Source organism: Rhinatrema bivittatum, chromosome 5, assembly GCF_901001135.1.
Source record: "Rhinatrema bivittatum chromosome 5, aRhiBiv1.1, whole genome shotgun sequence".
In the NCBI taxonomy this organism is placed as follows: domain Eukaryota; kingdom Metazoa; phylum Chordata; class Amphibia; order Gymnophiona; family Rhinatrematidae; genus Rhinatrema; species Rhinatrema bivittatum.
The window spans coordinates 128,350,293-128,879,674 of NC_042619.1; the positions used below are offsets into that span (position 1 = coordinate 128,350,293).

The following is a 529,382-nucleotide window of genomic DNA, read 5'->3' on the forward strand; positions in this document are numbered from 1 at the left end:
CAGCATTATAGCAATTCAACAAATTAAGATGCAAATTGAAGCCCAGCAGTGAGATAGGGCTATCCAGACTTTAGTACCGAATGCCACATGTATGATCATCTAAAAATAATCATTCATAATGGCCAGGGCTACGCTCTCCCAAGGTGGTGAAGTATCCTCCTCACTGCCATGGGAGAACAAAACAAAAAAGCCCTTTAGGAAGAGTTGTGAGTGTAGGGAAGTCTGATTCCAGCCTACACACTAAACCCATCCCCAGAGATGCCAAGGGTGGACCATCCCAATGAGTGAGATTGAAGGCTAAAGAGTGAGATTTTTCAGGCATTGTGCCTAGGGTATAAATCTGGACTCTCGTGAACCCTCTGTGAGTTGCTCCCTGTATCATGGGAGGCAGATGGTGTTTACCCTATCATAAGACAATAAATGCAGTCAGACTGCTATACTCAACAATTTGGAGACTATATCACTGTTCCCCTTCCCAGCTCTCAGTCTCCTGCTGTCTTGGTTTCCTCTCTCTGCCTTTGTGTGGCTCTGGACACTGCTTTGGTCTCCTCTTTTTCTCCATATGTGCTTTTTTGTATGTGGTTCCCAAACAGGAATGGTACAAGGTATTGGGCATCCCAGGTGAAACTTACAGCCTTGAGGCTCCCACAATCCTCTCTCACACACACATGGCCCTCTCCACACACAATTAAAAATGATGAATTTATAACAGATTTTACATAAAGGACATTCAAAGTAACTCTTCTGAAGTAAAAATATCACTTTAAATAACATGTATATTATATTTACATACACAGCTGTGGTGCCAATCAAACCTCACAAAAAAAAAAAAAAAGACATTCAGAATCCAAATGGTATTAAGCTTATGATAAATTGGGTTGGGTGTAGGCTTGGCCCTCAGAAAGCCATGAGTAAGCAATTTCATTTACAATGTAATAAATCTCCCATAGCAATACAGTATTAACTGCAAGCCTTCAAACTCAAACCCTACCTATGAAAAGGCAACACTGCACATATGACAGCAGTTTTTAAAACACCAATATATCTCCTATCAGGAAAACAGAATAAACCAGGCTGCTATAGATCTCTACACAGAAACTACATGCTAGCAGAACACAGACACATCACAGACAGACCCTCATCAAATGTAGAATAAAGAGACCATAAAGCATAAATAGAAACATGCAGACAAAAATTGAACTGGAAACCAAAAACACCAAACCCTATATGCAGAGTAAACATAGAAAACTCAATCACCATTCCTCATAAAACATCAAACAATAATGAAATATAAAACATTGATCATAATTATTAAACTATATATTTCAAAACATCTGACAAATAGAATAACATCCAATAATTAAGAACTCATACTTTTTTTTTTTTAAAAACTCAACCAAACACTAATAAAATATTTCAAACCAGCAGACACAAACACCACCCAATAATTAAAACTAATAAGGCTTTTAAAAATCCCACACTCTCCATATCTGTAGCTTTTGATTTCCACTCACCCTGAGATTGTTGTAGATTAGTGGGGGGAGGGAAGAGCATACAAACTTTCTTCTCTGTCATATAAGCACACCTCTACCCATGCCGTCACTCTCTCTCTGGCTTACATACACACACCCATGCACGCTCTCTCACATACACAAACTCAGTCCGGGCCCCCCTCTTCTTTGGGTCGCAAGCAGGATGGGGTCCACTGAAGGCCCCCGCAGAGCCATTCTCTTTCTTCTGGTTGACAGTCCTGCCAGCGCCAGGCCTCTCTTTTTCTTAGGGTGCCGGCAGGATGGGGAGCACTGAAGGGCCTCTCATTTGCTGAAACCCAACAGGCTGTCCTTTGTTTAGGGCTGACGGGCTTGTGGGGCCTCTCCACTTCTTCGGGTCATCGAGATGGGGGTCTGCTGATGGCTTTCTCTTTCTTTTGGCCATCAGCAGGCCTCTTGTTCTTCAAGCTGCCGGGGCTTCTTTTTATTTCGGGCCAACAGCCTTGTCAGCGCTAGGCCTCTTTTTTTTTTTGCTTTGCTCTGACAGCGCTGAGGGGGCCTTTCCTTTTCCTTTGGCTGATGGCCAGTCAAATGCACCAGCAACCAGAGCATACCTGCAGCAAGAAAAAGAAGCCTCGGGCACAAAAAGCAGAGAGAATGCAGGAATGAACTACTCTGCCACCTTCTCCCCCACCAGTCCTGACGTGAAGCTCCTTCTACTGTCAGGGAAGACCAGACAGCGCTTCACCACCTCTCCCATCAACTGGGGGGGGGGGGGGGGGGTGACCCACAGCAGATAACAAAATTAATACATTTCAGAGGACTAAAATCTGGACTATTTCCAGACATTTTAGCCCTCCTTTTGTCTTCTGGACGTGAAAACAAAAATCCGTATAGTCCGGAAGAAATTTGGACAACTGGCAATCTTACTGATGAGCAGAGATGGTGTCGACCTATCAAAGAAAGGATGACATGTTTTCTAGAACAAAATGGCAAACCTACTGAGGAGGGCTTTAAAATAAGATCTTCAGGGATGAGTCAAAAAAAATCCCTCAGGTAAACACTTGTAAAGAAATGGGGAAAAAAGGGCAACATCTGGAAAGTTATGTATGTGTCTGTGTCACAACTTGGTCCGCTGAATGAGATCACTTGCAGCAGGATACTCTCACAGTGCTCAGTCAAACACAGATTGTGCCTAGCCAGATAGTTCTTCTCTGTCAAAACAACTTCCAGCACAAACAGGTAAATTCTTCGAGCCCAGGCTTATCTCGAATACATGGGCCTGGTTTTCTCAGTTCAATCAAGCAAAATGCACAGTTCATAAATCTGAAAGAAAAAAAATAAACAAAGTAGCTTTCTTAGCTCAAGCGGGTATCGTTCATATTTCATAAGCTTATAAAAAATAAGGAAGCTTTCTCAGCACAAATAAATACTCAGTGTTCAGGTCTGCCTCAAACATACAGGCCTGGCTTTCTCAGCATAAGTCAGAAAGATTCCCCGTTTATCAGTGTGAGAAAAATAAAATCACATTCACAGCCCACAAGCTGGGGTAAGTTTTTAATACCTCCTAACTGCAGTTGAGCTTGTGTAATTATCAGCCAACTAAGTTCAGCCACAACCACCCACCACAAATAGCTACTTTTATGAGTTCATTGGCTTGTGTTCTACCAGTATTTTATTGTCTGGGAATCCATTCTTTCTCTTCTTCCTTCTTCACATGGCTTCATCTCATTCCATGGGTTCCTACCACTACTTAATATTTCTATAGCACTATATGACATACACAGCATACAATCTAATAAGACAAACATACAGGACAAAAGACTTGGGACATTTCATAAAGCAAGACAATGGTTAAAAAGAAAAGATAAAGAGAGTCAAGATGGCATCTTGAGAGAAGGACATGGTGCTTGCAGTTCTGTTCTCTGCTTATACAATCTCTTTGAGAATTGCTTCTTATGCTGCATATTAAGAGAAAAGGATGGATAAGGGAAGTTTCCTTGGCTTCCCCCTGACCTGGATCCGTTCAGCAGCGTATAGAGGACTTCTTCACCCCCAACGGATCGTTAACCTCCGGGTAGGTCCGCTGTGGTTGCTGGTGAAGAGCGCTCACCAGCACTGCTGGACATGCAAACCGCCTTGCGGCCCGGAGCACCTATAGCTCCCTCTCCTCCTTTACATGACCTGACTTTGGGTCCGGGGCCGCTGACGTGATGGAAGGCATCGGAATTGCTGATGGCTGCTGGGGCGGATCCCATTGCTGGTGCCGTGTATGCTGAATCTGGCGGCTTTGCAGATATTTCAATGACTCCACTGGAAGAGCTAATGAGACATATGCCTGAACAGAAAACCAACATGGAGAAGGAAATCCCCAGAAGCCTCTGCTTTTCTTTAGCCTGCCTAGGTTGAATGGACTCTGAGTGACTTTCTGAGCATGACTTACAGAATGTCCCTGGATATCTGTAGAGGCAGGCAAGCTAGCACCAGACAGGTGATGCCTATTCATAGGGTCACAAAGAAGAAACCACAGGGGAGCTTCAGTCACTATTCTCAGGAGTTTGTAATCAACACAGCTACAGACGTGTTGATTGTCTTCACCAGTAAGATTTTAACAGAACAAAGAACTATCTCGACAGCCATGGTAAATGGGCTACAAGTCCTGGGTAAACTAATTGGGGGTAGTTAGGGATGATGTTATCATGCAGTTGACATTACAACTTATGTAAATGATCCTTTGGGCAGTCACGCAAATCTCTAGAACCTTCTATCTTTTTCCAGTATTGAATGCTATCTATAAAAGAAGGGTCACTTCCTATATACGAGGAGATGCTGGTCAGTTTGTCAGACAAAGGGCATCCAGTACCCAGCATCTCCCGAGAATACTTATACTGATTAATAAAAAGGAATTATACTTTCTACTGAGTCTAAGTGTTCTTGTGTCCCTGGCTATAAGCGTAGAGTGCGCTTTACATTACACTAATTTCGGCGGAAGAAGCAAATCACCCAGGCCATTCAGTCCTGGCTTCTATTCCGGTTGGTCAAGAGGAACTGGCTGGGTCCCATGAAGTTATGGCGATTCCCCACTGGGAAAGTTTGGTAAGCGCTATCTTAAGTCAAACTTGGTCAAGCTATCAATTATTACTTTGGATTCTGTTTGGACTGCTTAATTTCATTAGAAAATTCTATTTCTTCTTTAACTTTAGTAATGACTGACACACAACACACTATACATACAATCAGGGCTGGCAGAAGCACTAGGCGAGTTTGGCCTGGGCATAGGGCACGACCATTAGGGGGCACGAGCGGCAGCAGCAAAAAGGAGTGGGGATTCGAATCTCCACTCTTCTTTGCCACCACTGTTCGTGCGAGGTAGGAGTCGGGGCTGTGACTGGGGGCGGTGTTGGCGCAACCAGCGCTGCATACAATGGACCCCTTAATTTCTTCTCATACCTCAAAGATCAACGATTAGAATCAGCGGATTAATCAAATTCAGTCAATCCAAAACAGACAGTTACAAACAGATGTGATTAATGAAAAAGGTTGGAGAATATGGAAAATTCTCTTCGATATTTAAATCTGAGAGTGCTGAATTTTCCTCGTATAAATTTAGTATTTCCACATGAACAATTAAAAAATATCTTCAATACGTTTTGAAAATCTCAGCTGACCCATTTCCACTTATTTCCAGGATTTATTATACTTCTTTTAAGAAGAAAGAAAATACTTCCATGGGAAACCAAATGCCGGCTACTGCTATCACTGATCTCTCTCTCTTTTTTTTTTTTTTTTTGAAACATCTGGAGATGACCATGTTGAATTTCGTGGGACTTTACTTGTCAGTTTTGTTTTTCCATCTGATCATGAATAATTTTAAGGCTTTTTGTATGATATGGAGATAAGCCATACTATGGCCAAAAGATATAGATTTACTCTGATATCACTAGGTCTACTCAACAGCTTAGGAAGAGGTTCTTAGTAATGTGTCAAGAGGCTCGTCAGCTGGGAGCCCAGATAATAATCCTTGTAAATGTATTGTAAAATTTAATAATGCCAGATATGTTTTCTTTGAACCATCTCAATTGAGGCTTTTCCTTGATTTGCATACTCCATCTGATTTGGTTATGGTATAAAATAGGAAATCCTGTTGTTCCTTCTCTAGATATTGCTTTTTTTCTTTATTGCCTAAATTTGCACAAAATGAGCCTTGGTTCTTCCCTATTTCCTTGTATTTGGGTCTATGGTTTTTATTTGATGATTTTGTTGTAAATGTATCTCTTTATAATGTAATTTTCTCTATTCCATATGACCCTGATTTCAGTGAAAAGCTTGTTTGCTGTTTAGTTTTGTTAAAATTCAATAAAAAGAAAAGAAAAAGAAAGTTAGTTAATGAGGGATCATGATGCCTGAGTTCAGGAAGACTATTCCAAGCACACAGCGTAGCAAGATGGAAAGCATGGAGTCAGGAATTTGCTGTAGAAGAGAAAGGCACAGATAGACGTGAGTAGTCTATGGGTACACTGTCAATCAAACTGATTGACAGGTGAGATAAGGATGACGTCAGCCAATCTAAGCCCCACCCATGCCCTGCCCACTCCCACAGAAGTGAATGGGGTGTAGCTCCACCCCCTCCTGCCCCTGGCCATACCATCAGCTCCGCCCTTGGCCCGCCCATGCTCCTCTCCCAATAGAAGTGAATAGAATGGCCCCTCCCACACCCTGCCCCCAAACCAATCCCCCTATTGCATCCCTGGTTGCCCCTCCCACACCACACCCCAAGCCAAAACCCCCTATGATGTCACAGGTATGCCATCACCAGAAGTCCAACCCCCTCACCACCACCCCTAAAAACTGCCCCCTAGAACGTCATCAGAAAGGGCGCTGTTGCTTTTAAATGACAACAGATTTAATGGACGCTGGCTGTTTTTGATGATCTCACCGGAAGTACAATACAAAACCCAACCCAACCTCCCAAAAATGCGTCCCCTAGAACATCAACAAAAATGTCCCTGTTCCTTTTTAATGATAACAGAGCCAGAAGCATGCTTTTTCTAGCCCCTCTGTTTTAAAAGTTACTAGCTGTGAGGTGGCAGGAAGCTGTGTCTCATTCTGTACACAGAGACAGGAAGAATCTCCCCCCTTCCCTCACTGTAGATACGCATGCCCCAACCGCCCCTATCTTGGCAGAGTAAAATCTGAGCAGAGGATAATTAACAGCAGGGTGTTGTGTGTTGGAAGTTATGGGACTTCAAAAGTGAATAAAACAAGGATTTAATTTTCCTTTAAAAAAATAGGCCTCTGTGTTTACAGCCATACAAAAGAGCCTTGCACCAGCAAATCTTAAATAAAATTTATTATGAGCCAGGCACTGTAGATAGTTTTGCCGGAATAAATCTTCTCTTTCAGGCTGCTAAAACATGTAATCAGACAGTGACCAAAAAACAAGTGACTGATTGGCTTGCAGATCAAGATGCTTATTCGCTACACAGACCTGCTAGGATGCATTTTAAAAGAAACAAAAGGTGATGAGCTGCATTCAATGTAATTTGCATGGGCATGCCCAAACTTATATTAGCGGTCACGTGAGAATATAATCTCCAGACAGAAGAGCTGTAGCTGTTCGTGAAAAGCTTTAGCTTTGTGAGCCTGAAAATAAAATAATGGATATGTATGGGATTCCTAAATGGCTGGAAATGGAAAGCGAGCAGCAGCCAAAACTAAAAAGAGGAGGCATAAGCAAAGAGGCCTTCTGAAAGATGTTGAAACAGAAGTTGATATTCTAGTGCACAAATCGTACTCTTGCAGGAAGAGACGCACAGATGAAATGACAAAAGCCAGAATTTGATGAACTTCTGTTGGGACAAAAGATTTTTGATTCACAGGATCCTCTCTCTCAATGAAAATGCTATGGACTCTGCAGATATAGAACTGCACCAAGATGCATTAGATGATGAAGCAAATTATTTGCTGGAAAACCTTGAGTGTAAGGTAAGAAAATCTCTTTCAGTCGGGCCGATACAGTACAGTGCGCTCCGACAGAGCGCACTGTTAAACTGACATTGGATGTGCGTTTTCTCTTACCCAGTAAGGGGCCGAAAACGCGCATCCAACCCGCCGAACCTAATAGCGCCCTCAACATGCAAATGCATGTTGAGGGCCCTATTAGGTATTCCCGCGGGATTCAGAAAACAAAATGTGCAGCCAAGCCGCATATTTTGCTTTCAGAAATTAGCGCCTACCCAAAGGTAGGCGCCAATTTCTTCGGCCACCGGGAAAGTGCACAGAAAAGCAGTAAAAACTGCTTTTCTGTGCACCCTCCAACTTAATATCATGGTGATATTAAGTCGGAGGTCCCGAAGGGTAAAAAAAGTAATAAATAAATAAATAAATACATTTTGAAGTCGGCCCACGGCTGTCGGGTTGAAAACCGGATGCTCAATTTTGCCAGCGTCCAGTTTCCGAGTCCGTGGCTGTCAGCGGGCTTGAGAACCGATGCCGGCAAAATTGAGCGTCGGCTGTCAAACCCGCTGACAGCCGCCGCTCCTGTCAAAAAGGAGGCGCTAGGGTCGCGATAGTGTCCCTAGCGTCTCCTTTTGCCTGTTTCTACCGCCGGGCCTCATTTAAATACTGAATCGCGTGCTGGGAGAGTGGGTGTTCGCCCGCTCTCCCACGGACTTTACTGAATCGGCCTGAGTGTAATTAAGCATTTTAGGAGGTTGAGCGCTATCTATAATAGATACCTTGTTTAGAAGTGGTTTTTAATTTAATGTTTACATTACGTTTTATAGAAAAATGAAGGATCTTCACAAACAGAAGAATATGGTGACACACCAGATATCAACATGACCTGTTTACGCTGTTTTTGCCCAAACATCAAAGAACCAGCAGACGCAGAAGGAAATTAAAAAAAAAAAAAAAAAATTCAAACCTGAAGACGTGCACGATTTCAGCTGGTGGAGGTGTATAGGATTTTCAAAACCCCCGCCGGTACATGACCTTTTTCGAAAAACAACATTTAGATCAATCATAAGGGTGGCCGTGTACAGCATTCTTACAAAGAAGAGAAGAGGCACGCATGCCTATGCAGGAGCCCAGGGAGAGGAGAGGCAGAATCAGTGGCATGCCTGCCACAAGGAGAAATGGCGGCGGCACTCGGGCCGCGAAGAGTGAAGAAACAGCGGCGGCTCTCCTGCTGCGAAGAGAGGCAGATGACAGCGGCTTCCATGCTGCGAAGGGTGAAGACTGTGGCGGCGCCTCCTGTCATGCATAGCGGCGTCGAGCCACGTGGGAGCGACAAGTGGTGGCGGTCCAGAGCGGCATCGGGCCACATCAGGAGCAGGAAACCAGCGGCGTCAGCCCAGATGTGGTCCAGGAAGGTGAAGGAGCTCCTCGCAGGCCTGTCCCCTGGCAGCGAGCGCAACAAAGCTAATTCTTTGCAAATGCATAGGGAGTTTTTAAAAAGTGGATTGCCTGTAAAATGTGCATTTGGCACAGGCCGAATCTCCATTTTAACTTGGGAAAAGGGTGGTGGTAGGGGTTGTCCCTTGACAGGCAGATCGAACTCAAGCTAACAAGCATCAGCAGTAAGCTTTACCTGCACAAAATGTGCACTGAAGTGAGGGTAAAACTGTGTGGAAGTCTCAACGCACTTTACTGCATCGGCCTGTGGTGAAGGGCCAGGAGTAGGACCACAGAAAATGGACAAAAGTAGGACTGGTAAATCTCAAATGATTTTCAGAAGACCATGATTGTGAGGAACTAACTAAACTAAAAATAGATGCAACCAAGGGGATTAAAGGATACAAACAAGGATACCAAGGAAACTTAAAAGACATTCTAGGAGCAATTCTGGCTGATCTTTTCAATGCTTCTTTAGAGTAGGAGGACTGTAAGCAGGCAGAGGTGGTTCCTCTGTAAAAAAAAAAGAGGAAGTAAGGAGGAGGCTGGGAACCACAGGGGTTAGGCTGACCTCTGCTGCGAGTAAATTAATGGAATAGCTGTTAAAACAGAGAATATTTTGTGTAGTCCATGGACTAGACCTTTCCAATATTCTTTAATTAGAGAAGTGGTTATCTGTTCACAAATATTGTCCAAAGCAGGGTAATATAATTGTGTGTGATAATCAGACTGGCTGCTGAGCCAGAAGTTTCCATTCGTGACCCGAAGTTTCCATTCGTGTCAGGCCAGTTGGTGTCTTCTGTATACATTTAGGAAACAAATTTATTTCTAATCTAGAAATATTTTCTTCATAGGTTGCCTCAATTTTTGTCCATAATCCATTCCAGGATACTTCACCGTGACAGTATTTAAGTTCTTCTTGTTGCGCCCGTTGGCCGCAGGCGGCTGCGACCTCTGCTGCTCACCTCCTTTCTCTCCACTGTTCCGAGTCTGGGGAAGAAAGCCTTCTCCGCTCCTCTACGCCGATCCTCATGGCGTTCCCGGGACGACGTGGGTGCTCCTGGCAGCCATCTTACATCCGGGGTAACCTCGGTTATGCGTGCATGCACCTGGCTCCTTTTTGAGCACGTCATGGTGGGAACCTCGGGGGCGTCCCCACCGCATGACGTCACCTGCTTTCACTACTTAAGCTCAGCTGACTTTCAGTACAACGAGTTAGTGTTATAATTAGTGAGGTTTGGGTGGACCCTTGGACACTGTGGCAGCTGACCACGCCCACGGGAGGAAGTCCCGTGAGGGGCCACAGGTCAGGCTCAGCTTAGGACACACAAACACAGAGTTTGATCTTTTATTAGACAATGTGATGAAGCCACCAGAGGTGGCAGTAGTGAGCAGCAGAAGTAGCCTGGCTGGGCTAGTATCCCTCAGGCACTGGAACAGCGACTCCTCTGGTAGCAGTGCTGTAGTGGAAAGAACTGAGAATAATGAGTACAGTGGAATATGCACAAAGCCCCAGTATGGAGAACCCCAGGATAGGGAAAGCAGGCCCTCAAGGAGCGAGTACCTGATCCCTGAGAGCTGAGAGGCTTGAAGGTAATGTACTCACACAGCGGCTCCATGTAGGAGATGGCACTAGGGCTGGAACGGAGGCAGGCCCTCGAGGAGCGAGTACCTGGTTCCAGGGAATAGCTCTGTGGTGAAGATGGTAGTACTCACTGGTGTTGAAGATAGTGAATCCTTCCAGGCAGAAGAGAAGGTAGGTGCAGACAGCGAGTCAGGGAACATGGGCCCTTGAGGAGCGAGTACTGGTTTCCTGATAGTCACCTGAAAAGCAAGTGAGGCCCCCGAGGAGCGGGTACCCCGTTAGTGTTAAGAGTCCAATGGAAATTGGAGAGGCAGAGTAGCTGGGTACGGAGAGCGAATCCCATCCGAAAGAACACCCTTGCTAACTCAAAGGCTAGCAAACATTGTAGGCTTTAAATATCCAGGCAGCATGACGTCATTACAGGGGGACGCCCCTGAGGTTGGCGCCAAGTAGGAAATAAGAGTGAGGGCCGCTCGGCGTGCGCGTCCTAAGGTACCAGCGGAGCATGGCGGAAGGCAGCGCCCAAGCCGGTCTGGGGACACCGGAGAGGACGGCAGGCAGACGCCACGGCAGCCAGGCATCCATCCATAGCAAGAGGAGGTGCAAAGAAAGAAAGGTAGGCGGAGTGAAGCCGTCGAGAAGGGACAGTTGCAACAGTTAGCAAGGATTCCTGTCCTGCTTAATTCCGCCATTCTGCGACTTCAGTTGCTGTCCCTGTCTGAGTGTTCTAGGTACCCGCTCCACGGGGGCCTCGTTCACACTCAGGGTTATCTGCTCCTCGGAGGGCCATTCTCACTGCCTCTGCTCTCTTTCAGTGAGTCTTGCATCGATCCTTGGACGACCTGTCTCTGCTCCATTCCAGGTCTTCTTGGTGCCTGCACTTCAATCTGCTACTTCAGTGCCGTGTGAGTACAGTGCCTGCTCTCCACCTTCCTCTACCTTCACTGTGTGGATTCTCGGGTTATCCCACTCTGCGGACCACTACCGGATCCATACCATCTTGTGCAACTTGCCACCAGCGTCTGGCCTACCCCGCGTTGCAGACCACTACCAGATATCGCCTGCACAGACACCAACAAGAGAAGATATTCTTCAGCCGGTGGTAGCCTGTGTTGCGGGCTACCACCGGCTCTCTACTACCTTGTGTACATCCATCTTCTATCTCTAGCCTATCCAGCACTGTGGGCCTCTACTAGAGATAGCTTACACAAGTACCATTGTGAGGAAGTATTTCCAGGACCACCCCGCACTGTGGGTTATCATCGGAAAAGACTTGCTTGCAGGTCCTACATCTTGGACTGAGTTTATTAACCTGCTCCTCGGGTTACCATTGCAGTATAATAAAGTTGTTTCTCTGTTGTCCATCATCACAGACTCCGCCTGTCATGGTGAGTCCCCACAGGGCTCCTCCCTGTGTGTGGAGTCAGCCCTTACCACGAACCAGGGGCCCTCTGTCTAACTCTAGACACACAGAACAGAACACTTCTCTGACAGAGGCAATTAAGAGAAAACCACATGCAAGGTCAACTTTAAGAGGCTGCAACATGTCTGGCAGAATCTTGATATGGGCCAAGATATTTTCAAGCGTCATGAATTCAACTGAAAAATCCAGTTCAACTGAATGTAATATACCATTTACTATAACTGCACTTGACTTACAGCCCATTCTACAAAGTTCCACAAGAGTATGAAGGATTGTAGGAAATGTAAGCAGCAGTGATCCACAAGATGCATGCTGGCAAGCTGATCTTGTACTTTTCAATCTTTTCAGTTTAATTTTTTATTCCCCATGTCTTTAATGTTACCTGATTGTTCAGAAATAGTTTATGTGCAACTAAATAAGGCTTGAAAACATTTTTTCAAGAAGAAAAAAAATGGTTCACTACATTTATTGACTTTAAACCATTTACAGTAACTAAGTTTAAGTAATAATTGAAACAGTTGAATGGCCACTCATTATTGAAGCACCATCATAGCACTGAGAGGTGCACTTAGTAATGTCAATATTGCACTGGCTGACAGTTTCACAAATTGACTTTGTTAAAGCCTTTACATCTAGCTGATCAGGTTCAATAAACTCCTACTGAATTTATTTATTTGCTCCTCCAACACAGGTTCTGAGCAAGAACATAACATGAACATAAAAACAATATATAAAAACCTAACAACACATAACTAAAGAAAAAAAAGCCTACACAATAATAAAATACAAATCTAAAATAAAAACAAAAACAAAAGTATAAAACCATTTCATACTTCAAACAAAGGGCAAGATTCATTAAAGCTTTTCTCCCATTTTACGTCTATGGGAAAAACTTTTAGTGAATCATGTACAAAAGCAGCAGAGGCCAAAATTCTTCTCAGCCAAAACTAGACGTAGCTCCTTGAGCAGTGAGAGAAATGGACCTAGGTGTGAGAAGGCCTTGAATCTAGTAACCCTTAAATTAAATTCTGGTTGAACAATATTGCAACATTTAATCCACGAGATACTTACAGGATAATTATAAAAGGAACGTGCATGTATCTATAAATGCATGTATCGGCATGCAAGCAGAGATCCGCTGCAAATTTAAATCATGCGGTTGGAGTCATTTTTTGTTACTTTTTACTGAGGATGTATATAGAGGCTAGGCCATATGGATTCAGAGTTTTCACCCAGACACAAACTAGTTTGAAGGCCACAGACCAACCTCTGAGTGAACTTCCGTTTAGTGTCTTGCATTGTGAAATGTTTACAAACAGGCAAGAGTCTGTTTACTTAGTTATACACTAAGTCTATGATGAGAAAACTAGCAATTAACTTATACTAAAGTATGAGAGAGAGAATGAAAGCCGCACAGCTGTGTCTGAAATTTGATAAGAAGTCAGAGGTATTGTAGTGTATAAGGAGAGTATAAGGGGAGACAGCGAGAATGAGAGGGGAGAGAGAGCCCTGGACATGATGCTATGGAAATGTAAGCTTATTATTTCTATGTCGCAATTGTTATTATCTACCATTACTTCTTCTATACGATCTGATTTTATTTGTTCTAGCCTCCTATTGTTCAAATAAACTTACTTTCTTACTTGGAACCATGATGTACTGAATCAAAATTTGTGTGTGGCTCTTTGTGTAGGGGATAAGCTCCTGGGTTCAAGCCCCCAGGTATAATCCCAGTAATTGCGTGTGATTATCTGTGTAGGGGATAAGCCCCTGGGTTCAAGCCCCCAGGTATAATCCCAGTGTTGTGCCCATTGGTCGCAGACGGCTGCGACCTCTCATGCTCACCTGATCAATACTTTTTCTGAAATGAATATGGTTTTTGAAATCTTGTCAGTTTATAAAAGCTTTTGTTAAGAAAACCCCTTTGTTCATCTTCTAAGAAACCTCCATTCCTAGCAGTTGATCTTTTCCAGTGCCTGAACTACAGTACATTTTTACCTGGTGGAGGAAAATGAGAACAACAAAAGCACAACAGTGCGCTGCATCTTTAGTGACTAAGGGGTCAAGGAGGGTTTGTCTGCCTAAATTTGAACTAAATTGTGGGATTTAAAATATCCTGCCATTCTGACTGCCCCTGACATAGCTGGATCATTTTTTACCTGATTTGCAGGGGTTCTGGGGAAGAGCACCATTTTCTGGTTAAGTTAGCCAGATAATATTGATTTTTAGCATGTCCAGATAACTTTAGGGTTGCTGGAGCAAAAACTCAACTGGAAACTGCAACAAGCTGGACTCTGTATGCAATGCAACAATGGGAAAACAGAAGCATCACTTTTCCTCATAAAACATCAAACAACAAAATCAAGAAGTATTTATTTTATTTATCAAAAAAATTGTAGCTGATTAATTTAACAGCCAATATTTAAAAACTCATACAAAAATGTTTAAACATTTCCCAAACACCAAAAAAAAATATTTTAAAACAGCAGACACATCAAATAACACCTAATAATTAAAACTGATAAATGATTTTTTTTAAAAAATGTCCTGCTCTCCATATCTAGGAACTTTTTATTCCAGTTACCCTGAGTCTGTTGTGGATTAGTCAGGGGTAGGGGGATGTGCAAAAACCTTCCCCTCTCTCTCTCTCATATATTCACACACTTTCTCATACATATTCTCTCATAGGCTTACTCATAAACAATCCCTGACTCCCACACTCTCTCATGCTCACAAATATGCTGACTTAAGCTCTCTCTCACCCCACATGCACCCACTGACTCACACTCGCTTTCTCATGCTCACACACATTCATTCTCACACACGTGCTTACTAACTCATGTGCTCTTTCATCCTCACACTCACTCACACTGATTCACATGCTTTCTCATGCTCACACACATGTACACTGACTTACATGCTGTGTCATGCTCACATATATGTTTATTGACTTATGTGCTGTCTCTCACCCTCACATGTGCCCACTGACTCATGCTCACACAGGCCTGACGCTACCAGGTGTGCATACCGTGCAATCACATAGGGCAGCACACCCGGGGGGATAGCAGAAGGAGGCCTACAAGACAGCTGGTAGATCCCCTCCCACCAGCGGCCGAGAAGAAGCAGAGGCCTGTGAGGCTGCCAGTAGACCCCCCTCCCACTGCCAGCCCAGAAGAAGAAGAGGCCTGTGAGACCACCGGTGGACACCATCCCATTGGCAGCTGAAGAAAGAAGAAGGAGCCCGTTCTCCTGCTCCTTCACAGATCTGGCGTCTGCTATCCAAAACATGTGCAGTTAGCACATGCTCTATGCTGATCTCATGATGCTCAAGATCAGCATAGAGGAAGTGCTGACCCAACAAAATTTGATTAATGCAGGGGCTGGCACACAAGGAGGAGCAGCAGAATGGCTGAGAATGAGAGTTTGACTGGGGTGTGTGAATGTGAATTTGAATGTGATTAGGAGCCTGACTGGGGAGTATATGTGTGTGTGAATGGGAGCCTGACTGGGGTGTGTGTGTGCATGGGAACCTGACAGAGGTATGTCTATAGGAACCTGACTGGAGTGTGTGTAAATGGGAACTCGCTGGGGGGAGGGGTTGTGAATGGGAACCTGCCTAGGCTGGGGGGTGTGTGTGTTGTGTATGTGTGTGTGAATGGGAACCTATCTGGTATGTGTGTTTGTGAATGGGAACTTGTCTGAGGAGGATGAGTGAATATGTGTGAGAATGGGAGTCTGCCTGCCTGGGGTATGTGTGTGTGTGTGTGTGTGAATGGGAACCTGTCTGGTATGTGTGTGTGTGTGTATGGGAACTTGTCTGAGGAGGATGAGTGAATGTGTGTGTGAATGGGAGTCTGCCTGCCTGGGGTATATATGTGTGTGTGTGTGTGTGTGTGTGTGTGTGTGTGTGTGTGTGTGTGTGTGTGAGCCTGCCTTGGTGAGCTTAGAATGATCTGAATCCAGATTAGACTCAAAATCTTCTCTGGACGCCTGGGTGAGTGACTAAGCTGGAGAGCCAGAGTCTTTCATTTCCGATCTGGCCCTTTTGGGAGGAGGAACCCTCTACTCTGAGTTCTTTAGAGAGTCCAGGCTGGGGGGAAAGGGCACATTCCCAGCCTCTGAAAGGCTGAGAAAGCATGATACATGAAGATGACAAACTCTGGTTGGACTGCTCCAATGGCTCCTTCAGCAGGGTCCCCAACCCCTAACATGGATTTCCCATTGTGCTTCCTGTTAAGGAAGCCTGAGGCAGGAGGATATCCTAGTAGCAAGACCAGTGGGGTTCAAAGGCCCTCCAGATCTGACATCCCACCCCTTCCGGTTTTAGCTGCACTCCCCAACAGGACTCCGCCTGCTCTTATCTTTCCTGGGTGGGAGAGGTCAATGCCACCTGTGGGGCTGCTTCATCTCACAGTCACATACCTGGCATAATGAGCCTGCTACTGTTGGCACCTTTTTAGTGCCACAAACCACACACTTCCGGCTTCTCATCATGGGCTTTTATGCTTACTCACTTTCTTTTGTTTTTCTTTTAAGGATATCAATCACAACGGCGGTCTACGTTGGGATCGCGGCTACAACAGCAGAAGGATTGAATGTAGCTATTGAACTCTTCTTACCGATTTTTTGTCACAGAAAAAAGATGGAAATGTTTATCCCCTGAAGCAGGACCTCAAGAGAGGGGGTCCGAAACGCGATCGCGTTGGGTGATGCAGATAAGTACTCTTGCAGAATACAGCGTTTTCTGAAACTAAGTTAAAGTGACAATTTTCATATTGGACTGTGGTTTGAAGGTTTCATCAGTTTCTTGATAAAAATTCAGCAAAAGTAAGAGCTTTCTAAGATGGCGTCCTGAACGGTCGCAGCGTTTTTGAGCTCCCGACGAATTACCACGAAAATTTCCACTATGCCCCACACAAAGCGTAAGGCTCGGGTGAGGGTTGGAGAAAGCTCCTCCACACCCCTCGAAGCCTTGCAACCTCGGATCGGAAGCTTTTTTCCTGCTGTGTCTCCTCAAACGCCGGATGGAAAGGTCGCTGGGGATTGTGCTCTGGAGCGTGAGCCAACGTCCCCGACCGAAATATCTCTAAGCCCCGGCTCACCGGAAAGGCCGGCACCACCATCGGGCCCACGAGAAGAAAGCAGCCTGCAGGGTGAAAAAAGCGCCCCGGAGATGATCCGAGGAGAGGCTGAGGCACCCAGACAGACGCAGGAGGAGGAAGGACTTACTATACTTGAGCACCGAGACAAGGTACTACCTGGTGGTGTTGAGGGTGGAGTGGGACCCGGTCTCGAAGCAGGGATGAGATCTACACGCCCGGGGAGTGGAGCCAGTGCAGCAGCATGTGGGGGCACAGAAAAAATCCAGGCTGCTCCAACACAGATAATTTCCATAAAAGAACCCGAGATTTCACTAAATACCATCTGGAAAGCTCTCCAATCTTTGGAAAAAGCTATTCTGGGTTTAACTAAAGAAGTTATGGAAACCAAACAACAAGTAAAAGAAAATGCAACGGAGATAAAAACACAGAAAAATAGAATAGACAAAATGGAAGAAAAAGTCAAAGTAGTGGAAAATGTGAACTCAACTATAATTCAAAAAGAAATGGAGGTCGATAAAAGATTAGAGAAAATAGAAAATGTGTTGAGAGCCCACAATTTAAGATTTCTGAACTTTCCAGTTCTTAAAAATATTTCTCCAGTTGAACCTTTCAAGTTGTATGTCTCTCAAACATTAAAGATACCAGAGGAATTGAAACCAATGATATCAAAAGCATATTACCTCCCTACAAGTGCAAGAGTAGAAGCTGAGCACCAAGAACCACCAGAATTGTCTAATTTATTGGACTCATCTCAGGATTTGCATGTGGTAACTCGTAGATCACTACTAGTTACATTTACATTTCTAATGGACAAAAATAATGTTTTTAAGTACTATTTTAGAAATAGTCAAATGTTATTTTTTGGCCAAAAGGTCTGGTGTTACCAAGACCTGGTAAAACAGACCCAATTGAGAAGAAAAACTTTCTTGGGTATGAGAGGAGAGGCAATTCAGAAAGGAATCACATTTAGACTTCAATTTCCATGTAAATGTTGCCTAACATATCAAGATCAACGCTATATCTTTTTTGACCCTGTTCAGTTGCGGGCATTCCTGGATTCACATTCTGGCCCCATATAAGCATGCTGTCAGGTGTATTGTTAATTTGAGGAGAATCGTCCAGGCCACCACTATTTACTTATATGTATAATATGTTTTCTCTGTTTGACGCTCTATTGTAAGCTCTCCCCCATTTCTTATATTTTTGGCCTTAAGCATAGCATGTATTATGTTGCTACTGTTTAATAAGTATAATTTGATATTTTTATTTCTATATCCTGTGCGGTAGGATAGTCTAACACAAGTTGATGCTTGTAATGATTATAAAATTGATAAATTAAAAATTAAAAAAAAAAAAAATTCAGCAAAAGTTTGATAACAGTTTTTAATGGTGAAAGTGTGGTGATATAAATGATAAAAATATCCAAAAAAATAAAAAGTAAAATGGACCAAAGACCACAAGTAAGAGTCTGGTAAAAATACCATGACCCTGTGAGGAGAGGTCCCACAAAAATATATAGTAGCTAATCTTCAATTAATTTAAAATAGACGAATAGGTGTACCTATTATTTAATATTTTCTTTTAAGGATGCCATGGATCACCCAACATTCAGGTTCTGCCTTATTGCATCTCTCTTTCCTTCACTTTTTTTTTTTTTACTAGCACAGCGTGTGGTGCAGGGGAGCAAACAAAATACAGTTGCTAATCAATATGGCGATGAAGCCTTGGCATCCTGGAGCTCTCCCTGGCCTGCCCCAGACTTTGCCATGCCTCTAAAACTCCTGCTGCAAATGCTACCACTCTTCTGCAGCTCACATAAAACAGCTGTGCTGCTCAATTACTCAGCTTCTCTCCCTTTCCCATGGGTCCCAAGGGGGCCTAAACAGGTATACTTACTCCTACTCTACTGTGATGCCGGCAGCCATTGCTCTTTGCACCAGGCATTGAAGATTTCCTTCATTGCTTGCTTTTTTTCTTCTCTCTTTTAGCTTTATTCAAGCCCTTTTGCCTGTTGCACCCAGAGCAGAATGGAGTGAGAGAATGTATACAGAGACAGCAAAGATAACAGAGAAGGGGGGGAAGGGGGGGGGAGAGGAGCAATCCACAGCCCTGCCATGTGCCCTGGGTTCCCAATTCTCTGTGATAGAGAAGAAGGAACCCCTCCCTCTGCCAGGATACTCACAGACCTTGTAATGTAACTGTGAGGGAACCAGAGGGCGCTCAACTGGTTGGGAGGTTTTTTTTGGCTACCCAAAAACAGACTTCTACCAGGAGGAGCAGCCCTATAGAACTACTGCCCCAAGAATCAAAAAGGGCTCAACCAGGCCAAAGGAGAAACCAAGACTCTGGAAGCTTGAAACCTGTCTACCCATCATGGCTGCTATTTGCTTTATCACAATAGCATATAAAATAGCAGTACATAATTTAATACATTTCATATTATTTACTGCATAATGCCATTATAACAATCATGCATAAGTCAAGTACTGTGATAGTAAGAAACTAAACAACCACCTGCATTCAGCTCACAAGAAAAATTTAAATTACATGGTATCAGGGCATCAGAGCCTTTTGAGTTTATAATTTACACCTTCAGACTGATGTTAGGTCTACCAATAAAGTATTTCATAGTACTTAAAATAAGACTGCCACTCAGTTTTTGTTTTCTAATCCCTTTCCCTCCACGAGGAACAACTTTCTACTCTAGTCCAATACTGGCAAGTTTATTTACCAGTGAAACAGTGTCAAAAATCTTCCTGAAGTCTCATTAGGCTACATCCCTGCTTAGGGATGTAATCAAGGAAAGGCCTGAGGTGGCTTGTGCTCCTCACCCTCCATTTAGTTCTAGTGCCACCCCATTCATTTTCAGCTTGAATATTAATGTGACACTGTCACCTCAGCATAACACAGAAGGTCCCCGACAGTCACAGTGCCAGGGAGAATGGTGTTAAGAGTGATGCAAAGGTTCTCCTGTGAACCTGAAATAACTTGGACACAATGAAGAAAAGGTTCTACCACCTTTCTCTACAATCCCACTGCGTTGCAGGGTAACCCCATCCTGCCGTCTCCCTCAGGGAGAGAGGAAGGTAGGATGCATGTTTCTACTCAAGAAACAGACACTAAAATAAATACAACACAATTCTATTTCACACTGGCTGAAGCTGGAAAAATGAAGTTGGTTAATAAAAAGAAGGAAGAGCTCAAACAACTAAAAGTTAAATGATTTTTTTAGCTTCTCACTTGGTCGCACTTTACAGCAGTTCTATTGAAACTATTTTCCTTTTTACAGTTTAGATTGGACCTAGATAGCAGGCAAGTAATCAAATTTTAAACCACCCTAATCCCCAATTATATGTACATTTATATATTTATTAACCTTATTCCAAGAACCACAGAATATGGTACACAGTATCAGATAACTATTGCACACAAAACCTTTTCAATTTTTTTTTTTTTGTAATTTTCTTTTTATTGCAATCTTTTCAATTTAACAGAATTTGCTGTCCATAAGTTCTGATTCTTTTCCCTGACTCTGTCTTTATGTCTTTCAAATGATTCAACATAGGATTCACAAAATAGGTATGTGCTAGCATCTTAAGGTACCTAAGAATTTACAATATGTATACCAGACCACTGGATTTGAGTTTGAAAAGTCAAGTAAACTCTGATGTGTGATGCAGTATGATGATTTGTGAGCTCATGCTTTTTTCAGATAGGCCCACGCAGGTTGTGGTAGTCTTCTCTGTTGCATTCTCACAGATGGTAGTCGTCCTCCAGCCTTGTGACTCTCGTCACTGAAGATCAGTGAAGTACCGTAATCTATTTCCCCATTCTCAAATATAATCAATAAAAAAAAACCCTGTCTACACTCTTGATTCCTTCTGCAGGGATCTAGAGAAAGAATGTTCTCTCTCTTGAAAGGATACTTTAGTAAAACTGTTTTATAACTAAGAAAAGAAACAGAACAGATTATTTCCCTGTCTTGAATTTTCCCAGAAAATGTTAACTAACCTTCGGAGGCACACTTTCCTTTATTTGGTTTAGCATACTCTCAGCCTCTGTGCATAATTTAGAAATATATTCCTGCCAGCACTGGGAGCTTAACCCAGCTTGAAAACAAAAGTTTTCATATAATAGCTTCAGAGTAGTAAATTTTCTCTGCCAGTCTCCCCATCACATTTATTGTTGTATTCTCTGTCCAGATTCACAGACATATGCTCACAGAACAATGTCTTTTTATCATTTAACTCTTTCCAAATTTTCTCACTCTTCTGCTTCCACTTAAAAGTATGCAAAGCGATTACACTTTCACTGCGCTTGCTGTCACACACAGAGAGAATTCACTATTCTTGGTTTAACAGGTATCAGGACTTAAATTACTTCTATATTCTCTTGTTTGTCAAGGAATTTCAAAACAGTTTTTCCATCTTAAATTATCTGAGATTATCACACACTGTTTTAACTCTCATTAACACAGATTATATTACACAAGAAAATCTCCCACTCCTTAAAAGATTGTACTGTATCCCCAGGTATTTTTCTTCAGCAGCTCCTTTAAAATAGAGCTGTTGTCCCCCTCTTAAAAGCTGCCTCTGTCTCTTTTTCCCCACCAGACTATCAGCATATGTCTTCTGGGCTCCTTTCATAATGGCACCTGCTTTTTCCCTTGCACCTGGGCTCTGACTCGGCCCCAACTGTTGGGTTTTTTCCCCTCCTGCTCTGAGTGCTCCTTTGTTTACTGTTCTCCCACTTCAGCTGAAGGGCACCATAGTTCCTGCCTCATTTCCTCTCAGGGCCCATTTACTGTCACACCAGCCCCCTCTCAGGTAGCCCAAACAGCTTCTGTTTTAAACATCAGCAAAAGATGCCACACTGGGGGAGGAGATCAAGTAATTAGTAGCTTCAGGCTAAAATAAGGAATACAGGTTGCTGCAATCCCAAAAGAAGCATTAGCCTGTAGGCTGGGTGGGCTCAGCAGCATAGCAAGCTGCACAGTGGTAGTTACACTGTAGCTCCCATAAGAGAAATAGGACAAGGAAATATTGGGCAGAGGGTGAGAGAATGAGATATTAGATCCTGATCAGGGAAGAGAGAAATGTCCTGGGGGATGGGGAAGAAAGGAGGTGGAGCTTGGTTTGGTTGAGCCTCCCAACAAAATGGCATTCCATTGCCCCTGTCATCCCCAACCTCATTCATCCTCCCCCCCCCAAATCCAGCATCACCCATGCTCCCCTTGCCCAGCCTCACTCATCCTCCCCTGTGCTCTCCCCCAGCCCCAATAATCCTTTTTCAGTGCTTCTTCCCCCCACCCCCAAGCGGGATGTGGCTGATAATATGTATCTCAGAGCTGTTGAAGCAACTTGTGCATTCATGCTCACTATCCCAATGGTTGCCCTGCCGCTTCCATGTCCTCTACTTGCAGTGCCTGTGTCAGCTTTCAAAAGCTGGCCCTGCAAATACAGGCAACAGCAGGACTGCCTCAGGGACAGTGAGTGCATGCACATGTGCTGCACCAGTAGCCCTTGGAATGCTTATTATTGGCTGGGTCCCACTGTCACCCCTCCAAACTTATGACTGCATTTGTTGAGCCCTGTGTTGGACACCAAGGCTTGCTAATTTGGAGGTACTGTCAAATAGAACCATGAAATGGTCCCCATGTGCACAAGCTTAGCAATAACCCTGCACAGAAAGGTGTGGTTTTCTCCATTTGCTCTTTTATTGTTATCTATAGTTCCTTACCACCCTTCAGATCCTTGATTCCTGACAAGGATTCCTCTACATGGTCGCTCCTTATTTTTTAGTCAGCTTTTCTGAAGTCCCTTGTCCTAACATTATTTTTCTGTTCAAAGTCTAATATTGAAGCAAACTGTACAGTGATCACTGGGCCCAACATTTTCTGTTACCATGAGCTCAGTGACCCTGTATCCATTTATACCAAAGCTTCCTCTCAGTCTTCTGACAGCTTTCACATTTTGTGCTGAATTACATTAATAAATCTTTTTCACCTTAGGCAAGAGAATTACAAGTCCACATAGCAGGAAACCACAAGCAGGAAACCACAAGCCATTCACCCGTAGTCTTTTTTTTCCCATAGAAACAGTTTCTCACCATGGGTTCCAGCCAGGTAGTGAGGGCAAACGGTTGTCAGCTTCATATTTGTAGTGCATTGTGCAACTACACTTCCTTTATGCTGCATTTTATGCATGGTACATGAACTGCCAATATTAAGAAAAATCAATTAGTTATGCATTGCTGTCTCTGCTTCTAGCCGTGTTTTACATTTTAATTAGCAATCCAGAACTAGGCAAATATGAATGTATACAACACCATAAAGAAAGGACACAAACCTAGAGAGTGACTGAGGGATACAGTGGCAGGATGGACAGGCTGATCCAGTCCTGGTTTTGCCAAATTGCATGCATGGAGTTGTAGTTTGTCCCATTGATGTTCCCTTAGATAATCCAATGAGAACTACAACACCATGCATAAAGTGGGGAAAAATCAGGACTGGGCCCCTATACAGTGGACAAACCAGTCTAGTACATGTGGCTGTATGTATATAGAGCAGTGGCGTAGCCAGAATTGATTTTTTGGGTGGGCACAAGGTTAACATGGGTGGACTGTAGGCATGCAGGTCTACTAGTTGTTTTTTTACTGATAAATAATGCCAAATTATGCAGCATAGCATTCACATCTACGCCTAAGTATGAGGTTTACTTAATGATACAAACATAATTCACGGTGATTTGTGGTACTTTAGCCTTCTTATTATTACGATTTTATACACGGCTCCTACCTGTCCATAAATTTTGAGAGAGCGGTTGTGTTGCTTATATTTAAATTGCTAACATCTCAAAATATAGCTATATATTTTTACCTTTGTTGTCTGATCTTTGTATTTTTCTAATCAGTTGGTCCTGGTCTCTTTTTCCCATTTTTTCCCTTATAGCTCATTTCCTAATTCCTTTTCAGTGTCTTTCTTCTATTACTGTCTTCTTCCCTTCCACACACACACACACACATACACGCTTTCTCTCACAGACTCCCTCTCACACACTCAAGCTGTCACTCTCATATGCTCTCCCCCCCCCCCCCCACAAGCTCACATTCAAGTTCTCACTTTCTCACCCCTTCCCAGGCTTATATTCTTATGCACACACAGGCGCACATCCAGGCACCCATTCTCACCCACACACATAAACCCAGACTCCCATTCTCACCCACAAACCCATGCTCCCAGTCTCACCCACACATATTCAAGCTCCCATTCTCATCCATACATATACACATTTAAGGTACTATTCTCACCCACACATACACACATTCAAGCACCCATTCTTATCCACATATTCAAGCTTCCATTCTCACCCACCCACACAAACCCAGGCTCTCATTCTCACCCATATATACACACATTCAAGCTCCCATTCTCACCCACCCACAAACCCAGGCTCCCATTCTCAACCACACATACACACATTCGAGCTCCCATTCACCCACATATTCAAGCTTCCATTCTCACCCACATACACACCCAGGCTCCAGTTTTCACCCACACACACTCCCATTCTCATCCACACATACACATTCAAGCACGTGCACAGCTTCCGCTTTCTCCCCCAGAGCAGGAAGATCAGCTGCCTCTCCTGCTGCCACCGGCCTCCTGCTATCTTCGGGCGTCGGGCCCTACTGCCCGCCGAACTTCCTGTCGGGGGGGGGGGAGCGGAAGCGCAGTGCACAACGTCCGCTTCCTCCCTCCCCCCCCAAGCAGGAAGATCGGCGGGCAGTACGGCCCGACACCCGAAGATAGCAGGAGGCCGTGGCAGCAGGAGAGGCAGCTGATCTTCCTGCATTGGGGGGAGGAAGCGGAAGCTGCGCGCGGCGCTTCCGCTCCCCCCCCGAACAGGAAGACCGGTTGGCCATACGGCCGCAGCAGCGCTTCCCCATGTGCGCCGTGATGGCGCGCGAGGCGTGGGTTCTCTTGTTCGCTGTCGCGGGGATGGGATCCCGCGACAGCCTTGCAGTTCCGGTGCCAGTTGGGTGGGCCTGGGTCTAAGTTGGGTGGGCACCTGCCCACCCGTGGCTACGCCACTGATATAGAGATGTTTTATTTTTGAGTTAAAGGCAGTGCAAGACTCTCCTGAAAGTCTAAGAGGGCAGCTTTCAAACTGTGCACAGAAACTTTTACTGGCAGACTTTTCATCGGTTTTCAAAGAAGAAACTCTCCCTTTGAAAACCTGGGTTGAGGAAAGTAGGCACAGATTTGCATCTGCTATTTGTGAGGGTACTATTTCCTGGCAAAATATTATGGGGGTGCCCCATAAGTACTAACCCCACCACCCAGGAGCTTCTCCTCTCTGCACCTAAAGGTGCAAGTGCACAAAAATCACAGCCCCCCCCTCCCCCCCCCCCCCCCCCCCCCACACACAAGCTTTACTCTGCACCTGAGAATGAAAAAGGCAGAGAGATTTTGCAAGCAGCAGCCGCCACTGTGGGTGCAGGGCGGATACCTATGACTGCAGCAGAACATGACATCAAAATACCTCCTTACGCCCTTCCCCCTATTCGATTACAAATGCGCAAGCTATCTTGGCTGTAAAATGTAATAGATTTCACATTTTAGATTTACAATGAAACTCCTACTCGTTTGCACTTGCCAGCTGGTACCGGCGCTCACAAATTATAACTCATCGTAGAACAGTATTTCAGAGATTCACAATATCAATCAAATGCATGTCCCAAAATACAGATTGGGTCATCTGTCTATAATGGTTTGCAGCTACCTATTTATTTTAATAAAGGGTGGTTGGGAAGGGGGGAGGGGAGGCAGTGGAGAACATTGCAGGTATAAAAGAGACATCAGCTGGGCATTTCAGATTCTTCTTCAATCCTGATATGACAATCTGTTGCATAATATCCATGGAAACAAAGCACATAGCTCACACATGTGTAAGGCATCTTTCAAGATAGCCACATAATGGCGTACAACTTGTGTGTGCGCATTTCTGCTACTCAGAACCAACTTCAGAACTCTCAGATGGATTCATTGGGCCTGGAACCACCAAAGCGTTTGCTGTCAGAAAATCATTGAAACGAAACGTGTCTAAGGAAAAACAATATGACCGAATGGGCAGTGTTTCTTCACAAAATAAGCCTTGCTCATGGGCATACCTGGGAACTTTTGAGTTCTGCTTACCCTGAGATTATTAGGGGCAGGGAGGTTGGCTGTACAGACCTTTTCCTCCACCTCTCCACCCTTCTCACCGCCTGCCCCCCCACTGGAACAATTTCATTTATAATTTATATTCTCTCTCATTTATCTTACTCTCTGTCCTTATCGCTATTCTTTTCTCCATTTTCCATCTCTCTGGTGTCCGCCTTCATTTGTCTTTTCTGTGTCAGATCTCTCTCTTCCTTTTTTCTTTATCTCTTTCCGGCAGCAGCAAATACTTTAATACTTTCTCTTCCTTCTCTCCCCTTCTCCTGCTCTTTTCCTTCTTTTTCCTCTTCCTATTCATCCTACCTTCTCTGCTTTCACAGTTCTTCCTTCTGCACTCTTTCTTCCATTCCTCATCCCGTTCCTTCTCCATTATCACCCTGGGGTCCTCTCCTGACCTCCCTTTCTCTTCCTCTACCGCATTCCCCACCTTTTCTCTCCCTGCCCTCTCACCACTGTTGTCCTGCTTCCACAGCAGCCTCTTTCTGTTGCTAATGCTATGCTCATTCTTTTATTCTGCATAATTTCTTGACTGTTATAGGGTGAACTCGTGGTCAGCCTGCATGTTTGCAGCTTCTGCTGTACTCTGAAGCTGGCGCTGAAGGATTAACCCCTGATTTAGAAGCGGTGGATCCTGAATGTTTTCCAACATGTGTTTTTTCAGTCAGTTTTGGTCAGCTCTATTCTGGCCAACCCTGCAGAACAATCTTCATTTTACCACTCTATTTTTGTGGTCCAGACTGCACTGGTTATTATTTTCACTTTATTCCTAATAAGAAGCTGTTAATTGTTTTACCTATTAATAAAGTTTGAAGTTGAAGAAGCAGCCTCTTCTGTCTGTGAGCAAAGAGAGGGTTAAGCCATCTGTTTAAGTTGTACATAGGAAATGAGTAGCATAATTCTCTCTTCTCCTTGTATTGCTTTCTCCCTCCCCCCATCTTGCTTTCCCATTCTCTCTTTCTCCACATTATTGTTCTCCCCTTTCTCTCTCTTCCCCGGCTCTTTCTCTGTCACTATCCTTGCTTGCACCCTCACTCTTACTCACATGCATACTCTTTCCTCTCACTGCCCCTCCCAGCACTAACGCTACTCTCTTCTTTCATTGCCTCATCCCACTCATGCTTACTCTCTCCTCTCACTGCCACCAGCACCCCCCTCCCCTCAGAGATCCTGGGTGATCTCCTGGAGACCCAAAGAAAGGGCTCTAAACCTTGAGTCTCCAAGTCAAATCTGGAGAGTTCCCGCGTTGCTCATGCGTAAAGCACTGTTGGTTTTTATGCTCTCTATCCTGGCCCCACCACAGTATCTATGATCATATCTTGGCAGAATACTGCAGGAATTTGCTGTTACCTTCTGCACATGGTCTTCTCTGGTGGTCCCCTACCTGGGTACAGGTACTAGCCAGGCCTGATCCTGCTCAATTGCTAAAATGTAATTCAAACCCCCCCCCCCCCCCCAAAAAAACCCAAAAAAACAAAGACTCTCCCAGGTATATAAACCTGAAAAATGCTCTACTCTTCTTATCATATCTTCCTTGTCACTACTCACAAAAAGTAATATTGCTGAGGCACGTTACATTAGGGACCACTTCGAACATGATTAAAGAATTTGCGTGTAGCACATGCTCATACCAGCCACAAGGGTTTTAAAGCACTTCAGGCTCTCTGGTGTTGTCAGCAGTACAATAAGGATAGGCAGGCAGGGGAGTAAATCATGCCTTGTAACTTATTTCTTCTCTCTAGTGCTAGGGCTGATTTGGAGAACCTGGTGTTTGACAGTTGTTTCAAATCAGCTGCTCTCAAAAGAAGAGATAAAGAAACCAAAAATCAATCCCAAGCCAAGGGTCGAGTTCACTGGTGAAGCTCAACTGATCTTACAACCTTGCTCTGAAGGATGAGACGGTGACAAACTGGTAACTAATTACTTGAAGCTTTAGAATGGAATTATTGTGCTTTACTTAAGAGAACGGCAGCTTGAGAGAGCCCAGTTGCTGGAGGACTTTCTTGTTGCAAGCTTTTCCATTTCTCTGTGGTCGTTTAATAAATTATGCAGCATGCATTTTTTCACAGTTATAGCAAAGCATCCTTGCATCCATCCTGACTCTGGGCCACATCACAGCTACTTTTGATCCTTTTGACAGCATAATTCAATTCAAGCATTTTTGTGGCCTAGACTTAATAAGCTGTGTGTGTCCCATGAGCTCTATTGCATGAGAGCTCCTGCAGTCTAGGATGACAAGGCTGCTGCATTAAGTCTTCAGCTTCACACAGCCTGAAGGCTTTAGATAGCATAATAGTGACTCATGGGCCATTTTGTTTATTTACTAAAAAGCATGATGCAGATAATATTTTTAGCATCTTTTTTGCGCTCCTTTTTCAAGAAAGAAGACAGGTTTGGTGGCACTTCAGTATCATTCCCACTCCCACTGACTGCTGCTGTGTCTCTCCACACCCCAATCCACCCTTGAAAAGAACATTTAGGGAGCTTGAAGAATGATAGCCTAGCGTGGTGGTGGGAGGAAGAAGCACAGTATACATAATACAGAGGATGTCTATAATGCACTTTCACTGTTCCTAGCCAAGGCATATTCAGAAACTTCGACCTCATAACAAATGCCGAAATTGAAGCTATTCTAAAGAAGATGAAACCAGCATCCCACCTCCTAGACACCATTCCTTCAAAAACTCTCCTCGCTATTCCATCCACCATTGCAAAATTCATTGCTGAACTCATCAACTGCTCTATCACACATGGTAGCATCCCAGACCCACTCAAACTTGCTGTAGTAAGACCCCTCCTTAAAAAACCAAACCTTGACCCATCAGACCTAGCTAACTACAGACCCATTTCCAACCTGCCTTTCATTTAAAACATTTTGGAAAGAGTCGTTAACAAACAACTCTCCGATTTCCTAGAAGACTACAACATCCTCCACCCCTCACAATTTGGATTCCGTAAAGCCCGCAATACAGAAACCCTACTACTATCAATGACAGATACCATCCTCAAAGGTATGGACCATGGAACCTCATACCTGCTCGCCCTCCTAGACATCTCGGCAGCATTCGACTCGGTCAATCATCAAATCCTAATGACCCGCCTGGCAGAAATAGGCATTGCTGACACTGCTCTTTCATGGTTCTCCTCTTATCTTAACCACAGAGAATACGTAGTAAAAATTGACAGACACCAATCCTCACACATCCCAATCACACAAGGTGTCCCCCAAGGTTCATCTTTATCATCAACCCTATTCAATATATACCTCTTACCCCTCTGCCAATTACTAGCTGACTTAGGCCTCAAATTTTTCCTTTATGCAGACGATGTGCAGATTCTCATCCCAATCCAAAATCCATTAAGGAATCCATGCATTTCTGGAAATCTTGCCTCACCTCAATAACATCAAAACTATCCAACCTACACCTAGCTCTAAACACAGCAAAAACAGAACTACTCTTCATTTCCACCCATCCTGACTGCTCTCCCCACAACACACCACAAAACACAACTGCTCCACAACACAAATTACAGGCTGTAAGAGACCTGGGCGTCTTTATCGATCATCAACTAAACTTTAAACCTTACATCAAATCCCTCATAAAGGGAGGCTTCTACAAATTAAATGTCCTCAGGAAACTCAAACCTCTGCTCCACACCAACGATTTCCTAACTGTAGTCCAGACTACTATGCTTTCGAAACTGGACTACTGTAATGCCCTCCTACTCAGCCTTCCTGCTTCCACAATCAAGCCACTACAGATCCTCCAAAACTCCATGGCCAGAATCATAACAAACACTCGCAAAACAGAACACATTACTCCAATTTTAAAAGACCTGCACTGGCTGCCTATCTCCTTCCGATCACAATACAAAACACTGACCATTCTTCACTGCTCATTATACAAACTCAATCAAACCTGGCTGGAAGAAATGCCTCGCTTCCGCACTTCCAACCGCCCCACAAGAAGTGCTCATGCAGGTACCCTACACATTCCTTCCTTGAAGGATGCGCATCTGTCCCTCACCAGAGAAAGGGCCTTCTCCATAGCTAGCACCTACCTCTGGAACTCCCTTCCCCCCTCCCTCCGAATAGAACCATCACTCAACAAATTCAAAAAAGGAGTCAAAACATGGCTCTTTAAGCAGGCATACCCAGACTCAATTACCACATAGTCCTCTCCTGAATGGACCTTTCTAAGACTTTACACTGCCAGCCCTCCCCCCTCCTCCCCTTTCCTCCTGTCCCCTCACCCCCTTCCTCTCCTCCACTTTCCATCAGTGCCCTTTCCCCTCTCCCCCTGGAATATTCTGCACATTTTTAACCCCTTTAGTACGTTATCAATGATAAAGATAAAATTGTTTTTAGTTTATACAATGTTATTCTCCTTCTTTCTACCTTTTCCACCCTACCTATCAGTTCTTTTATGTTATTATATATAATCATATGTTTTTTACTTTGCTCAAAGTTTACACCTTTTTGCATTAACTTTGATATGTTACTCTGTTCATTGTATTTTTCCTCCTTTACAGTTCAATGTAAGCCGGCATGATGTGCCTTACGAATGTCGGCAAAGAAAAGCCTATAAATAAATAAATAAATAAATATTCTAATGCCTGAGGGTCATGGAGTTCCCTTCCACCAGCCTTTAGGTAGAAATCTAAGGACAATATCTTGGTACTTCCAGCCTTGAAGGGATCAAAGACCAAGATCCAAGCTTGTGATCTAAACCTGAGTTTTCTATCTGGCACAGGCCAGCATCCAAAATCTGAATCTTGTTACTTTTTTCCTGGGAAGTGAAACCTTCCACTTCCCTCCCACCAACACATCTGAAGTAATATATAGTTGGTTGAGAGGTCATTGGGGTGCAAGCTAGGATGTTTACTGGAACCAGAAGAGATACCATAGTGTATGCTTACAAGTGTCTCTGCTTGCGTGGAGTCTGAATAGGGCAATACTAAAGTGACCATTGCAGCTGCACTGAAGCCTGATCAAGGTAATCTTTAGGATGGTAAGAATGGTCCAACCACACAGGGTCCCAGTGGAGGAGCTCCATGGTGTCCGCTAGATTAAGGAATTATACCATCATTGCTTCTTGAGACTTGGGGCTTGAAGATAGAAGATAAAAATATTTAGAAGATAAGTGCATCAAACAGTTACAATACGAGGATTACAATAAGAACACGTTTGGGAGAGTATTTGATTATTTACATTTATATATATCAAACCAAGAATACGTTTGGGAAAGTATTTGATAATTGTCATTTATATATATATCAAATCAGCACTTGGAGCAGAGTTAATAATTGATATCATATTTATATATATATTTAAAAAAATACCTAAAAATTGAACACTTTACCGATGATTATAAGTAAGGCTGAGTCTTAAAGTTTTCACTATACAATGAAGCCTACTATGATGGTCATATATATTTGCGATCACTATTAAATTTTAGAATTTATGCGTCTGGAGATTGAGTGAGATAACAGTAGATTGAGTTGGGTTTAATAACATTATGAGTGAATTTCCAACGATCCCATTATTAATTGGTCAGCATATGAGCGATTAGATAGTGATTGACAGTTCTTTTATTTAACATAATTTTGACTCTCTGCTACACAGAATTTTTCTTATGTGGTAGAGACTATAAAAACCGTTATAAAATATTTCCTAATGTATCTATAGACAGATATAGATAGAAAGATACAGATGTGTGTACACACTGTTTTCAGGAAGTGGGGTAGCCAATCCAGGCAGACACAGAGCAGGATGGTGTGAAGGCCCCCATCTTGCTGGTGCAATTGATTCCTATGAGGATGAGATGGAGGAGAAGGGCAGGGGAGCCTTTACAAGGATGACTTAGGCAATGAAGAATCTTCATGCCAATGCTGTCTCAATAAAACTCAGTGTGTTTCATAGCTTGAAGAGGACAGGGGACTTGTTTCTTTGGGGGTTGAGAGGAAAGGCAGGGAGAGGATTCTCTCCTGCTACAGAAAAAAAAAATCTGTCTGAAAAAGAAATCCATGATACACTTCCTGTGAAACTGTGCAGCCTACGTGCTTTAGCTGTTGGAGGCTACAGGGTTGGGAGAGGTAGGGAGGGAGAGGAATTCTGTTTATAGGCTGTGACTGCATGGTGGGAAGCTGAGAAGTGCTGTGCCTAAAGGTTATGGATAGATGCTGGTGACGAGGGAGAGAGGCAGATTACAAGGGTGCAGCAGTGCTAGCAAAAGAAGGGGCAAGGTTCACATCTGATTCCTGCTCTCTTGTAAGGCAGACATATGAGCGGTCCTGACTATCTGACCATGGGGTAGAAGAGTGGAGGACATGAGCCCTAGAAAGGCAAGACTGGGAGTGAAGTTGGGGGGCAGGTAAGAGCAGAGGGCCCTGAACCAGAGAAACCAGGGTTCAAATCCTCTTGCTGCTCCTTGTGATCTTGGGCAAGTCACTTTACCCTCCATTGCCTCAGCTACAGCCTTAGGGCTTGATTTACTAAGCATTTTTCTCATAGACACAAAATGGGAGAAAACCTTTTGTAAATAAGTCCCTTACAGGCCGATTCAGTAAAGTCTGCGGGAGAGCAGACAAATGCCCGCTCTCCCGGCGCGCGATTCTGTATTTAAATTAGGTGACGCGGTAAAAACGGGGAAAAGGAGGCGCTAGGGACACTAGCGCGTCCCTAGCGCCTCCTTTTTGACAGGAGGGGCGGCTGTCAGCGGGTTTGACAGCCGATGCTCAATTTTGCCGGCGTCGGTTCTCAAACCCGCTGACAGCCACGGGCTCGGAAACCGGACACCGGCAAAATTGAGCGTCCGGTTTTTGGCCCGACAGCCGCGGGCCGAATTCAAATTTTTTTTTTTTACTTTTTTTACTTTTCGGGACCTCCGACTTAATATCATAGTGATATTAAGTCGGAGGGTGCACAGAAAAGCAGTTTTTACTGCTTTTCTGTGCACTTTCCCGGCGCCTGAAGAAATTAGCGCCGACCCAATTTCTGAAAGTAAAATGTGCGGCTTGGCTGCACATTTTACTTTCTGTATCTAGTGCACATACCTAATAGGACCATCAACATGCATTTGCATGTTGAGGGCGCTATTAGGTGCCGTGGGTTAGACACGCATTTTCCTCCTCTTACTGAATAAGGGGTAAGGGAAAACGTGCGTCCAATAGCAGGCTAACAGTGCGCTCCGTTGAGCGCACTGTACTGTATCGACCTGTTAGATTGTAAGCTCTCTAGGGATCTGGAAATACCTGCTGTACCTGAATGTAATCTGCTTTGAAAGTATCTGAAAAGCAGAATTAAATCAAATAAATAAATATAGGATGTCCTTATCTGATCACGAGATGAGAGTGGCAGGGTGAGGGATGGAGGTATAGGAAGTGCCTACCTGATCACAGGGTGCAGGAGGCCCCTTTACTGTTTCTTCACGAGATGCAGGATGTGATTGGCGTCATACTCTCCCAATTTGACCTGAAGACTCAGGGTTTAGAAACCTGATTCTCACTCTCCAAGATAGCACCCAAGGTCATAGAAATCACTCCTTTTCTCAGCTGCAGTCTCTTTTCTCTGTCTGTTGAGGAAATAGCAGGCACTAGGATGGAGTCAGAAGCAGGAGGAAGCTCCGCCACCAATTCTGTAACTCTGGCTGCTTTTTACCAACAGGAAAGCACTTTTTTTTATCACCAGTCCTGCATAGCTCAAGATAAAGGAGAGAAAGTGTGCATGCAGTATGTGAGATAGCGGGAGGGGAAGAAGAGAAACATTGTGTGGGGGATGGGGCATCTGTGAGAGGAGAGTGCATATGTGCTGGGAAGGAACAGTAAGCAGAGAGCAGTGTATGTTCGGAGGGAACAGTGAGAGAAGAGAACACGAGAGTGGGTTTGGGAGTGTGTGTGTGTGAGAGGAGTTGGGGGAGCAAGAATATGGGGGGAGCCAGAAGGGAGAGTAAGGATGGAAAAGAAAGGGGCAAGCAAGGGGAGGGAAAGAATGTGGTAAGAGGAAACAGCCTACTAAAGATTATAAATTATCCTCTAAAATGTTTAGAGTTAGATAAGTGGAATTTCTCTATAGATTAATTAGTCAACCTTCATACGATACCAAATAAAAATGGTTCTCATGCAGATAAGCTCTTATAATTCAAGAGCTTTGTAAATCATTAGGTGACTAAATATTGTGCAATTTCAGTCCAGGAAATTTAATCCTTGGATTGCGATTTCAGTCCAGGAAAAATAATCCTTGGAATGTGGTACTCATGATACTTATCTTTAAATCCACTTTCAGTGATGATTATCGCCGTCTGACATCGTGAGGTTTTGGGCTGAATAACCCCTTCTTCAAGGACACAGCGGTGGATGAAGTGGTCAGTGGATGTAAAGTATGCAGTAATCGTGGTGTCTGTTTACTGACAGCCACGAAGAGGCGATGCAAAAAAGCTATGAGTTTTAGATTTCAAGTACCTGCACAATATAAAAGAGGGAGAGAAATCCTTTGACAGTTGTATTAAACAACTGTAATAATGCAGCTACTGTGACTTAGGGAAGACACATACTTATGAGAGTCATGGTGTATGGGACAAGATCGTCTTCTGACAACCACAGAAAAGCGATGCAAATAGCTAGCACTTTTAAATTTCGAGTGCCAGACCGGCTAACGGCGTTGTGCAAAAGTGGGATCCCGTTCTAGCTAGGCTAGACTAGAACGGGATCCCACTAGACTAGAACAGGATTCAGATTCAGACTCAGGAACTTGGACTAGGAACTCAGACTCAGGAACTCGGAACTCAGACCCAGGAACTAGGAAGGACTTCCGAAGACTTGACCTAGCAACGAAGACTCTGAAGGCTCTAGACAGGATGAAGGCTGGAACCAGGAACAAGGCGAAGGCTTGGATTCAGGAACGAGACAAAGACTTGGATTCAGGGACAAGTTGAAGTGACCACAGAAACCAGGAACATGAAACAAGGAGCATCTTGAAAACACTAATAGACTTTTCCAAAGGCCAGGAACAAAGAATGACGAGCCCTTTTATTGGGCTGCAGGAAGGACATCATCAGGAAGGGCCGCAGGTCTTCTCCTGCCGTGGTCCCTTTAAATTCTAAACAGAGGCATGCACGCATCTAGGAGAACGCCTGCGTGCAGGAGCAAGGATGGAGGTCGGCAGCCCACAGGTTGCAAAATTCATTGCTGCATCGGCTGCAGGAATGAATCAGGAGGGGCTGAGGGCTTCTCCCACAGCGGTCCCTTTAAATTCTCAACAGAACTGCTCATGTTTGCCTTGGAGAAGGCCAGTGTGCAGGAGCAGGGATGGAGGTCAGTGGTCCACAGGTCACAAAAATCATGGCAGCGCTGGTGGTGCTCCTCCGCTGTATGGATGGCAGAGGCGGTGTCCAGCTGGCATCAGGAGCCGGTGGCATCTCTCCCGCTTGTGAGTGTGTCATCGTCGAGTGAAGCGGTGCTCCAGGCCACGTAGAAGCAAGTGCAGTGGCAGCATCAGGAGGTGAGTGAGCCGCTTGCGTGGCCCTCCCTCGAGCAGAATCCACAACAGCAGCTAAATGCACTCAAAATATGCAAGCAGAATTATTTACAGTTGGCATGAATTATTCCTGGAGTATTTTGTGTAACTCAAATATGTGCTTTAACTTTTACTTCTGTCCTGACCCAGGCGTTAAAAAATCTGTGAAAAAAAACAGGCACTAACAGTTCTCCCTGCTAATGCGGCTCTCTACATTACCTATTAATTTCTTCATTTACATGCCATTTGCATGGGCCTGCGGTCAACCAACTATGTGTTTTTACTCTGATTTTTGCGTGGTTTTTTCCAGCACTAAAACCTACATTACATACATGAGTAGGGTTATTGCCAAAAAACCGGTGCAAAAATCGGAATAAAAACAGATTAATGACTTAATGCAGCTTATTAAATCTGCCCTTGAGTGAGCAGAACTCAGAAGCTCCCAGGGATGGTGACTACCTGACCCAGGAGAGCTCATCTTTCTAAACCAACCATAATGAAGGAAATTGCCTGGCTCACAGGTGGATTTAGCTCTTGAAAGAATTGCCTTATCAGCTTACCCAGAAATGGTAAATTAGCCATCTGTATGAGCCACTATGTGTTAATGCACATCATGAATGTTGGCAGCGGAGATACTGAAATGCCATCGTGTGCCACATCCAATGGCGGCATGAGAACAAAGTTTTGCTGCCTCCCTCACCCAGAACCGTGCCATTCCTGTGCCTAGATTGCCTTTTTCTTTTTGTTTGGAACCATTTGAGGCTGGAGTCACCAAGGAATGGACTGTGGAGGGGGTGCAATATCACACTTAGTACTCTGTGTTGGCATGATTTTGTGCACACAGCAGCTAATTGTTCCATGCACCTGTGTGACTTGTTGGTCTGTGACCTCCTTACAACTCTAGGGGTTAAGGCTCGGGCAGTCAGAGCTTGCTAGCTGTGATAACCTTTTACCTCAGCTGCATGCAGCACCCTCTTTGAAAAGCGTGAAACTTGCAAAACCTCTTCCTTTTCCTCCCCAAGTAGCAGGAAAAGGAGCCCTGTTTGTGAAAAGAAGAGTCAGGTGTAGTCAAGGGGGTGGGCGAGGCAGTGTAAGAGCTGAGCAGGGTTGCCACTCTGTGAGCATGGGCTGCAAGGTGAAGGATCTCAGGATGCTGGCTGTTCTGTCTCTGCTGGTCCTTATCTGCACGAAGACTAGTAAGTTTATTTTCCTTTTCCTCCCCTCTCTAAAAGGACCCTGTATCTATCCCTCTCAGCCTGGAAAAGTCTAAAAGTCCCAGGTCTCAATTTATGGGACAAAGCTGTGTGCTTCTCCCTCTCCCTCCTCGCTCAGTAGGGAGGGATTAGATGTGCCTTAACTGCTCTCCTGGTTTTTTTTTTCTGGTCACAACTGCCCCAGAGCATGCAGTGCTGAGAAACAAGAACTGCTTTTGCAGGAGAGGAGTCTGTGTGCTTATTTATAACATGCACATGGATAGAGGGCTGTAATATCACAAGGGGCTGGTGCATATGTGTTGTGCTGTAATTACATGGAGTCCATGCACAGACACACAGGTAGAGCTGGGGAGCTTGCTGCTGGCCTCACTCATTGTTAATCACCCCCTTCCTCCTTCCCCATGCCCTGCCTGAAACAATTCTGAACTATAATCAGCCAATGCTAATTAGTTGCTGGATGGAAGTTTTAAGACAAGGCTGGTGTGCAGCAGAGGGCTGCAGAGACTCTGCCACTGATTTAGGCTCACGGTTTAAAACCTGACATGATATGATGCAAGGGATAACCCTGTGCTGGGATTGATGTGAGAGAGCTGCGGTTGCAGGCAGAGGGCAACATGATGGGAAGACGTCTGAGCTGGACTGTGCTAACCTCTGGGCACCTGAGAACTGGAAGTTCTGCAGTTTAAAGCTCTGGGCAGGGCCGGCGCAACATATTGTGCAAGCCGTGCACTCGCAGAGGGCGGCTGCTCCGAGGAGGCGGCAGCCTGGTTCCACCAGTGGCCGAGATGGAGTGGAGGCTGTGGTGCTGCCTGGAGGACTCCATCCCACGGGCAGCCGAAGTGAAAAAAAAAAAAGCTGTAGGACACATAACAGGCTAGCCAACTCCTGCCTGATCCGATGTAGGGGGAAAAAAAAGAAAATCCTCTGCGCAAGCCAGCAGCGGAAGCAGTAGCAGCGTTTGGGTGGCATCGTCTCCTGCTGCTGCGGGATCAGTCTCATGAGAGGAGCAGCGAGATTTCACAGCTCCTACCGCGAGACTGGCTCTGCAGCGGTGGGGGGTGGCGTCACTCAGGTGCTGCCCCTGCTCCTGCTACTGGCTCGTGCGGGATGAGGGAGAAGCCTGACACTAGTAGACTGTGTTGGGGAGGCCCTGCACTTGGAGTGGGAGGAGGAAGGTGATAAAAGCATAGGAAGGGGAGGAAAGGGCAAGAGATGGAGGGAAGGAGGGAGAGGGAAAAGGGGGAGGAAGCTGAGGTAATGAGGAAATAAGGTGAGAAAGGGGAATCATAAGAACATAAGAAAATGCCATACTGGGTCAGACCAAGAGCCCACCAAGCCCAGCATCCCGTTTCCAACAGTGGCCAATCCAGGCCATAAGAACCTGGCAAGTACCCAAAAACTAAGTCTATTCCATGTAACCATTGCTAATGGCAGTGGCTATTCTCTAGGTGAACTTAATAGCAGGTAATGGACTTCTCCTCCAAGAACTTATCCAATCCTTTTTTAAACACAGCTATACTAACTGCACTAACCACATCCTCTGGCAACAAATTCCAGAGTTTAATTGTGCGTTGAGTAAAAAATAACTTTCTCCGGTTAGTCTTAAATGTGCCACATGCTAACTTCATGGAATGCCCCCTAGTCTTTCTATTATCCGAAAGAGTAAATAACCGATTCACATCTACCCGTTCTAGACCTCTCATGATTTTAAACACCTCTATCATATCCCCACTCAGTCATCTCTTCTCCAAGCTGAAAAGTCCTAACCTCTTTAGTCTTTCCTCATAGGGGAGTTGTTCCATTCCCCTTATCATTTTGGTAGCCCTTCTCTGTACTTTCTCCATCGCAATTATATCTTTTTTGAGATGCGGCGACCAGAATTGTACACAGTATTCAAGCTGCAGTCTCACCATGGAGCGATACAGAGGCATTATGATATTTTCCGTTTTATTCACCATTCCCTTTCTAATAATTCCCAATATTCTGTTTGCTTTTTTGAATGCCGCAGCACACTGAACCGACGATTTCAATGTGTTATCCACTCTGACACCTAGATCTCTTTCTTGGGTTGTAGCATCTAATATGGAACCTAACATTGTGTAACTATAGCATGGGTTATTTTTCCCTATATGCATCACCTTGCACTTATCCACATTAAATTTCATCTGCCATTTGGATGCCCAATGTTCCAGTCTCACAAGGTCTTCCTGCAATTTATCACAATCTGCTTGTGATTTAACTACTCTGAACAATTTTGTGTCATCTGCAAATTTGATTATCTCACTCGTCATATTTCTTTCCAGATCATTTATAAATATATTGAAAAGTAAGGGTCCCAATACAGATCCCTGAGGCACTCCACTGCCCACTCCCAATCATCAGATAGTAGAAGGTGAGAGGGAGGGGAGTGGGGAAGGAGCTGAGGTAGTGTGAGAAGGGGAGGCGAGAGGAACCTCTGGAGTGAAAGAGAGAGTGGGAGAAGGAGGAGGGGAGATGGGAGAGAGGGGAGAGGGGAGAGGGGAGGAGAACCTGGGTTGGTGGGGTAGGGGGATGAGAGGTGGGGAAAGGAGCCGAGGTAGTGAGGCCATGGTCTGCCTGGTGGACACCGTCCATCCACTGATGGCATAAGAGAAGAAGAGGCTTTGGGCTGCTGGACTGCATCCCTCCAGCTACTCAAATGGAGTGGAGGCCACCTTGTGATCCCGACCCAATAGAGGCCAAAGTAAAGAGACAGGCCCAGAGTTCCCAAGGGAGGAATTGGAAGAAAAGAAAAGATGAAGCCTGCGTATGTGAGACAGTATGTGTGTGTGCGTGTGTGTGTGTGTGCACATGCATGTGGGAGAGAGGGAGTGTGTGGGTCTGAGAGAGGAAGCATGATTATGTGTGGGAGAGGGAGAGTGTGTGCGTGTGCATATGTGAGAGAGAGAAGGGAGAGGGTTTGTGTACCCTCCCTCCATCACTAATCCCCAGGTATGGAGAGTGGGATTTTTTTTTTTGATCCTTTTTGGTTTTGGTTGTTGGGTGTTTGAAGTGTCTGCTGTTTTGAGGTATTTTGCTGATTTTGGGATATTAAAAAAAAGACAATTTGAATGAGTTTTGAAATATTGGATGTTTATTCTTTTCATTATTGGTATGGTTTTACAATTTTTTATAGTTTTATATTTCTTGATATTGTTTTTTGATGTTTTGTGGGGAATGGTGATGTTTCTGTTTTTGCATTGTTGCACTCTGGACAGGGTCTGGCTTGTTGCGATGTCCAGTTCGGTTTTTATCTGCACATTTCTATTTCTACTTTGTGGACACTTTGTTCTGTATTTGGTGGGGGTCTGTGAGTATTTTGCATGTGTGGCAGAAGTGAAGAGTTTTGCTGGTGTGTGGCTTCTGTGTGGGGTTGCGTGGCAGTCTGGCTTGTTTTGTTTTCCTGGTGGGAGGTGTATTAGTATTTTGGGAGCTGGTGTTGTATTTGCAGTGTTACTTTTTCATAGGCAGGATTGTTGTTGTTTGAATGCTGGCAGTTGGTGCTGTTTTGGCATGGGAGGTTTGCTGTGTTATAGTTTTCTCATGGATTTCTGGGGATTGGGCCTACATTCAACATACGTTGCGGTGGGCCTGGTGGCGTTAGCATGTTTTTGCAGGGTTTTCTGGTTGGTACCTCAGCCGTGGATGTAGTGTATAAGTTGTTGTGGGGAAGACTGTACTCTGAATGTTATTTAAATGCAAAATCTATTATAGATGCATAATTTGTAATTGTGTGTTTGTAGAGGGCCGGAGTGGGGGAGGGGTGCTAGGGCATCTAGTGCTCTTGCATTGGCCATGGGTTCTGGAGGAGAGGGGGGGTGGACCCAGGTGGGGAGGAATGTCAGATTTTAGGGTTTGGATTGCTGGGTGGCGCAGGGTGGCGGCAGCATGCTACTTTTTTGCACGGGGCAGCAAAAAAGCTAGCACTGGTTCTGGGAAATGTTTCCATGAAAAGACAGAGTGTGAGGACCCAGTCACAGCTCTCAGAGGCATTGTCTGTGCACCTACATCTCTGCAGGGTTGGGACAGACTAAGAGAAATTCTCCCATTTATTGTAGGAGATTCAGGGCATGGCTGACTCTTTCTTCCTTCCCTTGGATTTGGTGTATGGGAAGGAAGAGGAGGGAAGAGCGTCAAGTCTGGTGTCTATGTTACCTAAAAACATGGAACAAGACAGGTGGCAAAGACCAAAAGGCTCTTCTAGTCTCTTCCCAATTAACTTCGCTAAATGCTACACTGCAGAACCCGCTTGATCTCTGGCTCTCTCTTCACTCCCTCACAGCTAAGGATTCTCTTTGTCGCTATCAGGCCTGACCCCTTAACTTCCCCACAGTTAAGTTCCTCTATGCTTTTTGCAGGCTTTACCCCTCACTCTCCTCCCACCCCCGTGCTTTTCCCACACAAAGTTAGGGATCCTCTGTGTTTCTCCTAGGCTTTATCCCTCACTCATCTCACAGCAAAGGATCATCTGCGCTTTATCCCAGGCTTTATATCCCTTTCCCCACACATCCAAGGATCCTCTGTGCTTATCCCAGGCTTTATATCCCTCTCCCCACACCTCCAAGGATCCTCTGTGCTTATCCCAGGCTTTATATCCTTCTCCCCACACCTCCAAGGATCCTCTGTGCTTATCCCAGGCTTTATATCCCTCTCCCCACACCTCCAAGGATCCTCTGTGCTTATCCCAGGCTTTATATCCCTCTCCCCACACCTCCAAGGATCCTCTGTGCTTATCCCAGGCTTTATATCATTCTCCCCACACCTCCAAGGATCTTCTGTGCTTATCCCAGGCTTTATATCCCTCTCCCCACACCTCCAAGGATCCTCTGTGCTTATCCCAGGCTTTATATCCCTCTCTCCACACCTCCAAGGATCCTCTGTGCTTATCCCAGGCTTTATATCCCTCTCCCCACACCTCCAAGGATCCTCTGTGCTTATCCCAGATTTTACTCCTGACTCCTCCCACAGCTTAGGTTCCTAACACTTTGCTGGCTGGAAGTTTTCAGACAAGGCTGGTGTGCAGCAGAGTACTGCAGAGTCTCCTAGTTAAAACCTGATGTAACCGGAAGCAGGGGAAGCTTATCATAGAAACATGATGGCAGAAAAAGACCATATGGCTATCTAATTTTTCCTTCTACATCAACTGCTAAGCTATACAGTCCCTACCATTCCTTCAAAGATCCCCTGTGGTTGTCCTATGCTTTATTGAATCCAAATACTGCCCTTGCCTCTACTAGCTCTACTAGGAGGCTGTTCTATGCATCTATTACCCTTTCTAAAAAATTTTCCTTAAGATTATATTCTCTTTCACCCTGATCCCATGACCTCCAGATCCTCCTTTCCATTAAAGAGGCCCACTTCCTGTGCATTGATACTTTGGAAGTATTTAAAATGTTTCTATCATTTTTCCCCCCATCTCACCTTTACTCTAGGGTATACATGTTTAGATCTTTATGTTTGCCCCCCCCCCCTACTCTTTAGAAAGAAGACCAGAGACCTCCGGCCTCTGGACTGACTCCATCTGCTTTATATTCCTTTGAAGGTGCAGCCTCCAGAATTGTACCTGGTATTCTGTAACACTTTTTTTTCATGAAGTTGTACTGGTTCCAAGGGCACCCAAAATAATTTCTCTCTGAGGCTGTCTTCGATACCAATCTCTCCCCTCCACTGGTCCCCACGGGGTGGGTTCTTTCTGTGGGGGTGAAGGCGGACCTTCTTGGCCTAGGTGGTGGTGGGAGTTTGCCTATGAGTGTGTGTATTACTGTCACTCTTTTGGTGTCCTGAGATGCTGTGCTGCAGGGACAGACAGGCTGGACACAGATGTAGGTGTTCAAAATAAATTTACTAATTCTTCAAATTAAATAAATGCCCAAACAATTTGTATACTGTCCTTTATACAATCTGTGCTTTATCTGGGGAAATTACCCTTGGAACTTTGTATCTTCTTCCTCTGTGTAGTTGACCTTTACCTCAAACTCTGGGAATTCATTAGCCACTCCCGTGCTGAGAGTGTAAGTTGTCCCACTCGTGCAGTGAACTCCAATCATGGAAAAATCCTACCTTAGATCCAAATGTCCATATTTTTCTTCTCAACCTGTGCCCTGTTTCCTGAGTGTGGAGATCCAGTTGTGTGCCTCCCAGATCGGTTCCTTCTTCTCTCCCAAACTCCTGCAGTGACCTCCCTGAGGGAAAGGTCTGATAATTGAGAACAACAACCTGGCTCCTGCTGAGTTGGACCCACTAGCCTAACCTGGTATTTCTGTTTAGAGGAGAATCCTTATTAGTGCACTCCCTGCCTGAGAGGGTCTGCCTTATTTTTGGAAGAGAGACTTTGCTGAGCTTTTGACCATTTAGAAGTGTTTTTTGACTGGGTTGAAACCCTGGACACTTTAGTGAGGGACAAGTCCCCAAATCCAGAGGCTGGGAGCTGAAGAGCTGTTAATCTCATCCCCCCCCCCCCCCCCCCCCCCCACACACACACATGGAGAGGTAACAGAGATAACATTCATCTCAAAGGATATTTTTGGGACACTTGAAGTGTGTTATCCTCTTTTGGTTGGTGAGGAGGTTTTATCTGCCCTTCCTCACATTGGAGGAAGGGCAGAGCTGCCAGAACTTCTCCGAGTTAAGAACATAAGAACATGCCATACTGGGTCAAACCAAGGGTCCATCAAGCCCAGCATCCTATTTCCAACAGTGACCAATCCAGGCCATAAGAAACCTGGCAAGTACCCAAAGAGTTCCCTTAATACGCTCAGATGTATCCTGTCTGGCCTCATCACTTTCTCTACTTTTAGTTTAGCTAGCTCCTTACAAACACAGTCTTCTGAAAATCACTTGAAGTTTACCTTTCTTCCAATCCTATTTATGTCTGTTTTCTGTGGTCCTACTCCTGTCCCTTCCTCAGTGAAACCTCAAACAGAAATATTTGTTAAGTAATTCTGCTGTTTCCTTGTCAGCCTGTACATAATCCTCCCCTTCACCTCTGAGTCTCATAATACCACTTTTGCACTTCCTACTATCACTAACATATCTTAAAAAAAAAAAAAAAAGGTTCTCCTCCCCCCATTTTATTGTACTTGCTGTTTTTTTCTTCTGATTGCATCTTGGCTGTCCTAACTATTTATCCCAGGCTTTATCCCTTCCTTCCTTCTCCCACTGCTAAGGATCCTCTGCTTATCCTAGGCTTGCGGGTATTCTTTCCTACGTCCCCTTTCAGAAGCTGTTTCATGCACCCCTCACCCTTTCACATTGCAGGAGGAAGAGTCCGCTCTGGGATTATCGGTGGGCAGGAAGCGAAACCACACTCCAGGCCATACATGGTGTCCATACGGGTCGGAGGGATGCACTCCTGCGGTGGGACCCTCGTCCAGAAGCAGTGGGTGCTAACAGCTGCTCACTGTTTCCCTAATTTGTGAGTAGCAGTGGACATAGCGTCCGACTATTGCAGCACCTGTGCCCCGGGCAGGGAGATGACCGGAGTGACCCCCTTCCCACAGAGCAGCAGCTGCTGAAGTGAAAGGGATGCCTGCCACGGGCACGTGCTGTCACTGGGAAGGCTGGCATGGCTGTTGCCATCACTTCAGTTTGTGAGAGGCTTTGTTATAGAACTCAGTGGCCAAAGAGAGATTCTCTTTGCAGAGCGATGTCGATGACAATTTAATCTCATATCTTTCCCCGGTGCTGTCTTAGGTGGGGAGGGGAGTTTCCCTTAGTCCGTCCCCTCCCTAACAGGCCGATACAGTAAAACCCGCGGGAGAGCCGGTGCTCCAAGGCGAGCGCCCGCTCTCCCGACGCGCGCCCAGGCCCCTCTCCTGGGCGCGCGATCAAGTATTTAAATGAGGGCCTGCGGTAAAAGGAGGCGCTAGGGACACTAGCGCGTCCCCAGCGACTCCTTTTTGACAGAAGCGGCGGCTGTCAGCGGGTTTGACAGCCGAAGCTCAATTTTACTGGCGTCGGTTCTCAAACCCTCTGAAAGCCACGGGCTCGGAAAACGGACACCGGCTAAATTGAGCGTCCGTCTTCTGACTCGCGGGCCAATTTTTAATTTTTTTTTACTTTTGGGGCCTCCGACTTAATATCGCTATGATATTAAGTCAGAGAGTGTACAGAAAAGCAGTTTTTACTGCTTTTCTGTACACTTTCCCGGTGCCGGCAGAAATTAAAAAGTGCGGCTTGGCTGCACATTTTACATTCTGAATTGTGCGGGAATAACTAATAGGCCCATTAACATGCATTTGCATGTTGCGGGCGCTATTAGTTTCGGGGGGGGGGGGGGGGGGGGGGGGGCCACGCATTTTTTAAGCGCTATTATCCCTTACTGTATAAGGAATCATATAAGGGGTAAAAATAGCGCGTCGAAAACATGCGGCCAAACCGGGGCTAAAGGTGCGCTCGGCTGAGTGCACCATACTGTATCTGCCTGCTTATAAGAAAGGGATGGATGCTTCCAGCGCTTTCCGCAGCAGGAAGGGCTGAGGGTTACTGGGCGAGCACTGGCGGAGCTCTGTCCCTGCTGGCACTGAGAAGGTTTTGCCCAATTATTTTTTTTTATGCACGCAGAGCCAAGGGTGCAGTAACAGCTGTTCTAGGGATTCACAAGCTGTCTGCTAAACTCCTTCCTGGGCAGAAATTCTCCATCAAGGGCTATTTTCCTCATCCCAATTATAATACTACTACAAAGGAGAATGACATTATGCTGCTTCAGGTGAGCGCTTTTCCCAGGATGGGACAAAAATTATATTGGATAAGGAGCGATATCCTACAAGCTGGCCAGTGGCTAGAATTATCTTTGTAGTGTGAAATAGGAATAACTGGGCAGACTGGATAGACTGCGTGGTCTTTTTCCGCCATTATTTACTTTTTAGTAATTGGGCAGCCGGGATCCTGTTACCGGGCAGGAGGGCCCTGTTGTAGGGCAGGAGAGATGGAGGGGGCGGACTGAACCCTGGCATTGGATGACGTGCAAGAGAGAGGATGGGGCAGGCTGGGTATTGGCAATAGGTGGGGGGGGGGGGGGGGGGGGGCGGGGGAGGTAGCCTGGTGCTAGGTGGGTAGAAGCCTAGCGGTGATGGGGGGAGGGCTGCATGGTCCCTGTTACTGGGCAGGGACGGGCAGCATGGACCCTTCTGCTAGGCAGAAGAGAGGGAAGAGCAGTCTGGGTCCTAGTGTTGGGTCGGGGGGCAGTCTGGGTCCTAGTTCTGGAAACTTGATGTGGCTCCACAGCTCTGTTTCAAGTTCTTTAACTTTGCTTTTCCTTCTCCCTACAGCTGTCCCGGAAGGTGACCCTGAATGCAATTATGAATGTAGTGAAACTTCCCAAGAAAGAGCAGGCCATACCCCTCAGAACAGAGTGCAGTGTGGCTGGCTGGGGGCGTTACCAAGAAAGAAGTCCACCCTCAGACGCTCTGCAGGAGCTCCATGTTGAAATCATGGACAGCAGGATGTGCAATAATAGCCGCTTCTGGGATGGAGAAATCTTCGAATCCATGATATGTATCCAAAGCCAGAAAAGGAACTCGGCCCCATGTCAGGTAAGAGGTTAGTGGCACACGGGCTAGGGCCCCGTGGCAGGTGAGATGGAGATTGATGCAGAGGCTGCGGCCTCATGTCATGTGAAATAGGGAGCGACGTTGGGGCTCTATGACAAATGAAGGGGGGGGGGGGGGGGGGGGGGTAGTGCAGGGGCTGGAACTCCACATCAGGTGAAAGGGGGTGGATCAGGGGCTGGAGCGCCACATCAGCTGAATGAAGAGCAATGGAAAGGGGTTGGTGAGGGAGAAGTGACCTGCGCCCCTTGGAGTAGTAAAGTGCAACGGCCTTACGTAAGGTGGTGGAGGAAGTGGGATCTGTGGAAGGAAAGAGGAAGAAGCAAGCTAGTGCCCCTTGTAATGAGGGGGAAGTGGGTTGATCTATCCTACCAGGTGTGAGAGAGCAGCCTGGTCCTTTGGCACTGTTAGAGGGGAGAGGGAGCCTTTGGGAGCTGGAATAGGAAAGGATAAAGGTGGGAGTTTAAGGCCTTCCTTACTGGTGATTCTTGTATGTTGTGTTCTTATGTTCTGTTCTTATGTTGTGATTGCAGGGTGATTCTGGGGGTCCCCTGGTGTGCGGAAAGGGCATGCTAGTAGGAGTTATTTCCTTTAGCTCTAAAATATGCACCAACAAATTCAAGCCTTCAGTAGTCACAGCGGTGCCCAAATTCATCACATGGATGAAAAGGACTATGGCCTGACAGGCCCCTGCGCAGGAGGAATGAACTACCTGCGTGCCCAGAAATCCTCTGCAGAATGTGCTCTTGATCCCCACCATGGCCCTTTCCTCCTCCTGCGACTGATATCTACTTTGCCCAGTTGGCCCCTGAGTAGTCGGGCTGCATTTTGTATCTTATTTGTGCTTTGTAAGTGGTCTCATTCATGGGAGTAGAAGTTTCTTGGGATAACACAGAGGGTGCTAGCTCGATGCAGGGATATGCCCCTTGGGTCCTGTTTTACCTTAGAAACTCCTAACTCCCAACTCGAAACATCGTGGGATTTCATGTTGCACTAAGAAGCTTGCAAACCTCAGACCGTTTTAGGGAAGGAATGAAAAAGCAGATAGCTCTGGGTCAGGTCTCTTATTGTAGGGGTTACAAGCTGTTTCCAAACTCCATTCACTGGGCAAGCTGTGCTTCTGTCTCCTTCTCCTCCGTCGCTAGCTCTCTCTCATGCATAGTCACTGTGAATATCCAGAGAATCTGACTAGCTAAGGTGGGCCCTAGGATGGGTCTCACCCACCCCAGTTCTGCTTTTCTTGTATAGATTGTTAGGGGCACAGAGGTCTAATTCCTGAAGCTTTAACCAATTATAGTAGATAAAACATTTTGGGAAGGACTTACGAGTTCTACCCTAAGAGGCCAGGTCCATGCAAATTAACTCAATTAAAGTTGCCACTTTCTCAGCAAATCCCACCTACAGATCCACCTGGTTTAGTTTTTCCCAATCATGGCCTCACTATTTTAACTCATTGGGTTTTTTTTTGCCTGATGTCTTGTCTGTTCATCTTGACCAGATTGTAAGCTCGAAGTAGCAAGGGACTGTTGTTTCTGTGTTTTCTAAACTGCTGCATATGCTTGATAGTTGTCGCAATGAAAACACCTCAGACCGGTCTTCAGGGTGAAGCGTGCTCTTCCCGGCTTTTGGGAAGGCTGCTCTTTTATTATAAAATGATCACATAGCATTTCCTATGATACATACGTCACATATTTTCCTGCTACAATGTTTTCCACCATCAGTGTTTATGCTGACCTTTTACTACGTGGGTGCAAGTGGGCAGTAGGTGCAAGCGGTCAGTCTTCAGGCAGGGAGGGAGGAGGTCATTAGCTGGTCATTTGTTCTAAACTATCTAGGTGTGAAAAGCAAGTAGGTCATGAGCTATTCTGGGGCTGCAGAAAAGCTTGCACGATGTTTCCTGCTGACTTCCTGTTTCATATGCTGCGGTCGGAGCAAACATTTTCTTTATACTAAGAGTAGGTGTTAAGGAAAAACCAGTTTAGAGATGGCAATGGAGTTTCCCCTTTCCATGACGTGGTTTTCCAACGAGCCTGGAAAGCAGAACTCCTATCCCACATCTCGTCTTTCCTTTTTTATTTTTAGGCAGCATACAGAACGTCTCTGTATCCAGGCCGAGATTGGGGTTTTAGAATGGATACGAGATGGGGTATGCACTGAAGGCAGCAAGCCAAACAAAGAAGGAAACCTATTATCAAGAATACAACAGGAATGAGTCGTGTGATACCACCGATATTGGGAAGCCAGGACTATAGCCAGTCCCAGGAGGGTATCAGTGTGGTCTCCTTTGAGAGCGGTGCCTCAGCAATCATGGTCTCCATCTGCTCTATGGTATGTGTGAGATTTGCTTTATAATCTGATATGTATATATACAGCAATGAGAATAGTCTTTCTAAGACTTGGAGCCAGGAGATATTGTGAAATTGTGCATGTGTTCAGTGATGGTTTAAGGAAGGAGTATTTTCTAGACATGATGTGGTGCAGAATGAATGTTTGATTGCAATATGGGTATTTCCCTAGCCTGAGCCCTGTGATACTGTCATTATTTTATTCCAACAAAAACAGCATTAATTTGTACCCTACTATTCAAATACATTACTGTGTAATTGACTGGTGAATTTATAAAAGACCCTTGTGTAAGTCCATCCTGATAGGTTAGAAAGAACTGCATGCATCAATAGTCCTTCTCTGGAATGGGTTGGCATGTGTATGCAAACCCAGCAATCTGTTTGTTCAATAGTTGTGATAAAGTCTGTGCATCGGTAATGTACATATTGGATTGTCAATAGTTCTTGTTCAGACATCGCAATGGCAGGAGAGATGAAGCTAAATATGAGTATACAGAACACAATTGTTAATGAGTTGGCATTCAGGCAAGAAAAGGCAGCTAATAAGAAGTTCTCTGGAGTTTTCTCAAAGCCTTGCTGTTCCAAGAGTTGTGCAGATTGGCGGGATAGGGCTTTGATCTATCTCCAGGTCATCAGGGGCTGCTTTTTGCGGGGAGTCCGGTCTCTGACCGTCTCTGGGTTGTGGAGGCTCAGGGAGAAGTTTGGGATCGGGTTTTGTGGATCCGGACACCTTTCCATCTTTCCACGGCTTCATACAATGGTTTGGCACCCAAATTGGACCTGTGAAAGAAAGCACAGTAGCATGCCCGGGAACGGGACCATGCCAGACAGTATTAGGCAATACAAAACTGACGGTTGTGGGTGACTAACTTTAGTCCCATAATGATTATCCGCGACTGTGGTCTGATTTGAAGTTGATATATTTAGATGATTTAAAGTGTTTTGGGGGGAAAACCAATGGCAAAGTCCAATGGCATGGCATTTCCCGCTTTCTGTTTGTTTGTGTTTATGCTCCAGGAAGAGAAGAAGCAACAGTACAAACATACTGGCTATCAGAAATAATGTTTAAAGTAGCAGTGATAAAAATTGCAAGGGTAGAATGACTGCAGCTAGTTCTGCTTTTTGCGCTGACTGCTGCAGCAAGATTAATAAAATTTAATGATGTCATAGTCAATCTTACAGCAAGGTGTATCAATTTTTCATTCATCAAGGCTTAAATTGTGATATGTGTTTCTTGTAGCGTCGGTTACCTAATATAGGGAAAAAACTGAAATTCAGATTAATTAATGACATTTCATTATGGCTATAATTCTACTATTACTAATCTTATATAATGTTTTTCCACTTTATGAGTAAAAACAATGAAGCATCAGCTTAAGTGTCATAGCAAGATGTAACAGAAATAAATTAGATCAAAGATCAAAAATCAAAAGGATGTGTAAGACATGTTTGAAAAAATTGTTAAAAGAAGCTGCAAAGTAAAGCGTTCATCTTCACATGTCTCATGACAGGAAGACTGTCAATCTGGAAAATATTAAAATCTAGCACTCAGCAAAAAATTATTAAGGCAATGATTAAAGTGAAATTGTTACATTTTGAACCTTGGAGAATTAATTCTATTATACCATTTAATAAAATCAATTTGGATTTGCAAGAAAAGACTTGGGAGGGATTGGTTTAGATGTAGCAACCTCCATGAGTAAAAAATAAAAGTTCAGAATTCTGAATAAAATTTAGAAAAAGAAAATAAAACTGAAGTTTCCTGAAATAAAACTAGTATTCAAAGAGTTATTAAGATAACAAAAAAACAATATGGTATATCTGGTAGTAACACTTGGTAGAATAACACAGTGCCTCCTAGTGGATGCACTATCATCACTTTATAGATGTTAACCTAGAATAAATTTAAGCAATAAGATTCTGAGCTGAAGTATAATGTGCAATACTAAGTAATTAGAATAATTAGAACTTAAACATCAGTTAATTATCAAATGAGTAGAGCTTGAATATGCTCCATTTAAACAAAAGTAACCGTTTTTTTCTTATTTCCGTTCGCCGCACAAGTTACTGACAAGAATACTTCTATAAGCAGTGCTGTGCCTGTCACCACAAAACGTACTTCCTCTTTGTCTTTTTTTTTTTTCTTTGCTCAGCACTGAACTGACAGAAACAGTTTCCTAGAACAGTGCTTTTACGGTAAAGCAACTTTTGCTTCCCTAAGAGACAGTTTAACTCTGTGGTTAAAATGTCCTTTCAGATTGTCAGTAACCTCAATTCAGTATTAACACAGTTTGAAAGCATTAAAAAGTTTTAGTTTTGAAGCTTGAGGGAAAATAGATTTGGATCAGCAGAAGATCTGAGCTTCAGCGCACAGTTAAAGAAATGTATCAGATATATACAAATACAAAATTAGAGAGATAAACTGCAGTACTAAGTTCAGTTTTTTATTTTCAAAAGTTCTCCCTCCCCCACACGAGTTAACAACAGAAAGACAGTGTGTGGGAGGAACAGTGTTTCTCAAGAGAAAAAGAAACAGAGGAAAAAACTCCATTCAATGAATCAATAGTCAGATTTTATCCTAATCTACTTTATTCTAAAAACTAATTCTGTGCACTATTAATGTGATCAATAGCTATGAAATATAAGGTTCAGAATCACGAGGTCATTTTAAATTTTGGTCCGATTTAACTTTGTGAAAAGGAAAATATTTCACATGAAATTTACAGTGTCTTGGCCAAATTTCAACACAGTTGTAACATACATTGAATCTTTTTTGATGTGCGAGGGGCCCCTATCATTTCCTGTAGGGAAATGTGCTTTAAATACGTATGTTTTGTTTATTCTGGTTTCCAATAGAGCATTGTACTGTCTTATTAAATCATTTCTCTCACGTTGGAACCGTTCTTGCTTATATCGCTGCTGCGATATTAGGAGTACCTGGCCCAAGTACCTGGCTAATTTCTTGGAAGACCTGGGAGCATTTTTACTGCGTACGGCACTCCGGGCGGTGTTCAATTCAATTGTTGTCAGAGATCCTTCCAGAGGACAAACTCTTTTTTGTGGGCTTAAGGCAAGCGTCCATCCATGAAATGAATCAACCCAAATGGTGACATAAAAAAATGAACGTTCTAATTTGGCAACTTGTGCTGCTGGAGGACCAGCGACAGGCGAAGGTACAATGACTATTTCCATTTCCTCATTACTCTCCGTGCCTTCCTCACTATTCTCAAGGAAAATAGGCATGGATTGGAGGCAAGGGTTAGGTGACAGGTTAGGAGGTGAAAGAGCTTTAGGGTAAGGCGGAGAGAGACTAGCTTCTCTGATTTCAGTGTCTTTAGTTTCCTGAGGTTTTTTCTCTGAGATGAACGCAGAGGAAACCACGGGAGCCGTGGTTGGGGACTGTGTCTTGTGAGTGTGTGTTCCCAGATGTTCTATGGATTCATATTCTGTCCTTCCTAGTTCATTGGTCCTTTCTCTACTGAGAAAGACTTGAAGTCCTTCTAATAATTCTTCTCCTGTAAGATTTTCTTTGCAAACTGGACCACACTGGCCAGGTTGTGGTTCAATTGTGCCTAGGAGCTGTTTTTCTGAATCAAACTGGGAAGTCTGAATGGACTGCGTCATGGGTTCTGGCATGGGAAGCTGAGGATACAGCGAAGTTGCTGTTCCTGAGGGTTTTTGCAAATCTGGTAAGGGATGAGTGTGTGTACTAGCTGTGCTGACGGACAGTCTGTCTGTTTCTTTACTGTCTGTGTCTAAGGACGCATGAACTAAAAGTGGTGGCTTGAGATTTTTAGTCCTGATGTGTTCTAAAGTCTCTGTACATTTTTTCCAGAGCAATAACTGCTTTAAAGGAGCTCGTGGATATGTATGCAGACTATTACCTATCTGGATCCAATCTTCTACATTTAGAGTTCCTGATTCGGGGTACCAGGGACAACGACAAACTATTTCTTTCATCAATTTTTCCATGTCCCCCAATTTGATATGTACCCTTTCTCCCTTGGTGACTAAATAATGATTCTTCACTAATATTTTCAATTCTTCCACATGACTTCTATGCTGAATTGAAATGCTATCTCCCATACTCACGAATGTTTGGGAACAAACTCGCTGAATAAATACTTACGACGGGTCTGTTGTAGGGAGCAAACTCGCTGAGAAAAAAATACTTACGTTTGCAGGAGCGAGTTTTGCTGTTTTACGATGCGCATCTAGGCTTTCTGTCCAGCCGAATGAGCAGGGAGTTGTCACGTCTCGGGTCACTCCTTGGATCAAGATTTACATCACGTCGGGCTCACCACATGTCGCAATGAAAACACCTCAGACCGGTCTTCAGGGTGAAGCGTGCTCTTCCCGGCTTTTGGGAAGGCTGCTCTTTTATTATAAAATGATCACATAGCATTTCCTATGATACATACGTCACATATTTTCCTGCTACAATGTTTTCCACCATCAGTGTTTATGCTGACCTTTTACTACGTGGGTGCAAGTGGGCAGTAGGTGCAAGCGGTCAGTCTTCAGGCAGGGAGGGAGGAGGTCATTAGCTGGTCATTTGTTCTAAACTATCTAGGTGTGAAAAGCAAGTAGGTCATGAGCTATTCTGGGGCTGCAGAAAAGCTTGCACGATGTTTCCTGCTGACTTCCTGTTTCATATGCTGCGGTCGGAGCAAACATTTTCTTTATACTAAGAGTAGGTGTTAAGGAAAAACCAGTTTAGAGATGGCAATGGAGTTTCCCCTTTCCATGACGTGGTTTTCCAACGAGCCTGGAAAGCAGAACTCCTATCCCACAGATAGTGCTATACAACAGATAATAATAATAATCTCTCTATCTCAATATATATGTGTGTATGTGTATGTGTGGTCCCCACATTTAATTACCGCACCCGACTCTGCTCCAGCTTACAGATGGCTCTGAGCCTGCTCTTTATCATAGCACTCCCACTCTGCAAAGATAAAAATGGGACAATAGCATAAGTAGTCAGTACATGTGATTGTACATATGGATAGGTTGTTCCCTCAGACTGGATATGAAGCTTAATTAAAGCATTCAGCTCCATTTCTTTGTCTTCATGCTCTCCTTATTTAGTTGAAGATGTGTGCTCTTACAGTTCTTCAGTCCTGTCACTGGAGCCCTAACCCCCCCGTGAGCATTCCCGCAGCGTTATCTCCGAACAGAACTGGAGAAGGGCTATTTTCTGCAGGGATGAGCTGCACGTTTCAGTGGTGCGCTGAAGGACAGGGATACGTTTGCAGCAGCCTAGCAGGCTAAGGAGCGGGGATGTGAGTCAGCTGTTACCCTGCCCTCAGCAGAGAACCAAAAGGCAAGATTCAGGCAGCAGCTGAAAGCTTCTAGAAACTGAATTTTAAAAATGAGTCTGTCACCCAAATTTTTATGTATATTTGGGATGCGCATTATGTATAGTCCCTATAAAATATTCTCCTGAAGCACTGTGCCAGGAAAATGTACAGATCTTCAAGGATACTGTATAAAAACTAATTGTTTGGGGTTTTAATTTACCATTGACAATTTAATTTTGCCGAGCCCCATTTGTACAGCAGAAGATAAAAATGATTCATGTACGTTTAAAAAAAAACAAACAAAAAATTAAACAGTAATCATGTTCCATATCAGAAAATATCAAGACTTCCATAGAAGCGAAATATTATGTACCCAAGAATCCACAGAAAATCCCCAAATAAATCACATTTTTAAAATGGGCATCATTTTCTGTTTCAGTCACACATTTAAGTTATTTTTTAATTTTCTGATCGCTTTGTCTTCCTTTGGAGATTTGTATGAGAGAACACTCAGATTTCACTGATGGGTTTTTTCCTCACTACTCACCTACTTTTGATATCCGACAGAAGGGAATCATGGTGAAAACAGCAATAGTAGCAACATTTTTTCATAGTGTACCGTAACATGAGCCACAATAAAAGTGACAAACTGATGTCACTGGCATTCAAAATGCATTCTGGTTGGCTAACTGGAAAATGTAGCTGAGAGCCATCTATAACATGGGAAATGCCGCTTTCTGAACTACAGCTCCCATTATGACTTAGCATTCTTCCCATAAACACAAAATGGGGAAAACCCTTTAGTACATCTGGCCCAGAGTCTGTTATCGTGGCAGAGGTGATATTTTCTACCGAACCTCCATTGCTCTTCTAATTGTCGTTATGTGAATGGGGCCACTTCTTCCCTGATGGATAAAAGTACTGTTAGCATTGGGGCTGGGACATAGAAAACTCTTTTACCCCAACATCTGATAGTGCTGTAAAGCCCAGGATAACCAAACTTGTTCTGGATGGAGCTGCCAAGAGAAATCAGTGAAACCAAATTTTTGCTGCTGTGATATCTGGATGTACCAGGCAAATTAAAGAGCTCAAAACATTTCTACCCTAATTGGTAAATATACTTTGGGGACTGAGAATGCCCTCATTTCTCTAGTGATGGATTGATACCAAGCCGTGGAGGCAACAAGTTGAAAATTAGAAGCCAAAATGTCCAATCTTTGGATTCTTTATTATAAAAATGAGTTTCTTTAAAAAGCCCGACTCTGGCCGAGAAAAGTGCTACTGGATCAAGAATGCAAGAAAAAGAATGGCAAAGAGATATTTTGGTATTAGGTGAGGGAGTACGGAAGATTGGGGATTGTTAAAGGGAGAGAACGAGAGGTGAGGGAAGGAGAAGGGTGGGAGTTTTAAACTGAAAGAGCATGATTAAGAGAAAAGCCATGAGGGAGAGGCTGGGAGGGAAATGGAGAAGGTTGGCCAGAGAAGCAGAGGCAGTGAGATGTTGCCATGGAAAGAAGGAGAAATGCAGGAAGTAGGGAGATATTGGTTGAGGAAAAATAAAGAAGCGAAGGAAAGAGGCAGCTTATTCATCCACCTCTTAATTTGTGCGACATAATACCTTGGCACCCTGGATCTCTTTTATTTACAATCCAACATGCTCTTTAAGGCTGTCCATTACAGATCTTCTTGAGGTTTCCTCGCTTTGTTAAGCACATCTTGGCAAGACTCGCGACCTGACTTTTTCGGTTGGCGATCCCATACTCTGGAATTCCTTGCCTGAACAAGTATATATTGTGTCTAGCTCTGATGTCCTTAAAAAAAAAGCCTTGAACATATGGCTTTTCAGGCAAGCCTTTGACAGCAGTGGTGGTTGAGCACATTTTGCATGTTAATGATCTCAGCTGCAGTATAGAAATCCGGATGGAATTTGTTATGTCTCAGTCTTTTTTGCCCATAATCTATTTAGATTTTGTTTGTTATGGTTTTTAGGTATATGGTGTTTTTGATATTTACTGGTCATGGTTTTACTTTGTAATGATTACTTTTATTCTGATTTATGTATGTTTAATTGTACCCCTCCACGAGCATTGGAATGGCAGGATATTAATAATTTTAAATGAATAAATAAATAAGTGCACAATGGGTTGGCTATTCATTGGCCTTTGCCTGTCCTGAACCTATCATGTCATGTTAATTCAAAGCCAGAAAGTTGAAGACAAGGAACTTGTTTGTGATTTCCCATGATAACCATTCCTTGATCCAAAGAGTATCTGCAGACAGATTGATCAAGGGGGTTTCTCTATAAGGGGCATTGGGAGGAAACCTAGGTTTTAGGTGGGTTAAACAAGTCATTGATGTGGTAGGTATGGTACAGCACAAATGGTTTCAACCAGCTAATGGATCATCATTATGCATTGGGTGTGTGTGGTGGGGGAAGGGCAGTGGAGGGGGATAATATTTGCATAACAGGAAACCAGAGGAAGAGATTTATATGCACTGTTAAGATTCTACTGTTCAGTTATCTCCCCTTTCCAGATCCAAGTTAATTCTCCCTGTTTTATTGTAACTCTCTCACATCCATGCTATTGTTTACTGTGTTTGAATTTTGAATATTGATTACTATGTTACTCTCTGCCTTATTCACATTGTTAATTGTAAACCGTGTTGATGTGATTCTTGTCATGAAAGTCGGTATAACAAAATAATAAATAAATAAATAAATAAAATAAATATGAAGCAGTCCAGTTATGATACACATGATTGTTTTCAGCTGGGTGTCAATAAGATATGTATGTGATGCCCTGTGCCAGATAGGTGTGCAGTAATCTGCTGCCAAATATGATAGAGCAAAAGCTGAAGTGTTATAGCTACAGTTTCCCATGTTGAACCAGCAAGCATGGGTAGCAGGTAGAGGCATTCACGGAGCGGGATGCCAGTGGCCAGTAGTTATTGTTCCACCTTCACGGAGCGGAAGGATGGAGGGCTGCTATCTCCAAAAAAAATAAAAAAAACAAACAAAAAATAATAACAGGGGTGGGTAAGAGTATGGGGCAAGGGTGTGGCCTGCTTGTTACAGCAGTTGCTACCCCTAATTGAGCTGGATGTCACTTGGATGCAGATACGGCGCTGCTCTCTACATTGGTGGTGGGGTGGAGGGGACTTAGGGCTGGAGGGTACTGGAAGCCAATAGTAACAGGTGGGAGAGAGAAAAAGGGAAATAAAAATGGATAAAGTGCGTAGCTTGCTGGGCAGACTGGATGGGCCGTTTGGTCTTCTTCTGCCGTCATTTCTATGTTTCTATGTTCTGGAATTTTATCTTTACTGCTTTGCTTTTTGGTGCTCCTGAAAGGTTCTGTCTAAAGTCACTACTACATTTTTTGGACAAGGATCATGCCTTTGGCCACCCATGTAGATATTAATGTCAGGTTACTGCTACCACTCTCCCCTTCCAGGCACATCACCGTTCTCCTCTATGACTTGAATGGAAGGGTTTTATTTACAAGTGGTGCTGAACCCAGTCCAGTCGTCCATTACACACTGTGAATGTTGAATCCAGGTCTTGTCCTACGAGCTTGCTTCGCCAGTATTCCATTCCAGAGTCCAGGCGCACTCTGCAGCGACAGTTTCACACTCCAGCTCCACTAGGCAGCCCTCAGCTGTTAAATTGCTAAAACACTGGGCCTTTCCCAGCAGCTCCTTTTTGACCCCCCTCCCCCCCAAAGGTCCAATCCATGTCCTTCGGATGGGTAAGCTAACACTGGCCTGAGGCCATCAGTTACAGTCACACTGTGCCCTCACTAGTAAGGCACCAGCCTCTAACCCCAGTGCACTGCCTCCATAACATGCACATTTTCTCTCATGCATATTCATTGTGGATATCCTAACAGGAAAAAAGAAAAAAGAGACCACATTTCAGGAACACTGGCTGAACTACACTGGCTACCAATCGAACAAAGAATACAATATAAAGCACTGTGCATAATTCATAAAACTAATCCACGATGAAAAGGCAGACTGGCTAAACACAGCACTTCGGGTACACGTACCACAGAGAAATCTAAGATCAGCTAATAAGGCGCTATTAACGGACGGTTCCAGCTGTGAAATCAGCACGTCTCACCCAAGTAAGGGAGCGAGCGCTGTCTCTGGCCGGTCCAGTACTGTGGAATTCAATGCCACTCGAAATAAGACTGCAAAGAAGTCTGAAACCATTCAAAGTAAGTCTAAAAATATGGCTTTTTAGACAGGCTTTTTATAAGGAGAACGAAGAAAAACAAATGAACGCAAAGTAAGCACCAAGAAATCAGTTTTTAATTTCTTTTTACTATCTCCAAACACATTTTGTAGTGTTAAATTTAGACGTGAACCATGCAGAAGTTTTCCAACCAACTAAATTCAACTTGGAGTTTTTATTAGAACAAATCTGTTACAGTCCAATGATGGCACACCTATGTTATGTTAGCTACACTAATCAATTTTTACTTCTATTTGTGTCTTTTTGGAAACCATTGTGATGGTGATCTAACTTAATGAAGGTATAGAAAAGTTTTTAAATAAATAAATATCCTGAAAACCCGACTGGCTGGGGGGGTCCCCAGGATACAGTTGGGAACCACTGCTCTAAACAGTGCAGACTATGGTTCAAGACCTACCAGTCATCTTTAAACCCAGACAGTTAAGTTATTTTTTTGGCTCTGGCATCACGTTGGTTCTTTATTAAAAAAGGACTCTTGCTGCTTATGTCGCAACACCAGAGGCATGCTCACAGATTTCCAGTTTGAGGTAATCCACCACTGAACAAATTCATTAAGATCCTCCACTTTTATTCTGATCCTCACTTTATTCCTGAGAAGATAATTGATTAATGTTTTAGGCTTTTGATTACTCTTTCTCCTTAGCCACTCCCACTGTTATCAATTCAGGGAGCTTTGTGTGCTGCTGGTAAGATGCACACTCAGAAACCTGAAAAGGGAATAAAGTAAGACTATGGTAAAAAAAAAAAAAAAAAAAAATTGAATGGAGATTATTTTTAATTGTAGGGATTTGTGGTCATAATAAACAAAAAGATGCATATCTAATTTGAAAACAGGATGCCAAAGTCAACATTTATTAGCAGTTATTCATAAATTGAGAGTGTACACCTTGAATCCCTACAATAAGAACATAAGAACATGCCATACTGGGTCAGACCAAGGGTCCATCAAGCCCAGCATCCTGTTTCCAACAGTGGCCAATCCAGGCCATAAGAACCTGGCTTGTTGTCTTGGGTCAGAAATGCATTTGGTTTTTAAATCAGGCAAGAGTCTCAGATATAAAGTCAGCAACATCTACATCAGTGGCTCTCACCCCATTTCTCTGGATACACCCAGCCAGTCTGGTTTTTGCGTATCTGCAATGAATAAGTAAGATACAGATTTGCTTGTGCTGCCTCTATTGAATGCAAATCAGTCTCATGCATAATCATTGTAAATCCTGAAAACCAGACTGGATGAGCGTGTCCTGAGGACTGGGTAGAGAACCCCACTCTAGATACAGGCATCTGAGCCTAAAATAATCCAGGCCATGACATAGCCAGGGGCCCCTGCTCTCCCATAATTCTGTGGCCACAGTAAGAGCTGCAAAATTCAGCCCTTGCCATGGAATTGGACAGTCCTCCTGGCCTTATTACCGTGGGAGACCAGGGCCGGGTTCTTAGAAGAAGAGAAGGGCATTGGTGGCAGGCAGGATGGCACATTCCTCTGCCCCCTTTGCCTGGTGGCAGGTGGGATGGCAAAGTACTTCTCTCCTGGCACTCTCCTCCCTTGCTGCCATGATACCCTCACGTGGTTCAAAGCTTGACTCAGGCTCCAGCACTGGAGAAGGGAGACACGGCTTGAGGAGCTGCAAGATCACGGTCCTTCTTTCTCTTTCCCGACATGAAGGGTGAGTGAGGGGATCGTGGCAGGGGAAGGGAAGTAATGTGCCATCCTACCTGCCGCCAATGAGGCTTCTCTTCTTGTGGGGGAGGAGTTTGCGTTCCCACTGATGCCAATGAATGAGCGGGGGGGGGGGGGGGGAGTGAGTGAAGGAGGATGAGAGGAGATCATGGAGGGGAAAAGGAGTGAAAGAGGCTGAGTTGGGATTATGGTGGAGGAATGAAGGAGGGAAAGTGGGGGGAGGGTGTGAAGGAGGTGAGCAGAGAGAGTGGAAGAGAGTGGGAATGAGCGAGGGGGGGAGGGGCAAGGGGGGGGGAGTGAACAAGGGAAAATTACAGGATTAGAGGAAAGGAAAGGAAATTAAACCCGGGAAGGCGAACAATCAGGGGGAGGGAAAGTGAATAATGGACAGTGAGGGAACTGAACAAGGGAGAGCAAGGGAAGGGCAGTGAATGAGAGACGGTGAGGGAATGCAGAGTGGGGGGAAGGGGAGGGAATAAGGGGAGAGTGCCAAGAGAAAATAAATGAGGAATAGTGAGTAAGGGGATCTTGGGGCTGGGTGGACTGAGGAATCACGAAGGTGGGGAGAGTGAGAGAAGAAAGTGACTGAAGGATTAGGGGGGATGAGAAAGAGTACCATTGTGAAAGAGAGGGAGGAAATGGAAAAGAGAGTGAGTGTGGAGAGTCAATGAGGGGATAATCATGGGTGCAAGTTGAGTGAGGACATAGGAAGGGAAGTAAGATGTGAATGAGAAAATTGGAGGGGGGATGTGATTGGGGGCTGTGGCCTCCTTCTCCACCCCATCCTCATTTTCTCTCCTTCTCCTCCACCCCCTCCCCAAGTCTCCTTTCTTCCACTCCCCTCCCCAGTTCTTCTCTTCTTCGTCCTGATCTTCCATCCCCATCCTCAATACTCCTCTCCATTCCTGATTCTTCTCTCCTCTCTTCCCTTTTCTTATCCTCCCACTTCCCTCATCCTCTCCTCCCTCAGTGCCTCTGTCCTTCTCTAACCCTTATTTCTCTGTCCCTTCTGCCTAAGATTCCATTTCCCTCCTCTAAAACCCTATTCCCTTTGCGATCTCTCACCATTCCCTTCCTACTCAATTCTAATAACTAAGGTCCCTTTTCCTCTAATAAAAAACAAAATAAATGAATTGAAGTAATAAAAATTAAATTGCAAATATATGCAAAATTTTGCAAATTTGCCATAGAATTAGTTACGTCTTACCTCAGAATCTTGAAAAATATGCCACAGGAAACTGGGGGCTCTGCTCATAGCCTTCCTTTCCTTGTTAAGGAGCTCAAATCTAATCTGAATTGATTTAGTCCTACCTAACAGACAGCGGGTTTTCTCAGATAAGCAGTTAAGAAAAGAGAAGCAACAAAAAGTGCAAATAGCTCTCTGCAGCTCCTGCGAAGAGTAAGCAGTTAAAATCACAGCTTTTCTATGGGCGGTGAACAGGCAGTAAACTCATGTGATAATGAGGAATCAAGGTATGGCAAAAGCTTTGCATGGGTTTTAATGTCTTGCTTTCTGATAACTGGAAAAAATGTTTTACATTTAATTAATATACTCAGGGGTTCTTCATTTTCGGGGATTATTTTCTATAAAAAGTGATAGGAATTTTTTGTTTAAACTATAAAAGTGTGATGCAAATAGCCCTGGTCTGCACTGAGTTTCTGCTCTGTTTTCAGTCCCACGATCAGGCAAGCTGGAGCAGCTGCTGGCTTGGAGATGCTGTCTGTCAGAGGGTGCGTAACCTGCACGCTGCTAGCAATCAAGAAGCTGATGCTGACATTGACACCAGCAGCAGGAGCTGCTTTCTAATTAGTTTGATGTTATTATTCAACATCTGACAATACAACACAACTAAATATCCCAGCTTACTGGATTTGTGTAAGGATATATATATATATATTAATATATTTAATATTTCAGAAAATAATATACTGCTTAACAACTGGCAAAGAGGCCAAGGCAAAGCCCTTGGAGTATATGGTAGGAGACAAGAGAGCTAAATTCAGCAGCATCTTGGAGTCACAGTCAAATGTTATTTTCATTTTAAGCTTTCAGCGTCAGTGACTTCTGACAAGGACATGATGAGAGAAAAATATGTCATGTAAAAAAAAAAAAGGTTAAATCCTGTAATATAAAAGGCACGCCTATGGCTTTGGGGCCTCCAGTTTATTTTTGTTTTATGCTGGTTAGATTTGTGGATATTAATTTTATTTTACATGATATTTGGAGAGTTCCTTGTGAAAGCATGAGATATGATGCACAGAGGATCCTTAGCTGTGGGGAAGCAAAGGTAAAACCAGAGATCAAGTATGATCTGTTGAAAAATAGGCAGGCCGGATGGGGTGGGTAGTTTTTATTTGCTGCCATAGTCTATGTTTAGTGGAAGTAATCAAGCATGCTACTGTGGTTTTGGCATCAAACTCTGCACGACGTTTGGCTCTACTCTAAGATTCTGATAAGAGTTACATATAGGTAAGTTACAAAGAATGTTTAAAATACAAATCCTGCTTTCTTTTTGAGATAGGATATTTATGAGCCTGCCAGTTTCCTCTTGCTCCTGTCAGCTTCCAGAAATATTGGAACTGACCAAACTACCCAGGACTTTTTTTTCTCCAATTCTTATAGCCTCTCCCTTCTCAGCACAGCCACAGCCCCTGGTCAGGGGCCACAAACTACAACTTTCTCTGGAAACCTGCTTAATGTGGACCCTAATTCTGGCCAATAGGTGTCACTGTTGAGTGAAGACTGAGATTCCCTCTCCCCCACAGGGGCTGTGAATGCTGCTTTCACAGCATTCCCAAACCCTGGTTGGCCCCGGGGAGCAAAAGTCTGACTCAGCAATTGAACCCATGTCTTCTGCATGGCAGTACACATTTGGCCCCTTAGCCAGGGTATTTTGCCTGCTGGATCATGTTTGTTTTGGGTTTTTTTTTAATCAATTGGTCTTAGAGATGGTGAGGAGGACCTCAAATGCTCTTCTTTCTGTTAAGGATCATTTCTGTCTATGACATCATTATGCACTAGTACAGTGAGATTCAGCACAGCACCTCAAGCTTCCTGAGGTCCAGACTCTTATACATGATGCACAGAAACACAGTAGTTCATAGGCAGCAGAAAAGTGAACGTGACTCTTTCAATACAGATTATTTTTTAGATGATCTGATAGCATCTTGCAAAGGCTACTGCATCTCCAGGAAACTAATTCTCTTCATTTTTGCTCAATGATGAATTGTTCAATGCCCATTATTACACAGAGGAGCCACCGTCTCACTCCCAAGATACTGCAGTCCAGTCTCCAGTCTGGAGGATCAAGTCAGGTTTGATGTCAGGGGCCTTCTTGGAACTTAAAGGTGCTCTACAGCTGCCTGGATTCTCTGGGCAGGCATCCTCACAGAGAGCCACTGCACATACCCATATGCTTCAACTCTCTGCATGGATCACGCTGGCTGCCACAACATATACCTGGCTTTGACCATTATTGGCCTCTGCACAGGGTGATTGGAACAAACCAGTTTAATCAGTAACAGCAAGGGGGTGGAGGGACAGCGTGTTATGTGCAACCTTACCAATAAGCCACCCCGCAGCCCTTGAGGAGTTTAATTTAAATTCTTTACAAAAAAGATTAAAGTTATTGTGCATTAGGATTAAAAAGTGTACAACTAACTGCTTACCACAACCAGGCTCGGAAGCATAGTGGTATTTGGAATAGATTCATGGGACTTAGGCATGCCGCATATGCTTCACTCAAGGGCAGCTCAAGGCAATCTGTTGCCTGAGGCGAGGGATGAGATGACACCCAAATCAACAATAAAGCAAAGAGAAGAGTATTGCCTTGAAGTCTGGCCCTTTGGTGATTTGAAATGCTGGGGAAGAGGGGGAAATGGGAGTCAGAGTTCCCAAGGAAGTGGCAGATAGATTGTCAATAATGATATTTCTAGGAAGCTGGCAACACTACCACATTCTCAGGAACCCTACCACCTATCTCCTGTGCTTCCCCAGCATCTGCTCCCTGGAGAAGTGAGAAATGGGTGAATGGTGGGGGTCTATGAATGGCACACTCACAGGCCGATGCAATAAGACGCCCATTAAAACAGGTGCTCGCATTGAGCACCCTTTTTCCTAACACACGATGCAGGTAAAAAGGTTGCACTAGGGAAGAATTGTGCGTCCCTAGCGCTCAAATGTATCGGGCACCCACAATTGCGCTCAATGGGGCAGATTTTCAAAGGGTTACGCGTGTAACATACGTGCATAACCCCCGAAAAGCTGCTCCAACCAGAGGCAGGCGTAAATCTCAAATAAAAGTAGGGGGGGGGATTTAGGTAGGGCTGGGGGGTGGGTTAGATAGGGGAAGGGAGGGGAAGGTGGGGGGAGGCGGTAGGAAAGTTCCCGCTGAGGCCGCTCCGATTTCGGAGCGGCCTCGGAGGGAACAGAGGCAGGCTGCGTGGCTTGGCGCACGCAAGTTGCACAATTGTGCACACCCTTGCACGCGCCAACCCTGGATTTTATAACATGCGCGTGGCAGCGCGCACCTGTTATAAAATCAGGTGTAGATTTGTTCACGCCAGGTTGCGCAAACAAATCTACGCCTGCACATAGATTGTAAAATCAGCCCCAATATGAGCTTCTGTTTCATCCTGCTTCAGGTCAGTTTTGCCCAATATACATATACAATAGCAAGGGGCGAAATCAGCTTGGTATGTGTATATTATATTGTGCATCCAAACTTTTTTTTTACATCAAGAATTTACACTACAGATCTTTATTCTTCAACACTGCAAGCAGTAGATTTAAGTTTTGCAACGAAACTAAGTAGGAGGAACCACATAGAACTATATTTTTTAAATTTCTCCTGTGCCCTTGACTCATGGATTGTCTTAATGCCACCTCCGGGGCCTGAGTTACATTTGCCGCATTAAAACGTGTGCGTTGGGCACTCAGCAATTTTCTACATCTTTTTTACATCTTATCTACATGGAATTTACATGTGATGAGCGCTATCGGCTACGAATTTGTTTGGGCATGCATTTTAGACATGCTAATCTCCTTATTGCATCCAGTGCATCCCAAACACGTGGCCAACCTGTGTGCTAGGCTGGGCACACTTTACTGCAACAGCTCCTCAGGGCTGGTGCAAGGATATAAGGAATACTAGGCTAGCCTTACTGACTTGTTCCTTCCTCCCCAAAGCCCTTCCTACACACAATTAAAAATTATGCATTAATAATAGAATTTGTATGAAAACAATTTTCAGTCTTTTGAGGTAAAACTATCACAACAAAATGTATGTTTATATTTAGATGCAGATTATGCACTGCTATGGTGCCAACCTGTAAAAAAGATAGTTGGAGCCAATATGGTATTATAGTGTGTGTTGGATGTGGGCTTTCCCTCAGAAACCCATGAGTAAACTGAATTACAATTATAATATAGTAAACCCCCTATACCAAAACAGAACTAACTGCCAGCACTTAAAACAGTAACAAACCTACCTATGAAAAGGAAACATTATAAATATTAAATCAGGCCTTAACACACTTGCTATTAGGTTCATTCCTTTTTGCTTTTTATTTTATTTTTCCAAGGAATTTCAATGTTATAACAAAAAATATTCTGTGAAAAAATTACCTTTATAACACACAGGTGAAAAATCAGTAGAAAAGTAGTTTTTTTACTAATTTTTCTTCTGTGTGTTATAACAAAGTCAGTTTTCCAAAGATTCTTCTTTTGTTATATCATTGAAATTACCAGGAAAAATAAAATAAAAACAGAAAATAAAGATCCCTAGCTATTAAGAAAACAGAACAAGTCAAGCTGCTATAGATTCTGTGACATGCTGCCAACCATAGGGTGTTACATTGCAGTTGGCATACTGTACCTCATTTTTTCAGGCTTGGCACACTGCTGGACCTCCTATCATTGCTCCCAACATCCTGCTCCTTTGCTGCATCCTGCTGCTCTGAATAAGGACCCGTAGAAACTTATCAGCTTTATAGACAATGCACCCAAGATTTCCTGACGCGCAGACTGATGACATCATCACTGCTCTAACATAAAAGAAAGCTCACTCCTCTGGGCAGGTGCCTGAGCAACAGGCCCTGATTCTTTGTTCCTCTGCATCTGGCTGTTCCTGGTTCTGACAACCAATTGAGGCCTGGCCTGGTTCCTGACCTTGCTTCTGTCTGCTGCCTACCCTATTCCTTACTTGTCTCCTGCTTCTGAATGGACTCCACCTTCCTTGATATTGCCTACCTATCCAAGTCTCTGTCTCACAAATCTGTACTGTGCCTTGGCCTTGTCATTCAGTGGTCCCAGGGAGTTTCTGGAAGCCAAATTTAGGCTTTTAGATAGAAAGCTAAAATCCAGAACCTCCAGGGTAGGATTCTCAAAAATGCTCCATGTTCCATGTGCAGGATCCCAGAGGCAAGCAGAGCCCCAAAGCCTCTGATGAGGCAATGGTGCAAGGAAGAGGCTTTTAGATTTGTTAGGAATTGGGTTTCATTTTGGGGAAGGGGGGCCTTTTCCAGAAGGATGGGCTCCACCTTAACCAGAGTAGAATCTGGCTGCTGGCACTAACCTTTAAAAAGGAGGTAGTGCTATTTTTAATCTAGATGATGGGGGAAAGCCGATAGACGCTAGGAAGCGCATGGTTTGGAATGATATATCTTTGAAGGATACTAAGAGAACAGAGAAAATAAGGCTTCCCAGTAGAGAGGTTGCAAATAAATGCCATTTTACTTAAAAGGCACTTAAAAGTGCCTTTTAAGTAAAATGCAGAAAGATTCCAAATTACCCCTGTCAACTGATCAGCAAGTTGTTAATACAAACAAGAAACATACTTTGAAATGTCTGCATACAAATGCTAGAAGTCTAAAAAATAAGATGGGAGAATTAGAGTGTATAGCACTGGATGAAGAGGTAGATATAATTGGCATCTCAGAGACCTGGTGGAAGAAAGATAACTAATGGGACACTTGATACCAGGGTACACATTATATCGAAATGATAGGATAGATCAAATTGGTGGAGGGGTGGCACTATATGTTAAAGAGTGTATAGAGTCAAACAGGATAAAAGTTCTGCAGGAAACAAAATGCAATGTTGAATCTTTATGGATAGAAATTCCAGATGAAAAAGGGAATAAAATAATAGTAGTAATGGCCAGAATGAACTAACAGACAATGAATTGCTAAAAGAAATTAGGGAAGGTAACTAAATCAGCAGCACAGTAATAATGAGTGATTTCAATTACCCCAGAACTGACTGGGTGAATGTCACATCAGGACATTCTAGAGAAGTAAAATTCCTCGAAGAAATAAATAACTGCCTCATGGAGCAGCTGGTACAAGAACCAACAAGAGGGGAAACTATTTTAGACCCAGTCCTTAGTGGAACACAGCATTTGGTGTGAGACATAACAGTGCTGGAGCCACTTGGCAATAGTGATCACAACATTTTCAAATTTGACTTAATAAATATATTCCTCCTAGTACACATGAACATCAAATAAATAACCCTTGTGGAATTACAGTTAGTATGTGAATTTAACAAAATCGTGCGATTCAATCCCAGATGTTGCCGTTGAGAGCCTACCATAGCTTGAGCGCACATATCACACGAGTGCACATATCACACGTGCCACATATCACACGAGTGCACATATCACACGAGTGCACATATCACACGTGCCACATATCACACGAGTGCACATATCACACGTGCCACATGGTTAGCTGCCTTTGGTGGAATCATTTGTATCTTTATTAGAAACTCATGCAAAAGTGGAAATACTTGTGTTCAGTTCTAGACATCACATCACAAGAAAGAATTAGAAAAGGTACAGAGAAGGGTGACCAAGATGATAAAGGGGAAAGAACAATTCCCTTATGAAGAAAGGCTAAAGAAGTTAGGACTCTTCAGCTTGGAGAAGAGATGGCTGAGGGGAGAAATGTTTAATCTTTCAAAAAGTATAAAGACTAGGGGACACAATGAAGTAACTGGGTAATACATTTAAAACTTATAAGAGAAAATATTTTTTTTACACAACGCATAATTAAGCTCTGGAATTAGTTGCCAAGGTATGTGATGAAAACTGTTAGTATAGCTGTGTTTAAAAAAAGGTTTGGACAAATTCCTGGAGAAAAAGTCCATTAACCATTATTAAGGTACAGTTGCAGAAATCCACTGCTTATTTCTGGGATAAGCAGCTTGGAATCCATCTACCCCTTGGGATTCGGCCAGGTAATTGTGACCTTGATTGGCCACTGTTGGAAACAGGATGCTGGGCTTTATGGACCTTTGGTCTGACCCAGTATGGCATGTTCTTATGTTCTTATATTCTCCCTCCAGTTATCAAATCAAATTTGATCATGTTATGATCACTATTGCCACATGGCCATAACAGCATTACCAAGTGGCCCTAACAGCATTTCCACTATGGATTAAATCTAAAATAGCTCCCCTCCTTGTTGATTCTTATACCAGCTGCTCCATGAAGCAAACACATCAAACACACCACTCAACAATCAAAACTAAAAAAATATTCCCCACTTTCCATACTTGGGAAATTTTGGTTTCCAGTCACCCTGAGATTGTAATGGACTTGTGAGGAAGAGAGAGAGGGGGATACACAAACGTTCCCCTTTTTCTCATGTATACACACTGTAACACACAGATGCTTTCTCACTCACTCACATGCATGCTCCCTCACACATGCTTCCTCCCTCTCTCTCCTATTCACACACATGCTTTAGCTCACAAGCTCCCTCCTTTTACTATCTCACACACTCCTTCCCTCCTTTTCACACTCTCCCTTCCTCTCTCTCCTACTCACATACATGCTCATCACACACACTGCTTCCCTCTCTCTCTCACTCACACACACATGCTGACTCACATTCTCACTAACACCAGGGCCTCTTTTCCACCTTCCTTTTTTCACCATCAGCTGGATGGGCTTGTTGTTTCTTTAGCCACTGGCCCTCTCTCTGCTTTTTTTCTTTTGGCTGCGTCAGCCTCACTAACGGGCCAATACAGTAAAAACGCGGGAGAGCGGGCGAGCACCCGCTCTCCCGGCATGCACACAGGCCACTCTCCTGTGCGCGCAATTCAGTATTTTAATTTATGAAAATTAGGCCTGGTGGTAAAAAGAGGTGCTAGGGACACTACTGCATCCCTAGCGCCTCTTTTTTGATGGAAGCAGCGGCTGTAGGCGGGTTTGACAGCCGACGCTCAATTTTGCTGGCGTCAGTTCTCGAGCCTGCTGACAGCCACGAATTCGGAAACCGGACGCCAGCAAAATTGAGCGTCCGGTTTTCGACCCGCCAGCCGCGGGCCCATTTAAAGTTTTTTGTTTTTTTTTAGTTTTTTTAACTTTCAGGACCTCTGACTTAATATCACCATGATATTAAGTCGGAGGGTGCAGAAAAAAGCAGTTTTTACTGCTTTTCTGTGCAATTTCCCGGTGCCCGGAGGCGCCTACCTTTGGGTAGGTGCTAATTTCTGAAAGCAAAATGTGTGGCTTGGCTGCACATTTTCCTTTCTGAATTGCGCAGGAATACCTTATAGGGCCATCAACATGCATTTGCATGTTGCGGGCGCTATTAGGTTCCGGGGGGTTGGACGTGCGTTTTTGACACGCTATTACCCCTTACTGAATAAGGCCTGAAAGTCTCTCTCTCTCTTCTGCTGCCCACTGCGTCCAAATGCCGGCTAACAGTGCGCTCCATCGGAGCGCTCCATCGGAGCGCACTGTACTGAATCGGCCTGAAAGTCTCTCTCTCTCTTCTGCTGCCCACTGGGTCTCTCTCTCTCTTCTGCTGCCCACTGGGTCTGCTATCCCATTCAATTGCATGGCTTTCACACCCGGTAATTCCAGGCCAGGCTCCACATTCCCATCCCTAACACTCAACCATACCCTCCTTCCCTTTCCTTTCATTCATTCCGCCCTCCCCCCTTTGTAATTACACTCTAAATCTTCCTCATACCCGGCATTTTCTTCTTTCTAGTAGTACATTAGGATACCTCTCTAGGTTGTCCTTCAACTGGTAAAGTGAGAACCCAGCTGGTGCACAGGTATTCCTTCTATCCCCTCCTTTCTCTCACTCACCCCTTATATTCATTCCCTTCCCTCTCATCCTTCTCTCCTCTTCTTCTCAGCCCAGTTCCCACATTTCCCTCTCATTTTGCCTTCTACCTTCATTCACCTCATATTCCATCCCTTCCTTCTCACTTACACTTCTGGTCTCCTACCCCTTTCTTTATTCAGCCCACACCACACCCTTCTCAACCTCTCCTCTCCATTTATTCGCCCCCTTTCATTCACTGGTTGAAATAAGATCAGAGGCCTGTCAAGTTCAGCTTTATTCTCTCTACTGTTATTACATGTACAATACAGAGCCTGATACTGGTTTCTATTAGCAACCCTATAAATAGATATGAAAAAAACACCACAAAAATTAATGATTTCACCAAAGTTTGGCAGGAACAGAGTGCAACTATAACTGAAGTGGTAAATTAATTTAATTTTCACTCTCTTATCCCAAAGTTACTTTCATTAAGTCTTATTTTAACTATATGCTGTGAAGACATTTTCCCTGAAAGATGCAAACATAAGTATTTTACAGTATACAAAATAAGCATTTTTATAGTTAATTTGAAAATGTCCCTTTATTTAAAAAAAAATAAAATAATAATAATAATAAAGTAACTTGCAACAGAGTACCAAACTCTGGCTGTTTCTTCCTGCCACTGACTTCAAAACACAAGGGTCCACTGTTTAGAAAGTGACTTTGATCTGGGCAGTGAATAACGCACTTAAAACGTGATGCACATTGACTATGTAATAAACCCGTGTCAGAGCAGCATAGAGTTGATGCATTATTTTCTCCATTAGAATGCAGTTGATTGTTGCCATTTAAGAGAACTAGGATTGTTTATGCTTGCTTTTAGCTAATTTTATTTTGCTTTTATTTTTTATTGGATCAAGGTATTCTGCTGGATGTTTACTGCCACATACGATGGTTGATTTCATATGAACTGTTATGGTTCCTAAGAGCTGGGTACACCACCCCAGTAGCTGTGCGGGAGTGCAAGGCAGGACATGAGCTGGTCTTCCACCTAATCAGCTCCCTCCCCTGCAGGTTGAGCCCTTGGAGTCTGGGGGCCAGTAGGTTGTTGCTGCGGCAGTACATCATGGTGAGTCCTGGATAAACCTGAAACGAGGTAGAGCAGACTGGATCAAGGCTGGACGAGGCACGGCTTGGACAGGATGGAGTAGTTACTGGAGCAGGATACTGAATTGGAACTGAACACAAACAGGAACAAGGCAAGGTACTGGGCATGGACTGGAAAAGACATAGGCAAGGCAGGATTCAGGACAGGAACTGAAACTAGATACTGGCTTAAGCAGGACAAGGTACGGACAAGACAGGGACACGAACAGGACAGGGCTGGCCATGGCCAGACCAAATAGAGACAGGACAAGACAAGGCAGATTAGGACAGAACCAGACTAGGACTTGACAAGATAACATAAAACAAAGAACAGAGAAGCCTGAAGGCAGCAAGGCTAGAGGCCCGAAGGCTACTAGGCTATGGAGAAGCCTGGATTGGCCACAAGGTAGGATGCACAAGTAGAGCAGGCTCAGAGGCCACAAGGCAAGGTAAGGTCTAGAGTAGGTCACAAGGCAAGAAGCAAGGAACAAAAAGGCCCAGAGACCACAAGGCAAGGAGGCCACAAGGCAAGGTACAAGAGTAGAGTGACCAGGTCAGAGAGCCAAGGCTGACTCCATGAAGAGGCAACTTGGGTTTTGCAAGGCAGGGTAAAATGAGTTTGCAGCTTGAGTGTGGTGCGAGCACCAAGGAGGAGCTTGGGAAGACTGGAGGTTAAAGTTGTTGAGGACTCCGATGGAGCAGAGGCTGTACAACAGGCTGGATTAGGTAGCCAGTGAGAGGATGGCTCGGAGAATTAGGAGCAGAGCTCACTAGAGACCTCTGCTGGTGGGGAGGTATCGTAACAGGCCAAATCAGGGCACAGTGAGGCTGCACGGCAAGTGAAACTATGACATGAACATTTTCTATTTAGATCATGTGGTTGATGTTTTGATTTTGATATTTATTATAGGGTGTTTATGTTTTTGTTATTACTTGCTGTATTATAAGTTGCTGTAACTAAATCGTAAGTTGAATGAATAAAGAAACAGTAAGACAGCTGCATTATTCTGTGCTGCCAAATGTGAGATGGGAGGTGAGAGTACTTTTGATGCCATCAGCTTCTTGGTCTCAGGCTGGAGGAATTCAGGCATTTCATGAGAAAATAAAAATATTGAACATGATGGCAGATAAAGACCATAGGGTTCTGCCACATCTCCCACTCAGCACTATAGTACCTTTCTCTCCCTCACAGATCCTCTGTGCTTCTCCCATGCTATTTTGACTTCTGACCTTGCTCTCATCTCTGTCACCTCCATAGAGAAGCTGTTCCATGTGTCCACCACCTTGTCTGAAAAGAAATAGTTTCATAGATTACTCATGAGTCTACCCCCTTTCACTCTCATCCCATGATCCCTTTGTTTCAGAGCCTTTTTCCTGTTGAAGGAAGCCTACTTCCTGTGCATATACCTCCTGAAGCATTTAAATGTCTTTATCATCTCTTTCTCTTTTTCCTCCTCCAGGGTATGCATGCTTACATCTTTACTTCTGTTCCCATATGCTTTATTATGAAGACTGTTGAGCAATTTAGTAACTGGTTTATATCCTTTTGAAGGTGCATTCTCCAGAATTGTACACTGTATACCAAATAAGATGTCACCAGAGACTTATGCAGATGTGGCAGACCCTCCCGATCTGGCTAACAGATGTCACTGTCTCTGTCATTAGTATACACTTTCGGGCCGATACAGGACGCACGTTTTGAGTGCATAAGACGGACGCACGATTCAATATCGGCTTTTACGCATCCTTAGCCTTGCTGAAAAAGACGCGTATCCATTACCACCCGCCGCATGTATATGATATGTTAATGATTGGATTAGCTATTCCCCCCGATACAGTAAAGTGCGCCCAAATTATCGCCTTTTTAACCAGCTTATTTACCGCGTCTTTAACCTCAATATTTACTGCCTACCCTGACCCTGGCATTAGTGTGGTGTTCAGTCAGCTTCGTACCGGACAGCGCCATGGACAACATGCATATATTGGCTCTGGCGATATTTTTCATTCGGTTGAGAAGCAGAATGAGAAATGCTCGAATGAGAAATGCTCGAAATGCTCAGCAGATTGGAGAGGCCAACAGGGGAGCCCAGCAGCAAGGAGAACCCAGCAGCAAGATCGGAGAACCCAGCAGCAAGACTGGAGAACCCAGCAGCAAGACGAGAGGAGGTATGTGTTCTGTTTGGGTTCAACTGTACCATCCATCTCTTGGCGTCTCTAAGGCTCTGGACATGGATGCCTCTATGGATACCAGAGAGATGGGAGCCACGCCAGGCCAGGGTTCAACTGTACCATCCATCCCTGGGTGTCTCTGAGGCTCCGGACATGGACGCCTCTACGGACGCCGGAGAGATGGGAGCCACGCCAGGCCTTCATCCGGCATCTGCTAGGCATCTGAAGCTCAAGGGGGGGGGGGGGGGGGAAGGGACAGCGAACGCCTATATTGTTGCGGCTCCGGGTCGGTCCCGGCCGCTCCTCCTACCTCCGCGGACTTCCGGGGCTTCTCGGGCTTCCTCGGGTCTCCGGGGGCTCCCACCACGGCTCTCTCCGCGCCTCCACGCAGCGCTCGGGCCTGCCCCTGCTCCCACCACGCGGCTCCTGCATCGCCGGAGCAGCCGGCGTCTCGCCGCGGCTAGCTCCGCCCCCTAGGGGCACGCGCGCGTCTCGGCCCGATTCTTAAAGGGCCAGGCGCGGGAAATCTGCCTGCATCCTCCCGGTGACGTCAGACGCTGCAGGGCTACTTAAGCCCTGCAGTCCCTCTCCTCAGGGCCTTGCAACGAGGTTCCCAGGGTTGTTCCTGTCTTCAGTTGCTGCGTTCTGCTTGGTGTTCTTCCTTGGCTCCTGACTCGGATCGGCTGACGTCTCTACTTGGCTTCTGACCCCGGACTGGCATTGGTATCTTCTGGCTTCTGACCTCGGACCGGCTTACGTTGACCTCCTGGCTTCTGACCTCGGACCGGCTTTCGTTGACCCTCTGGCTTCTGACCTCGGACTAGCTGACGGCGATCCACTGGTTCCTGACTCTGGTACGGCGAGCAACAACCCTTCGGCTTTCGACCTTGGACTACCGCTGACCAGGCCCCTGCGGGCCCTCCTAAGTCCCAGCGGCCGGGTTCCTACGGGCTCCTCCTGGGGGGACTCCGGCTTCCAGGGTGAATCTCCTAAGTCCCAGCGGCTGAACTCCTACGAGCTCCTCTCGGGGGAGGATCGGCTTCCAGGGCGAAGGTTTCCTCTTCACCGAGCCAGCGCTACCATCACCTCCATCCTCGCCGGGGCCCTTGGTCGCATAGGGCCTCCAGAGTCCCGTCTACGACCTGCCATCAACCTGTCCCTGCCGCCTCCCGGTCGGGGTCGCTGCTTCTACCACCTACAGCAGCTCTTCCTACGGCTCCGATCGGCCCAAGGGTCCACAAATCCTACATATATGGACGCCTATACGGACGCCTATACGGAGCATTCCTCCTATGTCTAGAATTAGGCATCCCTGAGGCTGCTGATTGTAGTAAACGCTTAAATAAGAACGCATAGCTCATTTCTGAATAGTAAAAGCTTAAAAGCTTATAGTTAAGAACACATAGCTCATTTAAGAATACAAACATGAGAATCCACAGTGTTGCAGATCTATGTATGTACTCTTAAATAATTTATATATGCTGCTAGTAAAACTATGTACACCAGAGAATCCACAGTTTGCATATGCATATATGTACTGGGAAACATTTTCTATTTGCCCTGCTAGTAAATCTATCCATGTATGTGCTGTTAAACGATTTATATGTGTTCATCAATTAATTTGAATTTCTTCTGTTTGCCTCTGTTGTATTCCATTGGACGTCCGGCCAGGCGCTCAAGGCAGTGGCCATGGACATTGGAAGGCAGCGGGGCCTCCGATCATGGACGCTCGGATAGAGGTGGGAAGATCCATGAACAGAAGCCCTGACCTTGGATGTCCGTCCAGGCGCTCAAGGCAGTGGCCATGGACGTTGGAAGGCAGCGTGGGGCCTCCGATCATGGACGCCCGGATAGAGGCAGGAAGGTCCATGAACGGAAGCCCTGACCTTGGATGTCCGTCCGGGCGCTCAAGGCAGCAGCTATGGACATTGGAAGGCAGCGGGGCCTCCGATCATGAACTTAAGCCTTGACCTTGGACGTCTGGACGTGGACATCTGGACATCCAGGGACGTGGACTTCCGGAGTCTGTAGAAAAGAACCATCCACTTACCTTTGAAATGACATTTGAAATGACAGGTACCAGCGCACCCTGGATACTGTATAGGCGCTGTATACTGCTCTACACAGTAAAATGGATTGCGAATGCCTACCGCTTCATTGCCACGCTTTGGACTCTCATTTGCCGCCGCTTGGATTTGCGTCTAATTTGAATACTGAATCGAGAGGCTTGTGAAGCAAAATGTGCGCGCGTCAAATGAGTGGGCGCCCGGCACTGCCGCGCTTTTTCTTACACGTCCTTACTGTATCGGCCCGTTTGTAAGGAGCCAGCCATACCCCTCAGTCCCTCCCAGCTGGAGAGTCTAGAATGGATGCCTGAAGATTATGTAGCCCAGGATGTTAATACACCTGGGGGTTTGAGGAAGCAGTCAAGGAATAAAGATGTATTTTTTTCACACTCTGGTAGGGCCTCCCAACTTCACTCAAAGGAGTTTGTTTTAGAAGAGACACCTCCCAGTGCATTCTGTGCCTGAGAGTCCTTCTTATAATTTACAGAGAGATAGACCTTTAAGCATGAGATATCCTTTAGGGGCAAAAGTGCTCTCATCAGGGGCACAAACACCTGTGAGCCCACTCTATACCCTAGATAGGCAAGGACCAGGGATGGATCCTGCTGCAAGAGACAGTGAAAGCAGAAGCGATATTCAATTTAAGCTTTAAAGTATTTTTTGAACTTAAGAAGAGTGGGGAAGTTTTTTGGATCCCCCTTCTCCATTTGGATTTCGGAGTAGAAAATGTGCCCGATCCCAGTAACCTTTCCTCCAAGAGAAGTTCCCCAGAAAGATCAGACAATAAGGATGAAAGAATCTTTAAAGAAGGAAGAATAGAGCAGGAGACCCCAACCAGATCTCTACAACTACAGGACCAGGTTAGGCTGGGTGTCCGAGAAGATGTTCAAAGGTAGGATTTTTCAGTAAAGCCAGGGACACCTCCACTAGGATTCCCGCACAACTGCTGGATGAGTTTGTACAATTAAGATTACCATGGGCTCTAACCAGAGGTCTGGTAAAAGGACACCTACTTACCCAGAATTATACCTGTACCATCAGTCAGATGTATATTCACACTTCTGGATAATGGACTTTAATTTATGAGTATTAATCAGTAAACTTTATTTTAATACCCAGGCCTCAAGATGAGGTTGCACCATGGAGCACTACAGAGGCATTATGTTATTCTCTTTTTTATTCTCCATTCATTTCCTAATAATCCCTAGCATTCTATTTGCTTTCTTGGCTGCTGCTGCACACTGAGCAGAAGATTTCAAAGTATTTTCAATGACCTGGTCCTGTCTGAATTATTACAGCCTCTCACCTCATGGGAAGTACCAAATGACTATACACACACTGAGAGGCTTTTTGTTCTCATTGTCTGGGCCACAAGCGAGAGCGTCCACCCATAAAAAGATTCCCCCAAAGGAATTGAGAGTGTGGGGTGGAATGATTAGCCGGAGCAGCCCCTGAAGAAATAAGTTACTTATGTGTTCTAAGGAGCCACAATCCTCCAAAAAAAGGGGTTGCACAGATATCACCTCCTTTTTCCTGCTGGCTATTCCTCTTCCTACGCACCCAAATATACTTCTGGCTCTTCCTGTTGCCTTTGCTGTTTGGCCAACTTGAAATCATCAGATATGATCCGCCCTAGATCTTTCCCCTTACTGGCCCCAGGATATGGCTTCCAGATGACACAAGCTGGACCAAGGACATTTAACTGACAAAAACTAGGATATGTAAGTAAAAATTAAGAGCAAACCATTTTGAACACAAATTCAATTTATTTACCTCCTCCTTTGCCAGTGACAGCCTGACCCATGCAACCTTTGATTACTTTCATTTCTTTTACAAAACAGAAGACAAGACCCCAAGAAAAAAAAAGGGGGGGTTCATATAGTGACACTTCCTGGTATCATATCACGTGCACAACAGCCATCTTATATGGCTACAACATTATTTCTTTATTTCTTTATTTATCTATTTATTTATTTATTTATTTAAAAGGATTTTTTTAACCGTGCCCTCCAATGTTTGGGGAGGTTTACAAAAGAACAAACATAACATTTTAAAAGAAAAACATAAAATCATACAGATTAAAAGAAATCAAAACAATCAGGATATTAAAAATGGACTAGAAAGACATAATTAAAACTTATGATTCACAGTAATCTTTAAAAGCTTGCTTAAATAAATAATTTTTTTAAAAGTTTCTTAAAAGTCTTTTTTGTTAGATATAGCTGTTGATCATATACCAATATTCTTTTGTTTTCATTGCATGTAAAACACAATCTTCAAGCAGCTTAGCAAAATGGTAGTTTATCAAAACTGGTAGAAGTTAAAATATTCACCAACTGTAATCAAAGCTCCCAAAGTCAAATACATAAAGAGAAGATACTCGTACAATTCTCTGCAATGTACAGGAAGTGTTGTAAAACTTCACTTAAACTTAAGATCCCCACACTGACTTGATCCACTACAATACTCTTAGCGATAACAGCACTGTGGGAGCACTTGCCAGACACTGACAGTGTTTCAACATCAATACCTTCTGCTTCAGAGGCCATTTGGATAACCTTGAATGACAGTTTCCAGTTGGACAATGTCTGTGCAGAATAAAACAAATTGTATCGATCATTCTTAAAACCAGAAAGAATCAAAAAGTAGAACACTTATTAACAAACCCCAGTTTCTTCACTTAACAGAACATGGCAACTTGGGTTATATATATGTCAAAGCATCTGATGTTTGCCATTTGTCCTTTAATAGGGACATCCTCTCTTTCCCCCAACACTTCCCATACACTTTGTGGCAATATTCTACATGCAAGTCTGTAGGAGTTGTTTGTGTCATCTGGTACCCATTTATGCTTCAAGTAAGACTATTCTGACAGTGAGTGTCCATATTGAAGAACATCTATGCTATATTTGCCGGAAGTATCTCGATGCATCATTAGTCACACATTGGCAAACAGTTCCATATACCCTGGACGATTTAAGGTTTTCTGTTTTATCTCAACCTTATCCAAATAGAGGAGGAGATCATAGCAAAGTTTTGATGCAACAAGAACAGCATTTTATTTTTAATTGGGATACAGTGATACCCCATGGACCCGAAGAAATTGAGTGAACTGTTGTAATGGGCCAGGCCTTGGGGTGGTGTGATCACATCTTTGGAGGAGAAGTCTAGTGGTTAGACAGCAGGCTATGAATCAGAAAAACCAGGGTTTAAATCCCATTGCTGCTCCTTGCGACCTTAAGGAAGTCACTTTATTCTCCGTTGCCTCAGGTACAAATTTAAGATTATAAACCCTTTGGGGTTAGGGAAATACCTATAGTACCTGAATGTAATCTGCTTTGAAGTGTCAAAAAGCATAATATAAATCCAAAAATAAATAAAAACTCTGTGGGCCAATCTTGGAAGTCAAGCCTGGCAATTTCACACTCTAGTATCCTATGATTTTAAAGAAGTAGAGTGCTTCTTAGGTCAGTGAGTTTCTAATGTCCACACTTTTCCCTTCTCTTGTATTCTAATGCTCTAATATTTGAGTTAGGAGGCTATACGAAGCTAATATTTACCCTCACAAGGAAGCTCTAATTAATACAAGTCACTCTCTGGCTTACTATGGAGTATATTTGGGGCACAAGATACTTAGCCCACTTCCTTAGCTTACTTCTTCTTTATGTGTGGTGCAACTAAAACTTCTCTGAGTCCGCAACTAATTATGTCCCTAGGGAGCAGACAAATCCAAGGCTCCACTCTATCTAACCTTTTGGTACCAGTCCAGGGATTTCTCCCTTTTATAAAACCTGCAACTGACTTTCTATCCCTCAGTATTGCTTCTTATAATATTATCACAGTTTCTCCCTTAGCTCTGTTCCCTCAGCTCCCAATAGTAACTCATGAAACCTCAATTCAGTTATTAAATCTTTTTTATTCAATGATTGTCACGTAGCTTTCATTCGTAACAGTGACACCAGATTTAACACCTGCATTAAGACTACTTAAGAAATAGCTCCACCTTTGGTGTTTTTCCCCTTACGTAAATGTCTTACATAACTTAGAATCGTCACAGTACCATAGTCTTCAAAGCACAAAGCAAAACAGATCATTAAGGCTTCTAACTCTGGGTTTCAATGTACAGCTGGAGGAGATTTCATACCAGAGTTTCCAAAGCACCAGCGAGAACTAATTAGGAACAAGTCAAGCTCTATATTCTTAATGTATCATTTCAGCAGTTATAGCATTCCAGGTCCGAAATCACTATTGAAGGCTAATTAGTCAAAAATGCAAACTTTAAGTTCTAAATACATAACTTCAGTATTATCAATTCCAAAGTTACAAGTTAAGGCTGATTATTAGCACTGCACCCTCTGGGTTGTTATGCACAGTCTCTTTCAGCTTTCAGACACTTCTGTAATCCAGTTTCTAAAGCATTAGTTCATTCTAATTACTAACACTGCAGCTCTCTGATTTAAATACAAACTCTGTTAAACTGAAGCAACATCAGTAACATTTCTTCCAAAGCACTTAAGTTAATTGGTAACTATTCAGGATGCTGGACTTAGCTGCATCAGTTCAGCAGTAGCAGTGCTACCACTTCTCAATAAAAACTCAATTATCCGGTTAAACATTCAAATAGCAACACCATCTAGGACAGCTTCCAATTCTTATGTGTGTGTTTTATTGCTCAGTCCTTAATGTTAACTATTACTAATAATAAAAAAAAACTAATTAGCCTTGACTATCTGCTTAACTGAAGGTCAATGCTACTCGAGAATGCTAGCTCTAATCTATTCCTTGGTGTTTCTCTATTTCTTACATAGAAACTAAATGACAGCAGAAAAGGACTAAATGATCCATTCAGTCTGCCTAGCAAGTAACCGCCCTATCAGCAAGTTATTCCCATGCTTATTTGTTTTCCCAGACTGTGCAATTCAATGTCGTTATTGGTTGCTGTCTGAATCTAATTCCCCTTTTTCCTATTTTTCCCCTGCCATTGAAGCAGAGAGCAATGATGGAGTTGCATCAACAGCATAAAGGCTTATTGGATAAGGGTAGTAATAGCCACACTAGCAAGTTACCCCCATGTACTCTTTTCTTCATTCCCATCCTCTAGCCTTAAGGGATCCACAGTGTTTATCCCATGCCCCTTTGAAATCTTTTACTGTTTTTGTATTCACCACCTCTTCTGGAAGGGCATTCCAGGCATCAACCACCCTTTCTGTGAAGAAATATTTCCTGACATTGGTTCTGAGTGTTGCGTCCGTCGGTCTCAGACGGCTTCGCCCCGTATGCCTCAATTTGTTCTCGGCTCCTCCCGTTTACCTTGGAAAAATGGCTATCGCCGCGTCTGCTAGCCGCCCTCTCCGGCATCCCCGGAATGGCTATGGCGTTGCCTCCCGCCCTGTTCCTCCCAAGGGCCTACTAGGATGCGTGCGCGTGTGCTACTCACATCTTTATTCTGACTATGGTGCAAACCTCGGGGGTGTCCCCCTCGAGTGACGTCACAACATCCAGGTATTTAGCTTGCCCACATTTGCTAGCTAATCGAGTTAGCAAGGACTGGATTTTGGATTGGACTCAACCGGTCTACGCTGCTCTGCCGCTTCTGTGCAGCCGCTGGAAGCTCTTTCTCTGCCCTTCGGGGTAACTACTAACCTGGGTACCCGCTTCTCGGGGGCCCTTCTTCTTCTTCTTTCAGGTGCCTTACTGGGATCAGGTACTCGCTCCTCGAGGGCCTGCTCTCCCTGCCTCAGTGCTTGTGACCATCTACTTCTGCCTGGTGGAATCGCCAACCTTACAGCTACCATCTAGTGAGTAATCTAATTCTCAGTCTATCTCATCTACAGCGTTGCCGTGCTGGGAATCTTACACTGGAACCTCCCTATACCAACTTGGTATAGGGAGGTTCCTGGACTGCTACTTCAGAACCTGCTCACTACTGCCACCTCTGGTGGCTTACATCTGCTGTATAAATAAAGAAAATTCAGTGTTTGTGCGTCCTGAGTCTAGCCCAGTACTGTGGCCCACCCCTGTGGGCGTGGTCATCTGCCACAGTACCTAAGAATCCACCCAAACACCTCAAAACCCTAACACTGAGTCATCCACCATGGAGTTTCATTTCGTGACCCCTAGTTCTTCTGATTTCTTTCCAACGGAAAAGGTTTGTCATCAATTGTGCTTCACTGAAACCTTTCAGGTATCTGAAGGTCTGTATCATATTTCCCCTGCACCTCCTCTCCTCCAGGGTATACATATTTAGGACCTTCAACCTCTCTTCATAAGTCATTTGATGGAGACCCCCACCATTTTGGTTGCCCTTCTCTGGACCGTCTCCATCCTGTCTCTGTCCCTTTTAAGAATCGGTCTCCAGAACTGAACACAGTATTCCAGGTGAGGCCTCACCAAGGACCTGTACAAGGGGATTATCACCTTCTTTTTCTTACTGGTTATTCATCTCTCAATGCAGCCCAGCATTCTTCTGGCTTTTGCTATTGCCTTGTCACATTGCTTTGCCATCTTCAGATTGCTAGACACTATCACCCCAAGGTCTCTCTCTTGTTCCATGCACAACAGCCCTTCACCCCCCATCACATACAGATCTTTTGGATTACCACAGCCCAGATGCATGACTCTGCACTTCTTGGCACTGAATCCCAGCTGCCATTAGAGATGTGAATCGTGTCCTCGATCGTCTTAACGATCGATTTCGGCTGGGAGGGGGAGGGAATCGTATTGTTGCCGTTTGGGTGTGTAAAGTATCGTGAAAATCGTTAAAATCGTGAGCTGGCACACTAAAACCCCCTAAAACCCACCCCCGACCCTTTAAATTAAATCCCCCACCCTCCCGAACCCCCCCCCCAAATGCCTTAAATTACCTGGGGGTCCAGCGGCACACTAAAACACGGCACACTAAAACCCACCCCGACCCTTTAAATTAAATCCCCCACCCTCCCGAACCCCCCCCCCAATGCCTTAAATTACCTGGGGGTCCGAAGCCTTAAATTACCTCCGTAGCGGCGGTCCGTAGCTAAATCGGGGGAAGGGGGAGAGCAGGAAAAGCGGCACACTAAATCGTGTAGTCTTCAGCCGGCGCCATTTTGCAAAATGGCCGCCGCAAAATGGCGGCGGCCATAGACCAAAACGATTCGACGCAGGAGGTCGTTCTGGACCCCCGCTGGACTTTTGGCAAGTCTTGTGGGGTCAGGAGGCCCCCCCAAGCTGGCCAAAAGTTCCTGGGGGTCCAGCGGGGGCCCGGGAGCGATTTCCTGCCGCGAATCGTTTTCCGTACGGAAAATGGCGCCGGCAGGAGATCGACTGCAGGAGGTCGACTGCAGGAGCAGTCGATCTCCTGCCAGCGCCATTTTCCGTACGGAAAACGATTCGCGGCAGGAAATCGCTCCCGGACCCCCGCTGGACCCCCAGGAACTTTTGGCCAGCTTGGGGGGGCCTCCTGACCCCCACAAGACTTGCCAAAAGTCCAGCGGGGGTCCGGAACGACCTCCTGCGTCGAATCGTTTTGGTCTATGGCCGCCGCCATTTTGCGGCGGCCATTTTGCAAAATGGCGCCGGCTGAAGACTACACGATTTAGTGTACCGCTTTTCCTGCTCTCCCCTTCCCCCGATTTAGCTACGGACCGCCGCTACGGAGGTAATTTAAGGCTATGGACCCCCAGGTAATTTAAGGCATTGGGGGGGGGGGTTCGGGAGGGTGGGGGATTTAATTTAAAGGGTCGGGGTGGGTTTTAGTGTGCCGTGTTTTAGTGTGCCGTGTTTTAGTGTGCCGCTGGACCCCCAGGTAATTTAAGGCATTTGGGGGGGTTCGGGAGGGTGGGGGATTTAATTTAAAGGGTCGGGGGTGGGTTTTAGGGTGTTTTAGTGTGCCGGTTTTCCTGCCCTCCCCCTTCCCCCGATTTACGATTTTTTGATGATAAATCGGGGGAATTGGTATTGTATCGTGGCCCTAACGATTTTTGACGATTTAAAATATATCGGAAGATATTTTAAATCGTCAAAAAACGATTCACATCCCTAGCTGCCATATCTTTGAGTACCTTTCAAGCTTCCTTAAATCATGTCTCGTGCTCTCTACTCCTTCTGCTGTGTCCACTCTGTTGCAGATCTTAGTATCATTTGCAAATAGACAAACTTTAGCTTCTATCCCTTCCACAATGTCGCTCACAAAGATATTGAACAGAATCTGTCCCAACACCGATCTCTGTGGGACTCCACTTAACACTGTTTTCTCTTCAGAGCAGGTTTCATTTACCATCACACTCTATTTTCTATCTGTCAACCTGTTTGCAATCCATACCACCACTTTGGCGCTCACTCTCAAGCTTCTCATTTTATTCATGAGGCTTCTATGTGGGACCATATCAAAAGCTTTACTAAAATCCAAATAAATCACATTCAGGCCGATACAGTACAGTGCGCTCCACTGGAGTGCACTGTTAGCCCAGGTTTGGATGCACGTTTTCGATGCGCTAGCTTTACCCCTTATACCGAAAACGCGTATCCAACCCGCCCCCCCCCCCCCCCCCCGAAACTAATAGCGCCCGCAACATGCAAATGCATGTTGATGGCCCTATTAGTTATTCCCGCAAGATACAGAAAGTAAAATGTGCAGCCAAGCCGCACATTTCACTTTCAGAAATTAACGCCTGCCCAAAGGCTGGCGTTAATTTCGGCCGGCACCGGGGAAGTGTACAGAAAAGCAGAAAAAACTGCTTTTCTGTACACCCTTCGACTTAATATCATAGCGATATTAAATCGGAGGCCCCAAAAGTAAAAAAAAAAAGTAAAATTAAAAAAAAAAATTAAAAATCAGCCCGCGGCCCGCAGGTTGGAAGACGGACGCTCAATTATACCAGCGTCCATTTTCCGAACCTATGGCTATCAGTGGGTTTGAGAACTGACGCCGGAAAAATTGAGCATCGGCTGTCAAACCCGCTGACAGCCGCTGCTCCTTTAACCGCGGGCCCTAATTTGCATAGGCCACCCTCTTGAATCGCATGCCCAGGAGAGTGGCTTGTGTGCTTGCCTGCTCTCCCGCGTGTTTTTCTGTATCGGCCTGATTGAGTGCTCTTCCCTGATCCAATTTTCTAATCTCCCAATCAAAAAAAATCAATCAGATTCGTCTGTCAGGACCTTCCCCTGATGAATCCATGCTGTCTCTGAGCGAGCAACCCACTGGATTGTAGATAGTTCACTGTCCTTTCCTTCAGCAGAGTCTCCATTAATTTTCCCACCATCAAGGTTAGGCTAACTGGCCTGTAGCTTCCAGCCTCCTCTCTGCTCCCACTCTTGTGAGGCAGGACCACCACCACTCTTCTCCAATCACTTGGCACCACTCCTGTTTCCAAGGATCTATTGAACAGGTCACACAGTGGACCCGCCAGCACATCTCTGATCTCCCTCAGTATCCTGGGATGAACCTCATCAGGCCCCATGGCATTGTCCACTTTCAGTTTTCCTATACATTCTCTTCTGTAAACCAAGTTTCATCTACTCCACCTCCTTCCACAGTCTTGTTAATTAGCGATGGTCCTTCTCCCGGGTCTTCTTTAATGAACACTGAACTGAAGTATTTGTTTAATATTTTCACTATTTCTTCATCTCTCTCCACACATTGATCCTGGACACCTTTCAATTTCATTGTACCTCTTTGGACCTTTCTCCTTTCTCTGATGTATCTGAAGAATGTTTTGTGACCTCACTTTACCTCTTTGGCAATCCTTCCTTCTGCCAGACTTTTTGCTTTCTTGATTGCTTTCTTCGTCTCCCTAAGTTTTCTTCTATGAGCTATGCTGTGATCATTTCAGCCTTCCCAAGTGCCCGCTTGAAGTTCTCATAGTTTTTCAAAATATTCCATTCCCTAAACATAGTTCTTCCAAATCTTCAGTATTGCAACCTTTCCTCCTTAATATTTTAGAAGAGGGACTTCTGGTCTTCTCTCTTCCTCCTCAGTATCAAACTCCATGAGTGAGCTGTATACTCTTCCTTCTCTCCACCTCCTCTAATTATTGTTCTCCTATGGCTCTTTTTATGCAAGATGGCAGCCTATTGCTATAATTCTCCCTACTATCTACAGAGGAAGCTGGGAGATGTAGTTCCCCTAGGACAGCCATCTTAATTCAGCTTTAAAACTGTTCCTGCCTTATACCTTAAAAATCCTGTTTTTTGCTTACAGTTACTAGTAGATAAGAACATAAGATTTGCCATACTGGGTCAGACCAAAGGTCCATCAAGCTCAGTATCCTGTTTCCAGCAGTGGCCAATCTAGGTCATAAGTAACTGGCAGGATCTCAAGGGGTAGACAGATTCTAAGCTGCTTATCCCAGTGGATTTCTGCAACTTAATAATGGTTTATGGAATTTTCCTCCCAGAACTTGTCCAAATCTTATTTAAATATAGCTACACTAATAGCTTTCAGCACATCCTCTGGCAATAAATCCCAGAGCTTAATTATAGTTATGGTTAATGGTGTTTGGGTGGATCCTTGGACACTGTGGCAGCTGACCACGCCCATGGGGGGCAGTCCCGTGAGGGACCACGGTGTCAGGCTAGACTCCAGACAAACACAGATTTGAATCTTTTATTAAACAGTTTGAGTAGCCACCAGAGGTGGCAATAGTGAGTAGTGGTTGTAGAGCCCGGCTGGGCACGTCTCACACAGAACGCTGGAAGAGCGGATCCTCGGCAAGGCAGTGCTGTAGTGGAAAGAGACTGAGAGTTATGAGCACACAATAAGATTAGCATTCAGAGTCTCAATGTAGAAATAGGAGAAGCTCTGAGACAGGGAGAGCAGGACCTCGAGGAGCGAGTACCTGATCCCTTAGAGCAGAGAGACTCAGTAGCGTTGTACTCACTTAGCAGCAACAGAGCTTCCACTAGACGAGAGGTCTGGCACCGGAGCAGAGAGCAGGCCCTCGAGGAGCGAGTACCTGATTCCAGTGAAGCAGTACTGTGGAGAGAGATGGTTTCTGTACTCACTGATGATAACTATAAGTTAGTTCTTCTAAGTAGAAGGGTAGAGGTTGCAGGCAGCGGCACAGGGAACATGGGCTTTCAAGGAGCGAGTACCAGTTTCCTGTTAGCACCTGAAAGAAGCAGAGAGGCCCCCGAGGAGCGGGTACCCTGTTAGAAGCCCCGAAGGGTAGTAAGAGTTCCAGATAGCGCTGGAGTGGCAGAGTAGCTTAGGAACGGAGAGCGAATCCCATCCGTCTGAATCCTGTTGCTAACTCGACAAGCTAGCAAATACTGTAGGCAGATATACCCGGATGTCGCGCCAATGTGGAGTTAAAGATAAGGGTGGCGTGCGTGCACGCGCGCCCTAGAGGTACCTTGAAGGAGAATGGCGGGAGGCAGCACCAAAACTGGTCCGGGGACGCCGGAGAGAACGGCAAGCAGACGCCGCGGCGGCCATCAGTCCAAGGTGAGCGGGAGGAACCAAGAGTAGAGAGAGGTAGGCGGGGCGAAGCCGTCGAAGACCGACGGACGCAACAGTACCCCCCTTCAAAGGGCGGCCTCCGGCCCTTTTACCAGGTTTTGGTTTGTGTGGATGCATATGATGAAACTGAAGAAGCCTCTCCTTACCTAGGTTATTTGCCATCGGCTCCTAAGAATTTTCCTCAGGGCTGTAACCTTCCCAAGACAGAAGGTATTCCCAAGTTTTGCCACATCTTCTTACATCCAGAAGAGATTCAACCTTATATTCAAGGTCTTCTTCTGTGGTAATAGAAGTTGGTTCTGGAGACTTGGATGAGAACTCACTGAGAATGAGTGGTTTTAAAAGTGAAACGTGGAATGCGTTGTGGATTTCCAATCCAGATGGTAGCTTCAGACTGTATGTAATGCTGCCAAAATGTCAGAGAATTGGAAATGGTCCAACGTAGCGTGGAGCAAATTGAGTAGAAGGTAACTTTAGTCTCAAGTGCTTAGTTGACAGCCAGACTTTGTCACCAGGTTGAAATACAGGTGCTTTAGAATGATGAGCGTCGTATGATTTCTTTGCTCGTTCACCCGCTTTGATTAGCATGTCTTTAGTCTGAATCCATAATTGATGGTTATCATCAGCAGTGGATTGAGCTGCTGGGGACGACCCTGAGAAAGTCAGTGGAAGCGGCGGTAAAGGTAGTCGTCCATAAACCACTTTGAATGGTGTTGATCCAGTGGATGATGCTGGATGTGAGTTAATGGCAAATTCTGCCCATGGCAACAGTTCGGCCCAGTTATTCTGATGGTAACTCACATAGGCACAAATGAACTGTTTTAGGGTCCTATTCATCCTCTCAGTTTGGCCATTAGATTGAGGATGATAGGCAGATGTATAATCCAGAGAGATGTCAAATAGCTTGCACAATGCCTTCCAGAAGTTTGCCGTGAATTGAGATCCTCTATCAGAGACAATGTGCTTCAGTAGGCCATGTAGGCAAAAGATGTATACGATGAAGAGCTTAGCAAGCTCCAAGGCTGAGGGTAAGCCAGGCAGTGCCACGAAATGGGCCATCTTACTGAAACGGTCAACCGTCACCCAGTTAGTATTCATTCCTCCAGAAAGAGGCAGATCAACTGGCAACGGTTGCAGCAATCCCCAGGGCTTACCAGGAGTAGGCTTAAGTTTAGCACAGCTGGAACATGATGCTACATAGGAGTATGTATTTTCCTTGATTGTAGGCCACCAATAATACTTTTGTAATTTCAGCAGGGTACGGCGTTGACCAGGATGGCCAGCCAGCTTGGAATCGTGAGCCCAGTGTAGTAGTTTCTTTCTGAGGTTCTTCGGTACAATCATTTTACAGGCAGGCACAGAATGGGTAGCCGCCATGATGACTTTCTTTGGGACGATGATATGCTGAGGTTCTTCAGGAACATCCTCAGAGAGGAAAGAGAGAGACAGGGTATCTGCTCTGGTATTCTTGTCTCTGGGACGGTATTTGAGCATGAAGTCAAAGCGAGTAAAAAACAAGAACCATCTGGCTTGTCTGTGGTTAAGACGTTGCGCATGACGGAGATACTCTAGATTATTGTGGTCCGAGAATACGGTAATTTGATGTTGGGTGCCTTCGAGCCAAGGCCGCCATTCCTCAAATGCCATCTTAATAGCCAGGAGCTCTTTATCTCCAATCCCATAGTTCTTCTCTGCAGGAGAAAAGCGCCGCGAGAAAAAGGAGTAGGGATGTAAGGCTTTAGAATCTCCAGTTTGGCTCAACATAGCTCCTACTCTAACATCTGAAGTGTCAACCTCCACGATGAAGGGTCTCTTGTGGTCCGGGTGACACAGACATGACTCAGTGGAAAAGGCAGTCTTTAATTTCTCAAATGCGGAAATGGCCTCCGTAGACCACTTTGAAGCATTAGCCCCTTTCCGTGTCATAGCAGTTAAGGGCACTGTCAAAGAAGAATAGTTCTTTATGAACCTTCTATAGTAGTTTGTGAACCCCAAAAATCATCTCAGGGCCTTCAGACTAGTAGGTTGAGACCAATTCTTGATACTCTCTAATTTTTGGGGATCCATCTGGAAGCCTTGTTTTGATACGATATAGCCAAGAAAAGGCACAGATTCTTTGTGAAACTCGCATTTCGACAATTTGGCATAGAGACGGTGTTCTCGAAGTCTCAGTAATACTTGTTTGACATCTGCTAGATGAGTAGACATATCTTGTGAAAAGATCAAGATGTCATCTAGGTAGACAACGACTCATTTGTATAGAAGGTCCCACAGAATGTCGTTCATCATGTTCTGAAACACGGCGGGGGCGTTGCACAGGCCAAAGGGCATCACCAAATATTCAAAATGGCCGTCTCGAGTGTTGAAAGCTGTTTTCCACTCGTCGCCTTCGCAGATGCGAACCAAGTTATAGGCTCCCTTTAGGTCAAGTTTTGAGAATATCTTGGCTTCTTGAAGTCGATCAAAAAGCTCCAAGATCAGAGGTAAGGGGTATTGGTCTTCAATCGTGATCTCGTTCAGACCTTGATAGTCAATACAAGGATGCAGTGTGCCGTCCTTCTTCCCCACAAAGAAGAAGCCTGTGCCCGCAGGAGACTTAGATGGTCTAATGAAACCCTTTTGCAAATTTCCATCAATGTACTTAGACATGGCTTTGTTCTCCACCACCGACAGTGGGTAGACACGTCCTCTAGGAGGTTCAGCATTAGGTTTCAGTCTTATGGCACAGTCATAAGTTCTATGTGGCGGAAGGATGTCAGCAGCTTCTTTGGAGAAAACATCATGAAATGATGCATACTGAGGCGGCAGTCCTGGCATCACTGGAGTTGTAGGCATATAGAGAATAGGAGTGACCTCCTTTAGGCATTTGCCATGGCATTCTGGGCCCCAATGGGAGAGTACCAATGTGGCCCAGTTAAATTGTGGCATATGCAGCTGTAACCAGGGTAACCCCAGAATGATAGGGTGCATGGCTTTCTCCAAAACAAAGAAGGAAATTAATTCCATATGGAGAGCTCCGGTGCAGAGGGATACCGGTTCGGTAGAACAGGTAACAGCACCTGGTAAAGGCTCCCCATGTATAGATGATAAGAGTAGTGGAGTCTTCATAGTGGTGAGGGGAATCCTCAAATGTTCTACTAGACATTGAAGAATAAAATTACCTCCTACCCCTGAGTCCACCAGGGCAAGGGTCTGAAATTCCAGAGGTCTGCAAATCAGAGAGACAGGGAGAGAGAGCGGAGGAGAGGGCATAGTGGGGCCTAAGAAGAGTCCTCCCGCAGGACTTAGGCCCGTCCGTTTCCCAGATATATCGGGCATGTTTGGACTGCATGACCAGCTTGTCCACAGTACATGCACAATCCATTCCTCTTCCAAAGCCTTCTCTCTTTGGATGTCAAGTGACTGCGACCAAGTTGCATCGGTTCCTCCCCACTGGCAACAGAAGTCAAAGGAACCATCCTGAGTGCAGGTTTAGCATGGACTTCCTTCTGAACAGGTCCTTTACAAGGCTTGAGTTCTTGCACCTTATTATGAAGCCGGTGATCAATTCTAGTAGCTAAGGCCACTAGCCCATCCAGTGAGTCAGGTGTTTCACGAGCAGCCAGCTCGTCCTTCAAGCAGGAATCCAAACCTTTGAAGAAGAGAGTTTTCAGGCATCTAGGGTCCCAGTGTAATTCAGTCGCAAGAGTCTTGAACTCTATAGCAAAATCAGCCAGTGGTCGGTTGCCTTGCTTCAGGTCCACCAAAGTAGAACCAGCGACAGTATACCGGGCAGGATCATCAAAAACGGACTTAAACAAGTCCATAAATCTGTCAATATCCTGAAGTATGGGGTCTTTGCATTCCCACAGTGTGGAAGCCCAAGTCAAAGCCCTTCCATCCAGATAGGATAGAATATAAATAGTCTTGGCGTAAGGCTGTGGGGAAGTGAGTGGGTTGCAATGCAAAATGCATACAACACTGGTTTAAGAAGCCTCTAGTTCTCTGAATCTCCCCAGAAAAACGTACTGGAGCAGCAAGAGGCACCATAGTCTTTATAGTTACTTCAGGTAACTGACCTTCATTACTGAATGTAGAACCTTGAATTCTTCTGTGCGTGCAGCTGATGAAACGCAGTAGTCAATTTCTCCATTGCATCTTGTTGTCCAGCAATGCGCAAGGCCAGGCCTGGAATGGCCTGCAAGGTGTTGAGCTGAGCCGGATCCATGGAGTTAGCAATCTGTTATGGTTAATGGTGTTTGGGTGGATCCTTGGACACTGTGGCAGCTAACCACGCCCATGGGGGGCAGTCCTGTGAGGGACCACGGTGTCAGGCTAGACTCCAGACAGACAAACACAGATTTGAATCTTTTATTAAACAGCTTGAGTAGCCACCAGAGGTGGCAATAGTGAGTAGTGATTGAGCCCGGCTGGGCGCGTCTCACACAGAACGGTGGAAGAGCGGATCCTTGGCAAGGCAGTGCTGTGGTGGAAAGAGACTGAGAGTTATGAGCACACAATAAGATTAGCATTCGGAGTCCCATTGTAGAAACAGGAGAAGCTCTGAGACAGGGAGAGCAGGCCCTCGAGGAGCGAGTACCTGATCCCTTAGAGCAGAGAGACTCAGCAGCGAGTACCTGTTTCCAGTGAAGCAGTACTGTGGAGAGAGTTGGTTTCTGTACTCACTGATAGTAACTGTAAGATGGGTAGAAGAGTAGAGGTTGCAGGCAGCGACACAGGGAACATCTTACAGTTACTGATAGTAACTGTAAGATGTAAGTAGAAGGGTAGAGGTTGCAGGCAGCGACACAGGGAACATCTTACAGTTACTGATAGTAATTGTAAGATGTAAGTAGAAGGGTAGAGATTGCAGGCAGCGACACAGGGAACATGGGCCCTCGAGGAGCGAGTACCAGGTTCCTGACAGCAGCTGAAAGAAGCAGAGAAGCCCCGAGGAGCGGGTACTCCGTTAGAGGCCCCGAAGGGTAGAAAGATTTCCAGATAGCGCTGGAGTGGCAGAGTAGCTTAGGAACAAACAGCGAATCTCATCCGTTTGAATCCTGTTGCTAACTCGACGAGCTAGCAAATACTGTAGGCAGATATACCCAGAAATCGTGAAGTCAGAACAGGGGGACGCCCCTGAGGTTCGCGCCAACATGGAGTTAAAGATGAAGGCGGCGTGCGCGCGTGCGCGCTCTAGAGGTACCTTGAAGGAGAATGGTGGGAGGCAGCACCTAAGCCGGTCCGGGGACGCCGGAGAGAACGACAAGCAGATGCCGCGGCGGCCATCAGTCCAAGGTGAGCAGGAGGAGCTTAGAGTGGAGAGAGGTAGGCGGGGCGAAGCCGTCGAAGACCAACGGACGTAACAATTATGTGTTGATTAAAATAATTCTCTCTTATTAGTTTTGATTGTTTTACCTAGTAACTTAATTGTGTGTCCCTTTGTATTCTTTGAAAGCGTAAACAACTAATTAACATTTACTTGTTACATTCCACTCATTATTTTATAGACCTCTATCATATCTCTCCTCAGCCATCTCTTCTCCAAACTGAGCATATTGCACGCCCCGTCTGCGTCCGGCCCGCGTATGGGCCTGCTCACCTCTCTGGCTCCTCTGCAGGTTCCGGGTCGGCCTCCCCAGCAGCAGCCACAAGCTCCTCCAGGCTTCGGCTGTGGTTGCCGGGCCTTCCACTGCACACCAGGCCTCACACCAGAGTTCGGCGTTTTCCGTGGCATTGGCCACGCCCCTACGTGCACGCACGCAGACCGCCCGGCCTTTTGTAGGGCCAGGGGCGGGTCTTAGCTCTGCTGCGCGTCCTGATTGAAGGAACTACTTAAGGAAGTCGCTGCCTGCACTTCCTCGCCTTGGCAATTGGGTCGGCATTGTATTGTGAGCTAGATTGTCACTGCGTACTAAGCCTTGTTCCAGGATCCTACTGTTCCAGCCTTGTTCCTGCATCCTACTGTTCCAGCGTCCCTCTGTGTTGCGTCCGTCGCTGCTTGACGCCCTCACTTTGCCCTCCTTTCCACTGTGGCGACTCCCTCCAGGCCTGATGGACGGTTGCTACCGCGGCATCTTCTTGCCGTCTTCCTCTGGCATCCCCAGAGCGGCACGATGCTGTGGATCTGCCATGTTCCTGATGACGTAGGGTGCACGCTCCGAAATATGTACCAGCAAGGACGCGAACCTCGGGAGCATCCCCCTGAACTGACGTCATCCGCTTCCAATATAAAAGGTCTAGCAAGGTCTAGTTAGCAAGGATTCGTCCAAGCTACTCTGCCTCCTCGGACTTACCAGGGGTACCCGCTCCTCGGGGGCCTCACTCTCTTTTCTCTATTTCAGATTGCCGATAGGAACCGGTACTCGCTCCTCGAGGGCCCATGTTCCTGAACACTCTGAAGATTCTCTACTGCCTGGAAGCTATCACAGATACAGACAATTGTGAGTTACCATCGCTCTCTCAGAGCTCTTCCTGGAACCAGGTAGTCGCTCCTCGAGGGCCTAACCCTTTTCAGCTACTGAGCTTTCTAAAGACCTTATGTAAGATCTGTCATCCAGTTCTGGCTATGAACAGCATACCCTGTCTACACACTATCTATAGTTTCTCTACAGCTCAGCAACCCTGGGATCGCTGTTCCAGTACCTGAAGGACTTCAGCCCTGCCAGGCATATCAGCTCACTACTGCCACCTCTGGTGGTTCTACTAACCTGTCTAATAAAAGAATTATCTGTGTCTGTCTCCATACTCAAGCCTAGCCAGTGGTCCCTCTCAGGATATCCTCCTGGGGGTGCAGTCATCTGCCATCGGCCCAAGGATTCAGCTATCTACATTCCTCTACAGCTGAGTATTCTTTCCAAACACTCCGCTGGTAACAGATGGCTACTACTTCCCCTCCAGGAGTCTTCAGCAACAGATTCATTACAGTTTGTTACTACTCCCTCTACAGGAGCTGAGCATATCAGTATACTAACTTCTCCTTCCTCAGGAATAGATTATAACAGATTGCTACTCCGTACGGAGATTCATAACAGATTGTTAACTCCTCCCTCTTGAGCTGTCATTCACAACCAGCTTGTTCACTTCTCCCCTGCATAGGAGTTTAACCATCACAGAGAGCTAGCTCCTCCCTCAAGAGGAGCTCGCTCATAACAAAGATTGCTAACTCCTCCTACCACAGGAGCAGATTCCTAACAGAATGCTAACTCCCTAGCAGGTCCTCAAAACTCTGTTCCTGAGCCTGTCCGTCTGTCTCTCAGGTAGTACCCTCGGACTTTCTTTCTGGTACTGACCTCGGCCTGTTCCTTGACCTCTCTGTCTGCTGCCTGCCTCCTGACCTCTGCCTGCCTTGTGACCTCGTCTGACCTCCGGAACCTGACCTCTGTCTCGTTGACTACTCCTCGGACTGACTCCCAGATTCTGACCTCTGCCTGATCATCATTTTTTGCGCGAAAATTCAGCAACCAATCAGAAGAAGATTCTATAGACCAGACGTGAAAGAACACTAAGACAGCAAAGTGAAACAGCAAAGTGAAAGCAAAAGGAGGACCTAAAAGTAAACTAAGCCAGATAGCGCCATCCAAAGGATAGGTTGTTAGGTGTACATATTGTAAATCATGAAAACAATGTTGAAGTTAAATGGCCACCAGTTACATGTTAGCGTTGCACTCCCAGTGACACTGAATGTTGAATTGAACACAGGTATGTCTTAAAGTGTTTTTACAATCTTAAAAAATGCCATCACCATTTTCTTTGTTGTCCACCCCCTCTTAATTGCTGGCTTCTAATGTAATTTATGTTTTACATTTTAGAACAACTAAAGTTTTGTCTGTCCCTCCCGACGCAGCCTCGCAGCGAAACATGGGTCCATGTTGGGGGACCCACTTTGCACTCAAACTTGCTATAACACTGTGGAGTTGCCATTTTGAATGAATATACTTTATCATTGAACTATGTGTGACATTGAATTTATTCTGCACATTCTTTTGGATGATTTGATATTTAAACAATGTCCATGCCTGATCTAAACTCTTAACCTTTGCAGTTGCTCCATTCACTTTTCTAATAACCATTTTCCTCGTTTTATCATAGTGTATTTTTTTAAAGTTAAATGGTGTCGCAATAGATTTCTTTAATGCCCTCCCTCCAATTATTAAATCCAATTTGATCATGTTGGGATTACTATTTGCAATTGGTTCCTACATTGTTACCTCTTGCACCAAATCCTGTGTTCCACTAAGGGCTAGGTCTAAAATAGTTTCTCCTTTTGTTGGTTCATGTACCAGTTGCTCCATGAAGCAGTCATTTATTTCATCTAAGAACTTTACCTTTCTAGAATATCCTGATGTGACATTCACCCAGTCAATACTGGGGTAATTCAAATATACTATTATTACTGGGCTGCTGATTTTGTTAGCTTCCCTAATTTCTTTTAGCATTTCATTATCTGTTTGTATATTCTGGCTAAGTGGATGGTAATTGACCCCCACTACTATTTTATTCCACTTTTCATCAGAAATTTCTATGCATAAAGATTCAACATTGCATTTTGTTTCCTGAAGATTTTTTATCCTGCTTGACTCAATGCTTTCTTTCATATACAGTGCCACCCCTCCACCAATTTGATCCATCCTATCATTTTGTTATAATTTGTACTCTAGTATCACAGTGTCCTATTGGTTATCCTCCTTCTACCAGGTCTCTGAGATGCCAATTATATCTACCTCTTCATGTAGTGCTATATACTCTAACTCTCCCATCTTATTTTTTTAGACTTCTAGCATTTGAATATAGACATTTCAAAGTATGTTTCTTTGTTTATATTAACAACCTGCTCATCAGTTGACAAGGGTAATTTGTAATCTTTCTGTACTTTACTTAAAGTCACGTGGTCCACTTTGGCATTTATTGCCCTTCTGAACGACTGTCGGCTTTCCCCCATCTTCTAGTTTAAAAGCTGTGCTATCTCCTTTTTAAAGGTTAGTGCCAGCAGCCTGGTTCCCCTCTGGTTTAGGTGGAGCTCAATCTTTCGGAAAAGGCCTACCTTTCCCAAAATAATACCCAGTTCCTAACAAACCTGAAAACCCTCTTCCGTGCACCATCGTCTCATCTACCCATTGAAACTCTGGAGCTCTCTCTGCCTGCCTCTGGGGTCCTACATGTGGAATGGGGAGCACGTCTGAGAACGCTACCCTAGAGGTTCTAGATTTCAACTTTCTACCTAAAATCCTAAATTTGGCTTCCAGAACCTCCCTCCTACACTTTCCTATGTCAGTGGTACCAGGGCTGGCATGTCCATTAGGTGAAGTAGGCGGTTGCCTATGGCGCCGACCCTTAGGGGTGCTGCAAGCAGAATTTTCTCTTTAAGTATTAGACTTTAGGAGCTTTGATCACAGTTGCTGGATATTTTCACTTTTGAAATTAAGTAAACAAACTTTTTGCTAAGCTGCTTGAAGGCTGAATTTTACATGCAATGAAAAACAAAAGAACACTGGTAAGTGATTAGCTGAACAGTGCTGTAGCCATGTAAGATGGCTGCTGTGCATGTGATATGATACCAGGAAGTGCCTCTTCTTTCTTGCCTGTACCTCAGTCCCTGAGCTGGCAGGAGATGAAGTCTGTGATTTAGAGGCAGGGAACCTGAGCCAAGAAGAACCAAACAGGAGCTGATTGAAATTAATTGGCAAAGAAATAAGAACATAAAATCTTCACTATAATTAAATTCTTCAGCTTTTGGATCTGTGGTTTGATTAAAGACCCTGAGCATTTTCAGTTTTTGTTTTCCCTGAGCATTTCAATGTTATAACAAAAAAATAAAAAAAAATCAGTGGAAAAAATTACTTTTCCACTGATTTTTCTTCTGTATCTTATAACAAAGTTATTTTTCCACAGATTTCTTTTCCCAGGGAAAATAAAATAAAATTGAAAATGAATATCCCTAGGTTTAATTTACCCTGTCTCTACTTGTTCTCTTTCTTTTCTTGGTCTTTTTGTTCTGCTTCCTTATGCCTTCTCTTTTCAAACTGTTCTCATTTTCCTGTCTTCCTTTTTTTTCAGCATTTGTCCATTTGCCTCCATGTTTATGTGCTTCTCTATCCAAAATCTGTCTCTTTACCTTGTATTCTCTTCTTCACACATCCAGACCGTTACCTTTCGTCACCTCCTTCTCAATTGCTCTCTCATACCGCTTCCTTCTTCTCTCTCCTTTTCATGCCACTTCTATTTCCTCTACCTGCCCATGTTTTTTCTTTCCTTATCTTTTCACTCCAAAGTCCTGCCCCCATTTTCTCTCACTCCCCCTTTCACCCTCTCCTCTCCACCCTATCTCTTCTCCTCCTCTCCTTCTACTTCATTTCCTTCTCTCCCCACTCATTTGTATCCTTCTCTGCCCCTTGCCTCGCCTCTTCCTTTTCTCCTTCCTTCCCTGTTACCCTTCTCCTTTCTCGCTGCTCCTCTCCTATGCCAGGATTCTAGGAGGGTGGTGGTGTCTCCTCTGGGCCATTATTCAGTAGCAGACCAGATTTCAGACCACTAATGCAGCAAATCCCAAAAGCAGCATCCAGGAAGGAAGAAGATTCCTTCTAGGCTCCCAACTCTGTGACTATAGAGAGTGTCAGACCGGGAAAGAGGGGGGTACAGTATTGGGAAATCACTGCTTCCTCTTCGCTCTGTTTATCCAGGCAAGAGCCTGGAAGGAAAGAAAAAAAAAAGAGAGGGAAACGAATGTTTAGGTTGCTGCTCCCATGGCCTACTGGCTAAACTTCCCTTTCCCAGCCAATAGGCAGTGGGATGAGGCAGTAGAAGGTGGCAAAAGTAGTTCGGGGTGCTTTTAAAAATATGGTCCGCGCCTGAGCAGTTCTTCACGCATCCCCTGATTGCTGCATGTTGCAGGCTTTTGAAATTCACCTTTAAGGAAGCAACCCACAACTATGAGTGTGTTTGTTCTTTCAGAAACTTTTCTTATTAAACTGAGGCCTGGAAGGCATATCATACTCTTAAGCATTTAATTATACGTGAAACTTTTAGAAAAAACTTCCTCCAATCTTTCACTTGAAGTGGCAGAAATGTATCTCTTTTCCTGAGTAATCTTGCAAAAGTCTGGATGAACCCTGACCTTCTGATTGAAAATAACTCATCCTTATTAGCAATAGGAACTGGACGTTTAGATCTTTCTATCTGGCTCTTGTTATGCTTTAACTTGGTTTGTGGACCCTTGAGTCATGGAGAGAGCTGACTCCACCCATAGGGAGGAGCCCTGTGGGGACTCTCCACAACAGGCGGGGTCTCAGTAGTGATGGACACAGGAGTCAGAGAATATTTATTAAACAGCAAAGAGAAACCCGAGGAGCGGGTTGTAAACTCACTCTTTCCCCCCACAAATTTGAAATGAAGTTGGCCATAGAGGCAAAAATTCATAATAAAAACTTTAAAAAATATATCCGAAGCAAGAAACCTCTGAGGGATTCAGTTGGACCATTAGATGACTGAGGGGTTAAAGGGGCTCTTAGGGAAGATAAGACCATTGCAGAAAGACTAAATGAATTCTTTGCTTCTGTGTTTACTAATGAGGATATGGGGGAGATACCAGTTCCGGAGATGGCTTTCAAAGGTGATGAGTCAGACGAACTAAACCAAATCACTGAGAACCGGGAAGATGTAGTAGGCCAGATTGACAAACTAAAGAATAGCAAATCACCTAGACCAGGTGATATGCATCCTAGGGTACTAAAGGAACTAAAAAATGAAATTTCTGATCTATTAGTTAAAATTTGTAACCTATCATTAAAATCATCCATTGTACCTGAAGACTGGAGCGTGGCCAATGTAACCCCAATATTTAAAAAGGGCTCCCGGGATGATCCAGGTAACTATAGACCAGAGAGCCTGACTTCAGTGCCGGGAAAAATAGTGGAAACTATTCTAAAAATCTAAACCATGTCTTTCTATATGCCCGTAGAGCATATAGAAAGACATGGTTTAATGGAACACAGTCAACATGGATTTACCCAAGGGAAGTCTTGCCTAACAAATCTGCTTCATTTTTTTGAAGGGGTTAATAAACATGTGGATAAAGGTGAACTGGTAGATGTAGTGTATTTGGATTTTCAGAAGACATTTGACAAAGTCCCTCATGAGAGGGTTCTAAGAAAACTAAAAAGTTATGGGATAGGAGGCGATGTCCTATCGTGGATTACAAACTGATTAAAGGACAGGAAACAGAGAGTAGGATTAAATGGTCAATTTTCCAAGTGGAAAAGGCTAAACAGTGGAGTGCCTCAGGGACCTGTACTTGGACCGGTGCTTTTCAATAGATATATAAATGATCTGGAAAAGAATACGACGAGTGAGGTTATCAAATTTATGGACGATACAAAATTTTTCAGAGTAGTTAAATCACAAGCGGATTCTGATACATTACAGGAGGACCTTGCAAGACTGGAAGATTGGGCATCCAAATGGCAGATGAAATTTAATGTGGACAAGTGCAAGGTGTTGCATATAGGGAAAAATAACCCTTGCTGTAGTTACATGATGTTAGGTTCCATATTAGGAGCTACCACCCAGGAAAAAGGTTTAGGCATCATAGTGGATAATACTTTAAAATCGTTGGCTCAGTGTGCTGCAAAAGTCAATAAAGCAAACAGAATGTTAGGAATTAGTAGGAAGGGATGGAAAATTTCAGGATATCCCTAATGAATATGCGTGAGAAATATTTGTATCCACAGGAAGTAGGCAATGCAAATACATCCCATGTATATTCATTAGGGATATCCTGAAACCCGACAGGCTGGGGGAGCCCGAAGGACCAGTTTGAGCACCCCCCTACTCTATGTCAAACTTGATTAATAGCAGTTTCTGGTCTTCTTTCCTAGGAGTTTATTCAAACCTTTTTTAAACTCAGCTACACTAACTGCCTTAACATCATCCTCTGGCAATTAATTCCAGAGCTTAATTGAGTATTAAGTGAAAAATAATTTTCTCCTTTGTTTTAAATGTACTACTTGCTAACTTCATGGAATGCTCCCTAGTCCTTGTATTATCTAAAAGAGTAAATAATTGATTCACATTCAAGTCCTTTCATGGATTTTATAGACCTCTATCATATCCCCCCTCAGCCGTCTCTTCTCCAAGCTGAACAGCCCTAACCTCTTTAGCCTTTCCTCAGAGGGGAACTGTTCCATCCCCTTTATCATTTTGGTCACCCTTGTCTGTACCTTCTCCAGTACAGCTATCTTTTTTTGAGATGCAGCAACTAGAACTGCACACAGTATTGAAGGTAGTCCTAACATTCTATATTCTTTTTTGACCACTGTGGCACACTAAGCCAGCAATTTTAATGTATTATCCATTATGACGCCTAGATCTTTTTCCTGGGTGGTAAATCCTAATATGGAACCTAACATTGTGTAACTACAGCATGGGTTATTTTTCCCTATATGCATCACCTTGCACTTATCCACATTAAATTTCATCTGCCATTTGGATGCCCAATCTTCTGGTCTCACAAGGTCCTCCTAGAATTTGTCACAATCCACTTGTGATTTAACTATTCTGAATCTTTTTTTTTGTCATCTGCAAATCGGATCACCTCACTTGTCACACTCCTTTCCAGATCATTTATAAATATATTAAAAAGCACCAGTCCAAGTACAGATCCCTTAGGCACTCCACTGTTTATTTTTTTCCACTGTGAAAAGAGACCATTTAATCCTATTCTCTCTTTCCTGCCTTTTAACCAGTTTGCAATCCACAAAAGTACATTGCCTCCTATCCCATGACTTTTTAATTTTCTTAGAAGCCTCTCAGGAGGGACTTTGTCAAATGCCTTCTGAAAATCCAAATATACCACCTCTACTGATTCATCTTTATCCAAGTTTCTTAACCCCTTCCAAAAAAGCAGCAGATTAATGAGGCCGACTTCCCTTGAGTAAATCCATGCTGGCTATGTCCCATTTAATTTCTTGTAATATTAGAGTTTTTGGAATGAAAATATGCACTCGTCAGCTGTTCGTGCTATGCTCCATCGGACCTCACAGCAGCATGATGCTGGAATGGGGGAAGGGGCAGCACAGCACACTGATTCACTCCAACACACAATGCCAGGGGAACTAAGCTAGAGGTGTTTCAAAAAAACAAACAAACCTGTAACCTTCTCAGTAATGAAATGTAAATTGAAGCAAAAATTACTGAAGTCTTTTTCCCTAGTAGTGCTATTTCACATTGACATACTCCCCCCTGAACCTTTCCCAAATACCTTATGGCAGCTCTATTAAACCAGAACAACCTGCTCCATGGCTTTACTTATGCTGTGCTATGTTGCGGTGAATGTGCTAAGGCGAGGATACGAAAAGTCTACAGTGGCATTGGGACCATAAGGCTATTTACAATGCTGCTCCTGCAGCTTCAGAGTACTCATTGCTCATGGAATCACCTCTCCGATGAAGCATTTACATGGAAGTAGTTATGGACACATGGAGAAAAAGACTGCATCAGTGGCCGGTGTTTACTGGTATAGGAAACAGACTGTACATTCTTCCAAGATTTTAAGAAGCTGGAAGTGTCACAGGAGGACAGGAGATTGCTAGGAATAAGAACTCCAACATTTGGGGAAAAGACAAAACAAAACACACACACTGGGATTTATAACCCCCTCTCTTTTGTGCTCAAGGCTCCCCCTCCAAACGTAGAACTGTATAAGTACATTTCTTTAATAAAGCAGAACAATTCTCATATACAAATTAAAAAAATGAAAAGGACATGATTTAAAAAAACAAAAAACAAAACAACAACAAAAAAACCCCAACAAAACAAAACATCAAGAAACCACAGCAGGGTCCCCTGTTTTGGAAAAGGTCCCAAGCTACAGAACTGCTGCCTAATATGAGCAGAAGGACTTTTCACTTTGCCTAAGCAGGGAAGAACTAATTTGAGTTCACACAAAGCTTTTATTCAATAGATTACAGTTTTCCTTAAGTGCCATTCTGGGATACACAGGAAAGGAGTAAAACTTATACAATAAGTGAAGTGTAGAGTATGTGGCTTTACAGCTGTGGTGCTCAAAATGGGAGAAGGGAGAGAGATGTTTGGGTTTGCCACACTTTCATTGTACTGCAATTTAAAAAAAATGAGAATTTTACCTTTTTTGTGTGGTGGGGGAAGGGTTAAATATATTCCAGAGAAGAAGAAAAAAAAAAAAAGGAAGGGAGGAGGGAAAGGAATGCAAGCTAAAAACTTTGGGAAGCAGTGGTTCACATGATAACCTTCACCACACCAGAGAAATAAAACCTTATAAAATAGTTCAGTGACAAAAAAAAAAAAAAAGCATTCGGAAAGGGATAAGAACTAAAAAGAATTCCCATTTCCCCCCATGGTAGACATTGAGCTAAGATATTCCTATAAAGAATATTTTACACTGACTGTAGCTTCCATACAAAAGACCATGTTGGTACCGTAGCTCCTCTTAAAGTGGTAGTGACCTGCTGTCAGGCCATGGAGTACTGAGGTTTTCATATGCTTAACACCTACCATCTCCTTAATGAGTGGCAAAGTAGGAGCCTTTTTATACAGGGATAGCCACCATTATCTTGTGTTAAATGGTACAAAAAAAAAAAAATCACAAAGTCATTCTTGCTGCCCAAGTACTATAAAAACATGCTGCCTTTGCCATGTGAAAATTTGGTGTTCAGCTCTCTGGATTTCTTAAGCAGGGCTTTCTTCTGAGCTTCGTCAAAGCGGTTCACATGAAGGTCCTGGTCACGATCAAATGGCCTCCTCTCCTGTGGCTTGCTCTTCTCACCCTCCGCCTTCCTCTTCAGTTTCTTCTGGTGAAGGTCCAGCAGCGATTCCGATCGTTTTGAATCCTGAAAATGGAGCATTTTTTTTCCAGTTCAAATAGTGCATACAAAATATCTGATTTGCTTATAGGGCCTGATTTTACAAAGCATTTGCACATTTAAAATTGGGTTTTGTATGTGTAAGAGCACTTTACCCAGGTAAGTGGGCTTTTGAAAATTGCTATAATAGTATGTTACATTTACATGTGTAACACCTTTTAAAATGATTTCCTAAGGCTTTCTGTAAAATATGAACCAGCTGAGATTGACTTTGCCTCAGGCACTTGGCTAACACTGTACTAACTCTCATTCTGCTGCACAGATCAACAAGAAGGCCATTATAATGGCCACACATTTCCTAAAGGTGCTTAATTTGGAATGATGCTTTATGTAAGTTTCAAGATATTTCTTCAAATAGTCCACTTACTCCCGCTGCAGGAAATACTGGGAAAGTTCTGCATACAGTACTAGTTACTTGACATAGAATAATGCTTGGGGGCAAAACATACGAAGAGCAAGGACATGGAATAATAGCTGCCTCTTATTGTCCTTACCGTTTTGCACTAGAAATTTTAGATTGTTGTTATATTTTTATTGAATGTTATGTAGCCACCTGGAGCCACCTGGAGTATGGGTAGGCGGTTTACAAATTATAAATTGAAGAAACTAAAGTTGCATGTAAAAAAGAACTACTAATTTATCCATAATTAAGCACAAAAAAAGAGAGAATCTTAAGCTGTACAAGCAGTTTAATCTCCCAAGACTTTAAAACTCAGAAAAAAATGAAACAAGAAACATTAGCCTTAGGCAGTTTGTGCTATATTCTGCAAGCAAAGGCTCGATGAAGCTGGCTGTTGCTGCAGCAGTTCATAAAAGAACATTAAAACCATTTACCCTAAAGATTTTAATCATTATTCTTCTCCACCTTCTAATATTAACAGAGCTTTGGCAAGGGACGATGATCAGATAATTAGCCTGATTTTATCATTAGATGCCTTCGCCAGTGACTGGCTCAGGCAATCTCAAATTATTGCCACAGGAACTAATACTGAAATAAAAAGGTGACAGGTGGTCTCAAAAGCTCACGCAAAGCAACATTGCTGGAAGATGGTTTTGTGTCTCCAGTAAAAGGTATTGCACTCTGCTATTCAATCCTCTTGCCTTGTAATTCCAGTCCCTGCTAATCTCTTAGGGCTTCTTTCTCCACCCCCCCCCCCCCCCACCACCTCCAACGTTTCCCAGGAAGAGAGGTGACTTTCTATTCCAGTTTTGTGACTAAGCCCCAACTGCAATTTGGGATGTGAACCTGGAACTGTCTGAAATGGTCTCATTGGCATATGGGGGGCAGAGCAATACATCCTTCAATCCTGCGATCTGGCATGGAAGCAAGGAAATTAAGAAAACCTCAAAGGGCGTCCTGCTTCCGGTTTTCATCGCAGAACTAGAATGTATTTATTGTTCTTTTTTGGACCCGGCCGTCTTCCTCCTGTTCCTTTGGGCTTCCAGCTCAGTGGGAACCAGGGCCGGGATCTGGCACCAGGAGCCTTCATTTGCAACTGCTGAAGGATATTTTTATATCCCTCCTCCTGACTTGCTTTAGTCACGTCACTGCCGTGACAGCCCTCAGCACGGGGGGGGGGGGGGGGGGGGGGGAAGGGGGGGTGGTGGAGGGGGATGCGTCAGGGATCTTTCTGGAATCCGGCAGCCATGGGCCCTAAATCCAGCCACCACTGACTTCCTCCCCTGCCCCAGGAAGTGGAGGACATGAGCTGGAAATCAAAACACTCCAACACCTCCTCAGTGATCTATTGCTGACAATATTGGGGGAGGGGGAGGCAAAGGATTAAACATGCTTTATTGCAACTATCTGTCTTGAAAAATTAAACTAGAACCATTTCCAGTCAAATTAATGGCTAACACTATGCACAGGAAAGCGACCAACACTGGAGACATTGCCTCTAAAAGAATATAGACAGGTTTGAGGCAGACCAGAGAAAGGACATAAAAATACCTCATGGCTTACACCAAAAGCCTTTATTAAATGACACATAAAGAACTAAACACACAAATGTGACAGTGTGTGTGTAAGCAAAGCTCATTCAGGAGAAAGAATATTCTAGAACAAGTCAGGGCATGCGGCTCCAAAGAGGTAAACTCAGGAGTAGCATCAGGAAAGATTTCTTCATAAAAAAAGCGTAGTGGATGAATGAAATGAGAGAGAAAAAAAAAGTAACAGAATTCAAGAAAGCCTGAGGTTTTCCCAGAGGATCACAGAAGCGAGAGGAAAGACAGATCAACTGGGGTCTGTGGCATTGCTGCAGAAATGAAACTAGGCAGGCCTGACAGGCCTTATCTGATGTGCCAATCTATGTCTCTATGAAAGAAGGGACCTATGCTGTCTGGAAAGCTCAGGCACTAAAATAGCTTTTCAGTTGGTCCTTTAAAATGTATCTCACCCCCTACCAAAGATTCCAAGTTTCTCCAGGACCAAATATGGCTAACAGATCTCTGCACTAGAGGAAAGACATGTGCATGATTCATGGATTAGACTAAAAGGCAGTTATTCTCTTCTTTACAGGGCCTTACTAAAACCAGGATAGTTTTTTTTTTTTTTTAGAAGGAAAAACTAAGGATAGGGCCAAGGGCTTATCTATCTCCCTCTTTCTCTCCCCTTCCCCCAAATTTTCTCCTCCTCCTTTTCATCCCGTTGCCAGTAGCCTGAGTCAAGGTGGAGGCTGGTACCTGTTGTAGAGGTGAGGGAGGGAGAAAGATGTTAGTGCGAAGGGTGAGTCTTGCAGCTGGAAGACGAGGCAGCAAGCCTGAGGCCCTGAAGCAGAAGGGAGGAAGTCACCTCCCGCTTGCACTACTGGCTTGCCGGTCTTTCTCTGCTACAGCCTATTCAAAATTCAGCTGCCCAAATTATCTACCTTATCTGAATGTAATTGTCTTGATCTACAATGAAAAGGCAGGAGCTAAATACACAAATGCACAATCTACCTCCAGTGATACTATCACCCTATTACCCCTCTTCCTGCGGTTCTACATTAACTCCGTCTTTGCTTCCGAATTCAAGTCAAACTACTTCTTACTTACACGTGCACTCACTCTGCAGTTCCATGCTCCTTCTCCTGTCTTCTCTTCCTACATCCCTCCTCGTGACCTCTGTTTTTCAGGCGAGCTGCTTCCATCTGCACCCTACTCCTGCATTTTTGCTAACTCCAGACTTCTGGCACCATGGGCCGGGAATGGTCTTGTTTTATTTAGTGCGCGCCTTTTCATTGGAGGCTCAAGGTGAGCTACATTCAGGCACTGTAGGTATTTTCCCAACCCCTGAAGGTTTACAATATAAAGACTGTACCCTGTGGCAATAGAGTGTGACGTGGCAATGGGATTTGAACCCTGGCTTCATTGGTTCTTAGCTCGCTGCTCTAACCACTAAACTACTCTTCCATCTCTGGCGATGCTCAAATCCTGCTTCAAGAACTACTGCTTCAAGATTGTATTTAGATCTAAAACCCCAGACTTTTCCTATTTTGACCTCATGTTAAAACATGTTTTTACTGCAATATTTAGGAAATGATTACTAGAAATTGTCGTCTGTGTCTCAACTAGACTGTATATTCTACTGCACAGAGACTGTCTCTCTTTTGTGTGTCTGTACAGTGCTAGAAACACTAAGTAGTTCCATAGAAATCTTAAGAAGAGTAGTAGAAACAGAAGCAGCTTAATGCTCCACAACTGGAAAGAGGGGGTGCTGACAGTATAGGAGTAGGAAGGAGCGTGAATGTGGTGACAGAAGGTTTGAAGTACCTGCAAGAGGGGCATCTCAGATGTGATTGGTGACTGCACCTCCATGTGACATGCTGGACCATCATTTCCTATGACTCCTTGACAGGATGTTGTCATATAACCTCTTAGTGCTACCCCTAACACCTACTCAAAGTTTACCCTGTGGACTCTTGGAGGGTACTACCAAGAAATGCTTAGGTCTACCTTCACTTGTGCATGTGCCCCTACACTAGCAGCCCCCCATCTGCCAATTGGGTTCCCTTTTGTCTCTGGGCAAGTGCCCTACCCACAAGCTAACCCCTGGTGGTTTCTAGGGGCAGTGATAAACAACATAATTCAAAAGTCACACAGTTCCTAGAAATATACCTATAGATCAAATACAAAAAGTGCTAGAATCAGATCACATTCAAAAAATACTGGCATCAATCAGTCATAGGACAGAGCTAACAAACTAAAAAGTATATCAACAAATAGCAAAAACAGTGAAAAAACAAAGGATGCAGTTTGCAAACAGCAACACATAGTAACAAAAATTCATATAATTAATTCTAATGAGACACTTTTTGCTATACTTAGTCAATGCCTGGGGAAGTTCAGGAGAGTCTGTCCTTACAAGATTATGTAGAGCTGGGACAGGGCTGTGGCACAGATCTGGTTCCTCTGCATTTCCAGCCAAGAGTGAGATTTTCTGGCAAATTCTGGGCTAAGTCACTTTGGAGGTGGTACTGCACAATTAATGAAAGCCCATGGCAGCAGCTGCCTGACCAATAACAAGACAGCATGTTGTAGCATTACACAACCTTGTGGGACCTGGAGAGGTAAACATTCCAAGCCTTTCTTTGGAATACATGGCAGGTTAACCTGTTCAGTACTAGCTGTCAGAAACTGCAGAGCACTGTAGGAGTTAGGCTGCCACCTGCCTGTTAGTCTCAGGATTGCAAGGGAAAAGAGGTCTTACTAGGGCAGAGCTTTCCAAACTTTTCATGTTGGTGACACACTTTTTAGACAAACATAATTTCACGACACGGTAATTCAGTCTACTAGTAAACCAGAGGTTAAAGGTTAAACGAACGAAACATATTTCAACAATTTATGTATGTTTCCTTAAATATATACATAAATAAAATGTTTCACGACACAACCTATCTCATGAAAACCTTAAATTTATATTAAAAATATATAATATTCCAAGATTCATGTTATTGTTATAATTTATGAGAAACAATAAAACAAATTGTCTGTCCCCCACACACTCATCTCTCTCCTCCCCCCAGCACATGTCTGGCCCCCACACACTCATATCTCTCCCCCTCAAGCACATGTCTGTCCCCCCAGCACGTTTGCCCCCCACTCACTCATCTCTCTCCCCCCAGCACATGTCTGGCCCCCACACTCATGTACCTCGTCTTTTTGATTGTTGCCAGTTAAGTGCTTCACTCCCTTCCATGATCACCAGACACTGCTGCTTGCAGTCAGTACTCCTCATGGCCAGGCCTCATCGGCAGCAGCAGCCACTGCAAGGATGGCTGGGCTCGTTCCACCCACCAAGCCCCCCAAAAAAACGCGATTGACAGCAAAAATCACCCAATAATAAGCAACCCATAAACTGAAAAAAAAAAGTGAATCTCTAGAAAAAAAAAGCCCAAACTCGCATCAGAGTTGACCGGGCTTGTGCGACACACCTGCACACTGCAGGCGACACACTAACGTGTCCCGACACACAGTTTGGAAAGCTCTGTACTAGGGAAACAAAAAAGTCTCAATACAAAAGACAAAATCTCACAAACACAAAGATGCCCATTTTGCCATAAAAGCAACTCTGCAATATTTGCTGTGGCATCTTAAGAAACTGGAGGCTCTAATATATCAGAATATATTCAATCTATAGGCAGAGCTATTCAATTGTGCCAGCAGTACCAGGATGTCGAGCCGGACTTGTCTAGATGATTCTGATATTGACAAAGCAATGTTTTACATTTTTAAAAACTAGACATCTTTTTCACAGCTCCGTATATGCAAGAGAGAAAGATAAATGGAATTTTTGGGAGTAGAAGAAGATAACTCTGTTCCCCCACCTAGAAATAGGTGAAACAGAGCGCTTCAAGCATCCAACAGGGTATTAATGAAACAAAGCTATAAATAATATTAACAAACAAATATGTATTAAACCTGAGCAAGAGAGACAGGCAACACCTGGGGAAGTGCACGAGGCTATGCTGGAGCGACAGGGATTCTGGAAAGGCTTATGCAGGCTTGTAAATGGATCTTATGCTGTAGCCTGAAAATCAAAGCGGCTGGATATTACAGCAAGTGAGGGGCTTGTTCAGTTAGACTGCAGACAGAAGAATATTCTGTGAATTGCTAAAGCGACAAAAACTATGGTCAGTTGCTAACCAAAGCTTGCTTTTTTTTTTTTTTATAAGCTGTACTCATTTTCCCAAAATGCATATATTCTGCCTCTGAGGAACAGCAGAGATCACTTTTCTATACACACAGCGCAATATGAGCTGAATTTTCAAGAGAAGCACCCCTCTCCAACAAACCATCATGAGCAGAGACCAGTTTGTTAGCCGACAGAACACATGCGTAAAAGAAAGCCAGCAAAGCAGTTTTTTTAAAAAAATGATACCTTTTATGGGGCTAACAAATAGTTAAGGCTGCAAGCTTTTGGGACTATTGCAGCTCCCTCCTCAGCACCAAACTCATTGCTGAGATTTATAAGAATCGATCAGGCCGAGACAAGTTGATCCCTGCTGAATGAAACAGAAGGCAGCAGTGGCAGGCAATCTCCACTCCCTGCTTCTGTTTGGCATCCAGAAAGATATTGATTTATGTATCTCTTTGCTGGATCACAGGCTGCGGTTAGCTGTACACTTTCATCTTTTATGGCAGTTTAATTAATAGATAACATGCAATCAGGAGTGACTCATAAGGTTTTAGCTGAGCAATTGCTCTTGATTTTTGGTTCATGCACTAATTTTTTTGTTCATTGGTTAAAACGTTTTGAAGTTTTTCTTTTTTTTTTACACTTTTAATTCTTTGATTGTGGCTTTTAGGGAAAATATGACAGAGATGGGTGGCACCTTACAGACGAAGCAATTTATTAAGGCATAAGCTTTCAAGGACAGAGTCCACTTCATCAGGGCAAAGTTCTGAGGATGGACAATGGAAATAATACAATCTCTGCCTCTGTGGTGTCAAACTCTGTCCTCTGTGAGTATAATCCTTCTTCAGTGTTCTGTAAATATCTGAAGATTTCTGATGCTGAGTCAACTTGAACTTGGGAGACATTAATAATATGGCTCTATATGTAAGTATACTTTACTTAGTTTATCAATCTTGGCAGTAACCCGCTCAAACATTTTTTTTTCTTGGAAGAACGAAGTGGGATATACATTTAAATAAATAAAATAAACAGGTTTTGTGGGGAATTTTATTTTTGAACTTTAGCCAGCCGTTTCAAATCATGCTCAAGGTGGCTTACAGCACTGCTCAAACTTCATTCAGGTAAGATAAAGTGACTTGCCCAAGGTTACGAGGAGTGCTAGCAAGGAAAATGGAACTTGAAAGTGGTTTCCTGGTTGTCGGCCCATTGCTTTAATCATCAGGCCATTCCCTTCTCTGACTGGCTATAGGATTTCTACTACTTTAAAACGATATTAGCATAGACCATGAAATAACAGATATTAAGAATTGGTGATAATGCTGCACTGCTTTTACTGGCAAGATAAATAAAAAATAATAAATGAAATCTTCAAACCTAAATATTTCACATTAGACCAATGGTGGGAGGGAACTCCAGAAAACCGATAAGGATTGTGCTTTACAGGAGCAGTTTCTTGTAAAACCTGTATGCTGTAAGGCTGCAGAAAGCCAATGACTTGGAAACTGGAAACCGCTGCTCCCTTCAGGCTGTTTTTTGTTTTACTTTTTATTTCTCAATAAGAGAGAAACCAATAAAAATCAAACAAACAGTGCACAGCTTAATACAGTAAACAATGAAATCAGCTTTCAATGCTCCAAGGAGATGATACAACCATACAGAAAGGCATACCTGCATATCAAAGACAACAAAAAAAAAAAAGAAAAAATAGAAAAAGAGGAGGAAAATAAGGTAACATCATGTTCTCTTACAAGCTTGAAAAGGAGTAATAGGTCGAAAACCTACCCCAGATTCCATTGTACAAAGAGAGCAATCCTTTCAATGAAAGGGAAAGTTTATCACTTCAAACTATTTCAAACATTTGAGCTTTCCATTTATCAAAAGTGGATGTATATTTGCAAAATTGAGCAATAACAAACCATAACAAACCTGGCAAGCTAATAGCATCTGAGATACAAGATTTTTCATCTTGTGAATTAATGAAATATCACCCCAATGACCCAACTGTGTAAGTTCGGGATAGGAAGTAAACTCTAAGCCAATTATTTTATAAATCTCTATAAATACATCAGATCAAAAAGCTTTAAACAATGGAACACATCCACCACATATGCAAATGGGAGCCCCTAGCTCTACATTGCCTCCAGCATAAAAGGTCATAAGTAGGCATAAGGGCGCATTAAAACAGAGGATGCTTGAATGTATTACGCAACTATCAAACCATGAGATCACTCTCCTACAACATACTGAAATGTGGTGAGCCTCCTCCCATAATCTACTGCAGTCATCGTCATCATGGTGAGCAGACAACTCCTCATTCCAGGTCAGAATCAATGACTGTAGCTGTTCCTCAGCCACATTAGATTCAAGACCACCCTGAGATAGCTATGCCCTTCACCCTTGGGCCTTTTCTAATAAGGGCCAATTCTACAGAAGTCACCTGTCTAAAACTTTGCCCACTCCTTTGCAGTCTGTTGAGGGATCTTTCTAAAGCCTGCTAAATGGATCGAGTGGGCTTGGAGATGTTATACTTTCAGACAAGGTGTTCAAAAGAGACCACACTATCCGCTGTCCTAAGTTGACCTATGAACCTCAGGGCCTTTGGTTTCCCAGTCAGCCAGGTTATCAAAAAACCCCAACCACCCCAAAACACATTGAGATTGAGGGATTACGACAAATTAGAGCGAGTGGAGCAATATGACCTCCATGCACACCCATATGTCTACACACCTGGTTCCATATCTGAAGAGTGTGAGCAATAAGAGGGCAATTCCTGCAAATCCTCCTTGTGTTAGGGTGAGATTTTATTTCTATTTACAAGTTTTTCTATACTGCCTATAGCAGAAGCTTCAGTTCTAGGTGGCGTACAACAAATGTGCAAACTGTACATGATCATAATAAACATCTTTAATACAATATATCACAAAGACAGCATATATTAAAAACATATCTAATAAAACTTCAGGAAAAAGATAAGATGAAAAAAAATGAACTTTTAACTTTTTTCTAAAAGATCTGTAATCAGAGAGAGTCCTCAGGTCCAAAGGTAGCTCATTCCACAATATGGGTCCGGAGACAACAAAAGCTCTAGAAGGGTAATCTGAAGATACATTTTAGCAGTAGGAACAGAAAGTAAACTCTTATCTGCCGAGCGCAAGGCTTGTGATGCAGCATACCTAATGATTTTATTAACAAAGAAACAAGACAAGCAGAATGAAGTACCTTATGTATAATAGTCATAAGTTTAAACTGAATCTTATATTTGACAGGAAGCCAGTGAAGTTGAAACAAGGTAGGAGAGATGTGCTCTTTAATGGGACAAGAAGTAATTAGGCAGGCAGCAGTATTTTGCAACAATTGAAGGGATCCAATGATATATTTCGGCAATCCTACATGAAGTGAAATACAGTAGTCCAATGTATCCAATGTGGATGCCTGCACCACTATTCTGAAATCAAAGACTAGTAACAAGCATTTTAACAAGCACCAAAAGCTTAAAAAATATTGACTTGAGGAAAGCACGCAATTGCGGTTTTAAATAAAAAGTTGAGTCCAATACGAAACCAAGATCTCCGATTTCCAGGGAAAACTTCAGTGAGACCTTTTCAACGGTGATGACTGGCAACTCAACCTGCGCCAAATGCCTACTCAACCACAGGGTTTCAGTTTTGGCCAAGTTGAGACTAACACCATGTTAGTCTCAACTTGGCAGAAAATCAGTTCACAATAGTTCCGCAGACCTGGGGGTTAACGAAGTGTTGACAGGAAAAACAAGCTGTATATCATCAGCATAGATTTTAAATTCTTCCACAAATGAAGAAATAATATCACATTAAGGCTGTAAACAGAGATTGAATAGCATTGAAGATAAAGCGGAACCTTGTGGGATCCCTTTATCAAGGGGCTTCCATGATGAAAACAAATTGTTCACCTTAACTTGGAAACAACGGCCTGTCAATTACAAACAAAACCGAAAGAACAGTACCCCCAATGCCCAAAGAGTGTAATTGGCCCAAAAGAACAGCATGATCTACACAATCAAAAGCAGCTGAAATATCCAGGGAATAGTCCTAGTCAAACTGCAATAGAATACAATCTGGAAGGGCAAATTAAAATATTTCAGTGCTATGATTAGAACAAAAGTCATATTGATTTTGATTTAAAAGACGCTGTCAACAAATTCAGCGAATTGCTTCAAAACCAGCTTTTCCAGCAATTTTGCAAGAGTAGGAAGATTAGAAATGGACCTATAACTATTAACAGATTTTGTAGACAAATTAGCTTTCTTCAAAACTGGAGTCACGATTGCCTGTTTACAATAATCTGGGAAAACACCATGAGTAAGAGAGAAATTCAAACTTCTAGTGATTTTGCTCACAAAAATCATTTGCAATGCAAGAAAGGCATAAATAGGACAGAGATTGAGAGAATAATATGAGGACCGTAAAGATTTCTTCTGTGGAATCTAAACACTCAAAATCAGTCCAACTACAATTTAAGGTGTCTGATGCAATAGGTACATCCATAGTTCAGACAGAAGTTGATGACAAGATGTTTTTTTCCAAACAATAGGTGGCAAAGGATTCACTGTTACATTAATAATAATCTTCAAACTGCTAGATGGCTGGGACAAGCTACCACCTAATGAAAAAAGTTCATGTGGGCAATTGAGCAAGGATTGTAAGTAGGATGTATAAAATGACTACTTAGATGAATCAAATGAAGCACAATAAAACACATGCTGCCTTATAAATGGTGAGCATAGATACAGATTTATGAACATGCCAGTGATGATCAGCTCGTCTCATGGCACGTTTGAGCTGAATTAGTTCACGTGAGAACCACGGCACACGACATCTAGAATGAAGAGATCTGGTTACTTGAAAAGGAGCAATATGATCCAATATTATAGTAAGAGTACTATTAAACAGATGTACAGTCTAATTCACATCATTAAGCTCTTCATCCAAGTTGGGTGAAACTGTTGCCCATTGTGAAGAAAATTGATCTACATCAATTGGACCGTGGAACTTCCATGTGCAGCATGTGTGGAAGATCGAGCCTGGGAGACCGTGGTCACATTAAAAGATAGCAAGGGAAGAGTAAGCAATGTACTAGATACCAGCCTTCTGCAAAAGATTTTTCGTTGTCTAGCCACCCTAACAGCTGAGCAGAATTAAGCCAGCTCCTCAAGGACACCAATCTCGCTGCCCGGTAGTAATACTGATGATTTGGTAGGGCTAAACCACCCATATATATGGGGAGCCAACGCGCACTCAGTTTAATATGAGGCAGTTTCCCTATCCTCATGAAACTAGAGATCAAACCAATTAACAATTTGAAAACTCTTCCAGGCACATGCTGAAAAAGATAAAGCAATTGAGGTAGCACATTCATCTTGAGGACAGCAATCCTTCCAGACCATGCAGGTGAAACTTCACTCCATAGCTGCAGCTCATTTTTAAGTTTTGCAAATATGGGTGTTTAATTGCAAGTTTATAAGTCATGAAATCGCCGAGTAAGTTCAACTCCCAGATACCTACACTTGCTCCTTCTGGCTGTTTTAAGAAAGCCAGGGCATCCATGCACATAAAGAGCACTTCCAAGCTCCTGGCCTGCCTCATGCTGAGAGCTCGCCTCAAATTCTAAACCCTGGGCAAAGGAAGGAGCAAAACACCCAGACCACAAGAGAGGAGACAGGAGAAAGTGGTATGACAAAGAAAAGGAGGAACGGCTAACTTTTAAACAAACCAAGGGAAATGGAGGAGTAAAACGTCAAAATAAGATCAAAAACAAAAATGAAGGAGGAGTGAGACAGAGAGAACAAGCATCAAAAGAGAAGCCAGACTGGAAAGAATTTAAAAAAATGGGCTGGATAGACCAAAAAAGAAAGTGATGGGAGATCAAACAAATGTGAAGAGGCAGAAAGAGAAAAATCAACAAACTGTGTCAAAACTAAAATCAAGAAAGACGACAAAGAGGAAAATCTGGTTGAAAGAAATGCAGACTATAAAAAATAATGAAGGAAGCTTGAAGTCAGGAAAAATCAAACTGGAGAGAGAGTTCTATAGGAGCTATAGGACCAAGGACAGAGGGTAACAGAACACAGATGGACAAAGCATAAAAAGGAAAGACTCAACTGAAGACAGCACCCTATGTGTAAAAGGAGTTGAAGAAAAGGACGAGATGCAGGTAACAAGGAGAACTCTCCCTATGTCAGAGCATAGCCCTGGCTGGGCTTGAACCAGCGCTTCGGAGGTTCCCATCCCAGGCTGAGCTAGCCAGAAGACAGTTCTGAGTTCCTCACCACCTGGATTCTTAAGAATTTATAGCTGCATCTATGTTCTGGTCTCCGATACTGTGTTTGGACTAGCCCAGCAGGGGGTGCTGGGTTCCTGGCTGGTTCGTCTGAGGCCTATCCCAATCTTAACCGTGCCCTGCTCTCACACGGCTAATCTGGGATCTTGTCCATTCCCTGTTCCTTAAACACCTGCCTGCCTAGACTGTTTGGGTTATTTATTTTTGCCTTGTGCACTTGCCCCATCTGAAGGATGTATTTTGTTTGGCCTATTCTTGCTTTACAGTATATGCAACCATCTCCTGGATCTGTCTTCAGTCTGTATCAACTGCCAGCGCTTAGGTGTAATAATCCAGAACAGGGTCCAAACTCCTTGTCTGTCCATGTTCCAGCCAAGGGTCCTGACCAACAATATCTTCTAGGATTTCAGAGCTGAGACTACCTACAGACAGAAGTTAAACAGAAAGAGGGAGGAAATTACAGTATTAGCTCTACTTACATTGTGTGAAGACACTTGCTCAGCCATTTTCTTGTCTCTCTCTGACAAATAACTTTCTTCTTCACCTTTACTAGTTGATGTCTTTGCTTCTTGTCTTTCCTGATGAATGGCAGTAGAATCAAGATAAGACAGAGCAGATTTTATTGTATTTGTGTATTGTACACATTGTTGTTTTGAGCACCATTTCGATCAGCTTTTGCTGAGTGTACGGTATATAAAAGTCAGAAAATAAATAAATAGATACAACAGCATTGGTTAAAAAAGGGAGAAATTTAAAAAAAAACCCAACCTTGTTTCTTATTTAACCTTTAAAGCAGAAACACTTGCAAAAACATGTAGATGATTTAATTCACAGATTAAAAAGTCATCTTAATGATTTTGTGATCTTCATTCCTGAGGAGATATTAGTGCTCAAAGTGTTTGAAAGTGCCTCCAACTTAAGCACCCGCATCGTTATGAATTGAAATGGATTTGGGTGCTGCTGGGCTGATCCTCATCAGAAAACCCACATGTAGGTGTCACACCAATGTGTGCAAAGCATGAATACAACACACACAACTGAGTGGATTCAGGAAAAGATTTTTGCTTTTATCAGAGCGTGTTTATAATCAAGAATGAAAAAAATATTTACAAAACCTGGATGCCAGCCCTAATTTTTAAGAGCCAGGGGAAAAAATAATTTGTCTCACTTTTTTCTTTTTCTTCCTTTGTCTTTTTTTTTCTCCATTTAGTTTTGCTTACATTGCTTGTTGTGTCTTTTTGAGCGCTATCAAGCTAAATTTGTGCAAACAAATCACAGGTCCGAAGTTATCTGGATAACTTTATTCATTGGTCTTTTTGCTCCCCATTAGCACAGTGAATCAGCACAATGAGTATCCAAATAGAGTTATCTAGATAACTTACCCACTCGCTGGCTTACTGAGTATGGATCTCTGAAGAAAAATTTAAAAAAAAAAACTTCTCATGAAATATTTTCTTTTACAATGATGGATAAAATGCTTTTTTTTTAAGACAAGGTTTTCAAATGTAGTTACAGATGCCCTGTATTTCCTCAAACATTTCTCATAGCTACATAACAAGAAGTTATTTTACGTAAGAATCTAAAAAAGTTAGACTATTTTATTTCTGTATATTATAAACATGTACCATTCTCAGATCTCACATACAAATCCATCCACCTATGTTTGGAAATAGATGCATCAGGCCCTAGATTCACATGTGCCATTCAAACCTTCAGTTTTTAGAAGTTCATTAAGATAAAATGAAGGTTTGGAATCGGAAATTACTGATATTTTAGAAACTTGAGTCTGATTAGACAAAAACTTGTGACACTCATTTTCAAGGGTTTTGTATGGTTTCAAAAACCTTCAAAACCTAGTTGACCACCTGAAACAGTGGCAAAAGTGTGTGCATGATACACGCCGAGATGCCACGCTTCTCTCACTCCACATTCAACTCCTTAAACAGCCCTTGACGTAGGAGCTCTTAAATAAAAATTGTGTCTTCCTTCCTTTTGTTTACCTCAAAGTCGATGGTGTCCATTTTAAACTTTTTACTTTTTTCCTATTTTATGAACTGGCAAAAAGTAAGATCTGCTTAGCTCCACCTCTAACATTAATTGCTAATTATTTGTACATGACTTACTTCTATTCAAACAATACTTAAAAATAAGTATGTATAATTAGTTTGAATAAATCAAAACAAAAGTTGATCACTACCAATTTTTTTGTATATACACATGAGCACAATAATTTATATGCTTTATTTCCTCTATTTCTTTTGTCTTTTTACGTGCGCTCATAAATTTGAGAACTGTCACATTTTCGTACCAAATTCGGTCTAACCAGCAAAGTGAAACATCAGATCAGTTTAATCATACTACACTTAGAATTTTCTCCACCACTTGAATACAAAATAATCACCAGTGGTGATATATGTAAACTTCCTCGTGTTTTCTCTAAAGCAGTGGCCCGAGCAGCCCCTGCAGTGCAGGGGGACCCACTTACAGCAGTTCCTGGATCTTTCAAGGTGGGTCCTCTCCCCGCCTCTGGGGTCCCTTGGGGGCCCTTAATTTGAATTTATGCCACTGCTTGAAAGCATGATGGAAGTTTCTTAAATTTCAAATGGCTCCACAACGGAAGAGTTAAGGAAAAAAGGGAGCAAAGCTGTTTGGGTGAGAGAGATGGAAGGAAGGGACAGATGCTGTGGGGAGAGAGAAAGGAAGGGTTAAAACTCTGATAAGTGAATTTTTCCCCAATTCATAAGCCTCCAGGATATTTTCTAACCCTGGGCTATTGCACACACCAGAGTTTGTGGTCCATCTTACTTGCACCGTGAATTGCCTGAAGCATTTTTCTGAGTCTTCTGTCTTACATTTCATCTGGGGTATGCGATTCATTCAGACAAGCGGGATGGTGGTGTTCATATAGAAACATAGAAGTGACGGCAGAAGAAGACCAACAGCCCATCCAGTCTGCCCAGCAAGCTACGCAATTTATCCTTTTTTTCCCCCTTTTTCTCCCTCCCACCCGTCTCTATTGGCTTCCAGCACCCTCCGGCCCCAATTCCCTTCCACCCCTCCACCAATGCAGAGAGCAGCGCCATCCTAGTGAACATCCAGCTCAATCACATTACGCATGGAATGTGTCCAAAGTTAAAACTGCTAAAAATTTAAGTGGCAACTTTGGCCAGATGCCCCCGAAGCAGCAATGAGCGAAACATGGCGCTAGGTCGGGCTGGTCTCTTTACTTTATAATATGACTTCAACATGAACACTAATCTAAAGATAAGAACAAAGGGGAGTAATGTTTTTTCTTTTTTATTCGCATTAAAAAAAAAAAAAAAAAAAAGGTGTGGAGTTGGCAGGACTTAATGATTAAATGTGACCTGAGCATATAAAGCAAATAATAGTTTAGCAAATGCACCACAATATACAATTTTTTTCCAAAAATTCTTTCTGGCTTTAGTAGATCTGAGGGAACTCCTAAAAGAAACGAACAAAGTTTACTTGTGAAGGCGACAACGCTCCAGCACCTATAACATTTTGGCACCGGAGGCAGTTGCTTGCGCCTACATCCTGGCCTGGCATTAAGATATCTCTGAAGGACAAAGTCACTTTAATCAAATACTCACTTTAGCCTTCCTCTCTTTATCAGCTGGAGTATCTGTCCAAACTGATCGGTCTCCTGATTTTTCATCCGTTTTCTTTTTAAATGTTCTTGGGCCAAGTCCAAAGCCTTTCAGTTCTGGCGGGAGCTCTGTCATCCAAAACTCTCTTTTAAGGGGCTTAGAGGCATCCTTTTCCTGCAAAAATAAAAAAAAAAAGTTTAGTACTTGATTTTGGTTCACATAAAAATTGACATTAAATTTCCTTAATAATATCTACCATTTTAAACCACTGCACGGGAACTTTTCTGGGAATGACTTTTAAACCTTCCATACTATTAGAGAGACCATAGGTGGCATGATGCCTCTTGCTCATGTGCTGAAAATACTGTTGAATAATTTTCTGAACTATATAATTTACCTAGATTTTAAAACTAAATAGGGTGGACTGCCTTCAAAATTGTCATAATGAGAGTGTGGTACTTGTGTCTGACTACGTGATGGCATTCGTGGTACTAGATACTAATATAGATTGACAATGATAGGCATCATTCCGAGAAATCTGGTTCCAAGGTGTGATAATATTTGTAAATTTTAATCTCTGGGATAAAATTCTGAGTCGGCAGCACAGATCAGCCAGTTTGCCAGATAGTTGCTGGCAAAAGGCTGTGTGGATTCTCTTTCCATTGCAGATGAAATTGTGGAATGTTATACTGCCCTCAACTCAGGTTTCAGTTCACGAGTCCCATGAACGCAGGCGTTTTCAAATCCGGTCCTGCAAACAGGTCTACTTTTCAGAGTTACCAAAACATGCAAATTAACCTAGCTTGGATCACGTATGTGCAAATATATCTGAGTCATACTCATTGTGGACATTCTGTAAACCAGACCTGTTTGCAGCCCGCAAAGACTGGCGTTGGTAATCCCCACCAATATTGTACATGGCAGAAAATTTTAAATCACTGTGGATCTAGTTAATTTCTAGAGCACTGTGACAGTAGATGATGGCAGATAGAGACTGATTGGTCTGTTCAGTCTGCCCAGTTATTCTGGTCTGTACTGCTGAGGATCTAGCCCAGCTGCCAGCACAGAAGTGATGCTTGATTGTTTGTAGAATATCACTCCTTATCCAAGTTACTTTTTGAAAAACAAGTTCAAATCTACTCTCTCTCTCTCTGACTCTGTATGTGACCCTGGACACAGCTCTTTCTCTAGTAGTACCTTAGTTCTCCTACCTGTAAACTGGGTAATTTTAAGTGTTTATTTATTATTATTCATTCTTTTGGATAAGATCCGAGTTATGAAGAGAAAGTCTGCACAATATGGCGAGGGTTAATATCCTACCACCCAATTCCACATTGTGCAGACAATTATGTTATGACCATTACTAAAGGAGCAGGATTAAACCTCCTTCTAAAAAAAAAAACAAAACTAAACTAAAAAACGATTCTTTATTCTCCCTCTTCCTTGGGAAGATGCGATGTAGTCTAGGCTCCAGAAGTAAGCTGCCAGGCTATCAACCTCACAGGTGACTGCGCATAAAAGTTTCTCTAGCAGTAAAATGCAGTGCACTCCGGGATCCAACCTGGATAAAGGTGTTGTGAAAGTCCAAACAAAGTCTTTATGGTTAGTAAACAGAGCCTATACATATAGGTTTCCAATCTGGTTAAAGGATGTTGTGAAAGTCCAAACAAACAGTCTTTATGGTTAGACTGTTTATCCAGGTTGGATCCCGGAGTGCACTGCATTTTACTGCTAGAGAAACTTTTATGCGCAGTTACCTGTGAGGTTGATAGCCTGGCAGCTTACATCTGGAGCCTAGACTACATCGCAGCTTCCCAAGGAAGAGGGAGAATAAAGAATCGTTTTTTAATTAATTAATTTTTTTAAAGAAGGAGGTTTAATTGTACTGTGTACAATTCAGGTCGCCACATCTCAAAAAAAAGATATAATTGCGATGGAGAAGGTACAGAGAAGGGCAACCAAAATGATAAAGGGGATGGAACAGCTCCCCTATGAGGAAAGACTAAAGAGGTTAGGACTTTTCAGCTTGGAGAAGAGACGGCTGAGGGGGGATATGATAGAGGTGTTTAAAATCATGAGAGGTCTAGAACGGGTAGATGTGAATTGGTTTTTTACTCTTTCGGATAATAGAAAGACTAGGGGGCACTCCATGAAGTTAGCATGTGGAACATTTAAAACTAATCGGAGAAAGTTATTTTTCACTCAACGCACAATTAAACTCTGGAATTTGTTGCCAGAAGATGTGGTTAGTGCAGTGAATATAGCTGTGTTTAAAAAAGGATTGGATAAGTTCTTGGAGGAGAAGTCCATTACCTGCTATTAATTAAGTTGACTTAGATAATAACCACCACTATTACTAGCAATGGTAACATGGAATAGACTTAGTTTTTGGGTACTTGCCAGGTTCTTATGGCCTGGATTGGCCACTGTTGGAAACAGGATGCTGGGCTTGATGGACCCTTGGTCCGACCCAGTATGGCATATTCTTATGTTCCTGCTCCTTTAGTAATGGTCATAACATAATTGTCTGCACAATGTGGAATTGGTTGGTAGGATATTAACCCTCGCCATATTGTGTAGACTTTCTCTTCATAACTTGGATCTTATCCAAAAGAATGAATAATAATAAATAAACACTTAAAATTACCCAGTTTACAGGTAGGAGAACTAAGGTACTACTAGAGAAAGAGCTGTGTCCAGGGTCACATACAGAGTCAGAGAGAGAGAGTAGATTTGAACTTGTTTTTCAAAAAGTAACTTGGATAAGGAGTGATATTCTACAAACAATCAAGCATCACTTCTGTATCCATAAGGGCTCTGTTGACTAACCATAAAGACTGTTTGTTTGGACTTTTACAACATCCTTTATCCAGGTTGGATCCCGGAGTGGTTTATATATATATATATATATATATATATATATATATATGGATGCAGGCATTCGGGTGAAATGTGGTCAGAATTGTTTCTGAAGATCGGTTAGTTGAAAAGGAATCAAAATCAGCGCGAGAAGCTTCAGTGCGGTTATCCTCGTTACTGAAGCTCCGTCGTCTCCAGTTACAGTCTTTAGAAGAGCCCTGCCTATATAAAGTAATTTTTCATCTGAAGAACACCTTTTACGAGGACGGTGCAGTCAGCACTGCGAGTGCGACTTGCACATTGGATATAGGCAGTATTCAACTTTAACTGGTTTATTAAGCCAACAGGCATTCTAGACCTAATTATATCTTTAGCTCTCCCTGCTGAGGCATGGGTGGAGCCTGATAAGCATTTTTGGGTGTCCAACTTATCCGGGTTTTCCCCTGAGGAAGCCAGCTTGGCGAAACAAGGGCCTTGTCAGGATATCATAACAGCATATCCAACAGGCACACCTTTCTTTAGAGAGTTTCTTGTTAGTACACCATGAATAAATGAATGTCGCATTGTATCATAACAGCTTGTTCATTAATTTTGAGCTCCTTGGGATATCATAATAGTATACCTAATAGGAACACATTTTTTTCAGAGTTTTTTTGTTAGTATACCGTAAATGAATAAATGTCACATTATATCATAACAATCTGTTCATTAATCTTGAGATTTTTCAAAAATTATTTTTTTGTTAGTTGTCTATGTAACCTTGTATCTGTAATTTTCTGACTGCTACTGTCGAGCTGTACTTTAAGTCTCTTTATCTTGTGTGGTTAGATTTATTATTGCATAATTAAAAAGTGACATGTTACATGACGTTAATAGTGCGAGACATTGTTTCCAACTGCTCTCAAGGGATAACTAGAGCAACTTTGTATTAGGTTTATTGTTAGAGTGTCAACATTAACAATTTTAACTTGTGTGTTTACTTGAATAAAGATTTTTTGTAAGAAATTATATTCCTTTAATATGTATGGTAGTTACTTCATTTCATAAGTGATTTGTCCCATTCCCTCTGGAGTATATATAAATAATTTTTTTAAATAAATTATTTATTTAAATTACTTATATCCCATTTATTGCAGTTATCAAGCATTCTAAGCAAAGTACAATGTTCACTAAATAATTATAAACTCTGATACCATAAAAAAACCCCCAAACATTATATATATATATATATATATATATATATATATATATATATAAATAAAACCTAAATGCAATGGTTAGCCAAAGGCTTGCTGGAGTAAGTGGGACTTCAACTTCTGGCAAAAGAGTTTGTATTCTGAAAGCTCACAAAGGTCAAGCAATCTAATCAAAACTATCAACGACTTACATCTTTCCCAGAAGTAAGCTTTTTCTTCATCAGCTGAGATCTCGCTTCAAAATCTCGAGCAATAAAGGACTCCACAATACCTTTTGCAGGCGCTGGGCCAATTTCTGCCTCCTCCTCCTCCTCACTACTGTCTACAGCCTTATAAACAGAAAATGAAAAATACCAGTTTATATAATTGAAAACAACAGTACACAAGATGTAAACGCAGCATAATTAGGCAGCATGGGGTTCTTTGGCGCCAGTATTCATCATAGAAAATGTGAGCCTAAGTATAAATGCAAGATACTACAAAGCAATTTTGAAACCAGCTCATAGACTGCCGTGTGTTTGTGAGGTTGTTTTGGCCTGTAAGTTTCCTCCTGCTTCCCTTGGGCTTCCAGCTCAATTGGACCCAGTCTCTATTGGGCTATGGAGCTGAGAGACTTCATTTGCAGCTACTGGCGGCTTTTCCCCATCCCCATTTTTTTTATCTGCCTGCCAACTCATTAGCCCAGTCACCACAGCGACAGTCTACGCTGAGGGCCATGCCCGAGAGCTTCCTTCAGAACGCTGCAATCAGGGGTCCTAAATCCAGCCACCGGTTGCATTTGTATGATGGAGCACGACTCCCTCCGCCCCGCCCTCTCACACAAATGTTTGCTTACCTCATTCAGTGGGGGAAGGGGTAGGCATGTTTTAAAGTTCTATGTTGACATCAATTATACATCATATACCCGTATTTCCTTATTGAATCAGCTAAATTCTTTATTACAACGTTCATTAAAAAACATACATTACATTTCCTAAATTATCATTCACCCTCACACTCATTCCTCTAAGCAATACATAATAAATACATACTAAAACTTCCCATTAACCTCATATATATAATGTGCATTAAATACTGTTGTTTTAATACAATTTTAACATTCCCACCCAATTACACATTTTCAATTCCATTCAATTGTTTGTGTTGGCTTATTTATCGCAATGATACAGTTTTCAATTTGTTCTTCACATAATATTCTCCCAATGTGCTTTCATTGTTCTCCCTCTTTCAATTATTGTCCCCTTTACTTAATATTCTTTCAGTTGTTCTCCCTCTTTCGTTTATAGTCCCAATGTGATAAATAAGCCAACATGAACAATTGAATGGAATTGAAAATGTGTAATTGGGTGGGAATGTTAAAATTGTATTAAAACAACAGTATTTAATGCACATTATATATATGAGGTTAATGGGAAGTTTTAGTATGTATTTATTATGTATTGTTTAGAGGAATGAGTGAGAGGGTGAATGATAATTTAGGAAATGTAATGTATGTTTTTTAATGAATGTTGTAATAAAGAATTTAGCTGATTCAATAAGGAAATACGGGTATATGATGTATAATTGTAAGATATAGGATACCTGTAGTGAACCCATTGTTTGGAAATATATATCTGACCTATGTTGACATCAGACACAATAAGTGGACTCTGCCCTCAAAAAGCTCATGCTTTAATAAATTGGTTAGTCTATAAGGTGCCTCTAGACTCCTGACATTTTTACTCACTGGACTAACATGGCTATCCCCGTGAATATTTTGACAAATGCTATTAGCTTAATGTATTCGCAGAATATTGGAAAGAATGCATGCAGAGCCGGGGCAAGGGAATTAGGCCCCCTAGGAGAACCTTATTGCCTGCCCCCCCTCTGACCTCCCCCAAAACAATTTAAAATTATGCATTTATAACAGATTTTACATGAAAAAGGAGATTCTGAGGTAAAAAGTATAATACACATGTTGTTGTGATAGTTACATGCACTGCTGTAGTGCCAGACAGAAAACTTTACAAAAAAGATATTTTAAACCCATATGGTATTAGGACTATTGTAACATGTTCAGTGTGATCTTGGCCCTCCCATACCAACATAGCACTAACTGCCAACACTCAAATAGTAACAACCCTACCTATGAAAAGGCAATACTGCAAAAATTATACCAGACTCTAAAACACCAATTCACCTATCAGGAAAACAGAACAAGCCAAGCTACTACAGATCCCTACACAGAAACCACACAGTAAAAGAATACTTTACCTTGGTCCCACATGCCCTCACTAAATACTGATTAAAGAGACCATAAAATATAGACAGACAGTGCAGACAAAAATTAACTGTAAAACACAAGAAGCCAGGATCTGTATACAGTGCAAGAATGGAAAACAAATATCATAATTCCTCATAAAACATTAAACAACATCAAGAAAAATAAATCATTAATCAGAATCATTAATCATACTAATTAAAGAGTTTCAATACAGCTGACAGACATAATAACATCCATTAATTAAAGACTCATACATATTTTGAAAGCTTTCCCAAATACTAATAAAATATTTCTAAACAAGAGACACATCAAACACCACCTAATAATTAAAAATAAGGATAAAAAATCCCCTTCTCTCCATATCTGGGAACTTCTGATTTCCAATTTCAGCCTGACGTGGATTATAGGGGGGAGGTGGTGGCAATGCACAAACTTTCTCCTCTCTCTCACACACACATGTGCTTACTCACACATGCACTCTCTCATTCCCTTACACATACATTGTCTCCCCCAAGTTCTTTTACACTCACACACATTTGCTCTCTCTCTCTCCGACATATGTACATGCAGTATCATAGGCTCACATACATGCACTTACACATTCTTTCACACACACACACACACTCTAATTCTACTTAACATTTCTATAGCACTACACGACATGCAGTGCTGTACAAACATTCAAAAAAAACAGTCCCTGCTCAATAGCGATTACAATCTAATAAGGCAAACATACAGAATAAGAGACTTGGGGTATTTCATAAAGCAAGACAATCTCACACACATATACTTTCTTTGCCCTGGAGGTGCAGGCAGCAGAATCAGTTTTCTTCTTGGGCCCCTATGGCATCAGGAGGCCTCCACTGTCTTCCTTGTGGAGCTCCAGACTTTGACCATGCAGGCCGTCTGTTGCTGCTCCTCTTCCTCTCTTTGACCGCGTGGCCCAAGCTGATTCTGCTCTTACACTATTTGGCCAGGAGGGCCTGCCAATGCTGCTTCTGCTTCCCGAATCCAGGTATGCCCAGCCCACGCTGCAATATTGTGACACCTAAACCTTTTCTTCTGGACTCGTGGGGCCTATATCTATTGCTCCTTCCAGCTGCAATGGTTAAGCCTCCTCCTTCCTGCACATGGGGGTCCACAAGACATGTCTGCTTCCGGCCCCCAAGAGCAGGAATGAGGAGGCCCCATCACTGTGGTGCTGCGGCTGCCACCAGGGTTGGGAATATTGCTTTCATAATTCTGAATAGGGCTGATGGAAGCAGTAGGCAGGCCATGGGCCACCTCCAAACCTGTGGCATTCTAGGTAATTGCCTAGTTCACTTAGTGCTTCCCCTAGCCCTGAGTGCATAGATAGGTTTGTTCAAAAAAGGTTTGTCCGAGATTTCCTCAAAAGTGGAGTTGAAAGCCCAGTGAAAAAGTTAAGAAAGTGGAAGATGGCACAGGAATAGGAATAATCTATACTGAATGGAAATTGTAAGAGAAGTTTCAAATGTATTATGGCTGCATTAAAGGACAAGCCTTCAAACTCCAGCCATTACAGATGAAATTAAAAAGGACAGAAGTACAAACCACAAGGATCCCTGAAAATGGAAACAGGTTAGCGTTACAAAAAGATTTAACTGAGGCTATGAAATCAAGTAGCAGCATTAGAAAAGAAAAATCATATACTAGGTAAAGGAGGATCATTGATCAGGAAAAAAGAGAGAGGTAGGCGGAATAATAACAGGATTGTAGATCTACCAGAATTGGTAAAAGAAAGAGTTTATGAATATTTGTGAAGATTAGCTTCCACTGAATCTGGGATTCCATCAGATGAACATTAGAGAACACATGAAAAGGCCCCCCCATAAGGTATTATTAGAGAAACATAAGAACATAAGAAATTGCCATGCTGGGTCAGACCAAGGGTCCATCAAGCCCAGCATCCTGTTTCCAACAGAGGCCAAACCAGGCCACAAGAACCTGGCAAGTACCCAAACACCAAGAAGATCCCATGCTACTGATGCGATTAAAAGCAGTGGCTATTCCCTAAGTCAACTTGATTGATAAGGAGAGACCAAGACAAGTGATTATAAGAGCACTGAATTATGCTGACAAAATAAGTATTATGGCAGTCTTTAAAAAAAAAAAAAAAGATATATTCTGAAACGAAGGGCAATAAGTTGCTGATGTTCCAAGATTTCTCGGCAAACGTATTAGCAAACTGTTAAGAAAAGACTCCATTTGCCAAGGATGATAGGAGTTGATTGGCACCTTATAGACTAACCAACTTATTAAAGTATGAACTTTCGAGGACTGAGTCTACTTCATGCTGGTGGAAATTGCCACTGCTCCTCTTCCCTCACCCACCCACACAAGAAAAAAAATATTGCCATCATCTGTCTTCCCACCAATTGCCAACCATCTTTTGCCTGGGGCTGAAATGAAAATGATACTGCTGAGCCTGGCCAGGGGTATGTTTGGAGGAGGGACTGTTTGAAGGGAGGGATCAGATGCCGGAGGGGTTTCAGGGTTAGATCACCTGGAGAGGGACTGTCTGTGGAGGCGAGAAAGGGAGAATGACTGGAGGATGTAAGAAAGGAGTTGGAGGGTGACAGGGAATCAGCAGGAGGGAATGTGAGAGGAGGAGGGGAGGCTGGAAGGTGAGAGAGAAAGAGGATGGTAAATGAACATAAAGAAGGAATACGGTGAGAGGGAAGGGAAGACAAAGGATCAGTTGGGGGTTATAAGATGGGCTTGAGCATGAGGATCAACTAGAGAGATACAAAAAGGGCTGAAGGGGGTAAGAGAGGTAGGATACTAGGGATTTATAAGAGGCGATCCACTAGAGGGCAAGAGTTGAGAGAGGGGTGTCTGCTGGAAGGGAGAAGGTTAAGAGAGGACGTTCTCTGAAGGGGCTGGAGGCTGAGAGAGGAAACCAACTGCAATGCAGGAAGGCTGAGAGTACAGTGATGGTTGGAGGGGGGACCGCAACTCTGCTAATATATTTTGGTCTTCTTCTGGGGTCATGAATTTTTAAGTGCTAAAACGGGGTCACATTGGCTAAAAGTTTGGGAAGCTCTAACATGGGGTAATTCCAGGGTGGACAGATATCCAGCCACAGCATATCTGGCTAACACTGATCATGCTGAAGAACAGTCCTAAAGTTCGCCAGATACCTGAGTTAGCTGACTGACAGATGGATTTCAAAGAGTAGTGATACAGCTGTATGTTTTTTCTCTCCCTTGAAGAAGTGAGCAGTAAGAGAGGCAAGGAGAAAACCCAGGGCTTTTTTCTTATGTTCGTGCTGTCTGAGGACAAGGGTATCTGCTCTGCTGTAAGTGAAAAGAGTATAAAGCCAAATTGCCCAATCAGAGTGGGAGCTGTGTACCTGGGCTTCCTCTGAATAGTGGCAGGGCCCTGAATTTGTATATAAACTGGTAGGGCTCAAAAGACTAGCTGAGTGGCAGCTGGATTTCAAAGAGCAGTGATACAGCTGTTTTTCTCTCTCCTTTACAGAAGTGACCAGTGAGAGAGTCAAGATAGAAATCTAGAGCTTTTTTTCTCATGTTCCTGCTGTCTGGACTTTAATCCCTTCCACTCTACCCCTCGAGTCTGTCTAGCATAGGCTAAATTATCAATTAAATTAATACTGAACAAATGGATTCTGTACAGTCATTAAAAATAATATAGTTATGCCACAAAGGATCACCCCTACCCTAAAGGAAAACTAAAACGCCACCTGCCTCCCTCAGACCCTGAAAAAGCAAAAGGCCATAATACACCAGCACTATGTGCTTCAGCAAAATCACTTTACTTTTGCAGGTGATTTGGGGTGGATGAGATCCATTACCACTAAAGCCAAACAGTACAAGGTATCATCTCCCTATCCTCTTGCAACCTTGATCTATCCCTCTATACATTCAACTAGGCCTTCTTAATATTCACACTGCAAACAGTAAATCTCACCTCATTCAGTATCAAACTCAAGAATACCAATTCCACATCCTATGTATCACTGAAACCTGAAAAGGAAAGGGTGACACTGTTACTCTCACTCAGCTCTATCCACCTGGCTACCAAAGTCTCACACTCATGGGCCATGAAGGAGGAGTTGATATCAAATTCAAACACTCACTAGCCCTGGAACAAGTGACTACTAAACAGATAAGAAAATCTGACAGTTTAGCAACAAAGCTCCAAGGCAATGAAGGACCTAAAATTGATCTTATCTACCATCCATTTGATAACTAGCCTGACTCCTTCCTTAAACTATGTGAAACTGCTATCACTACCCTCAACTTCTTGCCTCTAGGAGATTTCAAATATCATGCAGAATCCCTTCTCAAAGGGCACACCACCAGCTTCTAGCATAACAGGGACAACCTTAGTATCACCCAACTAATCAAGGTCCCTATACACCGTGTTTCAAACTACCGCTCTTCATCAGGGTGCTTTATTCAAAATATTGGTCTATGGACAAAATATCATAATTGAAAGAGTACAGAAATATCCACGAGGGGATGACCTGGTATGTCAGTTAAATTAAGGGAACAGAAATTATAGGGAACAGAATACTGTGTCACCTAATGGCCTCAATAACAAGATTGACTGGTATTCTTTATTGTTATGTAATGTGTAACGAATGGCATGTTTTGAGTGACAAGACCAGACCTTTAAAAATGAGTGGTTGCTTTGAAGATGAAGCCTGTCATTTCCGATTCAATGTTATTATGCCAGTGAGTGTCTTGAATGATGGTATGCATTTTAATGATCTTTACACTGACTTCTTTAATAAGAAAGAGTACGATATTTTGTCCATAGACCGATATTTTGAATAAAGCACCCTGATGAAGAACGGTAGTTCGAAACACGGTTCCGTGTCGGCTGAGAAGTGATGGGCATTTTACGCTGAGAAGAACACAGCACTTTGTGAAGAGAATCACCGTGGATAGCATCGACCATTGGGGGCCAATCTAACAGGATAAATTATGGCATCACTGTCATGAGACAAAAAAAATGAACATTAAATTGATATGTTTTTTAAGTGCATAACAAAAAGTAAAAAAAAAAGAGTGGGACAATTCTAGAGACCTATGATTAAATATAAAACTGAATATCATTGATGTGTTTAATTACACTCCACTGATGATGCCTATTTTGATGGTCTATATTTATATGTAATAAAAAATTGTAGACCTGATGAAATATTGTGGTATGGAATTTATTTTCCACCTAATTAGATTTTTCTGGGATACTGTTATTGGTTTTAACTATATGCGGATGATATCCAACTCTGCATCAAAATGGGATCTGACCAAACATTATCCATTACCAGTCACAATAACTATCTTATAGAGGAAGCCCAATGGCTTAGCAGATACAAACCCAGACTAAACCCATCTAAATCAGGATTCCTTTGGCTCAGCCGCCAAGGTCACTCCTTATAATCGCTTCCCTCACTAGCAGATATTGCTTTACATCTTAAGGAGTTGGTATGAAGCCTAGGGGTTCCAACTCAACCAAAACTTCACAATGGAACCCCATATTTTAAAGTTAGCAAGATCCTCTTGCCAAATTGATTACTGGCATTTGTTATAATATGGCATCTCACGATACAGTTCGAAATGCTTCCATTTCCTACAAGGTATTGGCATGAGAATTTTGGTAGATGCAAAAGCAGAAAGCAGAATAAAATTTAAAACTCTCTGCTATGACTTCAAATGCTTGAATTAACAGGCCCCTGAATACCTCTCTCAACTTCTCTCCCCTTACACGCCCTCAAGGGAATTCTGTTCTGCCAAAGTGTTCTCTCCTCTCCGACCACTACCAGATTGTCCTGCATGAGAACAAAGTACCACTAACCCTGCACCTGGAGCCTTGCTACCTTAAGCTCAGAAAAAGAGCCAAGGCATTGCTTTTTAGCCAGGTCTTCCCCTATGACCCACAACTGCAACTCAATTTTGAAGAGGGACTGTGTTATACACAACAGGGATACAACTCTGTCTTGGAACTATTCACAAATGGAATTTCTTATGTTGAATCCCAATGCTACATTAATTGCAAATTCTGATTGGAGTATAAGCTGTTCTAATACCTCTGTTCATTTAAAGCTATTGTTTTTTTTATTAAACAAAGTTTTATTAATGTTCAACATTGAATACAATAAACCATGTCCTTGAATTCTTAAAATATCCTGTGCCTTGAAGAATTTAAATCTATTCTAATCTGCCTTAAGGCTTCCACTAAATATCCCTTCAAAGTTACCTGGATAAATTTATCCAGGTAATTTGGCAATCCAGCCAGGAACTGAATATTGACCTCATAGGATTTGCACTATGCTGTGATAAATAATAAAGTTTAGTAAAATGGAGAAGGATAAAAAAATAAATATGAGAAGATTTTGATATGTTGTATTTGGGAGAGGTGAAAAATAAACACCTGACCAAGTTTAAATATACATGAGAAGTGTGAGTTATATGATGTATTGTTAATAATCTAACATAGTAACATAGTAATGACGGCAGAAAAAGACAAAAATGGTCCATCTAGTCTGCCCAGAATGCTTCCCAAGGTAGTAACTGCCGCTCCGTGCAGGTTACCCCCCAAGCTTTTTTTTATTTATTCTCATCCTCTAGCCTTTAGGGATCCACAGCGTTTATCCCATGCCCCTTTGAAATACATCACAGTTTTAGTCTTCACCACTTCCTCCGGAAAGGCATTCCAGGCATCCACCACCCTCTCAGTGAAGAAATATTTCCTAACATTGGTTCTAAGTCTTCCTCCCTGGAGTTTCAAATCATGCTACTTAGTTCTACTAAATTGTTTCCAATGGAAAAGGTTTGTTGATGACCATGGATGATTTAAACCTATCAAGTATCTGAAGGTCTGTATCATATCACCCCTGCTCCTCCTCTCCTCCAGGATATACATATTCAGGTTCTTCACCCTCTCCTCATAAGTTATTCGATGGAGACCACCCACCATTTTGGTTGCCTTTCTCTGGCCAGCCTCCATCCTGTCTCTGTCTCCTTTGAGATACGGTCTCCAGAACTGAACCCAGTACTCCAGGTGAGGCCTCAAAAGACCTGTACAAGGGGATTATCACTTCCCTTTTCTTACTCGATATTCCTCTCTCTATGCAGCCCAGCATTCTTCTGGCTTTGGCTATCACCGTGACACACTGCTTCGTCGACTTGAGGATGTTAGACACTATCACCTCAAGGACTCTCTCCTGCTCCGTGCACATCAGCCCTTCACTCCCCAACGCATACAGTTCTTTCTGATTACCAGACCCCAGATGCATGACTCTGCATTTCTTGGCATTGAATCCCAGCTGCCATATATCTTTGACCACTCTTCCAGCTTCCTTAAATCCCATCTCATTCTCTGTACTCCTTGCAGCGTATCCACTCTGTTGCAGATCTTAGTATCATCCGCAAATAGACAAACTTTACCTTCTATCCCTTCCGCAATGTCGCTCACAAAGATGTTGAACAGAACCGGTCCCAACACCGATCCCTGTGGCACTCCGCTTAACACCATTCTCTCTTCAGAGTAGGTTCCATTTACCATCACCTGTTTCTTCTATCCGTCAACCAGTTTGTAATCCATGCCAACACCTTGGAGCTGGCTCCCAAGCTTCTCATTTTGTTGATGAGTCTTCTATGTGGGACTGTATAAAACGTTTTACTAAAATCCAAGTAAATTACATCAAGCGCTCTTCCCTGATCCAATTCTCTAGATACCCAATCAAAGAAATCAATTAGATTCGCCTGACAGGACATTCCCCTGGTGAATCCATGCTGCTTCTGATCGAGCAACCCACTGGATTGTAGATAGTTCACTATCCTTTCCTTCAGCAGAGTCTCTATTAATTTTCCCACCACTGAAGTGATGCTAACCGGCCTGTAGTTTCCAGCTTCTTCTCTGCTCCCACCTTTGTGAAGCGGGACCACCACCGCTCTTCTCCAGTCACTAGGCACCTCACCCTTTTCCAGGGATCTACTGAACAGGTCACACAGTTGACCCACCAGCACATCTCTGATTTCTCTCAGTATTCTGGGGTGAACCTCATCAGGCCCCATGGCTTTGTCCACTTTCAGTTTTCTTAGCTCTACCCATATATTATCTTCTGTAAAAGGTGATTCATCTACTCCACCCCCTTCTACAGTTTTGATAACAAGTGACTGACCTTCTCCAGGGTCTTCCTTAGTGAACACTGAACTGAAGAATTTGTTTAATATTTCTGCTAATTCATCATCTCTCCACCCATTGATACTTTCAATTTCACTATACCACTATGGACCTTTCTCCTTTCTCTGATATATCTGAAAAATGTTTTCTCACCTTGCTTTATCTCCTTGGCAATCCTTTCCTCTGCCCGACTTTTTGCTTTCTTGATTACTTTTTTCTTCTCCCTCAGTTTTGCCAGATAATCCTCCCTGTGCTCCACTTTTTAGGATCCTTTATATTTCTTAAAAGCTGTTTGTTTTTTTTGCTTTTATTACGTCAACCACCTCCTTTGTGAACCAGATTGGATTCTTATTTCTCTTACTTTTGTTTACTTTTCTAACATATAGATTTGTTGCTTTTGTAATTGCTCCTTTTAGTTTGGCCCACTGTTGTTCGATCTCTCCCATTTTCTCTGTCTTCAAGTTCTGCTTCCAGATATTTCCCCTTTTCTACAAAGTCTGTTTTTTTGAAGTTCAAAACTCAGGTCTTTGTGACACTTCTCCAGATCCTATTTGCAATATCAAACCATACTGTTTGATGATCACTGGTGCTGAGGTGTGCACCCACCCGGACATTAGAATCCGGTGATCATTGTGCATTATTTTCAGAAATCCGTGATTTGTACTATGTGGAAAGTTACACCTAGAGACTTTTCATTAAGCCTATGTACAGGCAAGTTACATTATAGTTAAAACTCTGGTATTGCACTGTGTGATAACTATGATTTGTAGAAGTTCATTTTCCTGGAAAGGACAAAGCTGATAACTGGGACTGGAATCAGTTACAGCTCAGCAAATGAGATGAATATGCATGTGAACTAAAATGAATCAATTATATTCTTATAAAGAGGAATTTTTTTTCTGCATGTTTAAAAAAGGAACAAAAGAGCCACTTGATTCAGCCTCAGTGATCACAGGAGATGAAGTGCAATTATTATGGCAATTATTGCACTTCACTTTTGGAAACTAAGGATATTGCTATGTGAAAAGCTATGCCCAAAGCAGTCTGGACAAAATTTATGAGATGGAATGATGTGTAATATTTAGGTCTTAGTTTTGCACTGTGAATTACAAGAGTTCATCTCTTGGGCCAGCCACAGATGGTAACAGCAAAAAGATTCCTGTAGTGCTCCCGATTAAGCCCAGGGAGAGACAAATTACATTATAATTATAACTCTGGTAATTGCACTGAGAACTATGATTTGTAGGCGTTTATCTCCTGAACAGATAAAGATGATAACTGGGATTGGAGCCAGTTGTAAACTGAATTAAAAAAAACCAAAACCAAAAACACAGAATGTGCATTTGTAGTAACATGCATCAATTAAATGTCTACAAAATGGAAAAAAAAGTTTTTGCATTTAAAAGAGAAACAAAATAGCCACTCGCCTCAGGTTCAACAGTCACAGGGGCTGAAGTCTGAGGAGTTTTGTGAAGATAATGGCAGTTATTGTATTTGACCTGAGGATATTGCTATGTGGACAGCTACACCTGGAGCAGTTCTAAAGGCGATGGAAAGATGTGCGATACTAACATTTTTGCTTTACACTGCAAGAAGTTCACTTTCTGGTCCAGGCACATATGTTAACAGTGAACAGAGCTTGTTGCCACAGAATAAATGATAGAACTGCATGTTGCAGAAATTACCTATGCGATGTGGGAGCAGGGAAATTAGCCTAAACCATGCACCCCTCCTTTTTTTTTTAATCGCAGGTGCTATTTCCATTATATTTATAACATTTTGATGAATCTAGGTCTAAGTTTGTACCCAATGCAATGGTCGGTGAAACAATTTGGCCAAGGTCAAAAGGAGTGTCAGCAGGATTTGAACCCTGCCTTCCTTTGCTCACAGCCTGCTCTTTTAGCCACCAGGCTACTCCTAAGGACAATACTTTACGTTTGCCTTTGCTACATTTCATCCTATTTATTTCTGTTAAATTTGAATTATAATCAGGGACCCTGGTCTCCTGGGATTCCGCAGCCAAGGGAAAGGCCACAAAATCTGTCCCTGCCTTCGGAATTTGCCATTCTTCATGGGCTTGCCACAGGAAACCACATCTGGTCAGGTCAGATTGGAAAAGCAAAGGGTGGCTCTCCCACGTTGGCACATTTCAAACGCCACCCCTCAAATCCCTTTTTGGTTCTTTCACTCCCACTGATCACTATAGCAACAAGAGGAGGAGAGCGGCAGCACTTTGGACCACATCCTCCTCCTTTGCCACCTGGGCCTGACTGCTTCATTCAACTGTGGGGCTGTATAGTGTCCTGGGCAACTGAAAGCAGCAATCAGGTCCGGGCGGCAGAGGATGGCAACGCAGCCCAAAGTGCTGTCATTCTCCTCTTCTTGCCGCAGTGATCAGTTCTGGGAGGTTGGGGGTGGGGACAGAGGAACGAGGAATCAGGAAAGGGTTTGGGGGGTAGGGAGTTCTGTGAAAAAGGGGTTGGAAAAGCAGTGGGGATGTACTATTATCCAGCTGGGGGCGACAAAACAGGATTAGCAGCCAGATGTCCAAATGCTTTCCTTTATTGGGTGGTAACACAAATATATGAACAATGCCCAACTCTGGCCGAGTTTCGCCCTCTTACAATGGGGCTACATCAGGGGCTACAACATACAATAACACATACTTGTAAATAATAAAAAATAATAAGAAGAACATAACTGAAACACACAATTAGAATGGTAACATGAAAATGTGGTGTAGATATTAATTATGACACAGCATGTGAGTGTGAAAAAGAGAACAACAATTGAATTTTGGTCTTTACCTCTACTTGAGTCGTGTTATGATGACAATCCAAGTCTTAAAAAAGACTGTGCAACAAAAGGTCTGTAAATTAAATGTATAAATTCATTGAAAAACAATATTGAATCTTAAAAATTCTAAAAAATATTTATAGACCTTTCAAAAAACATCAAAGCTGGCATGATAGAATTAACCATATTAAAAATAGAGCACTAAAAAAATAATAAAATTATAACAGGTAGTGAAAAGTAAATAAAATAAATAAAATGAAATAAATTACATTTACACCATATCTTAATGTGATTTCCACTGACAAGAAAATTTGTGTGAAAGATAAATTTTTTTAAAAAAAGTTGATGTTATGTATCAATAAATGAGAGCTGCACTCAATATAGGAGTATATACTCACTATTGGAAAGGCTGGTTAAACTCTCAATGACAGCGGTACCTCAGTTTCTTATTTCGTAAACAACACAAGGGTTGCAAATGTGCCGAAATCTTGTTTGGAAAGATTGAAAAATTAAAAAAGAACATACTTCCTACGTAAATAGGCGAATAAAGATTGCAGAAACATATTGACTCTAAATACATATTGTGAAAAATTTTTTTTTAACTATGTGTACGTGTAAAACATGTGAACAAAAATAAAACAATGCTGATTTGACATTATTCAAGACAATTAGCAGGGTTATGATGAATGACTTTTGAAACGGCTCATGGTTAGAAAAAATAAGTACATAAAGTGAGGAATATAGGTTAAATGCAGATGGGTAAGGGTGCTTTAAATTCTACATATGATAAATAAATTGCTACAAAATACGGAATGTATATAAGCTGATTGACTAGAGGATAAAATAGAACATCTATGTATTGTTTTAAGAAGATCATAAAAAACATTACATTAGCTCATAGAATGCTACTGCTGCCGGTAACTATAGTCAATCAGCTTATATACATTCCGTATTTTGTAGCAATTTATTTATCATATGTAGAATTTAAAGCACCCTTACCCATCTGCATTTAACCTATATTCCTCACTTTATGTACTTATTTTTTCTAACCATGAGCCGTTTCAAAAGTCATTCATCATAACCCTGCTAATTGTCTTGAATAATGTCAAATCAGCATTGTTTTATTTTTGTTCACATGTTTTACACGTACACATAGTTAAAAATTTTTTTTTCACAATATGTATTTAGAGTCAATATGTTTCTGCAATCTTTATTCGCCTATTTACGTAGGAAGTATGTTCTTTTTTAATTTTTCAATCTTTCCAAACAAGATTTCGGCACATTTGCAACCCTTGTGTTGTTTACGAAATAAGAAACTGAGGTACCGCTGTCATTGAGAGTTTAACCAGCCTTTCCAATAGTGAGTATATACTCCTATATTGAGTGCAGCTCTCATTTATTGATACATAACATCAACTTTTTTTAAAAAATTTATCTTTCACACAAATTTTCTTGTCAGTGGAAATCACATTAAGATATGGTGTAAATGTAATTTATTTCATTTTATTTATTTTATTTACTTTTCACTACCTGTTATAATTTTATTATTTTTTAGTGCTCTATTTTTAATATGGTTAATTCTATCATGCCAGCTTTGATGTTTTTTGAAAGGTCTATAAATATTTTTTAGAATTTTTAAGATTCAATATTGTTTTTCAATGAATTTATACATTTAATTTACAGACCTTTTGTTGCACAGTCTTTTTTAAGACTTGGATTGTCATCATAACACGACTCAAGTAGAGGTAAAGACCAAAATTCAATTGTTGTTCTCTTTTTCACACTCACATGCTGTGTCATAATTAATATCTACACCACATTTTCATGTTACCATTCTAATTGTGTGTTTCAGTTATGTTCTTCTTATTATTTTTTATTATTTACAAGTATGTGTTATTGTATGTTGTAGCCCCTGATGTAGCCCCATTGTAAGAGGGCGAAACTCGGCCAGAGTTGGGCATTGTTCATATATTCGTGTTACCACCCAATAAAGGAAAGCATTTGGACATCTGGCTGCTAATCCTGTTTTGTCGCCCTCACGGCTTTGTTAGACAGCCTTCCTTGCTGTTTCTTCAGTCCTATTATCCAGCTGGCCAGAATGAACAAACAGATGCTGAAATGCTAACAAAATTTAGGGAAGCTAACAAAATTTGCAACATAGTAATAATGGGTGATTTCAATTACACCACTGTTGACTAGGCAAACTGACATCAGGTCATGCTAAGGAGATCAGGTTTCTAAATGAAATAACTGATTCATGAAGCAGCTTGAACAAGAACCAACAAAAGGGGGAGCTATTTTAGACCTAATCCCTAGTGAACCACATGATTTGGTGCGACAAGTAATGATATTGGGGCCACTTGGCAATAGTGATCATAATATGATCCAAATTGACGTGATAATTGGTGGGAAGACAACTAAGGAAATCACTATGATAGCATTTAACTTTCAAAAGAGAGACCATGATAAAATGAGGAAAATGGTTAGGAAAAAAAAATGAAAGGGGCAGCTGCAAAGGTTAAGAATTTACATCAGGCATGGACGTTGCTTAAAAATGCCATCTTAGAAGCCCAGACCAGATGTATTCCATGCATTAAAAAAGATGTAAGCAAGGCCAAATGATTGTTGGCATCATTAAAGAGTAAGGTGAGGTTATTCTAGCCAAAAGAAAATCTTTAAAAAAAAAAAAAAAAAAAAAAAAGGAAAAGCAGCATAAGCACTGACAAGTCAAATACTGATACGGAAAGCAAAGGAAGAATTTGAAAAGAAGCTTGCTTTGGAAACAAAAAAACTCATAATAAAAACTTTTTTGAAGCAAAAAGCCTGTGAGGTAGTCAGTTGGAGCATTAGATGGTCTAAGGGTAAAAGGGGCACTAAGGAAGGCAAGGCCATAGCAGAGAGACTAAAAGAATTCTTTGCTTCAATCTTTACTGAGGAAGATGTAAGGGAGATAATCATACCAGACCTGATATTTAAAGGTGATGAATCAGAGGAACTGAAACAAATCTCAGTGAAGCTGGAAGATATAGCAGGACAAAATGACAAACTAAAGAGTAGCAAATCACCTGGACCAAATTGGTATACATCCCAGAGTGCTGAAAGAGCAAAAAATTAAATTGCAGACCTACCGTAATTTGTAAATTATCATTAAAATCAGCCATGGATCCTCAAGATTGGAGGGTGGCCAACATAATGCCAGTTTTTAAAAACTGTTCCGGGGTGTTCCAGATAACTACAGCCTGGTAAGCCTGATGTCAGTGCTAGGCAAAATGGTTGAAACTATTATTAAAGAACAAAATTACTGAACATATAGTCAGTCATAATTTAATGGGACAAGGCCAACATGGGTTTAGCCAAGGGAAGTCTTGCCTCACTTATCTGTGACTTTTTTTTTTGAAGGCATGAATAAACATGGATAAACATGAGCCAGTTGATACAGTGTACCTGAATTTCCAGAAAGCGTTTGACAAAGTATGGGATAGGAGGCAGTGTTCTGTTGTAGACTGCAAACTGGTTAAAAGATAGAAAACAGAGAGTAGGGCTAAATGGTCAATTTCCTCAATTGAGAAAGGTGAATAGCAGGAATCTGTATTGTTGTTTAACATATTTATAAATGACCTACAAATGATGCCAGGTATGGGCTACGCTCCCGCAGCATGCAGCTAGCTGCACACACACAAAAACAAAAGGAGAGAGAAAAAAAAATCCTATAAAAAAAGCTTAAACAGCTGGATCTCCAAAGTGGGCTGGCACAATATGTCAGGATCTAAATTGCAAGCAAGATAGTGAAGTATAATGTAACCCCACTCCGGTATGCCTGTCCTGCACTGGTGGGGCCACAAAAGAATGTGTAAGTTCTTTGGAGCAGGAACCCTGGCTAGCTCTTCTATCCGACTCCTTCCCCAGGGTGTAGATTTTTTTTTAGGGGGGGGGGGGGGAAGAGTTAACTTTCAGGGCCCAGTGCAGAGGTGACTAACTTCCTTCTGAGAGAGGGGCAATTTCTCTTCACTGTGTGTGCTGCAAGCCAAAATAAATACACTGGATGCACTGGGTTCAAGTCTTTACTGAAAAAAATACAAATTGCACAATAAATATATTCTAGCACTACAGTCTCTCTCTCGTTGGTTACAGTCTTTACCTCTATCTGTGTAAGCAAGGGGTCCATCCACCCTCCTGGATTAGTTAAAGTGGTGGTCCCAGTGGGCACAGCAATAAATCCTCTCGCTCTCCAGTGGGACAAGACTCCTGACTGGTGGGATCCCTGGATGTAGTTAACTTACCCTGCTTAAAATGCAGGAAGGAAGGGGCAGCCAAAAACAACCTTCCTCCTGGATCTTTAACATAATGTCCCTTTCCCTTAACCGAAATTAACACAGGAGTTACTCCTCATAACAGGTCAGTGCCTCTGAAGGGCAGGTGTGCCAGACACAGGGCTCCCCGTTCCCTGAATCCAAGAAAACCAGTGTCCAGTAAGGCTCCTACCACGAAAAACGTCCAAAATGCCTGAAAAAACAACCCAGAGAGATATCCCTACCAGCCAGTGAGTAGACTGGAAGGGGAACCTGGCTCCTCTGACTGGGCCTGAAAAAACAACAAAGACAAAAGCTCCTCTCCACCTCCTAACGAGATAAACCATAAGGGACTGCCCACAACTCTCGGGAGAGAGCTATTATAAAGTCTTTCAGGGGTACGGCCATTCCAGTCCCCACAAAGGGAGGGGCTGAATTTGAATGAATCCTCCCACGTGCATTAACCTATTCTATTTGGCATTTCCCAGGGCTTACTGATAACCAAAAATGGCTCTCAGTTATATTAATAAGGAAAACAAAAAAATCCAACAATAAAATGTTCTCTGACTTGCTGATTTTGTGTCTAATACTGAAGATCATTTAACTTTCTTTTGTTTTCCAAATTGGGTGGAATTAATGCCACTGTCAGCACAAGCACAGTTTTCATTTTATTTTCAGGACTCCTTTCTGTCTAGGCCCCCAGAAAGCTGCCCGTTTTACCCAGGCCTGTGTCAAGCACTGCTTACTGCCTCCCCATTACCTAATAGGCTTTTTACTGTGTCAACAAAGAAAGGATGGTTTGGCAAATCATTTTCTAATAAAATAGATGTTAGTTGTTTCATGGTGTCTTGTAATCTAGTGTAAAGCTGGTTGGTGGATTTAAACCCTTGGCCCTGGAGATGTGGGACCAGAGCTCTGTGCACAGTGTTACAGCCCTTGGACTATGACGAGTTTGAGAGTCCAGCAAGCAAACCCACTAGGCCTATGCCAACTGCAGGTGGATGTGCTAGGGAATGATTTCTTGACTTTATCTACCCCATCTTCCTTTCCCCCCACGGGTTGAGCCCTTGGGTTCTAGAGGCTGGCAGGACTTAGGTGAAGATCCCAAGGAGAGCGGTCAGGCAACATCAAAAGCAGACCAAAGTCAGGACAGGCGGAGATCCAGCAGCATCAATGTCCAGGCAGAGATGAAGTGAAGTCAGAATCCAAGCCAGGGTCAGAACCAAGTGTCAGTCAGAGAGAGGGAAAGCTGGGAAGACAGGCGTGGATGCACAAGACATGGGCAGGAACAACAGGCAAGACACCGAGAAGACAAGGAGCAAGGCGGGAGGGTAGGCAAGCAAGGCAAAGAGCAGGAGCAGAAACGAGGAGAGAAGCAGGTCTGGAGGGAAGACATGACAAGGCAAGGCAAGGCAGGGAGCAAGAGACAGGACACAGCAACAAGTTCTGCAGGCAAGATACATGGCAGGATCATCCATTGCAAAGGCCCTGGCTGAGAATGTATACGGGGTTTATATACCCCACAGGGCTGATATCATCTACCAAAGGGCCTTCTTAGGGTGGCACGCACCTACAGGAGGGCCTTCTTAGGGTGGCACGCACCTACAGGAGACACTATGCAGCAGAATGGCAGTGTCCAGGTGGCGGGAAGGCCGACGGCACTCTGTGGTGAGTATAGCCAGTCTTAGGACTGTCCCACAGCCGGCCAGCATTACACACAGAGCTATTTTGACTGAAAAATGTGGATCCTGTCTTGCTTGCAATTTAGACCCTGACAGATTGTGTCAGCCCACTTTGCAGATACAGCAGATTGGGATTTTTTTTTTTAAGGGAGCAGATAAAAAGGGAAATAAATTTAGTAAATCAGAGCTCGGCTGAGCTAGGATTTTTTTTTTTTGTGTATGCAGCTAGCTATACCCTAAGGGAGACTGAACCACACCCCTTGTTAGTCAATTCTGAAACTTCAGTGTTTTGGGGGTTAAGAAAGAGACTTCAACAACTATTGAGGAGTTGCTGAATCTTAAAGCAGTCTTTGATTCTCTCCTCCCTACAACTGATGATGGCTGCACTAGAGAATCAGGAACAGCAGATTCAATTTCTGATACAGCAGCTGCAGTCACTTCAGGCATAGTTTAAGGAGCTTACTAAATCTTGGCAACATAAATGCAAACAACTGGAAACAATGCACACAATCCATGAGCACAAATGACAAGTAGAGACTGCGATCAGGAGAAACTGCCCAGCTTCTATCCTGCTGCCCCATGAGCGATTTGATGGGCTGAGGCGGTGTTACCGAAGGTTCTTACATCAATGTAACTTACATTTCAAACTGTTGCCAGAATACTTTATAGATGACGTAAAGAAATTATGCTGGGTGGTAACCCTACTTACAGGAAATGCTTTGAAATGGGCCATCACTTTGATGGAAAGGGAGCACGTGAAATACCTTTCTGCAGGAATTTAGAAAGATGTTTCTGATCCCCATCAGAAACATGCAGTGGAGAGGTGTCTAACACGACTCCTTATCATATGTTGCCCGCTTTCATTAATTACAGGCAGATGTGGGGTGGAGTGAAGAACTTCAGTTTAATTTGGGCCTAAGAGAAGATATCAAGGATGAATTGGTCCAAACAGAGCCTCCCTCCTCTCTGTAACACCTAATCAACATCTGCATCTAGACCGACACATACTTGGGGAATGGCAAGGTGAGGAATCCTGGGATAGTCATGTCCTCCCCTCTACAGGATTCTCTCTCAGCAGTCGATGAACAAGATACCCCAGAGCCAATGTAAATTTGTTCTACTCCCTCCTGGGAGCTATATCAGGGGTTGACATCAGATGACCACAGCCATGACCTCGCTCCCGCTGCCTGTGGTGTGGAAGTTTGGGACACTTTAAGGCTCAGTATCCCCACCGGGAAACCACCCAAGAGACGAAGGAACCAGAGTGTGAGGAAATATATGGGACCCGGCATACCCTCGAAGTAATGGGGTAGGGAACAGAAGAGAGCGATTGCCTGTGCGGTGCAGTATCAGGTAGCAATGAAATCATCTCAGAAAGACTGAATTCATGGAACAAGCCTGAAAGGCATGTATCCGGGAAATGGGGTAGGCAACAGTACCTCTTGTCTCACGACTGGAAAAACTGGACTCTCCTCCTAGAGTGGAGGAATAGCTTAGTGGCTAGAGCAGTGGGCTATGAACCAGGAGACCAGGGTGCAAGTCCCACTGTCGCTCATTGTGTCCTTGGGCAAGTCACTTTACCCTCCATTGCCTCATGTAAAATTTAGATTGTAAGCCCTCTGGGGATAGGGAAATACCTACAGTACCTGAATGTAATCCACTTTTGAAGCATTGCAAAAAGCGGAATTAAATTCTAACTCAAGGCCTCCAAGAGAGGCTGTTAACTGTCCCAGAGAAGGTTACAGCAGAGGCTGAGATCATCACACACAGTCATCAAAGCTCTCAGTATTCATAGGTAGAGCCTATACAACTATGAAAAAAGACCACGGACAAAACAGTTAGCCATGTTGGAAAAAAGACAATAGCATCAACGAAAGGGGCTCCCTTTGGGATTTCTCCAATCAGTACTTTAGTGAAGAGAAACTAAGGTATACTGGAACAGAAGAAACTTTGTCAGACTCTGCTCTGCCACATATTAACTGCACTGTAAGACTGGCAGGACCGCCTTCACAACCCTTTTAGAGAGGTAGCTGGCAAGGAAAGACTTACAAAATAAGCTTCTGACTAATTTTTTCTTTTATTTCAGCCATGTCTATATGATGTGTGTGCCTCTTATGGCAGGAGGGCCAGGGGGAAGAAGGTACGGGTTGCTAAAAATGGAGGTGCTGTGATAACCTGGGGTATTCCAAAGAGGCCTGGAGGCCTCCTTGCAGGGGGAATGGTGTAAGGCCGGTTGGGAGTTTTCAGCCCTTGGCCCTGGAGGTCTGCACAGAGAGTTATTGTAACTTGGTGGAAGTGGGTAAAGCAGTAGCACTATAAGTTTTCCCAGGTTTCGTGGGCGGGGTACACCCATCCAGGGAGTGACTGGCTAATCAGCTAGAGCCATCCTCTTTACCCAGATGTTTTTAAGTTCTAGCCAGCAGAGAGTCTGCTGCTGGCACAATGTCTCTCTAGTCTGAAGTCTCGCTCTGGGCAAGCCACACTAGAGCACACTGAACTGCCCTGATCTCCTTCCTTTGGCTCCTCAGTAAGGGAAAGCATAGATTTTGGACTACTTTACTTTCTTTTTCCTTCTGCAATTTGTAAGTCAGAGAGCATATGTTGTTGGTGGATTTTTTTGTATCCTTATTAAACTTCACTGAAAAGCATGTCTCCTGTCTTGCTTGTAATTTACACCCTGACATCTAGATGTTTAAATATTTATTGCTACAAATTTTTGGTCTAATATCTTTTCACGTACTGAAATTAAACTATCACGTTTATAATTCCTATATCACTCCTTTTTCCCCATTTAAAGCAGATACTACGTTTGCTTTCTCCAGTCTTATAGGACTTCACCCATTCCTTACAAGATCATGATTAATGGCTCTGCCATGAATAAAAGGTATCTTCAGATCCTATACATAGTCTGGATGGCTGGGGAGATGAGAGCCATCTTAACCACCAACACTCATTTTGGCTGTGGTGATGCCCACATTCTTCTGCTTATGAAACTTAAACAATTATGTGACATCTTTGAAAAAGACATACTCCCTGATCACCAACCACATGGACTATTCCAATTCCCTATATCCTGTAGGTAATACATGACATCTGTCCTGAGCAATTTAAGCTTAGACTATATCCGAGTATATCAGAATAAAACTCCTACTGTTTGTCTTTAATAGGTTTTATTACATCTAGTATAATAAGAGGTCAACATTCAAAGCCAGTTAGACTGCTAACTCACAAGTTACCAGTCTAAATGGCAAGGTTTTGAATATTGAGTCACTTACCCAGCTAGATGGTAGCCAGATAAGTCATTATTCGGCTAAAATCTAACCACATAGGAAAAAGAGGCGTTCTGGGGCAGTTTCTGGGAGGAGTTTAGTTATCTGGCTGATTTACACAAATTTCAATTCTATCTGGCTAAGTTAGCCATTTAACGTTACACCTGCTTCAGAGCAGGTATAAAGATATCCGGCTTTGAGTGGCCAGGTAACTTACTACTTAACTGGGTATCTTCAAAAGATATCTGGTTAAGTAATGCCGTCAAAATAAAAAGACAAAAGTAAATGGGTCCGTGACCCAATTCTCTCTCTTCCCCAATCAAAATTAATAGAGGATCCTGTTGGACTGTGCAGCCCCCAATCCCCTCCTAAATTTGTGAAACTTGTTGCGGTTTGCAGGTCGTATCCTCCCCCCTTCCTTGTTTCAGTTAGTTATTTTAAAATCTGGCTTTCCCCTTCCCCCCATCCCATAGTCCCAATGGCCTGAGTTACACCCCCACAGCCACCCAGATCACTCCATCCACCCCCGATAACAAAAAAACAACTCTGCTGGGAGCGAGGTATAAACTCACTTGCTTCCGTGCTGCTCTTGTTAGAAGCGTTGCTGAAAGCGTAAAGTTACAGAAGCAGCGTTAGAATGCTGGGAGCGGGTAAGTTTAAACCTCACTCCCAACAATTTGGGTATTTGGGGATGGAAGGGCGGTAGCAATCTGGATTTTAAAATGTTAACCTAAATGTTGAGTGGGGAGGCCCAACCTGCAGACCGCAACAATTTTCACACATTTAGGAAGGGTTTGGGATGGTGGAAAAGGAATTTGGTTGAGAAAGGGAGGGAATTGGATCGCAGAAATGTTTATTCATTATTTTATTTTTTTTTTATTTTGACAATGCTACTTAACCGGATATCTTAAAAAAAAAAAAAAAAAAAAGATTAAGTAGCAAGTTATCTGGCCACACAAATCCACATATCTAAAAAAAACCCTAATTGTTTACATTCCAACATAGCCAGTTAGATTTTTCAGCTATCCAGCTATAGGTGGCTGAATAACTTTGGGTGTATATATATTCAGCGGGACATTTATCCCACTGAATACCCAGGATAAGTTATCCAGTTAACTTTAGCTAAATAACTTGTCCACTCGTTGGCTTATTGAATATAGCCCTCAATAAATACCGTACATTACAATAAATGGAATGGTTATCAGGTATTGAAACATTACACATTTAGCAATTGACTCACAAGAACAATATACTTTCATGTGCTTTATAAACTTAATAAAGCACTAGCATATCAAATTAACTTAAACATGCACTTTACCAAAGTAAAACAGTCTAACTACCCCAGTCTTAATACACAAAACAGCCTAAACTTTACAAATGCTGCAAGTCTCAGGAATGCTTGAACCTGCTTCCTTCTGCTGTGGGGCCAACAGCAAGACTTCAGGAATCTTTATTTCAGCCAGATCTCGGTCTTAAGAAAAATAGAGCCGGTCCGCACAATGAGGCTGAGAAATGAGGATCCAGTTCCAGTGATGTCTGTTGTGGGTTTGTTGATTCTTTTGTTCTCACCTTTTTAAAAAGCCTCCATTTGCATTTCTCAGTTTCATTAATGGAAATTAATAGGCTACAAGATGAGCTGTGCGATTGGTCTAGCCTATATAGTTTTTTTTTCAAACTGCTGGTTCAGTTTGCGGGCAAGCAGACATTTAAAACATGGCTACAGCGGAGTCAGCGAGGTAGTGCTGATTCCAAAAATGGCTTATTTTGAGAAGGCAGGGAGAGTTCGGCGGCCTGTTCCAATTATTTTCATTGCCATGCATGCTAGCCCCGATGTCATTTTTGGATTAATTTTATTTTCTTCTTTTTATATATTTAAGTTGGCGGGAGGGAGGCTTCCCCGGGCAAGTATGGAGTGACTTCAGGTTTTTTGGGAGGCTGTCAGATTCGGAGAGTGAGACCCTTTGTATGGTTATTGTGTGTTTGTCTCCAGCTTCTGATAGCTGTTAAGTTTTTCCTTAGTTCTCCCTATCGTGAACACATGGGCACATGGCAACTATTTCTGTCTTATTAACTGATCCAGCAATGTGGAGGGAGGGAGCAAATTGCTGCACAACCTTGATAGCCTGGGGGATCTATTAAGCTCAGTGCTCATATTTCTATGTCTGGTTTTAATGACACATTTATGTTGGCATGTTAAATGTTTTTATTGTATGAGGATAGAATGGCACAACGATATGCATTAATGTTCCAGTTCTATTGTTTTAGCAGTTGCAGTAAGAGTTGGGGGGCGGGGAGGAGAATGTTGGGGGGTTGTAGTAGGAGGGGTGGATGAAGCCAGAGGGTGGGCGGGAGGGATTCGGGAAGGGCAGTGGTCTCGGTCTTCGGCGAAGACCTTATAGATGGTGCATGAGGGGGTACGGGGGGGGGGGGGAGGAAGCAAGGGGAGAGGGAGGGTTGGGAGGTTACAAGGGGAATTAGACAGGTCCATTTATTGATTCAAACATGGTTCTCAAAGGTCTCAAGGAGATTAAAGTGGGGAAGTCGTAGTCGGACAGCTGGAGATCTCGGCTGGGAGGGTCTCTGCTGTCACATGGATTTCATACTAAATATTTTAGAACATAAGAACATAAGAACATGCCTTACTGGGTCAGACCAAGGGTCCATCAAGCCCAGCATCCTGTTTCCAACAGTGGCCAATCCAGGCCATAAGAACCTGGCAAGTATCCAAAAACTAAGTCTATTCCATGTAACCATTGCTAATGGCAGTGGCTATTCTCTAAGTGAACTTAATAGCAGGTAATGGACTTCTCCTCCAAGAACTTATCCAATCCTTTTTTAAACACAGCTATACTAACTGCACGAACCACATCCATTTTGATCTTTTCTGAAGTAAGTAATCTCTAATTCATGTACTAATATAGTTACTTGGAATGTTTGCGGTGTCAATTTGCCTTTTAAGCGTACCAAAATATTAGCTCTTTTAAAAAGAAAACAGGCTGCTGTAGCATTTTTACAGGAGACACACCTGACTGACTCTGAACATCAGAAATTGGGACGCCTTTGGGGTGGGGAAATTTTTTATGCTTCGGCAACCACTAAGTCGGCGGGCGTGGCTATTTTGATACAGCGAGCGGTTCCATTTACGGTGCATGCGGAAATTAAAGATCCTCATGGCCGTTATATCATTTTGATTGCGGATCTATATCATACGAAAGTAGTCCTCTGTAATCTTTATGCTCCCAATACATATAACCCATCTTTCTACAGGGAGATACATCAACATTTGCTTCCATACTTAGGAGACCTTATCATAATTGGAGGGGATTTTAATACCATACGTGATCCAGCTTTAGACAGGTCCCCCTTGGCTCCCAGGCCTGCGGGGTTTGGGCAAGGCCCGTCCTTTTTGGAGAACTCCTTACACTTGATGGACATGTGGAGGGTATTGCATCCCGGAGAAAAAGACTTTACACACCTTTCTAGAGCGCATGGGACATTATCTCGAATCGACTATTTTTTAACAAGTGTACATGGTTGTTCGAAAATTCGAGGGGTAGAGATCGGAGATATAGTGGTCTCGGATCATGCCTTGGTGAAGTTGGAGATTGAGTTGGATTTGAATACGTCACGCTCGATGTCTTGGAGGTTTCCCTTCTATCTTGCCTTGGATGAGGCTTTTCGGGAGTATCTCCATAAATGTTGGCTGGACTATGTTGACTTTAATGGCCAGCAGCGGGCCTCACCGGTTCTATTTTGGTATACTGCTAAAGCAGTTCTTAGGGGAGACATCATTTCGTATATGGCTCATCGGAAAAAAGTGATGAACCGTAGGCTCTTAGCTTTAACAGCCCAATTGGGTAGGGCAAGGAAGAGGCTGATGGGGACAAATACTAGCGATGCACGAGCGCAGTTTAGGACTATACAAGGGGAGCTAAAAACTCTTTTGCACCAAAGAGTGCGGAAAAGCGTTCTTTACTACCAATATAAGCTGTTTCAACATGGTAATAAGTCGGGTAAGTTATTAGCAAATTTAGTGCGCTCAGCTCGGGGCTTGCGACATGTTCCGGCATTGAGATCCGCTAACGGCCAGGTATTGACTGATCGTAAGGACATAGCGCGGTGTTTCCAAGACTTTTATAGTTCCCTATATAGGGCTGAAAGTGGGCCTATGGAAGCATGTGATCAATTTTGTTCCAAATATCAACTCCCTCATTTGACATGGGAACAGAGGGAACAGTTAAATAGGCCCATAACCTCGGAGGAGGTTCGCTTGATAATCCAGCAGGCCAAGCGCCTAAAAGCACCAGGGCCAGATGGGTACAGTGCGGAATTTTATAAATGTATGATAGATAAGGTAGCAGACCGGCTAGTGCAGGCATTTGCAGGGATGTTAGCGGATGGATCTTTCCCAGCCCATACTAATCGGGCACAGGAAGTATTTCTTCACGGAGAGGGTGGTGGATGCCTGGAATGCCCTTCCGGAGGAAGTGGTGAAGACCAGAACTGTGAAGGACTTCAAAGGGGCGTGGGATAAACACTGTGGATCCATAAAGTCAAGAGGCCGCCAATGAAGAGTGGGTGACTCGCCAGAATGATGGCTACTGCCTGGACACAATACCCTTATTCAATAAACATACACATGGTTACTGTGACTCCAACATCACTCTAAGCTTCAACAGCAAGAGGAAATGTGGAAAAAAGGATTTGCACTCACAAAGCGGGGAGTAGCTGGCTTGTTACGGCGGTTACTACCCCAAACCAAATGTGCCTGATACTTCACTTTAGATGCATATCCAGCATAGCTCTCTGCTTCAACGGCAGGGGAGAAGAAAAACAACCAATAAGGGCTGTATAATATAGTCTGGGTTAAAACAAATAAGCATGGGTGTAGCTTGCTTATTGCGGCGGTTACTACCCCTACTACCCCCTAACTAATCAAGCTAGATATTTCACTTGGATGCAGCTCCATCACTGCTCTCTACATTAATGGTGGGGGAGGAAGGGAAATAGAACCAAGAGCTAAAAGAAACAGATAAGTATGAGAGAAAAAATGTGTGAAGCTGGCTGGGCAGACTGGATGGGCCGTTTGGTCTTCTTCTGCCGTCATTTCTATGTTTCTATGTTTATTCCGAAACCGGGGAAGGACCTGTTACAACCAGAATCGTATCGGCCTATATCTTTGTTAAATTTTGATCAAAAACTGCTTGCCAAGATTCTGGCTGATCGCCTAGCGGAGGTTCTCCCTTCCCTTATTCGGGCAGATCAAGCTGGATTTGTTAAAAAACGCTATGCCCTGACAAATATTCGGAACATTTTGGCGGCTATGTCGATGTCTCAACAAATGGAGACTCCTTTTTTGGCCATTAGTTTTGATGCGGAAAAGGCCTTCGACCGGGTGGAATGGACATATTTATTTCAGATTTTACGTACGATGGGTTTTGAGGGGTTGTTTTATAGAGGAATTGAACTCCTGTATTCGGCCCCGGAAGCTGTTATTTTGGTGAATGGAGAACATTCGGAGGCGTTCCCGATTTCCCGTGGTACTCGACAGGGTTGCCCTTTATCCTCGTTGTTGTATGTCCTCCAGTTGGAACCTTTGCTTTTAGCAATCCAATTAACAAAGGAAATCCGGGGTATTAGATTTCACTCGACTCTTTTTAAGTACGCTGCGTTTGCAGATGACCTTTTGGTTTTCCTGACGGATCCCGTGCACTCCCTCAGAGCGCTTCTGCGCCTGGTTTGGGCGTTTGGTGTTTTCTCGGGGCTGCGTTTAAACATGCATAAATCCAAGGCCCTCGCTAGCCCGATAACGTTGCAGGAGGCGTGGGGAGCGGACTTTCCCTTGCAGTGGGCTGTGGACTCATTTACTTACCTGGGAATTATTATTCCAAGGGACCTATCATGTCTCTATTCCCTTAATGTTTACCTGCTCCTGCGGGCTACGGAGGATAGGCTGCTTAGTTGGGCCCCTCTGCCGTTGTCATTGAGTGGTAGAATCCAACTATTTAAGATGGTTATTTTGCCAAAGTGGCTATATTTGTTTCAGAATTTGCCTCTTATTTTGAGGCAGACAGAGGTGCGACGACTGGATAGGATTCAGCGGAGATTTTACTGGCGGGGGGTGGGGGGGGGAGGCCCGTATCCCATTGGCCTGGTTGTGGGTGCCTTGGGGGAAAGGGGGATTGGGGGTGCCAGATCTGGCAATCTACAATCTGGCCAGTAATTTGCGCTTAATCAGAGATTGGATATTAGATACCTCCTCCTTTTTAAATCTTCTGGCGGATAAGGCTCTGACTCACCCACTGGCTCCTTCTTTTGTGTTGCAAGCTGCTTCTCCGTCTCTCAATACCTTTTTAGTACAAAATGCTCTTATCCATCCTCTTCGTGTATCATGGAGGAAATTGATGTCCCTTCTGAAGCTGGATCACTTGTGTGCTTACCTTTTACCAATTCAAGGGAACCCTGCCTTTACGCCGGGCTCGCAAACACTCGCATTTCGTAAATGGGTAAAGGCTGGTATTACAAAGCTGGGCCACGTGTTTAATCCTGAGGGCCAAATTCTCTCGATGATGGAGCTGAAAGAACTATATGGTAACATTGATATCGGGGTCTTCCCTTATCTACAACTCCAGCACTATATTGCTTCCATACCTCTTACTTCGCGGCAGGTCACTTCCCTTACTGCAATAGCAGACATCCTGCTTCTAAAAAAGGAGGACACTCCGTCGCTCGCCACCTACTATCGCATGATTAGACAAGCCATTTCCCCTGATACCTGTGCTATTTTGGTGGAAAGGTGGAATCGGGATGGGGTGTTCCTGCTCACTGAAGCCATTATAGCAGCTTGTTTTCGGCGGATCTCCCAACTCTCAGTCAATATATATTATCGCGAAATGCAGTACAAATTTTTCCGCCGCGGTTATATTTCCTCTCAGGATGCTTATAATTCAAAAATTGCACCAACGCCGCAGTGTCTACGATGTGGCGAGATGTCCGGCTCAATCTCTCATGCATTTTGGGCATGCCAGCCAATTCAGACCTTTTGGCGTAAGGTACTCAATTATGTGGAATTGGTGTTAGGGTTGGATATTCCCTTCTCCTATTATTGGCTTCTGTTTGGTTGTATTTCGCCTCGACGTGTGAGAGTTTGGGGTTCTCGCCTCTTCATACAAAAAGCCTGCTTGGTAGCTAAGAAAATTATTCTACTCAATTGGAGAACCACGGATCGGCCTTCTTATTGGGCCTGGCGTAATCATTTACATCAAATGATGCAAATGGAGGCTTCCATTATGCGACAACCGCCGAGTCAAAAGAAGAAGTTTCTTGCGGTTTGGGGCCCGTATGTGCAGCGGCTTCCTCACCGGACCCGCAGTCTCATCTTAAACGAGTGACTAGGTGCGGGGATAACTTCCCCTGAAGAAAGATGGCAAGCGTTGCTGAAGGACCTTGAGGCACTTGTGACCTTGGACCTGGGGGGGGGGGGGGGGGGGAAGGGGAGATAGCGGACTGGGGGTAACACACAGTTGTGTATTGGGTTTGTAATGGGGAGTATATCAGAGTCAAATACTCTCTGTACTGACTTGGTTTATATTTGAAATAAAAATTGTTTTACAAAAAAAAACAAAAAACATGGCTACAGGAGACATCTCATTGATAAGGTTTGCCATAAGTAATAGGTTGGGGTTAGGCTTGTTAAAGACTCAAAGAGGAGTTGAGCTAGTGCCATGCCTGCCTGGTATGCAGCAGATGGCTCTTCATTGGTCAAGTATCCCAGGCTCCTTTGGGATAAGACTACATGTTCAGTCACAGCACACAACTCTATTAGAATATTTCTTTGGGCGTTGCTCCTACAATCCTGAAGCACAACCTCAAGTGCCTCCAGCTGTTACAAAACACAGCAGTGAGGCGATTGGCAGGGGCTAATCTGGTGACCACATGAAGCCCACTACCCTCATGGATCCCCAATGAGGGTAGTGGGGGAGTACTTTGTGTTGTCTTCAAATGCTTGAACCAAACAGCACCAGCATACTTATCCCAATGAAGGAACTTTGGTCCTCCCAAGAGGCCCTCTTATCCACCTCTTCACTAGCTACAGCAAAGCTAGCTTTGCATCCAATTTATGGAACAAAATCCTAAAGGACTAATGCAAGATTGTCTGTTCTTTGTGTCTTCCACCCACTCATCATATGTACTGCAATTAACATCTTTCTTTATAATCATCTTTGTGCCTTTCCATGGAAAAAGTGAAATATCAAATGGAAATAAATCCAAAATACAAATTTTTTTTTTTGGTTGGGATAGGGGGCATTTTTTTTCTGTACCTTTGGGCTCCCAGCTCAATTGGAACCAGCCTTCACTGGTTTACAGCACCGTAAGCTGTCATTTGCAACTACTCAGGGTTTTCCACCTACTTTATTCTCTTCTCAACTCACATAGCTCAATCCTCGGCCAGGGGCTACACATCAGGGCTCTCTTTAGGACCCTGCAATTCTAAGTCTTAGCCACTAGGTGTCACTGTTACATGATGACTAGGATGCCCTCCCTGCCAGAGGCTACAAATGCTGTTTCTGCAGCATCATCAATCCCTGCCAGAGGACCACAATATGGAATTGAACCTAGGTCCTCCACAAAAAAGTTGGCAGCTCGGCCACATGGCCAGTCTGGGGTTTTTTTTTTTGTTTTTTTTTTTTTAAATCATCATCTTTACAAACTAGCAGATCAGTACTGGGCTTCTGGCTCCAGCAGCTCTCTCTGTTCCATAAGCCTTAATTTTCAGGAGCTTACATTTTTTTTTTTAAACTCATTTTTGTCACTTCCCAACCTGCCAGTCTTGCCATTACAGTGATGGCCCTTGGTCAAAAGTTACATATCACCCTTCCCTTCAAAGCCTGGTACAGTATGTGATGCTACTAAGCAACAGCTAAGATTATCTCTTTCTTCACCTCCAATTATTATTAATGGGGATAAACTACATTCAGATTGATAAGACAAATACATAATTCTAGCTAGGTACTGACAGCAACTTAATAAAAAAGACAGCAGGGTGAGTGGATTATTAGTTCCACAACATAAAAATATAACATTATAGGCAGGAAGACAGCATGTTTGGCTGTGTTGTCTAGAAATCAACGCTTGCTGTCAGAATTCTGGTGATGTAATAATTTTGAGGATGTCACGTGTCCTGTCTGGTACTAAAAACCCTAACCAATTTTGACTAGGGCTGTCATGACTGCAGACAGAAACTGAGGGAAGGAAAATTAAAAAGTTAACTGGTTTTCTGTTTTCCTGTAAAGCTGCAAGTTTTCAGCAAAAAATGGCAATGGTCCCATGCTCTGAGGAGTTCCGTTTTGACAAATGGATTCAATACTGAGGAGGTGGCGTGTTGGTTGGAAAATATCCTGCAGCTTTTATTGGTTCTTGTATCGCACTGTTCTGAAGTGTCATGCTGTACAAATTAGGTAATATATCAGATCTAGGAATCAATGGAATTCCACCAGGATTTATAATGCACATTAGGTTTCAAGGCAGAACATCACTGCTATACCACAGGGACTCTGCCTAATTACAGTGCTACCTTAGGCTCTGCCTGTGCCTGCAGAAGATCAGGAAAGGAAATCAAAATGTCACTTTTCAGTTTTTCACAATGACTAAGCCTTCCTCTTACTAACAGAGAGAAGGTCGAGTCTGCACTAATGCAGAGGACTGGGGCTAAGTTCATGTTTAATCACCACTGGCCATCCGGCCATTCAATTTCTTCCACGCTGGCCTCAGCATGCATATTGTTTTAATTCTTAAATGCACATTTAACAACATGCTCTTTATAACATGACGACTCCTCTCTGGGCAACTACTACTACAACCTTAGTTGATACCCTTCCACCAAGTCATACAGTCTGAATAAGAGCACTAGTCTGGTTACACCTTTTTTCCTTCTTTTTATATCTCCTTCATATAGTTTGTTTCAACTGTCCTTGCCCTCTGATATTTTGTTTTATTGGTATGTATAAGGCCTGCTGAAATCAAAGCTATGACAGAGTAAACAAAAGTAGACTAAGACTTATTTCAGACTTAGCATGGTAATTTGGTCATTGAGAGGAACATGGTGAACAAACTGCTTTTGTGAGCCGCTTAGAACATTGGATAAGGAGAAATTACTACTTACCTGATAATTTTCTTTTCTTTAATAAGGACAGGTGGATCCAAAATCAGTTGGTCATGCACATCTACCAGCAGATGGAGAAGGAGCAAAACTGACATAATATATATAGCTCTGCACTGACGTCAGCCCACCAGTATTCTCTGCAACAGCCAACCATGGGCAAACTAACAAAACTTGATTAACAGATAACTATTCCAACACTCAGCCAACAGGAAAACATTGAGCTCAGAAAAAGAGTATAACACTAGTGTTATAATTAGTGAGGTTTGGGTGGACCCTTGCCTAGACACTGTGGCAGCTGACCACGCCCAGCTGACCACAGGCCAGGCTCAGCTTAGGACACACAAACACAGAGATTGATCTTTTATTAGACAATGTGATGAAGCCACCAGAGGTGGCAATAGTGAGCAGAAGAAGTAGCCGGCTGGGCTGGTATCCCTCAGGCGCTGGAACAGCGACTCCTCCGGTAGCAGTGCTGTAGTGGAAAGAACTGAGAATAATGAGTACAGTGGAATATACACAAAGCCCCAGTATGGAGAACCCCAGGATAGGGAGAGCAGGCCCTTGAGGAGCGAGTACCTGATCCCTGAGAGCTGAGAGGCTTGAAGGTAATATACTCACACAGCGGTTCCACGTAGGAGATGGCACCAGGGCTGGAACGGAGGCAGGCCCTCGAGGAGTGAGTACCTGGTTCCAGGGAACAGCTCTGAGGTGAAGATGGTAGTACTCAATGGTGTTGAAGATAGCGAATCCTTCCAGGCAGAAGAAAAGGTAGGAGCAGGCAGCGAGACGGGGAACATGGGCCCTCAAGGAGCGAGTACCGGTTTCCTGATAGCGACCTGAAAAGCAAGTGAGGCCCCCAAGGAGCGGGTAGCCCGTTAGCAATAAGAGTCCAATGGAAGATTGGAGAGGCAGAGTAGCTGGGTACGGAGAGTGAATCCCATCCGTAAGATTCCCCTTGCTAAATATCCGGGCAGCGTGACGTCATCACAGGGGGACGCACCTGAGGTTCGCGTCAAGTAGGAAATAAGAGTGAGGGCCGCGCGGCGCGTGCGCCCTAAGGTACCAGCGGAGCATGGCGGAAGGCAGCGCCCAAGCCGGTCTGGGGACGCCGAGAGGATGGCAGCCAGGCGTCCTTCCATAGCGAGAGGAGGTGCAAAGAAAGGTAGGCGGAGTGAAGCCGTCGGGAAGGGACAGTTGTAACAACTAGTCTAGGGACTGGAGGAATACTTACCAGTAACCCCTGGAACATGTGGCCACGTAGAAGGACAATAGTACAACAATCCGGCAGCCAAGGATGGGAAGGTGGATCCACCTGTCCTTATTAAAGAAAAGGAAATTATCAATTAAGTAGTAATTTCTCCTTTAGCATAAGGACAGGTGGATCCAAAACCAGTGGGATGTACCAAAGCTACTTCTGAACAGGGCAGAAGGTTGCCCGTGGTCCGAACACCACCACATGCACAAAGGCTGTGTCCTCCCGGGCCTGCGCAGAAAAGGTGTGTAAAGAGGACCATGTCACAGCTTGACAAACGTCGACGAGAGACAACTATCTAACCTCTGCCCATGACACTGCCTGAGCCCTAGTGGAATGAGCCCTAACCTGCCTAGGCAATGGCTGCTCAGCATCCACATATACGGCTGTGACTACCTTCATAATCTAGCAGGCTATTGTACCCCACGATGCCCCTTGGAGAACAAACAGGTGATCCGTCTTCCTGAGAGGTTTAGAAATCTCCAAATACTTCAAGATATGCCTCTTGACATCCAAGAGCCATAACAGGCAATATTCCTCTGCATCTCTTTCCCTGTCCAGAGACAGCAGGGAAATTGATTCAAATGAAAATCCGAGACCACTTTTGGCAAAAAGGAAGGAACAGTACGCAGCTGTATCGTCCCTGGAGTCACTCGTAGTAACAGCTCCTGGCAAAACAAAGCCTGAAGTTTTGATTCTCTACGTGCCCAACAAATTGCCACAAAAAACACCGTTTTCAAGGTCAGTAACCTTAAGGGAAGGCTAAGCACAGGTCGAAAAGTGGGGCCCACCAAAAAATCCAAAACTAGATTAAGACGCTACAAAAGCACCGGTAACCGCAAGGGAGGACGAAGATGCTTCACTACTTTTAAGAAATGGGCCATACCTAGATGAGCCTACAAGGGTCCACCATTCACCTGACCTCAGAAACAGGCAAGAGCTGTCACCTGTACCTTTAATGAATTAAGGGCCAACCCTTTACTCAATCCATCCTGCAAAAATTCCAAATCAGGGGAATCCTAGCAGAATGAGGCAGAACCCCTCAATCTTCACACCAAGCCTCAAACACTCACCAAACCCGCACATAGGCTAAAGAAGAGGAGAACTTTCTCACCTGTAGCAAGGTGGGAATCATCGCAGCAGAAAATCCACATTTCAGCAACCGAGCCCTCTCAAGGGCCACACCATAAGACAAAATTGAGTCGGATCTTCATGAAGAACAGGCCCCTGCCATAGCAGGTCCCTGTGAGCCAGAAACCGGAGGGGAGAATCCACCAGGAGCCTTCGTAAGTCAGCATACTACGGTCTTCTGGGCCAATCTGGTGCCACCAGAAGCCCCATCCCCGTGTGACTCTCAATCCTCTGAATCATTCTGCCCAACATGGGCCACGGGGGATAGGCATACAGTATCTTGCCCTCCGGCCATTCCTGCATGAGGGCATCTATGCCCAAGGACTTGATTTCTCCTGCGACTGAAGATGTAAGGAACCTTCGCATTGTGAGAAGTCGCCAGCAAGTTCAGAAACAGAAGGCCCCGGTGATCCACTATGAGCTGGAAAGCCTCATTTGACAATTCCCATTCTCCTGGATCCAGATTCTGCTGAGAAAGTTGGTTCTTACATTGTCTTTTCCTGCATTGTGCGAGGCTGAGATCTCCTGAAGATGCACTTCTGCCCATTCCATAAGCTGGACTATTTCCTGTGATACTTGCTGGCTCTTGGTTCCCCCTTGCCAAGGAGACCACTGTCTTCACATTATCCGGACCATTAGACCCTGCAATTGGTTGACGAAACGCAAACATGCCAACCGGATGGCACAGGCTTCCAGCTGATTGATGCTTCAGAGAGACTCTTCTGTATTCCAGTGCCTTTGCGCTGTCAGCACAAGGAATACAGGAGTGTTTGGGCAGTTTTTTGTGATAGAGTTACAAAATAAACTCACATAATAATCAAATACATAGCACATTAACAAACATCTAATAACAAGCCTAAAATAATCTGGATATAATAAAATACACACGTCACTGACTCGTTATTGGTAGAACCATAGCTAACTCAATACTCTTAATAGTCTATCTGTAAGTATTAACCCTGATGTCGGAGTATCAACAGAAGCCAGGCCCAAAAGCCCCAGGAGGGGCAGTTTTGAGAAGATGAAATATTGTGGAACCAGAGTGCTTGACCAGCAGGTCACTATACTCCTGAATATAGGGGAAAAGAGGTTCGGTAACTGAACCTGCAGATGCAAGAGAAAAGGAAAGGCTCCCATTGCTTTGACAGCATGGCTTTACTTAATCTGAAATTATATTACTAGATGGCCAAGTTGAGCTGTTTATGGTGGCTTCCTTACACACAGTGTAATAAAAGATCAAAATCTGTGTTTGTGTGTCCTGAGCTAAGCCTGACCTGTGGCCCCTCTCGGGACTTCTCCCGTGGGCATGGTCAGCTGCCACAGTGTCCAAGGGTCCACCCAAACCTCACAATTTACAACATAGGCCCTAGCCAAAAAGCTGCTCAACCCGCCAAGCTCCCACATTCTCTAAGTGCCCCCTAAGGTGGGAACAAATGTTGGATCAGCACCCCAAGCACGGAGACAGAGGGGTGGGGGGAAATCCCTACTGAACTCCCCTTCTTATCTCTTTTAAATTACTCTTTACCTGAGCTCAGCCTGTCCCGGCTGAGCACAAGGTTGGTCTTTAGTTGTAGGGATGGAGGGCAAGGACCTTCCCTGCTGTGCTCGGCTTCCTGCACCCGCTTGCCTTTCAGCTGGGTTTTTGTTTTTTTACAGCTAAGTCCACGCTGGCTAAAAAATCAGCTACTGGACCAAGGCACTCATCTGAGAGAGAGATCCAAAGATTTCACCTCAGGAATTCTTAATTGAGGGAGGGATCATAAGGTATCACCACAGAAGAGCGGGTCTAATAAATCTCCTTCTCTTCTCCTTTGAAAAGGTTTTTAAGCAATCCCCAGTAGGGAGATGCATGTCCATCATCTGCTGGAGACGGAGAATACTGACGGGCTGATATATATATATATACACACACATACACACACACACACACCATGATGTCAGCTTTGCTCCATCATCTCCATCTGCTGGTAGAGGTGCCTATTAGTTTTGGATTCACCTGTCCGTATGATAAGAAATTCGGCATACAGATATTTTAATACGCCCTTGCCAGTTTCACCAGTTTGTCAAGTTAAGAGCTAGTTCCTCCAAGCCTCCCTTTTTTGATAGCCTGCACTCAATCTTACCCCTTAAACAGCCCAGAGCTGCAACCTGGATCCTTTTTTCAACCCTTCCTGTAAGAAGGCAAGAATATGAACAATGGTGGTGCGCCATGGAGAAACATCCAAACCGCTACACCAAGAATCGAAAACCTTCCAGACCCGAACATATGTGAGTGAAGTAGAAGTCTTCCGTGCCCGTAAAAGAGTGGAAATGACTGAGTCAGGATAACCCTTCTTCCATGACTGCTTCCTTTCATAAGCCAGGCCACTAGACAAAAGTGAGCTGCCTGATCGAAAAATACTGGACCTTGCAGAAGAAGATTCAGAAGATGACTGAGATGAAGTGGACCGTCCACTGCCAAGTTGACTAGATCTGCGAACCACGGCCTCAGTGGCCATTCCGGAGCTACGAGGATGACCGACCCTGGGTGGGTCTCTATTCTTCTTACGATCTTGCCCACCAGAGGCCAGGGAGAAAAGACGTAAAGCAGAATGCTGCGGGGCCACGGAAGGACCAGAGCATCTACTCCGTCCGCCCCGTGCTCCCTTCTGCGACTGAAGAAATGAGCCGCCTTCGCGTTCAGCTGAGTCGTCAGCTAATCCAGGCAAGGCACTCCCCACCGACGAGTTAAGAGCCTCATCGCTTCCGTGGATAGCTCCCACTCTCCGGGGTCTAATCGCTGTCAACTGAGAAAATCCGCCTGAACTTTGTCTACCCCAGCTATGTGTGAGGCCGCCAATCTGGCGAGATTGCTTTCTGCCCAGACCATCAGCTTGTCTGCCTCCCAGGCTATTGGATGGCTTCTTGTTCCCCCCTTGACAATTGATGTACACCACCGTCGTTGCATTGTTGGACAAAATCCTTACAGACTGATGCCACAAAAGAGAGAGAAAGCTGTGCAGTGCCAGGCTTACTGCTCTTGTTTCTAAGTGATTTATGGACCACTTCGCCTCCTGTCGTGTCCATTGACCTTGTGCTGACTGTGATTGGCAAACTTGCCCCCAACCGGAAACGTTGGCATTCATTGTCACGATTACCCACTGGGGCCCCTCCAGGTCCACCCCTTGTCGTAAGTGCTCAGGGATCAACTACCAACTGAGACTGGCTCTGACGGGGTCCATGAGCGGTAAGGGTAACTGGAATTCTTCTGACTTGGGATCCCAGCGGGACAGCAACGCTCTCTGCAAAGGCCTCATATAAGCAAAGGCCCAGGGGACTAACTCCAGAGTAAATGCCATAGAACCAAGAACCTGCAAGTAATCCCATACCTTGAGTACCGGCAGGGCCAACAGACGCTGAATCTGAGATGACAGCTTGTCGATCCTCTCCTGCATGAGAAAAACCTTGCCGACAGCCAAGAAGTCCAGCACCTGGGATGGGACCAAATGGCTTTTGGAAAAATTGACGATCCATCCAAGAGAGTGAAGTCGATGCAAAATCGTGTGAACCGCTATCTTGCAAAGTTCTTCTGACTTCGCTTGAATGAGCCAGTCCAAGTATGGATGAACCAAGATTCCTTCACGTCTGAGAGCCGCCGTTGCCACTACCACTATCACCTTGGTGAAGATGCAGGGAGCGGTCACCAATTTGTATGGGAGCGCTTGGAATTGATAATGCTCGCCTAGGACCATAAACCTCAGGAATCTCTGATGATGCTCGCAGATCCCTATGTGCAGATAAGCCTCTGTCAGATCCAGCGAGGCCAAAAACTCTCCTGTGCGGACGGCCGCAATGACTGACCGCAGAGTTTCCATCCAAAAACGGGGCACCCAAAGCACTCTGTTCACTTTCTTCAGGTCCAATATCGGGCGGAAGGAGTCTTCCTTCTTGGGAACCATGAAATATATTGAGTACCTGCCGGTCCTGCGTTCAGCCGGAGGAACTGGAACAATGGCTCCAAGTTCTTTCAACTGACATAGGGTTTGATTCACCACTTGTTGCTTTGTCCAGGACCCGCAGGGAGACATCAAAAACAGGTCTCGTAATGGGTGAGCAAAATCTAAAGGTTAGCCATGTTCTATGATGCTTAGAACCCACTGGTCCGAAGTAATTTTGACCCATTCCTTGAAAAACAGGGACAGACCACCTATCACCGGAATGGAGGAGTGGGTCGGCACACCTTCATTGGGAAGACTTGCTGCTGGAAGAACCCTGAGGGACCCCCGTCGTGGGGAGGCCAACGGCCGCGAAAGGAATGAGCCCAAGTCTGGGATCTCGCCAAAGGCTGCCGCGGACCGAAGGAAGGAGTTCTGCCCTGAAAAAAAAGGCGCTGCCCTCGAAACTGGGGACGAGATGGACCGAAGGTTCTAGAAATCCTAGGCTTGTCCTCCGGAAGCTTGTACACTTTTTTGTCTCCTAGGGACTTAATGAGATGTTCGAGATCGTCTCCAAACAAAACCTTTTCCTTGAACGGAAGCGCCCCCAACTGAGACTTGGAAGAGACATCAACGGACCAGTTGTAGAGCCAGAGAAGCCTTCTGGCCAAAACCACGGAGACCATCGTGCGTGAGAAAGTATGGAGGAGATCATACAAGGCATCCGCGCTATACACTACTGCCGCTTCCACACGCTCTGCCTGTTCTGCCTCCGCTGGGGGAAGATCCTGAGCAGTGAGTAGCTGTTGCACCCATCTCAGAGTTGCCTGCTGCATTAAACTACTGCAGACTGCTGCTCTGATGCCAAGCGCTGACACCTCAAAAATTGGCTTAAGAAGGACTTCAAGTTTCCTATCTTAAAGGTCCTTAAGCGCAGTTGCTCCTGCCACCAGAATCGTTATCCGCTTGGTGATATCCAATACAGCCGCGTCCACCTTAGGAACTTCGAGAAGCTCCAGCGACTCCTCAGGTAGCAGATAGAGCTTCTCCATAGCTCTTCTGACTCACAGACTTGCCTCTGGAGTGTCCCACTCCCGAAGCATGAGCTGTAATAGCATTGGGTGGAAAAGAAAAGTCCTAGGCGGAGCCCGAAGAACTGACAGGACGGGATCCACTGTGGAAGGTTCCGACACTTGTTGCGGAGCCAGAATCCCCAGCTCAGCAAGGACATGAGGGATCATAGAATCAAGCTCATCCCTCTGAAACAATCTTAACACCCGCAGATCATCTCAGTCAACTGGGGTGGATTTTTCAACTTCCTTGTCCACGTCTGCGTTGGCGGGGTCTTGAGATGAAAGGTCTGGTTGTTCAGCTAGTAGGATCCCCGACGCATCCGAAATCCCTCGGACCATCCTAATTCTAGTGGTCTCCTGCTGCTCTACAGGTCTGGGGACCTTTGCTGGCGGAGGTTCCTGTGATTGAGAATCAGCTTCTGCCTCCAGATAAGCTTTTGTGCAGTAAAAGCACAAACTGTGAAGAAAAAGAATGCTGTCTCTTTAAGATTTCCCCCCCCCCCCGGGGGTAAGCCCAGACCATGGGGGGGAAGCAGGCACCGAGCCCTGAGACCTCTCAGGGCTTAGATTCGGCGGAGAAAGCTGTGGTGGGAAATCCCCTCCCCCCAAGCACTGATCTGCATTGGAGACAGGAGGATTCAAAATGGCCGCCGTTCCCACGATGATCGGGAACGGGGCAGGTCGAGTCCTCCGAGCAGGCAGTTTCTTCCCACACCTCGGGACCGTGTTAAAGATGCCCCACTGACGCTCCCTCTCCCCTGGGAAGACATCGGGAGCAGAGGCCATCGGGGGAGAGTCATGCAGCCAGCTCCCCGCAGGCAGAACACCACGATCCCCGTGGCATCACAAAAAGGAGCTGCAACGAGGGAAATTTTAAAAAACGTACCTCCGGAGACCCGGGAGACCTGCGACAGCTAAGTGCTTGTTTTTTTGGGGTTTTTTTTTTTTTGCAAACGACAACCAGAGGAATGAAACGTGCCTGGGTCTATTTCTTTTTTTTTTTTTTTTTTTTCAATCTCGGAATGAACCTTCTCTGGGCTTCAGGGGGAGGGACCGGTCCACCGGTAAATCCCCCTACTCACCGGTCTGAAAGAAAAGCTCCAGGAAATTAGACTCTCAGGGTCCCCAACCCCAGCCTTGCCTGCCACCAAGGGGGATAGTTTCAACCCCTTGGGAAGTCTTGTACTCTTTGCTTCTTTTTTTTTTTTTTAACTGATTGATCTAGACAGAGGTAGAATTAAAAATTACAAGTGCTTTCCTCACTGGAGGCTAACTTTTCTCCCTTTTATTTATTTATTTATTTATTTTTTTAAAGGATCAGGACCACAGGTTCTGCCACCTTCATCTGCTGGAGACAGAGAAATACTGAAGGATCGCAGGTGGCACACCAGTGTAAGAGGGGGTGCCTTGCAAGTTTTTCTCTGTCTCCATCTGCTGGAAGGGAGGCATAACCCAGCAGTCTGGACTGATCTGAGTACGTACAGGGAACAGGAAATTTATGCAATCGGCCACAATCAGAACCATGAAAAATCCCAAGGAACTAACCAGCACTGAAAATTTCTTAGTGTTAGCTCTCATATTTGTGATATAAATTTTCTTACTATGAGTATATCCAGTAGTTTATAGAGAATAGTACAGGAAAAGGAGATTTCTGCCCCCAGGAAATGAAAAGATGAATACCAGAACCAAGACTATGAACCATATTCCAATGCCCTCTTAGCAAGTACATAGGTGATAGCTCATTTACCAAGTAATGCCTCTAATGATTATAGGTTGTCTGTCTAATGCATAAAACCATCAGATTATCTATCAAGTGCTGCCTTCTATTTTAATGGAGAAACAAACCACTAAACCGACAGCCGAAAAATCAAAACTGCTTTTCCCTTGGAATAATTTAGGAAGTTCTCTGAAACATCGCAGCCTTCCATAGCAGCACCAGAGCAGGATTTGTTGATAATTATATTTACAACAATTTTTGGTCCTCCACCTACTACCAAACCCAAGGGTTCTAAACTGAAAAGGATTTCTGCCAGTCTTGTGTGGGAAAATATGTGGGTCACATAGCCTGGCATTCTTTGTTTCCGTGCAGAGAAACCAAAACTCAACCATACCAGCTGAAAATACAAACTTTAGCCTCTCCTTTGTTCAGAGGATATTCCCCCCTCTTCCCCCAGGCCAGATTCATTCAGCAAGGTCTCTCCCATAGACCCAGGATGGGAGAAAAGCCTCAGTAAATCAGGTTCTTAGAGGGAAGGAGGGAGCAATGATTTGAATCCCAATCAGTCAAAACCTTAAAAAAATTGAAGAGGCCAATATTGAAAAGATTTTGTTCAGATAGCTTATGACTTTTGCAGACAAACCTTGAGTTTTAAATTTTCTGCCGCACAAAGAGGATACATTTTACCCAGGTAAGTTATTACCCGGGTACAATTTAGCTGGAAAATAAGAGGCAGGGTGGGAGAGGGGACCATTCTGGGAGCATGGCTAGAATCAATATTCAGCGCTACCTGGATAAATTTAGCAGAGTAAGTCCGGAGGAATAAATCAGTGTTCTAAAGTTACCCTGCTGACCTTAGGAGGGGGCATTCTGCAGCACCCTTACCCAGCTAAGTGCCACTGAATATCAGCGAAAAATGTTACTCAGATAACTTCACAACTCAGTAGCCTGCCAACCATGGACTTCTAAACTGATGCTGATATCCTAATCCTCCAGAGACATACTCAGCATGCAGGCAACCTAAAAACCAAACAAATCCCACCAAAGATTTCGTTTATGGCTGCAGAAAAGAAACATGAATGTTAGTGTACGGCCAATAAAGAATCTGGAACAGCTTAAACCTGTGCCAATTTGGCAGGAGCAAGCATCAAAAGGTATTTAAAAAGTTGAGAGAGTAACTGGAGATCACAAGAACGTGGTAGCATATTGCTAATAAGTGATATTGGACCATTTGCTCTTGTACAGTTAGAAATTTTAACCACATACTCATCAGTATCGCACACTTTCAAATGCAACAATATCATCATGAACACCACAAACAAAACAACCAGAGCAGAGAGGAACCGGTTCTGCTTTAGTGACGGACAGTGGCGTCTATGTCAATTGTTAATGAGTGGCTCTGCTGTCCCCTTATTCAACGGGGGGGAGGGGGAGTGGTGCCAGTTGAAGTAGCAACATCTGGCCAACAAAGCTGAATCACTTGAAATCTTCACTGTACTGGTGAGCACTGATATGTTTAATCTAATCTTACATTTGTATCCCACTTCTTTTTTTTAAACTCTTATTGGACCACCTAAAGTGGCTTACAGTGCAATGTATCCATGATTAACTTTTTACTGCATCTATGGAATCAAATATCGTAAAAACTTACTCTCCAGCGACTCTCAAGCAGGCTAGGTAAAGCATGGCATAAGGAATCATGTCCTTTTTGCAGTTTCTGCTTCACCTCAGTAAAGCTCTGGTACCTTTATTTTTTGTAAATCTGTGAGAAATCTTAAAATACAGAGATCTTTTGATTGTTGTGCAGTGATTTACTTACACCGTGCTACCTCTAATACATGCATTGCATCTCTGAAGCTGTACAATCTTAGGATGATTGCATGTGATCTGCCACTGAAGGCTTGAGCTAGTGCTGCTGCTAGTGCCCAGCGTACTTGATCTAGCTTAATTCAATTGCTCTTGGTCTCCATACAGAGTAACTTGGGAAGCCATTCTGAAAAGAAACTCACTTCACCCGGTCCCTCTGTTTTTTTCAGGAGTCTTGATAATGCAAAGTTTATTGCACCTATCAGTTTTTCTACATTAAAAGCAATCATTTAGAAATATGTGCTCTCTTTCTAGCATTTCCACCTTCTGCTGCATTACTGTTAAGGAGTCCTTAACCTTAGCCTCTCTGATTTCTATTTTGATTTGCGTGCTCCTGAACAATTGATACTAATTGTGTAACCTTGTCTACTACAATCTCTAATTTATTATCCACACTGGCTGTAATTACCCATTATGTAGCTTCAGTTCTGGCCATGCCTCATATCATCCTGCATCCGCTGTTAATTTTGTGTTCCTAATTTGCACATATTAGGATGGCGTGGGCCACAACAGTTAACACCCCAATTTGCTTAGATCTGTAATAATTCATGACTTATTAGGCAGGGCTTTCAAAAACCTTTACAATTCTTATTGCAGGAGTCACCTCATGATTTGAGTGAAGCAACAGCAACTGTTCTGGGCTTCAGGCATCTCCTGTTAATGTACTCCTAGTACTGTTTATTTACTGGGACTGAAGATATAAAAATTGCCAAGGAAGAGGGTAAGCACATTATACCCATGTTCTCATGGAAGGGAGACCAATTAACTAAATCAAAGAGATATGGGGGGAAAAAAAATAACACCCAAGACAGAAGTCCCGACAGAATATCCAGCCTCCAGGGAAGAATAATACACCCAGGTATCTGTCTGACTGGATGCAGCAGAAATCTGCACAGAACTGCAAACAGTAACCCACACTTTTCATTCCTATGAGAAGAATATTCTAACTTTACTGAATCCCTTGTAGCCAGACAGGGATGGGACACTGTTTTCTCTAATGATGTTCCATGCTAAAGACTCAACATGTGGGCTTTTAATCTTCGGCTGGCTGTTTTTAGGTTATGATTTTTAAAATATGCATTTTACATTTTTATGTTTTACTGCCTATCAATTTTATATTTTATTCATATTTATATGCAGTTAACTGTGTTTCTACTGTTTACAGCATTTTTATGGAACTGGGGCCTATGAGTATGAAAAAATAAAAATAAAGATGCTTTCTTAAGCAAGCCCCTCAAAGTGTGGGTGTTACTGGTATATATTATGCTGAGCAGTTTTTTCCTGCATTTTAATTCCACATCACACTCCACTTACATGACCCACTGTGGTTAATTGCCATGTTACAAAGAAATGTGAAAGTGTACTAGGTTATATCTTTACTCTAAACAATAAGATCAACCTATAGGAGGAAGCAAACTGAAAGCCCAGGGAAGTCACTGTGCGGGGAAATGCCAACAGCACTAATATCCTACAATGCACTAACGTTACACGCTTGGTTGTCTCTAAGGTTTCTCTTTACATACCTTTGTAGCGAATGCGGAGAAAACGGAAGGCCTGGGCTGCTCCTCTTCTTCCTCACCAGCCTGATCAGCTTCCTGAAATCCAGGTGGTAGCGCAGGGCCTATAATGGGTCTCCGGAGAAGAAGAGCACTCCCGTTACAACATATCCTTCCACTGGGAAAACAATGTGCCATGTGAAGAGCTCACCGTCTCCTTGAGCTTCCGCCTCAGGAGGCAGGCATTCTCATCATCAGCACACAAACCTGGGCATCCAACAGCTTCCCTGGATGTCAATGAACGGAAGCTGTAACGAGCCAGATGGCCCACGTTATAGTCATCGTCTAAAAAAGGATTATACAGCTTTCTGGAGAAAGGATAAACCAGGGATCGGCTCAAACATTCCAGTTCAACATGTATAACTTGCCATCAAATTATCACATGTCCTTTTCCAGTACGTAAATCCCCTCTGTTCAGGGGGATGAATGCCAAACAAAAAAATCCGAATTGTGCCACAAACCTGTAAGTAGGTGCTCTGGGATAACTGGCCTCACAGAAGCTATTGCTTCAAATAAACAGACTGACTTGCGATCTGATATGACATGCCATTCTTAAAGTTTTATATTACTATCTAATCTGGCCTGTTCTGCAAATCCTAAATTATACGCTATCACTGCCAAAGTACTTTATTCACGGCACGAGTACAGTACAGGCAGTGTAAGCTTCCCCAAACTGCTTGGTAAACGGTCCTCAAGCCTTTTCTGGAAGGATTATCCCCCTAAAGGTACAATAACTCAGATTCCACACCAATTAAAACTTTGGCTCTCTGCACAGACTGCCAACAATAGTGCCAAGTATTTGCTATTGTGATGGTGGATTCAGTGATGTGAAGAAGATCCACCAGGAACTGGGCTAAACTCGCTACGCTGGCACCACTGACTTGCTTTCAAAACCATGATTTTTAGTCACCACTGGCCACAAGTGAATTAGAACTGGTGACTTACCAGCAAAAGGCTTTCGCTGCCAATCCACAGACCCACCCAGCGAGGAGATGCTACATATTCTGTAGGTAAAGATTTGATTTGCTGGTCTTAAAAAGTACCAACTTTGTAAAAATGGGGCTATACTTTTAATTCCCTTCTTGGGTCTCCCTTATTGTGGACTTAAATTCACTTATATTTCCTTTTGCTTCCTATTGATTTACTTCTTTTATTTTTCTGCATCTTGTTATTGGATTTCTAATACCTGGGATCCATTTTCATGGAATTTGAAATGATGATTAAAAAAAAAAAATAGTAATGGGTCTGTACCTCGAGGATGTGCTGTCAGGGTGGGTAAGTTCTACGTGAAGTAGAAGAATGGGTTAAATTAAAAAGAGCTATAGTAATTAGGATAACAAATATTCCTGTTAGGAAATGAAATAAGAGCAAGAAAAAGAAACCCAAAGCCATTTGTTCAATATTGAGAGAAGAAAGGACAGAGGCACCTTTAATAGAATGGTAGATGCCACATCAGTTATAGATTTGTGCACAAGCAGCAAAACTGAATTTGAAAAAGGTATGGGGCTGGGTGGGATACATCCAAGGAAGCTCAGAGATTCTGGCAGGTCCACTGAAGGAGCTATTTGACAGATCTCTGGAAAAGGCAGTGGCCCCATGGGATTGGAAAAGGGTGGATGTGTCCCTCTTACTAACAGTGGTACGAGGAGGATGGAAACTGCAGGCCAGCGAGTCTTAACTCTGTGGAGGGAAAATTAATGGAGACGCCACTGAAGGAAAGGACATTGAAATATCCATAATCCAGCATAGTTTTACCAGAAGGAGATCTTGTCAAATAAATCTGATCAATTTCTTTGATTGGAGGACTAGAGAATTCGAAAAAGGCCATGTGCCTGGATTTCAGAAAAAGCTTTTGACACTGTTCCACAAAAGAAGGCTGAAAAATAAACACAGCCTGTGGCTGGGGCCAAGTTGAAGGGCTGAATTAGAAACTAGCTGAATGACAGTTAAGAGGGTAATTATAAAAGTCAGAATCACTCTGAGGAAAACAAAGAGGAAGAGTGGGGTGCCTCAGAGCTTAGTCCTGGGGCTGGTTCTGTTCAACATCTTTGTGAGCGATATTGTAGAGGGGTTAGAACAGGAGTCGGTAACCTGTGGCTTTTCCAAGACCCGAATGTGGTTCCATAAGGGGAATGCTGGTGCCCAATGTCATGAACTAAAGAGAAAAAAGGCTGGAGATGGGTTGATTGAGAGAGTGACCACTGGGGATAGAGAGCACACGTGACTGCTGGGGATAGGGGAGGATTGAGAGTGTCTCCACCCAAGGAAAATAAGCTTGGAGTGCTTGGGGATAAGAGAGGATTGGGAGATTTGAGAGAGAGACTGAATAGGATGGAGATTGAGGGAGTTATTGCTTGGACTGGAGAGATATAATGACTGTTGGGTAAGAAGGGAAATTGAGAGACTTGCATTGAGGTGGATAACAGACACAGACTGCTGGGAATGGGAGGATTGAGCAAGGCAGAGAGTGACTGTTAGAGATTGGGGAGATGAGAGAGCAAGTGACAGCTGGGGATGAGGGGGATAAAGAGAGTTCTGAAGAGAGAGGAAGACCACTAGGGAGGAGGAGACAATTTACATGAGTGTCCTAATTTATGACAGGGTGCGGCTCTCAAAATATTTTGGTCAAAGACTGAACCTGTTTTGAAAGGTTGCAGGCCCCTGGGTTAGAAGGAAACCGGATACCCCTGAGGGAGCCGAGAGAATGAGAAGTAATCTAAGAAAGCTTGAGGAGTGGCCAAGTGCTTGGCAATTATGATTTAATGCAAAAAAAGTGCAGAATCGTGCATCTGAGGTGCAAAAATCCAAGGAAACAGTACATGATGAGGGACTGTGAGAAAAACTTATGTGCACTGACAAGGAGAAACTATAGACCAGTGAGCCTGTCAGTGCAGGGCAAAATGGTAGAAGCTATTCTTAAAAACAAAATTACTGGCCATATAGACAGATATGACTTAATGCGGGAGCGTGAACATGGTTTTAGCAAAGGGAAGTGATGTCTTACAAATCTATTAGAGTGGAAAATACACATGTAGATAAAAGGTAAGCCAATTAAAATAGTGTACTTGGATATTTTTTTTTAAACTCTTTACAATGTCCCCTTCCTCAGGAAGGTGAAAAGTCATGGGATGGGAGGCAGTGTCCTACTGTGGATTGGTAACTGGTTAAAAGACGGGAAACAGAGGGCGGACTAAATGGTCAGTGTTTCAAATGGAGAAAGGTCATTAGTGGAGAATCACAGGGATCGGTACTGGAACAGGTGCTGTTTAACATATTAATAAATGATCTAAAAAAAAAGGGAGCAACAAGTGAAATATTCAAATTTACAGATGACACAAAAATTATTCAAAGTTGTAAAAAGAGCAGCAAATTGTGAGAAACTGCAGAAAGACCTTGAGAGACTGGAAATCTGAGCATCTGAATGGCAGCTGACATTTAATGTGGAAAAGTATAAAATAATGCACACAGGGAAAAATAATCCCAACTACAGGAACACAATGCTAGGTTCCATGTTAGGAGTCACCACCCAGGGACAACACATTGAAATCCCCAGCTCAGTCTGCTACAGTGGTCATCAAAAAAAGCAAACAATGTTATGAATGATCCAAAAAAAGAACAGAGAATAAAACAGAAAATATTGCATTGCCTCTGTATCTACCTATGGTATGACTGAACCTCGAGTGCTATATCCTGCCTTGGCCCTACAGCACCCCCCTGTGGTAGCTGGGACGGTGAATCACTACCAGCACAAGCTGCTTGGCAAGTTAAACCTCATGCAGCAACAACACAAAATCCACTGAGAATGGTCTTGATGCTCTAGGCCCCGCAGGATAGGAGTAGGGACCAGCAGCATGGGGCTCCCTTCCTCCTCCGAGCCCCCCTGGTCGCACCCAGAGACAAGCACGGGTGAACATCCCATTCCCCCCCCAACCCCCCCCCCCCCCCCCCGTCAGAGCGGGAAGGGATCAGCACCCTGGCTCAAACCCTGGAGCGCTGCAGAAGCAGTAATGGTGGTCCTCGACGCTTTTTCGCGCTTGCCGGGCCCTCAGATGAGCCCACCCTGCCCTCCGAACATCCGGCACACAAACCGAGCCGGTTGAGATGAGACCACTCTGAGCTGCACGTATGGCATGCTGACCCGCAGCCCATCGCAAAGGAGGAGAAAAACTGTGCTACTGTCTTAAGTTCTCAACTTTTTTTTTCTTTTTTAAACTTTATTCAACTCCTCCAAAGCTGAGACACAGAGGCTAGAAAAAAAAAAGAATAGACTGCCTCAGAATAAAAGAATGCCCCAAGCCTGCAGCCACCTCAGCAGCCTCGTGAAGGGATAGGATCTGGACCATCAAATTTACACCCTACGGGTGCACAGATCAAGCACACAGAGGTCACCAACCCCCGGCTCATCCACCTCAACCGGACAGGGAAGAACCCAGCAGGATTAAAAAAAACAAAACAAAACAAACAAACAAAAAACAAACCCAGGGAGGAAGGCTCAAAAAGAAAAAAATTGTCCAGACTGCAGAACTGCAGGTTTTGCACCATATACCATCTGCTGGAGACAGAGAAATACTGAGGAACTGCAGGTGGCACACATGGTTAAGCAGCAGTGTCAGTAAAACTTTCTCTATCTCCATCTGCTGGCAGGGAGGCAAAGCTCAGGAGAGTGGATTGATCTGGGTACGTACAGGGAATTAAAACGGTGATGGTACAGCTCCCTTATGAAGAAAGATTAAACTGGTTAGGACTCTTCAGCTTGGAGAAGGTGGTGAAGACGAAAACAATGAAGGAATTCAAAGGGGCATGGGATAAACATTGTGGATCCCTAAATGCTAGAGGATGGAATTAAAGAAAAGAGCGTGTATGAGGGTAACTAAGGGTAACTTGCTGGTGTGGCAGTTGCTACCCTTAACAAATAAGCCTTGATACTGTTAATGCAACTCCATCATTGCTCTCTGCTTCAATGGCAGTGGGAAAAGGAGAAATTGGATTCAAACAGATTCAGGGCCCTGACTTTTATGATCTGGGAAACTGATAAGCATGGGGGTAACCTGCACAGTGCAGCAGATACTGGCATAGGCATAAGCTTGCTGGGCAGACTGGGTGGATCATTTGGTCCTTTTCTGCTCTCATTTCTATGTTTCTATGACATTTCTAAAATCATGAGTGGGGTGGAATGGGGTGCGATGTTATTTACCCTTTCAAATGATACAAAAACAAAGGGGACACGCAATAAAACTAACCACCGGCAGACTTAAAACAGATCGTAGAAAGTATTTTTTCACTCAGTGCACAATCAAGCTGTGAAATTTGTTGCCAGAGGACATAGTCAGGGTGATTAGCATAGCGGGGTTTAAAGGGGGTTTGGAACAGTTTCTGGATAAAAAGTCCACAAAACACTATTAGCTAGACAGATTTGGGAAAGCCATCACTATCCCCTGGAGGCAGCACTCAGAAAGAGATCTACTCTTTAGGATCTGCTGTGTACTTGTGACCCTGACTGGTCACTGTCAAGAGAGGATGCTGGAATCGATGGAGCTTGGTCTGACCCAGAATGGTACATTTTATGTGAGACCTCAAGATGATCCTGTCGGATGATCTCAAGGCAGTGACACAATCAGGCCTATCCTGTAAAGTGCGGCCGCGTTTACCCTGCTCCTAAGCCGCTTCTAACTCACGTTCCGGCCGCGTTAGCCCTTCCTGCGATCCCGAATCCCCTTTAACCTACTCCTACCGCGTCCTAAATTCCCCGGGCAACCCCTTCCGCCCGCGGCATGTATATTGCATGCAAACGAGCGAATTAGCTCGATATTGCATGCAAACAAGCCAATTAGCTATTCCCCTAGCATCCTGTAACCCGCGCCCCGACTAACGCTACCTTTCCCTGCCGTTTTGTCGCGCGTTTAACCTGCAAACTTACCGCCTACCCTGACCCAGGCGGTAGAGGCATGGGTAAGGGTAGGTGGCAAGCTTTCCCCCAGCCCCCGCTCACCTGCCCCGGCCGCGATCATGGGTGCCGGTCTCCGTGGCAGCCCCAGTCCTCTCCCCTGCTCCCGAAGCCAAAAAAAAAAAAAAGCGAAAAAAAACTTTGCAGCCCCCTCCGATGCTTCGGGAGGGGAGAGGACTGGGGCTGCCACGGAGACCGCTTTCCCCGTGCAAGTAAGTTGTTTCGCCGCTTGTCTCTTCTCCCCCCTCCGGGGGGAGAAGAGACAAGCGGCAAAACTGAGCAGCGAAGCCCGAACCCGACCCGGCGAATCCCGGACCCGACCCGGCGAATCCCGGACCCGACCCGGACCCCCAACCCCCAACCCGGACCCGACCTGACCGCTGTCAGTCTGTTCTCCCTCCTCCCGGAGCAAGGCTGCTTTTCGCGCCCTGCTCCGGGAGGGGGGAGAAGAGATGACAGCGGCGAAACTAAAAAAAAACAAAAGCTTGTCTCTAGAGACAAGCGGCGAAACTGAACGACGAAACTGAGCGGTGAAGCTAAAAAAAAAAGAAAAGCAATTTTTTTTTTTTTCAAAATTGACAATTTTGGTTTTTTTCCAAAAGCGACTTACTTTTGGGATCTGTCAAGATCCCAAAAGTAAGTCGCTTTCGGACGCCTGCACAACTTACTTTTTTGCAGCCATCATCAGTGACACGACCTGGCTCCGTAGCTCCTCCCGACAAGATGGCCGCCTGCACGGGGAAAGCGCGCAATTGGCCGCTCAAGATGTGACGTCACGATGTCACGTCTTGAGCGGCCAATTGTACGCTTTCCCCGTGCAGGCGGCCATCTTTGTCTTCGGGAGGAGCTACGGGAGGCAGATCGTGTTCCTGCTCAGGGCTGCTGGCTACAAAACAGTAAGTTTTGCCGCTGAAAAGTTTTTTGCCGGTGTCCGGGCTGGGGGAAAGCTTCGCCGTTGTCAGTGTCCCCCCTCCTCCCGGAGCAAGGTGGCTTTTCCGCCTTGCTCCGGGAGGAGGGGGGACACTGACAAGTCGTTTCGCCGCTGTCTTCGCCGTTGTCAGTGTCCCCCCTCCTCCCGGAGCAAGGCGGCTTTTCGCGCCCTGCTCCGAGAGGAGGGGGGACACTGACAAGTCGTTTCGCCGTTGTTTCTGCGCTGTCGCCGCCGTTGCTTCCTGGTATCTGTCATTTCAAATGACATTTGAAATGACAGATACCAGCGTGGCGTGAAGCCTTAGGCCCGCGCACCCAGGATCCTGTATAGGCGCTCTATCCAGTATCCTGGGTTGCGCGGGCCTAAGGCTTTTCGGACGCGGCTTACATTTACATACAATTAGGCTTCAGGATCGAGCGGTAGGTGAGCTGCACTGTGTGGGCGGTAACCGCGGGTGCCGTAGGCACTAACGCAGCTTTTCCTACCGCTCGTTACTGGATCACCCTGAATGTGTGATAAGCAGGCATCCAGAGGTATGCTAGGGTTTATAGGGATAAGCCTAACCAGCAGGAAAAAAAAGATAGGAGATAATGCATTTGTACAGGGTGCTGGCGATTCCTCACCTAGAATATTATGTCCAGTTCTTGAAGCCGTATCTCCCAAAGTATATAGATAGCCTGGAGACAGTCCAGAGAAAGGCTGCCAAAATGGTACAGATTCTGCACCCAAAGCATTATGAAATGAGACTTAAGAACCTAAATAAAGATATTCTAATACCTCAAGCATATAAATCAAGCACAAGAAGCAAACCTTTTTCAGAGGGGTAGAAGCAGAAGCAACATTATTTCTTCACTGAAAGGGTAGTGGATGCATGGAACAGCCTCCCAGTGGAGCTGACAGAAACAAAAACAGTAACCAAATTCAAGAAAGCCTGGGACAAGCACAGAGGATCCCTAGTTAAGAAGAAGTGAGGGGAAGCTATCCGCAGGTGCATAAGGAAAGTTTTCACTAGCAGGAAACGGGAGGTGATAAAGTCCTTGTCTAGGTCATTTACGTTCAATCAACCAATAGACGTTAGCTGTTCCAGGGCGTTTTCAATTGCTGGTCCGGCCCCATGGAGGAGTTTGCTGCTGAACCTCTGGTTAGAGGCTGTTTTGAAGTTACGGAATGGGCTGAAAGCCTTTATATTTAATGGGGCATTTTTATTGGATACTGATTGTTGACATTTTAATAATATATTATTGATCTGACAGGTATGGTTTGAAGATGTTAAGGGAGTATCTTGTCCATACTGTTCCATAATCTGCTATATATAACACTGTTAAAATAGCAGAATATAAATTTGTTAAATAAATAAATAAATGAGAGCGCCCTATTTTCAAGGGCTGAATACCGTGATCGGTTCTGGAGGCCATATCTTTATAGGGCCAATGAGAAGATGGAATCAGAGAAGGGTTTGTAACACAAAACCCTACACCGAGAAGTTTAAGGAACTCAAAATGTAATCACTGGAAGGGAAAAGAAAGTCATGGTTTAATGGAACAAAGTCAGCATGGCTTTACTCAAGGCAAATCTTGCCTCACAAATCTGCTTCACTTTTTTGAAGGAGTTAATAAACATGTGGATAAAGGTGAACCGGTAGATGTAGTGTATTTGGATTTTCAGAAAGCATGTGACAAAGTTCCTCATGAGAGGCTTCTAGGAAAAGTAAAAAGTCATGGGCTAGGTGGCGATGTCCTTCGTGGATTAAAAACTGGCTAAAAGACAGGAAACAGAGAGTAGGATTAAATGGACAATTTTCTCAGTGGAGGGTGGTGGGCAGTGGAGTGCCTTAGGGTTCTGTACTGGGACCTGTGCTTTTCAATATATTTATAAATGATCTGGAAAGAAATACGACAAGTGAGGTAATCAAATTTGCAGATGATACAAAATTATTCAGAGTAATAATCACAAGAGGATTGTGATAAATTGCAGGAAGACCTTGTAAGACAGGAAAATTGGGCAACGAAATGGCAGATGAAATTTAATGTGGATAAATGCAAGATGATGCAAATAGGGAAAAATAACCCATGCTATAGTTACACAATGTTAGGTTCCATATTAGGAGCTACCACCCAGGAAAGAGATCTAGGCATCATGGTGGATAACACATTGAAATAGTCAGCTCAGTTTGCTGCGGCAGACAAAAAAGCAAACAGAAAGGTGAATAAAATGGAAAATGTCTAAATACCTCTGTATCGCTCCATGGTGAGACTGCACCTTGAATACTGTGTACAATTCTGGTCGCCGCATCTCAAAAAAGATATAGTTGTGATGGAGAAGGTACAGAGAAGGGCAACCAAAATGATAAAGGGGATGAAATAGCTCTCCTATGACGAAAGACTAAAGAGGTTAGGACTTTTCAGCTTGGAGAAGAGATGGCTGAGGCGGGGATATGATAGAGGTGTTTAAAATCATGAGAGATCTAAAATGGGTAAATGTGAATCGGTTATTTACTCTTTCGGATAATAGAAGGACTAGGGGTCACTCCATGAAGTTAGCATGTAGCACATTTAAAACTATTTGGAGAAAGTTCTTTTTCACTCAACGCACAATTAAACTCTGGAATTTGCTGCCAGGGGATGTGGTTAGTGCAGTTAGTGTAGCTGGGTTTAAAAAAGATTTGGATAAGTTCTTGGTGGAGAAGTCCATTATCTGCTATTAATCAAGTTGACTTAGAAAATAGCCACTGCTATTACTAGCTTTGGATAGACTTAGTTTTTGGGTACTTGCCAGGTACTTATAGCCTGGATTGGCCACTGCTGGAAACAGGATGCTGGGCTTGGTGGTCCCTTGGTCTGACCCAGTATGGCATGTTCTTTTGTTCTTAAAAGAAGATATGGTAGGAACCTGAGACATATTTAGCTGCCTACAGTAAAGTATATAAAAAAGGATTTCTCTATTAAAAAAAAAAATGAAAGGATCAAGGGATTATGACATGAAGTTGGAGAGAAGGCAGACCCAGAGAATATAAAAGGAAATACTTCTTTACCTAGAGGGTAACAGCTGCCTGGAGCAGCCCACCAGCAGAGGTAGTAGTAACCAAAATTAAGAGAATTTAAACACATTTGGGACAGATACAGAGGGCATGGACAGATCGAGGGTGGGGGAGCAGTAAGGTAAAAGAAATGGTGGGGGCGAGGGCTTCAGTGCTGGACTATGTATGGAAATGGATATGCTCATCTACCTAAAATGGTAGGGGGCTAAAAAAAAGGGAGAGATGACAAAGTCGGCTTGCACAAAGTAGCAATACAGCTGCATCCAGTTAGTGGCGTAGCTACGGGTGGGCCTGGGTGGGCAGTGGTCCACCCACTTTCCATTCAGGCCCACCCAAATTTCTTTGCAAGACACTGCAGCAAATAGAAAGCAGGCAGCATGAGCAGACACCCAAGGGAGAAAAAAAATTAATAAAACCAGCTGGTGTGTTGCGGCTCCCGGTGTCCCACAGTCCTAGTAATACTTCCCTTTATCTTCTTCCTGCCCCCACAGACCAATGGGAAACCTCCTCCCTTCTTCCTGCCCCCACGGGCCAATGGGAAACCTCCTCCCTTCTTCTTGCCCCCACGGGCCAATCGGAAGCCTTCTTCCTGCCAGTGGGAGGAGGAAGCCTCTGATTGGCCGGTGGGGCAGGAAGGAGGGGGGCATCGGGCTGGGAGGAATGGCAGTGTTCAAGCCACGGGCTGGAAGTGCAGGGCAGGGAGGTGACTAGAGTGTGTGTGAGAGACAGAGTCTGGGCAGGGAAGTGACTGACTGGGGTGTGTGTGAGAGAGACAGAGTCTGGGCAGGGAAGTGACTGACTGGGGTGTGTGTGAGACAGAGTCTGGGCAGGGAGGTGACTGACTGGGGTGTGTGTGAGAGAGACAGAGACTGGGCAGGGAGGTGACTGGGGTGTGTGTGAGAGAGACAGAGACTGGGCAGGGAAGTGACTGACTGGGGTGTGTGTGAGAGAGACAGAGACTGGGCAGGGAAGTGACTGACTGGGGTGTGTGTGTGAGACAGAGTCTGGGCAGGGAGGTGACTGACTGGGGTGTGTGTGAGAGAGACAGAGACTGGGCAGGGAGGTGACTGGGGTGTGTGTGAGAGAGACAGAGACTGGGCAGGGAGGTGACTGGGGTGTGTGTGTAGGCGGTGGCCTAGGGTGCCACAATTTTTGGGATGGGGTTGCAAACTCCCACCAGCACAAGAGGTCCTGCGACAAATCCAATACCAAAGGAGGGGGTGCTGTGCCGGAGCTGCTGCCAATTCTAATCCAGGGGAGGGGTTGCATTACTGATGGTTCGATTATGGTGCCAAATACTCTTGCACCGGCCCTGTGTGTGTGACTTGTGGGCCCTAAAGAAGAGGACAGTAAGGACAGAGCTTCAGCAGCCGCTGCTGCTCCTGGTATGTGCTTTCAAGGGAAAGGAGTAGGAGAGTTGCTGGAGAGGGTAAGTAAAGGTGGCATTTTAAGTTTATTTTTCTTGATTGACTGCCATTTTAATTGAGTATTATGTAATGTGTCTACTGTTTTGAAATATTTTATTGATATTTGGAGAATTTTTAATAATTTTTATGAGTTTTGTTGGATGTTATTCTGTTCATCAGCTGTTTTGAAACATTTATTAATATATTTTTACAATTATTTCTGTGTGGGGATCTATAGCAGCTTGGCTTGTTCTTTTTCCTAATAGGAGGTGTATTAGTGTTTAGGACCTGATTTAATATTTGTAGTGTTGCCCATAGATAGGGTTGTTATATGTTCCATAATGCAGGTGTAACTTTGTGCAGATTAGTTTCTGTGCATTATTGCAGGTCCTGGGACTGTGTTAGGTGCTATATTTCTCTTTCCATTTCTCCAGGTTTGCACTGCATGCAGAGTGGCTTTTTTTGGTTTGCAATTCCAGTTTCTATCTTCATACAAGCATTCCCGGACGCCAATTAAACTATCACCTCCACGCCACCCCTTATCTCCACATATACCATGGTGAACCATATCTTCTATCGTTTACTTGTGTGAATTAATAACCTGTCCTTTCTCTTCCTTCTCCGCCAAGTTCTTTTCACCCTGTTATATGTAACTGCCTTTTTCCGCACCATTGTTATAGTTTATGTTTACTACGCACCCCTGTTTTATGTGAACCAGCATGATGTGACTGCTGTCTCGAATGCCGGTATATAAAAATTTGAAATAAATAAATAAATAAATAAAATATTTATAATGTGTGGTCTTTCTGTACTTTGGTGAAGGTCGGTTCTGTGTGTGTGCCCGAGGTGAGGTATTTTACTAGCATGTAGGCAATTGTATCAATCTTATTTGTGGATGCAGAGTGTATGTTTACATGATGATAGCTTAGTAAATGACAGGGCTGGAGAGCCTTTTTCTCCTGTCTACCCAGTTATCCTCTCCACACTGCTAAGGATACATCCCAGCTGTCAGCCAAAGGGTGTGACCACCTTCAAGACATCTCTTTATCCAGAACAGTCTTTTTTTCTGTTCTTCCTTTGTAAAGAAATGGGGATGAATGTCAGGAGCCCCTGGACTCGATTCAGCAAATGTCACCATCAGAGGAAGACTAAAACTAAATAGTTGAGCCATAGGAAAGGAAAAGAAGTCTTTAAAGGTATTTATCTGTTTTATTGATACAGATTAATAAGGCATTTGCTCAATTATGGTAAATATTTTGGTACAACATTCCAGAGGGTTTTAAAACATCTCACAGAATTCTGTGATGCATAATGAGATATTTGTCTTTATAGTAGACTAGTATATGGTTCTTTGTAAGTTAGGGGATACTGCCACTTGAGATCTCTTTAAGTATAATTGAAATGCTTCCATAACTATATATTAGGTTTAGCATTGGTAGCTGCTTGAAGTAATTGAGTTTAAAATATTAAAAGTATAACAGCTGTAGCAGATTATTTAGAAATCTATTGTCAGGTGTGGTTGTGAAAGTATTTATCAATAAGAATATGAATTCCATGGCTCAGACTTTGTTTAGTGCCCACCCATGTTAAACTTGGGCCCAGCCAAAAATTAATTTCTGGCTACGCCACTGATCCAGTTCCCAAGAAGAGGAGGTGAGGGCAATCAAAATTCAGTAGCAGCAAGGTTTTGGTAGATCCTCAGTTATAATCTGAGTAAGTGTGTTGGGGGAAACAGTAAGTTTCCTATTATGGGCAGTAGGATGACTTGGTTATATTTTTTTTAGCAAAAAGGAGTGAACTTCCACAGGCCATCAGATGGGGCCGCAGGCTGGGAGATATCCTTAGCTAAAGCTCTATGTAGACTGAATCGGCCAAATGGGCCTTATCTGCTCACATCTACTATATTATATTTCTTGAATATCAGTCTTTGTATAGAGTAGGTGAATTTTACCTAGTGGATGCAGCCTACAAATCTCATTACAGAGTAAGAAATGAATCATGTGCTGGAAATTAAAGCACTGCTGAGTAATACTTGGGATTGTGTAAGAAATTACACATGTAAACTGCAAAATCAAAACCTTAATCATTTTTAAATAAAATATTTGTAGGGAAGTATGATGTTAAACTTACCTCTCTGGGGAGTCAGCCTGCCTCTTAAATCCAGGTGGAAGTGCCGGTCCAAAAAAGCCATCATCCGGTTCCTTCTCTGCACACTTTTGCTTCCTACCAACACAAAGCATAGATTTGGCCATTAATGAGACAAGAACAACAGAATTATATTGCATACCTATATGTTCACACACGTGTTAGGAGAGAAAAGAAACCATATTAATTCTGACTAAAACAAGCAGTGTGTTACATGCTGCATTGATTTGCACGGGAAAGCCAGTAGAGCACCAAAATCAGCCAGAGAGCATCAATCTAAAAATGTAAGAACTAATTTAATTTAGTTTAACTATTGAAAAGCTTAAGTAGTCTATTCCTTTTTTTTTTTAAACTTTTATGCATTTAACTTTTATTATGCATTTCATAATATAATTTCAAGAACACACTTGAAGAAGAAACCTAGAATATAGATATACAGAAATTACAAAAAAAAATACAGGAAAAACCAACATAGCCAATTAAAATTCAAGTCCTTAAAAAAAAAAAAAAAGATCCAAGACCTGATCCAAGAAAATAAAAAGAAAATTTCAAAAAGAAAACAAGCTGTCAGATAGATAAAAAAAAAATCTAATACAGAACCAAACTTTCTGCTTATCAAGAAATCATGAAACTGTGGGAACAAGAGAACTATCTCCATGTAAGTTCTTATCACTAAAGAAATGAGTCAGCTGGGAAGGCTGAAAGAAAATATAAGAAACTTCTTTACATTTTATGTGACATTTACATGGATATTTTAAGATAGATGAACCTAGTTGCAAAACTCTAGGCAGCATGATAAAGAATGGTTTCCTTTCTTTTGTCTGTCTTGACACATCAGGGAAGACCTTGACTTTACAACCCAAAAAGACCTCATTAGTGAGGCAAAATGAGATTTTTGATGGTTTTTGAAAGCTTGGCATATTTGCCTATGGCTACCAATTGGAATGCAAGTGCATGGATGCTTTCCTGCTGTTAGTCCTCAGAAGTCCTGTATTAGTGCTGCTTTGAAACGTGCTGATTAGCAATGCCACCAAATAATGACCTGGGGGATGTGACCATAACAGAAGATGCACACTTTTTGTTCTGAATACAATCACAAATGATATTGTAAGTACTCAATTTCAGGTTATAATGCGTAAATGCAGAAGTCCCCTGGTGACCTTCAGCATGTAACAAAACTTGATTATTTTTTTTTAGGACACACTAAAGTTCTGGGTGGCCCTGGCACAAAAGTGACCTTTTCCACTCTCTTTTAGTACGAGAATTGTAAAGCATTACAGGCACTGACTAGATTATATAGCATCCTGTAGGGAGTATTACTATAAATATCTAATGTAGGGGTAGGCATCTTCAGTCCTAGAGGGTCAAAAACAGGTCTGGTTTTCAGGATATCCACAATTCATATGCATGAGAGAGATCAGCATACAGTAGAGGAAGTATATGCAATTATCATCTCATGCTTTATCAATTAACAATCGTTTATTCTCCCTGCCACCTGATCTATTAAAGGGAATCAAAGTTGCTATTGCTGCTGTTTTAACAGGGAATGGAAAAAAACTGAAGGAAACACATGTTCATTCATTCACATCTCTCTCTGACTAACCTGCGTTTTGGAGAAGAGCCATTTTCCTCTCCAGAGTTCTGATGTTCTTCTCTTTTTGCCCGAGATGGCTCATCCTCTTCGCTATCTTCTGAGGTTCCGGAGCTGACATGATACTGGTATCCAGGTGGCAAAGCTGGACCTGCAACTATGCATACAGACATGCTATGCAGTTACTCAAACCGGCAAACTAGCAGACTACCAGTTAAGTATTTATTTAGATTTTTATATTCCGCTTTTCATTTCGGCACTTCAGAGCAGATTACATTCAAGTACTATAGGTATTTCCTTATCTCCAGAAGGCTTACAATCTTATTTTGTTCCTGAGGCAACAGAAGGTAAAGTCACATCCTGTCTACAGTGCCAAAATTCTCAGTATCTCTGAATTTGATTCCAGTAATCTCCCTTATTGCTCTCTCTCTCTCTTCTTGATTTAGTTCTGAAGACTGGAAATAAGAAACATCTTTAGATACTGACAACCGTAGAAATTACTTACTTGATAATTTCATTTTCCTTAGTGTAGACAGATGGACTCAGGACCAATGGGTATAGTGTGCTCCTGTTAGCAGTTGGAGACTGTGTCAGATTTCAATCTGACGTCAGCACTACATATACCCGTGCACAAGGCTCTGATCTTCAGTTTTCACCTCGAAAAGCAATTATGGATATATGCGTGTTTGGATAATTTCGATTAACTTGGTTAACTCGAGTAACTTGATTAACCTGATACTTGATTACTCGGATTGGTTGACGTGGTTTCTAGCTGGAGACCGCCAGAGCACTCAACTGAGAAGCGCCGACACCTGGTGATATGGGTGTCTGAACTAGAGATAAGGGTTGGCTTACCCGTGCTTGTGTTGCTCCCGGATTCCCCCAAGGATTCTTGAGTACGAGGCAGTCATGGGCGGGGTGCTGAGTCCATCTGTCTAAGTAAAATGAAATTATCAGGTAAGTAATTTCTACATTTCCTAGCATGTAGCAGATGGACTCAGGACCAATGGGATGTACAAAAGCTACTCCCGAACCGGGCGGGAGGCTGCCCGTGGCCCATTTAGTACTGCCTTTGTGAATGCTGTGTCCTCCTTGGCCTGAACATCGAGGTGATAGAATCTCGAGAAGGTGTGGATGGAGGACCACGTTGCCGCCTGACAGATCTCCGCGGGTGACAGCATCTTGGTTTCTGCCCAGGACACTGCCTGGGCCCTTGTGGAATGGGCCTTGACTTGTAGAGGTGGAGGCTTGCCTGCCTCTATGTAGGCCGCCTTGATTACTTCTTTGATCCAGCGGGCTATGGTTGCCCGCGAGGCCGTTTCCCCTTGCTGTGAAAAACGAAAAGATGGTTTGTCTTTCGTACATGTTCCGATCTTTCCAGGTATCGGACTAGGAGTCTGCCGACATTCAGGTGGCGAAGAAGGCGTGAGTCTTCAGAGTCCTTATGCTCATCTGGAGATGGCAGCAAGATGGTTTGGTTTAGATGGAAGTGAGAAACCACCTTTGGCAGGAAAGAGGGTACAGTGCGCAGGTGTATGGATCCCGGCATGAATCCGAGGACTGGCTCCCGGCATGATAGTGCTTGAAGTTCGGAGATTCGATGGGCTGAGCAGATTGCCATGAGGAACGCCATCTTCAAGGTCAGGAGCTGTAGGTACAGACCACGAGTTGGTCTGAGCGAAGCTTCCGCTAGGAAGTATAACACTAGATTGAGATTCCATAGGGGTATCGGCCACTTTAGAGGTGGCCGAATGTGCTTGACCCCTTTTAAGAAGTGGGAGATGTCTGGGTGGGCCGCTAGGCTGGTGCCATCCACCCTGGGTCTGAAGCTGGCCAGGGCGGCCAGTTGCACCTTGATGGAGCTGAGGGACAACCCTTTGTTCACGCCGTCCTGCAGAAATTCCAGGATCATGGGGATTTTGACTGTCTGTAGAAGGATGTTGCAGTCCTCACACCAGACTTCGAATATTCTCCATACTCGTATATACGTTGATGAGGTGTAGAACTTGTGCGTTCGGAGCAGTGTGTCAATCACTGGTCCTGAGTATCCACTCTTTTTCAGGTGAGACCTCTCAGTGGCCAGACCGTAAGCGAGAATCTCATTGGATCTTCGTGGAGAATCTATCCTTGCTGGAGTAGATCCCTGTGTGGAGGTAGGTATAGAGGGTTTCCCGCCAGAAGTCTTCGCATGTCCGCATACCACGGTCTTCTTGGCCAGTCCGGGGCCACTAGAAGTACCAGCCCTCTGTGGTGGTCTATCTTGCGGATGACTCCGCCCAGTAGTGGCCATGGAGCGAAGGCATACAGAAGGTCCTTCTGTGGCCAGGTCTGGACGAGGGTGTCGATTCCCTGGGACAGTGGTTCCCGTCTTCGGCTGAAGAACTTGGGAACCCGGGTGTTGGACCCGGTTGCCAGAAGATCCATGGCTGGGGTTCCCCAGTGGTTTAATATCTGCTGGAAGGCTGCTGTAGATAGTGTCCATTCCCCCAGATCCAGACTCTCTCTGTTGAGGTAGTCCGCAGTGACATTGTCTTTTCCCGCGATGTGGGCAGCTGATATCCCTTGTAGGTTTGATTCTGCCCACATCATTAGGGGCTCTATTTCCAGAGACACCTGCTGGCTTCTGGTTCCCTCCTGGCGGTTGATGTAGGCCACTGTTGTGGCGTTGTCCGACATGACTCTGACTGATTTGCACTGGAGTCTGTGACTGAACCGTAGGCAGGCTAGTCTGACTGCTTGGGCTTCCAGTCAGTTTATGTTCCATGCCGACTCTTCTTTGTCCCATTGTCCTTGAGCCGTTAGCTCCTGGCAGTGGGCTCCCCATCCTCGCAGGCTCGCATCCATGGTGAACAAGGTCCATTCTGGTGGGGATAGGCTTGTTCCCTTGCTCAGATGGTCTTCTTGTAGCCACCATTATAGCTGGTTCCGAACCTTCGCCGGTAGCCAGAGGGGATCAGAGTAGTTTTGAGACACCGGGTTCCACCGTGACAGTAGGAAATGTTGTAGGGGCCGCATGTGGGCCCTTGCCCACGGGATGACTTCTATGGTTGATGCCATGAGTCCAAGGACTTGGAGATAGTCCCATGCCATGGGAAGAGTGGAGTTCAACAATGCTCATAGTTGTTCCATCAATCTCTTTCTCCTTGTAGGAGGAAGGGTGACTTTGTTCCATTTGGTGTAGAACTGGACTCCCAGGTACTCTAGGGATTGGGAGGGCTGCAGGTGGCTCTTGGGTGTGTTGATGACCCACCCGAGGCTCTGCAGTAGTTCCTTGACTCTGGTGGTTGCTTGATGGCTTTCCTCTGGTGATTTCGCTCTGATCTACCAATCGTCCAGGTATGGGTGCACGAGGATCCCTTCTTTCCTCAGTGTCGCCGCTACTACCACCATGATCTTGGTGAACGTTCGGGGAGCCGTAGCTAGCCCGAATGGTAGGGCCTGGAACTGGTAGTGATGGCCCAATATTGCGAAGCGTAGAAAAACGCTGATGGATGCGATGGATCGGTAGGCGGAGATAGGCTTCTGACAGATCCAGGGAGGTCAGGAATTCTCTCGGTTGTACCACCTTTAAGATCGAGCGCAGGGTTTCCATGCGGAAGCGGGGTACCTTCAGGTAGCGATTGACTGCCTTGAGGTCCAGTATGGGCCGGAATGTTCCCTCTTTATTGTGCACGATGAAGTAGATGGAATAGTGCCCAGAACTTTGTTGGTGCGTGGGCACCGGTGTTGTTGCCTTTAGGACGAGGAGTTTTGATAGTGTGGTTTCCACTGCCTTCCTCTTGGAGGGGTCGTGGCACAGAGAAATCACAAACTTGTCCGGGGGGGATGCTGTGGAAGTCCAGGTAGTATCCCTCTCGGATGATGAATAGGACCCAATTGTCCGACATTATTTCGACCCATCTTTGGTAGAATAGGGCGAGTCTACCCCCTATGATCTCTTCCTGTAGCTGGGTCTGCTGATTCTCATTTTGTGTTACGGTTGGGGCCTGGTCCCGAGCCGGCTCCTCTTTTGTTGTGTCTGTTCCGAAAGGATGGTCCCCTGCCGGCGGGGCGAGGGGCTTGGAAAGTATTTTTGAATGGTCTAAAACGCTGGAATCCTCTGCCCTTGGGTGCCCGGGGAGAGGGGCGTTGGTTCCTCTTGTTTCTGTCTTCCAGTAGATGGGGTACTGGGGACTCGCCCCATTTGTTGGCTAATTTGTCCAGTTCACTTCCGAACAGGAATGTTCTCCTCGTGAGCTTCGTCTTAGAGGTCGCTTCGGCTGACCAGCTTCGGAGCCAGAGCTGTCTTCCAGCTGCCACTATGGACGAGAGGCTCCTGGCTGACGTGTGTACCAGGTCTGAGGTCACATCCATGAGGAATGATATTGCCAGGTCTAATGCCTCGATTGGCGTAGTTGCATCCCTGGCCATAGCCAGGCAGGTGCGTGATACCATGGTGCAGCAGGTAGCCATCTGTAAGGTCATAGCTGATACATCGTGAGACTGCTTGAGGATGGATTCCTGCTGCCTGTCATTGGCATCCTTGAGTGAAGCTCCTCCCTCGACTGGTACGGTAGTGCACTTTGTGGTGGCGCAGACCAGGGCGTCGACCTTGGGAAACCTCAGGAGTTCCTTTGTTGCGGGGTCCAAGGGGTAGAGAGCTTCTAGAGCTCGCCCTCCCTTAAAGGTGGCCTCTGGAGCGTCCCATTCCAGGTCGATCAGTTGTTGTATGGCCTGTAGTGATGGAAAATGGCGTGAGGTCTGGCGGAGGCTGGCTAGGAAGGGGCTCGCCTTGGACTCTACTGTGTTGCATGTGTCCGGGATGGCCAATGCCATCAGATTTTCAGATCTCGTGGCTACGAGATCTGAAAATTCGTCTTTTGGAAAGAAGCTCATCATGGTTCGATACGATTCCATTCCTGGAAGGATTTCCCCCTCTTCCAAGGGTTCTGATTCCTCCTCCGAGTCATCTGTGTCCCCCCTAAGGGGAGGCTCATCTGGTGGAGGCCGGGAGGGGCCTCAGAGATTCTGGACCACTGGCGGGGGTTGTGGTTGTGCTGCTGGTGGCCCTGTTTGTGCGTGGATGTAGGAATGCAGCTCAGCGAAGAATCCCGCCCAGGTGAAGTTGCCTGGGACCGCATTGGGTCCAACGGTGCTCCCTGAGGGCCCCCACTGTGGAGGGGCTGAGTCGGGAATAGAGAGGTCCGGGGTAGTCTCGCTGGTGGATCCGAAGTCCTCTACAGGCTGAGGGGGACATTTTCTTGGTTCCCCCCCGAGCTTCTTCGCATAGCAGGCACAGGACGGAAGCAACCGTGGGCTGTGCCACTCTCAGGTGGCATGCCAGACAGAAGGCTGGACCCTTAGCTGTCTTAGACGGCGGTGCCATGATTTGCACGTGTACTCTTGGGTAGAAAACTTAAATCCAGAACCTCCAGGGTAGCATTCTCTGAAATGCTCCCTGCTCCACGCACAGGTCACCAGAGGCAGGCACAGCTCTGGAGTCTCAATGCGTGGATGAGACGATGGTGCAAGGAAGGACTTTGAGGGGCATTCCCTTCTCCGGATTGCTCTTGGTCATCCACCATGCCAGACTGGACCTGGCCTCCTCTGATAGGGGCAGTGGCAGAAAATACTGTTCCAACAGGGGGCTCCAGTGGGACAACAATGCCTTCTGTAGGGTGTGCATATGAGCGAACACCCAAGGCACCAGCTCCACCGTCGAAGCCATTGATGGACCACTGAGATTGTGCTCTTGACCACTGTCCCTGTACCGAACGACCAAGACAGACCGCTCCCCAGCCGGACAGACTGGCATCCGTGGTGACTACCATCCAGTCGGGCATGATCAGAGACACTCCACACGTGAGATGATCCGATATCAGCCACCAGTGGAGACTGTCCCGCGCCTGGACCGTGAGTGGAGACAGTAGATGAAATTGTTCGGATGCCGGCTTCCAGCGGGACAGCAATGCTGATTGCAAAGGACGCAGATGAGCAAACGCCCAAGGAACCAAAGCTAGCGTGGACGCCATGGAGCCCAAGACCTTCAGGTAGTCCCATACCAGCGGCAACTGTAGGGCCAATAGGTGCCTCACCTGACTCTGCAGCTTGGCCACTTGTTCCTTGGTGAGAAACACCTTCCCCTGCCTTGTGTCGAACAGCGCTCCCAGAAACTCCAAGGACTGAGAAGGAGTCAAACGACTCTTGGCCAGATTGACCACCCATCCGAGAGAGCGTAGAAGCTGAAGGATTCTGTTGATCGCCGTCCGACACTGCAGCTCAGACTTCGCCCGAATCAACCAATCGTCCAAGTAGGAGTGCACCAGGAAACCCTCCCTCCGGAGATGCGCTGCCACCACCACCATCACCTTGGTGAACGTGCGAGGAGCGGTAGCGAGTCTGAAAGGGAGAGCTCTGAATTGATAGTACCTGCCCAGGATGCAGAACCTGAGGAACCTCTGGTAAAACGGCTGAATGCCTATATGGAGATATGCTTCCGTGAGATCCAGAGAGGCCAAGAATTCGCCTGGTCGAACTGATACGACAACCGACCAAATAGTCTCCATTTTGAAGCGCGGAATCCGAAGACACCTGTTGACCCTCTTCAAGTCTAAGATTGGTCTGAAAGTCCCCTCCTTTTTGGGGACTATGAAGTAAATGGAGTATCGCCCTTTGCGTTGTTGTTTGGGAGGTACGGGAACTATCGCTCCCAAGTCCTGCAGGCGCTGTAGGGTGCCCTGCACCGCCACTCGCTTTTCCCGGTGCTTGCAAGGCGAAACGATGAACTTGTCTGTAGGAATCCGTACAAAATCTAAAGCGTAACCTTGACTTATCACAGTGAGGACCCACTGGTCTGACGTGATTTTGGTCCATTCCTCGACAAAGAGAGCCAATCTGGCCCCCACGTTTGGCATCTGGTGAGGAACCTGCAAAGAGGAATGGACCGCACGAATTTCATTGGGAAGACTTAGCCCCCGTTCCCAATGGAGGGCCACCTTGTTTCCCGAATCGTCTGCCACAAAAGAACTGAGGCCAAGACGGTTGCCTAGACAAACTGGAACGGTACTTAGACCCGGAAGACCTTGCCGGGCGAGACTTCCTGTTATCCCGGAACCGGGACCTGTTGGAAAAGGAGCTCCGAGGTCGAGGCCTGTCCTCAGGCAGCTTGAATGCCTTGTTTTCTCCGAGATAGCATCAGATCATCCAACTGTTTGCCAAACAACAATTTCCCTTTGAACGGAAGGGAGCCAAGGTGAGCTTTGGAAGAACCATCCGCCGCCCAATTCCAAAGCCAAAAGGAGATGGCGCGCGGACACCACAGAGACCATAGATCTGGCCGATGCACGCAAGAGGTCATGCAGCGCATCCGCACTGTAAGCAATCACTGCCTCCAAACGATTCGCCTGAGTGGCTTCTTCTTCTGAGAGATCGACATTAGACTGTAACTGCTGAGCCCAGCGCAGGCCTGCCCGCAAAGCGAAATTACTACAAATCGCTGCATGGACCCCCAACGCAAAGACCTCAAACACTTTCTTAAGCTGGAGCTCCAGTTTCCTATCCTGAACATCCTTAAAGGCCGTAACCCCCGTGACTGGAATCGTTGACCTCTTAGTTACAGCAGACACCGCTGCATCCACTCGAGGGAGGCGAAGAAGCTCCAAAGCATCCTCTGGAAGAGGATACAGCCTATCCATGGCCTTGCTAACCTTCAGACCCAAATCCGGAGTGTCCCATTCCCGGAACAGCAGGTCCAACGCCGAGAAGTGGAAAGGAAAAGCTACCACTGGTCCTCTGAGGCCCAACAAAACTGGATCCATTTTGGCCCCCGGCCGGCGGAGCATCCAAGCCGAGCTCCTGCAGAATGGCTGGGATGAACGGAGCCAACTCATCCTTCTTAAAGAGACGGACCACCTTCGGGTCGTCCCCTTCCACCACTGGAGGGACTTTTCCTGTCCCAGGCAGAGCCGGCTCCTCACCATCTGCCTCATCGGCCCCCCAGGGGTCTCACGGGCGGATCCACTTCATCCTGAGATGATGAGTCCGTGTCAGTCTCCCGAGGGGCGAACCGCAACGGCCGCTTGACTTTGGGCGGGTCCGCGGCCTTCCGGGGCCTATCCCATGCTCGCCGCTTCCGGGACTTCGACTGCGGCCCCAGCCCCCCAGAAGTCAACTTCTTGCCTGCCTTCCATTTAAGGACTTTATGCTTCAGGACCTTATGCAGCAGCAGCACCAAGTCAGAGGAAAAAGAGGACTCCGACGCAGAGGACTCTTCCCCCAGGCTATCCTCTTGGAGAGGAGAGGCAGCCCCCCACCCGGGACGGCCGCTGCTGAGGAGAAAGCGCGGGAGGCATTGGGGCCTCCCCCATAGCTGACCGCGTGGTCTCCCGAAACTTATCTAAGATGGCCGCTGCTGAGCAGGAATGGGTCTGCATTGCCCGCGGCGGCCGACCTAGCGTGGCCTCCGATCCCGGCTCCCCCGACCAGAATCAGACTGCCCCTCACCGCCCGGCACGCAATCCGAACAGACCCCGTCGCGCGGCACGAAGACCCCCAGGGCATCCCGTCCGTCCGCACGGCCGAAAAAAAAAACAAAACACACAAACACAGCCCGAGAAGACCCGCGACGAAGGAGCGGAGAGTCGTAACGCAGGCAAAAATTAGAGATGTGAATCGGAACTGAAATCCGAACCGATTCTGGTTCCGATTCACATCTATAGAGATGTGAATCGGAACTGAAATCCGAACCGATTCTGGTTCCGATTCACATCTATAGAGATGTGAATCGGAACTGAAATCCGAACCGATTCTGGTTCCGATTCACATCTATAGAGATGTGAATCGGAACTGAAATCCGAACCGATTCTGGTTCCGATTCACATCTCTAGCAAAAATAAAACTCCAAACTCTTTTTTTTTTTTTTTTCACTTGCCGTCGCTGTCCCTGGTACTGGGCCTCTGCTCCAGTAGGGGTGAGTGAACCGGGCTCCCCGGTGTCAACCCCTCGCTGCTAACCAGAAGACGGCCGGGTCCTCGACCCTTAGCAGCGGCCTCTACCAGGGGGGAATGGTCCCCTCAGAACCTTCCACCCCCCTGGGAGGCTCCCACGACGAGGGACTGACTTCTAACAAAAATCTCTGTTTTTTGCTTTTTTTTTTTTTTTTACACACCAAAGAACACAAAAACCCTCTCAGGACCCTAACTAACTAACACTGACAAAGAAAAACTTTATCCCGTAGGGATCCCAGAGGCTGTGGCTTCTGCACCATCTGCTGGAGACAGAGTAAGACTGAGAGGCTGTGGGGGGGCACCCTGCTATATATGGCTGAGCCCGACAGGTCTTGCTCTGTCTCCATCTGCTGGGGTGGAGGCAAAACCCAGGTGTCTGGACTGATCCGGGTATGTACAGGGAACCTCCAGTTGCTGAATTTGGGGGGGGAGTGGCAGGCACACACCACGCAGCTGTTGTGGAGCAGGAACTAGAGGGCGTACTGCCACGAAGTTCCCACTGGTGTGAACAACAAGCACTGTCGCCGCAGGAAACGCATGCGATCACTGCCACTAAGCACACAAATCAAGAGGCACTTTCCCCCAACTGGAGGCTACCTCCCGAGGCAGCAAAGACTGATCCTCCCCCCCCCTCCACACATCGCTCAGATCCTCCGGGGCCGACCCTCTACGATCCCTCTGAGCAGGCCCCTGACAGGCAGCCCAGACACTCAATCTGAGCTGCCGCTGTTGCTGACCCTCCTAGATTTCCCTGTCATTCTTTTTTTTTGTTAAAGGAACCCCAGCAGCTAGAAAGCATAGGAAAGAAAGAGAGCCCTAAAAGGGGATAATTCCCTGAATCTCAAGGGGCAGGCGAAGGAGGACTTCAGGTCCCACTGAGGGAACCAGCCCCCTGGCTGTCAGTGATCCCGGGGTCGCAGGCTAAAACCTGCTAGGGGTATCCAACCCCCTGTTTGCCCAGCTCAACCCGAGGGATGGCCCTCAACAGGAACCTGGCACCTCGGGGAGTAGAAATCTTCCAAACACCAGATCAGTCGAGACTGCAGGTAAACACCTCTACTATCTGCTGGAGGCAGAGAAATACTGAGAGACTGCAGATGGCACTCTCGGATATGATGCAGTGCCCAAAGTTTGGTCATCTGCCTCCATCTGCTGGTAGGGATGAATAAACCCACTTGTCTGGACTGATCTGGGTATGTTCAGGAAATTAGGTTTATATACTTTTGAAGATGCAGTCTCCAGAGCTATACACAGTATTCTAAATGAGGTCTCACCAGGGACCTATACAGGAACAATATGGCCTCCTTTTTAATGCTGACCATTCCTTTCCTTATGCACCCAAGCATCTTCCTGGCTTTTGCCATTGCACTATCCACCTGTTTGGCCATCAGATACAATCATCCACAGATCCTGCTCTTGTTTCATGCTTAGAAGAATTTCACCCCCTATACTGTACCGTTCCCTTAGATGTTTGCAATCCAAATGCAGAACTCTGCATGTTTTAGTCTCTTCCTCTGACTCAGAGATCATCTGTGCTCATCCCATGCTTTCTTGAATTATGATACTGCCCTTGTCTCTACAATTTCCGGAGGAAGGCTGTTCACTACCCTTTCTGTAAAGGAATATTTCCTTATATTACTCCTTAGCTTACCACCTTTTACACTCATCCTATGACTCCCTCATTCCAGAGCCTCCTTTCTGATAAAAGAGGCCTGCCTCTTGTTTAAATACATTCAAGGAATAAGTGCACATCTCTATCACATCTTCCCTCTCCTGCCTTTCTTCCAGGGTATACATTTAGATCTTTATATCTGTCTCCATATACTTAATCATCAAGATCACTGACCATTCTAGTAGGTGCCCTCTCCAATGACTCTATTTAGTTTATATCTTGTTGAAGGTACAGTTATCAGAATTGTACAAAGTACTCCAAATGGGATCTCACCAGGTACTTATACAGAGGCATTATCGCCTTTTCTGGCTGGTTATTTCTCACTCTGCCTACTCATGCATTTTCATTGCTTTAGCCACTGCATTGTCAACCTTTTTGGATCAAGATCATCAGGTATAATAATTTCCAGGTTTCGCTCTTGTTTTGTGCACAGAAATTCACCTGCTATACTGTAACATTCCTTTAGATTTTTGCAACCCAAATGCATTATCCTGCATTTTTTAGAATGTAATTTTAGCTGTCAAACTCTAGATCAGGAGAAGCCAGCTCCAGTTCTTAAGAACCACAACTAATATGCATGAGATAGATTTGCATACAATGAAGGCAGTGCATGCAAGTCTATCATGTACATAGATTGTTGATATCCTGGCCTGTTTGTGGCTCTCAAGGACTGGAGTTGGCCACCCGTGCTCTAGACCATTTCTCAAGCTTCATAACATCCCTCCTCTTATTTTTTCACAACTTCCAGAGTGTTTTCCTGTTGCAAATGTTGGTATAATTTGTAAAAAGGCAAATCTTTCCTGGTAGCCCTTCTGCAATATCACCAACGATAAAGTTGAAGAGAACCAGACCAAGGGCGGATCTCTGTGGCTCACCAATAGTAACCCCCTTTCCCCTCAACTTGAACTCCTTTCACCACTATCCTTTGTTGCCTGCCACTCAACTGGTTTCTAACCCAGTCGAACATTTTAAGGCTCATACCTAGGATACTAAGTTTGTTTATAAGCTGCCTATGTGGAACCATGTTAAATGCCTTGTTTAAAAAAATAAGACAGTGAAACTGCCAGAATTTCCCTAAGTTCCTTTAATACAACCCATCTGGTCAAATTGCTTTGTTTACTTCTAGGTTTGCTAGCTCCTTGGGAACAGTCTTCTGAAAATTGATTCAAGTCTACCTAAATTCCATTTCTATTTGTGGCAGTTATCTGTGTCCTATTCCAGTATTTTCCAACCAGTATGTCATGGTAGGTGTTTCCCCAACAGGTGTCATGGAAAAGTCACCACTGCCTAATGCTCAGATCCTGATGCTCTTAGCACCTCACAGCAACAAGAGATACCAGCAGTGGTTCTTAAACATGTAGGAGCTCCTTTTTGAGAACATTGTAAACATGAATGCCTCTTCTTCCTAGCTACAGCATGAATCACAGAATATAGGAATCAATGGACAGTATACAGGGCCCGGATAGCTGGGATCTGCTTTGTGCAGCAAACACATTGCACATATAGAAACATGACAGCAGAAAATGAGTATATGGCCTATCTAGATTAAGAGCCTGGGTGTATAAGTAAGAGAGAGAGAAACATGTGCGTCTGTGTGTGATTGAGAGCCGGTGTACATGAGAGAGCATGTGAGTATGTGACAGAGAATTTGTGTAAGTGAGAGAAAGAAAGAGCATGTGTGTAAGTGTGTGAATGAGAGTCTATGTGTGTGAAAGACAGCATGTATGTAAGTGTGTGATCATATACCTGATTTCTCACACAAACATACTCTCACATAAACAGGTTTTCAATCACACACTTACACATACAGGCTGTCCCTCACACACACACACGATGTCAAACACATATGCTTGCTCACTCACTCTCTCTCTCCCCCCCCCCCCGAACTAGCTACAGCAGCAGCCTCCATTTCCTGCCTTAGCGGAAGCAGCAGCCTCCTCCACTTCCAGCCCTCGTGGCCTTGAGAAAGGACTCCCATCTGCTGCTGGGGCTGACATTGCTCCTCTTTTGCTCCGCTCCACACTGCTCTTCTTCAGGCCATGCTTCTCTTGGACTAATACTGCCCGCACTAGCATGGTCTCTTCTTCCTGCACGCGTGGCCACTGCATACCACTACCTCTTCTGGGCTGCAGGGGGGGTGGGAAGAAGAGACCATGCTGGTGCCGCTGACTCCAGCTCTCCTGCAGCGTTCCACCTGGGCTATCAGCATTTTAAGCCCGTGTGGAGGATGAGTTCCTACCGTATTTTGCTGGGGCAAGGGGAGCAGCTGGGTCAGCGGGTGCCTGGGAAGTGTGGTGATACACTGGTTGAGAACTGCTGCCTTAGAGAAAAGGCGAGATAGGGGAGATACGAGAGACATTTAAATATCTCTAAAGTTTCCATGCACAGGAGGCTAGCCTCTTTCAATAGAAAGGAGGCTCTAGAACAGGGGTGGGCAATTCCAGTCCTCGAGGGCCACAAACCTGTCGAGGTTTTAGGATATCCTAATGAATATGCATGACATAGATTTGCATACAACTGAGGCAGAGTGCATGCAAATTTCTCTCATGCATATTCATTAGGGATATCCTGAAAACCAGACTGGTTTGTGGCCCTCGAGGACCGGAACTGCCCACCCCTGCTCTAGAACAAGGGGTCATGAGAAGAGATTGAAAGGAAGTAGACTCAGGAGAATCTTAGGAATGGTCTACCTGTGGAAACAAAAAAGTGTATCTGAATGCAAGGAAGCAATTGATAAATACAAGGGATCTCTGAGGGAGTAATGAGAATTGTAAAGCTAAATTAGTTGGGCGGATGGGCAAACTAGATAGGCCATATACTCATTTTCTGCTGTCATGATTTAAAAAAGAGAAGATGCTCCCAATTATAGATGGCACATGCCCCTTCAGGGGTTATTACTTAATTACAACTGCCATTGATACTACTCGAATAACATATCACGCCCTACTGCAAAAGCTTCCAAATCTAAAGCACAACAGCAACCCTACAAACACAGGTTTCCTTAAGCTATCCAACGTCCCCTCCTCTATTCACATAAAAGAACCTTGAATTGCGGTGTAGCGTCTCACCGTCCAGCAACTCCTCCCCACTTGCATTCTTGAAGCCCGGGGGCAACGCAGGCCCCATCAGGTCTCGGGACATGATCTCACTACGTGTTCCCGTATATGTATGTGGAGATCCAGCCGATAATTAACGTTATCTGCTGTTCGCTGACACTAAAGGAAGCAATAGCAAAACACCACCACACTACCCATCAGCCCCGCCCCCTTCTTTCGGCGCTGGAAGAATTACGTCATTCCGTCAAACTGCGATTCTCCGTAAGCAGGCACTGAGCCAGCCTCGGAGTCCAGTAGTTAGAAACGGCTCAACTGAACGCTCTCCTTCAAGTAACGTCGGGATTGGTAGCTGCACCTTCCCGCTACGTACGTTTCGGAAGTGACGTAGAAGTTAAGCGCCCCCGCTGTTCTACCATGTGTTTGTAACCCTCACGGATATCCCGAGTCCGGTTCCAGCTGCTGTCAACGCTCCGTTTTGGTTCATGGATCCGGCTGGGCGCTTTCCGCCTCCAGCTTTCGCTCCGCGATGGCCGCTGCTGAGGCCTCCGGTGTTCACTGGGCCGCCCCCGGAATTAGCTAATGCTTGGTTTTCGGCGGCGCTGCCACCCCCACCCGGGCCCCTGGAGGGTATCATCGGGTCTCCCCTAGCTTGGACCGGCTGGCCCGGCGCAGTAACGCAGCGGTGCCTTCCAAAGCAGGGTGGGCTTAGTACAGCTTTTCCGTCCCAGCCGTCGCCAGGTAGGAGGGGCGCTGCGGACACGGGCTGGATCCACAGTCCCAGCTAAGCTCTTGCGGTTCTGAATGATGTTTGTTTCGTACAATCAAAATAACACTCTCCACACCCTCCAACTCAAACTTATTTGGATTGTGATGAACATTGTAGTCCACACTACCATATTGGGGGGGGAGGCGGCGTAGTCAATGATGTATAATATAGCCATCGTCTAGGTCCTCGCATTTTTTGCATAGTGAAACTGATCTGTTTTTATTTGCCGAAAGCTATTTTGACTTCCTTGATAGTGTTAGCAAAGTATTGCATATTGTCATCACTTTCTTAATGCAGAGTCGTTTCATCGAAGGAGGTGAAATCGATGTTCCTTGTTTCTGTAGGAGGATCTTATGCTCTATTAAATATAGAAGCAGAGGATATGACAGTAGAGGACTGTAAGGCGTGTCCAATCTGCCCATTTTCTTTCCTGGTAATATCGTGGACCCCACACGATCTCTGTTTTCCCTTCACAATTGAGGATTCTTTTTGCCTGTCCCGTGCTTTATTGAATTCTGTTGTTTTTGTTTCTAACACATCTTCACTTTCTTGGTTTGTCAAGTGAAAATGGCAAAGTTTTCCCTAGGTTTTTTCTCTTTTGCTTTTGTTATTTAGCTTCCAAATAGTTGCATAGTAACAGTAAACAAGTACAGGTAAAGACCATAATGGTCAATCCAGTCTGCCCAGTGCTGTTTAATTGAGATACTTCAAGCAAGTGAAGAGAGGGAACGTCTTAGTTGAAAAAGTGGCACAACTTGCTGCATTTTAGAAATACATTTGGAGCAGATGGGACAGTTGAGTAAATGTTTTAAGTTATTCTTCTTGAGCTTGCCATGCACAATTTATGCAGGGCTGTTTTTCTTGTTATAGAAAAAAGCATGTAGAAATAAGAGTCAACAAACAAGTTCAGATTATTTACTCAGTAACTTGTGATGGAGCTAGAAGAGATGCTATTGATTAGCCTCACGTAATATTTGACCCATGAGCTTTTGTGATTCTCACTTTTAAAGAAGGCAAGAAACATCAATTACGAGGATCGTAAATGGGCTGATCCCTGCCAACCAATCCGTGCCATTTAACAATTTTCTGAATTTTTGGGTTATGTTATAACAGGATTCTCCAGTAGTGTGAAAAAAAGCAGTTGAAGTATCTGGCTGATGGACAGACACAGAAATAGTACTGGTATAGAATGTCATAAGATTTTTTTTCAAGCAATAATTTCTCTGTAATTGTGCTCTTTTTTTTTTTAATTTTTATTTAGGTGGACTGAACCATTCTGCTGCAGAAGAACCAGCCAAAACAGCAGCTGCATGCAGGTTTTCAAATGGTAGACGAGGTGGATGCAAGAAACCAAAGGTAGAATTGTACATCGGTGCTGAAGCACTGTAGTCTGCAAAGACCTTCTTAGCTTTTTTTTGTTCCTCCCTCCCCTCCCCACTTTCTATGAAAAAAAAAAACTGAGTAGGAAGAAAGAGAAACCTATCTTGGTAATTTATCTGGCAATTTACTGAAATCTTTTTAGTGCATGGGGTTATGAGGCACAAAGTAGTTAAAGAGGCAGCTTTACCAGTGCTCAACAGCATCACTGAAATATCAGCCAAGATGACTGAAAAATCCAGTAAGAAAGAGTTTGAGCTTATGTTGTACAAGAAATGTTTTGTTTTATTCCAGGCTGTTTTGTAGGCATAACTTCATTTCCTTTAGTTTTATTTGTTGCTTTTTTTGAATTTTAGACACCCAGGGTTATCTGGCTCTCAGGATTTTTCCAACCCTAGGTGCAGCATTGGATATTTTGATGCCTTATTGTACAGAAGGGTATATGGGGAATTTTCATATTGTCAAGGGGCTGGGTTACAAAGCACTTTTCCAGTCCTTTATAAAAGTATCATAGGCATAAAATAACTGCTTGCACACTCCACTTGGGGTTTATTTCCATTTTCTCTTTAAAAGTGAAGGGGGGTCCATGTAGGTTAGAAGGACATGTCACATAGTCTTGCTAAAACTGTTCTTGAGAAAAATTCTGAGCGTTCATTTGAAGACTGACAGCTTTGCTAATGTGGAACCCCAAAAAATCCGGGGAAGCTCAGCGGAGCTCTGCCAATCCCCTGACAGGTGTTTATCAGGCAATAATCACACCTGGTTATTTTGGTAATATTTTTTTTTATTTTGTGTTTTACTTGCATGCAAGGTGAAAGTAAAGCTATATGCTAATCTGAAGAAATCAGGAAATTCAGACATATATCATTTCAGTTATTCATTAAACAGGAGCTCATTTATTAGTATACAGTAATTAACTGGATTTTAGCACTCTGGGGTGGTCTTACCAACAGCATGATATATTTCCATATAAGGCAAAGCTCATATTCTGACCAGTAAAAGCTCTATTATATCTATTTTTAGTAGATTCTGTCCCTTATGTATAATAATTTTATGCCTTCATGAAGTCTTTTCTATGTTTTACAGTTAGTACACAAGCTCTGGTTTGTACTAGTTCTAGTTAGTGTGGGATACTAACTTCAGCTACAGAATGGAGAACATTATTATATTTCAAAGCATGAAACAACTAGCAAACTCCATGAGACCTGAGCAGTGAGCTTAACTTGACATTTAAAAAAAGCACAAACAGGCCAAAGGGCAGCTTTCTAGGATTCTGCATTAACTCAGAAATGGGCCGATACAGTACAGTGCGCTCCGTCGGAGCGCACTGTACTGCCCTTGGACGCACATTTTCCCTTACCCCTTATTCAGTAAGGGGCGGAAAACGTGCGTCCAACCCGCGGAACCTAATAGCGCCCTCAACATGCAAATGCATGTTGATGGCCCTATTAGGTATTCCTGCGCGATACAGAAAGTAAAATGTGTAGCCAAGCCGCACATTTTACTTTAAGAAATTAGCGCCTACCCAAAGGTAGGCGCTAGTTTCTGCCGGCACCGGGAAAGTGCACAGAAAAGCAGTAAAAACTGCTTTTCTGTGCACCCTCCGACTTAATATCATGGTGATATTAAGTTGGAGGTCCTGAAGGGTAAAAAAAAAAAAGAAGAAAAAATTTAAAATGGCCGGTGGCTGTCGGGTCGAAAACCGGATGTTCAATTTTGCTGGCTTCCGGTTTTCGAGCCCGTGGCTGTCAGCGGGCTCGAGAACCAATGCCAGCAAAATTGAGCGTCAGCTGTCAAACCTGCTGACAGCCGCCGCTCCGGGCTAAAAGGAGGCGCTGGGGACGCGCTAGTGTCCCTAACGCCTCCTTTTGCCCGTTTCTACCGCCGGGCCTCATTTAAATAGAGAATCGCGTGCACAGACGAGTGGCCTGTGCGCGCGCCGGGAGAGCAGGCGTTCATCCGCTCTCCCACGGACTTTACTGAATCGGCCTGAAAGTTAGCACAGCTTGAAATGCTTCCTGTGGGAGTATAATGTTTTTCTTCTGAGAGTTTGGGGCATTCCTTTTATATGCTTCTGGTTGCTGGGTCACTTTCGTATCACAGCTATTAGGAAGGAACCATGGGAGTGCTTGATGGGGTCCCATGGGATCTGTCAGGGTTTGGAGTGGAGAGGAGTTCACAGCTCTACCAGACAAGGAGCAGCTGTTTTCTTGGTGCTTAGGCCTTGAAGTTCAGAGAGTACGTTTTTCATTAAACAGCAGTTTCTCTTCTTTCCCACCCCTTCTAAAAGTATATTGCAATGTGCCCCTGTAGGATGCATTTCAAGCTCATAAACTTTGAGTAGGCTTGGAACTATGACTGAGTTTAGACAAGGATCTGGGCTTGACGATGGCATTTCTAGATCTAAGTTAAGCATTTGACACCATAGATTTTGAATTATGTATTTATTCTGTATTTAGCTTATGCTTTTTTTTATTGGTAGCTCAATGCAAGAAACATTGTTTTTCAACAAAAAAGGCTATGAGATAGTTCTGAAATGGTTTCAGTCATTTGAATTGTGTTTGCTTCAGCATAGCGAGAGGATCAGCTCTTTTTGATTAGAATCTAGACTACAGGACAAATGTTCCAAGCTAGCAGAAATGTTATTATGCATTAACCAGGGGCTCTCTTCTGTGTCCAGGTGGAAAATGCAAGGAATTGGCTGGGTGGGGCAACCAACTAATCATGTACTGATAGGTTGCTTGATGATGAAAGGAAGGATCAGGAGAGTGATAGAATACTCAGTTTCCTAGCTTGTAGCCAGATGGACTTAGGACCAAGGGGTTATGTGCTCCTCTGCTAGCAGATGTTCTGTGCCCCCCCCTCCCCGCCCCCCCCCCCCCCCCCCCCCCCCCCCCGTGCATGGATGTTAAGGGAAACTTGAAAAAAAAGAGTAGTGAAGAATTGCATGACAGCTTCAAAGAGTGTGTTTTATGATGCCATGACCTGGATGTAAGACACCTATGAACCACGCACACACTGCAATTCTAGGAGGGAATCTCCACTATATAATATTCTCAACTATATCCCCTCCATTCTTGTTTTTATTCCCTTAAATATCTTCAATTTTGTTGTAATCCAGTACCACACTAATGTGTCAATTCTTTTTATCAAAATGATTCTAATAGCTATTATCCATAATGCAAAATTCAACACTTATTTTGTGAAAACAAATTTTTAAAGATGGAGTAGGGAGGTTTCATTCACAGATATTATGCCATTACTGCATTGTAATGTGCTATATTATTATAATCATTAACCAACCTCCTCCACCAACCTCCAACCTTGTCCTGTGTCATTTTTCGAATCTATTTTTTTCTTTTTTCAGCGTGCCACATCCTTTAAAAATATATCGATGTTGAATCAATCATTAAAAATAATATTTAAGTTGCAAATCTACTATGCTTGGCAAAAAGACTTTTTATTGTTTATATCACTACTACATATGGCCAGCTTATCATGAATTTGCACTTATTTATAATTTCAGCAAATTGCTCGAACTTCCATGAATTTCACCATATCCTACTGCTCTACGCAATATTATTATTCTCCGCTTTCACCATGAACAGACTTCGGTCCCGGCTTGTTGTACCCTACGAGGCCTCGTTTCGAATCCAAAGATTTTTCTTCAGGGGATGTTCTTCAGGGGATGTTGTTACAATTGTTATATGTCGGTCTTCTCAAGAATGGTTTCTAACTCTCCATCTTTTCCATTCTGTCAATTGTCTCGCGTCTGATCTGATCACCCTCTCGCGGCGCTACCCAAATCCATTTGTATTCCTCAGCTTTTTATCCTCGCCCTGGGATTTAAAATGCTCCAATCCTGGTTTACGTTATTTAAACGTCATTGCACCGTGGGCTGGTCTGAAACGAGGAAATATGGCATCTAAAGCTACGATTTCTGTGCTGGTTGAAAGAGGCTATAGGCTCGGCATATTTGCTGCGTGGTAAGCCTGTACCGTTTGGTCTTTGGGCTCATTCTACCCGTTTGCAGGCGGCTTCTTGGGCGGAGTGTCAAATAGTCTCACCGCAGGAGATCTGCAGGGCGGCGACTTGGAAGTCTTTGCATACTTTGCCAGACACTACAGACTGGATGTTCAGGCACCGGGTGAAGGAGGCTTTGGAGAAGCAGTGCTTAGAGCGGGCCTCTCCAGATCCCATCCCAGGTAAGAAAGTTCTGTTACATCCCAGGAGTCTAGACTGATCCAGGTACGTACAGGGAAAGGAAAATTAGTTTCTTAACTGATAATTTTTGTTCCTGTAGTACCACAGATAAGTCCAGAGTCCCGCCTGGGGAACGCATGGAAGTAAGGGAAAGTCCACTCAGTTATTGATTTGATTTGTTTTCAGATCTGCAGAAATTGGATTGACTGTCCTCAAGTGGTTCTACAGGTTCAGTTCCTAGGAGGGTTAAGTGAACCGGTTATTTCTTTTTCTTGTTGTTGAAGAGTTATTGTACATAGTTATGGTGTTTTTTTGAGAGCCATTCTGCTTTGACATTGAGTAATACTGCCGGACTCTAGGTGGCAAAATCCTATATAAGGCGGAGTTTTGTTTTGAAAACCTCTCTGTCTCCATCTGCTGGGGGGGGGGGGGGGGGGGCAAAACCCAGGAGTTGGACCGATCCGTGGTATTACAGGAACGAAAATTATCAGGTAAACTAATTTTCCTTTTTATGGAGCAATTGGTTCACGAATCGACAAGAGAGGGAGCAATTTTAGATCTAATTCTCAGTGGAGTGCAGGATTTGGTGAGAGAGGTAATGGTGATGGGGCCGCTTGGCAATAGTGATCATAATATGATCAAATTTGAATTAATGACTGGAAGGGGGGGTGGGGGGCAGTAAGTAAATCCATGACTCCAGCACTAAACTTTCAAAAGGGAAACTGCTAAAATGAGAAAAACAGTTAAAAAAAAAAATACTGAAAGGTACAGCTACAAAGGTAAAAATTGTACAACAGTCATGGACATTGTTTAAAAAAAAAAAAAAAAATCCTAGAAGTGCAGTCCAGGTGGAAGGAAGGGAAAACGATTACCGTCATGGTTAAAGGGAGAGGTAAAAGAGGCTATTTTAGCCAAAAGATCTTCATTAAAAAATTGGAAGAAGGATCCATCAGAAGAAAACAGGATTAAGCATAAACATTGGCAAGTTAAATGTAAGACACTGATAAGACAGGCTAAGAAAGGAATTTTGAAAAGAAGTTGGCCGTAAAGGCAAAAACTCACAATAAAAACTTTAAAAAATATATCCAAACCAGAAAGCCTGCGAAGGAGTCGGTTGGGCTGTTAGATGATCGAGGGGTTAAAGGGGCACTTACAGAAGATAAGGCCATCGCTGAAAGATTAAACAATTTCTTTGCTTCAGTGTTCACTGATGAGGATACCCATCCGGAGAAGGTTTTCATGGGTGATGATTCAGATGAACTGAACCAAATCACGGTGAACCTAGAAGATGTGGTAGGCCTGATCGACAAACTGAATAGTAAATCATCTGGACCGGATGGTGTACACCCCAGGGTTCTGAAAGAACTAAAAAATGAAATTTCAGAACTATTTTAAATAATTTGTAACCTATCATTAAAATCACCCATTGTACCTGAAGATTGGAAGATGGCCAATGTAACCCTGGTATTTAAAAAGGGATGCAGGAGTGATCCAGGAAACTATACCGGTGAGCCTGACTTCAGTGCTGGTAAAAATCGTGGAAACTGTTATAAAGGATAAAATCACAAAACATTTAAATAGACGTGGTTTGATGGGACACAGCCAGCATAGATTTACCCAAGGGAAGTCTTGCTTCACAAATCTCCCACATTTTTTTGAAGGTGTGAATAAACATGTGGACAAAGATGAACCAGTTGATGTGGTGTATTTGGATTTTCAGAAGGCGTTTGACAAAGTCTTGCTTGAGAGGCTTCAAAGAAAACTAAAAAGTAATGGGATAGGAAGTGATGTCCTTTTGTGGATTGCAATCTGGTTAAAAGACAGGAAACAGTAGGATTAAATGTTTCTGATTTCACAGTGGAAAAAGATAAACAATGGAGTTCCTCAGGGATCTGTACTTGGACCGGTGCTTTTTAATATATAAATGATCTGGACAGGGGTACGACGAATGAGATGATCAAATTTGCGGATGACATGAAATTATGCAGAGTAGATAAATCTCAAGTGGATTGTGATGAATTGCAGGAGGATCTTGTGAGACTGGAAGATTGGGCTTCCAAATGGCAGATGAAATTTAACATGGCCAAGTGCAAAGTGATGCATGTAGGGAAAAATAACCCTTGCTGTAGTTACACAATATCATAATGCCTCTATCGCTTCATGGTGAGACTGCATCTTGCATACTGTGTGCAGTTCTAGTCATTGCATCTGAAAAAAGATATAGTTGCACTGGAGAACATGCAGAGAAGGGCAACCAAAATGGGGGGCATGGAACACCTTCCCTATGAAGAAAAGCTAAAGAAGTTAGGGTTCGGTTTGAAGAAGAGATAACTGAGGGGGAGGGGGGGATATGATAGATCTACAAGACCATGAAAGGACTTGAACAAGTTAATGTAAATCTGTTATTTATGCTCTCGGATAATAGAAGGACTGGGGCACTGTATGAAGTTAGCAAGTAGCTCATTTAAAGCAAGCAGTGGTAGTTTGTGATTTTTTTTTTTATGTTTGGATACTTGCCAGGTATTTGTGACTTGGATTGGCCACTGATGGAAACAGGATAGTGGGCTTGATGAACCGATGGTCTGCCCCATTGTGGCATATCTTATGTTCTTAAAAAAAAAAAAAGTTGGAGCCAAACAGGGAAATTGTATGGGGTCAGGCCAGACCCCCCGTCTCAACCCGGGACCGCTAGTTGAGGTGGCCCCGGCCTCCCTTCCCCCTTGCATACAATAAAATGTGGCCCTGGTCCCCGATACTAATAACTCTCACTCCCCAAGTTCCAGCAGCCAAACACCCAACTCCCACAAAAAAAAAAAGGTGCAGAACCCCCTGTACCTTAAATTGGATCCCACATGGCCTGGGTTCGATCCCTCACGTGGCTGAGACAGGGTCAGTTCGGTGCCATTTTAGATGGTGCACCCAGACATGATGCAGGATCTAATTTAAGCTACAGAGGGGTACTGGACAGGGGCCAGGGTGCTGGGGTTTGTGGGGGGCTTTGGGGGGGGGGGGGCTGGGGGCTGAGGAGTTGGAATGTTGGGACTTCGGTGGGGGGGGGGTATTGATATTGGGGACTGGGGCCACATTTATTATGTGCAAGGAGGAAGGGTGGCTGGGACTGTCTCTGCATGTATTTGTTTCACATTTTGGGGATGTTGGGGCCTCCTCAACTGGTGGCCCTGGGTTGAGACGGGGTCAGCACTGATCCCTGATCAACCTCCTTGTTTGTAGCAAAATTTTTTTTTTTTTGGGCCAGCAGCCCTTTAAGGTGATGGAAGTCATGTGAGGTTGGGGGCCGCCATAACGGTAACTGGGAACACTTCCCCCCCCCCCTCCAAATACCCAGATGCACTAAGCCTTGATGCGTTTTTTGGGGAAGGGGCCCCACTAATGCGGCAACATTCCCACACGATAGTGGGACCCCCTTCTGAAGGAAAACATCACGGCTTAGTACATCTGGGCGTAAGTTTTTGTACCTGAGGCAATGGAGGGTAACGTAACTTGCCCAAGGTCACAAGGAGGGGCAGTGGGATTTGAACTCTGGATTACACACACATTGCAATTCATCATGTTTTTACTCTTTCTCACAGAACAAAACGAGAAAAGAACCAGTTTATACCCATTACTGTGACACCTGCGACCGTGGCTTTAAAAATCAGGGCAAGTATGAGGAGCATATCGTACAGCATGTGAAGGTAAGATAGCATTTTGTTCTAGCTGGGAAAATTAGTAAGTGAGGTAGTGAGGTGCTTAAATTCCAGAGTTGTGAGACAAGAGATATCCTCTTGGCATATTTATGGGGAGATCCATGGTACAGCCATGCAAAAAAAAAAAAAAAGTGGCAGAATTCATTAGATGTGCCAAAAATTCTGCAACTGTTTTTAATTTGATATGTATTTTATTTTGCTCCATGTCTAAAGTTTTTCATTTCAAGATTATCATGTTTAGGTGCTTTTTGTGACTGCAGACTTGTTGACATTCTGCTGTGGAAGGGAGATTATCTGTACTGTGGAGTCTGGGGACTTCATGCCACGTGTGTCCTGATAAATATTTGGAGAATGCCATGGGGCTGACTTTGTCAGGGATATCACTAGTTGTTGGGCTCAGCATAGAGAGCAGCAGGAGCTTCTTCCAGGAACAGGTTACTGCTCCTATCTGTAGGAGGCTTCCTCTGCAGTGCCATATCCTTTCATACCAGTGATAAATTCCAAAGAAAATAATCTGTTGAATTATATACCATTTGAAAAGCTGACATTTTAGGTTCACTAGATCTTCTTTCTGGGTATTTGTTATGAATTGAGCTCAATAAATGATACCCCTTCCACAAAATGCAGCCCCTCTGGGATGGGTATTTAGAACTGTTTCTAACATAACTTCATATGTTTTTCTTTGCCTTTAGAGCAATTAGAAAATGTTGGTGTGAGCAGGTAATAACGTCTTAATTTTTTTTCCCCCACTTTCACAGTGCAAAGTAGAGGGTTGCAGCTATAGTGCACAGCAGAAACTGGTTCAGATTCACTGGCAAAACGTGAGTGCCTGCCTACCTGCTTCCAGACCCCTTCCTCCCCATATCCTCCTTAGGGCAGTTGCTATAAATAAGGGGGAGGGAAGCTATTAAAAAAAAAAAAAATTCCAGCCTCCTGACATCCTTACACTAATATTAAGTAACACCAGTGTGTTAGAAACAGGAATATATTATGTGAAAAGAAAGGTGACTCTTAGTATTTCTCTGCTGCTTTTACTTTCTTGCAGCAATTGGTGAGTTTGTATAAAGAGAGCGTGCCACCCACACAGACAATTTGCCATACTTTTTCTCCACCTTAAAGATTACGGAAGAGCTCTTTACTCTTCACAAAATCTATCCTTTTCGCTGGTGACTTGCTTCAGGTTCTGGCTTTCTTCTGTGATGGAAGCATCTCTGCGAAAAGCATGACTCGATCTGTCCCAATAAGATTGTATATAAAATGTTTTGATAAGAAGACGTCCAGAGGAACCAGATTTATCAACAGATTACAGCAGTCACCTATGTCTTGTTTTACAGTGTAGGTATTTTATGTACAAGCTCTCTGTTGACAGGGACCTAGTAAAATTGTACAACAGGGGGAATGGGGGGGGGGGGGGGGCATAAGTTTCCAGAAGAGCCCATCATTAAAGACCTGAGCTAGATTGTAAGGAGAATGGAAACAGTAAAGTCCTTCGGGGCAGAGGAATGGAAGAAATCTGCATGATTGTGACAGAATCATCAATGACACAAATCTTATTCTGCTAGATGCATGGTCCGGGTGCAAAGAGGATAAAACTGGACACTCCAGAAGAAATTGCAAAGTGGAGGGAAGCGAGAAGAAAGTGAGTGTGTTTCTTTTGGAATCCGTGTATGTGTGAGTTGGCAACCTCTCGTTAGCAGTGAATCCAGCTCTGTAGGAAAGCGAGCTGAAGATGAGTCTTGTCATCTGTATGATTTCCCTTAACTCCCATCAAGAACAAAAATGTCTGTGATAGCCCCATAATAACTGCCAAAGAGCTTTCAGACCAGTTTGTCAAAAATGAAATACTTTAGCACGATGCACTGCTTTGGAAATTGTGCTGGGCTGATAAATCTCTATTGTTGATGCATTTACAGTTCTGATTTTGGTTTGGGGTTGGTTTTTGTTTTTTTTTTAATCTGATGTGCCAGTGCATTCCTGTTCATTGCCTGTCTGCCCTCCTTCTCTTCTGCTCTTACCGTCTCTGCACAGAAGAGGCTGTCTGTGACTCATAAATCCTACATACAAGTGAAACTACAGCCAAAACATCAAGAAATGGTATCATAAAATTGTTGAATCAAAGAGCTAGGAATTTCCACACAAAATAGACCCAGGAAACGCCAAAAGAAATAATCTTGTTTACTTATAATCCAAATTAATGTTCAGTATGAGCTCATCTATAATCTTACGCTGAACCTTGAATAGTTTTTATAATCACGCATCACTATGCCTGTCGGCGTGCCCTTCAGAATCGGGCTGCCCAGACCACTACATCACATGCCTGTAGATGAGTTAATTTTTTGAAATTTTCTTTGCAAATAAAACTTGTATCGTGTTGAAGGAATTCTAGGCTCAACAACGGCCGGTGTTTCGCAGTGGAGCTTCATCAGTAGCAAACACGATCATGTAAGTAAACTCTTTAAGAGATTGACACATTTCTCTTCCCAGCTCAGATTGTCACGATCTCGTCATGCTTCATTAACGTGCGCAGGCCACATCCTCCCGGGCCTGCACATCCAGACGATACAACTTGGAAAAAGTATGTAAGGAGGACCACGTCACAGTTCGGCATATATCAATGGGAGACAACAATCTAACTTCCGCCTGTGACACTGCTTGAGCCCGACTGGAATGAGCCCTAACCTGAGTAGGCAATGGCTTATTGGCATCCACATACATGGCCATGACCACATCCTTAATCCAGCGAGCTTTTGTAGCCTGCAAAGCTGGTTCGCCGTGCTTCCTTAAGCCATGAAGGACTAAACAGGCGATCCGTCTTTCAGAAAGGTTCAGAAACTTCCAGATACCTCACAAGTCTCTTGACATCCAAGGGACACAAGAGTCTATACTCCTCTGCATCCCTGCCCTTATCCAGGAATGACAAGGAAATGGACTGATTCAAATGAAATTCCAAGAGCATCGAAGGCAAGAAGGATGGAACAGTACACAGCTGTAATGCCCCTGGAGTCACCCGAAGGAATGGCTCCCGGCAAGATAAGGCCTGCTGCTCGGAAATTTGACACGCAGAACATATAGCCACCAGGAACTCCGTTTTCATGGTTAATAACCGCAAGGAAAGGCCACGCAGCAGCCAGAAGGTATGGTCCGCCAAAAAATCCAGTACCAAATTAAGACTCCACAATGGAACCGGTAACCTCAAGGGAAGCCGAAGATGTTTCGATCCCTTCAAAAAAATGGGCCACATCAGGATGAGATGATAAGGAATTGCCATTCAACGGTCCTCTGAAACAGGCAAAAGCTGTAACCTGTACCTTGGAGGAATTAAGGGCCAATCCTTTATTCATCCCATCCTGCAAAAAGTCCAGAATGAGCGGGATCTTAACTAAACAAAGAAGAATATCACGCTCCTCGCATAAGCCCTCAAACACTCTCCAAACCACACAAAGGTTAAAGAAGTGGAGAACTTTCAAGTACAGAGTAAGGTGGCAATCGCCGCAGAAGAATATCCACACTTCAACAGGCGAGTCCTCTCAAGGGCCAAATCGTAAGAGAGAACAGAGTTGGATCCTCAAGGAGAACTGGTCCCTGCTGCAACAGATCCATGTGCCTCGGAAGATGAAAGGGGGTCTCCATCAGGAGCCTTCGCAGATCTGCATACCATGGATGTCTGGGCCAGTCCGGTGCCACCAGGAGTACCAGGCCCCTGTGGCCTTCGATCTTGTGAATTATCCTGCCCAACAAGGGCCAAAGAGGAAAGGCATAAAACAACCTGTCTTCCGGCCAGACCTGTACGAGAGCATCTATGCCCAGGGGGATCTCTGCTACAACTGAAGAGTTGAGGAGAGAAGTTACCAGCAGGTCTAGGAACAGAAGGCCCCAGCAAACCACTATCAGCTGAAACTCCTTGGCAGAGAGCACCCATTCTCTTGGGTCCAGACTGTCCCTGCTGAGAAAGTCTGCTCTTACATTGTCTTTTCCTGCAACGTGAGTGACTGAGATCATCTGTAGAAGTCCTTCCACCCAGGCCATAAGTTAGTCTATCTCCTGTGACACTGTAATGGGGTCACTATGCCAGCCCAGGGAAGTAGGTTAAATCCCCCAGGAACTAAAAACCCCAGGGAAGAAATGTAAGAGGGAAGGGAAAAAGCAAGAGACAGGGAACTAGGGAGCCACACAGGTTCCTTCCCCAGTAATAAAGAGACAAGAGAGACAGTTGTGGAAGGAAAAGGGTGGAGCCCCAGGAACCAATCCCTGGCCACTAGGGGAGGAGCCTCCACCCTATAAAACCGAGCCTCACCCAGAGCAGTTTGTCTCTTTCTGGGGACTGAAGAGGTTGGATCCCGGACTGATATACCTGTCTTTCGGAAGGACTCCATTCCCAGGAAGCTGCACACGCAGGGGAGACCGAAAGCAGGAGGACTGCAACCTTGGTGCCAGGGAAAGTGAACCTGGGAATCCAGAGACTGCCATTGGTTTGGAAGAGTTTTTGCTAGTGAACTATTTCAGGAACTGCCAAGTGGGCGGAGATATCTCTGGGGAAAATGGTAGAGGCCAGAGATACGAGGGAGGTGGCAGAGAGGCCAGCAGGGACGGACTTTAAATTCCTTGCTGGCCTGGTTTGGGGACATTGTTTGACCGGGACTTGTGGCATACAAGGAAGAGGACTGAAATCTAAGGGTTGAGACTCAGGCAGGAAGCCAAGCTCAGCGGTAGCTGGCTGGAGCTGGTGGCTCACTGGGGGAGCTTCAGTTCCCAGCCAGAAAGTGACTGTGGGTTTGAGCCCCGCTAGGGGAGCCTCCTGGGAACCAGAGGAGGGATTTATAATTGACTTCAGTTGGAGTTTTGTAGGTGCCCAGTAGTGTGCCTACCAAGAACAGGATCCGGGACAAGAGGATCCGGAGTTCATCCAACAGGCAGCGGGTGACAGACACTTGCAGTCTCTTGGTTCCTCCCTGGCGATTGATGTAGGCCACTGTCGTTGCGTTATCCGTCATCACGCGGACCGCTTGACCCAGTAGCCTGTGGCTGAACTGTAAGCAGGCCAACTGGACCTCCTGGGCTTCCAAGCGATTGATGTTCCAAAGTCCCTGGGCTTGACGGCTCCTGACAGTGAGCTCCCCAGCCCTGGAGACTCGCATCTGTTGTGACAAGGAACTCCCTTGCACAGATAAGCCTCCTGCAACCACCACTGGAGGTGAGAGCAGATTTCCATCAGCAAGTGGGGCTGAATGAAACAGCACATGAACGAAACAGCACACCACGGGCTTACTTGGCTACCTTGGCTACCTGGTTGTCTTATCTCCTCATCACTGGTGGGAAATCCTTTGTGAGTCAGATGTTTTACCCTGATTACTGCTCTTTAATCAAGCAAATCTTTCATGGGCTACGAAGTGTAGCCTCCCCTTCTGGAAATCTTTCAGGTTCAAGCTGGTTACATACTCCCCTCCAGCTTCTCATTTGTGATCCCACTAAGGGAGGAAACCACGCTTCTTTCCTCTCTTATATTACCCCACCTGTGATCATGAGACTGGGACCTTGGCTGGCCCAACTTCCTGAGATCCCATTCTCCAAAGCTCCCTTCATCTCTGAGTCACAAGGTATGTTGGGAGTTGTAGTTTCTCCCTCCTCCATTTCCTCTGCTCTGGAGGTTTCTCTTCTGCTCCAGTCTTGCATCCTCTCTCTAGCTCACGTGGGGCTAACAATGTGATATCTCCATCACAATTGCACTCTTCTGATAGGAATGTTTGCTTGTTTGGGTCCATTAGCCACCAGCTTTTATCTATGTTTGTGTTCAGAGGTACAATTCTCAGGGACTTTGGTTTGTCTCAGGATTTTCTTGCAGCAGGTAAAGAATTGCACATGCCTGAATCCCTGCAGAGGATTCTGAGGGTTTCAGGCATTTGCAAGGCTACAACTCTTCTGCTTTCTCCCCCTCGCAACTGTCAGCCCAGAGGGCTGACTGCTTGTTTGCTTCTGCTCCCCACCAGGGAGATGGGATGTCTGGTAACAATGGCTGCTGTTTGCAAAAATGCTAAGGCCAGTGAGAGTGTAACTATTTATTGAGCATAAAACTCAGCTGAATTACTTGGAAGGGTATGAGGCTCCAGATTTTTTTTAATGTAACTTAAGAATGTAAGAAGTACCATTCTGGGTCAGACCAAGGTTCATTGGGCCCAGCATCCTGTCTCCGACAGTGGCCAGACCAGTTCTCAAGTACCCATCAGATCCCCAAGTGTTGATCTGTTTCTGGTATCTTACTCCTAGGGATAACAGCTGGCTTTCCCAAGTCTACCTGTCTAATGACTATTTATGGACTTTTCCTTCAGGAACTTGTCCAATCCTTTTTTGAACTTCCACTATGGTAGTTGCCTTGACCACATCCTCTGACAATATAAGAAGCTGCCATACTGGGTCAAACTGGAAATCCATCAGTCCCAGCATCCTGTTTCCAACAGTGGCCAATCCAGGCTGCAAGATTCCATAGCTTGATTGTGCACAGAATGAAAAAATACTTCCTACGATTTGTTTTAAATTTGTCAGTTGATTGTTTCATAGAGTGTCCCCCTAGCCCTAGTGTTGTTTAAAAGGGTAAACAATCATACTCTAGTTACCCGATTCACCCAACTCATTTATACATTTCAATCTCATCTCCCCCTTGGTCATCTCTTTCCAAGCTAAAGAGCCCAAATCTATTTAGCCTTTCTCTGTAAGGAAACGTTTCTGTCCCTTTTATCATTTTCCACCTCTGTCCCTTTTCTATGTCCACTATGTCTCTCTTTGAGATGGGGCAATCAGAACTGCACACAGTACTCAAGGGATGGTTGCACCATGGATCTATACAAAGGCATAATGATATTCACTGTTTTGCTCTCTATTCCTTTTAAAACAATTCCTAACATTCTGTTTGCCTTTTTGACCACCACTGCACATTGAGCTGAAAACATCAAGATATTGTTCACATCGACTACAGTGTTCTTTTTCTGGGTGATGACTGTTAACATGGAACTCAACATTGTGTATCTGTAGTTGGGATTATTTTTCCCTATATGCATTACTCTGCAATTGTCCACATTAAATTGCATCTGCCATTTAGAAGCCCAGTCTCCTAGTGTCTCCTTCTGCAGTTTTTCACAATCTGCTGCTGAATTAACCTCTCGAAACAATTTTGTGTCGTCTGCAAATTTGGATACCTCGCACATCATTCCTTTCTCCAGATCATTTATAAATATGCTAAATAGCACAAGTCCCAGTTCAGATCCCGGGGACACTCCATTAATGACCTTTCTCTATTTGAAAAGCTATTAGTCTGACTCTGTTTCCTGTCTTTTTTTTAATTTTTTTATCCATTTACCAATCCACAATAAGACATTGCCTCTGATCCCATGACCTTCCATTTTCCTTAAGAGTCTCATGAGGGAATTTGTCATTTGCCTTCTGAAAATCCAGATACACTGTATCAACTGGCTAACCTTAATCTGCATGTTTATTTACATTTTCAAATTGGCATGGCAAGACTTCCCTTTCCAAAAACTGACACTCTCCCCTATTAAATCATGTCTGTCTAAATGTCATTTTGTTTTTAAGAATAGCTTCAATCATTTTGCCCGGCACTGAAGTCAGGCTCACCGCTCTATAGTTCTCCGGATCAACCCTGGAGCCCTTTTTAAAAATTGATGTCTCATTGGCCATTCTCCAGTTTTCTGGTACTGTGGCTGTTTTAAATGCAAATCATCAGAAATAGGTCTGCAGTTTCATTTTTTAGTTCCTTCAGACCTTTGGGGTGAATACCATCCTGTCCCGATGATTTGTTATTATTTAGTCTGTCAATCTGAGTTTTTACGTCCTCCAGTTTCTCAGTGATTCCATCTCGTCACTCAGAGTCATCACCATCAAAAAATATTTCCAGTATATGGCCCCCAACCTCCTCCTCAGTAAAGACAGAAGCAAAAAATTCATTTAGATTTTCCACTATTTTCTTGTCCTCCCTGACCACCTCTTTTACCCCTCGGTCATCTAGCGGCCCAGCTGACTTCCTTGCAGGCCTTTTGCTTCAAATCTACTTGAAAAAATGTGAATTACTTGTTTTGACCTCTATGGCAAGCTTCTTTTTAGCCTGCTTAATTACTTTTTTACATCTAACTTGCCAGTGCTCATACTGTTCCTTATTTTCCTAATTTTTTTTGAATTCTATCCTTTTGGCTTTAATTGCTTCTTTCATCTTGCTATTAAATCACACTTGTAGTCATTTGGTTTTCCTTCCACATTTTTTAATGATCTAATACAGTGATGGGCAACCTTTTGAGCTCAGTGTGTCAAAATTCGTAAAAAAACCGAGCATAACTCGGGCGGTGTGTCACTTCTAGAAAAATCCATAATTTTGTGATATTTGTAGCTCTAATTAATAACAGTTATAATTTTAATATATGTACTGTATTTATTAATAAAGCAAAAACAAATAATTCTTTACCTTACCTGCTTAGTGACTTTTTTGTTGCTGAATTTCATTGGCTAAATATTGGTATTTCGTACACTTCAAGCCCAAGCAAACGTTACAAACTTCATCAGTCAGTCGGTTTCTTTTATTGGTTTTAATATTATTTAACGCTGAGAATAAGGTCTCACAAAAGTACGTAGAGGGAAAAATTGTGAGTAAAACTATCGCTAGATTTTTCAGAGTGCTAAAAGTGTTCGGTAGTCGGTACCAAGCACTCCAAATTTCCTGTTCGTAGTGGCACTCCTCTTCATTCTCCAAGCGAATCCTTTCCAGATTCTCAAGCTTTGACCTCAAGTCGACAAACACCTGAGCCCAGATGCTGTCTTGAAATTCTGCAAGTTGCATCTCCAAATCATCAATTTGCATCCATTGGAAACCATTTAATTCCAAACTACTGTAGACTACTACATCCGGATACTTAATTATTTTCATTGTCTGTTCGAGGCTTCTAAATTGATTAAATCTTTCACCGAACCGGTCAAGTAATGAGTTTAAAATATGCTGGGACTTTATATGCAAGAGCTCCATTTCATTTTGTACAGTTGCGCTGTCCTTCTCAAAATACTTTATTACTTGAGGAAAATACTTATAAGTTTTAGTTTCTACATCTCGCTTGAAAAATTTGTTTACTTTCAAAAGCTTTTATGTATCCAAACATAACGTCAATACTTTTGCCAAAACCTTGTAACTTTAAGTTCAGTTCATTAATATGAACAGAGAGATCCTGTAAAAAAACATCAGTGCGTTGACCCACTTACGATCATTGAGCTGAGGAAAGTTTCCCAGATCCTTATCCTCAAGAAATACCTTAATTTCTGCTAAGCACTCCACAAACCGCTCCAGAACTTTTCCTCGGCTCAGCCATCTCACATTATTGACCATCAGCAGTCCACTGTATGTTGAATCAACTTCCAGTAAAAGTGCAGAAAATTCTCACTTGTGAAGGGGTCGCGCAGCTATTAAATTCACTATTTTTGTTACAACTGACATTGTCATTTAATACGGTGAATCCTGCCTTGGCACATGACTCCTCCTGATGGATAATAGAATGAAAAGGCACAAGTGGATGTCCAATAGCTTCCATAAACAATTTTACAAATCCCACTTTTTTCCCCACCATGTTGGGTGCCCCATCTGTCGTCACTGACACAACTTTAGAGATATCAATGCTTAGGTCACAGAATATTTGTATAACAACCTTACATACTTTGCTTCCTGATGTACTTATTGGCACAGATTCTAACTTTATCAACTCTTCTCTCATTGTGAGATCATCAGAATATTGACCAATAATGGCCAACTGATCATTTGATGTGACATCAGTAGTTTCATCAAGAGAGATCGAAAAATATTTACAATTATTTAAGTCTCTTTTTAATTGATGCTGTATGTTTGTGTTCAGTCTCATTATTCTGTCTTTCATGACATTTCTACTGAGTGGTAACTCAGATATTTGCTTAATAATTGCATCTTTATTCTGCATATCGTGAAATAGAACTGGTGCATATCTTAGAGTTTCTTTAATAAATTCTCCTTCACTGAGGGCTTTTCCATGCTGAGCTATGGAGTGAGCAATGCTGAAATTTGCAGATGTTAAATTTGTAGAGCCTCTTACAAATTTAAGGATGGAATTTGATTGACTCTCATAGAGGTGTAGCTGCCTGGAAATGTATTCCTTCCTTTCATCCTCACTTTTTTTCAATAGCTTGGAATGATTAGTTTCAAAATGTCTATTTATATTCCACATTCTGCTTACTACCGTTTTGTTACACAGCACACAAAATGATCTGCCGTTTCTGTCAATAATGCCATACATCTCGGTCCATATCTCCTGAAAGGGTCAGCTACTGCTACTACCACTTCCTTTATTTAATCTTGTTGTTTTATTTTTTGGGTTCTCCATCAGGGGGGGGCGGTGAAAGGAGATAGATAGCCTGTTAGCCCTGCAGGCAATTAGGGGTTAACTAGACTAGAGTCTCAGATGAGGTGTTCCCTTCCCCCAGTATTGCTGAGCGGTAACTGTGGTGAGTACACTGGCAGCACGGTAGATTTTGGTACCTGCTTTAAGATAATGGCATGTGTGTAAGGAGCACACTCGCCTGAGATGATTCTCCTATCCCCCAAGAGCCGTCTGCCGCTTACAGGGCAAATGTTCCAGTGTTTCCAGCTGCCTAGATGCAAGTCTGCGGATGGGAGCTCTGGCTTCACTGCCTTCACTAATGGAGGTAAGATGGTGCCATTCGTGCCATGCTCTCAGTAGGAGGGTTGCCCCGCCTCCGGATGCTGACACTGTCTGCTTGCTGCTGTTTTATCTTATGGAGTTCCTTTACCAACAGTTATAATTTTTCCTGATGGGAATACTACTACTGATGAGGAACCTATTATGGTAACCTTGAAAGATATTTGGAAGATGGCTGCCAAACTGGACCAAACTCTGTCCCAGACTGTTTCCCAGCTCTGTAATTTTTCAAATGAAACCATAGTTAAGTTTGACGAACAGGATAATCACATGTGTATTTTGGGAAGTAAATTACCTACTCTTAATGCCACTATAACATCAGTACAAAAACACAGCCCGACCCTTTAAAATTAGTTTTTTAGTATCCCCCCACCCTCCGGACCCCTCCAACCCCCCCCCTCCCCAAACTTTTTAAGTACCTGTTGGTCCAGTGGGGGTCCCGGGAGCGTTCTCCCGCTCTCGGGCCGTCTGCTGCCAGTAAACAAAATGGCGCCGATGGCCCTTTGCCCTTAGCATGTGACAGCGTATCCGTGCCATTGGCCGGCCCGTCACATGGTAGGAGCACTGGACGGCCTGCGCCATTTTGTTTACTGGCAGCCGGCTGTGTTTTTGGGTTATCGGCTCGGTGTAGCAGATTTAAAAAAAAAAAAATTCCTGATAGTCCACGAAACGCCGCGCGTGTCAGCAAAAACGTCTCTGCGTGTCATAGGTTAGCCATCACTGATCTAATACATTGTGTCTGGGCCTCAAAGATGGTAATTTTAAATAGTGCCCATGTTTTTTTTACCTTATGGATTGCTGCTTTCATCTTTTTTTTTTCCTAACAAATTTCCTAATTTTATCATAATCTTCCTTTTTATTAGTTCAGTGCTACTGCAGTAGTTTTCCTTTGCATTCACCCTCCAGTGCTTATGTCAAATTGTATTACATGGTGATCACTGTTGGCAATTGGATCCACCAGTTTCCTACTTGCACCAGATCCTGCTTCCCACTGAGAACTAGACCTAAAATAGTTCTCTCTCTCATTGGTTCCATGATCCACTACTGCATGAAACAGTCATTGATGGCATCTAGGAACTTTACCTCCCTTGCAAGTCCTGATGTGCCATTTACCCAGTCAGTACTCGGGTAATTGACGTCTCTCTTATTATTATGTTGCCCATTTTACTAGCTAATCTATTTTCTGTTAGCATTTTGCAGGCTATTTCCTCATCCTGGCCAAATGGGCAATATTTATTTGTTTATTTATGCTTTGCATATACCGTCGTTCCAGCGAATGATCACTATGGTTTACATAAATTGCATATAAGTTTAGTGTAGTATCACAAGGTTTACATATTCATTAAAGAAGAAATAATTGTTAAGTAGCAGTTATAGTATTAATATGTTCAATAACATTAGTTAGAGGATGCAAAACAATTCTTTACCATTTACCCTTGCAATTTCTGTCCCTAAAGATTCCAGAGTGCATTTTCCTTCTGCAAAACCTTTATCCTACTTAACTCTATGCCATTCTTAACATATAGTACCCCGCCTCCCCAAATTTTATCTTCCCTGTAATGTCAATGAAATTTGTGGCCTAGTATCACAGTGGTTATCCTTCTTCCACCAAGTCTCTAAGATGCCCATCATTCTCTCCAGTCTTTAGCATCATACTCTCCAGTCTTATTTTTCAGACTTTCTGCATATGCATACAGGCAATTTAAAGAAGTTTTATATGTATTTCTATTTTTATATGTACCCACTACCTGCTTATTAGATGATACATGCAGTTCTGAGTCATTTTTATCTGCGTGCTCTGTATTTAAATACATCTGCAGCTTTTACAACCACCTCTCTATTGGGGCATTCTAACTTACTTGGTTTGCTAGTATCCTTTGAAGATATCTCCCTCTAAACCATGTGCTGCTGAGCGACTGTCAACATTCTCCCATGTTCTAATTTAAAAGCTGCTCTAGCTATTTTTTTAAAAGCACTAGCAGCCTGGTTCCACTGGTTAAGGTGGAGCCAATTCTGTCTGAATAAGCTCCCCTCTTCCTTAGAATGTTCCTAGTTCCTTAACCTAAAACCCTCTTCCCTGCAAAATTCTCATCCATGAATTTGCTGCCTCCATTATATGCAAATCTATCTCATGGATATTTATTGTGAATATCCTGAAAACCAGACCTTTTGTAGCTCTTAAGGACCAGAGTTGGCTACCCCAGCTATAAAATCTTATCTAGGTGGCATGTGAGGTGCGCTGCCTTCACACCAGGCAGGCAAATTATCAAGCGATCCTCACATCCACCAGCCATCCAACTATCTAATTTCCTAATGATTGAATCACCTACTGCAATGGCCGTCCTAACCCTTCCTTCCTGGGTATAGACACACATCCTTGGTGTGAAAGGATAAAGAATCAGCAGGAGGGCGGAGCCTAGCTACAGGATCACTTCTTGCCACATCAAGATGGTGGTCTTTTGCCACTTGACTTTGCTTTTCCAAAGAAGCACAAGGGCTATTAGACTGAAGTTGAGGCCACTCTACTATGTCCCTGAAGGTTCTCCTCGATATACTTCTCTGTCTGCCTGATCTCTTGCTCCGTGTCTGCCACTCTGGCCTTCAGAGATCAGACTCATTTTCTGAGATCCAGGAGTTCTTTGCAATAGATAATTACCAATAGGTAGATAATCATTCATGTGGCACTTGGTACAAAAGACTGTCTCCCATTTCACTGTAGGGCTTCAGTCTGTATCTTTTTTTTTTTTTTATTCTTTATTTCTTGATTTTCACATTTCAGTATACAGAAACAAATATTTCATATCATACAAAATAAACCTTGAATGGACTATTTCAAAAAATACAATTATCATTGTATATCTGAAATTTAAAAATTTGGCTAATCATCAATAAAGAAAAACATTAGAGGCTTGAAAAAGAAATTAGGATCCATAGGAGATTAAGAAACTAAGAAAACAATCCATGCTAATGAGCAGAGAAGCCACCCAGAGAAGTTCAGCTTCCGAAGCAGAAAGGAAGTTTTTTTTGTTATCCTGTTGAAAATAAAAATAAAGTTAAAAGAAGACTAGTGAAGTTGTTGAGTAGAGAGAGGTGTTGGAATGACAGAGGTCTCAATCCAAAGACTTGGTTGATTTTTCTTTTTGTTGGCTTTGTGTTTTGAAGCAGCAGTTGGACTTCCCACAATGTAACAATTTAGTGCTAGTAGCTTGGAGCAATAAGTATTCCAGTGTGAAAGAACTTGGAAATGGGTTCTGACGGAAAGGGCAGGGAGAAAGCTGGTCACAGTTTATGCAAGAATGTTTTCTTACATGCAGACTGTATGCATGTAAGTTTACTTCTAGTTAGCTGAGAAAGGGAAGTTTTTTTTTGTTTTTTTTTTAATCTTAGTTTGCTGTTGCAACAGGCAAAGCAGTTTGGTCTCTGAGCGGTATGAAATGTGCATCTCCTAATGTATTCTCAGGCTGGATATCAAGATCTCTCTCGTCAGTGGATGTGTCCCTGGATGTGTGGAAACACCCCAAGGGTAGGTGTCCTGAGTAAAAGCTAGGACATCTTATTACGCAAGGCTAAAGGCAATTTATAATCCACTGCCCCTCCAAGCTGATCACATATGCAACAGGAGGAGTCCACTAAACACTAGGTATACAGGCTACAGTATGTAACATAGCAAAACACCAGCCAATGCTATTGGGTCCTTTGGGAAAGAGGGGAAGCTAACTTGCTGTGAGAGAATAACAAAATTCAAGTTTTACCCATTTGTGCTGGTATCCCATGTTTATAACTTGCTAGGTTGCATGGTGGTCACTTGGCTAATCCTCTATTTCTCGGGTCTTTGTGGGGCATCTGGTGATTGATTTTTAGGGGTCCTTGGGCTCACCTCGTGGTTTACCACCCAAGACTGTTTCACGGGCATGGGAATTCCAAGGCAAATTATGTTCGCGTTTAGTTCGTTTCCCTTGCGTCTGGACTACTGCTACCTGCAAATGTGCGCTAAAAGCGAAGAGCGTGTGCTAAACGGAATATGCGTGCATTAACTGCAAATATAGTACCCGAATGTAATCCGCTCTGAAGTGCTGGAAAAAAAAAGTGCGAAAAGCGGAATATTAAAAAAACCAAACCAAACCACAACTAAAATAAATAAATAAATGGGAAAGGCTTGCTCGCGCTGGTGGCTGCCAATGAAGAGCAAAGCAGAGGAGGAGAGAGAAGAGTGAGGGGAGATAAATACAAGAGGGGAAGAGGAGATAAGTAGAAAGGGGTTTGGGTGTAAGGTGGGAGGAGGAGAGAAGGGAAAAGGGAATGAGCAGGGGAGTGGCAGGATATTAGGTAAAGATTGCTAATATATCCGAGTGCACGCATCGCTGATCGGTGGCAGAGAGAAGGCACGCGTGCCATGCTGCCCCTGCCTTTCCCTAATTCTACAATAACTGCCTTAAGACTTCTTTATGGAGCTTAGGTTTGTTGCATGTTCCTAGGTCCAAAGTTCTTCCCGCTTGTTACAAAAGGAGGCTTTGAAGGGAGTGTCTCAGACACAGCCCGAACTGCATGGACAGGGATCTCTAGAGAGCTGGAATGGGGAGCGCGCTCTCCGTTTCAGCAGTAGCTGCAGACGTAGAGTTTTTTAGCCATATCTCATTCTCTGCACGTTCAAGACTGCTCCCGGTTTTGCATAGGGGGGCCCCAGAAGAGTTTGCTTTTTAAAAATGCATGCCTTCCGAGGCCAGTATATCAAATTACACATTTTGTTTCCAACACGGCCACGTGTGCAAAAATGCGAAAGTGTGGGTGTTTTGCACAAAATCTTTCACAAAAATTTTTTTTTTCCAAAAATGGCCGTCAGAGCAGTAAACGTTTGCACATAGTCTGTGATACACAAGTTTATTAAGATTGCCTGGTAATTTGCTGCTGTCATACAAAGCAGCTCATTACTACGCAAAGAGGTGTAGTTATTTTTTGCTGCCAGTCTGGGGGAGCCCCGCATTGTGCATGGGTTTAAAGGGGCTGTGTGCCCCCTCACAGACCCAAAGAGTTATAAGCCACAGGGCTTGCCCTTGCCATCCTCTTCCCAAAAGATTGAAAGTGATTCTTGGGCTGCCCCATACTCACCCCCTGTCTGGTTGGTGTCTTCTGGGGGCAGGAGTAATAACCCCACATGCTCCTGCCTCATCTGCACCATGCTCCAAAAAGGCACAAGCTGATCTCCTATCTCTGGGCGCATTCACATTTAAAGATCTTTACTATTTATACAGAGCTTGCCATGGCTTGGTATTGCAGATTATCTTGCCTGTAGAGTTCAGCATCCAGCTCCAGAATGAAGGACAGGAAGCCAAAAATGTATTCAGGCTCATCACCACATAGCCAGGAGACTACATTCAGAGATTCTTGTTCTTTAAGAGTTTTAATAAAGAGGTGTTTGTTCAGTAGGAATCATAGTCCATGGTTAAGATGCAGTAAAATACCGTATTGATAGGCCTTTTGTCTTTTCTGGGTGCATTTTATTCTTTGCTTTCTCTTGCTAGATGGGTAATTTGGGTTAATAAAATTAAGTACAAAAATGAAGACCAGCTTACCTTGTGTGTCTTTTACCCTGTTTAGTGCCATGTTGCTCCAAGTGGCAATACTGACACATGAAAACTGCCCAGGATTTATTTTACCAGGCACCTGATAGGTCACAGAAGCCTTGGTAAGCAGAATTATGACATCACCAGCACTGTGATATCATTAGTGCCTGGGTCACTGCCAAGTGACAGGTTGGCAGTCGTACTCCTGTGGCCAGTGGTGGGTGGGGGTGAGGCCAGTGGCATTAGTACTCCTCTCTGTAGCCCTTGTGTGTCTCCTCCTTCCTCTTATTGCCCTTCGTGTGCGGTCTTCCTCCTGTCTGCAGCCCTCCTCTCTGTCCCAACCCCTAGTTACCTCTCAGCTATAGGAAAATTCATTGTCATGCATTTTTTTTTCTATTTATAATATTTTTACCATTATTACAGGTAATTTTAAAGCAAAATACAATTAAGATTTGCAGTTTACATTTCAAGTCAAATAACAAGAAAGGAAAGGAAATTTTTAAATATACTTACTAACTGCAATATCTTCTCCTATGTAATATTAATGAAAAAGGTAATTCCAAGAGCAACTAAACTTAAGCGGGACTATAAAGTAATAGAAATTTACAGCAATTAGAGGATATCATGTTACTTTATATCTTACACATACCGTAATCAAAAACACACTTTAACTTGGATCCCCAAGGATGCTGCATCTAAAAAAATTACACAATTGATCAGGTTCAAAGTATACATTTTTTTACACCCTGCTTATTCACTGCACACTGGCATGGGAATCTAAGATTAAACCTAGCGCCCATACCAACTACTTCAGCACGCATGGATAAGAATTTTTTTCTTTGTTCCTGAGTGGAACGTGTAATGTCTGGGAATACCCAAACTAACTAACCGAAAAACTGTGATTTTCTATTACAGAAAAAAGCTTTCAGTAACATTTCTCTATCATGAGCGAAAACACATTGCATAAACAAAGTTCCTCTTTTAGTTATCTTTAATTCCGTTGATGTTTCCAGGAATTGTGTCAAGTCCAGCTCAGGATCAGATATTTGTTCTGGGGCTACCGTAACAGCTGTCTTGGTCATATACACTTTAGCTAAGGTAGGCATCAATTCTTTAGGAATTTTTAGAAAAGTCATGCTTAGCTCACTTCTTTTCATAGGTAACGCAAGGCAAGTTGCATTTAGGTACTGTGGGTATTCCCCTGTCCCCAGAGAACTGACAGTCTAAGGTTGTACCTGAGGCAATGGAGGGTGAAGTGACTTGCCCAAGGTCACAAGGAGCATGAGTGGGATTTGAACCCTGGCTTCCCTGGTTCTCGACTGGGCTGCTCCTCCACTCCGTTTGCTGAGTAATACAGACTGTGGAGATGATTCAAAGACTCACGTCTGCTACGTGCTTATGCAGGGCAAATGAAAGATTCAATGCCTGACTCTCATAGTAAACAACACAGACAGTTCAAAGTCTGTTCCCAGAAACAAATTTATTATCATGGCTAATATATGAGTAGTAATTAAACAGATAGGACTGTATTGTCCCTTCCAGTGGTCATATAATTGCTACAATAAAGCATGGTATAATTTATTTATTTATTTTAGTAAAAAGAGAGATTTCTAGCTGTGTACAGAAATCTGCATATTTCATTTTTTTAAAATTATCTATGCAGCACAACTGCATTTGTCTGTGTATGTATGTATATATTTTTTAAGAGCAGGTAACCATATCTTTAGCCAAGGAAAAACTGTGTTCCATTTCCAAATTAGTGGAAAAGCCCGTTGAAGATGATGGAAAATTGCATCTGCACATTCATCCACACATCTTTTGATTGCGGACACAGAGGCTTATGAATAATGGGTGCACTTTCACATTATATATGCATATTTCAACCCCACCTCAAAAAAATAAAATTTCCCCCAGCTGAGCTGGGAGGGTGATGCAAGTTTAACCCCCTTAATGTTGCTCTGAGAATGCTGGGAGGAGGTAAGCCTGCATCATCATTTTAGATCAGTTGCGGGGACATTTGTGGGGTTCCTGGTAATGAAAGAGGTACTTGGGGGAGGAGAAACGGGTAACTTTTTTTTTTTTTTTACACAAATTGTGTTTATAGGAAAAGGGGATGGAGCGCTGCTGTTGGCTTCCTAATATGTTGTATTTGGTTGTAGGATAGAATGGAGGGGAGGCAAACAGTCAGCGCTGGCTGGCCAGGTTTAGACCTGCTTGCATCTCCTAGATCACCCAGGTTTTGAGCTGCTTCTCTCAGCTGGTGGATTCTCAAAACCTTTGATTGAATTGGCTAAGTCCTTGTTTAGCTGGCCTAGAAACCTTTGAAAATCAAGCCCTGTGTCACTGGGCAAGAAAAAAAAAAGGATGAGGCCATAAAAGAAAAGTTGTGTGTTTTATGCATATGCATTTCAGTGCATATGTTGTAAAACAAAAAAACCCCCAAAATAAAATTATGAGAAATTTAAATGTATTGGGGAGAGTAAGGAGGATGACTTGGGAGAAATATGAAAAGTCCAAGAAAATAATAAATATATTATACTTATAAGACCTTTAGTGCTGTTGTTTTCAGTTTTTTGTACATTGTGTATTTTATAGAAATTTTCCAACACTGGAAAACATCAAAAAGAAGAAACTTCTAGAACAAGAGAGACAGCAGAGAGGAGATGTGCTTGCGACACCTCAGTTTGGGTATGTATTCCTGGGTGACAGGTGACACAGAAGCCCACAATTATCAGGTTTTTTTCTCTGACAACTGCTGAACACCTATTCCAAATTTGTGCAATACCAGGATCTGCAGCATGGTCAATTTTCTCAACAAAGGAAGGTAATTTACTGGGACCAGTGCTTTATAAACATTTTTTCTTAGCATCCAAACAGATGAATCCAGAACCAGTGGGTTATGCACCTCTACCAGCAGGTGGAGACGGAAAAAACAGACGACACAGTATATATCCCCTGAAGTGACATCAGCCCGCCAGTATTCTCTGTCTTCAGCAGATGGTGGAATGCATCTCCCTACTTGGGGATTGCTTCAGCTTTTAGAAGGAGAATTTGAAAAAGGAAACTACTTGCCCCTGGAGTGATACCAAATGGTCCTTCCCCCAGCTGAGAATTCCTGAGTTGATTTCCGTGGTCCCTCAGATGTATGCCTTGGTCCAGTAGCTGGTTTTTCAGCCTGCATGGACTTAGCTGATTCTCCAGCTTAAAGGCAGCGAGTGCAGGAGAAGGTGATGGCATTTGCCCTCTGCCCTCCCCGCAGCCGGAAACAGTTTCTGTAGTCAGCCAGGAAGGGCTGAGCTCACGTGTTTAAAAAAAAAAAACAGAAACAGAGTGGAGGGGTTAGTTTAGGACTTCTGGTTTTCATGCTCAGCGAGCAGTTCCTTCCCAACATGCGTTCCCGTCCCCATAGGGTATGTGGAACTGTGTAGCCTGGCGGGTTGAACAGCTTCGTTGGGCTAAGACCTGCTGTTAGGCTTCTTTTTTTGTGCGACGCATGGTATGCCCCAGCAACACTTGCGCACTGTTTTCTCCGCAGTCGTCTGCCCTCTATAGGATTGTCTGTGCGTACAAGTGTATCCTGCTGTGCGTCCGATTTGTGCGTGTGGACTGTATGTGCACTGTCTCGCATATCAGTTGTGTGCCGAGGTTTGGAGCGATAAAAGTGCACTTAGCTTTTTGGCGCACCGACTTGGGATGCTTAAATTTTGTGCGCAAAAAATTTGTGTACATAAATTTTGTTTCAGCGGGGTTTCAGCTGGAAGCACATCTTCAGTCGCCCGTTAAGTGTATTGATGGATTAATGGTGCCAGTGGCTAAGGAACCTAAGCGCCTTTCTTTCTGTGCTGCCTGTCACATTAGGGAATCTCAGTTTGAAAGGCCCTCTAACTTATGCCAGCGCTGCTTAGAGGCTCAGTGGGTACTGCAGAAGTGCCTCCTAGTCTTGGAATGGATCCTTCTGCCTCTTCTTGGGTAGAGGTTTTTTTCAAGGATTGCAATCTTTCCTTCAGGTGCAGTCCTCAGCGCCATCCAAGCCTGTCAGTGCAGATCCTCAGGCAGTAGCCTCTCCCTCTTCCGGTCGTTTAAGCGCCAAAGTACACCTCGAGCTGCAGATGTACCCGACAGGCATACAGATGGCACTGGGGGGGGGGGGAAACTTGCCTCTCTAGGGACTAAGTCCCATGCTCACAAGCACGCTAAGACTCATAAGGGTGCGGGTCCGGTCAAGCTTAAGCGTCCCCTCCGCAGGGGGATACTGATTCTTCAACATGAGATTCATATCCTGGAGATCTGGTTTGTAGCCCACTGCTCTAACCACTAGGCTATTTCTCCTTTCCAAATCTGTGATCAAAATAAGTTATAATTCAGGTACAGTAGGTATATTCCAGCTCCAGAGGGCTTACAATTTGTGTTTATACCTGAGGCAGTGGAGGTGAAGTGACTTTCCCAAGGTCACAAGGAGTGTGTGTGGGAGAAGCAGGATTTTAGCCCTGGCTTCCTTGTTCTCGGGCTGCTGCTCTAACCACTAAACTGCTCCTCCACGCCATGGGTTTGGAATATCTGAAGGCTGTTGCTTTTCAAGCAGACAGGGGCTGGGGATGCTGATTAAGCATTCACAGGCCCTGAGGGAGGGAGGTGGGGAGGGGAGAGTCACAGTCAGTGCAATGGTAACATTTACTGGCCAGATTGAGGTTCTATAGGTGTCAAGTTCTGAAGATGCTGCAGTCTGTGGCCACTGGCTAAGGACACTTGCTGTGATGGTTGAGCTCGATAGAAAGGGGTAGTGGGGATGAACAGATTAAAATTGGGGAGGGGAGTAGAACTTTGAGTGCTTACAGTTGAGCTGGAATCCCAAAGGAGCAGGAGGAAGCCGCCGACATAAAATCAGACAGTTGGCATATTTTTTTTTCCATGTTCAAAGTGGTGCATCCAGAAGGCAAAGCTTTAGATCATTTATGCAAAAAGATGGTAAAGTTCTCAGGGGTGCTAATGAAACAAGTACTCAGAGTTTAATTCACTGTCCGGATTATTTTCATTTTCCCATTGATAATTACTTATCAGCTTCTCGGAAAAATATAACTTTATATAATTTACACTTGAAAAGTTATTCCTTCATCAGTGATGAAAATATTCTTTAAAAGAATGCGAATAATTTTTCTACAATTATCTTTCTGATTTTTGTAAGGGAAAAGAACAACAAAATTTCCTAATAGCCCAGTCCCTTTCCACCAAGTTCAGGCTTTTTGTTATTTGTAACTTTCTTCCTCGGTAGGGGTCCAGTTCCTGCACCTGGGACTCCTTCCAGAATCCTGCCACTAGATGTCACCATTCCTCAATGACAGATTCCATTCACCTACCCCTACCCCCAGGGACTATGAACGTCATCTCCGCAGCATCCCCTGCCCTGACAGACCCAGGAAGCGGAAGCCCTGTGCTCGGAGACCCTTGTCCCATTGAGCCACTGGGCCGGCCCGCATATGGATTCTTTATTTTGCTTAGACTCCCAATGTTCCCTCTAACTTTTTTTTTTTTGTGGACTGTGTTTGCAGAAACATTCTCATGTGCAACACAGTGTACAAATTTTGTTTGCAGGGTTTTTTGTTTTGGTTTGGGTTTTTTTGAAACGCCATTCTGCGTTTTCCTTTTCTTGTATGTGCACTTGCTTCATGAACTGCATGCACCCACACGGCTTACGCGGACACTGGCTCAGAGTAGGTATATAGAGTTAGATGGGTATAGAAAGACAGCAAATTTGTGGAGGAAAAAAAGTAACTGTGACCTGCAACAAGGACTAAAGGTTTAACTGGGGTGTTCATTACTGAATGGTCCTAATCATGCCTTGCTTACAGAAGCCCTCTTGCTTACACAAAATCAGTGATGAGTCAGACCTTTTATCTAGTGGCATTTGCTGTATTCTCTGGTCGGTGTACCTCATTTTATAATGGCCTGTTTATACAAAGGCTATGGATACCTCAGCCGTCAGCTAGAGGCAGAGAGAAGCTGACAATGAATCATGAAAGGTTACAAATGAATAATTAATCTTTAATCTTTTTCTAGATCTTCATCGTGCTCTGCTTGTTCCACCATAGTTGAGATTTTATTCATTTTTCTGAGGAACCAGATGCTATTTTTAGCTTGGTTTCATATAGAGAAATGGGTCTTTTAGGTTACTGTGTTCCTGTCTCCCCCCACCCCCTTCTCCCAATAACCTGTGAACTGATCATTCAGATTTGTGCTACAGCTGATAGTGACACCCTCCCCGTCCCATGCAAGTTTTTGACTTCCTTGTTCTAGGTCAGTTGGAACCAGGGCTGGGATCTGGTGCCATGAGTCTTTATTCACAACCACCTGGGGATTTTTTTTTTCTTCCCTGTTCCTCCCCCCCACCCAACATTTGCATTTAGTTCAGTCATTACAGTGATGGGTTCTGGGTGAGGGCCATGCCCCAGAGCTCCTCCCAGAACTCTGCACTCATGGGCACTAAATCTGGACACTAGGTGTCACCCTTAGACAATGACCAGGATGTCCTCCTCTAGCCCACCCCCTGGGGACTGTGAGCACTACTGCAGCAGCATCCCCAGCTGACCCAGTTGGGGGTGGGTGCAAAAAATGTGACCTGGGGATCAAAGAAGGGACCTTTCACATGGCGTGCACTGACTGAGCCACCAGGCTGGCTCTGACTCACAATTTTTATGTGCCCTCGATATTGCCTACTTGCAATCCTTTTTTATCTTATTTTCTGAAAGGAAAGAAAACGTATGAGATTGCTACGTCTGTGTGTTGTGTCCCTAATTATTTTTGAAATCTCAGGGAGATCAGAGCACATTGTGATGTCACTGAGCAGCTTTAAAGCTGCTCTGCCTTTGGTCACTGACTGACTGCATTTCTTTCCTAGTTTCTAGTAGGGGGGGGGGGGAAATCTCTTGATGTTTAATGATGTGCTTATTCCACAGAAATTCACATAACGAGCGCTGTCAAAATCATGTGCAAATTTCTGTACCAAAGAAGGAAACCGCTCCTTGTTAAATTTGAAAGATGTGGTAAAAAATGGCCTATCACACCTTGTTTTATTACTTGATTTCATGAAACATTGTGGCAGTCATCACTCACATGGCTTTAATGCAGAGAAGTATTTGGCTGCTGGTTTGTGCTGAAAAAGCTAGGAGGTATGGAAAGAAGTGGATGTGTACATTGTGGTTATTTTGTAGTTGTGCTTATAAGTTTACATACCCCTGGCAGAATTTGTAAGATGTGTAGCATTGTAAGACAACATGAGCGATCAGATAAAACACGTTATTAGATTTCCTTGTAAATGTTCGATTTTCCTGAATGGTGTCAAATATCTTTTCTTTGATCCTATCCACTTACGGGGGTTTTTTTTGATGCTAAAGGTAATGTTGCTCCTTAGGTTCCCTAATATTTCTTTTTGGGGGGCACAAAGTATATTTTCAATGGCGGTCTAGTTCAGACACTTTAATTTTTTCTTTTCTTTTGTGATTTAATTTTGTTATAATTTGGGCCCTGTCTCGGGCCCTATTTCTTTCTCCCTCGTAATAGTGGTCTTTATAGTGCAAATGTTTTCTTATTTAGTTAATTCTTATTACTTGTAATTGGTTTTGCACTTTTTTCTTTTTCAAATATGTGTTGGTATTTGATGTAATAATTCAAATTAATAAAATATAAGTAAAAAAATAAATCAATAAGTTACAAGTGGCACCCAGAGCTAAAACTTTAGGTCTCATAATAAAATTTCTTTCTATGATCCTGTGTGACTTTAGAAAGACCTGGAAAAATCCACACCTTTTGGCCCTTAAAAAGGGCCCCTCTATGCCGAAAAAACAACCAAAGAATATGATTCCTGTCCTGTAAAAAGGCAAATGAGACCAAAAGAGTAGCTCTGGAAATAATAGCATCTTGTGAGTTCTCAAGAAAATTAGATGAATCAGAAAGAAATATTTTGAGAAACATCCCCATCTGTTGATGACTGAAGAGAAGAAAGATAAAATAATCTTGCAATTGGTGTTAATGCTTCCTCAGGAATGCCTGAAATGTCCTTCATATAAGATTTAAACAATTCAGAAGGTGAAGTGGAATTTTCGGAAAATGTAATACCCGCAGATTCAGAACTTTAGAGAAATTTTCCAAATTCTCAATTCTGCGAGAAGATGAAATAGAATCTTTAATAATCTGAGAGTGCACTGTTTCCACTTGGCCAATAGAGGAGGACAAAGCAGAAATCTTGTCTTCACATTGTTGCAGTCTAGAATCTTGAACTGACACTGTCATGTATGTCCAAGGAAAAACTGCTAAGGAAGAAAGTCTCTTATCCAGAGAAGCCATAACTTGCCAAAGGGCATCAAGAGAGACATGGGGAGGCTTAACCAAAACAGGTCTGACCTGGATATCAGACGTGGCTGTCCGTAGTTGCAATGAATCAACTCCAGTCAAAGGGGCTGAACTCCCAGTGGTTCCCCTGCCTTTCTTCTAGTTCCTGGCGAAATTCGGGGCAAGGAACCCCTCCTCCAGATTGTAACAGAGGAATGCTGCTAACCCAGGCGGTGGAAGCACTAAAATCGATTTGCTAATTCAGTGGCAAAGCCTCCGCTCGATCAGCGTGGCCAGGCAGCCGTGGGGCAGAACGCACCTCGGGGCTGAGGGAAGCCTCCGCCACCGATGGTCTGGGCACCTCTGTTCCAGACAAGCCACTCACCGGGGTGGAGGTCGAAGGGGTACCGACGTACTCTGGCATATTTGTTTGCCGCGATCCTCCTTCAGGGAAATGCCGCACTGCTCCCTTTCTCTTCCCCAAACTCAAAACGTGAAAAGGATTAATCTGAAGCAGAAAAGGGGACTCAAAGGAGAGCCCAGGTATGAGCGTCTGGTTAAGTCTTTTATGATAGTTGTGAATGAGGCCCTTTATATTTTGTAAAAGCTGCCCATTCCTCCTCCAGATCCTGTAAATTCTTTTGTTGTCTAGCAAGAACCGCATGTTTGAGTTCTCCCCAAAGTGGCTCAGTGATATTGAGGTCAGGAGACTGTGATGGCCACTCCAGAAACTTCACTTTTCTTCAGCTGCAGCCACTGAAGGGTCGACTCGGCCTTATGTTTCAGATCATTGTAATGTTGGAAAGTCCAAGTGTGCCCCATGCACAACTTCCTGGCAGATGAATGCAAATTCTCCTCCAATATTTTCTGATAAGATGCTGCATTCATCCGGCCAAGAATTTTGACTAAATTCCCTGTTCTGCTGTACTCGCACCCCACCCCAAAACAGCAGAGATCCACCTCCGTGCTTCACAGTAGGGATGGTGTGCTGCTCAACATGGGCTTTATTCACTCCTCTCCACACATAGCATTTATGGTTGTGACCATAAAGTTCAGTTTTGGTCTCATCACTCCAAATTATTTTGTTCCAGATGTTTTGAGGCTTCTCTAGGTGCTGTTTGGCATATTGTAAGCGGGCTTTATGGCATTGGTGCAGCAATGGCTTTTTTTCTGGCAAATCTACCAAACAACCCATCTTTGTTTCAAGTATCTCCTTATTGCGTATGCTGAAAAACCCACACCACTTTGTTTCGGAGAAGCCTGTATTTCAGTAGAAGTTGCTTGTAGGTATTTCTTTGCATCCCAACAAATTTTCCTGGCAGTTGTGCCTGAAATCTTTCTTGGTCTACCTGAATGTGACTTGGTATTAACAGAACCCATTATTTTCCCCTTCTTGATCAGAGTTTGAACAGTCCTGACTGGCGTCTTCAAATCTTTGGATATCTTTTTATATCCTTTTCCTGATTTATAAAAATGAACTACTTTTGCTTGCAGATCCTTTCACGGTTCTTTGCTTTCTCTATGCTTCAGTAACCACCAAAGTCAGTGCAGCCATGGATGAAATGCACAATGGTTTCTCATGAGCTAAGATTTCATTGGCTGTTTATACACAGACACTAATTAAAAATCAAACAAGGCACAGGTGTGGATACCCAGTCTTCATTGCCATCTCAGCCTGTGTGTATCAATCCAGTCATTCAAAGGTGTGAAATCTTTTGAATAGGACCATTTTATTATTTCCTTTATTGCTATGGTTTGCTTAATGATTGTGCTATTCTGTGATGCATAATATTTAATTTGAAATACATTAAAAATAACAGGCATGTTTGGTCTGATCACTCATGTTTTCTTAAAATGATACACATCTTACAAATCTCTGCCAGGAATATGTAAACTTATGATCATAACTATATTTCTAATGGTGTGTAATAACAAATCTTTTTTTTTTTTTTTTTTTTAATAATTATCTGGAGCAGTATTGCCTTTTTAAAAAAAAAGTGGTGTGTGTAACATACCCATCTGTAATTTGTAAGTATCACCCATTCATATTATAATTTTACATTCTTTCATCCTAGCAAGATGAAGGGGACGTGGAAAGGCCCCCGAAGGGAAGAAAACGGTAGACCAGGAAGGTTTTGGAAAAAACACAGATTCAACAAGAAATATAGGCAAAATAAAGAAACCCTGAAAGATCACACTGCAGCCATGAATAGAGGAACCCCTGTGGGGAGAAAAGAACCTGAAACACTTCCTGAAGCCAAGAGAAAAGCCTACGTGAAGGATGTAGATCCGCTCAGCATTTTGGTTGATAGTGATGCTGGTAAGTCAAGCTAACGTGGAACTCTGCAGATGATTTTGTACCGATGAGACTGACACTCTACTTGCATGAGACTTCAGTGAATTCCAGATCACATCTGTTCTGTTCACTTTTTAAAAGTTATTCCCATTCAGTCACTGCACAGTAGACATGTACTAGTTTTGAGGTGTAGTCTTTAATTTTAGTTAAACTTAAAACATTTATAGATCACTTTTTCAGATGAAAAAATTTGCCTGAAGTGATGTATAAACAGTATAATTACAATCAATTAAATAGTATAAATGAAAACAAAAATAAAATATAACAAAGTAAAAAAAAAAAAAAATTCTAAAAAAAAGCATCATCAAAAAAAACAGTTGAAGCCCTTCACTACCCAAACCCTCACCATTCGAAGAATTATTCTCTAATATCTAATACAAAAGGAATAGCATCATCCATGTGTAAACAATAAACTACAGCAATAACAGAGGAATCAAAACCATTCTCGCCCTTCCCAAAAATTATTCTCTTAAGCCCAGTACAAAAAGTGGAATAACCTCATCCACATATAAACAGTAGCATGCACTGGAGGTTGGCTAAGCCCTGCAATATATACCAAAGTATTTTATTAAACTCAGCCAAACTGAGTCACATAACCACTCACAGATCAGTTTAATCGAAATAGCCATGTTTTCACCTTTTCCCTAAATGAAAGATGGTTTATTTCTGAGGTAATTTCCCTAGATAGGCTATTTCATAGGATGGGTACAGCCACTGAAAATGCCTCAGATCTCAAGCTTGTGTGACGTAGCATCTGTAAAGAGGGGACATTTACGTGGACACCTTGACTGGATCTCGGTATCGATCCAGTTTGCATCAGCTCAAGGTTAAAAGTTTAGATTTAATTCTCATGGCGATAGGAAGCCAGTGCAGAAAATGAAGGCTCTCTCCCTCTGTGATCTTGGGGGCATATTCTGGCCGAATTTACGGTTTTAAATTAATTTCAGGGCTTGGCTCCCAAAAAGAGCAATACAGCAATCTACTGGGAGATTCCAAGGGAGAGCATAACATTGTTAAACATCTGCTGTTCCAGTAATGAACAATGCTGTTGTGCTGTACATAGCTAAGCAAATGCATCCCTAGCTATAAGAAGAATATACAATTCAATTATAGGGGGGATCCAACATAACCCTCACATTTCTGATTTGAGTGGATGGGATACATAAAGTTCCCTACAGTGTCAAAAGGTTAAGCAACACCAGTGGATTTGAGGTATCCACTTTAAAAATCTGTTTGAATAACTGTTGAATTTTAGGTTACTACCTGTTAGCCAACTGGAAATTTGTCAAGTGTGAATTCAATGAATCAACAGCATTACTTGCATCTTTCCCCAAAGGCACAATTAACTATAATCTGCATACGGGTGTCCAGTTAACCCAGATATCCTCATGATCCCTCCTAAGAACCTCAAATATATATTAAACAAAAGTGATGATAGTGAGGAGCTTGCTGCATGCCACAGCAAAGGGGGTCTAGGTGAAGAAATAGCTCTCTTTTTTTTTTTTTTCTTTTTTTTTTTTTTTTTTTTTTTTTAATTCTTTATTTTCAATTTTTGAAATATAACCAAGAAAATATTCTTATACAGAAAAACTGATGTTCAAAGTAACAATCAGGTAAAGGAAAATCAAACTTTGACATATTTTTCACTACTTTATGGCATCATAATTATAAGATAATAAGGAGAAAAACAGAATATAGCGTTAATCAAGAAATAAAAATTTACAAATAATAGTAACATGACTGATTAACTGAACAATACTATGAACCCATTTTTATTCATTCCAAAACTGCTGTAGATACCTGAGCAGGGTGAGCAATCAAGAAATCTTTCAATTGTACAGGTTCAAGAAATATATAATTATTTCTATTATAAACTATACAAGCTTTACAAGGATATTTTAACGTAAAGCGAGCTCCTAACTTGATTACTTGTTCCCTCATCTGTAAAAATTCCTTTCGACGTTGTTGTGTCTGTTTTATTACATCAGGGTATACCCAAATTGGAAAGCCATAGAATTTAACCTGTCTGTTTCTAAAAAATAAACGTAATATATTATTTCTCTCTGATAAAAAGGCAAAGGAAATAAGCAATGGCTTTCTATGAGAAATTTCTAATTCAAAAGAGTGTTCCAATATATCTGTTAAATTCAGACCTTCACTTTGTGCCTCATCCTGATTTACCTGATGAAGGTAATAAGCCTTAACCAGTACCGGAAGTGCTGGTTCTGGGATTTTTAGAACCTGCAACATATAAGTTCTAAAAAGGTTTATTGGGGAAATATTTTTAATCACTGGAAAATTTACTATTCTCAGGTTATGAGCTCTTAATGAGTTTTCTACTGATTCTAATCTTTTAGAAGTATTTATTTCTGAAACAATCAATTTTACTTGCTTTTGTTCTAAAGAAGTAATTTTATTTTCAAGTAAATGTGTTTTTTCATTAAACTTAGCAATTAAATGATTGTTTGTCATTGTTTGTTGTTTGGTTTCTAAAGTAATTTGAGAAAGAACCTTTATTGAATTTTCAATCGATTTCAAAGTAGACCAAATTCCTTCTAAGGAAATCGAATCAGATTTCACGACTAAACTAGATTCCGCTAGGGCTCTTAATTGTTCTTCCCTCTCATTCACAGCAGTAGCTTCCCTCCCATTTCTTTCTTGTGATAATTGTAATGGTACTGATTCTGCCACTACTAAGGGTGACAAACTAGTTTCTCCAGGGTGAGATCGCTTCTTTGGAAATCCGGGGCTAAGAGTGACATCTAAAGTCAAAGGGGATGGTGGTCACTCTCCCTCCAACCCCCCTGCGACAAAGCTCTCCGGTGTGGAGGTTCCAGCCATTGGGAAAAAACCGGGGATCTGTGGCTGACGAGGGTCTATTGCTGGTGAGCTTGTTACCTCACCTCTCAATCTCCCCTTTCTTTTAGTGTGAGGCATATATACTCGAATGAATATTCTTAGTCACAGAAATCTTCCCACAGTATTCCCCAATAATGTTCAGTTCAGTCAATTTAACTTCTCCTTATCGTGGGGGAGTCATGGGAGAGAAAGAGAATAGAATTTCTTTACATACCAAATTGATAAGTCGGTAAACTCCGTCGGTAAGAAAATTATATAAAGTCCCAAATTCTTCTAAAGCCGCGCGCCGGCGTCGACTGCGTGCCGCTGGAGGGGCGGTTTTATTCGCTACCGAACCTCCTGGATGACGTCAGGTCCGGGCAGCGTCTCCAGTCCGTCGGGGCTCAGGTCTCCCTTGGCCCCCGGCAGCAATCCGAAGCAGAGCGCAGTTCTCTGCCTCCTCTCTCCCTTCTCCCCGAAGGTAACTCCACAGGAGGGGCGGTTTTATTCGCTACCGTCCCTCCTGGATGACGTCAGGTCCGGGCAGCGTCTCCAGTCCGTCGGGGCTCAGGTCTCCCTTGGCCCCCGGCAGCAATCCGAAGCAGAGCGCAGTTCTCTGCCTCCTCTCTCCCTTCTCCCCGAAATAGCTCTCTTAACACTTACTGATTGATGTCTTATCAGTGGGAAATGAGGAGACCCATTTACTGGCAATTCCTTCTATCCCCAGCACCATTCATCCATGCAAAAGCAAGGCACAGTCCACTGAATCAAAAGCAGACAAAAGGTTTAATAAAACTAACAGAGCCAGGCCCCCTTCATCTAAATATTGTAAAATATTTTCAGAGAACAAAAAAATTGAGCAAACTTCATATAATATCCAGATCAAAATCCACATTGGTAAGGGTCCAGGATGGAAGACTGATCTAAGAAACACGACAGATCTTGTCACAGTTTTTTCTAAGAAATGCAAGTTTAGAAACCATCCTGTAATTCCATTTTTGGAGTTTGTCCTGCACTTTCTAGAGCAGTGGTTCGCAGCCTTTTTTCTATCAGGACATACCTGAGAGATGACGCTCACATGCGTGACACACTGAACACATAACCATCATGGGACTAAATATAAACATATACTCTGCTTCCATAGGAATCTCCCGCTTCCTAACAATGAGTGCAGAGCAGAACTAAGACATTTCCCTGTACAATTCACCATACAAAAAAGATATTCTGATTCTGGTGTCTTTTCCATAACAGCTCCCTCTACTACCAGGTGCATTGTAAAATATAGACAAAAAAGAGAGTCATCAAATGAAGGCAACCAAAAGACAATCCAATAGCCAATATAGCATGCACTTCAGTTTTAGTTATACTTCTCAATTTATTTCTCAATTTGTAGAAGGATCAACAAAAAGAAAAAGAAGACGTGCTGCAGACCAGAAAATTGGCAAAAGGACCATCATAACACCCGTACGTGTAGATTATTTTCCAACACGAAATACCTTGGTCATAAATAATCATAGGTCCCTTCATTCTTAATTTTTGTGTTTAATGCAAATTATAAAAAAAAGAAACTTCCCGTAATAGAAGTGTCGGCAGGAGCAGAGCTTGTTCTTAATACACCGCGCAGCGTATGGACACTTGATAAAGACACTGATACTTCCTGATTGTCCCTGATGCGGTTTCAGATGAAACATATCATTATGTCGGTCACGTGTGCATTAAGAACAAGCTCTGCTGCTGCCAACAGTTTTAACTATTAAGGGAGTTTCTTTTTTAATTTGCATTAAAAAAAACTTTAAAATTAAGATTGATTGGGACACTTTGCATATATCTAAATGATGGACCTATGATTATTTATGACCTGCGCATTTTGTGTTGGAAAATAATCTACACGTTATGATGGTCCTTTTGCCAATTTTCTGATCTGCAGCACGTCTTTTTCTTTTTGTTGATCCTTCTACAAATTGAGAAATATATTGAGAAGTATAACTAAAACTGAAGTGAGTGCTATATTGGCTATTGCACTGGAAAATAATACAAAACCTGGAAAAAAAACCACCAAACAAACCCCACTTTGTACATGTTTATCAAACCTGCCATACTGAAGCAGCACTAACTCCAAGAAACGAAAGAGCAATAGCCCTACCCATGAAAAGACAGCTGTTCACCACCAGTGCAATATCATATTGAGAAAATGCAACTAAGACTGCTACAAATCCCTACATGCTAGTAAAATATCTCAACTCAGTCACACACTTACAGAATACAGACAGACCTACCTTCACCTAATATGGAATAAAATACCACAAATTACAAATGTGGAAACAAAAACTGAAATAGAAACCCCAAGAAGACCATCTGCATGCAGTGCAAAACTGGAGAACTAGAAACAGAAATATATTTCCTCCTACACTGAGTAAGGTTCAAAGATAGAAGAAATGCATATTCTCAAAACTGACATATTATGGCTCTTGTACCCCCCTCACTCCCCTCCGTGCCCCCATCACCCCTCACTTCTCCCAATTACTCAATCGTCCCTTCACATGCTCATATCCCTGTCCAACATTTCAGACACCCTCCACCCCTGCATCCTCTTCCCTGTGCTGCCTCTCTCCCCTGCTCAACTCTCCCTGCCCTTTTCCCTCTCCCCTTCCCTACCCAGCATACCTCTGACCACCTCTTTCCCACCCCTTCCTGCTCAGCATCCCCTGACCTCCCTTCTCCCCAACCCAGCAGGCCCCTCCACTTCCATCTCTCCTCCATGCCCAGCAGCCCTCAGCCCCTCTTTCCTCCACTTATTCTATCCAGCAACCCCAACTTCCTTTCCCCCACTCCCTTCCTATCCAGCAGAATCCTGACTCCCTATCTCCCAAGGCCTTCCTGCCCAGCATATTTCCCCCTTCTCCTGCTCCCAACCAGCATAAAAGCCTTCAGTTCAATCCAGAGACCTCCCTTCTGCTTTTCCAGCAGCAGATGAGAGCAAGAAGCATTGAGGAGAGGAAGAAATGAGGCAACAGCTGCGGAAGTCATCAGTGGATCTATAGAGCATGCACATCTCTCTCTCATGCTCCTGCTTTCATGTCCAGGCCACATGGGATGAAGAGAGCATCAGCAGCCTCACTGCCAGGCAGAGGAAGATAAAGATGTCCTGCCGGGCCCATATGAACAGTAGTTGGTGATATCGTGCTCTGATGTGGATGAAGGAGGAGGGAATAACTTGCCACTGGGGCAGGAAGAGGAGAAGGAAGCAAGAGCAACGTCCTCTCATACCAATAAAGGAGAAATCAGCCAACTTGTGTCCAGACTGATGAGGAAAGCACAGCCTTCTGCTGGATCTGCGATGCATCTTCCATGACCTCCTGACATACCTGTTGAGGACCACTGTTCTAGATACTGAGAGGTGATAAGTTCTGGATCCGGATCCACTGGAGGCATTCACACCTCTTCACTGGCTCTGATATGAAACAGGAATCTCTGAGGAACTAGGCCGGTCTTAAAGTCCATTTTCCAACAAGGCAGTGAGTGTAGTGCAGTATAAGAATACATAAAGGCGGGTATTCACTACATGGTGATGAAGTATGTCGTGGAATCCTCTTAATAAAGAAGATATTTACATAAAGCTTTACTACTGAGTTTTTAAGACATAGGAGTACTGCTCCCCAGTGCCTTCCTGTTGTCTGGAGGTGTCTCATCCTGAAAGGAGCTCCCCAGTATTGCATCCACTGCAGTTATTTTTTCACTGTAGGGCTTATTTTACAAAAGGAAATCATGAATTTCTAAGGGGGGAGGGAGAATCACTCTTGTGCTTTCACTATACAGAGGCTCTATAATGAGATTCGGTTTTGTGTATATTGTGCTTTTGTCCAAAGAGTTGTACGGTTTAAATTAGCAGAGGAAAATGTGCAGTAGAAGCTTTACTGAACACAGTTGTTTGTTTTTTTTTATTTGCAAGCAGAGAGGAGATAGAAACACAGATTCCTTGTACGTACCCAGATCTCCTGGGTTTTGCCTCCCCTCCAGCAGATGGAGACAGAGAAAGGTTTACTGCCACTTAAGCCAAGGTGCCACCTGCAGTCCCTCAGTATTTCTCTGTCTCCAGCAGATGGTGGAGGTGCAAAGCCTGCTGTCTGAGTGTGTGTAAAAAAAAAAAAAAAAAAAAAAAAAAGTTAAGATTTGGACTTCGGATTGCGGCCTCTCAGAGGGTTGTTAGGCCCTGGGGGGCCATCCTCTCTGGTTTAAGAGGCGGACGAGCAGGAGGTCAGGGACCCTTTTTTTAGCTTGCTCCTTGTGCTCTGGACCAGGCTGATACCCTGGGGATCTGGGTCACTAGCCCTGAGGGACCAGCGGAGCCTCCAGCCTTTCTCAGGGAAGTTCTTTGTGCCATTGTTTGCTGTGTAAAGTTTGGTTAAAAAAAAAATTTCAGAAAAGCTGCCTGGAGTGGTTGCGAGGCAGCACAACTCCCGTCCTGGACTTTCTGTCTCTCTGGTCAGATCCTATGCCTTTCTTTTCCAGGCGCATCTTGTCCCTGCCTACCTGGTACGGTTTTCTCTTCCTCTCCTGTCTGACCTCGTTTTCAATGCCGCATGGGGTGCCCTGTTCTGCCTGTGGGGACGCACGTATCTCTCCCTCGAAGGCCTCTGTGCCAGATGCCTCCCCAGGGGGGAAGGACCTTCGGGGAGGCAGAGGATTGCTCGAGTAAACGCTGTGAGTCTGGGAGGCTCGGGTCTGCGCTGCAGGCCTCAGGGGATCCGTTCCCTCTGAGCGTGGGAATGGTGGGGGGCAGGGATTCCCCTCCCCCATTGTTTCTGGAGGTTGGAACATCCAGGGGAGGACCTGAGGCTGTTGGGGCTCCTCTAGGAAGTGAGGCTGGACCCCGGTGGTGTCTCTCATGTGTCGTCCTCCTTTTCCTCCGATTTTGTGCTGCTGTTGCACAAGGCCTATAAAGTACGCAAGTCTTCTCGTAGGAACTCCGTGAGGGAGCCTCTGATGAAGCAGTCTAAGCAGTCCAGGGCTGATGTGGGGGCCACCAGAGTTAGGAGGCTCTTAGGGGCCTCGTCTCCACCGTCCATTGCAGAAATCTCTCTGGACACCTCTGACAAGGATGACCACCAGGACCTGGACCCTCAGAATTCGGTCCCAGCTGTGATAATGCCAGATCTGGATCTTGGTCAATCGCAGAGCACGGCAAACAAAGGAGATGATCCCAAGTTGGTCCATTTGTTCCACAAAGAGAAGCTGTCCCCTCTCATACCTGCAGTCCTGGAGGAGCTGGGCATTGCGATCCCTCTGGAGGATTCCAAATTGGGAGCAGTGGATCCGGTCATGGTTGGCCTCTGGGATCCAGTTAGATCTTTTCCCTTCCATATGTCAGTCAATGCTATCCTGTTCAGGGAGTGGGATACTCCGGATGCGGGTTTGAAGGTCAATGGGGTAATGGATGGGTTATATCCGTTGCCTGAAGACACGCTGGACCTTCTCAAGGTCTCCAAGGTGGATGCCGCCGTTTCGGCGGTCACCAAGAAAATGACCATTCTAGTTATGGGTGCTGCCACTCTGAAAGATCTTCAGTAAAGAAAGCTGGAAGTACATCTCAAAAAGATCTTTGAGGTATCTGTTCTTGGAGCCCGAGCGGCTATGTGCAATAGTTTTATGCTGAGAGCAGTCTGCGCTGGGTACAGCAGTTACAGATGGACAAATCTTTGTCTGATTCTGAGGCTCTTCAAGCGGAACGGTTAGAAGCCGTGTTGGTTTACAGTGCGGTTGCATTGTATGATCTTCTCCGAACCTCTTCCAGGACCATGATGTTGGCAGTTTCGGCCCGAAGGCTCCTCTGACTGAGGAATTGGTCGGCTTATGTTTACTCCAAGTCCCAGTTGGGATTGTTGCCTTTTAAAGGGAAGTTGTTGTTTGGTAAATACCTGGAGGAGATGATCAAGTCCCTTGGTAAGAGTAAGATTCATAAGTTACCAGAAGATAAACTGAAAGAGAGAGGTTCATTTCCTTCTCGCCCTTGCTTCAAGGAGAGTCACAGATTTTGGGCATCCAGGCCTTCAGGGTCTACTCAGAATCAGTTTTCAGGTAGACCACAGTCATGGGGTCAGTCCTTTCGGGGACGTTGGCCCAGCAGAGATGGGTCCTTCCAGGGAGCAGGTGGTGCCAAATCTTCCCAGTGATGCAAGGCTGGTCCATTCCTCTGTTCCAGTGATAGGAGGCAGTTGGGTTTGTTTTACGGGGAATGGTCCAAGATCACGTCAAACCAGTGGATCCTAAGTGTGATAAAACACGGTTATGCTTTAGAATTTGCTCGACCGCTAAGAGACCACTTTCTAATATCTCTGTGGCTCTTACCAGGAAAAGCAAATGGCATTAAGAGACACCGTTTCTCGCCTGCACCACGTGGGAGCCATTGTCCCAGGTCACTACTTCATTGTTCCCAAAAAGGAGGGAACATTTCGACTAATCCTTGACTTGAAAAGGGTGAATGAGGCTCTGAAGATTCCTTGGTTCCGGATGGAAACTCTATGATCTGTGATCACTGCGGTACACCTGGGAGAGTTCCTGGGGTCCCTGAATCTAACCAAAGTGAACTTGCATATAGGAATTCAGTCCGATCATCTCAGATATCTCCAGTTCAAGATTCTGGGGTAACACTTTGTTTTGCGCTCTACCTTTTGGTCTGGCATCTGCGCCTTGGACTTTTACCAAGGTAATGGTCGTGGTGGCTGCAGGTCTCCGGAAGGAGGGCGTTCTTGTCCATCCGTATCTGGACAACTGGCTGATCCAGGCAAAGTCGGAAGCCCTTTGTCAAAAGGCGATGGATCTGGTTCTATGGCGCCCGGAGTCATTGGTGTGGATAGTCAATTCCTCCAAGAATCATCTTGTTCCTTCCCAGAGTTTGGAATTCCTGGGGACATGTTTCGACACGAGGGTGGGAAAGGTGTTTCTCACTGAGGAACAGATTTCCAAGTTACAGACCCAAGTTTGTGGCCTTTTGGACAAGCCAGTTCCCAAGGTCTGGGATTATTTGCAGGTACTCGGGTCTATGGCCTCTACTTTGCAGTTGGTTCCATGGGCTTTTGCCCACATGAGGCTTCTTCAGTCTGCTTTGCTGTCTCACTGGGATCCGTTGTCGGAGATTTTCAACTACCTCTCCCGGAGTTTGCACATTCCAGCCTTGTATGATGGTTTCTCCTGGAAAAGCTGAGCTGCAGTGTGGATCTCGATATCCCGGTCTGGATGATAGTCACTACCGATGCTAGCCTTTTTGGCTAGGGAGCAATATATCAAAGCTATTCAATGGAAAGTCATTGGTCACTGGAGGAAGCCTCCTGGTCTATCAATCATCTAGAAACTAGAGCAGTGCGTTTGGCCTTGTTGGCATTTCTTCCCTTGGTGAGGGGAAAGCCAGTGAGGATCTTATCAGACAATGCGACAACAGTGGCTTACATCAATCGTCATGGAGGAACCAAGAGTCGAATTGTGGCTCAGCAGGCTTGTCTTTTGGTCGACTGAGCAGAACAACATCTGGAGTGTCTGGCGGCCTCACACATTGCGGGCTCGGAAAACATGCAAGCGGATTTTCTGAGCTGCCGGCAGCTAGACCCCAGGGAGTGGGAGCTGTCAGAAGAGGCAATGAGTCTCGTCAGTCGCAGGTGGGGCTTGCCATCAGTAGACTTGATGGAGACCTTCTGAAATGCCAAGGCCCCACGTTTCTTCAGTCGTTAAAGAGAAAAAGGGGTGGAAAGAGTAGGTGCGCTGGTTTCTACCCTGGCCAGTGAATGTCCTGCTGTATGTGTTTACTCTTTGGCCCTTAGTGGGCAAGATCTTGCAGCGCATAGGTCATCTGGGCCAAGTGATTCTAGTGGCCCAGGTGTTCATGGTTTGCAGACTTAGTCAACCTGGCAGTGGACGGGCCATTGCGGCTCACCCACCTGCCTAATCTTTTGCATCAAGGCCCAGTTTCTTTAGATCAGTTAGATCGATTTTTGTCTAGCGGTTTGGCTTTTGTGGGGCAGCGTTTGAAAACAAAGGTTATTCAGATGCAGTCGACACTACTTTCTCGCAGTCTAGGAAAACATCCACTTCTCTCGCTTATGCAAGGGTCTGGAGAGTTTTTGAGGCCTGGTGTTCTGCTCAGCGAGTGGATTCTAGGTGAGCCGTAGTATGGCATATTGTGGTCTTTCTCCAAGACAGTTTGGTAAAAGGGTTATCCTTTAATTCTCTCAGAGTTCAGGTGGCGGCGTTAGGTTGTCCATGCAGTCAGGGCCGGTGCAAGGGTATTAGGTACCCTAGGCGAAACGTCAGCTATGCCGCCCCCCCCCCCCACACACAATTAACTTACATTGTGCATTAATGAAAATAACGAAGTCTTATTTATAACAGAACACTTATTTGACATTTTTATGCCATGTAAACCATTGAGATGATTTGTCTTATCGACGGTATAGAAACTCTTTTATAAATAAATAAATAAAAATAAATAAAATAAACATAAACCAAAGCTATACTTGTTGCTCAAACAAAAAAAGCAGACACATCACATAATATTAAATAATTAAAATGGCAGTCAATCAAGAAAAATAAACTTAAAAAGCCATCTTTACTTACCCCCTCCAGCAGCTCTCTTACTCCTCTTCCATGCAGGCTGTAGCACACACCAGAAGCAGCAGTAGTGGCTAAGCTCTATACTCATGGTCCTCTTCCTTAATGCCCATGTCTCTCTCACACACACACCATATCAGTCATGCCCCCATGACCAGTTTCTGTCTCTCACACACCAATCATCTCCCAAACAGTCTTTGGCACACACACACCAGTCACCTTCCTGAACAGTTTCTCTCATGCCATACACACACAGGCTTCCCACTCCCGTGTTCCACTTACATATATGGGCTTCTCACTCTCATAATCACTTTCTTTCTCACACACATACCCAGAGTTCTCACTTCCATGCTTTTTCTCTCTTTCACACACACACTCACCAGTCTCTCACTCCCATGCTTTCTTTCACATACACCCCCACACCAGGCTTCTTACTCCCATGCTTTCTCACATACCCAGAGTTCTCACTTCCATGCTTTTTCTCTCTTTCACACACACATCCCTGACTGTCTCACACATCAGTCATCTCCTTGAGCAGTCACTTTCATTGTCTCTCACATATACACATACATCAGCTCTCTGACCAGTTTCTCTCAATCACACACACATGCTCTCCATCAAATACATTCTCTCACTTACACACAGACTCTCAATCACAGGCAGGCAGGCAGGCTGCTTCTCTCTCTTTCTCTCACTCACTTCCTCCCCCCCCCCCCCAGCACAAACGGTAGCTGCTCCTCCTCCTCCAGCCCCTGCAGGCCAAGAAGGAAGAATCCCATCGGCCGCAGGAGGCTCGTGCTGCTCTCTCCTTTCCCGATTACCGGCTGCTTCGGTTGCTCGGGGGCCGATGCTGCTGTCGCTGCTATTTTTTCACGCAGCACTTCTCTTTCTTCTTGCGCATCACTTCCTGTTCCGGTTCAAAGGGGGGGGGGGCGGGAAGAAGACCAGCCGCGGATGCAACAGCTTTTTTTTTTTGCACCGCTGCCGTTCCCGCTGGGCTTGAACGTGCTGATAGCCTGGCGGCAACGGCAGCAGGGAAGAAAGAGCAGCGGGAGGGACCGGGAGCCACGCGAACCGCTGGGGGAGGTCAGATGGGTCTTTTGGGGCGGGCTGCCGGCAGCGGCTGTTTTATTTTTATCGGGGGGGGGGGGGGGGGGGGCGGCGGCTCTCTTAATTTTACCGGGGCAGTGCCGCCCCCGGGAAGCTGGCGCCCTAGGCGACCGCCTAGTTCGCCTAGTGCTTCCGCCGGCCCTGCATGCAGTAAGGTTCACGGACTTGCTCTTTCAGCTCATCCAGACATTGTGCATTTCCTTTGGGGAGTGAAGCACTTATGCCCGTCAGTTCAGCAACCATGTCCTTTTTGGAGCCTGAACGTGGTCTTAAAGAGCTTGTGTGTGCCTCCCTTCGAACCTCTGAGGCGTATGGCTATGAAGGACCTCATTTTGAAAGTGGTTATCTTGGTCGCTATCTGTTCAGCTCATGGAATTTCCGAACTTCAGGCTTTATCCTGCAGAGATCCCTTTTTGAGAATCTTGGATGAGGGTGTTTCATTGTGGATGGTTCCTTCTTTTCTGCCTAAGGTGGTGTCATCTTTCCACTTAAATCAATCAGTGGAACTTCTGTCCTTTTCCAATTTGGACCCCTTAGAGCCGCGTGCTAGAGACTTGGGACATTTAGACGTAAAACGCGCTTTGATGCGATATCTTGAGGTCACTAACAGTTTCCACATGACCGATCATCATTTTGTTCTGTAGAGTGGTTCCAAGAACGGGCATAAAGCATCAAAAGCCACCATTGCGAGATGGTTGAAAGAGGCTATTAGTTTAGTGTATATCTGTCAGGGTCACCCGGTTCCGGGGGGACTTTGAACACATTCTACTCGATTGATTCTGCCTCCTGGGCCGAATGTCAACTGGTTTCTCCGCAAGAGATCTGTAGAGCGGCTACTTGGAAGTCATTGCACACTTTTGCCAGGCATTATCGCTTGAATGTCCAGGATCCAGAGGCTTGGGATTTGGTGAAAGTGTGCTTCGAGCATGACTCTCTGTCCCACCCTGTTTAGGGAAGCTTTGGTACATCCCAGGAGTCTGGACCAATCTGGGTACGTACAAGGAAAGGAAAACTGGTTCTTACCTGCTAATTTTCATTCCTGTAGTACTACAGATCAATCCAGAGTCCCACCTTCTGGAGGATATTTTTTTTTTTTTTTATATACCGATGTTCCGGTATATAGGATACATATCGCACCGGTTTACAGAGAACTGAACTGTCTCCTCAAGGGCGGATACATTGAAACAATGGTAGAAACTGAAACTTACAGAGAAACCAGTGGAATGCAATTTAAAAACATGATTAGCAAAAAGAAGTACAATTCAAAGCATATACAGTTCAAAACACATTTACAGTGAGATTGGTGGAACCAGTGTCTGTAAGGCTCTATTCATCGGTTCTTAGCTATCTGGGAACGCTTGGCTAAATAGCCAGGTCTTTAGCTTCTTTTTGAATACCAAAAGGCAGGGTTCTTGGTGGAGGTCCGGAGGAAACGAGTTCCAAAGTGAGGGACCAGCTGTGGAAAGGGCGCGTTTCCTAAGTGAGGTTTTGGCAGGCTGGGTTTGTAGCATGTCCTTGTACGCTCTTCTGATGGGTCTCATGGTGGTGTGCTGCTGAAGTTGGAAGGTTAGGTTGAGGGGGGAGATGTTGTGTAAGGCCTTATGGATCATCATGAGAGCTTTAAAGAGTATCCTGAATTTAATTGGTAGCCAGTGAAGGTTCTGGAGGATAGGGGAGATGTGTTCCCTTTTATTGGTGTTTGTGAGGATCCTGGCTGATGCGTTCTGGACCATCTGAAGAGGTTTGATTGTGCTGGCGGGTAGGCCTAGAAGGAGTGAGTTGCAATAATCCAGTTTTGGGAGGATGATGGATTGTAGTACCAGGCGGAAATCTTGGAAGTGCAGAAGTGGTTTTAATTTTTTTTAATACTTGCAATTTAAAGAAGCATTCCTTAGTGGTGGTGTTTACGGATTTGCTTAGGTTGAGTTGGTTGTCTAGTAGCACACCCAGGTCTCTTACATGCGTTGTGTGGTCTATAGATGTGATGGGGAGTTGGGAAGAAATAGGGGGGTTAAGCGGAATGCAGTTGTCTGGGGCTATTAGGAGGATTTTGGTTTTGTGGTTAGGTGTTTTGGAAAGTCTGCTCGATTTGTCTTTTTTTCTATGCTTACTCTGAAGAATGGGAAAGGTTTTGTTAGTCCTGTACAGGGTTTTGTGTGGGCGCAATTTGTCTTTTGAGGTTCTCCTCTTCCCAATGCTCATTTGGGGGCGTATAGTTGGCTGTTTTGTTAAATTTCTGGCTTGGGTACAGATCAATACTGAGGGACTGCAGGTGCATCTCGGCTTAAGTGTCAGTAAAACTTTGTCTCCATCTGGAGGGGAGGCAAAACCCAAGAGTCTGGATTGACCTGTGGTACTATAGGAATGAAAATTAGCAGGTAAGAACCAGTTTTCCTATCTGATGGCTCTTGTCTACTTTGCTTCCTTTTGTAGTAGATCTTTGGTTTTCCCTTTTCTTCTTTGCTGCCAGGGATCTGCTATGCTTATCTCATTGCTTTCTTGAATTCTGTTACTGGGGCGAGGGGCATCCATTGGGAGAGTATTCCATTCATCCACCACCCATTTTTTGAAGAAGTGTTTGCATTAGTCCTAAAGAAAGCTGGAGTCTTTGTTGAACTAACAAGGCAATAATACAGAGTTGGTTTTTTTGGACCTGTCAGTTTTCTCTTCCTCCTCCTCCTCCTTTGTGCTTCTAGCTCAGGTGGAACCAGGGCTGGGTTCCGGCACTGAGAGCCTTCATTTGCAATCACCCAAGGATATTATTTTTCTCCTGTTTTGAGATTCCCATTCAACTTATGGTTAGTGTAGTTATTGCAGTGACTGTCCTGGGCTGGGGGCCATGCCCCAGCATTCTTGCCAGAACTCTGCAGTCGTGGGCCTTGAATCCTGCCACTAGATGTCATTTTTAAACCATGTCCATGATTTCCTTTTCTCTTCCCCCCATTCCAGAGGCTGTGACTGCTGCCTCCACTGCATCGCCAGCTCTGGTCGATGGTGTACATTCTGCCTGGACCACCAGGCCGGCACCTTTCCAGATATCTTTTCTGTGGAGAGGATTTGCTCAGGTTCAGCTTGACATGAAATTTAGCTCTAATGCTAGAATTAAAGTTCCTTAGTGGAGAAAACTGCTGTGTGGATTTTCAGTATCCAGAGCCTGGAACGTAGCTTATAGTCCTGTCCACCAGACAGCTCCTTTGCAAGTATAGCAGCTTCCCAGCACTCTTCTAAGTGGAAGGAGCACCTCTTCCACATCACCCATGGTTAACTTATTGAGGATGTCCCATCCAAACACTGGGAGTCGGTCTGTCGAAGCCAGAAGGCAAACAGAAGAAAGCAGACCAAAAATAATGACTCGTAGCTGGCTACAGGAAACATTTGGAAGCTGTTATTTATACCAAAGGAGGTGTTGCAAAGTACTCGCTGAAAGGATGCACAAAACTTTTTCAAATGCTATATTCACTTTTTTTTTCTTATTTTGAATCTAAAAAAAAAAAAATGGCAAAAATAGTAATTATGCAGAAAAATTTGCAGAAAAATGCTGTTTAACTTTGAACCATGTAGAGGTTGTGCCAGCTTCTGTTCATTTAGAGATTCACTGAAACATACAATTTGACTACGAGTGTCTAAACTTGTGCACACAACTGTAATCGGAGGTCAGCACTATGCCCATTGGTAAATGAGTCCATAAACATGGTACACAATTTCTAAATGCTTGTTGCCTCATGGAAATCGAGCACACATCCTTCTGCATTGGATCCATGAACCAAACTCCCTGAGAGGAGTGAAAATACTATTTCATCTTCTCTTGTAGAAATGTGGTACCCTGATCCCGCAAAGAAATTTAAATTTAATCTGAGATTCCACCAGCAGCTAGTGGAGAATTTTCATGAGCAATGCCATTCTGTCCCATAACGTACAGTTCATTACATCATGGGCCACTGAATTTTGCACTAATATGCAGACAGAGCACATACTTGAAGAAATCAAGGCATGGACCATTTTAACCAGATATTTTCCCTTAAGATAGGGCTTTAACTGGAAAATGAGTCTAAAAAGGCCCAAACACATCCTCATAATGGTGCAAAGTTGTGGTTATATTGATAAATGTTCATCAAACAGTATGCCTAAATTATGTACCTCTTTCCTAATTGATGCTGATTTGTTATCCGGCATAGTCAAAGTGTAGAAACTCTCCATCTGTGATATATGAATGTGAAAACACAACAAAAAGACCCTGTCCGTATAAATTTATAAATGCTATGCCAACTATATTAAAGTTGTAGAATGCCGCATCAGCAAGCCAGACAACAGCAGTAGTATAACTTGCCGTCCGGACTAATCGTCGCTTGCAGCGTGTATATTTCTTATTTGTTAGTTTTTTTAGTTTTTTTCATTAATCTTTTTAAAGTCCGCAGTTTTAACAAAAGCACATATATGTCCCATGATATAATTTGACATTTGAAATCCCGACAACAGCCGGTGTTTCGCGATCACAGTATCGCTTCGTCAGGAGTATTTTAGAGTTGAAAATCAGGACACTGCTGTCAATATAAAAAACGAATAATATAAACTTTGCCAAAAGGAATAATCGATTAATTACTTATCTTCAAGAAGTGCACAGCACAAACCTTCTTCCTGGACGCGAACGTCTCTGCAATTGCCTCTCCACAAATAAGAAATATACACGCCGCAAGTGACGATTAGTCCGGACGGCAAGTTATACTACTGCCGTTGTCTGGCTTGCTGATGCGGCATTCTACAATTTTAATATAGTTGGCATAGCATTTATAAATTTATACGGACAGGGTCTTTTTGTTGTGTTTTGGTCTTTATGGATAAGACCTTTTTGGTTCTTTCTTGGTTTTGATATATATGAATGTGAACCATCTCTCTTTTACATGAAGTTTCAGAAAGTTATCTGATAACCACCCACTAATAGCCGCTTGACAAGATGAAAGGTCTTGTCATTTTCTTTGTTTTAGTCCATTAAGAAGTTGACAGGTAGAGGGACTTTTCCTCTCTGATCTCATCCTGTCTGAGGCGTTCTTGGGGGGGGGGGGGGGGGCTCTGTCATGCTGGGCTTGCATCCTACAATGAAAGCACATTGAGTAGCTGAAGGGAGAGAAGATGGTAGAGTTTTTACAGAGCTTTGTATTGTCTCCTAGAGATGCTGCAGTGTGTGTGCTGCAGCAGGACTTTGGGTTAGTCTCTGGACAGAGTGCTGATGAACAAAGCTCTTGCCTCTTTTTGCATATCTCCATGGATACGGTTTCATCACAGTACATTTGAAATGTTAAGGCTTATTAAAAAAGAAGATAAAAATTCCAGATTTAAACATGAATCATTTTTTTCACCTCCGGAATGATTATGCTGTGACCCTGCCATTTACCATCACAGACTGAAATCCTATCAAAGCAGAAAAAAAAATGCCCTCTCTTATGTATTGCCTGCGTGCAATAACAAAGCCTTTTATTTGAGAACTGGAGTCATCGGCAACCAGAGCCAATGTGATGCAAAGTGAAATTGGTATTTTATTTTGTTTACTGGGGTTTCTGTCATAATTTATAAGTTTTCAAAGCAAGAACAGGACCGTGGATTTTCATTCCCCCCTTTTTCCAAGAGAGAATGAAGCTTGAACAGCACTGTTCAAAGAGAACTGTATCCTCTCTGTGCTGTGCAGCACTTCAGAACTAGTATTACTCACGCAAAGTTAGTTAAAAATGTTCCCAAGTCTTCAGTTTACAGATGCCCTTTAAGCTGCTCCTCTGAAGGCCCTGGAGGCAGCTGTGTTCACACCAGTATTTCAAATGACTTCCCTGGAGTGTTTCTCATGCCATTGGTCCATGCAAACTGATGTCACAATCAGATCTACTATGTGAGGAGTCATCTGTAACTTGTTAACCTGACTGCTTATCAACTCATAAAAGTGTGCATAGTGGGGTGGGGTTTTTTTTTTTTTTTTCCTCCCTTCCAGTTTTCCAAACCTCTTTTGGATTTAGTGCTATAGGTGATAAAGGACAGTTTGTATCATTCTTCAAAATCATTCCTCCTGATGAATTATCATGTCATCAAACTGGCAGGCATCCATTTAATAAGATGGCGTGTATGTCAAGCTACTGCCGGCATAGCTGGGCCGCTGTGACATTGTTAACCCTCTTAGAATTGCTGAAAAGATCTTGGCTAACCTTGCATCTTGGCTAACCTTGCAGAATCCGAGAAGGATGAAGCAGTAAACCGGAAGTCGCAGTTTGCTGTTGTTCCAAAGCAAGTTACGTCGGGCCTCAGCGCACTGATGACCAACTATGGCGGCATCTCAGATAGCGAGAGTGAATCAGAGGGTAAGTGGTAGATTTGACCTTTAGAATTATATCCAATATAAGCAGCCAAAATGAAATGAAAAAAGCCTGATACCAAAAAGTGAAATTATCTTTTGTGTGTTTCTGGGGGTTGTGTGTATAAAAGCACACACTTGTTGGATTAGTAATCAGCTACATTGTTGGTGGTTATACTGAAAGTTTTTTAAAGAAATTCAGCATCAGCAGTTTGCTGAAAATAATGTAAATATGCATTTTATGGAAAGATTAACTTTAGGTTCACTCTGAAAGGTCTGGCTTTGCATCAGATGGTTCAGAAGCAACTTTTTTTATAGATATATATATCTTCATTTCAGATGTAACAAACAGACATATCTCTTAGAACAGGAGCATAACATGACATCCTTTTTTCTTTTTTTCATATTTTCCCCAACAACCAAATCACACAGCTTTTTAATTAAATCATTTGGTGCAATAAATTCTTCAGACTTTCTTTCCCAAAGTGACTTGTGCAATACGATCCAACCAAAGGAGATTGGGAGTTGTATAGTTCCTGCTTCAAGAAAATCTGTTCATTCAGTGATTATGAATTCCGGAATAGCAAATTGAGAGCATAGAAAGGTAGCGATCAAGCCCTGCCTTTTAGGTTCAGCTAAAGCCCTGCCTTTCCATGCATGCAGCTTTTAAGGCAATGATATTCACTCCTAGCCTCTGAGGGCTATAAACAGGTTAGGTTTTCAGGATATCCCCAATGAATATGCCTAAGAAAGATTTGCATGCAATGGAAACCAGTTAATAAAAGTTTATGGGCTTTTCTTCCAGGAATTTGTCCAAACTTTTTTTTTTAAATCAAACAGAGAACCTTGGCATTAGCCAAGGCAAACTTTGCCTCCTACGGGGGAATGAGGAAAGGGGCAATCAAACTAACTCCCAATGGTATTTTTACTCCTCCCTACATAATTATAAATTTTGTTTAAGACAAAATTTGAATTGAGGGTTAAGGCTTTTTCAACAAAAATAATTCCAGATCACAGGGATCACATATCTGGGACTGCATCTAGAATATGATCTGCAATTTCGGTTGCCACATCTCAAAAAGGATATAGCAGAATCGGAAAAGATTCAGAGAAGGGGAGACCAAAATGATAAATGGGATGGAATGACTCTCCTATGCAGGAAAGCCAAAGAGGTTAGGGCTCTTCAGCTTGGAGAAGAGATGACTGAAGGGTGATATGATAGAGGTCTAGGGGTCACCCCATGAAGTTACTAAGCAGCACATTTAAAACAAATCTGAGAAAATACTTTTTCACTCAACACACAATTACGTTCTGGAATTCATTGCCAGAAGATGTGGTAAAGGCAATTAGCATTGCTGGGTTTAAAAAAGGTTTGCCAATCAACACATACAATAACCGCCAAAGTCTCTTCTCAAATTAGCATACAACCAAACAAAGAGAACATAGAATAGTAAATATTTAGACTATCTTTGTTGTTTTCATATCTCCATTTCTAATAACCCTTTTCTTAATGCATTAGAAAAAAAAAAAAGAATAGGACTCATTGGTTCTGATGAGAAGCCAAGGCTGCTGTCTTAATTACAGCTGCTTCTGCCTATTTGAATTGCTGCTTCATGTCATTTCTCAAACTGCTGTAACTGATTTAACTCAAATTAATTTTTAGGCACTGAGGTACAGTGGAATAAATTAGCAGACTTGGATAAGAAATTGTTTCTTACTCAAGGTCCCTAAAGTGTTATTTTGTTGTAGGTTTTCAGAAAATAGCAAAAACAAAAAGTGAAAATACCGTTTCAGCCAAATCAAGTAACAAAAGGAAGAGGCTAAAAAGTCGTACATGTGTACTGTACATGCACTAGTTAATTACAGTGATATAAATGATAATCATGTTGCGATAGTAAGGTGTCAGCAAGCCAAGTCTGTATGTGTAACAAATTCAAAACACTCATTCTTCTCGACCATCCAAGTTATAAAACTAGTCTTGTGTCATTTGTCAAATTGTCTTTTGCTCTTTTTTAATGTCTCTTTTTTTTAAAAATGCAAATAAAACTCCTTCAGCCAATGTTTCATATTCTGTTGCTTCGGGGGAAATTGTAAACAAAGAAATTTAACTGGAAAGCCATGATCTCGTTCAGACCACCATCTCGCAAATCTTTCAGCTAGAGGGATCCTCCAGAGGGACAACTGATCTCCTATGAGCGTGGAATTTAAACGCTGATGATATCACTATCACTGTTCCTATGAAAACACCAAAATGCATGATCTTTAAAGCAATTGCAAACAATATCCCAAAAACCTAATATCAAAATAAGGGTCACACAAAACTATAAAATGTATGAAAAATCTCATGAATTAAAAACATTCCCATGGAATTCAAATCAGAGTCCCAAGGTACAGGAACTCTAAGATCAAAGTAGTGTCCCAAGGAAAGATGCCAACAATGGCAAACTGTGAAAGTCACAGAAACACTGAAAAGTCGAGTTCTGCTTTCCATCCATCAGGGGCCAGGGTACGTAAATAATATATCCAACGTTGCTCCAATCTGAGTAGTTTCCCAGGCAGATTCCCACCATGCCAGTCTCTAAGTAGATCAAGCCTACAAAGCTGTAAGTCAAGAAAACTATGACAAAGCTCTAAGCCAGCCTTTCAGAACCAGGGTTCCTTGAGAGATTGCTAGGAGTTTCACAAGAGATCATGATTCAAAAAACGTTTGGTTTTTTTTTTTTCAACTTTTGTGTGCCATCCTACTGTTCACAGTAACATTGTGCCGAGGATTTCAACTTCTTACATGCCTGAGCAAGCTTTTTCTTGTTTAACAAGGAGTAAGAAAATGTCCCATTTCCACTGAAGATGAAATCTGTGTGCTTCTCTCAAGTTCGAGACAGAATTAAGTATTTATGCAGCAACAAACAAGCACAGGTTTCACATTACAGAAGTAAATTTCATTCTCTATTTTTAGTTTCAGAAATAACACTTTTTATGCATATATAGGCCTATAAAAGAGATGAGTCTTTAACATTTTTGGAGGGGGAACTAAACAAAACGTATAGGCTGCCAAAATAAACAGATGCACAGAAAAATCATTCCCTATTCAAAAGCACACTGACAATTATTGGATTATTATATCTACAACTTACTGATCACGCTAATGTGCCATAAGCTGTAGATATAATAATTTTTATGCAGGGGTTCCCTGAGACCTGGAGATTATTTCAAGGGTTCCTCCACAGTAAAAAGGTTGAGAGGCTGCTCTAAGCAGTGTGAAGCCAAGGGAGCTGTTAAGCATTGATGTTTTAATCAGCTCTTATATTCTATCATTCTGATATTCACTGCACTAGTGGTTTTACCAACATAGAATTTCATACAGGGATAGCGAATAATGTACACTACAAGGAAAATTGTCAAGTAGTGTGATGTTTCAAAATAATGATCCTCTGAGCCGACAGGAAATAGTGTATCAGTACACAAAGAAACTGAACATACAGAACAAGCACCACAAGGCTCGTGCACAACCCAAGTCAGGGTGACATTGGACAACATATCTGTCCCTTGTCTAGAAAAATCGGAGCAAATTAGTGCCCCTAGTGTAAGCTATATGGGGAGGCTCCTGAAAAACTGAGTGTAGCTGTAAAATGTGCTAATGTTGATTGGAAGCCCTTACTCCATTGGCACGAGATAAGAATGGTAAACACAAGTAATCTGCCTATCTGTGTTCTCTTGAGGTTTCAAAAAGAGTCACTCGCGATGATTAAACTTGGCCTGCAATTAGGGTCTGTGCACCACTGTCAAAAAGTAACCTCTAGTCAAAAAAACATTATCTTGGCTTTTGCTTGATAATTTGCAAGGGTAGTGCAGATACAGTGAAGTCTAAAATATTGGCTAGTGGACAAACTTTCTTTTAATGCCCTGTGGTGTGCAGTTTCAAAACAAAGTAAACTCTTGCTGTCAGTAGGCTTATGGTGTAAAGAGGTTTTAAACCCATCATGAGTTTTCTTTATAAGTAAATCTAAATGTGAGATCCACTTCTCATCAATTACTGCCGTGAACTTCAAATGAAGATCCAATGAATTTAGCCACTGAACAAAGGTCAAAAGTTGGTACTGGGGGCCTTTTCCATAACAGGAAAAGTTTGTCAGTTTAGCATTTCAATGTGACCAATTGTGATTGAAAGGCATGATTAGACTGCCAAGAGTCCTCAAAGGCCCTCATATACACAAATTCACAAGATCTGGTGCCATTGTGGCTCCCATGGTAGTACCACAGATTTGTTGGTAAAAACAATGATCAAACGCATAAATATTCCTTTTTAGTCCCAACTCTAGCAAAAGAACTAAAAAATCAGTGGGATCCTGGTGGGGTTGAGGATGTTAGTCTGAATGCAGTGTGCTAACTTCAATGGTTCATTGTTGAGGGATACTTGTGTAAAGGCTTCTGCATCTAAAATAGCCACCAATAGTAATATTTGCTCAAGCTATATAATCATATCTTGAGAATCCTTGACATATGAGGGTAAAGATGGTACAAATGGAGCAAGGAAAAAGTCTACAAACTTCAATAGTGGTTCTAGAAGGGAATCTCTACCAGACACTATAGGGTGGCCTGGGGAATTGACCAAGCATTTGTGGAATTTGGGCGATATGTAAAAAAAATGGGACCCTTCGGAGATTTTTGAAGAAACGAAGCTTCTTTGGATGTTAAAAATCCACTGACAGTAGATTCCCCTGTGGTTTTTAATGGAATGACATAAGGCCTTTCCTGTAAGCCTATGAGGACCCTGGTCATCCTGGCAGCAGGGTGGTTCACTCAAAATTGACCTAAAAGCATTTTGGGTCCTTGTCTGGAGCCATCTTAAATATTAATCAGTTCCAGTATTTAGAGATTGCTATGGATAAGAGTTCCACCTACTGTAGAAGAGGTTCCTAGGATTCCACAGCTCCACTAGAAGAGAACAGAGAGCATAATCTGGATAGTTTTGGGAGTACCCAAGGGGAAGATGAGATAGTCAGGTCTGCCTGGGAATAGAGGGTAGACTGGAAGCCAGTCCATGGGCTATAATCCAACTTTTCCCTTATTGACAATTAAGAAAGAGATAAAGTATTGAGCAGCTAGATGAAATCCAGAAGACATTCCCTGTTCCCAAAGAGGTAATCCTGGTACGGACAGGTCTTTGACCTGAGAAGATCGAGCTGAGGAGCATGAAATGTAAAGGAGTATATATCAGACCCCTCTAAAAGAGCAGGACCAAACATTTAGCCTGATCCATTAGTGGTTAGAGCAGCGGGCTATGAACTAGGAGACCAGAGTTCAAGTCTCACTGTCGCTCCTTGTGACCTTGGGCAAGTCACTTTCTCACAGGACAAGCAGGATGGTAGTCCTCCCATATGGGTGACATCATCAGGATGGAGCCCAAGCACGGAACACTTTTGTCAAAGTTTCTAGAACTTTGACTGGCACCTACTGGGCATGCCCAGCAATGCACTGACCCTGCATCCAGCAGGGGTCCCCCTTCAGTCTTCTTTTTTCCATGCAGCAGTAGCCATGCGGGTTAAGGAGCTCTCTGGAGATTCCTGACAGGAATTTTCCTCACGGAACGTCATTCAAAAATTTTCAAAAAATTCTACCCCATAGGGGTCCCCCTATCGATATCCATACTCTGCGGTCAAAAGGGTAAGGTTTTACTCTTGTTGCGGTCGATTCCCGTTGAGTTGTCCCTTCAGGGCCTACCAGCTATCAAGTGGCTAAATTTTTGTAGTCATGGCACCGGGTTTTCGACAGTGCTCCGAATGTACTCGAACAATGTCCATCACTGACTCGCATGGGGTCTGTGTTATCTGTTTGGGGTCCGGCCACAATGTCCTTACTTGCACCAAATGTACCTAAATGAACCCTAAGGGAAGTAAGGCTCATTTAGAGAAGATGGACTTTCTCTTTCAGTTAAAAACTCCGACTCCATCGATAGCTTCGATGTCGTCTGAGCCGGTGCTAGCGACTTCTTGCCAGAACTGGGACACCTCGCCTCCTCAAGAAAATGACCGAGGAGAACATCGTGAAAAGCGTCGACACCGGCATTGGAAGGCTCAGTTCGTCGATCCAGGCACGTCCTTGGCATCGACGTCGACAGAGCCACCGCCAAAGAAGCCCTGTCCAGAAAAGGCCCCATCCTCTTCTGTGACCGGGTCACCGAGGCATTCCCCCACCTTCAGTGGTGCCGGGATCCACGATTCCACCTTCACCAGTGGACCCTCCGGCTATGCCAGTGCTGCCTCCTAATCTGGTGCTGGGGTTCCATGCCCCAGGCTTCCTCGAGAAATTGGATTGGATGATCCAGAGGCCATCGGAAAAGCACTTTAGGGCTTCCAACCTCCATTGACGCTGGTACCGGTCCCCAAGCCAGTCACCAATCCGATTCCTGTAGTGCTCGCACCGCTACTGGGTAGATTGGATGCGTTGATCGGTGACCTGCCTCCGATGGAACCAAGAGCACCGATGGGTCTAGTACCTCCACACCGATTCCATTGTCATCGGATGATGAGGAAACAGTTATCCATTCCACCGTCTGGAATTTTACCACCGACTCGTCCATCGATGTCACCGGTCCCTTCAGTTCCTCCATCGATGCTGTCGGTGCCTCCCCCGATGCCGTTGATTCCTCGGCCTAGTCCTTCAGGATTAGCACCATTTCTCCCTGCTGGAGACCCTCTAGGTGCTGGAGATCAGCCCTACAATCCTTGAACTGATGATTCATCCCAGGATTCGGATGATCTACCATCAGAGCCCTCTCCCCCAGATGAAAGACGTCGCTCTCCACCAGACGATCTGTCTTTCATTAATTTCATCAAGGAAATATCTGAAACCGTTCCTTTTCAGCTTCAGATGGAAGAGGACTCTAGGCACAAGATGCTGGAGGTACTCCAGTTTCTTGATGCTCCTAAGGAGATCATGTCTATCCCTATTCATGAAATCCTGCTTGATCTTCTGAAGAGAAACTGGGAACACCCATGTTCCGTCCTACCTGTTAACCGCAAGACAGATGCCACCTATCTCGTGCAGTCAGCTCCTGGGTTCCAGAAGTCACAGTTGGATCATCACTCTGTGGTTGTTGAATCAGCCCAGAAGGCGGCACAACATTCAAAACCTCATTCCTCCATACCTCCAGGGAAGGAACAAAAATCCTTCCCTGGAGGTATGGATGCCTTTGGCAGGCGTGTCTTCCATGGCTCCATGCTCATATCTCGCATCGCATTTTACCAGTTATACATGACACAGTATAACAGAGACCTTTTTAAAAGGATCCAGGACTTCTCTGATTCTTTACCAGAGCAACTCCAGCCTCAACTTCATGCTCTGGCTCAGAAAGGTCTAGATGCGGGAAAGCATGAGGTCCACGCTGCTTATGATAACTTCGACACAGCCTCTAGAGTGTCTGCAGCGGGAATTAGAGCCAGAAGATGAGCCTGGCTCAAATCTTCGGACTTAAGACCAGAAGTTCAAGACAGGTTAGCAGATCTACCCTGTGTGGGCGATAATCTCTTCGGGGAAAATATCTGAGAGACTGGCGCAGTTGAAGGATCACCAAGAAACTCTGCGCCAGCTTAATTCTGTTCCCTCTGAATTCCCGTCTGCCCCTAAGAAAATTTCAGACGTGACTCTAAGCAGCTAGCCTATAAGCCAAGGAAGTTTTATCCTCCGGCTTCTAGAGGACTCCCTTCTAGACCTTACCAAAAAGGTCAATCCAGGGAGACTCAGCCTCAAAAGTCTCAGCCAGCTTCCCAGCCTGGACCAGCGTCAGGGTTTTGACTCTTCCATCTATACCGGTCGGAGGTCGGCTCTGCCACTTCAACAGCACTTGGCATACAGTCACCACAGACCAGTGGGTACTGGCAGTAGTCACTCAGGGTTACCACCTAAATTTCCTGACTATTCCAATGGACTCTCCACCTTGGCTGATGTGGGGAACGTCCGACCACTCTCCCTCGCTCAAACAGGAGGTCTCACACCTCCTCAATTCCTGAGCAATAGAACCAGTGCCCCTCTCTCAGCAGGGTTCTATTCCCAGTATTTTCTAATACCAAAAAAGTCAGGTGGCGTACGCTCGATACTGGACCTCCGCGCTCTAAACAAATTTTTGCAGAGAGAAAAATTCAAAATGGTAATCTTGGGCGCTCTACTTCCTCTTCTACAAAGAGGAGATTGACTATGCTCTCTAGATCTCCAAGAAGCTTACACACACATCTCAATTGCTCCATCTTATTTATTTTTATTTATTATTTATTTATTGGTTTTTATATACCGCCGCTCATCAGAGATATCACAAGTATCTACGATTCCTGGTTGGCCCCCATCATTTCCCGTACCGTGTATTACCATTCGGTCTGGCGTCCGCTCCATGAGTATTCACCAAGTGCCTGGTGGTGGTCGCAGCCTTCCCCAGGAATCAGGGTGTCCATGTCTACCCTTATCTCGACGATTGGTTGATAAGGGCTCCGACTCAGCAGGGCGTACTAACCTCCCTGTGTCTCACTATATCAACACCCTGATTTCCTTAGGGTTTCTAATTAACTATCCCAAATCCAAGATAGTTCCATCCCAAATCGTATCCTTTATAGGGGCCGACCTAAACACTGTGCGAGCGAAAGCCTTCCTCCCAGGATCGCGCTTTCGCCATCACATCTCTGGCTCATCAACTGAACACTCGAGTGTCTTCAACTGCTCGTCATTTCCTCATACTGCTGGGTCACATGGCGTCCTCGGTGCATGTCACTCCAATGGCTCGCCTCGCCATGAGAGTAATGCAGTGGACCTTAAAGGGCCAGTGGATTCAAGCTTCTCAGCCAATGTCCAGCATTGTCCAGGTGACCAAACAGTTCCGTCTGTCACCATCCTGGTGGATGCACCACTCCAATCTCATTCAAGGCCTTCCATTTCAGGCTCCAGATCCTCAAATTATCTTAACAGATGCATCCAACCTCAGATGGGGTGCACATGTGGGCGACCTGCAGACTCAGGGAACCCGGTCTCCAGAGGAAGCCAAACGCTAAATTTCCTAGAGCTACAGGCGATCAGATATGCCCTCAAGGCCTTTCAGGACTGCCTATCAAACAAAGCCATCCTGATTCAAACCAACAATCAGATTGCGATGTGGTACATCAACAAACAAGGGGGAACGGGCTCCTACCTCCTGTGTCAGGAAGCTGCACAGATATGTGCATGGGCCCTTTCCCGCTCGATGTCCCTCAAAGCAACCTACTTGCCGGGAGTGGACAATGTTTTGGCAGATAAGCTGTCGCAATTTCCATCCGCACAAGTGGTCTCTCAAGCGGACGCGATATTCCAACATTGGGGTTACCCTCACCATAGACGTCTTTGTGTCGGTCCACAACCACAAGATAGACAACGTCTGCTCTTTCATATACGCAGTCACCACTCGCAACCAAGAGATGCCTTCACCCTCTCCTGGGCCTGTGGTCTCCTTTATGCATACCCTCCACTTCCCCTCATTTCGAAGACTCCCGTGAAGCTCCGGCAGGACAAGGGATTAATGATTCTGATAGCTCCCCACTGGCCACACCGTGTGGTTTCCAATCCTCCAGGACCTGTCAGTACGCCGACACATTCCTCTGGGTAAGGATCCCCTTCTAATCACTCAGAATGAAGGGTATCTGTGACACCCCAACCTCCAAGCTCTGTCTCTGATGGCCTGGATGTTGAAAGGTTAATACTTCAACCTTTTAACCTTTCAGAGTCTGTATCCCGAGTCCTAGTGGCTTCACGAAAGCCTTCAATGAGAAGGTCTTGTTGCTCTAAATGGAAGAGGTTTACGGTCTGGTGCTCTTCCATGTCCATAGACCCCTTCACTTTTCCACTGCGAGGTTCTTAGACTATCTCTGGCACCTGTCAGAGTTAGGCCTAAAAACTTCCTCTATCAGAGTGCATGTTAGTGCAGAGTCTGTGTACCATAAGGGTATAGGAAATGTCTCTGTTTCAACACAACCCTTAGTATCACGTTTCATGAGAGGCTTGCTCCATTTAAAACCTCCACTGCGTCCTCCTGTCCCTGCTTGGGATCTTAATGTGGTTTTGGGATGGCTCATGAAACCTCCATTTGAGCCTCTCCACTCCTGTGATCTCCGCTGTCTCACCTGGAAGGTAGTTTTTCTTCTTCGGATCACGTCTGCTCGCAGAGTTAGTGAATTACAAGCATTAATTACCTACCTGCCCTTCTGCATGACAGGGTAGTGCTCCGCACTCACCCAAAATTTTTGCCGAAGGTAGTGTTGGACTTTCATATTAACCAATCTATTATCCTACCCACCTTTTTTCCCAGGCCCCATTCCAACCCAGGAGAGCAGGCTCTGCATTCCCTGGACTGCAAACGTGCTATAGCTTTCTATCCGGACCGCACGTCCGCCCACAGGAAATCCACTCAATTGTTTCTTTTGATACCATCAAATTGGGAAATCCTGTGGTTAGCGGACTGCATTTCTTTTTGCTACCAGCAAGCAGGCATTCCACTACAAGACCGTGTAAAAGCACACTCGGTCAGGGCCATGGCAACATCAGTAGTGCACCTCCGTTCAGTGCCGCTTGCTGATATTTGTAAGGCTGCTACCTGGAGTTCTCTCATACATTCTCAGCACATTATTGCTTAGATAAGGCTGGCAGGCAAGATTCCATCTTTGGCCAGTCTGTTCTACGCAACTTGTTTTCGGTTTAACTACCCAACATCCTTCCACCGACCCGTTCAGGATGCCCTCCTAAACAAATTTCCACCTCTGTTGTTGTGTCTGTTGCACGTCTTTGGGTGCATTTGGTGCTTTGCTCGGGCATCCTCAGCTCGGTACTCACCTATATGTGAGGACTACCATCCTGCTTGCCCTGTGAGAAAGCAGAGTTGCTTACCTGTAACAGGTGTTCTCACAGGACAGCAGGATGTTAGTCCTCACGAAACCCACCCGCCACCCTGCGGAGTTGGGTTCATTTACGTTCTCTTATTTTATTTTTCGCATGTATGTTTTACTATAAGATGAGACTGAAGGGGGACCTCTGGATGCAGGGTCAGTGCATTGCTGGGCATGCCCAGTAGGTGCCAGACAAAGTTCTAGAAACTTTGACAAAAGTGTTCCATGGTTGGGCTCCATCTAATGATGTCATCCATATGTGAGGACTAACATCCTGCTGTCCTGTGAGAACACCTGTTACAGGTAAGCAACTCTGCTTTACCCTCTATTGCCTCATGTACAAACTTAAATTGTAAGCCCTCTGGGGATAGGGAAAAACCTACAGTACTTGAATGTGTAATCAATCCACTTTGAAGTGCTGAAAAAGTGCAAAAAGCAGAATATAAAAAAAAAATCTAAAATAAATTAATATACAGCCCAGAAAGGAATCTTGGTCCCAGAGTATTTCCCAGAGCAGGGGATTAAGAGAGCAGGCCTTAGAATAGAGAGAGGCAGATATCCTGCCAAGACTGGGAATGTTGGAAGTCTTGATTTATGCTGTTATTGCTTTGCTGCACTGTGAATAAAGCATTTTTCTGTGGTGAAAGGCTGTCCTCCAGCGTCACAGGAAGTTTGTTTTTTTTCCTAGCACTGAAAAGTGCTGTTGTGGGTGCTGCAGGGGCTGTGAGGCAACTGAAAATGAAAGATTACTGAAGAGAAAAAGAAAAACATCGAAGATATTTAAAAAAATTATCTGGAGAGATTAAGTTCACATCTGTACTGTGCTTGGACAAAAAATGAGTGAGGAGGATCACAAGGCAATGCCTGCGTGGGAATTCCCGCACATGATCAGTAGAGCTCAAAGCTCTACTAACTAGCAGAAACGAGTCAGTTTGATGCATTCAGATGACATCACCCATTTGTCATGGCTTATTCAGCTTGCTTATCAATGGAAAAACCCCATTGCCTGCTTTAGCTTATATGTGGGGAAATACTTCCCACAGCACCATCCTGCTGCTGGATTTTCAAAGGTGAACTCCTCAAGGAGATTTTTTTTTTTTTTTTAACATGGGCTTGCAGGCCCAGGGATACAAAGTGCCCGCTGGCCTGCAAGTACCACAGGGAGTCTCAGAATTGGTCTCTTAAAGTTCTCGAAAAATTCTTCTATAGGTTCATTCTTAGCATATTAATGTAGATGAATCTGGGCAGACCTGGAAGTATGAGCTGGGCAGAGACAACCAAAGAGTGCCTTAAAAGGAGATTATTTTAAAAACAATGAGTGTGTGGCTATGGAAAAAAAGTGTAGAAAGATAAATAAAATATAAACAAGCAAAAGAAAAAACAAACTAGAGGAGACCCAGGAAGAAGACCAGAAATGGACAGGTTGATACTTTAAAACAGGGGTCAGGAACCTATGGCTCGGGAGCCAGATATGGCTCTTTTGATGGCTGCATCTGGCTCGCAGACAAATCTTTAATAAAAAAGTAAAAATCTAACAAAATCCCCCACCCTCTTGACGCCCCTCAAGACCTCCAAAATTAATTTACTACAACCCCCACCCTCCTGACCCCCCCAAGACCTGCCAAAAGTCCCCGGTGGTCCAGCGGCGGTCCGGGAGCGATCTCCTGGACTTGGGCTGTCGGCTGCCAGTAGTCAAAAAGGCGCCGACAGCCTTTTGCCCTCACTATGTCACTGGGGTCGACCAATGGCGGCGGTAGCCCCTGTGACATAGTAAGGGCAAAGGGCCGTCGATGCCATTTTGATTACTGGCAGCCGACAGCCCAAGTCCAGGAGATCGCTGCTGGACCACCAGGGACTTTTGGCAGGTCTTGGGGGGGGTCAGGAGGGTGGGGGTTGTAGTAAATTAATTTTGGAGGTCTTGGGGGGTGTCAGGAGGGTGGGGGGTTGTAGTAAATTAATTTTGGAGGTCTTGGGGGGCGTCAGGAGGGTGGGGGTTTTGTTAGATTTATACTTTTTTATTAAAGATTTGTCTGCGAGCCCTGGACCCCCGCTGAATCACCAGGGACTTTTGGCAGGTCTTGGGGGGGGCGGGGTTAGGAGGATGGGGGGTTGTAGTAAATTAATTTGGCAGGTCTTGGGGGAGTCAGGAGGGTGGGGAGTTGTAGTTAGTATGGCTCTCACGGAATTACATTTTAAAATATGTGGCGTTCATGGCTCTCTCAGCCAAAAAGGTTCCCGACCCCTGCTTTAAAACATCTAATAAGTACATTTTAGTGTTTCAGAAGTACACTCTCACTTGCTCTCTGTGCTATGCGCTGCCAGTCTCAAGAGTCTAGTGGTTAGTTACTGTGTTTGAAACTCTTTATCCTGTTCCTCTTCGGTCCAAGTATCCTTCTGGGACATGTATGGCTGCAGAAGAGTTTTTGAAAGGGGGAGGTATAACATAAATATAGGGATGTACAAAAACAAAATTAATGAAATAGTATCAAAAAATCAAGGGGGGGGGAGTGGGATGAGCTCTCGTGTGCCTCCCCATCCCCCCTCCATAGGTGGGCATCTGTGTTCTTGTTAACGCGCACCCTTATTGCGATTTTATATATTGCATATCTGCGACCAGCATGTTTTTTCTGACTCTTCCCTACATAGTTGTGCCCAGCAAAGGAATTTACATGGAGCAATTTAAAAACAGTGCATGAAAAGTTGGCATGCGAAGCAGTACTATACCATATCAATTACAAACTCAATGACAGACTATACAAAGGGCTTAGTTTCCCTTTTCAAGTCGTTAAGCTTGGCGACCGGCAGGGGGTGGGAGCTGGAGCATCTGCTTCCTCCTGATATCCTTGCCGTCTTTGTGGAGTCTGATTGAGGCTTTGATATGGAGATCAAAACGCACATCATATGCCATCCAGATTTAGATGTAGTTCCCAACTCTGCAGAGGATCTGAACACACATACGCACATCTCCATACAGATATATATTTATATCTGCCAGCCTTCTAGTGAGAGTTAGGAGATTGTGATTATTCCTGATGTGGAAAACAAAGCATATGGATACCTCCAGCCTGCAGCTATCATAGGAAATATCTGTAGTTCTTACAGGTAATTACTTTCTTTTTTTTTTTTTTCCTGCAGAGCTTCCTCTCAAGACTGTGGCAAAGGCCCTAGAGGATAATAAGAGCATCCTGCGATCGCTTCCCAACAGCCCAGCTAGCAGAGGCCCGGCGGGCGGTGCAGAAAATCACCTGCAAGCAAAGACCGGAGGCGCGCAGAGCAAAGTTCAGCACAAAAGCAATGCCAAGGATGGAAAGAAGGCACTCTGTGCACCTCTGAAGCGACGACCTACGCTGCTGGAAATGGCAAGTGGCCGCTGTGTCTTACGACAGGGCTTGTCTGGGGAGACCTTGGTTGATATACCCTCCTCCCTCCCCACTGCCTTTTCCTTCAATTGTAATTGTAGTTTGCTTATTGGTTCCTTGGTTTGTTACAAATAGTTCTAGTCGGTTCTGAAAGAATGAGAGAGATTTGCAGTCATTGCCTCCACACTATGCAAATATATATCACAGGCATATTCATTGTGGATATCCTGAAAGCAAGACTGGCCGGCTGGGGTTTGTTGAGAAACAAGTGACTGTTTGGGAAGAAGCAGTATATCGAGGTAAATTTAATTAAAACACTGCTTTATGGGAAAAGTAGGGTGCATGTAACACGCTGTAGATGCTGTGCGTATCTTACCTGTTGCTGCCCTGGGTTCTCGAGAGAGGGCAGACCCTGAACTCTCACCCATCTCTTCCCGATTCCCCTTTTTGTACCAGGGCAGAGGGGTCACCAAACCATTCCAGTGCTGCCTTCACCACATGCTTAGTGCATCAGCGCAGTAAGCTGGAACTTGTCAAATAGTAGATGAAGCCCTCAGTTGTGGGTTTAAAAGCCCTGTTTAAATACACATTCTCTTGAAAACTGAAAAGGATGCTCATGCCTTTTCATGGAGTTTCTGTTGCATGCAGTGGTATGCGGTGAGGGTCTGTAAAGGGATTCACTGAATGCCAGAGAGATCCAGACACACAATGGCGCTGGAGGCAGAAGAGAGACAAAGGAACGCAAGATCTCTCTCTATGGCTCCATGTCTCATCCTTCATGCTTCCATTTTAAACAGGAACCATGGGGAAGAGGATCAGCAGCAACTTCAGGGATAGGGAAGAGGAGGAGAGGGGTGGCCATGATAGAGAGAGAGCCTGGGTAGAGAGAGTGACGAGTCCACAGGAATCCTGATACCGTGAGCTGGGACATGGGGTGCTAGCTGAATATCCAAGTCCTCCTCCTCTCTCTGACCCCCATTTCCAGTTTCCCTCTTGTGTAATGGTCCCTGGCAGTAGTCAGGTAGCCCCAAAAGCTTTCCTCTGGTTTTTAACCACATCAGGTGGGGTGGGGGTTAGAGATTGGAACTGGGAAGGGGAGTGGAGACAGACAGAGTGTGAAACATGGGAGCTTCAAGGGTGCACAGGGCAGCTAAAAATGTTTACCTCTGAATTCATTTTTAACTGCCTTTAGTCAGCCTCCCCTGCACCGCTTAATCATCTGTTTGTGTCACAGTTTCCATTATGCTGGGATTGTATTGGTTCAGGCAGCCTGTGTGATGCCATTTTGTGATGTGATATAACATGAATCAATGGCCATCTCTTCTGTGGGTCTCTTGCTCACAGGCGCCATGGACACGGGAGCAGCCCAGACTGATAATCTTGTACATTGCGGAAGGCAGTAGCAGTGTGACCGTGCCGCCAAACTAAAACAGCTACTAATGCCTTGGAGGCCAGCGTTTACCGCCCCTGGGGGAAGGAGGAGAGTCATCCAGCCACCGGGCGGCTGCATGTAAAGATCATGATCCAGGATTCCAGAAGGAGGCTCCTGGCCTCGGGACCAGCACTGCAGTGACCAGACTAGGGGCCGGTGGAAGGGAGGATCTATTAAAATGGGGGGGGTGGGGGTGGGGGCAGAAATCCCCAGGTAGTTGCGAATGAAAGCTCCTGGCACCGACTGAGCTGGAAGAAAGAGGGAGCTACTGTTTCAAAACACAAAGCCTGCTATTTTTCCTTTAAAACGGATCCCTGGGATGGCCTGGTGGCAAGTGCTGTGCACTGCCATGTAGAAGATCCCTGTCATGATGCCAGAGTTGCATCTTTGCTCCTGGATCCACCGGAGCTGGGGATGATGTAGGGGGGAGGACGGGGGAGGACATTCTGGTCATTGCCTAAGGGTAACACCTAGTGGCTGGATTCAGGGCCAAGGATTGCAGGATTCCAGAAGGAGCTCTGGTGCATGGCCTCCAGCCCAGGACCATCTCTGCAAAACCAGACTGTGTTGGGGTGGGGGTAGGGAGCCCTGGATAGTTGTGAATTAAAGCCCTGGAAGCACAAAGAAGCAGGACAAAGCTGCCAGGTCAAATAAATAGAAAGGAGATCCCTCCTTGTTTATTCTTTCAACTGAATTTTCTGTTTTTTTAACTCTGTCACTACAGTAGAAGACTAGGGAAGTAGCCGGTTTTTAACCCATTGTAACTAAACATTTACAGTTAAAAGGAAGGAACAGATGCAAGCAGGAAAAGCAACATACTGTAACAGTAAGCATTTCAGAAGGGGGAGGCAAGTGCTTCTCCTCTTTCTTTGGAATAAATCTTTATTACTGAATAAGGCACTCAACATATGTCCTTGAAGACATCAATTGAATGCAATTGATATTGCATTAAATCATGAAGTATTATATATATTTTTAATTTGCACGGTCATGCTGCTGGCTTCCACAGTCTACATGGTTAGTGAGTTGACAGCAGTTCTGTTTGCAAGCAATTTAAAAAAAAGGACATAAAAGTAAATGGTTTCTGAAACAGGATATTGCCACCGGGCGTGCTCTTGCTTTTAAACATAAAAGCATTACGACCATCTTTGGGAAGCAGGGGAGAGTTTGATGGGATGGAATTTCTGGTGCTGATGTACTGAGTCCATTGGGTGTTTCCGTCTGGGTATATCCTTGGCAGCTGCAACGAAATCCATCACTTTCCTAGCGTGTAGACATATGGTTGTGCTCCCCCGCCAGCAGATGAAGACTGAGTCAGGATTCAAAGCTGACATCACCCTAGATATACCCCTGCAGTGACCCCAGCCCTTCAGTATTTCATCATCTCCAGCAGATGTAGACATGGGGGATCGCTGTACCTTTTGGAAGAAGAAATTCTACTTTTAAATTGGAGAGAAGGTTGAGCCCTGCTCTCCCGCTGTAATACCTAAAGGTCCCTCCCCCAGTTGAGAATTGATGAGATGATTTCAGAGATCCTTCAGAGGTGTGCCTTTGTCCGGTAGCCGGTTCCCAGTTTGGACTTTGCTGCTCAAGCAGCTGAAAGGCAGCGGGTGCAGAAAGCCGAGCACGGCAGTGATGGCCAAAGCCCTCTCCCCCTGCAGCTGGAGACCATCTCTGTACTCAACCGGTAAACGCTGAGCCCAGGTAAGTTAAAAAAAAAAAAAAAAAAAAAAAAAAAATTTACCTTCAGAGAAGAGGGTTTGAGCGGCCCCCCAGTGGGTTAGGCCACGCTTTAAGCTTGGTCGGCACACCGTGTGATAGGCCGCAGCAGCACCATTTTGTGCACATGTCTTTGAATGTCTCGTATTGCCCGCGATAGGACTTCGGTATGCACGTGCATCGGCTCTGCACATGCGTTGCGCACATAATAAACTAAGTGCAGGATACAAGAAAAGCTGGATGCATAGGCTGTTCATGCACTCCGTTGTGCCAAAGTGCTCTCAAAATTTGTGCACATAAATTTTTAAGCATGAGCCGATTGAACATACAGTTACCGCCGCCAATGGCTCTGACAGCCAAGAAACATAAGCGCCTTGCTGTTTGTGCTGCTTGTCATAGTAGGGCTTCTCAGCCTGACCTGGATTCCAACTTTTGTCAGCACTGTGAGGAAGCCCAAGGGGATTTGGTCTCCCCGGACTATGCTGAGCCCGGCTCCTCCCATTCAGATGATGGATTGGCAGCCTTAACTTTAAGTACTCCGAATCTGAGTAACTCCTTGGCTGGGTCTTCCATGAGAGAGGGAAACTCGGCTGGGCCCACCCCAGTTCCCCCTGGGCTAGGCATTGACCCAGCAGCCTTTTCTTGGGTGGAATTTTTCCAGGGACTGCAGGCCTTTGTACAGGCGCAGTCTACTTCCTCGCCCTTGTCCAGATGGAATCCCAACCAACCCTCTCTCATTCCTGTTGGTAGACCTTGAGGCATGCCCCGCCTGACCAAAGGGTATCCCTAGTGGGGACCCTGATGGCACAGATGAAGAGCAAGAATCCTTGGAAGAAGGGGAAATTCTCCCGGCATTAGAATCGTATCAAACAATGTTGCGGTTCTTTCATAGAGATGAATTGCTGGCCTTGGTTTCCCAGACCCTGAAATCGCTGGGAATTCCTGGAGTGGAATCTATGATGGGAACCAAAGAAGAATCCCATTCTGATTTCCTTAGAAGTAGCAAGAGGCTTTGCGCCAGTACTGGAAGCCATCCAGGAGTTGATTAACCTGGAATAGAATGCCCCCCGAAGCAAGTTTAGAGGGGGCCGGGCATTAGAACCTCTATATACCCATTGATCCAGCAGTGAGAGAACATTTGCGTTTCCTTAAAGTGGATGCACTGATCTGCGAAGTAAACAACTATCCCAGTGGAGGGAGGAGCTGCCTTAAAAGGATGTGCATGATAGACGGTTGGAGTCTAGCCTTAAACAGCCTTTGATGCAGTAGCAACGATCTTACAGATTGCTTCTTGTTGTTCCCTGGTAGCGCGTTTCTACCTACTTCTCTCTCAGGAGGTGGATGACTCGGGGGTGAACCCCAGAGCGGCTATGGACCCTACCACCACCTTTTTAGCAGACATGGGCTCAGTTTTAGTCTGTTTTTCAGCCAGAGGAATGGCCTCAGTGGTAGCAGCCAAAAAGCAGTTATGGTTGAGGAATTGGTCAGCTGACACAACACCTTACAATGATGCCTTTTAAAGGATCACTCCTATTTGGAAAAGAATTGGAAAAACTGGCCAGTAAATGGAGCAAATCTTCAGTCCCCCGGCTACCAGAAGATAAGAAGAAGCAGTTGCAGCGCCCCTCACTTATGAGGGGCCAGTCCAGGGGCTCTCAACGTTTCCGCCCATACAGAAACTCGACGTTTCAGAGGTCTCGGCCCTTTGGAAGAACTCGGTCCTTTCATAGTCGACAGCCCAAGAGAGGGGCAGGTTCGGGTTCAGGATTGTCCCAAACCTCCCAATGAAATTTTACTGACCCATCTTCGGAACGAGGAGATAGGGGGTTGACTGTCTCTCTTTTACTAAAGGTGGGTCGAGATCACTTCAGACAAGTGTCTACTGGAAGTCATACGAGAAGGTTAAGCGCTGGAATTTCACAGCACTCCTCGGGACATATTCATGATGTCTCCTTGCCATTCCCAGCACAAAAAGCAGGCAGTGGAGATTACTTTCTTAAGGCTCCTCAGGATGAGGCCTGTAATCCCAGTACCTACGCCCCAGGAAAATATGTGGCGTTATTCCATCTATTTCATTGTACCCAAGAAAGAAGGTTCCTTTTGCCCTATCCTGGACCTCAAGAGTGTCAACAGTCACCTAAGAGTGAATCATTTCCGTATGGAAACCTTATGCTCTGTGATAATGGCTGTACAACCGAGAGAGTTCCTAACCTCCCTGGACCCATCTGAGGCCTACCTACATATTCCAATCCATCAATAACACTGACGCTTCCTACATTTTGCCGTACTGGGTCACCATTATCAGTTCAGGTACTGACTTTTGGCCTAGCCACTGCTCCAAGAACATTTTCCTTTATAGTGGTTGTGGCAGCAGCATTGAGAAAAGAAGGAATCCTGGTACACCTGTACTTGGATGACTGGATGATCCGGGCCAAGTCTGTGGAAGAAAGTCTTTGGGTGACCAATAGGGTGACCTCCTTGCTTCAGGAACTCGGTTGGGTAGTAAACCTGGTCAGAGCAGTCTCAAGCTTTCCCAGTCATTGGAGTATCTGGCAGTCCATTTCAACTCCAGGCAGGACATGGTCTTCCTTTTGTCCACACGGATATGGAAGTTGATGTCCCAGGTGCGTCCATTGATTAACCCAATACGCATGAAGATGTGGAGCTATCTCCAAGTTCTCGGTTTGATGGTGGCAACCTTGGAAGTAGTGCCATGGGCAAGAGCCCACATACCCCCACTTCAATGCTCCCTGCTGACAACGTGGAATCCCCTGTCTCAAGACTTTCGATTTGCCCTCATCTACCGGTGGAAGTATGTTCTCGACTCCAGTGGTGGCTGCAGGAAGCTCACTTGGACAAGGGTGTAACCCTGTTCCTGCTGAACTGGCTGGTTCTTACAACGGATGCAAGTCTCCTGGGCTGAGGAGCTCACTGTCAGGGATTCATGGCCCAGGGACATTGGACAGAGGAAGAGGCCCTCTGGAACATTAATTTCCTGGAAACCCAGGCAGTGAGGCTGGCGTGCTTGCAATTTATCCATAGACTACAGGGTCAAGCGGTCCGCATAATATCAGAGAATGCAATGACGGTAGCCTACATCAACCGCCAGAGAGGAAGGAACCAAGAGCCAGCAGGTGTCTCTGGAGATAGACCTCCTCGTGGAATGGCCAAAAATATATCTACAGACGATCTCAGCCTCACACATTGCAGGAAAAGACTAGGTCAGAGCAGACTTTCTAAGCAGGGAGAATATGGATCCAGGAGATTGGGTGTTGTCGGCTGAAGCCTTTCAACTGATAGTAGATCGCTGGGGCCTCCCATCCATTGACCTGCTGGCCGCACCTCACAATGCGAAGGTTCCCCGATTTTATTCAGTTGCAGAAGAGATCCATTGTCCATGGGGATCAATGCTCTTGTTCAGACCTTGCTGGAAGAAGAGTTGCTATACACCTTCCCTCTGTGGCCCCTGCTGGGCAGGGTCATTCGCAGAGTCAAGCACCACAGGGGATTAGTCCTACTAGTAGTTCCAGATTGGCCCAGGCGGACATGCGGAGACTCCTGGTGGAGACTCCCCTGCGCCTCCCACCGCACAGGGACCTGCTATAGCAGGGATCAGTCCTTCCAGAGAATACGACTCAATTCTGTCTTGCGCTCTGGCCCTTAAGAGGGCTCGCCTGATGAAGCGAGGATATTCTGAGGCGGTAATTGCCACCTTACTCCACGCTCGGAAGTTCTCTATGCTCCTAGTGTATGTATGGGTCTGGAGATTATTTGAGGCCTGGTGCGAGGAACCACGGTTTCTCCCCCCTCCCCCCATTGGGTGGTCAAAATCTCACTTATTTTGGAATTTTTGCAGGACGGCTTGAATAAAGGTTTGACCTTTAACTCCTTGGAGGAGCAGGTAGCGGCTTTCTCCTGTTTTGGAGGCGTGGTAAATGGAACCTCCCTGTCTGCTCATCCGGACGTGGCCCATTTTCTGAAAGTGGTGAAGCACCTTCGGCCACCCCTATGGTGGCCGGTTTCCTTGTAGAATCTTAATCTAGTATTGGAATGTTTGACAGGGCCCTCCTTTCGGCCGCTGCATGGTCTTTCCTTGCATTTATTAACCTTAAACGGTGTTCCTGGTGGCTATATGCTTGGTACGTCGCATCTCTGAACTGCAGGCATCGTCATGTTGGGAACCATTCCTCTGAAAGACTCCAGGAGCATTACAGCTTAATACTATTCCATCCTTCTTGCCCAAGATAGCCTCAGAGTTAATTTGAATCAGTCCATTTCGTTGCCTTCCCTAGATAAGTACAGGGACACGGAGGAATACCGCCTCCTCCGTCATTTGAATGTCAGTAGACATTTGGTGAGGTATCTGGAAGTTTCAGAACCAGTCCTTCACGGTGGAAGGAAGCAGGGCTAACCAGCTTCACAGGCTACCATAGCTCGCTGGATTAAGGAGGTGGTCACCGGAGCCTGTGTGGAGGCAGCAAAGCCATTACCTTCTCAAGTTAAAGCTCATTCCACCAGGGTTTAGGCAGTCTCATGGGCGGAAATTAGATTGCTGTCCTCCTTCGATATCTGCCGAGCGGCGACGTGGTCCTTCTTGCACACCTTCTCCAGTTTCTATCGCCTGGACGTACAGGCCCGAGAAGATGCAGCCTTTGCAAGGGTGGTATTAACCGGACTGCGGGCAGCCTCCCGCCCCAATCAGGAGTAGGTTTTGTACATCCCATTGGTCCTGAGTCCATCTGGCTATATGCCAGGAAATGGAGAAACTACTTACCTGATAATTTTGTTTTCCTAGTGTAGATAGATGGACTCAGCATCCCACCCCTGGCTGCCCAAGGATTGGTGTTTGTAAAACTAATACCTCCTGATTTTTAGCCAACACACCTAGAACTGGCATTTTGCTTCAAGTTGGGAAAAAAATAATATAAGAAAGAAACAAAGCACTAGAGTCTGTCCATTAGGCTTTGCTTTTTTTTTTTAAACTTTATTTCTTCTGGCATTTCCTCTTGCGCCCTCCTCACAGATCATTCTGAACCATTGACCTAGCTCATCAAGGCATATATTTCAAATGATCAACTTTTGAACTTTTTTTTTTAATTTCTTTGGCATATTTTCCTTTTCACATAATTGCACACTGTGTTCTCCCCTTAAAAGTGAAAGGAAGTGATATGGACAGACCTTAACCCCCACAGCTGCTGATGCGAGGGTCGGCCCTCCATGAAAGAAGTGTAGTGTAGGGTTGCAGGCACAGCACTGAGAAATGAGATGCGCTGCCTCCCATCTGGTAATGCAGGCAGAGCCTGTTCAGAACAAGCAGAAAAGAACTGCCCCTTCTTTCTTCTGCCCTTCAAGAGCTTTCAGGCAGTCCAGGTGCTAAAAATATGCTACCAGGCTAAGCTCCCAACCCGCCTCCCCCGAGCAATAGCTGGCTCTGTGTTTCTGAATTAATCTGTAAAGTTTATTAGGATCCTGTTTGGATGAGAGAGAATTCCGGATGTTATCCTGATCTTCACTGATGAGCTACTTATTGCAGAAAACGCCAGTGGTTGCTTTAGCCAGGTTACTCTGTTGGTATAAAGCATTGCTTCCCGAGGAAAACCAAAATGGTATTTGTTAATGTTGGTGGCATAGTCTTTTGATTTAGATTCTGTTCTGTACTTGAGGGAATTGTGTTTCTTGTAGTACAGCAGATTCTCTTTGTGCTTGCCTTGAAATGAATGGAACCATAACAGGGTTTGCTGGCTTCCACTCCAGATGAGCACCTGCTGCTAATTAAAAGTAATTAAGGGAGCACTTTTTCAAAGGCTTTGTCAATTATCCTTATCCTAAACTGCCTTTTCACCTCGTCTCATAACTACCCTAGGATGGTGTTGGAGTTTGATCTGGTTTTTAGGGCTTCTATGTTCCAAAAATATTTTATCAATTAAAGAAATGCTGGAAATAAGACACACAATCATTTGCATGCCCTGAGGGAGCGGGTCTGAATATATTATCACAATCCGTGCCTGGTGGAGGAGAAGGTCAAAGCTGTGAGCTTTAAGCTAGGAGTGCCAGACACATATAGCTTCAAATTTCTGTGCTGGCTGTGTGTAATCCTGAGCAAGTTGTTTTGTCTCTCTGTGCCATATTATGATAAGTTGCCTTACCATGTTTGGACAAATGAAGATGGCAGTTCTTGTTTTGTTAAGACTAGCAATTATCCTTCCTCTAGATGAGATCCTAGCCTGCTTTTAAAATTATCATAAACATGTGGTGTAGTCACTCCTGGTCTGGAGAAAGTGGAATTTAGACTTCTAATATTCTTCTTTGGAAGCTGTTGAAGGTGCACAGTGGAGTTAAACATCATAGTGGTTTCTCCTAGGACAAGCAGGATGGTAGTCCTCACATGTGGGTGACATCATCCGATGGAGCCTGGCATGGAAAACTTTTGTCAAAGTTTCTAGAAACTTTGGCCAGCAGACTGAGCATGCCCAGCCTGCTAGTATCCGCACGTCCACGCGAGGTCCCCCTTCAGTCTCTTCTTTTGCGTGGTGCAGTTGCTTTGCGGTCTGTGGAGCTCCAATTTTTCAAATTCTTTCCTCCAATTTTTCAAGTTGCCCTTCAATTCCTCGTCTGGTCCCCCTTTGCGGTTGGTGCCCACCCAGCACAGTAGGTCCGTTTTCAGATTTTTCTCGATCTTGCGGTTGATTCCAGACTCCCCACCCTCCAGTGTCCGTCGTCTTTTTTTCATGGCGTCAACCAGTTTTCGTCGGTGCCCGCAGACCATGTCCATCATGGATCCGCATGAGGATTGCATCCTCTGCCTGGGGGCCTCGCATGATGTCCATGGGGTGCCGTCTGTGCAATGAGATGACACCCAAGGTGCATCGTGCGCATCTCGACAAAATGGAGAAACTTTTCAGGACCCCGAAGTCTTCCACTCTGGCGTCAGTTCCTTCAACACCCAAGGATCGCGGTGAGCTGTCTCCTCCTCTACCCCTTGCGATCCCTCTGGTTAGCACCCCCAGGGAGCGATAAGAGGGAGATCGATCCTCGGTGGTCTCTCCCCTCCCCCAGACCTCGGGGTCATCGACCTCCTTGGCCCCAGGGAAAGACAGGGCCGAGCATCGTAAGCGAACCCGAAAACACTGCACCAGACAACGTCCCGGTTCTGGGGCGGCATTGAAGCAGCCCCAGCCATCAGAGGCTCCATCCTCCGGTGCCCCCAGAAGCCCGAGGTGTTCCCCCACAGACACCAGTGCAGGGCGCCGTGCCACCTCGGGGACCCAAGGATGAGCTGGTGATTCCTTGTCCCACTCCATCAGTCCTGGCCATTCAGGACTTCCAAGAGGAGTTGGGCCGCAGGGTGCAATCGGCGGTGCTCAAAGCGCTGCAGAGCGTTGAGCTGCCGGTGCCACCGGCCCCCATACTGGTGCCTGAGCCTCTGCCATCGATATTCGCACCCTTGCTAGAGCATCTGGACGTCCTTCTTGGCACCATACTGATGCAACTGGTGCCCAAGGGGCCTTCGATACCCCATTGGACAGGGATGCCCTCCAACAGAGCGATCCCAATCTTTGGGTCCTCCGAGGAGGATGAGGCCACCGGGCCCGGGCGTCCTCGCCCACGGTTCCCCGAACCACTACTGGATCCCTTCAGCTTGCAATGGCCGGGGGACCCATTGTGCTGTCGGTGCCCCTGCACCCTCCGAAGCCCTCGGAGCCAGGGTCCCTCATGGCCCTTGCCCTCAGTGCCCGGGCCCAAGTGAGGAAAAAGGTCCCTATGTCCCTTGGAGGGGATGACTCCACAGACTCGTCCTCCAATTACTCCGACCCCCCCACCCCCCCCCTTGAAGCTTTCACCCCCAGAGGAGCGGATCACCCCCTGAGGACCTGTCGTTTGCGGGGTTTGTCAGGACTATGGCAGAAGCCATCCCCTTTCAGCTTCTCATGTAGGAGGATGCATGTCACAAGATGCTGGAAGTCCTCCAGTTCATTGATGCTCCGAAAGAGATTGTGGCAGTTCCGATCCACAATATCTTAAAGGAACTCTTCCTCCATATGTGGGAGCACCCCATCTCCATCTCCCCAGTTAATAGGAAGGCCGATGGCACCTACTTAGTGCAGCAGGCACTGGGGTTCGAGAGGAGGCAGCTCCCCCACCAGTTGGTGCTAGTGTGCCTTCGCTCCTCCGGGACGTGAGCATCGATGCCATAGGGAGGAAAATCTTCCAAGGCGCCATGCTGGTTGCCTGCATTGCGGCTTACCAACTTTTCATGACTCAATACAACCGCAACCTCTGAAAGCGAGTCCAGGATTTTGCGGAGGGCATCCCCCAGCAGCAGCAAGAAGCGCCATTACCTCGCTGGGCCTGGAAGTGGGGAAACACGAGGAGCATTCTACCTACGATGTTTTTGAAACTGCAGCCTGCTTAGCCGCTGTGGGCATCAGCGCCAGGCAGATGGCTTGGCTCAGGGCCTCGGACTTCCAGCTTTGGAGGTCCAGGATAGGCTCGCCGATCTCCCCTGCACAGGCGAGAATCTGTTCGGGGACAAGGTCCGGGATGCAATAGCGCAGCTGAAGGACCATCATGATACTCTCCAACAGCTATCCGCTAGTCCCTCAGAAGGACTGTCCCCCACCAGGAAACCTTCCAGGCAAAGCTCTCGCAAGCCCTTCTACCGGCAGAGGAAGTATTACCCTCTGCCGCTCGAACTCGCACGCCCTGGATCAGTTCCAGGGGTCACCCCGGCTATGGGGAGCGTAAGTCAGCTGACAGTTCCCCTGGGTCCTCTCCATCGTCCGCCAGGGGTACAGTCTGCACTTCAGCAGGCTCCCAGAGGCCTCTCCCCCATATCCATCGTGGGGTTCACCCTCCCATTTGGTCACTCTTCAAAACAAACTCTCCGCCCTCCTCACAGCGGGTGTAGTGGAACTGGTCCCTTGTGAACAACAAGGCCAAGGGTTCTACTCAATGTATTTCCTCATCCCAAAAAGGAATGGCGGCTTGCGCCCCATTCTCGACCTCAGGGCACTGAACAGATTTCTTGTAAGAGAGAAATTCAAGATGGTCTCTCTGGGCACGCTGATCCCCCCCCTCCTCCGAAGAGGAGACTGGCTTTGCTCCCTCGACCTGAAGGAGGCATGCACATATATTGCAATTGTCCCCAACCACAGGAAGTACCTCCGCTTCCTGGTGGGGACTGCACATTTTCATAACAGAGTGCTGCCCTTTGGTCTGGCATCAGCCTCCCTTGTCTTCACCAAATGTTTGGCGGTGGTGGCTGCCTACCTCAGGCGTCGTTCGGTCCATGTGTTCCCATACCCAGATGACTTGCTGGTCAGGAGTGCCTCCTGCTCTGGAGCCTTGCAAGTTCTGACCATATCGGTTCAGACGCAGACTGTGGGATTCGTTATAGACTTCCCCAAGACGCACCTCTGTCCGTCCCTGCAGCTGGACTTCATAGGCACCAGGTTGGACACAGCACAAGCAAAAACTTTCCTGCCCAAAGACCGGGCGACTCTCCTCACCGTGCTGGCTACCTTCATCCACAACAGCAGGAGGGTGCTAGCCTGTCTCCTGCTCCATCTGCTGGGCCACATGGCGGCTTCCGTCCACGTGACTCCTCTAGCTCGCCTCCGCATGCGGAGCCCTCAGTGGGCCTTGCAGTCCCAGTGGCGGCAGGCATCTCAGGATCTGGAGGCTCCAATCATGGTCACGGACCCTCTCAGGCTATCTCTGACCTGGTGGGAAGTCCTCCCCAATTTAGAGCGTGGGCTTCCTTTCCAGCTCATGCCACCCCAAGTGACCCTCACCACTGATGCCTCTCCTCAGATGTGGGGAGCCCACACAAACAGCCTACATGCTCAAGGCCTCTGGGCTGCTGCAGAAGCATGTTGCCAGGTCAACTTTCTGGAGCTTCAGGCGATACGGTACGCCTTGTGGGCATTCCGGGATCAGCCGTCATCCAAGGAAGTTCTGATCCCGATGGACAACCAGGTCACGATGTGGTACATCAATAAGCAGGGCGGCACGGGCTCGTTCCACCTCTGCCAAGAGGCAGTGCAGGTCTGGAACTGGGCCCTCTCACAAGGGATGTACCTGCGGGCGACTTACCTTCCCGGTCACCTCAACGTGCTTGCGGACGGTCTCAGTCTGTCCTTCCAGCTGCACAAGCGGTCCCTCAACCCGATGGTGGCGGATGGCCTCTTTCGCCACTGGGGTACTCCGAATGCGAACCTACTCATATCCCCGCTCAACCACAAGGTGAGCAGGTTCTGCTCCCTAATGGTGGGGACCGGCCATCCGGCCTGCGATGTCTTCTCCCTCCACTAGCTTCAGGAGGACCGGGGGTCCATGATCCTTGTGGCACCCTTCTGACCCTGGTAGGTTTGGTTCCCACTTCTCCGGGACCTGTTGGTGCGCGCGCCCATTCCGCTAGGATGGCGCACGACCTCATATCACAGAACCTGTGACACTTGTCTGAGTCTGGGCTCCAGACCAGCTCTGACAGGGTTCACTTCAGCGCTGTCAGTGCATACCACCGGGATGTCGCTGGTATGCCAGTGTTTGTCTAGCCCCTTGTTGGCCGGTTCGTGCAGAGTCTCCTCCAACGGAAATCCCTTCTTCAGCCACCGGCAGCTTCCTGGGACCTCAACGTCGTCTTATCAAGACTGTGATGCGGCCTCCCTTTGAGCCTCTGCAGTCCTGTGATCTGAAGTTCCTCATCTGGAAAAGTCATATTCCTGGGGGCGATCACTTTTGCTCACAGGGTCAGTGAGCTTCAGGCCCTGTTCATATATGCACCGTACACAAAATTTTCCTACGACCGTGTGGTCCTGCGTACACATCCCAAGTTCCTGCCCAAGGTGGTGACTGATTTTCACATTAGTCAGTCAATTATTTTATCCACCTTCTTTCCAAGGCCAAATTCCCACCCTGGGGAACGGGCTCTCCACACACTGGACTGCAAATGGGCACTGGCCTTCTACCTTGATCATATAGCAAGTCACAGGCAGTCCACTCAGCTCTTTGTGTCTTTTGACCCCCAACAGGCTGGGGGCAGTGGTGGGTAAGCAAACCCTATCGAACTGTCTGGCGGATTGCATTGCTTTCTGCTATACACAAGTAGGCCTCCAGCTGGCCAGCAGAGTGAAGGCATATTCTGTGCATGCCATGGCGACATTAGTGGCCCATATGCTTATGGTCCCCGTCGCTGAAATTTGCCGGGCTGCATCCTGGAGTTCTCTCCACACGTTTGCAGCTCACTACTGCCTTGACAGAGATATCCTTTGATCAGTCTGTCCTGCACAACCTGTTCCAGACCTGAACCCAACTCTCTCTACTAGTGCTTCTGTGGGACCAGACTGCCCCCTGTTTTTCCACAGCGCTGCAGTTGTGTTGTGCCCGTTGGCACCTTGTTCGGCTGCTGTTGGTCTCTCTGGTTGAATGGGGCAGTCTGGAGCTCTGTAATCACCCACATGAGAGGACTACTATCCTGCTTGTCCTAGGAGAAAGCACAGTTGCTTACCTGTAACAGGTGTTTTCCTTGGACAGCAGGATGTTAGTCCTCAGGAATCCTGCCCGCCTCCCCATGATGTTGGGTTCACCACCGGTGTGCTATTTTATTTTTTCGCTCATCTGCTAGCTATGTCACAAGACTGAAGAGGGACCTTGCATGGACACTTGGATAATAGCAGTCTGGGCAACAAAAGTTTTCCATATCAGGCTCCATCGGATGATGTCACCCACATGTGAGGACTAACATCCTGCTGTCCTAGGAGAACACCCGTTACATGTAAGCAATTGTGCTATTCTCAGAAGTCTTCATCAGATGCTCTTTACTGTTAGCCTTGCATATGAAAAGAGGCAGCACTGTGTCTCAGTGATAAAGCAGAAGTAGCAGATGTGTGGGAGTGGATTGTGTTATCTCTGTAAGGATGATGAAGAATCACTGAATATTTATTAACATTTCAATAAGTTGCCGGCTTAAATTCCATTGCTCGAGTGTGGGCACCCATTTTTTTGGTGGTTGCACATGTTTGTAGTGTGCAGAGCTGCTGAAGATTGTGGTGCCAGGCATGAATATCTGTTTCTCACTACTTGTCAAAGCAGCTTATTTTTGTGAATTTTACTGAAATGAGAATCCTCCAGAATGACCTAGTATGGTGTTTTACAATCATGTTTTGTTCCCTTCCCATGTTCTGTTTTAAGTTGTGTTAAACTCTCTAAGAAGGTTTGCTTCTAGAACTGTAAAACTGGATATTGCAATTTAATTGAAATTACTTTTTTCCCTTTTTTTTCGTTGTTTTTCTTTAGTTATTGGCCAATGACATACGGCATGAAAGAAACGTAATCCTTCAGTGCATCAGACACATTCTTCAGAATAACTTCTTTGGACTTGTTTCGAAGGCCAGTGCAGTGGGTGACAGTCTGGTTGGGCAGGCCATTAAAGGTTCAGAAACGGACAGGACTGAAGGTTGCAGTGATGGCAGTAGAACTGGCCTGCACCAGGCGGGAGAAAGATGCAACAAATTAGTAAGAGAGAGGAACGAGGAAGTTGCCCACCCTCAGACGTCCAGGAGAGTCCTCACTGCAGAGGAGGAAGAGATCTGGGAAACTCCTGTTCTAAACTGTGAAGAAGTTTAGCATGTCCAGTTTGTGAGGGACAATGAGAACACACAAGATATTTTGGTTACTATTGGAAAATCGTTCAGGCACAAAATAATTTAAATCCTGAATGCTGTATTTGACTTTGTCCAAGCTACTGGAACTCTGTTGTACTTAATTTTATAAATAATGCAATATTTGTGGCATTCACAAGTGAAACTAAAAGGCTTTTAAATCTTGACTTCTCCCCCCAGCCAGTTCTTTTCACATTTATTCAAGGTTTTAATTTCTTTTGGTGGTGTCCTGTTTTAGATAGCAGTGCCCAGCTAAGATGAGCCAAAACTTTGAGCAGTAGACTGGAAAATGGTCACAACATTTTTGTTTAGAGGTAAGTATTCAAAGAAAGCTGAGCAACTAACCAAGGTGCTCTGGGCGCCTAAGGTTGTGAATTTTCAGCCAAACTTAAGCACCTAAATTTTGGGCTTAAAATTCACCTAACTGTAGGCCTAAAACAGAGGTACCTAAATTTAGGGCAGCTATTTATTTGCTTACATGTAGGCACCTAAAATTTGGCACCTAGCACTGAAAAATTCATGCTGGGTGCCTAATTTATGTCCCCCTGATCTGACCCCGCCCACGTTGTAGGTGCCTAAAATTTAGGCACTCGGCCCTAGGCAGTTTTCATAGATGCCAGTTTAAGGGCTTAACTCACAAATGGGCCGATACAGTAAAGTCCGCAGGAGAGCGGACGAACGCCCGCTCTCCCGGCACTCGCACCAGCCCTTCGCCGGTGCGCGTGATTCTCTATTTAAATTAGGTGACGCGGTAGATCCGGTGACTAGTGCGTCCCTAGCGCCTCCTTTTTGACAGGAGCGGCGGCTGTCAGCGGGTTTGACAGCCGACGCTCAATTTTGGCGGCGTCGGTTCTCGAGCCCGCCGACAGCCATGGGCTCAGAAACCGGACGCCAGCAAAATTGAGCGTCCGGTTTTCGGCCCGACAGCCGCGGGCCGAATTCAATTTTTTTTTTTTTTTTTTACTTTTCGGGACCTCCGACTTAATTTTCTGTGCACTTTCCCGGCGCCGGAAGAAATTAGTGCCAACCTTTGAGTCGGCGCTAATTTCTGAAAGTAAAATGTGCGGCTTGGCTGCACATTTTACTTTCTGTATCCCGCGCGCATACCTAATAGGGCCATCAACATGCATTTGCATGTTGAGGGTGCTATTAGGTGCCGCGGGTTGGACGCGCGTTTTTCTCCCCTTACTGAATAAGGGGTAAGGGAAAACGCACGTCCAAGAGCAGGCTAACAGTGCACTCCGTGTACTGTATCGGCCTGAAAGTTGGCTGACCCCCATGGTGTTAGCCAGAATGAGTTCTGATCCTTGTTCTATGACATTTGTTTCCTTGCTGGAAAGGTGCTTTCCCTGAGACCAAGATTTAAAAAAAAAAAAAAAAATATTACTAAAAATGTAGAGAGAGAGAGTGTGTATTTATTGAAACAGAGAATCTGTTCCCCTTGTACAACATTAATGAAGAGGACCATCGATGGTCCATAATAAATATTTTAGGGAGAAATTTAGTTTGTTCTTTTTAAATTCTGCTTCCTGCAGATAAATTTGACCACTGCTGTTTATTTTCCTACCCCCTCAGTTGTCTTCACCTCGCCTCGCATTTTCCCCTTCATCCCTCCCCCCCTATACCAGTGTGCTACCTTTTGGAGGCCAGCTGAAGGCTGCCATGGTCACCAGTTGGGTTTTGAGTGCATGAGGGAGAGACGGGAAGAGAAGTGCAAGTATTACAGGCTTGCTGGTCCTTGATATGCCACGAGTTACAGGCAGTGTGGGCAAGTATTGGAAGCTAAAGTCTATGGGGGTAACGTGTGTGAAAGTAGCATATATCAAGCAATTTTTAAAAACCCACTTGCATACGTAAAACCCAGTTTTAAGCATGTAAATCCTTTTTAAAATTGCCCCCTTTATCGCCTATTTTAATGCTATAACTGAAAGATGGAAAAACTCAGTGGACGCTAATTTTAAATTATTCTGCTTTTGTATTTAAGAAACGAGGAGAGTATTTTTCAGTCTGAAGTGACTGTGGATTTTATTTACAGGGGTCATTTGGTAAGTGCATGTCATTTTTGAGAAAATGCTTGATCTGCCCCTGTATGTCTGTGTCTCTTGTACTGGTATGGCAGAGGAAATAGAGTTAAACTATTTGATTCTGCTCATCTTGCCCCCCCTCACGCCCACTTAGCACCCCTCTCCAACGAATGCTTGTCTTTCTGGCCAGACTATAAGACTTTCTGTCCCCCCTTCTTTAAATAATACATCTGTGGAAGCCTATATGTGTGTGTGTGACTGAATTGTGATCCTAGCCAAGGTGTACCATACCAGTGAGTACCCCTGGAATCTGGCCCTTGGCTGACTTATCTCAGCATCTTATAATACCTGTTTGAACACATAACTCTCCCCCAGCAGGGCCAATGTTTTCCATAGGCAGGGCTTCGGGTAACTTTCATTTGGAAATATTTTGACTTCCTTTTCCTGCAGCGACCTTCCACCCCAAAAGAAAAAAAAAAGTTAAAAGAAAAACCAGAGAGTGAAAGCATGTGACTTCCAATTTTATGCTTATCTTTAAAATATTTGGTGATATTAATCTTGAGTTCCAGAAAAACGTGAATGAGCTTGTAAATTTGGATTGCCCATAAAAGTTTTCAGCTTCCCAGGGCACAGTGTAATGACCTCTGCCGACTGCCACTGGAAACATTTTGGGCTGATTTGCTTGGCTGCTTCAGCTCTACAGTTTGTGGTATAAATGTTGCAGGCTCCAATGGAAACGCAGTTCCTGTTTGACATTTCTCAGATTTTGTTAATGTTTGATTTTTCTGGCATAGCTTGGGAGTACATTTTTTGAGGTTAAAGTATTAAGTTTCTAAATTGGCTGTCCTCGTTAAATGCCTTCATTTTCCCATCCTGATGTACATATGCAAATCCCTCTCTTTCTTCTTCTTGACGGAGCTCATTTTCACTCTTCGCCAGTTTACTAGCATGCACAGCAATGGAGTACGTGTGGGTGGGGAAAGGGGAGAAAACCTGTCGCAGTGGTAATGGTGTATATTTCGTTTCTGTGTAATAGTTGGGTGACTCATCTTTATTATTATGCTTCAGTGGAGATTTATTTCCCCCACCTTGAATAGTAGATCTCTGAGCTCACTGCAGGAAGTAATTGCTAGTCAGGGAATGTAGTCAAATACATTTTAGAGTGATGTTCTCATACATTGTACTTGTGGAAGCACATTTAGCAGCCAAAAATTGCAAAGAAATATAAAAAAAAAATATGCAGCAGTTCTGGATTTCAAAATTGCTGTTTCCATTCACTTTCATGGCTTTGTTTTTTTTGGGGTGGGGGGTTGTTTGTTTGTTTTTTAAATCACATCACAGCTTTGTGTCTTTAAGAGACTTTTGACAGTATGCATGGGGCCTGGGCAAAGGCACTGCTGACCCGTGAGTGGTCATGGAACTCTGTCAATTTTATTTTTCAGGGGGGTTTTTTTGTTTTATTTTTTTTACTACATAGGTTTTTTAGAAATTTGTAGGAGTTGAATTCTCTTTATGTAGCTAAGGAAAACCAGGGATGCACCTTATGCACAAAGGAGGCAATTTTCAAAAGGATTTTATGGATGTAAATGGACTTTTGAAAATTGCTACTATATATGCTACTTGTCCATGTGTAATTCCTTTTGAAAAGTACCTGAAGTATGTGTTGTGGCAGAGAGAGAGAGGGTCCCTGTCCCACCTCCTGCCAATTCAATCCTGGCTTACCTAAGATTTACGCTGATTTAATCTGACGTTTACATGCCTACCTTTTGGATTCATAAAAGGAACCCCCTAATGTGGCTTAAAGTAATACAAAAACATTTTCTTTAATAATAGATTAACTGCCTTCTTGAATGGGACCACTCAAGGTGTTGTATAGCAAATTTAAAACTGAATGTGGGTGAACATTATGGTCTCGGTACACCACATATAAAATCATTGACATTGACTGAAGCCAGGTAATCCACAGTAGATTGAGAACAAATGATAAATACACATATTTCCTACATAATTTTAGATAAATGAACAGATGTATGTGTGTGTGTATATATAGTCAATGGCCTTGTTGCTGGTGCAGCATGATCAAAAAAACAAATGATAGTGAAATAGATAAAGAAATGTATCTGATGTACACAAATATACTTGATCCTTGCATGTATAGTTTGCCCTAGTGGTTTGGGTCTGGATTCTGGAGTTGGGTTGGGAAGGTATGGTTTGCTTCATTAGTTGTGTCCTCCCCTAAATGCATTGCAGAAGAGCCAGGCTGTTACCAACTTTCTGAATCAGGCATAATTCTTCTCGGAGGGCACTTCCAGAGGATGAAGCCCTCTAACATTCTATGAAATACATAATACTTAAATAAAAATATAAAAACAATATTAATACAATCCCTGGCCCAGCAGCAAGGTTCCGACCCCATTCTCACTGATGGGATCCACTTGAGTTCTTATAACCAAAATCAGCATTAATACTGTCTCCGCCAACACAATCTCATAAAATTAAAAAACAGAATGCATGAAACCCAACAACTAGGCGTCTATCTCTACAACTCAGCATTAGTCTCACGTGAGTGATACTTTTTCACCCATTAACAATCCTGTCATACCCAATAACTTACATAAGAAATTGCCATACTGGGTCAGACCAAGGGTCCATCAAGCCCAGGATCCTGTTTCCAACAGTGGCCAATCCAGACTACAAGTACCTGGCAAGTACCCAAAACCTAAGTATATCCCATGCTACTGCACATGGAACAGGGAGCATTTCAGAGAATGCTACACTGGAGGTTCTGGATTTCAGCTTTCTACCTAAGAGCCTAAATTTGGCTTCCAGAACCTCCCTTCCACATTTTCCTATGTCATTGGTGCCCACACGTACTACGATAGCCAGCTCCTCCCCAGCACTGTCTAAAATCCTATCTAGGTGACGCGTGAGGTCCACCACCTTCGCACCTGATAGGCATGTTACCAGGCGATCCTCACGCCCACCCACGCCCACCCGGCTGTCTCGATTCCTAATAATCGAATAACCAATAGAAAATTTACTTTCCCGTCCGCTTATCAGGTTACTCACAAAGGAGATCACAATGGGGTGACCACTTTTGGGAATGCCCCCTCAGAAGCACCCCCCTGCAGAGGACCAAGACTTATTAGCAGCTGGTGATGATGTCGATGGGAGCAGTGGGGCCCAGGCACAGTAGCAGGGCATCAGCTGCTAGGCCACAAACGAAAGGTCTCAAGACAGCAGCATCAGAGAAATGGTTCTTGCAAGTCTTGCCTACTTGCTGGCTGGTGATGATGTTGGTAGTTGGTGGGAAACCTGGTCAGCAAATACATAGATGGCATTACTCTTCATATATATGTGCCAGAACAATCCACTTCTTTGAATGTCTATGGAGTCTGCCGGCAGGCTCCATAGACATGCTCGTCATTTATTCACCCCTGAAGCAGCAACCAGCAAGACATGGCACTATGTCGGGCTTGCTGCTTCTCTGAACTTTTGAAAGATTCACATTACCAAAAGGGTTATATTAGGAAGTATACCTTTGATACTTATTAATGAGATTTAAATATTGCACAAAGAATTATATACAACAGAGTACGCAAAGATTTTCAAAAAAAGAAGTGATGGACTAATTTGTCTATGCAAGACTTATGGTTAAACATGACCCATGGAATCTTTAAAAATGGAAGTGATTCCAGAAGATAAGTGGGTGTTAAGAATAGTTTTACTAAACATATATATATATGTATTGATATTATTCCGGCACATATATTTAAAGATAAATACGATTTATGGTAGTGGGCAGTGGAGTGCCTCAGGGATCTGTATTGGGACCCTTACTTTTCAATATATTTATAAATGATCTGGAAAGAAATATTACGAGTGAGGTAATCAAATTTGCAGATAATACGAAATTATTCAGAGTAGTTAAATCACAAGCGGATTGTGATAAATTGCAGGAAGACCTTGTGAGACTGGAAAATTAGGCATCCATATGGTAAATGAAATTGAATGTGGATAAGTGCAAGATGATGCATATAGGGAAAAATAACATTGTGTAACTATAGCATGGGTTAGGTTCCATATTAGGTGCTACCACCCAAGAAAGAGATCTAGGCGTCATAGTGGATAACACATTGAAATCGTCGTTCAGTGTGCTGCGGCAGTCAAAAAAGCAAACAATGTTGGGAATTATTAGAAAGGGAATGGTGAATAAAACGGAAAGTGTCATAATGCCTCTGTATCGCTCCATGGTGAGACCGCACCTTGAATATTGGTCGCTGCATCTCAAAAAAGATATAATTGCGATGGAGAAAGGTACACAGAAGAGCGACCAAAATGATAAGGGGAGTGGAACAGCTCCCCTATGAGGAAAGACTAAACAGGTTAGGACTTTTCAGCTTGGAGAAGAGACAGCTGATGGGGGATATGATAGAGGTGTTTAAAATCATGAGCGGTCTAGAACGGGAAGATGTGTATCGGTTATTTACTCTTTCAGATAATAGGCTAGGGGGCACTCCATGAAGTTAGCATGTGGCACATTTAAAACTAATTGGCGAAAGTTCTTTTTCACTCAACGCACAATTAAACTCTGGAATTTGTTGCCAGAGTATGTGGTTAGTGCAGTTAGTATAGCTGTTTTTAAAAAAAGGATCCAATAAGTTCTTTGAGGAGAAGTCCATTACCTGCTATTAATTAATTGACAGCCACTGCTATTACTAGCAACAGTAACATGGAATAGACTTAGTTTTTGGGTACTTGCCAGGTTCTTATGGCCTGGATTGGCCACTGTTGGAAACAGGATGCTGGGCTTGATGGACCCTTGGTCTGACCCAGTATGGCATGATGTTATGTTCTTATGCTCTTTGTGATAATTTGTATATGTGCATTCTCTTATTCTGACTCTCTTTGGGTAATTCAGCAAATACACAAGCCATATAACACAGTTTTTATATCCCATGAGAACTTGGTACAGGACATAACTAACTGAATTTGACTGTGTACTGAGTAAACTTTTGTCATGGTGTCCAGTTTTTCTGATTTTGGTCAGAGTGCAGGGCTGCCTGAGCACTGCTTATCTTAACATCTTTAAGGCTTCACGCTGGATCATTTTAATTTAATTTACTAATAAAGTTCACGGTGTGCGCTGGTGTTCTACCAGTAATTATACTGGTGCGCTGTACGGTCTGCCTAACCGTGCTGGAGCACCTTTTGGGGAAAGGAATATAATTAGCATGAGATTTTGTAGCACTCGGCTGGGGGGTCACAGACGGTGACACTTAAAAGAATACTGCGATGCTCTTTTGCTGCCGGAGAACTGTCAGAATCCCAGGGAAAGTCTGTCTGCACTCTGCTAAAGTCGTGTTTGAATGTGACTCTCGGAGGTTGATCTCTTTGCTAGTGTGCACTGGTTATTGAAAAAGGGTTTATACCCACTGGCTTAAAAAAAAAATCTTGTTCTAAATAATCATTTTACAATTTTATTTCATTATAATTTAATGAGTTGACTCATTTTCAAGACTGAAATAGACGTGCAACACCCAGATTCCGGTTCGTTACTTGGCTGCTGTGTGTGACTGCACAATTACAGTTTGCTTGCCATGAAAGATTTGAATCAGCCAATCAGATTAGCTAGCGCAAGATTTTCCAGTCGCTGGAACCCATCGCTGGTTGCTTGGCAGCTGAATGTGTTGGCTGGTTGGCTCCCTTGGCCCTGATGAACATTTCTCCAAGGAGAATAAAGGTCATGTATATCTATCATTCAGCTTTTCAGCAACCTTAAGTCTCAAAAATAAAACCACAACACTTTTTGTACTCACTAAGTGTCAACATTCTGTGCTGGAGACCATTTTTTTAATTTTTTTTTTAATTTTTTTTTTTTAAATCATGGATTTATGCCTAAGAGGCTAATGCTGAAATAATTCAGTAACTGACAGGGGCGTCCTTAGCTCTGAGCACATGGGGCTGGCAACTAAAAAACAAAACAAACCAAAAAAAAAAAAATGTTCTCCTCTGACTCACCCTGCTGTTCATGGTTTGCAAAGGCATCCCCCCCCCCCCCCCCCCACCCAACCTCAGCCTTGGCCAGCAATTGTAATTCTTCTTTCTACCTTAGGGCTTTTTCCTTCCTGCTGCCCACGCAGTAGAAGTAGAGTAGAAGCTGTTTGAACCGAGGGTGCTCTTGTGTCTGTGGAGCCCTGCACAGTTCAAACATTAGTTGTTGGAACTGCATAGGTGCGTTCAGATCAAGCAGCTCATCTATAGTCTGACTGGTGTATTGGTGTTCTAAGGTCTGTAGTAATATTTGTATTGCTGCCCTATCTTAGGAAGGGTTGCTGTTATTCAAGTCCTGGGAGTTAGTGCTGTTATGGTATAGCAGGTTTGCTACATAGATTCTCTTTTTTTTTTTTTTTTTTTTAGGATTTTGTTACTTCAAAATGTCTCTGGCAATAGAAAGTGTTTATGTTGCTGTTACTGAGGTGACTAGTATTTGAATTTTTTTTTTGTGTGTGTGATGAATGAAAAGGGGAAATTCCTGGGTTCATTGTTGAGAGAATTTCTGTAGAAGGACAGGATCTTTGTTGAGTCTGTCTCTTCCTGTATAGATTCCTGATTTTACTCCCTTATTGATAAAGAATTGATTGAATGATGTCATCATAGAGTTGTAATTATATTTATTTATTAGATTTATATTCCGCCATTCAGGCACTTCACAGTAGATTACATACCCTGTCACCAGAGGGGTTTATAATCTAATCATAGTTTTTACTGGGTAGTTGAAACTAGCTGAGAAGGGACAGATGATCCTTGGGACTTTCTCTTATTGTGTCTGTCATAGTAGGTTTTAACATAGGATGCCATGCTGTGGGGGTGGTGTGTGTAACAATGTCACTTTGGCTTGCTCTGTTCCATATACAACTTGTTCCCCTGTCAGCTCATCAAGTACTGCTATTGAGCAAGACCACTGCTGGTCTGGAATGGGAAAGTCAGATTGTGCCCCGATTTCTGGAGGGAGTCAGTTCTTGTGTGCTGTGCTGGGTCATAAGAACATAAGTTGCCATACTGAGTCAGACCAAGAGTCCATCAAGCCCAGCATCCTGTTTCCAACAGTGGCCAATCCAGGTTACAAGTACCTGACAAGTATCCAAAACATTAAATAGATCCCATGCTTCTAAAGCCAGCAATAGCAGTGGCTATTCCTTAAGTCAGCTTGATTAATAGCAGTTAATGGACTTCTACTCAATAACTTATCCAAAGCTTTTTTAAACCCAGCTTCACTAAGTGCCCTAACCACATCCTCTGGCAACACATTCCGGAGCATAATTGTACATTGAGTGAAAAATAATTTTCTCTGATTAGTTTTAAACATGCTACTTGCTAACTTCATGGAATACCCCCTAGTCCTATTATCCAAAAGAGTAAATAACCGATTCATGTTTACCCATTCTAGGCCTCTCATGATTTTATCAACATAACATAAGAAATTGCCATACTGGGTCAGACCAAGGGTCCCTCAAGCCCAGTATCCTGTTTCCAACAGTGGCCAATCCAGGCTACAAGTACCTGGCAAGTACCCAAACTTCTATCATTTTCCCCCTCAGTCATATCTTCTCCAAGCTGAATAGCCCTAAAATGTTTAGCCTTTCCTCAGGGGAGCCATTTCATCCCCTTTATCATTTTGGTCACCCTTCTCTATAACTTCTCTAGTGCATCTATATATGTTTTGAGATGTGGAACCAGAATTGTACACAATATTCAAGGTGCGGTCTCACCATGGAGCGATACAGAGACATTATGGCATTTTCCGTTTTATTCACCATTCCTTTTCTAATAATTCCCAACATTGTTTGCTTTTTTGACTGCCACAGTACACTGAGCTGAAGATTTAAATGTATTATCCACTATGATGCCCTCATCTTTTTCCTGGGTAGTAGCTCCTAATATGGAGCCTAACATCGTGTAATTACAGCAGGAGGGGTTTTTTCCCTATATGCATCACCTTGCACTTATCCATATTAAACATCTGCCATTTGGATGCCCAGTCTTCCATTCTCGCAAGGTGGTCCTGCAATTTATCACAATCCGCTTGTGATTTAACTACTCTGAATAATTTTGTATCATCTGCAAATTTGATTACCTCACTCGTTGTATCCCTTTCCAAATCAATTATAAATATATTGAAAAGTACTGGTCCAAGTACAAATCCTTGAGGCAGTCCACTGTTTACCCTTTTCCACTGAGAAAATTGACCATTTAATCCTACTCTCTGTTTCCTGTTTTTTAACCAGTTTATAATCCACGAAAGGACCTCTCCTCCTATCCCATGACTTTTTACTTTTCCTAGAAGCACTTTATGAGGAACTTTGTCAAATGCCTTATGAAAATCTAATCTCCTAGCGTGTAGCCAGATGGACTCAGGACCAGTGGGTTATGTGCTCTTCTGCTAGCAGATGGGAGACTGAGTCCGATTTCAAAGCTGACGTCACTCAAGATATACCCCTGCAGTAACCTCAGCTCTTCAGCATCTCTCTGTCTCCTAGCAGATGCGGACACTATCACACACAGTAGAATAGTGTTAACAAATACAGCAAAGAAGAAAAAAAGAAAATTTACCTTAAAGAAGATCAAGCCCTGCTCTCCTGCAGTGAAACCTAAGGGACCCTCCCCCAACTGAGAATTCCTGAGGCGATTCAGATATCCCTCAGAGGTGTGCCTTGGTCCGGTAGCCGTTCCCAGCGTGGACTTAGCCCCCAGAGTGGCTGAAAGGCAGTGGGTGAGAAATCGAGCGCAACGGTGAAGGTAAAGACCTCTCCCCCCGCAGCTGGAGACCGTCTTGGCACTCGATCGGTAAGCGCCGAGACCAGGTAAGCAGAAAACTTTAAATCAGGTCTCCGAGGCTCTGATTGCTGTACTGATTTGAATTACTTCCTGGTGAGGTAAAAGGGGGAGCATCAATCGATTTGAGCAGCCCTGGTTGGGCTAGGCCCCGATCCGGTGCAGGAGTCCAAGTGGAGACCCTCGGGGGGCGTCATCTTACACACGTGGGTGTCTGCACCATCTTCCCTTCTCGACCGGCGGTACACGCGGAACAGGCCAGGCAGCCGATGTGCCTAACTTGCGCACGTCCAGTACAGACACACGCACAACTGATTGCACACCGCGAGCGTAACTGAGCGCACCCCGCATGCACAGCCGCGTTTACAGCTACATGTGTGCATTGAAGCTAGAGGCAATGGCACTGGCACCCAAGAAGACCAGAAGGCACTCTCTTTGCACAGCCTGCAACATAAGAGCCGCGCAGCCTGAACTGGAGTCCTGCCTATGCCAGCTTTGCGAGGAAGCCCAGGGGGAACCAAAGCCTAGCCCCTCACTGTCTGGGGATGGGTCCAGAACTACTATAGACTATTGTTCTCTGAATCCATGCATCTGTTGAGATGGCTTCTCTACAAGAGGGCACCTCAGGGGCTCCTACGCCAACTCCCCCTGGGATTAACATAGACCCAGAGGCCTTCTCCTGGTTAGAATTTTTCCAAGGGCTGCAAGCCTTCGTTCAGGCGCAATCAGCCCTGGCTGTGCCCCGGGCTCACCCCCTTCCGGAAGCACAAGATCCTCCTGGCCCTGCTCGGATGCCTCGAGCCATGCCTCGCCTAACCAAGAATTTCCCTGACAGGGACCCAGACACCTCCGATGATGATGGCGACTCCCTGGAAGAAGGAGAAATCCCTCCAGGCCTGAAACCATACCGAACCATGCTTTGCTTCTTCCACAAGGATGAATTACCAGCCCTTGTTTCCCAAACTCTGAAGACTTTGGGTATTCCAGGCACGGACCTGATGGCGAAACCAAAGAAGAATCCCATCCTGGTGTCCTTCATAAAGCCTCGTGCTATTTCCCAATGATGGAAGCCATCCAGGAACTGATTGGCCTGGAGTGGGATGCTCCGGAGGCCAGCTTCAAAAGGGGTCGGGCCTTGGAAGCCCTATACCCTCTAGAACCAGCGACCAAGGAACACCTGCGTTTCCCAAAAGTGGACACCATGGTCTGTGCCGTCTCAAAGCGAACAACTATTCCCATTGAGGGAGGGGCTGCATTGAAAGATACTCAGGATAGATATTTGGAATCCATCCTTAAGCAGGCCTTCAACACAACAGCGATGACACTGCAGATTGCTTTCTGCTGTGCACTGGTGGCATGTTCCTGCTTGCTCCTCTCGGAACGTATACTGGTGAGACGATGAAACCTGCAGCAGCCTTCCTGATGGATGCAAGCTCAGACCTGGTGCGTATCTCAGCCAGAGGCATAGCCTCGGTAGTGGCAGCCAGTCGACAACTATGGCTATGGAATTGGTCGGCTGACACGACATCTAAAGCAAATCTCACAAGAATGCCCTTTAAAGGATCTCTCTTGTTCAGAAGCGAATTGTAGAAGTTAGCCAGCAAATAGGGCGAATCCCCAGTGCCTCGGCTACAGGAAGATAGAAATAAAAGATCTCTGCATCCCTCACCCAGAAGAACCAAGGGCAGAGGCTCACAACGCTTTGGACCCTACAGGAGCTCACAGTTCCAGGCACCTCGTCCCTCCGGAAGGTCCCAGCCCTTTCGGAACCAATAGACCAAGAGAGGAGCAGGCCCGGGGGCAGGCTCCAGCCATGCTCCACAATGAGAATGGACTGACCCATCCACAGGAAGAGGAAATAGGGGGCCGACTTGCCCTCTTCTACCAAAAATGGGTCGAGATCACGTCAGACAAATGGGTACTAAACATTCGAGAAGGCTACTCTCTGGAGTTCTGCAGCATCCCTCGAGACAAATTTATGATGTCACCCTGCCACTCCCACACCAAGAGACTGGCAGTGGAAGCCACCCTGACAAGACTACTCAGTCTGAAGGCAATAACTCCGGTTCCCACACCCCAACAAAATACGGGGCGCTATTCCATCTATTTTATCGTTCCCAAGAAGGAAGGATCCTTCCGATCCATCTTGGATCTCAAGAACGTCAACCATCATCTGCAGATAACACTTCCGCATGGAGACCCTTCGTTCTGTCATAATGGCAGTACAACCAGGAGAGTTTCTAACCTCCCTGGACCTCTCCGAAGCCTACCTTCACATTCCAGTCTATCAAGATCACCAGCGTTTTCTACGCTTTGCGATACTGGGTCACCATTACTAGTTCTAAGCACTACCTTTCAGCCTAGCAACCGCCCCCCAGAACATTCTCCAAAATTATGGTGGTCGTGGCGGCAACACTGAGAAAAGAAGGGATCTTGGTACACCCTTACCGGGATGACTGGCTGATCAGGGCAAAGTCTTCGAAAGAGAGCCGGCAGGTGACCAGCAGAGTCAAGAGCCTACTGCAGGAACTCAGTTGGATCGTGAACACGGGCAAGAGCAGTCTGCAGCCTTCTCAATCTCTAGAGTACCTGGGGGCCCATTTTGACACCAAACAGTCTTCCTCCCTCCCCCGAGGAGAAGGAAACTGATGGAACAATTACGACGATTGATGACCAATGCATGCCCCAAGGTATGGGACTATCTTCAAGTCCTCGGCCTCATGGCATCAACCCTGGAGGTCGTCCCGTGGGCAAGGGTCTACATGCAACTCCTCCAATGCTCCCTATTGTCACGATGGAACCCACTGTCCCAGGACTACTCAATTTGCCTTCAACTACCAGCAGAGGCACGTTCTCAGCTTCAGTGGTGGCTACAGGAAGACCACCTAAGCAGAGGAGTAAGCCTATCCCCACCAAACTGGATTTTACTCACTACAGATGTGAGCCTGCGAGAGTGGGGAGCCCACTGTCAGGAGCTGATGGCCTACGGACAATGGAACAAGGAAGAGGCGGAATGGAACATAAACTGTCTGGAAGCATGAGCAGTCAGACTAGCGTGCCTGCGATTCAGCCACAGACTTCGAGGCAAGCGATTCGAGTAATTTATTTCTTTCTTTTTATATACCGATGTTTCATGAGAACATATCACATCGGTTTACATTAGTTAACAAATATTCATTTAAAAATACTTGCATTTCCAAAATTAAATGAAAAGAAGAAATTACAAAGTTTCATAATAAATTAAAAACAAATAAAATAGTAAAAATAATTAATCATAAAATTTAAGCAGTAAAAATGTAGGAAAGTAAGAGCAAAGATAAAACAAAATCTGAATGTATTTTTAGGGTATGCAATCATTTGGTTAACACTCATGAAAGGCTTGTTTAAATAGCCATGTTTTAATACCCTTTTTAAATATTTTAATGTCAGATTCCATCCTTAGTTCCTGTGGTAAAGAGTTCCACAGTTGAGGACCGGCTATGGAAATAGCCCTTTCTCTTACATTATTTAAATGCCCTGTATTTAACAGGCAACCAATGGAGGTCTTTTAATATTGGCTTATTATGATCAGATCTTCTAGTTCCCATTATAAGTCTAGCTGCTGAGTTCTGCAATAATTGCAATAGTCTTGTAACATTCGCTAGAAGGCCAAAAAACATTGTTAGTAATCTAGTTTCGACAAAACAAGAGCTTGTAGAACTGTTCTAAAATCTTTAGGAAATAAGAGGTTTCAATCTTTTAAGAACATTTAATTTAAAATAGCCATCATTAATCATTTTTTTCAGGCACACTTTCAGTGTGAATTCACAGTCTAGGAAAATCCCTAGATCTCGGAGCTCCAGGAAAATGGGATAGGTTTTAGCTGCTTCCTGAATTTCAAGTTCCTTTGCCTGGCTTAATTTGGGGCAGATATATAAAATTTCAGTCGGACAACGCTGCAACGGTTGCTTACGTCAACCACCAGGGAGGAATCAGGAGCCAGCAGGTGTCGCTGGAGATAGACTCTCTCATGGCATGGGCATAGATAAACCTACAAGGGATCTCGGCCTCCCACATTGCAGGAAAAGATGTTGTCTCAGCAGACTTCCTCAGCAGAGAGAGCCTGGACCCAGGGGAATGAACGCTGTTGACCACAGCCTTCCAACTGATAGTAAATCACTGGGGCCTCCCAGCCATGGATCTACTGGCCACCCATCTCAGTGCCCAAGTCCCCAGGTTCTTCAGCTGCAGACGAGAGCCACACTCCCATGGGATCGACACTCTTGTCCAGACTTGGCCAGAGGAAGACTTACTGTACGCCTTCCCCCTATGGCCGCTACTGGGCAAGGTCATCCGCAAGATAGAGCATCACAGGGGACTAGTTCTACTAGTACCCCGGATTAGCCAAGGCGACCATGGTACACAGACATGCAAAGACTCCTTGCGGGGAACCCTCTGTGCCTACCTCCACACAGGGACCTGCTCCCGCAGGCCCAATTCTTCACGAAGATCCGTCTCAATTCTCTCTTACAGTCTGGCCCTTGAGAAGACTCATCTGAAGAAGCGCGGTTACTCGAAGGCCGTGATTGACACCCTGCTCTGAGCGTGCAAGTTCTCCACATCCCTATCATACATACGGATCTGGAGAATATTCGAAGCCTGATGCGAGGACCGTGGGATACTCCTGCGGACAGCCAAGATTCCCATGATTCTGGATTTCCTACAGGATGGTATGAAGAAGGGGTTGTCACTCAACTCCCTCAAGGTCCAAGTAGCCGCACTGACCTGCTTCAGAGCCGAAATGGACGGTATCAGACTATCAACTCATTCGGATTTGTCCCGCTTCCTGAAAGCGGTTAAACAACTCCGGCCACCCCTAAAGTGGCTAGTGCCCCTATGGAATCTCAATCTAATATTAGACTTCCTAGCAGGGGCTTCCTTCAGACCATCATGTGGGCTGTCACTACGCCTCTTAACATTGAAGACTGTATTCCTGGTGGCAATATGTTCAGCTCATCGCATCTCCAAACTACAGGTACTATCCTGTCGGGAACCATTCCTTTGGTTCACTCCTGGAACCATACAGCTGCGCACCATCCCCTCCTTCCTACTGAAAGTGGTTTCCGAGTTTCATTTGAACCAGGCCATCTCCGGATGAACATAAGGACTCTGAAGACTCGCGCCTTCTTCGCCACCTAAATGTCGGCAGACTCCTGGTGTGATACCTGGAAAGATCGGAATCTGTACGCAAAACGGATCGCTTGTTCGTACTTCACAGCAGAAAGAAGAAAGGAGAAGCAGCTTCGCGGGCGACCATAGCCCGCTGGATCAAAGTAGTAATCAAGGCAGCCTACATAGAGGCAGGAAAGCCCTTACCACTACAGATTAAGGCTCATTCTACAAGGGCCCAGGCAGTTTTTCGGGCAGAAACAAAGCTGCTGTCGCCCACCGAGATCTGTCGGGCGGTGACTTGAATCCTCCATTCACACCTCCAGGTTCTACCGCCTGGATGTTCAGGCGCAAGAAGACGCAGCCTTCGCAAGGGCAGTATTAAGTGGGCCACGGGCCTCCCACTCTGTCCAGGAGTAGCTTTTGTAGATCCCACTGGTCCTGAGTCCATCTGGCTACACGCTAGGAAATGGAGAAATTACTTACCTGATAATTTTGTTTTCCTTAGTGAAGACAGATGGAGTCAGCATTCCACCCATGGCTGCCCCAGAGAAGGAGAACCTCAAAAAGCGAACCTCTAGACTAAGCAAATACGGGTAAGCCTCTGCCTACTCCTAGTTAAAGACACCCACAGTTTGTCCGGTGTTGGCATTAATTGGTTGAATGCACTGGCAGTCTCCAGTTTTGAAATCAGTTCAATCAAGTTCAGTCAAGTTTAATCAAGTTAATTGAGCAAGATATATCCACAATGGCTTTTCGAAGAGAATACTGAAGAGCTGAGGTTAGCAGGGGTATATCTAGAGTGATAGCTTTGAAATCTGACTCCGTCTCCCATCTGCTAGCAGAAGAGCATATAACTCACTGGTCCTGAGTCCATCTGTCTACACTAAGGAAAATGAAATTATCAGGTAAGTAATTTCTCTAATACACTACATCTACCAGATCATCTTTATCTACATGTTTATTAATCCCTTCAAAAAAGTGAAGCAGATTTGTGAGGCAAGACTTGCCTTGGGTAAAGCCATGTTGACTTTGTTCCATTAAACCATGTCTTTCTATATGTTCTGTGATTTTGATCTTTAGAACACTTTCCACTATTTTTCCTGGCACTGAAGTCTGTAGTTTCCCGGATCACCCCTGGAGCCCTTTTTTAAATAGTTGGGTTACATTAGCCACCCTCCAGTCTTCAGGTACAATATATGATTTTATTGATAGGTTACAAATTTTTTTATTAGCAGTTTTTATTGCTGTTAATCAAACATTTATAAACATTGTCAATATACAAAGAATCAAACAGCATATTACAATTATAGTGTACAATTTCCCTCCCCCCATCATACTATATTTATTTATTTATTTATTTATTTATTTATTTAACATTTTTCTATACCGAACTTCATGACAAGCTTCATATCAGACCGGTTTACTTCAAACTTGGGGGTTAACTTAACAAAAAACCATATAACAAGAAGGCCGAAGCGCAGATACAAATAACAGGGGGAATGAACTTGGAGGCTAGAGTAGCCAGGAAATAAAGGACAGAAAAAAAACAAACTGGAGAATGAACATGAATGGATATGCAATGGATATGCAATATACTATATAGAATAGATGAATGGATATGCAATGGATATGCAATATACTATATAGAATAGATAAATGCCATATGATTGATACACCATGCAAGCTGAGGTTTTCGTAGAGTCAGAGGCCAAGTTGGTATCCGTGTGAGTCAGAGATGAGATGAGAAGGTCAGTCGTCATTAGGAGATGTAAGGATTCCAGACAAGATTAAATTTAGATAGACGATGGTACTTCAGCGCAATTATACGTTAAAGAGTACATACTCTGTCCAAACAGAGTAATATCTCGTCCGAGGTGGGTGGTTGGGGCCTTTTCCAGGTAAACGCAATCTCCATCTTAGTGGCGGTACAGACCTGTTATATGAAAGTTTGTGTGGTGAGCGGTAGGGTGTCATCAAAGATAAATAGAAGTGCCTGTTCTTTAGAAAGGACATAAGTAATATTGAGTATCTCCGATAACACCTCCGAAATATATTTCCAGACTGGTTGGATATAGATACAGTCCCACCAGAAATGCAGTAAGTACCTAGTTGTCGGCATTCACGCCAGCAATGTGGATCCAAGGTAGGGGGGCGATGGTGCAGCCTGGCCGGAGTGAGATGCCATCGATACAGGATTTTGTAGTTAGCTTCTATGATCCGAGCTGAGACATTTCCATGAGTAATTCTAGAAAATATTATTGTCCATTCCTCTTCAGGAATTGGCCTGTTCATGTCTCGTTCCCAGGCTAATGTGGGCAAATTTAGTAAACGTACGAGAGGCCAGTATTTTATAGAGTGTGGATATGAGACCTCTAGGCGCTTTGGGGGTCTTGCAGTATCCTTCAAACAAGGAACATGTGGGTGATAGTAGTCCCTGTGCCAGGGCCTGAAGAATGAAATGACGTAGCTGCATATAGGAAAGGAATTCCGTATGGGGTAATTGATGCTTCTCTTTGAGAGTCGAAAATGGGATAATGGATCCTTGTTGCAAGAGATGAGATATTTGTAATGCCCCTGATTTTCCAAGTACGATAGGCAGAGCTGGGGAGACCTGGAGAGAAGAAAGTGTTGTGGAATAGAGATGTCTGTAGAAAATAATCAGCTTTGCCCACTAGCTGGGTTTCCATTGATGCCATATATTTAAAGTTTGCCGTGTGCATGGGGCCAGAAATGTATCTGGTCACCAGGTCTTACCAGTTTGCCAAATTAAGGATGAAAGAGGCATGGAAGCCGACCACTCCTGCTCCAATTGCACCCATGGTTTAGGATCTTCAATATGATGCCAATCGATGATTGGTCGAAGTTGTGCTGCTGCATAGTACCATGCCAAGTTTGGTAGGCCTAATCCACCATAAGTCTTGTGCTAGAAAAGAATCATTCACGCCACTCTGGGCAGACAATGATGCCATAGAAATCGGAGTAGTTTCCTTTGCCACAGGATCAGTGTAGCTTTACTAACAGAAATAGGCAGAGTTTGAAAAAGATATAGGAATCTAGGTAGTATATTCATCTTGATTGTTGCCAATCTGCCCAACCACATTAAAGGAAGAGAATTCCATTTATCTAAATCTTTATCCACCTGCTGTATGAGGAGGGTATAATTAAGCTGGAACAGATCCGATATGTTATTGCCGAGGTAAACCCCTAAATATTTAAGTTTAATAGGTGCCCATTTAAAAGTGTGAGAAGTCTGAAGGGAGAGTACCAAATCTGGCGGGCAAGAGACATTCAGAATCTATGACTTATCCCAATTAATTTTGAAGCCCGAGCTATCACTAAAATGAGCTAGTTCGGTTTCTATTTCTTGTAGGGATGTGGCTGGATTACTCACTGTAAATATAATATCATTCGTGAATAGTGACATTTTATATTGTTGAGAGTTAAGAGAAAAGCCCTGCACCTTCGGATTATTCCATATGTGAATGGCCAAAGGTTCAAGAAAAATGGCAAAAAGTAAAGGGGATAAAGGACACCCCTGCCATGTTCCTCGTTGTACAGGGAATGGAGCTGAATATCTGCCATTGATTTTTAAGCAGGCGGAGGGGGATTTATAAAGAGCCCGAAGCCAATTATGAAAAGAAGTGCCAAACTCCATATATTGAAGGGTTTGAAAGAGGAAGGGCCAATGGACCTTGTCAAAGGCCTTTTCCGCATCAATGGCCACTAGAAGATGGGGTCCGCCTGTTGTTTAGTGGTGCCCCAGAGGATATTAATAAGTTTACGGACGTTGTTGCTGGCCATGCGACCAGGGATGAATCCCGCCTGGTCCAGATGTATAATTTGTGCTATGAAGCAATTCAACCTATCAGCTAAAATTTTAGCTAAGAGTTTAAGATCTAAATTTATCAATGAGATTGGGCAATATGAGGCACAGAGGGTGGGGTCTCTGCCAGGTGTAGCTATGATAGTGATACCAGCTTTTTAATTTCCCTCTTGCAGGAAATTAAAGTGACGCTGTAGATGGGGTGCCAGAGTGGGGCCAAAGGTTTTATAAAATTTGGCTGTAAGGCCATCTGGGCCTGGGGCTTTTCCCACTTTAAGATTTTTTTATAGCTAAAAGTATTTCTGGGGTTGTAATTTCAGCATTGAGTATGTCTCGCATCTCCAGTGTGAGATGGGGCAAAGCAGTAGATTGGAGATACTGAGTGATATCCGTAGTCTGAATATGGGATTCAGCCGAGTATGGGGCTTGGTAGAATTTGAGAAATTGTTGTGTGATAGCCATATTGGTGGACTCAACTTGGCCTTGCTCTGTTTTAATTTTGAGAATATGATTCTGATAAGTTTGCTTTTTTAATTGGTGTGCTAGGATCCTTCCAGCTCTATTTCCCCCCTCAAAATGAATTTGTCTGGTAAGATTTAACACATGAGCGATATGATCTAACTCCAATCTATACAGATCCTCCCTAGTTTTAGAGAGTTGAGCGAGTACTTTCTTGGAACAGGTTTGAACATGCTTATGAGTCAAGGTCACAATCTTATCTCGAAATAGGGAACAGGCCACCTCCTTCTGTTTTTTGAGAAAGGATGAATGAGAAATAAAGTGACCTCTGATGAATGATTTGAAGAAGTCCCACACCATAATCGGGGAGTCTACTGATTTTTCGTTAGTTTGAAAGAAGTCACAAATCATCTGTGTGGAAGTTCATATAAAAGAGAGGTCATGTAGAATGGAGTTGTTAAGCCTCCAAAATTTACAGCCATGGTCCCCACCTGATAATTGAAGTGTTAAAAGAATCGGAGCGTGATCAGACCAGGAGACTATTCCCACCTCTGGTTGCTGAACAGTGTGAAAGAGAGATTTATCCACCAATAGGTAGTCAATTCTAGAATATGAATCGTGTGCCTTGGAGTAAAATGTGTATGAGCGCGAGTGTGGGTATTTTGTTCTCTAAGGATCCACCAAATTATGCTCTATCAAAAGCTCTTTAAGAGCTCTAGTATGGACCTTGGCCGTGTGAGAATGTCCTTTGGAAGTATCCAAGGAGGGGAGAGAGAGTGACATTAAAATCACCTCCCAGGATCAAATGTCCAGCTGCATGTTGTATTAAGGTCTGGTGAATATGCTTGAAGAAAACAACCTGCTCCCTGTTTGGAGCATATAAGTTAAAGAGAGTATAGTCAGCATCATACATTGTGATACAAAGTAATAGATAGCATCCCTGAGAATCCACAATACACTTTTTACATTAAAAGACCAGGTGAGATGCAAATAAAATACCCTCTCCCGCATATTTAGCATTTTTGTTAACTGCAGAATAAAATTGGTGATTAAATTTAGACAATTTCATGAGATATCTGCGAGTGAGATGCGTCTCCTGTACAAACAATGTCTGGGGTGGAGACTGCCATTTCCTTATAAAAGAGGGAGCACTTTTGAGGGGAATTGAGGCCCTTGGCGTTTAGTGAAAGAATTTTTAAATTGACCATGATCAAAGTAGTAGGTAAGTTGCTATAAAGATTCTAAGTCCTTCACCTCCTGTGTACAAATTGATAATACCAACAATGGTACCCCTTATCAGCTTTATTAATATCTAGGTCTTATAATGGGACCTGAGAATCTGTGAAGACAACTTAGAGATAAGAAAATGAGTTAACCTCCCTCTGGTGAAAAAGTAAGCATGGTGGAGAGATGGCAAATCAGATTGAAACATCAAAATTAGCATGAACCCCATGAGGGCTATAACAACCCTCCTTATCTAAGTAGAACTGCCTACAGTAACCTCCAAACAGGCTAACTCCCATCCCAGATCAGGGGAGAGAATTTGTCACAAGCGAGAGAGTTGTTACTCCACCAACTCCCTTCAAACCCACAGCACATTATATAGAACAATAATAAACAGAGAAACTGCATCCAACATAAAATGGAACACGAAGACAGGTGTGCTTGACAGTGCGTCCACCTATAATTGTAAAATCATTGCTTCTGATCCCGGTGACTCCATATTCGCTCCCGGGATTGGGAGGAATAAAATTAAGTAGGTCTTTGGCTAGAAGAGGAGCCTCTGGATTGCCGACGCAGACGGCTATTACTCTTCCCCACCCACTGCCAGGCTGGATATGAAGGGCGAGAAGTATTTGGTCCGGAGTTTTTCTGCGGTACCTGCGAGATAGTGAGTCCACTGGCTGATAAGCTAGGCAGGGCCTTATCAGGGGTCAGACACTTATAGGTGATGCCTTCCAGAGCATATGTAAGTCCAAAGGGATGTGTCCAACGATATTTTATATTTTTGCTGCCCAGGAAAGTAGTGACCTTTCTGAAAGATTGTCTGTTTTGCAAAGCTGCAAGTGAAAGGTCCAGGAAAATTGCAGTGTTATGGCCTTCCCATGCTCATGCGCTCTGCTCTCTAGCTGCTGTTGCTATCTTTTCTTTGGTGATATAATCAGTAAAGCAGACTATAATGTCGTGGGGCCGATTAGGCTGGGGAGATTGAAGAGCTCGATGCGAGCGATCCAGTTTTATTTCTGAAAGCTCTGAGTTGTCTGGGTTTCGTGTCTCATGCAATATAAAGGAGCAAAATGTTTTTACTAGCGCATGGCAGTCTTCTGGCGCCGACGCCTTTGGGAAGCCCCGAAAGTGGAGATTTCTCCGACGCGCTCTATTTTCAAGGTCGGCAATTTTTGCAATTAATTGAGTATTGTCCGAGCGCAGAGCGTCACAGGCATTTTTATTTAAAGTAGATTGTTCGGCTTCTCCGTCCAGGCGCAGATCGAGTTCATCAACCCGGTGCCCCAGGGACGTGAGATCTTCCCACATTTCTTCGACGTGAGCTAATAGCTCTTGTCGGTATGCCTTAATATCTGCCCTAAGACTGGCGAACCAGTCGCGAAATTCAGCCCCAGTCGGATGATCCGAAGTTTGAGTGTCGGATTGTTCAGGGCATAATTTGTGTGTCTTGGGGCTAGAAGAGCGCGAAACGGCGCCATCTTGATCCCCTGCCTCGCGATCGGTTAGCCTGTCCGGATCTCTATTACCTTATTTATGAAAAGAAAAGCGTTGAAAATCCAGATTTTTCTTTCTGGTTGCCATGCCTCAGGCTCAAGTTAGTGCCTCTGGACTACTTTGGGTTTTATTCAAGCAAACAGGACGCAGATTGCAGTGGATTAGTCGGGCGACGGCGGGAGCTTAGAAATTAAGCTGCCATTTCAGCGTGTGACATCACGCCCCCCCTACAAATCTTTACTAATAGATCTGAAATTTCATTTTATAGATCTTTCAGAAATGGGGTGTAAACCATCCGGTCCAAGTGATTTACTACTCTTCAGTTTGTCAATCAGGCTTACCGCATCTTCTAGGTTCGCCGTGATTTGGTTCAGTCCATCTGAATCATTACCCATGAAAACCTTCTCCGGAACAGGTATCTCCCCAACATCCTCTTCAGTAAACACCGAAGCAAAGAAATTGTTTAATCTTTCCACGATGGCCTTATCTTCTGTAAGTGCCCCTTTAACCCCTCAATCATCTAACGGTCCAACTGACTCCCTCACAGGCTTTCTGCTTCGGATATATTTTAAAAACTTTTTACTGTGAGTTTTTGCCTCTACAGCCAACTTCTTTTCAAATTCTCTCTTAGCATGTCTTGTCAATGTCTTACATTTAACTTGCCAACGTTTATGCATTATCCTATTTTCTTCTGTTGGATCCTTCTTCCAATTTTTGAATGAAGATCTTTTGGCTAAAATAGCTTCTTTTACCTCCCCTTTTAACCATGCCAGTAATCGTTTTGCCTTCTTTCCACCTTTCTTAATGTGTGGAATACATCTGGACTGTGCTTCTAGAATGGTATTTTTTAACAATGACACATTTTACTTTTGTAGCTGCTCCTTTCAGTTTTTTTCTAACAATTTTTCTCATTTTATCAAAGTTTCCCTTTTGAAAGTTTAGCACGAGAGCTGTGGATTTGCATACTGTTCCTCTTCCAGTCATTAATTCAAATTTGATCCCATTATGATCACTATTGCCAAGCGGCCCCACCACAGTTACCTCTCTCACCAAATCCTGTGCTCCACTGAGAATTAGATCTAAAATTGCTCTCTCTCTCGTCTGTTCCTGAACCAATTGCTCCATAAAGCTATCATTTATTCCATCCGGGAACGTTATCTCTCTAGCATGTCCCGATGATACATTTACCCAGTCAATATTGGAGTAATTGAAGTCTCCCTTTATTACTTCACTACCAATTTGGTTAGCTTCCCTAATTTCTCTTAGCATTTCACTGTCCGTCTCACCATCTTGACCAGATGGGCAGTAGTATACTCATATCATTATAGTCTTCCCCGTCACACAAGGGATTTCTGGATGGGTGAAGAGAGCCCTCAGGTAAGTAAAAAACCCCATGTAAGTAAAACATTCTATAAAAATAGGAAAAAAGGGCAATATCTGGAAAGGTAGGTCTACTAATGCCCATATTATGCAAAATAAAATCCATCTAGATAAAGTCATGGAAGAGGCTGACTTGAATGTAGTGGCTGTCAGACATGTGGTATACAGAAAACTACAACTGGGATATACTATACTGGACTACAGTCTATTCAGGAAGTCCAGGATGATAATGGAAACAGTACTGCATGGCTTGTGAAATGGCACTGGTAAGAGGGAATGTAACATATTTATATTGGCATAATGTACAAGCCACCATTGCAGGTAGAAGAAATGGATAGATATTTAATGGCGGATATTCATAAAATTGTTATGAAAGTAGAGGTGCTATTGCTAGGTGATTTCAATCTGTCAGATGTTGATTTGAACATCCCAGCTGCAGTATCTTCTAGAAGCAAGGAGAGTCTGGATTTTCTGCAAGGAGAATCGTTCTGTCAAATGGCAATGGAACCCAGATTGGAGGGAGTAATATTGGGTCTGGTACTTACCAATGGGGAGAGCATTTCTGATGTAGTGCATGATCATCCAGGATCCAGTGATCACTGGGTGGTGTGGTTCAGTATCAGTGCAGACAATGATAGTTCAATCAAGGATGAGATTTTTGGACTTCAGGAAAACTAAGTTTTATTAAAGAAGAAATCATTAGCTGGATAGGATAATTTAGGGGAAGTAAAAGAGAAGTGGTCAAAAATTAAAGATATTGTAAAGTCAACTACGCTTTTTGTTAGGAAAGTAAGAGGAAAAAGAGGCCATTAGGTTTTTCTAAAGAAGTAACTGAAAAGGTAAGGAAGAAAGGATAGCATTCATAAACTAAAAGAGATCACAGAAAGAGGAAGACAGCAACAATATCTGAAAAAGGCTAAGGGAAGCTTGGAAAATTAGGAGAGTGAAAAATAGAAACATAGCTAATATGGTAAAATAGGGAAACAAGACTTTTTTGTGATTTTATTTATTTATTTTTTTTAAGATATGTTAGTGATAGAAGGAAGTGTAAAAATGGCATTCAGAGGTGGCAGGGAGGAATTATTTAGAGGTTGAGGAGAAAAAAGTGGAATTGCTTAACAAATATTTCTGTTCAGTATTCACTGAGGATGAATCAGGAGTAGGACCACAGAAAACAGGCATGTAGGACTGGAAGCAAAATAAACCTTAAATGTTTGTGAGAAGCTAGCTAAACTAAAAAGTGATGGGGCTAGACAGGATACATCTAAGGGTATTAAGGGAACTGGCAGCTCTCTCGGATGACCTTTTCAATGCATCTTTACAGGTGGGAGAGGTTCCGGAGGACTGGAGACAGACAGACACGTGATTCCTGTTTCAAAAGATCTTTGAGGAGAGGCTGAAGGATCTAAATATGTATACCCTGCAGCAGAGGAGGTTCAGGGGAGATATAATACAGACCTTCAGATGCCTGAAACATATTAATGATGCACAAGCATTAAACCTTTTCCATTGGAAAGAAAACTGTACAACTAGGGGTCACAATATGAATTCTTGGGGGGGGGGGGGGACACTCAGAACCAACATCAGAAAATATTTCTTCACCAAGAGTATGGTGGATGCTTGAAATGCCCTCCTGGAAGAGGTGGTGAAGACAAAAACAGTAAATGAATTCAAAAACGCATGGGATAAACACTGTGCATCCCTAAAGGTTTGAAATGAATGAGTAATCTATATTAACTTTGTATAACACTTTTGCATGGGGGTAACCTACATGGAGTAGCAGTTACTACCCTTAACAGAATCATGGCAATAACCTGCATGGAGTGGAATCTAGGGAAAAATATTGGACAGGTGGCAAAGACTATTGCCTTTTCAGAAGTATTACCTGTTAAGGGAAAGGAAAGGTCATGCCATATAGATTACGTCAATGCCTGGCTCAAAACCTGGTGTAAAGAATGTGGATTTGGATACATTGGTGGCTGGGGCCGTGTATGAAGCAATAAAAAGATTATATGGTAATGATGGCCTACATTTGTCAATGGCAGGAAAGAGGATGCTAAGTGAAAAATTCAGATCATACATTATCATCCATTTAAACTAAGGAACTTGGCATGTCACCCCCAAGCAAAACAGGAAGAGGGAAGAGAAAGTAACAAAATCACAGTTAAAAAATGCAGAAAATTTGACTAGGAAGGGCAGCTGGAAAGCTATGACTACAAATGCTCATAGTCTGGGTAACAAAATCCCAGACCTGCAGGCCCTAATGGTGGAGGTGGACTTGGACATTGTTGCAGTTACGGTGACATGGTTCACCGATTCTCATGGTTGGATACGGCCATCCTCGGCTATAACTTGCTAAGAAAGGACAGAAATGCCAGAAAAGGGGGAGAACTAGCTTTTTATGTCAAAAACAATATCCACATAAATGCAATGAAAGAAACACCCACATAAAAGAGCTGGATCTGTAATTATTGCTTAGTTGTGGATACCTCATATATTTCACTCGGGCTTTACTTAAAATGCCTCAAGATAAAGGTGTGCAGTTTATTTGTATACTGCTTTGCATGTCATGGGAAACATTTTGCGACTATGCTACACCATCTTTTATAATCATCTGTAACCACTTATTTTAAAGCAATCATTGTTATGCAGAAGGCAGAAATAATTTAAACTTATCTTGACAGTTTGAAAGAACACCAGCCCAACCCGACACGGTACGTGTTTCGATGGCTTCTTCAGGGGTGGGAAGGCAATGCGGTGTCTGAAATTATAAACAAATAATTTAATTTAGTTAAACTTATCTTTTAAGGAATGACATCAACCGTCTCACATGGTTCATCTATCAAGTTACTTTAGATCACTGTCTTTCTGCTTGGAAAATGCTGGTAATGGCTTCAGCTCGAATTCTGACAGCAACCCGCCATTAGTTCAAACGGAGCTTTTAAAGCGGGAAACAGGAAGTTGAAAAAAATTTTGAAAAGAATTTAAGGGGTGTGGCTTAGAACTGTCAATCAGTGACTAGGTGAAAAAAAATGGATATTATAATAAGGATGTCCATTCAACGTTGTCATTTAATCCTGTTGGTGCTTCTGTGGCAAGAGTATATATCCACCATTGTTCTCGATAGTTCAAACGATAGGGCTGATCACCACCGTGATCAGAGCTAAGTACCTGTTCCAACACTGTCCATTGGAGATCACTGAAGTCATGATGAAATTGTTGGCAATGACTTACTATAGGAGCTTCAATATTGCCAGTATGAATTCTACTTCTATGTTCATGGAGGTGGGTCTTAATAGCTCTACTGGTACGTCCCACATATAAGAGAGGGCATGGACAAATTATTAAATATACAACCTGTGATGATTCAAATGTAGTGTTAGTGTTCTTTCTATATGTCCGGCCAGATATCGGATGGCGCCACTCGTTACCCTCCAGAGTGGTCGCACACATATCACATTTGCCGCATTTGCTGTGTATGCCAATTGATCTTGCTGATTCATTAGGAGTGAGGGAAGCCCTCACTACATGATCTCGGATATTTTTACTCCTTTGGTATGCTATCATAGGCATTTCTGAAAATGTTGAATGTAGTTGCAGTATGTGCCAGTGTCTTTTGATGCTTTGTGCTATCAGGTATGATTTATCAGTATGTTGTAGCACACAAATATTAGCCGTTACAGGAGTTTTTGATTGATACTGTAAAAGGGACTCACGAGGTGAGTAATAAGCCCGTCTGTATGCTTTAGAAACTGCTTGAATAGGAGTATCCTTGCTCCTTAAAGCGTTTAGCTAATATAAAGGCTTGTAATTTAAATTCAGAAGTTGAGGAACAGAGTCTGCGGATCCTAAAGAATTGGCTTACAGGGAGGCCATTTTTGAAGGCTCAAGGATGGAAACTATTGTATCTCAATAAATTGTTCCTTTCAATGGGTTTACGATGAACCGTTGTATACAATTTGGTCGCCTGTTTATGAATCTGAATATCCAGAAATGCAACTTGTGTATCGCTGTATTGAATTGTAAATTGGTATCTAATGTATTCATCCATCGAAAGAACTCCATTAAGGATGGTTGATCAGAATTCCATAGGCATAATAGGTCGTCAATATAACGTACCCAGAGAAAAATTTTTGAAAATCTTGGGGATGTATAAATAAACATTCCTCCATGAACATAGAAGTAGAATTCATACTGGCAATATTGAAGCTCCTATAGTAAGTCATTGCCAACAATTTCATCATGACTTCAGTGATCTCCAATGGACAGTGTTGGAGCAGGTACTTAGCTCTGATCGCTGTGGTGATCAGCCCTATCGTTTGAACTATCGAGAACAATGGTGGATATATACTCTTGATACAAATCACAACAAACAAGCCCAATTTTCCAGAAACCGGGAGTATCAATACAAACAATCTAACAAGGTTTCCAGGTCAATTATTTGATTTTCATATGCCACATGAATAAATATATTTTATATTATCAAAGAATATGTAGGACTACTACCAACTGGATCTGCATAACAGTCAGACCCAACATAGGAGGAGTCGCATTGCTTTATTTAATATTTCTTAAAGTCTTTTTCAAAAAATATTGCCATGGGAAATAAATGTAAAAAAAGTTTTAAACAAAGCCACAAACAGCTTTTGTTTAACCAGAGAATCTCACGCAAATCATTGCAGTACTTAGCTCAAAACGGGATCAGAGATGGAGTCCCATGACCATGCATAGGGAGAGGAATGGTCAGAAAAAAAAAAAAAAAAGATGATATTGTCCCCGGTGAGACTTCATTTGGAATGATGTGTACAATTCTGGAGATTGCACCTACAAAAGGATGGAAACTGGATGAAGGTAGGCCTGGAGAGAGGCTACTAAAATGGTCATTTATCTTTGTTATAAAGCTTATGGGACTTTTTACCCAGATCTTCCCAGACTGAATTTATGTAATTGTCAGCTGATTGCGACTAAAGAACCTTGTAATATTAGCTATATTGTTTGTTGTATTTATGATGATGATTACTTTGTGTAAATTTTGTTGTAAGTCACATTGGACATGCAGATGGGAAGGTATCTAAAAATAAGTACCTTCAAGGTATCAATGCACAAGAAGCAAGTATTTTTTAATGGAAAGGAGGCTCAGGAATGAGGAATAACAGGATGAGGGTGAAAGGGGGTAGACTTGGGAGTAATCTAAGGAAATATTTCTTTACCAAAAGGGTGGTGGCTGCATGGAACAGCATCCCAATGAAGATAATGGAGGCAAGGACAGTATTTGGAGACAAAAAAGCATGGGACAAGCACAAGGGATTGTAGACCTGAGCAGTTGGTATGAATGGCCAGACTAGATCGTCCGTATGGTCTTTTTCTGCCATCAGGAGCCATTGAGAGAGGGAGCTATTTTAGATCTAATTCTTAGTGGGACACATGATTTGGTGAGAGGGGTAATGGTGGTGGGGCCATAGTGATCATAACATGATCCAATTTGAATTAATGACTGGAAGAGGGACAATAAGTAAATCCACAGCTCGAGCATTAAGCTTTCAAAAGTGACTTTGATAAAATTAAGAAGACAGAAAAAAAACTGAAAGGTGCAGCTACAAAGGCTGAGTATACAACAGGCATGGACATTGTTTAAAAATACCATCTTAGAAGCACAGACCAGATGTATTTCATGCGTTAAGGGTAGAAGGAAGGCCAAACTCCTGCTAGTTTGGTTAAAAGATGAAGTGAAAGAAGCAATTTTAGCCAAAAAAAAGGCCTTTAAAAATTGGAAGATCCATCTGAATAAAATAGGATAAAGCATAAGCATTGGCAAGTTAAATGTAAAACACTGATAAGACAGGCTAAGAGAGAATTTGAAAAGAAGTTAGCCATTGAGGCAATAACTCATAATAAAAAATCTTTTAAAATACTGTATATCCAAAGCAAGAAACCTTCAAGGGAGTCGTTTGGACTGTTAGATGACCAAGGGGTTAAAGGGGCACTTAGGGAAGGTAAGGCCATTGCGGAAAGACTAAAAGAATTCTTTGCGGTGTTTACTAATGAAGATGTTGGGGAGATACCCGTTCCGCAGCAGGTTTTCAAGGGTGATGATTCAGATGAACAGAATCAAATTATGGTAAATCTAAAAGATTAGTAAGCCAGACTGGCAAACTGAACACTAGCAAATTTCCCAGACCAGATGGAATACACCCCAGGGTTCTGAAAGAACTTAAAAATGAAATTTCAGATCTATTACTAGTAATTTGTAAACTATCATTAAAATCGTCCATTGTACCTCAATACTGGAAAGTGGTCAATATAACAACAATATTTGAAAAAGCCTCCAGTATGATCTGAGAAGCTATAGACCCATGAGCCTGACTTCAGTGCTGGGAAAAATGGAAACTATTCTAAAGAACAAAATCACAACACATGTATGTATTTATTTCAAGAGTTTATTGCCCACCCATAATGAACCTGCTGAGCTCAGCGGGTTACAATCTATATAAAATTACATAAACATTATATTAAAAACACCATTAAATATTAAAACATTTCCCATTATTGCCTGTTAACTAAAAAAATGCTGCTAGAGGCTACACAAACTGCAAGCGTCTTACCTAATCTAGTTATCAACATCTCCATAAGTTTTTGTTTTTTTTTTTAACCAAGGCCTTTATCTGTTTTCTAAAAATCTTTATTATTAATAGTTCAAACTGATGCAGGTAACACATTCCACATCATAGGGCCAATGACAGAAAAAGCCTGGTTTCTAGATTCTTTCAAACACAATACTCTAACAGAAGGTACTTCCTTTTTCTAATGAAAATAAGTCTGTATAGGAATATAAGGGGTCAATAATTGCCTCAAATAAAGATAGACATGTTTAATGGGACATAGCCAACATGGATTTACTCAAGGGAAGTCTTGCCTCACATCTGCTTCATTTTTTTTGAAGGGGGTTAAACATGTGAATAAAGGTGAGCCGATAGGTGTGGTGTATTTGGATTTTCAGAAGGCATTTGACAAACACCCCTGTGATAGGCTTCTAAGAAAATTAAAATGTCATGGGATAGGAGGCAAAGTACTTTTGTGACGTGCAAACTGATTAAAAGACAGAATACAGAGTGTAAGATTAAATGGTCAGTTTTCTTAATGGAGAGAGGTAAACAATGGAGTGCCTTAGGGATCTGTACTTAAGAAATTGCCATGCTGGGTCAGACCAAGGGTCCATCAAGCCCAGCATCCTGTTTCCAACAGAGGTCAAACCAGGCCACAAGAACCTGGCAATTACCCAAATACTAAGAAGATCCCATGCTACTGATGCAATTAATAGCAGTGGCTATTCCCTAAGTAAACTTGATTAATAGCAGTTAATGGACTTCTCCTTCAAGAACTTATCCAAGCCTTTTTTGAACCCAGCTACACTAACTGCACTAACCATATCCTCTGGCAACAAATTCTAGAGCTTTATTGTGCATTGAGTGAAAAAGAATTTTCTCCGATTAGTCTTAAATGTGCTACTTGCTAACTTCATGGAATGCACCCTAGTCCTTCTATTTTTCGAAAGTGTAAACAACCGATTCACATCTACTCGTTCAAGACCTCTCATGATTTTAAACACCTCTATCATATCCCCCCTCAGCCGTCTCTTCTCCAAGCTGAAAAGCCCTAACCTCTTCAGCCTTTCCTCATAGGGGAGCTGTTCCATCCCCTTTATCATTTTGGTCACCCTTCTCTGTACCTTCTCCATCGCAACTATATCTCTTTTGAGATGCGGCGACCAAAATTGTACACGGTATTCCAGGTGCGGTCTCACCATGGAGCGATATAGACTTGAACATGTGCTTTGTAATATATTTATAAATGATCTGGAAAGTGGAACAACAAGTGAAGTGAACAAATTTGCAGATGACACACAAAATTATTTAGAGTAGTTAAATCACAGGTGATTGTGATAAACTGTAGGAGGACCTTGCGAGACTGGAAGATTGGGTGTCCAAATGGCAGATGAAATTTAATGTGGTGAAGGTGATGCATATAAGGAAAAATATCCCATTCTGTAGTTACATGATGCTAGGTTTCATGTTAGGAGTTACCACCCAGGAAAAAGATCTAGGCGTCATAGTGGGCAATGCATTGAAATAATTGGCTAGGTGTGCTGCAGCAGTTTAAAAAAAATGCAAACAATGTTATAATTATTAGGAAGGGAATGGCAAATAAAACAGAGAATGTCATAATGCCTCTGTATCGCTCCATGGTGAGACCACACCTTGAATACTGTGTTCAGTTCTGGTCACCACATCTCAAAAAAAGATATTGATGCACCGGAGAAGGTACAGAGAAGGGTGACCAAATGATAAAAGGGATGGAAAAGATCCCCTATGAGAAAAAGCTAAAGAGGTTAGGACTGTTAAGCTTGGAAAAGAGATGGCTGGGGGGGATATGATGGAGGTCTATAGAATCATGAGAGGACTAGAACGGGTTAATGTAAATCGGTTGTTTACTCTTTCAGATAATACAAGGACTAGGGGGCATGCCATGAAATTAGTAAGCAGCACATTTAAAATAAATTGAAGAAAACTCTTTTTCACTTAAAGCACAATTAAGCTCTGGAATTTGTTGCCAGAAGATGTGGTTAGTGCAGTTAGCTTGGCTGGGTTTAAAAAAGGTTTGGACAAATTCCTGGAGGAGAAGTCCATAAACTATTAGTCAAGTTGACTTAGGAAATATCCACTACTTATTACTGGCATTTGTAGAATGGGATCTATTTAATGCATGGGTACTTTCCAGGTACCTGTATCCTAGATTGGCCACTGTTGGAAACAGGATGCTGAGCTTGATGGACCCTTGGTCTGACCCAGTATTGCAACTTTTTATGTTCTTATATTTCTAGATGAAATCCCTTATGCCAGTGCATCCCAAACCATGTGCCATGGCACTCAGGTGTGCCTTCAGACCTGATCAGGTGTGTCACAGAAGAGTCACCACTAGCTGATGCTTAGATCAAGGCCTGCACCAGGGCTCTACTCTCAGTACTTTGCAGCAAGATACACCAGTAGTAGCTCTTAAATATTTATTTATTTAGTACTTTTATATACCGATATTCATGTAAAAAATTACATATCATTTCGGTTTACAGTATAACAAAAACAGGCATGTAAGAAATATGGAGTTCCTTTCTGAGAACATGTAATTATACATGCTTCTCCTTCTTAACTAAGCATGAGTACTTGGGTGTATTAATTAATGGGCAGCCTACAGGGCATGGATAGCCAGGTCCTGCTTTGTTCGGTACACACAGAGAACCTCCTCTTGAGTCCCTCTGACCTGTTATCCCCAGACTGAGTTAAACAGGGAGTACGCACTGAGGCCCTGGATGTGATTCATTGAGTGTTGGGAGCAAGTAGCAGTGAAGAGCTCTGGCAGCCAAGGTAACTGAACTAGATGCCCATATCAGGAGTGGCTCAAGGCTGCCTGAGGTGAAGGATGAGATGGTGCCCACCTCTGCCCCCCTATAGGCTCCCTCTCTCTGGCATTCACATGAAAGCACTCACACATGCCTCTCTCACTCCCCCTCAAGCACCCTCGCACATGCTCTCACACACACCCCAAGCACTCTCTCACCCCCTCGGCCAGGCTCACAATCTCTCTCACATACATAAGCTGCCGCACACACAGGCTGCCACACGCGTGCGCACACACTCGAGTAAGCTGCCTCTCATGTGGGGCCTCTCTCTGTTCTTCAGCCGCTGCCAGCCTTAGCTCCGGCAGCGGCCCCAGGCCAGCCTCACCCCATTCTTCTTTAACTGCCGTCGGCTTGAGCTGAGGCAGCCGCGGCAGGGGCAGGCAGGGTGAGGTGGATGCAACAGCGATGTTCTGAAGTGGACATTTTTCACCGCCTCACCCTGCCTCATTATAGAACTGCCCCTGGCCCTTATCATACCACTTCTCTTGCATTTGTATATAGAGGAAACTTGGCCCATTGTGACCTGTTCATGTCTGTCTCTGCCCCCTCTCCCCTTTGTTTTAAAATTTGGAAGTGACTGGTGGCGCTTTCATTGCTTAACTAGCTCTTTTGACCATGAGTCCTTTGTGTCTGCACTGCCTACCTTGTGGAGGCTGTGTGCCACATAATATTTTTGTAAATTTAGGTTTACCTTGGGCTTGAAAAGGTTGGAAAATTCTACCTTATGGAACTCAACATCAACTCACTCCCCCTCACCCAGTTTTTCACTTATTCTTTTATCCCATGGGTTGCCACCTCCGGTCCATGAAAGCCACAAACAGGCCAGGATTTTAGGATATTTACAGTGAATATGTATATGAGATTTGCATACAATGGAGGGCAATATATGCAAACTATCTCATGCATATTCCTTGTGGATAACCTGAAAACCTGGCCTGGCTCTCAAGGACTGGAGTCGTTTATCTCTAGTTTAACTCATTTCCCACCACTGTCCTGAGCATGCTCAAAATCTGCCAAAGCAATGACCTCCACCTCTTCTAATAGTATGCCATTTCAGACCCGTTTGCTTTGTTTCTCACAAAACCAATACCTGAGTCAACAATGAGCAAATCACACCATTGCTGTTTAGGGTTGTAACTTCCACTACATTTTTGGAAGTACAAAGCAGTCCTACTACTGCTTTTATGGGCTGAACTACTGCTGTATGCAGGTTACCCAATGCCTTATTACCAGGGATCCTCTGTGTTTAGCCCACTGTGTTTTTAAAATTCAGTTACCATTTTTGTCTCTACCACCTGCAAAAGGGCCTTTCAGGCATCTACCACCCTCTCAGAAAAAATACTGACAATGTTCATGAACTTACCTCCCTGGAGCTTCACATCATGACCCCTAGTTTTAAAATTTCTTTCCTTGTGCATTAATACCATTCCGGTATTTAAATATCTGTACACATATCCCCTGTCTCCACTAGGGTAGACAGATTGAAGTCCTTCACTCTTATCTGATAGGACTTTTGGTGCAGGCCCTGCTCCATTTTGGTTACACTTTTCTGGACCCTCTCATGCCTCTCTGCTTTTTTTTTTTTTATTAGGCCTGCAAAAAGATGAATAAACTTGGTGTCATCCCTCTTTTGAGTTTATCTTCCAACAGAGAGAAATGTTTCTCTTATAAAAATGCTAAGGCTTTATCTGCTTAACTCCCCAAGGAATCTCTTTCATTTTACAAGGCTATTAATTCGAACATTCCAAGAGATAAAGTTGAAGCCCACCATCTATAAAACTGATTTGTGAGCAGAGTTCTTCTTTTAATGTACTTTATTCCCTGCTCTGTTTGCCAATAAAACATTACACTATACCACAAGTATGCAATGCTTTGGTATTTGACCAATAAATGTACCTCCACATCCACCAAGCAGTCTGAAAGACCGCCCTGCATGCCCCTTTAAAAAAAAATAAAACAGAAAAACAAAACAAAACCATCCTGAACCAAATTAAGCCCGCCGCCCAACTGAATGCCACAGTAGAGCACCTCCATAGATACTAACTGGGTGATACAGCTATAACCCAAACCAACCCCCTCTCTTCGAAACCAGTTTGGTTCAAGTCGAGAAACCCCACCACACCTGGTGAATCTTAAATTGTAAATGCTTAATCTGAGAGTGCCTTCCACCTAACCATGTAAACCAAGAATTCTCCCCATGTTCAGTTATCACCTTCCACCTTGATTCCCCCCTGAACAGTCCAACAGCATCTTTCCCGCTCTGGTAGTTTTCAGTCTTTGGTCTCCGTCTTCATCTGGCATCAACACTTCAACCATTTCTATGCAGCAGATGCCCATCTAAAACGATGGTTTGTTTTTTTTTAAAAAGCACAGACAAAGCGGGGAGAGAGGGCAAAGAAAGGGTCCACAAGGAGAAGACATCTTTTTTTAAAAGTTATCTTCATTGCCTTTTTATTTGTAGTTTGCCTTCCTTTCTCCCTTCTTCTGACTTCACTTCTTTTCCCTCTCCCTTCTAGGGATCTCTTTCAGGAGCAGAAATGACTGCAGTGTCCTCTTCCCATTCTATGGAATGCAGCCTCATAAATGTCCTCCAGGTGGTCTTTTTTTTTTTTAATTTTATTTATTTGTTCTGGAAGCATTACTCCATGGTTCCTGTTTGTTAGAGGGAGGTGAAAGGATAGTTCTATCTTCAGACCATTTCTGTAGAAGAGAGAGAGAGAGGGCCCTGATGTACTTGAGGGTTTTTTTCATACTTTGTGCCATGGATCCACACTAAGTAGAAAGGTAGCAGAGTAAGCTCTATCACCACAGCTGAAGGCTACCACACAGGAAGAATTTCACCTATACCTCACCCCTTAAGGGTATGAGATGCTGTGGCCTTGTCAGAGTATTTTGAGAGAGAGCTTGAACATTTTCTTATTTTGCCTTCCTTAAGTTCAATCCTTGCTTTTCCTCTGACTCTCTTGAGCAGTTTTTGTTTGTGGGGAAAGATAACGAAAACAAGTGGCAATTGCTCTAGGCAGACAGGCATTAGAAAGTCAACATTTCTTGCATAATCATTTAGCATCTCTTTTGGTTACCTCCAAAATGTGTTTATTTCTTCTTTGATGATTCTCATCATCAAATTTCTCTGTTTCGTTCTCATAGAGAGAGCCACAGCAGAGTCCACTTCTTTGCCAATCACCTTTTCATTTTGAGTCACCCACTGCTAGGAGACTTCAGTTCTTTTCCTTAAATTTGGATGCTTCTGCAGAAATATCATTGCAAATTCTCTTAACTTTGAGTTCCAGGAAATCTGTTCTAGTTACTGGAATATTATTAATCCTCTCGTTGTTTCTCCCATCTTGGAGAACCTTGTTCATTTTCAGATTTATTTTTCCTGATGTGCCTGTGATAGAACTTCTCTGAAATATGGTCAGAACACCGACTCTGGCCTTTTGTTGTTGATCCATTTCAATTGCTCAGAAATCTTCAACACTGGACATTTACCATTCAAATTCCCACAGGAATCAATAGAAACTATGATGGCAAAGCTCTAGTCTTGATTAGAGCTCAGCTAAGTGCAGATTCTAGGATTTGCCAAGATCTGGCTTTTGCCCATCATTTGCAGCAAGGACATTCCCCTTGGCACCAGGAATCAAGACGCAAGGAGTTGAAAGTGAAAACTGTTCTTCAGTGCGTCATGTTAGCAGAGACTCGGTAGAACTGCTTTGAGTGATATAATGGAAAACCGATGCCACAGCTCACTCTGTGTAGGCCTCTAAGCAGAGTATAACCTCGGTAGAAATATGAATTGTTCAGGCACTGATCCTCTGTGATCAATTTGCGCACCTCAGTGCTTGGGAAGAAAAAAAAAGGTTAAATCTTATTTGCACTAAACATTTGTCCCCTGCAGTTTCTCATGGGCATATTAGAGTTCAAATCTACAAATCCATAACTTTGTTTTTTTATGCTGCGATTTGTTCCTGTTCCTTTTGTATTTCTAACCCAGTCAGAAGCAGGGCTGGGATCTGGCACCATGAGGCCTTCATTCACAACTAGGAATTTCCCCCCCCCTATTTTGCATTTCTGCCCCCCCCCCATAGAAACCTAGTCTGGTCATTGCAGTAATGGTCCTGGGCTGGGGCCCATGCACCAGGTAAACAATAGTGGGGAGGAGAGAGCCGCAGCATCAACAGGCATTCTCCTTGACTGTTCTCTAGCGACCCCCTGAGGAGAGGGCAAATGTTTGTCACTGGTGTTCTACATATGGATCAATGGAACCTTTCTAAAAATCTTTACTACCGTACAGTTTGAGTGAAAGTTTTTGTTAATGATTGTCCTGTGCATATTGTGCTGCAGCATTGTTTACATGGAAGACTTCCAACCTAACAGCATCAACCAATCATTCCCCTTTGTAGGAGAATTGTTGCTGGTTGGCTTAGAATTTCAGTCCAGTTCATACATTCTGGTTTCCAAAATTCAAAATATGGGCAGAATAATGCTGAGTTTAAAACATTTCACATTGCTATACAGGTGTTAAATTCTGGCCTATGATTAGCTAGCTGTGCTTTTGTCCTAGCTGTCCATAGTGCCTGCTGTAGGAAAGAGGAAGAGGCAGCTGCTCTGAATGGAGGCCGTCAGCTGCTGATGCTTATAGGACAAAAGGGCTTTAAGAGTGACAATGCAGAGTTCCCCAGCCACAAAGAGCATACATAGAAAGTCGATTCTCCTCAAGTTTCAACCGTGAGAAGGGCACTGCCAGCTGATTGCGTGTGCTAGCCGACTCCAATGGAAAATGTGTGCTGTAATACATTTAGCAAAATTCAGGTTGTTTCTTCTATTTTTATCTCTGCCCTGTTCTTATGCTGAAGAGGGGGAAACAAACATTAAGATGATATATGCATTAGTGTAGCATTCATCTGTTTGTGCTCAGCTGGAGGAAGGCAGGGCTACTGACTTTGACGTATGGTTCAGGATACACTTAGAGCATCTTAAGGAGTGAATGGGTGTTGAAGGCTGCTGCTTTGGCAGATGCAAAATTGTCAAACGGATAAGAGGTACAACTTGTTTGTCGTTTTCAGTGTGGCAGTGACTAAGGAGGGTTTGAATTAAGGATTTTTGGAGTCTAGATACAAGGTTCACTGTGGTCAGCATAATCTGAGTGCAGAGGATGGATTGCGGAGCAGCATATTCCCCTTAATAGCGAATCAATGCATAGATCTTGCTGGGTTAATTTTTTTTTTTTGCCATTTTCATCAGGTTTCCAGTGCACGTGATCAACTGCCAGAAACAGATGAGGTGCTCTGCAGCTAGCAAAGGGAGAGAGGCTGGCAAGGGTAGGGATGAAGACTTTCTAGGGGTAAGGCAGAGAGATACTTCCTCATTCTAGCATTTATCATACTTGTATTTCTATAATGCTGTCGGTGTACATGTGACCATAATGCCCCCTCCATTATACAGCTTCCAGTCTGACTTTGTTTTTAAACACAACAAGGCTAAGGGACCTGCTTAAGTTGAAAGTGAGTGGTTCAGAATGGAACAGAATCAAGATTTCCAAGTTTGCACCTCTGGCCTCTAAATGCTTTTGGTGTAATCACTGTAGTCCCTAGACAGCCAGTGTTATGCTGTCATGTAACAGTACAATCCCTGAGCTTCAGAGATCCGTTTAGTTGGGTGATCTAGCTCCCATAATTTACCTTTTCTGTAGGATAAGGTTGAGATAAACATGGAACCTCTTTGCCTAGAGATGTTCAGTCTAATGATATGCTTTCTTTGCCACTAGGGTGGTGGGGTGGGTAGTGATATCAACAGCAATAGGTTTTATTGAACATTCTAATTGAGTTTCAATGTCAAAATGCCAACAGCTTCTCATATCAGGTGGAGAAGAGATTTCCTGCGTTATCAAGTAGTGCAAGGTACTGAACAGTGTGTCACAGCAGCATCACAAGAAAAGAGGGCTTTCTCCTCTTCATGAAACAGCCACCTTGGTTATGCTGGTGGAATGCCCGAGTTCTAATGAAAATAATTCAAAATGATATAAAAACTATAAAAGCCTTGGATGATGCCAGCTTAAAACAATTTCTAATCACGGCGATACTCTGCGAGGAATAGCTCTAAGAAAGCTACAGCAATATCTTTTCTCAAGTTATGGGGCTCATTAGTTAAATGTATCCTCCATTTACTGCTGCCACAATAATTGCATGCTTTTCAGTAGACCATTTTTGAATCAATTTCAGAGTTTAGGGCTGATAGGAGTATTTTTACTTTTAGCAGTGTACTGAATCCAAAGCTTAAATGCTCTGGCCTTTGAGACATCTGGCAAATAAGAAAAGGAAATGCCCTTACTAAATGCTTGATTAAAATCTGTGTTGCCTCTTCTATGTACAGAGACCTTTTGTTTGCTAGCAAAACCCAAACTGGCCAATCGGGGAACTCGTTCCCTCTGTGCACACATCTTGGCTTTCGTACACACAGGGATTACACATTTCAGTTCTACTGACCTTCAGTGTCTTTTGTGTTTCACAGAATAATCACCAGCAACCTGAATGCCATGGTGGGTGCATCCTCCAAAGGGCAGCAGAATATAGCTTACCACACAATCTGATATTGATTTTAAGCAAAATTTAAACTTGAGCTTCCAATGTACAAAACAGAGTAACGGAAGGGGAGAGCAGGGTGGCACAGTGAAACATGAGTTGGGACTGAATTCCACAAAGGGGATGTGTAAGAACCTTTGTTTACAGTTTTTATGCTTTTCCTCCTGGGAATTTATTAATATTTATTATAACGAACAAAAACGGGAGAAAAATCACTGAAAACAGTCTAATTTCCTAGCGTGTAGAGTGACAGATGGATTCAGGATCAGTGGGTTTATGCTCCCCTGCCAGCAGATGGAGACAGAGCTGATGCCACAGTATATATACTCCTACAGTGACCCCAGCTTGCCCGTATCTCCCTATGGGGAGTGCTTCAAGCTTTTTGGAAGAAATTTGAAATTCTAAATTCAGGAAAAGAAAGCCCCACTCTCCTGCAGTGATAACTAAAGGTCCCTCCCCCAGTTGAGAATTCCTGAGGTGTTTTCCGTGGCCTCTCTGAGATGTGCCTTGGTCCAGTAGCTGGGTTTTCCTGTGTGAACTTAGTTGCCAGTTCAGCTGAAAGGCAGCAGGTGCAGGAGGTCGAGTGCAGCAGTGAAGGCAGATGCCCTTTCCTCCCACAGCCAGAGACCGTCTCTGTATGCAGCTGGTAAATGCTGAACTCAGGTAAGGTTTAAAAAAAAGTTTTAACCTCAATCAGATACAGTTAGAGGGGTTTTGGGACTTCCTTCGGTGTCTGTTCTCAGGGCGCCATGCTGATGTTTGTTTCCGCTCCTATTAGGGTTGGGGAACTGGGCAGCCTGGTGGGTTGACCGGCCCCCAGTGGGCTAGGTCCTGCACTTAGGCTTTTTTCTTGCATGCCATGTGGTAGGCAGCAGCAGCTGTTTTCACGCACTCTCATGTGTGTTCTGCTGCCCTCTATAGGCCCTCAGTGTGCGCAGTGCATCGGCTATGTGCTGTGTTTTGGGCATGCTTTTTATGAGCACAAACTATTTTCCATGCTTAACTTGGCACACAGGTTGTGTGCACACTTGCCGCGCTTTCTTCTAGGTGCTTATTTTTTGGCTGTATTTCTTTTTTAAGCACGAACCATTAAGATGCACGTTTACCATCGCAATGGTGCCGGTAAGCAAGAAGCCTAAGCATCTTCTATTTGTGTTGCCTGTCATATTAGGGCTTCTCAGCCTGACCTGGCCTGCAACCTGTCAGTGCTGCTCAGATACTCAGGGAGAATTGTCTAACTCAGATTTTGCTAAGCCTGAATCTTTCCATTCTGATAATGGTTTGGTCACGGCCTTGCTGGGGGGACGCCAGAACTTGGTTCCTCCTTGACTGGCTCCTCTGCTGGCGAGAGCAGTTCTATGAGACCAGCTCCAGTTTCTTTTGGGTTTGGTCTAGGTGGAATTTTTTCAAGGCTTACAAGCCTTTCTTCAGGCGTGGTCCTCCACTTCTCTCATTTCTGTTCGGTTAGACCCTCAGCCAATGGCTCCTCCCTATTCCGGTCCTATGCTTAAGCACAGGGGCTCGCTTCTGCTCCCTGCGAGTGTTCCCAACAAGAATCCGGATGGCACGGATGATGAGGTTGATCCTGCTTCCCTAGAAATTGGGGAAATTCCTCCAGGTCTTAAACCATATCGAACCATTTTGTGGTTCTTTCATGGAGATGAACTGCTGGCCCTGATTTCCCAGACCTTGAAACAGCTGGGTGTCCCTGGTTTGGATGCTATGTCAGAGCCTAGGAAGAATCCCATTTTTATTTCTTTACGTAAAGCCTCTTGGTTTTTTCCCTTGTGATGGATGCCATTCAGGAATTGATTGATCTCGAATGGGATGCCTCAGAGGCAAATTTTAAAGGGGTTGGACATTGGAAGGCCTGTACCCTCTGGATCCAGCTGTAAGAGAGCATCTGTGTTTTCCCAAAGTGGATGCTCTGGTATTGTGCCATTTCTAAGCGGACAACTATTCCAGTAGAGGGAGGAGTGGCTTTGAAGGATGCACATGATAGAAGAATTGAGGCTATTCTTAAGCAAACCTTTGAGGCAGTGGCGATGAATTTACAGTTTACCTCCTGTTGTGCCTACTGGCAAGATCTTGTCTGCTTCTATCTCAGGAGGTTGATGAGCCTAGAGAGACTTCCAGAGTGGTTATGGACCCAGGGCAGTGGGTGTTGTCAGCTGAGGCATTTCAGCTGATTGTGGATCGCTTGGGCCTTCCGTTCCTAGACCTGCTGGCAACTTCTCGAAATTCGAAGGTTCCTGCATTCTACAGTCTCAGGAGAGATCCATGGTCCCTGGGAATAGACGCTCTCACACAGGTCTAGCCGGAAGACAAATTGCTTTATGTCTTTCCTCCATGGCCCTTGCTGGGCAGGAGAATTTGCAAGATCGAAGGCCACAGGGGGCTAGTACTCCTGTTAGCAATGGACTGGCCCAGACGTCCGTGGTATGCAGATTTGCGATGACTCCTGGTGGAGGCCCCCCTTCGTCTTCCACCACATGTAGATCTACTATAGCAGGGACCGGTTCTTCACGAGGATTCAATTCAGTTCTGTCTTATGGTTTGGCCCTTGAGAGGGTTCGCCTGTTAAAACATGATTATTCCTCTGCGGTGATTGCCACTTTACTCTGCGCTTGCAAGTTTTTCACTTCCTTGGCTTATGTGCAGGTTTGGAGAGTTTTTGAGGCCTGGTGTGAGGAGCAGGGTGTTCTTCCTTGTTCAGTTAAAATTCCTCTCATTCTGGAATTTCTGCAGGATGGATTGAATAAAGGCTTGGCCCTTAATTCCTTGAAGGTACAGGTTGCGACTTTTGCCTGTTTCAGAGGCTTGGTGCATGGTGTTTCCTTGTTTCATCCTGATGTGGCCCATTTTTTGAAGGGCATGAAGTAACTTAGGCCTCCCTTGAGATTACCAGTTCCATTGTGGAGTCGTAATTTGGTGCTGGACATTTTGGTGGGCCTACGTTCCGACCACTGTGTAGCCTTTCCTTATGGTTGTTGATCTTGAAGACTGTGTTCCTGGTGACTATATGTTTAGCGCATCGGATTTCTGAGCTGCAGGCCTTGTCCTGCCTGGAGCCATTCCTTTGGGTGACTCTGGGGGCATTACATCTGCATACTGTTCCATCCTTCTCGCCCAAGGTAGTCTCGGACTTTCATTTGAATCGGTCTATCTCCTTGCCATTCCTGGATAAGGTCAGGGATGTGGAGGAGTATCGCCTCTTGCGCACCTTGGATGTCAAGCAACATATCATGTGGTATCTGGAGTTCTCTGAACCTTTTTGAAAGACGGGTCGCCTGTTCTTCATGGTGGGAGTAAGCAGGGTGTTCCGACTTCTCGGGCTACCATAATTCGTTGGATTAAAGAAGTAGTCACGGCCGTGTATGTGGATACTGGAAACCTGTTGCCTACTTAGGTTAGGGCTTATTCCATTAGGGCTCAGGCAGTATCATGGGCAGAGGTTAATGTGTTGTCTCCCGTCGATATCTGCCGAGCTGTGACGTGGTCCTTCTTACACAGTTTTTCCAGATTGTATTGTCTAGATATGCAGGCCTGGGAGGATAAAGCCTTTGCATGTGCGGTGTTTGCTGAACTGTAGGCTGCCTCCCATCCTATAGGGGAGTGGTTTTGGTATGTCCTGAGTCCATCTGTCTACACTCTAGGAAATGGAGAAATTATTTACCTGATAATTTCGTTTTCCTTAGTGTAGACAGATGGACTCAGCTTCCTGCCCTTGGCTGCCACATGAATAGGTCAATAATCCTCCTGTGGGGCTCTGAGTCCCAAGGGATTACTGATAAATGTTCATCCAATCCCTAGCTTGGGGTACCTAGAATTTTATGTGAGTTCAGTGTTTATGGTTGGTTGAGTACAGTTCTAGTTACCTGTTTTTAGTCAAGTTTTTGGCTAGTCTGTCCACAGTTGCTTTTGAAGAGAATACTGGCAGGCTAGGGTCACTGCAGGGCTATATATACTGTGACGTCAGCTTGCTCCGTCTCCACTCACTGGTCCTGAGTCCATCTGTCTACACTAAGGAAAATGAAATTATCAGGTAAGTAATTTTTCCATTTTTCCACTGATCTTTTTCCCATTTGTTTTTTATAAAGAGTGATTAAATTCCTGGGGGAAAAAAACAACCAAAACTGAAAATGAAGGTCCCTAGGCATGTACTTCCCATCTTGGAGTTTAGATTTTTATAGAGTACTTAGCACAATCCCAAATCTTGCATTCAACCAACAAAAATAATATTTTTATACACAGAGATGCTACTGTACTTTAGCAGTTGGAGCTTCATAAGTCCCTTCTTTAGCTATCCAGTTTCTTTTAACTTGATTAAAAAAACATTTTGACAACAATATATTCAAGGATTGTTTAGATAATATGCTTTACTTTAGTATCTTCCACCCCCTGAAAGGAGTAGACTGGCTGCAGTCTTGCACCATGAAGGGGTTTGGCTGCAGTGGCTGTCGCACTTGTATGGAAAGGGCATAGAAAATAAATATTTCTGTGCAACATCCATGCTGAGCAGGGTAAGAGCACATAACTTTAAGTGCTGCATGAAACGCAGGTCTTTCACTTTAGATTGCATGGCATGTTGTGAGATTTACATAACCTGTTCTTTCTCACGTACATACAACATGGTTTTGCAGATTAAATATTTACTCATGTTCTGTTGAAAGGATGAGGTTGGGTATGTGCTGGTATTTGCAGATTGCCCTTGTAAAGTCTCCATTTTGCAGAATCTGGAGCTTTGCAAACGAATACTAACATAGTAAATGTTGACAAAAAAAAAAATAAATAAAGACCCAAGTGGTCCATCCAGTCTGCCTGATGACTGGCTGAAGGTATTCATCAATAGTAGTTTTTCTTATTCTGCTGTAAAGATATTTGACCTGAATTTTTCTCTGACAGCAAAATAAACGACCCATGCGAATGTGACAATTTTTGCATTGCTGTAAGGAGGGCAGCACACAAACCTGCATTCTCTCCTCCCCAAAGCAAAATATTTTCAACCCCTTGAATTACATGAAACAATGGATTTTTCAGACATAGCATTTGAGTGTAGTGTCTCACCTGCAGGTAGGCTTGAAACTCATGTCTCTCCACCCCTTGTCTATCCTGTAAATCCTGAATGCTCATTATGCTAGAATCATCTTGAAAAAAAAGAATGTATGTAATTTAACCCTTTCTCTTTCCGTTTAAAAAACAAAACAAAACATGTTATTTAACCCTCCTGGAAATTGGGGATTGCCAAATAAGGAAAGGTATGACATTTGGCAATTTTGTTTTTTCACTTTAATCTTGCATAATACATTCCAGGCCATCCTGCACAAAAAGGCTATTCTTAAATTTCCCCAATAATTGGTTCCCATCTGCTTGTAAAATATTATTGGGAGTAAAAGGAGCACCCCACTCTTTTGTTTAAAAAAAAAAAAAAAAAGGTGTACACTTATCGGATTCTAATAACCAATCTCTCACATGTTTTTACAGGCCACACTGTAATCTTGCCAGTTAGGACAGCTAAAACCTCCTTGGTAGTCTCGATCTTTGTTTTCCCCATAAACATTTCCTGATGATTTGTTGAACTTTAGCTATATTCTTCTTCTAAAGCCAAATAGGTAAGAGCAGCATAACATATATCCATTTGGGTAATTCAGACATTTTTAATAAATGTCAAAGATAGAGGAAGATAACGCCAGTCTGAGAATTTCTGTTCCATATTATTTAATAAAGAAACATTAACCTCATATAGCTTATCTATTGTGAATGGTATCATAATCTCCAAGTATCTCATCTTTTTTTTCCATCCATTTTAATAGAAAGGGACCTTCCCATTCCATCTTCATATTGCCTGACACATCTAATGCTTCAGATTTATCCATATTTATTTTTAGACCTGAGAAGGCACCAAATTGAGATTGAATTAGCATTGTCCTTTCTAAAGATGGCTGTGGGGTTATAAGAAAGACCAAAACATCATCAGCAAAGGTTGCAGTTTTAAATTTTTGTTTCTGTAGTCTGAATCCACAAATGATGTTGCCATGTTCAGTTTTTCTAAGTAATAGGTAATTGAAAGGATGTATAATATAGGAGACAACAGGTAGCCTTATCTCCTACCTCTTTGAAGGATAAACTTCTTGGATATTGTCCGTTGACTATAATGGACAATTTACGTTCCTTATATAATAAGGCAATGTTTCTAATGATCTCACTATGAAATCCATATCATTCTAGGATCAAAAATAATCACAAGAGATCAGGTCCAAGGCTTTTTTAGAATCAAAATCCATTACTATTGCCTGGGTGGCAACTAAGTTTAGCTATATTGGTATTATCTGTCTTGCCTTTAACAAAGCCAACTTGAGTCTGTGAAAAGATTTGGGGGAATATTTGACATAATCTATCTGCCAAGATAAAATCCCTTTGATAGGGTTAGGTGGAAATATTTATGGGCAATTTTTGAAAATGATGGCCTTCCCCCAGAGAATTCATTATTTCGTTACAATTTATTGTAACCTGATTTCTAGCATCAAAGTTAATGAGTTTGAGACCCAGTTGTTTAGCAGAAAATGAAATATTTTTATTTTATTTAAAAATTATTCCTAGATCACACACTCCAACAGTTATGGTGGTTTACAAATAACATACATAATAAATAATTACTCAACATATAACAAGACAAAACGAACATTGCTGCCATTCATCACTGGAAGGTGGCACCCTTATTGTTTGTATTGGATATTGAGTCACTAATGTGCTAAATCAGCATCATTCAAAGCATGCCAATTCTGAACCGGCAACAGAGGTACTGGAGTGCTGCTGTCCTCTACTACATGTGATGGTATCAAGGGACAGTTGGGAAGAATTACTGATGGGATTCATAGGGGAAGGGAATTGAATAAGAGAGAGTAAGGGAATATGGAAGGAGGACATTCCAACAATTAAAAGCTGAAGTGTTGCATTCTATCATATCCTTTGTAGCATACTAAGTTATTTAGCTTTAGAAACCTAGGACTAGGAGCTGTGGGTTTCTAAAGCTGACGGCTACCATGCTCTTGAATTATTGTTTTCAGATTTATTTGGCAGTAGGGTCAAAGGATTTTGTTTTATTTTCCAAGAATTGCCCCAGAATGAATTGTACTTATCCTCACCAGTTTGCTGAATATGCAACAGATTTATTTTTATTTAAAATTTGCATCACACGCCAATGATCATGGTAGCTTACAGTGTTAAAACATTAATAAAAATACATCACTGAAATGTGAACTAAGTTTCCGTAAATCTTGATTATTTACTATTGCATTTAGTGGATTGTTTTGACTTGGTGAGGATTGTACCCATTTTTAATTGTCCATATATTATATTTAGATATTTTTAAATTTTTTTTGTAATTTGAGTTATTGAGTTGTTGGGTGTTATTGTTTCTATTTTTGTTGTATGTTATGTATTCACTCAGAGCCTTTATTGCAGGGGCAGTTTTGTTAATGTGAATAAATAAGTTTTAGGAAAATGGGGTGGAAAGAGGAAGAGAGGCAACGTGGGGGTGGGAGGAAGAGCGAATGAGGGGGATCACAATGGAATGGCAGGGAGTAAGGGGAGAAAATGACTTAAAGAATGTGAGGGGATGGGAGAGAGTGCCAGGAGAACATGAATGAGGGAGAATGTGAGGATTGTAAAGGGACGAATGACAGAGAATGAGAGGACTGTAGGGAAAAGAACAGAAGTGTGGGGATAAAGTAAAGGATAGTGAGGAGTGGCAGGAAGCATGAGTAATGGAATAAAATGACTGAGGGAACATGGACAATGAGGGGTGAGAGTGCAGCACCAGGAAAAAGTGAGGGAAGGAATGGGGAGAGTAAGATGGTTGGAGTAGGTGTGGAGAGTCATTCAATGGATCACAGTGGGTGCAAGTAAAGAGACTGGAGGGAGTGTGGAGAGAGTGAGGGGATCCCAGTGAGTGCCCTTGGTGTGAGGAGATTGGTAGGGGAAGAGACTGAGGGGATGCCGAGTGAGCAACAAAAGGACTTGGTGTCAGAAGGAAGTATGTAATGATGGTAGTTCCGTCTTGTACTGGTTTCTCCTGCTCCCTTGTCCAGGATCATTCTCCTTTCTTTTTCCTTTTCCCCTCCTTTTTCCCCTCTGGTGCCAGATTCCATATAATACATCCTCTCCTCCACTCCCTCAATCCCCTTTTCTGAGATCTTTTCTCCATCTCCCTTTGAGATCCCCTTTACTTCCCCTATCCTCATTCTCGGTCCCCCTTCTCTCTTCCCAGTACTAATCACTAAGTTCCCTTTCCCTTCAAAAGAACCAAATAAATTAACCAGCAAGAATTGTCAGAAAACTTTATCAAGTAAAATACAAATTAATATTTAATATGCAAGCCATTCAAATTTATACAAACATGTTACTTAATTGTCACAGAATAAGGCAAATATTGCTGCAGGAAACTGGGACTCTGCCTATGAATCAGTATTAAAATAAGAAGAAATAGCTTATGTCAAGATGGATCAAACATGCAACAAAATCCAATAAAAATACTTATTTTATAAACTGCAGCTCCCGCCACATAGTTTATAAAATACAATCATTAATCCACGCATATCCAGATACATGCATAAATGCTGTACGTGGATGGGCCTGAAAGTTAGGCTCACATGGCAGATGAAACAATGTAGACAAGTGCAAGGTGATGCATATAGGGAAAAATAACCCTTGCTGAAGTTATACGATGTTAGCTTCCAAATTAGGAGCTACCACCTAGGAAAAAGATCTGGGCATCATAGTTGACAATACATTGAAATCGTCAGTTCAGTGTGCTGCAGCAGTCCAAAAAGCAAACAATAACCTAGATTTATCATTTTGCTATAAATTTCACAGGAATTCCACCAGCGATTTAAAAAAAAAAAAAAAAAAAAAAAAAAAAAAAAAAAAAAAAGAAAGAAAGAAAAAAAGGGGAGGGGGCATGGTTATGCTAATTTTTGAGGTAGTGTAACATGTGATATTTTGCCACATCGCATAGGTATTTTAAGGCAAGCTGTGTTGCGGCTTCGCACGCTGCATTGTGTCCTCACGCAGCGCATGTTATTTTTCCTTGTATAAATACAGGCTTCCTACACGTGCAGCATAGAGTTAGGCAGAGAGGGCAGAGGGTTAGGGAGTTGGAAGGGCAGGGTCAAGAGGGGGGGAGGAAAGGAGGGGAGTGGAGAGCAGAATGGAGAGTGAGGAAAGGGAGGACACCTCTCCGGAAGAGGAAGTGGCACCCTCTTTCAGACAGTCGGGCGGCACCACGGCAGCATCTCAGGGCCCTTTTTAGTGTGCAGGAGAATAAGCTGGTCATTGCAGGGGTCCTGCAAAATTATCAGATGTTTGCCAACCGGGCAGCAAAGACCTCCAAGGCTGCCAAGAGCCAAATATGTTGCAACATTGCCCAGTCCATTAGCTGGTGCAGCAGAGTGGCAAGAAGTGGGAAGCAGGACACACATCAGTACTGCAACATCAAAGCCCTGCTCAAGGCAAAGGTGGTATCCCGAGCAAAGTATCAATGGATGACAGAAGGAGGGGCCCCCTGTCCGATTGTTGTCACGGAGATGGAGCAGCAACTCATTGAAAAGCTGGGACCGGATGTTTTTGAGGGCATGGCTGAGCAGCTAGACACCACATGAGCTGCAGTCAGTAAGTTCACCTCACCTATAAATGGCAGGCAGCAATGCATGTACACATCATTTGGCATAAGATGCTCACTCTGCAAAGAAGCAAAGTACATCTCTGATGCCAAATCCAAAAAGGATACTTGCTAGCATATGTACTAATGTCTTCTCTTTTGTTTCCACAGCTCTTGCCCTCCAAGCTGCCGGTCCTAAGCAAGAAGCCCCAGGGACCAGCCATGCGTTACCACCATTCTACAAGCCCTTGCTTAGGGATGTGCAGACTCACGTCAGCGTGGAGGAGGAGGAGAAGCAGCAGCAACCACAGCATCACCACCCATTGGTCATGGGCTTACCAAGCACACTTAATATGTCCCTGAACCTCAAGGATTTAATGCGGGAAGGGAGCCAGAAGTGAGAGCCTACAGACACACATCCACGAGCCAGCACAACACTGTGCCAGGCATCACCACCATACCCACAGCAGGAGGAGCCTTTAAGCCCACTAATGCCCATCTTGCAGTGACAGTTACTGACACTGGAACCAGCACCACTGACACCAGAACCTGCAGCATCGATACATGTTGCTGAGATGAGACATATACATGCAGAGCTATGGGCCTTGAGAAGGTCTGCAAACTTGCAGAATCTGATCCTCCAACAGGATATAGCAGCAAACACTCAAAATATGAATACACTGGTTGCTGCCAACACCAACATGACCAATGTGCTCACACAAATCCTTCAAAGAATGCCAGAGCAGCCGTCTGAGTCGTCACTGCTTCTATGGAGTCAATGTGCCGCAGCAGTCCCCATCAGGGGACACACCCAGAGAGTAGGGCCTCAAAATCCATGGCCCCCCAAATGACAAGCAATGATGTGGCTGGGGTCCATGATAAATAGAACCAAGCCCCAACAAGAAAATGTTTGTGAGAAGCCTGGACCCAACCTTGTAACAGAGTTGCTATGCCATCTAGATGGAAGAAGACAGCGGGGCTGGGCCTTGCAGCAGAGTTGATGTGCCATCTAGATGGAAGAAGATGGCTGGGCCAGACCTCGTAACAGAGTTGCTGTGCCAGCACACAGAACAGTTGGTGTATGCTCAACCATTTTCAGTCAGCACACTAACTAAGAATGCCTCCTCAATGTTCTACATGTATTTCAGCCTCCTTTAACTCCCCTCCACTCTGTGCACTTGCTGCTTCTTGTCATCATGTCTCATCTGTTACTCAATGCTGCTGCTATCTCATCTCAGCTCCTGCAACTGCAGCCTCCATGCTGCTGGTGTCCCAGCTCAGCTCCTGCAACTGCAGCCTCCATGCTGCTGGGTCTTCTGCTGCCCCTGCTGTCTCCATGCTGCAATTTCCAGTCCTGGTCCTGCTGCCTTCATGCTGAAAGTTGCTGCCTTGCCCCTGAGGCTGTCCCCTTGAGTGCACTCTTTCAACATGGACTGTCTGGGGCCTTTACTTTACAGTATGTAGTAGTGCTGCTGTAACATTACAATAGTACTGTAGTTATTGAGGTGCCACTTCCTCTTTCTGTATTCTTAGTTGTAATCATATATATAGAAACATAGAAATGATGGCAGAAAAAGACCAGTCGGCCCATCTAGTCTGCCAAGCAAGCTCCCACACTTATTTTCCCATACTTATGTTTCATCAACCACCAAGTTCAGGGCCCTTGTGTTTGATTCAAATTTCATGCCATCCCCTATCATTGATGCAGAGAGTAATGTTGGAGTTGCATCAAAGGTGAGCATAAGGCTTAATGGTTAAGGGTAGTAACCACCGCATCAAGCAAGTTACCCCGATGCTTGTTTACTCAGACTGCACAGATCAATGCCTTGTTGGATGTTGTCTGAATGTAAATCCTGTTTTCCACATTTCCTCCTGCCGTTAAAGCAGAGAGCAATGCTGTATATACATCACTTTGAATGCATCAGGCTTAATTGGTTTAGGGTAGTAACCACTGTAATAAGCAAGCTACCCCCATGCTTATTTGTAGGGATGTGAATCGTTTTTCAACGATTAAAATTATCGTCCGATAATGTTAATATCGTCTTAAATCGTTATAGAACACGATACAATAGAAATTCTAACGATTTATCGTTAAAAATCGTTAAATCGTGTTAGTGCGCACTAACGGGAGTTAGTGCGCACTAACTCCCAGTTAGTGCGCACTAACTCGATTTAGTGCGCACTAACTGAAAATGATACAAATAAACACTTTCCAGGTCACTGAAGGTCAGTTAGGAATGAATATGTGTTCCTATTGGCTGGCTGCCCTCTTATCTATTGATGTTACCAAGGTTACCACTGAGGTGATGGTTGGGGGGATGGGAAATGGAACTGGAAACTAACGAACACCAACAGAAAATGAAACAAAGTGTTCACACTTCCCAGGTCAGTAAAGGTCACTTAGGAATGAATATGTATTCCTATTGGCTGGCTGTGCTCTTATCTATTGATGTTACCAAGGCTAACACTGAGGTAATGGTTGGGGGGATGTGAAATGGAAACAGTTGGAAGCTTGACAAAAAAAGTAATGTAATGATCAGCACTCACGTGACTAGAACTTGTTTGTTTATTATTTTTGTTAGCAGGCACCTGAAATGCTAGTGCATGTTGAATTTGCCAATCACTGTGCATTTTAGAAAGGTGGTCCTGGCTGGAACTGTACACAGTTCAAATATATGTAATTGATTGTTGGTAAGTGTAGATTTTAAGTGATTTTCCTGCACACAGTGCCCTAACCCTGGCACCAGGGGTGTTGTGATCTTCCTGCACACAGTGCCCTAACCCTGATACCAGTCTGAGACAGCTCCCTCCCTGCATTACTAGTGAGAGGCTGGCTTCACAGACAGGGGGGAGCTGCCTGACCCTCACTCCTGACTTCCCCCATGTCCCAGCTAGTGAATGGTGTGTGGGTGAGGGGGGGGGGGGAGGATGGTGAAGTCTGAGACAGCTCCCTCCCTGCATTACTAGTGAGAGGCTGGCTTCACAGACAGGGGGGAGCTGCCTGACCCTCACTCCTGACTTCCCCCATGTCCCAGCTAGTGAATGGTGTGTGGGTGAGGTTGGGGGGGGAGGATGGTGAAGTCTGAGACAGCTCCCTCCCTGCATTACTAGTGAGAGGCTGGCTTCACAGACAGGGGGGAGCTGCCGGACCCTCACTCCTGACTTCCCCCATGTCCCAGCTAGTGAATGGTGTGTGGGTGAGGGGGGGGGAGGAGGATGGTGAAGTCTGAGACAGCTCCCTCCCTGCATTACTAGTGAGAGGCTGGCTTCACAGACAGGGGGGAGCTGCCTGACCCTCACTCCTGACTTCCCCCATGTCCCAGCTAGTGAATGGTGTGTGGGTGAGGGGGGGGGAGGATGGTGAAGTCTGAGACAGCTCCCTCCCTGCATTACTAGTGAGAGGCTGGCTTCACAGACAGGGGGGAGCTGCCGGACCCTCACTCCTGACTTCCCCCATGTCCCAGCTAGTGAATGGTGTGTGGGTGAGGGGGGGGGGGGAGGATGGTGAAGTCTGAGACAGCTCCCTCCCTGCATTACTAGTGAGAGGCTGGCTTCACAGACAGGGGGGAGCTGCCTGACCCTCACTCCTCCGGGGTATTGTGATCTTCCTGCACACAGTGCCCTATCCCTGATACCAGGGGTGTTGTGATCTTCCTGCATGCAGTGCCCTATCCCTATTAATACCAGGAGTGTTGTGATCTTCTTGCACGCAGTGCCCTATCCCTAATACCAGGGGTGTTGTGATCTTCCTGCACACAGTGCCCTATTCCTGATACCAGGAGTGTTGTGATCTTCCTGCATGCAGTGCCCTATCCCTGATACCGGGATGTGTGCAAGAAGATCCCAACACCCCCGGTATCAGGAATAGGGCACTGTGTGCAGGAAGATCACAACACCCCTGGAATTAGGGATAGGGCACTGTGTGCAGGAAGATCACAACACTCCTGGTATTAATAGGGATAGGGCACTGTGTACATGAAGATCACAACACCCCTGGTGCCAGGGATAGGGCACTGTGTGCAGGAAGATCACAACACCCCTGGTGTCAGGGTTAGGGCACTGTGTGCAGGAAGATCACAACACTCCTGGTATTAATAGGGATAGGGCACTGTGTGCAGGAAGATCACAACACCCCTGGTGCCAGGGTTAGGGCACTGTGTGCAGGAAGATCACAACACTCCTGGTATTAATAGGGATAGGGCACTGTGTGCAGGAAGATCACAACACCCCTGGTGCCAGGGGTAGGGCACTGTGTGCAGGAAGATCACAACACTCCTGGTATTAATAGGGATAGGGCACTGTGTGCAGGAAGATCACAATACCCCTGGTATCAGGGTTAGGGCACAAGTTCTAGTCACATTGACTGATCACATTACTTGTTTTGTCAAGCTACCAACTGTTTCCATTTCCCATCCCCCATATACTGTCAGTGGGAAGCTTGGTAACATGAATAAATAAGAGGGCAGCCAATAGGAATACATATTCATTCCTAAACTGACCTTAACTGACCTGAAAAGTGTCAAATTGTATCATTTTCAGTTAGTGCGCACTAACTCGAGTTAGTGCGCACTAATCGGAAAAAACGATTTTTAACGATTTTTTAACTAAAAAATCGTGCCTAACACGATTTTCTTGCCCTGCCACACGATTTCTATCGTTAAGACGATATGGAAAACGATTCACATCTCTACTTATTTGTTTACCCAGATTGTGAAGTTCAGTCCTTGTTGGTTATCTGCATGCAAATACTCTTTTCTGCATTTCCCCTTGCCTTTGAAGCAGAGAGCAATGTTGGAGTTGCATTAACCTTGCGAAGGCTTATTGAGTAAGGGTAGTAATCTCCAGGTAGTAGCCTCCACTCCAGTAATCCACCCCCATGCCTCTTCTCTTCATTCCCATCCTCTAGCCTTTATGGATCCACAGTGTTTGTCCCATGCCCCTTTGAGGCATGGATGAAAAGAAAAGAATAGATGCCTGTAGTCTGAAATTAATCCTTTATTGAAGTGGAGACACAAGGGTAGCCCGACTCTGGCCGAGTTTCGCCGTCACAAAACGGCTGCCTCAGGGGCTTAAATCAATCTTCTTGAGTTCATCAATCATAATAAATGAAAGATGATCGTATAGATCACAATGTGATCTCTTATACTGCTCCGTCTTGCAACATTCACAAACATCGATCTCCACTTGTGAATGTTTGACTTCTATACGATCATCTTTCATTTATTATGATTGATGAACTCAAGAAGATTGATTTAAGCCCCTGAGGCAGCCGTTTTGTGACGGCGAAACTCGGCCAGAGTCGGGCTACCCTTGTGTCTCCACTTCAATAAAGGATTAATTTCAGACTACAGGCATCTATTCTTTTCTTTTCATCCTGACGGCTGTTATAGATCGCCTTCCTTTGTGCTTTTTGGGTCCTTTGAGGCATGGGACATGCCTTGATGCACAATCATGATTGTGCATTAAGGATAAGATGCTAAGCCTGCATATGTACTGATGCCATTTCAAAGTATTTTTGTACAGGTGTACATAGAATGTGAAGGTCATGAAATGTACAATGATTTTTGCTATTTCTTATCTTGTCTTTGCATAAGACATTAACTTTATTTCGAACAGTACACTACATGTGTTTGTTAATAGAAGGGTCACTGTTTTCCAAAACAAACTTTCTGCTCTCCTTTCATTGTGTGTTTTTGTGTTAACGTTTAAGATGGTTAAAGGTTTGCCCTTCACATGATCTTGCATGCTAGAATGCACTGGCACATTCCTACTTTGTGCTTATGTAGCAGGCAAGACTATTAGGCCTAGGCCATACCACAGAAACTTCAGGGTATGCTGGTAAGGAAGACAGCCAGAGGTTACGAGGAAGCTCATAACTGGCATTGCTTCTTGTTGCCTTCTTCACTCACCATACTGTTAGCTAACTCCTGCTTACATGGCCCTGAATATGACATGCAGAGTAGCTTCATGGGCAACACTGAATCTTGTGTACATGTACAACATGTGTGGCGGTAATTGGAAGTTAGTCATCCTCTAACAAGACTAGATTTTCTGCCCCCTTTTTGGTGTGTGAACTCCTCCATTTGTAGCTTGTACTGCTAACCTAATATGAAATGTACGTGCTGAGTTTAATGACAGTCAGCTGTTTTGTGACAAGTGGGGGGGGGGGGGGGGTGGAGTGAGGTTGTAATTTGTGGTATTATCACTACTAAGAGTTATAAATAATCATTGGCCCTTTGATAACAAGTCCTTTTCACAATTTTTAAAACATTTTTAAATGCTTATAAAAATAATATACTTTCCCAGAAAAATGCTCAGCAAGCCCGACGCTATCATGTTTCAGGGGCTTCCAATTCGTATTTTAAAATGACAGCATATATATTCACAATGATATGATGCCAATAGCTCATATTTGTGCCAATACAAGATTTCTCTAAAATAGGAAAATCAAAGGTTAAAAGCATTATATCATAAGTGGGACAATCATGTATAAATGGAAGAACACTTACTAAATGCTGGCAGCTTTCGTGTGTGTCAATCATCATAAGGATAAAGTGCTGTCACTTTACCCTCTTTACACACACCTACCAGGTACGATGTCTTTTTACATATGAGACACAAAAATTCGTTTGCACTTTAATTACAATAACTAAAGGGATTTATCAATTGTTGCACCAAACAAACTCCACTTAGGATTACCTCTTATGAAATACTTTCACCATAATCTTTATGCATGTAAATTCAACTTTCTTGTCTCCCATACTGGGTTGACCATTAATTTAGTATCTTTCTTTCAATTGTTTATTCAAACGTGTGCACAAAACAAATCTTTTAAGAAGGAAGGGAAAGTTTCATACTTGATGTTCTTTACTCCAATCACTGGGTGATACATTTGTGTTGTAATCATTAACAATCCACCTCCAACCACATTTTTCGTTTTTTTTTGTGTATATTGCGTGAAAAAATGTTTCTTTAAAAGCGTTATTATCAACAAAGCCACTTCAATCTTGTGTCTCTAAAATTTTTACTCTAAAGCAACTGCTTGTAATGTCCCGATTTGTACTATAAAGTAAGCAATCAACCAACTTATCTGTTTCAAAATGATAGCCCAATGTGGCTGTGTTTCAGATCACAATGGATCTTTTCTCAGGGGGTGATCACTCCTTCAAAATGTCAATATTTCAGCGCATCAGTTTTCAATGGAACTTTCTCCTCGACTGTCGGCTTTTCCCCAATCTATTCAATGTTTTCAAATCGGCTTCTCAGCGAAGCTGCAAACCGTTCTCACCAGTTCATCTCTGAGCCACTGTTGCTGACAGATCTTAAATACTGTTGAATGTATCCCAAACCATCCAATCCAAGATCACGTTTTGATTACATTAACACAAATTTTCAAATCAACGAACCCCCAATCTAATTCTTCATTAAGACCTCCCGGTGCTTGAGTCCGTAGTGTAAAAATCCAAAAAGCTTCTTGCCGGTTTAATATAGCGGTGTGACGCCGATTACCTCCTCGTGGTGACAATTGGATCTGATCCACAATTGTCCATCTTAATTAAGAAAACGCATGTTTATTTTGTATACAGTGTGGAACTATTGGGGCAGCAAAGTTTCCGTATGCAATTTCAATTTATGTTCATTAAGCCTGATTTAAATTTTACGTGTAGTTCTGCCTATATACACTTTGGGACAAGGACAGATTAGGGTGTACACTACATACTCTGAATTGCATGTGGTCTCAGTCTTCTGTGCAACTTTGTATCCAGTAGCTGGAACAATTCACAATGGACCATCAATGCTGTTGCTACAAAGCGTACACTGACACATTTGTGATGACCAACATCAGATCTCTCTGCACATTGAAACGAGGTTGTGCATGAATTAATTTACCTCTGATATTAGGACCCCTTGTGGTCACAATTAACGGGGGTTCCTTGAGCTTGTCATGCAGGGCTAAAATGTGCCAGTGATGATGAATCGATGATGCAATGGTTGCGGTTGCCACTGTCTGTTTCAGTACACAAACCAACTGAGGATCTTGTTTTTTAGGCTTATATTGAAGAAGCGCCTGTCTGTCTGAATATTTCGCTCGTTTATAGGCTTGTTTGATCACTCTTTTGGGGTACCCCCATTCCAAAAATATATCACACAAAATTAATGCCTGTGTTTCAAAATCACGTGTACTAGAACAAATGTGTTTAATCCAAAAGAATTGACTAGTGGGTAATCCACATTTAAAGGAATAAGAATGGTGACTATGAAACTTCAGAAGATTGTTTTTATCAGTTGGTTTACAATATATTGATGTCATCAATTCTCCATTCTCTATTCATATCAACACCTCAAGATATGGTATCTGTTGGTCAGACCATTGCGCGATAAACTGAAGATGTTCATTCTTTATATTAGCGGCTAGCAGGTCTTAGATGGGTTCCTAGGATGATCAATCAGCAAGAGTCTGAAGCCAGGTGAAGGTCAGGGCAGGCAGCAGATGTGAGAAGACAAGCTAGAGGTTGGGACAGACAGCGAATATGAGTAGATGAGCCAGAGATCAGGGCGGGCAACAGACAAAGCAAGATCAGGTCCCTGCAGCAAACAAGAAGAGTCAAGGTCCAACGTCAAAGTCAGAATTCAGAAAATCACTTCGCGACAAGACAGAACAAAGGCAACATTAGGGCTGGGCAGAACAAGGAGAACAGAGACCAGGCAAGGCAAGGTGGGTACTCAGGATCAAGGCAGGAGGCATGAATAAGGCTAGCATGCAGGAACACCGTGGCAAGACAGGAATGCAGGAACAAGGCAACAAGCACTGACAAGCAAGGCACTTCAGGAGACTTGGTGCTGAGGCATCAGTGAGGTGTCCAGGCCAGCCTTAAATAGGAGAAGGCTGCTGATGTCATCAAGGGGTGTGGCAGCTAGGTTCCCACCACAGGCCTTTAAAATGGTCATCAGGCGCATGCCTAAAGAGCACTGTGGGAGCAAGGGCATGGCAGCATCTTGCTGCACACAGCAGTATGTTTTCAGCTGTGTTTCCAGCCACTTGTGGTTGTTGGCAGTTTTGAGGTGAGTGAGGCAGCTCTTGGGCTGTCCCGTGAGCCGCGAAGTGTAACACAATGTCCATGCCTGTTGTAAATTCTTAACTTTTGCAGCTAATCCTTTAAATTTTTTCCTTAACCATTTTTCTCATTTTATCATAGTCACCCTGCTGAAAATTAAATGCTGTCACAGTAGATTTCTTTAATGTCCTCCTCCCAGTTAAGTCAAATTTGATTGTGTTGTGATCACTGTTGCCACGAGGCTCCAACATTTCTCTCTCATACCAAATCCTGTGTTCTGATAAGGACTGGGTCTAAAATAGTTTCCCCTCTGGTTCTTGTACCAGCTCTTCCATGAAGCAGTCATTTATTTCATCTAGGAACTTTACCTCTCTAATATGACCTGATGTGACATTCACTCACTCAGTACTGGGGTCATTGAAATCACCCATTATTACTGTGCTGCTGATTTTGTTAACTTCCAAAATTTCTTTTAACATTTGTCTGTTCATTCTGGCCAGGTGGATGTAATAAATCCCCACTATTTTATTCCACTTATCTATAATTTCTACCCTTAAAGATTCAACATTGCATTTTGTTTCCTTCAGAACTTTTATCCTGTTTGACTCTGTGCCCTTTTTAATATATAGTGCAAGTCCTCCACCGGTTTGATCCATCCCACAATTTTGATATAATTTGTACCCTGGTATCACAGTGTCCCTTAGGTTTATTTATTTATTTATTTATTTAAACAGTTTTATATACCGACAACCGTTTGCACATCGTGTCTGTTTACAAATAACTTAAAAACCAAGGTATATATAGGCATTGCCTTTACAAGGAACAAAGAACAGTAAAACACAGTAACAAAGTAAAAACTAGATAAATTAGTTGAAAGGGATTCAAACTGGGAGTAACATAAATTGGGAGAGGGGAAATGAGTAGTAGGTTATCCTCCTTCCACCAGGTATCTGAGATGCCAATTATATCTTTCTCTTCACCCAGTGTTATACACTCTCCCATCTTATTTTTTAGACTTCTAGAAATTGTATACAGATATTTCAAAGTGTGTTTTTTCTTTGTATTAACAATCTGCTAATTAGTTAAAAGGGGTAATTTGGAATCTTTTTGCACTTTACTTAAAGGCTGTAGTCCACTTTAGCATTTATTGCAACCTCTCTACTGGGATGTCCTAATTTCCCTGTTCTCTTAGTATCCTTCAAAGATACATCATTCTGACCCATGCGCATTTAAATGACTGCTTTCCCCTATCATCTAGTTTAAAAGCTGCTCTATCTCATTTTTAAAGGTTAGTGCCAGCAGCCTGTTTCCATTCTGTTCAAGGTAGAGCCCATCCTTTCAGAAAAGGTCCCCTCTTCCTCAAAATGATGCCCAGTCCCTAACAAATCTAAAACCCTCTTCCCTGTACCATTGTCTCATCCATGCATTGAGACTCTGAAGCTCTGCCTGCCTCTGGGGTCCTGCACATGGAATGGGGAGCATTTCTAAGAATGCTACCCTGGAGGTTCTGGATTTCAACTTTCTACCTAAAATCCTAAACTTGGCTTCCAGAACCTGCCTCCTGCACTTTCCGGTCATTGGTACCCACATGTACCAAGAGAGCCAGCTCCTCCCCATCACTATCTAAAATCCTATCTATGTAACGTGTGAGGTCTACCACCTTAGCAGCAGGCAGGCAGGCAAGTTACCAAGTGATCCTCATGGCCACCAGCCACCTATCTACCTTCCTAATAATCAAATCACCAACTACAACGGCTGTTCTAACTCTGCCCTCCTGGGCACGTGCCCCTGGAGACACATCAGGGATGGATTCCCGCTGACGACCGGCCCGGGGATTCGCCGCCCAGGAGATACCACGTGATCTGCCATGCACGGCTGGACTAGAGCGACCGGCCCACTGGGGGATGCCTGATCCCCCGATAGGGCAATCCGCCCCTGAGACACATCCTTGGTGCCAGAGGATACTACACCTCCTTGAGCACAGGTCCTAGATCAATGATGGCCAACCTTTTGAGCTCAGTGTGTCAAAATTCATAAAAAAACCGAGCATAACTCGGGTAGTGTGTCACTTCTAGAAAAATCCATAATTGTGATATTTGTAGCTCTAATTAATAACAAGAAGTTATAATTCTAATATATGTACTGTATTTATTAATAAAGCAAAAACAAATAATTCTTTACCTTGCCTGCTTAGTGACTTTTTTGTTGCTGAATTTTGTCGGCTAAATCTTCAATTAAAACACTCTCTCCCCCTCCACCCCCCCCACCCACAAACTCTTACTCCCCTGGATTTTCTCATACATACTCATGCTCTCACACTCACTGGCTCCCTCACATACACACAAACACACACACCCAGGCAGGCTCCCATTCATTTTCACACCACTCCCGCTCCATCCTCCAGGAAGGCACCAATTCATTCTCACACACACAGCCCCCCCGGCAGGCACCTATGCATTCACACACACACCCCCCCAGGCAGAGTCCCATTCATACACATGCACACACTAAAGGCAGACCCCCCTCTCTTTTGCCAGCAACCTCGGAACCTCTCTCATTCCTCTGCTGCCACTGTCACTGCTGCCACATGACTATTGGGGATGTTGCTATACTTGCACATTCCCAAAGATTACATGTGCCAATCACTAAAAATATATATTTTTTTAACCTTTGCTGTCTGATCTTAGTTTTCTAATTGGTTGGTCACAGGCTTTTTTTTTTCCACCTTCCCTTTATTTTTTTTTTGCCAATTCCTTTTATATTGTCTTTTTTTCTGTTTCTTTTCTCTCCATCTTCTTCCCTCAAACACACAGTCAGGTTCTCATTCTCACATGCATTTCTCTCTCTCTCACACACACACACACACACACTCACTGTCACATGCTCTCTCTCATACAACCATTCATACACACAGTCTCTCACTGGCACATGCTGTCTGACTCACACACACAGGCTCTCTCTCACTCCCACATGCTGTCTTGCTCAAGCACATGCAGTCTCTGCAAACATTCAGGTCCTCACACACAATCTCTCAACTCATCTCATATACGCGCGCGCACACACAGACCCTCAGCCTCTCTCTCACCTCTGGGCCTCCTCTTCGCTGGTCACCGCAGGATGGGCTCTACAGTGGCCCTGATCTTCTCGGGCCTCAGCGGCCCTGCTACCGGCCTTCTTCCTGTTCTCGGGCCGCTGCGATTTGAGATTCGCAGCGGCCCGTAAGCGCAAGCGATGCTCCTCTTCTGCACGCACTGATGCTTCACCTCCTTCCTGCCCACGCGGCTCCGGCAACATTTACTTCTGGGGCCGCACAGACAGGAAGGAGGAGGAGCATCAGCGCGTTCAACACGATCTTTTTCTTTGGGCTGTGGTGACGTGAGCCTCACCACGGCCCTGCCTATCTGCCTGTCGCTGCGCCGCATGTGCCTCCCTGCGCCCGGGGGCATTGGGGGGGCTGGAGGGATACTAAAAAACTAATTTTAAAGGGTTGGCGCAGCCGATTTAAAAAAAAAAAAAAAAAAAAAGGCTCGGCACAGCCGATAAAAAAAAAAAAAAAAAAAAAATCGATAGTCCCGAAACGCTACGCGTGTCAGCAAAAACGGCGCGGCGTGTCACCTCTGACACGCGTGTCATAGGTTAGCCATCACTGTCCTAGATACAGGATTGCTTGCTGCCTCACCAAGGTGATAGATCACTAAAAGGTGAGTCTCCTCCAAGACAGCATAGGCATTGCCAGATTGGAGGTAGGACTTCTCTATGTCCCTGAAGGTCTCCTCTATATCCCTTTCTATCTCCCTTAGCTCCTCCAGGTCTGTCACTTGTTCTCTGAGGCCTAGGGGCTCTTTGCACCTAGTGCACATATACAACCTCTCACCAGCTGGGAAATCATCCTCTCTTTTGCTTCTGGACTGCTATCTCCATCATAATTTTGTTGATTTATCGAGTTAAAATTTCTAAGGGAGTGGGGATGTAAAGCTAATTTAAAGTAGTTTTAGTCTATTGATTATATGATTTATTTTATATTTGTCTATCTACCTTCAATCTACTTATAACTACCTAGTATCCACCTTATTGGCTCTTGTTTTGAATTAAATTCCTTCTGTATAAAATCTGTAGTAAATTTATAGAAAGGAGATTTGGTGCAAGCTTCTGGTCCTCTTCTGCTGCAAGCAGTACAGGCCTCTAGAAGATGGGGTTGTGGAGCCTGAAGCTTGGATCATTCACATTGACCTCTGGAGTCCTCTTCTGAGAGGTGCTGGGTAATGTATGCAGATTAATCTTCCAGTCCTCTTCTGTTGCATGGGGGGGCAGAGGCAGGGCCTCTGGAAGCTGGGGTTGTGGAGACAGAAGCCCAGATCAATAGTGGCATCCCTTCCTGGGGGCTACTGGGTAATATATGCAGATGAGCCTTCCAGTTCTATTCTACTGTCAACATGCAAACATAAAACATAACATTCTGAAATAGATATTGAAAGCATTTGCCTTGTTGCACTTCTGTGATAGTGCTTTGAATCTTCTTTTTCAGAAGTTTCTTTGTTGAAGGTGTCCCATGACATTGCATGGCATTTAGGGGCAGACAGAGCACCTTTTCATCCTGTTCCTACTTATCTAATACCTCTATAATTTAGTTTAAGTACATGTGAGCTCTTAGGCCACCCTAGCATTAGAAACATGGAGTGGTGCATCATTGAATTCATAGAAAGTTGTTTTTAACCATTTGCAAAGGTATTTTGCCCAGCAAAGCTGGGTGATATCATTGGGACAGAGCTTTAGGGCACCTGGCATTGGCTAGACCCATTCCATAGTTTCTTCTCTGGGTCCCAATGTGTCTTGATGCTGGCTCTGCACTTTTGAGTGCTGGGCTTTTCTCCAATGAGTCCTTTGGAGTCAGGGGGGAATAAGTGTTTCATAATATTCAAGTGAGGCAGTATGGAGATTGAAATGTGTGCAGGTATGTTTGGCTTGAGCTTAGGTCACACTGATATTGTGCTCACCATGTTTTCCCCATCTTTGTCTATAGGGGCCCAACATCATCTGAATTCTTTTCCATGTCTGAGAAGTGATGATCAGACTCATCTATAAGGACATGGGGCAGCTAATGCATTATGTGGCTTTAAGTAGGATGGGTCCAAAATGCTTCATTATATGCTCATTATTGACCAGTTCAGTTTTCTGCATAGCTTTTGCTCCAGCTTTGAATATTTATTTTTATTCACAAACCTACCCAATTAACTATTTACTATAGCCTCCTTTCTGGCCTCAGAGTGGGTGCATTGAGTTCAATACGTATGCACTTCAGCTTTTGCTGAGACAGGTTGCAGCAGCATCAGCATTTATTTATATGGTCATAACATGTCAGTATCTTGCTAGATTTTAAATTATATTTCATCACGACTTCTAAGAAATGTCTCACAGTCATCTCAAAGAAGCTGGCTGAATCCCAAACCTGTGAAAACTCAGTTGAAGCAATAACAAAGGGGTGGTTGTTATAAATGAAAATAGGTGATTGTTAAGAGAACACCTCCAATACCTGCCTCTGTCCTTGGGTCTTTATTTAATGCTTTTACTCTACAAGAATGACTTTTTTTGGAAGACCTTGGGGAAACTTTCATTATGGGTTCATGTATAACTGATTTTAAGTGGTGATGGAAGCTTGAATCCTTTTCAATTTTAGTAAATCGGTCCTTTCCAACTGACAAGACACTATTCAACAGTATCCAACATCCATCAGAAAGGCTGTCTGGCTGAGGAATGTTTCTGTATTTTCCCTGCAGATTCTTCCTGCCTCTTTGGCCATCCTGCTCACTTGGAGCCAGCCGCTGTGGGGCCTACCTTGAATTCACAATCTGAATATAATACAGTTGCTATTTCAAGTATAGACCAGAAAAACATAGACAGTATCTCCAAAGATAAGAACTGAGGCTTTGAGTAATACAATTGTAAAAATCCTCTTTTGAAATAACAGACTGATGAGTTTACCTGTAAGAGTTGAAGAGGAATGCTCTGGATCACCCAAGGATGACATCAACTCATTTATTATGACAGAAACCTAAATTGGGGACCCTTCCCCGCCAGTTTAAAAACTGGAAAGGCTACAAGTGCTTCTGTTAATTTTAAACATGACACAGGACCCCTACTCCCCTTGGCAAGAGTCTAAAGGTTTGAGTTTGGGCTGGATCAAATTGGTATTAATGCATCAAAATCATCACATACAATTGTTTCCTGACCTTTAATTGCGTTCCCAGGTTTATTGGAGAAACAAATGTATGCTGCTTGGAATTAGTTTTGTTTGGTTGAAGCAGAATCGATCTTATACCCAAATTTTGTGTTTATAGAGGGAAAAAAAAAACATTTACATCATATGACAATGCTAAGTTCTTATTAAATAACGAGGGATAATGACTTTGGAAATTGATCTGAATCTAGTTCTGATGTTCCTGTACTGAAAGCCTGTGTTTAATAGGATTATAATTGGTATATTTTTGGTAGCCTTCTTTATTTTCAGAAGATTGTGTAATAGCTTAATTAGCTAAAAGGTAAAAAGATTCTCTTTTTTTAAAAATTTCTGAACATAATGGATTTGGATGCACTGACAGTTTCTTTTGATGATAAGATTTAAACCTTTTTCATTTTTTCTTCCTGCCTCACTAAACTGAGTGGCATTTTGATTCTTGAATGTTGTCATATATACTGTGAAAGATTTTTAATTGTATTTATCTATATATAGATATGATAAATGTATTAAATTACATGTTTTTCAAATTAAAAACTGCTCAAAGCATGGTACAAAATATATAATACATTATAGCATAATAGAATAAAATTATAAATTAATAAAAATCTGCTATGGATATTTTTTATGATACTAAACTATTGTAGTATAACAGAACAGCAAAAATAATGTCAAAGCAAGTGAAAACAGTATTATCTAAAAAGATAGAATGACTACAAAAATAACCAAGTTATCAATCTTTCAAAGCCAAATCAGAAACAGTGGATAAAATTAACCATTGAGTCAAAACTCAAGTGAATATATGTAATAGGTTGATTATGTCTAAAATTTTGCAGTTCATTCATTCAAAGCTTGGTTTAAAAACCAGGTTATCATCATTATGTAGAAGAACCTGTAACTTTTAATGCAGTGGCCCTCTCTAGGGAGAAAGTTTCAAAGTTTTACTGCAAACCAGGAGAGTCCTAGTACAGGTTCTGCTACAAACATTTCGTTAGATGATCGTAGGCCACATGAAGGCATACATATTGCACCATTCTGAAGATATTTAGGACTCTGAGCATTTAGCTCCCTAAATATTAATATCAGGGCCTTGAATTGTGTTCATACTAGAGTAATTCACTCCCTGGAGATAGACTTAAAATAAAAGATCTGTATGTATATGTGCTTTTGGTTGTCTGTCACGTATTTGAGATGTATTATTGAAAAACTTAAAAAAAAAAAAAATAGAGCGCCCCTCTTCATGCCATCTGCTGCTCTGTATATTTTTAATTTTGTTCTAAGTCATCTTGAGCATTATGAGGTAGGCGAAAAATCAAAATAAATATTTCTGTGCAGCAGCTCTTCAAAACTTGCCTAAATCCTTTATTCCTTCCAGTCCCCCAAAAGATCAGCTCAGTACAGCGGCTGCTTTGTTTTTCCATTTCATTGCTGTGTTTACATTCTCAAGCCAGAAGCGCTCTCTCTCTCTCTTCTCCATTATTCTCCTCCATACCCCCTGTTGGGTAAAAAAATTAGAAATCCATCAATCTAGGATTAATTACAAGAAATTAATAGGTAAACCTGATTACAAGTATTAATAAAATAGGCAGATGGCTGCCATCAGCTCATGCCATTGGGTGAACCTGGAATATACAAATGTCTCTTGACATTGTCTGAGAGAGATCTCATATTAGCACTGCTGCTATTTTTTGCTTTTGTGCGTCAGGCCTGGAAATGCAGAATGTAGCCACCAAAGAGTTAACAGGTATTATAGACTCACTTTCCCCAGGGCTGTATAAATGTTTTTCCCTTTCTTGTAAATCAAAGCTTTCTGCCCTGTTTCCACTGGCTCCTGCTGTGTCACATGACCCTATGACCTTGTCTCTGGTTGGAAGACGACAACGCGAGTCTGCAGAAGACATATTAGCTTTGTGCTACTTCACAGCATGTGAATAATAAGGAAAACCCAGAATTCAAAAGATTTCCACACTTGATCTTGCATTACATTTTGGGAGATATATATTGACCTTTCATTTTAAAAGTGTAGAGCCCCACCGTGCACCATTCAAAGTTACTACAAAGGCTGAGTAAGTGTCACACATTCCTTGTTTTAATCATTGCTGATAGAATGTTGTCTTATTTAATATCGCCTTGGTTGAGGCCCTAGGGTTTGAGCATACTGCAAGTACAACCGGACTTGAGAAAACTGGATTAGAGCAGTACTTTAAGCAAATGCTTATCACTTCTACATGTAAGAAAAATATATATGCTATTACTCATACTTTCCTTCTATTTATTTTACATGCACATCTTCCAAAACAAGGATGAATCTCAACTGAGCAGACTGGATAGGCAATTTTTGTTTTTTTACTATGTTAATGAACTGTAAAGGCATTAAATCGAAGATAAGCTCAAAAGATTCATGTTGCAGAGCCCAAACTGAATCTCAAGCATTTAAGGCTCTGGACCTCCTGGTACCAGCCTCCTTTGGAGGCTCTGGGCTGCTGCAGAGAGAATGAGATGGAGTGCTGAGGGAAGCTGTAGCTGGGTTCTTTTGCAAAATGTCATGCATGGTTTTATTTTATACATAGAAACTTTCCAACCTGAAAATACAAAACAAGTGTGACATTAGGATGCTCTTTTCTACTGAATTAACATGACATTTAGCATTCTGAAAAATGTTACAAACATATCTGGAGTACAGAGACTTTCCAAAATACATACGAAGGAAGAATCCTGATTTGGTAGAAAGGCTACGCTGCCTCTGGCCTCCCAACAACAGGCACTGACTTCCACAACAAAATTAATGGTTTTTAATGCTTTGCATGCTATCTGATTCTGAAATTATTTAATGCCTACTTCCTACCTTTCTATGCTTTTCTCAACTCACTTTTTAATGTTTTATAACATATAGAATGTGGGAAAGAATTAGTATGTAAAAAAGATCAATGTCTGTTTGTCCGCACAATAATTCTCCAAAATAGGAAAGGCAATTCACCAACTCTACAATGTAAGAAGAAAATATGACTCAAAACTAAAAATATTGGGTCCGTATTTTTGAAGAATCGAGCCTCCAAATTCCTATTGCTTTCTATAGGAAACTGTTATAGCTGCAGAATGTTAAGAGTTTCCTAATCCAAAAACCCTCAACCTTCCAGCAATTTGGTCCAGCGCAACAAAGGCAGATAGACACAGAAAACTAAAGCTACTGATGAAAGATGGCACCAAAAGGCTCCTCCCACACACTTCCAAAGTTACACATACCCTTCCCTCTCCTACACATAAGAACATAAGGAATTGCCATACTGGGTCAGACCAAGGGTCCATCAAGCCCAGCATCCTGTTTCCAACAGTGGCCAATCCAGGCTACAAGTACCTGGCAAGTATCCAAACACTAAGAAGATCCCATGCTACTGGTGCCAGTAATAGCAGTGGCCATTCTCTAAGTCAACTTGATTAATAACCACCTTTTAGATTCTGTTCATTGAAGGAATTATTTCCTGATGCCCTTTTTACATATCTTAGTTAACCAGACCCAAATATGGTATAAAAAAATTTGCAAGGAAATCTGACTATGGGTTTTTAAAAAAAAAAACCCAGGTCCACTAGTGGAACGTTGGGATCAACAGGGGTCAAAATTTACTTTTTTTTTTAACTTTTTATTTTAGATAATTCTTGTAACATACTGCAATACTACAGTTAATATCATACATAAAAATGAAAATTACTCAAAAAAAATAAGAAAAAATCAAGCATGATAATCTGGAAAACATTTTTCATGTAAATGTTTACCACAAAATTCACACCACTTTTTTTGTATTTTTGGAGCAGACAGCACATCGGCCTTGGGAAGTCGAGGACAAGAAGTGAGGCTGTGATGCCTTTACATCAGCGCTTATGAGTGCTGTAGGACCTCCTTTCCGGATGTGGTAGCTTGAAAGGCCACATTTCATTGCTACAGTAGATACTTCATGTAGGAAGTCCAAGTGGCTCATTACTTCTTTTTCAAGCAGATGGCAGTGAATTTTCCAAGCTGCCCCAACAGCCATGTTCAAGCCATTTGAAAATAAATTCCACCACCACTTTTTGGAGCGAAGTGTTGGGCGGTAAGCTGCTAAAAGCCAGTCAAGTAGATCAACACCACCCATGCCTTCATTGTAAGCACCAATGATTTTTGGCTGCTTTATTAGAACTTTTTTCTTTTCTTTGAGAGATTAGTGGCTGGCATTTTGAAGTGGAAATGGCTTCACCCAGTTGGACATGACTGTAACCACACTGCTGTCATTCCAGCGGACACATATGATGTCTCCATCACCGCAATAATCAAATTCCCCATGATCTTTCTTGCGCAGTTCTTTAGGTGCCATTAGGGGACATTTCCCAGTCCTATTTTCTCTGACAGTGCCAATTGCTCGAAATCCCTTTTCTTTCAGTTCGACCATCACGTTGTGTGATGTGAAGAAATTATCAAAGAAAAGGCAATGATTTCTTGGCTCTTGAATGACTGAAATCAAATCCGAAATTACTCTTGTCCAAGTGGAACTTTTTCAGCTTTATCAGTGCCTGATTCTTCTGGCTGATGTTTGGCACCTGTATAAATCTGCATCCAAATCGAATTGGTTTGCTTCGAATGATCATTTTGCAGCTGCATGTGGGGCAGGTAGTGAGGATGTATATTGGGGTATATCGATTCATCAATGCTCAGGCTTTCACTAAAAACACCTCCAATCTTCAAAAGCTGAGCAGATAAATGGGTATAAAATGACTCAACTTTTGCAGCTTTTCCAGGTGGTAGCTGCAAATTGTCAACAATATGAAAATAGGTTTTCAGGTCCTCAAAGCATTTTCTTGACATGATTTTCGGCACAATGTGGTTGCTCAAATCTTCTGTTGTTGACCAGTAATGCTTTTCCTTTGGAATATGGTGATAGCCACTGAACAAGAGGATTCCGAAGAAACAAGTGATTTCATCAGCATTTGTGTCAACACTTGCCAATTTCTGCCTGGCATATAGATTTGTAGGGATGTGCATTCGTTTTCAACGAATGTGTAATCCTCAATGAATGGAGACTTATTCGTTGTATTCATGGGTATGCGAAATGAATAGCAACCCCCCCCCCCCCCACGAATGAAACATATCATTAGTTTCATTTGGGGAGAGAGAGAGAGACTAGCCATAATGCCCTCATACTAGGTAGATATTTATATTTGTGAAACTTTTTTTGCATTTTTATTGATTTTCCAAAAATGTGTATATTTTGGACCACAGAGATACCAATGTTCCACATGTGGAACATGCAAAAATAAATTGGTGCCGATCAAGTTGTATCTTACCCACAAAAGAAAGATTTATACCAAAATGATCAGAAACCCTTGGGAAGTTGAATATATCACAAAAATTCTTTATTTACTCTCAGTATCATACCAAAAGGTCAAACTAGGTCAAACATTCAGTTTTTAACCTACTTTGCATATTCATATTTCTAAGAGTATTCAACTAGGAACATCGACTTTTTGGATTTAGACTTTTCAAGTTTAATACTCTCAAGCTAAATGGTTGAAAATGTATTTTCTTTAGCTTTGGAGTAATTAAAATTATTTTTAAAAATGTTCCACTTGTTGAACATTGGTACCTAATAATAGCAAGTAATGGACTTCTCTTCAAGAACTTCCCAAACCTTTTTTAAACCCAGGTACAGTAACTGCACTAACCACATCCTCTGGCAACTAACAGTTCCTACCACACCCAGTCATACATTCCCCACATCGATATAACCCAATATACATCCTCCACTACCTGCCCCACATGCAGCACCCCATATTGCAGTCATTTTTTCATATTACTAAAATTGTGTTTGTTAAATATATTAGAGACACATCTCTAATGCAGAGGCATTGATAATAATGAGATTACATGATTTAATTGATTTAAGATTCCCTCCTTTCCAGTGCAGTCTTCTGCAATATTCAAATGCATCTTTTGAGGAAAGTCCCATAGATTCAACTTGGAAAATAAAATGTTAAAAAGTGGGGAAACTTGCAAAAGCTTGACTTTGGAAATGTTTTCCAAGTTAAACGATGCCTCAATGTGGTAGTAAGTTCTGTGAGAAGAGGAGAGGGATTGTAGGGTGATCACCTGCCATGTCTGGTGGAGGCTGGGATAAGGAAACTTGGAGGGATTTTTCCTTTTCTACACCCCCTACACCCATCTCCTGTGCTGTTAGATATGGGGGAGGGAGCATACCCTTCTTTAAATATATGCTAGAAAGCATTCCCAAAGCCATGCTTCTCCAGGCTTTCCCGCTCCTCGTTCACTTTCCAGTAATTGTATTTTAATGTAATTCTATATTCTCCTTTGCTTTCTTAAATCTTTTCATGTTGCAAGTTCCCTTTATCATTTGATCAAATCGGAGGGGTGGCCTTGTGGTTAAAGTAATGGATCTGTCACCAGAAAACAAATGTTCAAATTCTGCTTCTCTCACTCATATTCCTTTGAAGTTGGGCAAGTCACATTACTTCCTGTTGCCTCAGGTATCTACTTCGGTTTAAGCAATTCAGGGGAAGATCCTTGTACCTGTATGCAATATTTTGTAGAGTGCTCTAAATGCTGAAATAAAATTATCACGGTATGGCAGAGTGCTCTCCTTGTCTTCGTTTATTCCTTCCTTCTCTGGGTGTCTTCTTGTGGTAGGATCTGGAATTCTTGCAGCCAAGGCCCCTGGTTTTCAAAGGCTGCTCAGGAATAGATTTATGTGCCAGAGCCTAGAAAATTCTGTACAGGGGCGGCTCAAGGCAATCTGCTGCCTGACACGAAGGATGAAGTAGCGCCCTCCCGCCCCCCCCCCCCCCCTCCAGTGGCCCAGTGCAGGTGAAATCACTGAGGGCCAGGGCAGGGGCAAGATAATGGAGGGGGAAGTGATTTCCCCAGGGTCACAAGGAATGGCAATAGGGTTTAACCCTGGCTTCCCTTCTTTGCAGCCCACTGCTCTAACCACTCAGTTTTTGGGCCTGTTATTTTTTGGTTCTCAGTCTTCGACGTCCGCACTAGGGGGTGCCAGAGAAATGCTTAATGAGGCGGGGTGGCCTATGGCTGCTCCATCTCCTGGGTCTAGAAATAGGACTCCCCCATTCCCTACTGCCTGCCTCCCACCCTTATCCAGGATCTGCCCCCTGGTGGTGTGAGAGGTTGGTGAATGGTGGGAGTTTGTATGGGTGACACACTCTCTCTTAGGGCTGATACAAGGGTATCAGATGCCCTAGACAAACCTTACAGCCTTTCTTTCCCCCTTCCCTCCCCACGTAATTAAAACGTATGCATTGTGTTCCATTTTAAAATGTATTAACTTCCCTAACCTTAAAAGGCAGATTACATATGGAAAATAGACATTCAATGTACAATCTTCTGAAGTAAAAATATCACTTACAAGAACATATATATTATATAGGCATACTCTCCAAAAAACATACTTTCAATAATAAAAGTTTAATAGACTTAATAAACTACCTTTCTCATAGTAATCAAGGCAGTTTACTGGATCCGGTATGCTACCTCTGTAACCCATCATTATTTGCTGATTATAGCTATGAATGTTATTTTTGTAAACCATTGTGATCTTTACATGGAACGACTGTATATAAAATGTCTAAATAAGTAGACATATATAAGGCCTATGGTAAAGTGTACTGGATGTGGACTTGGCCCACAGAAAGCCAGGAAAAAACTGAACTACAAGTTCAATATATTAAGCCTTCCATATCATAATTGCCAGCACTCAACCTATGAAAAAGCCATACTGAAATATTACATCAGGCCCTAAACACCAATTCACCTCCTATTAGGAAAACAGATTAAAGCCAGGTTGTGGTAAATCCCTACACAGAAACTACATGCTAGCAGAATACCTAAATCCTCAATGACACATGTAGAACACAGATAGTCTCTCACCAAATACAGAATAAAGAGAGCATAAAATTTAAATTGAAACGTGCAGACAAAAACTGAACTGGAAATCACAAGAAGCCAAACTCTATAAGCAATCCAAACACAATCAAGAAATATAAAGCATTGACATTCTTTTTATTGGTATGTTTAAATATGCCGATAAATTCAGCCAATTAAAAACACGTATAAAATATTTAAAACATTACCAAACACTAATAAAATATTTCAAAACAGCAGATACATCACATCCAATAATTAAAACTAACAAGGGTAAAAAAAAAAAAAATCTCCCATTCTCCATACCTGGGAACTTTAGATTTCCAGTCCCCTGACATTGTCATAGATTGGAGGAGACTGCACAAACTTGAACCTCTCTCATACACATATATACAGGTACTCTCTCACACACACACACACATAGAATTAGGCGTCCCTGCCACTCCGCGGGTCCATCGGACGCCGGGAGAAGGACACCGCGCTAAGCATTCCTCCAGTGTCTAGAATTAGGCTTTCCTGCTGCTCCACAAGAGGTGGAAGCCCTGACCTTGGACGTCCGGGCGGGTGCTCAAGGCAGCGGCCATGGACATTGGAAGGCAGCGTTCCTGTCTCAGAGGCCCCGACCTTCACAGACGCCTGGACGTCCTTGCATGTCCTTAAGCGCCCGGACGTGGAATGTTGGGGGTGGCCTCTGATCAAGGACGTCCGGATGTTCAGGGCAGCGGCCCCGGTGTCCATGCGGGGTCTGTAGAAAAGAACCATCCACTTACCTGCTGAAATGACATTTGAAATGACAGGTATGGCGCCAGCACACCCTGGATACTGTATAGGCACTGTATACCGCTCTATACTGTAAAATGGATTGCGAACGCCTACCGCTTCATAGGCGCGCATTTGACGCTCCTTTGCCGCCGCTTGGATTTGTGTCTAATTTGAATACTGAATCGAGCGGCTTGCGAACCAAAATGTGTGCGCGTCAAACGCGCGGGCGCCCGGCACTGCCGCACTTTTTTTTACGCGTTGGTACTGTATTGGCCTGTTAGAAATTTGTCCACCATGTTATTTAGTTACCCCTTTAGGGAAATCGCTAATCTAATGCAGGAGCATCGAGACTCTAATGTGGGTCCTGATGCTTCTGCATTAGATTTAAAGGGCCCACCAAAAAAAATGTAAAAAGTGCCCAAATATTTAAGAAATGTGCAGGGATCAAACCTGACCCCCTTCTTCACCCTGGGGCTGCCAAACAAGGTTGTCCCAACATCCAAAGTATAAACATTGCAGAAAATGTTTACATGACAACGGGCACTGCCCCTGCAACCCAGTCAACATTAATAACATAGCAGCCAACAGTTATCTTCCCATACCCCATTCAATAAAAAACATTCCCAGACATGTCCCCATAATGCCTCATTACACCAAACTCTGAATTACAAAATAACATTGTTGAGGTATAGTAGTTCCCCCTGACCCTCCAAGTCTAGCAAAGGATCAGGGTATAGTGCTCCCCCTCCCCCCCATTATCTCAAAAGGAAATTTCCAGCCAACAAAAGAGCCCAGGGTACCTCCTAGCCTCTGCCTGGTTGGCGTCATTTTCCAAATGTTATTTAAGGTGATAGCAGCCTAGTATGTTGAGGACCACCATCGAATGTTAAAGTACAATGTCCTGTTGTTTTGCTAATTGTGGCAATACAGCTGTAATATTTTTCAAGGGAGGACCCCACTATTGTGGGTACATCCCCCTGTGATAGTGGAGTCCCTCCGGTGAAAAATATGCCCGGCTTAGTGAATCCAGTCCTTAGCTGGACAAATGCACTGAGTATGGATCTCAATACTTTCTTCTGCTGAGAGACACCATCGTCATAAGAACATGCCATACTGGGTCAGACCAAGGGTCCATCAAGCCCAGCATCCTGTTTCCAACAGTGGCCAATCCAGGCCATAAGAACCTGGCAAGTACCCAAAAACTAAGTCTATTCCATGTTACCATTGCTAATGGCAGTGGCTATTCTCTAAGTGAACTTAATAGCAGGTAATGGACTTCTCCTCCAAGAACTTATCCAATCCTTTTTTAAACACAGCTATACTAACTGCACTAACCACATCCTCTGGCAACAAAGTCCAGAGTTTAATTGTGCGTTGAGTGAAAAAGAACTTTCTCCGATTAGTTTTAAATGTGCCCCATGCTAACTTCATAGAGTGCCCCCTAGTCTTTCTACTATCCGTCTTCATCCATTGGTCAAAAAAGGTATAGGGAAATCCAATGATATTCCCTTTGAGCCTCCTGTACACATGATCTAAACATTATCCAATCACAAACTGCTGAACATTTCCTAAAATGTTGTTTGTATATGTAAAAAAAAAAGTATGTGATGTGACTGTTGCAGAGGTGGACCCTTGGCCTGAGGTGGAGTTGACGCTACCCATGGGGAAACCCCCCATGGGTCCCCACCGTCAGGAGGCGGAGCAGACTGGGAAGTGGAGGCCGACTGGAGCTTGGCCAATACCAGCCCTTGTTCCCTACAGGTTGAGCCCTTGGGTACCGGGGCCAGCTGGTCTTAGGCGGGCCTCCACATGGTTGATCCTGAGGAAGATGTTCAGGACAGGGAGCTAGGAAGCAGCAGAGACACAGGGTCTGAAGGAGCTGAGTTCAAGGCAGGGCCTGGATTCAGAAGCCCGGACAGACTGAGGCAGGCTAGAGAACAAGAACAAGCTAAGTCCGGGCTTGGAAGTAGGCAGAAGCCTAAAAGAAGCCAAGTCCAAGTAATCAGCTGGAGTCAGGGCAGGTGACTGGAGATGGAGTCGAGTACAGGCTGAAGTCAGGTACGAGCACAGCTCAGAGCCGAGAATCCGTTCAAAGCATGGTCGGGCGAGCAAGGGTCAAAGCCAGCAATCCATCCAAAAGCATAGTCAGGAGGAGCAAGGGTCAAAGCCAGGAATCCGTCCAAGTTAATTAGGAATAGGTAACAGGATCGCAGGACTGGAACAAACAAGCACAAGAGCAGGAACAGGAATGAAAGAGTAGCAACTAAGCACACGACAAACGTGGAGATCTGTTGTCAAGGCAAAGGCCAAGTGGCGGGGCCTGCCTTAAATAGCAGGGCCTGGTGACATCATTATCCGGGGCCGTGGGAAGGTTTCCCGTTACAGGAAAGGCGAGTGTGCGCCTAAGGCCAATGACTGGGATTATGTGGTGGCGGTGTCTCCCCGACGAACCTGTGGGGAAACCCAACCGGGACTGGATAAGGCCGGTAGGAAGTGGTAGGAGTGCGGGTGCATAGGCGGCTCCCTACCGCTGCTAAAGAGCAAGGGCCGGGTCTGGAACCCGGGCGCCGGGGGTGAGTAGGGCCGGTCGCGGGCCTGCCGCGGCTGGGTCTCGCAACAGTGACTTGCAAAATTTGTTAGCAAACATGTCCTTGTTAAGACAGTGAACATAGTTACGTAAGAGGGAAGCACTTTCAAGTTCCAGCGTGAAATTTCTATACATCCCCATAATGACTCCTTGTCAAGACTTCACATGCTAGATGACAGACATTAAACACCTGTTCATTGTGTAGTTTTCTTATTGATACATATTATATATTAATATCTTTACTAAATTTCAAGCAACCAGAATGTTTATAGAATTAGAAATCTGCTAATTCAAAACCTGCAATATATATATATACATACATTTTTTTTAACTCTCAGGATTTGAAATATCAGATTTGTTTCTAAAGTAGAAATTCTTGCGAAGCTCCCAGACATAATGCAATCTGTTTTTATTCTGACTTACAGAAACATTCACAAAGAATATTTCTATGTGATTTCATTAATGCACTAACAGACTAGACTGCAAACTGAGTAAAATTTCACTTAGGGGCAGATTTTTAAAAAGTACGTGCGACCGGCACGAACAAAAGTACGCAAAATCAGCAGCCTGTGCGCGCCGAGCTGCGCAGCCCGCCTCCGTTCCCTCCGAGGCCGCTCCAAAATCGGAGCGGCCTCGGAGGGAACTTTTTTTTTTGTCTCCCCCCACCTTTCCCTCCCTTCCCCTATCTAACCCACCCCCCAGCCCTAACTAAATCCCCCTGCCTCTGGCAGGCGTAACTTGTGTGTGTCGCCGGCTCCCTGCCCCGGCACAGGCCACTGTGCCAGAGCACTCGGCCCCGCCCCGTACCGCCGTCATGCCTCAGGCCCCGCCCCCGGACCGCCGCCATGCCCCGGACCGGTCCCTGAATGCCGCGCCGCCCCCGACATGCCCACCAAGCAAAGCCCCGGGACTTACGCGTGTTCCGGGGCTTTGCGCACGCCAGCAGCCTATGCAAAATAGGCTCGCCGGCTCGCAAGTGCCCTGCGCGCGTAAATCCAGTAGGATTTACGCATGCAGGGCTTTTAAAATCTACCCCTTATTGAATAGAAACACCCAAAAAAGGTCCATTATGTACTATAAGGAGTAGATTTTATAAAATTTCGCCTGCGCGTACTTTTGTTTGCGTGGGCGTACGCTAGGGGGTGCACATTTGTGCACCTTCCGCACGCCGAGCCCTGCGTGCGCTGCCTGTTCCCTCCGAGGCCGCTCCGAAATCGGAGCGGCCTCGGAGGGAAATTTCCTTTGGCCTCCCCCCATCTTCCTCTCCCTTTCCCTTCCTAACCCACCCCCCCAGCCCTATCTTGGCTGTTTAAATGCGCATTTGCAGAGTATGAATCAGCTAACCAGCCCAACCAGAAATAAGCAATACACTATAAACATGATCTATCTGCAAACCATCCTGAGGAGCTACCCCTTGTTTATTTTATTTCTATCTACGCTAATATTTTATGTCAATGTTTTATGATTATGTTTGTTTAATTAATCTATGATTTTATCTCTCAACAGCTAATTTATTTCTTTTACCCTATATAGTTTTTAGCTGTTACTATTTATGAACATTGTATTTCTAATCTTGTTTTATCATGTGTAAACCGATGTGAAGGCTTGTCCGATGTGTCGGTATATAAAAACCTAATAAACTAAACTAAACTATCTACAACCCCCCCTACCTTTATCGTGAAAGTTACGCCTGCCCTGGCTGGCCACCGCTGCGCAATTCCCCAGCCTGGGAGTGATTTCGGAGGCCTCGGCCACGCCCCCGAAACACCCCCGGGCGGGAACCACACCTATGTCCACGTCCCCGGAATGCCCCCGAATGACGCGCCACCGCGACACGCCCCTGACATGCCCCTCCCCCCCGAAAAGCCCTGGCACGCGCAGGGGGGTTTTGAAAGGGTTACGCGCATAAGTTATGCGCGTAACCCTTTTAAAATCTACCCCTAAATCAATTAGGAAAAAATGTATCATTATCTCAAATTGTCTATACAATTTTGCAAGCAATCCTGATCCTCTGCTCAGAACATAATACCGCTCAATATTCAGGATTATCTTTTAATCCAGGTATAATCAATGACACAAAGAAGAAAAAAACAGAGAAGGTAAATATTGTGAAGATGAGAATTTTATAAAAAGGACCTGCATTTTACAAACAAAAACAAGCATGTATTGCACACTGCACCCCATATGGAGAGTTATATTTTAGGCTGAGCAGGATTTTCTAGAATTTTTCTTTTTTTTTTAAAAGCTTCATCTGTAGCACCTTCTGCAGTGTTTGAATTGCTATCAGGCAATCTGCTGCAAATCGCACTGAGATCTTTACTGCTGTGTTGTGCCTCTCCCCTCCCTCCCTCAGCATCTGCTGGCATTCCTCACTACTCGTCAGCCTGAATAAAACCACTTCATCTTTTGAAAAAGGTTAGCTTATCTTATGCCCTTCTTATTCTACACTAGGATGGCCGATGGGCTGCATTTGTGCTGGTCAGTTTGGTCTCGCTCTGGTTTTACCCCGGCATGCTTGGACTAATAGGAAAGCAAGACATGCAATGAGAATATGGATCAGGTTGACCATCTCAAATGCAGCCAGCTGGTTGCCCAGTTTCCCAGGGCATTTCTGGCATAAGAGCACCTAAACTTTTTTTTTTTTTTTTGAGCAAGTCCGGTGTGGGTATTGACCGTGTTTGGGTTCTTTAACTGAATCATCCGCAACAAAAATCCAGATTAACAGCTCAAACATTGCTATTTCCTCACCTAAAACTGGTTACAGAAGAGTGTGAAATACTGTATGCGAAACAGTGCCTGAAAGTACAGCTGGTCATTGAATTAGAAAGCACAATTCACCAAGGTCTCCTTCTTTTGTCTTCCTTTTCTTTTCAATCCTAACTTTGTAAAAATAATGCTGCAGTGGTTTGCCAAAAGTCAGACTACCAGCTCCTCTATAGCCTTCCCTTAAAAAGAGAGAGACAGAGAACATTTGTGTGTGAGTGAGAGAGATAGCAATGCATTTTGATTACCAGAGGTGTGATCACAGTTCCTAGTATGTGCCCTTATGCATTACTTTGCATCTATTACATGCTTAGTTCGCTTTTGTAGTAGGTTTCTGCATTTTTAGAAGGCATTCTTCAGCTGAGAATCATTTACGAAAAATTAGAAGTTAAAGCATTACTACCACAGCACGTTCGTAGGGAGTGTGAAATTCGAATGAGAAGAGGCATTGCAGAGCTGGTGGAAAAGTGGAATTGCCAGACGTTTGTGCAGAAACCTGAACAAAGAGGCTTAGAGGCAAATGGAAAGAAGCAAAGTTTTCAGCAGAGAGGATCTCAAGGGATGTACAAAATGTTTAGAAAATGTTGACCTCTGCACAGTGTGTAAAATTATGCTGTCCTCATCACATATCTTCTTGAACCCAGAATATTTCAAATCTTCAGCTGTTCATGCATGAGGTGACATTTAAGAGCATAAGAGGTAATTGCATATAACACATTAAAAAACAAATTAATTGAAAAGGTTTAAAGTTTTAAATATGTTCCTTAAAAATTAAAGATCCCCAGATACAGGCAAGAGAGCTGTAAATTTTCCCTATTCACTCGCTTTCCAGTCCCTTCCTCTCCTTTTTATTTTCTCCTCCTTTTCCTCGTTAGCTTCCCTTTAACTTTAATCTACTTATTTATTCATTCTTACAGACCACTCACAAAGTTTTAAAAGTCTGGCTGATGAGGTGTATAGCAATTACATCAATAAACAGAAAACTTCCATAAAATACACAACTATATAATAACAGGATGAATAAAATAGGCATCAACAATATAAAATACAAACATCAATAATTAAAAATAAATAAATAAACCTACAGAATTTAAATATAATGGCTTTCAAATGGTTAATAGGAAAAAAAACCAGCAGTTCACCTTCTTGCGGAAGAGCAGGTAGGTCAACCCCGTCCTTATTTCTCTAGGAGCCGAGTTCCAGAGTTCTGGACCTATTACGGAAACGTTTCTTTTCTGAATTGATCTTTTTGCCACTTCCTTAACCGATGGAACACAGAACAGATGCTGAACAAAGACTTCTGCTTGGCCTAAAACTTTGAACTAAATGCTGCAAGTACCTCTCCCTCTCACCTCGGGCTGCCTTGAACATTAAACCCATTATCTTAAACTGCATTCTTAAATGAGCTGGCAGCCAGTGCAGTACCTTTAATAAAGGAGCTGCACTAACTCTTCTTGGGTATGCAAAAATGTCCCTTGCTGCCATATTTTGCATGACTTGCAACTGGTGAATGCATCACCATCATGACTCTTTTCCTCCCTTCCACCATTCAGTTAAGTGCTCCGTTATTTTCCCTGTACAGTCACAGCCTTCTCACTACTGTAGTCATTTCCTTTTCCGTTACTCCAGTCACTATCCTTTCACTACAGCAGTCACTCCCCATCCTTCCAACCACTCTCCTTCACTTCCTATCTCGTGTCCCTCCATTCCTTCTATCCCCTCTCCCTCCAGTCAGTTCTTTACAATTGCTCTCTTACCATCCTCTCTAATGAGTTTGCTCCATTCCCTTCAGTTTTCTGTCCCTTGCCTCAGCATTAATAGTTTTGGAACTGTGCAGAAATGTTTATCCAGCCACACATGCGCTGGCAGTAACTGTTTTTGAGCTTCAGCATGACAATAGAGTTTATGCTGGCACCTCACCGTGCGGCATGAGCAATGCAGGCAGCAGCTGGGTTTCACAGCAGTAGTGAGGTGGAGGAGTGAAGCAGTATGGTGTCGGCTGTGGCCTGCTTCATCTCTCTCCACACATTACTCCTTTCCACATTTGAATCTTCCAGTTCCACCTCTGGTCTTCTTCTTTTCTGTGACATCTCTGAAAACTGCTTTGTCACTTTGCGTTACCTCTTCAGCAGTCCTTGTATTTTTGTCATCCTGATTCCTTTTCTTGTCTCCTTCAGCTTTATCGGATATTCTTCTTTGTGTTCCTCTTTTCTGAAATCCTTCCTGCTTTTTGAATGTTGATCTTTATGAGGTCAATATTTAGCACCACTTAGCTTGATAAGTTCAGACTTGCCCAACTAAGATGTGCCGTTTTAGTATTCAGCCATGTTCAGCGGTGAATATGGACCTCTTTGCCTTTATTTTTCAGCCACCTGTTTGGAGAATCATATTGATTTCCTTTCCTCTTGCTTTTATATACATTTCTTACATAAATATATGTTGTCATTATCATAGCTCTTTTTAGTTTGCCCCACTGTTTGCCCCACTGTTCTTCTATTTTGCTTATCTATTCACTCAGCCTGCCACCTCCTTCTCAAGGTACTACCCCATTTTACCAAAGTTGGTATCTTTTAAATCTAGGCCTTTGAATTTCATATGACTTCTTTACGCCTTAGTCATTATATCAAATTAATCTGTCTGAGGATCACTGTTGCTCAGGTGGAACCCTATCCAGACATTAGAGACAATTTGAGTTTCAGAGTACCAGGCCCAATATTGTCCCTTTCCTCGTGGGTTCCATTACCATGTGTTTGAGCAGAATCCCCTGAAGGGCATTCACATTCTCTCTGCTTCCTACAGATAATGCAGAAGGGATACTCTACATCCAGCAGGTTAAAGGCTACAACCAACACCACCTTGCCCTTCTGGATTTCTTTGGTCAGATCTCTGACCAGTTCCTCCATCTGAGTCAGAGTATAGAATATACTACAGATGTGCATTCATTGAAATGAAACAGGGAATTTTAACCTTTCCTGTTTTTGTTGCATTTCATTTTTAAAATGAAAGAAAAGAAAAATGAATGAAATTTCTTTTGTTTTCCTTCATTTTATTTTTAAAAACATTGTCCTTTCCCCTCCCCATAAGAAAACCTCTCCACCTTCCATGTCCTTCTCTATGCCCCTAGCCTCCCCTGGACTCTCTTACCCAATAAAGTCTTTAAAATCCATTTATGTATTTATTAAAAATATCAGCCTGCCAGTGCCATTTTTTTTTTATAAGGGAACATAACTTAACTGGATATATTTTTTTGAATTATCTGTTGTGTTTGTGGCATTGTGGACCCTTGGTCGCAATGGAGATGACTCCGCCCATGGGGAGGGGCCCCATGGGAAACCACTGCGATAGGCTGGCTGCCACAGAAAGGGAGGCAGAGTAAAAACAAGTCTTTATTGAACAGCAGGTAGTGGATAACCTTTGAGAAGTCGATGAAGGCCCTCTGTCCAAAGGAACAATCCGGAGAATTGGATACTCACTCGGAGCTGGCGGTAAGAGCTGAGTTGGTACTTCCATGTCACTCACCCTACACAGCCGAGGTGGGCTGGTTGTGGACCATGCCGGTAGGCGCGCCCTACACAGCCAGTCTGGCTGGTCGCGGACCATGAGTCGGGCTCGAATATTGTCAGAATATAAGTTTTTCATATACTGATCTTGTTTCTTCTGTTCTCTATACAGCCATCTTGGACCGGCTTCCGGTTTGCTTTTTGGGTCCATCCCAGTATATTCAGCGGGACATTTATCCCACTGAATATATGGGACAAGTAATCTGGCTAGCTGTAGCCGGATATCTTGTCTACTAAATGTCCTACTGAATATGAATCCTAAAGTTACCAAGGTGTGCAAATTATTAACTATCTTTGGACATGCTCCTTCTAGACAGGAAAGCAGCTTTGTCCTGTGCTTAGATGCAGAAAAAGCTTTAGATAAAGTTTTGGGTATTAGCTAAGTGGGGATTTAAGGGAGCGTTTGTATCATGGATCCAATTTTTATATCATAACCTCAGAACCAGGTTGGTTATAAATTGTGTGATGTCTTCCCTATTTGTACTAAAGGGTGGCACATGCCAAGGCTGCCTGCTGTCCCTTTTGCTCTAGTTGTTAACATTAGAACCTTTAGCGATTAAAATCAGAAAGATGGTTTCCATTACAGGCATAAAGATTAGAAATCATCCACTTAAATTATGTATGTTTGTGGATGACATCTTGCTCTTCTTGGCAGATGCGCTACATGGCATCCCTTATGTTTTACAGACATTGCCGTCTTTGAAACCTTTGCAGGTTTAAAGATCAATTTTGAGAAATTTGAGGCCATGCCGCTGCATTCCTCACTGATGAAAAGATGGATGGCGACTTTTCCCTTTCCTTACGAATGTTCTCCCATCAAAATAAAATATCTGGGGGGATGGATACCATCTATTTATACTCTGCTATGAACTATGGAATAGGCAGAATATAAAAGTTTTAAATAAATAAATAAATCTGATTTAAATTCGCTATATGAACTGAATTTTAAGGACCTAACTGAGGGCTTTCAGTCACAATTGAAAGTGTTGCTTGAGCTGCCAGGGCCCTTCCTGGGTAGAAACATTTTTCAAAATAATTCTCCTCCTGAAATTATTAAAAAGACTATAGATGATACCTAGTTGACTACCTTGTAAAGACTTGGCGCTTTTAAAATCAATGCTCACACGGTTCTTATGAAGGGGTGGTAGATCTAGGATTAGTTGTGAAAAGTTGATGAGGGGTAGAGAGTCGAGAGGGATGGATGCTCCCCACCTCAGATGGTACAATTTAGCCGGTCAATTACGACTTGCAGGAGAATAATTGGAAAATTTAAATATACTCCGCCAAATTTATTAGGTGAAAGTTAAGTTTACTTCATATGGTTGATGCAGATCTTCCAATTGTGGGTAGAAAGAATGTTTATGTAAATGTGAATGGGTAGCTTTGGTGAGATCATTTTCAAAGGGAAAATATGCACACTTTCCCTTTGAAAACTTGTGTAAAATCTGTGGGTTAAAAGTACTTGAAGACTTTTTACAGATAGTTAAAAAATTAACCAGTAGTGAACAGCTCAAGTGAATCGTTTCACAAAAAACGACGTCAACTCTTTGTGCTTCATTTACTATTTTTTCTTTTACGTTTTCTGTTAAGTAACCTTTTTTCAAGTTCCTACCTTATGCCTTTTGTTAACAATTTTATTATAAATGTTCTCTGTATTTGACTATGGAAATATTTTTTCCTGCTTTTTCTGTTTTATGTAAACCGGTATGATTTGCATTTTAATGTAAGAATGTCGGTATATAAAAATTATAAATAAATAAATAAATAAATAAATAAAACTGGAGAGCACAATTACTCACTAGTGTTTAAAATGCAGCAATCACAGCTACTGACATACCGACCCATTGGTTTACCCATAGCTCCAACACAATCCAGTCCAAAGCAATTATTTCCTTTTGTATTTATTTATGAATAGAAATTAAAAGTGAGTGGATACTCAACTCCCAAAACAAGGGAGAAAAAAGGGGGAACTTATGACCCCCAAGTCCCCATTTGGCTCGGATTCGACATTAACCTGCTTGTTTCAAGGGACAATAATTCTTCAAAATATCCATTGAAGAGATAGCTATCAAGCTATAAATGTAACTTGCCCTGCTCAGAAGCAACAATTCGCCTCTTCTCCCACTGGCGGCATCTGTAATGCACTTCAATATTCTGTCACCAGCGGACCTCCCTCCTTTATCACCCCTCTTGTTTTGGGACTTGTTTGCATTTGTGGAAAAGTATATTAAAAATAATTGCTTTGGACTGGATTGGGTTGGAGATAGCAAAGGCAGGATGGGGGGGGGGGGGGGGAGGCAGGAGAGGTGACTGTCCCATGTGTCAAGTCCAAGGGGGCATCATCAGCAAAGCTGCTTTTACCTATGGTCATAAACACACAAGACTCCGCCCCAATGACTCTATTGGCCAGTGCCCAAAATCTCAGGCAGCAGACATCAGCCGTCTGCGTCTTATTCCAACCCCATTCCCTCCCAGGCAGCAAGCAAGGAACTGGATTGGGGTGGATGTGAGTCTACAGCAGATAGGGCACAGTGCAAAGCAAAACTAATCCTCCCTAATCCAGCCCTAATCCTCCCTAATCCATCTTCTCTCTCTCTCTCTCTCTCTCTCTCCCCCCCCCCCCCAATCCGTAAGGAGCAGAAAGCGGAGAGAGGAGGGAACTGGAGAGCATAGCAGAACAAAGAATTCAGTTTCTATCTGCATATTTCTAATTTGTTATCCCTTATTCCAGGGGTCAGGAACCTTTTTGGCTGAGAGAGCCATAAACGCCACATATTTTAAAATGTAATTCCATGAGAGCCATACAATATGTTTAAAACTAAATACAAGTAAATGTGTGCATTTTATGTAAGATCACACTTTTAAAGTACAATAAGTCTCTGAAAATATTACACCAGGCCTTAAGACACCAATACATCTCCTATTAGGAAAACGGACCAAGTCAGGCTGCTATAGAGTCCTACACAGAAACTACACGCCAGCAGAAAACCTCACCTGAATCACGTGCTGTCCCTCACCTAACATAGAATAAAAAGACCAAAACGCATAACAAGAAGCATGCAGAAAAAACTGAATTGGAAACTGCAACAAGCCAGAGTCTCTGTATGCAGTGTAACAAAGGAAAAAAGAAACATCACCCATCCTTATAAAACAAATCAAGAAATATAAAATCATCAGCAGTAAAACTGTACTAACAAAAAGAACATATTTCGAAACAACTGATGAGTGGAATATCCAATAATTAAAAACTCATATAAAACATTTCCAGATACCAACAAAATATTTCAAAATAGCAGACACAAAGACCCAGTAATGAAAAATAATAAGGATACAAAAATTTTTTTGCTCTGCATACCTGGGAACGTTTGATATCCAGGTGTCCTGAGATTGTTCTGAATTAGCAGGAGGTGGGGTGGTTTGCTTGGAACTTTCTCCTCTCTCAGTCACATACCAGCGCTCTCTCTCACACTGGCTCTCAATGACACACCTATACACACATGCTCTCAGTACTCACATATACACATGCTTTTTCTCTCTCACTTATATAGGCTCTTAATTACACATTTACACACATGCTGTCTATCTTTTCACGCTTACACACACACACAGGCTTTCAATCACATAAATACATGCTGTCTTTTTCTCTCACACACAGACTCTCATTCACATGCTTACAAACATGTCCTCTCTTTCTCTCATTTACACACAGGCTCTCAATCACATACTCACATGCTCCCTCACCTAAATCAGCTCTCAATCACACACTCACATGCTCCATCACCTAAACCAGCTCTCAATCACACACAGACACACATGATCTCTCTTACTTATACACACAGGCTCTTAATCATACATACACATGATTTCTCTCACACACAAAGGATCTCAATCATACACACATACTCTTTCACACAAACAGGTTTTCAATCACAAACTTACACATACAGGTTCCCAATTGTAAACTTACATTCATGCTCTCTCTCACTCACAGGCAAGCTCTCAATCACACATACTCTCTTTCACATATACAGGCTCTCAATCACACATACTCTCTTTCACATGCACAGGCTCTCAATCATTCACATACATGCTATCTCTCACACACAGGCCCCCCCCCCCCCCCAGCTCTCAATCATTCATATACATGCAATCTCTCACACACAGGCGCACCCCCACCCCCCGCGGCCCGGAAGAGGAAGTGGAGAGTATCGGGTGCCTGCGCGGCAAGAAGAGGCCACGCTAGTGCGCTCGGCATCGGCCCGAAGAAAAGAAGACTGCAGCGCGGCTCGGAGGAAAATGAAGAGCTTCAACCGTGGCCGATGGGACTCCGCCTCCGCGAGGGCTGAAAATGAAGAGGTTAGCGTTGGGAGGAGGCTGCTGCTGCCGCGAGTTCCCGGGGTGTGTTTGCTCGCTCATTCACTCTCTCTCTCCCTCACCCCGGGAACTCGCGGCAGCAGCAGCCTCCTCCCAACGCTAACCTCTTCATTTTCAGCCCTCGCGGAGGCGGAGTCCCATCGGCCGCGGCTGAACCTCTTCATTTTCCTCCGAGACGCGCTACAGTCTTCTTTTCTTCGGGCCGATGCCGAGCGCACTAGCGTGGCCTCTTCTTGCCGCGCAGGCACCCGATACTCTCCACTTCCTCTTCCGGGCCGCGGGGGGGGGGGGGGGCGGGAAGAAGAGAGCAGGCCGGTGCCGCTGACTCCAGCTGTCCTGCCGCGTTCCGCTCGGGCTGACAGCATTTTAAGCCCGGGCGGAGGAGGACCGGGGAGCAGCTGGGTCAGCGGGAAAGTGTGGCGACTGTCTGCGAGCCAGATGCAGCCCTCAAAAGAGCCATATCTGGCTCGCGAGCCATGGGTTCCCGACCCCTGCCTTATTCTGTATTTGATGAGGGTCTGTGTTCTAATTGTGTGCAGAGGTGAAGTATTCTGCTAGCATGTTTGTTTATTTAAAAACTTTTCTATACCGTCGTTGGGTTAGGTACCATCACAACAGTTTACCATAAGGCACAAACATTAATATTGGAAACAGATAATGAATTCTATCCACTAAACAGGTGCCAATAATTTACGGTAACATAGTTTGTTATAATTACTTATAGTTGGGAGTGTTATATCATGTCCATTCTTTTTAGTAACAGATTTAAAATAGAGAACCAATAGTATCTTATTCTTTGGTGGTGAGCAAAAATATAAAAACATTAAAAAATAAATAAAGATACCTACCCGTGTAGATTGGGGTAGTGTGCTTGGGTGTTCTGCAGATCACCTTCCATTTTCCCAGTGTTTTACTCTCCTTTCTCTTTGTTATACGCTTGCTTAAATAACCATGTTTTTAAATTTTTTCTGAAGGTTTTGATGTCTCTTTGTAAGCGGATCTCGACAGACATGGAGTTCCATAGCATAGGTCCTGCTAAGGAAAGCGCTCTTTCCCTTACTTGGGTTAGTTTAGCTGTTTTAATTGAAGGGATGGTCAGTAAAGCTTTATTTGCTGATCTCAGGTTTCTGTGAGGGACGTGTACGCGGAGGGCTGTGTTCAGCCATTCAGCTTTTTCATTATGTATTAATTTATGTATGGTACATAGGGTTTTGTACTGTATTCTTTACTCATGGGTAACCAGTGTAATTCCATTAGGGTTTCAGTGATATGGTCTCTTTTACTTTTACCAGTCAGAATTCTAGCGGCCATGTTCTGTAGTTTGTTCTGTTTTTCCACTAGAAGGTGAACTGGTATTTAAGCCCAGGTGGAATGCTTGCAGTGTTGCTTTTTTCATGCAGGATTGTTGATGTTTGAGTTCTGGGAGTTAATGCTGTGTTAGTATGGCAGGCTTGCTATATAGGTTTTGAGTGACCTTTTGCAGGGTTTGTGTGTTACTTCACAAAGTGCCGGTAATCGAGGGATTTTGAGCCACTGTAACTGAAGTGTCAACGATTTGAACATTTTTCCTATGGTGAGTAGTAAAGGGAAAACATTTCAGTTCAGGCCAGCCAGCTATTTCAGAGATTACCTTCAACCAATTTAGTATGAATATCTTTTAATTGGTAGGTAATACAAAAACAGAAGGTACAGGGGAGAAAGAATTCTTGTAACTTCTGCAAAAGAAGGTGGAAAGAACTGCTTGCTGACCCGGGGGTAAGGTTTCATTGAACCTAGCCCCGATGGCGTCCCGGAAGCCCTGCCCTCCCGTGTGACATCAGCCCGATGGGAATCCTTTAAACCGGAGCTGCTACTGATTTCATTTGGGAGAAAGAATTCTTGTAACTTCTGCAAAAGGAGTTGGAAAGACCTGCTTGCTGACCCGGGGGGTAAGGTTTCGTTGAACCTAGCCCCGACGGCGATATAGAAGCCCCACCCTCCCGTGTGACGTTAGCCCGTTTAGAGTTCATCTGCCGGTAAGATTGCAGCACATCGTGTCCGCCGGCGCATTGCCTAAGCCGCGCGCGCCCCTTGTTTTTGGACTTTGTTTGGACTTCTATGGGTATATCAACTTTCTTTCCCCGTTTGTTTTTAAAAAATTGATTAACATTGAATTGCTTTCTCCTCATAAGAAAAGTCTGTGAAGTTCGGAAAGGAGAAATTAGGTAGGAGACCTTTTAAGATACTTGTCAATTTTTGATATGCCTCATACTAAGCGGAAGGGGCGATTGAGGCTAGAGTCCCCTGCCTCTGCCTCAAACACCCCTATACAGCCAAAAATACAAGGTTTCTTTACCCTGGTTGTGGGAGAATTGTCCACTGAGGGATTAGGTAGGGAACAAAATCTATCCCTCCAGGACAATCAAACATCTTTGTCGCCAGGTGCACCGGTTATCCCCCCACCTCCACAACTTGGAAATCCACAGGAACAGTTCTTGGCCCTAGGGGAAGTTACCAAAGGGTTCAAGGAAGCAGAGGGAGTAGCTGTGGAAATTACAAGCAATACGGAGGAGGGGGTGACTCGACAGGGGAAATTCAGATGATTTCCAAGACCTGCCGAGTAGGGGCGGCTATTGCTAGTATTAATATATCTAAAATAGATAAACCTAATTTGATTACACTAGAATCAATCTGGCAAGCAATAACAATGGAAAAATCAATTTCTTTGCTAGCTTCTTCAATGAATAATTCTCAAGATATGTTATCTATGATTGAACCTAAAATAAACAAGCATACAGAACAAATTGTGGATATTTCAGATAAGATAACATCTGTTCAGAAGGTACAAACAACAATGATTCAATCAGAGTTAAGTTTAAGAAGGAGATTAGAAAATATGGAGAATAAATTATTAGCAAACTATGTTACCGACCCTCAAATGGCACCTATGTAACTTAAGATACGTTAGCTTCATTTTTTATGTGCCTTAATGTAAACCATTGTGATGGTTCCCACCAAATGACGGTATAGAAAAATGTTAAAATAAATAAATAAATAAATAAATTGTGATATTTGAATTTGAGAGTTTTAAACTTTCCTAATGTTAAATTAATTTCCCCTAAAGAGCAATTCAAAAAATATCTTAAGGATGTATTATTATTACCTTCTGATAAAATGCCATTAATTTCAAAATTTTATTTTGTTCCTTTAAAAAATGGAAGTGAAGTAAAGCAAGATTGTCCTAATATTAATCTAGACTTAGATTTGACGGCTTATTTAGAAACCCCATCAGAAGAACAAATTGAACAACGAGGTACTCTATTTGTTTCCTTTAACTTTCCATCAGATAGAGATTTGATTTTAAGAACCTTTCTGAAAACTCGAAATAAAATCTTTCTTGGTCAAAAATTACAGATATATCCCGATATTGTAAAGGATACGCAGATACGTAGAAAAAGTTTTGTTGAATTAAGTCAAGAAGCTAGAAAGATGAGGGTACAGGTCAATATTAGGTACCTGTGTAAGTGTCTATTGCAATATCAAGGGAAGAGGTATATCTAATGAACCAGAGCAAATGAAAATCTATTTAGAGAATTTAAGGAAAATGCAAGCAATACCTAGCCAACCAGGTGAATAAATTATAAGCTGCATTATTTCTCCTAATTTTGTAATGTGATGTATGAATTTTGTTCTATATATTATGCAATCACAGACTTTTTCTGCTCTTTATAACTGAATTGTTGGAATTTAAGTTTGCTGATATATTGATGTAAACTTTATTTCGCATTTGTAATTGTTAAAATTATAAATAAAGAATTAAAAAAAAAAAACCAGAAGGTACAAAAAAAGAATGAACCCTTTAATGGATACAATAGTTACAACAAAAAATGGAAGGGAAGAATTAAATTTCACACTTTTATTACAATAGTTTAAGAAACAACAAAATTGTAAGAAAAGTGTGAAATGTAATTCTTCTCTTCCATTTTTTGTTGTTAACTATCTTTTAATTGATAAATTTAGGTAATTCTTGGTCTTTTTTTTTTTTGCAGTCAATTTCCAAAAATCACAGCACACATATTCAGACAGTGACATGATTTATAAAACATTTTGCAAAACAAAAGTTCAATTTTTAAAAATATGGAGATCCATATTCAAAAATATTTAGCTGGCAGAGAAGTTAGCCAGCTAAATGAACATTTGAGCACATATCCGGCTAAATTCTAGCCAGCTAATAAATTAGGCAGCTAGGATTTCACCAGATAAGTTTGGGGCATTCCGGAGGTGTAACTGGGTCGAGTTTAGGTAGCCGGCTAAGTTAACCGGCTAACTCCGATATTCAGAGTTAGCTGACTTAAGTCTGGTCGAGCCAAAGAGCTGTCCTAAAGTTAGTCGGCTATAGTTAGCTGTCTAACTTTGCGATAAACGTATCCAGCTAACTTTGCTATCCAGACTGTGTCTGAATATGGATCTCATGATGTCCAGTTATGAGGCCTTACAGGATTGTTTTAGAAGGGTTGTGGTGGGTACATAATGATAGTTGAGTTTAATTATAAAAACTCAGGGGGAGCCTATAAGCCTGAAAATTAACTGAGGGTGTGCAAGGCTGAAGGACCTAAGGAAGTTGTTCCCAAATCTGTTCTGGGGGACCCCCAGTCACTCATGTTTTCAGGATAGTGCAATGAATAAGCTTGGGTAGGAGAAAGGTAGGAGTTGCCTCATGGCTCACTGGCCCTGTGCTGATCTAAGGTTTCTTTAGTTTATGGCTGCTGCCACTGCAGAAAGAACCTCTGCATTGCAACCCGAATAGTGGGGAGGAGAAGCAAAGAGGGAGAGGAGAAGGGGCCTCCACTTGGCAGGGGTAAAGAGGGGAGCCAAAGAAGGGTCTGCTGCAGTTCAGTATACTAGGGTGGGGGAGGGCAAAATGAGAGAGAGGGCTGCTGCTGCTGCTGGGCAGAGTGGTGGAGAAGAGGGCCTCCTGCTGCTAGGCAGGGGTGGGTGGGGGAAGGAGACCCTTGAGGGTGGGTGAGAGAGAGGGGGAGAAAGAGGAAGTCCTAGGGCAAGTGACAGGGGGTTGCAGGGCAAAGAGTAGGGGGAGAGAGGGATAGGGATTGCTAGGCATGGGGTGGGGAAGAGAAAGAGGGGGATGCTGGGTAGGAGGGAGAGAGAGAGAGAGAGGGATGCTTTGCTGAAGCTGTCACCACTATAAGGACAGCTGTGGCTTTGCTGCTTAAGGAGAAGCGCTATGTCAGAGCACACATTGGTAAGAAAAGGGAGTGGGGAGAGGCATAATTCTGTATATCTGTCCCGGTCCTAGAAAAAGCTGGGAGCTATGATTATACCAATGGGTCTGTATGTCAGTGACTCCGATTGTTCTTTCTTGACATAGGAGTGAATGAATGTGCTGGCCAGTTCATTTGTGAATTCATTTGTTCCTGCTGTCCGCTGTTTTTCCATAGTTATGGTGCTGGGGTTTTGTGGTTGTTTATCCGTTCTGCAGACTAAACTCTACTAGCTTTACACTTGAACACCGTCCCTGGGGTGAAGCTCTGGGCCAGATGTTCAGTATACCTGTACACAGACAGGTAGAAGCAGAAAGCATGTCCCGCACAGCTAATTAAGGGACTCTGCAAGCTGCATGAAGTGTAAGAAACTCAGAGGGAGAGGCTCTAAGCAGGCAAACCTGTCCTGGGAGAAAATCTGGTTCCCAAACTATTTGCTGAGTTTAAGCAACCAGTGTAAGGAGGGGGACCTGTGTGCTAGTGAAAAAGCTTTTTTTGGTGATATGTAAATTAAGGGTCGTGGGGTTTGTGTTTAAACAGCACTCCTGAAAGATTGTTAAATATAGGATATTTTTTTCCATAAAATTGTTTAAATTGGATATTAACTCTCAATCTTGATGTATTTCATGCTTCATTCTCCTCTTTGATTCCCCTAATACTTCTGTTCCTTTCCTCTTTTCTTGTTAACATAGCAACATTTTCCCTGCTCTGTTCTCACATTTATGTTCTCTCTTTTTGCTTTTCACTATCGGCTTCTCTTCCTATTCCTATGGTTGCATTGGTTATATTCTTTTTTTGGCCTAGAATGTTTCCTCTGCTCATTTGGCTTTTCCAGTTCAGTTGGAAAGCAGGGTCGGGGGGGGGGGCGGGACTTCTTGCTCCTTCCCTGCTTCCCTCTTTTTCTGTCTCTAGAGAGGATGCCCTCTATTCCCTCAGCCCCCTCGGCCAGTAACTGAGAGTCATCTTTGATGCCTCTCTCTCCTTCTCCTTGAACATTGAAAAAACTAGTAAAGAGGGTCAACTCTTTGTCTATAGTCACTAAAATGTGTCTTTTCCTTTCTGAGCAAGCTATCAGCATGCTCATCCACTGTCTTGTCACCTCCCGCTTAGGCTACTGCAATTTGCTTTTCACGGGCCCTACTGCTGAACTGTCTTTCTCTACTGCAGGACTATTCAAAATTCGCTGGCATGACTTGTCTCTTCCTTCAATGTGACTATGACCATGTAATTCCTTTTCTCAAGCTGCAACGTTGGCTTCCCATCTGCTTCTGTACAGTTCATGCTTCTCTTACTCGCCTAATTAATTCACTCTTCAGCTCATTGCCTTTCTTCTCTTCTCTCTCCCCACATCCTTCCTTGTGAACTCCATTAGTTGAGCAAGTTCTCTTATCTGTGCCCTTCTCCATCACCAACTCCCTGACTTCACACTTTCCACCTTGCTGTTGCCGAATGCCTGAAATAGATTTCTTGAGTCAGTGAGTCATGCTCCCTCTCTGGCCTAAGGCAAAGGAGGCCCTTCCTTCCCCTCAAGGCACAGCACAGGTCAAATTACTGAGGAGGCTAAGGTGAATAGCTCCCACTTGGTGTCTGGCCCTTTCATGTTTTAAAATGCTGGCAAGGGGGGGACAGAGAGATCAGGGTTCCCAGAGAAGTGGCAGATAGAGCATCAGTGATACAATTTTTAGGAAGCTGACAACCCTGCCAGACTTTCAGGAACCCCATCACCTGCTTCACACCTGTCCCCAGCATCTGCCCCATGGGGATGTAGGATATAGGTGAATGGAGGTGGTGGTGGTGGTGGTAATGATGGTGGGGGGTCTGTGTGTGGTGTTGTCTCTCAGGCCCGTGCAAGGGTATTAGGTGCCCAAGGCAAACTTTACAGCCTTCAGCCAAGTCGCCCCCTCTCCCCCCCCCCCCCATCCTGACATGCAATTAAATATTATGCCTTTTTTTTTTTATTTCATATTAACCACTCCCCTGACCCAGAAAGGGTGATTTTGCATGAAAAAGGATATTCAAAATATAGTCATCTGAGATTTAAAAAAAAACAAACCCCATCACTTACAACATGTACACTGTATTTACATGCACTGCTGTGATGCCAATCAGAAAACCCTGCAAAAAAAGACCATATGGTATTAGTCCTATTGTGTAAAACACATTAGATGTGTGCTTGGCCCTCAGAAAGCCATGGGTAAAGTGAATTACAATATAGTCATCATGCAGTGCCAAAATGGCACTAAATACCAGCATTCAAACAGTAACAACCCTACCTATGAAAAAGGCAACACTGCAAATATTACACTAGGCCCTAAAATACCAAACATCTATTATTAGGAAAACAGAACAAGCTAGGCTGCTATAGATCCTTCACAGAAGCTATGTGTGTGTGTGCGTGCCAGTGAAGTTTCCTCAATCTGAAAATCTGTTTGCGTGAGCCATTGACTGGCAGCGTAGTTGCCTCATTGCTTGACAACTATTTCAACAGTTGATTGGTTAGCAAGATACGTTAATACCAGGCCAGGAATCCAGGATATATACTGTATATATAGCAGCCTGGCTTGTTCTATTTTCCTAATAAGAGGTTTATTGGTTGTTTAGGGGCTGGTGTAATATTTGCAGTGTTGTCTTTTCATAGGAAGGGTTGTTACAGTTTGAGTGCTGGCAATTAGTGCGGTTTTGGTATGCAAGGTTTATTATATTGTAATTGTAATTCAGATTACACATGGCTTTCTGAGGACCAAGACCACATCCAACACATGTTACAATAGGCCTAATACCATATGGCTATTTTGCGGGGTTTTCTGGATGGCACTACAACAGTGAATTCAGGGCCAGATTTAGGCACAGGTAACACAGGCACGTATCTTCGGCACCAAATTCTGAAGGCATCCACAAACTGGGAATTCCTCTGCTGCTGTCTGGCATAATCTCCCACCCCTGGTCCTTTGTCTACGGGCACCATAATCTTAAATCCAGTCCTGAATGCATGCAAATGTAATATATACATGTCGTTATATTTTTACCTTAGAAGACTGTATTTTGAATGTCCTTTCTCATGTAAAATCTGTTATTAGGAAAGGATGTAGGATGGAGCTGGGGGGTGGGGGTGGGGGGGGGAAGTAAGAGAGGAAAGGGCCTAGGTTGAAGCTGTGGGGAAAAGGAGGATTTAGGATGGTGTTGGGAACAGGGGACAAAAGGATCTAGGATTTTTCATCTGGGATTAAAGAATACAATTTGAAATAAACCAAAGAAAGTTAAGTATTTTGAGTTGTGCCCTTTATTTGCAAAGCAATACAATACCCAGATCTTTCCACATTTATACCACAGACAATGTCACACCACTAGAAAAATATTACTCTTTGGCCTTCAATCTCAGTCAGTAGGATAGTAAATCTTGCTTTTTGGGATGGGGAGGGAGAGGGAGAGTTGGGAGTGGGAGGCAAAGGAATGTGATTATGCCGGATGGTTGTGGGGGTGAGGGGGAGGTGGTGGTATGCATTTACTGAATCCCCTACTTTGAATGTCGCCTCACACCACTGGTGTGCATTGAGCACTGGACGTTACTCATTTTGAGTGTTGGGAGCAGCAACAGTGGAGGAGTTCTGGTAGCCTCTTGTAGTAGGCAAGGTAACTAACCTGGACTAGAATTTGACATCTATATTTTTTGATTGGGAAACTTCTGTGAAAATTTCACAGTAAAATGTAGTGTGATTGCTGTGTTAGTCTACTTAATATGTAGAAAAAAGTTTCAACAAATAAGCTGTAGATGATACCGTTTGGTATCACCTACAGCTATTGGAATAAATACATTTGGACTAAATACATTTTCAACTAGCTTTCGAGAAGAAAAATTCTCTAGGCCAGATCACTCTCTTAATAAGATACTTAAAGGGAATGTCAAAACTAGCCCAATGCAAAGAATGCGGAATTAAGATTATGAAATTGTAATGTATCTAGTGGTGGTGGACCCTTGGTGGTGTGGCATGGTTGGTGCTGTCTAGCGGGTAGACCCATTAGGCCCACATTGACAGCTGACCAGCATGCCTTGAAGTGGGACAAGCTGGAGCTTCACCTATACAACCGCCTCCCTCTGAGGTTGAGCCGTTGGGTTCTTGTGGCTGGCAGGTGGGACCATAGGGTGAAACATAGAAACATAGAAACATATGCCCAGTAAGCTTTCACACTTTTTTTTTCTCTCACATACTTATCTGTTTCTCTTGGCTCTTAGTAACCTTTTTTTATTCTATTTTCCTTCCACCCCCACCATTAACGTAGAGAGCAGTGTTGGAACTGCATCTAAGTGAAATAGCTTAAATTAGTTAGGAGTATTAACCACCGCAATAAGCAAGCTACACCCATGCTTATCTGTTTATTCGGACTGTGTAATTCAGTCCTTGTTGATTGTTGCCTGAATATAGATCAACCTTTCTTCATTCTCCCCTGTCGTTGAAGCAGAGAGCCATGCTGGCTATGTATTGAAAGTGAAGTATCAGTCTTGCTCCCCTGCCGTTGAAGCAGAGGACTATGCTGGATATGCGTGAAGTGTCAAACTTCCTCCCTGCCGTTGAAGCAGAGAGCTATGCTGGCTTTGCATTGAAGTGAAATATCAGACTTGCTCCCCTGTCGTTGAAGCAGAGGGCTATGCTGGATATGCGTGAAGTGTCAAACTTCCTCCCTGCCGTTGAAGCAGAGAGCTATGCTGGCTTTGCATTGAAGTGAAATATCAGACTTGCTCCCCTGTCGTTGAAGCAGAGGGCTATGCTGAATATGCGTGAATTGTCAAAATTTCCTCTCCTGCCGTTGAAGCAGAGGGCTATGCTGAATATGCGTGAAGTGTTAGACTTCCTCCCCTACCGTTGAAGCAGAGAGTTATGCTGGATTTGCATTGAAAGTGAAGTATCAGGTATTTTTTGGTTTGGGGTAGTAACCGCCGTAACAAGCCAGCTACTCCCCTGCTTTTATGTGGTTGCAAATTCTTTTTTTCCACATTTCCTCTTGCCGTTGAAGCATAGATCAATGTTGGAGTTGCATTATTGAATAAGGATATTCATCTCCAGGTAGTAGCCATCATTCCCTCAAGCCACCCCCATGCCTCTTCTCTTAAGAACATAAGAACATAAGAAAATGCCATACTGGGTCAGACCAAGGGTCCATCAAGCCCAGCATTCTGTTTCCAACAGTGGCCAATCCACTTCATTCACATCCTCTAGACTTTATGGATCCACAGTATTTATCCCACGCCCCTTTGAAATCCTTCGCAGTTGTGGTCTTCACCACTTTCTCCGGAAGGGCGTTCCAGGCATCCACCACCCTCTCCGTGAAGAAATACTTCCTGACATTGGTTCTGAGTCTTCCTCCCTGGAGTTTTAAATCGTGACCCCTGGTTCTTCTGATTTTTTTGCAATGGAAAAGGTTTGACTTTGTCTTTGGATCATTAAAACCTTTCAAGTATCTGAAAGTCTGTATCATATCACCCCTATTCCTCCTTTCCTCCAGGTGAGGGTCTGTGTGGGCAGCAGACAGCGAATAACAGAAGACAGGCCAGAGATTGGGGCAGGCAGCAGACAGGGGATACATGTATTCAGGTCAGAGGTTGGGGCAGGCATCAGGCAAGGCAAGGTTCGGTCCAAAGCAGGTGGTCAGGTCCAGGCAGCAGTTAAAGAATGATCAAGGTCCAAGCTGGGGTCAGAATCCAGGAAGTCAAACCAGGGAGGACAGGGTAAGACAAAGTTCAAGACACGACAAACAAGGCCACGACAAGGACAAGTCAAGGCAATCAGGAGCTCAGAGACAAGGCAGGAGGCAGAAACTGGAATGCCATAAAGAGACAGGAATATAGGAACAGTAGGAATATGCACTGAAGAGCCAAGGCACATCAGGAGACCTATTGCTGAGGCATCAGATGCTCCTCGAAAGGAACCTTTTAATGGGAAAGCCCTGTGATGTCATCAAGGGCTGCTGTGGCTAGGTTCCAGCCAAGGGTCTTTTAAAAGGGGCAGTGTTGAGCGCAGGCACCTAAGGTGTCCTGGTGGTGTCCTGCTGCACTCAGCAGCATTGTACATGGCAGCGTTCCAGCCACTCAAGGTTGCCGGCAGCATCGGGGGTAAGTGCGGCAGCTCACAGGGCCATCCTGCGAGCTGCCAAGTTTAACAAATATTTTGGGACAAACACAAAAGAACTTGGCTTCCTCATGTATAGGCTCCACTGTAGCTGTAAAGTCCCACTGTTTCTATCACCTTTGTAAATCATGTCCCATCCCTTTACTAAACTGACACTTTCACATCCCTGCTGTAATGCAACCTGTAACCTGCTTACATATACAAAAAATGTCATACCTAGCTCATTCTGTACTATCTAAACCCAGCTCAACTGTATGGTTTCTTCATTGGCCTGATGATGGAAGCTTGTGTCTTAAAAGCCTGCCAAAAATGTTTCAGTTTACACCAATAAAAAGATATTATCCACAACTTATTGGTTAACCTTTGTTTGTACAATAAGAAATGCAATGGACGACAACAAATCCTTTTGATTTATTTGGGTTTCCTTATATCCCCAGTGTCTAATAAAACAAAGATCAAGATGAGAACAATTATGAATAGGTGGAAACAATGAATGCTCCATATTACTATCCTGATGTAGATATTTCTATATTTCAATCACATTGAAGGCTTTTTGCATAATTTTCCAGCTCTGTCTGCTAATGAGCCATTCTCCGAGTACCTAGGTCTGTCTGCAGTCATGTCTAAGACTAAAATAAAGCCATCTCCACAACAATTTCTTAATAATTAAAGTCCTCTCATAAATTTCACAGCACTCAGTTTATGATTAGCCTGCAGCTTCCATTTAGGTCCTGAAGAAAGCTTTGATAAATGTGGCATTTGCTTCACTGGGGTTTTTTTGCACGAGAAGCCTAAATAGTCTCAAAAGGTTTTTGAAAACTGACGTTTTATTAAATCCCCTTTCCTGCCAACAGATTGCCATAGCAACTGAACTAAATAGTCCATTTCAGGCTAGCCAAAATAGATCTAATTAGTTCTCATTAAAATTATGCAACACACCTAAAAATAAGTTAAACTGATTTGCATATTTTTTATTTGTTGGCACATTGGCCATGAATGGAGCACTTTACGTTTTGAAATCAGTGATGTGGTTCAGTGAAACATGAGGTCTCCAGCTTTGAAACACAGGGAGGATTATCTGGTAAAACTGAGGAAGATGAAAAAGTAATCAAGAAAGCAAAAAGTCAGGCAGAGGAAAGGATTGCCAAGGAGATAAAGCGAAGTGACAAAACATTCTTCAGATATATCAGAGAAAGGAGAAAGGTACATAGTGGTATAGTGAAATTGAACGGGGATAAGGATCAATGGGTGGAGAGAGATGATGAATTAGCAGAAATATTAAACAAATACTTCAGTTCAGTGTTCACTAAAGAAGACCTGGAGAAGGACCGTCACTTGTTATCAAGACTGTAGAAGTGGGTGGAGTAGATGAAACTCCATTTACAGAAGATAATGTATGGGTAGAGCTAAGAAAACTGAAAGTGGACAAAGCCATGGGGCCTGATGAGGTTCACCCCAGAATACTGAGGGAACTCAGAGATGTACTGGCGGGTCCACTGTGTGACCTGTTCAATAGATCCCTGGAAAAGGGTGTAGTGCCTAGTGACTGGAGAACAGCGGTGGTGGTCCCGCTTCAGAAGAGTGGGAGCAGAGAAGAGGCTGGAAACTACAGGCTAGTTAGCATCACCTCGGTGATGGGAAAATTAATGGAGACTCTGCTGAAGGAAAGGATAGTGAACTATCTGCAATCCAGAAGCAGCATGGATTCACCAGATGGCCGGTGCCATCTTTAAAAATGGCGCAGTCCGTCCAGTGCTCCTACCATGTGTCAGGGGCCGGCCAATGGTACGGGGACTCTGTCACAGGGTAAGGGCAAAGGGCCTTCGGTACCATTTTTATTAGTGGCAGCCGACGGCCCGAGAGTGGGAGATCGCTCCCGGGACCACCACTGGACCACCAGGTAATTTAAAACATTTTGGGGGGGGGGGGGGGGTTGGGAGGGTGGGGGAAGCTAAGGGAGCTGTTTTGAAGGGTCGGGGTGGGTTTAGGGTTTGTTTTTGTGTGCCATTTTTCCTGCCCTCCCCCAAAACGATAAGAGAACCCCACGAACAATTTCATGGGGTTTTCCTATCGGTTTCGGGGAGCCCCTGATTTCTGATGACTTTGAAAATATCATACGATATTTTCAATCGTCAGAAATATGATTCACATCCCTAATATCTAGTAAGAAAAGGGACGTAATAATCCCCTTGTACAGGTCCTTGGTGAGGCCTCACCTGGAGTACTGTGTTCAGTTCTGGAGACCGTATCTCAAAGGAGACAGAGATAGGATGGAGGCAGTCCATAGAAGAGCAACCAAAATAGTGGGTGGTCTCCATCGAATGACTTATGAGGAGAGGTTGAAGAACCTGAATATGTATACCCTGGAGGAGAAGAGGAGCAGGGGTGATATGACCTTCAGATACTTGAAAGGTTTTAATGATCCATGGTCAACAACAAACCTTTTCCATTGGAAACAATTTAGTTGAACTAGGGGTCATGATTTGAAACTCCAGGGAGGAAGACTTAGAACCAATGTCAGGAAATATTTCTTCACTGAGAGGGTGGTGAATGCCTGGAATGCCCTTCTGGAGGACGTGGTGAAGACTAAAACTGTGAAGGATTTCAAAGGGGCATGGGATAAACACTGTGGATCCCTAAAGGCTAGAGGATGGGAATAAATAAAGCTTAACTGGCATGGAGTGGCAGTTACTATCCTTAATAGAAACGTGGGGGTAACCTGCACGGAGCAGCAGTTACTACCTTGGAAAACTTGCTGGGTAGACTAGATGGACCATTTTGGTCTTTTTCTGCCATCATTACTATGTTACTATGTTACTATGTAAGTATAAATTGTCTCCACCTAATTCAATATCCCAGAGAAAATACTGTTTTCTTCTGTTCAAATGTTTAGTAATTAGCTTCCCATGCTAAGTTTTTATGTCATGTTTCAGACTGCCATTGTAAGCTCCCTTCCAATGCCTTTGGGCCATGATGCACCTATGGGGGCTCCCTTGGGTTCCTCCAACAGGGGGTAAGCGTTGTTCAGGGCCCTTAGGGGAACTGCAACCTGCAACCTCTAAAAATAACTGCTAGCCACATCATGAGTGTTGTTCCAAACAAAATTAATTTACTGGTGCAAGACTTGATGAGTTGTGATAATATGACAGATAGTACTAAGAACATTTACATTACCCAAATGCAAAATTAAACATGCAGGTGCTTTCCTTGACTGTAGGACTCCCTCCAGGCTACTATAGGAGTCTATTCTTGAATGTCTTTGGATTTCCTATAGGATATGTTGTTGTTTTTCTGCAAAAAATCCTTAATTCTCTTCCACTTGAGTGATCATGCACCTTTCTGCTTTTCTTACTGGAGGTGTCTGAACCCTTATGCTACTTTTTCATTCAGTAATAGCATTGGTCTTATAATAGCATCCTTGCCACCATTAGCTTTCTTGTTTGCAATCAAAAGATCATAGTAAATAAAGGCAGATAAAGAGCAAAATGGTCCATCCATTTTGCCCAGATGTTTAGGGTTGTAACTGCCACTCCATGCAGACTATGTTATAATATACTACATCTAATTATTGAGGTTCATCATATAAATGTAATTTTCTTGTGCGTTGTATGTAGGGAATTTTGGTTTGCGCTTACTACCTGGTTTCCCTGTTTTCAGGTTTTGATTTTTGCTTAATTACCACATGCCCTGTCTCTCTTTTGGTACAGAGCCTTGCTGTTACTGCCAGTTGCCACTCTTGCTGCCACTGCTCAGCCTGCTCCTCTTGCCCTACCTCTCATCTGGTTTAGCTTCTTTTATGTGTTGTTGCCAGTTGCCAGCCTTGCTGCTGCTGCTGCCTGGCCTGCTCCTCATGCTCTGCCTCTAGTCTGCTTCAGCACCTTTTTGTGCCATTGCCAGCTGCCACTCTTGCTGTTACTGCCCGGCCTGCTCTTCATGCCATGCCTCTCTTGCTTGTTATAAAGGGGTATTTTGACCCCCAAATAAAAACATTTAAAAAAAACCCTTCTCTCGTGCTCCTTTCTGGATGTCTTGGGACTCTTGCTGCTGCGGCCCAGGGTCAGGCCTATTCCTCTTGACCTGCCTCTTTTGCACAGCACCTTGTTGTTGTTGGACCCCTGTTGCTGCCCAGCCTGGTGGTCTTACCCTGTGCCTCTCTTGGTTCAATGCCTTGCTGTCTTGATTCCACTCCATTTGCTTCCTTACTCTTCACTTTGTGCCTTGGGGTCTTAATGCCACTCCTCTTGCTGTTTTACCCCTCACTTAGGGGCAGATTTTATAAAACTACGCGCTCGCATACTTTTTTTCGCGCACCAGGCGCAAACAAAAGTACGCCGGATTTCATTAGATACGCGCGTAGCCACACGTATCTGTTAAAATCCGGGGTCGGCGCACGCAAGGCTGCCCAAAATCGGCAGCCTGCGTGCGCCGAGCCGCACAGCCTGCCTCCTTTCCCTCCGAGGTCACTTCGAAATTGGAGCGGCCTCGGAGGAAACTTTCCTTCCACACCCCCACACCCCCGCACCTTCCCCTCCCTTCCCCTACCTAATCCACCCCCCAGCCCTATCTAAACCCCTCCCTACCTTTGTTGCACAAGTTACGCCTGCCTGAGGCAGGCGTAACTTGTGCACGCCGGGCCGGCCGCCAGCGCACCATGGTCCGGTCTGGGGGCTGGTCCGGAGGCACGCCCCCGACACGCCCCCAACACGCCCCCAGGAAAGCCCCGGGACTTACGCATGTAACCTACGCACGTAACCCTTTGAAAATCTACCCCTTAATCTTTGGGGGTGTTGACAACACTTCTCTTGCTGCCTCGTTCTGCAGTTTGTGCCACGGGTGTTGATGCCAATCCTTTTCATGCTTTACCTCTCACTCAAGTGTATTCGGGTTTTGATGCCACTGTGCTTGCTGACGTTCCCCTCACTCTGAACCCTGGGGTGTTCAGACCACTGTTATTGGTAGCCTTTGCCTCTTTCTTGGTGCCTTGGGGTATTCCTGTGCTGCTTTTGTCCCTTTCTTGGTAGTTTGGGCTGTTCATGCCACTGTTTGTGCTGCTTTGTCTCTCTCTTGGTGTTTTGGGATGTTCTTGCCCCTCTCATGGTGCTGCTTTGCCTATCTCAGGGCACCTTGTGGTGTTCCTGCCACTATTGGTGCTGCTTTGCCCCTCTCATAATGCCATGGAGTGTTCTTGACGCTGTTCGTGATGCTCTGCCCCTTTCACAGTCCTTTGGGCTGTTTATGGCACTTCCCCCCCATTCTTGTCGTCTTATTCCCTCTGTTGCTGACACCTGCACATGACCTTAAACTTGTATAGATAACCAATTACTAGAATCCAAAATATGATGCATTGCTTCCCCCTGCATTTTAATGGAAATGATTGAAACAAGATAAATAAAACAAATGAACCTGGGAACTGAAACAAATTGAAATAATTAATCAAACCAAAAAGGGTTTCTACGGACTGATCCCCTACCAGATAGCTGATTTTTGCACAGAGCAAAATTTGTTATTGCAATATCTGATCAAAAATGTTTTCTAACGATTTCAGATTAAATGAGATTTCCTTGTTATTTGTAAGTGTCTGCCTATGAAACTGGCTTGAAACTAAATCACTTGCTGTGAAATAAGAAATAAGCTAAATTAAAACAAAAATTATGAAAGCTTTCAATTTTCCACTTCAGGATAAAAGTATTTTCTTTCACACTGCTATTGCCGGGGGATTTGAAAACATTTCATATTACTGTCAAAAATCAGAACTAATGGATGATGGAATAAAGCCAACCTCTGTTTTCTAGATGATGGAATACAGTGCCACTCACTAGTTCTATGTCGAGGAGAAGCCTCTAGACCAGGGATATTCAACTCTTGATTCTTAAGGCTCACACACTAGTCTGTTTTTCATGATATCCACAATGAACCCTTGACCACACTCATATTTTGGTTATCGTGAAACCAGATTTCTTTGTGGTCCTAGGGACTCGAATATACCCCACTCTAACCTCTTGCGCCTGGTGACTGGAGTCATTCCAGAGGTGATTTCTCTTGTCTCCTACCATGAAGGCACTGAATGCTTTGCAGTTGCATCACTTAACCATCTCAAAGTAGCTTTGCTTTTTTGATTTATGGTCAGCTGCTAAATTGATGAGTATATGGAAAAATAAAGTAGAATGAATGAATGGTTAAAAGGTTGATCGTAGGCATTTCTGTTGCGCTGGAGGTGGACCCTTGGCCTGGTGCAGGATTGGTAAGGCCCTCTGAGGGTTCCCAGAGGGTGCCTGCCGCCAGGAGGCAGAGCACATGAGGAGACAGAGGCTAGCTGGAGCTTCACCGGAGGCTCCGTGGGTTGAGCCCTTGGATTCCCAGTCCAGTCTGGGTTTAGGTGGGCCTCTGAGGGTCTCCCGGAGAGTTAGCAGAGCAATGTGCCCACCGTGAGCAAGGGTGCACAGCTAGTGGAGAATAGATGAGTTAGACCGGAACGGAGTGTACCGGAGTCTCCTGGAATGAGACAGGAAGTGAAGGTCCCACAAGCAGCCTCTCACCTCTTTCTTTTGCCAGCCAGCCCCTGATGCCGACTTCATGTGGCAGGAGCCGCCACCGTGCTCCGTAGCAGGTCAGCCACCGCTGCTGTTTCCTTCTTGCGGCCAGGAGGCCGCTGATGTTTGCTCTCCATTGCGGCAGGAGCCGCCGACATCTTTTCTCCATCCCATGGCCAGGAGGCCACAGACGCCGTTCCCATGTCGCCCAGAGGCCGCCGACATCCTCCATGTTCTAGTGCGGCATGGAGCCACTCTTACCAGGACCCTCTTGCGGCAGGGAGTGCTGCCATTGTTACACCTCTTCTGTGGCCGGGAGGCCGCCTTGGAGCTCCTCTTCATGGCCTGGAGGCCACTGACGCCATCTCCTCCCCTGCACGGGGAGTCTCTGCCTCAGTCCTCCTTCCAGCGGCTGGGTACCACCTCTGATGCTGAGTCTGGCTTCACGACCTAGCACCGCTTCAGCTTCCTGCTCTGCAGCATGGCTGCTGTCCCTGGTCCTGCCTCCTTAGGCTCAGGGCTGCACCTCCTCTCAAGATTTAAAGGGCCAGTCCTCCTGGCTCCTTCTCGTGATATCATCCTGGGTGTTCCTCTTCAGCTCTTCAAAAGGGCTTAGCCTTCAGTTCCTCGTCGCCTTCGAAAGGAGTCAGTCATGGAGTCAGACTGCTCCTGGATCCTCCGGTCCTGCTTTTCAGTCCAGGAGTTCCTGACGTCAAGCTCCACTTCTTCAAGGCACTTTGTTTTTCATGGGAATTCCCTTGTCTTCCTTTATGGTTCCTGATCCTTCGTCTGCATCTTCGTTCCATGTTTGGTCTCTCGCCGGATCCTAAGTCCTTGTCTTCAGATGTCTTCATCGTCCAACCCTCCTGATGTCTTCACCTTCAGATCTTCCTGAAGTCCTCACCTTCTAATGTCCTGTCCTTCCTGAAGTCCATCATCCTGTTGTTTTGCCTCCCAAAGCCTCCTCGAAGATCTTGGTTGGGTGACCTGGAGGTCCAAAGGCCAGATGTCCAGATGTCTCAGATGTCTTGTTCTCCAGTTCACTCGACACCTCCTTGATGCTCTTGACTGAGTGTCCTGGGGGTTGAAGTCCAGATGTCCTGATGTTCCAGACATCTTCATGTCAAGTTGTCTTCATCTTCAAACTCCTTTCATGTCCTCGTCTTCAGACCTTTCACTGTCAAGCGTTCGGATCCTTTTGGCTCCTATGTCAAGGAAGTCTTCAAAATCTTTGGCTCCCTCATCAGGGTAGCCTTCCTCTCGGATATCCTGGTTCCGGATTTTACCTCCTAGTGGACCATCCTTTCTTCAACTTCGGATGACCTTTGAATGCGTCTTCCATGCCGGGTTGGAAGTTTCGTCTTCCTTCAATTGACCTGTCAGGTGCGTCGATCACACCTGGTCCCCAAAGCTCAGTTCAGGATGGATGCTGCTATGAGTCATGGCCAGATAACTTCATACTAAGTTGTAACTCTTCTGTCATCTTTTCACTCAGCAAGTGTCTTCATCAGTGTCCTTGATGTTCTTCTCTTCAGCCTTGCCTCATCCTTATCCAGTATTGTCTGACCTAGTCTTCAAGAATCGTCTGATTATCGCCTTCAGTCTTCAAATCTCTTCTTGTTCCAGTTCCATTGTCTGCCCTCGACCTCTGTCCTTCCTGGCACATTTGCCATTCCCATACAGCAGGTCCGAAAGGGCTATCGAGTGGCCGGAGGGCTACCCCAAAGACCAGCATTGTGTTGTTGGGTCTCTATTGATGTGTCAGGTTTGGCGGAGGTCCGAGTTCCTGGTCCTCTGCCTGTCTGCCTGTGCTTGGACATGTGTCACCTGCCTTGGCGCTTCCACGGAGCTCCTCTCTGTGGTCTCGTTGTGGTCCAAGGGCACACCATTCTCCCCGGAAGCGGAATCGCTCCCTAGCATTCCCGCAACAATCATTTGCCATTATCATATGTGTTCTAAGAACAGTTCATACATCAAAATAAAAGAGTGCTCTTCATTCGTGCACTCTTGAAAAATAAGGACCTCTCGGTCCACCCAGTCTTCTCTCTCCCTTGATCATATCTCCATCCTCTGTATCTGTCTCATGTTATGATTCTGCCCTCATGGGCAGCCTCTTACCTTCTCTCTGCCTGCCCTGTAGTCCGGAGGCCGCAGTCCCTGGTCTTCCTTGTGGCTGGAGCCACTCCTCAGTCTGCCTTCTGCGGCTTGAGAGCTGCCGACAAAGCTGGACCTGTTCTTCGGCCCTGCCCTGTTCTTCAGTGTTAGCAGCAGCATGGCCGCTGTCCATGGTTCTGCTTCCTGTTTCCTGCTTCCTTCCTAGGGGGCGAGGCCACATCCTCTTTGTTGATTTAAAGGGCCAGCATAGGAGTGGCCCACTGATGACCTCACTTCCTGGAAACTCCCTCTTCTGCCTATATAAAGGTCTTGGATTCATTCATGCCTTGCATTCGGAATGAGCCAGCCTTCTGAGGAGCTTCTCCTTCCTCTTGGACTCCATGTTCCTGCTCTTGCTTGGTGTTCCAGATTTTCAAGGGATCCCTATTTGTTTCATCTCTACTGTTCTTGATCTCCATCTCTGATGTCCTGATGTTTCCGAGTCCTCCATCTTTGATGCCCTGATGTTCCCGATGTCCTCCGTCTCTGCCATCCTGATGTTCCAGAAGGCCTCATGTCCTCGATGGCTAGAGGTCCTTATGTTCCTGATGTTCCTGATGCCTGTTCCTGTGATGTTCTGGCTCCTTGAGTCCTCCAGATGTACATCCCAAGGGTAAATCCATTTTGTCTGGTTCCTGTTCTCGTACATTGGAGCCTCAGTCAGTTGGATTGCTTTCCTGAGCCTGTCCCACTCCCGCGTGGTCCATGACCAGCCTCCAGGTTGTGTAGGGTGCGCAGTGGGACAGGGTGGTCCGTGACCAGCCCATTGGGTCCGCCCATGTCGGTGGGCTATGTAGGGCGCCCTGAGGAACAGTGCCCATCTGTCTTCATCCAAGTCATCCCAGTTCCTCCTGTCTCATCTGGATTTCCCAAGGTCCGGAAGAGACATCCTTGCCTCGGACGTTTCTGATACCCTAAGCCTCCATCTACTCTAGGTCCAGAGGCCTTCTATGGGCAAGTTCCCTTCCGCTCACCTTTCCGGATGTCCTGATGTCTTCCGTTCCTGTTGTTGATGCCTTGTGTTCTACTCCAGAGTCCTGAAATCTTCATCTCAGCCTTCAAGCTTCAGTCTTTGTCCGTCCTTGTCTCCTGTCCGGCCTGCCACCCCTGTCGCTACCCAGCGGCAAGTCCGAAAGGGCTTGGAGTAGTCAGAGGACCACTCAGAGACCAACCATGTTTGGTTGGACTCACCAGGCAGGCAAGTCGGCAGGAGCCTGGTCGTCTCCAACCCTAGATGAGGTCCGTCTTACCGCAAAGGGGCACACATCTCACCCCCTAGCGCACTCAGCCAGCGGAGCGTAACATCTCATGAATTTTGTCACTGTTTTGATAGCAGTGTCTCATCCATGAACAGAGAAGTAGATTAACAGCATCACTCAAACTATTATGTGGTAATGTTTTATATCAGATATTTCCACCAGTATCCTGAACACTTGATCAGTGGTTCAACATTGAATATTACAAGGACTCATAATTGTATCATTACAGGTACTTAACCAGTTTAACTACAGTTGACTGCCTGGGAACCAATAACTCATGGGCTTGTAAGTGTCATGTTTTTCCTATCTCAATTCAACAATATTGCTTTTCACCTAGTTGCTAAGGCAACTCACTGGATATATCATATAACCACCATTTCTGCAGATGACAACATCCATGGCAATACATACATCTACTGTTACAAACCTCAGCAGTAAGAATTACTACATGTATTCAGAGCAATTATGTATCATTGTCAGCATCCCCATTAATATAGACATCCCTTTATGAAAATACTTCACCCTAGATGGCATTTGTAGCAAAATAAGTAGCAAAATGTTTCCATATACTCTTCCATATGGCGATGACATGGCAATATTCCAGAATTATAGCTGATATTGTTTTAATTGTGCATTATCAGATAGTAAATTTTAAACCCAAATCTTTTTCCAAGTTCCATTTGAAAATACAAGACACTACCTTGAGATAAGTTTTAATGGTATGGGAAAATTAGGTTTAAAACTTAAATTGTTTTAGAATTAGAAAAGCAGAACTATGTTTTACCAATTTTTCTGAAAATTGACACACTGACATGGAAGTGTGTTGAGTTTCAGAAGAAAAAGCTGTATTGAATGAAACCATGAGAAAACTAAAATTACAATTTACTAGTGAAATAACGTTATCATAATTATGGTGTTCATAGTCAATTAGAGAAAGGGGTCCTGCTGGCTGGCTTATGGGTGCATTTATGAGTTTTTTTGGCTGGAACTATGGACCATGCACCTCTGCTGAACGATTGCTTTTGAACTGACTGACTTAGGAAAGGGAATGGGATTCAGAAAGAGAAAACCCCAGAGTAGTCATGAATGAATGAAGGCTCACGGGGTTGCAGCTTTCGCGTGCCGCTTCCATGTCATAAATGGCAGTAAAGAATATGGTTACCATGGTGTGGAATCTGCTTCTATAGTGTAGTGGTTATTACATCTGCTTTCTCATCTAGAAAGCCCTGGGTTCAAGCTCTCATGGAACCATTTTTGCAGTATGGTTTTACGAGAGGTAGATCTTCTTAGATGAATCAGATCAATTTGTTTGATTGGGTGATCAGACAGTTGAATGAAGGGAGAGCGCAAGATGTAATGTAGAGATGTGAATCGTGTGATCGATCGTCTTAACGATCGATTTTGGCTGGGAGGGGGAGGGAATCGGATCATCGCCGTTTGGGTTTTTTAAATATCGTGAAAATCATGAAAATCATGTAAATCGAAAACCGGCACACTAAAACATCCCTAAAACCCACCCCGACCCTTTAAAATAAATCCCCCACCCTCCCGAACCCCCCCCCAAATGCCTTAAATTACCTGGGGTCTAGTGGGGGGGAGGGCGGGAAAACCGGCACACTAAAACAACCCTAAAACCCACCCCGACCCTTTAAAATAAATCCCCCACCCTCCCGAACCCCCCCAAAATGCCTTAAATTACCTGGGGTCCAGAGGAAGGGTCCCGGTGTGATCTTTTACTCTCGGACCTCCGGTGCTTGTAGAAATGGCGCCGGCGCTACCTTTGCCTTGTCATATGACAGGTCAAAGGTAGCGCCGGCGCCATTTTGTTTTTTGTCCCCCGAGGTCAGGAGCGTAGGAGATCGCTCCCGGACCCCCGCTGGACCACCAGGAACTTTTAGCCAGCTTGGGGGGGCCTCCTGACCCCCACAAGACTTGCCAAAAGTCCAGCGGGGGTCCGGGAACGACTTCCTGCATGCGAATCGTTTTTCCGTATGGAAAAACGATTCGCGGCAGGAGATCGCTCCCGGACCCCCGCTGGACCCCCAGGGACTTTTGGCCAGCTTGGGGGGGCCTCCTGACCCCCACAAGACTTGCCAAAAGTCCAGCGGGGGTCCGGAACGACCTCCTGCAGTCGAATCATGTTGTCTACGGCCGGCGCCATTTTGCGCAAAATGCGGCGCAAAATGGCGCCGGCCGTAGACAACACGATTCGACTGCAGGAGGTCGTTCCGGACCCCCGCTGGACTTTTGGCAAGTCTTGTGGGGGTCAGGAGGCCCCCCAAGCTGGCCAAAAGTCCCTGGGGGTCCAGCGGGGGTCCGGGAGCGATCTCCTGCCGCGAATCATTTTTCTGTACGGAAAAACCAAAGGTAGCGCTGGCGCCATTTCTACAAGCACCGGAGGTCCGAGAGTAAAAGATCACACCGGGACCCTTCCTCTGGACCCCAGGTAATTTAAGGCATTTTGGGGGGGGTTCGGGAGGGTGGGGGATTTATTTTAAAGGGTCGGGGTAGGTTTTAGGGTTGTTTTAGTGTGCCGGTTTTCCCGCCCTCCCCCTTCCCCCGATTTACGATTTTTTGACGATAAATCGGGGGAATTGTTATTGTATCGCGGCTCTAATGATTTTTGACGATTTAAAATATATCGGACGATATTTTAAATCGTCAAAAACCGATTCACATCCCTAATGTAATGTACTTGGATTTCAGTAAGACCTTTGACACAGTTCCACATAGGCAACTTATAAATTCAGCCACCCTCGGTATGTGCCTTAAAGTGATTGGGTTAGAAACTGGCTGAGTGGGAGGCAACAAAGGGTAATGGTAAATGGAGTTTGTGTCAAGAAGAGGAATGTTGCTAGCAGTGTGCCGCAAGGATCAGTCCTTGGACTGTATCTTTTCAACGTTTTCATCAGCAACATTGTGAAAAGATTGTTGGGAAAGGTTTTTGCCAATATCAAAATCTGCAATAGAGAAGGCAGTCAGAAAGGTGTGGAAAATATGAGAGGGATCTAATGAAGCTTGAGGAATGGTCTAGGGTCTGGCACCTAAGATTCAATGCTAAAAAATGCAGACAATGCAGTTAGGATGCAAAAACCCAAGGGAGAGGAACATTATTTGGGAGAAATTCTTTTAAGCATGAAAGAAGAGCAAGACCTGTATCTGATGACCTTAAGGTGGCTGAACAGGTAGATAAAGCAACAGCAAAAGCCAGAAAGATGATTAGATGCATAGGGAGATGAATGGTCAGCAGAAAAATGGAGGTGATATTTCCCTTGTGTAAGTCCCTGGTGAGACCTCATTTGGAATACTGTGTACAATTTTGAGATTGCAGCTTCAAACTGGATGGAATCTGTCCAGAGAGTAGAAACTAAAATGGTTAGTGGATTTTAAGAACATAAGAAATTTCCATACTGGGTCAGACCAAGAGCCCATCAAGCCTAGCACCCTGTTTCCAACAGTGGCCAATTCAGGCTAAAAGTACCTGGCAAGCACCCAAAAACTAAGTAAATCCCACGCTACTGATGCCAGCAATAGCAGTGGCTATTTTCTAGGGGTGTGCATTCGTTTTGAACTTAAATGTAAAATGCTACTTTTTTTTTTTTTAACTTAAAAAAGTGATGAGGCGAAAACGATCGGATTTCCAACTTATTCAACATAGCTATGTTGAATACGTTGGGGGGGCCACCCCCAAGCTGGCCAAAAGTTCCTTTTGGGCCCAACGAGGGTCCCGGAGCAAACCCGCGGGGAATCACGTGACGCCGCGTCACTCGACGTGACGCCGACGTCACGTGCTCCTTGCAAAGGAGTTCAGAAATGGCGTCCTGACCCCGCTGGACCACCAGGGAGTTTTGGTAAGTCTTGGGGGGGGGGGGGATTAAGGAGGGTGAGGGGTTTAAATTTTTATTTGCACATATGGACATAGACTCAACTTACGGAATTCTCCATATGTCCATATTGACCGCAAATGACCCCCCCTTTCGACTTATGGACTTATGAACATAAACTTTTGCTCTGCACATCCCTACTATTTTCTAAGTCAGCTCGATCGATAGAAGGTAATGGACTTCTCCTCCAAGAAATCATCCAAACCTTTTTTAAACCCAACTACACTAACTGCACTAACCACATCCCCTGGCAACAAATTCCAGAGTTTAATTGTGTGTTGAGTGAAAAAGAATTTTCTCCAATTAGTTTTAAATGTACTACATGCTAACTTCATGCAGTGCCCCCTAGTCCTTCTATTATCCGAAAGAGTAAATAACTGATAGAAATTTACCCGTTCTAGACCTCTCATGATTGTAAAGACCTCTATCATGTCCCCCCTCAGCCGTCTCTTCTCCAAGCTGAACAGCCCTAACCTCTTTAGTCTTTCCTCATAGGGGAGCAGTTCCATCCCCTTTATCATTTTGGTCGCCCTTCTCTGTACCTTCTCCATTGCAACTATATCTTTCTTGAGATGCAGCGACCAGAATTATACACAGTATTCAAGGTGCGGTCTCACCATGGAGCGATACAGAAACATTATGACATCCTTCATTTTATTCACTATTCCCTTCCTAATAATTCCTAACATGCTGTTTGCTTTTTTGACTGCCATAGCACACTGAACCGACGATTTCAAAGTATAATCCACTATGATGCCTAGATCTCTTTCCTGGGCAGTAGCTCTTAATAAGGAACCTAACATCGTGTAACTACAGCATGGGTTATTTTTCCCTATATGCATCATCTTGCACTTATCCACATTAAATTTCATCTGCCATTTGGATGCCCAATTTTCTAGTCTCACAAGGTCCTCCTGCAATTTATCACAATCTGCTTGTGATTTAACTACTCTGAATAATTTTGCATCATCTGCAAATTTGATTACCTTGCTCGAATGTATTCCTTTCCAGATCATTTGTAAATATATTGAAAAGCACGGGTCCTAGTACGGATCCTTGAGGCACTCCACTGTATACCCTTTTCCACTGAGAAAATTGTCCATTTAATCCTACTCTCTGTTTCCTGTCTTTTACCAGTTTGCAATCCATGAAAGGACATCGCCATCTATCCCATGACTTTTTACTTTTCTTAGAAGCCTCTCATGAGGAATTTTGTCAAACGCCTTCTGAAAATCCAAATACACTACATCCACCAATTCACCTATATCTACATATTTATTAACTCCCTTCAAAAAAGTGAAGCAGATTTGTGAGGCAATACTTGCCTTGGGTAAAGCCATGCTGACTTTGTTTCATTAAACCATGTCTTTCTATATGTTCTGTGATTTTGATCTTTAGAACACTTTCCATTATTCTTCCTGGCACTGAAGTCAGGCTAATAGTCTATAGTTTCCCAGGTCACCCCTGGAGCCATTTTTAAATATTGGGGTTACATTAGCCACCCTCCAGTCTTCAGGTACAATGGATGATTTCAATGATAGGTTACAAATTTTAACTAATAGATCTGAAATTTCATTTTTGAAATCCTTCAGAACTCTGGGGTGTATACCATCCGGTCCAGGTGATTTACTACTCTTCAGTTTGTCAATCAGGTCTACCACATCTTCTAGGTTCATCATGATTTGGTTCAGTTCATCTGAACCATTACCCATGAAAACCTTGTCTGGAACAGGTATTTCCCCAACATCCTCTTCAATAAACACCGAAGCAAAGAAATTGTTTAATCTTTCTGCGATGGCCTTATCTTCTCTAAGTGCCCCTTTAACCCCTTGATCATCTAACAGTCCAACTGACTCCCTTGCAGGCTTTCTGCTTTGGATATATTTAAAAAAAATTGTTACTGTGAATTTTTGCCAACTTCTTTTCAAATTCTCTCTTAGCCTGTCTTTGTTCTAAAGCATATGAGAACAGACTTAGATATCTAAACATATATACCTTAGAGGACAGGGGAGATAGAGGAGAAATGATAGAAATATTTAAATACCTACAAGGTTTCAATGCATAAGAAGCAGGTCTCTTTCAATAGAATGGAAGCTCTAGATGAGGATGGGATGAGGGTAATAGGGGATAGACTCAGGAGTAATCTAAGGAAATATGTCTTTACAGAGAGGTAAAGCCTCTCAGTGGAGATAAAAATATCTGAATTCAAGAAAGCGAAGGATAAACACAAGGGATCTCTGAAGGAGTGATGGGAATTGTAAAGCTAAATTAGTTGGGTGGATGGACAGATTAGATAGGTCATTTTCTGCTTTCACATTTCTATTTCTGTGTTGAAGGGGTTTGAAATAGATTCCAAATGGGCTGTTCAAGTATGAAGAGCTGTAATGACATAGAAGATATTCGAAATATTGAATTAAAAAATTGTATTTATTTAAGAAAAATAGCTTGAGGACTGCTCTCCACTGCCATACAGAGGGAACTGGGTATGACTCTTAGCTGAGATTTTTCGCATCCTAGGGCTGGAAATATTGCAGAGTCAGCACTGACAGCCCCTGGGGGTGGGGGAGTGGGGATAGAATTATAGTCTTTCTGCTCTGACGACACCTAGAACACAGATTTTGGTCCCATGGATTATAGAGTTTTGGAAGGAGCCCTGGATCATGGCCCCTGGCTGAGGACTGTTGCTGGCATGACCACACTAGAGGTTTATTTATGAGGAGAGCATCAGGTCTTCACTAGATGGCCCTAGATCCTTGCCCTAATCTCTCTTTCACCCCCCCCCCCCCCAATCTCTCTTTCACCCCCATCCCATTCCCTCTCTTACATGATTCTTTAATGTTATGGTTAGTTGACATGCCTTTTAGTCATGCAGAGTACTAGTAGCTGTGTTAGTTCTGGAACTAGCTTGTTTTTTTGCAGGTTGCAATTGCTATGGGATCAATCAAAAAACAACAAAGAGGCTACCAAATGATCACAAGGAGGCATGGAGCTGAGCAGAGATACAGAACATAATGAGCGGAAGATTGAAAAATAGGGACTTTACTGTGATACAGGGACAATCATATAGAATGAGGGGAATAACTTAATAAAGCATTCCCATATTTATAATCACCTGTCCCAATTTTTATGTAAAGCTCGGTTTTGTAGACCTTGTAAAAAGTCTTTTTGTAAAGTACTACAGATCAAAATAATAAAGTGTGAAGTAAATTCAGCAAAATTTGTCGGAACAATACGGTACTCAAAAAATCAAATATTGCCCCATAGTATAAGGATGTTACCAAAGTGCCCATTACTTCATCCATCAGAATCTTTACAGATGCTGCTTGTTGAGATCAGAGAACATAGGAGGGTAGAGTGTTCCATGACAGGGAGTGTGTGTTTAACAAAACACATGAACCACTTTGGCTCCTGTTTCCTCAGTCTCTTGTCCTGAGAGGGTGGCTGGGACCCAAGGCTAGGATCCTGAGGCCTAGTGACTACGAAGACTTTCTTGGGATCCATGGAAGATCCTGAGATTGGAAAGGATCAAGAGGTGATTTCAAGGAAGAGGAGAGTTAGTTTCATACTCCTCATACACTGTGGGAGATTACCTTAAGTGTTCTGACAAATGGATTTCAGATTGGAGTCAGCTGATTACTGCTAGCCTGCAGAGTTGCCTTTGAAAGAAGTGTCAACAGACTAGTTTATCTGAAGTCATATCAGAAGGAATCTCCAAATTCCCACTGGGAGTCTCATCCAGTTTGCAGGTACCATCCAGAGGAGAATGTAGGGAGGGTTATTTTTCAAGAGTATCTACTGCCAGAATGTGCAGACTTACCACTAACTAAATCTGTGATTTATTGGAATTTTTTTTTCTGTATTGAAGTGCACCATTCCTGAGTGTTTCTGCTGTCAATTTTCATCTGTATTCAAGTTAACCAGTAAAAAGAATTATTTTTTGATAAACATACAGGCATGTTGTGTCTTTTTTGTCTTTTTTCTAATTGGGACTTTGTCAGAAAACCTCCAGACAGCCTACAGACCTTGAAAGAATGTAACATTCCCTCCCTGTCAGAAAAGAACTAAAGGGTAGATTTTAAAATGGATGCGCCGATTTTATAACATGCACGCACTGGCGCTCACATGTTATAAAATACATGGGCCGCATACACACATACGCCAGATTTTATAATCCGCGTGTGTATGTGCGGGCGGCACGCGCAAGGGAGGGGGTAAAATTTAGCAAATTTGCGCGGCGATGAGATCGGGGTTCCCCCTTTCCCTCCCAGTCCGCTCCAATTTAGGAGCGAACTGGGAGGGAACTTTCCTACTCCCTACCCTAACCTCCCTTTTTTAACCTTTTATTTGGCAAGTTACTTCAGGGCCCGACCTGAAGTAACTTGTGCGCACTGACAGCCGGCTGGCGCGAGGCTCCGGGACAGCGAGGAATGGCACTGTCCCGGCCCGCCCCGCTCCGCCCCCTGGACCACCCCTCTCCGTCCCCAGACCATCCCTCTCCGCCCCCGGGACCGCCCCTTCATAGAGGCTTGGCTCTTGTGTGCATAACAGGGGTTATGCGCGCAGCCGGGCCTCTTCTAAAATGCGTGCAGCGGGCACAAGGCCCAGCCACGTGCGTAACCCCAGTTTCTTTATGCGCGGGGAGAGTTTAAAATCAGCCTGAAAGACCCCAAATTTCTAAAAGTCATGCAACAGAGGTTACAATATCCCCAAATAATATAATCACAATGGCAAAAGATATTATTCCCATTGCCTGGAACAATTCTTCATACTAGCACTTCTTTTTGTCTCCCATAAACCTCCATGTAGGACACTGACTTGAAAACTGCCAAAGAAGGTCCCCAATGTGATCCTTCAGGCAAATCATCAATATATCACCACTGTCACGGTTCGTGATTTGGCTGTCACCTGCTTCAGTTGTAAAGGAATATCTAATCAGTTATTCAAAAACCATGTAAAATTATTTTTGAATGAGAAAATATTTTAATTTTTACAGCAATAGCTGCCACAGCAGTTGAAAAGATGACAAAGTCAAACATGATACCTTCACAGCTATCAGTGATGGAAATATCCTAGGTAGACAGCAACCCCCCTCCCCCCAGCAACTTAAGAATTCATTCCCAAAAACAGAGAATCAAAAATACTCACTTACATGCAATCATCTATTTATTTATTTAGACATTTTATATTCCGTCTGTCCAATTGAAGACCACAACGGTTTACAAGAGTAACGTTCATATTATAGATCAACACAAAAAAAAGCTCAACATAATCGGGAGTAATTTTAAATCAACTGTGTTCATTTCAATGGTCCCATGCAAACAAAAATGCTACCTAGTGTAAGATCTTTACCCCAGCGTTCAATCAGCTAGCGCCAAACATCTGAATGATAACGTTGATGGAAATGGAGATAGTAAAAAGGAAAAGAAAAGAAACAAGGAAAAAAAAACCAAGAGGAGAGGATTTCTGAGAGCTGAGATAGTGGAGAGTAACCTCAAGCAGGACTAGAGATTAGCAATAGAAGGAAATAAGAGGAGCAAGGCAACAGAGCGGTAGGACAAACTAAAAGAAGGGTGTGTGGATGAAGTATATAATATAGGGATGAAGATGTCCAGAGTAAAAGTTTGTAAGATGAGTGGAGGATGGGAAAGAAAATTTGGTACATTTATACTGCATTGTAGAATAAATTATACTGTAATGTACAACAATTTTCCCAAAGAAATGAGCTGGGTAATTACAGGTTCAAAATGTTCAGGCACCCATTGTTTTGTCATCAGTACCTACTGATACTATTCACAGAGCCTCGTATTTCACTCTAACAATAACTTTGCCCATCTTCTAGCCTTGGAGCTAAAAACAGAAACTACTTTCTTGTTGCCAAGATACATTCTTTTTATATGAAATTCATTATTTTCTTCTGCAACAAAGCAGCTTTTAAAACATGGTAAATATAGATGCTAAACAAAAGCTACTGTGTTTGTTAGCACAGAGTTCTTGCATTGCCTTGATCTTTTGTTCAAATATTATATCACTATATTTAATTGTATAGATAAGGAAAATGTGTATATTTGATTTGAGTGATTTTTTTTTCTAATTCCAAAATGAATATACTTTATCATTCTGTATTTTATTGTGAAAGTTTAGATTAAGAGAAAGAGACTCTTAATAGCACTCTACTAGTCACCTATTTATATCACTATAGGAGGGCCAGCTAGTAACTCAAGGTGAGGTTTTGGTGATGGTCTAGGATTTTGAGGCCAATTTTACATGCACAGCCAGACATACAAACAAGCACAGTCAGGGGCGGATTGTGGGAAAATAGTGGCACGGGGGATTTTTCTCCATACTGGCCCATGGGAACCCAATTACACATACAATATAATTTACATATATAATTTACATATATATGCACACATCCCTTAAAACATAAAAAAAAGCTACCCGGCAAGCACATGTTATAAAATCCATGGGCCACGCCCACATATATCATTTATAAAATATTTCAGTAAGTACTTTCATTCAACAAGAAACATTTTGAGAGCATTTACTATTTTGTGAACATTTACTATTTTCAGTAGAAGAGCAGGTGGCAGTACAACAATACACTGTTCCACAGTCACCAGCAGCTTGAACTGATGGGCTTAATCCCAGAGTCAGAACAAGCTGCTGAGAGGGACTGCTACTGGTTACCACTGAGTGAGAGAACTAGTTTAGAGAAAATGTGCACTGAAAAAGTTTGAATTATCACACAAGTGCCACTGATTAGGTAAAGGTGCTTTCAATTTCATTTGGAGTCTAGAGGTACTTCAGGAAATTTTCATGTTTTACTTTTGTTGGCCAGAGCATCAATGGTTTCTTTTTCTGATACGTTTAGCTGGTAGTTCTGGTGTAATCATATCTCCTTCATCTTCCTTTTCAAGTTTCTCATTTACCCAGTTCACAAAATTGTGTGCAGCAATTTTAATGTTTTCAAAATCCCGTGAAACAGCACTGATACTCTGGCTCACAGCACATGAGCATGAATGCCCACCCCTGATATAGAGTATATTATTTGATCATCTAACCAAAAATTTATTGGCACCTACTAGTTAAGTTATAAACCAAACCAAACTTATTTATGTGCCTTTCTGTAAACAGTTGTGATGGTATACCACTAAACGACGGTATATAAAAAACTTTTAAATAAATAAATGTTGTTGTATAGTGCTATTTTTATGTGAGTATATATTTTGTGCCCTGCTGAGATGTGTAGATTAGCGGGATATAAATTTTATAAAGTGGCCAATCAGGTCGATAAGGTGATGGCAAAAGCCAGAAAGATGCTTGACTGCATAAGGAGAAGAATGGTAATCAGAAAAAGGGAGGTGTTATTGCCCCTGTATAGGTCCTTGGTGAGACCTTATTTAGAATACTCTGTACAATTCTGGAGACTGCATCTTCAAAAGGATATAAACCTGTTTGAATTGGTCCAGAGGGTGACTACTAAAATGATCAGTGTTCTCATTCTAAACATTATGGAAGTAGATTTAAAGATTTAAACATGTTCAACCTATAGGGCCAGCGTGTCCCTATAGGCAAACTAGGCAGGGGCCTAGGGTGCCAGCCATTAGGGGGCAGCAAAGAGCAGCCATGTGGGGGCCACGAGTGGAGCCCAGTCCACTCACAGCCAAGAGGAGTAGAGACTTGGCCGTCCACAAGCAACATCTCTGTTTGTGTATGTGTGTGTGAGTGAGAGGGATTGTGTGTGTACAAGAGAGCAATGGTGTTAGTGAGAGAGAAGGAGAAAGTCTGTGTAAGGGTGCGTGTGTGAATGAGACAAGGAACCTAAGTGTGTGTGTAAGAGAGGAAGTCTGTCTGAGTGAATGAGGTGGGGACCGGAGTCAGGCTTGGACTGGAGGGGGCAGGGTGCAAGGCAGAAGGTTCACCTAGGGCACCTAATGCCCTTGCACCGGCCCTGACACCCTAGAAGAAAGGCGAGATAGGGGAGATATGATAGAGAAATGTAAATATCTTTAAGGTTTCCATGTACAGGAGACTAGCCTCTTTCAATGGAAAGGAGGATCTAGAACAAGGGTAATGGGATGAGGATTAAAGGGAGTAGATTCAGGAATAATCTTAGGAAACATTTCTTTACAGAGAGGGTAGTGGATGCATGGAATGTTCTCCCAGTTGAGGTGGAAGCAAAAATGGCATATGAAATCAAGAAAACATGGGATAAATGCAGGGGATCTCAGAGGGAGCAATGGGAATTGCAAGGGCTAGATAAATTAGATGGATGGGCAGTCTAAACAGGCCATATGGTCTTTTTCTGTTGTCATGTTTCTATGTTTTATAGCAATTTTCTGAATATCATCCATTAAATATTTATCTATTTATTCTGACTATGATGGAAGTCTGTATATTACACCAATATAAATACATATTCAATTCCATCTTTCTAGATTAACCCACAGTGCTGCCTCTTTATCTCATAAGCTCTGCAATTCTGTTGCTTTAATATTTTTTATATATAGTGCCGCTCCTCTTCCCTTTCTTCCTTCCCAGTTCTTCCTGAATAGATTGTAGCCTGCTATAATTATATCGTAGTCATGGTTTTCTGTGCACCAAATCTCTGTGACAACCACTATGTGTTATGACTGGGCAGTGGTAAAGCAGGAAGTGGACCCTTGGGTCGGCCTGCAGGTACTGCACAGAGCAGGCCGGGAGGCGGAGTCACTGCTTGGCAGGGATACCCGGAGCCTGGAATCCCCCCGGGAGGGGCCCGTAGGGACCCAGGCCCTGGGGACTGGAGCAGTTCAAGGTAGTCCAGAGAGGGCATGTCCGAGGGTGGTCTGGAGAGAGGTCGGAAGGTTCAGAGATAGCTGCCGGTGGAGAGACAGATGGCTGGCTGGCAAGCAGGTCGCAGAAGAAGGCGGGGTCCGCGGGTAGGAGGCTAGGCCACGAAGCAGACCAGAGTCACAGCAGGCGGCGGGTTAGCAGAGAAGGCCGCGAGGCAACACGGGGTCAGGAGTGGTGGCTGGCTGGCACAGGAGTCCGAGGCACACCGGGGTCAGGACCGGCGACTGGCTAGCATAGAAGTCCGTAGGCAAGCGGGATCAAGGCGGGCAGCAGGCTAGCGAGAAGTCCGTTAGGCAAACCGGGATCAAGGCAGGCAGCAGGCTAGCGAGAAGTCCGTTAGGCAAACCGGGATCAGGAACCAGGAGACAACGAGAGTCAGTAAGGACAGGAACAGGAAGCAACTAGTCAGCAGGAAACCTCGTTGCAAGGCGTCTAGTGGGAGACTGGACGCCGGTTAAATCTGGAGCGGGGCGTGACGTCAGCAGGCGAGGCGGAGCCGGGCTTCCGGGTGCTGTGCGCTTAAGAGAACCCTCCTCGCGCGCGAGGCCAGGCAAGGGTAGGCCTGTAATGGCGTCTTCCTCGTGGGAACTCCTTGGGCGGAGGCCCTGTCGAGCCTGGATTCAAGCGGATTCCTGAAAGACCTGGAGAGACGGTAAGCGGGCCTGACTCCGAACATGAGAGGAGTGGTCGGGACCGCAACACTATGTCCAAGTTAGTATCTTTCATGACTGTCTCAAGATCTGGGACTTTATTTCCCATTCTAGGAGCATTCTAGCTTTCCAGATGTTACCCTTTTTCCATTTCTATATGTTTGTTTTGCTCACCTGAAGACTTTCACTTACAGTATCTTAACTTTCACATTCCTGACGATCTTATTTTAAATCCATCCTCAGTAGATATATCAGTCTGTGCTGAAAGACAACGTGCCCCTTCTTCGACAGGTAGACACCAATTCTGCTCAGCAGTCCTTGAAACACCATCCCATTGTTTAAGAAGCCAAAACGCTCTCATTGGCACCATCTATGCAGCCATTCATTCATCTCCGGAATGCGAGCTTCCCTACCTGGGACTTTATCCTTGAATGGGAGAAAGGTGCAGAGGTGGTATTGTCCTCCAATTTGCTTTACCCTTTCTCCCAAAGCCAGTATCATTTGTGCCAACATGGATGAGCAGAATCAAATAGTCAGGCTATAGGATTTTTGGCAATCTCTCTGTAATATCTTGGATTTTGCCACACAGCAGACAGCACACTTCTGGGACAATGTGTCTGGTTGGCAGGTAGATGCTTACATGCCCCTCAGAAGTGAGTTACCGGCAACCACTATTACCCTCCATCTCCTAGGTGAAATAGTTTAGTTTGCAGCTTTAGGGTTTGCAAGTTTAGGTTCCTCTTCATCCTGAGATAGTTTATCTTTCTCTGCTTCCAGGCTACATACCAATTCTACATCTTAAAGGAAATTATAGTCAGGATGTAGCGTCTAGTGGCTGAAGTAATTTGGGCCCAAATGTCATCTTGTGGTCCAGTTTCCCTTCCCCTCTGCTTGAGTTTTCCATCTTTGATGCCTCAATAAGCATTTCATCAATGTAGTCTTCATTGTCCCAGATGCTTCTCAATCTTGCCATCTCTTCTCTGAGTTCCGCTACCTGTTTTCTGAGGGAATCAATCTGCAGACATCTTTCACACTGAACCAGTTTCTTTCTTTGGATTAGGACATCTGTCTGGACCGCAGTAGAGATAGTAATAGCGCCAACAGCTGTTAGGCTCCATACCTCCCCAGCAGCACCCTCTGGCTGAAAGCTTCTCCAACATAGCTCCCTGCACTGTGCTGTATCCATTGGCCCTGACTAGGAGACAGACTGCAATCCCTGAGCCTTTATAGGCCCTGCATCCAGGACTTCTTGTGACATTGACTGATGACATCACCACTACCTGGAGATATAAGGAAGCTCAGTGCACCTAGCCAGCACCTCAGCAACAGGTCTTCTGGGGATTCCTCTGCCTATGTGTTTTCTTCATGCCTGATCCTGTCTCCTGTTCCTGCTCATCTGCTTGCCTGCTCCTGCCACTGCTCCAGTCCTTGCTATTTACCTATACCTTGCTCTGCACCTGACTCCTTGCTTGTTCTGGTTCCTACTTGCCCTGTTTTTCCTTCAACTTTCAACTGACTTCTTATTGGTGATCCAGCCTGGCCCTTTGACATTGCTTCACTTGATGCCTGCCTTGACCGAAACCTGCTTCTCATCTCTGCCTGAACTCTGCCAGTTTTGACCATAGCCTGCTTTTCATCTCTGCCTCGACACTGACCATCATGACTGTAGCCTGTGACACATCAGCAGCTGCCTGTTGGGGCCTAATCTGTGTCTGCATGAACTAGGTGTTGTGAAGCTGTATAGGATTGTGAAACCTTTGTCTGAGGCAGAGTTGGTACTACCTGAAGGGACAAAGCCCTGCAGGTCTCTACTGTCGGGAAGCGAGGCCAGAGTGATGCAGGGGCCAACGGGAGCTTCGCCACTACCAACCCATGTTCCACGCGGGTTGAGCCCTTGGGTGCCAGGGCCTGCTGGTCTTAGATGGGCCCCTGTGATGATGGGTGGAGGAAGCATGAGCGTATGGAGATAGAGCAGGGTCCAGCCAAGACCAGGGAAGGAGTCCAGAGTATACCACAGTCCAATCCGAGGGAAGCAGAGAGAAGCCGAGAAATCCATTCTGAGGTCAGGGGCTGGCGGCAAGGAGCGAGAAGAAGTTCGGTCCGGAGTCAGAGAGCCAGGAGATCCATCCAAAGGGATAAGGCACAGGGAGCTGGAGAAGGAGGCAGGAAGGATGGAGAGTACTGGGGCTGGAGAAGAAAAACAGGAACCAGGTCACAGAAGGAGGTATTAGCAGGCACGCAGTATCCATAAAGAGTATGGCACAGGGAGACTCGTTGCCAAGTCACTGGAAGGACATCTGCTGCCGGGTTATAAAAGGCCTGAGCCCTGACATCATCAAAAGGGGCCAGCGGCATTTTCCCTCTGTTGGCCCTTTAAATGTCCTCCGAAGGCACGTGTGCGCACCTAAGCGGAGGATCAGCAGAGGACTGTGCCGGCGGCATCCTACGTGCCGGAAGGCCTGCGCCGGCGGCGAGAAGAACTGTCTGGCTGCGGGGAAAGGATCCTGGAGGCACGGCCCAAGTCCTGCTGGCCATGAGTACAACAGTACCCCCCTCCTAGGCCCCCCTCCAGGGGGTTGGGCTTCTTGGGATGGGAGGTATGAAATTGTTGTAGCAGGCTCTTATCCAGGATGTTGGTGGCGGGTTCCCAGGAGTTCTCTTCTGGGCCAAGCGAGAAGATATTCCCATCTCCGACCTCGTTTCCTTATGTCCAACATGTCGTGAACTTGGAGGGTTGTGTCGTCCTCCGATGCTAACGGCTGCGGTTCAGGTGGCTTCTTAATAGCCCAGGAGAGCACCAAAGGTTTCAGGAGAGAGATGTGGAAGGAGTTGTGGACCTTCAAGGCTGGGGGCAACCAAAGCTGGTAGGTCACTGGACCTAGCTGACGGAGTTCTGGGAAGGGCCCAATATAGCATGGGACCAAGCGCATAGATGGAAGCTTCAAGCGAATGAAATGCATGCTGAGCCAGACCTTGTCACTGGGCTGGAATTGTGGAGCGGGTCTCCGATGGGCATCTATGCACCACTTGGCTTGGCAAGCAGCCTTTTGTAGTAACTGCTACGTGTCTTCCTAGAGTCAATGTAACTCTTGTGCAGTTAACTGTGCTGCCGGTGAGGGAACTGTAAGCGGCAGAGGTATCGGAGGCAGTGGTTGTCTACCGTATACTACTTGGAAGGGCGAAGATTTAGTGTTGGTAGAGATGTGAGAGTTGAGGGCGAACTCGGCCCAAGGGCAGCAATGCAGTCCAATCATTTTGTTGAGTGTTAACTTAGGCGTGGAGGAAGTGTTTCAAAGTGTGATTGGTTCTCTCCACTTGGCTGTTAGCCTGCAGGTGGTAAGTGGTTGTGAAATCCAGTGAAATGTCGAATTTCTTGCAGAGCGCTCTCCAAAACCTGGCAGTGAATTGGGTGCCATGGTCAGATACTAGGTGTTTGGGCAACCCATGGAGACGGAAGATGTTTTGTACAAAAAGTTGTGCCAGCTGCAGAGTGGATGGCAGACCTAGAAGTCGGAAGAAGTGTGCCATCTTAGAGAAGCAATCTACCACAATCCAAATGGTAGTCTTGCCCTCAGAGGGTGGTAAATGCACAATAAAATCAGTGGAAATATGCATCCAGGGTTCTTTGGGAGCTGGTAGGCGCTGTAGTAACCCCATGGTCGGCTGGGCGGAGGTTTCTGTTGGGCGCACATGTGACAGGCACCCACGTAGGCTTGAACGTCTTTTCTCATGGTGGGCCACCAGTAGAACCTCTGGATGGAGGCTAAGGTGCGGGCTTGTCCGGGGTGTTCTGCGGTGCAGGCGTCATGGGCCCATCGGAGAACTTTCTCGCGGAGTCTGCGAGGCACTACAGTTTTCCCAAGCAATATTGTGGTGGTGATCACGAGTTGGACATGAGCAGGGTCGATAATGTGTTGTGGCGGTTCCGGGGTATCATTAGGGATGAATGAGCGGGAAAGAGCGTCCGCCTTGAAGTTCTTGGCTGTGGGTCGATACCGGAGGATGAAGTAGAAGCAGGTTAAGAAAAGAGCCCATCGGGCCTGTCTTGGGTTCAGGAGTTGTGCTTGATGCAAGTACTCCAAGTTCTTGGGGTCGGTATATACAGTGATACAATGTTGTGCTCCCTCCAGCCAAGGGCACCACTTCTCGAAAGCAAGTTTTATTGCTAGTAACTCCTTGTCCCCAATTCCATAGTTTCTCTCAGCGGGAGAAAATTGTCTTGAAAAGAAGGAACAGTGGTGCAAGGACCCGGTGGTGAAGTGTTGGCTTAGGATGGCTCCGACCCCTTCGGAGGAGGTATCTACTTCCACGATGAAGGTTCTTTGGGGATCTGGGTGCCGGAAGCAGGGTTTGCAGAGGAATTCTGCTTTTAGACTTTGGGAAGCCATCTGGGCCGCTGGTGGCCATTGCTTGGGATTAGCTCCCTTGCAGGTCAGGACCGTAAGAGGTGCGGTAAGGCTAGAGTAGTTGTGGATCAAGCTGCAGTAGTAATTGGCAAAGCCAAGGAATCTTTGCAAGGCCTTGAGATCAACCGGCTGAGGCCAATTCTGAATGCTTGCGAGCTTTTCTGGATCCATTTGAAATCCCTGTTTCGAGACAATGTAGCCCAGGAAGGGTAGTCTCTCTTTTTCAAATGAATACTTCTCCAATTTGGCAAATAATTGGTTGTCCAGGAGGCATTGGAGAATCCGAATGACATCCTGGCGGTGGCTCTGGGGATCCTGAGAGAAAATCAGAATATCGTTGAGGTAGATGACTACGCAGTCGTAAAGCATGTCCCAGAACACTTTGTTCATCATATTTTGAAAAACGGCTGGTGCATTACAGAGTCCAAAGGGCATAACTAGCTACTCATAATGGCCGTCTCTGGTGTTAAAGGCCATTTTCCACTCGTTGCCTTTCCTAATGCGGATCAAATTATACGCCACCCGGTGGTCGAGTTTGGAGAAGATGCGATCACCTTGAAGGCGGTCAAAGAGCTCCTTGATGAGAGGCAGTGGGTAGCGATCCTTTTGGGTAACTGCATTCAACCCCCGATAATCGATACATGGACGCAGCGTCCCGTCTTTCTTAGCCACAAAGTAGAATCCCACCCCAGCAGGGGAAGTGGAGAGCCGAATAAAGCCTTTGGACAAGTTTTCTCGGAGGTATTCAGACATGGCGTTGGTCTCAGATGTGGATAAAGGGGTAGACCCGACCCCAGGGCTTTTATTAAGACAAAGCAGCAAAACATTCTTAATAAAAGACTAATATGTGCTTGCAGTCCCTGTTGTAATAAGAACTGCTCTTTTTACCTACATCTCTATTGCTCTGCCTCCCCTCCCCTCTTCTCCTATCCCTTTACAATTGGAAATTATGCTGCTGAGTGTTAATATGCTGCTGAGTGTTTTTGGTTGCAGTATGCACCTGTACTGTTAGTGAGAATTGTTCTTTTTTAAATGCATGTGGCTTGCTTCCTATCTTGGCAGCTGCCTTCCCTCCTCTCCTCCTATTTTACAGTTGGCAATTGCTAAGGTGTGCAGCAAGACAGAGATGCAGATACAAAGAGCAATTCACTATAATACAATAGTTACAGTTTATATTGCAAGAATAAATATCAGAGGAGGGGAGAAGGCGGCCAGCGTAGGAAGCAAGACAGTTCTCAATAATATAAAAAGGTATCTATTACAAACATTATCAGCCATAAAGTGAGTGGAGATAGGCAGTCATCTGAGCAAAAGGATAGAAGAAAGCTGCCACTGGGGGGGGATGACTATACTACATCATTTAGTCACATGGTTTAGTCAAGTGACCATGGTACCTAAAAAAGGAGAGCAGAGTGACAGGCACAGCTTATATGTGGCCAGAGACATTGAAGTAGTAGGAAGGACGGAGTTCCAGTGTAGAGTTAAATTAAGTTTTCTTTTTCTCCCAAACTCCCAAGTAAAGCTACATTGAATGTCCAAGACAGGAACAAATTAAGAGGGTTCTGTGAAAATTTGCTGCTTGAGGTAGAAAACAGGCAAAGAAAAATTTGGCAGGAAAAATTGTGGAACAGTTTGAATATGGCAGAATATTTCTTATGCAGGATGTGTGGGGGTTAGGGGACATGATTCATTACACTTACCAATTATTATTATTTACAAACTATGTTACCGATCCTGAAGGGCACCTGTGTAACTTGATATACTTTAGCATCATTTTTATGTGCCTTAATGTAAACTGTTGTGATGGTACCCACTGAACGACGGTATAGAAAAGTGTTGAAATAAATAATAAATAAATAAATAAATAATAGGGGTTTTGGAGAAAATTTGGTAGAAAAATTTGAATACAGAGAAAGTTATGAAGGGTGTAGAGGTTAGGGGTACTGGGAAAAAATAACAGGAAAATTTGAGTACGGAGACTGCGACGGTTCTGGGTCAGCGTGCCCCTGTCTCACGGCTTTGCTTCCCCTCCGTTGGCGTCCATCTTCCAGCCCGTGCCAGCCTGTCTTCCAGTGCAGCGCTCCCCACTCTCCCTGCTGCCGTGGCCTCCCCCTCTCGCCAGCTCCTGAAATGCTGCCGACTGCCGGCCATATTCTGGCCGTCGCTACGTGTGCGCGCGCGCCCGCGGCCAAGATTTAAAGGGCCACTCGCGGGGAAAACCCCACGGGCTCCGACGGATGACATCATCAGCCAGGCCTATATAGGCCCATCGCGTCAGAGTCCTGACGACTTGGCAACGAGTCTCTCTCCTGCGGTACCTTTGTGGGTTCATTGCCTTCGTTCTTGAGTGCTCCTCGCCTTCCAGTACCCATTCCTGCCTTCCTCGTCTTGTTCCTGTTTCCAGCTCCTGGCCCCCTTCAGATGGATCTCCCTGGCTTGACTCTTGGATCACCTCGCCTGGCTTGACTCAGGACATCACCTCGCCTGCTTGCCGCCTGCCCTTGACCTTTGGACTGGACATCACCTCGCCTGCTTGCCGCCTGCCCTCAACCTTCGGACTGGACATCATCTCGTTAGTTCACTGCCTGCCTGCCTCGGACCTCCGGAACGGACTTCACTGTGCTTGCCTGCCACCCACCTTGGACCTTCGGACTGGCCATCTCCTCATTTGCTTGCCGCCTGCCTTGGACCACTGGATTGGACCTTGTCCCACCTACCAGCATCTCCTCAGGGGCCCCTTCTAAAACCAGCCGGCCCCAGTACCCAAAGGCTCAATCTGCAGGGAACAAGGGCTGGTAGTGGCGAAGCTCCAGCTGGCCCCTGCTCACCTCAGGCCTTGCCTCCTAGCGTTGGTGACCCATGGGGGCCAACCCTCGTGGGTAACGTCAGGCCAAGGGTCCACATCGCCACCAAGGCTGCAACAGTTCTTTTGCAGGGTGTGTGGGTTAGAAGTAATGGAAAAAATTGCGGGAAAGTTTGAGTACAGAGAAATAGTTCTTTTGCAAGGTTGGGGATACTGGGAAAATGGTGGAAATGTCTGAGTACAGAGAAATAAGTTCTTATGCAGGGTGTGTATGGGGTGGGGGGGAGGGGAAGTAGAGGTACTGGGACAGTGAATAAAACAGGGAGTAAGTGGCTTGTTTTAATTAAATTAGCCTTCTGAGTGGAGTCCTTTTCTTTTACTCTGTTTTTATTAGCTGAAGGGGCTGTGGGTTTAAAAAAGTTTGGAAAGAGAAATGGAGAGAGGCTGAAAATACTCAATCAGGCTAAAGGATGGGGAAGGGAGGGATGTGGCTGCTTTGCAACAACTTTTCTGAGTGTAGTCGGTTCATCTTACCAAATTTCAAATAGAAAGGTTAGTGAGGGGATGGGGCATAATTATAGAGAGGTTATATAAATATTTTGTACAGTTCCTCTTCTATGTCTGTTACCTGTTTTCTTTTGTTTTTTTGTTACATGACATAGCATGGATTTTAAAATGGCTGATTTACATAACTTTTCCAAAGGGATTTGGGGCCTGTTCTCATTTTTTCCCCCATATGGTGAACAGTGAAGAAAGGGGCTGGATTTTTTACTTTGCTATTATAGAGCTTTAAAATGTTATTCTGCTGTCTGTTTTCCTTAGGTGAACTGATGCCTACACTCTCACCTTTTCAACATGTGGTAAGTGAAGGCTATATACCTATTCTGCTTTTGAGAACTGCTCTTTATACTTGCATCTTTGTCTTCCTGCTTATTTTGGCATTTAAGACTAATCGGAGAAAATTCTTTTTCACTCAATGCACAATAAAGCTCTGGAATTTGTTGCCAGAGGATGTGGTTAGTGCAGTTAGTGTAGCTGGGTTCAAAAAAGGTTTGGATAAGTTCTTGGAGGAGAATTCCATTAACTGCTATTAATCAAGTTTACTTAGGGGTAGATTTTCAAACTATGCGAATAGGCCTACTTTTGCTGGCGCATCAGGCGCAAGCAAAAGTACGCTGGATTTTAGTAGATACGCGCGGAGCCGCGCGTATCCACTAAAATCCTGGATCGGCGCGCGCAAGGCTATCAATTCTGTATAGCCGGCGCGCGCCGAGCCGCGCAGCCTACCCCCGTTCCCTCCAAGGCCGCTCCGAAATCGGAGCGGCCTCGGAGGGAACTTCCTTTTGCCCTCCCCTCACCTTCCCCTCCCTTCCCCTACCTAACCCACCCACCCGGCCCTGTCTAAGCCCCCCCCTTACCTTTGTCGGGGGATTTACGCCTCCAGGAGAGCGGCGTAAATCCCCCGAAATGGCAATTTCTTATGTTATGTTCTTAAAAATGAGCAATTCCCAACAATACAACAAATAAAGACTTCAAGCATAAATATCAGTCTTTTATTAAAGTAGAGCAGCACAACTAGTAGAGAAGTGGGGGAAAAAGCCAAGGTAGGCAGGTCCGGAGGGCGCGGCCACGCCCCCGGGCCGCCCCGGGCCGTAACCACGCCTCCGAGTCCGCCCCCGAAACGCTCCCGGCACGCCCCCTAAATGCCGCGCGGTTCGGGCCCGCCCCTGACACGCCCCCGACACGCCCCCCTCGGAGAACCCCGGGACTTACGCGAGTCCCGGGGCTCTGCGCGCGCCGGTAGGCCTATGTAAAATAGGCTCACCGGCGCGCAGGGCCCTGCTCGCTTAAATCCGCCCGGTTTTGGGCGGATTTAGGCGAGCAGGGCTCTTAAAATCTGCTCCTTAGGGAATAGCCACTGCTATTAATTGCATCAGTAGCATGGGATCTTCTTAGTTTTCGGGTAATTGCCAGGTTCTTGTGGCCTGGTTTGACTTCTGTTGGAAACAGGATGCTGGGCTTGATGGACCCTTGGTCTGACCCAGCATGGCAATTTCTTATGTTATGTTCTTAAAAATGAGCAATTCCCAACAATACAACAAATAAAGACTTCAAGCATAAATATCAGTCTTTTATTAAAGTAGAGCAGCACAACTAGTAGAGAAGTGGGGGAAAAAGCCAAGGTAGGCAGAAAGATAGAGATGCCAGTAAAAAGAGCAATTTTATCTGCATCTCTGTTTTGCTGCACAACTTAGCTTTCCCCTCTCCTTGCTTTTTACAATTGGTAATTGTGCAGCTCTATCTTACTTTGTGCTTTCCGTTGTATTATTAGGAATTGCTTTTTTTTTTTTTACCTGTATCGCTGTCTTGCTTCTTGTCTTGGCTGTTGTCTCCTCACCCTTTACAGGGAGTTACAGGATGTTGTCCTCTATTTGTGGCAGTCCTCCAAGTTTGTTCTATTGATAGTTTGGCTATTTAATGGTTTTGTTGTCATTCCTTGTATTTTATTTTGGTTGTTGTTTTTATTAACAATTCTCTTTTAGGTATATGTGAGTTTAATTTTTAACTGCTTTGGGTGGGCTTTTTAAGTTTGGGAAAATAGTTTACAATTTTAATAAATACCTACTGTTATGGAGTGGACCCTTGGGCTGCTAGGATATGTTGAGAGGATGCTGAGGGGTGGCCCACAGCGGAGTCTGTAGCCGGGAGGCAGATCAAAGCCAGGAGACCAGCTGGAGCTTCACCACTGGAAGCCCGAGGTCCCCCCCGGGTGGAGCCCTTGGGGACCCGGGCCGCCTGGACTTAGGTGTGGTCTCCTGGTGAAGCAGAGTCCGAAGAGAAGTCCAGGTCGAGGCAGGTGGAGAAGAAACGTAGTCAGAGAAAATCCAGAGGTTGTGGCAGGCGGCAGAGGACAATGAGGAAACAAGCCAGTAGTCGGGGCAGGCAGCAGAATAGCGAAAGTCAGAGACGGACCAAGGATCAGAACGGGCAGCAGACACGGAGTACCAGAAGCAAAGCTGAAGTCAGGAATCAGGAAGGCAAGCCAAGAGGAAGCTGGGACTGGAGCGAGGACTCAGAAGCAGGAACTGGGGCAGGATTAGGAACAGCAGGATCAGGATCAGGAACGCAGCAACTAGTGACTCAGAAGAGTGAACCTCTTTGCAAGGCAAGGAACAGGAACAGCTGCAGAGTTTAAATGCCTTGCCGGCGTCTGACGTCATTCGGGGGGCCGGCCGAAGTTTCCCGCCATGGCTCCTTTAAATCTGGACCCCTTGTGCATGCGTGCACCTAAGGGGCGGGGTTAGATGCAGCAGCTCGGCGGCGTCCCCCTCGTGGGGACGCTGCCACGGAGAGGCCCAGCCATGGCCTAGCAGGAGCAGAGGAACGCTGCGGGGTCGCCGAGTCGGCCAGAAGAAGGTGAGAGCCCGGTAAAACAGAAACATTCGGGCTAGTTAGGATAGGGATAGGGGGAGAGCAGGATAGGGGACGGGGAAGGGAGGTTAGGCTAGGGAGTTGGGAAGTTTCCTCCCAGTCCACTCCTTAATTGGAGCGGACTGGGAGGGAACTGGGGAAGGCCCCAATTTGTCGCCACCCTTGTGCGCGCCGACCTGACATTTTATAACAATGTTATAAAATTGCTCACACATGGGCGCTCGCACATAAGTTTTGAAAGTCTACCCTTTAGTGAGTGGGAGGAAAGAGAAGGGGATGTGTGTGAGAGAGAAAAAAAGTAAAGGGAATGTCAGTGAGATGGGAAAAGGATGGGAAAGAGAGGTTGCAACACTATAGGGTGTGAATGGAAGAGAGTGCAGAGCCAGTGAAAGCACATGGCGGATTAGATGGTGGGGTGTTAGGACCGCAAAGATTGTACCTCCTTATTTTTTCCTGCACCATGGACCCAAAAGAGAAGTTGTGTAATCAATGTGGCCAAAACGAGCAGGATCAGCATCAGCCTGCATGATCAGAAGCAATGAGCAGCATCGGCCTTCGTCCCGGGAGGAAAGAGGAGGAGTCCAGTTGTCTGCATGGACAGAAGGTAGTGGCTGCTTCCGGAGGTGGAGAATAGTGAATGTTTGTGCATGCATGAGTGAAAGAGAGGTTTCTGTGTGTGTGAGAATATATATGTGATATAGACTGGTTGTATATGAGAATGGCCAAAGTTTGTGTGCAGCCTTCCTTCCCCCATTAATCCAGGACAATATCAAGGTGACTGGAAATCAAAATTTCCCAGGTATGATAAGCTGTGAATTTTTTAAATCTTTATTGGTTTTAATTATTATTGAATGTTACTTGATGTTTTTAACGAGCTTTTTAAAAATGTATATATGCGTTTAACTATAGAATGCTATTCTTTTTATCATCTTTGTCATATTTATTTGTTTTATTAGTATGATTTATATTTCCTAAATTTTTTTTTATGAAGTTTGGCAATGTTTTTCTTTTTCCATTGTTGAACTACATACAGAGTCTAGCTTTTTGTGGTTTCCTGATCTTTTTATTTTGAGGGTCTGTCCATATTCTGGCATGCGATGGAGGTGAGGTATTCTGCTAACCTGTAGTTTCTATGCAGCCTGGCTTGTTCTGTTTTCCTAATAGGAGATATATTGATGTTTGCATTTTCATAGATAGGGTTGTTCCTGTTTTGAGAGCTTGCAGTTAGGGAAGTTTTGGTATAAGATATTGATTATATTGTAATTTGTAGCTAATTTAATTCATGGCTTTCTGAGGGCCAGGCTCAAACCCAATCCACTTTACAATAAACCGATATTTATTTATTGAATTTAAAAGCTTTTGTATTCCACTACTTCCAACTGATTGTTCAGAAAGGATTAAACAATATAGGCTCCAAGTATCTTTTTTTTTCAGGATTTCGTTTTTAGAACTTAATATCCTTGCACTGGCCCACGCACAGACCCACACCATTCACCCAGCTCCCACTTCTACAGGGGGCAAATGTTGGAGAAATGTAAGAGGTAGGTGGTTCAGCTCCTGGGAATGTGGCAGGGTCACCAGCTTCTTATATTATCAATGATTCTCTTATCTACCATTCCTTCATAAACTTGTTGCAACCGTCCCTTCCCGACGGCTTCACTCCGCCTACCTTTCTTTCTTTGCACCTCCTCTTGCTATGGATGGACGCCTGGCTGCCGTGGCGTCTGCCTGCCGTCCTCTCCAACGTCCCCAGACCGGCTTGGGCGCTGCCTCCCGCCATGCTCTGCTGGTACCTTAGGGCACTCGTGCCGCGCGGCCCTCACTCTTATTTCCTACTTGGCGCGAACCTCAGGGGCGTCCCCCTGTGATGATGTCACACTGCCCGGATATTTAAAGCCTACGATGTTTGCTAGCCTTTGAGTTAGCAAGGGGGGATTCTTACGGATGGGATTCGCTCTCTGTACCCAGCTACTCTGCCTCTCCAATCTTCCATTGGACTCTTAATGCTAACAGGGTACCCGCTCCTTGGGGGCCTTACTTGCTTTTCAGGTTGCTATCAGGAAACCTCGAGGCCCATGTTCCCTGACTCACCGCCTATTCCTACCTTCTCTTCTGCCTGGAAGGATTCACTATCTTCAACACCATTGAGTACTACCATCTTCGCCTCAGAGCTTTCCCTGGAACCAGGTACTCTCTCCTCGAGGGCCTGCCTCAGTTCCAGCCCTAGTGCCATCTCCTACGTGGAACCGCTGTGTGCGTACATTACCTTCAAGCCTCTCAGCTCTCAGGGATCAGGTACTCGCTCCTCGAGGGCCTGCCTCCGTTCCAGCCCTGGTGCCATCTCCTATGTGGAACCGCTGTGTGAGTACATTACCTTCAAGCCTCTCAGCTCTCAGGGATCAGGTACTCGCTCCTCAAGGGCCTGCTCTCCCTATCCTGGGGTTCTCCATACTGGGGCTTTGTGCATATTCCACTGTTCTCATTATTCTCAGTTCTTTCCACTACAGCACTGCTACCAGAGGAGTCGCTGTTCCAGCGCCTGAGGAACACTAGCCCAGCCGGGCTACTTCTGCTGCTCACTACTGCCACCTCTGGTGGCTTCATCACATTGTCTAATAAAAGATCAATCTCCGTGTTTGTGTGTCCTAAGCTGAGCCTGACCTGTGGCCCCTCACGGGACTTCCCCCCCGTGGGTGTGGTCAGCTGCCACAGTGCCCAAGGGTCCACCCAAAACCTCACTTAATTATAACAAAACCCTGGCTTCTGCCTCCTCCCTTCTCCAGCATTTCAAATCATCAAAAGAGCCAGACTACATAAGGAACTCCCCTCTTGGCCCTTTCGGTGATATGACCTATGCCATGCTTTGGAGGGAGGGGAGGTACCCCTCTTCTCAAGCAGCTGTGGGGGGCCAAAGAGTGCAAGTCAAGTGCCCTCTTCCCCCTTTCCAGAGGTTGGAATCAGCCCAGCCCTGCTAATTCTCTCTCTCCCCTGGGCTGGCAGAGAGAGCAGCGAGGCTCCGTCTCATCACTTACCCGCTACCGGCACAGGGCAGGCCAGCAATTCCTGCGCATGTTAATCTCGAGCGCTGCGAGATCAGCATGCAGAATGCCAGCCCACGATCACAATACTAGCACAGCTGTCGCTCAGTGTAAGATAACTGCCACCAGACAGCCACCTGCCTATAGGCCACAGGAGGAGGGCACACGTGCAAGCCTCCTCCCTTTATTTTTGTAGCAGAGAATGATCGAGGGAGGGAGACCAGAGGTGAAGGGTAAGGAGAGCAGCAAGAGACTGGGGAGGGGGTTGGTGGAGTGAACAAGAGTAGGTGGGGGAATGGATGCTGTGTGGCCGAGGCAGCTGGCACAGCTGCTGTCTGTGGAAAAAGGGGAGATGGATGATGGGGAAAAGGGAAATGCTGGAGAAGATGGAAAGTGTGCAGGTGGGGGGCAGATATGGGGAAAGAAGGGAGAGAGGCTGGGGGCAGATGCTGAGGAAGGGTGGCAGAGCTAGGTCTAGGGATTGTGAAAGAAGTGGCTGCTCTGAGCATCACATTGCATGGGACATCATAAAATCATTGTCTAGGGTTGCCAGATTTTTTTTACAAGACACATGGGGGAGGGGGTCATTCATCTCTCTCACTTGCATACATCTGCATATATTACACCAGGCCCTAACATACCAAAACACTACCTATTAAGAACAAGCCAGGCTACTATAAACCCTGCACAGATGCTACACAGTAGCAGACTTCCTCATTTCGGTCATACATGCAGTACACAAACAGATCCTCACCAAATACAGAATAAAGATACCTTAAACTATAACTAGAAATGTGCAGACAAATCCTGAACTGCAGTCTGTAGATAAGACAGAGACTGGAAGGACTCAAAGATGGGGAAGATAAGAACAAGATTTACTATACTGGGTCAGAGCAAAGGTCCATCAAGCCCAGTATCGTGTTTTCAACAGAGGCCAATCCAGGGCAGAAGTACCTAGCAAGATCCCAAAAAATAGATAGATTCCATGCTACTTATCCCAGAGATAAGCAATGGATTTCCCCACAACTACCTTAATGGTTTATGGACTTTTCCTCCAGGAACTTGTCCAAACCTTTCTTAAACCCACCTACATTAACATCTTTCATCCCAGCCTCTGGCAATGAATTCCAGGTCTTAATTATGTGGCTCCTTTCAACCAACCAAGGATCTCTTATCCATGGTTCATTCAAAAAATGGCATTATCTGTTCCATTTCAGTCCAAGATATGGGTCACTCCCCTTTCTACAATGCCAGTAGTCAGAAGAATTGATCTTAAATATAAGGTAAAGGACTGCCTGGGTCATGATAAAGTGCAACTGTCTCATGATTCTATAGTGGTTGAGTCAGCATTATGTGAGGATAAAAAAATCCAACTCCGATAATCCTCCAGTAAAACAATACAGACTCCTAGACAGTATGGGAAAGAAATTTCATGAAGCAGCTATGCTGCAAAGCAGGATATCTTCACATCAGTTCCAGGTGATGCGATACTTGTACCTTATCTTTATAAAGATCAAAGATGATTTGATTTCTCTTACACCTGATCTCCAAGAATAATTTCATTGTCACATTCTAGAGGTAGATGAATGCTCAAAACATCTCGTAAAAGTCTATCTATAATAGCTTTGATATTTCCTTTAGAACTTCAGTTATTGCTATTGCTGCTAGAAGATTGGCTTGGCTGAAGGACTCTGGCCTAAGAGAGAATGTTCATGTCAAATTTACAACTATTCACCACACCCATATATTAAACTAGACTGGAGACAATATCATAGGCAAAATGCTCACAATCAATTCTCGATCTGCTGTCTCTCGCCCTCAATGGGCCGCAGGCAGTAGTCAGCCTGTGAGCTTTAAACAATTTTTAATCATTTATTGTCTCCTGTCTACCCAACCCTCACTCCAAAGAACATTTGAATCAAATAATCTAATAAGCCATAAATGTGCAAGTTTTGTCCAAAACAGTTCATATATCACTCAAAAACTGTAACTTGCTACCGGTTAGTAACCAACTGATAATCAACAAATATTAAGCCACATAAGTGGTCATTCAAATATCAAAGAGGTATACTTCCATTGTCCACCCCGACATGGTCCATGTTTCGACTCACGTGGAGTCTTTTTCAAGGGGAATGGAGATCACTATGTCACCGGTACGTTATTTTAGTTCAGTTCCTGTAAGACAATATGAAAACTGTATGTAAAAATTACTAAAACGAATTGTGAACACCTCACATACACACACTCGCAGAGTCCTCACAGAAAACATTCGAATAATAAACTCCATATGAGCTTAAAGGCTCTCGAGTTAATACAAACTTCGTGCTTAAACACCGTCCAAGTGGAAAAATGACAACTAATTCAATATATCATCAATGTACAAAAATATGCAAAAAATATAGACGACTCACCGGACCACCGGAATCATTAAGTTCAGCTACACAATATGGCAAAAAACGCCTTTGTTCAACCGAGGGAACTCGGCTGTTTTAAATAGACCGCCGGAAGATGTAAAACCGGAAAGCCCAAAAACGCCTAGTTTCCGGTGGAATGATTATTCAACCAAAAACTACTAGTACCAGCGTGCCCTGCTGCAATCAATTAAACATGCTGTTGCCCAACATTCACCTTTTGAGTTTCAAAAAACAGACCAATCAATTTCTTTGTTCAGTCCTCTCGGGATCACTGAATCAAAAAAATGTATCCATTTTTGTTCCCTTTGAGTCAAGTACAGATCAAAATTGCCCCCCCGATTGCTCGGAATGGGCTGTTCAATCACCGCAAATTTAAATTCTGCAAAAATGTGGTTCTTTTCAATGCAGTGCTGGACGCACGGTGCCTCCAGTCTGCCTCTAGTGATGGCACTCCGATGTTCAATATGCGTGTCTTAAGACATCGTTTAGTTTTCCCAATATATAAAAGTGGACACGGACACCACAAAGCATAAACCACTCCTCTGGATTCACAGGTGGTGGCCGCCGCTAATTTGAAATTCCCTTTAGCGAAAAATGGCAAACTGTTACCATCATAAGATTGTTCACAAACCGAACACTTCATGCACGGGTGATGACCGGCAAGAGAGTTTATTACATTAGAGTCATACTTCTTCTCATCACAGAAATCGGAATGTACTATCAAATCTCTGATGTTTTTACCACGTTTAAACGCAAACATTGGGAAACATTGAAAACCCTCATGCAGACTTAATACATGCCAATATTTTTTAATCACTTTTTGCACTTTAAAAATCTGGGATGAAAATGGTAATACACATACCACCCGTTCTGTATCACTACTAATACTAGTAGGTTGTAATAATAAATCTCTATTGATCCAACGGGCACGTTTGTATGCCTTTTTGATGATATGTAAAGGATAACCCCTTAGGGTGAAATTCTGAATCATCACCTGTGCCTTCAATTTGTAATCAAATATATCTGAACAAAGACGTCTTAGTCTTAAAAATTGTCCAAATGGTAGATTGGAACGAAGATGAAAAGGATGACAACTGTCAAATCGAAGAATCGTGTTTCTATCGGTCGGTTTTCGATAAATGGAAAATTGAAACCCCATCTGCTGAATACTAATAGAAATATCCAAATAAGAGACGTTTTTTCTGTCAAAAATGTAAGTAAAACTTAAATTGACATCACAATTCTGCAGCCATTGCATAAAGGCTATAAATGTTGGTTCATCACCATCCCATACAACCAAAATGTCGTCTATGTATCTCCTCCACAGTTTCACATGTTGACCATAGGGATTATGCCCTAGATGTTTGCACTCAAACTCACCCATATACATATTGGCGACGTCCGGTGCCATAGTGGCACCCATCGCCACTCCTTTGGTTTGGTGGTAAAAAATATTGTCAAACATGAAGAAATTATTTCTTAAAGCCACCTCTGCCAAAGCACTCACAAATTCTGCTGGAATCCGATGATTAGAATACCTAGTGTGAAGTGTATCTTTAACAATCTTGATGGCTTCTGTCTGGGGTATATTAGTGTAGAGGGATACTACGTCAATAGTGGCTAATGCTAACACATCATTGGGAAATAAATCTCCTGTAATATCTTCAAGTTGAGTCATCAAATCAGTGGAATCCCTGACATAAGAAGGAAGTTCTTTAACAACAGGAGCCAAAAATTTGTCAACAAAAATAGACAACGGTTCTAATAGAGAACCTCTAGTAGAAACTATAGGTCTCCCTGGTGGTTTCTCAAGAGACTTATGAATCTTTGGCAAGATATAAAGTACTGGTGTTTTAGGGAAATCTACTGTCAAAAACCTTTTTTCTCGCGATGTGATCCAGAATTTAGTGAAGGCCATCTCAATCAAAGAGTCAATATGAGACTTCAATTCAGTAGTGGGGTCAATATCCAATTTATTATAATAAGTGATGTCTTGTAACTGTCTCATAACTTCTGCACAATAGTCTACAGTATTCATAACAACAACCGCCCCACCCTTGTCAGCTGATTTTATTATAACTGTAGATTCTTTAGATAAAGTTCTCAAAGCTGACATTTCTCTGGAAGAACAGTTCCAATCGGTATTATAAGAAAAAAAATTTTTCTTCCTTATTTCACTTAATACCAGATCTCGAAAAGTACTAATGGCTGAATCCATAGGCCCTGGGGGGTACCATTTAGATTGAGGTGTAACAATCGACATATCTACAGTGCAGGTGTTATACTTAGAAAAGAAAACCTTAAGAGACAAGTTACGAACGAATTTATGAAAAAATTTTTCAATTTCAAAAATATCACTTATGACCGTAGGAACATATGACAGACCTTTCTCAAGCATGGCAGTTTGCTCTGTAGATAACTGTAAGTTGGACAAATTAATTACCGTGGAAGATGCTACTGCTGAGATCGAGTTGTTGGTCGTAAACGTGCTGTGTTGTTCCCCGTACCTGGATTCCGTCCTGTCGTTTGTTGGTTTTTTTGATGTTGATTCTGGAATCTTACTTTTCTGTTTTGTTTTGGAGGAACGACAGTTGTTAAATGGTCACCACCGTCTTTATCCTCTCCTGAAGAATCTGATGAAGAGCTCTGATGAAGAGACCATAGGGCATAATCCCTATGGTCAACATGTGAAACTGTGGAGGAGATACATAGACGACATTTTGGTTGTATGGGATGGTGATGAACCAACATTTATAGCCTTTATGCAATGGCTGCAGAATTGTGATGTCAATTTAAGTTTTACTTACATTTTTGACAGAAAAAACGTCTCTTATTTGGATATTTCTATTAGTATTCAGCAGATGGGGTTTCAATTTTCCATTTATCGAAAACCGACCGATAGAAACACGATTCTTCGATTTGACAGTTGTCATCCTTTTCATCTTCGTTCCAATCTACCATTTGGACAATTTTTAAGACTAAGACGTCTTTGTTCAGATATATTTGATTACAAATTGAAGGCACAGGTGATGATTCAGAATTTCACCCTAAGGGGTTATCCTTTACATATCATCAAAAAGGCATACAAACGTGCCCGTTGGATCAATAGAGATTTATTATTACAACCTACTAGTATTAGTAGTGATACAGAACGGGTGGTATGTGTATTACCATTTTCATCCCAGATTTTTAAAGTGCAAAAAGTGATTAAAAAATATTGGCATGTATTAAGTCTGCATGAGGGTTTTCAATGTTTCCCAATGTTTGCGTTTAAACGTGGTAAAAACATCAGAGATTTGATAGTACATTCCGATTTCTGTGATGAGAAGAAGTATGACTCTAATGTAATAAACTCTCTTGCCGGTCATCACCCGTGCATGAAGTGTTCGGTTTGTGAACAATCTTATGATGGTAACAGTTTGCCATTTTTCGCTAAAGGGAATTTCAAATTAGCGGCGGCCACCACCTGTGAATCCAGAGGAGTGGTTTATGCTTTGTGGTGTCCGTGTCCACTTTTATATATTGGGAAAACTAAACGATGTCTTAAGACACGCATGATTGAACATCGGAGTGCCATCACTAGAGGCAGACTGGAGGCACCGTGCGTCCAGCACTGCATTGAAAAGAACCACATTTTTGCAGAATTTAAATTTGCGGTGATTGAACAGCCCATTCCGAGCAATCGGGGGGGCAATTTTGATCTGTACTTGACTCAAAGGGAACAAAAATGGATACATTTTTTTGATTCAGTGATCCCGAGAGGACTGAACAAAGAAATTGATTGGTCTGTTTTTTGAAACTCAAAAGGTGAATGTTGGGCAACAGCATGTTTAATTGATTGCAGCAGGGCACGCTGGTACTAGTAGTTTTTGGTTGAATAATCATTCCACCGGAAACTAGGCGTTTTTGGGCTTTCCGGTTTTACATCTTCCGGCGGTCTATTTAAAACAGCCGAGTTCCCTCGGTTGAACAAAGGCGTTTTTCGCCATATTGTGTAGCTGAACTTAATGATTCCGGTGGTCCGGTGAGTCGTCTATATTTTTTGCATATTTTTGTACATTGATGATATATTGAATTAGTTGTCATTTTTCCACTTGGACGGTGTTTAAGCACGAAGTTTGTATTAACTCGAGAGCCTTTAAGCTCATATGGAGTTTATTATTCGAATGTTTTCTGTGAGGACTCTGCGAGTGTGTGTATGTGAGGTGTTCACAATTCGTTTTAGTAATTTTTACATACAGTTTTCATATTGTCTTACAGGAACTGAACTAAAATAACGTACCGGTGACATAGTGATCTCCATTCCCCTTGAAAAAGACTCCACGTGAGTCGAAACATGGACCATGTCGGGGTGGACAATGGAAGTATACCTCTTTGATATTTGAATGACCACTTATGTGGCTTAATATTTGTTGATTATCAGTTGGTTACTAACCGGTAGCAAGTTACAGTTTTTGAGTGATATATGAACTGTTTTGGACAAAACTTGCACATTTATGGCTTATTAGATTATTTGATTCAAATGTTCTTTGGAGTGAGGGTTGGGTAGACAGGAGACAATAAATGATTAAAAATTGTTTAAAGCTCACAGGCTGACTACTGCCTGCGGCCCATTGAGGGCGAGAGACAGCAGATCGAGAATTGATTGTGAGCATTTTGCCTATGATATTGTCTCCAGTCTAGTTTAATATATGGGTGTGGTGAATAGTTATGATACTATTTCCCTCTCTTATAGTGTTCACACTGTGTTTGCGTGAGTTAACTACTGAGAGGTGTTGCTTCTGCTGAGTGATTGCATGTCAAATTTACATACATATAGAAACATAGAATTGACAGCAGAAAAAGACCAATCGGCCCATCCAGTCTGCCCAGCAAGCTCCCCCATTTATTTTCCCATACTTATCTGTTTCACCAACCACCAAGTTCAGGGCCCTTGTTGGTAATTGTTTGATTCAAATTTCCTGCCATCCCCTGCCATTGATGCAGAGAGTAATGTTGGAGTTGCATCAAAGGTGAGCATAAGGCTTAATGGTTAAGGGTAGTAACTGCCGCATCAAGCAAGTTACCCCGATGCTTGTTTATCCAGACTGCACAGATCAATGCCTTGTTGGATGTTTTCTGAATGTAAATCCTCTTTTCCACATTTATCCCTGCCATTGAAGCAGAGAGCAATGCTGTATATGCATTCAAAATGATGTATCAGGCTTAACTGGTTTAGGGTAGTAACTGCCATAATAATAAGCAAGCTACCCCCACTCTTATTTGTTTACCCAGATTGTGAAGTTCAGTCCTTGTTGGTTGTTGTCTGAATGCAAATCCTCTTTTCCACATTTCCCCCTGCTGTTGAAGCAGAGAGCAATGTGTATATACATTCAAAGTGATGTATCAGGCTTAATTTAGACAATCTTTTTGGAGATAAGGTGAAAGAAATGGTATCATCAAAGAACAGTGCACATTGCAGTCTCTGCCTGTATGGATCTAGTAGCCTCTCAAAGAAGTCCCTCAGTCTTACAGAAAACAGTTCTGTTATTCTGCAAATCTTTCTCATGCATATTCACTGTAGATATCCTGAAAACCTGGCCTGTTTGTAGCACTTGAGGACTGGAGCTCGCCATCACTGATATAGACTGAATTTGAAAACTCTTTTGCCCATTTTCACTATCTGTCACATCAGGTCTCCAGAGAACAGTTGCCCATACTAAGACAAGAGTTAGCATCTCTCCTTGTGTCACATGTGGTAGAATTAGTCCCAGAAATAGAGGAGGACAAAGGGTTTTACTCAAAATACTTCTTAATTCCAAAAAATCAGATGACCTTTTCCCTGTCCTGGGTTTAAGAGAATTAAACATCCCAAATGAGAGAAGTTCAAAATGAACTCACTAGCCACCATCCTTCCCCTTCTATAAGTGGTTGGTTGACAACATTAGACTTCAAATATGTATATACACATATTCTTCTCCATCAAACCACAAGAAATATCTCGGATTCACTGTAGACGACAACCATTACCAATAAAAGGCCTCCCATTTGGCTTTTCAGCATCCCTGAGAGTCTTCACGAAAAGTCTAGTGGTAGCAGGTCATATAGGAGAGAACAATGTCTTACTATTTCCAACTTAGAAAATTGGCTTATATCAAGCATATCCCTACAAGAAGCTAAGATGAAAGTGGGTCCCAGCAATCTGTACCCTGCATGCTGCCCGTTAATTACCTTTGTGAAGTGCCATCTCCATGACCAGCCCATCTCACTGAAACCCGAAATCGAGCATTCTCTGTAGCTGACCCTATCTTTTGGAACATTTTGCCAGAGAGCTTATGCATTACGACCTGCATGCAAACATCTAAAAAACAATAAAAGGCTTTTTTCTTCAGGCAGGCTTTTGAGCTTGAAGTCTAAGGTACTGTAGCATTCTTTAAACTGGTTCTACTGTCGAAACTGAGCAGGTGGTGTTGAATGCAGATGTTTGCTTTCAGGTGTTGCTTGATTCCCATTTGTCTGAGTTTGTATTCTAGTTTTTTTTTTTACGTCTGTTCTTATGTACACAACCTTGAGCTGTGGAGAAGTGTGGGGAAATAAATATTTTAAACAAAATAAAAAATATTTTTGACCCAGCACCTTGAATCCTCATTCACAACTACTTGGGGATTTTTCTCCTGTTTTGTATCATCCCCTCCACACCAGTTGTCAGAGCTCCTTCCGAAATCTTGCAGTTCGGGGCCCTGAATCTGAACACTAGGAAGGCCATATTTGAAAAGCCGGTGAGCAGCAAAGTTAGCCTGTCAGTGACAGGGGTGGCTCAAAGCAATCTTCCACCTGAGGCGAGGGACGAGATGGTGCCCCCTCTCCCCTCACCCCCCTGCCCCCTCTTCAGCCGCCACTGGTCTGGCCTCCGGCGGTGGCAGCCTGCAGCAGCGTCCCTCCTGTCTGGCTCGCAGCAGTCTGTTGCATCCCTCAGCCACTGTAAGGGCAGGCAGTGCGAGGCAGACACCACAGCGGCATTCTGAAAGAGGCATTTTTTGCTTCCTCAGGTTTCTGCGGTCTGAAACGGCCGCCTCACCCTGCCTCATTATAGAACTGCACCTGGTCAGTGAGTTCTGCATGGGGACTGGGTGCTTCACTCTGGAATGTTGTGAAACCTGCACCTGTCAGCTTTATGCAGCCAAGTGGGAGAAATTAAAAGCCTCTCCTCCTTCTGCTGGGATTCACAGACACTTTTGGGGATGGGGTTTGGTGACCCATGTTTATATAAGGGATGGGGATGCTTGCCAGCTACAATTTTGTTTTAATTTGTGGGATAGAGTGGATATGGTGCTCACTGGTTACATTATTTTTTAACTTATGGCAGTGGAAGGGGAGGGGTTCAGGTGCTCCTGGCTACAATTTTTCATCTTGGAGGGCAGAAAGAAAGGGCATTGGGGGTCTGTCACACTTATTCAGATAAATTTAGGACAATTATTTGGATGACTTGAGTTATCCAGGTAACTCTCTATCCAGCCGTAGCTAAATGTCAATACTGACCAGATAAAAGTTTAACTATGCCCCAGGAGCAACTCCTGCACTGGCCAGTGCTGCTGCTATCACAGACAAAAGGATCCTTTTGAATAAAGCAGAGAGCAGACAAGAGAGATTCTCGAAATGCTGATTAGTGTCGGGTTTACCGGTCCTGAAAGATGTCTTCAAAATGTTTTTGCAAGCAGTCACAAAAAGCAATATATAAAAAGTTTAAGAGATTGATACTAGTGTTTCCCCGCAGTGTAAGAAGTTGTTGAGGTGTAAAAGTTTGAAAGTCTCTTAAATAAGTATGTATATTTTTGCATATTATACTAATGATTCTAGCATTTGTGTTGGTTCTAAGTGAGTATCCATATTTCAAACAGAATCTTAAAATCATATTTCAAACAGAATCTTAAAACCTGGCTCTTCAAACTAACATACCCTGACTAACCGTCTACTCCCATAGATACACACCCTACCCTCACGCCCCTCCCTGACTGACACGCCCTCTTGAACTCAACATCCATTATCCTCATCCATTCCCATTCCCATTCCTCCAACCCTCCCTCATCCTCCTCCCCTCTCACCCTCCAACCCTCCACCCTCACCCTCCTACCACCTGATCTAACCGCATATATTCCCTGGCACCATGTGAACCGCATATATTCCCTGGCACCATGTGAATAATTAAAATGTAAATATAGTTATTGTGAATATAGTTATGTGAATATATTTAAATATGTGAACATGTAACCACCTTTCAAGTTGAATTAGTTGCCTCAATGTTTCCTCCTACTATAAATTATTGTAAAGCCTGTTGCTATGTTATGTTACACTGTGAACCGAGGTGATGTTTTTAACGTGCCCCGGTATATAAAAAACCCTTAAATAAAAAAAAAACAAAAAACTGTTAACGACAGCTATTATTTGGGTGAAAACTTTCTGTAAGTTCATAATGATGATGGTGATGTATGCTAAATTGTGGGGCTGAATTTTCAGAAGGCATTCCGTACATTAAACCTGGTTTTGTGTGTGTAAATGGGCTTTTGAAAATTGCCTTTAGGGTTGTACATGTAAAAGTGCGTGCAAAAGCACGTTCACGCATAATTTCATGTGCTGTATGAAGAGGCATTCTGGGAGGCAGAGTTGGAAGCGGGGAAATCATTTATGTGCATATTTTCCATTTTTTAAAGTGTGTACAGAAATCTACACCACACATTTACACCTGAGAAATTGCCAGTGTAAATTGTGTGTGTGAAGGCCTCCAGGATTCTGCGCCCGCCCGCTCATTTTCCAAGCAAACGTAGGCACACAAGTCTGCTTTGAAATTTCAGGCTATAATCTGTTATAGAGTTATCCTTCCTTTGTTTACATTTTTTAATCACAAGTACCCGACTCTTGTCATTTTTACATTTGTGTGAGCTCTTTGAATTAGCCATGGCAAGAATAAAAGTCTCAAGTCATGGAAATGAAGACCAAAAACATTCAAAGTCACAGATACGTTTTGACAATAAAAAATACTTTCCTAAACGGCAGTAATGCCAACATCAAATGTTGCTCTAATGTAGGGTATTATACAGAAAAACCACATACAGATACAATTAATCCTTCCTACAAAGAGATTCCCATTTAAGTGGTTGCCAGAGACGACTAGATTTGAAGTGACTTGCCCAAGGTTGCAGCAAGCCCTAGGACTCAGGTCTCCTGGGTTTCACTCCATTTATTTAACTGCTAGGCCATGACCTCTCTCTCTTTTGTTTGCTGTAGTACCTTTATTTGAACACATTAATATATTCATTTTAAAAAGGCACACTTGAAACAAGTGGACATTATAAATATTGAAAATTTAATGGCATTCTTCCTCATTCATTGACGATCAAAACCTGGTGGTGCTGAAATGAATCGAGGCTTTTACTGTATCCAAGGCTGAGGAAATGAGCTACGTCCAGTAATGGCACTTCACAGAGATAGACCATTTGAATGTTCAAAAACTAATTTGAAGTCTTTCAGCTTCCGTTTGTGAATATCATGCTTGTAATGAATCTACGGTTATTGTGTATAGCACTTTTCAGAGTTGTATATATATATATATATATATATATATATATATATAATTACCCTTCTCCCTGCTGACAGAATTCAGCTGGGCAGTTGTAGCCAAGCAGTGCTCAGGAGAGAGACTGATGTGCGCAGACGTGCTCAACATGGCTCCAGCCTGGAGGAGAATGTTAGGCACATGGTGAAATAGAAATTATTGGTTTCCACCCTGCAGTCAAGCTGCGACTCACAGATGTTAGGAGAATGAAGACCCACCTAGACTTCAGACTAGTGCAGCAAAGGTTGGACTATTTGTTGCTATGGAATGCTGCTGTTGAGGACTTGAGATAGACTGGAATGGGCTGCGGGTTCAGCACCCATGGATGTCCCAGTCACATTAGTTACAGCCATGCTTTTACATGCATAGTTCAGTGCAATGGGGCAGGTAAAAAAAACCCAACAGCTCACTTCTACTGGAGAGGGAGCCCCGTCTATTCAGAGTTTATATACTGACATTTGATCTCAATCAAGATATCACACTGGTTTATATTCAGGTACTATAGGTATTTCTCTATCCCCAGAGGGCTTACAATCTAAGTTTGTACCTGAGGCAATGGAGGGTAAAGTGACTTGCACAAGGTCACAAGGAGCAACAGCAGGACTTGAACCCTGGTCTCCTGGGTCATAGTCCACTGCTCTAACCACTAGGCTATTCCTCCTCCCTTATGGGAATCAGAATTAGTTAACACATTTTACATTTTTCTTCAATTAGCATTGTGTCAAATGTTAGAATCACTTCTGTAGATGTAAATAACAGGGTTTATGCTCCTTAATCCACGCTTTTAAGAACTTGTTTATCTTTTTACTATTAGATAATGCGAGTAGGGCAGTGATTCTTATGGCCTGTAAACAGGTTATGTTTTTCAGAATAAAGAAATATGCAAGTTAACCTAGGTCTTAGACCAAATATATGCAAATACAGCACATGAATAATCAGATGAGTTCCAGAATAATCAGAGAGGTTTGGAATTCCTAATGACCAGACTTGAAAAGCACCAAAAATAAATGAATTATTTCATTTTAACTGTTCTCGTTGTTCTCAATTTGTATCACACTTTAAACTCTCTTTTCGTATGCTAATCCTTAAAACAATTTTTTGTGTTAATCCTCCATACATAGCAAGCAGCAATCAAAAAAATTAATATGGTTTATGGTTTCCTTATTTATAACCTGCTTAAATTCCCTAAGCGGCTCACATAAAGGACATTCACAATAAAAAGTTCAATATATGAAAACTTTGCTAAAAAAAAACCATTGCTAAAATAGTCTAATAACAGTAGGACGAGCCTGGTATCTCAGTGGCTGTGCTATGCGCATTTCCATGATGAAGGTCCCCAGTTCAGTCCCTGAGTGAGGTCTTCCTTTCCCTGGGTTGGCTGGGCCTGGAGGCGTTCCAGAGGCAGCTTTCACAGCCCCAGGGGAGAGGAGACCGTTCTGTTCTAGATTGTCCCTCTTAAGCAATGAAGTCATCATTCAAAGGCTTCATCCAGCTAACGTTTGGAATTAGCCAGACAAAACCTAAGATTTGAATAATTCCCTCTCACTCACTGACTAAATTTTGTCTGGGCTAATTATCTGCACAAAATGTAGCCACATAAAAAGAGGTGGCACTGGAGATGCCCCCTGATCATGAAGAAACTGAATCTGGTCAGTGTTGATATTAAGCTATGGCTAGATAAAGTTACCTTGATAACTCAAATCATCCAAATAACTGTCCTAAATTTATCTGAATAAATAAGATAGGCCCCGATCCCTCTTCTTCCTGCCCTCCAAGATGAAAAATTGTAGCCAGGAGCAGCTCATTCCCCTTCCCTTCCAGTGCCCCATGTTAAAAAAAAAAAATTTAACTGGTGAGCACCCCATTCCACCCTACAAATTTAAAAAAATGGGTCACCCCTATCCCCTACATAAAAAACATGGGTCACCAAACCCCATCCTCCAGCCCCAAACCAGAATCCATAAAAGTGTCCATGAACCCCAGTGAAAGGAAGAGAAGCTTTATCTTCTCCCACTGGGCTGCATACTACATGTAACTTCAGCTGACAAGTGCTGGCACTTACTATGAATGTACTCACTTCATTCCAGGTGAAGCAGCCAATTCCCCTTCAGAACTCTCTGACAGGCTAACTTTGCTGCTCACTGGCTTTTGCAATCCTGAGACATGTGAATCAAGCAACACTTGGAAGCAAACATATCTGCACTAAACAACAGCTGCTTAGTAGAAAGCCACAGGACCTTAAACCTCAAGCTCAAACGTCTCCTGAAGAAAAAGGCGTTTAACTGTTTCTTAGATGTTTGTGTGTAGGCCGCAGTGCATAAGCTCTCTGGCAAGGTGTTCCAAAAGAGAGAGCCGGCTACTGAGAACGCTCAGTCTCAGGTTTCAGTGAGTGGGGCTGGTCATGGAGATGGCACTTCAAGCAGGCCGCGCTGAGCAGATCAAAAAGATCATGTTAGATAATAAATCCCTCTATAAGGTGGATCATGCCAAAAACCAAGGCTCTCCTCATACGTAGAAAAAAGAAATATTTATTGGTATACTACTTCCCAAATTAATTTCCTTGAGACAACAAAAAGTATTTTCCCTTCATTTGTAAATCCATGTCTGTCAACCACATTTATACAAGAACGGAGAGGTTTATTAAAATGCATGTTACTGCTGTTCAGCACCATGATATGGATAGCTCCTGTAGCCAACAGAACAGATGAAGAGAGAGCCACACTGAAATTAATACTGCAGTTCATTCTTTTGAATTGTATTAATAAAGGGGTCCATTTTCAGAGAGGTCCATAAACAAAAGGTTTTTCTGGCTAACCTTTGCAGTTAGCTGGACAAGCCCTACCCCCTGCTCACGGTCTAAAATTTACACGGACTGAAAGAGGTGGTGTTGGGGCCATTTCAGAGGTAATGGCTTTACTTTGTCTAGGTAGCGCCGATATTCAACGATGGCTGGACAAAGTCACCCAGGCAACTCTGTTGGGCAAATAGCAGGCCTAGAGTTACCCGGCAGCTTGAGTCTGGGTAATTTTAACAGCATAATCAGCCAGTGTGTATGCAGGTTGACTATCCAGATAAGGTTAACCAGATAACATTGTCCAGTTTACTTTATCTGGACATGCTAGCAGAGAAACTCAGTCTCTGTGTGTATTGGGACAAAGTGTGCAGGTACTTTTTATCTGCAGATGTCGCCCCCAACTTTCAAAGTGAAAGTACGACAGACCTTTGCTTTCAGATGTGCCGGGGGTTGAAATTACATGTGGACATTTGCACCCACTTTCTCTACAGGTTCTTTTTTTTTTTTTTTTTTTCATCAGCAACGATGATGTATGTGGATTTGAAAATGAAATCTACGCACATCATCTCCTCTCCCGAAGAAAACATGCCTTTGGGAATGCTTCCTCTAAATCCCTAATTGCTGCTAAAAGTATTTGTGGGAAAGCAATTTTCAGACAGTTTAAGCACCTATATCATTATTTACTCATGTAAATGGCTTCGATATTGATTTCAAAAGGACTCAAATTTTGACAATATGGAAGGCTCTGAAGGAGTGCATGGAGCTATCATTTCGTGCTCTTCATGTGTAAGAAGCGAACGTAACTTTTCATTTTAAAGTTACCATTCTAATTTCAGTGGCAGGTCTTGGTAACCATACACCTTTATCCAGGTCTAGGTTTAACAGTTCAGCTGCCCTGTGACTCCTTCTGGGTCTTATCAAGGTGCAAGTTGTGGAGTTGAGGGTTTAAGAGGTACTGGGTGGAGGTGGGAGGGAAGGAGAGGAGGGGGATATCCGTAAATTACTTTCAGAACTGGGGAGGAAGAGGGGGGTGAGTGGAGAGAGGAGGCAGGAGCCACCCTTCAGCTTCTTTTATTTTCCTAGTCACACTTGGAGAGGTTTGGGGATGGGGGAGACATGGTCTGGCAGACTTTTTCTTTTTACATTGAGTGAGGGATTAGCTTCAGGTTGCTAGGCCCGTGTGCACCATTTTTTTTTTAAAGGTCTATTACCACTTAACTGGCTATATTCTTTTCAATATAGCTGGTCAAGACTAAAGTTATCCGGTCACACAAAGTTGGATGACTTTAAACCTAACCAGCTATATTCAAAAGTGTTGCAGAATTTCATTACTCTAAGCAAGGAAACTATTTCCTCTTAATCTTATACTAAGTGCAGTCCCTTCTTTGTATGTTGCTCCTATGGTAAATGACAAGCTGAAATGTCTCCGTACATGTCACTAATATATTTGTACAGTGTAATTAAATCCCCGTCAATTGTCTTTTTCTCAAGAAAACAACCCTAGCTTAGACAGTCTTACAGCTTAAGTAAACTAGTATGCTACATTTATTATCTTAGTGGCTTTTTTTTTATAGAGCATTTCAAAACTTTGAAAAATGAAATTAATTGAATCTATCTGTTTATCTGTTTCTCTCAGGAGTTGTCCAGTCCTTGGTGCTCAGCTGCAGTGAACACAAGGTTTAAAAACTTCTGAGCTTTCTTCTACTTTTTTGTGCTTCTAGCTCAACTGGAATTGATTTCTGTTGGGCTATGGTGCCATGTGTATTCATTCAAAACTACCCAAAATATTTTTACCTTGTTTTATAACTCCCACCTAGCCCAATCATTGCAGTGACAGTCCATGGCCAGGGCCAAATACTACAGCTCCTTCTTGAACCTGATATGCATGCACACAGAGTCCATCCAGCAGGTGTTACCCTTGCATAAGAGTCTGTGAGCATTGCCTCTGCAGGATCCACAGCCTCAGCAGGGAGTAGAAGGCAGGCCCGCAAATCAAGGCCAGGTCCTCTGCCTGTCACTGAACCATTAGGCCTCCCCCATAACATAAACCCCTTATGTTTATTGGTCATTCTTGTTATTGCCCCTTAGGTAATATGATTTCCAGGTGGGTTGTGATGTTTTAATAAATGAAATGAATTGCTGGACTTGGCTTTTTGCAAAGTTCCTTATTTAACTATCATTTCTAAAGCATTCCAGCACAGTATAGGTTTTAGTGAAATTTGTAAAATTTCTATGAAAATATCACAAAATATGACTTTGCAGTGTAATTGGTCTCAGCATTTTCCTTATACCTGCTTTAAAATCACTTTTATGTGATTTATCTTTTGGCCTATTACATCTCTTTCATAGTCTGTCTTTTTTCACAAAAAATATTTCCGGTCTCTGGAACACGACCTTATATTAAATACTAAATTGAATGCCAAGGCTAAGAACTTATCTCTTCTCATTTTCATAACAGCCTAACGCTTTCTTCCCACACATGTCCCTGAATAACCTCATAGATCTTCCAGACGGATTCTTTACTTACTATGTACTTAAAGGCCTCCTCTTATAGTTCATTTGCAACTCCCTTTCTAATTTCTATTTAATTATGTACCATCTTTATCAATTTGTTATAATCCATTTTATTTTGGCTGTACACCTAACATCTCGAAGAGCATGATAATCAGTATATAATGGAGCATCTTGTGCTTGCTATGTTCCAAGCTGTGTGATATATCAACGTCTTCCTTTCCCTGTGCATAAACTTGATTACCCCTGTATAGATGACTAGAGTTGCTCTGGTGATATCCATGCCCTATAGAAAAATGCAAGTCTGTATTTTAAAACATGCATGCGTGTGTCCATGTGCACGCATTTTATAAAATACGATACCCACATGCACATGTGTGCCCGATTTTAATATTGGCACGCATGTGACATGCGCACGGTGGGGGCAATCTTTTAAAGTGAGTGCGGTGACACGATCGGGCCTTTGCCTAACCCCCTAACTACCCTTCCTTCCTTTTTCCCTCTCCACCCCAACCCCTAAACCCCACCTAACTACTCTATTTTTTTTTTCATTTTAAAACTTACCTGCTCCTTTGAGCAGAAGTGAGTTGCATGCACTGGCCAGCTGCCGGCACGCGCTTCCCGGGATAGTGGCCTAATGGCCACTGTCCTGGTCAGCCCCTGGCCCACCCTGCCCTTACCTCACCCAGATCCTGCTCCTGGCCTGCCCTTTTCAAAGAGCCCGGCACTTCGGCGCATATCAGGGGATACATGCATGGCCAGGCCATTTTTTAAATGTGCTCGGCACGTGCATGGCCCGGCCACATGTGTATCCCCTGGTTTTTGCTCACCCTGGGCTTTGAAAATTTAGGCTTTAATGTTTATTCAAGACTTTGGAGCCCCAAGTGTTGAATAAAGTACATCTGATGATGATGATAGGCTTTTAGACAGCCACTGGAGCAGTTAAAGGTTGATAGTGGAGGTTGTTCGTGCTTGTTTTTATTTCTTTTTATCAGCATTTCATTGTACTCTGCCTAGTATTTGTAGACAGAGTGGGTAATAATTTTAAATAAATAAATGGTTGCTCCAAAATCAAAGCTCTCTGCTATTGCATAAAGATGTTTCAGAAAACACTCTACTGTATCCTTCTCTGTATGGCTACTCTCATGAAAAGTAGTCTTTTCATAAGTAATGTTACATTTGGAGATATAAAATTCTTCATATTTTCCCAGCATGATGGCAGAATCATTGTGTTCCTCCTCTTTTTCAAAAGGTAAAGGAGTGGAATACATGCTGTGCTTCTAGCCCCATACCAAGTAACCAGTACTTCCCCTGATGCCACAGAAAGCTTTGTAGCTAGAATGAACCTGAAAAAATATCACTTCCATTCTGACCATCTGACTGGATTGTTAAAGTTCAAGTGTGCTGAAGGTTTGAAGTTAGGCATTTTTGTCAGGTATAGGCCTTCTTCCTTCCACAAATTCAGTGTACTCATGGCTACAGTTAGTATAGGATTGCCTCACTAACTTCATTATTTTCAGGGAAGGTTGATCCAGTTCTAGTTTTACCTTCTTGCATACTGATTTCCATATTGCCTCCCCTGAGAAAAGCAAGACTACAAGTCCCTGCATGCAGTGGGATAAAACCAGGACTGAATCAGCCTGTCCTGAAAATCTGGAGCCATTTGGCAACCCTACTGCAACAGACTCAGTACAGGCAGGGAGGACGTTTCTGCACATTACACCCTCTCTGAGGTATTTTGGTTTTCTCGTATGCCAAGGGAGGGAGGAGTCACCCTAGAAGAAATAATTAGAAATAGCTGAAGGTATGCAACCTAGGAGGGTCAAGATAGTGTCTCCAACCTCCAATACCATGACCAGTGCCCTTCTCAGGCAATCCCTTGTTCATTTCACAATACACAATATGAATCACCACACCAAGAAAGAACAGTTAAGGATTTTTACTAATAAATTGTGGATAAAGCAGGAAAAGGTGAGTAGAGAAAGGCAATGATGGTAATAGACATGAAATAACTAGTAAACAGCAATAATGCAGTAATGATACCAGTCAACTCAGCAGATAATAATTGTTTAGGTTGGATGAACAGCAGCTGTCTATCCCACAGAACAGTTTTACTCCTGGTTACCCAGGAATCCCTCACCCCAGTTATACTCAGTCACTCTGTATAAAAGTGTGCATGCACAAAAAGAAAAACAAAAATCATTGGGGCCCTTTGATATATAGGTAATAGACAGCTGCTATACACACAAAGGGTGAGTAGCTTGTGTGGTGTTTACTTCCCAGAGAAAAAGTAACCCCCATCTCCCTGAGTTCTTCACGGGCGAGGGGCAAGCTAGAATTTAGCTAAGTTAGGGGCATTCTGGGAGCATAACAGGGAGGAGTTGACAGCCCATAGACTTGTTCTAAAATTAGCCAGATAAACGTATTCAGCTAACTTTAAGATAGCTGAATATATTCAGCGGCATGGCCATGCCATTGAATATATGGCCTAAGTTAGTCGGATAAGTTTAATGAAAACTATATACAGCAAGAGTGCCAGTTCCAAAGGTGAACAGGATGTCTTCAACAGCAGCTTTATTGAAACATGTCGGTGTGAACAGTCACAGACCAGAGGGAGGGAAAAGGGGATAGAGAGAGATAATTGTCTTACACAGGGATGGAAGAGAAATAATGATTATGCTGGTGGGAGAGACTTAGCTGAGCTGGGTGGGGAATGATCAGGCTTGTAGTAGATTTCAGGGGGCCCTTGCATAGACTGATTCACTTTGAGTCCTGCATCCCCACCAGGGTAGGCTTGGGAGTACATATTGCTGTATATACGTAATTTTTGTAGCAGTCTGCAGATTTATACACATAAGCAAAGTGAGACCAAGGAATGAGCACAACTTCAATAGAAATACAATTTTGACTCTGTTGATGTAACGTCGACATGATTCTGATGTTGATACAATAAAATATAATTAAAAAAACACAAAGAAATATAATTTTGCAGTAAGGATCAATCATATTGTGTACCTCCAGGTGAAAAGAAAAAAAACAGATCCTCATTCTAACAGAGCATTAGGATTCAGAAGTCTTGGGTCATGAGTTTAACATTCTCTGCTGTTACTGACTCTGTGGGTATTTACTGGGACCTCCTAGGGTGCTTGTCTTACGTATAATTGTGGATGCTATGGAAACAAGAAAAAAAGATATTCACTGCTGGGTCAGCCGGGGATGGAGATACTGTTGGGGCAAGGCTCCTGGCCCCCAGTAGGGAAGGCATGGTTCACGGATGACATGTGGTAGCCGGATTCAAGACCACTGATTGCAGGGTTTCAGAAGGACTGTCACTAGGTATGAGGGGTGAAGTTATAAGATAAGGGAAAACTCCCTTGGTAGTGGCAAATGAAAGCTCATGGCTCTAGCCCTGTTTCTGACTGAGCTGAAAGCCTAAAGGAGTAGGAGGAAACTGCGAGGTGAAAAAAAAAATATCCCTTCATCACACGGAAAATAAATATACTTAAAATATGCAGCCCAGACTTACTATTTTTCCAGAAAATGAAATATTTTGATTCATATAAGTGACTGGTAAAATCACCTTTCACAATTTTAACCAGTTTTTCCTGCAGTTTTCCTCTCCCCCACCAAATATCCCTTTAAAAAACTGTTTCATGAGTGTTGCCAATCCTGAGGCAGTACTGAGATCAGATGCCACCTCTGCTTCCAAGCGAATAGGGTCTTTGCTGAGAAATGTTTGTGACTTAAAGCTTGGGAGAGAAGACAGATTGTGGGGCAAACTGGTTATTTGTGTGTGTCATTGCCTTTAAAAGTTAAAAACTAAATATATTATTTCTGTGAGTGAGAGCCCATAAAGTTAAAAATTAAGAGGTCAATATTTAAAAAAAAATCATAGAATAGATTGTATCCAGCTAAAGTTCACAAGATAAATTATCAGAAATGTCCCAGTGAATATCTCAGAATAAAGTTATCTGGCTACCTTTAAACCTAACTGACCATCTTTTGAATATCGCTAGTTAGGTGTAAAGTTATTCTGCTAAAGATAGCCAATTACTTCAGGATTAATCAGCTGTACTCAAAATAATATAGCCAATTAAGGGTTAACATTTTTTTAAAAACCCCAAGTCTGGCCTGATGGCCACGGCAAGTAGATTTCAAAATCAGGCAGGTAGGCCCATGCCTTCCACGATCATCTCCTCTCCCTCCAATCTCCCCAAAATGTTGAAAAAGTGAATACCGGCTCTTATTCCCAGAGACTTGGTTTGCTTCAAGATTAATGATGAGAAGCTTCAGGGCAGGACAGCTGTGGTTACAAAGCAACATGATATACTGAGGTCAGATAACATTTTGACCAGGCATAATTACAGCATATATTCAATCCATCACTGATGAGGTAGATCCTGCCCTGCTCAGTAGACTGTACGAGACCCTCCAGGCTCCTTGGAGCTTGCTTACGGCAGTGATCTGCAAAAGGTTGTGACCACCAGATGAGGCTGAATAGTGAAACCTGCTGCTGTTTTTTTTTTCTTTCTTGTCAAAGCGCCTTTCTAGTTAAACTAATCTGGACATGGACAGCAGGGATAGAATAATCCCCCACCCATGCCAGGGGATAAATGACAGTCTACGTATTGCCCCTAGGGTTGTTCAGAAATGGTTGTTTGTTTTCTAGTATGTGGAAGTGTTCACAATAGGAAAGGGGGAAGATGTGACGTGGAATTTAATGTTCAGTTAAAGGCTGTGTTAGTAAAGTTATTAGTAAAGGTCATTGAGCACCATAGGGTACCCTGGGAAATAAAAAAAGAAGTTCCTGTTAAGACTTAGGGCCTCATTTTCTAAAGTATCGCAGGCCTGCGATAGTTTAGAAGATGAGGGGTGGGGGGCTGAAACGGGGGGAGGGCCTGCACTAGCCGGCAGCGATCGCACCGTTGCGGTGCGATCACTGCCGGTTTCGCACCCAATAGCGCCACCATAGTAGGTGTAGCTATTGGGAGTGAAAGCTGCCGCGAAAAGGCACTTACCTATTCGCTGTCCATGGCGTCGGCGCAGAGTCGGCCCCAGTTATGCCCCGACTCCTCCTCTTCTGGGGCCGATTCCACCCCGACTCCACCCCCATCCTGGTATCGCATGCGATAAGGGACTTTTCGCGTGCAAAAGGTCCCTTATCGTGTGCGAGAGGCGTGGAAAATGAGGCCCTAATTTTTATTACTGCTTTTGAAACAGATGTTATTTTTATTCTTTTTTTCAGTTTTTATGATCCTTGGTATTTTATTGGGATTACTGGTATGCTCAGCGCCGCCACGTCTATAATTTTATATCAGTAGCATGTATTAATTTGCAGTTATAGCCTGTGTGTTGTCTCCAGTCTGTGTTATTTTAATTATGTATGTTAAAATTGTAAATCGCCTAGAGCTTTGAAAAGTTAATTACAAATAAATGAATAATAAATGACAAGGGGGGTAATTTTTAGACCCTGTGGGAAGCTTGCAATGTGCAAGTACATTTTGAAAGGGAAGGTTTCCACTGAGTTTCACTTTGAAAATTCGTAGCTGGCTGGCTCCATGGGTGCATTCGTACTCAGGGGCTTCTCACCTGCTTAGCAAAGTCTGCACCACATAAAACAGTACGAGTTCTTTTACCTGCAGAAGGGGAGAGCAATTTCCAGCCCTCGATTTGTTGCCCCATTTGTTTATTTTTATCATTTGTATCTCCATCCCTGGTGGCCAGCGGCTCCGTGACCCCAGCTCACACCTCCCAAGTTCATGCGGGTCATTAAATATGCAACAGGGGCTTGCTGAGGGCCCCTAAGCTGCTTATCATGCTTCCCTTGTCTTTCTTTTGTTTTACTTTTATTTATATTATTTTATTTTCTCATCAGAACCACAATCTGGAGCAAGTCCAGGCTGCGACGTTACCACCAGGCCCAGCTTCAGCCTTAGTGGAGTGATGGAAGCTTCCCTGCGGCTCCCGCCACTACTTCCTACCTCCCTGGAGTCTCTTTGGAGGAGGAGAAGCAGCAGCAGCTTCCATTTTAGCAGGAAGAGCGGCAGTAACTCTGTCTGCTAGCTTCGCCCCCCCCCCCCCCCCCCCCCCAATCCCTCTCGACTCTCAGTGCCACAGGAGGCAGTCAGCAGCACTCCCATAACTGCCGGTCCTCTTCTGCCGCACATCCTGTAAACCTGAGCCATGGTCAAGATAAAATAAAAAGATAAAACACACAGGGCTCTAGAGAAGCAGCTCTGCACCTGGGCTATGGCAGCCCCTTCATTGGGCTATTATAGCCCTTCCTTGTGCCAGCCTCTGTCCTCCTGCTTCACCCATTGACATGGGCACCTGAGCACCATTTTGGGGCATCAAAAGGGTAAGGTCAGGTAAGACCACATTTAGCATTTATTTATCCCTTTACATTAGTTACCCAGGCACAATCTTTTCAAAATGGTTACTTAGCTAGATTACCCTGGATAAAAACTCTCCCTCAGAGCCGGTAAATGTGCTCACCTGCTTTCAGTAGACAGGTATATTTACCCACAGGAAATAAAGAGGCCAGCTGAAGAGCAGAGAAAGTCTGGGGGAGGCAAATTTGCAAAGATTTGATTTTCAAATCTGCATAAGGTGTTTTGGCCTCCATTCTGCTGCCTGCTAAAAATGGAAATGAGCAGGAAGTTTTTGTACCATGCAGCTTGTAAGGAATTTTCCCTTTAGAAAATGAGTTACAAGGTCCACAGGTACAAAAGGCAACCATGGACCTTGCACCTCTGCAGGTTTTTCACAATCACCCCCTTAAATCTAATCAGAGCTGACGTAGCAAAGGTTTGCTCCGGTGCAGAAATTGTTCCAGATTTAATGAATGAAAATAGCCCAGGAACATCCAGGGAGGAAAATACACTGGTAGGAAAACTGGAATGAGTTTTGCAGTGAAGCAAAATGGTTGTACGACTGCCCAAAAGGAACCTGGGGTGCGAAGCCTTGCTTTTCATCAAATGAGCTTATGTTCGATAGGTTTTCTTCTTACCTTTTCTGTTTACAGCATAAATCCTGGTGATACTTCATCCAGAGTGCAGGGGAAATTTTCAAACTGTCCTCGTTGGGTCATGGTCTACAGATACTTATTACCTGCAGACCTCGCACCAAAATTCAAAGCAAAAGTATGCACATGCTTCTCCCTATGAAATTTGCCACAGGCACCTTTTGTCCTCCCCATCCCGCCCCCACCCAAGCATCATCCCTGAGTTCACCATATGCCTGCCTGTCCCATGGTATGACCCACAGCTGCCCTAGAGATCCCACTCAGTTCAGATAAAATTCTCTACAGGGCCCCCTGACGTTTATGCTACGGGACAGGACTGGAAGTGCTCAGTTAGTAGATGGGAATGACGTGTACCGCCTTGAATGCATGCTGATGATCAGCTGGGGTAGGTAAAAGAGGAGTCACAGTGGACAAGGTGTAGCAGTGAGGTGGTGGCGGCATTCAAGGGAGGGCAGCTGAAAGACTGGGCATCACCATTGCTATTGCATTTTAAGGCTGGCAGTCACGTATGCTGCCACCCCAGTCCCTAAACAACACAGAGGCTGATGGCACCTTACAAACGAAGCGTTGGAAGAGAAGAATCCACTTTGTCAGATGTATTAGCATTGGATGCCAAAGCAGGATAATGTATAATGCTCTATTTTGGCAGACGATTAAAAGGCCAACTTAAGTAATTATTTTTAGCACAATTCTTTCAAAGTAATCTGCATTTCTCTAACCCAGAAACCAAAATATTTTGATTAAAAGAGGATGTGTTAACTGGCAAGTAGAAGGCAATCAAACATGAGGAAATGTTTATTAAGTGTAAGAGAAGGATTATGAAAGTCTTATTGTTCTAATGTACAATAGCCACTACTGTTTACGCTTCTAAGTGCACTGTGTAAAGCTGCTGACAACAAAATCCTCATTCTTTCAAAAGCTCAGGCAGACACTCATTTGTATGTATGAATTCAGCCTGTCTGCTTTGTGTGGCCAAAGAGATAGATACTGTCATATGTTAATTACAATATGACAACATCCTTCCTTTTGAGTGCTTATGAAAATGTCTCAGTTCTGCCACGAAACCAGCTAGCTATTGGGTTCATAGACTGGTCCAGGTCCCATGTTAGAGTTTAATCTGGTATATAACAGATTACATCCGACGTTCAGCCAATGAATATAATAGCTTAGCAATTATCACAATTTGTACAGTGCTAGGATAGGCCACTCTGGTCCTCAAGTGCAGCAAACCGGTCAGATTTTCAGGTGATCCATAATGAATATTCATGAGATACCGTCGCATGCAATGGAAGCAATGCATGCAAATGTATATCATGAATATTCAGTGTGGATATCTTGAAACCCAGTCTGTCTTGCAGCCCTCGAGGACTGAAGTTGCTTACTCCCGGTGTAGAGCATACCAGATGAATGCAGCATTGCACAGAGCCACGTAATATCCCTTCTGATCTCATTTTACATGCTCCACATGAGATGACATGGCAACTTAAAATCAATTTTGGGTCATTTGTAACATTCCACATTGACTTGTCACAGGGAAGTTTCTGTGCTGAACTTGAATGAAAGCTAATTAAAAAATGTATTTAGTCCAATAAAAAGGTATCAACATTTTATTTTATTTTTTATTATTTATTGGCCTTTATATTTGTGCATTCAGGGGCACTAATATGGCAAGCACACTACTCTATTTTGTAAACTGGAAATTCATGAATCGAAAAGGTTATATTGTATATGTGACATCATCATTACTTACAAAGTGCACCATCATAACCTATGCTTTGAATTTTATTAAGGAGGACAATAATATTCCTAGGATAACTGGGGAGATCTGTAATAATGTCTTGAAAAGATACAACTCTTGATTCACACAAATTCAGAATTTAAACAAATTTCCATCAAAAAATAGTATACAGCAAGTACTGCCAGATGATCATACTTACCTTGCGGAAAGTTAACTTTAATCCTGATGAAGTTTGGAAAATCAAAAGAGTTCCCAAGAAGACCCTAATAAGCATCTTGTGATTGAGCTAATGCAGGTTGTCCCTAACTTTGATCTTCCACGTTTCTTATGAGCAACTGTAAATTCTATCCATACAAACCAAGGGACATCCAGATACTTGGTGCACAAATGGAAAATTGAAGACTGTCCATTGTGCAATCATGGTCATCCAGAACAGACTCTGGAACATATATGTGTGTAAGCTGTAAGGGCCAGCAAACCTGGAAAGCTCTAGATTTGCATGGAATACAAAAGCTAATCTAGATTCTGCCACTGCAAAATCAAATCTAGAAATAAATAGATTAAATAGATTATATATTTAATTCATTCAATCATTTATACAACAGTTTCTATTAATTGCAAGTCAATGAAAATGGAAAGCTTGGGATATTTCTATAATCTCCCTTGAGTTCACTCTTCCACTGTGGGAGAGGTAATCATCATTTAACAGGAAACATAGCAGAAGCCTCTTAGTGGCTGAGAAATCATTGCCATTGGCTCATTTGTGAAAAATAAATCAATACCATTAAATATGAGAATTGCCTTATCATATCTATATTAATCCCTGGTGTGATATTGTTACCTGTAATGTTAATCTCCAAGGTGAGTTCTTAATACTTACAAAAGTGTTTAGCACTTTTCACACAATCATTGTTTATTTCCAGCTATCATCAGGTGATTCATATTTCTGACCTCCAAGGTAAGGGTCAACAGTCTTGAAAAATATAATTTTTCTGTCTTCCTTGTTCTTTAATGTCACTTTTAACATCTGGACATATGCAGGCAACCTTGTAATTTCACCTACATTTGTGGAAGACATTCCTGAGGGTGGGGATTGAAACAACATGCATATTTTTTCATTGTTAAAAAGATATGTTTTGTTTTACTTAATAAAAGTATCTGCACAAAAAAAAGAAGTTGAATTGTGTGCGGGTACATTAAAAGTAACAATATACATTTACTTTGAAACCAGTGCAAATGCTGTGGATAAAAAGTACCCACACGCTTTGGGCACTTTTAAAATTGCCCTTTTACAGAGTAATTTAATAATGGCCGTGTAAAAAAGTCGGCAAGAATGCATCAAAATTACACCAGTTTTCAATGCGAACTTGTGCGTGTATGTTGTTCATTTTGAAAAATTACCCCACCAAAACTTCTTGCACATAAATAGACCACTAAAATGGATAGAGAAATCTATCAGGAAAATGCACAGGCAAATTGTGGAAAATCCAGAAGTATCTGCCTAAGTGCAAACCCTGCCTCCAGGAATGCTTCCAGTCAATCTGGGCAAATGTATGCGCATACAGGGCAAACACACAAAAGATTACCTGCATATCAAGCTGGCAATTTTTTAAAAAGCCATTTCAACAGGCAATGCATTGTTTTGGCCATAGAAATGCCTTTGAAAATTGCCCTGACTATCCTTTAATTTCATTTAATTAAAAAATGTATCAGTTGCACAATAAGAACATAAGAACAGGCAATACTGGGTCAGACCAAGGCTCCATCAAGCTCAGCATCCTGTTTCCAACAGTGGCCAATCCAGGCCATAAGAACCTGGCAAGTACCCAAAAACTAAGTCTATTCCATGTTACCATTGCTAATGGCAGTGGCTATTCTCTAAGGGGTAGATTTTCAAACCGCGCGAATAGGCGTACTTTTGCTTGCGCATCAGGCGCAAGCAAAAGTACGCGGGATTTTAGTAGATACGCGCGTAGCCGCGCGTATCCGCTAAAATCCTGGATCGGCGCGCGCAAGGCTATCGATTTCGTATAGCCGGCGCGCGCCGAGCCGCACAGCCTACCCCCGTTCCCTCCGAGGCCGCTCCGAAATCGGAGCGGCCTCGGAGGGAACTTTCCTTTGCCCTCCCGTCACCTTCCCCTCCCTTCCCCTACCTAACCCACCCGCCCGGCCCTGTCTAAACCCCCCCCCCCTTACCTTTGTTGGGGGATTTACGCCTCCCGGAGGGAGACGTAAATCCCCGCGCGCCAGCGGGCCACTAACGCGCCGGGACGCGATCTGGGGGCGGGTCCGGAGGGCGCAGCCACGCTCCCGGGCCGCCCCGGGCCGTAGCCACGCCCCCGGAACGCTCCCGACACGCCCCGAAAACGCCGCGCGGTTCCGGCCCGCCCCCCGACACGCCCCCCTCCGAAAACCCCGGGACTTATGTGAGTCCCGGGGCTCTGCGCGCGCCGGTAGGCCTATGTAAAATAGGCTCACCGGCGCGCAGGGCCCTGCTCGCCTAAATCCGCCCGGTTTTGGGCGGATTTAGGCGAGCAGGGCTCTTAAAATCCGCCCCTAATTGAACTTAATAGCAGGTAATGGACTTCTCCTCCAAGAACTTATCCAATCCTTTTCTAAACACAGCTACACTAACTGCACTAACCACATCCTCTGGCAACAAATTCCAGAGCTTAATTGTGCGTTGAGTGAAAAAGAACTTTCTCCGATTAGTTTTAAATGTGCCACATGCTAATGGAGGGCCCCCTAGTCTTTCTATTATCCGAAAGAGTAAATAACTGTTTCACATTAACCCATTCTAGACCTCTCATGATTTTAAACACCTCTATCATATCCCCTCTCAGCCATCTCTTTTCCAAGCTGAAAATTCCTAACCTCTTTAGTATTTCCTCATAGGGGAGTTGTTCCATTCCCCTTATCATTTTGGTCGCCCTTCTCTGTACCTTCTCCATCGCAATTATATCTTTTTTAAGATGCGGCAACCAGAATTGTACACAGTATTCAAGCTGCGATCTCAACATGGAGCGATACAGAGGCATTATGACATTTTCTGTTTTATTCACCATTCCCTGTCTAACAATTCCCAACATTCTGTTTGCTTTTTTGACCATCGCAGCACACTGAGCCGAAGATTTCAATGTGTTATCCACTATTGGGTAGATTTTTTTAAAAAGCGCGTTTGCGTACTTTTGTTTGCGCAGCAGGCGCAAACAAAAGTACACTGGATTTTATAAGATACGGGCGTAGCCGCGCGTATCTTCTAAAATCCTGGATCGGCGTGCGCAAGGCTGCCGATTTTGGGCAGCCGGCGCGCGCCAAGCTGCGCAGCCTGTCTCCGTTCCTTCCGAGGCCGCTCCGAAATCGGAGCGGCCTTGGAGGGAACTTTCTTTCGCCCTCCCCTCACCTTCCAGGGGCGTGGCGTGGCCACACCCCGGAACGCCCCGGGCCGGCGCCACGCCCCAGTCCCACCCCGAAACACCGCACCCCGCCCCCAAAACGCCGCACCGTTCGGCCCCGCCCCCGACACGCCCCCTTCCAAAAACCCCAGGACCTACGCGCGTCCCGGGGTTCTGCGCGCGCCGGCGGCCTATGGAAAATAGGCGCGCCGGCGTGCAAGGCCCTGCTCAAGTAAATCCGGGCAGATTTACGTGAGCAGGGCTTTTAAAATCCACCCCTATGACTCCTAGCTCTCTTTCTGGGTGGTAGCTCCTAATATGGAACCTAACATGTAACTATAGCATGGGTTATTTTTCCCTATATGCATCACCTTGCACTTATCCACATTAAATTTCATCTGCCATTTGGAGGCCCAATTTTCCAGTCTCAGAAGGTCTTCCTGCAATTTATCACAATCTGCTTGTGATTTAACTACTCTGAACAATTTTGTATCATCTGCAAATCTGATTACCTCACTCGTCGTATTTCTTTCCAGATCATTTATAAATATATTGAACAGTACCGGTCCCAATACAGATCCCTGAGGCACTCCACTGCCCACTCCCTTCCACTGAGAAAATTGTCCATTTAAACCTACTCTCTGTTTCCTGTCTTTTAGCCAGTTTGTAATCCACGAAAGGACATTGCTACCTATCCCATGACTTTTGACTTTTCCTAGAAGCCTCTCATGAGGAACATTGTCAAACGCCTTCTGAAAATCCAAATATACTACATTTACCGGTTCACCTTTATCTACATGTTTATTAACTCCTTCAGAAAAGTGAAGCAGATTTGTGAGGCAGGACTTGCCTTGGGTAAAGCCATGCTAACTTTAATCCATTAAACCATGTCTTTCTATATGTTCTGTGATTTTGATATTTAGAACACTTTCCAAAATTTTTCCTCACACTGAAGTCAGGCAAATTGGTCTATAGTTTCCCAGATCGCCCCTGGAGCCCTTTTTAAATATTGGGGTTACATTAGCCACCCTCCAGTCTTCAGGTACAATGGATAATTTTAATGATAGGTTACAAATTTTTACTAATATGTCTGAAATTTCATTTTTTAGTTCCTTCAGAACCCTGGGGTGTATACCATCCGGTCCAGGTGATTTACTACTCTTCAGTTTGTCAATCAGGCCAACCACATCTTCTAGGTTCACTGTGATTTGGTTCAGTCCATTTGAATCATTACCCATGAAATCCTTTTCTGATATGGGTATCTCCCCAACATCTTCTTCATAAAAATATAAGAAATTGCCATGCTGGGTCAGACCAAGGGTCCATCAAGCCCAGCATCCTGTTTCCAACAGAGGCCAAACTAGGCCACAAGAACCTGGCAATTACCCAAACACTAAGAAGATCCCATCCTACTGATGTAATTAATAGCAGTGGCTATTCCCTAAGTAAATTTGATTAATAGCCGTTAATGAACTTCTCCTCCAAGAACTTCTCCAAACCATTTTTGAACCCTGCTACACTAACGGGCGGATTTTAAATGCCCTGCTCGCCGGCGTGCCTATTTTGCATAGGCCACCGGCGCGCGCAGAGCCCCGGGACGTGCGTAAGTCCCGGGTTTTTTTTAAAGGGGGCGTGTTGGGGGCGGGCCCGAATGACAAGGCATTTCGGGGGCGGGACCGGGCGTGGCGCCGGCCCAGGGGCGTGGCCAAGGCCTCCGGACCAGCCCCTGGGTCGGAGGATGGCGCGCCAGCAGTCCGCTGGCGCCCGTAGATTTACGTCTGCTTCTAGCAGGCGTAAATCGAGGGACAAAGGTAAGGGGGGGGGGTTTAGATAGGGCTGGGGGGGGGTTAGGTAGGGGAAGGGAGGGGAAGGTGAGGGGAGGGTGAAAGAAAGTTCCCTCTGAGGCCGCTCCAATTTCGGAGCGGCCTCGGAGGGAACGGAGGCAGGCTGCGCGGCTCGGCGCACGCAGGCTGCCCAAAATCGGCAGCCTTGCATGCGCCGATCCAGGATTTTATAAGATACGCGCGGCTATGCGCGTATCTTATAAAATCCAGCGTACTTTTGTTTGCGCCTGCTGCGCGAAAAAAAGTACGCGATCGCGCTCTTTTTTAAAATCTACCCCTCTGTGCATAGATGGGCGGATTTTAAATGCCCTGCTTGCGTAAATCTGCCTGGATTTACGCGAGCAGGGCCCTCGTGCGCCGGCGTGCCTATTTTGCATAGGCCGCCGGCGCACGCAGAGCCCCGGGATGTGCGTAAGTCCTGGGTTTTTTAAGGGGGCGTGTCGGGGGTGGGGCCGAATGACGCTGCGTTTTGGGGGCGGGGCCAGGGCGTGGCGCCTGCCCGGGGGCGTGGTCGAGGCCTCCGGACCAGCCCCCGGGTCGGATGACGGTGCACCAGCAGTCCGCTGGCGCTTGTAGATTTACATCTGCTTCTAGCAGGCATAAATCGAGGGACAAAGGTAAGGGGGGGGGGTGTAGATAGGTCCTGGGGGTGGGTTAGGTAGGGGAAGGGAGGGGAAGGTGAGGGAAGGGCGAAAGAAAGTTCCCTCTGAGGCTGCTCCAATTTCGGAGCGGCCTCGGAGGGAACGGAGGCAGGCTGCGCGGCTCGGCGCACGCAGGCTGCCCAAAATCGGCAGCCTTGCATGCGCCGATCCAGGATTTTATAAGATACGCGCGGCTATGCGTGTATCTTATAAAATCCAGCGTACTTTGTTTGCGCCTGCTGCGCGAAGAAAAGTATGCGATCGCGCTCTTTTTTAAAATCTACCCCTAACTGTACCAACCACATCCTCTGGCAACAAATTCCAGAGCATTATTGTGAGATGAGTGAAAAATAATTTTTTCCCACTAGTCTTAAATGTGCTACTTGCTAACTTCATGGAATGCCCCCTAGTCCTTCTATTATTCAAAAGTGTAAATAACCGATTCACATCTACTCATTCAAGACCTCTCATGATCTTAAAGACCTCTATCATATCTCCCCTCAGCCGTCTCTTCTCCAAACTGAACAGCCATAACCTCTTCAGCCTTTCCTCATAGGGGAGCTGTTCCATCCCCTTTATCATTTTGATTGCCCTTCTCTGTATCTTCTCCATCGCAGCTATATCTTTTTTGAGATGCGGCGAACAGAATTGTACACAGTATTCCAGGTGCGGTCTCACCATGGAGTGATATATAGGCATTATCACATTTTCCGTTGTATTAACCATTCCCTTCTTAATAATTCCTAACATTCTGTTTGCTTTTTTGACTGCTGCAGCACACTGAGCTGATGATTTTAAAGTATTATCCATTATGATGCCTAGATCTTTTTCCTCGGTGGTAGCTCTTAATATGGAACCTAACATCGTGTAACTACAGCCCCCAAAACACCGCGTCATTTGGCCCCGCCCCCGACACGCCCCCTTCCAAAAACCCCGGGACCTACGCGCGTCCCGGGGTTCTGCGCACGCCAGCGGCCTATGGAAAATAGGCGCGCCGGCGTGCAAGGCCCTGCTCACGTAAATCCGGGCGAATTTACGCGAGCAGGGCTTTTAAAATCCGCCCCTATGACTCCTAGCTCTCTTTCTGGGTGGTAGCTCCTAATATGGAACCTAACATGTAACTATAGCATGGGTTATTTTTCCCTATATGCATCACCTTGCACTTATCCACATTAAATTTCATCTGCCGTTTGGATGCCCAATCTTCCAGTCTTGCAAGGTCCTCCTGTTATGTATCACAATCCACTTGTGATTTAACTACTCTGAATAATTTTGTACCATCCACAAATTTGATAACCTCACTCGTCGTATTCCTTTCCAGATCATTTATATATATTTTGAAAAGCACCGGTCCAAGTACAGATCCCTGAGGCACGCCACTGTTTACCCTTTTCCACTGAGAAAATTGACCATTTAATCCTATTCTCTGTTTCCTGTCTTTTCAACACTTTGTTATCCACGAAAGGACATCGCCTCCTATCCCATGACTTTTTAGTTTTCTTAGAAGCCTCTCATGAGGGACTTTGTCAAACGCCTTCTGAAAATCCAAATACACTACATCTACAGGTTCACCTTTATCCACATGTTTATTAACTGCTTCAAAAAAATGAAGCAGATTTGTTAGGCAAGACTTCCCTTGGGTAAATCTATGTTGACTGTGTTCCATTAAATCATGTCTTTCTATATACTCTACGATTTTGATCTTGAGAATAGTTTCCACTATTTTTCCCGGCACTGAAGTCAGGCTCACTGGTCTATAATTACCCGGATCGCCCCTGGAGCCTTTTTTAAATATTGGGTTACATTGGCCACCCTCCAGTCTTCAGGTACAGTGCATGATTTTAATGAGAGGTTACAAATTTTAACTAATAGATCAGAAATTTCATTTTTTAGTTCCATACCCTAGGATGCATACCATCCAGTCCAGGTGATTTGCTACTCTTTAGTTTGTCAATCTGGCCTACTACATCTTCCAGGTTCACAGTGATTTCATTCAGTTCGTCTGACTCATCACCCCTGAAAACCATCTCCGGAACTGGTATCTCCCCAACATCCTCATTAGTAAACACGAAAGCAAAGAATTCATTTAGTCTTTCTGCAATGGCCTTATCTTCCCTAAGAGCCCCTTTAACCCCTCTGTCATCTAAAGGTCCAATCGACTCCCTCACAGGTTTCTTGCTTCGGCACAGGTTTCTTGCTTCGGATATATTTTTTAAAGTTTTTATTATGAGTTTTTGCCTCTACAGCCAACTTCAATTCAAATTCTCTCTTCGCCTGTCTTATCAATATTTTACACTTAACTTGACAATACTTATGTTTTATCCTATTTTCTTCAGATGAATCCTTCTTCCAATTTTTGAAGGATTTTTTTTGGCTAAAATAGCCTCTTTCACCTCACCTTTTAACCATGACGGTAATCGTTTTGCCTTCCTTCCACCTTTCTTAACGTGTGGAATATATATGGACTGCGCCTCTAAGATTGTATTTTTATTTTTATTTTTTTTAATTCTTTATTTATGGAAATTTTCCCTTTACATTAAACTGAATAGTTATATTGAACAAAAAATTTATATCATCAGTTTTAAAAAACACATCTTCCAAAGAACATCAATATCAATATAAACATCATTTCTGTAAATCATTTTTATAAAGAAATATATGCTCTCAGGAAACATTTAGGAGCATCAACAATTCAAAAAGGAAATAAACATTCCTATCAAACATAATAAGAAAATACAGTATCTATTTTAATAATTTCCTCAATGGTTAGATGGTATTTTTAAACAATGTCCATGCCTGTTGAACACTTTTAACCTTTGCAGCTGCACCTTTCAGTTTTTTTCTAACTATTTTCCTCATTTTATCAGTTTCCCTTTTGAAAGTTTAGTGTTAGAGCTGCAGATTTACTTATTGTCCCCCTTCCAGTTATTAGTTTAAATTTGATCATGTTATGATCACGGTTGCCAAGTGGCCCCACCACCGTTACCTCTCTCACCAAATCCTGTGTTCCACTAAGAATTAAATCTAAAATAGCTCCCTCTCTTGTTGGTTCCTGAACCAATTGCTCCATGAAGCAGTCATTTATTACATCCAGGAACTTTATGTCTCTAGCAAGTCCTGATGTTACATTTACCCAGTCAATATTGGGGTAATTGAAGTCTCCCATTATTATTGTACTGCCAAATTAGCTTCCCTGATTTCTCTAAGCATTTCATCATCTGTCTGACCATTTTGTCCAGTAAACACTGAAGCAAAGAAATCATTTAATCTTTCCGCGATGGCCTTATTTTCTCTGATTGCCCCTTTAACCCCTCGATCATCTAAAGGTCCAACTGACTCCCTCACAGGCTTTCTGATTCGGATATATTTTAGAAAGTTTTTGCTGTGAGTTTTTGCCTCTATGGCCAACTTCTTTTCAAATTCTCTCTTAGCCTGTCTTATCAATGTCTTACATTTAACTTGCCAACGCTTTTGCATTATCCTATTTTCTTCTGTTGGATTCTTCTTCCAATTTTTGAATGAAGATCTTTTGGCTAAAATAGCTTCTTTCACCTCACCGTTTCACCATGCCAGTGATTGTTTTGCTTTCTTTACACCTTTCTTAATGTGTGGAATACATCTGGATTGTGCTTCTAGGATGGTATTTTTTAACAATGACCACGGCTCTTGCACACTTTTTACCTTTGTAGCTGCTTCTTTCAGTTTTTTTTATTTTTCTCATTTTATCAAAGTTTCCCTTTTGAAAGTTTAGCACGAGAGCCATGGATTTGCTTACTGTCCCCCTTCCAGTCATTAATTCAAATTTGATCATATTATGATCACTATTGCCAAGTGGCCCCACCACCATTACCTCTCTCACCAATCTTGTGCTCCACTGAGAATTAGATCTAAAATTACTCCCTCTCTTGTCAGTTCCTGAACCAATTGCTCCATAAAGCTGTCATTTATTCCATCCAGGAACTTTATCTCTCTAGCGTGTCCCGATGATACATTTACCCAGTCAATATCAGGGTAATTGAAGTCTCCCATTTTTACCGCACTACCAATTTGGTTAGCTTCCCTAATTTCGCTTAGCATTTCACTGTCTGTCTCACCATCTTGACCAGGTGGACGGTCGTATTCTCCTAACACTATAGTCTTCCCCAACACACAAGGGATTTCTACCCATAAAGATTCGATTGTGCATTTAGTCTCATGCAGGATGTTTATCCTGTTGGACTCTATGCCATCCCGGACATAAATCGCCATATCACCTCCAGGGTGCTCCTCTCTGTCATTGTGATATAATTTGTACCCTGGTATAGCACTGTCCCATTGGTTATCCTCCTTCCACCATGTCTCTGAGATGCCAATTAAGTCTATGTTATCATTTACGTCCAAAAATTCTAATTCTCCCATCTTTCTTCACAGACTTCTGGCATTAGCATACAAACATTTCAAAGTTTGTTTTTTGTTTGTATTTTCATTCTGCTTTTTAATTGATAGGGATAAGTTAGAATTTTTTAGCTCAGGTGAGTTTTTAGTTACAGGCACTTGGACTACTTTTCTTATTATTGGAACCTCACTGTCGGGATGCCCTAATTCTAATGCATCATTAGTATCCTTTGAAGATACCTTCCTCCGAATCATCCACTGCTGAGTGACTGTCGGCTTTCCCCTTTGTTCTAGTTTAAAAGCTGCTCTATCTCCTTTTTAAAGGCTAGCTCCAGCAGTCTGTTCCACCCTGGTTAAGGTGTAGCCCATCCCTTCGGAAGAGATTCCCCCTTCCCCAAAAGGTTCCCCAGTTCCTTGCAAAGCTGAATTCCTCTTCCTTGCACCATCGTCTCATCCACGCATTGAGACTCCGGAGTTCTGCCTGCCTCTGGGGACCTGCGCGTGGAACAGGGAGCATTTCAGAGAATGCTACCCTGAAGGTTCTGGATTTACGCTTTCTACCTAAGAGCCTAAATTTGGCTTCCAGAACCTCCCTCCCACATTTTCCTATGTTGTTGTTGCCCACATGTACAACGACAGCCGGCTCCTCCCCAGCACTGTCTAAAATCCTATCTAGGTGACATGTGAGGTCTGCCACCTTCGCACCAGGTAGGCATGTTACCAGGCGATCCTCATGCCCACCAGCAACCCAGCTGTCTACATTCCTAATAATCGAATCACCAACTATGACGGCTGACCTAACCCTTCCCTCTTGGGCAGTAGGCCTTGGAAACATATCCTCGGTGCGAAAGGACAATGCACCACCTGGAGAGCAGGTCCTTGGTACAGGATCCTTTCCTGCTGTACCAGGTTGATGCTCTCCGATCATGAGACCTTCTTCCTCCAAGGCAGCACCAGAGCTGCCAGTCTGAAGTTGGGACTTGGCTACTATGTCCCTGAAGGTCTCATCTATATACCTCTCTGTCTGCCTCAGCTCCTCCAGGTTTGCCACTCTAGCCTCCAGAAATCGGACTCGTCCTCTGAGAGACAGGAGCTCTGTGCATGCAATGCACATGTACAATTTCTCACCGGCGGGTAAAAAAATCATACATGTGGACACTCGATGCAAAAGACTGGGAAGCCCCCCCTCTTGCTGCTGGTCTGCTGCCTTCATCTCAAATTTGTTCAGTTCCTAGTTAAGATTTAGGTTGCTATGGGAGTAGGAATGTGTCTAATTAACGTCCTTTAAATGTACTAGTGAATTCACTATATGTCTGGTAGTGGCCTACAGGGGCATGATCAAGCTCTCAATAAGGTGTTGTTTTTTTTGGTTTTTTTGTGAAAGTGGCCACTGCCTATAAATTAAAGGATGAGCTAGGGGTGGGTGGGAGGGTTGGGAAATACAAACAGTCTAACTTCAGTTAGTCAGCCAGAGTGACTCACTGCTCTCTTGATTAACAAATGTTGGTACCTAATCAAACCAAATCACACTACCTTAACACCTTTCCAAGGTGAGTAACTGAACTGAACTTTTCAACCTTTTTACTTAGGTATACACTGCTCCTAGCTTATTTCTAGCTTCTGGCTACTTTTTTTTTTAATATACAAACACTCTAACTTCTGCTTATTAGCTGTCTTACAGATTATTAAAAATAAACACACTACCTACTGCTTATTAGCTGCCTTACTGACTGACTATTTATAAATACAGTCTAACGTCTGTTTATTCACTGCCTTACTGACTATTAAAAGCACAAACACACTAAATAATATTCCCAAATAGTTAACTTCGTCCCAATACTTTTAAAAAAGAAAATTTCCTAAGCAAAAACTTACTGATTCCTTTCAGCCACCAGCAAGGTGATCCTCTCCTCTCAGTGTTTCCACTATTCATTGTTCCTTTTTTTCATTTTGTTTGTTTCATAATAACATAACATAGTAAACACTTTAAAATGAAACATTCTCACAAATAAAATTAAAATATACAACAAATAAAATATGCATGTGATGTTACCCAGGTAGAGAATCCATCAAGCTAGGTTGAGAGAACATTGCACAAATCTCATCTTTGGGTGAGTTTCCTCACTCTGAAGGTCATCAAATCTTCACAAGAGAGCACTGTTCTGTTCGTATGTCTCACTCTGAATTTCAAAGTGGCCCCTAACCCCTACACTCCTACCTAAACCTACTCGAGTAACTATGTGGGCCTCATATAGAGGTATAAATACCTACCTTGTATGAGGGCATTATGGCTTAGGTGCTCTCTCTCTCTCTCTTTGGCAAAAACATCAAAGAGGTGTAGTTATTGGCCATTTTAAAACTGTGCAATATGGCTTTGCAACTTGCAAAGCTAGCCCACTTGGCTAGAAATCCTGCTCCAGCCCCTGGCTCTCTTGCCAGTGTGAAAAGCCCATAACACAGCTTGGAAAATAACTCCCTTACCTTGTTGTCTTTTTTATATAGGTCTATCTAATTCTAAGGGTTCATAGAGGGATGCTCTGACCTAGCTGGGTCTCAGAATATTCCAGGTGAGGAGCTGTCAGCTACTGAGATGCTGCTGGAACTAATAATGAAGAAGAAAGGGTGCAGTGCTGAGATTACAAGAGGAGCAGAGAACAGAAATCCCTCAAGAGGGAAAGGAGGAGGAAGAGAATGAGGATGACTGGCCAGACTAGCTGGAGCAACAGCCACTCCAAGAGCCTTCAGCTGAGGAGCCAGAAGACCAGCACACACAAAGTTCCAGTTAGCTTCCTAACAACATGGCTCTCTTGCCAATCCAAAAGCTCCAACTCTCAGGGGCCCTTCTCTTATATTGCCCTTCATATCCCAACCCGGGCAATCACTGACGGCCAGGAGCACTTCAGGATGTCCATCCAATAGAACTTTAAAGCCTTCAGTCAATATATAAGACAGCTCAGAAGGAAGGTGAGGATGTTCTTTGTTCCCCTAGCTGCCTGCTTTGAGAGACCTATCTCCAAGTTGGGCCAAAATTGCAGTATTGAGGTGGGCCTCTTAAAATCGTGCAGCTTCCTAAGATACCACCCCCAAACACTGCAATTAAAAAGACATAATTGTGGCATTTATTTTTATTGCAGCTTAGTACATACAGTGGTAATGTTTAATTAGTTCATTAATCATCATTTACAATGTGTATTAACATAGTTACATAGACAACAGCAATACTTTTTAACATGACTGTGAAAACCCCATTTATTGTGTCTTGTTAGTAATAATAAATTGTAAATTTAGTATATTAGCCCACAATTATATTTATCCAGTTAGGCTCCTTTTAGTATGTAAATACTTATTTCATGTGGCGCAATAATAGGACAGCCCATGATACTGTGGAAGACATTTTTAAACATGTATTTGTTCTAATTAAAAACAATTATAAATCATTCAACCGTATATAATTCACAGAGCTTTGTAACGATTTAATTAATACCATCCAAGGTCTTGATTTCCACACTGTTCCAGAGATGACATTAATAATTAAAAAAACTAAGGGAAGACACATGACATGGTGGAAGGGTAAGATGTGCTCTTGCTGAGTTCCATGTCCCCTCCCTCCAGAGGAGCTATTTATTTCTTATTTTTTCAGTTTATTTGCTTGTTTTGGTGCTCAGGAGATTGCCATACTACCTCTACTCACTCCTTGGGGTATTTGGACATTTGACCGTATGGCCGCAAAACCACAACACTGTGGCCTGGAAAAGCTTAAAATGGTGATGGGCTCTAGCACGCCTCCATCTCCCGAGAACAGAGACATTAAGGTAATGGAGGTAGTTGAGGCTATTATGGCGGCACTGGATATAAAGTTTGAAAAATTGTATGAAAAATTTGAAGATATAAATAAGTTATTCGTGGACTCAGCCACACGCTTCCAAGAGATGGAAACACGCTTAAAAGTGGTGGAAGATCGAGTGGACATTTTAGAGAAACGGTTAGCTGCTGTGAAATCAGAGGCAGACAAACAGGCCAAAAAGCTTGACGATTTAGAAAACAGATCCTGGAGGGGAAACTTACAATTTATAGGTTTCCCTGAACTCATTCGAGAAGTAGATTTTGCTGAGATTTTAGAGGGCTGGTTGCCACATGTCCTGGATCTCTCAACTAAACATGGTGTCCTCAGAATCAAGCAAAATCATCAGCTTGGACAGAAATCGGACGAGAGGATCAAACAACGTCCAGTTATAGCCAAATTATTGAATTCTGCCCATAAAATGGATATCCTTCAGGCATACCATAAAATCACAAGATAGACTATGAAGGCATGCCAATCCTGATCTTTCAAGATTATTCAACATTGGTGGCGGCACAACGGAAAACTTTTGCTCCAGTCTGTGCCAAGTTGGTGCAACACAAAATCCCCGTTACGTTGCAATACCCGGCTAAATTAAAAATTACATGGCAGACTGTTTCTCATATTTATGACACGGTAGATGTGGCTTTACAATTTGTACAAACTGTGGAAAAGCGATCCCCTGAGTGACATTTTGCAATAAATTCACAGCTACTTTCCCAATTATAATAATCTCAATTTTTGGCAATGCTGAAAGGTTGGCCTCGATTGTAGTCTTGTTTCCACATCCTGTTTACTCTTTATCATTGTTTCGAGCTTGGGAGACAGAGGCCTTAGTAAAGGTGACTGCTCTTGTACTAGTTCAGCAGATGACCTTTTGATGGTCACATGTCCATTAATCGGCTTCAGCAACCTTGGATAGCGTTGCATGGAGCTTCTATCATCCTGCTCTGCCTAACAGAGCTTGTTTCCAGATTATTTTTCCATGTTCTTTGAGGAAACACAGCCAGTGCATGTGACCGCCTTGTGCCTCGCAGTTGATGACTTTTTTTTTTTTAGGGCAACTTTGAGTGCATTTCAAGCAGAGACAGTATATTGATCATTCAGCTCCTTTTCCTTGATGATTTTTTTTCTTCTCTTCTTTTCTCCCTCCCTCATGAGATATCGTCTGGAGGGAGGGGACGCCTCATGTCGGACATGGGCTTTGCTCTCTATATATAGGGAGAAGGATACTGTTCCTGATTGGGGATTAGGGAGAGGGAGGGGGTGGGGGTGGGGGAGGGTTTCATAGAATGATATTCATAAGAAATGTTTTTGTTGATCCTGAACTCTGCATTGTCATTTGGTGGGATACATTGTCCCTATCATATTTCTATTGGCTCAAGCTTGGATCTAGTTGGGAGGTCAGGGCTTTTGGTTGAGGGTTATTCTCTTTGGGGTAGATTTTAAATATTTGCGCGATCGCGTACTTTTGTTTGCACACCAGGCGCGAACAAAAGTACGTTGGATTTTATAAGATACGCGCGTAGCTGCGCGTATCTTATAAAATCTTATATAGTTAAAACCTTTGTTTTAACTATAGAGGAAATGGGGATATCATGACACCTTCACATATGAGATTTTGTTCTTGAAATGTGTCAGGAATGTCAAACGTTACAAAATTCTGCAGTCTTTACAGAAACATAATGTAAAGGTTGCCTTATTACAGAAAACTAAGCTAGATCAAGTAGAACATCAAATGTTACATCATATGTGGGTGGGCCAAGTGTTCTCTGTGCAATCTTCTTCTGGGGTTGTGGGAGTGGCAATATTATTTGGAAAGTGGATCTCATTTCAACCTGAGCAAGTAGTGTCAGATGATAATGGGTGATATCTCAAACTTACTGGGAGATTAAATGGGCAGATAGTCACGATTTCCAACATAAATGCTTCAAATTTTATCAACATGCTTTTTTTGTCAAAGTGTTGAAACTAATTGCTGAGCATGTCCAAGGCTGCCTACTTATAGGAGGTGACTTTAATTGTGTGTTGGACCCGACCCAAGATAGAACATCAGGATGTCCTGGAGTAGGGTACCTGGGGACAAGGGGGGTGTCCTATATGTGTAACACATTAGAGGTTATAGATATATGGTGCACTCTGCACCCGATGGATGTTGAATACACCCATATTTCAAGAGCTCATGATACAGGATCACATATAGGCTATATGCTAATAAAAGACACAGATTTTGCTTGGGTGCTTAAGGTAGAACTATGACCTCTAGAAATTACAGATCATGCTCTGGTGATTTTAGATTTACAGAAAGTCTGCCAGGTGAACAATGTCCATTTGTGGTGATTCCCCAAATATCTGTATGGAGATGAAGAGTTTCACTTCTTTTTATTGAAAAAATGGGATCTTTATTCCAATGACAATGCAGGCAACAAGAGTCAACCGCTCCTGTTTTGGGAAATGGCAAAGGTGGTCCTGAAAGGAGAAATTTTTGCCTTTGTAGCAGCATGAAGCAAAGCGTTGCTTCGCCACATTCAGTATTTGGAAGGTAAATTATGAGAAACAGGGATTTGAAAAGAAACTGACTAAACAGAATAGAGAACTAGAAGTGAGCCTACAATGTCAGTTAAATTCCTTGTTACATCAGACAGCGCAAAAAGCTTTGTGGTACTACAAGGCCAAGTATTATCATTATGGGAACAGATCAGGGAAAATTCTTGCAAACATAATGAAGACTTGGGGAGGGAAGACACATATTTCTACCATGCATTCTTCCTTGGGTAAATTGGTTAATTCTAATGAGGTTATTAGCAAGGTATTTCATAACTACTATTGAACTTTATATACAGCAGATTCGGGTAACAGAACCCAAATTGAAGAATATTTACAACAATCTGGTCTACCCCTGCTAACGGATTCACAACTAGAGGTCCTGAATAGCCCCATTCTTACACAGGAAGTTCTAGATGGCATCAAGAAGGTGCAGCTGCTTAAAACACTGGGCCCAATGGCTATACAGATGAATTTTCAAGATATTAGCCTTGCAGTTATCACTACCTTTAAGCGCAGCATTTGCAGATCTTATAGAACACTAATACTCGCATTATTCCCCAAATATGGCATATATTACAGCTATTCCCAAGGCTAATAAAGACCCAATTATTCCAGAATGTACCGACCTAGCTCCCTTCTAAATTTTGATTTTAAATTATTAGCTAAAATCATGGCAGATAGGCTGGCTGCTATTTTGCCGCATCTCATAAATGAGGATCAAGTGGGATTTGTCAATGGTAGGAGCTCTTCTATGAATGTGTGGAAGATTTTAGCCTCCTTGGAATCGTGTCACTGGCAGGAACTCCCATCGATGCTGATCAGTTTTGACACTGAGAAAGCATTTGATTGGGTCAGTTGGTCTTTCATGTATGCAACTTTAGATAAGATGGAATTTGGTGGATATTTCCAACAAGTATTGGAGGTTCTTTATCATCAACCTTCAGCCTCAGTGTTAATTACTGGAATACCCTCCACCACCTTTGAGCTCCACTGGGAAATAAGACAGGAATGTCCTTTGTCGACATTACTTTTTCTTATTACTTTGGAGCTCCTATTAAACAGAATCAGAGGCAATATTAATATTAAGGGACTCTCCATAAGACCTGAAGAGGCAGCCCCATTCAAACTGGTTGCCTTTGCAGATGATATCCTGGTTCATATTGGCAACCCAGAGGAATCGGAGGCAGCATTGATGGGAGAATTTCTCACATATCAGGAGGTGGCAGGGTTAAAGTTGAACTTGGGGAAATCTAAAGTCATGCTCACTAAATCAGAAATGCAGACGTGGCTAGAGGAAGATTTCCTGGTCACGAGAGTTGAAGATTCCTTACCATATTTAGGGGTCCTAATTCCTCATATCCCTGCCAGTATACAATCGATAAATTATGGGGACACATGGATGAAGAAGAGCAATCAGTTAAAAAGCTGGATGGATCTACCGATTTCATTGGCCAGGAGGATGGCGTTATATTAGATGATGATTCTTCCTCAGTGGCTATAAGTGATGCAGTTGGTTCCCACATATTGGTCTAGGAAAGAGCTGATGGGTATAGATAAGCAGATGCAGAGATTTTTATCGAAAGGTCTGAAACCCCGTATAGCTTTGGCTAAATTATAGCATTTTAAGGAGCAAGGGGGATTGGGATTAGCAGACATAAGAATGTAAAATGTGGCTTGCAATTTAAGACTTTATAGGTGACTGGATTATGGATGCTAGTTATTATACCCCATTACACATAGAAAAACTTGGAGTTAAACCATGGCACTTATGCTTTATTTTGCATAAAATGCAGCAGGCCCTTCCTATACCCCTTCAGAGTAGTGTTCTTTTGCACCCCATTATGAATGCGTGGCTGTGGTTTTGCCACACAAAGGGACTTACTCCCCAGACTACCCGATTTTTACTGTTGTTGGGAAATAAAGATTTTAGTCCTGGGATGCACAATAAGGTGTTTTGAGACTGGTATGATAGGGGTATTCCAACAATACTTCAAGTGGTGGATGACAGGAATCAGGTGCATCCATTTCAAGCACTTAAAGATTTAATATGACCTCAATCCAAAACACTTTTACACCTACTTACAAGTGTGACACTATATTCACTTTTTGACCTTGCCTGACCAACATAATCATGCTTGGGAACTCCTCTCAGACTTCTTAGATTTGGAAGATCCCAGCAGGCACAAGATATCCTTCTGGTACAAATTAATGTGTAAGCACAGGCCAACTCCACGATGGGATGACTTAGCAGAGGGATGGAATAATGAATTGGAGACCAAGTTGACCTCGGCATATTACAAGGGGTGTTTCACAAGGGCGCAATCTTTATCTGTTAATATACCTCTTATGGAACTCCAGTTCAAGTTCCTACATAGATTTTATATCGCCTCTATGAGGGCCAGTAAGTTGGGAATCTTGGACTCTGGATGGTGCCCTAAATGTGAAAATGTTAATAATACATTGCGTCACCAGTTCTGGACTTATCCGATGCTACGCCAGTTTTGAGGAAATGTTCATGGGTATATTACATGAGTGAGTGGTGTCTCCTTTTCTTTTACGGTGAATACCTTTTTTGGGATGATGTGCAAGGAGTTTCCTTTCCTAACAAATATGTTACATGGTGGTACAGGGTAGTGCTGTTATTAGCCAAGAAATGTATATTGTAAAAGTGGATAACCACCGATCCACCAACTTTGACACAACTCAGAAATCTTGCTCATCAAACATGTGTACTAGTTAAAAATATTGAAAAAATTGAATTGTGCAAGAAAACTCTTTGTCTCCTTTTGCACGTGGGTTACTTCTCAATGATTTGCCCACAGGACGATCTTAGATGGTACTCTGCTATTACATGAGCGAACATGATATTACCCTTTTAGTAGTTTTGCTAAGGTTCAGAATCTTATAGGGATAGGGGGGAGGGAGGGTTGGGGGGGTTTGGGGATTTTCTGATTGTATATTTCTTACTATGTTTTTTTTTATTAAGCCTGATGGTTTGCAGAACCCCCTTCCGACAGGCAATTGATGTTTATTCCATAAATGCTGGAAATGAAATGCACTGGGTTTAATAGTTACTATAAGATTGTTATGTTGAGCAGAACAGAAACAAAAAGCAAAATATCTTTCTTTTTAATTGTATCTCTATATGTCTTTTTCAATAAAAAGATTAATACAAAAGGAAAGCTACCCACAGGGCCAGCGGAAGCACTAGGCAAACTAGGCGGGGGCCTATGATGCCAGGGTCCCAGGGGCAGCAGCCGCACCATCAAAAGAGAAGAGACAGCCGTTGCCACTGCGGCAGTAGTGGCAGCTCAGCAGCTGCTGGCAGGATATTTCACCAATGAGCAAACCCCCCCCACCCATCAGTTTGAGTCAAGGCGGTAGGGGGCGGTGCAACAGCAATGCACAAGGCAGAAAGTTTGTCTAGGACACCTAATAACCTTGCACCGGCCCTGACTACCCATGAAACCTCTGCACCCCCCACTGCCAGTCCTCCACCACCACAGTGCCAATTAATTCAGCACATGAGCAGTCTAGTAATTTGAGCCGGTGAAGTTATATGAGTGCTTTGAAATTTTCCACGAAACGTCTTCATTTCCAGAAATTATTCATTGAAGTATGGGGTTTTTATTTATTTATTTAAGCATTTTATATGCCGTCATTCCAAAAGAAGATCACAACAGTTTACAAAAGCGACATTCATATTATAGGTCAACAAAACACTTACACCCAAATTTTCGAAGCCCGGCGCACGTAAAATCCGGGAGATACGCGCGTGGACGGGCCGTGCACAAGCCGAGCACATTTTAGAAATGGCCCGGCCACACGCGTATCCCCCAGTGGGCGCAGAAGTGCCGGGCCATCGAAAAGGGGCAGGGTGGGGGCCGGCTGGACAGCGCCATTAGAATGCTGTTCCGGGGAAGTTACTTCTGCTCAAAGGAGCAGTAAGTAAGAAAACAAAAATATTTATGCTGGCTAGGTAGGGGTTAGGGGTCGGGGAGGAGAGGAGAGGAGAGGGGAAAAGAGAGGCAGAATAGGATGGGGTATAGGGAAGTTCCCTCCCAGTCTGCTCCTTAATTGAAGTAGACTGGGAGGGAACTGGGAAAACCCTACTCATGTTGCCGTGTGTATTTTTGTAAAATCCCCACCTCGTTCCACGTGCGTGATGCCACCCTCAGTGGCTATAAGTGATTAAAATCGGCCGCGCACGTGCACGTTGGAATGATATTTTATAACCTGCGCGCATCACTGTTCGCATATTTTAAAATCAGTGCATTCGTGTACACGGGCCGGGAATCGTGTGCACATGGACGCGTGCACACAGGTTTTAAAATCGACCTCTTGGTGTATTAGGGCTGTCTTAGGTCACTTTATATCACTCATTATTTCTCATACATTCTTCTAACTTTGACTATGTTTTTTAATATTTTATTTCTTTCCATAATGATTTATTATGTTAAATCATATGCATTTTTGAAGAGCCAGGTTTTCAGCTCACATTTGAATCTCTTTCTTTCTGTTAACAGATGTAATGTATTGTAATTTAAAAGACTAATCAAAAGGAAGTTGGTTTCTACTTCATTATATTTAGAGACAACCAAAACAGTCATTAGTGATAAATTCATACCTAAATTAGTGCTACCAAATTTGAAGCATAGCTTTTTTATTTCAGATTTGCTATGAAACAGTCTGTAGTCTCATTATATTGTTCTTTGTAGTTCAGCTGCAATGAATGGAAAACTTAAAGCAACATTTATCTCATCTAAAATTCAAAAGCAACTTTAATAAGCGGCTGGTGTGAAAAAATATGTGGAAATGCAGGGAGGCACCATCCAGCCAGTTAGAAGCAAAAAGTACTTTAATCACAACCACAACATCGCATCTCATGAGGGTGCTGACCAATAGCTAAGCTTGACTTTGATCTCAGCTCTCATTACTGGCATCTCAGTACAGAGGGGCTTGGGGGGTTTTATAGAGGTGATTTTCCCAACCCTGGTCTACAGTGCCCTCCAATAAAAATACCCAAAACAAATGTCAGCAATGATTTTTAAGCTTTTATAATACTACTTGTGACATTGGCCTGGATTTATCAAAATGCGGTAAGTACTGCATGCGATAGCAAAAGGGGTGGGTTTTATGCTAATTAGTTGTGCAAAGAGCTAAGTTTTCACAAATTGCAATAAGTGCCAGACCTGTTGTATTCAACCATTTTTAATGATGAGAGAGAGAGAGAGAGAGAGAGAGAGAATAGCCATAATATTGTGGCCCATAGGCAGGTTTTTGTATCCCTATGGTAGGGGATTAGGTAAGAGTGTAGGGGGTTAGGGGCCACTTTGACATGCTACGTGACACCTACGAACAGAACAGTGGTTCTTGTGAAGATATGCTGGCCTTCGGAGTGAGGAAACTCACTCCAAGATGAGATTTGGGCAATACCTGGCAATGGGCCACAATATTATGGCTAGGCGCTCTCTCTCTCTCTCTCTCCAGCTGAAATCAGACTTACGGGAGACATCACAAATGGCAATGAAACATTACGTCGCACAGCTTAACGCATTTGAAAGAGGTGTTGTTAAAATCAGCGTTATGGCTGTGCAATAGCTCTTCGCAGGCAGGCTAACCCAGCCCACTCTCCACCCATTTTTGGAATTTGCATCGCACCATACGATATGGTGCGATTGCATGCGGTAAACATGTTTTCGCATGCATTAAGGGCCTATCACATGCGTTAACGGGGCTTTTTGCATGCGATAAGCCCTTAATGCATGCGAAAACGCCTTACCGCATTTTGATAAATGACCCCCATTGTCCCCAGTATGCTTATCTCCCACTCAAAATGTTTTCTAATGCTTTGAAAAGCAGAATGTATTCTCTTGAAACTACTTATCTTGCAGCAAAGTCACTGAAAAAGCTTGCAATGAAATCCAGTATAACTGACGACTATATCCCAACATGAATTCATATTTTGAAAGGACTCTGCATCAAGGGAATAGCATTGAGTCCTCAATCTTGCAGATGCTCACAAGGGCCAAATTGGAGATCTTCATTGAATAAATGCCCCAGTAAAATTTAGGTTGCAACACCACTACAGCATCCAGTCTCATTACTGGCCCGCACGAAAGAACAGTACAACCAACACCTAGAGCCTTAGAGGTTTATCTTTTTCCCCCCTTTGGAGGACTCTCCAGCCAGGGAAAATGAAGAGACAGTATTCTCATATTCTAAGCCCCAGTATTGCATTTGCTCTGTGACTCATTGAAGATCCTCAAGTCAGGGTTACAAATATATAATGCAATCCCATTTGGGTCAGGTCTGAAATCTCATGTACAGTGGGTTACATAATTTTTATGAAATATGCAGGACCTCTGAACTGTGTTTTTGTTTTTTTTTTTATTTAACATAGGATGTGATTATTTTGATTCTCCAAAATCCAACAAATAACATTTGAATGTTGCTGTTGTAATTCCATTGTTGCCTCCCTGCTTGCCCCTCTCTCCATCAAAACAAAAATGTAAAAATGGAAGTAAAGCAAGGTCCCAAGGGGGCCACATTTCCCAAGTCCCTAATTTGGATGAATCGAGTCCATGATAATTAAATCATTAATGTTATAGTTTTGACCTCAGTATAGGGAATAAGCTGTTGCCTAACAGATGACATCATAGCTTGTAACTTGGATTGGCCACTGTTGGAAACAGGATTCTGGGCTTGATGGACCCTTGGTCTGACCCAGTATGGCAATTTCTTATGTTCTTATGTTGCTTAGACTGAGCATAGAGCAATCATGGTGTGAAAATCAAACTCTGAGCCACCTGCCATGCAACAGTTCATTCCAGCATTTGAGATTGTTGATTGTTGATGCTGCAGTGTTTCATTACTATATACTAAAATTCAAGCAGTTTGTCAAAGTTGACAATTACACATAAATGTTTGAAGAAAAAAATTCCTAATTCACTTTCCACATTCAATATGATATGAGGCATTGGAGTACTAATTACAGCAATATGAAACACTACTCTCTTGATGGATATATTGTAATTTAGAAGCAGCGCTGGGATTTACAGTTCATTTTCCTACTAACATTTTTAGGTCAGTTGTCAGACATGCTGCCATGTCATTAAAGTCTGCAAAACACAGTAGCTGTGATAAAGTAAGGTCAGTCTCTTATTGCACTGACGTTTTAACTGGAAACTGTGAGCACAGGCATTTCTACAATAAGGTTATGGAATCATAATGTTGTTATGAATATTTTCCATCTGGCTGATTTTTCATGGAAAAAGCAGCTACATTAAATTTGTGGTGCTTCTGAATTCATGATGCGCTGAATTGGTCTTTTGATGCCTCTGGTTTTGTAATAGTCAGCTAAGGTACAATGGCTTGATCCACCCGTATTTGAAACCTATAAAAATTCCAGGCAGGAAAATGTTATACAACTTTATGGTCTGGTTGAACCTTCGCCGCTCTATTGAATTAAGTTTTGGCTGATTTTGGATGCAAGTCCTTCTGACATAGAGATAAGTGAAACATGGCTCCATGTCAGGGGACCAAATGTGTGTATCATCTTATTTACAGCAGTAAGGATACTTACAAATTAAAGCCTTTTGATGAACACCTTTGAAACTGTTTTGGGCATTAGCATTTTTTGGCTGCTCACCTTTTCTACTTGTTGACATACAACTTTATGGGTCAAGTTTCAAAGAGGACAATTCTAAAACTCTATGTACTTTGCACCTGCAGGCCTGAAAACTAATTTTAAAAGGGAAACTCCCTTGCAGAGTTTCTGTTTTAAAATCCCACGGCAGGCCAACACCATGAGAATTCTTCACGAAGTGCATGGGGTAAAAAACACGTCAATTTCAAAATGAAATTTCTACATGTCCTCTATTGACAAACCCTGGCCCTGCTCACAATGCCGCCCCTTTTCCCTATAGGGAAATGCATGCTTGGGAATGGGGATTTTGAGGGAAAAGGGAGACAGAGACTAGGCAATTGAATGGGGATTCGGGAGAGTAGAGATTTCAGGATGTCGGCTGTCGGGGACAGTGGAGATTCAGGAGCACAGGAATGCGGGGATTGGTAGGAAGGGAACAGTGGTCAAATTAGGGATTTGGTCAGGGCAATGAGTGGGGGCTTGGAAGAGTGAGGACTTGGGGATGGGAGGAACAGCAGGGACTTGGGGTTTGGTGGGAGGGGAGTAGCAGAAACTCATCAATTTGGGTGGATGTCATGAGTGGAGAGAGAGAGATATATAGGGCCAAGAATGTCGGATTGAGTAAGAGACAATGGGTGAAGGACTGGTGAAGTAGTGAGAGACAGGAGAAATGGGAAGGCTGGAGATGGGAAGAGAATGAGAGTTGGAAAGTTATCTCGGGGTTGCATGTTGCTGCTTCTGGCCTGATATTGTCTCCTTCTTGCATGACCCATGTTACTGTCTCTATTCCATTTTTGCTACACATTTTCTATGCGCAACAAGAGCAGATAGCTTAACTCAGTCTTTACTCACAGACAGAGGAGGCCACTTCTTCAACTCCAAACTTTATTAATAGCCAAAACAAATAAACAAAGTCTTACAGTGTATGAACTGGAGATAATAGTGACCAGAGCAGTCTGGGCCACAGAAATAAAGACAGATAAAATGAGGATTATTCTGCAGGACTGGTTAGATTAGCTGCAGAAACATGCAGACTAACCAGAGCTGACTGGATACATATGAAGAAAAAACACTCAGCAACCTCTGCTTCCAAGTCAGTGGTTAACCCAGGGTTTCCCAAACCTATCCTATCCCAAACCTATCCAGTCGGGTATTCAGGATATCCATAATTAATATACATGAAATAAATGTACATATCATGGAGTCTTGGTAAATGCAAATTTATCTCATGAATATTCATTGTGGTTATCTAATCCACCTTGCTGGTGGCTGAAAAGAATCGGTAAGTACTGCTAGGGGAAATTTTAGAACTTAAACATTTTTGGGAGAAGTAAACTTATTGGGATATATTCTTTAGTGTGTTTGTGTGTCTGTATTAAGTAGCTAGTCAGAGGGCAGGCAAAAACCAGGAGTTTGTGTGTTTGTATTAAATAGCTAGTCAGAGGGCAGGCAAAAACCAGGAGTTTGTGTGTTTGTATTAAATAGCTAGTCAGAGGGCAGGCAGAAACCAGAAGTTTTGTGTGTTTGTATTAAATAATTAGTCAGAGTGAAGGGTAAATGAAGGGGGTGCAGGGGTCTGTGTGCTAAAAGACACTGCTAGCTACCCTCTCACCTTCCTTGCGATCATAAGTCAGGCAAAAGACAATGTGTATGCTCCTCTGAAATAGACTTTTATTTATCAGATTTAGCAGGACATAGCATTTAGAAAATAACAATAATTCCTATCTTTAACATCCTGGCTACTAAACACCAGTTTTCCCTAAAGAAATTTCTGTATCATGGGTGGAAACAAGACATGCCATAAACTTTAGCCTGCTTTGATATAAATAATTGTGGCTAACTTACTTATTCCAACTTTCAGGTGATTCCTCTATTCACCTCTGAAGCAGGTTCTGGCTGGAGTGCTGGAGAGCGTGGCAGGGAAGAGGCTTGCTTCCTGGATTGGCTGACAGAGCTGACAGGATAGCAGGGAGATCTGGCCAGCTTTGGACCCTCCTTTTGCTTCCAGGAACACCTTGGCACAGGTTCTTGCTCTCAAGGTTTTCTTCCAGGGTTTGTGTTCAGGATTTGGGCTCCTCTGGGAGTCCATGCCTGCTCCCTTTTAGGCTTCTGGGTCCCTCTGCCAGGAGGTTCTTCTTCTTTCCGGCCTCTCTCTTTTCTAGAACCAAACTTCTTTTCTTTCTGGAACTGAACCTCCTCCCTTCCGGAGGAGAACCTCTTTTTTTCAGCCTCCTTGCCCCCCATCTTATACTTCTCTGCTGATAAATATGCATAAGCTCATGCATACCCTCTGTGGTGGGTGGAGGGTCTCTTGCCACATTGAAGGTCTTTTCCTTACTTCAGGGGGGGGGGAGGGTACTGCCAAGTTAGCAAATCCCTTTCCCCCCCAGTTTCTTTGGGGCTGAAACTGTTACATAGTCATCCTAAGCTGTGTCAGAGTGTCAGCATTGTTTCAGGCTACTCTTCTTTGCAAAGGTGAGGGTTTGCTTGCCTGTCCCTGACATTCTGCATAGGATCCTAAGTCATATTGTCTCTTCAGTATGGTTTCTTTATTTGCACAGGAACAGCAAATAGACCATCTGATAACAACTTCTATACTCCTTGAAACAAGGCCTCCATTACTGCTTAGAACAAGGCCTTTAGTTTCCACTGATGCAAGGATGATAATATGATTAAGGATGGTTGGAGGCTCTGGGGCTCTAGATACAGGAACCAAGAGTCTGGCATTGATGATGGTCAAGACTATAACCATCAGCTTGATTAGAACCCTGACCCTCGGGGTAGCACCTTGTATATCCCAGTGACTACGCCCTGCTCCCCGCTCCTCGGGGTAGTGTCCTGCAGCACCTCAGAGGCTGTACCGTACTTCCCCGCTCCTTAGGGTAGGGTCCTCTCTCACTGCCAGAGATCCCTGGGCTTCCCTGCTCCTCGGGTAAGCCTACGTCATACCTCCAGTGCTGATATGCTCCATGGCTCTGCCCCTGGGGAAGCTTTCTCTCTGTACTTCTCCATACTCAGCCTGCATCCCCGTGCCTCAGGGTCTGCCCAGCTCTTCACCACTAGGGGGACCTATTCTGGCCATTGTATCCACATCCTTCTCTCCATATCCTCTGGGCTGCCTCATCCATTGCTGCTGACCTCGCCTCCTGATGGTGAGGCCCTTTGGGGCTCCTCCCCATGGGCGGTACCATCTCTCACCTTGGGCCAAGGGTCCACTAACTCACGAGTTCTAACAATCCCAGGGTCTCATGCACCCAAAACATTTTGTACTACTAAACGAGAAAGGGGCACAATCAGGGGCCTCCCTATACCAGGGGTGGTTCTATAATGAGGCAGGGTGAGGTAGCCGCTTCAGGCGGCAAAGTTTGGAAACGGCAAAGACTGCCCCCAAAACTCCTTTAGCAGCCACCTTACCCTGTCGTCAAAACAACAAAGGACCAGCGGGCCTCCGGTGGATAGTCCTGCGTAGAATTCCCTCCCTGCACAGCTGGGGTCTCCTCCATCTTTGCCATTTTCAGCGCAGAATTGATTCTCCACAGAAAATAATTCAGGTGAGAGACCTTGGGGCTATTCTGGACAATAGAATGAACCTCAAAAAGTTCATCAACAACACCACAAAAGAATGCTTCTATAAGCTACATGTTCTAAAACAGTTAAGACCTCTCCTCCACTTTCAGGACTTCCGCTCAGTCCTTCAAGCCATTCTGTTTTCAAAGATTGACTACTGCAATGCGCTACTGCTCGGCCTCCCATCCTCCACAACTAAACCTCTACAGATGCTGCAAAACGCAGCAGCCAGGATCCTCACTAATTCACGTCGCAAGGACCACATCACGCCGATACTGAAAAACCTACATTGGCTTCCTATCCATTATAGAATACAGTTCAAGACCCTGACCATAATCCACAAATCCATCTACAATCAATCCTCACTACAACTCACCATCCCACTTGAATTCCATAACTCCAATAGACCGATAAGATCAGCATACAAAGGAACTCTCCAGGCACCTCCACACAAATCCTTTATCCACAATTCACTTCAAAAATGAATACTGTCATCCGCCGGACCACAGCTATGGAACACACTACCCCCAGATCTATGCCTGGAACAATGTCTTCTTTCCTTCAGAAAGAAACTGAAAACTTGGCTGCTCTCTCAAGCATTTCCAGTATGAGATTCTCCCCAACTAACAATGACTTGCAAATTTATATTGTATATAATTGCCTGTTGCACATTTTCTTAAAAAGCGTTATCTAAATCTAATTCCTTCTACTTTCAATTATCCTGAATTACTCTCCCCGTTCATTGTAACTTTCACTTTTATTATTTATGGTTGTCCCCTGGTTTTTTGTAAACCGGTACGATGAGACATGGTCTTGAGCATCGGTATATTAAAAGAATTTAAATAAATAAATAAATAAATAAAATGGCAAAGATGGAGAAGACCCCCAGAGTGCCGTAAGCAGAGCTTATCCCCAGCATGCTGCAAGCAAAGTGTGTCCCACTTTGCAGCGAAGATGAAGGCCCTGGTGAGAGTGTGTGTAGAGGGGTATGTGTGTGTGTGAGAGATTGTGAGTCTGGAGAGAGCATGTGTGAGGATGCAGGTGGGGTGAGAGAGAGCATGTGTGAAGGTGTGAGGGAAAAGGGAAAAGGGAGGGGGGGGGGCAGAGGGGACACAGAGGGGTGTGGGGCGCCATCTCATCCTTCGCCTCAGACATCAGGTTGCCTTGAGCCACCCCTGCCCTACACTAATATTAAAGTTCTCATGAAAGCATTGCAGTTAAGATTAGAAAGTATTTTACTTGATTTGCTGCATCAAGATCAAACTGGTTTTGTCAAGGGCCGCAGCTCCACTAATTCTAGGAGGTTGTTTAATCTCGTTCATCTTGTGAATGGTGGCTCTGTACTAGGTATGGTTTTTGTCTCTTGATGCTAACAAGGCCTTTGACAGGATTAGGTGGGCTTTTCTTTTTGCTATTCTACAAAAGTTGGCTTTCCTGTCACTTTTCAGAATTGGATTCATGCTTCATATGCTCCTCCTAGGGTGCGGGTTTCGACAAACGATATGGTCTCTCCTTCTTTTAGTGTCAGTTGTGGTACTAGGCAAGGCAGACCTTTGTCTCCAATCCTGTTTGATTTAGCCATAAAGTTGCTAGCAGAGATGGTCAGAAGTTCAACTCTGATTTCAAGGCTTTAAATTTATGGGGGTAGAACATAAAATGTGTTTATATGCAGTTGATGTTTTGATTTTTTTTTCTTTATCTAATCCCAGAAGTTCAGCTGAACATCTGATGGCAGTGTTAGGAAAATATAGTAAACTGTCTGGTTATAGGGTTAATTTGTCCAAATCAGATTTTTCCAGTGGGTCCCAGTATGCTCACCCCTTGAGAAGCTGAGAGGATTGAAGATAGCTCATAATGACTTCAGGTATCTAGAGGTTCAGGTAATTAAGAACCTGTGGGATTTATAGAAAGCTAGTTATATTCCCATTACACCAAGAATTAAGAAAGATTTGGAAGAATAGTCAGACATTCCTGTTTTTTGGGTAGGAGCATTAATATATTAAAAACGAATATTTTATCTAGCTTATTTTACATGTTTCAGCAATTTGTTTGCGATGTACCAGCTTTGCTTTTTACTAACCTTTTTAATGCAATAATTATCTTTCTTTGGCAGAATAAGCACTCCAAAATTAAGCTGAGTACCTTATGGCTGGACAAAAGTCGGGGTAGTATGTCCCTGTCAAATTTAAAAGTTTATTATTGAGCAGAACCACTGGCAGGTGTTGTGGAATAGATTGGTACAAATGAACCAGCTTTCGGGCTGCATTGGAGGCCTTTCAGGACAGTGAAACTAATCTTCATGCTTTATTGTTTCCTCCTGCTGCATCCCCCTTGGTTAGACATATATGCAGAAGTAGCACTATATTGGTACATACATTAAATGTATGGAGAGCCTCCTATGGCTCCTCTTAGAAATAACCCTGGTTGGGCCAATGCTATATTTTATATGATTTGAGGCAGGCCAAGGGGATTAGATTTCCTTGGCCACTGTATGATGCTTCCACTTTGAGGTCCTTTCCAATTCTTCCTTATATACTTACCTTCAACTTAGGTAGGTATTGCAAGATCATATTGAGGAAGGGTGGAATATTAGAATTCTTAATTGGGTAGGGAAGGTATTATGTTTAGGTCAACCTCAGACAAAGAGTATTTCTGCATTATACAAAATATTTTTTAGGTATTAAATTTGGTTTGGATGGTAAAAGGGATTTGCGAGAAAAGTGGATTAGGGATCTGGGAACTAATTTAGATCATAGGGATTGTTGAAGGCCTTGAAACTCGGTTCACAAAATGTCCATCTGCCAGCGTATGGTTGAATTGATGATTAGGTTTATACACAGAATTTAGAAGACTCTACAGGATTTTTCCAAGATTGGAGCTGGAGGGTCTAATCTATGTTGAAGGGTGTGGGGTGGGTTGGGTCTTATATCCACATATGATGATCCTATAGATTTACTTCCATTTTCTGGGCAAAGGTTGAAGCTGAAATCTCTAAAGATTATTCATTTCCCAGTTGATATTATACCTCTTATGGATTTATTTGGATGCTAGTCAGATTCGTCTGTGCCTAACAAATACGGGTCTTTGTTATCTCAGCACTGGCAGCATTTTGCTATAGTTGCTTCATTGGAAATTTCTCCTTACATAGCATATTGGTGATGACAGGCTTGAGAAATAGCAACCTTAGAAAAATTATTGCACCTTGTTAAAGGAAGGAAAATTAAGTACAAAAGAACCTGGGAACCATTTTTGAAATGTTACAATCTGAAGCCATAATATATTTTACTGTGATGTTGTATTTATTTATTTGTTAAGTAATTTGGCTCTCCTGTTAATCTGGAGTATCATTTATAATTCATGTGATTTGCTATGTCAAGTTGCTTACGCCTGCTACAAAATAAAGAGTTAAAAATATCACATCAAAACATTTCGGCCACTAAAATAGATCATCAGTTCAGGTGTAGTTCATAATCAAGGCAAAGAGAGATAGTCAGATCTAGAGAAACTTCTGTCTACATCTGTATATCTTCATCTTTGTGAAAGTAGGTGTAGGATTTCAGTGATTGTTTAAAAATATCACATCAAAACATTTTGGCCACTAAAATAGATCTCTCTTCTGGTTATTGGTTTCCCTTGGTTATACTGTAAACCAGTATGATAAGACATTGTCTTGAGCATCGGTATAGTAAAAGAATCTAAATAAATAAATAAATAAATTGTTGTCTGATTTGCAGATTGCAGGTTTACAGGCCAGATAGATCACACAATGATGGTACCCCTAGATCAATGTGGGTTTCTTTTTTTTTCAAACTGCAGTCTTGTTTATTACATATATATATTTATATATATATATATTTACAGATCTTTGACAGATATGACAGGCATGTTGATATTACTCCGATATTTTTATATTTTATGTTTGTCTTGTTTATTCAACCTTTTATGAGTGTTTTATTCTGTTAGCTGCTCAGAGCTGTAGTAAATGGGTGGCATATAAATATTTTAAATAAATAAATATAATTTTAAAAAAGAAGAGCAAATTGAAAAAATAAAGAGGGGTGAAAGAGAAAATAATCGTTCTTTGAACAGTAATTGCAGTAGAAATAGTACTCAATTGTAATTACTTTGCCAGTCAAAGGAAAGGTTATTGAACTGTTTAGAAATGTGATGTTTAGCAGCTGTCTTTTCAACTGCTGACAGTGCTTTAACAAATCTTATTTGGCAGAGTGTTATAGCAGATGTGCATTGTACTGCTAAAAGACATTATCTGCAGCAGTTTGAAGCATCTATGCCCATGCTTTCTTGCAGCACAATAATAATTAATAGAGGACACCTTGTTATCAACATGTTAATTACTATGTCACCAGGCTTTTGTTCAACTGCGGTTAATGCTCCTCTTGGCAGCCATTTAAACATGAAAAATAATAGGAAAGAGGTCCCAAAATGGATTTTTAAAACATTGCTATATATGGCTTAAGAGTATTTTGTCATGCATGGTTGGTTTTGTTACCACTAACATCCTGCCAATGAGAGCAGTCTCGTTTATTTATATGCATTTCGTAATCTGCTGTTTCTTAAAGGTAGGGCACAAGATAGATGTGATGAGGTATGTGGCCTTATCCTGGTCCAAGAGAAGCTCTCTGAAAGAAGACTACAAGAGGCCAGGAGTAAGACCAAGCTACAATCACAAAACCCTAGAGAAGGAAGGAATATTATCCGATTACATCTCCCATAAAGGACTGGGAGCCTATAAACTAATAGGGCTCTGAGAGTGGAGCTCCTGAAGATCTGGAGGGCAGGGACTCCAATTTCCTCGAAAGTGAGGGGGACTTATAGAGCAGGATAATTTTAGAAGGAGAGGAGGAATAGCCTAGTGGTTAGAGCAGTGGACTATGAACCAGGCGACCAGGGTTTGAGACCTGCTGTTGCTCCTTGTGACCTTGGGCAAGTCACTTTACCCTCCATTGCCTCAGGTACAAAAACTTAGATTGTAATCCCTCTGGGGATAGTGAAATACCTACAGTACCTGAATGTAAACTGGGGTGATATCTCAATTGAGATTGAATGTCAGTATATAAAATGTCAGTATATATTCTACTTGTTTTATGTTCAAATATATATATTCTTACTTTTGTTAAATGTATAATGCTTATTTAATCCTGTTAAATGTATAACGCTCCGGCGTAAGTTCCTGTTCATTGTACACCGACGTAATATCTTTGATGAGCGGCGGTATATAAAAAACTATAAATAAATAAATAAATAAATAAAAGTGATAAATAAATAAAAGCAGGATTTCCCTATGAGGTAGGTGTTATGCTCTCCTCCTCCAGAGGGGAGGAGTTAGCAATCTGTAGTGCTTACCCTGCCAAGAGGGTGGGTGGAGGTGGAGTTAGTAATCTGTTAGCGAGCTGCTGTTAGATGCTCCTGTAAGGGAAGAAGGTAGCAATCTGTTATGGATCAACTCTCCAAGGAAGAGTTGGCAATCTGATCAATGATGCTCTTCTGAGGAGAGGAGCTAACAATAGGTATATTGTACTTCGCTATTGAGATAGCAATCTATCATGCCTCCGTTACGGAGTAGCAATCTGTGATATATAGGTTGCTGGTAGCTATCTATATACTTCCATAAGTGATCTTAGTGGTTGGTAGTGGTTGGCTCCCACAGAGTGATAGTAGAGTAAGGAATGACCACTTGGAGGAAATGGTGAATCCCTGGGCCGATGGCAGATGACAGTGCCCCCAGGAGGAGATCCTGAGAGGAACCACTGGCTAGGCTAGAATATGAAATAAACACAAATAGTTCTTTATTAGGCTGGAAGCTGGACCACCAGTGGTGGCAGTAGTGAGTCGATGTGTCTGGCAGACTGAAGTCCTTCTGATACTGGAATATAATCTCTGGGTCGCTGAGCTGTAGAGAGAGACTAGAAGTAGTGAATAGAAAGGGTATACTGGATATAAGATGGTACACTCACAATAGTAGATGTCTGCAATGGTCTCTATGCCACAGAGAGTCTTCAGTATATTCAGGACAGGAGCCTGAGGTGAGCACTGGTTCCTATAAACAGTCTGTAATAAGAACTCGCAATAGCTGTATATGAAATGGCTTCTAGAGTAGAAGAGAGTCTGTAAAGGATTCTAGGAACATGGGCCCTCGTGGAGTGAGTACCGGTTCCTATCTGCAATCTTGCCAATATAACTCTTGATCTTCATACCTGCGATAACGTCTTGGACGGAAGGGAGTCTTCAGAACTATAGGAATGTAGGACCTCGTGGAGTGAGTACCGATTCCTATCTACAATAGAATTCACTGTGTTCACGTCTGCGATCGCTTCCAGGCAATGAAGAGTCTTCCAAGTATTCAGGGACATAGGCCCTCGAGGAGCGAGTACCGGATCCCGTCCTGGCAATCTGAAATCAAGAAGAGAGAGCGGAGCCCCCGTGGAGCGTGTACTCCTGGTAACTTTGAAAAGGCCGAGCAGTGGAGAAGGATTCCCCTTGCTGACTCGGATCATTGTTGCATGTATCATGGACTACCGAAGCAAGTCCTGTTGGAGTTCCTTGCTAACTCGTTAGAGGTTAGCAAACAAAGACCTTTTAAAGTGGAAATGGATGATGTCACCACAGGGGGATGCCCCCGAGGTTTGCGCCCTTGCTGGTACAAAGTCTGGAGCGAGCGCGCTTGCGCGCGCCCTTACGTCATCAGAAACATGGCAGATCTGTAGCATCAAGCCAGCCCAGGGACACTGGCAGGGAGAAGCCACGGCTGCATCTGTCTGTCAGAGCCAAAGGGAGTTGCTCCCAAGGTAAAGAGGGTGAAGCGAGGGGCAAGAAGAGGCACGAACGCAACAGTAGGAGAGGGACCCTTCCACAGTAAGAAGAGGGGAGAGGGTGAACTGAGGTGGCAAGCCTGAGGATACAGAAATGGAAACCAATTGAGGTCAGTTTGTTTATAATGAACTAGACAGTGGCAGGCTCACTACTATAGAACTTGCTTCCAGAGGAAATCAGGCTGATAACTGATAAAGAAACTGCTGAAAAAACATTTGTTTGGGGAAGCTTTAAATCCAGAACCTTTATAGATGTGCTTAATTTGCAAGGGCTGACAGGCCGAATTTTTCAGGCTATTGATATATACTAGACAGGTCATGAGTTGTGTTACTGTATCTTTCTGTTTTGCAATGTTCATTTTGTAATCTGCTTTGAACTTTGCAGAAAATGGATATAAATTTGTTAAACAAAGATAAGTAAATGAACTGTTTTGTGAAGTTATTTTTCATTTGTGAGTACTTTTCCAATGAGCCAGTGAAATAGTGGACATGGCTCAAGAAGCCAGAGAACTGTATTATTGTTTGCAAGTGTGTATTATTGAGCCAGTGAGGCAGCGGGACAGAGGGCCTGGTACAAACACTGCGACCTTTTTGCTCAAGTTCCCCTCCCCCTTTTTGTCATTTATATTTCCTTGAAATGGCCATAGTGTAAGCCAGAAACTTAAGATATTGCTCTTGCTCTGCCTAGCAAAGGAGAATTAAATTGCAAAGGAGAAAACCCCTGTTTAAGTTTTGTTTGAAGTCTAAAATGCCAGGGAAGAAAAGTAAAGACAAATGGTGATATGTGAATTACTTTGCAGTACTTTTGTTGGACAAGACAGAGAGATGCCAATGCAAATTCTTTCCTTTGAAGCCTACAGGATCCATTCTCACCTATGCAAATGTTGAATTACCCCCTGTCTCCATAACAATGGGGGGGAGGGGGGGGTTCTATGGCTGGAAGCCACGGGATTATCTCCTGGATTGCAGTGACACCAAGTGGATCTGGCTACAATTGCTAGGATTAAATGGATATTTCCCCCCCCTCCCCCACCTAAAGGAAAATTTAGATTTGAATGGACCTTTGGCAGTTCTTGGAATCAGAATTTGGGATGCATAATCCCTACCCAGAGCCAATGAGGAGCAGGTGATCGATTGCTAATGAACTTTTTTTTTTAATTAAGTATAAAGGAAAGGTCTTTGGTTTAAAGTCAGACAAGCAGAGCAAGAGAAAGACAGAAGGACATAGCAATGAGGTAAGGTTTCTGTCCCAGCCTCCTGGCTGCTTCAACAAAGGAAAGAACAGTTGCAGATAGATGGAAGCATTCCTCCTGTTCATATTCTGAAGAATAGTAATTATAGAGTAGTGCCGAGAAAGCAGCTCGACCATCAGCTGAATTGTTCCTGGACTGCTACTTTCCATCTTGGCTCCTAGAAGCTTGATGCCGTTGTTTCTCTCTCTCCAGTTCCCAGCTGAGCTGGAACTTTGCCAGTGAGGTCCCGCCCATTGATTGACACCATCCAATGGCGCCGCTCATAAAATCAGAGCACGGACACTGGAGAGAAGAAAGCTCGACCATCAGTTGGATTGTTCCTGGGCTGCCACGTTCCACCTTGGCTCCTAGAGGCTTGACACCATTGTTTCCCTCTCCGGTTCCTAGCTCAGCTGGAACTCTGCTAGTGAACGAGCCTGCCTTTTTGTGTGCCTCTTCGTTTGTGCATGAGTGCTAGACTCTGTCTCAAGTTTTGGATGTCATCATAGGTGTTGCCCGCATCCTGTAGCCCTTCATTCTGCATCATGAATGGGAAGAGAACAGTATGATATACTACCCAAGAGGAAGCAGCGCTCACGTAACACTGTGAGGTCAGACTTAATTCATATTTCACTGTTCCATATCAGTTAATTGCAATGTCAACAGCACTTACTATTTTACTAATCAATGTCCAATCAATAACAAAAAAAATCCATGATTCTAAATGACTTAAAGCATCAATACTAAGGCCAACTGTTTATATGTCATAGAAATATGGAGCACCAAAAATGACACCCCCATTACAATTCAATGTTGCTCTCCAGAGTATGAATATTTCTCTCGACCATGAAAATTTAGAAGGGGAGGTAGCTTGTTAATAATTGCCAAAAAAGAGCTAAAACTTTCAGTGATAAACGTTTCAATTTCTTTGCCTTTTGAAGTGTTGTTAGTCTCATTTAAATTGGTGAATATTTGTCTCACTTACTATAAACCAGGGCTTTTAAATCATAATGGCTCACCATTTTTTTGAATGTCTTGCAAATGTGCCCCTAGATTTATCCAACACAGTATCTTAGGTGACTTCAATTTACATGTGATAATAGTATCATATGTTCACTTGCATGGGAAATATTTTTTGAATTAATGGAGGCAGGAGGCTGGAGACAATCAATATTCCTGCACATAGAGCAGGAAATATTATGGATTTAATTTGTATTAATCCAAATCATTTCTCCTGGGTCTTGGATTCTCTGAAAGTAAATCAGGTACCATGATCACATCACTACCTTATTCAAATAACAGTGAATGTCCAATCTCCTACATTATTCAATCAAGTAAAACCTCTGTCTATTCAAAAATGTTTGCATATTGACTCTGATCAATTTAGAACTTTAATACAACATTCTATGGATAAACGTCAGGAAGATTAGTTGGAAAATATGGTCAAAAACTGACACATCATTGCAGAAATGGTTGACACATTAGCACATTTGAAACTGTTGTGGACCTGCCTGCGACAAGTGCGGGCAGGCCCCCTAACTTTCATGGCCAGTCGGGCCGCTGATGTCCACGCTAGCGCGGCAGTCCGCCGCCATCCTCCGTGGCACGGAGGCTGCATTCTTCTCTTGCCCTGCATAGCAGGGCCGAGCCGCCGGGAGCCCTCCTATGCAGCTGGGACCGCTGCTTCCGCTCCCGGGGTCCTCAAATGGTAGGAAGCCATCCTTGCTGCTGCCGAGGTCCTTACCCGGCAGGAAAGTCATCCCTGCTGGTGCCTGCAACCTTCCTGCTCTTCCTGCTTCCTCTTTGCAGCATGGAGCCACTGCAGTCCGTTCCTCTTCCAGCCTGGGTCCTCCACATGGCTGAGGATGCCACCATCAATCCTGGTCTTCTCCAGCTTCTTCCTAGGCGTGGGCGTGTGCCTCTCCCCCATTCTTAAAGGGCCATCCAGGTGTGGTCCCCTGCAAGCTCCACCCCGGGCGTAGTCCTCTTCAGCCCTATAAAGGGGGCCCTTTGCCAGTCCAGCTTTGCCTTCGCAATGAGTTAGATGCTCCTGGATGTTCCTGACCTTTGCTCCAGGAGTCTTCTCTGTTCCAGCTCTTCTTCAAGGTCTTGTGTTCCTTGTTTCTTGTTGGAGCTCCATGTCTCGTCTTGAAGTCTGTGATCCGTTCCTGATGTCCATGGTCAGTCTTGATGTCCGTCCTCTAGTTCCTGATGTTCCGTGATCCTGTCCAGATGTCTGTCTTCCAGTTCCTGATGTCCGTGATACAGTCCAGATGTCCGTCTTCCATTCCTGATGTCCGTGATCCAGTCCAGATGTCCGTCTTCCGTTACTGATATCCTGAACCCCAGGTTCCTCATCGCCACCTTTCCTGGCATGCCATGTCGTGGTATGCGACCAGCCCAATGGGTGGGATGAGTAGGGTGCCTAGTGGCACATTGCCTTCCTCACTACCGCAGCACAAGCTCCGGGAGACTTCCGCTTGAATTCTTGTCCCTGGTCTATGGAGTTCTTTGTGCCTGCTCCATTCATGCTAAAGACTCTGCCAGAACCTGTGCTGTACCAGCGTGGTCTGCGACCAGCCACTGATGACTGTGTAGGGCGTGCCTCGGTGCAGGCCTCTACAGTTTCTGCAACACGCTCTTTTCAGTTATCCCAATAACTCGTCTAGAGTCCATGTCAGTCCCAGTGTGGGTCACGACCAGCCCCGCGGTGGGCTGTGTAGAGTGCATTGCATCGCAGTCTCAACCCAGCTCTTGATCCTGACTCCTTGTCTTCAGAACCTCGCTCCTGACTCCTTGTCTTCAGAACCTCGCTCCTGAGTCTTCGTCCAAGTATCTTCGCCTGAGTCTTCATCCCAGTGGCTTTGCCTGAGCCTTCCTTGTTCCTGGTCTCCGTCCGGCCTGCCGCTTCTTGCCGTTACCCAGCAGCAGGGCCAAAAGGGCTTGGAATGGTCGGAGGACCGTTCAAAAGACCACCATTGCGTTGTTGGTCTTCCCTAAGCATGCAGGTCTGGTGGAGGGTCAGTACCTTCAGTCATCATTGTCTTCGTTCCAGTCTTGTTCCTGCTTCGGATTCCTTCGTCAGTCTTCAGTCCAGCCTTGCTCCTGTCCAGCCCATGCTCGGGCATGCCTCGCCTGCCTCGGCACCTCTTCAGAGTTCCTCTGAGGTCGAGCCGCAAGTACGGCAGATGGCCAAGATAGTATTTTATAAGTTAAAAATGTTTACATCTTTAAAACCTTGGCTACCTGTAGAACGTTTTAGAATGGTGTTGCAGTCTCTGGTGTTAGGACACTTAGACTACTGTAGCAGTCTGTGTGGGTCTCCCAGATAGGCTATTGCATTCTTTACAATTGGTCCAGCATGCAGCCACATGGATTCCCATGGAATTAAAAAATTCTGATTATATTTGACCAATGTTGTGTGAGTTGCACTGGCTGCCAGTCAAGTATTGATCAAGGTTTAAGTTGCTAGTGATCGTGCATGAGTTGTATTCTGAGTATTGCTGAGTATTTCAAAATAAGGTTCATTGGTACACGCTAGTTCACACATTACACTCGGAGGGCAAAAAGCTGCTGCAAGTACCAGCTATCCAGGAATTTAGACACCAGATGACCGGTGCAAGGGCCTTTTTCCTCTAATTCACCAACATTGTGGAATGCTTTACCTCCACAGCTTAGAGAAGAAAGTGATATTAAAGTATGTAGAAAGCATGTTAATGCGATTCTGTTTGAAGAAGCATTTGGTTAATTGATAGCCAGTTCTACTGCCATTATTGTTTGGCATGTTTTCAGTATTTTATTTTAATGTTATTTGTATTGTAATCAATATTTTATATATTATTATGTGATCTGCTCTGAACGCTTTGCATAAGGAAGCTGCGGAATATGACTTTTAATAAATAAATAAATAAATAAATAAATAAAACTTTACAAATGACCTCCTTATTGAATAACTAAGCCTCACATTAGAGCTTAATATACTTTTCTCACTTAAATTACAGCAGTCTCATAGATCTTTGCATTATTAACTCCCAGATTCCTCAAATTTCTTTGTAATACACCCATATAAACCTGCTGCTAATGTCTAGTAAAACATGAACAGTTTGGGATTTGTTGATAATGCATTTATCTCTCCTTGTTGTTATCCTCCTTTTACCTTTTGTTTTGTTTCTTTACCTTGTTCCCCACCAATGGTCTTTTGTGTACAACAGTTCTATGTCACCATAGCAGAGAGTTTAATGAACAATTACACTGTAAATAAGTTGCTGAAGGGCTTGTATCAGACCTAGAGGGGACCAGGAGAATAAACCTAATCATATATTAGTGTGGGAATATGACCTTCAGAGTGCACTGACAGCAGAACAATTGCAATTCATCAAGGAAAGAGTGTGCAAAACAGCTGCCTCTGCTCCACTCATGGATAATAGTTATTAGATAGTACATAGCATAGCAAATGACAGCAAAAAAACCCCCCTTCTGGCTCATTCAGTCTGCCCAGTTATTCTGTCCCTACTGCTAAGGGTACATCCCAGCTTCCAGCCACAGAGTGTCACCACCAGTAAGGCCAGTAAGTTGTTTGTTTTTTTTAAATTGTAGTCCTTCTTTCTGCTACATCATCTTGGTTAGAAGAACATATCAAATCCCCACTTAGTTCCCTCCAGCTCCCCACTTTTCCCATTGCAATAATCTAAAAAGCCAGCAACATCCGATCTCTTAGATCCACTCTACAGCCTGCCAGACAGACTCAGCTGTGTGAATGTCTCCATGTCTGCTACGACTTCTAGTTAATTACAAAACTTGCAGCCTGCTAGACTTACTCAGCTGCTAATTTTGATTCTAGTATTCCAATATGATCTAAATAACTACCATTACTAAGGAGCCTCTCAGATCCCTCATGTAGCCTGCCAGGCAGACCCAGCTACATAAACACTTGCATTTACGCCAGGACTTTTAAAGGCCAATATTTTAAAAACTATATGATGGGTAAGTTACCAGGGAGATTCAGTAGGATAAATGTCCCACTGAGTATCCTCAAATAAGGTTATCTGGGTAAACCTAGCAGGACAGCTTTGGAACCTGACCAGCTATGTTTGAATAATGCTGGCTAGGCTACAAAGTTATCTGGATACAAATTCCCGGATAATTTAAAGCTTAACCGGTTATATTCAAAAAAATATAGCCAGTTAAGTTCCGAGCAGGCCAAAAAATAAATGTACAATCAAGTAGGCCTAGTAGCCCAATCCCCCAATTCCCACCAGTGTGCCAAATATAGGGCCTAGTGGCTGGATTCTCCCAAAAAATTAAAAAATGTACATATAGAAAATGGCAGATCATCATCTCTCCCCCCCCCCCCCCCCCCCCCCACTGGTTTTACCAAACAAATTTACCTCTAGTCCTTTTCTCATCCCCCCCACCCCTTCTCCTCTCCCTTCCAGCACCCCAATCCTAATCCTCCCACTCCACCCGCTACCCTCAAAAACCTTCTGTGGAACCGTTATCCTGGCAGCTTCTAGAGCTGCTATCAGAGAGTTACTCCGACACCAATGCTGGTAGCTTATGTTTTCAGCGGTGCTGTCAAAGTCATTTTTGAAGCCGCTGGAATTGCGGTTTGAGCGTCCTGTGATCCCAATGCCGCAGAAGGTTTTCGAGGGGGCCAGGTGGGGTGGGAGGGTGAGGGTTGGGATGCTAGTGGGGGGAAGGGGAAGAAACATGGCCCAGAGGTGGGTCTGTTTGGGTAAACTAGGGGGAAGGGAGAGGGGCAGTGATCCGCCACTATCTATATGTCCATTTTTTAAAAATCTTCGGAGGGTCTTGGTGGGAAGGGTGAATCGGGCTGGTCGACATTACATTTGGCACACTTGGGTAGGGGGTGGTGGACTGTAAAAGCCTGCTTGATTGTACATTTTTTTCAGCTTAAGTCTTGAGTTAGATGAATAACTTATTCAGCTAAATCAAAATATTGGAATTAGCCAGATAATTTCTTCAGCTAATTCAACTCTGCCCCCAAAATGTCTCCCACTTATCCAGCTACATTTTACCCAAATAACTTTTCTGGATAAAATTTAGTTGGGTAAGTGCTGGAGATATTCAAAAGTTGGTATTTAGCTAAATAATTAACAATGTTTGAATGTTTACCTCCAATTTAATTACAGCTCTTGCAGCCTGCCAGACAGACTCAGCTGTACTTGACTCAATCATCACAACCTGTCAAACAACTTGGCCATGTGGATGCCTGTATTAACACTAGGTCTGCTAACCTTTCATATTAACCTCTTTGTTGTTTGTTCTTATAATGTTTTAGCAATTAAGGATTCTCTGTGCTTATCCCATGTCCTCTTAAACTCAGTTACCATTTTAGTCATCACTACCCACACTGGGAGGGTGTTCTATGCTTCCACCACCCTTTCCATGAAAAAAATAAAACATTTCCTGATTTTTTTTCTCAGTCTTCCCCTTTTGATCTACAAATCATGACCCCCTTGTTCTAGAACATTCTTTCCTTTCAGATGCTTCTTTTGTATTATTAATGTCTTTCAGGTATTTGAATGTCTGTATCTTAACTCATCTGCCTCGCCTCTCCTTTAGGGCATATATGTTTAGATTTCTAAGTCTCATCTCGTAGGGTTTCAGGCACAGACCTCAGACCATTTTGATAGCCCTTTTTGACAACCCACTATAGATGGTACCTAATGCCTCATAGAATTAATTTTTCTTGAAGGTAGCCTTAATTGCTGGAGACAATGTGTTGATAGAAGCAGTGAAACTGTCCAAAGATATCCAATTTTGGGGTTAAAAATAGAATGTAATCAGTCAAACAACTAAAATAAATGTACCATGGGACTCAAGGTGTGCCAAAGCTCCCAGTTAAAAGGATATACGGCTGTAAAGATTAATTAAGCAGTTAGTTAATTGGCTACAATTATATGTGAGATAGCTGCAGCTTGAAGTAAAGCTTTTCTTCTCCCTGAGAGACCAATAATGAATGTGGAACATATATTTAATGGAAAAGTTGACGCCACTGCGTAACGATAGATATTCTCACTTCTGTTTGGTCTAATTATGCTGATAAAATAAATTGCATAATGCTTAAACATCACAACCTAATATGTTTGGGGTCAGCTAGAAACATTGGTTAATTATAATTGAAGCACTGGAAATTAGTAAGAGAGCAGACGCTCGGCCACTGGTAAACTACATATAAGAAGATGAGGGCAGGGAAAAATTATTATTTTTTTTTTTATATTCCACTTTTCAGCAGATTACATTCAGGTACTGGAGGTATTTCCCTATCCCCAGAGGGCTTGCCATCTAAGTTTGTACCTGAGGGAATGGAGGGTAAAGTTACTTACCTGAGGTCACAAGGAGCGACAGCAGAGCTTGAACCTGGCTCATAGCCTGCAGCTCTAACCACTAGGCTATTCCTCCACTATTGATTAATCCAATTTTATTTTACTAGTTTAAAATATACATACACTAGGTTTGTTGTAAAACTGTATTATCAACACTTAGCTTCTACTGATTGTACTGTTAAAAAAATAAATAAAAAATAGGACATGTGGCATTGTAGTAGATTGGAAAAATAGATTAATAAGGGTGTAAAAGTAGTGTATTCGTGCCTTTTCTTAAATTTGGGTAGGCAGCCACTAGAGGGGGCTGTAAATGAGTTATTGGAAAACAGGAGATAATGTCATTCTTGGGAAAAGCTTGCTGGAAGGTGTAGTTTTAAGGTAATCTAGTGTAGGAAGTCAGGTGGAAATAATTGGCAAAATTGAGGAATGGAGAAAAACAGACTGCTGGCAGAGAAGCAGAAAGAAGCAGGTGCTGAGATGTTGTCATAAAGGCAAAATCCAGGTTCCGATGAGAAAAGCCTGCTGGTGGAGGGTCTCCATTTGAGAAAACTTTGACAGCCAGTGGCTTGTAAGTCTGTAGGAGCAGAGATTGTTTTCTTGCTGCATGGAGGTATGCTAGCTTGTTTATAAACTTTCATATGCTTGACTGGAATACCTTGGTGGCTTAGGTCATTGAACTGCATTGTAATCTGTAAATAATAGACTTTTGTAGGTTAATGGACTTTTGAGTATCTGTGTGTCATGATTCATATTGGGAAGCAGAGATAAAATCCTAACCCCAAAGATCTTACAAAGAAAAATGCTCTCTCTCATGTGGTTTAAGAAGTGCAATGCAACTACCTGACTAGCGGCAAGTCACGCTGGACAAATTATTGGTGAGCACAAGAAAATATGATTGAGGGGTCTAGAGGAGTCCAAGAGAAGGCCCAAAAGAATTAAAACTGCCTACTTTGAACCTTCCTCTGGTAGGCATATCTGGGGACAGCTAGATGTATCTGGGTATAAGGGGAAGTTTATAACTCATAACTCTGAACTGCTGAATTTTTCATGCTGTTTGGTAAGGCATTGGGGAGTGGGGTGCAGTTTTAAAACGGCCTGCACTCAGATCTTCTTGTTCCCTCTCTTCTAGATTGTGGGACTGTAGGCATAAATCCAGGAGATGGTTGGTGCTGGAGCACCCAATGCAGGGGAGTGTGGAAAAAAGATTTTAGACCCTAGAGAGGTCAGACTGAAATGGATGTGAATGGTTCCCTGAATAAGGGCTTTTATGGCCAGTTTTGGAAAGAGAGCTGGGAGGGGAGATAATTCTTCAGCTAAAGATCTCCTTGAGGCAGAAGAGTACTGAGTATGTGATGACAAAGCATTGTTTGTGAAGATAGTAGGTAATGAGAATGAAGAGTGGTATGGGGTTCCTGATACGGAAGCATCGTTTGACTAGGGCAAATGCTGGCAGTGAGGTGTAACAGGATACCTGCTGCCGAAGCAGTGCTTGAGACCAAAGACCAATTTTCAAAGCGTTTAGGGTTCGAATTTGTCCCTTATGAAAATTTACTAGGGCTGAGTGCCTTCATTTAGATTACTAATTTCATTAGGCTCCTAAAAATGGGTGGCTATGGAGTAGAGTTTAGGTGGATAAATAAAGTTAGGAGTTTAGCACTGATTTTCAGAACTAGGCATCTAATTTAGGAGACTAAATCTAGGCAAATGAAGAACAGACCTATATTTAGGAGTCTAAGGGATCAATATTCAAAAAGAAGCTGAGCTCTTAAATTTAGGATCTAATTTAAGTACTTAAATTATGCTATTTTCAACCAAACTTAGAAACCTAACAGTTAAGTATGAAAAGGAGCGTGTGTGCGCCCATAAACGTGAGTTTGGGCACATGAGCAAAAATATGCTTCATTTTATATACATGAGACAGAGAGAGAATCTGACACTCTAGATATCTCCCACTGTAGGAGGGGCACTTTCAACTCAGGGTTTTTTTTTTTTTTTTGGGGGGGGGGGACGGTGTTGCATTGGCCTGCCTAGGGCGCAAGGGCCTGTAGACCCTTGTAACACTGACCCCCCAAAAAACCCACCCTGAATTGAAAGTGCCCCTCTTACAGTGGAAGATAGTATCAGATTCTCTCTCTCTCTTTCTCTTCCCCCCCCCCCCCCCTCCCACCTCACAGTGTTCAGGATCCCTCTGGCCCAAATCTTCCAGACTTGTGCCTCATTAGGACCAGTAATAAACACATGCATTGCCATGTTGAGCCTTGCAAAATTCAGGGACTATGACATGAGTATTGGCCCCACCCCGGAATGCCCATGCTCTGCCCCTTTTCTGCCTCCTTATTCTTGATGCGCGCACAGGTATGTACGCGCGCACTTCCTGATTTCATATAAGAGCAGAGATGGATTAGAATTTTGCCGACTCTAGTGACTTTCGGTACTTTTATTCACCCACTTCCTGTAAGGGGCTGTTACAGGGTAGTAGAGGGATGTTCTCTGCTGAATAAGATTGACATAAAGAAAAATGGCCGAGATTGCTGATGGTTTCCCAGTCTGTGGCCAGGTTGGCTACCCCGAGAAGTGTCTCTTCAATGTGGAGCTATGAGGGTAGTTGTTTGGCAACAGCAATATTTCTGATGATGAACAGGAAAAGTGATGCTACTGAGGAGGAACAGATGGAAGTGGTAATACTGCAAATAGGTAGGTTGTAATCAGCAATGGCATACAATCAGCCTGCATAGCGATGAAATTAAGAAAAATGGAGGATGGAGTAATTATGTTAAAAGACCAGAAAACTGAATTGGAGAGAGAGAAGTTACTTGAGGTTAGGGTAGCAGAAGGAATCATCTTTCTGGCTAAACAGGAGAAACAAGAGCCTAGTCTAAGAACAAACAGGAAACCAGGATCACCTTTGGCAGTCTAAGAAAGGATGGAGAGAATTGGAGGAGACTCAGTAGAAACCCAGAGGAAACTCCATCAACTCCAGTGAATAGCTTGCTGAACTTCAACAACAGCTATCCAGAAGGAGGAACCAACAAGAGACCTCTGGCCCAACTTGAGGGAAGGCCATACAAGACAGAATGGCCTGGACATGTATCTGGGAACTGGAGTTCCAAGTCCGTAGGCCTCAGAAGGATAAGAAGCTCCACATTACATTCAGGAAGGTGCTGTCCCAAATAGGAAGTTTGGTAACAGGGTTTTCTCAACACTAGAGTCCCAGTTATAGGCTACAAGGGACAACTCCAGAAAGAGATAGATCTGAGCAACCGAAGTCATCATTTGGAAGAAAAGACATAATCACCTGGAGGAGTGGCAAAAGCAGAAAGAAATTACACAGAAGCTGTTCAAAGATGTAGAAATAATGGACCAGAGGTTAGAGGACAAGCTCTTAATGTTGTAATTTGTTGCTATATGTTTTTATTTGCTTCACGTTATTTTACTGTTTGTTTTACTTCTTGTTTTGTTTTAGTGTTTTATGTGAGAATTTTATGATTATAACTTTGTTACTTGCCTAGACCTGTGGACAGTATAGGATACACATTTTTTTAAATAAATAGATAAGATCTATGCTATGGAGATGTCCAACCAAGCCCTTGAACAGCAAATAGTATAGATGCAGATTCAACTGAAAAGGTAAGAAAATAAGCTCCAAATCACTAAAGATATTAATTTGTAGCTGGAAAGATTTTGTACACTTGAAGACTGAATATAAGTGGAGCTAAGTTGACAAGTGAAAGGGTTGGAAGTAGAGCTAGAAGAAAGAGATAAGCTAAATTGGATGACAATACTTAGAAAACTGTCATCCAGTCTTTAACCTGCCATATGTAATTTGCTAGATCCAGTCTAGTCAGAAACTCGGGTTTCCAATACAGGGAGTAGTTTTACATTCTGCACTTAACCATGGACCTGCAAATTGAAAGGGTTTCAAAGAGAACATTTGGGAAATTATACTGAAGAGCTGCCTAGGCCTTCCTATAGAAGGCATAGAGGAACATACCAGCAATGGGCTGTTCATGAAGCTTTAGTTGATAGCTTAAATTATATTAGGGTCCTTCTCCCAAAAGGGTAACTATTAGGGATGTGAATCGTTTTTGAACGATTAAAATTATCGTCAGATAATTTTAAAATCGTCCTAAATCGTTAGAGTGCACGATACAATACAAATGCCCCCGATTTATCGTCAGGGGCATTTGTATTGTATCGTTAAATAGGGCACGGGAATTATTTGGGGGAGGGCGGGAAAACCGGCACACCAAAACAACCCCTAAACCCACCCCGACCCTTTAAAACCAATTCCTTATCCTCCCCTACCCTCCCGAACCCCCCCAAAATGTTAAATTACCTGGTGGTCCAGTGGGGGGGGGGGCTCCTGGCGCGATCTCCCACTCTCGGGCCATCGGCGCCATTTTGGCTGCCACTAATTAAAATGGCGCCGATGGCCCGATAAAAAAAAAACCACCGACCCTTTAAATCGACCCCCCCCTTAGCCTCCCCCACCCTCCCGACCCTTTTTTTTTAGGGAGGCCCGCGCCGCTAAAAAAAACAAACCACCCGACCCTTTAAATCGACCCCCACCCTCCCGACCCCCCCCAAAACCTTTTAAAATTACCTGGTGGTCCAAGGGGGCCTCGGGGAGAGATTTCCCATTCCCAGGCATCAGCTGGGAATGGGATGGCTGGCGCCATCTTTAAAAATGGCGCCGGCCATCCAGTGCTCCTACCATGTGACAGTGGCCGGCCAATGGCACGGATACCCTGTCACATGGTAAGGGCAAAGGGGCATCGGTGCCATTTTTTTTTTTTAGAACAGCTGATGCCTGGGAACGGGAAATCTCTCCCCGAGGCCCCCCTGGATCTCTCCTCTCCCCGAGGCCCCCCTGGATCTCTCCCTGAGGCCCCCCTGGACCACCAGGTAATTTTAAAAGGTTTTGGGGGGGTCGGGAGGGTGGGGTCGATTTAAAGGGTTGGGTGGGGTTGTTTTTTTTTAGCGGCGCGGGCCTCCCTAAAAAAAAAAATTAGCGATGTGAATTGGAATCGGAAACGATTCCAATTCACATATCTTAACGATCAAATTTTTCACCCCCCCCCCAGCCGAATCTGATCGTTAAGACGATCTGGCACACGATTCACATCTCTAGTAACTATATAGGTAACTTAGGGGTAGATTTTAAAAGGTATGCGTGGGAGTCCATGTGCACGCCCTACCCAGCACGCGCATTTGGATGCCCGACCTTTATCTTACCTTTTGCACCTGCCTCTGGGCAGGTGCAGGTTGTGCGTGCCAGCAGCCTGCCGGCACGTGATCCCCCAGCACAGCAGCAAAATTGCTATTAATTAATAAGCAATAGTAGCTTGAGATCTATTTAATGTTTGGGTACTTGCCAGGTATTTGATTGGCCACTGTTGGAAATACGATGCTGGGCTTGACGGACCCTTGGTCTGACCCAATATGACATATCTTATGATCTTATGTTCTAAAGAAGGGTGGTAATGCTTCCTTCACCCCAAATCAAAAAGAGCAAAGCTTGGCATGATTAAGGTTGGTAAAAGGCACCCTTTCTCCTGTTCCATTCCCAAGTATCTTTCCAAGAGGCCTAAGGGCCCTTTACCAAAAGTACAGTAAATCAACAGAACTAGGAGCAAGAACAGAGACATCCTGCCCCCTGCAAGGGATAACTAAAGATCCACATAACAAAATGCTGGCTCAAGCTTTAATACATTATGAGCTCCATCATTTCAGCCACCCACATGTGAGAGCTAAAACCAACCAACATCTACTTCTATTGCCCCTGTTAATATAGGACAATCCTCTTGCAGACGTAGTAAAGCTGAAAAGTACTTCTGGGTGTTTATTTATGATATAATCCATGTTCTTGGAATGCAATTCCATTAAACACCAGGATTGAACTAAATCTTTAACTTTTCATCACACCATAAACACTTGGTTTTTCCAGGAAGCATTATGGATTTTTTTTGTTTTAATATTATTTATTATATTGAGTTATTTGTATATTGATTTTAACATTTATACTTTTATGTTTAGCTTATGTATTTTTTATATTTATTTTTTACTGAATTGATTTTTTATGTGATCTGAACCATAATATGAGATTAAATAAGTAGTTGTAGAAGGCCAAGTCATTATGAAACCAGAAGGACATAGGAGGAAAGCTGATGTTCTGACATTAAAATGGGTCGAAGAACCTTAGTATAGTAGAAGGACCCTAGAAGGAAATCTAAATCAGGAAGGAAATTGATGTAGTGGACAATGGTTAGCCCTCCAGCACATGCAGAAAAGAAATCCAAGAGTCCACCTGCTGTCATGATTCTGGCAGCTAGGCAGCCTCCTCACCAGCAGAGGTCCTCACAGAACCATCCTCTCTCTCCCAGCTAGCCAGGTCTTTGATGTTCACATGATATAGCAGGGCCAGCCCTATTTAGCCCTGCCTCTCCCACAACTCTGTGCCTCTTCATCGAGTTACCTGAGCCCTTTGCATTGGCCCATCTTGACTTTTTTCACTTCTGCATGACCACTGTGGCCTTCTTTTTGCACCTTGTCCTGTGGCTTCATTAGCCTCCGAGTCTTGTCCTATGGCCTCCTCAGCCTCACTGCCTTGTTCTGCAGCCTCCTTGCCCTGTCTTTTGATCTTCAGTAGAGATGTGAATCGTGTCCTCGATCGTCTTAACGATCGATTTCGGCTGGGAGGGGGAGGGAATCGTATTGTTGCCATTTGGGTTTTAAAAATATCATGAAAAATCGTTAAAATCGTGAGCCAACCCCCTAAAACCCACCCCCGACCCTTTAAATTAAATCCCCCACCCTCCCGAACCCCCCCCAAATGCTTTAAATTACCTGGTGGTCCAGAACGGCGGCGGTCCGGAACGGCCCCCTCAATTGAATCCTTTTGTCTTCAGCCGGCGCCATTTTGCAAAATGGCTGCCGCAAAATGGCGGCGGCCATAGACAAAAACGATTCGACGCAGGAGGTCGTTCCGGACCCCCGCTGGACTTTTGGCAAGTCTTGTGGGGGTCAGGAGGCCCCCCCAAGCTGGCCAAAAGTTTCTGGGAGTCCAGCGGGGTTCAGGAAGCGATTTCTTGCCGCAAATCGTTTTCCGTACGGAAAATGGCGCCGGCAGGAGATCGACTGCAGGAGGTCGTTCAGCGGCGGTCCGGAACCCCCGCTGAATGACCTCCTGCAGTCGATCTCCTGCCGGCGCCATTTTCCGTACGGAAAACGATTCACGGCAAGAAATCGCTTACTGAAGCCCGCTGGACTCCCAGAAACTTTTGGCCAGCTTGGGGGGGCCTCCTGACCCCCACAAGACTTGCCAAAAGTCCAGCGGGGGTCTGGAACGACCTCCTGCGTTGAATCGTTTTTGTCTATGGCCGCTGCCATTTTGCGGCGGCCATTTTGCAAAATGGCGCCGGCTGAAGACAAAAGGATTCAATTGAGGGGGCCGTTCCGGACCGCCGCCGTTCTGGACCACCGCTGGATCCCCAGGTAATTTAAAGCATTTGGGGGGGGTTCGGGAGGGTGGGGGATTTAATTTAAAGGGTCGGGGGTGGGTTTTAGGGGGTTTTAGTGTGCCGGTTTTCCTGCCCTCCCCCTTCCCCCGATTTACGATTTTTTAACGATAAATCGGGGGAATTGGTATTGTATCGTGGCCCTAACGATTTTTGACGATTTAAAATATATCGGACGATATTTTAAATCGTCAAAAAACGATTCACATCCCTAATCTTCAGGCCTATTGAACTTTTTCTGCCTTGCCTTGTGGCCTGCTTTGACCTCCTTGTCTGTTTCTCCTTTGTCTTGTTTCATATGTAACCTTGCTTTATGTTAGTTTAGCCTGTGTTGTACATTCTTTGTCCTGTTCTAATAGTCCTGTCTAGTCCTAGTCTTGTCCTACCTTATTTGGCCTTATCTTGTCTTGTCCTGCCCAATCCTGCTTAGTCCTCCCTTTGGCCCCTGCTCCCTGTGGACCTTCAGTTCCAGTTCTTGTCTCCCTTGTCTGCCTTGCATCCTGTTCCAATCCCTGTTTCCAGTCCCAGCCCTTATTAGGGATGTGAATCGTTTTTCAACGATTAAAATTATCGTCCGATAATGTTTATATCGTCTTAAATCGTTATAGAACACGATACAATAGAAATTCTAACGATTTATCGTTAAAAATCATTAAATCGTGTTAGTGCGCACTAACTCGAGTTAGTGCGCACTAACTCCCCGTTAGTGCGCACTAACTGAAAATGATACAAATAAACACTTTCCAGGTCACTGAAGGTCAGTTAGGAATGAATATGTGTTCCTATTGGCTGGCTGCCCTCTTATCTATTGATATTACCAAGGTTACCACTGAGGTGATGGTTGGGGGGATGGGAAATGGAACTGGAAACTAACGAACACCAACAGAAAATGAAACAAAGTGTTCACACTTCCCAGGTCAGTAAAGGTCACTTAGGAATGAATATGTATGTATGTATTCCTATTGGCTGGCTGTGCTCTTATCTATTGATGTTACCAATATGGTTGGGGGGATGTGAAATGGAAACAGTTGGAAGCTTGACAAAAAAAGTAATGTAATGATCAGCACTCACGTGACTAGAACTTGTTTGTTTATTATTTTTGTTAGCAGGCACCTGAAATGCTAGTGCATGTTGAATTTGCCAATCACTGTGCATTTTAGAAAGGTGGTCCTGGCTGGAACTGTACACAGTTCAAATATATGTAATTGATTGTTGGTAAGTGTATTTTTTAAGTAGCCACACTGGCACCAGTATGTTTACTTTTCCTCCTACTTAACTCACTAGCTCAGCTTTGTAAGAAGGGCTTCTCTGCTTGTGTGTTGTTTTTGTTTGGTGTGAGGAGAGCAGAAACATCAGATCTTTATTCAATCTACTACAGTCATCTCTTACAGTGCCCTATCCCTATTAATACCAGGAGTGTTGTGATCTTCCTGCACACAGTGCCCTAACCCTGATACCAGTCTGAGACAGCTCCCTCCCTGCATTACTAGTGAGAGGCTGGCTTCACAGACAGGGGGGAGCTGCCTGACCCTCACTCCTGACTTCCCCCATGTCCCAGCTAGTGAATGGTGTGTGGGTGAGGGGGGGGGGGGAGGATGGTGAAGTCTGAGACAGCTCCCTCCCTGCATTACTAGTGAGAGGCTGGCTTCACAGACAGGGGGGAGCTGCCTGACCCTCACTCCTGACTTCCCCCATGTCCCAGCTAGTGAATGGTGTGTGGGTGAGGGGGGGGGGGAGGATGGTGAAGTCTGAGACAGCTCCCTCCCTGCATTACTAGTGAGAGGCTGGCTTCACAGACAGGGGGGAGCTACCTGACCCTCACTCCTGACTTCCCCCATGTCCCAGCTAGTGAATGGTGTGTGGGTGAGGGGGGGGGGGGAGGATGGTGAAGTCTGAGACAGCTCCCTCCCTGCATTACTAATGAGAGGCTGGCTTCACAGACAGGGGGGAGCTGCCTGACCCTCACTCCTGACTTCCCCCATGTCCCAGCTAGTGAATGGTGTGTGGGTGAGGGGGGGGGGGAGGATGGTGAAGTCTGAGACAGCTCCCTCCCTGCATTACTAGTGAGAGGCTGGCTTCGCAGACAGGGGGGAGCTGCCTGACCCTCACTCCTGACTTCCCCCATGTCCCAGCTAGTGAATGGTGTGTGGGTGAGGGGGGGGGGAGGATGGTGAAGTCTGAGACAGCTCCCTCCCTGCATTACTAGTGAGAGGCTGGCTTCACAGACAGGGGGGAGCTGCCTGACCCTCACTCCTGACTTCCCCCATGTCCCAGCTAGTGAATGGTGTGTGGGTGAGGGGGGGGGGGGGAGGATGGTGAAGTCTGAGACAGCTCCCTCCCTGCATTACTAGTGAGAGGCTGGCTTCACAGACAGGGGGGAGCTGCCTGACCCTCACTCCTGACTTCCCCCATGTCCCAGCTAGTGAATGGTGTGTGGGTGAGGGGGGGGGGGGAGGATGGTGAAGTCTGAGACAGCTCCCTCCCTGCATTACTAGTGAGAGGCTGGCTTCACAGACAGGGGGGAGCTGCCTGACCCTCACTCCTGACTTCCCCCATGTCCCAGCTAGTGAATGGTGTGTGGGTGAGGGGGGGGGGGAGGATGGTGAAGTCTGAGACAGCTCCCTCCCTGCATTACTAGTGAGAGGCTGGCTTCGCAGACAGGGGGGAGCTGCCTGACCCTCACTCCTGACTTCCCCCATGTCCCAGCTAGTGAATGGTGTGTGGGTGAGGGGGGGGGGGGGAGGATGGTGAAGTCTGAGACAGCTCCCTCCCTGCATTACTAGTGAGAGGCTGGCTTCACAGACAGGGGGGAGCTGCCTGACCCTCACTCCTGACTTCCCCCATGTCCCAGCTAGTGAATGGTGTGTGGGTGAGGGGGGGGGGAGGATGGTGAAGTCTGAGACAGCTCCCTCCCTGCATTACTAGTGAGAGGCTGGCTTCACAGACAGGGGGGAGCTGCCTGTCCCTCACTCCTGACTTCCCCCATGTCCCAGCTAGTGAATGGTGTGTGGGTGAGGGGGGGGGGGGGGTGGATGGTGAAGTCTGAGACAGCTCCCTCCCTGCATTACTAGTGAGAGGCTGGCTTCACAGACAGGGGGGAGCTGCCTGACCCTCCCTCCTGACTTCCCCCATGTCCCAGCTAGTGAATGGTGTGTGGGTAAGGGGGGGGGGGGAGAGGATGGTGAAGTCTGAGACAGCTCCCTCCCTGCATTACTAGTGAGAGGCTGGCTTCACAGACAGGGGGGAGCTGCCTGACCCTCACTCCTCCGGGGTATTGTGATCTTCCTGCACACAGTGCCCTATCCCTGATACCAGGGGTGTTGTGATCTTCCTGCATGCAGTGCCCTATCCCTATTAATACCAGGAGTGTTGTGATCTTCCTGCATGCAGTGCCCTATCCCTATTAATACCAGGAGTGTTGTGATCTTCCTGCATGCAGTGCCCTATCCCTGATATCGGGATGTGTGCAAGAAGATCACAACACCCCCGGTATCAGGAATAGGGCACTGTGTGCAGGAAGATCACAACACCCCCAGTATCAGGAATAGGGCACTGTGTGCAGGAAGATCACAACACCCCTGGTATTAGGGATAGGGCACTGTGTGCAGGAAGATCACAACACTCCTGGTATTAATAGGGATAGGGCACTGTGTGCAGGAAGATCACAATACCCCTGGTATCAGGGTTAGGGCACAAGTTCTAGTCACATTGACTGATCACATTACTTGTTTTGTCAAGCTACCAACTGTTTCCATTTCCCATCCCCCATATACTGTCAGTAGGAAACTTGGTAACATGAATAAATAAGAGGGCAGCCAATAGGAATACATATTCATTCCTAAACTGACCTTAACTGACCTGAAAAGTGTCAAATTGTATCATTTTCAGTTAGTGCGCACTAACTCCCAGTTAGTGCGCACTAACTCGAGTTAGTGCGCACTAATCGGAAAAAACGATTTTTAACGATTTTTTAACTAAAAAATCGTGCCTAAGACGATTTTCTTGCCCTGCCACACGATTTCTATCGTTAAGACGATATGGAAAACGATTCACATCCCTAGCCCTTATCTCCTATGCCAGTCCCCAGCTCCTGCCTTGTTGCCTCGTGCTGTCTCACCTTGCCTTCTCTGTCAGCATTCCTAGGACTGATCTCATTGCTGACTTGGACTGTGCCTGACCTTCACCTTACTTGTCTGCTGCCAGCCTAGATCTCCTGCTTGGACCCTGATTTCATCTGTTCACTGCCTGCCTAGACCTCCTGCTTTGATTCTGACTTTGCCTGAACTCTGCCTGCCCAGACCCTGGGCAGAAGACCTTGACCAGCTTTGACCTAGAGACTAGCCCTGCTCCTGCTGGAGAAATCCCCTATCCAGCAGATTCTTCATTCAGTGACCCCAGAAATGATATGTAAAGAAGAAAAGGAAGTTTTCTATAGCTTAAAGGGTACTGTGAGTTTAAGAGATGGGCTGAGCTGAGTTGAAAGTTGAATTTGAGAGCAAAACTTAAATAGGGACAAAGTAAGAAGAACTAACAACTCCATGCATGCAATGGGTTAAATCTAAATATTTCCTGTGCCACAGGAATGGGGATTCTTATTGGGAGAATGTAGCATTTTCTATTAAATGACTATTAAACATAAAATGGGTTGCACTGATAAAAAAAAAAAAAAAAAAATATATATATATATATATATATATATATTCTCATTAAACCACTGTATCTGGTTAAGAAAAATTATGCTTTTCTTATCCTTAATACCTTTCTGTATAAATTCCTTTTGTAAAACATCTGTATGAAAAACTCCCTTCTGATTAGATTTTTTTTTACTGTTTTTAGTTGGATTAAAATAAGACTTCTGGTATTGCGGATCAAAAAGCGTTCGTATGGGGTCTGCAGCTTTGGGTAAGGCAGAATATCAAATGTTTATAAATAAATAAATACAGCGAATGAGCTGTGGAACAGATGTTATCACCTTTATGAGAACACCGGACCTGAATGCTGCAGGAGTGATATTAGACAATATGTTCTTGGCATGATCTAATCTCAGTGCCAGTCCGGTCACCTCTTCATCATTTCTTTGATCTTCTAAGACTAACAACTCAGTCACCACTGTATGTTTCCTAAACCAAGTCTCCCCTTCTGAATATTTTCTTTTCTGATGTGTTTTGCAGAACCAGGTTAAAAGCAATGTTCGGTTCTTTATTCTGCCTCCAAGCAAAGGGATCCCAGTCTTCAGGTCTGATATGGAGAAGGTTTTAACTTCTCTCCTACCCCTCTCATCCTGGCTTCACAGAACCAGAAATACATTCCAGCCAGTCACATACTATTGACCTGGCAGCAATCACCATTTGCTCCATCAAGTTACAATGCGACACAGCTGGATATAGGACTCTAGTTCTTTAGTCACTGGCACACAAGAAGAGAAACCCTTTTGAAAACAGCACACACAGAAACCTACCCTCCTCATCACAGCAAGCCTGGTGTAATTATTAATCTAGACAGCAGGTGATGCGGCTTGGTGATAAGAGAGCTGACCTATGATACAAGAGAAGTCCTGGGATTTCCCTCTGTTAGTGTTTTTTATGTCGCCCTGAAATAGTAGAGGATAAAATTGATGTAATCTGGTTTTCTTGATCAACAAACCAAGAGTCTGATGTACTAAAGGTTTTCTCCTGTTTTTGTTTCCATGGGGGAAATGCTTACTACATGTTACCCATAATCATAAATATTGATATACCTTGATTATCATCATTTATTTATTTCATGCTCTTCCAGCCAGGGAGTTCAAGGTGTGTTACACAAAATACAATTGATACAGTACAACTGATGGTTCTCAGAAAGTTGAAACCCTTACTAACCATGGCAAACTTCCGAACAGTTTTACAGGCTATGGTATTCGCAAGCAAGCATTGATTACTGTAACACCCTGTTACTAGGTTTACCTCAAGCGACCATTAGACCGCTCCAAATACTGCAAAATTCAGCAGCTAGAATACTGACAGGAAAAAAGAAAAGAGACCATATTACAGGAACACTTGCTGAACTTCGCTGGCTACCTATTGAACAAAGAATAAAACATAAGGCACTGTGTATAATACACAAATTAATCCATGATGAAAATGCGGAGTGGCTAAACACAGCACTCCGTGTACATGTGCCTCACAGAAATCTTAGATCGGCTAATAAAGCGCTGTTAACTGTTCCATCTGTTAAATCAGCAAGACTCACACAGGTAAGAGAGCGAGCGCTGTCACTGGCAGGACCCGTACTGTGGAACTCAATGCCACTTGAAATAAGACTGCAGAGAAGCTTTAAACTTTTCAAAGTAAGTCTAAAGACCTGGCTTTTTAAACAAGCCTTCTATAAGCAGAACGAAGAGAACAAATAAGCACATAAGGAAGCACCAAGCAATCAGTTTTTGTTTATGAAATTTTTCTCCCTCCTATCTCCTATTACATATTAGAATACTAAATTATATAGGTACCGTAAAGAAGACGCTTTCAACCAAAATAAACAAACTCAACACATAGCTTTTATATTTAAAACATGTTACCATTCTCTAATGGCACACCTATAATATGTTATCTATACCAGCCAACTTTTAACCCTATTTGTGCCTTTTTGTAAACCGTTGTGATGGTGAACTAACTTAATGACGGTATAGAAAAGATTTTAAATAAAATAAATAAATAAATAGTGTAACCTGCTAGAAAACAGTGGGTGATCGCATGTATTTACCTAAACTGTCATGGCAAACGGAAGCTTAGACATACAGGAAGATCCAAAAATGAAAATAAAAATTACAATGGTAGCACTTAAAAAACCCAGAACATTTCATTTTCAGACAAGAGAGAATTAGGGACACTCAGAAGCCCATTCTTTATTATAGATTTCTCCACAGAGCTCTTCAGAAAGGATGCTGGATGTTACGAACGTGGACCCTTGAGCCGGCTAGAAGATGATGAAGCTGCCCTGAGGGAAGGCCCACAGCGGAAGTAGAAGCCGGGAGGCGGATCAAAGCCAGGTGACCAACAGGAACTTCACCACTGGAAGCTCGAGATCCCCCCGGGAGGAGCCCTTGGGGATCCGAGCCGCTTGGACTTAGGTGGGGTCTCCTGGAGAGAGAGTCCAAAGGGTTGTCCGAGTCGAGGCAGGTAGCATCGAAGCAAAACGTGGAGAAGGACCAACAGTCAGGGCAGGCGGGAGACAGCAAAAACCAGAGACAAGCCAGGGGTCGAGACAGGCAGCGAAGCAGATTACCAGAGGACGAACCGAAGTCAGGAGCCAGGAAGACGAGCCAAGGGGAGCAGGAACAGGACTAGGCAAAGATAGAACTGGAGACAGAAGCAGGCTGGAATGGATCAGGAATCGGGAACAAGCTGAAGCAGGACCAGGGATCAGGAACATGCTGGAACAGGAACAAGCAGGAACAGCAACTAGACGACTCCAGAGAGCGAACCTCGTTGCAAGGCAAAGCAGAGGTGAGCTGGGACTTCCTTATATAGTTCCTAGCTGATGACGAGTCCTTAGGGGCCGTGCCGTCTAAGGGGTGCAGCCAGGCAGGGAGAGCAGCCGGCGTTCTCCTTGTGGCGAGGACGCCGGGAGAAGGCCCCGATGCTGCTGACCGTGGATCGGAGCGGGCCACCGGCGGGAGGACCCGCCGCGAGGTGAGAGGGGGGCTGTTAGTGGCCGACCGCGGCCCAGATTCATAACACTGGAGGACTTAACTCTCTTTTGTCCCGTGTGGTCTTTTTCAGTTCTGAAGAAGGCTGAGAGAGGAGGTGATGCCCCCATCAGCAGAACAGAGGAAGAATAAAAGCATTTCCCCATACCTACCTCCTGGCTCTCTTCTCTATATGCAGTGCTCTGGCATAAGTACCTGCCAACCTGCAGACGGCATGACAGCTCTGCTTCACACTTGCCATCACTGGGAGTTGTGCTGCTCTCTATCTCAGCACGTCCTGATGTTCCTTCAAAGCAAAGTGTCAGACTGTGTCTGGCAGGAAGCACACTCAGGTTCCAGAGCTATCTTCTTGCCCTTGCACTGGCAGTCTTGCAGATATAGACCATCCTCTCATTCACCAAGCTGGTATATCAGAAAAAAAAAAAACCAAAAACAGGGCAAACAGCCCAAATCAGGGATGCTCATTCTTATGTTATTTGTGTATTTTTTGCTCACTGTATTTCACCATGAAAATCCACCCAGAAAAGAAAAGGGAAATAGAAGGAAGCAACAGAAGGCAGTCAGCCTGGTAAAAGGAAATGCTCCTCCGGTCCCGCTTTTAGCTTTTCTTGTACCTCTGTCCAGGAGCATAGCGATCGCATGTGCAGGAGGTGCAGCTGCACCAGGGCCCATGAGGCCAAGGGTCTACTTGCTGTGCCATGAAAAATAAATCTATGTCTTTGTGGGGTGGGTTGGGGGGAAGCCACATTCCAACTTCACTACACCATGTCCTCTGTCCCCCCTGCATAAGATCAAGAGGAGGGAAGAAATAAGAAAACAAATCCCCAGCTACTCTTCGGTAAGAGGCAGAACTGAATGGGGATCTTATTTGGCAGGCTTTATTTCCTATTTGGAATTTGCTTTTTTCAGGGGAGATACCTAATGGTTATTGGGGGGGAGGGTATTTTGTATTTGATTTTCTCCAATTTATATAGGTTTTGTGTTGTTTGGGTTTTAAATATGTACGCTTTGCGTAAATAAAAAACAGAACCAAAAGACCCGAATGAGGCTTTCCTCCACACATGCACTACACAAACTCTGTTATCAAGCAAGTTGGACAAGTAAAAATAAACACATCATCTCAAAACAAGTGAGAGACGCTGCAGAAAGAGAAAGAGACAGGGATAAGGAGACCCAGCTAGGAGCACAAGAAATGAGGTGAAGGAGCAGTGAGTGAGTGGAGGAGGTAACTGAGGTTGTCATCGTAAATAATGAGACACCAGTGAATGACACGGGTAAAACGCAGGAGAGATATAAGAAGATAATCCCAGCAGCAAACCCAAGAAGAAAGGCAAGTAAGGGACCAGGGCAAGGAAAAAAAAATGATACTTCAGCTCCTAGAATGAATGGAGATGGCCAAGTATGCTGGAGTCCAGGAGAGGACGTTTCTACCTATGTTACCAACATGAAAAGTATGATCAGTAAAATCAATGAGGCAATAGCCTGTATGAAAGGAACATTTATTGATGTAACTGGCTACAGTACTATGCAGCTAAAATTATTACGTGGAGCATGTTACCAGCAAAGATACAGTGCTGGAAAGATCAAAGAAAGACAACATATCCTCCTTGAGAACAACTTATTGTGGTCAGGATATAAAAGAGAGGTAAAAAAAAAAAATCCCAGGGTACTTGTGCCATGATCCCAGTCCTGGCTCTGATTAAGCTGGAGGCCCAAAGGACCAGGAGGAAATGGGGGGGGAAGGTCACAACAAAGCCCACGTATCAAGGGAAAACATAAAGCACTATCAGGCCAATACAGAACGGAGTGCTCAGGCCGAGCGCACCATTAGCCCCCGTTTGGACGCGCGTTTTTGATGCACTATTATTACCCATTATACCTTAAGGGGTAATAGCGCGTGGAAAATGCGTGGCCAATCCCCCCCGAAACTAATAGCGCGCATCACATTCAAATGCATGTTGATGAGCCTATTAGTTAGTCACGCTCAATACAGAAAGTAACTCCTGCCAAAGGCAGGAGTTAATTTCAGATGGCACCGGGCAAGGGCACAGAAAAGTAGAAAAAACTGCTTTTCTGTCCCCCCTCCGACTTAAAATCATAGCGATATTAAGTTGGAGGCCTCAAAAAAAAAAAAATCCCCCAGATAAAGGATAGCCTGCAGGTTGGAAAACCGACGCTCAATTTTGCCAGTGTCCGTTTTCCGAACCCGTGGCTGTCAGCGGGTTCGACAACCGACGCCGGTAAAATTAAGCATCGGCTGTCAGACCCGCTGACAGCCGCCGCTTCCACCAATAAGGAGGCGCTAGGGACCACGCTAGTGACCCTAGCGCCTCCTTATTAGCGCGGGCCCTAATTTAAATAGTCAATCGCGCGCCCAGGAGAGTGGCCTGTGCGTGCGTTGAGAGAGCGGGCGCTCGCCTCGGAGCGACGGCTCTCCCACGCAATTTACTGTATGTGCCTGTATGTGCAGAGGTACGTCACTGATAGTTAAGTACTTCAAAGGTGCCAGAACACTAAATAAATTAATGACCTATTGTTAAATGGACCCCCCCCCAGTTTACAGCAATTACTAAAAACTCATATTTTTCATTTTTGCTGCATCCACCAACTTTGTTCTTTTTTTTTTTCCAAAGGCGGATTTGATTATGGTAGTCCATTAGAGATGTGAATCGTGTGATCGATCGTCTTAACGATCGATTTCGGCTGGGGGGGGGAGGGAATCTTATCGTCGCGGTTTTGTTTTTTAAAATATCATGTAAATCGTAAATCGGGGGAGGGCGGGAAAACCGGCACACTAAAACATCCCTAAAACCCACCCCGACCCTTTAAAATAAATCCCCCACCCTCCCGAACCCCCCCAAAATGCCTTAAATTACCTGGGGTCCAGAGGAAGGGTCCCGGTGTGATCTTTTACTCTCGGGCTTCTGGTGCGTTGTAGAAATGGCGCCGGCGCTACCTTTGCCCTGTCATATGACAGCAGGGCAAAGGTAGCGCCGGCGCCATTTTGTTTTTTTGTCCCCCGACGTCAGGAGCGTAGGAGATCGCTCCCGGAACCCTGCTGGACCCCCAGAGACTTTTGGCCAGCTTGGGGGGCCTCCTGACCCCCACAAGACTTGCCAAAAGTCCAGCGGGGGTCCGGGAACGACCTCTTAAACTCAAATCGTTTTGCCGTATGGTCGGCGCCATTTTGCCGTACGGCAAAACGATTTGAGTTTAGGAGGTCATTCCCGGACCCCCGCTGGCCTTTTGGCAAGTCTTGTGGGGGTCAGGAGGCCCCCCCAAGCTGGCCAAAAGTCCCTGGGGGTCCAGCGGGGGTCCGGGAGCGATCTCCTACGCTCCTGACGTCGGGGGACAAAAAACAAAATGGTGCCGGCGCAACCTTTGCCCTGTCATATGACAGGGCAAAGGTTGCACCGGCGCCATTTCTACAACGCACCGGAGGCCCGAGAGTAAAACAGGAGGCCCGAGAGTAAAAGATCACACCGGGACCCCCCACTGGACCCCAGGTAATTTAAGGCATTTTGGGGGGGTTCGGGAGGGTGGGGGATTTATTTTAAAGGGTCGGGGTGGGTTTTAGGGTTGTTTTAGTGTGTCGGTTTTCCCGCCCTCCCCCTTCCCCCGATTTACGATTTTTGACGATAAATCGGGGGAATTCCTATTAAATATCGCCTCTAACGATTTTTGACGATTTAAAATATATTGGACGATATTTTAAATCGTCAAAAAACGATTCACATCCCTATAGTCCATTCCCTTATAACATTGCAACTGTTGTAACTCTTTGTACACAGGATTGCCTTAGAGAAACATGAAGAAATTTCAGCTACTTCAGAATACAGCTGGGAGGTTAATTCTCCGTGCTCATTCTAGAGACTATGTAACACCTTTTCTCCAGAAACTACATTGGCTATCTGTTTTCCACAGAATGAAATGTAAGTAGTTTACTTTGGTCTTCAAGGCTCTAAATCAGGGGTGGCCAACTCTAGTCCTCAAAAGCCACAAACAGGCCTGGTTTTCAGGATGTCCACAATGAATATGCATGAGATAGATTTGCATACAATGGAAGCAGTGCATGCAAATCTATCGCATGCATATTCATGAGCACATGTGCACGCGTATGCCGGCTCACGTGAATAGATGTGGCCATTTGATAACATACGCGCATATATGCGTGCATGGCATAAAATAGGCTGTACGCACATACATATGCGCATACAATTTTATATGGGCATGGCACAAATGCTGCCTCTACCTCATCAAGCGGGGGAATTTTAAGAGATATGTGCCGACACAAACACCACTTTCCCCGGTTCATTCCCAATTCCCCCAGGATAGGACTTCCTAACCCCTCTAGCTACATTTTCTCCCTGTTACCCTGTTAGCTCTGACCCTTAAAACCCCACTGACTAGCCTAGATTTTTTAAATTTACAGCTTACAAGCCATCCATAGCAGAAGAAAAGTTACGCAGTAGGGGACCCCACCATGCACTTGTGCGCGTAACTGTTTACACGCAGATTTCATTAACAAAATCTTGGAATGCCCATTCCTCACCCACGCCCCATCCCTTTTTTAGGAAAACATTTTTGGGCGCGTACTTGTGCACCTTTAAAACCTGAGAGGCGCACACAGGTACAGCTGCTCATATCTCCCAGCTGAGTTTGAGTAGCTAAATTTAGGAAACTAAAAAGTAAGCAGGGCCAGGTTTGAGGAAGGAAGTTAGGGGCCTACTAGGCACCTAATTTGGCCAACCAAATCTATATCCTGCAATGGTGGGTGAAAGGGGAGCTGCAGGAACTGTCTGCATCATACCTTATTTTTAATTTTTAGGGCAAATGGGACAGGACTTAGCTGTCTAAGCACTGATTTTCAGCACTAGCTAGTTAAGTTTAGGCACCCAAAAGCTGAGCAGCCTAATTTTAACTTGCTCGGTTTTAGCTGCTTAGATTTACACTGCTTTTTGGCCAAAAATCTAGCCAGCTAGACTTGGCTGAAAATCAGGTTAAATTAGGCAGCCAAGATTTGGCTGGCTAAGTTAGGCACGCAGCCATTTTTTTTGAAAATTGACCTGATAGCATCGAGTCTTGTCCACATTAGACATCCAGGTGTTCAGAGGACAGAGCACAAACTGTCTCGTAATGAATACAACTTTACAATAGTAAATTAAAGTAGGACAACCACAGTACAGTGCAGATCATCAAAAAGTGCTTGGTTATTATTTTTTTGTTATTGTTATTAAAAAGGCCTTCAATTTCCTCTTCTTTCTTTCTAAAAACTACATAAAAAATCTACAGTTTTGTAAGAGGTGATAGAAAATCATCTTTGCTATCATCTTGTGAATCATGACTTCAAAATTAATTTTTTCTCCCAGTGCACAATACTTTTCCTCCTTTTCATATCCTGTGAGGCTGTGTTTTTAGCGATATTTCTGAAATCTGATACAAGTACTACAGGAACAGCATTTAAACATATGGTCACACTGTTTACTTGGCTATATCAAGATTAAAATAGGCTAATTTCCACTACATTCAGGGCTGGGTGAAAAAAAAAATCACACAGGGATATTTGGTTGGTCAGCAAAGGCTTGCATTCTTATCGATGTATATCTCAGCATTGTCACGTATACTGTGGCTGCAGAATAAGTGATTTACCTCAGTGTAATCTCACCTCCGGTCATTATTCCAAATGACACTCTGGACAACTGAAACAGGGGCAGAGGGATGAAACAGAGTGGGCTGGATTTTCAAAAGGTTACGCGCGCCGGGCCTATTTTCAAAAGGCCCGGCGGCGCGCATAAGTCCCGGGGCTTGCGGGAAGGGGGCGGTCCAGGGAGGTCCAGGGCGGGGCAGGGTCAGTGGCTCCTGGCACAGCGGCCATTTGCCGCTGTGTCAGAGATCGCGTGCCAGCAATCGGCTAGTGCGCCCAACTTGCGCCTGCCCGGAGGCAGGAGCAAAAGGTAAAACAAATATTTTTGGGGGGGTTAGAGTAGGGCTAGTGGGGGGAAAGGTTAGGGGAAGGGGTGGGAAGGTCAGGTTAAGGGGAACAGGGGACGTCTGCACGGTTCGGCGCGTGCAAGGTGCACAATTGTGCACACCCTTACATGTGCCGGGTAGCACACACACATGTACGCCCATGTGCAACCTTTTAAAATCTACCCCGGTATGCACAAACTGCTAATTCAGAATAGAGAAATAGCATGAAGTCAAACGTTTCTGCCCACATTGAAGGGGGCTGATTTAGGGCATTTTGTTATTTTTGCCCATTGCTTAGGCATCAAGTCAGTGCAAGAGGCCAATAAGGAAGGATTTGCAACTGCAAAACACATGCATATAGGATTTTTTTCCCCTGAAAAAAATTGAATTCATCAAACACTCACATCTCCTTTTATCACCTTTTATGATAACATTTTTTTAAAAATATGGTATTAAAACCAAGACAATTCCGCTTCAGAAGGAACCTCTCTAAGAAAAATTTTTCCAAGAATGCTCTGGCAGGCATCCTTTTACATGGCTCCACAATTCAGGTTGCGCTCTTTGTTCCTTTGTATTTCACCTCCCCTGAAGATGCTCTCGGCAGGACTCACAGAACATAATCATCTCCTTGTCCTTACTGGCAGGGATTACACAAGACAAGCATTCTTTGGTAGACACTCACACACACTGTGCAACTCTTTTAAGGAAAATTAGACCTTGGCCCCAATGGATACACCATAAAGCACATGCTATTCATGTTTCTCATCCTTTAATTTTTGTTGTGTATATTATGTTGACTATTTTATGAAAGTTTTACTTGTACTCTATCTAGGATTTTGAGATATGGATTAGAAATATTTTTAGCTAGTTTAGGTACAAATTTACTGGGTCATTTATCATTTCGTGTTAGGGGCTTAATGTGAGCAATAACATCATAACATGCGCAATAATGCCGTAATGCGCGTGATAAATAACAAAACGCAAAATGCATATGCAAATTAAAAACTGAATATTCGAGTGGAAGGAGTTTGGGCGGAGTAAATGGAAATGAGGGTCTGCTAGAGTAGAGTGCGATAGAGTAATGCACACTATCACAGGATTTAACGCCAGAAAAAACTATTTATCGTACTTCTGAGGCCAATATCACGGATCATGGGTATTATTGCAGCGATTATAGCAATAAAAAGAGGAATTATAGCGGACACACTACCAGGCCTTCCTGCCCCCAAAAAACACCTGTTCTTACCTGGTCTAGCTTCCGAAAGCCATAATGTTTGTGGCGAGTTTAATTATTGGGGGATACTGAATGCTTCGGGAGGCTCGCCGCAGACAACAACAAGCTGTACAACAACAACCTCAAGAACAGGCAAGGGCAGTTCCAAGCACTCCTAGGGAAGTTCCTGCACCGGAGGCCGAGCCACTGATCCCGCAGGGTCAGGGACCAGGGCAGCACACCTGCCATGCAGGCAGCCATGGTGGAGGAGATACAGAGAGCGTACCTTTCCTCCACAAACATCCTTGCTGGGCATGCCAGAGGACTATGTAGTTTGCAGGTATCGCCTCAGCTCTCGGGCTATCCTGGAATTTTAAGAAAAAATCTGAGGGGTTCTGGATCCAGTCACACAAAGGTCCCACGCCAAGCCTGGCCTCACCAAACTGTTGGCTGCCCTGCATTTCATGGCAACCGGCTCCTTCCAAACGACAGTAGGGGTCATGGGGGGAATGTCCCAAACCACTTTTTCCCACTGTCTGGACCAGGTCATCCTAATCTCAGCAGTCTCTGCCCGCTTTAATCGCTACATAACATTTCCTCAGGACAGGCAGACTTGATGGACTTGAAGAGAGGCTTTTATGTCTTCACAAACTTTCCCAATGTTCTGGGAACTTTCGACTGCACTCATGGGGCCATCATTTCAACCCATGACAGGGAGGAGATGTACCACAACAGAAAGCTTTTCCACTCCATCAACATGCAAATGGTCTGTGACGCTTGAATGCTCATCCTCGATGTGGTGGCCAGGAACCTGGGAGCTGCGCATGATTCCTTTATACTTAGGCAATCGGGCCTGCGTGAAAATTTTGAGGATGGCCTGAATGGTGACGGTTGACTCATAGGTAAGACAGACGCTTCTTTCTAAATTCCATCTCTGGCTATGTGTTTGTGGCAAATGGCACAGACATGGGGGGTGGCTGGGGGGGGATGTAATATCATCACTGCCATGACAAGTGGCTCGTACAGTTACGTCTGCAGGTCGTTGCCCCAGGGCCTGCCTTTTTTTCCCCATGCTGTTCAGGCCTGTTAATCTTGTGAGGGCAAACAACGCACCTGCCCTAAAACTTGGTGTGTGAGTAGGCACTATACACTTTCAACGTGTTCACTTTCAAAATTGCCCTGTTCCTATTGTCCCATTGGGAGCTATTTACATCTCACTGGTTAACACAAGCTTGAAGTGTCCACACTGTTGGTACTGCACGATCACATGTGGCTGGTTAGTGATGCATCATCCAGATTGTCGGCCACAGTTTGTCTTGACCTTCACACAGCTGAACCAGAAGCAGTGTGCTGTGCATGTTGGTGGCCTGGCATATTCCCTGTGTCAGGGCACACACATTGGTTTCTATGGAGGACATACTGCAGAGCAGGCAGGGACAATCACAATCACTCCATGAGGTACCATTTTTTCGGCTAACACAGGTGTGGATGTATTCCTTCAAGGATGGCAGACTGCTACACACCAGTAGCCTTAGCTTGGTTGTAAGGGCACGCAATTGTTGGAATACCCAGATGTGATTTAGTGTCCGGAAGAGCAAAGCTACTTTTGGATCTTGCTATATTGCACATATACTGGCCCAGAACAATGTGACATGCACTTAGGCTAGGCAAATCAGTCTTTAAAGCTCAGGGAAATGTACAGGCTACCTTATATAGTCTTACAGAATGCTGTGGTTTGCAAGCCAGATCTGCATGTGACAAGGCTATGACTAATGGTTTAAATCTGTCTTTGCCGCAGGAGATTCTGGGTAGGATTGCAGGACCTGGCTTCTCACCCCCGTTGTCATTCCCAACACACCGGCAGAGACTAGGTACAACGAGGCCTCATGTGCTACCCACTGTGTCATTGAACGCACCTTCGGAGTTCTCAAAAGTCAGTTTCGCTGTTTGGACAAGATGGGTGGAGCTTTAATGTATGCCCCACTCAAAGTTGGAGATATAGTTTTACTCTTCTGTGTCTTCCATAATCTTGCTCTACGCCAAGGACTATGAATAAATATACTTCCGGATCTCCCCCCAGATCCTCCTTGTGTCCTCACACGAGCTGAGGACACCACAATGAGTGGCAGCCAGCTTCGCCAAAACCTTATACAATGCTGCTTTGCCTGATAGGCCTCACCTACCACATCCCTTTCCAGGGAAGGAAGGCCAGTAGAGTTCTAACTGCTGCTCTCCTCGCTATCATCTTTCTTTCTCTCATTGCTTCCCTGTCTGGGTCACTGTGTAACAGAAAACATATTTTCCTACTTAGGATTTGTCTTGACAATGGAGCAGTTCAGTGTACTTGAAAAATAGTTCTGAAAGTAAAGATGACATAAAATACATGTGGCTGAGATAATGTGTTCTGCCTCACAGTGACACTAAAAGAGGCACGTGTGGCACATTTATTTATTTATTTATTTATACAACTTTATATACCGACTTTCAAATATATATCAAGCCGGTTAACAATCATTGAATTTGCAGTACCAAATTCAAAAAAACATTCTTCATAAAAACTAATCTAAGTTTACATACTTTTCTTAAAAAATACATAGGTAAAAACAAAAAACAGTAATATAAAACTAGCACATTTAAAAAAATAAATAAAAAATACAAACCCATCAGCCTCTATAGCCCACCAAAAAGTTACCCAGTCATCCCACATCGCTATTCTTTCAATGGCACGCTTCCCCAAATCACAGAACCTAACAAGAGATCAATTAATTTGGCTAAAGGCCTGCTGGAATAGCCAGGTCTTTAATTGTTTCTTAAAACTATTGATATTGTCCTCAAGACGAATATCAGTAGGCAAAGAGTTCCAAAGTTTGGGCCCTGCCAGGGAGAGAGACCTCTCTCTGACTGAACCCAAGCGAACCAATTTGGGAGATGGAATAGTTAGCAAAGCTTGTCCCAGTGATCTCAAGTTCCGAGCTGGCACATGTATATGTAAAGAAGTGTTCAACCATTCAGAGTTAGAGCCGTAGATGGCTCTATGAATAAGTGTCAAACACTTGAACTGAATACGATAATGTACCGGAAGCCAATGTAACTTCATCAGCACAGGTGAAATGTGATCACATCTGTTAGAATTAGCCAATAAACGAGCAGCCGCATTCTGCAATAATTGCAGAGGGCGAATAGTAGAAAGTGGGACACCCAAAAACAAAGCATTACAATAATCTATTTTCGGAAGTATCAAGGCCTGGAGTACAATTCGAAAATCATTCGTGTGTAGTAAAGGCTTCAATTTTCTTAAAACTCTTAATTTATAGAAGCCATCTTTTAACGTAGCTTTAATAGATGCTTTCATATTTAATTCAGAGTCCAGAATGAAACCTAAATCTCTGACCTCATAGAGAAACTTAAGAGTTGATGGAAGAGTGGTAATATCTGCTTTTTTATTCTCAGAAACCTTATTAGAAATAAAAAGAATTTCTGTTTTTGAATTATTTAAGGCTAGAGACATATGAGTCAACAGCTGTTTAATTGACTTAAAATAGATATCCCAAAGTTTTAACGTATCCACTAATGAATCTTTTATAGGAATCAAAATCTGGATATCGTCAGCAAACAAATAATAGACCACACCCAGTCCTGAGTTTGTGAACGACTGCCAACACAGTGTTCATAGTTTGGCCTAGCTAGCACTGTGTGGCTTGCCGGCCCTTCCCAGCGGACTCCATCCTAGGGCTCATATTAGAATGAGATAGTGCCACAATTGTGATGCCACTCCACCTGGCCCTCGAGCATGGAGAGCTACAGCTGTAGAAATGCTGTAAATATCAAATAGCTCTGAAGCTTTAAGGCTGAGCCTAAAGGTACAGGTAGACAATTAAAGATTTCAATGACAAGAGTTCCCTTTTTACTGCCTCATTCCATAGCTGAGAAACATCTGCACGTGAAGTTCTACCCCTGCACTGGGTTGGCTTACTGTCACATGGGTGTGTCAAGATATGCCTGATATCACACTGCATTACCAGTTTCAGAGCTATTGCTGGCTAGGTTTTCCAACTGGATCCAGATTTTCAGGATATGTTGATCTAGTCCTGGTCTTACTCTCATGCATGCAGGTACTGATAGTTTTGGTTTTGCTCAAAAAAGCTATAGGGAAATCTGATGAAATCCCTGCATGTAATGTGTTCCAAACCAAGACAGGATTTATGTCTCTTGAAAATTGGAGGCAGTTGGCAACCCTATTGCTGACATGAGAGTGCTCTAGTAGCATGCCTTCCCTTATAGCCTTGGGTAAAGCGCCTGTGATACCTGATGCCATTCCCTTAATTTGCATAGTTCCTTCCAAGGTAGCATACCTCTTGGTGGTTGCATGCACCCCAACACACATGCACCGTACTACACTTACCTATGCAATTTGTAAATGTTAATGTGCAGAAGGTGAGTGCCTTGGCTGTTATGTTGTAATGTAGTTTCGGTTAGCTTCTTAGCAAACCTACATCAGGTTGCATGTCCAGCTCTGTGAAGGCAAGATTGGGAATCAGATGGTATCCTGCCTTCACTTGATTTTCCAATGACCTCGGAGATGTCACCATCACCATATAGTTTCTAATGACTCTAAGAGTACCCACATCTCTCTCGAGCAAAGATTGACATCATGGAAGCCAACGGTTAAGTGTGTTTGAAACTCCTGTCTTTAACCCAGTCATCACAGGTAGCTTTACAGAGATATTGAGATGTCAGGGTACCGCAAGGCCCTTGGCCGTTATTGCTTACTGATAGTCATGTGGTGCAGCTGTATATATGTAAGTATGTACCCAGAAAATATGCAGAGTATTTTGCTTTGAGCAATAGCTAATATCTCTTACAGTCCTGGTACAATCTGTGACTACCCTTAAAGCAATTAGGCTGAGCACTCCTATGCCAAACATCTTGCAGATAATTCCGTTTCCAATGTCACTCCACACGTTTCTGTGGTTTAATAGCTGCAGGCCCTTGCTGATCCACATGCCTGTCACAACTTGTGGGGAATCAGGAAGAGCTGCTGTCCTCTACGATGTGCCTCATCTGGTGCAAGTCACTTTTACAGTTAGTGGTGAGCAGGGTAGGTGTGCTCCTATAGTCTCAATGATCTGCTCTGTAGATAGCATTAAGGCTAAAGAAAATGTTGTCAGCTGATGACTTCATGAGCCTTCAAATTGCCTCCATAGTACACGGGACATAGTGCTGAACATATAGGCTTACTGCTCCCAGAGGTCTCATGTAGTTGGCATGATAGCTGATGGTCTTTCTGTTTTGGTCTCTTGCCAGACATACATTTAGTGCCACCTAAGGCCTTGAGGAGTCCATGTCAGTACCTCAGACAAATTAGGTGTCATATATGCCTCTGACGGATGTGTTTTATTTGGCCAGGTATAGATAATCAGTGCAGAGGAAAGCCTCAGACTACCTCATTAGCACTTTGGGAAAAGCAGCCACAGACATCAATGTTGCTGATGACAAACATTCCAGGAACATATGCATTGCCCATGTGTAGGTGCATGAAGTGCTGCAGGTAGTCCGTACTCAAAAGATAAGTGTTACCAGTGTGTGATTCGGTGAGTGACGTGCTATGTTAGCCTCTGTCAATATCTCTGGGGGTGCTGTTGCTCTTGGAGGTCCCTCCCTTACCACAGCAATCCATACCCCAGAGCAGGTAGTGTGTGTGCATTCATTTTGCACACACTGCTTCTGGACAGCAGGGATCGAGTGCTTTCACTCTTGATAAGGGGCGCCTCTGAGAGTTGACTGTATGGGCTGCAGTATGCATGGCCTTAGGCCTTGTACTCTAAAATTTCCCCTAGTCTGCTCACTGTTTATACCTACCATTGAGAGAGGGGTGGAGGTGTGAAAGTTGCCAGCATGACACATCAATTGTGCAGTCTTACAAGTGTGCGTATTAGTTGACATTTGCCTATAATGTACACCTTCCACCCCTGGCCACGGAGGCTTTTCCACCTAATACTTGGAGTGGGCCTAATAGTCCAGTTATTTAGGGGTGTGCAGGCAATCCAGAACGTAAGCTGTCATTGAGGCTTGCCACTTTAGGGAGGGAGGGAGGGAGGGAGTGGGTGTTAAAGAAGCTCTCCACTGAATGTGGGTATGTTGGGATGGCAGGAATGTGGAATGGCAAGGACCACCTAATGGTATCAATGTTGGGCTGATTCAGATGAATGATTTGGATGAGGGTTTAGTGGCAGCATGTAGTGAGATACCAGGTGCAGGGGGCTGTATGTGTGTGAGTGTGTGTGTTGGGGGTGGGGGGGTGGTTTGGTTTGCTTGGCAGGTGCCAGAGGACTGGCGGCAATCCTATTTGAGATTCCCTTTTTCCAGTCACTGGTCTCCTTAGCCTCCTCTCTGTTGATCATAACATGCTCAATTGATAAAGAGGCTGCCACCCCAGGCCTCATCATTTGACACTCACAATGTTCTCTGTATATGCTGACAGGGTAGGGTTACCTTCTTTCTGCCATATGTAGGTCAATAGCTTTCCTATGCATACATAGAGGTGGTACGGCCATATCTGCTGTAGATTCTACGGGACAGGTTTTGCTTAGCACTTTCGGTGCTTCACTTGTACACTAACCAAGTTTTCCCTTCGACACCACTGTGTACTTGGGGACTGTTGGAACAGAGTGTAAGCTGCTGTGTGACAACTAGGGAGGATAAGTGACAGAGTAGTGTCTTGTTGAGAATGTCCACAGGTGAGGCGCAGAGGGCCTAGAGTGCTGCTGCTGATGTTTGGGACCAGGCAGACTTCCACAGACTGACTGCCATCCCTGCAGTGGGCTGCCTTCAGGATCAGAATACTACCTATAAGGTCATCCTTACCTTACATGTATTATACAGATCCCCAAGCCATGCCAGTACAGGGGTACCAGTCAGTCTATGGAAGTCTATCTGATCCCAAGCAGCAGCAGCCCTCTTGGCCTCTGCTGTTGGCCTGTGGACATTCTTGACATGATTCCCTCATTCCTCCTCCCTAGTTGTCACACAGCAGCTGACACTTTGTTCCAACAATCAGCAAGTAGACGTTATATTCGGTTTAGTATGAAAGCTACAAATGGTTGGGTAGAGATAGCCTTTGAGCCATGACTCAAGTGAGGGGGCAGAAGATAACTCTAACTTCCCCTTAACACCACCAAGCTCTACATGTACACAATATACTGTGCTGGCAGCTAGCTACTGTACATCTCACATACAGGCCCATGTAAGCAGGAGTTAGCTAAGAGTATACAGTGTGAAGAAGGCAACAAGAGGAAATACTGAAAGTCCTCAGTAATAAACTTCTTATTTAGCTCTTGCTGTCTTCCTTAGGAGCACACACTGAGCATTCAGTTGTATGGCCTAGCCCATATGATCTTGACTGCTAGATAAGTGGCTAGTTGGAATGTGCAAGAGCCTTCTAGCACTAGCACTAGATACCAGGTTGGTCGAGGACCAACCTGGTATCTAGTGAACCATTAACACAAAAAACCACACAATGAAAGGAACCAACCAGGAAGTATATTTTTCAAACCAGTGACCACTTTAATAGCAAAGACATGTAATCCACTGTTTGAAATCAAGGCAAACTCTTAGGTAATCACATGTTGCAAAGACAAGATGGCAAATAGCACAAAACATTGTAAATTACATGAACAGCACAATCTGTGTAGACCTGTTCATATAGGGGTAGATTTTCAAACTATGCGAATAGGCCTACTTTTGCTGGCGCATCAGGTGCAAGCAAAAGTACGCTGGATTTTAGTAGATACGCGCAGAGCCGCGCGTATCCACTAAAATCCTGGATCGGCGCGCGCAAGGCTATCAATTCTGTATAGCTGGCGCGCGCCGAGCCGCGCTGCCTACCCCCGTTCCCTCCAAGGCCGCTCCGAAATCGGAGCGGCCTTGGAGGGAATCCTCTAACGCCCTCCCCTCATCTTCCCCTCCCTTCCTCTATCTAACCCACCCGCCCGGCCCTGTCTACACCCCCCCCTTACCTTTCTCTGGGGATTTACGCCTCCCGGAGGGAGAAGTAGATCCCCGTGCGCCAGCGGGCCTCCTGCGCGCCGGGCCGTGACCTGGGGGCAGGTACGGAGGGCGCGGCCACGCCCCCGGACCGCCCCGGGCCGTAGCCACGCCCCGTACCCGCCCCCAAAACGCTGCCGACACGCCCCCGAAACGCCGCGACGACCGGGCCCGCCCCGACACGCCCCCGACACGCCCCCGACACGCCCCCCTCGGAGAACCCCAGGACTTACGCGAGTCCCGGGGCTCTGCGCGCGCCGGTAGGCCTATGTAAAATAGGCCTACCGGCGAGCAGGGCTCTGAAAATCCGCCCCATACGTATGTAATGGCATCATTACATATACAGGCTTAGCATCTTATCCATTTGGCATAACTATGATTATAACAAAGAACATAGAAAGCAGAAGTGGCACCCCCAATAGCTACAGTACAGCTCTAATGTTGGAGCTGATACCAGTCTTGCTACGTGATGGCTAGGAAAAGGCCCCAGACAGTCCATGTTGAATGAGTGCACTCAAAGGGACAGCCTAAGGGCCAAGGCAGCAGAGCTCAATTGAAGGCCCCAGACAGTCCAAGTTGAAAGAGTGCACTCAAGGGGACAGCCTAAGGGCCTGTTGTAAACTGTGAGGTTTGGGTGGACCCTTGGATACGGTGGCAGCTGACCACGCCCACGGGGGAACTCCCGTGAGGGACCACAGGTCAGGCTTAGCTCAGGACACACAAACACAGAGTTTGATCTTTTATTAGACTGTGTAAGGAAGCCACCATAGGTGCAGTAGTGAGCAGCTGGAATAGCCCGGCAGGGCTGGTATCCCTCAGATGCTGAAACAGCGACACCTCCAGTAGCAGTGCTGTGGTGGAAAGAACTGAGAGAATGAGTACAGTGGAGAATATACAAGACTCCAGTATGGAGACCCTCAGGGTAGGGAGAGCAGACCCTCGAGGAGTGAGTATCTGAACCCTGAGAGCTGGGAGGCTTGCAGATGATGTACTAATGCAGCGGTTCTACGGAGATGTCACTGAGGCTGGAACGGAGGCAGGCCCTCGAGGAGCGAGTGCCTGGTTCCAGGGAACAGCTCCGAGGTGAAGATGGTAGTACTCATTGATGTTCCTTCCAGGCAGAAGAAAAGGTAGGAGTAGGCAGCGAGTCAGGGAACATGGGCCCTCGAGGAGCGAGTACCGGTTTCCTGATAGTGACCTGGAAAGCAAGTGAGGCCCCCGAGGAGTGAGTATCCCGTTAGCGTTAGAGAGTCCAATAGAGATTGGAGAGGCAGGGTAGCTGGGTACGGAGAGCGAATCCCATCCGTAGGATTCCCGTAGGAATCCCCTTGCTAACTCAAAGGCTAGCAAACATTGTAGGCTTTAAATATCCAGGCATCATGACGTCATCACGGAGGGATGCCCCGGTGGTTCACGCCAAGTAAGAAATAAAAAGAAGGGCTGCGTGGCGCGCATGCCCTATGGTACAAGCAGAGCATGGTGGGAGGCAGCGCCCAAGCCAGTCCGGGGACGCTGGAGAGGATGGCAGGCAGATGCTGCGGCAGCCAGGCATCCATTTGCAGCATGAGGAGGAGCAAACAAAGAGAGGTAGGCGGAGTGAAGCCATTGGAAAAGGATGGTTGCAACAGGGCCAAGGCAGCAGAGTTCAGCAAGAAGGCAGTAGGGAGGACCAAAGAGCACAACATGGAGGCAGGAGGCCCACAGGTAGATACAGCAGCATGGAGGCAGTGGCAGCATGAGCTAAGATGGGATGAGACACCAGCATCCGGAGAAGGAGGTGAGACATGATGAGAAAGAGGCAGCAGCTGGACTGTAACTGGATGCCGCATCAAGGAGGATGGAATACAGGAAAAGCATCAAGGAGGGCTTTAGAGTTAGGCTGCTGGACAACAATGGCTGACAGTATACCAACCTTTCTAAGTGCTGGCACAGGAACTCTGTAGTGAGGACGGGCCCAGCAAGTTTCTTCTATCTAGCCACCACAGAAACTCTGTAGAGTGGATGGGCACAGCAGGCTTCTTCCATCTACCCGGCACAGGAACTCTGTAGAGGGACCTGCCCAGGATAGTTGGTTCAAGTCTTCTTATTTGACATTCGATGCCATCACCTTTGGTCCTTTTTGGCCCCTTGCCATGTTGTGACTTCTCACTTGGGAGGGGCATGTTTTCTGGGGGCCTACCCCTCAGGCGTCTTTTAGCCCGAGGACTGCTGTTAGGTGTGAACTGGGGAAGACTTGGATGTCTGCTCAGGCATCCTATGAAAGATCTACATCAGCACGTTAGTCATACTATTGATTGCTGCGGCCAGCATTGTCACATTCTGCGTGTTTGCGGCAGTCTGATCTTGCAGGATCTGGTTCTGATGGTTGATAGCCTTCCTGAGGTGCACTAGCTCTGCCTGTATGTGTCGGAGGTATACCCCATGCCTCTTTTCCAGCTGGTCCAGTTGCTCATGCATAGAATCCACTGTTGGTGGTGGGGATGTTGATGGTGCTGGTGCTGGTGCCAGGCCTGGTAATGGTGCTGGTGGCAGTGGTGTGGAATGAAGGAATTTGGGCCTCCAGATGTGAATGATAGGGCTTCTGGGTTGCTCCTGCTGAAGGCATGGTGCTTTGTGCTGGCGCTGTGGTGTACTAGCTCAAGGTTGTGACGATTCTATTGGCTCCCACTGAAGGCTAGGTTCCTCCATGAAGCCAAAGAAGTTGAGGAACACATTGAGTGGGCTGGGTGAACCCAGGGGTTGCAGCATCTGCAATGCCTCCTGAGCCTCTGTCTGCTGCTGCTCCTTTACCTCCTCGCTCACCTGGATCTGGGCATCCATCAGAAAGGCCTTGTGCAAAAGGGCTGCTGTGCTGCTGGTCCCTGGAGCTTGTTGGCTGGTTCCTGGGGCTTACTGGCTGGGACCTGCTGCTTCATGGGCAAGAGCTGTGGAAACAAAACATAAGACATAAGTACCAATGGCAGCAAGTATCCTTTTTTCATTTGGCATCAGAGGTGCACTTTGCTTCTTAAGCATTGTGAGCATCTTATGTCAAATGATGCGTACACTTGTTGCAGTCTGCCCATTTATAGATGAGATGAATTTACCAGCTGCAGCTCACATGGTGTGCAACCACTCAGCCATGCCCTTGAAGACATCCGGTCCCAGTTTTTGCATGAAGCGCTCCTCCATAGGGGTGAGGATGATGGGACAAGGGGCTCCTCCTCCGGTCCGACGTATATATTTATTTCTGCTTGCCACCTTGGCTTTCAACTGCACCTTGATGACCCGGTACCTGTGGGCCACCTGCTCCCTGCTTCATTGGACTCCATGGCATATGGAGAAGCCCTGGGCTATATTGCACCAGATCTGGCTCTTGGATGCCTTTGAGGTCTTGGCTACCCAGGTGCTGAACAGCAAGGCATAATGCTCCAGGACCTCTGCAATGACCTTCTCATTATCCTGTACACTGAACTTGATAACCCTGAGATAAGGGCATCCTACTGCCTGCCTGCCAGAAGGGGATGCCACTTCCGTTTCCGAGAGGTGTCCTCCCTTTCCTCACTCTCCCTCCCACTCCCCTCTCTTCCTCCCCCCTGCCCAAACTCCTTCCCCTCTGCCCTCTCTTTTTATCCCTAGCCTGCCGTCTTCCTCCCTCTGTCCTCGCCTGCCTATCCCCTTCTCCCTCCCGCCTCTTCCTATCCCTTCCCTCCTGCCTATCTCTATTCCTTTCCCTACTCCTATTCCTACTCCACCTCCAAGCACTCCTGCCCTGGTCCTCCCGCCTCATCTCCTCCATCTTCCCCCTCCTCTCCTCACGCCTCTCCTCTCTCTCCACGCCTCTCACGCTCCTTCCTCCTCACTCCTCTTCACTCCTCCTCACCACAAACACCACTCCTCCACCAATCCCACTCCTCCACTCACACCATTCCTCCTCACTCCTCCACACTCCTCCACCAACACCATTCCTCACTCCTCCACTCACACCACTCCTCCTCACTCCTCCACTCATATCACTCCTTCTCACCCTGCCACTCCTCCACCATCACTCTTTCACACCAAAAGACAGACAAACTGGACAAACAAACAAAAACTTTCACTCCAACAAAGAAGATATAAGATCAAGATAAAGGAAAACATATGGCAACAGATGACCAGAAAACGCACTCAGGTAATTGAATCAGAAAAAGCTCCTAATCCCACTAAACTACTCACCAACTGTCTTCTCCTCTCTCTCCCACACCTGACACCCCCTCAAAGAGGCAGCTGCAGGAAGCCAGGATATATAAACTGAAAAAATAATGCACCACGCACTAATTTATGCTAGCCGCATAACATGACGTGGCACGCGGTAATGCAACACGCGTTGCAGTGATGCAGTGTGTGATGCACTGACACAATGTGCTATGTGCTGATACAATGCGCTGGTGCAACATGCCTGATGTGGCAGGCTACAAATTAGCCTAACCACGCCTGTTTTTTTATCGCAAACGCGATTTTTGCTATATTTATAGCTTTTTGATTAATCTAGGTCTGAGTCCCTTTTTACTAAACATTTTCCCCATAAACATATAATAGGGAAAAAGCCTTAAATGAAGCCCTTAGATTGTGAGCTCTCTGGGGACAGGGAAATATCCACAGTATCTGAATGTAATCTGCTTCAAAGTGCTGAAAAGTGATATATAAATAAATAAATTTAAAATAATCAATCAATTCTCTATCCTGCCACTGGGCTGAACTCCTTTTTTTTTTTTTTTTTTTTAAAGCTGAGGGATTGTTTTATTAAGCCATGCTAAAAATCAGCCCCAGCAATGCACATTATTAATGTGCATAATGGCCAATTTTAACACAGCATACATTACATTAAATGGGGCCTATTTACTAAAGTATGTCAGTAAAGTGCATTATCACATGGTAGTGCACTTTAGTAAATCAGCCCCTAGTCATACAGTCAAGAAAGATGGACTGGAGAATGAGAAAAAGGTATCTTATGATTCTTTTTTCTTATACAGCCTGCACACTATCTAGTGCTACCCTAAAAGGAGAGTGCTCATACTGCCAGAGAGGACCAACATGGAGTCACTCAAGAAGTATCAGAAGAGGGGACGCTACTTTTAATCCCCAATGCACCCCTGAAAAAATATATAAATATTATATATTGTAATAAAATATTTACTTTGTACATTTCATTATTTGATTTCAGTATGTTTATTACAGATGCCACCATGTGTGTTGTGAATGATATGTCTGGTTGAGAAAGCAGAGGACGATTGTACTGTAGTAAAAGGACTGGAAGTGATAAATGTGAGGGAGTGACTCTCAATAAGCAAGTTAAAAGGGGTTAAAGATTTGCTGTATCTGTTGCCCCTTGGGCCAAGGCAGGATTGGTTCTACCTGCAGGGAGGAGGAGCCCTACAGGTTTTCACCGTTGGCAGGCGGAACCAGATGAGGCAGAGACCCATCAGGACCTTCACCTATACTGGCCCTTGTTCCCTCGTGGGTCCAGCCTTTGGTTGCTGGGGCTGGCAGGACTTAGGTGGGTCTCTTCTGAAGGCAAAAGAGGTCCGTAGATAGCTGGGTTGTAGGCAAGGCAGGTGGCAGTCAGAGGAATCTGGGATTCAAGCAATGGTCAGAGGCAGGAACGGTCAAGCGCATCTGATGTCCAGGCTGAGGTCAAATCAGATATCCATCTGAGTAGAGGAGCAGAGGGATGGATAGGCAGGGCGGGTAGGCGAAGACCAGAAAAGATGGACAATGTGGAAGGAACAGATGAGGATAAAGACAGAAGACAAACTGGAGACAGCTGGATGACAACTGAAGAGAGGCTGAATGAAGACCGAAAACGATGCTGGAATGAAGACCGAGACGCTGGGAAGCAACACGCACCACTTAGCAAGTAGTTTGACCTGTTGCTGAGGCAAGCTGTGTTTGGCATGTTGCCCTTTTATAGGACCAAAGCACTGACATCATCAATAGGGGCTGCATGGGCTTTCCTGCCACAGTCCCTTTAAATGTGGGGAGATCGTGCGCACGCACCTAAGGAGATATGCTGTGCAAGTACGCTAGCAGCATCCTGCAGAGTGGATCCAGGAGCTGTTCTAGTGGCATCCCACCGCCACTGAGAAGCAGCGTGACTGGGCTGGCGTCCTGCTGTGTCTCAGGAGTCAGGCCAGGAGGGTGAGTGTGGCGGTTCGTGGGAGCAGCCCGTGAACCACCAAGCATAACAAAAACCAGAGTAGGGAGAGGAAGTACTAGAAGGAAGGGGTAGTCAGTGATTACTTAGGGAATGGTGAGTAGAGTGACTGCTCCCTGCTGCATGTTTATAAAGACCCATGTACTTGCTGCTTTGGATTTTTTTTTTAAGTGGAACTGGGATGCTCTGGTTCACACACTTGGGCAGAAGATGCTAGAAGGTTGCTTTGGTAAGCACTTCTGGCAGCTTTCCTTGGGAAGCAATTAATGAGCTGCCACAGACCCCTCTCAGACACATTTCCCCTACCTGCCTAGAGGCCCCATGCTGACGCTTGTCCCTGGCCCTACACCCCCCTAGGACCTGCCCTGGGAGCAGTAAGGGAGTAGTTTATCAAGACAGAACAAAGAGAATCAGTGAGAAAGAGAAAAGAGTTGGGAGAGGCAATTAGAAACAAAATTATAGGATGGCAGGAATGAAACATGGAAACATTAAAGAGACTGCACGGGACGAGAGGAGACAATCAAGGAGAACAAGAATGGTTGTGAGGAGATGTGAAGGAAATGTTTTGCTAGTAGAAAGCGAGAGGGTTTGGGGGGGGCAAGGATAAGTGAAGAGAAGGTTGGAGCACAGGTTTGAGAAGATAGTAAAGGAAAGAGGGGAGAAAAAGATGTAAGTAGAGAGATTCCAGTCTGAGTGAAAGTGCTTAAAGAGGAAAAGAGGGGAAACGACTGGACAGCTGTGACCATTCCAGAAAGAGTCTCACTATACAGGGTTGCTCCTATTGAGCAGAGGGAGACTAAACATTGTAGCAGCCACTTGATATTGGGTCTGTAAAAGGTTTTGAGTCAGTTGCTGGAATCTGCATCATCATCATAAGGTATCACAACCTTGTACCATCCACTGCACTCCATCAGTGGTTATTTCCATTTCTAGTTCTTTTCTTCTCCATCCTTATTACAATAATGGAATATAGATGAGAAGGGGATAATGGTATCTGCCCCAGGGCACCCAAAATGTCAAAACTGAATTTCCCTTTCTCTTTCCCCCACTGAAAATATCCAGCACATTCTTTGAGTGATTCATTCTGAACTGAAGATCTCTATGTTACTGTTTATTCTAGGAGGCAGAGGGTGGGGGGAATCCTGGTCAATACCACCAACTTGAAATTACAGTGAGTGTCATGATAGAGTAAACTTGTAAATCGGTGATGTGCTATAACAGAGAGTCACCATTAGGTGGTGCTGTGAGGAATGAGCCTGGCAGTGAAGGGAATTACTGGGAGAAGCTGTCAGAGTCAAGTTGGCAGTCCAAACCACTGCCAGCATGATTAAATGATGAGGTGAAAAAGGCAATGGAAGCCAAAGGGACATTTTTCAGAAAATGGAAAGCAGGTCCAAATGAAGAAAATAGAAAAGAACATAAGCTCTGGCAAGCTAAATGTAAAACATTACTAATGCGGGCCAAGAAAGAATTTGAAAAGAAGCTTGCCATAGATGCAAATCCTAATTAAAAAAAACTTTTTTCAAGTAAATTTGAAGCAAGAAATTTGTAAGGGAGTCAGTTGGACCATTAGATGATCAAAGGGTAAAAGGGGCACACAGGGAGAACAAGGCCATAGCAGAAAAAAATGAATTAATTCTTTGCTTTTGGTCTTAACTGAGAAGGATGTTGGGAAGATATCCACACTGGTAACATTCCTTGATGGTGATGATTCAGAGGAACTGAAACAAATCACTGTGATAATGAAAGATGTAATAGAGCAAACTGATAAATTAAAGAGTAACAAATTGCCAGGTCTAGATAGTATTCACCCCAGAGTTTTGAATGAAGTCAAATAAGAAACTGCAGACTTGGTATTTATAATCTGTAACCTATCATTAAAAACTGTCACAGTACCTGAAGAATGGAGGATGGCCAATGTAATGCTAATTTTTAAAAAGGGCTCTAAAGGTAATCTAGGAAATTATAGACCATTCAGCCTGATGTCAGTGCTAGGCAAAATCGTAGAAGTTATTCTTAAAGATAAAATTACTAGCCATGTGAATAGAAAGGGCTTAATGGGGGAAGAGCCAACATAGATTTAGTAAAAAGAAGTCTTGCTTTAATAGAATCCTTTAAATAAATAATCTATTAGATTTTTGAAGGTATTTATAAACATGTGGATAAGGATGAGCCATTGATAGGGATGGTGCTAGCTTTTTTGCTGGCCTGTACAAAAAAACAGTACTGTGCTGCCCCCCCACCCCCCCGATTCATTCAGTGCTTGTCCCGGGCCCATTAAATAAAGCCCAGCTCCATCCTGCAATCTATATGTTAAAAAACTGACACGCTCTCCTCCCCCCCAGAACCCACACACCACCTTCCCCCTCCCCCCCCTCACACACACACTACTCTCTCCCATACCCTTTACAGACACACACTTTTAAATTATGCATTTATAACAAATTTTACATGAAAAAGAACATTCAAAAGTACAATTTTCTGAGACAAACATATCACTTACAACATACGTGCACTCTCCAGAAAACTCTGCAAAAAAGACCTTTGGAACTCCTATGGAATTAGACTTTTTGTAATGTGTGCTGGATGTGGGCTTGGCCCTCAGAAAGCTATAAATAAATGAAATTACCATTACAATATAGAAAACCTCCCATAGCAAGACAACCCTAACAACCTTATCTATGAAAAGGCAACACTGCACATATTACACCAGGCCCTTGTTGGCGCTGTGGTCCCTTGGACTGAGGGGCAATTAGCACTACCTGCGGGGAGGAGCCCTGCAGATTCCCACCCTAGGTAAGCGGAGCTAGATGAGGCAGAGACCCAACTGGAACTTTGCCAATACCAGCCCACATTCCCCTTAAGTTGAGCCCTTGAGTGATGAGGCCAGCTGGTCTTAGATGCAGGCCTCTGTATTGATGGAGAAACTTAGAGGTGAAGGTATTGCAGACCAGTGCAGAAGGAGAGCTGGGTTGGTTTAGAACGTGGTGGAGTGAAGGCCCATAGCAGATAGAGGACTTCAAGGTAGTGGTCTGAGCGGAGGTCCGAGGCAAACGAAGAGTGTGCGGTGTCATGGTTCAAGCTGAAGGCCAAAGACAGGTGGAGAATCAGATATGATCCAGGCAAAGGGTTGGAGGCAGGTGGAGTTTATTCAAAACAAGGTGAGGTCCAAGGTCAGAGGCAGGCGGAAGATCAGCAGCGTCAGGGTCCAGAATCAAGATCAAGCTGGAAGTCCAGTAGAAGAACACAGAACAGGAGGCAAGGGAGCACGAGAAGACGCTGAAGACAGACAAGGGGAGACCAAGGAGGAGACTAAAGGCTGAAGACTGAAGCAGGAGATGAAGAGTGAGAACACAAGAAGACAGCACACAGAAACCAGGAGCCAGGAACAGAGATGAAGCAGCGAGCAGGCACACAGAAACTATGAAGTGGCAACTAGCACTACCGGAGGGTAGTCAACCTATTGCCAAAGCACTGAAAGGGCATCCACGAAGTCCTTATATACAGCAAGGCCAATGATGTCATCGAAGGGCGCCTCTCCAGGATTCCCACCACTGGCCCTTTAAATTATGTGCTGTTGGCACATACGCACCCTAAGGACAGCGAGCCCCGGGAAGACAGTGACATCGGAAGGGGGCCGTGCACAGCAACCTGCTATGCGATCAGAGGGGAAGTTGAGCCAGCATCAACGGGAGCCACCAGAGTGGAAGGAGAGCTGGGTCCAGAGTCATGCTGCCTCGGAGGTCGACCCTGGCATCGGAGTGTCAGGGCCCGGCCTGGGCAGAAGGTGAGTGCAGTGGCTTGCGAGAGGCCATGATCCACCAAATGCAACAACCCTCGAACATCAATAAAACTCTTATTAGGAAACCAGGATGCAATAGATCCTTACCCAGAAATTACATGCCAGCAAAATACCATATGCAGATCACAGAGAGACCCTGATCAAATACAGAATAAAGAGATAAAAAATATAAACAGAAACATGCTGAGAAGAACTGAACTGGAACCCACAACAAGCCAGCCTCTAAAACAAAGACAGTACCAATCATTCATAAAACATTAAATAATAAAATCAAGAAATATAAAACAATCATAATAGTAAAATCATAAAACAATCATAATAGTAAAATCATATTTATAAAAAGAATATTTCAAACCAGTTCATGAATAAAATATTGAAAATTCCCCAAATACCAATAAATTATTTCAAAACATCTGATGAATAGAAAATCCAATAATTAAAAAATGTTCTATCCCCCCCCCCACAAAAATTAAATATTTCAAAACAGCAGATAATCAAATTACACCTAATAATTACAATTAATAAGGATTACAAAATCTCCTGCTCTTCATACCTGGGATCTAAATTCCAGTCCCCCTGAGATTGTCATAAACTGGGGGAGGAAGGGCCACACAAATATTATCTTCTCTCTCACACACATGCACAATTTTGCAAACAGAGCATGGACATGCTCATGAGCCCCTGTGCCACAGCATAACCTGCAGAACCTCGGGGTTGGTCGCAGCCCACACCACTGGCAGGCTGACGCATCAGAGCATGAGATGAGCTGAGACTAGAATTCTCTAGATCTTGCACGTAACTTGAAGACCTTGCTGAACTTGCATGCACAGGAGTGAGACCCAGCAACGCAATGCTGATCTCTGGATGAGATCTCTGGAGCACAAGATGGCGCCAGCCGTCCTTTGCTCCTACCATGTGATAGGGGCTGACCAATGGCACCGGTAGCCCTTGTGACATAGGGTCACAAAGGCTATTGGCGCCATTTTGAATACCGGCAGTCAACGGCCCGAGTGCAGGAGATCGCTCCAGGACCTCCGCTAGACCACCAGGGACTTTTGGCAAGACTTGGTGAGGGGGGGGGGGTGTCAGGAGGGTGGGGGGTTTATTCGTTAATAATATGTT

The 529,382-nt window shown here is 44.0% G+C and overlaps 3 protein-coding genes and 4 long non-coding RNA genes across 12 annotated transcripts; 4 read left to right on the forward strand and 3 right to left on the reverse strand.

The window, feature by feature from the left end:
* Positions 1 to 1,465: 1,465 nt before the first annotated feature.
* Positions 1,466 to 34,070, reverse strand: LOC115092223. Of its 3 annotated transcripts, XR_003856950.1 has the most exons (5): positions 33,604 to 34,070; positions 31,133 to 31,321; positions 23,104 to 23,210; positions 14,053 to 14,187; positions 1,466 to 2,816 (listed from the first exon to the last, which is right to left on the reverse strand). It is a non-coding gene; the product is annotated as an uncharacterized LOC115092223 (long non-coding RNA). The 3 variants fall into 3 exon arrangements; XR_003856949.1 differs by lacking the exon at positions 14,053 to 14,187; XR_003856948.1 differs by lacking the exons at positions 1,466 to 2,816; positions 14,053 to 14,187 and having other exon boundaries at positions 22,316 to 23,210.
* Positions 34,052 to 48,067, forward strand: GZMM (granzyme M). 3 transcript variants are annotated; one of them, XM_029602911.1, is made up of 6 exons: positions 34,052 to 34,090; positions 34,497 to 34,575; positions 44,216 to 44,372; positions 45,521 to 45,665; positions 46,228 to 46,491; positions 47,040 to 48,067. In XM_029602911.1, the coding sequence occupies exons 3-6, from the start codon at positions 44,278 to 44,280 to the stop codon at positions 47,187 to 47,189; spliced, it is 654 nt and encodes a 217-aa protein (XP_029458771.1). In that variant the 5' UTR covers positions 34,052 to 34,090; positions 34,497 to 34,575; positions 44,216 to 44,277; the 3' UTR covers positions 47,190 to 48,067. The 3 variants fall into 3 exon arrangements, with proteins under 3 accessions (XP_029458771.1, XP_029458772.1, XP_029458770.1); XM_029602912.1 differs by lacking the exon at positions 34,052 to 34,090 and having other exon boundaries at positions 34,399 to 34,575; XM_029602910.1 differs by lacking the exons at positions 34,052 to 34,090; positions 34,497 to 34,575 and adding an exon at positions 36,608 to 36,922.
* Positions 48,068 to 48,483: 416 nt separating this feature from the next.
* Positions 48,484 to 130,409, forward strand: LOC115092226. The gene is made up of 3 exons (XR_003856953.1): positions 48,484 to 48,834; positions 61,765 to 61,966; positions 130,008 to 130,409. It is a non-coding gene; the product is annotated as an uncharacterized LOC115092226 (long non-coding RNA).
* GPALPP1 (GPALPP motifs containing 1) lies at positions 101,439 to 197,107 on the reverse strand. 2 transcript variants are annotated; one of them, XM_029602909.1, is made up of 8 exons: positions 196,865 to 197,107; positions 183,153 to 183,291; positions 181,535 to 181,627; positions 168,054 to 168,162; positions 123,130 to 123,267; positions 118,887 to 119,057; positions 115,755 to 115,853; positions 101,439 to 102,812 (listed from the first exon to the last, which is right to left on the reverse strand). In XM_029602909.1, the coding sequence occupies exons 1-8, from the start codon at positions 196,935 to 196,937 to the stop codon at positions 102,594 to 102,596; spliced, it is 1,041 nt and encodes a 346-aa protein (XP_029458769.1). In that variant the 5' UTR covers positions 196,938 to 197,107; the 3' UTR covers positions 101,439 to 102,593. The 2 variants fall into 2 exon arrangements, with proteins under 2 accessions (XP_029458769.1, XP_029458768.1); XM_029602908.1 differs by having other exon boundaries at positions 101,440 to 102,812; positions 183,153 to 183,297; positions 196,865 to 197,105.
* Positions 135,975 to 136,721, reverse strand: LOC115092225. Its single transcript, XR_003856952.1, has 3 exons — positions 136,574 to 136,721; positions 136,187 to 136,248; positions 135,975 to 136,022 (listed from the first exon to the last, which is right to left on the reverse strand). It is a non-coding gene; the product is annotated as an uncharacterized LOC115092225 (long non-coding RNA).
* Positions 137,388 to 138,241, forward strand: LOC115092224. The gene is made up of 3 exons (XR_003856951.1): positions 137,388 to 137,535; positions 137,859 to 137,920; positions 138,085 to 138,241. It is a non-coding gene; the product is annotated as an uncharacterized LOC115092224 (long non-coding RNA).
* Positions 197,108 to 197,224: 117 nt separating the features above from the next.
* On the forward strand, positions 197,225 to 282,985 carry NUFIP1 (nuclear FMR1 interacting protein 1). Its single transcript, XM_029602907.1, has 10 exons — positions 197,225 to 197,590; positions 198,880 to 198,974; positions 206,789 to 206,893; positions 207,664 to 207,726; positions 208,468 to 208,544; positions 225,792 to 225,884; positions 233,594 to 233,838; positions 252,630 to 252,758; positions 266,782 to 267,005; positions 282,454 to 282,985. The coding sequence occupies exons 1-10, from the start codon at positions 197,335 to 197,337 to the stop codon at positions 282,781 to 282,783; spliced, it is 1,617 nt and encodes a 538-aa protein (XP_029458767.1). The 5' UTR covers positions 197,225 to 197,334; the 3' UTR covers positions 282,784 to 282,985.
* The last annotated feature ends 246,397 nt before the right edge of the window (positions 282,986 to 529,382 follow it).

Excerpts from the sequence above, each read along its gene's own strand:
- GPALPP1 (XM_029602908.1), bottom strand. The coding sequence starts at position 196,937 with ATGTCCCGAGACCTGATGGGGCCTGCGTTGCCCCCGGGCTTCAAGAAT. Across the intron at positions 168,163-181,534 it reads CAGGCTGACTCCCCAGAGAG|ACCCATTATAGGCCCTGCGC; the intron begins GTAAGTTTAACA and ends TCTTCTCCGGAG. Across the intron at positions 102,813-115,754 it reads AGCAAGTGTCTTCACACAAT|GATTCAAAACGATCGGAATC; the intron begins GTAAGTAGAGCT and ends CTCCATTTTCAG.
- GZMM (XM_029602910.1), top strand. The coding sequence starts at position 36,850 with ATGGGCTGCAAGGTGAAGGATCTCAGGATGCTGGCTGTTCTGTCTCTG. Across the intron at positions 36,923-44,215 it reads CCTTATCTGCACGAAGACTA|GAGGAAGAGTCCGCTCTGGG; the intron begins GTAAGTTTATTT and ends TTCACATTGCAG. Across the intron at positions 45,666-46,227 it reads ATGACATTATGCTGCTTCAG|CTGTCCCGGAAGGTGACCCT; the intron begins GTGAGCGCTTTT and ends TTCTCCCTACAG.
- NUFIP1 (XM_029602907.1), top strand. The coding sequence starts at position 197,335 with ATGGATCCGGCTGGGCGCTTTCCGCCTCCAGCTTTCGCTCCGCGATGG. Across the intron at positions 198,975-206,788 it reads GTGGATGCAAGAAACCAAAG|AACAAAACGAGAAAAGAACC; the intron begins GTAGAATTGTAC and ends TCTTTCTCACAG. Across the intron at positions 252,759-266,781 it reads TAGCGAGAGTGAATCAGAGG|AGCTTCCTCTCAAGACTGTG; the intron begins GTAAGTGGTAGA and ends TTTTTCCTGCAG.